Consider the following 514,183-nt stretch of genomic DNA (forward strand, 5'->3'; position numbering starts at 1 on the left):
CCTCACGTATAGTTAGTCTCAAAGTCCTATTCATTTAGCCTCCTAACTACTCCTCAGGTATAACTCTTCATCTCCATCCATTTTGCTATAGATCAGGTTCAGATCCTCATCCTCTCCTGCCCGCATTTTTACAATATTCTCTTAACAGAACTTCTATTTTCACACTCTTCAAATCCTTTCTGCTGCCACCCAGAGTGCTCTGCCTAAAACATGGGTATGACCATATCACTTCCTTGCTACAACCATCATTGGCTCCCCACTGCCCAAAGGAAAAAGCTTCTCTGCAAGGAATAGGAAGCCTTCCCACCTCTCTTGCTTGATTCCATCAATACCAAGCCACCTGGTTTCCCCTCTATAACACCACCCCATGCCTCTGTGCTGTTTCCTCTGCTGGAAATGCTCTTCTCTCATTGTCTTACCTAATGACTCATTTTTTTCTTCAAGACTCAGTTCACATGTCACCTGCTGTGAAAGCCTTTTCCTAGTTCCCACCATTACCTCCACTTCCATCTCAGGACAGGAGTCCCACATCAGGGCACACATAACACTCCATGGACGGCTAGCACAACTTACTCCATGGCATTGAAACTTTGTATTTGCTAGTCTGTATTCTCCACTCCTCCTCAAAACAGGTACCACTTCTGGTTTGTTTTTGCATTCCAAGAACTGGTCTGAATTGCTTAAGAAATGTTTGTTGTGCAGAGCTAAATGTGCCCCAGCCAGATGTGCTCCACCCATCCCAGTCCTGGAAAGTACTTTCTTAAGGAGGAGATTCAGCACACCTAGCTCACTCATTCACTAATTCATTCACTCATTCATGAAATCAACTGTTTATGGAATGCCTACTATGTGCCAGGCAAGGGGCTGCAAGTATGAGGGAGCAGACACAGTCCCCACCCTCTCGAAGCTCACGAGCTCTGGTGAGGGAGAAAGACACTAATCAAGGAATCACACGTATATAGAGACCATGATAAGCTCTTGGAGAGGAAGAGCTGGAGCCTGGAGAGCAGATAACCAGGCAACCTAAATCCAGGCTGAGGATGGACGGGTGACCTCCCTAAGGAGGTGACTTTTGAGCTGAGAGCTGAAGTATTCTGATGTGCATGGAGACAGTGCTTCTGAGCAGTGCAGCTGTGAGGTAAAGGAGAGGGAGAGGACAGGAGCTGAAGCGGGGAAGTGGCACTGAGGACAGATGTTCCAGTTATCTGTTCCTGCCTAACTACCCCAAAATTTAGTGGCTAAAACAATGGACATTTTATTATATCTCACAATGTTTAGGGTCAGAAATTCATGCAGGTTTGAGCTATGTGATTATTCCACTCCATGTGGCATGGACAGAGGTCACCCTGTGGTATTCAGAGGACAGATGGGCTGGTTTGAAAAGTCCAAGATGGCTTCACTCATGTCTGGCATCTTGGGGATGACCAGAAGGCTGGGCTCAGCAGGCTCCACCGACCAGAGCATTACACACATAGCCCCTCCAGCATGACGGCCTCAGAGTAATCCACAGCAGCTCAGGGTCCCAAGAGTGAGTAGTCTAGCAAACAAGGTGAAGGCTTCATGGCCTTTTATAACCTGGCCTCTGAAGTCTCATAGCGTCACTTTTGCTGTGCTCTGTGGTGGAAGCAGTCACAAGCCCACTCAGATTAGACAGGAGGGACATAGACCCCTGCCTCTCGATGGGAGGAAAGGATTGGCAGTTGAGTTTTACAGTTATCACTTTTTTAAGCCAGGCGAATAACAATATGTTTAAGTGCCATTAGGAAGGATCAGGAGTTTGGAGCCTTTGAAGACAGAGGAGAGAGAAAGGATAATCCATTGCGTTAGCTTCCTGAGCAGGCAGCTGAAGCAAAGAGAGCTGAATTCCCCATTTTCCCTCAACTCTGCTGCCTTCCAACCTAACCCCAACCCCTGACTCTTGCTCTCTTTACTGTGAGATGCAACAAGCTGCAACCATGACTCCAAAGCTGGCTTGGGGGCTCTCTTGCTTACAGGCCAGAAATCATCAAATCCAGCCCTAAGCCATCTACAAACAGCCACCAAAGTCACAGCACTTCACAGTTTACAGAACAGTTTACATATTATCTGCCTGGAAGATGGTCTAGCACCTATTCTTAAAGACAGCACCTCTTCCCTGGATTGTAATCATTTCTATTTAATCTTCTGCCCTGCTAGGAAGTTCTGGCTTTTATCTTACAGCTTAGAAGCAATCTCTCCTGTTGCACTGAGAGATAGTGGTCAGAGGTTGAGCTCCCTCACAATAGCTCTGTATTTATTTGAATCCGGACCTTAAGGTTATCTAGGCAGCCATCTCTGGGCTGCTAAATCACCGAAAATCTCTTAATCTTTTCTTAAAGCTCCCATTTCCCATTCCCTTCACTAAGGCGCTGGTTTTAACCCATTCAAGACCAAGTCTTCACTATGCTCACACCCACACCATTTATCACAACCCTCTACACACGGGTAGGCTCTGAAAGGTGTAGTAAATGAAAGGCCAGGATTTGGACTCAGTTAAACCTAGGTTCAAATCCAGGGTCTGTCACTGTTTAATCTTGGGCAAGTTACTTAACTTTTCTGAGCCTCAGTTTCCTCATCTGAAAAATGAGAAATAATAATAGCCAATTTCATGAATTGTACAGTTTTGAGATAAAGTGTGTGAAACACGGGGCTCGTGTGAGGATGCAGTAAATAGTAGCTGTTATAATTTTACAGGCTTCTGATGAGGACTGACCCCATCTTCCTGGTCCCACATCACACTGTCCCTGTGGTCTCTCTCTTTTATTTATTTATTTATTTATTTATGGTTGTGTTGGTTCTTTGTTGCTGCACGCAGGCTTTCTCTAGTTGTGGTGAGTGGGGGCTACTCTTCGTTGTAGTGCACTGGCTTCTCATTGAGGTGGCTTCTCTTGTTGCAGAGCACGGGCTCTAGGCGCGCGGGCTTCAGTAATTGTGGCTCGCGGGCTCTAGAGCACAGGCTCAGTAGGTGTGGCGCACTGGCTTAGTTGCTCCACGGCATGTGGGATCTTCCCGGACCAGGGCTCGAACCCGTGTCCCCTGCACTGGCAGGCGGATTCTTAACCACTGCGCCTGTGGTCTCTTTTTAACAGTATTCATGGTGCCTCTTCCCAGACATTTCAGAGCCCACCAGGCAGTGCATGCAAAAAACTTCCTCTAAGCCTGATGCCCACAGCTAATCCTGAACTTGATGCTGTTCAGGCCAGCATGAGCTCTGATCAGACAAACCTGGGTCAAATGGGGCTCTGTCACTCTCCAGCTGTGTGTTCTCAGAAAACCTATTTAACCTCTCTGAGTTGCATCCTCCCCACCCATGTGAAAGAGGATGGATTCAATGAGATAACTGCATTTGAAGCACTTGGCATGGTGTTCAAACAAAGCAAGCACTCAATAGATGGCAGCTGACATGTAAGGACACCAGAGCACAGTCGCTCTTGAGTCAGACTTCCAGGGTCCATGCCCAACTTACCACTCACCAGCTGTGTGCCTGTGGGCACTTATAACTTTCTTATGCCTCAATGTCTTTATCTGTAAAGTGGAGATAATGATTCATAGAGTTACTGTAAGGATTAAATGAGATAATACATCAAATTTGGAACAGTGCCTGGAACACAGTAAGAATTTAGTAAGTGTTGAGGTGTTATTATTTCATCCTTTAAATCTGAATTTTTTTGTATTTCTATATTTAGGGTACATTGATTATTAGTAGGATGTAGTTGGATTGTGTTGTTTTAAAAATTTAGTCTTTGTATTTTTAAAAAAATCAGCTTTGAGGTATAATATACATACAATAATAGTCACTAATTTCAGGTGTACAATTCAGTGAGTTTTGTGAAATACCTGCAGTCATGTAACCACTACCATGTTTCTCTCTTCTGTGGAATCTTGGCACCTTGACCCCTCAAGTTCTTGCTCCCTTGGTGATTCTTCAATGCCTTCATATTTTCCCCTAGCTTTTCTAGCTATCATTGGCTAGTTCGGTGTAACACAAGTTAGTCTGCAACTGCTGGAAAGGAAGCCCTCTGTCCTATTGTTATTCTCCCACTAGAATTATAGTGTCAAAATGAGTGTTTAGAACAGTTCAGTTCCTGGCACATTGCAAAAAGCTCAATAAGTAAGTTCTTCTTCTTCTTCTCCCAGTAGAATCCCAGGGTCATGTTGAGCTGAGCTGTTAAAAATCAACCCCTTCCACTCCTTCTACCCTTTCCATACATTTTATAGATAAACAAACTAATGTCACACTGTATGACTGGACTCCAGTGCAATCAGACTCCCGTGGGAGGCTGTATTTGGACTCCGGTGGATTCCTGGGTGGTTTCCTGTCCCTAGTCTGGGAGGTGTCATTGTGCTCTCCTTTCCCAAATCAGGGCATGGAAAACCTTAGGGCCCAGTTCACTTCTCAGCTCAAAAGGAAACAAGCCAGGGACTGTGGCTTCACAGACGCACCTCTCTCCCTCTCCTCTTGCGGGGCCCAGACCTCCAGCCATGACCACACGTTTGGAGCAATCTTCTTACATTCAGAATCCCAGACATCTCATGTTTTCCTCTGGAGCTAAGTGCACACGTGCGCGTGCGCATGTGCACACACACACACACACACACACACACACACACACACAGGAACATGTTCACCAGCAAGTGTGCATGTACCCAGTACCATACACAGTTTGGAAGGACACGCAGTCCAGGTGAGACCAGGCAGCAGAGGTGGAGATGAAAATTGCTCTGCATTGAATGCTGGTCCCTTATTCCAGGGAACAGAGAGAGAGAGGCAGCCCTAAGCAACAGGCCAAAGGTCAGGCCAGGCCAAGGGCAGAGAAGGCTGGACCTGGAGCCCAGCCACCACCTCCTGCTGGCCAGGACTCGGTGCTGGGTCCCCAGGGTCAGCTCGGTGAACTCCTGTGTGGCCCTAGCAGATTATGGAAAGAACATGACCTGTTAGAGAACCGTGACCCTTGGCTTGACTGTGAGCAGGTACTGCAGCCCCTGACTTGGTTGGAGGTGTGGGTGTGAGTATGCACTTGCGTGAGTGCATGTATGTGCATGTGTGTGTGACGTGCCTCTCTGTGCATACTTGGGGGAGCGGGGGGCAGGTTTTGATGCTGTGCTCAGCCTCCAAACTCAGAAGGAATGCCCCAGCCTGGGGAGGGTTTGGTTTTTTTTTTTTTAATTTTTATTTTTTTATTCATTTATTTTTGGCTGTGTTGGGTCTTCATTTCTGTGCGAGGGCCTTGTCTAGTTGTGGCGAGTGGGGGCCACTCCTCATCGCGGTGCGCGGGCCTCTCACCATCGCGGCCTCTCCCGTTGCAGAGCACAGGCTCCAGACGCGCAGGCTCAGCAGTTGTGGCTCACGGGCCCAGTTGCTCCGCGGCATGTGGGATCCTCCCAGACCAGGGCTCGAACCCGTGTCCCCCGCATCAGCAGGGAGACTCCCAACCACTGCGCCACCAGGGAAGCCCCCTGGGGAGGTTATAAACTGATTTTAGATAATTTGGCTCAGAAGAAATCCATTAATTTTTGCCTGGTTTAAAAGTAGTGCATGCTCATCGTAAAAAAGTGAATGTGGAAAACAGAAAAAACATGGTGTCAAAAAAAAAAAAAATATGAAAAGCACCTGTGCTCCCACCCTTGGAGATAATCACTGTTGACATTTTGGCAGAGTTGAGATTACGTGCACATACGGTGTTCTTTGCTCCCCTCTTGCTGAATCTGCAGAGAGCATTTTCTCATGTTATTCCTCTTTGCAAACCTGTTTGAAGGCCTTGTACTGTTGTGTTGTTGCACCATAATTTACTTAACTTGTCCCCAAATGTTGGACGTTCAGGTGGCTTCCAGTTTGTCCCTACTGTGGAAAACCCGGGGTGAATGCACACTTCGTGTCTGTGCATGAAGTGCTGAGAAGTTCTGCTAAAGGTGCCATCAGGGTATGTGTGTGTTGGGGGGTTGGAGAGCAGTGATCCAGGCGAGGCTGTGTGGCTTGGGTTTCCGAGGCTCAGCTGGGTGTACTTTGACCAAGAGAGGGTGGCTGGTGGGAGCAGGGGGGTGAGCTGGGACACAGCCACTCCTGCCTGCCCTGGACAAGCGCCCTGCAAATGCCCCTATTGTCTTCAGAGCTCCAGGGCCTGATTCTTGGACATAAGTATCCCTCCTTTGCTTCTGGGGGATTAGAACTTGGCCTCTTGGTGAGGCAGAGCACAGAGCAGGGGTGAATTTGGTGCATTAATCTGTTCCGAGGGCCCTAGGGCTGGTCTCCCCAGCCCTACTCCCTCAGAAAGGCCACTGCATACCTCTGCCCACCTGGATGGAAGCGCAGAGGGTGGGCGAGGTGAGCAGGGGCAGGGGCCAGGTGGAGGGGCAGGGCCGGGACGGGGGCAGCCCAGGGGGAGCGGGAAGCTGGGCAATAACTCCTTGGCTCCACGGCCCATTTGGCAAATAGACGTGTTGCCTTTCCTTTGCCTCCCTCAACCTGCTGGAGGGGCCGTAGTGGGGAAGGTGACAACTGCACTCACTGGGGGCTGAATGTGCTCATCTCTTCCTGACTATTGAAGAAGGTAGGGAGTGGGGGGATTTCACTTCTGAGGGGCTCCTTGAAGCTATGGGATCACGGTATATTAGTGCCACCATCACATCAATGGCTGTTTAATCCAACCCCTCTTGTTACAGGTGGAGAAACTGACAGTAACTGTGCCAGGTCAAAAAGCTAATGGGGGTGGAGCAGGAATGGAAACTCAGCGTACCTAACTGAGTACATGTGCCTGTGGTCACATGTCCTTTAGCTCCACATCTGTGGGTCACATCTGCTGGTGGGGGGAGGCTGTGACAGGGGCTCCGAAGCTGCCCTTGGGGGTTAGAGAGACTAGCCCTGCTGGGAATCTGCCCCAAGGAGCCGAGGTGTGAGCGTGGCCCTGTGAGGCCTCTGCCTTGGGTGCCCAGCTCCCCACCAGCAGGAAGGAGCCCTTCCACGTCACTACAGTCCAAGGGCTCTCTCCCTGCATGTTTGCCCTCTGGAGAGGAAAGAGAGAGAAGTAGTGAGGCCCCTGCATTTGTGAGCAGCCCTGAAAGCAGTGACCTAAGCTCCCTCCCTTCCCCAGTCTGTATGTGGAGAAAGTTCTGCCACAGCTGGTTAACGCACCCACAGGGCCTCCAGGCGCATAGCAGTCTAGTGTCTCCAGCACCATTTGTGCCCTCCCTGGGTGAAGAGCTGGGCACCTGGACCACATGCTCTTCTTCACGCCCCTCCAGGATTCTTTGTTAGACATTCTTGGAACCCCAGCTCCAAGGCCGCACCTCTCGGTGGCTCAGTGCTTCTGAGCCAGGGGCAGTCTCTCCTTGATCCTTTGCCCCAAGGCAGGCAACAGCCCACCCTCTGCCCTCATAGCAACCCAGTCAGGAGAGCCTGGCCCCCCAAGGACACTCCCTCGCTGCCCTCCCCCAATCTTGCCTGGCCCTCTTCCTCCCCTCGCTCTGTCCCATTCCCTGGGCATTATTACTGGGGCCGTGCTCTGTCTTTAGGGTTCCCCAAGAACCAGCTTTCTAGAATCCAGCCACTTCTCTTGGGGCAGAAGAAATGTCCTTTGCAAGGCTTTGGCTGTGAATTCTTGGTGGGGAATAGGACTGGGGAAGATAAACTCAGCCCGGAGGGCAAAAATATCTCACCCTTTACCATTAGCAGAGCACCAGCTAGAAGGCCAAAAAAGGCCCTGGCCAGGGACGGGGGTGAAGACAAGTTCTAAAGCCCAGAAATGAGCATAGCAGCCCCTCCCACTTATAATCTACAACATACTTGCATCTCGGCCAGCTCTGGATCCTCAAAACAACCTCGTGTGGTGGGCAGGGATTATCATCTGCACTGTACAGGTGAGGAAACCAGAAGGGCATGAAAGTTACCCAAAGTGTCAGGGCCAGGACTGAGTCTCCAACCTCCAGGTTATAAATCCAGGGCAAGACATGACCCTGGCCCCCACCAGCTTCATGATGTGCCTGGGAGGGAGACAGCAAGCCTCCTGAGGCCACCTGGCGTGCCCCTCCTCTCTCTCCAGACCCCACTTCTACCTGCCACACCCCAGAGTGTGTATGGATTTGCTGTAGACACACCCAAAAGTTGCCTTTTTCTCCTTCAGCCAGTCCTGAGCACCCACTATGCGCCCTTCCCAAATGCACAGTAGGTGCTCAGGGCTGGCTGAAAGACGAAGAGGCAGCCCCTGAGGGTGTCTACATTTCCAGCTGGGATGTGCAAGTCCAGACCTTAGCACCCAGGAAGCCCTGCCCCAGATCCCACAATTTGCCTTATAAGGGAGGTTAGCCTAAGGTGCATCCCCCTAAGACCATACCTGGGGAGAAGCATCCTTCCTCAGGAAGAACTGACCTCTGTGAGCACATGGCATGTAGCGAGCTCTGAGCTAACGGTGGTCCCACCCAACCCTAGAACAAATCCTCTGTCAACCCAACATCCCACCTGCCACCAAGTCCTGTCAGTATCTCCCAAGGCCGGCCCCCTTTTCTCCATCTCCTCACCGTTGAGTCCCAGTTGTCCTCAACTTACCTGAAGCCATGGCAAAGCCTCCTATTGGTGTCACAGTCAGTCCAAGCCACCCCCCACACACAGCCCCAAGGAAGGCTTCAGGACCCAAATCTCATCCTATCACCCCTGCCAAGACCCCTGAAGGCCCCTTAGACCTAAACGGGGTTGCACGGTCTGGGCCTGCACTCCATCTCACACCTTTCTCTTTACCCTGAGCCACACCAGCCTTCTCTCAGCTCCCTTGCCTACCATCCTTTATTTGGCCTCTGCGTGAAACGTGTCCCCCCTCCCCTCACCTTGTCAGCTCATCTTCTTCCTTCAGATCTCAGTTCAAAAGCCTCCCCTGCGCCTCTGTGTCAGTTCTATCCATCGTACATTCTCACACCCTCTGCTGTACTTCTCCTTCAGGGCAGGCGTTTTCTCCACCGGTTGTAAGCTCTGGAAGACAAAGTGTGCATCTTTCTTCCTCTCCCCGCTTCCCGCCCTTCTCACCATCGCATCCCCAGCATCTGTCCAGTGCCTGGCCATCGCTGATGCTCAATAGCTATGTGCTGAATGGATAAATGAATGAACCAACTCTATGAGGTAAGTACTGCTGCTATCCCCAATCTGCAGACAAAGAAACGGAGATTCTGAGGAGTTGAGTGGCCAACTCAAGGTCCTGCGGCTGGCCGGTGGTACAGGAAGGGTCTAGAGCAAGTCAGACTGCAGAGTCTGTGCTCTTCACCACTTCTGGTCCTGCATCTAGAATGCCGGCCTCAGTGTCTGTCTTGCTCTCCCAGCAGGCTTTCTGAGGACTGCTCAGCTGGCCACCAAGTCCTGGGGCTCTGGGGCTCTCCTCCCCAGAGCTGCCCCCAGAACCATGGAGAGTCTGAGTGAGCTACAGAACCCACTGCTGCCTCGGAACCCCGCACACCTCCATGGCCCCTATCCCTACCCCGAGGCTTCTCCCGCCTGGCCGTGCCGGGAGAAGATCTACTCCTACCTCCTGGGTGGTGCTGGCCCTGCTCACGCCCACCAGCTCCTGGACCCAGGATCCCTGCAGCTGGCCGTGGAGGCCTGGTACAGGCCCAACTGCCGCCTGGGGAGGGACAAGGTCAAGGAGCCCAGGGCAGGCAGCTGCGAAACCAGCTTCACAGAGAGCAGGGAGCCCCCCGCTGGGCCTACGGAGCGGTCCACAGAACCTGGCCAAGCGGAAGAGGATGTCACCATCCAGACTGTGTCCTACGGGGTTCAAGAGGAGCTCCAAGGCCAAGAGGACGACCAGGAGGAGGAGGAGGAGGAGGAGGTGAGTATGTGTGTTCAAAATGCAGGTTCTTGGGTTCACCTCCAGGTGTTGAGATTCTGTAGGCCTGGCTTGGGGGCCAGGAATCTGTATGTTACCAAAGAAAAGGCACTTCTGACACAGGTGCTATCTACACTTTGAGAAACACTAGCTTGGGCTATTTTTTAAGATTAACTGCATTAGGGTATCTTTTTTACTGAAGTATAGTTGATTTACAATATTATGTAAGTAGGTGTACAACATAGCAATTCACAATTTTTAAGGGTTATGAATATTTAATTTTTTAATAGCATTTTTTGTTCTTGTTTTTTTCTAGCTCAATCAAGAGATAATTGCTATATAACATTGTTTAAGTTTAAGGTGTATAATGCCATGATTTGATTCATGTACGTATTGCAAAATGTTTACCACAATAAGGTTAGTTAACACATCCTTCATCTCACATAATTACCATTTTGCTGTTGTTGTTATAGTGAGAACATTTAAGATCTACTTTCTTAGAACTTTCAATTGTATGATACGTTATTGTTAACTACAGTCACCACGCTGTATTAGATCCCCAGAACTTATTCCTCTTATAACTGGAAGTTTGTACTCTTTAACCAACATCTCCTCATTTCCCCCACTCCCCAGCCCCTGGCAACCACCAATCTACTCACTGTTTCTATGAGTTCAACTTTTTTAGATCCTACATATAAGTGAGATCATATGGTATATGTCTTTCTTTATCTGACTTATTTCACTTAGCATAATGCATCAAGATTCATGTTGTCCCAAATGGCAGGATTTCCTTCTTTTTATGGCTGAATAATATTCCATTGTACATATAGATATAGATAGATAGATGATAGATAGATAGATAGATAGATAAATAGATAACATTGTCTTTATCCATTCATCCATCCATCTATGGACTTTTAGACTTTGAGGAAAGTTCACCTTGTTCTTGTTTTCTTAATTATATAAGTAATTTAAAGTCAATATAGAAAACCATTCAAAGATAACTATTATTTTAGTGGATGATCTTCCAGTCTTTTTTACTTATGTGTTTTTTTCCTACCCTGCTCCCCAAAAGAGATCTTGCTATATACACAGTTCTATAACAGAAACTTTCCTCTCTAAGGAACATATTTCAGTTTTGCTCCACATAATCTAATATTTTCTACAAGGTGATTTTTAAGGGTTACATGGTATCCCATTGTAGGTTCTTCCATCATTTATTAACCCAATTTCCTGGTCATTGGGTGTTGAGATTGTTTCTAATCTTTCACAATTACTATCCTATGATGAACATTCCGGTACGTGTATATCTGTATTCTTTCCTAGTGATAAATTCCTAAGGGTGGAATCACTGGGCCATTCACTGTCAAAGCTTTTGGTAGAGAGTACCAAGCCCAACCCACACTCCCACTAACAACAGATGGTCTGCCCGTTGCCCCACATCACTGCCAATGGGTGATCCTAGGCCAGGTCACAAGAGCCCACTCATGTTTTGCAGAGTGATGCAACCTCGACAGAGAGTGAAAGTGAAGACAACTTCCTTACGCTGCCTCCCAGGGACCACCTGGGTCTCACTATCTTCTCCATGCTCTGCTGCTTCTGGCCACTGGGCATAGCTGCCTTCTACTTCTCCCAGGGGGTAAGAGCCCATGGGGCCCAGGGCTTCTGCTCTGGCCACCTCGCTCCTCTGGGGGGCCTGGGGTCAGGGCCTGGCGGGCTGGGGCTGTTTTGCTGGGCGTGGGGATGCTCCCTTTCATCAGCGCCTCTCTCTCCCTAGACCAGCAAGGCCATCTCCAAGGGGGACTTCCGCCTGGCCAGCACCACCTCCCGCCGGGCCCTATTCCTGGCCACACTCTCCATCGCCATCGGGGCTGGTCTCTATGTGGCTGTGGTGGTAGCCCTGGCAGCTTACATGTCCCAGAATGGCCACAGCTAGTGGCCAAGAAGTCCTGGCGTCCCAACTCCCCTGCTCCACCTGAGGAGGCAGGGGGGCTTGGGGTAGCAGACTCTATGGGGAGTCCTGGCCCCTGAAGACAACTCATGAGGGTGGCTTATCGGGAGGAGGCCTCCCAGGCTGCAGCCTGAGGGGTGCAACCTTCACTTCTTCCTGCCTGTTGCAACCAGCCTAAAGCAGGGCTGGAAGCATCACTCTCCAGCCCAGGCTATGTTGGGAAGCAGGAGAGGGTAGGGCTGCCCACCTGGCCATCCAGGCAGGGCCTCCCTCTAGCTGGGACCTCTCCCCATTCTGCTTATTTCCTAAAGGGTCTCCTGCCCTGCAAGCACCCCACTACCCGACTCTGTTAACCTCTCCACAGAGAAAGAACAGATTACAGGGAGGGAAAGGAATGCCTGGGGAGAAGAGGAGCTGAGCCAGTCCTTGCAGCCCACAGGAATCTCCACCTGGGACACCCTGACCTTCCCCAACTCCACTCTCTGGTTCATGATGCCCAGACCTCAGCCAGCCAAGAGGGAAATACATAGAGACATAGGGACCCCTTGGTCTTTCTGGTTCTGGAGGGTGCTTACCTCTCCTGTGGGCTTGTAAGACAGTGTAGATTCTAGGTAGAGAAGGGACATCCCGGGTGTATAAACTCTGTACTGAGGGCAGGTTCTTGGAGCATCTCTGTGCAGGAACGAAAGGCAGATGAGATGACACAAAGCCTGGAGGGCCCCGGAATAGTGTTGCCCCTGTTCCCCCAACATCCTTTTCTAGGCTCCTCCCGGGGGGCTCTGAGCTGGCACCATCCCAAGTAGACAGAGAGAGAGTGCCATCAGCCCAGCAGCCACTGAGCGCAGGACCCTAGATCCAGCCCTGTAGGAACATAGCGAGGAGACCCTGAGTAGTGAGTGAGATGAGGGGAGGGACACAGGCCTGGCATGGCAGCTGAGCAGCCCAGGAAGGCTTCCTAGAGGAGGTGAGCAAGGTCTAGATGGATGAGGAGAATGTATCTAAGGGATACTAAGGGATGACCCTTAGTATTCATGGGCAGGGATGTGGCAGGAGCCTCCCAAGGAGGGTTCAAAGCTGTTTGGATTATGCCTAGAACATCCAGGCTGGAGCCAAACTGCGGGCTCCACCAACTCAAGGAAGAGGAAGGTCAGGCCTGTGTCTCAAAGGCCAGTAATGTTTTCCCACCTCTGAATGCTGGACCCCTGGTCAGCCTTGGAGCTTCTTCACTGGCACCCCGGCTCAGAGCTGCTCTTAACACCCTCAACCTCTAGGAATCCTCCAGAATTCTAGAGACATCCAGACAGGCAGGAGGAGCACATTGTGAGGGCAGGCCTTTCAGAGTTCAAGCTATGGACCTCACTGTGCACAATCTGCGGACCTGGTCATTCACGTCCCCCACCCAGAACTCGGGGCTATGAATCCACCAACTTGTCCCACCATCCTCCCTAATCCCAGGTGTTACCCAGCCCTCCATTCCCTGCATCCCCTGAAGTCTCACAGGCCCAGGATCAGCAGTTTTAATGTTCCATTATTGTATATAATTATCCTTGTAATAAACATTTCTGTAACACCTGGTGCCCTCTGGGCCTCTTACTGTCCTCGCCTGCCTCCACCTTTGCCTGCGTCCATTTCTTCCCCAAGACTGACCTCCATCCCCAAGTCTACTGCTCCTGGCCCCTAGCAGCATGTTCTTGAGAGGACATGCCCACACCCAGGCCTTAGGAGAAGGGGGAGGCACTCTGGCTTGGAGGACTTCTCTGCTCAGGGTAGCCTGAATGCAGGGTGATGGCGTGCATTTGACTCTGCGAGATAAGGCGAGGTCCATGCTGAAGAAAAATCCCTTCTAGACTCGAAGGCCTTGGAGATCAGGCGGAAGGGATGCGAGCCAGGGTGACTGAGGCTCCACTGAGCTGCCTGGAGCTATCAAGGGTGGACACAAGGTACGGGATCACCAAGGAGCCTCATTCCCCCGATGCCCTCTCTAGAGTCCCTCATACCTCCCTAATGGGGGCTGCTCACGGGTGGTATGGGGAGGAAACCATCTCTGTCTGCCTCAGACCACAGCCTCAGCACCAAATGCTCTCGGTCCCAGGCCCCCAGGAACCTGTCTGCACTGGCAGAGAGACCAGCCTGTCCTCTAGGTCACTGCATGGAGGGTGCTGGCACACTTGCACCCACATGCGCCTACTTGCAAGACACAGCTATGGACACACACACACATGTTGCACAGGCTGGGTACCCCTGAGACAGAGATTAGCGCACAATGTACATTAGGAGACGCTCTTGGGATAACATTTGAGGAAGGGAGCAGAGGCCGATCTGAATGGCGGGGAGGCCAGGCTGCGATGCTGGCCCAAATGACTGTCTGGGCCAACCCAAGGTGGGGTCTGGATCCAGGATGCCCTTCAGAGTTGACCCAAGGTAGGACGAAGGGCCAGGCCTTTATATCTGCATATCAATCAGTCATCGGATGTGGGCCACCCAGAAAAGGGCTGTGACTCAGGTGAGGCGGATCCCTTCAGCTGGAGCTGCTCCCGAAGCGGGGTTTGCCCTGAAGGCTGATTGCTGACAGCACCTGCAGCAGCTGGAGGTCTAAGCCCATCATTCCTGCGGGGCCCCCGAGCAGCACATCACCGCATCCACCGCGCCCACCAAGCAGCAGCAGACCCGGTGCTGCCACCGAGACCCCCTCGGCATTTACCTCCCCACAGCGAAGTCTGCTTCCTGGGAACTCTGTGATCCTGGGCCCACAGGCAGGATAAGCCGAAAGTGACTTCAACCACTGACAGATGGAAGCCGGTGGACCAATAACCCCAGATTTCCCGGCATCTGGAAGGGAGGACACTAGTCATATTCTACACGCTCTCAGGGTTCCCCAGCAGGACTGAGCTTCAGTTGCCTGCGGTGGCAATTTGCTTAAAAGCATGTCCCTCGCTGGCTGCCTTCCTGCCCCCATCTTCTTCCTCACTCCCCTGCCGCGCTTCCTGGGATCAGCTCCCAATAAACTACCTACGATCGAACCCTTGTCTCAGAGGGCCCCAGGGGAACCCAAACCAAAACACAGACATGCACGCACACACGCACATATACACACAGCGTGTGCGTGCTCACACACACAGGCGCGGGCATGCAGCCACGCACCCCTTCGTGCACGCGCGCACACGGGCACAGCCCACACAGGCACAAATGCTTCGTGCCCACGCTCACGTGTGCCCACACGTACAGCACGCGCACATGCCAGGGGTGAAGCAGGAGACGCGGTGGCTGAGGAGCCCCTCCCGGCCCCGTCTGGTCTGCAGTGTCCCTGTCCCCGGTCCCGCTGGGCCCCGGCCTGGGCAGCAGGCAGCACGGACTCCAGTCCAGGCCGTGCTCGGGCTGGGCATGCTGCCTCACAGCCCTGACAGCTCCCACCTCCTTCCCAGCCCTGCAGAACACTGCTCCAGGCCTGGAGACAAAGGAGAAGCCGCCGAATGATTTCCTATGTTCAGCCCTGGTCCTGCTCCCCACCGTCCTCACCCCATCCCCTTCCCTCAGCTGCAAATTCAGGCTCTGCAAAAGAAAGTGGAATCAGAAACGTAGCCCCTAGGGACTTCGCTCCCAGCCCCTTTGGAAGGGCCCATTCTGTGGAGCCTGGGCTCATCCTGATCAGCCCCTGCCACGCTGGCAGGGCCCCCTCCCCTGTCACGCCGAGCCTCTGGGCATGCCTGGGGCACTTTAGGCCTCCTGCTTCCCAGCTCTGCCTGTGTCTCACAGCCTGAGGCTCCTGGGAAGCAGGGGGCTTGCAGTTACCCCACTTCCGGCTGGTTCCTCAGGCTGGCAGAGAAGCTGGGGGCGGGGAGGGTCCCCTGGGTATAGGTGCCCATGACGAGCTGCAGTGCCAGCACATCTGTGCAAATATTACCAATTATTTTCCTCACTATAAACACCCAGCAGGAAGGCAGGGAAGCAAACAACTCAAATTGTTTAAAATAGAAACCGAAATTGCTGCCCAGGGAAGTCAGGGCAGCAGGCAGAGAAGGGGCCGTGTACCAGGAATCCGGGGTCTCCCCCACCAACTGCCCTTAAAGTGCACCTGCTCCCCCTACCCCAACCCTGCAACCCCACCTCAACTTTCTCCTCCAAAGGCCAGGCAGAATGAGATTGGAAAGGTCATCACCTGGGGGATGGGGGATAGGAGGATGGGGGCCCAATGGGCCCTGTGCAGGGGAGGGAGGATGGCTGAGAGGGGCAGACACAAAGGAAAAAGGAGCCAGTGGTTCAGGGCAGCTGGGCTAAAATGCTGTGTGGAAAGGAGCTGGGGGGAGGAAGCCTCCCTTCACTGTACCCAAGGGCAGGGGAAGGAGGGGGACCCTCAGGTGGCAGGCCAGGGGCCTTGGGACTCTGGGCCAAGTGAGAACAGTGACCTGCCACCCACTCTGAATGAAAGGAATTTTTTTGATAGTGGAAATGGCTAGAAACCAGCTCCCCGAGGGGCCCAGCAGCCTTCCCTTTCCCTCCCTCCCTCCCCACAAACAGGGTTGATAGACAGCAGGTCGCTGACACAGTCACACGGGTTGTCAAAATACTGAAACATTCCCTCACCAGTTGATAAACAGGCCCTGTCCCAAGCCCCCCAAATATTTCCCTTTCCTGCCTTCCTGGTCCCTCCCCCAGGACCCCCAGACGCCCCCCAGGAACTAAAGGGGTAACGGTGGGCGCAGCAGCCCCCCTCCCCCAGGTGCTCAGGCAGCCTGAGCTGCCCTGACTCTTAAATATCTCGGATGTCACCCCTGCCCGCAAAGACATCATCTGTGTGCCCACGGCCTCTCTCCTCCCCTAAGGATGTTCCCAGGGAGTGGGCTCTAGGCAAACCCACCACTCCTCAGTCTGCCCTTGCATCCCTGCTTCTTCCAAGACACAGTCCCAGCACATTTCCTGGGTCTAGCCAGGCCTGAACCCCACCCGGAGGACAGGAAGCGGGTGTGCTGAGGCAGGGGCCCGTGGCCAAGTTGTCAAGGGTATGAATCCTGAATGCTGCAGCGGGAAGGAAACCTGGAGGTGATCTAATCACAGTGCCTGATGCTACAGAAGAGACAACCAAGGCCCAGAGAGGGAAGTGAGTGGCCCAATGTCACACAGCGATTTATGAGCCAAACCCAGGCCTCGCCTCCCAGGCCCTGGAGTTGCTGAGCTAGGCTGGTGATATCGCTGCCTGCTGTGGAAACGCTGAAAACCCAGGGAAGACTGTTGCCTCTGCTGTGAATATTAACAGACTACTTCCCTGAGCCTTCCTCCTGGGCTGTTTCCTGCTTCGAAGGCTGTCCCAGGCAGCCCCTCCCTGGGGCTGGTACCTCTGCCCTTCTGTTTTGGTGGTGTGGCAGGGTGGGGCGGGAAGTTGAGAGCTTTGCTTAGCCTAGCTGCTCCAAGCTCACAGCAGTCCCCGCCACCACCATGGGCGCTCTCACATCCTCTCAGCAATGGGGGCGGGAGGCACTGCTCTGGAACGTGGGGGACCCACAGAGACACTCAGATGTTCTGAACGAAAATAAAAGGTGCTCGTGTAGCCCATCTGCATTTCCAAATACTTCCCACCTACATCCCTTGAACTGCTCTCACCTCCCTCCCTCTAAAGGGCCGGGCAGACTTCAAAGCCACTTGTAGCTCCACGAGGAAATGACAGAGAAAGGAATTCCCAGAGGGCCGGGTGCCCCCAGAGGCGGCCAGGAGGGGGACAGAGGGGACAGCAGGCATGTTGGCAGCAGAGGGCAGGGCTAGCGGTGAGGCGGCAGGGGCAGGCCAAGCTGACAGAGCACCTCTGGTGCACAAAAGACCGCCACTCGGGCTCCCTCTGCACTGAGGCAAGTGTTCCTGTCCCCATTTTACAGACTGGGAGAACGAGGCCAGCAAGGCTCTCTTTCGTCCTGGTGCCACAGCTCAGCGAATGGTACCATCGTGGTGTCTGAGCAGCTGACATGGCTCCACCCTCACCCCCCACCCTCATCCCATCTGAGCCCAGCTCCTGGTCATTTTTCCCTCCTTCATCCCCTCCAGCCCTGTCCTAACACTTCTGCTCAGAGCTGGCTGCGAGATGCAGCCTAACACAGTGGCTGAAAGCACAGAGTCTGGAACCAGGCTGCTCTGCTCTGTGCAACCTTGGGTGTTTTCCTGTGTGGAAAAGGGGCACCATGATGGTGACTACTGCAAAGGGTTGGTGCGACTATTACATACATTAACACTTGTATGGCTTCTACAACAGCATTAGGTGTCTAGTAAGTGCTATGTGGAATTTTTTTTTTTTTTGCCGCACCGCGCCGCTTGTGGGATCTTAGTTCCCCGACCAGGGATTGAACCCGGGCCCTCAGCAGTGAAAGTGCAGAGTCTTAACTGCTGGACTGCCAGGGAATTCCCTGGAGAATGTTTTTAACTATCTCCAAGGGACCACCACCCTAAATGGCTTCCCTACCAGAAGCTCCTCACCTTCCTCCACCCCGACACCTCCCACCACCAGAGAGACTAAAGCCAGATCCTGGTGTACGGAGACCCTGCTGACTTCTCCAGGCAGACATCTGCTGATAACAAGCTAAAGGCACGAGCCTGTTTCTCGTGTCCCCCTGCCAAGAATTCCCTTGTCTGCCCTACTGCCTGACTTTTCCCTCCAAGCCGATAGAAATCTTCCAAGACATAGTTCTAGAAAATCCCATCTCTAGCACTTTCTGACAACTCTTCCCCACTGCCCCACCCAAAACCAAGTGGAACAAACCACCTTCCTTCATGAGCCGTCGCCACACCTGTTCACACTGATATCTCTGCCACATCTACAGCCCTTTGCTCCTCCGAGGGTGGGACCCGTGTCTGTCTCGGCCTCGCTAGGTCTGGTGTGGGGCCTGGTTTCTGTAGACGTTCAACACGGGCTCTCTGGGCACATCGCTGGGAAAGAAGTGACTTGCCACACAGCTGGAGAAGGTCGGGGTTAGGATTCTTTCATCTGTGATTTCTCTCTCAGAGAGGAGAATCACCCACTTCTTCGGGGAGATGAGAGCTGGGAGGAGAGTCTCTAGGCGAGAGGGGCTTTACAATTCCAAGGAGAACAAAACAGACCAGGGACAGCAGGGTGGACCCTTGCGGTGCCCAGCCTGGTAGTATCTGAATAGGAAGGGGCAGAGCACAGAACTCTTAGGTGCCTCCTCCTACTTTTCATCTGGGTTGCCATAAAGACCCACCTTTCCCGTGCAGCAAGGTCTGTGCTCTGTAGGAGGATACAAACAAGGGGGCAAAGAAGCCAGGGCAGCTGCTCTCTCCTTGTCCTCTCTGATCTCTGCAAGACTCTGGGCTGAAGACAGAGAAGAGGTTCTTTCTCAGTTTCCTCTACTCGCAACTCAGCCCCTTGGTCACCCACATCCTCCATAGGAGCCCACAAGTCTGAGTGACGCTGGCCTGTCCACAGCCTCCTCTGAAGGCCAAGGCCAGAAGCGGGAGCCCTGCCTCACCCGACTTCATCACCTTCCCACGCTTCACCAAATCCTGTGACTCCGCCTCCCCCCAATCTCCCTGATCCCATCTCCTTCTCCCTCCTCCGTTGCCAAGTCCTAGTGCCAGCCCCCATCAGCTCGCACTCGGGCTCCTGCAAAAGCCTCCGAGATGACCTGTCACTGGCTACAACATGGATGAGCCTTGAGGACATTATGCTAAGTGAAATAAGCCAGTCACAAAAAGACAAGTACTGCATGATTCCACTTCTGTGAGGTATGTAGAAGAGTCAAATTCACAGAAACAGAAAGTAGAGTGGTGGTTCCCAGGGGCTGTGGGGAAGGGGAAATGGGGAGTTATTTAATGGGACAGAGTTTCAGTTTTGTAAGATGAAAATGTTCTGGAGATCAGTTGCACTATGTTGTGAATATACTTAATGCTACTGAACTGTACACTTAAAAATGGATAAAATGGTAAATTTTATATTGTTTTTTACCATAATTTTTTAAAAGACTGGGGGAAAGTAATAATTATTATTATAAAGAAATATTCTAATACTATTATAAATCTGTTCAGTCTCTTTTCAAAGATGATTTTAATGAAAACATAAAACCCTCCTAAATGGCCTCCCCTTTGCTGAAGTGCACTTTTCTAAAGGCAAATCTGGTCGAGTCAGCCCTTCATACTTGCAGGGTCTTTGCTATTTCCTCTGACTGAAATATTTTTCCTTCCCTTCTTGGACTAATTAACTCCTATTCACCCTTCAAATCTTGGTTCTAAAGTCACTTCCTCCAGGAAACCCTCCCTCACCCGCCTGGCTGGGTCTATTCCCATCATTGTGCATTCTCTGAGCCCCATGTTCCCATTTTCAAAGCCCAGATCCCCATTGCAACTGTACGTTTATTTCTGAATATTGGATTAATGTCTGTCTCCCTCCATTGTAACCCCAATGCCCAGATAGATGACAACTTAAGCAAACAAAAACAAATTCACTGTCACGCAAGTCAAAACCACAATGAAATATCACCTCACACCTGTCAGAATGGCTATCATCAAAAGGCCACAAATAACAAATATTGGCAAGGATGTGGAGAAAAGGGAACCCTAGTACACAGTTGGTGGGAATATAAATTGGTGCAGCCACTATGGAAAACAGTATGGAGGTTCCTTAAAAATCTAAAAATAGAAATACTATATGATGCAGCAATTCTACTCCTGGGTATTTATCCGAAGAAAATGAAAACACTAATTGCAAAAGATACATGCACCCCAATGTTCATAGCAGCATTATTTACAATAGCCAAGATGTGGAAATAACCTATGTGTCTATCAACAGATGAATGAATAAAGAAGATGTGGTACATATATGCAATGGAATATTACTCAGACATAAAAAAGAATGAAATTTTTGCCATTTGCAACAACATCGATGGACCTGGAGGGTATTATGTTTAGTGAAATAAGTCAGACAGAGAAAGACAAACACTGTATGTTATCACTTATATGTAGAATCTAAAAAATAAAACAAATGAATATAATAAAACAAATGAATGAATATAACAAAACAGAAACAGACTTACAGATATAAAAAACAAACTAGTGGTTACCAGTGGGGAGAGGTAAGGGGGATAGGGTAGGGGATTAAGAGTTACAAACTACTATGTATAAAATAAATAAGCTACAAGGATATATTGTACAGCACAGGGAATATAGCCAATATTGTATAATAACTTTAAATGAAGCATAATCTATTAAAATATTGGATCACTGTGTTGTACACCTGAAACTAATATAATATTGTAAACCAACTATACTTCAATTTAAAAAATTCACTGTCAAATACGTAAAATCAATTACATAAGCTGAAACAAAATAAGAAGATATTGAGTACTTACTCTGCGCCAAGTCTATACTAAGCACTTTACAAATATTAATCAGTGAAACCTTGCAACATCCCTAGAAGGCTGATTCTATTAGTATTTTATCCCTATTTTAGGGATAAAGAAACTGAGGTCCAGAGAGGTAAAATAACCTGCCCTTGGTCACACAGCTAGTAGGATAGTAGCTGGAATTTGAACCCAGGCCATCTGGCTCCACTGTCCACATGCCAGGGCCATTACCCCACCTTGCCCAAGCCTGATGCCACCAGAATCACAGATATATATATATATATCTGCACCCCCCCTAACTTCTCCCATTGATTCTTTCCTCTTCCCTTTCCTAAATGATACTGAGCAGGGGTTAGGGTCATGGAGAGAGGACCACATGTTTTACCCCCAACGTATTTTAAGGAATATTTGTTCACTGTAACCCAAGAAGCCCAGCAAACCTGCCCAGCACCTGTCGAGCCCCCTGGTGGATGGTGAAGACCAAGAACAGCCTCTAGGTCTCTTCTGAGAGGCCAAAGAGAAGCAAGGACAGAGTCATAGGCATCCACAGCCCATCTAGCTGTGATCCAGAACGGATCCCTAGAGGAGGAGCAGGAATCTTGGGAAACAAGACCACCAGGACCTGGGGAGGGGGGTCGTGCAAAGGTGGGTGTGGTGGCTGGTATCCAGCCAGAGACACAGGAAGCATGACTCTTTGACAGGAAAGCAGGTCCTTGCTTCCATATCCTTCCCCCAAATGCTGACCCAGTGCCCAGGGAACAGGTCAGCTGTCACCCTGCCCATGGAAGTGACCCATATGTTGCCAAGGGGAGCTGGGATGGATGGCGATAGAGTCATAAGTCCCCATGGAGAGCTGCTGCTCAAGTGAGATGAAGCAGGGATCTTCTCAACCTCAGACAGAAAATGAAAGGCAACTTCAGGGTTTTAGGCTTGGATTGTCGAGTGCCACCGTATGCTGGTTACTGGGCTCCTTCCTTTTTAATATCAACCCATATTTTATAGACAGGAAAACTGAGGCTCAGAGAGATAAGTTAAATTGCCCAACTAGCTGGGAAGCTGGGGAGCCTTAAAATTAATTGCCGAGTTTTCAGTCTTTAAATTAAATGTCTGTACCTCAAACCCCATTGATCCAGCAAGGTGAGTCAGAAAGTAAAATAAAAATGAGCGAGCAGGGGTCAGGTTCCACTCTTGCCTGAAACAACTCTTATTTTCTTCTTTACCCCAATTTGGGCAGCAGCTGTGTCTGGTTATTCAAGCAAGAAAACATCTCAGAACTCACCAGCTCTTTGCCCAGCATGGATACCGGACCTTAACTCAGAGCCCCTGCCAGCACCCACACCAGCTCCAGTCCCCCTCTTTCCATGCCCCCCCCAAAGTCTGCAGGTGGAGAGGTGATGAGCGGCTCTCTCCAGCTGCACGGTCTCCCTGGGGTGGTGCATAGAGGATTCCACACTCAGAGCAGCCAATTAAGGACCGTCATCCTGGCGGAGCTGCTGACTCAGAGCTGCTTGAACCCCTCTGCCCCACCCCCCAGGAGTCCACCCAGGAAGCCTCAGGGAGCTCCCCTCACAGGGGCCAGGGGCCAGGCTGGGTAGATGGCAGCTGCCCTGACCTCTCCGCCAGGCAAAAACCTGTGTAGCTTCAACACCCACCCCAGACTCTGCTCAAACTCTCAACTTCCTCCATCCTTGAGCATCAATTAAATATTGACTAAGTAGCTATTAAGCAGGAATGGTCTACCATGCTCTCCAGGGCAAAATGAGTCTCTCTTTCTCAGGAGTGAGGCAAGTAGAGACGGCCTCCTTGCTGGTCCTTGAAAACACCAAGCATGATCTTGCCCCGCTTCTGCCTTTGTACCTGCTGGTCCTGGTCCTTCCGCTAGAAACACCTTTCTCCAGATATCTGCTCTGCATTGCTTGCTCAAATGTCACCTCATCTTAGAGGCCCTCCCTAGCTGCCTCCCACCTACCATTTACCTGCTTTGTTTTCCTTCATAGCTCTCTCCCTGCTTGATATTTTACTACCTGTGTGTTTGTCAGCCTTCCCCCATCAGAATGCAAACTCCATGAAAAGGGACTCCTGGGTCTCATTCATGGCTGGCTGAATCCTCAGTGCTTAGAACAGGGACTGGTTCTCAATAAAGATCTGTTCTGTGAATGGGACCTGGGTTCTGGCTCTATTCCAGCTGGGACCAGCTCTGTGACCCCTGGTGAGCTGCTCCCCATCCCACCTCCCAAGGCTTCTCCTTTATAATGTGAAAGGATTTGTGGTTTCTAACTGGGGTCTTAACTGGAGTCCCTAATGGCATCAAAGGGAGAATGGAGGTGGGCTACTTTTTTATTGAGGTGAAATTCTCATAACATAAAATTAACCATTTATTTTTACTTTTTATTGAAGTATAGTTGATTTACAATGTTGAGTTAGTTACTACTGTACATCAAAGAGATTCAGTTATACATATATACACATTCTGTTTTTAATATTCTTTTCCATTATGGTTTATCATAGGATACTGAATATAGTTCTCCATGCTAGAGTAGGACCTTGCTGTTTATCCACCCTATATATAAAAGCTTACGTCTGCTGACCCCAACCTCCCACTCCATCCCTCCCCCAACCCCTTCCCCCTTGGCAACCACAAGTCTGCTCTCTATGTCCCTGATTCTGTTTCTGTTTCAGAGATAGGTTCATTTGTGTCATAGTTGAGATTCTACATATAAGTGATATCATATGGCATTTGTCTTTTTCTTTCTGGCTTATTTCACTTAGTATGATAATCTCTAGTTGCATCCATGTTGCTACAAATGGCATTATTTTGTTCTTTTTTATGGCTGAGTACTATTCCATTGTATATATGTACCACATCTTCTTTATCCATTCATCTGTCAATGGACATTTAGGTTGTTTCCATGTCTTGGCTATTGTGAATAGTACTGCTATGAATATAGGGGTGTCTGTATCTTTTTGAATTATAGTTTTGTCTGAATATATGCACAGGAGTGGGATTATTTTTAGTTTTCTGAGGAACCTCCATACTGTTTTCCACAGTGGCTGCACCAACTTACATTCCCACCAACAGTGTAGGAGGGTTCCGTTTTCTCCACAACCTCTCCAGCTTTTGTTATAAAGTTAACCATTTTAAGTGAATAATTCAGTGGCAATTAGCACATTTATAATGTTGTGCAACCACCACCTATATCTAGTTTCAAACATTGTCATCTCCCCCAAAATGAACCTCATACCCTTTTTTTTTTTAGTGAAACAAATGTTTATTAGGAGGAAAAAGAGTACATGTGAACAGGCACACACAGGCCGGCTCAGAGAAGAAGTCGCACCTTCATGGTAGTTTTAATCACTTACATGGGGCATTTCTTCTGGGTTTCCTTTGGCCAGTCATCTTGTTTGCCTGGCTCTGAGTCTGTATTTGGTTTATCTCAGGGTCCTCCCTTGTGTGTGTGCATATCTCTTAGCCAAGATGGATTCTAGCAAAGAGGCCTATGGGTAGGTTGACATCACTCCCTTTTTGACCTCCAAGGAGCATTTCTGTACATGTACAGTCAGGAAGGTCTCCTTGACTTCGACAATGAGGAATACGTGTTCTCTTTCATCTGGGCAGGGCCCAGCCTCTCCTATTATCCTCCTGCTATTGTCTTCATCCTGGACTATCTGTCCACAGTGGGGGACAAACTCCAGCTGCTCAGCCGGGGCCCATCTATCTCCTGCCTCATTATCATTTGGTGGATTGAAATACGACTCTGCACCAGTCCTGGGCAAAGTCCTGCTGGCCCTCAGATTCCTTCCTCACTCTTCTCCTACTTGCTCCGAGCCATAGAAGGACTTCCCTGTGAAAAACATTTTCCCAGAACCTCATACCCTTATATCCATTAACTAGCTGCTCTCCGTTCCCCCTCCCCCCAGCCCCTGGCAACCACCAATCTGAGTTCTGTCTCTATGGATTTACCTATTAAGAATATTTCATATAAATGGAATCATACAATACGTGACCTTTTGTGTCTGGCTTCTTTCGCTTAGCATAATGTTTTTGAGGTACATCCACATTGTAGCACTTTTCAGTGCTTATTTCTTTTTATGGCTGAATAATATTCCATTGTGTGGATATACAATTTGTTTATCCATTTGTCCATTGATAACATGAGCTATTTTTAAAAGCTTTTCCAAATCTGTGATAAGACCATACCATCTGACTAAAGTATGTTTAGTAGACAAAAGTTTATAAAATATGGACAGTACAATAAAAGAGGTGCTTGCAGGTTCCAGGCCCTCATTCCACAACTCTACATAAAGTAATGTAGCTGGGCCCACGAACACAGCCTCCATCTCTGGACCAGTCTAAGCACTGATGGCTTTCTTTCACCCTCACCCTCAAGCTCTCTGGGGTAGGGACTGTCATGATGACTCATGCAGATGAGGCAAAATCCACTGCTGAGGGTCACACAGGTAAGAGTGATGGAGTTGGCATCTGAGCCCTGATCCTGGATCCAGAGGATGAACCCTTAACCACCTGGTACACTGTCTGCCTGGGGCACTCAGGCAGCCTTCCTGGTCACACCTCACCGAGCAGTACTGCCAGCTAAGGGCCAGAATGGAGCAGGCGTGGGCTCCGGGGGAGGCAGTAGGTCAGGCGGAACTCTGACATCAAGTGGCAGCAACCTAACTTAAGGGCTGTTGAGATATTTAAATGAGATCAAGTATGAAAATACAAATCTCAAGGCTGTTATGTCATAATGACTAATATATATTGACTGCAGAGGGAGGGGAGCTCAATCTCACAACAGATGTAAAACAGTTGTGATGGATCCTGACTCTCAGAAGTGTGTGCTCTAAAGGGGAAAAGAGATCCACACCAGTGCCCACCGTACAGTCACTTGGGCTTGTGAGCTTCAGTTTCATCATCTATGAAACGCTCCTATTGCGTTTCACACGTACCCTCATTAAATCACCTGACTGGCTTGAATCATTTGTTTGCACACATGTCTCCTTATTCTTCTGTGAGCTCCTCAAGGGTAGAGACCCCCATCTGCTCATCTGGTAACCCACCATAGACATTTGTGAAATAATAAATAGTGAACTCTTTCCCTTTCCCGCTCAGAACTTCTCCACATTTGAGCTTTCTGTTCAACTAATAATCTACCATGTACTGGCCTGAGCACAGTACACTCAGTACACGCTGCAGGACACACAGAGGTAAGCCAACAACAGTACTCCAAGAACATTCACTTTTAGTGAATCCACTCTTAGGAATTCAGGCTACAGATATCCTTGCGCATATGCCCAAAGGTGTAGGTTCAAGGATAGTCACTGACTCATTGTGTTACGATAGCATTAAAAGATTACAAACAGCCTAAATCCCCATCAGTAGAGGGCTGGCTACCTAAATGCTGGTACAGTCATCTCATGGATGCTCTGCAGACATTATAAAGAATGACTTTGTAAGGCCTAGTTCAACTAATAGGTCGTAATCTCTGAGAAAGATGGTTGAGGGCAAAAAGAAATTTACAGAAGTCTGCTATTTGTGTACATATTGTGTTTTTAAAGGAATACATATGTACATGTATACTTATAAATGCAGAGTCTAGCTCTAGAACAGTGCTGTCCAATAAATTATAATGTTAGCTACAAGTGCAAGCCATATATGATATTTACATTTTTTCAGTATCCCCATTAGAAGATTTTAAAAAAACAGGTAAAATTAATTTTAATATATTTTTCACCTCATATATCCCAAATTGTATCATTTTAACATTTAATCAATATTTTAGTTATTTTTCCAGCTTTATTGAATTATAATTATGTTTTTAAATTATTGATGAGATATTTTGTATTTTTCTTTGTACTAAGTCGTTGAAATATGGCATGTATCTTATACTTACAAAATATCTCAATTCAAATTAACCACGTTTTAAGTGCTCAATAGTTATGTATAGTTAGTGGCTATTGTATGGGACGGCACAGTTCTGGAAGGACTTCACATTTGCCCCGGAGAGAGATTTTGGAGAATTGAAAATCACGGTAGGAAGAAGTTACTTTCACTATATGTTCTTTTGTTCTGTTTTGACTTTTTCCCCCAAGTGTGTGAATTAGCTCTATTTTTTAACTCACAGTTTTAAAGGTAAGGAAAAACAGAAAATCCAGAAAGAGACACAGAAAAGCAGTGATCTTAGAAGTAGGAGGTGATTCCAGACAGGCAGGTGCAACGTCAGGGAGGTCAAGAGAGGAGAGCTTTTCAGAAGATGAGGAGGAGGAGGGGGTGGAAGAAAAAGCAGTACCCTGAGGTGACTTCAGATTTGGCACCTGGGACATCGCTCGTCACTCACTGGTGACATTTGAGAGCTGTGTCAGGAGAGGGAAGGGGTGGAACAGGCCCGAAGCAGGTTGTTAGGAGGGGAGGCAATAAGTGAGGCTCTCTATGGAGAGAGACCCACAGACTCCAACATGGGAGCCAAACAACCATGACTAACTCAGAGGTGGCCCAGGCAGTAAAGGCTGCTGCGGACGGCTCCTGGAAACCTCGAGGGGAGAGGGTGTGATAGGAGGCAGGTGGAGAGCAGGTTCAGGCAGTAAACACAGCCTGGAACCAGCACCGTGCTGGGGAGTGGAGAGGAATCAGGCCCGGCTGGAACGCAGGGGGCCGGAGGAGAGCAACAATAATCAGCTTGGCTAACAGTTAACTTCTTAACCTCCTTGGAGACACAGACCCCTTTGAGGATGCACTGGCAGCTGAAGACTTGCCCCAGAAAGATGCACACCTGCACGCGCAATTTTATACACAGCCTCAGGCACACCCAGAGCCCCTACGGCCACCCCAGAGCACAAAACCTGCTGAAACTGTTCACTGTGGCCCCCAAGATGTGCCCAAAGCCCTCACCGCCCCTCGCAGTCTGGCCCCACGCCTACTGTGGCCTTATCCACTGCCCACGACACCCCCATTTTCAAGATCCCTGTGCAACGGCTCTTTGTTCCAGGCGTTTTTGATCCTAGGGTACACTTTCCCCTCAGGAACTTCTCCTCCTCCTCCTCCTCCTCCTCACCATTCAGAAGCTGCCTCTCTCCTCCAGGCATGTTTAATCATATCTCCTACTTAGCACGGTCTTCCAGGGTCAATGTTGCATATCTTTATTGTCTGTTTGCATATCTGATCTGTTCCCATCCCCTCACCCACACAGGTTTTGTGCAACCGGAGGGCCAGGACCTAATCTGATCCATAGCAGGTATGTACTAAATGAATGAACCCAAATATCACTGAATTGGGGCAGAGCCGCCAGGAGGTCCTGTTTCCCAGCAGCCCCTGAGGGCCCAGAGAAGGGTTTTTAAGGGCTGTGGTTGGTGATGGGCCATGTTCTTAGGAATAAGAATTGAATCTGATTCTGTAGTTCATGCATAGAAGTCCGTGGAACCGGGGAAGAACAAGGCACAGGGTTGGGGAGGGGCCACATGTAGGGTTGCCAGGTATCTTTTTAAAATTAATTAATTATTTATTTATTTATTTTGGCTGCGTTGGGTCTTCGTTGCTGCACATGGGCTTTCTCCAGTTGCAGCGAGTGGGAGCTACTCTTCGTTGCGGTGCATGGGCTTCTCATTGTCTTCGCTTCTCTTGTTGTGAAGCACGGGCTCTAGGTGCACGGGCTTCAGTAGTTGTGGCACGTGGGCTCAGTAGTTGTGGCTCGCGGACTCTAGAGCGCAGGCTCAGTAGTTGTGGCGCGTGGGCTTAGTTGCTCCGCGGCATGTGGGATCTTCCTGAACCAGGGCTTGAACCCGTGTCCCGTGCATTGGCAGGTGGATTCTTAACCACTGCACCACCAGGGAAGCCCCAGATATCTTCTTTAATTGAGGTGAAACTCACACAACATACAACTGACCATTTTAAAGTGTCCAATCTAGTGGCATGTAGTATATTCAACAATGTTGTGCAACTACCATCTCTTTCTAGGTGCGAAAGTTTTTCATCCCTCTAGAACACCCAGTACCCACTAAGCAATCACTCCCTGTTTCCCCCTCCTCCTCTCCCCTGGCAACCATCCACCTGCTTTCTGTCTCTATGGATTTACCTATTCTGGATATTTCATATAAAAGGAATCACACAATATATAAAATTTTGTGTATGGCTTCTGTCACTTAGCATAATGTTTTTGGGGCACATCCAAGTTGTAGCATGTATCAGTATTTAATTTCTTTTTTACAAAGATTATTTATTTATTACTGGTAAAATGTATATAATGCAATATTTGCCACTTTAACCATTTTTAAGTGTACAATTCAATGGCATTAATTACACTCACAATGTTGTGCCACCATCACCGCTGTTTCCAAAATTTCTTCATCACCCCAAACAGAAACTCTGTAACCATTAAGCAATAACTGCCCGTTATCCCCACCTACCCAGCCCCCTGATAACTTCGAATCTACTTGCTGTCTCTATGAATTTGCCTGTTCTAGGTACCTCATAGAAGTGGAGTCATACAATATTTGTCCCTTTTGTGACTGGCTTATTTCACTTAGCATATTTTCAAGGTTCAACCGTGTTGTTGCATGTGTCAGAACTTCATTCCTTTTTACTGATGAATATTGTAGGGATATACCACATCTTGTTTATCCAGTCATTTGTTGATAGATATTTGGATTGCTTCCACCTTTCAGCTATTGTGAATAATATTGCTATGAACATTCACACGCAAGTATCTGTTTAAGTATATTTTCAGTTTGGGGAGATTATACCTAGAAGTGGATTTTCTGGGTCATATGGTATTATGGACTGAATTGTGTCCCCCCAAATTCATATGCTGAAGCCCTAGCCCCCACTGTGATGGTATGTAAAGTTGGGGCCTTTGGGAAGTAATTAGGTCATGAGAGAGAATGGAGTCTCATGATGGGATTAGTGCCCCTATAAGAAGACACATGGGAGAAATCTCTCTCCTCTCGCTGCTAAGTGAGGATACAGCAAGGAGGCAAGCCAGAAGGAGGCTTCTCGCCAGAATTTGGCCATTCTGACACCCTGATCTCAGACTTCTCAGCCTCCAGAACTGGTAGAAATAAATGTCTGTTGTTTAAGCCACTCAGAACATGGCTATTGTTATAGCAGTCCAAACTGACTAAGACATATGGTAGTTCTTAACTTTTCGAAGAACCACCAAACTGTTTTCCATGGTAGTTACACCATTGTATATTCCCACCAGCAATGTACAAGGGTTCTGGTTTCTTCACATCCCAAACAACACGTTATTTTCTGTTTGTTTTCTTTTTGTTATTTATAGCCATCCTAGTGGCTGGGAAGTGATACCTCATCGTGGTCTTTTATTTGCACTTCCTTAATGACCAATGATGTTGAACATGTTTTCATGTGCTTATTGGCTGTTTGTATTTCTTCTTTGGGAAGATGTCTATTCAAATGTCCCTTTCTAAAACTCAGTTGTTTGTCTCTTTGCTGTTGAGTTGTAAGATTTCTTTATGTATATCAGATACTGAATGTTTTTAGATATATGATTTTAAAATATTTCCCCCATTCTGTTTGTCTTTTCACTTTCTTGATAATGGCCTTTGACGCACAAGTTTTTAATTTTTATGAAGAACAATGCATCTATTTTTTCTTTTGTTGCTCATGTTTTGATGTCAACTTTAAGAAGCCATTGCCATATCTGAGGTCATAAAGATTTACCCATATGTTTTCTTCCAGTAGTTTTATAGTTTTAGCCCATATACTTAAATTGTTGATCCATATTGAGTTAATTTTTGTGTATAGAGTGAGGCACTATTTCTTGAAGAGAGAATTCTTTCCCCATTAAATGTTCTTGGCGCCTTTGTTGAAAGTCAACTAGCCATAGATATTTGGAGTTTATTTCTGGAATCTCAGTTCTGTTCTATTGGTCTGTCTATCCTTATCCCAGTACCACGCTGTTATAATTACGGTAACTGTGTAATAAGTTTGAAATTTGGAAATGTGAGTCATCCAACTTTGTTTTTCCTTGTTTTTCCTTTTCAGTGTTGTTTTGGCTATTCAGGTTTCCTTGAAATTACGTATAAATGTGAGAATCAGCTTCTCCACCTCTGAAAAGAAAAAAAATCCATTGGAATTTTGATAGGGATTGCACTGAATCCGTAGATCACTTTGGGAGTATTGTTATTCTTAATATTAAGTTTTCTAATCCACGAATATGGGATATCTTTCTATTTCTTTAGGTCTTCTTTAATTTCTTTCAGCAATGTTTTATAGCTTCCAGTGTGCAAGTCTTTCATTCCCTGGTTGAATTTACTCCACAGTATTTTATTCTTTTGGATGTTATTGTAAATGGAATTGTTTTCTTAATTTCCTTTTCAGATTGCTGAATCTGAAATCTTAATTTCATTGTTGGTATATAGAAACAAAACTTGTTTTGTGATTGATATTATACCCTGAAACTTTGCTAAATTTTTTTATTAGGGCTAATAGTTTTTTTGTGGATTCTTTGGCATTTTCTACATACAAAATCATGTCATCTGCAAATAAGTAAATAAACTACTCCTTCCTTTCCAACTTGCCTTTTTTTTTTTTTTTCCCAGCTGTACTATGCAGCTTGCAGAATTTTTGTTCCCTGACCAGGGATCAAACCTATGCCCCCTGTGGAGTCCTAACCACTGGACCACCAGGGAATTCCTTCCTTTCCAGTTAGGATGCCTTTTTTATTCTTGCCTAATTTCTTTGGCTGGGACTTCCAATACATTGTTGAATAGCAGCATTGGTGCTGCCAGATTTAGCAAATAAAAATACAGGACTCCATACAATATTTGGGACATATTTATACTAAACAATTATTCACTGTCTATCTGAAATTTAAATTTAACTGGATGTCCTGAATTTTATCTGGGAGAGTCCAGGGAATGGTCCCATAAGTGCCTGCACTGCCTGCCAATCCTTCACCCTTCCCATGACCTCCAAGGCTCTTGACACACTTGCCCTGCCCTTTAGGAAGCCTGGATGCCAGGAACAGCTTTGTCTAAACCCCAACTCTGATCCCCAGGGTGCTGGGCACTAAGAAGGTGGATCAAAATAACTGCTTTCTTTTCACTCCTGCTCTCAACCAGCAGAGGTGTGGGTCAGATTTGGGAGAAGCTAGGAAGACAAAGCCTAAGCCACCATTACAATATGGCCAGATGCTGGGACCCTGAGGAGAAAGGTGTTTAAGCTTAGTCCAGAGGTTTGGGTTAGGATGGAAGAATCCTGAGGACAGAGTGAATGCCTAGGGCTTTCTAACTCCTGAAAGCTTATTCCCACATGTTTTTCTGATTGATCTTCCCAACATTCCCTGAGGAAAGCAGGGCCGCTACTATTGCCCTCAGTTCACGACTAGGGAGATTGCGTACCGAGAGCTGAAATGACTTCCCAAAGCCACACAGCTGACCAACCCTCTAAGGAGCAGGGCCTGTGCCAGGCCTCTGAGCCCCACCAAGCTCAGCGCCCTCCAGGATGGAACAGAGTGGGACTTTGACCCCCAAGCCTAATAACCACAGAGTTGCAGGAAGACCAGCCCTCAACTTGATCTGGACCATATCAAACCCCTTCCCTCCCCAAGGCACCCCACCCATCTCTTCACCCCAAATTCCAGGGTGACTGGGGAGGCAGAGCAAAGTCCATGTGCATCTAACTGGAAAATGAGCCTCATTACTTGTGCCTCACCAGTAATCCAGTTTACCTACCCTTCACCCCCAGGGCATCTCTTTTTGCCTCCCTCCCCATCCCCAAACTTAACACCAGTGATGCCTGTTTTATTGTTTTCATTTTTTATATCGTAGCATCATTATTATTGATGGTGGAAGATCCACACATTGCTTGTAGCACATTTACATTCATTCTCTCATTGAATCATTCAACCATTCATTCAACTAATATTTGTTGTATTTCTTGAGCACCTACTATGTGCCAGGGACTATGTTGGGCCCTGTGACTAAGCCAAAACACTGGCCTTCCAGCAGTGGTTCTTAACCCTGACTATATATTATGACCACATAGAGAAGTTTTTAAAATCCTGATTCCCGGCCATGCCCCAGATGAATGATTAGAATTGGGCGGGGGCAGGCGTAGGACCAACACATCAATGTATTTTCTGTTGCTAGATTATTTCCTATGTATCCAACATAGACCATGCCATAGCTAGCTGGGTTAAAGAGGACAGACCAGTCATCTTCCTCTTTAACATTTAAACACCATCTTTGATATTAAATGTTTAAAAGTGGTATATTTTAAGCAAGACCCAGTACTTCTTGGAAGAGACTTCATCAGGACATTTTATATCTCCCAAAATTTTATTATAACAAAATTTTCAAACATACAGAAAAACTGGAAGAATTTTACAGTAAACGCCCACCTAGAATCTCCCATTATTACTCTATCCTTCTATCAATCCCTTCTAATTTTTTAAATGTATTTCAAAATATATCATAGACATCTATCCACTTCTCCCTAAATACTTCAACATGTATATTATCAACTAGAGTTCAATATTTGGTTACAGTATTATTTTTTACTTTCTACATAAAATTTATATTACAATGAACTGCAAAAATCTCAAGTGTACATTTGTCAAATTTTGACAATGGCATATACCTGTGTAATCCAAACCCCTATCAAGATATAGAATATTACAGTCACTCCAGAAAGTTCCCTTATTCTCCTTCCCTTGCTAATCCTCACCCTATCCCATCCCCACCCCCTGCAGAGGCAATCTCTTTGCTGGGTTTTTTTTTTCCCCCTAAAATAGATTGGATTTGCCTGTTCTAGAACTTCACAGAAATGGAATCATACAGCATAAACTTGTTTATGTTAGGCTTCTTTCACTCAGCATAGTGTTTTTGATATTTATCCATGTCGTGTGTGTCAGTAGTCTGTTCCTTTTTATTGTTGAATAGTGTCCTTTGTATAAACAAGAGTTTATTTATCCATTTTCTTTTTTATTTTTTTATTTTTATTTTTTTCTCTTTTTTAAATTTTTTTCTATTTTATTTTATTTTTATTTTTATTTTTTTTAACATCTTTATTGAAGTATAATTGCTTTACAATGGTGTGTTAGTTTCTGCTTTAAAACAAAGTGAATCAGTTATACATATACATATGTTCCCATATCTCTTCCCTCTTGCATCTCCCTCCCTCCCACCCTCCCTATCCCACCCCTCTAGGTGGTCACAAAGCACCGAGCTGATCTCCCTGTGCTATGCGGCTGCTTCCCACTAACTATCTATTTTACATTTGGTAGTGTATATATGTCCATGACACTCTCTCACCCTGTCACATCTCACCCCTCCCCCTCCCCATATCCTCAAGTCCATTCTTTAGTAGGTCTGTGTCTTTATTCCCATCTTGCCACTAGGTTCTTCATGACTTTTTTTTTTTTTTCCTTAGATTCCATATATATGTGTTAGCATACTGTATTTGTTTTTCTCTTTCTGACTTACTTCACTCTGTATGACAGACTCTAGCTCCATCCACCTCATTACAAATACCTCCATTTCATTTCTTTTTATGGCTGAGTAATATTCCATTGTATATATGTGCCACATCTTCTTTATCCATTCATCCGATGATGGACACTTAGGTTGCTTCCATGTCCTGGCTATTGCAAATAGAGCTGCAATGAACATTTTGGTACATGACTCTTTTTGAATTATGGTTTTCTCAGGGTATATGCCCAGTAGTGGGATTGCTGTGTCGTATGGTAGTTCTATTTGTAGCTTTTTAAGGAACCTCCATACTGTTCTCCATAGTGGCTGTATCAATTTACATTCCCACCAACAGTGCAAGAGTGTTCCCTTTTCTCCACACTCTCTCCAGCATTTATTGTTTCTAGATTTTTTGATGATGGCCATTCTGACTGGTGTGAGATGATACCTCATTGTAGTTTTGATTTGCATTTCTCTAATGATTAGTGATGTTGAGCATTCTTTCATGTGTCTGTTGGCCATCTGTATATCTTCTTTGGAGAAATGTCTATTTAGGTCTTCTGCCCATTTTTGGATTGGGTTGTTTGTTTTTTTGTTATTGAGCTGCATGAGCTGCTTGTAAATCTTGGAGATTAATCCTTTGTCAGTTGCTTCATTTGCAAATATTTTCTCCCATTCTGAGGGTTGTCTTTTGGTCTTGTTTATGGTTTCCTTTGCTGTGCAAAAGCTTTTAAGTTTCATTAGGTCCCATTTGTTTATTTGTGTTTTTATTTCCATTTCTCTAGGAGCTGGGTCAAAAAGGATCTTACTGCGATTTATGTCATAGACTGTTCTGCCTATGTTTTCCTCTAAGAGTTTGATAGTGTCTGGCTTAACATTTAGGTCTTTAATCCATTTTGAGTTTATTTTTGTGTATGGTGTCAAGGAGTGTTCTAGTTTCATACTTTTACATGTACCTGTCCAATTTTCCCAGCACCACTTATTGAAGAGGCTGTCTTTTCTCCACTGTATATGCTTGCCTCCTTTATCAAAGATAAGGTGACCATATGTGCGTGGGTTTATCTCTGGGCTTTCTATCCTGTTCCATTGATCTATATTTCTGTTTTTGTGCCAGTACCAAACTGTCTTGATTACTGTAGCTTTGTAATATAGTCTGAAGTCAGGGAGCCTGATTCCTCCAGCTCCATTTTTCGTTCTCAAGATTGCTTTGGCTATTCGGGGTCTTTTGTGTCTCCATACAAATTGTGAAATTTTTTGTTCTAGTTCTGTGAAAAATGCCTGTGGTAGTTTGATAGGGATTGCATTGAATCTGTAGATTGCTTTGGGTAGTAGAGTCATTTTCACAATGTTGATTCTTCCAGTCCAAGAACATGGTATATCTCTCCATCTATTTGTATCATCTTTAATTTCTTTCATCAGTGTCTTATAATTTTCTGCATACAGGTCTTTTGTCTCCTTAGGTAGGTTTATTCCTAGATATTTTATTCTTTTTGTTACAATGGTAAACGGGAGTGTTTTCTTAATTTCACTTTCAGATTTTTCATCATTAGTATATTAGTATATTAGTATATTAGTATGCAAGAGATTTCTGTGCATTAATTTTGTATCCTGCTACTTTACCAAATTCATTGATTAGCTCTAGTAGTTTTCTAGTGGCAGTTTTAGAATTCTCTATGTATAGTATCATGTCATCTGCAAACAGTGACAGCTTTATTTCTTCTTTTCCGATTTGGATTCCTTTTATTTCTTTTTCTTCTCTGATTGTTGTGGCTAACACTTCCAAAACTATGTTGAATAATAGTGGTGAGAATGGGCAACCTTGTCTTGTTCCTGATCTTAGTGGAAATGGTTTCAGTTTTTCACCATTGAGGACAATGTTGGCTGTGGGTTTGTCATATATGGCCTTTATTATGTTGAGGAAAGTTCCCTCTATGCCTACTTTCTGCAGGGCTTTTATCATAAATGGGTGTTGAATTTTGTCAAAAGCTTTCTCTGCATCTATTGAGATGATCATATGGTTTTTCTCCTTCAGTTTGTTAATATGATGTATCACGTTGATTGATTTGCGTATATTGAAGAATCCTTGCATTCCTGGAATAAACCCCACTTGATCATGGTGTATAATCCTTTTAATGTGCTGTTGGATTCTGTTTGCTAGTATTTTGTTGAGGATTTTTGCATCTATGTTCATCAGTGATATTGGCCTGTAGTTTTCTTTCTTTGTGACATCTTTGTCTGGTTTTGGTATCAGGGTGATGGTGGCCTTGTAGAATGAGTTGGGGAGTGTTCCTCCCTCTGCAATATTTTGGAAGAGTTTGAGAAGGATAGGTGTTAGCTCTTCTCTAAATGTTTGATAGAATTCGCCAGTGAAGCCATCTGGTCCTGGGCTTTTGTCTGTTGGAAGATTTTTAATCACAGTTACAATTTCAGTGCTTGTGATTGGTCTGTTCATATTTTCTATTTCTTCCTGGTTCAGTCTCGGTAGGTTGTGCATTTCTAAGAATCTGTCCATTTCTTCCAAGTTGTCCATTTTATTGGCATAGAGTTGCTTGTAGTAATCTCTCATGATCGTTTGTATTTCTTCAGTGTCAGTGGTTACTTCTCCTTTTTCATTTCTAATTCTATTGATTTGAGTCTTCTCCCTTTTTCTCTTGATGAGTCTGGCTAATGGTTTGTCAATTTTGTTTATCTTCTCAAAGAACCAGCTTTTAGTTTCATTGATTTTTGCTATTGTTTCCTTCATTTCTTTTTCATTTATTTCTGATCTGATCTTTATGATTTCTTTCCTTCTGCTAGCTTTGGGGTTTTTTTGTTCTTCTTTCTCTAATTGCTTTAGGTGCAAGGTTAGGTTGTTTATTCGAGATGTTTCCTGTTTCTTGATGTAGGCATGTATTGCTATAAACTTCCCTCTTAGAACTGCTTTTGCTGCATCCCATAGGTTTTGGGTTGTCGTGTCTCCATTGTCATTTGTTTCTAGGTATTTTTTGATTTCCCCTTTGATTTCTTCAATGATCACTTCGTTATTAAGTAGTGTATTGTGTAGCCTCCATGTGTTTGTATTTTTTACAGATCTTTTCCTGTAATTGATATCTAGTCTCATAGCGTTGTGGTCGGAAAAGATACTTGATACAATTTCAATTTTCTTAAATTTACCAAGGCTTGATTTGTGACCCAAGATATGATCTATCCTGGAGAATGTTCCATGAGCACTTGAGAAAAATGTGTATTCTGTTGTTTTTGGGTGGAATGTCCTATAAATATCAATTAAGTCCATCTTGTTTAATGTATCATTTAAAGCTTGTGTTTCCTTATTTATTTTCATTTTGGATGATCTGTCCATTGGTGAAAGTGGGGTGTTAAAGTCCCCTACTATGATTGTGTTACTGTCAATTTCCCCTTTTATGGCTGTTAGTATTTGCCTTATGTATTGAGGTGCTCCTATGTTGGGTGCATAAATATTTACAATTGTTATATCTTCCTCTTGGATCGATCCCTTGATCATTATATAGTGTCCTTCTTTGTCTCTTGTAATAATCTTTATTTTAAAGTCTATTTTGTCTGATATGAGAATTGCTACTCCAGCTTTCTTTTGGTTTCCATTTGCATGGAATATCTTTTTCCATCCCCTCACTTTCAGTCTGTATGTGTCTCTAGGTCTGAAGTGGGTCTCTTGTAGACAGCATATATATGGGTCTTGTTTTTGTATCCATTCAGCCAGTCTGTGTCTTTTGGTGGGAGCATTTAATCCATTTACATTTAAGGTAATTATTGATATGTATGTTCCTATTCCCATTTTCTTAAGTGTTTTGGGTTTGTTGTTGTAAGTGTTTTCCTTCTCTTGTGTTTCTTGCCTAGAGACGTTCCTTTAGCATTTGTTGTAAAGCTGGTTTGGTGGTACTGAACTCTCTCAGCTTTTGTTTGTCTGTAAAGGTTTTAATTTCTCCATCAAATCTGAATGAGATCCTTGCTGGGTAGAGTAACCTTGGTTGTAGGTTTTTCTCCTTCATCACTTTAAGTATATCCTGCCACTCCCTTCTGGCTTGCAGAGTTTCTGCTGAAAGGTCAGCTGTTAACCTTATGGGGATTCCCTTGTGTGTTATTTGTTGTTTTTCCCTTGCTGCTTTTAATATGTTTTCTTTATATTTAATTTTTGATAGTTTGATTAATATGTGTCTTGGCGTGTTTCTCCTTGGATTTATCCTGTATGGGACTCTCTGTGCTTCCAGGACTTGATTAACTATTTCCTTTCCCATATTAGGGAAGTTTTCAACTATAATCTCTTCAAATATTTTCTCAGTCCCTTTCTTTTTCTCTTCTTCTTCTGGGACCCCTATAATTCGAATGTTGGTGTGTTTAATGTTGTCCCAGAGGTCTCTGAGACTGTCCTCAGTTCTTTTCATTCTTTTTTCTTTATTCTGCTCTGCAGTAGTTATTTCCACTATTTTATCTTCCAGGTCACTTATCCGTTCTTCTGCCTCAGTTATTCTGCTATTGATCCCGTCTAGAGTATTTTTAATTTCATTTATTGTGTTTTTCATCGTTGCTTGTTTCCTCTTTAGTTCTTCTACATCCTTGTTAAATGTTTCTTGCATTTTGTCTATTCTATTTCCAAGATTTTGGATCATCTTTACTATCATTATTCTGAATTCTTTTTCAGGTAGATTGCCTATTTCCTCTTCATTTGTTAGGTCTGGTGTGTTTTGACCCTGCTCCTTCACCTGCTGTGTGTTTTTTTGTCTTCTCATTTTGCTTATCTTACTGTGTTTGGGGTCTCCTTTTCACAGGCTGCAGGTTCGTAGTTCCCATTGTTTTTGGTATCTGTCCCCAGTGGCTAAGGTTGGTTCAGTGGGTTGTGTAGGCTTCCTGGTGGAGGGGACTAGTGCCTGTGTTCTGGTGGATGAGGTTGGATCTTGTCTTTCTGGTGGGCACGTCCATGTCTGGTGGTGTGTTTTGGGGTGTCTGTGGCCTTATGATTTTAGGCAGCCTCTCTGCTAATGGATGGGGCTATGTTCCTGTCTTGCTAGTTGTTTGGCATAGGGTGTCCAGCACTGTAGCTTGCTGGTCGTTGAGTGAAGCTGGGTCTTGATGTTGAGATGGAGATCTCTGAGAGATTTTCACCGTTTGGTATTACGTGGAGCTGGGAGGTCTCTTGTGGACCAGTGTCCTGAAGTTGGCTCTCCCACCTCAGAGGCACAGCCCTGATGCCTGGCTGGAGCACCAAGAGCCTTTCATCTTTTGGGAGGTCTGACGTCTTCTGCCAGCGTTCAGTAGGTGTTCTGTAGGAGCAGTTCCACGTGTAGATGTGTTTCTACTGTATCTGTGGGAAGGAAGGTGATCTCCGCGTCTTACTCTTCCGCCATCTTGCCCCTGCATACAGGTATTTACATCTAGATAACAATATCTATGAAAAGAAATCTAGTGAAGTGAGATGAGCTTGAAATTTTCACATAATGAAAGATACTCCAGGCTGCTAATACTTTTTTTCCCCCACACATTTAAATGTTTATTGACCATTTGAAATTTTCTTTTGTGAATTTCTAGTTAATGTCTTTAGCACATTTTCTTATCAGCTGTAAGAACATGTATGCATCTTTGCAAATCTGATGCCTAGTATAGAACCTTACACACAGCAGTTACTCAGTAAGTTTGTTGAATCCTCATTTGTTGGCTGCAAAGATATGTTTATTCCCACAGGACACAAGGCCAGGGGTTCTAAGTTTCAATCCTGACTACCAAGAATTTACTATCTAACTTTGTAAAATCAAATTCTTGGAATTTGAAAATGCTGACCACAGTCAGACCCCCAGTAGGCTTGACACCATATATTCCCCAGTCCAATACTTTAGAGAGAATAGCTCCTATATAAAATTTTGCTGAAGAATAGACCAGGAAGGAGAGCAGGGACCATCTACCTGGTATCATTGAGAGGTACCACATGACTGGCCTGTCCCCAAACCTCCCTCTTTCTTGGTCTTCCAGAAGCCCCAAATCCATTTTCTAGCAGTCTTATACCTTAACAAGACTTAAAGGATTTTCTTTTTAACTTTTTATTTTGAAATCATTTTAAACCTATAGAAAAGTTGCAAAAATAGTACAGAGAATTCCCATCTACCCTTCACCTAATTCCCCCTTAGATGAACAGCTTGCATGGGTATGTACAGTTATCATAACCAGGAAAATAACATTGGTACGATACTACTAACTAAACTACAGCACTTATTCAAATTTCACCCAGTTTTCCCCTAATCTCATTTTTCTGTTCCAGGATCCAATCCAGAGTCCACATTACATTTGTTTGTGTCTCCTTAGTCTCCTCCAATCTGTAACAGTTCCAGTTTTATTCTTTATAAGCTTCAGACCTTTGAAGAGTACTCATCATTTATTATGTACAATGTCTCTCAATTTCAGTTTGTCTGATGTTTTCTCAGGGTTAGATCAAGGTTATGAATTTCTGGCAAGAATTGCATAGACGTTGTATGTCTTATTACTGGTATTGCTAACCTCAATCACTTGATTTCATTGGTGTCTGTCACGTTTCTCCACTGTAAATTTATTGCTTTGATCTTTTTCCTAAGAAAAAAGGGATGGCATTGAAGGATTTTAAGCAAGGGACATGACGTGTTCAGTGACGTGTGTTTCAAAAAAGCCCTCTTTGTGGCAGCATGAAGAACAGACTAGAAGGGGCTAGAATGTACCTGGGGAAGGTTGGTTCGGGGTATAATACAGTCCAATATATGATGACGGAAGTGGGGAGAAGTGGGCAGATTTTAGAGATATTCAGAAGGTAAAATCATAAGGCAGGTTAATGAGATCATGCAGAGGTTCTGATAGAATTGGCCTGCACTTGAGCTTGGGCAAAGCCAGTTTAAAAACACTCAGGTGGGAATTCCCAGGCGGTCCAGTGGTTAGGACTCCACGCTTCCACTGCAGGGGGCACGAGTTCAATCCCTGGTCGGGGAATTAAGATCCCGCAAGCTGCACAATGTGGCCAAAAATAAAAATAAAAAATAAAAGCACCCAAGTGATTGTAATGTTTAACCACATTGAGGTCCACGGCCAGCCCACGGCTTGCTCCAGATGGGCTTCAGGTGAAAGCCACTCAGAGTGGTCAAAGTCAAGCTGCTCAGTATCTCTCTGGATACATGGGGAGAAAGATGGAGGTGGGGGGCCCCTGCCATCCTCCCACAGCCCAGAGAGAGCTGGCAACAGCTCTTGGCTGGGAGGGGAGAGGATGTTACTAAGCCCAGAGGGCTCAAGGAGCGCCTGCCAGCACATCACTGCTGACTCTCTGAGTAGGGCTGCCAGATAAAATATAGGACACCCAGTTCAATCTTAATTTCAGATAAACAATGAATAATTTTTTAGTGTATGTCTCAAATATCGCACAGAACATACTTATACTAAAGCATTATTTGTTTACCTGAAATTAACATTTAATTGAGCATCTCCTATTTCTATTTGCTGAATCTGGCAACACTATTCCCAAGGCAAGGATCTGATGGGTTTGCCCATTCCCATCTAGTGCAGGAGCTTCTAAAGCAATAGAGACTTTCCTCCTCCTCCCCCTCCCCTGCCCGCTCCCTCTCCTCTATAATCCCCAGTGTGGCCTGGCCAAGAGCAGGCCAGTACCTGGCATCAGCCTTTCCACTGCAAGCCACAGGGGGTCCCTGGCACAGGGCCCAGGAGGAAACAGCCTCCCACTCCAAACCCGCTCTTTTTGCAGTTCAATAAATATTTTTGCGCACCTACCATGGGCCAGGCCCTGTTCTGGTCAGAGGCATAAAGCAATGAACACGTCAGATGAGTTCCCGCTCTCTGGGGGCTTGCATTCCAGTGGGGGAGATGGACAGTGACGCAGAAAACAACTGTTTCAGATGGTGATGACGGCCATGAAAGGATGTGGTAATAGTGACCAGGGCCCAGGTGAGGTGGAGGGCTCAGGGAGGGCCTCTCTGAACAGGTGACATGACTTTGGCTTAAGGGACTGACAAGAGCCAGTTTTGTAAAGATCTAGGGAAGAGTGTTCCAGGGAGAGGAAAGACCACAAGGGATGTCACAGGACATCTGAGGGCGCTCCGGCACATCTGGCTGATTTGTAGGATTTGCCAGTTCTGTAGTGGAAATACTCCATCGTGGCCATTTTCAAGCTACCAACATGACCTGGTAATTTTTAAGAAGCTGATATTTTAGATGATTTGGGGCCTCATCAAGGTGCCGGGGCCAAATGGCTGTAGCAAAATCCTGCTCTCTTGGGGGTTTTTCCAGCTCCAGGCCTTTCATTCTCCTCAGTTCCTTCCTTCCCCACTCACCCCACAGGGTGATCCTATGAGCCTTTTAAGACGCTTTTCCAGAAATCTTTCCCCAATCCTCAAGCAGAGGCAGGTTTGCTCCCTTGTACGCCATAGCATCATTGTCTCCCTCTGTTACAGCTCATAACATAAAACAAGTCCCTGGTTCAAGAGACTGACTTTAAAAACCAAAGCCTTATTGCATTGAGATGTCATTCAATGGCAAGTTATCACTGTAAAAGGCCTCTGTCTTTATCTCTCTAATAACATGATTTCAGATTATCATCTAAGATCCTGAACAAAGACATAAAATTACGAACTATGCTTACTGGACCCCTGAGAACCTCTGGATTTAGGATTGAGAACCGGTTATATAGTCAATGTTTCTAAACCACTCCAAGGGGCGCTAGGTCTTATCAAGCTTTGTATACTTCCTCTCCCTCACCTCTAGGCCTCAACAAATGTGGACTGAATGAATGAATGAGTGAAGTACTGAATATCCCTTGGACTTCCCTGGTGGCACAGTGGTTAAGAACCTGCCTGCCAATGCAGGGGACACGGTTCAAGCCCTGGTCTGGGAAGATCCCACATGCCGCAGAGCAACTTAAGCCCATGCGCCACAACTACTGAGCCTGCACTCTAGAGGCCACGAGCCACAACTACTGAAGCCCGTGTGCCTAGAGCCCGTGCTCCGCAACAAGAGAAGCCACCAAAATGAGAAGCCCGCGCACCGCAACGAAGAGTAGCCCCTGTTTGCCGTAACTAGAGAGAGCCTGCACACAGCAGCAAGGACCCAACGCAGCCAAAAATAAATAAATTATTATTTTTTTTTTTTTAAGTACTGAATATCCCAAAGATACCAGCCTCCCTCCTGTCCCCACGAAGGTGACGTCTGAGGAGCGAAGGACTCCACAGCCACCAGCCCCTGTCCTGGGAACTGCAATGCAGCCTAGCTATACCCCCTCGCTGTCTCCTAATTCTGTCTTAAATGACAACAGATAACTCTGCCCAAAGTCAAGGGGTCTAGAAACTGAGCTTGGCTGACTGTCAACACGGACGAGCCATAAAACGGCATTGACCCTTCTGAGCCGGACTCGGCTGGGGACAGGCAGAACGCAAAGGCACTCAGGTGCTCCCCAAATACCTCCCTGACTCCCCACAGCCTGTGCTTTCCCTCCTCCCTGATGCTGGCCTCCCACCAGGCGGCATGCTGGGAGCTGCAATCTAGCCCAGGTGAGGCATGGGGCGGATCACCTGCAGCCTTCCGCCCTCCGCCATCCCTGTGGTTTCCTCAGGTGGAGGGCCATCCGTGAGCAGCTGTCTGCCCCATCTCTTCCTGCTGCCCTCCGATCTAGGTCCCCCTCCAGCTCTCTGCCTGGCAGAGCCGCTAGAGTTAAGCGGATTTCATGCTATTTTCAAAGTCATTTCCCATGGAAATTTTTTTTATACCGTTAAACCTACTTTCTGCTGCTTCTCATCTCCCTGAAAGCTTCCTCCTCCCCTTCCATGAGATAAACCATGGCAATATTTAGGAACCTGCTAGTGACAACCTACTGGCATCCTTGGTTGGGGAGGGGAAATCATACTAGAACCTTCCTGCTGGAAGTCAGACCAGTGAGATGAGCAGACAGCACCCAGGGCCAGAGCAGGTTCCCCTCGCCCACACCCCCTGGGCCTTCCAGCCCCACCTTAACAACTGCCTTGTGTCAGGGCGCCTGTCCCTCAGCTTCCCATCCTCCCATGACAGCCACCAAACTGGGGTGAGTTTTTACAACCAGCATCCAGAGTCATTTGAGGAGCAACTGAGGCATTTCCGAGACCCCCAGGCAGCCTACATTTCTCAGAGAATAGGTGGCCCTAGGAAGCTACAAGTTGGGAGGGGGTCAGGATGAGCTATGAGATGCCAAAGCCACCATATGCTTCCTTGTGACCCCACTGCACTTTTTGTGCATTCTGTATGAAAGCTTCTGTCGTATTGAATCAGATCTCAGGTGCCAGTAAACCGAGGCCTTTACGAGGACAAGAGTTGAGGTCAGATGGTTCTGTATCCTCACCTTACAGCACAGGGCTCAGCCTATCATGGGTTGCTGGATAGAAGCCTATTACATCTGCCAGACCCCTTTGGTGAGCAAGGCTGATCCAACACCTCAGCCACAGACAATTGGACCAGACTTGAGATGCGACCTGGCATGAGAGCTGTGCTCAGATGAAAGGATGAGAATGGCCTGGACCAATTAAATTCTCTTCCTTGTGATAATCCAGCAATGTGGAAACACTGGAAGCCTGCAGTGTTCCTACGGTCCTGCTGCAATGGAGATGTGGAGGAGAGAAAATACTAGGATGACACCCAGCTTTCTGGTCAGTTCATCTGATAAGCTGACTCTGGCAGCAACCATGGTAAAAAAAAAAAACACTGAGAGAAGAGCAGATTGGTGGGTGTTGGGGGGTGAGCCCAGATTGGTGGTTGGTGAGACTGAGATAAGGGTGGAACAGCCAGGAGAGGCAGGTGAGATATGAGGTGATGCTCAGAGCCCAAGAGTCACCCAAGGGTCTGAGTGCTGGACTTCAGAAATATTTGAGGAGAAAACCCATGCATCAAGGTAGACAAGATGATCTCCACCAAAATAGAGGATCCCTGCCCCAGACGATAAATATATGGATACTGAAATTTTTTAATTATTCATGTTTCACCTGATTGTTTTTTTAGGGTGAAGCTTTTATATTCAAAATTTTAGAACCCGTTGTTACCTTACAACAGTACCAAATGTGAAAAGCTAACCTCACATATTCTGTTTTCTCCCTTTATTCAAACATTGTTCACTTCACTGGAATTTCTTTCCACATTTGCATCTGAGATAGAAGTGGCACAAAAAAGTACAAATAATTTCAACAAATGTCAACTTCAAAATCAGCATGAAGTATTCTTAGCAAATATGGTCACTGCTTAGGTATTTCTGTCTTTCTAAGCAGGTTATAAAGGAAACAGCTTTCTACAGAAGAATAATATAACCATACTTATAAAACCTTTTCCAAATCAATAAATATTGACCTATCATTTTTCTTAATTCTTTTCCAACAGAAGCTAAAGTATCTCCCTGTGGATTTGGGCTCAGTGCTGGCCTCTGACAAAAGGAATTTTACATCTTGGGACAGGAGTGTTTTTAATCTAGAGAGTAACCTTGAGCAAGAATCTCCTTAGGCATTAGCTTCCTCCTAGAAAACAGGAATTAGATTCCCAGGGGTTCTTAGACTGGACATCATTGTTACCAACAGTAAATCCTCACCGAGCATTACTACGTGCAACATACTATACTATAGGCGTTACTATAATCCCATTTATAGATGGAGAAAGTGAGGCACAGCAAGGTTGACTAGCTCACTCCTGTGCACATACTGCTTCTCCAATGTCTAAATCAGTAGGTCCAGGTGGAGCCCTGGAATCCACACTCCTAACAAGCTCCCCCAGGGACTGAGATCCAGGTGGTTTTTAGACCCTATTGTGAGACACTGCTCCAGGCATCAGATCTGCTCTGGTTCTGAGGGTGCAGGAAGAGAGCAAACAGGAGAATCTGAGCTCCAACCAGGGCATTTCACAGGACGGAAGATGCTGCCACCCTCTGACAGCTAAGGCAGTAAGGGTGGTAGGCTGTGGCTGGAAACAGCGTGATACTGTTTCCTACTGGGAACCCAGAGACTTTGTCTCCTGCTGCACCAGAGTGCCACCTGCTGGCTGTAGGTAGCCATCGCAGGCCAGGCAGGAACATCATTTGTCCAATCTCTTCACTAAACGTTAAGGGACTACCAAGCGACTACATCGGCGCTGGGGGTTCAGTGGAGACCCCACAGAGAAAGGCAGGCAGAGACAATGCCATAACAATGCTGCATGATTCCTGGAAAAGCAGGTAGGAGGCAAGGTCAGTCTGGATGAGGGCTACGGCATGAGGGGTCAGTGGGGAAAAATAAGCCTAGAGGTTGATAGGGATCAAGCTGGGGAACCTCATTAGCGTTTGGATTTTGTGCTAAGGGTAATGGGAAATCCAGTAACAAGTCAGATTTAGGTTTCAGTGAGATCATTCTGGACTTTGTCGGGGGGGCTGGAATAGTTTGAGTGGAGGCAGAGTCAATTTGGAAACCATTCAAGTATCAGAGATGAGAGCAGCTGCTGGCCTAGATGAGGTGGTAGCTGCAGGGATGGAGAAATACGGACAATGAGAAATAGTTAGGATTAGGTTTGATTTTTTAAAAAAAACAAATGTCAAAGAATAACAGCAGGACATCACAGTGGTCCCATTTCATTCATTCCTTCTTTCAACAAATTGTAGCACCAACTGTGTGTCAGAAACTAATCTACCTGCTGGGAATACAGTGTTGTAAGCCAGTCAGGGAAGAGCCCTGCTTTTCATGGAGTTTATGCCCTAAGGAGGTGGGGGGTGTGTGTGTGACATAATCAAATAAGCAAATAAACAACAAAAACAGATGGGAATAGGCACCATGTAGAGAATGTAGAAGGGATATGCGGCAGTGACTCATATCTGAATGTTAAGGAGCCTGCCCTGTAAAGATAACAGGGAAAAGCACTCTAGGCCAAAGTAAGCATAGCACATTCAAGATCAGAGGCAGCCAATGTGGCTGGATGTGGTGGGTAAAGGCAACAGAGGGACCAGAGGCAGGAAAGATAGTCAGGGGCCAGTTTATGAAGGACTTTGTAAGGCAGTGCAAGGAATTCTAAGAGTGAAGGGAAGCCACTGACACCTTTCAGAAAGGAAAGTGACAGAATCAGATTTCGCTTAAAGATCTCTCTGGCTGCCCTTGGAGAATGGACCGTGTGGGACAAGAGTGGAAGGAGGAAGCAGGTAGAACCTGAGATGTGGGCCAGGAGAGATGGTGGTGGCAGCAGCGTGAAGGGGAGGATTCTGGGCATACTTTAAAGTCAGAGTCAACAGGACTCCCTGATGGATTGGATGTGGGGTGAAAAAATAGCAGAACCAAGAATGACTCCCCAAGACCATGAGGATGACAGCTACTGCAGAATACCTAGACACAGGGAGAAAGGGCCTAAGGGAACGTCTTCCCCAAGGATGTGGCATCCCAACAAGCAAAGGCCTGGCCTTAATACTCAGCCCTGCTGGAGGGGGCATGTGAGTGAACCACACTGAAGCTCAGTTTCCTTACCTGTGGCTGGGCTTAGCCTGCTGGGGTGCATCGCAAGGACTAAATAGAAGCCTGACACAGACTTGGCCCTCATGCTGGCCCGGCCTCTGAGCACACTGAGTTGGCCAGTTTTCTCCCATTGTTGGGAAGTATCTTTCCAGGCAGCCATAGCCCTGCCCCCAGCGGGAAGAACACCCAAGGTCAATAACCAGTTCTAAGCAGAAACCCCAGAGTAATCCCCTCCATCCTCCAAGTCCTGGACCTGGGAACATCAAGGGAGAGAAATGGTCATTCTCAGCTCCTTAAACCAAAAGGGAACGTGGGAACAGGCAGTCACATAGGACAAAACAAATACCAGAGACCAAGGGCTGTGATCACCACATCACTTTATTTCTTTGGTTTTCCAACTTCACTCTTGGACAATGAAAATTCAGTCTCTTGCCTGCCTGGCCACTGTGTGGTCTCTCACTGGAGATGGGGCACAGGCTCTGAGGAGGAGCTCAACAGAAAAACTGGGGTCCCCAAGAGCCAGCCGGGCTGGCCGAGGACTGCGGGGTCCACAGCAGATGCACCAAGCAGCAGCAAGTAGAGACCCAAGGTCCTCTCCCTGAGTCCTTTACCACACTCCTCACAATGGACAGGCCAGCCTTCAGTGGTCCCCTAGAGGCCAACTTTGATTCTTTCTCTACATCCCTGCTTCTGCTCACACTGAGCCTGGCACCCTCTCCCTTAGGGGCACCAGGCAGAAGCCATGACCTGCTCCACATCTGATCTCTTAATGTTCCTCTGGGAAACACATTTGAGTAAGGGGCGTGCCAACCCCCAAAAGGAACTGAAGACATATATTCTTCCCAATGGGACAGACGGCCATGCTACAATACTCCTTTTGTCCCCGGGAAAAGCTGAAAGCAGCTTTAGCTAACCAACCCCGCTTCGGGTCCCCACATACATACAGCTTCCAATACCAGCAAGGGGGCCCAGCCAATGCACTTAAATCAAAACAAAAGACTAAAACCAAGACACAATAATAAAAATAAGAATGGTAAACAACTGAAGAGAATATCTCCGGTCCTGTAGCTCTCTGCAGGGGGCCAGATGGCTGATCTCTGGCTCTCTCTGCCCTGGAGCTGGGAAACAACACGAACCTGCCCTTGGATTCAGGGTTGATGCTGTGAGAGCAAAAGGGATCCTGGCCAAGCCAGGGGGGTGCAACTCAGGTCTCTGACCTTCTCCAAAGTGGTCCTCCTTCCTCCCAGCCCCTTTCATACCTCCCCGTCAGCCATCCACCAGGGTGAGGCCATCGTAGAGGGCACGCTTCCACATGTAGTAGGTAGAGCGGGCGGTGAGGGGGAAGAGGGCACTGAACTCCTTGTAGGAGGGGAAGCTCTTGGACTGGAAGCGCTTCTGCAGGAACAGCTTGGCCTGGGCCTTGAACTTCGTGGTGGCGAGCATGTCCATCACCAGCACCTGGCCGTCCCTGCCACCCGCCGCTGCTGCCACCACAGGGTGGCTGGACAGGGACCCACTGGGGGGCTGGCCCTGGGCCGTGGACCCCTCTTGCAGGGCCCCCTCTCTGGAAGGCCCTCCCTGGGCCTTCCCTGGATCCTCTCCTGGAGAAGCCGCCATCTGCAGGGTCCCTGCAGGTGGGACCATGGCAGCTGCCACATTCCTGCCAGCTTCTTTCTCCCGTTTCTCCTCCGCCTCCTTCATGCCCCCTTTGCCCAAGCTGGGGGCCTGTATCTGGAGCTTGGACAGACTTCTGGGCCAGCCCCGGGCAAGACTCTTCCAGACCCAAAAGGTGGAGGGAGACAGGCTCGGGTAGCGGAGGCGGAAGCGACAGAAGGGGAGGTGCCCACTGAGCACCTGCTTGCGGGCTGCCCTGCGCAGGCGCCTCTGCCAACGGGACAGGGGCATCCTCAGGGGTAGGAACTCCCGGGGGGCAGGTGACCCCCCACCCGTTGCTTTCCCTGCCCCTTCTCCTGCCTCACCCTTCCAAGGGAGCAAGGCCTTTTCCCCAACAGATGCTGGCTGGGAAGCCCCGGCTACCGAGAGGGCTGGCGCAGGCTTGAAGCTGGGGTTCCTTCGGAGAGCCTTTCGGCGCCAATTGTAGTAGGTGGACCGGGAGATGCCAGGGAACCTGCGTTTGAAGCAGCGATAGGGTACCAGCGTATTCAGGGAGATGCAGTGCTCCAGGTACAACTTGGCCCGCTGCATTAAGACCATTCCAGGGCTTGACATGGCCGACGAGGAGCACCCCAGCCCCTTGGCAACCTGCTCCGCCGGCAGCTTCTCCAGCTCCTCCATGGCCAGCTCCTCCTTGGGGGCCAGGGCTCGGCAGGCCCCAGAGCCCAGGAGCTCGTGCTTCCAGGCGTAATAGGTGGAGCGGGAGATCTCGGGGAACCTCTGGAGGAACTGCTGCAGCGGCACGACACCCCCGCGGTGGAAGCTGTCCTGCAGGAAGTGCTTGGCCGAGAAGCGGGTGGCCACCCTCTGCCGGTGCTCCTGGGACTGCCGCCGCCAGCGGTAGAAGGTGCTCTTGGTGACGCTGTAGCGCTCACCGAGGTGGGAGTAGCTGAGGCCAGGTTCCCGGTTGAGCAGCTCCAGGGTCTTGGCGGGCGGCGGCAGCGGGGCCAGGGCAGCGGGAGTCGGGGCCAGGCCGGGGCTGGCACTTTCAGCCTCCACCTCCTCCAGCCCCACCACAGGGGCAAAGTACTGGTGGCGGAAGAGCTGGCTGGTGAGGGGCTGGCCGGCCCACATGATGTGCAGCGTGGCAGGCATGTGGTCGCAGCGGCGGGGCCGGATGACGCGGTTGAAGTATGGCCGGATCTTGAGGTTGCGCAAGGGGTAGATGGAGTAGATGTTGCGCTGAAGGACAGAGGCGAGGGCGTACAAGTGCCACACGTTGGAGAAGCTGCTAGGAAAGCAGGTGGCCTTGACGTCCGCATCAAAGATGGCCTCTAGCGTGGCGGACGGCAGGCTGGTCATCTCCGGGGACTCCTCAGAGCACAGGGAGTAGCGCACGGCCTGCAGCATCACCTTGGAGTCAATCATGCCCTGGAGGTAGTAGTGCCGGTGCAGCAGCATCTCTACCACCGTGCGGGCCCGCAGCTCCAGGCTGAGGCCCGCGTCGCCCCACAGCAGCATGCTGGCCGCCTCGAACAGCAGGCTGCCCTCGCCCTTGCACACCAGCGGCAACATGTTCCGGGGAGCGTCCTCTGGGTACAGGCTCAGGGCCACCGAGTCCACCTCCAGCACCTGGGGGCCGGGGCCTCCCTCCCGGCCGGTGGGGAGAGCGAAGGAAGACAGGACCTGCTTGGCCTCCAGAGCAGCACCAACGAGACCCTCCAGGCCCTCGGACTCCACCGCCTCCTGCAGCTCCTGCAGCACCTGCTGCACCAGCTGCTCCCGGGATGTCATCCTACCAGGGCAAAGGACAGAGGGCAGAGGTCAGCCAAGGCACCCAGATGATACCCAGCAATGGCGCCTTCTCCACACCTCTGCCTTCTCCCTCAAGATGACGCCTAGCTATTCCCATCCTCCCATAGCAGGTAATGGCTACGTGCTTCCTGGGGTTTGTTTAATTACTCAGTGGTACAAAGGAAGAGCTTGGCCTTGGAGAATGGCTTTGAATCCTGGTTCTGATATTAGCTTGAGTAAGTCACTCAACCTCTCTGTGTTTCTGGTTCCTTTTCTGTTAAAATGGGGACATAATAAAAGTATCTACCTTATAGGACTGCTGTGGATATAAATGAGACAATGAAAGTAAAGGACGGAGATATGTAAGTGTATATTTATAAGTGTACACACACATACACACACACATATATATATATATATATTCATCCTTAGAAAAGTGCCTGGCACATAGTAAAGTACTGAAGAAGCATTAGCTATTATATATTAGAGTATTATCTAGTACTATACATATTATATAGTGCAGGTATAAAAGCTGTACCTCTACACCTGTTAAAGACAGACAGACAATCACACATAACCTAAATTGGTTTCCTTTTTCCTAAAACAGTGATTCTCAAAGTATGGTCCATGAGGACTTCCCTGGTGGTGCAGTGGTTGAGAATCCGCCTGCCAATGCAGGGGACACGGGTTCGAGCCCTGGTCCTGGAAGATTTCACATGCCGCAGAGCAACTAAGCCCGTGCGCCACAACTACTGAGCCTGCGCTCTAGAGCCCGCGAGCCACAACTACTGAGCCTGTGTGCCTAGAGCCCATGCTCCGCAACAAGAGAAGCCACCACAATGAGAAGCCGGCACCGCAATGAAGAGTAGCCCCGCTTACCACAAGAGAAAGCCCGCGTGCAGCAACAAAGACCCAGCGCAGTCAAAAAAAAAAAGTATGGTCCATGGACCCTTGGGGTTTTCTGAGGGGCTGCAAGTTAAACTGTTTTCATAATAATACTAAGATAACAACACTAAGATATGATTTGCCTTTTTCATTGTGTTAACATTGGAGTACAGCTAGTACCTCAGCATGAATTAAACTAGAAATCACTGTGTTCTACCCCATCATGTAGCCACAGTTGGGAAAAAGAAAGCTAGTATCACTCCAAAATGTCCTTGATGCAGCAACAAAGATCATTATTTTTTTAAATCATAACCCTTAAATACATGACTTCAACGTTGGGAGTGACAAAACGGGGAGTACTCATAGAGGATTTCTGCCGCACACTGGTGCATAATGAATGAGTGACAATTGTTTGGGTTGCATGATGAACTAGCCACTTTTTCATGGAATACCATTTTTACTTGAAAGAAAAATTGAGTGGCATTAGTCATTTAGACTTGGATATATTTGACAGACATTTCCTCAAAAATGAATAAGGTGAGGCTGTCACTTCAAGGAAAACTACTACTATTTATGGCCAGTGAAAATTTTTGTGCTTTCATTTGAAAATTAGAATTTTGGAAAACTTGTATCCACTACAGTGAGCTTGACAGCTTCCCAATACTTAAAGATTTTTCTGATGGAACCAGTGGTGACACTAACACATGTAACTTTTTATACTATATAATGGAATGTTCAACATTTGAAGATTTGCATCACTCAATGAACTGTATTTCCCAAATAACCAATGGGATGGCACGGGTAAAAGATCCATTCAAAGTATAAAAGAAAGCAACGGATTTTTAATATAATAGGGTACAGAGGTTCCTGGATATTATTTCAGATTCTGCATTATAACTAAGCTTTGAGGAACTACCACCTGTCGAGTTTCAGTGTAGCTGTCAAAGAATATCCACTGAAAATGCTACCAAAATACACTTCCTCTGGGAACTCTCTGGCAGTCCAGTGGTTAGGACTTCACACTTTCACTGCCGTGGCCCAGGATCGATCCCTGGTTGGGGAACTAAGATCCCGCAAGCCCCATGGTGGCAAAGCCAAAGGAAAAAAAAAATAAAAATATTCTTCCTCTGTCCATCTACGTGTCTGGATGAAGTTGGATTTTCTTCATGTACTTCTACCAAAATAATGTATCACAACAGATTGAACACAGAGGCAGATAAGAATCTACTTGTCTTCTGATAACCAGATATTACAGAGATTTGAAAATTTTTAAAGATGCACTGTTCTCACTAAACTTTTTTTGTCCTGGAAAAGTTATTTTTCACAAAAACTATTATTTCTTACCATGTAACAGGTTTGTTCTTTTTTAATAAAGAAATCTTTTCTAAATGTCTAAATTTTAATTTTGAATGTAACATGTTGACAGATGTAACCTATATAAACAAAAGCTCTTCAGGGTCTTCAATTTTTAAGAGCATACAGGTGTCCTGAGACCAAAACATTTGAGAACTGCTGCCCTGGGATAAAGTTAGTCTTTTCAAAGAGGTAGCAGCAGCCTAGCCACTGTGCTGACACAGATCTAATAACTAAGGTTTACTATTTGCCATGCACCTTCCCAATCCTGGCAGCGGAACTTTAAGGTGGGTACTAACATTATCCCCAATTTACAGGTGAAAAAACTGAGACAATCAAATTTAGGCTCATTTGCCCAATTTACCCCAGGCCACGTAAGTGGTGCAGCCAGTAGTTGAAACCAGATGCTCTTTAGGGCCTGTGATTCATCTACTCCTGTTTAAAATGCCAGCCACCTTTCAATTCAAACTAATCACCCTAATTACTGGTAGGTTTTCTGTGTTGTGTTGCAAAGCAGAGTAATATTCCTTTGTGGACATTGTTTTTAAATTAAAAAGGAGACCATTATCCTTTCTCAGATCTTTGATTTTAATAAATTCCTTTAGATTAGCCTTAGGTTTAAAAATTGTGTTTGGGTGTATACATTTGTCAACTCATCAAACTGCACACCTAAAAGGAAAGGGTTTTGCGCACTTACAAGGGATGCATTTGGGTGTAAATTATGGTTCAGTAAAGTTGAAAACAAGTTTTTAAAGAACCAAAGGCTTACCACCAGAATTTTACTTGGTAACCATAAAAAAGAAAGCTTTTTAAAAACTGGTAATCAGAATCACCTTTGGATAAAACTTTCTTGCTTGTAGATTTTTTTTTAAATGTGTTTACCGTGACAAACCTGGTCTAACCTCTCACTAGATTTCTATTTGTCCCACATTATCTGACCCTGGAATTGGGCTTTTAATCTGTTCATCTTTTATATACTTCATATTTACTTTTTTAAAAACTTCGTTTTTTGGACTCAGGAGATAAACTTCACCGAGAGCACTTCCATATGCGATAAAAAGTTGAGCCCTGAGGAACAAACTGTATACACAGAAGAGCTTTTTCATTCTGGCAGACAACAAAGATGCCGGGGGTTTTGTTTTTCTTGCATGTCACCTGTAAACGCTGCTATACAGATGCATATAAATGAGAGCTCTGCTCTGCTAGATACTTCGCAAACAAAATTATGAAAATAACCACCATTCACCTACTGCTTACTATGTGCATTTAGGTAATTCAACCAAAATCTCAAAAAAAATAAGAAGGGATAATTAAATTGTGTGGGTGATTCTTCCTGCCCTTCCACACCAGGAGCAGGGCACAATGTTCCCTTAAATGATTACAAGTTTCTGTGGGCTTTGCATTGGGTGAGCGTTTGGACTTCAGGCTTTTCAGAGGTAATATTTATATGTGGTTCTCACTTTCCTTCTACATGAATTACAACTCCATCACACCTGCACCTTCACTAGGATAGCTACTTCTAGTTCACACCTAGAGAAATGGAGGCTTGGGGGTTAAATAACATTCCCAAGACCACAAGCTATTAAAACTACAAAACGTAAGCAATCTGACTCCAGAGCTCCCCTCCTAACCCCTGTAATTCCACCATACAGGGAAATACAGGGCCCAAAATGCTCATTATCCAAAGGATGCAGAAACACATGGATTCTTGGGGTTTTGAGACAAAGCTGGCCATTTTACAGATTAGGAAATTGAGGTCCAGAAAGGTAAAGTTGACTTGCCTGAATTCCCGCTGTAGTATCCAGATACCTGCCAACACGTCCAGATAGACCACACGTCTTCCTGCGCAAACCCCACCCTCCTCCCTCCCCTTCCCTGTCCCACCCTACCTACTCTTCCCATCCCAGTCCCACCCCACCCCACCCTAACTCATTCCTTCCTCTTCCCCAAAGAGGTAAGAGGAGGTGTGAGTAGGTAATACCCTACTTCTTTTTTCCTCAAAAGCTTGCTGAGAAAAAGTAGCTCCCTGGAGAGGCTCTGCACCTCGCTTCAACTCAGGTGGGTCTGGACCAGGAGAGAATGGGGCAGCGGGGAAAGGCCAGAGGCTGTACGGGGAAGCTAATCATACTTAAGTAGACAATTGGTTGATGGGGTTCAGGTGCAACAGTCTTTTTGGTGATAGCTCCCTGGAAACGCAAAGCAAAGCAGATCTGACGATTACCAGGTGCATGCGTGGAATAAGGTGCAGAAAGTGAGAGCTAATCTAGGGGTCTTGCCCAGCTGGCCTCCCCTGGCCCCACCACTCTTAGAAGGGACCTGAAAAAACATGAAACCGAGGAGGCAGGGCCCCTCAAGGTGACACAGGCTCCCCGGCTTGAGGTTGGAAGGGAGGAAATAGGACATCCAGAAAGCATCCAGCCAGCATCTTGGCACCTAAGAAGGGTTCTGGAGCCCAGGAATGAATGAATGGACACGGGCAACTCTGCAGGCAATTCAAAGCCTCACCTTCACCAAGGCCCACTTTCCTCCTCCCCCAGTCTCCTTATTTCAAGCAGATGGGGTCTCGGAGCCCAGGTCTGGCCTCTGTCCCTTGCATTTTAAAAGGGGTGAGCCAAGCGCTCTGGGCAGGGCAAGGGAAGAAAGGGCCAAAGAATCTGCTGACAGTGTTGGTAAGTCTCTGGCCTCTAGAACAAACACCCTCCCTGCCAGGCTCATCCTGGGCTCCGCATTCGCTCACCAAGGACCCCGTATTCGCTCACCAAGGACCCCGTGTTCTCCCCATCCCTCATAAAGCAGGTCCTGCAGTCTCAGTAGCCAGCCAGGCCCTACAAGCATGAGGGAGGGCCACCCTGGTCTCAGCCCTCAGTAAGACTGGCTAAGACCGTGGAGGCATGGCTGGCATCTCACCCGGCCTGGCTCCACACCTCTCTGGCCTGCCCTCCAGTCCCCCAGTCACGCCGGCCCAGCTGCCCAGGCTGCGCCTCTGGCTCGAGGGAGCGCCAGCCATCTTGGCTTCTTCCCCGGTGGCCAGGAGGCCTCGCGGGGCATGGGCGGCCACAGGTCCTGGCTGGTGGCAGGCAAGTCCCTTGGCTGTGACTTCCCAAGGAACCTCCCACCAACCAAGGGCAGCAGGAGGGCCTGGGGGCACCAGGGTGGACCTGAGGCCACCCAGTCAATCATGCCTCGGTAGTTCCCAAGCTGAGTAGCTCTAGGGGACCACGCGCCTGGAAGGGAAGAAGAATGGGCAGCGAGGCCCACGAGGGGAAGCGGAGCGAGCCGCCAGGAGGCCCTGGATAGCTGGGGAGAGAGCTGGCTGGCTGGGGGTATCTGAGACAAGGGACCCAACTGGGGAAACACCGGGAGTCTGGGGAGGGGCTAAGGCCAGACCATTGTGTAGGGTGGGGAGGGGAGATAGGCGGGCGAGCGGGGGATGGGGATGGGGAAGGGGCTGGGGGTGGGGGTGGGGAGAAGGAGAACTTGAAACAATGCGTCCCCTCTCCACACACACACACACACACACACACGCACACACGCGGCATCTTCAGAGTCACTCTATGACCCTTGAGTCCTTTAGTGTCCCAAGGCCACCCCCTCGTTCCCCTGGGGTCTCCAAACTGCTCGAGGCACCCACCCTTCCTAATTTTGAGGAAACTTCCTAGTTTACTGACCTCGAGGGTGGCCCAGAGCCCAGGGGGCGTCCGCTTCTCTCTCCACCTTCCAGCTTGGGACATTTAAGTCACCCTGTGGGCAGTGTCCCCAGCTGAGCGCCACTCTCACTCCAGAACTGGTTTCATATCTGTGGTGGACCATTGAGCATGGACCGTCTACAGCCAACTGGCCGGTGGAGAAGCGGCTTAAGCCACTCCCCCCAGGAAATCGCCCACCCTCAAGTGCTCTGGTCCCAAGATGAAAGAAGTGCAAATTCGGGGGTCACTTCCAATGGTAAAGTGATAGCAGCTATTGTCTCGTCCACTCTACCCAGCTGGGGGTGTTAAAGCGCCCTGACCTAGCTCTGAAACGGACCCCAAACTGCCCAGGGAAAACTTGAAAGAAAGTCGAAAGATTTCCGAAGAATTTGGGGGGAGGGGAAAGGGAGGGGAGGAGGTTTAGATAGAAAGACCTAAGGAAAGTCTGTGGCCAGGCTAAGACGGGGAGGGGGTGGCGAGAGCGAAGCTGGAGCCGGGAAACTAGCCTTGGGTGATTGGTTAGAGGACTTGGGGCTCTCTGAATCCCCAAGGTGCATCTCTTCCTGAGGCAGCTCCCCCATCCCTGGCTCCCAAGAGACAGGGAGGCTGGAGCACTCACTGCCCCCACCTTGGTGCAGGCCCCCTTCCCTTCCAGAAAGGCCTCCATCCCCACCTTTCCCTGAGCATCCCCCAGGCTTGAGGTGCAACACCTCTCACTCCCAAAGTGTGCCTGGGCCAAAGATGCTTCTGTCTGGGGCCAGGGCACCTATCCCAGGACACCTGGTTTTCTGAGCCCAGCAGAAAGGTAAGGACATGTGGTACCTGGGGCTTCCGTCCCTCCCCGCAGCTCACCTCAGCCCAGAGGCCTCAGATAATCCCGGAGGAACTAGTCCTATCCGCCCGTCCAGTTCCCCGCTGGTGGGGGAGGTGAGGGCTGGCAGATTGCAGCCTTTGGTGGTAGCTCCCCCCAGGGGCTTTCCTGCCCAGCCTTAACCCTTTGGAGTGCTGGGGCTAACAGCTTCTCCCGGGCTTCAGTTCCACCCACCTCTCCTCTTTATCGCCTTACCCCTCGCTACCACTGTAAAATGCCCCCCAGTGTCGGTTATGCCCCAGTTCCACTAATCATCTACTCCTCTGCCGATCATGAACCCTACACTTATCACCTAAGTCAAAACTCCTTTATCAAACATCCATCCTCAGGAAAGCTGGATGAGGGGGCCACCAGAAGTGAACTCAAGTCCAGTCCCTGCATCTTAAGCACACCAGCCCCACCCACCATGATGGCAGTCGCCTGAGGCAGTGGTTTAGACGCCTCCTGGACTTGGATTTGAATGCCAACCCTGCCCCATACTAGAGTATGGCTTTAGGCAAATTGTTTAAACCTCAGAGCCCTGATTTATTGGTTACTGGGGCCTAACATTTACGCCAGAGAGTTCGTTTACCCCCAGAGTTGTTGGGTGGATTCAGTAAGATAAACGTAAGCCTTTAGGACTGTGCTTGGCACAAAGCAAGTATATTCCAGTTCTCAGGCTCTCCAGTGAATTTGAAATTATTTTTAAGTTCTTAATATAAATGCAATATTTTAAAAGTTTCAGACAATAGTGGTGATTTTGTAGAAGGAGATGGAATTACGAGATACTTTTTCTTTCCGCATAGCTTTCTGTGTCTTTTGATATTTTATAAGGAGTCCGCATTACTTGCTATCATTTAAAAAAGGCAATGAAGATAATTTAAAATTCTTTAAAAGGCTAATAGACTCTTTTAAAGTATTTTTTAAAAAGAAACCCTAGTGATAAAAAGGTTTGTTGGCGCTCCCATTACCAAAGTAAGAGTCTTATTTATAGACTAATTGGGAAAATGAATAATTGGGAGAATTTTAAAAGTAAAGTAGTAAGAAGGAAAAATCACCTATAATCTCATTATCTAAAGACAGCTATTGTGAACATCTTGGTACATTTCTTTCTAATCTAGTTTCTTTTCTTAGGCTACACAAATTAAACTTTGTCTTTACAAAAGACCCAAATGGTACAGAGTAAAAAATAGAGTAAATTGAGCCAGTCCTCCCTTTTAGTCCCAAACCCATTCTCCTCATTATGAGAACTAAAACAACTGCCCAGTTCTTTTTCTGTATATTTTCAGCTTTTTCTGTGCATATACACATGTATATTTTTCTAGTCTCTCTGTGCATATTTTTATTCTGTGTTAAATACTTTACTTTTGACTAATATATATTATATATGTGCATATGTATTATATACATAAATGATATCTAAATAATAATACAGTAGTCCTTCCTTATCTGCAGTTTTGCTTTCCTTGGTTTCAGTTAACCTGCAGTCAACTGCAGTGGAAAAATATTAAATGAAAAATTCCAGAAGCAAATATTCATGAGTTTTAAATTGCTCGCTGTTCTGAGTAGCGTGATGAAATCTCTCATCCCCCGGCTCTGTCCCACCTGGGAAGTGAGTGAATCATTCCTCCCATCAGCCTATCCACGCTGTAGACACTACCCAACTAGTTAGTATAGGGGAAAACATAGTATATATAGGGTTCGGTACTCTCCGCGGTTTCAGGCATCCACTGGGGTTCTTAGGATGGGGTTGGGGGGGCTGAAGTAGGGAGGGACCACAGTACCACTGTATATTATTCAAAATGCTTGTAAATATTGGTTCAGGAATTTACTAAAGTATTCAAGATTCAAATTTCAGCCCTGTTCCCTTTCTACAGTTTCTCTTTTCAGAAGCAACCAATATCATAATTCAAAAAGAGACATGCACCACAATGTTCATTGCAGCACTATTTACAATAGCCAGGACATGGAACCAACCTAAATGTCCATCAACAGATGAATGGATAAAGAAGATGTGGCACATATATACAATGCAATATTACTCAGCCATAAAAAGAAACGAAATTGAGTTATTATTTGTAGTGAGGTGGGTGGACCTAGAGTCTGTCATACAGAGTGAAGTAAGTCAGAAAGAGAAGAACAAATACCATATGCTAACGCGCATATATGGAATCTTAAAAAAAAAAAAGAAGAAGGTACTGATGAACCTAGTTGCAGGGCAGGAATAAAGAGGTAGACATAGAGAATGGACTTGATGACATGGGGTGGGAGGGCGAAGCTGGGGCAAAGTGAGAGTAGCATCGATGTATATACACTACCGAATGTAAAATAGTTGGCTGGTGGGAAGCAGAAGCATAGCACAGGGAGATCAGCTCCGTGCTTTGCGATGACCTAGAGGGGTGGGATAGGGAGGATGGGAGGGAGGCTCAACAGGGAGGGGAGGGCTTCCCTGGTGGCACAGTGGTTAAGAATCCTCCTGCCAATGCAGGGGACATGGGTTTGAGCCCTCATCCGGGAAGAGCCCACATGCTGCAGAGCAACTAAGCCCGTGCGCCACAACTACTGAGCCCATGTGCTACAACTACTGAGCCTGCACTCTAGAGCCCATGCTCCACAACAAGAGAAGCCACCGCAATGAGAAGCCCGCGCACTGGAACAAGAGTAGCCTCCGCACAGCAATGAAGACCCAATGCAGCCAAAATTAAATAAATTAAATAAATAAATTTTAAAAAGAGGGAAGGGACATGGGGACATGTGTATGCATATGGCTGATTCGCTATGTTGTGCAACAGAAACTAACACAGTATTGTGAAGCAATTATACTCCAATAAAGATGTATTAAGGGAAAAAAAAGCAACCAACATCGTTTCTAAGGTATCATGCCAGAGATCTGTTATGTATAAAGAAGCAAATCTCTCAGAGAGCATTTTGTCCTTTCTTTAAAGCATAAATGTAATATACTACTCTTATGTACCTTGCTTTTTAAAATAAATTTATTTATTTATTTATTTTTGGTTGCATTGGGTCTTCGTTGCTGCGCGTGGGCTTTCTCTAGTTGTGGCAAGTGGGGGCTACTCTTCATTGCGGTGCGCAGGCTTCTCATTGCAGTGGCTTCTTTTGTTGCGGAGCGTGGGCTCTAGGTGCGCGGGCTTCAGTAGTTGTGGCACGTGGACTCAGTAGTTGTGGCACACAGGCTCAGTAGTTGTGGCACACGGGCTCAGTAGTTGTGGCACACGGGCTTAGTTGCTCCACGACACATGGGATCTTCCTGGACCAGGGCTCGAACCCATGTCCCCTGCATTGGCAGGTGGATTCTAAACAACTGCGCCACCAGGGAATTCTCCCCACCTTGCTTTTTATACTTTAATTTTTTACCCAGAGCCACCACTGTTCAATAAAATAATGACAGGCACACATTACTTTTACACTTTCTAGTAGCCACATTCGAAACATTAAAAGGAACAGGTGAAATTAATTTTAACAATAGATTTTATTTAAAAGAATATATCTGAAATATTATCATTTTGACAGGAAATCAATGTAAAAAATTATTAATGAGATAGCTCATTCATTTTTTTTTGTACCAAGTCTTCAAAATCCAGTGTGCATTTTCCATTTAAAGCATATCTCAGAACTAGACACATTTCAAATGTTCTATTTACTCATGTGGATGGTGGCAGATATATTAGCACATGTCTAGATGTAGCATGAACTCCATTTTATAAATCAACATAATGTACTATCCAGTCCTCTATTTTTTTACGTTATTTATTTATTTATTTAGTTATTTATGTGGCTGTGTTGGGTCTTCGTTGCTGCACGTGGGCTTTCTCTAGTTGCGGCGAGCAGGGGCTAATCTTCGTAGCAGTGCGTGGGTGGGCTTCTCATTGCGGTGTCTTCTCTTGTTGTGGAGCATGGGCTCTAGGCACACAGGCTTCAGTAGTTGTGGCTCGCAGGCTCTAGAGCACAGGCTCAGTAGTTGTGGCGCAAGGGCTTAGTTGCTCTGCAGCATGTGGGATCTTCCCGGACCAGAGATCTAACCCACGTCCCCTGCATTGGCAGGCAGACTCCTAACCACTGCACCACCAGGGAAGTCCCTATCCAGTCCTCTATTGATGAACCTTAAGGTCATTTCCTTCTTTTGCTCTTAAACCATGCTACAATTGGTAACCTTGCACACACATAATTTTGCACATGTGTAGGTGTAACTATACCTTCAAAGTGTATGCGTATAGTAATTTAGATAGATTTTGCCAAGTTTCTCTTCGTAGAAGTTGTACCAGTTTATTCCCCCCAAAACAAAGTATGAGTGTAGTCTTCCTACCCCTAAGCCAGCATAGTGTGTCATCACATTTTTTTTTATCTTTGACAATCTAATAGGTGAAAACTTAGTCTCTCAGTGTGGTTTTAATTTACAATTTTCATTACGAGTAAAGGAGAGCATTTTTCATCCATTTAAGAGCCATTTATATTTCCTTTCCTGTGAATATCCTTTGCCCCATTTTGCTATTTGGTTATAGACCTTTTCTTATTGATTAAAGAGAGTTTTATATAAAGACAGCCCTTGGTCTACGACAGGAACTAGAAATATTTTTTTCTGAGTTTGTGGTTTATAATTGGACTTGGCTCACGGTGGTTTTTTTATCATGAAGAAATCTGCTTATTTTTACATATATTGAACATATCTTGTCTTTAATGGATTCTGGATTTGGTACATTTTAATCTACCTTTATTTAAACCATTAAGATGAGGTGTCACAAAATTAAGGGCCTCGTCATAAGCTGTCCAAACATCAAAAATCCCAGATTCCCAGCAATAATTAAACGAACTCCTACAAGTAGATATCTTTAGTTAATATATACCTTGCTTTGAACAAAATTCAGATTTAGGAAGCAGATGAGTTCAGGGTAATCCTTCACTTATAAAGGGGCATACAATAGGACAGCTTCCTTTACATAATGAGCTGAGATAAGTAATTAACTGTGTTTAAATTTACAGCTTTCCAGGGGTTGTATAAGTGGTGGTTCACCTGTATTTGGATCAGCTACAAAAAACAAGTCCGGTATTGAGTGAAGTAATATTGATTGAACACTGACTGTATAGTGAAAAGCCTGAGCTTTGGAGCATAATGGCAGGGTTAAAATTCCAGCTCTATGCCTATGTGCCCTTGAACAAGTTTTCTCACATCTCCAGACCTAATTCCTCACTTAAAGAATGATAATAATACCGGAGAGTTTGCTCTGAGAATTAAATGAAAAACTGCTTATGAAGTTCTTAGCACAGGTCTCATGATAAAATGCTCTGGACATGTTGCTGCTGTTAGATTTAGCTGTCTTCCCACCTCATTCTTCTTCTATAGATATTTAAAGAATTCATCCATTTGTCATTCAATTAATGCAGCCACTCAATGCCTTATTAAATAATTTACATATTAGTCCATCATTTATTCAGTTATTCATTTACTCACACATTCACTCATGCACTGTCATTCATTCAACAGATATTTGAGCTCCTAGTATGGGCCAGATCCTGGGCTAGCTCTGAGTACATAGTGATGTCCATGGACCTGACTCAAGAGTTTGAGGGTTGAGGTTCAAAAGCTTCTCATTCACTCCACAGCAGAACAAATACCTGTGTTCACTGTATGCCATGGCTCTTTATCCAATGGCTGCTAGTTTTAATTCCATGACAACATAATCTCCTGGCTTCCTTTCTTTGTCCCTTTCTCTTCTTCCCCCCCCACACCCCGCCCTTTTACCCTCTCTTTGCCCAGGACTCTACCCCGGACTCAGGCCTTTACTACCACTATCAGAGTCCCTTGGCGATTACCAAGACAGATGACCACTCAGACTCTGAGTCAGACTAACCTGAGTTGAAGCTCAGCTCCTCTACTTCCTAGTTTAGGGAACTTAGACAAGTCTGACCCTCAGTTTCCTCCTCTGTAAAATAGGGATAATAATATCCACTTTATTCGAATGATTGAATTAAACAATGAAGTCACTCCTTCACTGCAAAGAAACACTTAACACCAGGGAGGTATGCTGATCAATTCACATCTCAATTAGTTGAGTGTCTACTCTATGTAGGCATTATGTTCAGTACTATGAAGACACACAATGAGCTAATGTCGGGCTTCCCTGGTGGCGCAGTGGTTAAGAATCCGCCTGCCAATGCAGGGGACATGGGTTCGAGCCCTGGCCCGGGAAGATCCCACATGCCGCGGAGCAACTAGGCCCGTGAGCCACAACTACTGAGCCTGTGTTCTAGAGCCCACGAGCCATAACTACTGCGCCCGTATGCCACAACTACTGGATCCCGCGTGCCTAGTGCCCGTGCTCCACAACAAGAGAAGCCACCGAAACAACAAAGAGTAGCCCTCGCTCGCCGCAACTAGAGAAAGCCTGCTCACAGCAACGAAGACCCAACGCAGCCAAAAATAAATAAATAAAATAAATAAATTAAAAAAAAAAAAAGAGCTAATGTCATCTCTTCCAGTCAGAAGCCATCGCCCAGGGGGGTCCACAGTAAGTGCTCAATAAGAGCTACTATTATTTGCTTTTCCCAAGGAACGCCCCTCACTCCTGGACACTGGCATTTCTCAGAGACCTGTGCTGAGAGGGCTGCTGGACTGATGCTAGCTTCTCTGGTTTCATTTGCAACTCCAATCTGGCATTCTGTATGGCTTTAAAGTCATTTAATTTTGTGGTAAATTTGAATATAGACTGGGTATTAGCTTATTCTAAGGAATTAATAATATTCTAAGGAATTAATGTTAAATTTGTTAGAGGTGATAATAGTAAGAAAAGGTCCTAAATTTTCAGATATGTTTGTAAGAATTTAGGGTTGAAATGGTAGGACTTTAGGTATTTGCTCTTTAAAAATCAGAGGAAAAGAAGAAGAAAAAGTGCCCCCCCCCACGACTGTTTGCCATTAAACACTTATCTTTTGTTCCCTGATTTTAAAAAAAAGGAAGAGAGAGAAAGGAAGGAAGGAAGGAAGAAAGAAAGAAAGGAAGGGAAGGAGGAAGAAAGAAAGGGTAAAGCATATATGGCAAAATGTCAATAATTATTGAATCAGGGGTTCATTTTACCATTCATTCAAGGTGGTTCATTATGCCATTCTCTCAGTTCTGATGTGTTTGATAAGTTTTATAATAGGAAGGTTGAATATCTATTTTTGATGAATGGGAGGATCACTTTATGGAAGCGAAGGGGAAGGAAACTTACCCGCATGCAGCATTCCCATTTAGGCGGAGGGCAGGCAGCCCTATCCTTAGCCAGGAGGAGAGCTTGCAAAGGGTGGGCTATGTCATTAGATTGACACCTGCTTTATTTACAGGGCCTTTGCAGGTGCCCTTGGGGAATTCACCTGGACAGGGAAGAAGGCTTGTGGATAACTTACCCCTCCCCTGCCCCAAGGAAACAGGCACAGGTACCCCACTGGAACAGCTAGGCCTCAGACCAGGTTTTAAGGCCTTGTGGTCCTCCCCCCCAAGTTCATTACATTTCTTCTGTCACCTCTATTTCATCCATAAAGGAGAGACAAGACCACAGGCCAAACCCAAGTTCTCCCAATTACTCTGTTCGTTATCTCAAGCCTGGTGCCTTTGATCTTGGTTAGCTTATTCCCAATTCCCTCCACTCCCCACCACCACACACAGGTAACCCCTTTCATTAGTTTCCTTCCAGACTTTCTTTTTGTAAGTATAAGTAAAATGCAAATATACATCCTCCAATAGGCTTAAAACTAACAACAAAGCAAATTGAAAATAGAGAAAATTGCGGTGTTCCAGGTAAAGAGTGAAGTAAGTCTGGGAGTTGTTAGCATATAGATGGATAAGCTCTAGAGGCAAGGGAATAGAAGAAGGAAAAGAAGGGAGAAAGAAAAGGGACTAAACTTTAGAGTCACCCAGAGGAAAAGCAAAAAGAGGCAGAAGGAAGGTAGGTGCCAGGCCCAGGCTCAGGCGCCAGGCCTCCGAGGCAGAGAGGCGCGCTCCGACGGACTGGGCAGCCGGCGCCATGACACTATTCCACTTTGGGAACTGCTTCGCCCTGGCCTACTTCCCCCCTACTTCATCACCTACAAGTGCAGCAGGCTGTCCGAGTACAGCGCCTTCTGGAAGTGCGTCCAGGCCGGGGTCACCTGCCTGTTCGTGCAGCTGTGCAAGATGCTGTTCCTGGCCACTTTCTTTCCCAGCTGGGAAGGCGGCATCTATGACTTCATTGGGGAGTTCACGAAGGCCAGCGTGGTTGTGGCAGACCTGATAGGCCTAAACCTTGTCATGTCCCAGAATGCCGGCAAGGGGGAATACAAGATCATGGTTGCTACCCTGGGCTGGGCCACCGCCAAGTTCATTATGTCCTGCTACATCCCCCTCTGGGTTGGAGCTCGGGCACTGAGTTTGGCTGGAAATACATCCAGATGAGCATTGACTCCAACATCTGTCTGGTCCATTACGTCATCACATCTGCCCAGGTGTGGATGATCACATGCTATGACCTATACCACACTTTCCAGCCAGCAGTCCTCCTACTGATGTTCCTTAGTATCTACAAGGCCTTTGTCATGGAGATGTTTGTCCACCTCTGTTCCCCGGGCAGCTGGACGGCACTGCTGGCCCTCAGCACCCTGGCCCTGTATGTCGCCCTTGTCAATATGCACTCCTAGGCTTGGTGTCCCAGACTTTCACATACCTTTTCCCCATCTCCAGGTTTTAGTGAAGTAAACAGTATTTGCAAAGTTCCAAAAATAAAAAGGCAGAAAGAAAAACCCAGAGAGAATATTTTAAGAAGAGGGGGATAAGTAGTCAATTGTGTTATCTGCTCCTAATATGTGAATAGATCTGCATGAACCACCCTTGAAAGATAGCCATGTTAAAGAGGGAGTTCAAAGTTAAATATATGTTATGATCCTACTTTTGCAAAATTGATATGTATACACACATGTTCAGTGAGTAGAAAGAAGTCTAGAAGACTTTAGAAAGAGCAGACTAACAGGGGAAACCCTGGTGAGCTTGTTTGTGGGAAAAGGTGGCCTTTTTACTTTGCACACTTCAGTTTTGTTTGCATTTTTTACCACAAGAATGCATTCTTTTGGTAAATAAAAAAGATTTGTAAAGGGGGGAAACTACTGTTTAAAACCACCTATATTCAAATTTTCTGTGGAGTAGAGAAGGTGATTAAGAACGTTGGCTTCAGAATCTAATAAACGTGAGTCTAAAACCCAGCTCAACTCCATGAACCAATTAATCTCTCTGAGCCTCAGTTTCCTCATCTGTAAAATGGTGATTATACTGATAATTACTTCAAAGGATTGCAATAAGGATTAAATGGGGAGCATGAGTAGAGCATCTAGTACAATGACTGTCATACAGAAAAGGTTCAATTGATATTAGTTATACATATATAATACATATATAAGTTATATATTATAATATTAGTTTTATATATGTAGTAAATAAAATAGCTATTACTAGATCAAACCAGCCAATCAGAGATGTACTCATTTGGACAACATTATTTTGGTCCCTCTAGAACTGCTGTCACTGAAATGCATTTTCTGTGTCATGCTTTGGTTGTTATAAGAAATGGTGATGGGCTTCCCTGGTGGCGCAGTGGTTAAGAATCTGCCTGCCAATGCAGGGCACACGGGTTCGAGCCCTGGTCTGGGAAGATCCCACATGCCGCGGAGCAACTAAGCCTGTGAGCCACAACTACTGAGCCTGTGCGTCTGGAGCCTGTGCTCCGCAACGGGAGAGGCCACGACAGTGAGAAGTCCACGCACCGCGATGAAGAGTGGCCCCTGCTCGCCGCAACTAGAGAAAGCCCTCGCACAGAAACTAAGACCCAACACAGCCAAAAATAAATAAATAAATAAATAAATGTATTTTAATAAATAAATAAATAAATGGTGATGTGAAGTCAGCCACTGTTATCTATTGCCAGGATCCATCCCATAGTCCCATAGTACCAGGGAACTCAGGAGGGTCCTGTGTCTACCCAGGGAGCGTACAAGATGGTCCTCAGCAGAATTTCCATGTGTTTTTATAGTTTCTCTCATTCTTTTCAATTTCTATTTTTGTGTTTTACAATGCACATAATATATTAGTTCATCAGTGCATATGTATAAATATAAACAAATATACCTGTATTGGGGAGTTTAACAATTTTTACCCACGGAAGATTAACTTATAAAGTTTGAAAAGCAGTGTCTTCTTGATGAGTTCTCTCAGACTCAAGGTTACAAAAAGCTGCATTTCTCCCAAGGATTTGGTTTATCGTTTCTAATAAATACAATCACTCCTGTCATTAAATGCCTTTTCTTCTTGGCTTTGACTGCTAGAAACCTCAGAGCCAGATTCATAACCCAGCTCTACACACAGAATGTCTATGGCTGGTATCCTGAGGGCTGTGGTTATGAGCACAGCTTCTGAAACCACATTGCCTGTGTTCACATCCCACTGTGTGAACTTGGGCAAGTGACTTAACCTCTCTGTGCCTCCGTTTCCTCAAATGTAAAATAATTATAACAATAATCACCTCCCAGGATTATTATAAAGATTAAATGAGGTGATGCATGTAAATCAATTAGAACAGTGCTCAGCATTAGTAAGAACTCAAATATTATTTTTGTTGTTATTATGGGCTCTCATTCCATGATTTCTTTTTTTAAAAAATTTTTATTGGCGTATAGTTGCTTTAAAATATGGAACACTCACAAATTTGCATGTCATCCTTGCGCAGGGGCCATGCTAATCTTCTCTGTATCGCTCCAATTTTAGTATATGTGCTGCCGAAGCGAGCACTCTCATTCCATGATTTCTTTACCCGTGCTTTTCTTCAGTCCCTTTTCTGCTACTCTTTATGTATTTCAGTAAGGCACTTAAAATCCTTTTTTGGAAAGAGTTTAAGCAAACAACCGTATGAATTTTTTTTTTTTCTTAATATGCCAGGCACTGAGTTAGGTTCTTGAAGAATACAAAGATAAAGAAAAGATTGTGGAAATTCCCTGGCGGTCCAGTGGTTAGGACTCCGCACCCTGCCAAGGGCCCGGGTTCAGTCCCTAGTCGGGGAACTAAAATCGCAAAAACTGCGCAGCTCGGCCAAAAAGAAAAAAAGAAAAGATTGTTTCTGCCTTCAAGGAAATGTTCAGTCTAGTGGGGAAGACATACATACAAATAGCCATAAACCAAGTACAGGATATGGAAAACCATGCAGGAGAGGTGTGCAAGTGCCGTAAGGACACGGAGTAGATGAGATCCGTGAAAGCTTCCTAGAGGAGGTGGCATAGGGGTTGCACTGCCCAGGAAACAGAGATGATAGAGCAGAGATCCCAGGTGGAGGGAGTCCTGGTGATCTAAGGCAGACTCTCCAGGACCGATGTGCTACCCACAGTGCTGGTTAAGGTGGATACTCAATAAGTCCCTGTTTTTGACTGCTGTACTTGATTCAAGTGGTGTGAAAAAGAGGAGGAAGAGACAACAGGACAAAGCCCAAGAGCACCTCCCTTTTTCAAGGGAAGTGAAAAAGAACAGGAGCAGAACCAAATCCTCTGAGGCGGGAAGATAAACTTGCCAGCCAGGCCAGGAAACACAAATGTAAAAACCAGGCTCAAGCAGTTGCTTTGAGGGAGGAGGGAATGGAAATTTTGGGGTGGGAGATTGGAGGGGTCTTCTGCCTGCATCCATCTGCTGTGCAGAACAAATGCCCAAAGCCCATAACGTTTCCTTTTGGGCTCAGAGATAGAACTTTCCTTTCCTTTCATGGTGTGGCTTCAACTTCAGGCCTTCCAGACCACTTTTGGGCACAGTCTTTTAAGGTGTCCTATCATCTCTAAGCAGAGTGATCCCAGGTAACTTCAGCCACACATTCCCTTCCTCTGAAGGCAAATGAAGAGTGAATCTAAAATAATGAGAGCCCTAATCAGAGTTAAATCCCTGCCCAAAAGGTCCCTAAGAAGGGACAGAGTGTGGTAAGCAAAGTACAAAATATAGAGTTGGACAGAACCGGCTTTTAATTCTGGTTTCTGACAAGATGCCATCCCCGGTACGCCCCAGGTTCCTCATCTGTAAAATGGGCATATGAATGTTGGCCTCAGGCTTGTTTGGATTACAGGACACGATATATATGTGCCTGGAACTCAGCAGGCACTAAGATTATCTCTGAGCTCTTTCCATTCCTGAAAATAAATAAGCTACCACATGTTAAGCACCGCCACTGTGTCAGGCGCTGTGCAAAGTGCTTCATTTGTGTTCCCATTTACTAATAAGGTGGTGGCCCACGTCCTGTCCTTCAGAAGGCGCAGCAATGCGGGCTCTTAACCTTCCTGCTGCCCTTGGAGACTTCATCTCCTGAAGTCAAGTGGTCAATTTCTAGAACCCCTCAGGTGTCATCAAAAAGTTTGGCATTGCTCAGAGCTAAACTCAACTAACTCAGTGCTTACAGAAGTCTAGTGATAATTCAAGGCGATCCAGCCCCTTTCTTTTCCCAGAAAGAGCAGAGTAGGTAATATCTGTTTAGATTTCATGTAAAGAGGTTACAACTTGATTTTCCTTTCTGAGTCAACCTTTCCTTCCTTCTGTTTCTTTAAGGTAGTGTTTCCCAAGTTGGCTGCTCATTGGGATCACCTGGGGAAGTTAAAAAACTCCCTCCCTCCCACCCCAAGAGATTGTGATATATTGATACATGGTCTGGAGTGGGCCTGGGCCTCTGGATCTTTTTAATTCCTGGGTACTCCAATGTGCAGTTAAGGTAACAACCGCCGTCCTAAATCCTCAGGTTAAAAAAATTATCTATCTACCTTCTACCTTAATAAATACATTTTTTTTAACAAAAAGGAATGACATTTATATATTGTTCTACTACTTGCTTCTTTTCACCCAACAGTACGTCATGGATTACGTTCCTTGTTAGTACATATAAAATTAGCTCACACCTTTTAGCAGCTGCAGAATATTTTATTGTAGGGATGCACAATAATGTATTTAATCAACTCTTTGCAGTTGGACATTTAGGTTGTTTCCACTTTTTCCCTGTTACAAACAATGTGAAAAGACGTATTTGCACACATTGTACAAGCATTTCTGTAAGATTCACAAAGTGGAAATGCTTAGTCAAAGAAGGTAATATGCAGAGAAGTATTTAGATACTTACGTATTTATTTCTGTGTTTTGGTAAATGAATGAAGGAAGCACTTTGTGTTGTCATTTGCTGGGTACGTGCAGTGCATAGAATTATTGTGGCTAAAGTGGCTTCTGAGCCCTTTAAGGGATGGGACTGCTGGGCCCTTTGAGGACACCAAGGGCTGGCTGGGCTGACTGAAACCATGATCACCTCCGTGGCTGTATTTCAGCTTTTCTCTCTAAGGCAGGATGTGGCCAGGTTCCAGAGTTTTCATTCCTCTCCCTGCAGGGTGCCTTTTGATGTGTTGGCCCATATCCTAGGAAGTTGCAGGCGCTTTGGGGGGCTATCAGAAGATGTGGAACATGCCAGTTAGAATCAACCAGCCCTCATTTTGTCTGAAGCTTGGCCTCAGTCCGCAAGGGCAGGGCCTGCAAGAGATGGAGGAGGGTCAGGGAGCAGCAAATCTGAGCCAGGCCTGAATCTCCACAGGGCTTTTCACAGAAGTGAGGAATAACTGTCCCTTTTCCTGGCCTGTCCTACTGAACTACTATTTGAAACAAAATGTGGGCTTCTGTAGGAGGCTACCTAGGAGGGCAAGGGGAGCCCAGGTGGGGCCAGCCCTAAGGATCAGGAAAGATCAGGATGATGGGCTGTCTGATTTTAGAGCCAGCTGGTAAACAAGTAAACAGCAGGGACTGAGGGATTGTGCAAGAGAGTTTGAGGAAGGAGTTGTCCAGTCGGTCCTCAGACTCACAGTCAAGGTGGGGGGTAGGAGGAGACCTGGGTTCATATCCTGGCACTACTGCTGACAACTGATAGGCCGCTGACTGCGTGGAGGCCCGGGGGGACACACCTCTCCTGTCTGAACCTCTTTCCTCATCTGGAATATAGGGTCCACACTTATTTCACCTGGGGTTGTTGTGAGAATTAAACGAAGGAACAGATGCACAGGCACTTCGCACTGTCCCTGGCACGCAGTAGGTGCTCAATAAATAGTAGCTGCATTTATCAGTGGATTAGGGAGCTATGCAAGAAAGATAGGGACCCATATCCTACAGGGAAGTCACTCCGTGGGACCTGGAATCAGGCTTACAAGGAACAGGGAAGCAAATTCTGGCTGCTGCTGCTGGGCGGGTGGAATAAATTGTCCCGAACAAAGGGTCTGCACCTTCAGCCCTAGATTCTAGGATGTGGACCCAGCATGGAGCCCCATCTGTATTCCTGCTGCCCTGGCTCTCTGCTTCACAGGCAACTGCCCTCAACCTCCAGGGAACTATAAGGAGAGTCCCGGAGCCTAGAGGACCTGTGGCCCTGGCCATGGCCCTAAGGGAGAGGGGAGTGGGGGGTGGGAGGGAGGCTGTAAAAAATGTAAATGGTGCGGTGTGGAGCGGCTCCAGCCGTCTGACACTCCCCGGAGCTGGCAGGAGCCCAGGGAAGGAGCCCCAGGCCCCGGGCGCCTTTTGTCCCAGGGCTTGGCTATGTAAAAGGTGGGGGAAGGGGCAAGAATTCGTGGAACTTGTCCATTCATTGGAGCCCCCGCTGCCCGCAGGTGCGAGATGGGGGAGGGAGCTGCAGACTCCGGCCTGGAAGGTTTAGAAATGAGAATTTACAACTCAGCATGTAGTGGACGACAAACAGATTCCTTGGGTTCCAGCCTCTAAGGCTGTGAACCTTCAGGCCAGCCAGACTCCATCTCGCTTAAAATTGAGGCCATCAACTGGTTCCCTGCCCCCTCAACTGGGCTTCCGAACTCCCATCTCATCCATTCCCCAAATCCCCACTTTCCAATCTGTTTCCCCAGGCCTGCTCGTAAGGCTGTTGGATTTTCTGAGGTTTCTGTTTGTTTTTACTTTTCCATTCCTATATGGCTGCTTGGGGTTCACAAAGCACCATATTCAAGCATTAGATAGCGCTTGAACCGAAGTCCTAAAAAAAAACAGTGTGAGGAGAGGAAGGACTTGGAAGCATGCAAACCTGGGTCCGAACCCTGCTCTGCCCTTCCCAGCTGAGTGAATTCCAGGCAAGTTACTAACCTTTCTGAGCAGCAGTTTTCTATAGGTAAAATGGGAATACTGTGTTTCTGCTTCTAAAGGTTTTTGACAAATTAAGTGCTGAGTTAATGTTTAGGAAATTCTTAGCACAATGCCTGGCACAGAATAGGTATTCAATGAATATTAGGTTATTTCCTTTAATAACCATAGGAAAATAAGACAGAAACTCCCTGCAATGTTGTTTCAATTTTTATTTCCCTGTTGCTAGAGAGATTAATCTTTTTTTGGTGTGTTTTTTTGTTTGTTTGGTTTTGGTTTTGTCTTTGGTTTAACGATCGATGGGACACCTTTATGCATTCTGGAATTCTTTGTTACACAATTTGCAATTTTTTCTCTTGGCTGTCACCTGCTTTTGGCTTTTTGGTATCTTTCAACATACAGAGTCTCTTTTTCTTTCTACACAGTGTATGCCCAAAACCGCCCTTAGGGGCTGGTCCTCTATAGGCTGATTTACTTGGCGGTTTGGGGGTCTCACTGACTGCCTTTGGCCAGTATCCTCCTCAGGGCTTTCTCGGGACCTCCGCTGTTCTCTAAAGGAACGTGAAAACCTGCTACTGGTGCTGCTTGACTGGTCCTGCTGTATCCCAGTTTTATCCCAAAATGCACACACTCCCCCCTCTACTGGTTTCTGGAAGGATCACATCTTTCTTTTACTGGTGTGCTGATGTGGGAAACTCCAAGATCTGACTGAGAAATTAGTGGCTCAATGAGAATTCGGATCCTCCATTAACCCTCTTTGGGGCCCAGGACTGAGTCTCAAACTCTCTATACTTCACCATCCTAGCTGCCCAAACTCACATTAACTGACCACTTAGCTGATGCATTTCTGAGAAGCTCTGCGTAAGTCTAATTTGATGGATTATACGTTAATGCTCTAGAAGAGAAGGAAATTAAAATAAATGTTACATAGCCGACTATCTCATTTATTGGGCACTTACCATGTGCCGTTTGCTGTGTTAAGTACTCTACTTGAAGACCTTATTTAATTCTCATGCCAATAAGGAAAGCTCAAATTTCTCCATTTTATAGATACAGAGACTGAAGCTTAAAGAGGGTTTTATGCAGCTTGGCCAAGGTTACCAGCTGGAAGTTTGCCAGATTGAGCAAATATACATATAGGAGCCCAGTTAAATTTAAATTTCATATAAATAATGAATATTTTTTTAGTATCACAAATATCAAATATTTCATGCAATATTTTATCTGGCAATCCCATCCAGATGGTAAGGGGTGACTGTGGACTGGAATCCAGGTTTCCTGATTCTCTGGGCTTCCAGTGGTAAGACCATGGAATTCTTTGAAAAGGGAAGAAACCTCCTGTGCTAACTCCTGGACTCCATCTCGACATACTGACTAGTATGGACGTGAGGACTTCTTAACAAGCATCTTCACCCTTAAGCCCCCACTCCTCTGAACTGAGAGCACTTTTGTATGTATCCAGCTTGTACATTTAGATGCCCATACTCAGCTGTCTTATGGCTTCCAATATTCTTAATAAGTTTTTACATTCGTTCGATCATCCATCCATTCAACTCCTTGACAAATACTTATTGTTTGAGGGCTTGTCCTGCCAACTAAGAATAGAAAGATGAATTAGACAAATTAGACACAGCCCCTGTCCTTGAGGGGCTCCTGCTCCACTGCAGGAGACTGACAAGTAAACAGACACAATTAAGTAGGTGATGGTTTGGGTGGGCTGTGTTAGAGACTATGATAGATCGAGGTTTGCTCCAGAAGCAGAGGGGCTCACGGTGGGAGCAGTCAGACACAAAACCCAGGAGATCAGCTTCAGCTGAGTATTGAAGGGTCAATAGTTTTGTTTTCCTCTGAAGGGGGAAATAAATGATAATAAACTTTAGCCGGTGGTTACAATCTGCAATAAGAAATGAATTCAGATGAAGAAGAAAGTGAGAACTTGGGCTCCAGAGCCAGACATCCTGGTTACATCCAACTTCCCCCACTTACTAGCCATGTGACCGTGGCCATGTAACCAACCGATCCTCTCCATGCCTCAGTTTTAACTTTAGTGAAATGGTGAAAACACTATAGTCTACCTCATTGGTTTGATGTACAGGTTAAATTAAATAATACATATAGGGAATTCCCTGGCGGTCCAGTGGTTAGGACTCTGCGCTTTCACTGCCGAGGGCCAGGCCTAATCCCTGGTGTGGGAACTAAGATCCCGTAAGCCACACAGCGTGGCCAAAAAAAAAAAAATTCCATATGAAATGTCTAATGCAGCTCCTGAGATGTAGTAAGTATGCAACAGAGATTAACATCAACGATTTTCCCCTCTCCACTAGATCTTCCCTTCAGCCTACAAATGTGTTGTAATATCTTTCTTTGACCCCATATCTTCCTCTAACTACTGGTATATTATCTGTTCCCCTCTTATGGCATAACTCTTCGAAAGAATTGCCTATAGCCCCTACTTCCATTTTATCACCTCTTTCTCTCTCCCAAACCCACTCCGTGGAGCCTGCTCTTATCAAGGTCACTGACAAGCTCCACGATGCAATCCCAGTGGGCAATTCTTGTCTCACCTGCATCCCCTCAGCAGTATTCAACATAGCTGATCCAGCCATGCTTCTTGAAGTGCTTGCTTTCCTTGGCTTCCAGGACACCACACTCATGTGTTTCTCCTCCTACCTCCCTGCTACTCCTTCTCCATCTCCTTTGCTGGCTCTCCCTCCTCCTCTCCAACTAGATGTTGGATTCCCAAAGGGCTCAGTCTTCTGACCTCTTTGCCTCTCTACCTGCCTTTACTCCTTAGGTGATCTCTTACGAGCTACTGATTTAAAATCCCACCTTTCTTCTGATGACCCCACATCTACAGCTCCCGCTCAGACATCTTTCCTGAGCTCCAGACTCAAACAGCTGATTGCCTAAGTAACATCACCAATAGGCATCTCAGATTTAACCTGTTGATAAACACACACTTGATTTACCACCTGTTCCCCACCCAGAATCTGTTCTTCCCCCAGAGCTCCCCATCTCAGTAAATGCTACCATCATTCACTCCGTTGCTCAGACCAAAAACCTTGGAATCCCTCGACGACTCTTTCTCTCATTCCCCACATCCAAACGCAAATCCTGTTGGCTCTGCTTTCAAAGTACATCCCTAATTCAACACTTGTCACTTTCCCTAAAGCAAGATTCCTCAGCTTCGGCACTTTGGACATTTTGGAACAGGTAATTCTTTGCCCTGGGGAGCTGTCCTGTACATTATTGTAGGATGCTTACCAACATCCCTAGCCTTACCCAGTAGATGCCAGGAGCATATCCCTGGTGGTGACAACCAAAAATATCTCCAGATATTGCCAAAAGTCCCTGGCCTGGGTAGTGCGGGGTGGAGAGGGTGGGACAAAATCACCCTGGTTGGGACACACTTCTCTACAGCTTCTGCTCTGTAATCTCAACAATTACTATCTCTTACCTGAAATACCAGAATTGCCTCCTAACTGGTTTCCCTACTTGCATTCCAGCTCCCTCAGAATCTGCATGGCTCCTTCCCTCATTTCACTCAGGGTTGCTGTTTAAACCCAACCAGAGAGACCTTCCTTGATCACTCTCTCCCGAGGAGCACTGCCACCCCGATCCCTCTCTCTCCCCGCAGCCTGTGTGACACACACAGAGATGTGCAGCCCAGAGTTCCTTCCTTGAGGAAAGATTGTCACCCCAGCTGCTCGGAGTGTAGTAAGCAGACAGCCTTCAGCTGTCAGCCCCTTCAGGGATTGCCTCAGCCACAGAGCGGACTTGCCCAAGGTCATGACCTTCCCTAGGCAGCCCGCATCCAAGAACTGAGTGGGGCTCAGCAGAAAGGAGGCAACTCAGATGGGCCATTTTAGCTCTGGAGCTCCCCATGGACTCTGCTGAGGCTGTCATCCGAGCCGCCTCTCAGCTTGATTTCTCCCTGTGCCCAATCCTGCTTCCTTCCCCACCCTTCCACACATGTGATCCTAGAATGTTCTCTCTCGACACTGAGGTGCTAAACATCTCAGGGTGTGCATCCCAAAGGATTTAACCTGGGACACCTGCTATAGTTTTCTTAACATTATGACTTACATTTCATATCATTTTTTTTGGTTTATTATATGTATCTTCTCAAGGTCTTCTTTTGTTTTTAAAGATTTTTTGATGTGGACCATTTTTTAAGTCTTTATTGAATTTGTTACAATATTGCTTCTAGGTTTTTTTTATATTTTGGTTTTTTGGCTGTGAGGCATGTGGGATCTGAGCTCCCCAACCAGTGATGGAACCCGTACCCCCTGCATTGGAAGGTGAAGTCTTAACCACTGGACTACCAGGGAAGTCCCTGTATCTGCTTAAGGTCTTGAAGGCAGGGACTTTGTTTTGAAACTGCTGTATCACTAGCACCTAGAACAATGCCTGGCACATAGAGAGTAGGTGCTCAGTAAACATTTATTGAAAGTTGAGTGAATTATTTTCGTCAACCTCAGCTCCTCACTCCTCTAAGATTACTCTACAATCAAGGAGTTGTCCTTGGGTGAAATCAAATCAGCCCTTGGGTGATTTCTAATATGAAAGCTTCAACTTTTTAACAGATGTACAGCTCAGGGGGCAAATCTTTCCAAAATGATTTACTTCTGGAGTGGAACAGGCCCAGATGATTTCAGATCTAAAAGACCTGACATCAGGGCTCTGCTTGGCTAACAACGTGATCCCTCCTGCTCTGTCCTCCTTTCGTCTGAAAATAAACTTAACAGGCTGGTCTTGTGGGGAAGCTGCCAGGAGTCTTTGGACCAGCTACACTGCAGGTGTTTTGACCTGGTCAGCCCATAGGATAAGTTTCAGATTCAGTGGCTATTCTTGAGTATTTTTACACACTGTTTCATCTTTTTCAAGAGCATTCACATTGCTCAGTAATTTCCCATGACGGCCATGAGTTGTGGGTCTACTTTACCATCCTAATTTTATATGCAGGCAAACTGGGGTCAGAGGAGTAGCTTCATTCATTCCAGAACTGTTTAGTGAACACCTACGTGCCAGGCACTGGGCTGAGTATTACAAGACATGAGGATGACAGGCAGGCTAGCAGGAGAGATGAGAAGGAAGAACTCTGTCTATTACTGAGGCGTGAACCAGGAGCTGGGAGGGTCAGAAGATGGAGTAATTTTTTCTTATTAAGAGACAACCTCTGGGAAGGTTTTACTGTGCAGGTCACGTTTAAAAAAAAAAAAAAAAACAATCTAAACACACAGGCTCTTTCGTTCAAACTGTGTTTTGCTCTCTCCATTCCTTGCATTCCTAATTCCTACAGATTCCAATCATTTTAAATAGGTATATGCTCATGCACACATAAATATGCTTTTTTTTCAAATAAAATATGGAGTATGCCATCTTTTAAAATTAATCATATTTTGGCTATATCCGAGGATATTCATTTCAACATTCTATGTAATAGCAAGCGACTATAAACCACTAAAATGTCCAGCAATAGGGAACTGGATAGTTTCTCTAGGGACTTCCCTGGTAGTCCAGTGGTTAAGACTCTTCACTTCCACTGCAGGGGGCACTGGTTTGGTCCCTGGCTGGGGAACTAAGATCCCTCATGCCATGCAGCCAAGAAATTAAAAAAAAAAAAAAAAAAAGTTTCTCCATACAGTGGAGTACTATGCAGTGGGGAAAAATGAGGTGGGTCTGTGTGATATGGAAGTATCTCCAAGATATACTATAAAATCTAAAAAGCAAGCTTCAAGGCAGAGTGTTTAAAAGGAATAGGTAGGGCTGTGTGTTTGTGTGTGTGTGTGTGTATGTGAAAAATAATCACACATATAAGTTTGCATTTACATGAAACATTTTTGTAAAGATTCCTAAGAAGCTGTGAACAGTAGTTGTCTCTGGAGCAGGAGACACACTTATTTTTCACTATATGCCTAATGATCCTGTGTGAATTTTTTTATCATGTGTTTTTAAATGTTTCCATTAAACTAGTTAATTAAAAATGAATGAGACAATACAACATAGGCATTTCTCCCATGCTACTATATAGTACACCATTTCGCCCTGATCATTGCCAGGTGCTGTTTAGATACTTCCCACAGCTCCTTGATAAGGAACCTGAGGCAACTTGCCCAAGGTCACACAGATACTAAGCGGTAGAGCAGGGATTTGAACCCGTGCAATCTGGCTCTGAAGCCCATACTCTGAACCACTATGGCCATGCAGCCTCTCTCATTCTTGTTAAGGGATGCAAAGTGTATTCCATAAAGTGATTGTGTCATACTTTTTTACGCTTTCCTCCTTTGATAGAAATTCTGGTTGTTTCTAGGGTTTTGCTATTACCTACCTACCACACTGCAGAAACACCCTCGTGATTAACCTTTGTGCTCTTGTGTAAATATATTTATAAGAGAAGACCTGGAAGTGAAACTATGGCATCATCTAAAGCTTGATAGTTATTATCAAATTACTTTCCTTTTTTTTTTTCTTTAACCGAAAAAAAAACCCTTTGTCGGGCTTCCCTGGTGGCACAGTGGTTGAGAATCTGCCTGCCAATGCAGGGGACACGGGTTCGAGCCCTGGTCTGGGAAGATCCCACATGCCGCGGAGCAACTAGGCCCGTGAGCCACAACTACTGAGCCTGCGCGTCTGTAGCCTGTGCTCTGCAACGGGAGAGGCCGTGACAGTGAGAGGCCCGCGCACCGCGATGAAGAGTAGCCCCCGCTCGCCGCAACTGGAGAAAGCCCTTGCACAGAAACTAAGACCCAACGCATCCACAAATAAATAAATAAATAAATTTATAAAAAAAAACAAAAAAACAAAAAACAAAAAACAAAAAAACCCTTTGTCTTTGTATGAGAGAGGAAGTAGCCCCAAGTCTGGCAGCTGGAAAAGGGGAATTTCAGTCCTAGTATTAAACAGTATGAGCAGAGACAATGGCCTGTGTGTTTTGTGAGGTTAGGGATTGTCTTGCTCATCTTTGTTCAACAAATATTTATTGTGCCCTTACTAAGTGCTTCTGGACAATGATGAATATAATGGACATGGTCCCTGCCCTCATGCAGCTGATAGTCTGTGGAGAGAGAGGCATTAATAAAGTAAGCACACAAAATGAAAATATAATAACAAGCTTTGATAAGTGCCATGAAGAGAAAAAATGGGGTGCTATGGGAAGGAATAATAGTGTCCTTCTTTAGAGAAAGTGGTCAGGAGAGGGCTTTCTGGGGAAGGGACATTACACTGGAGATGAAGGAAGAGTAGAAATGAACAGAAGAGTGGAGGGCACAAGGTTGTTTCCCGGCACCTAAAAAGGTTGTGGTTGGTGGAGTGAGGGCACTAGAGCCTTTGGTACCACTGAAGGGTTTTAAGCGAGGTGTTGATCTGATTTTTGCAGTCTCCCTGGCTGTTGTGTAGGAACTGCATTAGAACAGTAGCAAGAATTCAAGTGGGGAAACCAATTAGGAGGTTTTTGCAAGACAGGAGAGCGATGACAGTGGTTAATCTAAGGTGATGGGGGAGGAACCTATAGATTAAAAGGGTCTCAAAAGACATATTGATTGACTGCAATGGGTGGACCTTATTTAGATCCTGATTTTTTTTTTTTAAAGTAAAAAAAAAAAAAAAAAAAGGAAAATATCAGAGTTACAATTGGAAATTTTAACAGGATATTTGATATTAAGAAATTTTTTTAAAGATTTTTTTGATGTGGACCATTTTTAAAGTCTTTATTGAATTTGTTACAACATTGCTTCTGTTTTATGGTTTCGTTTTTTGGCCGTGAGACATGGGGAATCTTAGCTCCCCAACCAGGGATCAAACCCACACCCCCTGCACTGGAAGGCAAACTCTTAACCATTGGACCGCCAGGGAAGTCCCAATAATTTTTTTTTTTTTTTTTTTTTTTTAGGTGTTTCATTAGGTTTCCCATTACTCCGCTTCAGGATTAAAGTGTTGGAAATTATTTAGAAATATAAACTGAAATATTAATGAACAATATGATATATATAGCATTTTGTAAAGTTTAAAGTAATATACAGCATTAAGAGCCCTGGGACAAACCCCAAAGCAGAACACTATTGAGAGTGAAAGTCAACAAGAGCTACAAACCTGGATTTCCCTACCAAGGTGAGGTTGTTCACTTTGATACTTTTGTTGCCTTATTTAATTTTTCGGAAATTGTATCCTGATGTATTTATTTGTTTGATTTTCAAAGTAACAAAGACATACTTAGGAAATCACACTTGGGAATAGTTAAGCTCTTGCCATGTCGGGGAATCACTCAGTTATCTTCTCTCTCCTTTTCCCCATCCTGAGTTGGATGGCCCTCTCTACGGCTCTGCGACAGTGGTTTTCAGTGCTGGGGGGTGGGACAAGGCTAGGATTTTGCTCCTCCCCACCCCCGCCCACCAAGGGACATTTGGCAATGTCTGGAGACATTTTTGGTTGGCACAACTGGATCTGGGGTAGTGCTGCTGGAATCTAGTGGGTAGATGCCAGGGATATGGCTCAACGTCCTACCATACACAGGACAGTCTCTCCACTCGCCAAAGAAAGAATTATCAGGCCCAAAAAGTCAATAGTGCCAAGGCTGAGAAACCCTGCTGTATAGCACTTTGTCATAGCACTTCATAAAGACAACCAAAACTGTCAACTGGTTGGCCTTCCCAGCTAGACTGTCAACTCCAAGAAGACAGGTGATACATGTATCTTGTTGAGTGTTTGGAATATAGTTGACACTTAATAAGGATTGAAAGAAGGTGGGAAGGTACATCCAGGTTCAAATTTAGGGCCCTGTGAGATCATGCTGTTTGTGATCAGCCACTTGATAAGCATTTCATTCATTCAACATTTAACATATTTATTAAGCACTTACTATGTACCAGCAGCGTTTGATGCTGGGAATACAACAATGAGCAAGACAGAGTCCCTGCTCAATGAAATTTATTCTTATAAAGGAAGACAAACAATAAGCAACGAAACAAGATGATTTCAGACAGTGATAAATATTATGAAGAAAATAAAAGTATAGTGCAACAGTGAATGATGGGGCAAGGACGGCATAGCCTAGGTAGGGTGAGCAGCTGACATTTGAACTAATGATGAGAATGAGCCAGCCATTGAAAGCTCTAGGCTAGGGAGAAGACTGATCCAGGCAAAGACCGTGAGGCCAAAATAGAGTGGTCTGTTCAATGAAGACCAAGGGGAGAGGGCCGGATCACTTGCGCCATGGAAACGTTTGGATTTTATTCTAACTGAAATTGGAAGCCTGACATGTTGTTAAAAGATCACTCTGGCTTCTTTGGGAGAATGTATGAAACATCTATATTCAGAGTTTAAAATACTTCAGTCACATTCTCGGCTACTTCTTGCCAAAGGGGAAACTTCCCATATCCAGGAGGGGGCGCTCTAGGCGCCGGGTCAACAGACTCAGCACTGTGGTTCTTTTCGAGAAGTCGGTCGCTTCCGGGAGCGGCTGCGTCTCCCTGCGCCTTCCTCTCTATCCGCCCATCTCTGTGGTAGCCGGGTGCCGGGGCCCCGCCCCCCGCCCCTTTTCGGCGGCCGCGAGTTCTTCGGACTCTACCCTGAGCGGACCCGGGGGCTACCGGGCTCTCGCGTCGGTCGGATCCCGGGTCATGGCGGTCCGGGGGCCCGCGCCCCGGGCTGGCGCCCGGTGAGTACGGCGGCTGGGGAGGAGGACCGGGCCTCGGGGCGTCCTACTCGGGGCTGTGTGGGGAAGGAGCACCTTCCGCCCTCATAACATACTGTGATTTTTTTTTTTTTAACTTTTGACTCAACATGGTGTTTTTGAGATCATCCATTCTATAATAATCTAGTTTTCACTTCTGAGTGCTGCATGGTGCTACCTAAGTGCGTTAGACCCCAGTTTACTTATACATTACCCTAGTGACGGACACTTAGATTGCTTCCAGTTTTTAAGCACCACTTGCCTCCTTTGTGGATATGGGTGATCTTCTTTGGAGTATCCATCCCAGGGTAGGATGCTAGGTCACTTAATTCTGCTAAATTTGTTCTCTGGAATGGTCAAACCCAACTTCTCGACAGCATTGCCTAAAGGTTCCTGTTTCTCCTTAACCACCGACGCCCCATCCCCCCGCCCAATGTTTGGTATTGTTTGGTATTGTTTGGTTTTCTAATGTTTATCGACCTGATTAGTGTAAGGTGGTGTCCCATTGTGTTAATTTTCCTCTATTAAGCATTTGGGTTTCCCCTTATTTATATACTTTTCCCACTTTCTATGGATTTGCTGTCTTCCTGATGCAGTCATTCCTTATATGGACTAGATTTTATTACCTTGGTTATTTTCCACTCTGCAAGTAACTTCTCCAAGTCTTTTAATCTGTGGCACTATGTTGAACAAAAATACTTAATTCTAAGTTAAATCTGTTAGTTTTTCTGCTTTATAGTTTGTGGTTTGGGGGTCTTATTTGATAAATACCTTCCATTATATTTTCATTAAGATATTTCTACATTCTATTAACTAAGTAATGTTACTTTTCACATTTAGATTTTTAATCCATTTGGAGTTTTTAAAGTTTATTTTTATACATGGTTTGAGGTAATGACCTAAATTTTCCTCTACCTTCTTCAATTAATGACAAATTAATTAATAATTAAAAATTAGAGAAGCTGTATAGCATAGTTAAGAGCACAGAGCCAGGCTGCCTGTGTTCAAACCCTAAGGCTGCCAATTATCAGGTGGGTGACAAGGCAAGTTACTTAACCTTTTTACCCTCAGTTCCTCATCTTTATGGTTGTGATTATTAAATGAATTAATACACATAAAATGTGTAGAACAGTACTGGGCACATAGTATGGGTTTGGCATATAATGTGTGTTTAATATGCCCTTTCTTGTGATATAATCTCTATTACGTGCCCACGTAAACATAGGTGAATTTTTTCTTTTTGGTCTTTCTGTTCCATGGTCTTTTTGTTCCTGTATTCATACCACACTTTGTTATTACTCCAACCCTGTAATATGATATGTCTTAATAACCTGATGGTTTAGGTGGGTTTCTTCCTCCTCCTTTCCTGTTCCTCACAGTTTTCCTAACCTATTCATGGACCTTTATATTTCCATATACAGTTCCTTAAAGAACTCCTGGTTTTGACTGGTATTGCATTGCAGTTACAGACTTCTATTAGAAATGAAGTCTTTCTATTTAAGTCTTCTTTCACATCCTATAATAGAGCTTTCGGTTTTTCCTCCAAAATGTCTTCTACATTCTTTTTTAAAGTTAATTCCTGGATATTTTATGGTTTTTCTGTACTTTTCTTACTTCTGTAAATGACATCTTATTTTCTTTATATTTGCTAGTTGGTTATTGTTGGTTATTGATACTCGTGTGTTAACCCTGTATCTAGCAACATTGCTGTACTCCTTTTATTTCTCACATTTTGTCTATTTTTTAAAAAATATTTATTTTGGTGTGCTGGGTCTTAGTTGCGGCATGCAGGATCTTCATTGCTGCGTGCGGGATCTTTATTGCGGCGTGCGGGACCTTTAGTTGCGGCGTGCGGGATCTTTAGTTGCAGCATGCCTGTGGGATCTAGTTCCCCGACCAGGGATCGAACCGAGGCCCCCAGCATTGGGAGCATGGAGTCTTAGCCACTGGACCACCAGGGAAGTCCCGCTAACATTTTGTCTATTGCTTTGCTGTGTTTCCTATGTAAATGATCACATCATCTGAAAATAATGACAATTTAATCTCTTCTTTCATTCCTTTTACCTCATTTCTTTTTTTTCTTTATTGCTTTAGCCAGGATCTTAAAATCCTTGATGTAGTGGGTTTCCTTGTCTTGTTTGTGACCAAAAAAGAGGATGTGGCTTAAGTTTCTTTATTAATTTAGCTATAGGTTTTTGGTAAATAACCTTTCATAGCATTTATCAATTTAAATTCCTTTTTATCCCCTGGTCTGTTCCCCCCTACCATCTTCAGCATTCGTAAACCGTTCTTTCTGCATGGCCTGCGCCCTGCCCACCAACAGCTGTAGATAAGCTTGGTAACTGCTCTCTAAGGCTCTGTTGTCCTTTTAGGACTCTCTCTGCTTCTCCTGCTTCTCTTCTTCAGGCCCAGGTTAGATCTGCAATTTTTCCAGCGGTTCCTGCAGATACAGAAGGTTTTGTTTCCCTCTTGGTCATCACAGAATGCCTTGATGTTCCTGACCCTTTTGTGTGTGGCCCTACTGGGTGAGTGAATGAGCCCAGGCCGGTGGGGGGAGGGCAGCCCTGGTTTGAGGCCCTTTTCCTTTCGTGGGGTGTTGATGAGGCAAGGACTCAAGAGGAAGCCTCCCTCTGTCTTTTCTCACCCCTCATCACTGATTCCTGACTCCTCTCCTTCCCCTCAGAACAACTGGTGATCTACCGGGTTGGCTTGATTCCCAGTCAGTACTTTGGGGTCCTAGGAAACAAAGATTTAAATGGGTTTAAGACCCTGACGTTCCTGGCTGTTGTGCTCATCGTCCTCAACTCCATGGTAAGGTCTTCTTCCTGTGTCTCTCTTCCTCTCCAGCCTAGTGTGATGCCTCTCCAGTGCCCAGTGGGACTTAGCCATCAGGAAGCAGGAACCAAGCTGTGGGTGTGTGTTCCCTCCCTCTTCTGGGAACCTGGGGTCAAAACTCTAGGCAGGGCATTGATCTTGCTGTTGGCCCACATGGGACCAATTCCCAGAGTGTTTCGAGCTCCTAGGGCTTGGCCACAGGATTCTGGTTTAATCTAGCATTTGGTGGAAATGGTCCTTGTCCCTTCCATTCCCAGAACTCTTGCTTCAGGGAGCTCAGTGCACTTGAAAACTGGGCTCAGCAGCCAGAGCTACTGCTGTCCTCTGGCAGGGCTGAGGCTGTGCCTGAGCCTGGCACTTGTCACATCTCCCAGCCTTTGCACCTGCTGCTTTCTTGCAAAATGGCCTCCTTCCCCCACCCCTTGTTCACTTGCTTAACACCTGCTCACTTTTCACGATTCCTCCGCTGTCACCTCCTTCAAGTCCTCCTCAACTTTTCCTTCATGTTTCCTCCACCAAACTCTGCCCCTTCGACTACTGATCCTTTGAGTTCAGCTCTGCTCTAACAACCCTTACACCCTTGTGATTGTCTGTGTCCTCACTAGCCTGTGAGCTCATTGCTACTTCCCTCGTGCTTAGCATACAGGGGCTCCATAGACGGAATGATGAGAGTCAGGGCTCCTTTTGGACTCAAGCCTAATGCTCTCTGTCAGGCTGCACTACCTGTTTTGTTGGGGAAGCCACTTCTCATCACACTTTGGCACTTTTGATGGGTCTTCGGTCAGTAAGCACCTATGTATTCAGACCCTGTTCCAAGTTTTGGAGGACAGAAAAGTAAGAACATAAGTGGAATAGAAGATATTGTTCCCAATCTCCAGAAGCCCATGTGCTCTGGAGATGTAAGACAATACACTGTAGAGGAGGCTAGAAGGCCTTGCCTTTGGTAAGCCCTTCAATATTTGGTGCAAGTCAATAAACACATGAGTGAATGAGGAAGGGATGAATCCCATGACTTGACGCTCTAATAGGCTCAAGTGCTGAGTGGACAGCCGAATGGGCTGGGACTGGTCAGCAGAGGCTTTCCGCCAGCCTGAGCTTGGAGCTGAGACTTGTTAGAAAGAGACTTGCATCTCTCCCTTCCCCTTGTCTCCCCCGCTGCACAGCTGAAGAGCTTTGACCAGTTCACCTGCAACCTGCTGTATGTGAGCTGGAGGAAGGACCTCACCGAGCACCTCCACCGCCTCTACTTCCGGGGCCGCGTGTACTACACCCTCAACGTGCTGCGGGATGACATCGATAACCCGTAGGCGCCCCCTCTCAGTCCTTGCCACCCTCTGCGTGGTTCGTCCACCTGGGCTGACACAGCCCTGGAGAGCCCCAGCGGCAGACCCCGTGAGGTCATCCACAGTTATCTGCAAATGTTGCTGCCCAGAGCCGAGGGGGAAGGGTGCCCTGCAGAGGACCCCGGAGAGGCTGCAGGGCTGAGGACAGGGAGCTAAAAGGAAGAGACCAAGAGCAGCTGCCTGTTGTCCACTTCATATCCTGGGCTTCCCAATAAGGCGCCCTCTGAAGACACTGTCCTTGCTAGAAAAAGCTAGAAACGCAGCGCTCCAGTTTTCAGCAGTAAAAAACTACTGCTGTCTAGGACTCAGTCTGGGATTCCAGTCACCATTCTATCACCTCTCTTAGGTTCACTAAGCCCCAGGTTCCCTTACAGGTGAGGAAACTGAAGCCCAGAGAATGCAAGTGACTTGCCAAAGCTCACGTCTCACTGAGAGTAGGAGTCGTTGTGGCCTTGGTGGTGGGATGGGACATATGGGGTCTCTCTTCACCCTCATTCCCTCCCCGCTCCGCACCGTCCCAAGCACTTTGTTGCCTGAGGTAACCTCTCCTCAGCTCAAGTGGAGCTTTGCAGCAAAGACTCTTGGGAGGCTGCTGCTGCTTCTTAAGCTTCTCTTCTAGGCCTGTTCTCTATGACTCAACCCATACAGCACTTCCACAGCCAGATAGCTCACATGGGGGCAGGCTCAGGCTCGTGAGAGAGAGGTCAGGAGGAGTGAGGTAAATGAGGTAGCTTTCCTGATCATCCGGTAACTCGGATCCTCTACCCTCGGGTTTTTCATTGGCTCTGCTCAGAGCTGGCTCAGGACCCTTGTGTGCTGGATCTTTCAGTTGCCATTTTTTCTGAGGGGTAGACTGAGGCACCATAGGAAGCAACTCTTCAGAACCCTGTTCGAAAGTCCTTAGGGTCTCGTTGCCTCTAGGAAACCAGCCCTTGTCTGGGTCCATCTTCCCACGGGGTCATTGCTGACAGCACTGAAAGGCAAGGTCAGAATAAGAGGTAACCTGGAACTGTCTTAGCTCTCTCAACCCTCCAGCCCAGCTCCCCGGGCCTAGTCACTCCGTGTCATTGGCTCCAGGGACCAGCGCATCAGCCAGGACGTGGAGCGGTTCTGCCGGCAGCTCAGCAGCATGGCCAGCAAGCTGATCATCTCCCCCTTCACCCTCGTCTACTACACCTATCAGTGCTTCCAGAGGTGAAGGCTCTCTTCCTGCCGGCGCCCTTCCTCCTCCCCTGCCTGGTGATTCCCCAGAGTCCCTCACTCACACATTGGGCGGGAGTCAGCTCTCCCTGGTCAGCGTCCACGAGAGGCTGGTCTTCCCTCCCTCCCACCCGCACCCCAGGAAGTCTTCCTGTCTTGCATGCTTGGGCCCCTGCCCTCCCTGTGGCCCTGTGGTGTGTCAGTGTCAAGGCACCAGATGCCCCCGCACAGGAGCAGAAGCCGCACAGGGCTCTGAGATGGGACAGGGGCTGCCCAAAAGGGGGCAGGAGTCAGAGCAGAGGCCTGTGGGGATATGTCGCTCCCCACACCCTCCCTCTCTCTGCCTTTCAGCACCGGCTGGCTCGGGCCTGTGAGCATCTTTGGGTATTTCATTCTGGGAACCGTGGTGAACAAAATGTTGATGGGTCCCATTGTGGCAAAGCTGGTGCAGCAGGAGAAGCTGGAGGGGGATTTCAGGTGTGTCTCCCTTGCTTGAGGTTTCTGGGCCAGGCGTAGTGGTTAAGGAATGGGATCTGGAGAAAGGCTGCCTAAGTGTAAACCCCAGTTAGGCCAGCCACTAGCCATATGGTCTCGGGCGGAGTCTTGAACCTCTCTAAACTTCAGTTTTCCCATCTCTACAATGGGGATGGTACTGACAGAATTGTAAGGAGGATTAATGAGATCATACATGAGAAGCACTGAGAACGGTGACTGGTTGGCCATCATCATCATCATCATCATCATCATCCCTTGGCCTCCTCACATGCTTCTGTTCCAACCTCCCTTATTCTGGTCAGCCGATGGGTCCAGCCCCTACTCTGTGCTTCTTGGCCTCCTCCTTCAGACCCGGCCCTGGGAAGAAGAGGAGCTGTGGCAGGCATGCACCTGTCCTCTTTGGAGAGAGGCAAGTGGCTGCCCTGTCTGCAGGTCTCCTGCCATCCCTCCCAGGCCTGGAATTTCCCACCCTGTGACAGTCCAGGGAGAGGTTGGGCTGAGGCAGCCACAGTCTTGGAGTGGAGTCAGGCTCCTCTTTGCCTGGAGGTCTTCTTGATCCAGGACTCTGAAAGGAGACGGGCCAGTCCTGCCCACTGTCAGCACACCTTTGCCTTTGGTCTTCCCAGGTTCAAGCACATGCAGATCCGGGTGAATGCTGAGGCTGCTGCTTTTTTCAGGTGAGTGTAGTGGGGATAGTTCCCCTTCTGCCTTGTCAGAGCTGATAGTGGAGATGGTGGAGAAGGAAACAACCCTCCCACCATCACCAAGGCCAGGGGCCAGGCGTCCTCACACTTGGCTGTGACCCTCTCCCCTTATCTCTCACCGTCCTCGTCTGCCTCATCCTTAGGTCCATGGATTTGCTTCTGAAACTGGTTCTTCCTTTTCGTGACCTAGCGTGGGGCCTAAATTTGTTCTAAGAATGAAATGAGTGAATGCTTCATCATCTTACTGATGACTGTAAGGCATTGCCTCTGCCTCTGCTTTTCTGTCTGTAAAATGGCTTTCTGCCAGTGCCTGACGTCCAAGGCTGATCCTTTGTCTCTGTAGCATGGGAGGGAATGGAGCCTCTCAGGTCAGAAGACCTGCTCCCCACAGACACTGTCCTAGTGGAGCAAAGTGGTCTCCTGACAGCAGCATTGTGAAATCCCGTTCCTTCCCCCGGGGCCAGGGTAGGTCCCTGCACTCTGCCTCCTATGAGGACTCTGGATTCAGTATTTGGATTGACAGTAAGGGCCCAGAGGTTTGTGTTTAAGGAGTAGAAGTTACTCCTTGGATCACCTGGATCTAATAGCCCTGGGACTTTGCTCTTCTGTCCGTCTCTGCTGTAGTTTGTAGCTGCCACCACTTGGGGGCACCAAGGGTACCAGGGATCTATGAGTGGGGCTGGTCGTGGGGGCCAGGTAGGGCTGGGCCTGCGCTAGTTTTTTTTTGGATTCTGCAGTCACTGCTCATGAAGTTTTGGGCCCTGGGAAAAGCAGGTTGATTCTTGGAGCTCCGAATGTGTTTTCCTGCAGCCTCTCTGTCCTTCTTCATGCAAAGTCTGAAACGTTTCCTCTGTCCTTCCCCAACCTTTCTGCCTGGAGAATTTCTGTCCATCCTTGAAGCTCCAAGTCACCTCCTCCTGGGCGCTTTTCCAGACTCCCTTAGGGGTCACGCCTATTTGCTTCCATAGCCCTGAAGACACACGGCTTACGTAACACTTTCCATGTTCCAGGTGAAGAATGCAGCGCGTCTGCCTGCCCCCCTGAACTGGGAACTCCTCGAGGACAGGGGCTCTTTTGTCCAAAACTGTTTCGCTGGCTAACTAACACCAAGCCTGCCGCCTAGTGACTGCTGCGTGTATATTTGTTTAATAATAGCAGCTCTTTTTTATTGGGAGCCCCTCATGTGCTTGGCGCTTTAAATTCAGAAATTCTCACTCTAGCCTATTATGTAGGTATTATAAGCTCTATTTTATAGATGAGCAAACTGAGACTCAGAGGCTTAATAACCTGTCAGTGTTACCCAGCTAGTAACTGGCCAGAGCCAGGATTTGAATCCGGTCTGCCCAGTCTAGAGTTCATGGTCTTTCCGCAGACAATACCATGTTGAATGAATGAAGCAATGGCTGGCTGCTAGTGGCCGAAAGGGTCTGAGGGGAAGATCACTTGGGTGGGCTTGGTCCCTAAAGGGGAGTGTGAGGAGGCGGGCTCAGGCTCTCCAGGTGCCGTGGACATCCCAGCCTTTCTCATCAGAGCTGGGCATGTGGAGCACATGAGGACAGACCGCAGGCTGCAGAGACTCCTTCAGACCCAGAGGGAGCTGATGTCCAAGGAGCTCTGGCTGTACAGTAGGTGCAGGGAGCCCCGGGAGGCAGGAAGCATGGCGGGGGGGTAGTCTCCTTCCCTCCCCACAACTCCCTCCTCCCTCTCTGCGCTGATCAGCTTGTCTTCGCCATGAGTGACCTCAGGAGAGTGAGGATCCCCGGAATAGCTTGACCCTGCTTGGCTTCCCGTTCCCCTTGGAGCGCAGGATTGCTTCCCAGGTCTCTCACCCTAGGTCTTTCTGTCTTCCGCAGTCGGCGTCAACATGTTTGACTATCTGGGCAGCATCCTGAGTTACGTCGTGATCTCAATCCCCATTTTCAGCGGCGTCTACGGAGACCTGAGCCCCACAGAGCTCAGCACCCTGGTCAGCAAGGTGAGAATCCCTTCTGGGGACCCCCCTCATGCCATCCCCCCTGCCCTTTGGCCCAGCACCCAGGGCCTTGGAGTCAAGGCCCGCGCTCACTGCCCTCTGTCCTGTCCAGAACGCCTTTGTGTGCATGTACCTCATCAGCTGCTTCACCCGGCTCATCGATCTCTCCACCACGCTCTCCGATGTGGCAGGCTACACACACAGGTGAGGCTGCGTCCGGCCCCTCTAGGCACGCCCACAGGTGAGGCTGCGTCTGGCCCCTCTGGGTCCTGAGCAAAGCGTGTACCTCAGGGAGAAGTAGGAGAGTGAAAAAAGGAGCAGAAAAGCTCACCATATACTAGTGGGCATGAGAGAGAAAAAGGAGTAACGCCTTCACCGGGGCGCCCAGACCCTCCTCAGGTTTTCACTTCTTGCCCAGGATCGGGGAACTTCAGGAGACCCTGCTGGACATGACCCTGAAGTCGCAGGATGGGGAGATCCTGGACGAGAGCGAGTGGGACTTGGCCAGGTGAGCGCTGGGCTGGCGGTGCAGCTCGGTGGTGGAGAATGCAGGCACTGGAACCGCCCTGGGGCCCAGCCCATTCCCAGCTGGGCAGCAGAGTTAGGCAGAGCAAATGAGGAAAGCTCTGTCTTATGCCAGGCACGTTGTAAATGTTCACCATCAATGTTGCTGTTCTGGCATCTGTGTTTATTTACACCATCCCCCAGCTGATGGAAACAAAGTACAATCTGCCTGGGCCTGAGTTAACAAAAATCTGGATTGTATCCCTCCTCTTCCTTTATTCCCTCCTCCTCTCGCTGAGCCCTGCCGCGAGTCCCCTTCCTTGGGGCAGGTCTATTCTTTGTCCCCACTCAGGTCCAGAGGTGTCTTTGTTCCGGTATCTTTGCAGGCTCCGTGATGTTTCTGACCTTTCTGTGCATCAAGGATTTGTTCATGTCCTCACTTTTCTTGAGCAAACTACTTAACTGTTTTGTGTCTCAATTTCTTCGTCTCTATAAAGAAGACGTTAATGGAACCTTCGTCTTAGGGTTGTTGTGGGGATTAGATATCATAGTTCATAGAAAGTGCTTGGACGGAGGCCACAGAGTAAGCTTTCAAAAATGGAAACAGGCTGAATTTCAGGGTCTACACTCAACTGTCTTCTTAGGAGCTAATGCCTTAACTGTTCCCTCTGTTCAGAATTAAAGCTTCATGCAGCTCTGAGCCCAGATGTGGGGCGGGGCTGGTGGTGCAGGGACTGTAGGGAACTGGAGATGCTCTTCTGTGGGGGAGATGGGCATCCGTGGAGAGCCAGAAACTCCAAAACTGTGTTAGTATTTCCGCTCCCATTCTTACCATCAGTCACACGGTGATGCCATGAAAATGCATGTAATGCCACCAACATTAGAATTGGACAGATGCAGCTCTGTGCCCCTGAGCAGGTTACTCAGCCACCTGACTCAGCTTCCTCATCTGCCCAATGGAGATAATAGCTGTGGTTCATGGCTGATAAGACTGATTAAGATCAGTCATGGGCAGGACTTTGCTCAGCCTGCCGCAGAGCAGGTACCCAATCCATCTCTTATCAGTTTGCTAGGGTTGCCGTGACAGAGTACCATAAACTGGGTAGCTTAAAGAACAAAGTTTATTTTCTCATAGTTCTACAGGTTAGAAGTCCAAGATCAAGGTGTCAGCAGGGTTGATTTCTCCTGAGGCCTGGCTCCTTGGCTTGCAGATGGCCACTTTCTCAGTGTCCTTACATGGCCTTTTCTCTATGCTTGTGCACCCCTGGTGTCTCTCCCTCTTCTTAAAAGGACACCAGTCATAGTGGATTGGGGCCCTACCCTAAAGGCCTCATTTTAAGGTAATCACCTCTTTAAAGACCCTGTCTCCAAATGCAGTTACCTTCTGAGGTACTAGGCGTTGGGACTTCAGCATATGATTTTTGAGGCCACAATTCAGCCCATGGCAACCCTCCAGTCCAGAGGTGATGCCCCCAAGGAGAAAGAACTACCCCCCTGCCCCCAGCAATACTGACACCGCTTATCTTCCCAACATCTCTTCCCTTCTTGCACCCTAGGGCCCCGGGATGGCCAGCAACAGAGCGAACAGATACAGCTTTTCTCCTTGAGCGGGTCTGCATCTCCGCCCCCTCCTCTAACAAACCCTTAATCAAGGATCTGAGCCTGAAGATCTCTGAGGGACAGAGCTTGCTTATCACAGGCAACACGGGCACCGGCAAGACCTCCTTGCTCCGGGTTCTGGGTGGCCTCTGGGCAAGCACATGGGGTGAGAACCAGCCTTCCCTGCTCTGAGCCAGCCTTGGCCTGTGGGGGGTATGTGTGTAAGAATCAAGCCTCTTGTTGGGAAAGTAGAGTGAGGGGCAATTACCTTTCTGGGAGATCTTAAAATGGTGTTTTCTGTAGGCTCAGTGCAGATGCTGACGGACTTTGGACCCCACGGGGTGCTCTTCCTGCCACAAAAGCCATTCTTCACTGATGGGACCCTTCGGGAGCAGGTTAGCCGGGGCCCACTCTTCCCACCCCTTCCCCCCAACCTGGACCCTGGTGGTGTGACAGGTCTCAGCCCTGGAGAGCTATGGGACAGCAGGTGGGGTATAAAATGAACCATGCCCAGGAACTCCCTGGCTCTAAGGACTTTTTATTCACTTCTATGGATTAGACCATGTACTCAGAGCAACTTCTGGGGGCAGGTTAACCTGTGGAGGCCATAAGCCAAATATCACATGTGTTTGTTGAACACCGGCTTGGATTCTGGGGGCCCTGCCCTGCTGTCTGCCAGCCCCGCCTCTTCCACCGGACCCTCAGCCAGGACGCTCCTTGCTCTCCTCGGGTGGAGAGGAGCCTGGCCTCTGGCAGTTCCTGGGGCTGTTTCTGAGGGAGAGTAGCTGTGTGCAGCCCCACCTCTCCTGGGCCCTTGCCCTAGGCCCATGTGATTTTTCTTTTATCAGGTGATATATCCCTTGAAGGAGATCTACCCGGACTCAGGTGAGCTGAGCCTCTTCAGGACACATCCTCCCATCCCACCGTCTCTTCTCTGCCTGACTGTGGCCTCACCTGTACCTTTTGGGGGAGGCCCCAGCCAGGCTGCTGGTTTCAGGTGGGGTCCCCTCCACCTCCTCCTTTGACTGTTTACTATTCTGGGGTCTGTACCCTGACCTCATCTTGTTCCGTCTCCCCCTCCGGAGGAGAGACACCACTGGAGGAAAGGAAGGGATTACTTCCTTCACTGGGTCCTTCCCTTGTTTATTAGGTGCTGTAACCTGTCGCTTCAGAGCCTTGGCCCACATTCTGTGGCCCCCGGCCATGATGTGCCCCATCTACTCTGGCTACCCAGAGGAGCTGACTTCTTGAAGAAGGCGTCTGTGTTTTGCAGGTGCTGCTGATGATGAGAGGATCATGAGGTTCCTGGAGTTGGCAGGCCTGGTGAGTGAGGGCAGGGACCCTGAGGTCCAAGCCCACCCGGTGGCACTGACCGCAGATGCTGGCCCAGCAGAGCTGGCCCTACCGTCCCTGTCCCAGGACTGGAAGTCTGAGCCTGGGGCAGGGCGATGGGCGTATAGATCGGCAGTGGGAGCTGTTAGCCAGGTAGTGGCAACAGGCAGCGTCCACTCTCTAGCAAATTTTAAAACAATAATAAGACTATATCAGCCTGCTTTTTCTGGTCACCACGTTCCAGCAGGTCTAAACAGTGTGGCTGACGGACTGCTCCTCTCTGCCTGGGGCAGACTGCTCCCCCAGCCCCACCGTGGTACGCGACCAGGGGTCGCTCTGTCTCGGGTGTGTGCGGTGGGACTGAGGAGGTCCTCAGGATGGCAGGAAGCAGGGATGGGCCCTTTCATGGACATCGTTCCCTCTGGGTGTGTTACAGTCCAGCTTGGTGGCAAGGACAGAGGGTCTGGACCAGCAAGTCGATTGGAACTGGTAAGAAGGAGGTTGGGGTGCTCCAGAGCCAGCTCCCCCAAAGACAGTGGGTCCCAGAGGCCTGGGCAAGGGATGAAGTGACTTCTGACCCCAAATTCTAGGGGTTTGCTGGGCTGCTGGGGACCTGGTTCATGTCCGTGGTGCAGAATTTTGGCCTCGCCTTGTGTGGGCAGCGGGGCTGTGGTGGAAAGGGGGGTGACGTCCATCCGTCCTGGGGCAGCCTGTCTGCGGTGAGAGACTCTTCCTGCCCAGACCATTCTGTGCAAAAGCCAAGCTATAACCTCCTTCCTCCAGTGGGCCTCTCTCGTTCCCCTTTCTCAGGTATGATGTTCTGTCCCCAGGAGAGATGCAGAGGCTCTCCTTTGCCCGGCTCTTCTACCTGCAGCCGAAGTACGCAGGTGAGGTTCACCCTGTAGGTACACATGCTAGCCAGGTAACGTGTGCGCTCACAGGTATAGCAGCGTGTGTTCGTGTGCACCTGGAGAGGCATTGGTATGGGTAGGAGAGCACACCTGTGCCTGGCCAGGCATCTCTGTCCCTGCAGAGGAGGATGGCAGGGCTCTGCCCATGAGGCAGCAGTGCTTGGCATACTCACGTATATGTTAAACTGCCAGTTCTTAACCTTTGTGCCAGTGCAGCTGCTGGAGCCAGCCTTGAGAGGGCTTCTGATGTTATGGTCGTCAGGCTCTGCCATCAGTGAATGGGCATCCCTCTGCTGTGCCTGGCGGAGGTGTGAACTTTTCTAAGGACTGACATCCTTGGGGGAACTAGGATTCCCTAGAATGAGTGGTCCTAGGCAGTGGCTGGTGGATTAGGGATAGGATAGGAAGCTGAGGGATTTTGTCCTGCAGCTGGCAGAAGGCTTCCCGGATGGCACCTAGCCCTCCGCTCCTCTGGCCCTTGCTCTCCCTAAGGCAGGGCCCCTGTAAGCCAGAACAGCTTTCAGCCTCCCACCAGGTCCCAGCGAAGGTGCGTGTGGGTTGGAGGAGCAGCAGAGGTGGGTCTGGGGCAGGACTCCATCTCTTCCCACTGGGTTCTGTCCTCAGTGCTTGATGAAGCCACCAGTGCCCTGACCGAGGAGGTGGAGAGCGAGCTCTACCGCATCGGCCAGCAGCTGGGCATGACATTCATCAGCGTGGGCCATCGGCGCAGCCTTGAGAAGGTACCCGTGCCCGCAGGATGGCCTGAGGAGGGGAAAGAATGCCAAGGCTGGGCCTGGCCGGGGCCAGAGGCCCCTCAAAATGGAGCGTGGGGATGGCAGGGAGGGCAGGGGATCTATCACAGCCAGGGCAGCCTGATCTCTGCGTGGTGGTGGTCTCTTGTAGTTTCACTCCTTGGTTCTGAAACTCTGTGGAGAAGGAAGTTGGGAGCTGACCAGAATCAAAGTGGAATGAAGCCAAGGCTGGCCACCGGCAGGAGAGCCGAGCCCAGGAGGTCGAGTCCCCAGGAGAGACCAGGAGGGCTGATGGGGCAGGGAAGGAGCTCCAGGTTTGCCTCACAGGTCCGGTGTGGGGAGCACCAGCAGCAGTGGGCTCGGCCCACGTGTGGCCCCGCACAGGACGCCCACCCTGCCAGGGTGCCTCCTGCTGCCGCAGCCAGAGCTTCGTGCACTTGAAGTGCTGATTACTTACGTGTAACCTCGGATCGTGTTTTCTAAAGAAAACCTGACAGTGTGGGATCTATAAGAAATGAAGGGTCAAAATGGAGAGTGTATTGGACTTGGAGTCAAGAGATCCAGAAATCTTTTGGAATACATCAGTTTTGCAACAGTAGATTTTTAACTTTAATCAACTATTTAAATTTTATAACTTTTTTTAAAAGAAAAGATAAACATGTTTTTAAACTTGCAGCTTTCCCCTTTTTTCTTTCTTCTTCATCATAAGATGATCTTTTTTTTTTTTTTTTATTGATTGATTGATTGCTATGTTGGGTCTTCGTTTCTGTGCTAGGGCTCTCTCTAGTTGCGGCAAGCGGGGGCCACTCTTCATCGCGGTGCGCGGGCCTCTCACCATCGCAGCCTCTCTTGTTGCAGAGCACAGGCTCCAGACGCGCAGGCTCAGTAGTTGTGGCTCACGGGCCTAGTTGCTCCGCGGCATGTGGGATCTTCCCAGACCAGGGCGCGAACCCGTGTCCCCTGCATTGGCAGGCAGATTCTCAACCACTGCGCCACCAGGGAAGCCCATCTTTTTTTTTTTTTTTTTTTTTTTTTGGCCATGCCATGCGGGATGCAGGATCCAGGATCCATGCAAGATGTGGGATCTTAGTTCCCCAACCAGGGATCAAACCTGTGCCCCCTGCAGTGAAAGCATGGAGTCTTCACCACTGGACCCCATGGGAAGCCCCTAAGATAATCTTTTTAATTGACTCCCTAGGCTTGTCTTTGAGAGCCTGGGGGGTGAGAGCAGCACTCTCGACTGTTCTGGAACCTTCTGCCCATTGATTCTTCGCTTCACTGGCATCTCCCACTTCCCCATTGCCAGTTGTCCCTCAGCCACTAACCTCAAGGGCCCTTCTGCTTTTCTTAACCCAGATGAAAATAAATCCCGTAATATTTTTAAGTTAATTCATTTCTTAAATGAATTTTTTTTAAATATAAATTTATTTATTTTTGGCTGCGTTGGGTCTTCGTTGCTGTGCGCGAGCTCTCTCTAGTTGTGGTGAGCGGGGGCTACTCTTCGTTGCAGTGCGTGGGCTTCTCATTGCGGTGGCTTCTCGTTGCGGAGCACGGGCTCTAGGTACGCGGGCTTCAGTAGTTGTGGCTCACGGGCTTAGTTGCTCTGTCGCACGTGGGATCTTCCTAGACCAGGGCTCGAGCCCATGTCCCCTGCATTGGCAGGCAGATTCTTAACCACTGTGCCACCAGAGAAGCCCCCTAAATGCATTTTTAAAGGAAAGTTTACACTTGATATAAATAGAAAGTAACTGTAAAAATTAATACAAATAGTGTTATGAAATGGCAGCTCTGTACTGCACCTTCAAAGACTACACCTGAGGCTTGCTCTCTGTACAAAGAGAGGTTAGGGATGTTACAGAGGAGTTAGACATACTAGCACCCAACTGAGAATCTTAATAGATTTGGGGAAATGGAATGGGAACCGCAAAGGAAGTGATTTTCTCTCTCTCTAAGACCTGATTATTTAATGCCTGTTGATACCACTGAAAATGATCCCACATGCGGGGTGGAGCTCCAGACTTGGAGAGATGTTGCCCTGGGTAACATGTCTAACCCCCTCCCTCCATGGCATGGCTGGCATGGAGGCCTCAAGCCTATTCTCAGCTCTGCCCCATACGGGTGCTAAAGCAGTGCATCCAGGTGCTGAGCTGAGAGAACTCTGGGGTGGGCACCTGACCAGGTCTGATGGTGTGTCCAGTCTCCGGTGAAGCCTCCTTAGGGACCTACAGGATGTCAGCATCGGGAAGGCCCTTGGCAGCCCTTCTCATGGGGCTGAAAGGGACCGTCAAGGTCGGCATCTGCTTCAGGAGCCTTCCCATACTTGAATCTCCCAACTATATCCTGCCAAGTGCTCTTCTGGCCTCTGTTCAGACACCTCTAGCATTGGGGGCCATCCATCCTCAGACCCCTCTGAGGAAAGCTCTTCCTTAGGCCAAGGGGAAATGTATCTCCCTCAGGATCCCCCTGACTCCCACCCCTTGGGCATGTTTTAAATTGTGGGGTTCGGGTGTGGAAAGACTCCCTCTCTGGTTTAATTTCTGTACTTTCATCAATATAGCTGAAGCTCCCCTCAGCCTTTTTGGTGATAGCATTGCCTCCCTGACTTGCTTCATCCTCACAAGCTCCTTCAACTCCTAAGCCTTTTTCACAAGTGCTGCTGCTAGCAGATTATTATAGAGACCGAGTTTGTTCCTGACTCAGAGTCTTTGCACTTGCTATTTCCTCTGCCTCAAACATGTTCCCAGTGCTGTTTCTGTTCTTAATACTCAAATACTCAGCGTCCTCCCTTGCAGAAACTCTGCCAAGAGAAAGCCGTTCTTAGAGGCAGACTGTACCCTTATCCATCATTCATCTCAGAGATGGTGGCTGCTTGAGAGTTTTAGATGAATCGATACAAACCTGCATGAGGAGAAGTCAGGTTATGTGTCCTCAGTGTATGACAAGGACCAAAATGTTTATTTTAAATGTTTTAAAATAAGCCAGGCAAATGCCACCCAGGAATCTACACAGACCCACGTGGATGATACATAGAAATGTTATCCTTATATCCCTCTCATCACCCTTCTGAGGAGTCCTGGAGCCGTGGGGCAGGGCAGAAAAACAACCTTTTGTTATCTCCATCAAGTGTCCGCTTACCTTGTATCAACTTGTGTACCACCCCAGTCATTTTGGGGTGGAGCATAACAAACTAGTCTCTGTTCTGCCACAGCCCACAGGGAGCTGTGCTCTGTGTTCTGCATCCAGGACAGTCTCCCAGGAAGCCAGAGAAGAGCAATGCCAGCTGCCCTCTGTAAAGACTGCCTTTCCAGAAACATTGTCTTGTCAGTGCTATTTCCTTCTGACATCCTATCTAGGTGTCAGAATGATGGGTGGCCCTGGGCTAAACCCTGGGCCAGGAAGGAACCCCTGGAGACACGGAGTTGTCAGGAGAACTGGTGCCTGGAGAACAAGCCAGCTGAAAGGGAGGCCTGGGCTGGGGATCTGCGGAGACTGTCCTCCCAGGAAGTAGGGTAAAGTGTGGACAGGCATCAGGCAGGGGACATGTGCTGGGGAACACTGTCCTCAAGCCTCTGGCAGGGTGAGGCTGGACAACTGGCCAGTGGATTTGCCCATCTGTAAGTAGTTAAGAGTTCTGAGGGTCAGATGCCTCTGGGGAAGATTTCCCTGGGAAAGTCCAAAGACAGGGCAGAGACTTTTACCTAACATGCTATCAGACCCTGACCCCAGGCCCAGAACTGCCAGCCCACACAAGGGGGTGAAGGGGGAAACAAAGGCAAGTCTCAGTCTTGAACTGGCGGAGAGACTTGTGCAGAGCTTGCATGCTTAAGGGAAGCCCAGCTCCTGCCACATTCTCTTAAGAACCCTGCGAGGAAGATGCTTCCTTTTCTTTCCTTTTTACCCCAGTTGAAGAGTCTGAGCTCCAGGACCTGAAATGACTTGCTTAGGAATCTCAAGTTCAAAACAGAATTCCTCAGCCTCTGACCCGCCCCCACCTGCTGCATTGATCTTGCCCATCTCAGGGAATGACACTTCCACTGTCCACCCTGAGCTCAGGCTAGAGACCTGAGACCCTCCAGACCTCCTTCCCCATATCCAATCCATCACTACATCCCATGGGTTCTGCTTCCAAAATATATCTGAAGTCCACCTCTGCCCTCCCCCGAGGCCACCACCAAGTCCACCCGGACAACTGTGGCAGCCTCATCCCTGGTCTCCCTGCTGCTTCTCCCAACGCCCCACATCCTCCACAAAGCAGCCTGAGGGACCTTAAAAATGCAAATTAGCTGTGCCCAACATTAAAGTCCAAAATACTGGGGAGTCTCTTTGGGAAATTGGGGTATTCTAAAGTGACCCTGTGTACTATGGAATTTAGAAAGCCACATGCATGGCTAGGACAGTATGCATGTTTGGAAAAGACCTGAGAAGACCCTAAGCTTTCACCTCTGGCAGGTCACTGGGCTTGGTTCAAGCAGGAAATAAAGGCTAAGGCAGAGTTTTAAACTGACTGGCTAAGTGCTAAGGGAGTGGCCGGAAAAGAGCCAATCTGTAAAGACTGGAAGAGATGGGGTGTTTGTTTGTTTTTAGCTCCTGGTATTCAAGGAAATCTCTGTGAAAATACTAGTTGCACAGAGACTTCAAATGAACACACATGACAAGGATGACAGTCTTTACAAAAATAGTTTGGGAAAGTTATCAAACGAACAGATGACTGCAGTTTTCAATAATCAAAAACAGTAAACTCTGGGAAAGGGAGAGAAACTGATTTCCAGAGTTACCATATTATAATATTCAAATGTTCAGTTTTCAACAACAACAAAAAAAATCATACAAAGAAACAGTACTATGGTCCATTCAAAGGGGAAAAAATGGACAGAAACCATCCCTGAGGATGCTCAAACGTTGGACTTTCTAAACAAAGGCTTTAAATCAACTGTCTTAAATATGCTCAACTAGCTAATGGAAACCTTAGAGCTGGTTCTAGCTTTGGCTCTGGTGTTAGAGCTGGCAGCTAGCACTGGCTCTACATCTGTAATTGGCACTGGTGCTGGAGCTGGAGCTACAGCTGGATGTGGCCCTGCAACTGGTGTGAGAGCTGGTCCAGGAATTGGCTGTACCTCTGAACTAGCTCTGGCCCTATAGCTGGCCCTAGCTCTGGCTTTGGTATTAGAGCTGGGACTGGAGCTGGCACTGGCTCTGGACATGCCAATGGCTCTATCACTGGCTCTGTGTCTGGACCTTGTGCTAGAGCTAGTGCTGGTACTGGCTCTAGCTCTGGATCTGGCTCTAGTCCTAGAGCTGGTTCTGGCTCTGGCTCTGATGCAGGAGATGCTCTAGCTCTGGAGCTGACACTCAATATGGCTCTCAGTTGGCGGCAGGTGCTAGAGCTGATAACGCATCTAGCTCTTGCTCTGGAGCTGGCACTGGCTCTAGCTCTAGAGCTGGTGTTGGAGTAGGTGCCACAGCTGTTTTTAGCTCTGGAGCTAGAACTAGGACTGGTGCTAGGGCCGACGCTTGTCCTGGAGCTGGTGCAGGCTCTAGCTTTGGAGCTGACATTGGAGCTGACTCTAGCTCTAGAGCTGGTACTGGAGCTTGTTCTAGCTCTAGAGTTGGCTCTGGCTATATGTCTACAGCTGGATCTGGTGCCAGAGCCATCTCTAGCTGTGGATCTGGTGTTACAGCTGGCACTGGAGCTGGCTCTGGACAAGTTGGGCACAGCACTCCAGGTCCGAGTTGGCCGAGTTGAGATGATACACAAAGGCCACAAGCTGCTTCATGCAGGGCAAGTCTGGAGGCTGACAGGAATCCTCTGAGTACTGTCCAGCCCGGTGCCTAAGATGGAGGGGGTGGCACTCAGGTAGGAGGGCAGGTAGCAGAGTGAGAGCCCTGGCCTTTCCTTCCACACTGCCTACTACGGCACCTTTTCAGGGAGCTAGGTTCCTACACCTGGCCCTGCCCTTCCAAAGACCTGCCCCATCCCATCCCCAGCCCCGCTCTGGCCATCCTGGCAATAGCAGGCCTTGTCACCAAGCAGTGAGCTAGCAAAGAGCCTCGGTCATAGGGTGCTCTCAATAAATGATTGACCAACTCTCCCCTTCTTCAGGAAAGCCTGACATACTTCTCTGTCTGTCTTCCCTGGCCCCCGCCCACTGGAATTTTAACTCCATGAGGGCAGGGAGGGGTTGTGTCTGCTCTGTTCATTACACAGAGCTGGCACCTAGTAGGGGCTCCATAGATATCTAATGGGCGAGAAAACACGTGGAGTCTGTCCTCTTGCCCCTGTCTTCCTGTAACCAGATAGGGTAGGGGGTTCCTGGAGAAAGAACCAGGCATGGCTTTTTTGACATAAGAGAAGCCATTTTTGGCCTAGGCCATCTTGTGATCTAAGCCTGACCACTATGCGTGCCCTTGAGCAGGTCTCAGTAATTAATAATCTTAAGGAAACAAAAGAATGCAGAAACATTTAATAACCTACAATGGAAAAGCATCTGAAAAGGAAGAGAGATAGATAGATAGTTGTTAGATAGATAGATGATAGATAGAGATAGAGATGGATAGATATGAAACTGAATCACTTTGCTGTACACCTGAAACTAACACAACATTGTAAATCAACTATACTTCAATAAAAAAAATTTTTTTTAATGCAGAAACAAATGACTGTTATCAGGCAAGAAAAGTAACAATGGCAAAGATAACATATCAGTTGTAAAGACTCCCAGTTCTGTTTCAGTAGTAAAGATTAGCCTGAAGTGCTCAACCACCAGATCAACTGGAACCTAAGGAATGATGTTGACCTTTTCTGACCCTCCTGACTTCAACTAAAGCTCGCACTCTGTCGACCACCCAAGCCTCTTCATGAATATGCGTGTACCCTTAGCTTGAAATTTCCGCAATTTTGCTGTTTTAGGAGACACTGCTTTGGGAAAGATTCCCTGGTGTTCTTACTTGCTGCAAGTAATAAACCCTTCCTTCTCCTGTGCTTTGGCTTGGTTGTGTGTTTTGATCTGACACCTACCGAGAGGCGAACCCAGTTTTCGGGTAACACTCCCAGGGCACTCATGGCACCTCAACCTGTAGCTTGTGTGCTGAGGTGCTGCCTTACTCTCTGTACACCGCATGTGGTCACATCTTCCCAATGACACTGGGTACCTGAAGGGCAGGGGAGCAGCCTGCCCTAGTCCCATGTGCCGCTGAGCACGCACAACTAAGGTTCAAGGCAGACTCATAAGCAGGTTGCCCACCACACCTCCTGTTCTGGGACCCCCACCCCATCCTCGCAGGTGAAGGGGGCAGGGGTACAAGCAGAGCTGGGATGGGGCTGTGGTGAGTCTATGTCTGATATTTCCTTATGATTAGATTCAGGTTATACAACCTAATCATGAGGAAATACCAGAAAAACTCAAATTAAGGACATTCTATAAAGAAACTATCCTGAAATCTTCAAAAATATCAAGGTCAAGGAAGGCCAGGAAAGACTGAGGGCTTTTCCCAATTGCAGACACTACAGAGATTTAGCAACTAAATCCAATGTGTGGTTCTGGGGATTTCCCTGGTGGTCCAGTCGTTAAGAATCTGCCTTCCAATGCAAGGGACAGTTTGATTCCTGGTTGGGGAACTAAGATCCCACATCCCACAGGGCAACTAAGCCCTCGTGCCGCAACTACTGAGCCCGCGTGCTCTGGAGCCCACACGCTGCAATGAAAAGATCCCGTGTGCCGCAACTAAGACCCGATGCAGCCAAATAAAAAAAATAAATGTGTGGTTCTGGATTGGATCCACCACTTATAAAGGACATTATTGGAATGATCACGTGGACAAAGAATGGTGTCTGCCATTTCAGTAAACAACAAATATTACTTGCCATCAAGCTATTCACCACTGCAGCTGCCCCCGACCGTGCACCCTGAGAGAAATTCAGGATGGAGCAAAACAAGATACTGGCCTTCGATAGTTAAGATGCATATCAAAGGAATAATTTCAATGAGCCCAGGCTCTTGCATCTTCCCATACATAGAAAGTCACTAAAATCATTAACCTGAGATGTCTGTTTTTTGTGATTAGAAGTAATCTTGACGTTTGACTACATTTGTTTTTCTTTTTTCTTTTAAGCAAAACACCTTTATATCCTGGCTCTTCCCTTACTTCTTTTGAAGAGTTCCACAGCTATCTGAGAGGCTGTCTCCTGGTCTATAGTCCTCAGTAAAGTTCCCGAATAAAACATTTCTCTCAACTATTAAGTTGTGCTTTTTCTTTTCAGTTGCCAGTTTGGGTGACCAGCAAAGGGATCCAGAGCAGACTTTGTTGCCAAATCCAAGTTAATGTGTCCAACACACAATGAGGCCAAACACATGAAAACATCATGGAGTTTGGAGCAGAGAAAGGTTTATTGCAGGGTCAAGCAAGGAGAACAGGTAGCTCGTGCTCAAAACCCCAAACTACTTGATGGCTTTCAGGGAAAAGTTTTTTTTGTTTGTTTTTTTGTTTTTAATTTAGTTATTTCTGAGATATACATTTTAAAGTAATAACTAGAATTATCAGGGAAAAGTTTTTATAGGCAAAATTTGGGGTGAGTGCTGCAGGGTGTGTGTGACTTTCTTCTGATTGGTTTGTGGTGAGGTAACAGGGCAACGTTCCAGGAATCTTGTGCTCAGCCTGAAGTTACCATCCTCCACCTGGGTGGGGGCCTTAGTTCCTGTAGAAGAACTCAAAGATATTGTTATATATATCCCTTGAGGAGGACCCAGGATCCTGCTTTAATTGCTACACTATTGTTTCTTTTTTTTTAATTAATTAATTTATTTTTAATATTTATTTATTTAGCTGCACTGGACCTTAGTTGCAGCATGCGGGATCTTCCTTGTGGCATGTGGGGTTTTTTTTTTTTTTAGTTTTGGTATGCGGGATCTTAGTTGCAGCATGTGGGATCCACTTCCCTGACCAGGGATTGAACCCAGGCCCACTGCATTGGGAGCGTGGAGTCTTAGCCACTGGACCAAAGGGAAGTTCTCTGCACTATTGTTTCTTGATTGCTCCTCCTCTGTTTCTACATTCCCTTACTTCCCTAATTAGAAACTGTTTGAATCTGCCTTTTGTACTCAGCGAAGGTCTAGGAGGCTGAAGCCTTTTTTCCTAAAAACAAGAAACAGGGGACACAGATAGGCTTTTGTACCCAGGAGGACCCCACAGGTTCCTGCTTGGTTTCAACTTCTGTTCTTTGCCTGAACTCTACAACAAACCAGAGCTTTGGCACCAGCAGAGACCTCTTGAGCCACTCTGCCTCCTCAGAGAGTCCAGACAAATTTGGGTGAGTCTCTCCTGGTTCTTGGATCTCCCATTATTGACTGATGATCCTAAGTTTTATTCAGTGGTGTTAAACTCCTCACTGGGGAAGTAAGTTTTCCTTGAAACTTAGTTTCAAGAAAAGGTATCTGGGGCTTCCCTGGTGGCGCAGTGGTTGAGAGTCTGCCTGCCAATGCAGGGGATATGGGTTCGAGCCCTGGTCTGGGAAGATCCCACATGCCGTGGAGCAACTAGGCCCACGAGCCACAATTATTGAGCCTGCGCGTCTGGAGCCTGTGCTCCGCAACAAGAGAGGCCGCGATAGTGAGAGGCCCGCGCACCGCGATGAAGAGTGGCCCCCACTTGCCGCAACTAGAGAAAGCCGTCGCACAGAAACGAAGACCCAACACAGCCATAAATAAATAAATAAAATTTTTTTAAAAAAGAAAAGGTACCTGGTTATCCTCAGTTGAAAGACACTGGGAAGACTTTATTATGTACGCACAGAATAAATTTCTTGCCTATTAATTGGAATTAAAGGAATTTTCACCTTAAAAATGGCCAAACTGGGGTTCTTTTGACCTTTCTTTTTTGTTTGCTTGTGTGCACAGCTAGAAAAGGCTTGATAAAACATCTTTTCAGAACTCTGACCTTAAAGGAACAAAAGCCCTTCTCGGGGGAAACTTGCATGTCTCTCCCTGTGTTTCTGAGATGTAAGTATTCTACCTGATCTTCTTAGGCATTTTTCCCCCCTGTATTTTGAGAGCTTTGTCTCTCCCATCTGGAAGGTACACATAAGGTGTACACTTGGCAGCCAGTCAAATAAACTGGGATTTTGAGCAGTCTTTTGTCTGACTGTACCAACTCTCAGGGGCTGTTGTCATCTTAACCTTCATTGTGTCCTGTACAACAAAGGCCTTTACTTTCTTAGACTATTTTGGGGAGTAAACTTCCTAGATCTTGCGCAGGCTGCATCCTTTGCACTCTCTTGTGGGGACACCTCTTGCATCTTATTGATTTGAGTACCTACTAAGATACTACTCGTCAACGGGCAGACAATGGATCCTTTAAACTGGAAAAACTTCTAAACTGGTAAATTTTTAGAGAGTACTCATTATAAACAGCTGTTTTATTGGTACCTATGAAAAAACAAATTAGAAGGTGGATTTAAAAATATATATATATAAAAAACAGCTAACCTAAAAACTCTCTTAGTTTAAAACAAACAAACAAACAAACAAAAACCAGTTTGGGAAACCTTATTTGTGTCTTAGCGTCCCCTCAGTGGGTCTTACAGAAGCTAATAAAAATATTAGGTTAATTAATGTTAATTAGGTTGATCAACAGGAAAAAAAAAGAAAAGCTGAGGGGAAAGTCAAGAGACTTTTTCCCAACAGGATGGAAATTTTATCTTATTTTATTTTTATTTATTTATTTTTGGCTACATTGGGTCTTCGTTGCTGCACATGGGCTTTCTCTAGTTGCGTCAAGCGGGGGCTACTCTTCATTGCGGTGCACGGGCTTCTCATTGCGGTGGCTTCCCTTGTTGTGGAGCATGGGCTCTAGATGTGTGGGCTTCAGTAGTAGTGGCACGCGGACTTAGTTGCTCCATGGCATGTGGGATCTTCCTAGACCAGGGACCGAACCCGTGTGCCCTGCATTGGCAGGCGGATTCTTAACCACTGTGCCACCAGGGAAGTCCCAACAGGATGGAAATTTTAAAAGGACTCATCCTAACAGGACAGAAATCTTTAGATGGTTATTAAAAAATGAGAGGGACTTCCCTGGTGGTCCAGTGGTAAAGAATCTGCCTTCCAATGCAGGGGACGCACGTTCGATCCCTGGTCAGGGAACTAAGATCCCACATGCTGCAGGGCACCTAAGCCCTCGTGCCACAACTACTGAGTTTGTGTGCCACAGCTAGAGAGAAACCCGAGCACCACAACAAAGATCCCACGTGCCACAACTCAGACCTGATGCAGCCAAGAAAATAAATCAATAAAAATAAATAAATATTTTTTTAAAAAATGAGATAAATAGGGGACTTGCCTGGTGGTCCAATGGTTAAGACTCCACACTTCCACTGCAGGGGGTGCGGGTTTGATCCCTGGTTGGGGAACTAAGATCTCACATGCCTCTCAGCGTGGCCAAAAAAAAAAAAAAGGAAATGGGATAAATAAAACAGATGTTAATGGGATTAAAACAAAAGTTTGATACAACATTATATATATATATATATATCTCATATATATAAAGCTGGAAGAAAATTACACTGAGATACTTGACCAGCAATTGCTTGGGACAACAGTTAGGCCAATTAATCAAGTTAAAAGATTGACAAGGGCTTCCCTGGTGGCGCAGTGGTTAAGAATCCTCCTGCCAGTGCAGGGGACACGGGTTTGAGCCCTGTCCGGGAAGATCCCACATGCCGCAGAGCAACTAAGCCCGTGCACCTGAACTACTGCCTGCGCTCCAGAGCCCGCGAGCCACAACTCCTGAAGCCCGGGCGCCTAGAGCCCGTGCTCTGCAACAAGAGAAGTCACCGTAATGAGAAGCCCACGCAGCACAAGGAAGACCTAACACAGCCAAAAATAAATAACTTAAATAAATAAATAAAAAGATTGACAAAAATGCCTGAGTCCCTTGGCTCAACCCCTCCCTGGGGACCCCAAAGCCATTATACAAAAATAGATAAAATGGCTGGAGGATAAAAAGGAAAGTTTTCTGGACTCCTTGTAAAACCAAGACAGGTTGATGGGGTCCTGATGTAAACTAAAGTTAAAGGTATTAAAGATGATAGAGTTGAGATGAAAGTTTCTAAAAATTGGTATATTTAAGTGGGCTTTTTTAAAAAAAATTATTTATGGCTGTGTTGGGTCTTCGTTTCTGTGCGAGGGCTTTCTCTAGTTGTGGCAAGTGGGGGCCACACTTCATCGCGTTGCACGGGCCTCTCACTATCGCAGCCTCTCTTGTTGCGGAGCACAGGCTCCAGACGCGCAGGCTCAGTAATTGTGGCTCACGGGTCCAGTTGCTCCACGGCATGTGGGATCTTCCCAGACCAGGGTTCGAACCCATGTCCCCTGCATTGGCAGGCAGACTCTCAACCACTGCGCCACCAGGGAAGCCCTTAAGTGGGCTTTATACAATAAGATGGTTACACCTCTTTTGCCTAATTATGTCTCTGGGGGGAATGCTTCCCCTGCCTGATATTATAAGACAGGGCATATAATAAATCTGCCCCTCAGGCAATATTAAGCATGCTAAAGGAAACCAATAGGGTTACTTGAGCCCACACAATGTGAAATAAAAACTGGGAGCTAATATTCAGGGACTAATAAAAACAATAATAGAGATTTATTTGCTCTGAGTTTAACTTGTACCCTCAGAAAGAGGGCCTTTATTGAATGCTTTGTGCAAACATTTGAAGACATGATAAGTTTAATCCTAAAGTTCTAGACCATAGATCTCTTGATTTTCAGTTTAGTTGGGAATCTTCTCACTGATATAAAAAAAGCAAATTAAAGAAAATGTAGTTGGGCAAATCAATCTTTTAATATCATTTAGGTGGCAGACCAGTTCTTTGGGGAATTAAAAGCAACTGTCTTTGTCTTGCAAATCTCTACAAATCAGAAATGTAAATACAGCCCACAATGACTGAGCCTAATTGGCTCTACCAGGTAGAACCCAAAACCAAAGGGGGAAAAAAGGACGGAAAAAGGACTTTTTAAGCTCAAACCCCTGTAACAGCTCCTCATAGCCTCCTTGAGGATTCATCAAGGACAAATACAAAACTTAAAAGTCTTTTCCGCAAATAGTAGAGCCTTAGTCATCTGAGCAAATAAATTTAATGTATTCCAACTGTTATTTATAAACTAGTAAGTTTATATTGTAATACCTGATTCATAACTAAGTTTTAAAGTGAAGCTATGAAATCTCTAGTTATTTCTGTTTATATATCTGTGTGTGTATTATACGTATATGTCTCTACCTCCAGATAGTATTATGAAAATTAAATTATAAAAGAGCCCTATTTGACTTACAAGTAAGTGCTTACAAATTAAATATTTCTAAATATAAACGAAACTGACCAAAATGAATTTCAGGTTCACATGATCTGGGAAATATGAAGTATTAAATCAATATCTGGTATTAAAGTTAGTTTAGACTTTTTTTTAATATAAATTTATTTATTTTTGGCTGCATTGGGTCTTCGTTGCTGCGAGCGGGCTTTGTCTAGTTGAGGCGAGCGGGGTTGGGGGGGGCTACTCTTTGTTGTGGTGCAAGGGCTTCTCATTGCAGTGGCTTCTCTTGTTGCGGAGCACAGGCTCTAGATGCACGGGCTTCAGTAATTGTGGCACGTGGGCTCAGTAGTTGTGGCGCACGGGCTTAGTTGCTCCGTGGCATGTGGGATCTTCCCAGACCAGGGCTCGAACCTATGTCCCCTGCATTGGCAGGCGGATTCTTAACCACTGCGCCACCAGGGAAACCCCTAGACTTGTTTTAATTGTCTTTGGAGACATCAACATTGAGCATGGTACATTTATTGTACCTACGTTTATTGAAGGTCAATAAATTCATGTTATTTCTGTTGCAGACTTAGCAAGAAAAATTAACCTTATGACTTTTTCATAAGTTATAAAATAAAGGTAAGTGAGATGAGTTTATTTAGGAATAATTATGTTTTGGGTATGTCTATCAAAAATAGTTTCTTCAGGGACTTCCCTGGTGGTAGAGTATTTAAGACTCTGCAGCTTCCAACTCAGGGAGCAGGGGGTTCAATCCCTGGTCAGGGAACTAAGATCCCGCAGGTCGCATGGCACAGCCAAAAAAAAAAAAAAAAAAAGTTTCTTCAAAGTTTTGGTAACTTGAAACTTTAGAGTTTTTCTAAGTTAAGTTAAATTATGGAATTCATTGAATATTCAGGTCATTTCAAAATAAAATAAAATACTGGAGTGTGGACTGCTAAACAGGTCTCAGTTCGCCTACTTTGTCTTCTAATGAGAAGGAAACTAAAGATGTTTGGGTTTATTAGACACATGTGCCTACCACATGAGGAAAGAAATTATGCTATGAAAAGATGTATGTTTCTAGAGGTTATGGAATGTTCCTAAGTTTGCCTATCAGGAAATGCTGGTATGACAAACAGGTCACAATTACTTGCTTCTCAGTTTTCCCTAGAGATTAAGGTTTTTTTGTTTTTTGTTTTTAATTTATTTATTTTTGGCTGCGTTGGGTCTTCGTTGCTGCACGCACCACGGCATGTGGGATCTTCCCGGACCAGGGCTCGAACCTGTGTCCCCTGCATTGGCAGGTAGATTCTTAACCACTGCACCACCAGGGAAGCCTGAGATTAAGGTTTTTAAGGGTTAAAATTGTAATATATATGTATATATATATATATATATATATATATATATATATAAAACTAAAGTTACTGGGATAATAAGGGAAACATTTTAGTATGAAAGGAAAGTAGGATGTGTGTTTTCGGCAAAAGAAGGTATGAGGAATGGAAATGCATTTTGTTAAGGGGAAAGAAAGTGATTTTGTCCCAAAGCTGGTTATTTTTAAACGGGAAAGAAAAATAAGGGCTAAACTAATATAGATACAGAAAGTTGTGGAAGGTTTGTAGAATGGAGAACCCTGAGGAAATAATTTTGTGCATGGTCAGGCTGGGATTGGAATTGAATTGAGTTAGGTAAATGAATTTTGTTATTGAGGGTGGGCTGGTGCAGGACTAGAGTTTGGTTTTCTCTCTGTGTTAAGAGAACAAAGTTTTGGGCTTCCCTGGTGGCGCAGTGGTTGAGAGTCTGTCTGCCAATGCAGGGGACACAGGTTCGAGCCCTGGTCCGGGAAGATCCCACATGCCGCGGAGCAACTAAGCCTGTGCACCACAACTACTGAGCCTGCGCTCTAGCGTCCATGAGCCACAACCACTGAGCCCACGTGCCACAACTACTGGAGCCCGTGCACCCAGAGCTCGTGCTCCACAACAAGAGAAGCCCGTGCACTGCAACGAAGAGTAGCCCCCGCTCGCTGCAACTAGAGAAAGCCTGCACGCGGCAACGAAGACCCAAAGCAGGCAAAAATTAAAAATAAATAAATAAAATAAATCTAAAAAAAAAAAAAAAAAAAAAGACTAACAAAATGTTTAAAAAAAAAAGAACAAAGTTTTCTTGAAATGTTGAGCTAATTTTTTTTTTTTTTTTTTTTAAACATGTCTTTCTGAAACAGCTTTTACAACAACTCTGATTCTGTGATTGGAGTCCATATTGTTTCCTGTAGGGTCACTGAGAGCTTTTTTTTTTTTTTTTTTTTTTAATTTTTATTTATTTATTTATTTATTTATGGCTGTGTTGGGTCTTCGTTTCTGTGCAAGGGCTTTCTCTAGTTGTGGCAAGCGGGGGCCACTCTTCATCGCGGTGCGCGGGCCTCTCACTGTCGCGGCCTCTCTTGTTGCGGAGCACAGGCTCCAGACGCGCAGGCTCAGTAGGTGTGGCGCACGGGTCTAGTTGCTCCGCGGCATGTGGGATCTTCCCAGACCAGGGCTCGAACCCGCGTCCCCTGCATTGGCAGGCAGACTCTCAACCACTGCGCCACCAGGGAAGCCCTGTTGAGCTAATTTTGATAATAGATTGTGAGTTTCTTTGCCTTCTAAATCATCCGTATTTTCCTTAAAAATCTTTTATTGTCACTTTGGTTGAATGAACAAGTATTGTTTCACAGTGACCAAAGATCCTATTTGACTATGTTTTAAAACCTTTTGAGGGACTTCCCTGGTGGTCCAGTGTTTAAGACTCTGAACGCACTTCCACTGCAGGGGGCATGGGTTCGATCCCTGGTCGGGGAACTAAGCTCCCGCATGCCGTGTGGTGTGGCCAAATAAATAAATAAATAAAAACTTTTGATATCTCTGACAAACTTCCCCAAGTCAAATTCTAAATAAAGTTCTTTTGCTCTCTAGCCACCTTTGGGATGCTTCAAAAGACCCTCAAAACATCCTGAAGAGAGATATTAAACTAATTAGGTTTATTTGGTAAGTTAAATTACATGGGAAACATTGTCCAATACGTGGCCCTAACCTTTTTAGGTTATATTGTATGAGTAAATGTCATTAATACAGATATTCCAAAATTTATTTGGAATTCCTAAAACTCTAATCTGTCCTGGTATAATGTTATCAGTCATAATTCTAGTTATTACGTAAAAATGTTGTATGTCACAGAAATATCCAAGTTTCTTGTCAGTTGCTTTGTAACCATGCCATCTTAAGTCCCCAGATGAAGGAGGGCCATGTGCCTGGCTCCCGAGTCTGTTCCCACCTTTTGCGCTGTCTGCCCCCGCTTCCTGGGCTCTTGCTCCTCCTGCGTGGAAACCACAGGTGGGCTGACTCCTGAACAGAAGACACTGCGGAAGACAAACATATGAAGGAGGAGAAAGAGGCACCCTTGTTAGAGGACGCTCTTGTCCTCCAAACACTCCCCTGTATCTATCGCCATTCAGCTCAGCACTTAATATTCTCCTGTTCATAAATATATCCATCTATTTAGTTCTTGTGTCATCATCTCAACTGCAAAGCTTTGTTGGCTGAGCCCAGAATTGGCTTTTCATCATTTGTTTCTACTTCTGGGAAGGTAAAAACTGCCCTGGATGGACTTCCCTGGTGGCGAGTGGTTAAGAATCCGCCTGCCAATGCAAGGGACATGGGTTTGAGCCCTGGTCCAGGAAGATCCAACATGCCGCGGAGCAACTAAGCCCGTGCGCCACAGCTACTGAGCCTGCACTCTAGAGCCCGCGAGCCACAGCTACTGAGCCCGCGTGCCACAACTACTGAAGCCCACGTTCCTAGAGCCTGTGCTCTGCAACAAAAGAAGCCACCGCAATGAGAAGCCTGCGCACCGCAGCGAAGAGTAGCCCCCACTTGCTGCAATTAGAGAAAGCCCACGAGCAGCAACGAAGCCCAACGCAGCCAAAAATCAATCAATTAATTAATTAATTGGTTTTAAAAATCAGTCCCTCATGTCCTTTTATCACTCTCTGCCTATTCTTGGTGCATGCAGCCATCTATCGGCAGCCCGTTGGGCCTGCGGAGCCTGGAATAAAATCTCCCTTTCATGCTCCACAGGATCCTCTGGCAGAAGGGCCCCCTGGGGTGCAGTCAGTACCTAGCAGGGTTTCTCTTAGTTCTGCACCCTAGGGCCCCGGCTGTTCAGGCCCTTCCTTTCCTGTCCTGTTTTTCCCTTGTGGCATCCCAGCCTCTCCCCTCGTTGATTGCCCGGAGGCCTATGTGTATGTCCCTTTGCAGAGAGCTGCATGCCTCTTCCCAGGGTAAATCCCCTGGGTTGATCGTCCAGGAGGATTTCTGGCAGCTCCCAAGCCTCTGAGTGTCCCACTTGTCCCCGAGATCTAACTGAGGGCGGGGCAGCTGCCAGCCCCTCTCCCCCCACCCCGCCCCCACAGCTTTAGGAGGCTGCATGGTTTGGCCACCTTTCTCTCCTGCTCATGTGATACCTTTGCCATTGTCCTTGCTTCTTCCTCTCAACAGTACGAGACTGAAGGACCCAGGGTTATTATTTCGATTTAGAACACAGGAGAGGCTCAGAGGTTAAACACCTTGACCCAAGTCCCATGGATATGCTTTCATGGTCCCTCATCTAGAGCCTCTGAGGCCTTAGGACACTTGCAATTTTGTATCTTACTTCCCTCCAAATAGGACTGCTGTGCCCACTACTCTGTCCCTAGTGCCTTGTCCCACTACCTGGTACACAGTAGATGCTCAATAAATGTTTGAAATTGTTAAATAAATGGATGAGTTAGAGAAAGAATATTCAGTCATTCATTCATTTATTCATTCAACAGTGGCTTGAGTGACCCTTTGATGGGTCCTGGGGATAAAAGACGAATAAGATACCATCATCACCCTTGAAGAAATCAGTCTTGTGGGGAAGATAAACTTGTAAATAAAAAGTTACAACACAACGCATAGAGTGCAGAAATGGAGGAATGTCTCATGTGCTATATGAGAGAACAGAGGTTGTAGACTCTGCCTGGAGGGTCAGGAAGGCTCCAGGTAGGAAGGGACATGAAGGATGAGAGGCTGTGCATTTGCTGGAGTGTCGGGGGTGAGCAGGGTGAGGGCAAGGCATTCCTAGAGCCGGCGGTGACAGTGAGTCCTGCAGGGACCCGACATGCTCAGGGGTGGCCTGGGGGAGCCCTGTGTGGGCAGAACTTGAAGGCAGGCTCTTGGGCCTTTCCTTTCGGCACATAGAAGTCGGAGATCTCCCACGTGTATCCCCCAGGCTCTGGGTCCAGGAGGGTTGTACCTGGGCCCAGTCTGGGGTACAGGGACCACTGACCCCGTCATTCTCGTTTCATGACCGGCCGCCAGAAAAACCTCTCTGACAACGAGTTCCATATCTGAGCCAATTTGAAACAATCTGATGAGATTTCTTGAGCCAAAAGCTCAACTATAAACTATCTAAGTCCATTCCGTCTGCTCTGTCATCTTGTAATTCCACCCAACACATCATCAAGTCGGCGGGGCGCAGCTGTCCTCAAGTGATCTCAGGGGGTCTCCCTTACGCTGTTTCTCTTGTTTATTCTCCTCTTTCCCAGGGATTTAGCATAGGTTTATCTGACTTTCAGTTCCAGATGACTTTGCCTTTTCCATTTGTTGCTGTGTTTGAGTTGTAGGTGAGATACTCGAGTGCACATGTGTACACAAAAGGCAGGGAGTCAGTACTCTTGGGGGCCAAGGTGGGCTGTGGGCTTCACCTGAGATGCGAAGGAACTAGGGTTGTTTATAAGTAAGGACCAGAGGGAAAGGTCAATGTAATTTGTTGTGTGGGGAGCAGGAAGGAGTCACAGGTAATAACTTAGGGGCTCACTGGCTGGGATATTTCAGTTATGCCTGCAATGGAAGAGGGTCCCATATTGCAGTGACAAATAGTGACATCAGCTTAGTGGAGAAAGGCAGACCACTGTGCCTCTACAGTTGGAATAATTTTAAAATAGGAATCTAGTAATTTTGACCTAAACATGACTTCATGGATTTACTTTTTATGCTACCCATACACACAAACACACGCTATGCTCACCACTGAGGACTCCTGGATCCCTCCTCTGCCGTTTTTACATCAATTTTATTCTTACTTGTATCTTTACAGAAAATGGCACAGAAATCACAGGTTTCGAATACCTAGAAGTTATTACAGTTCCATATTTCAAACACTTCAATATCAAGTTTCTTTCTTCTGATTCTATGTACATTATTTACACACCAGGGGCTACAGTCTAACACTTCAAACCAACGGGAGACAAAGACAGGAAGAACTGGGGGGAAGGTCCATGAACAGAATGAAGAAGAAATCAACTTTTGATATGGAATTAAAATCCCAACTCACTGTCTCAGGCCTTTCTCTTGCAAGGGATCCCCTGCAAGGGTGGGTGGGACAGTAGAGGAAAATGCTATGGAGATGAGGGGGACATGTGCCTGGCCTGGGGGTGGAAGGGGCAGCTGCAGAGAGGCCATCAGTATGGACAGGTCCTCCCATCAGCTGACAGGAAGAAGCCTCGTCCCCTATTCCTACCCCATCACTGTCTGACTCTAGAGAACATGCACCACGGCTCACACCCAGCGGGAAGGTATGTGTGCCTGTAGCTTAGTTTGGGTCTAACACTGGCTCCTCCCTTGCTCTCCTTCTAGCCTTTTCTCATACTCTTCTTGTGATCAACTGTGACGGCTATTTATAGCCCCAGGCCCACTCCAGGAATGGCCTGGATCAAGTTGAGTCAAGGTCTGTGGTTTCCTATGTGTTCATTTTACAGCTGGATTGGGTTGCTCCAAGGCAGGGCACATGCGAACCAGTAATTTGCAAGAACCTCTAGGGGAAGGATGCCTTGCACAGCAAGTCAGGGTCACAGGCAGCATACTGGGGGGGGGGGGGGGGGGTGCGGTCACGATGCTCCAGAACACACACCCAGGGGCCCTGGGTGGAGGATTTGGCTTCCCAAAGGTGCCGTGAGTCACAGCAGCTGTGAGAGGTGCCCCCTGGCTGCAGGCAGACCCTGGCCTCACTGCAGGTACGGTACACTGCCCCCTGCGGCGCTGGCACCTGTGTGGGGAGGAACGGTGGGACCGGCTGGGTGTGGAGGGTGGGTTCCTGAGGCTGACTGTGGAGGGCAGAACTTGGAGGCTGGCCGAGGGGCCCAGGCTGAGACTTTCCAAGTTGAATCTGGAATCTGGGCCCCAGAGCCGGGGGCCGGCAGGGGTTGTGCCTGCGCCTTCAAGACAGTACGTCATCCACACTGAGGAAGGAGCAGGCAGGGGAGCAGAGTTTCGCTGGGGGCTGGGGCGCTCAGGACGCCGGCACTGGAGTGCAGGTCCTCCACCCCTGTCGCCGCTGTGGCGGGCAGTGTGTTTGCAGCAGCGGTCTTTGGGTCTGGGCAGAGCACAATCCACAGCGGGTGCGGCGCTGGGAAGGAGGGCGCTTTTGAGCAAGAGAACAGAGAGTAAGGGGTGGATTCGGACACGGAGAGCCGCCAAAGGACTGAGTCGAAAGCAGCTTGAGGGGGTGGTCTGGGGCGGCAAGAAGGCTTCTGAGGCAGGTCTGTTAGGAGGAGGAGGAGGGTGCTGGACAGGTCAGGACTAGGTAGGGATGTCTCAGCGTGGCCCAAAGCCTCAGCCAGGACTGAGTTGTGCCTGAAGTCCCCCGGGGGTCACAGAGGGCCTGTGGGGTGGGGGAGGGCAGCAGAAACCAGGCCTGGGCCCCGCCTCTGAGAACACCTCCCAGCACCACAGGCCCCGAGCAGAGCAGAGTCCTGGGGCTCCGGGGTCTGCGCGCCCTTGACCTAAGCCATGTCCTCGAGCTGCGGCGGACTCAGCTTCTCCGCTGGCCTGTCTTCGTCCGTGGCCTCCTCCCGCGCCGGCTCCTCGCCGTTCCGGGCCAGGCTGTCGGGCCCGGACACAGTCCCCAGCACTTTGGTGCTGTGCTCCTGCGCTCTGGCTCGGAGCGCGGCGATGCTGTTCTCCCTCAGTTCCTCCTGGGACATGGCGGCCGGGGGGTCGGGACCCCGCTCCTCCGGCTCCATCTTGTCGAGCTTGGGCAGGGCCTGACGCTCCGCCTCGGGCTTCCTCCCCGACTCGGCTGCCGCCTCCAGCGACTTTTTGTGCATCCCTAAAAAGAATTGTTGGTATTCGGGTTTAGAAAAGCGCCTGGGAAAGCCATCTTGAACTGAAAACGGCAAAGATAGAGAGAGGCCAGAATTAAGGACGAGCAGAAAGCCTTACTTTCATACACCGCAGTCACGCGAGTCCCAGGGGTCGGGGCCGGGGCAGCGGGAGGGGGGCTGGGGATGGGGCTGCGGACCAGCAGCGGGGCACCAGGCCTGCAGAGGGCTTCTCCCAGCCAAGTCCCTGGGCACCTGGCCCCCGGGAGTCCTTTCTGTCCCTTCCCGAGCACAGCACTTGCTCCCCGAGCCCTCCCTTTTGGGATTCCAGATCTCAGAACTCCAAGATAAGCTGGCGCTGCTGTCAGACACAGGTCCAGATGGCAGATGGGGGAGGATGGCAGGTGGAGAGACTTAGGGGGAAGAAGTCCTTTGGGCAAAGCCAGAATGGTGGCCAAAGGGACTAGAGGTCCCCTCAACCCCCAAGAGGGGCTGTTTCATTCACCACAACCCCAGCTCCAGCCAAGGGAAGAGGAGGATACAACCCTGGGGCAATAGCCACCCCCTGCTCACAGGACAAAAGAACCCACAGGGGGGATCCGTCCAGGATGAGAGTCCTAGGCACCCAGTAGGTGGGTGCGAGGGACAGACACCAAGCCCTGGGTGCAGCCTGCCCTCTGAGCCCCCCAAGGGAGCCCGGGAGACCGGCTTTGGAGGGCCTCTCTCCTGCCAGGCTGTTGTGGCCAGGCGTCCCTGCTCCAGGGCTCTGTCCCCTCCTCCAGGGAGCCCGCTCCCCTCACCACGGGGGCAGGGCCCCAGGGAGAGTGCAGGCTCTTACCCAGCAGCCACGGGGCGCAGGAGTCCATGATGCCATCTTTGGCGGACTTGAGGATGGACTCCGGCAGGGGGATGGAGTGGCGCACCATGGCCCCGTACAGCCCGTACTCCGCCATGACGCTGCTCCGGCCCCAGCACTTCTCCCGCTTCCTCCACTTGGCTCTTCGGTTCTGGAACCAGACCTGTAAGTGCAGACGAACAGGTCAGGGGCGTCCTCCACCAGGCAGAGGCCAGGCCACTACCCCGCTGTGTCTGCTTGGAGTTAACGGACCCGCCTCTTTGACTGCCAACGGCCCCATTCCCCTGTGACTTCGCTTTCTCCAGCAGGGCATCCTTATTTAAGCTCACCTACCCCGAAGTACCCCTGGGGTTCCTCCAGGCTCAGGGTGTCCAGAATGAGATACAAGTCCTGTGAGAATATGATGGGCAAAATTTTTTTTTTTTAAATCAAAGCAGTTTAAGGTGATGGAGTACGGACACCTCCTGGACAGGGTCTAGCAGATGGGCAGTTCCCCATGTGGTCCTCAGTTTGCAGCCGAGAAGCCCGACCCTCATAGCTCTCTTGCAAGTGTTCACACCTCCAGCATACAAACAGAATCCCTTTTCTGACTCGCAGAGGACAAAGTCCTTTCCAGTGCCTTTGGTTCAGGGCTCTTTCTCCACCTGAACGGCAGAGGCCAGAGCAGTCCCGGCAGGCGAGGTCAATGTGGACTCAGGCAGCACAGGGCTTTTCATCCAGGTGTCAGGAAGCCTGGGAACAGCTGCAAAGCACGGCAGGGGACACTCCCAAGAGGCCTGAGTCAGCCTCCCTTCTCTGCCCTGTCCTGGCCAAGTCCTGCCCCGCCATGGTGTCCTCCATTCACCCACTGTGCACAATTTTGGACCTAACTCTGAATGACATTTGGGGGAGCTGGGCAGCCATCCTTCAGTCAGGGAAGGAAGACAAAATTCTTCTGGTGTGAGGAGCACGTGAAGGTAGGGACCTAGGAGAGTGCGGTGGGAGACACTCTAGGGGATGCTTCTCTGGCCCCAAAGCTGACTGGTACGGGGTCTGAAAGAGCATGGGGTGGGCTGGGGGTATCAGCAACACTCCAGCCTGGTTTTTGGAGGAGATCCCAGGGTCCCTTTCATGCATGGAGGAGGGGGGAATTTCTTGGTCCCCCCAAGCATTTTTCCTGAGGCTTCCGCCAGATGACAGGAGCCAGAGCCAGGGACAGCTGCACTGTCCCTCAAGCAGGTGAGAGGCCCGCGGCAGACCGGGGGTCTCTGGAAGGACCTCAGGCCCGCCAGCCCCCTCTGGTCCCCTCACAGCCCCTCCAGGCCCTGACCCCGGGGACGGCGAGTCATCCAAGCGCCCCGGGAAGTGGGGGGATGGGGGGAGGGCAGAGGCGGGTTCGGGGAAAATCTATTAGTTTCCTGGGTGATTTCCATTCCCTCACCTCGGCCAGGTCCCCGCCCTTCCCTCCGGGCCCCCTCCCCCGCCCCCGGCGGCGGAGGTTTCAGCTTTTGATGAAAAATTGCTCCAGCTCTATTCAGGAGGCGGCAAAAGAAGAGTCACCCCCAGGGGCAGCCCTGGGCTGATTGAAAAATAAGTTAATTTCTGTTTGAATCGATGGGCCTCAAGCACTGAAATATCACGGGAAATTAAAGCGGCTGCTCTCTCGGGAGCCGCAGCATTGACCTGCACTAATTAATGCTGGGGAGGCAGAGCGAGCCGCGCCGCGAGCCGCTCCTCCTCCCCGGGGGACCCCAAACACTTCTCATTTAACTAATTAGACGGGGAAAATTGGGTGTTAATTTGTTTAGGATTTTTTCCCCTCTTCCCCCACGGCAGCTCCCTCCCCGGCCCCCTCCCCACGCGGGGGCGCGGGAAATGAATGCGGGGCTCGCCGGCAGATGGCTGCCCCGGTCACTCTGCAATCTTCTCCGACTTGATTGCTTGATTAGGTCGTTAGCACATTAAAAAAAAAAAAATTGCTTGCCGTCTGGCGCTGGCGTGATGAGTGGGACGCGCGGCAGCGCCTGGGTAATTTATCTTTTTATACGGCAAAGAATTTGATTTCAATCTGCAGATATATGGGGAGCCTTTGACACCTGTTTAACATCGCGCCGCTGACAGCTTAACCCTTTGCTGCCTCGGTCTCGCTCGGGGAGGCCTCGGCGGGGGCTCGGAGTCCGCGCGCCCCTGCGGTTCCCGCCGCCGCCGCCGCCAGGTGGCGGAGTGAGCTCCCTGGCAGCTCCCGACAGCCCGGAGTCTGCGGTGGAGAGCGGCCGGCCACATCCAGCAGGGGGCACCCCGGCCGCACCCCCAAGGCTCCCAGAGCCCCGCGGTCACAGACGTTCTGTGGGGCTGCTTCCAGACCGCACGGTCCTCGCACATCTTTAAGTTGACCCAAATGTGTGTAACCTGTTTTGGCATTTCTTCATTTGTAAATAACTGGGAACCTCTAAAAATGGGAGAGATGCGGCCTCAGACACCCCGGGCCTCTCCATCCTCACACTGACCCGCGCCCGCGCTGTTAGAAAATGATCGCTCGTCCCTCCCTGGGCGGCGCCGCCTCCGGTGAGCCGCACCGTTGCCACCACCGGGTTTGGCACCTGCCGTCCCTGCTGGAGAGCTGCGGAGCTAATGCAAGGCCTCCCTCTGGTCTGGACCCAGACCTCACTCAGTGAACCTGGGCCAAGGAAAGGGTTTATGTAATTTGAAGGCTACTAGATGGCTGCGCTCCGTGCACTGAAGAGCGGAAAGCGGTGCGCCATGCGAGTTCGGGCTAACTCGGCCATCGACCTAGCCTGGCTCTGCGATGTGTTTAGATCTCTCCCCTGCGGCCCTGCCTGTCCCGCAGGCCCTCTGCCCTACCCAAAGCCTGAAGTTTGTCTGAGACCTCTGTCCTGTTCTATCTTCCTTCCCATTAGCACTTAGTCGTCCTCTACAAGTACTCGTCTCAAGCTTTTTTGCACAGAGGAAAAATCTAAAAGGACTAAGCCACAGAAAGGTGTAAGTGACTTCTGGTTTCATCCACCTCACAGAGAAGACAGCAAAGAATGAACCCCTTGGCGATGGAATTCCAAGGTGGAATTCCAAGTCTGACCACAGAGGGTTGGGAAGGTTATCTTTATGAATCTAAGTAAGCCATCTACCTCCTGGGCAGATGACCTTCCTGCTTAAATATTAAATATGGTGCATTACAAAACAACAAGGCCACAAGCCCTTAACTGGAACCCATTGGGACCAGACTCCAGAATGTTTTGGATTTTAGAAAAAATATGTGATGCATATACTACATGTTATGTAACATCCTGCAGCAGCAGCAGTACCCCATAGTCAAACCAGCTTTGATTTCTGCAGCAAAACATACACATATTCATAAGGGACAAATAAACAGCATGAGGTCAGATCTGGTTTTTGCCAAGAATGAGTTCTGTTGACAAACTGATGAAAGAAGTGTCTCTTTTCAGTACGGTTTAGAGTCAGGTATTCTGGGGACTTCCCTGGCAGTCCAGTGGTTAAGACTCCGAGCTCCCAATGCAGGGGGCGAGGGTTCGAGCCCTGATCGGGGAACTAAGATCCCACATACTGCATGGCACAGCAAAAAAATAAATAAATAAAAATAAATAGAATCAGGTATTCTGGAGAAGGGATTGTGGAGTAAACAAAAGCAGAGATGCTCACTACCCACTCCCGCTCCCCCCGCCCCCCCAAGTGTGGATGCCTGGAAAGGTGCATTGCCCTGGCTTCCCCAGGATTCCATGAGCTTGAGAGGGGGGCAGGGCTCTCAGATGGAAACAGCATCTTTCTTGGAACACTGAAGAAGGGGGTGCAGACTTGGGATTCAGATCATCTCCGGGGCCTGTAAACAGAACCGTTTTCCTCAGTCTCCTAATTTGGACAAATGAATAACTGGTCTGCAGATCAGACTTTGCCCACAGATGCTCCAAGGGGAGTTGGTGCCAGCTGGTCGCTCAAACCAGGAGTCATCCAGACCCTTGGTTATGGGCTCCTGGAATGCCTGGCTCTTTGAAGAACAGATGCTGCTCCAGTTTATGGAGGAAACCTGGACAGCCAAAACAATTTCTTTGTAGGACAGCTGGCAGGGAAGCTGTGGCATTGGTGCCTTGGAGGCAAGAGGACAAGGAATTAGAATTAACCCTAACCACTCTTCATATTTGCCTTTCTCTTCCCTTCCTGGAAGCAACCAGCATGTGTGCAGAACTTAAACATTTGCAAGAAGCACTGAAAGCAGCCAGTCCTGAACTGGAATTCCCAACTGTGACAAAAATTGCTGTGTGATCCTGGGCAAGTTACTTGCTCTCTCTCAGTCTCAGTCCCTTCAAGCATAAAATAAGAATACCAAAAAAAAAAAAAAGAATACCTACTTTTCTGGGTTGTTTCAGGAATTAATGAAATAAGTGAAAGTGCCTAAAATCAGTGTTTGTCACACAGAAGGTGCTCAATAAAAACTACTTATTATTATTTCAGTGGAGGCACAGAAAGTCAGTGGGAGTCGTGCAGGGGTCAGCTTAATCAATGGCATTACCTGCCCTTCTGGCCCCCTCCACGTGCTCTGCAGCAAGGCTGGACTGACAAATAATAACAATAACAACAGTAACAACTCCAGGAGGTGTGATGGGGGGACAGAGCTAACCTTCAGGCTGTAAGATTTTAATACAGATAGCCTCGAGTTTCCCCTCTAGGGGCCAAACAGATGCCCCTGCAACTCTCCCGCATTTCTAATGTTTCCCAGACCCTTGAGGCTCAAATGCAAGAGACCATCCATGCAGTTGGCTATGATCAGGAGCTAGAAGACTTAGGTTGGAGATCCCTGCTCTATCTCCAACTGCCTTTGTGACTTTGGGTGCATTTCTTAACCTTTCTGAGCTTCCGATTCTTCATCTGCCCTATGATACCACTTCCTTGCAGGTTTGTTGTAAAAATTCAACAGAATAGTGCATGGGAAATGCCTGGCATGTTGTAAGAACTGAAAAACGTTGGCCTGATGCTGGGCGAATTCTGGGGACAAATGTGCTACGAGATGAGGATTTGCTTTCAAGCAAATGCTCGGTGACACTTTCCCCATAAAGCCGGGTCCTCCCATCTCCCACCTTTGACATGTTTTTTCAGCATTTAGGCCCCCTTTCCTGCTTGGTCTCTTGGTTCTGGCAAGCCCACAATATTCCTTCAATCTCTCTCTCACTTTCCTGACTGCGCACTTTCTGGAAGACACTGCTCCACTCTCAAGGAAGTCGGGTCTGGAACTCTTCAGGAGAGCCTGCGTGCAAGCCCCAGCAAGGACCAGAGCCCTGCCTTCCACTTCAGGGCCTCCAAGTGCCTGAGAAGCGGCCTACAAGGGACATCAAGGGTCACCAACTTGGTAGTCCCAGGGAAAGGAGAGGGGGAAGATCTTCTAGCTCAGGAAAGAGCCTGGGTTTCCTGGTACACTTCCCTTCACAGCTGGTGCCCAGCAGCACTCAGAGAGCCCAGACAGGAGGCCTCTGGCTGTCGACAGCTGGTCTGCCAGGTGCCTCCACACCTGGCAGAGAGGGTCCCAAGAGCTCGTGCCTCCAAGGATGGACTGGACCCAGGAAAGGGCTTCTTGCCAAATGGATGCTCTTCTGCCGCAGGGCACCCATCGAGCCGGCAGGCAACATTGTCAGCTGTCTTTCTCCCTTTGTGGGTAACCAGGGCTTCTCTTGTGTTCACAAGTTCCCAGCCTTGTATCCCCACAGGACTATGTGCCCAGGCCTCCTTCCCTCTGCAGTCCCTCCAGGATCGCCCCACTAAAGGAGACATCTTGCATGATAGATGCTCTGCACCTTCTGGCCCCTTGGCTACCCCAGGCCCTGCCCTCCAATCTTGCCCCAGGCCATTGGGCCCGGCTTTTTTGGCCATGTGGCACTTTCCATCATATTCACTTAGCTTCTCTCCTCTCCTCTGACTGGAAGCTGATTAATCTGGGCTCATTGCTGGCGTGATTTAACGACCTCACACTCCACATCCACTCAGCACTTCTGACAGCATATTTCAGCACACCCTTTCCAGTCCCAGCTTCAGGCCCAAAGAAGCCTGGCCTTGCTGTAGCCCCTGATGTCCACTAGGGGGCAGCTCTGCCCATGTTTCCTGGCAGCCCCATGCAGCATCCTTCCCTGAACCTCTGGACAGGTCATCCCACCAGGTTACCCAATACTCCACTTTCTTCCACTCATATTAACTCACTGAAAACACAGAAACTCTTTTCCTGAGCCTCTGACCCAGCATTTTTACACTGGCTACACACAATCACCTGGAGAGCTTTAGAAACTTCCAGGCTCCACATCAAACCAAACCTAGCATTGCTAGGTGTGGGGGGCTGGCACGGGTAATTTTAAAAAGCTGCCCTGTGATCTAATAAACGTCCCGGGCTGAGACACACGGAAACCCTTTCCCATCCAGGCAGCTATCTTCTAACTTCTGGAATATAATCCCCTAAAACTTTGTTCCCTACCCTTGGGAGGGGACCACTTTAAAAGAGGCAGAATGGAACAGTGCTAGTCAGAGAGTCCAAATCTCATCCTTCCAAACACACCAGGCTGCTAAGAGTGGAGGTGACATGTCTCTGTTCACTTTGCGCATCCATATCTCTGCAATGGAGGCATTTTAAATAAATACAACTCTTGTCAGAAAAAATACAGTAAACACATAAGTGAATATCTTAATATTCTCCTATCTTACAACTCTGAGAATGAGTGACCACACAGAGGAAATAAAGTCAATCTGGGAATCCATTTTCTCTTCCCCAGGGCTGACGTCCGGCAGGGGCTTCCAGAATGCCATACCCTAGCATTTCTCAGAGACACAAAAAGGACTTCGTGTCTGAGTCTGATATGAAGAGTGGAAATCCCTTCTTCCCCCAGCAATGCACCTTATCCCTTTACACTCCAACCCAGAGAGATGTAGAGGGAGGAAGTGCTTGCCCTCAAAGCACAAAGGCAGAGGGAATCGCCACTACTGAGGCGGCTGGTCCCTCATCACTGCAATTCGCATTAATTATTCCAGTTTCTGTAGATGGGTGCTCCCGTTTCCCTCATTTGCTCTCCCGAGATAGTACTTGAGTACCGGGTTTGAATCCCAGTCCACCACTTACTTCACCTCTCAGCCCTTCAGTTTCCTCATCCAGAAAATGGGGATAAGAATAGCATCTAACTCATCTAGCTTTTGTGAGGATGTAATGAAAAAGGGCATGGAAAGCACTTACTATCTGGGACAATGCTATGTACTAATAATGCCAATAACAATACTTTTGTTAAATTATTTTAGATAATTTTTGTTATTATTAGTTCACAAATGAGTAATCTGAGGCTCAGAGTTTGATTTGCTGGCCGTGAAACAAAGATTAGAAGTAGGTGTGTCTGACTTTTCACATCTACACTGTGTTCTCATTAGACATTGGACAGTAGGTCTCAGACACATCCAGGGGCTTACTTGGGTTGACCCAGCAAAAGTGTGTGTCCAATGGCAGCCCAGGGGCCCAGTGAGAGAGGCGATTCTGAGGAGGCTGCTCTCTGGGAGGGATGCCTCCTCTTCCCTTTACAGATGGCTTGGCCTCTGCCAGGCCTAGTGGGTGTCAGAGCCAGAACTAAGATCTGGGTCCCTGACTGGATATCCAGTCCAATAACCCTTCCATTCCACCTGAGAATGTCTAACTTCAGACTTGGAGCCTCTAATGACTGCCCTTCCCCTTAAGCCTCAACACATAGACAGAGGCCTGAAAGCTGGGGGAGGGGAGGGGACTGGCTCTGAGTGGTAGAGTCCATCCTTAGATGCACTGGTTCCACTGAACCAACATGCTGAGAGGAAATGAGGAGGAAGGGTGGCAATGTAGTGAAGTAAGTGTTGTAGAGTCTAAAGGGACTCAGGTCTGAACTCTGGGCCTCAGGTTCCCCACCTGTAAAGTGGGAATAGTAATAGTACCTAGTCCATCGGGCATTCTGAGGATTCTTTGGGAATAGAATACAGAAACTAACACAACATTGTAAAGCAATTATACTCCAGTAAAAAAATTTTTTTTAAAAAAGAATATACATAAACTATCTCTGGAAGGAACCAAACGAAACTGGTAGCCCCTGGAGGGACTGCTGGTGGACAGTGGCAAGGGTGACTCATGTTTCACCCTTTTGAACCCATGTACCTGAATTTGCCCATTCAAAAAATAATTTTTTTATGAGTGAGTTTTGGGGGTTTTTAGAACAGTACCTAGTACTCAATAAATATCGGGGTTTTTTTAAAAAAAGATTTGATACAGGCCTCCCACCTGACATCAAATCATCTCTGTTCCTCCGGCTTCAAGTCAAAGCAAAGGCTTCAAACCCAAGAGGCAGGTGGTGAATGAGTGGGCTTTAGGTGCAGCCTAAATGGACCTTAGGTGGGTCCCTGTGTCCCCCCACTTACTAGTTGCTTGGCCTTGGGCAGTTGCTGGGCCTCACTTTCCTCAGTTATCAAAGGAGGCTAATGTTCTCTCCCCCACAGGCTGTCGCCAGGATTTAATGAGATCAGAGCTCAAACCAAGTGAGCTGGGCCCATGCCGGACCCACTGGAACACACCACACACATGGCTCATCACACCTGCAGCTGTCACTGTCATCCCCATTTTACAGATGAGCAATGGGAAGCTCGGGCTGGTGAAGTAACTTGTCCACAGTCACTCAGCTGGTAACTGGTGAGGCCAGGACAGTCTGGCTCCGGAGTTGGTGTCCCTAACCACTGCACCACCCTGCCTCTCCTGTGCATGTCCCATGGTTAGAACACTGGGCACATGGGAACTGCTCTGTGGGATAGAGCTGTGACTGCCACCAATAGATGTTAAGACCTTTCCCAGGCCACTTGGTAAAACAGTTGGGGGCACAGCTATTTGACAACTCACAAACACCTTCTGGGGGCATCATTTAGCCAAAGAACCAGGCGGTGCTGGAGGAGTTGGAGAGATCCTTGCCTTGGTTCTCCCATGACCACAAATTCCACAGCCAGTCCTCACAATCCAGGGAATCAATGTACTCCACACTCTTGGCTCCTCCATGCTGGTTCTGGTGGCTTCAGACACCACCCTGTAGACAATGCCCCCGGCAATTTTAAAAAGCCTACAGTCTGACGGCTGGGCATTTACAGCAATGCAGTGACAGCCGAGGGCGAGCTTCCCCAGATCTTTCAGACACTCCCACCCACCACCACCACCACAGCCAAAGGGATTTCAGGACAAGCCACCGCAAGAGACAAGCTGTTCTTTCCTGCTGGTCAGTAGCGCAAATGTGGGACCAACCAGCGGGGAAATCGGGCAGCCTCACCCCACCCCCGCTGCTCGTCATGACCACACACACACACAAGATCCAGAAGCAACACCCAGCCTTTTCCCACTGGAACTCAGTTGCGGGGGGCTGGGGGATGATGGATCCAGGCCACCACGGATAATGCGCCAAACAGATAATCTGCTTATGAATAATTGAGCTTATTGTTAGTGTCACTGTCTAAAGCCATTGGCTGAAATTCCCCATAGACTTCCAGCGGAGAGGCAGGCTCTTCTGGAAAAGCAGCTCAAGCCTCGTTTCCCATTCTCTGGTTCTCCAGTGAGGGAGCGCAAGGAACCTACACACCTTACTTGGTTCCTCTGGACTTGTCCCCTACCCCCCCCACCAACTCACATCACACGTGGAGACACAAAGGAGGAGGAGATTCGGAGCAGAAGGGGTTTCAGGAAGTCGGGACCCTCTCCGCCCTTTTCCAGCCTGGGCAGTCAACTACTCCGGGCCACTCAGGTGTCCCGATAGGAGCAGCTTTGATTAAAGGTCTTGATCCAACTAAGGCAACCCCAAAGCTTCTGGAAGTGTTCCTCCACCGCATCACTTCTTCCTGCTCTTGGAGGCCCTGTCTGGAGAATCATCAGACTTCATCTCCTCCTGAAGAAATGATTAAGCAGCCCACTCCTGCCCAGCTAGGGGCGTCCTGGACTTGGGAGGATCTTGCCACTGATGAAAGGAGGCTGGGCGCCCAGCAGAGCTGAGGACAGCCCAGTCCAGGTCAGGGCTGGTTCCGCCACAAAACTCTCCAGCGAGGGGGAGGGGCTTAATGAGCACATTGTGGGCCAGATCTGGGAGAAGTCAAGGAGCCGGAGCCCTGGGCAAGGCCAGCTGTTGGGTTGTGAGGAGGAAGGAGGCTCAGGTAGATGGAGGTGGTGGGGAGTAGATAGGAAGGGAGGGGCAACCTCTTCTTCATGGGGAAGCAGTGGAAGGAAGGGAGACAGATGCTCCCCCAGCCCCAGGCACCCAGAGAGGCCTGGGGCCACCTCCAGGCGCATGGTTTGTCTCACATACTCCTCAGGAAGCCCACAGTGCAGCAGCAGGCCTCGCCTCCTCTGCTAAGTCTCTTGTTCTCCCAGCAGTGCCCATCTCACATGGTAGGCATTCAGCAAACACCTGCTTGCTTAAATGAACTGTTGTGCATGAGGACATGATTACAGGCAAGCACACACTCTGCTGCGGGTTGGGACATGGGTGTCTGGGAGCCTGGGGCAGTCAATGTCCCTGAGGGTAAGGAACGTGTGAGAGAGGGTCTCAGAGCTGTTACCTGTATCCTGTCTTCGGGGAGCTCCGTTTTCATGGCCAACATCTCCCGGGCATAGACGTCTGGGTAGTGGGCCTCATTGAATGCCTTCTCCAGCTCCTCTAGCTGGTAGGAGGTAAAGATTGTCCTGAGGGGAGCAAAAAAAGTCAGTCAGGACCCCCAAAATGGAAAAAGCTGTCCCAGAGTGGACAGAATGGCCCTCCCCCATGGCTCCTGGACAGACCCCAAACCCAGGCTTGGCCGGCACAATCGGATGCAACCTCGCTCCCCGCCCGCCCCCCCACCCCCATCCTCTGAACTCTTCTTCATTCAAGTCTGAGGGCCCACACTACCCTTCTGGTGGTGAGGAGTATTATTTCAGCCCTCAGTGACATGTTATACTGGGAATCTTCCTGGAAGTGCTTGGGGGGAAAGGGTGTTAAGACACAAATTTTAGAAAACTGCAGAACGCCCCTCTTCTTCCAGGCACAGCGTGGAGGGCTCACCAGGTAAATAAGTGCCTCAGCCTCATTGGGACCAGCTTCCTGGGCTCCTCTCACAGACAGGAGAGCTGATCTTTTAAATTGTACTCAGGGTTCAAAGATTCACCAGAAGGTCAAATGCAGCAGCCGCCCCAGCCCCAGCATCTGTACAGCAGAGAACTAACTGATTCTACCAGCCCCTCCCCCTACCTCAGCACGCCCGCCCTCCTCACCTGCCCAGACCTAAAGGCTCTAAGGAGCCACCCGCGGAGTCTTGGGGGCAGGGAGATGGGAAAGGGGGTGCTCTGTCCCTTCCTGGGCTCAGAAGGCAAGGGCCACCTCCCCGCCATCCCACACACAGGCTCAGCCACTCACCCAGCGGGAGCCCCATTCAAGGGAGTTTCATTCAGGTCATCCCGAGAGTGCCTTCCCACACACTCCCCCAGCGCCCACAGAGCGGTTCACATTGACCTATTTTGAGTCATAAACTGCTTTAAGAATCCAGTAAAAGCCACATCCTCTCACCCTAGCAAATGGATATGCTTCAGTACATACAGTTTTATACCTCCAAGGGGTTCATATCCCCCTTTCTTGAATAAATACACTACACACCTACTTACAGACACAAATTCTTTTTTCAGACCTGAATTTCACCAGGTTCTAGGTGACCTTTATCCTGCACCCTCATCAACAAGCTGGGGAGCAATATAGTCCAGATTTTTTCACAGACTCCACTTGTACAATGGTACATTCCCTGCTTGAGCCTCTGGGATTTGGACCCTGGAGCCAGCATGGGGGTGTGTGTGGTTTAAAATCCCTCGCTGCTGCCCTCGCCTCACCCAACACAAGGAAAAAGTACAAATATCAGCCCCGTATCCTCCTCGTGCTGGTGTTGGCTTTAACGTCTTGGAGGATGATGCGGGGGATGTGTGAGAAAGAAACATTCTGCTCTTTATAGAAAATGACTGGTTTGATTCTAAATTGTTTCTCCTATCCTCTTGGGGGGAACAGAATGCTTATGTATACAGAAAGTTAATTCTTCAGAATTTTGAAGATCTGCTGCTTTCTATTCCTCTCCTGCCACTTACTGAAGGGTCCCTGAACAGACAGTCAAAATAAACAACCAAAACATGCAAGTCTTTTTCAAAACTAGGAAAACTGAGGCACACAGCTATTGGGGCGTGGCCAAAGCCAAAGAGGAAAGGTGATGGCAGGTCATTCAGAACCATTCAAGTGCCAGCCTCTGCTTGGGAGAGCTCTCATTAAAAACAAACAAACAAACAAAAAACAAAAAACAAAAAAAAAAACCAAAACAAAAAAACAGACAAAAAAAAAAAACAAAACAAAAAAGAAAGGAATTAAGAAAGCAACAAAATGAAACAATGCCTCAAATCCCCCAAACTTCCCCTCATTCCCGCCTCAGCGCTAATCCACAAGTTTATGCTGATGTGCCCTCCAGGGAAGTCTCCCTGCGCCCCGCACAACGTGACCCAACCCCTGCTCCTGGCTTTACGCAGAACCCCAGACCCTTCAGTTTCCCATTGTAACCAGTCTACCAGAGCTGAGCCTTGCAGGAAAAGGGAAGAGCAAAATCTGAGAGACTCCCAAGGCTGCTGCTTCATCCCCACTCCCCTCTCTAACCCCTGCTAAGCCCCTTGTGTTTCTGGGTGATCAAGAGATGCTCGCCTCTCATCACCATATTCCAGGGTCTCTTACCTGAACTCCCCAAGTGAGAGACACTCAGTAAAACACATTTTTTACTAATTAAAAATTGCACCAGCCATTCTCCTCTCTCCAATAATCTGTTCCCTTCGTGTACCAGAAACAGCCCGAAACCTAGGGCTGTTGTCCTGTCTCCCTGGGAACCCTCCAGAGCACCCAAATTTTCCCTGGTGGAGACGGTATCAGGTGAGGATAGAGGGTTAGAAAACTTAAGCATGGACTTTCGGCCGTGGGTCAGTCAGCTCCAAGCGCCGCACAAGGAGATGTCCCCATGCAGAAACACTGCTCCTGGGGGTGCTTTGTCCGGGGCTCTCCTGCCTGTGGGAATCCCTCCCCCACCCCTATTCGGCCAGCAGCACAGAAGCCGGTCAGCCGGACTCCAACCTGCCCTCCGGGTCCCTGTCCCTGCTGGAGGTCCCTGTCCAGGCTCCAGAGGCTGACAGGATTACCCCCACCCTGCCACCAGCATGATATGGATGCATCGGAGGTGTTTTAATGAATATTTGCTGGACGGATGAATGTAAAAACTGACCCAGGATCAGGACTAAAAACAACGTTTCCGTTTACAATTAAACAAAACAAACAAAACAAAAACAAGCAGCCGCCTGAAGGGAACAAACCGAGGTCACCAAGAAACCAAGTCAAAGTTCACCCCCATTCAAGCCAGAACCTGTTGGGGCCTGAGAGGTGAGGAAGAGCCTTTTTAAAACTTGGGGGTCATTTCCAGGGGTGAAGGAAGAGAGGAACGCAGAAAAGCACCCAGAGAAAGGGTGCAAAGAGGCTGAGAACAGATTGGGGAGAAGAGGATGGGGTGGAGAGCACCGCAGGGGGAAACGTCCACCCAGCGATCGGGAACCCCGCGGGCGCTCCATCCGCACTGGGGCGGAGAGAGATCTGGGAAAACAGAGCCGGGGTAAGCGCAGGGGCAAGCAGCACCCGCAGGAAGTCAGGTCGATTTTTGGTTCTCACTCCTTTATTTGTTGAAAACCTCCTCATACATTTGCACAAGGAATTTGTAGCGGTGGTGCAACTGCGGAAGGGAATGCGGGTCTGGGGTGGGGAATTACTTTTCAGGATATACCTTTCAGCACCTACTGTATTTTAACTTTGTGCAAGTAATGTCTATTTTTAAAATACTTAAAGAAAAACAAAAACAAAAAAACCCTCACTCTTTAGTCTGTATCCTCCAAGGCAGCCCACTCCACTCCAGCGAGGGCTTGCGGGGTCCTTCAGGGCACGCACTCCTCCCTCCGCATTTTACAGACAAGGAAACTGAGGCTTACGGATCACAGAGGAGCAGAAGCCAAAGGAAAATTTGCCATCCATGCGGATATCACGCTCGAGATTTTGCGAACGGTGGGCGCAGAAAGATAGGGGGTTGGCGGCGCTGACAGGGACGGCGGGAGAGGAATAGGGGCCGGGGCAGAGGGCAGAGGAACCGGCTCCGGCGGGAGGGGAGAGCCGATCTGCCCGCCCGGAGGTGTGCATGGCTCTCCGAATGTGCCGATGCAGGGCTGGCACCTGGGGGCCGTCAGCTCCTCTCTGGCTCGGGTTTAGCCCTAGTTGGGGGCTTTCCTTTCTCCCAGAGAAGCAGGAGAAAGCCTGAAACGGTGCCGCTTCCCCGGCGGCCGATCAAGATCCTCACCCGGCACGGCCAGACGGCAGGGCCCCGAGCGGATGTCCCCAAACAACGTCCGGTCTCCCCGTCCTGGCACAGCAGCGGACCTCAGATCTAGAGCCGGCGAAATTAGGGTCCGAGCGACCCTACCCCCGAACAGGGGACGACGGCAGGGGATAGGTGAGCAGGAAGGTGACAGAAAACGCTGCAGGGGCCTTACCTGTGTCGCCGCTTCTTCCGTTTCTTGGTCTGGTTTAAAGCCGATTTGGACATTTTTCGGTCGCTGGAGGAAACATCTTCAGAATCTGAAAAGCGGGCGGAGGCACGTGCGGCAGAATGGGGGACGCGCTCCGCAGCACCCGGGCGCGTCAGGCTCCCGAAACCCGCGGGGGCCCCACCCCCGGCGGCCTCCGGGAGCAGCCGGGCCTGCTCCGTCTCCCCGGAGAGCCCTCCGCGAGGTCTACCCCATCCCTAAGCCGCGGCTGTTTCTACCCACGCCGGCGCCGCAATCCGGAGGTCGTGAACACATTCCGTTCTGTTTCGTTCTGAGAAGCAAAGGCCCAGACACGCCTGGGCAGGGACAGCAGGGGAGCGCGACAGCCTCCGCGGGTCGCAGGGCCCCCCGGCGGTGCCCCGGGCTCGGCGCCCTGCCCTGCACTAGCAGCCGTGGCACCGGGGTTCAGAAGGTGGCCCCCAGGAGCGGAGCCTGGGCGCGGAGAGCTGGACTCCGGGAAGGGCTGGGGGCTCCCGGGCACAACCCCCTTTCCAGTGCCCGCACCATGCGCCCCCCCCCAAGACTGGAGAGACTGCGACGCACCACTTTTCGTTGCCCCTCCAAATAAAAATAAATTAATTAAACGAGAGCGGAAAATCGGGGAAATCGCAGAGCGCGAACCAGAGCCGGAGGGCCGAGCTGGCGGAGACGTGCGGCCGGGAAAACTGCCCGCCGAGGGCGCGGCAGGGTCGTCCAGGGGTCCCGAGCCCGCGAGGCGCCGGGATCCGAGATATTGTGCCGCTTAGGTGGCATCTCGGATTGCGACCCCTTGGGCCGCCGCGGTGGCCGGGTTGTCTCAGCTCGTGAGGAGAAAATTAAAACCCAGCTGACCAATGCGGGAGGCTTGGAACGGAGGAAAGGAGGAATGAAAAGACAACTTTGGACACCAGGGCCGGGGCCCGAAGCTGGCACCTGCTTCCCGGGCCGCCAACGCCCGGAACGGAATCGGGCTCTAGAAGCGCGGGTCCTCCGAGAGGTCGGGGCCGAAGTGGAGCAATGGAAGGGTACCCCCGACTGCCCCACGCGCTCCGACACCCTAAGCCTTGTTTCCAGTGGGGCCCCAATCAGGCGCCGCGGCAGAGCCGGGCCCGACGCGGGGACCGGAGCACAGCTCGGCCGCCAGAAACACGGAGGCCAAAACGCGGCCGCAGCCGGGAGCATCCTCCGAGCCCCCGCCCCGGGCGCGCCGGCTCCAGGCCCGCGCTGCGACCGCTCGGCCTGGCACGAACTTTTGCGCCCGGAGCAGGCCTTGCGGTGCAAGCGAGAGTCGACGGCGTGGGGTTCCCGGCTCTCACCCCAGTCAGGCAGCCACACAGCCTCGCCCTCACCTACCCGAGCTGGCCGTCTGGCTGGTGTCCAGCGGCCCCGACGCTCTGCCCAGCGGCTGCAAGTGGACGCTCTGCGGGTCGGACAGCACTTCCAGGAAGGTGGGCTGTGCATAGAAACCGGGGAGCCCCCCGGGCCCCAGTAGCCCCATGCCGCCCACTCCTGCGGGACTGAGCACGGAGCGCGCAGCCAGCAAGTGCCCGGGGGCCAGACCGTCGAGGGCAGCCCGCGGGTGGGAGCTGGGGGGCTCCTTGTTCAAGCCCAGGATCTCCTGGATGCCAAACCCGGTGCACCTGCCCGGGGCGCCCCCCGAGGTACTCTTGGCCACTGTCTCGGCTTTGGGCTTGCTCAGCGCTTCCCCGGCTTTCCCCGTCATCTCTCTGCTCTTTGAAAGGGGCTGAGGCCGCAGGTCTTTTGCTCCCCCCACCCCCCCCCCCCGCCGGGCTCCCCGCTTCACGAAGTTGGTCCCAGGTGCCCCCTCCGATGTCTAATGCTCTGGAGCCCCAAGGAGATTCCCCTTTTATCCAACCAGGCGGCAGCCCAAGTGGGGTCAGAGCTGAGCAGCCAATCACCGGGGCCAGGAGCGATTAGGAATTCCAAAAAGCTGGCAGCTCCCGCCGCAGGCAGCACCGAGGGGCCAGGGCGCTGGGGGCCAGGCACCGGGTGGGCTCTGCAGGACGCCCATGGGCAGGGCCCCCAGAGACTGAGATGAGACAACAAGGTTCATTCCAGGAGGCTGGGTGGCTAGGGATTCTGGGCGGAGCCGGCTTGGACAGTCCCTGGGGTGGGGTGGAAGGATGGGCTGAGGGCAGGTGCTAGAGACTGGGAGTCCTGCTGCCTCCCTCCCTCCCTCCCTCAATCCCTCAATCCTATACAGGTTTGGCAGGGTCAAAGAAGCCCAAATATGGGACCACTCCATAAAAGGCAGAACGAGGAAGGGGCAAGTGTCCTGGGCAGGGTGTGTGGTGGCAACGGGGAGAAAGAAGGGGGTTTGAAGAGGGAGATGGGGTGGGAGAGCTCAAAGCTTGTCTCCCCAGCACAGGATACAATGCCTAGTTCAGAAGAGCTACTCAATAAATATCGCCCAATGAATGAATGAATGAATAAAGGAGTCAGGAGTAGGGGTTCCTGGAGGGAAAGAAGAGTGGTGGCGACTTCTTTTGGAGGACACCGGTGGACATCTGAACATCTTCCTAGAACAAGCATGAAGGGTCGCCAACTTCCATGGAAAGATTTCATTACTCTTCTAACCATTCACTCAAGTAATATGTATTGAGCCCTTACTAGCTCTGAGCAAGGAGCTAGGGGTTCCCAGTAAATCAGATAGACAAGTCAGGGGGTCTGCTATACCTCAGAGTTCACTAAACAGACAAATGAAGAGGATGGCATTGTTGAAGTGGAGGGAAGGAGGAGGGAGAAGGGAGAGTGTGAGAGGCAATTAAAAGGTGAGCCTCTGTGCCCATTCGATGGGGATCCCTTGACTAACTCCTGTGTTGGAAGCTGCAGAAGTGCAGCCAGCTGGGCCAGTTGAAAAGTGGTGAGAGGCTGCAGGGAACTGCTCTGGGCAGGCAGAACCCTCACCTGGAGAAACAAGAAAAGCCTGAATTCCAAAGGTGGGCAGTGGAGCTACTGGTTCCTTGCTTTCAGGGAGGATGGCTCCCTTGGGTCCAAGTGTTAAGTGAAGGTGATTCTATACATACACGCACACACACACACACACACACACACACACACGTACGTGCACCATGGACCCCGGAGTCCCTGCACTCCACCTCCTCAGCTAATTCTTCTGTGAGCTTTGTGGGGCTAAGGACTGTCTATCTACCTTGGCACCTTCCTCTCCACTGTGCCTAGCATAGCATACAGTGGTAGGTTTTTAATAAAGCTGTCTTGACTGGAAGGCACCCTCTGAGGGGAAATAAAGACAGGGTGAGTTGTTTTAGGCAGAGACTGGAAAGCAAGGCTGGGGAGAAATTCCATTCAGAATTTCTGGGCCAGTCAACTGCAAACCCCCAAATAGATTGAAACCCCCTAACTCTCCCAGCTCACTGCCAGGGTATGTAGTGCCCTCTGTGGTTGCCGTGAGGCCAAACTGAGAAGTAAGAAGAGACCCTATAGGACATGGAAGCTGAGGCCTTGCCTAAAGGGCTGTTGTGAGGCGGGTCTTCATCTGCTCTGGGCTGGTGCACACAAGATCCAGAACTAGGCAGGGACATCCCTCAGTGCAGCAGGTGTCTGGGAGAGGGGCACTGTTCACTCCAAGGGCCGCCTCCTCATCCCACAATAGCGCCATGCCTACTGTGCACCCACGCTCCCCAGCCCCTTTACATAGCATAATATCAGGGCTTCACAAGGACCCTGTTAGTATCTTGGTTCCACATTCAAAAGTTCACATACCTATTCTTACTTGCAAGGTACAGACTCAGGGATATGCAATCTCGGGGCATCTTTCACCTTTATTCTATGGAGTTGGGTTCCATGTGGCACCACTCACACAGACAACCATGTCAATGATGCCCCCTAGAGTTGTGCAAAGCAGTGGCTTTGCTTTCCAGGTAAGAATTTCTATCACCATTTTATGAATATGGAAACTTAAGTTCCTAGGGAGGTTCGGTGACTTGTCCCAAGCTACCTAGCTTGTAAGCAGCAGAGGCCAGACTCAACCTCAAATGAGTCTGGTGTCAAAAGTTGTTTTCTTTTGATTCCATCCCTCTCTCGGACTCCTCTCCATGCCAGCCTACCCTGGGAAGTTGAATGGGGAAGTTTTGTTAATGGCAGCTGTCATATCCCTGACTTATCACGGGATATCCACCATGAGCCAGATGTCAGCCTATGGGCAAGGAAGTGAATGATGGAAACCCAGCTCTTGCCAGGAGAGGAGGATGAAAAATCTCTTGACCAAACACTGTATGTGAAGCTGCCAGTTCCCACTCCCAGCGAGAGAGTCTCCATCCTGTCCTAGGAGGTTGGGAATGGGGACAACCCCAGGCCCTCTGAGAGGCACACTTGCCAGAGGCTACAGATGAAGGGAGGGCCCAGCGTCAGCCTGCAGCCAGTCCCACCCTTGGAACTGGACTCCTGAAGGACTCCTGGTTGGAGGGCTGTCTCTGAGCTGCCTAGCTGAGGTCAGACCAAAACTGAGGACATTTGTGGACTTGGGGTCACAGGGGGCAGGGCTGGGGCTACAGGGAAAGGCTGGCCCCCAGGGCTTGGCCTGGGGGAGTAAATTGTACCCTTTCAGAGGCATTTAGCTTGGTCACCTTGGACCCACATCCTGGGTCTGTCGCCTAATCGCTCTGTGGCTTAGAGCCAATCATTTAACTTCTCTTAGCCTCTATTGCTTTATCTATAAAACAGCCTGACACTGGACTTATGAGCATTCCCTGACCCCCTGAGTTAGCATAGGGGGCAAGGGCATGGGCTCTAGAGACAGATTTTCTAGGTTCAGACTCCAGTTCTATCACTTGCTTGGTGACCTTGGGAAAGTTACCCAGCTTCTCTTTTCCTTCTGTGCCTCAGTTTCCTCATCCATAAAATGAGGATAATGGTAGTACCTACCCCTTAGAACTGTCATGAAGATTAGAAATGTGCAGTGCTGAAAATGGTGAATAAGGCTATACTGTGAGTATACAAAATAAGACTACAAAATAAGGTTCCTGAGAGTGTTGGTTATTATTATCATTATGCAGGAGGATACTATACTTGGGACTGACAATATGGCAGGGAGCAAGACAGACCTAGTCCCGGCCTTCATGGAGTTTGGGCCAGCGATTGAAGGAGCTGCTATTTTTAAAGCATTTAACATGGTGCCTGGCCCTGGGGACTCCAGACATCAGGATTCTTACTACTATTATTAATGGGTGTCAGACCCCTTATGGCATTTAATCCACTCAGCTTCTCAAGTTCTTTCCCCCTTGTTACAAATAAGATACTATGGCTCAGGGAGGGAGATTAGGGATGAGGGATGATGCCATCTCCTTCTTTTGCTGTGATGCTGGTCATTTTTAGCACCAGCTGCAGCCAAGTCATTGTCTCTTGCTAGCTCCTTCCCTGAGTCACCTCCCAGCTGCCAGCAACAATTTTTAGAGGGAGGAGGGTGGAAAATGCAAGGAAGAGAAAGGATCTGTGTTTGAATCAATAATCCCATTATGAATGTCACCCACGAATGTGTTTCACTTTTTTTTTAATGCTCTTGTGTATTTTGGGCTTACCCCTTGAGAGTAAACCTTGCCTTTTGTTGTGCTGGACAGTTGTCCTGAGAGAGTGTCCTGGCAGAGTCCCTGAGCTCCAGCTCTCTCATCCTCCTCTCATCAGACATTGGAACAGATAGCCCATCTCCTCTGTTCAGTAAGTAGCTGATGCTAGGAGAAAAACAGGAGTGATTTTGATTCACATTTAAGTTATACACAATGAACATTTATTAAGTTCTGGACTTTTTCACACTGTCTCAACAAATCCTCCCAACTAACCTGAAAGATGTATATCATTTTTCAAATGAAGAAGCAACCTCAGAGAGGCTAGGTGACCTCCTCAGGAACATGCAGCTGCCAAGAGCCAACCAGAGTCCAAATCCACTGCATTCTTGTTTTCTTGAAGATGGAACCAGAGCCTCAAACAGAGGAAGGGACCTTGGGTATAGGGAGGCAACTGATGCCCCAGCAATGCTTGAGCTACCATCCTGCCCTGCCGAGAATGGCAGAGAGAAAAGGAAGGGACACCAGAAGGGATTGAGAAGGGCTACTGAGGTCAAGGCTGGTGAACCCCCAGAACCTCAGTCTACTAAGAGCACCTTACCTCAAACATCTGGGCTGGTTTCCTTCTCCTAGTTCTCCAAGGAATAATCTATACCCTTTGGACTTTTCTTGGAGGGCCCCAGGGAGTGGGAAGGAAGGAATAGACTCTTGGCACTGCCTTCAAGCCAGTCTTGTAAACCTTGTCACCAGGTAGGTGTTCCAGGTGCCATCTGCAGCTCAGAATCTTATCCCAGCAGAACACCACCCACCAGGTTTCAGGTGCCCACAACTCTCTGTCCCCTCCCTCCCTCAGCAGTAACCATTCCTTAGCCACTCAAGGGGAAAGAGAAACATCCCACATGTATCGCCCTTGTCTCTTCCCCAGTGTTCACCTATGGGCAGTGTGGAACAATGGAGAATAGCAAGGCTTAGAGGACTTGCTCCACTACCAGCTTGCTGCATGCCTCTGGGCTGTGTCCAGTCTCCCTGCAGTCTCAAGTGATGGGTCTCACAGCCCCAATTCTGCAATGAAAGTGGAGAGGCCAGACACGTGCTTTCCCAGCCTCCCTTGCAGCTAGAACATGGTCATGTGTCCTGGGCTCCACCAATCAGAAGCAACCACCCTGGACTTTGAATCCAGAGCCAGTGACACAGTGACCACATCCCTGATGCCCTTAGAGGATGTTTGTTTTGTTTTGTCCCACAGGAATGTTGCAAGATAATTTAGTCAAGAACCTTCAACAAGTATCTACTGAGCACCTACTGTATGCCAGATACTCTTAATGGGAATACTGTGGGGTAAAAGAAAGCAAAGCCTCCTGCTTTCATGGAATTTAGATGCTAGTTTGAGAGACAGTTAACAAAGTAAGTAAACAAACAGGATAATTTAAGAATCCAAAGTGCTAAGGAAAAACACAGCAGGGTGAGGGGTTTTAGACTGACAGCAGGAGGGGCCTCTTTTTGACGCAGGACAGGAAGGGGTTTCTGGGGAATCAACATTTGGGCAGAGACCTGAGTGGTGAGAGGCCAGCCATGTGGGGGGCTGGGGCAGGTGGCAGGGTTGGGGAGACAGCAGGTGTCCATGTTCTGGAGAAGAACCAGCTAGGCATTTCTGAGGAACAGCGAGGAGTTAAGGGAGGCTAGAGGGGAGAGCTGACAGTCAGACGAGCCTTTAAGGGGAACCCAGTCGTCAGGGGTCTGGGCCTGCAGGGCCTCATGGGACACTGGATGTTATCCCCAGGGTGAAGGGAAGCTGCCGGCAGTTGTGAAACAAAGAGGCCAGTCGGGAGGTGGACTATGTGATCCAGGCCAGAGACAGCATTGGTTGATTTAGGAGTTGAAGGTGGCAGTGGGGAGGGAGAGAAGAGGATGGACTGGGGATTACTACAAAAAAAAAAAAAATTGAAAGCAGCTAGCGCTATCCCTAAGGCAGAGTGCAATTTTTAAAGCTCAGAGATCTTGGAGCCCAGAAGTCTCTCTGATGGCTGCTTCTGTGTTATCCTTAGAGTCCCAGCAGCCCTCTCATCAGGCCCAGAGCTTTTCCCATGGGATCCTGATCTGGCTCAAGGGTATCTCCCTGTGCTCAGAAGTTCGGCCTCCATCTATTTATCAGAATCAGGAGGGAGGCTCAGATCCAGGCAGGTCCCAGTGGTCAGTAGAACTGCCTGCAGAAGCCATTAATATTAAGCTACTGTAAATGGGAAGAAAGTCGGGGGGCCTGGAGGAGGATCACAGAAGGGAGGCAATGGGCCTATGTCCTAGAGGGTGGCTTTACCAGAGACCCAGGAGGCAGGTGGGAGCAAGGGAACCATGGCAATTCTGCATCCAGTCAGGGAAGGAAAGAGGCACCGCCAGGGTCTGATCCCACAAATTTCCTGATTCCTTACTTATTGGCCCTCTGGGGTGGGCAGCTTTGTCCTTACTAGTTGCATGACCTTAGGCAAGTTACTTCACTTCTCTGGGCTTCAGCTTTATCGTGCATAAAATGAGTTGTTGTGCAGTTTACATGAAAGAACATCTACAAAGTCCTATGATAGTCATTTATTATTCTGTGGGCTGTCCATCATCTGAACCTGATTCCTATTTGAGAATCAGGTTGAGAATTTCCCAACTTATGAGTCCCAAGACTCTTTGGAAGACCAAGCCCCAATGCTGCAACAAAACTGGAAATGCCAGACACTTGCTTTCCCAGCTTCCCTTGCAGCTAGAACATGGCATGTGACCTGGGCTCCACCAATCAGAAGCAACCACCCTGGACTTTGAATGGGGAGCCAAGGACACAAAGAAGCAGAAATTGTTGGGAGAGCCTCCTCTGGTAGCCGTGTGGTTGCAGCAAAGCCCAACTTGCAGAGTGACAGATTAGCAGCAGAATTCCTTGCTCAGGGTTATTGGTGGCAGCAGTGGGAGATCCAGCACTTAGGATCCAGTAAAGGGGACAGTAACTGCAGTGGCTTCTTCACAAGACCAGTACAGTGACAAGCTTTTGGGCCTTGATTCTAGTTTCCCAACCTTCTGGAGACTGGAGAATCTTTGAGTTACTCAGTATCGTTCTAGTAAATTCCTTTTTGGGTCAAATCAGACAGAGTTGTTTATAACCCTGAAACCAAATTTTTAAAGTTGTGGGTATAGTACCTAACTCTACTCCCCAACACAATTTAGCCTGGGAACCTTAATTTCCCTTAATAATCTAATTTGGGCCATTGAGCTATGAATAATATGGGGTAATAAAGAGAAGGGCTTTGGAGAGAGATGTCTTAGTAAAATCTATGTTTATGGGCATAGCTGAGACTGATGGTTGCCTACTCAATTTCTATTCTCTCCTCTGCCTTAGTATCAGAAGTCTAATTTTATTCAGAGTGGTGATGTCCATAGATAAAAGATTACATTTCCCAACCTCCTTTTCAGCTAAAAGTGTCAATTTGATAAAGGTGTAACCAATGAAATATGAGCAGAAATCTTAAGACATTTAGCACACACCCTTTTTTCTCTTTCTGCCTTTCTTCCAGCTTCCTGTCTGGAACACAGACATGATGGCTAGTGCCTCAGCAGTTGTTTTGGGCTATGAGGTGACCTTGAGGATGGAAGCCAACATTAGGAAATTGGAGTGAAGATTAGGAATCTGGATGCCTGAAGACCCAGGAGCCACCATATCAGCCCTGGACTGCCCCAAAGAGCTTTTTTTATACAGAGAGAAAGAAATTTCCTTTTTTTTTTCCCCCAACAGTGTCTAAACCACTGGTGTCCGGTCTCTGTTACTAGAGGCCATAAGTGACACTTCACTAATACCTTGGAGAAGGATTTGAAATCAAATGTTTTGACCTGGGAGAAAATTGAAGGGCTTGCCATCACAGCAGAGATCTGGCTTATCCCCAAGTCCTGACAGCTAGAAATCTCTCTTGGATCTGTCTCTCCTCTCCAACCTCATAGACTTTGATGCTCACTTGATTCTCTTCTTTTCTGTGCTATCTAGAGAACTTCTCCAGTGTCCCCTAGAATAGCTTTTGTAGTGGTCTAGGTAGCACCAACTTGACTTTGCTGCAGGGAAGCCCCTTAGTTTTTTGTTTTGGTGCTTTTCCATGATGCCCGGTATTCTCTGCGCACGGAGAGCTACAAACATGGTTTTGCTTCTGCCTCCAATACTTACTTGTGTGCTGTGGGGTGAGTCTTTTAGCATCTCTGTGCCTCAGTCCCTTTACCTGTAAAACGGAGATGGTGATGCCATTCCTGGCTTTCTTGGAGACCTCTTGGAGGAAAATATGCATGAAAGTATTTAGAAGGTGAAAGATCATATAGAAGTCTGGAAATCTTTTTTCTGGTTACAAATGATGGCTCAGAATATATCGACCATCTCATTTGCAAGCTTTCGTTATTTTTTTCTGCTTTATACTTACTTGTCCACAATTGCAGCTCATCTGCCCACCCTTCTGACACTTCAGTCTTTTAAGATCCGCCCTAGATTTATATCTGTTGACTTGATATTTTATCATATATCATTCATATATAGCTAGCATTTATTTATTGAGATTTACAACTACCTCTGGCAATCTCAGTTAACATTTATCGAGTGCTCAGCACTGTACCTGGATTATCTTACTCAATACTAACAAAAAACCTATGAGATGGGTGTTTCTGTTATCTTCTCTTTACAGATGAGGAAACTGAGTCATTGTATGGTTACAGTCAGGCAGCTAGTGAATTGCATAGGCAGGTTTTGTGGCAATAAGGCTGTGTCAGTTCAAGTACTCAGGAAAGCAGATGATGAGACAGGGTTAGGAATGCAAGTGGTTTATTGGGGGGGGGAGTGGGGGTAACCCTGTGAAAGGTAAAGGGGAGGGGGAGCAGGATGGGACAGGAGAGCCTCAAACCACAATGCAGCTCTGACAAAGTCTCAGCCAATCTAATGGGGAGCTCCGGAGCAAAGGCTGCCCACTAAAGAAGCCTTGAGTTGGGCAGAAATGGCCAGGCCCTAGGACCCTCACCATGCCCAGTCACTCAAACACTGGGGTGAGTGATTATAACTAGTAATTCTGGATCATATACTTTAATGTTACTAAGAGAGTAGATCTCAAATATTCTCATCACAAAAAAGAAATGATAACTATGTGATGGGATGGAGGTGATAACTAATACTATGGTGGTAATCATTTTGCAGATTATAAATGTATCAAATCAACATGCTATACACCTTAAACTTACACAATGTTATCTGTCAATTATATCTCAGTAAAGCTGGGAAAAAAATCAAACAGCACTGCAGTGGATCTGGAAGAGGCTGCAGCTGGAGGCTGTCTGCTAACTGCACTCTTGCACCTGAACAGCTAGTTCTCTCCTGAAGGGGTGTCTGAGCAGGGCAACTCCACAGCTTCTACAAATAAGGTGTAACAACAATGTCCACATCTCAGGCGGTTTATCTCTCGCTCTGGGTCCCAGGGCCCAGGCACAGCTAGGCTTGGTTGTGACCTGTGGGTTGCTTCTGGGTCTGCCTCATACCTCTCATTCTGGGACTGTGGCTACCAAAGGCATGCTCTTCTAGCAGAGGCAGCCAAACCACACAAACCCATTTAAAGCCTCTGCTTGGGTCATACCTGCTCATATCCCATCAGCTGAAGCTGGTCACATAGAAAAGACCAAAGGCAATGAAGTGGGGCAATAAACTTCCCCCACCGGGGAAGGCACGACAAGGGTAGAGAGGGAGGGAAGAATTGTGGACAAACCCATGTACTACCTGGCCAGCCATCTGGCACCAAAGCTCACACCTTGACCATTTTATCATAAGTGGCTAGTATAGCACCTGATATGAGCTATTATGGTGCAGTGGCTAAGAGCACAGTTCTGGAGTCAGATGGCTGGGATCAGACCCTGGCATTTACTTGACCTCTGGGAGCCTCAGTTTCCTCTTTTGTAAAATGGGGATAATTAAAGAATCCACATTATGGGGGTGTGAGGATTAAGTGAGAGAATGTATGTAAAACCCTTGCCACGGTGCCTGGTACATGGTAGGCACTCACAAATGTTATATTTCCTTTTAATCCTTACAACAACCTTGTATAATGGTGCTAACTATTTGCTAACCCAGAACTGTGTGTTATTCTGGGAATCCAGCCCCTTCCCCACGTGCTAAGGTAGCTTGCAGCAACGGGCCGCCCCAGTTCCTTTACCTGTGACCACCTTCCCTCAACACTTGCCCATCAAAGCTCAGGCTTAGGACGCCTCTCTGGGAAAACCCCATCCCACCCAGCATCTCCTCACGTTTCCGGTCAGTCATCCTGGGGGGAAGGTCACCCACTCCCACGTGGCCAGAGATGTTTTCCAGCCCAGCCCAATTTCCCAGAATTACCACTTGGCATAGTCCAAAGGTGGGGGTCAGGTAGGTGTTGAAGAAGGTAAGAGGAGAGACCCCCTCCCAGCACTCCCTAGAGGGAGGAGGGACTCTGGTGGGTGCAGAGGGGAGGAGGCCAACAGAACACAGAAAGTCAGCCAGGGAAAGCTTTAGCCCCGCCATCCAATTCCACTTAATATCCTATAATAAAATGCTGTCAGCATGAATTTTCCGTTCAAGTGGATTTGTTAAGTAGGCTGGGGGAGGTCAGAGGTGTATTCCTGCCCTCCTATGTGTGTGTATAGGGGGTGCCTCAGGCATGAGAGCCCCTCCTCACCCTCTCCTGCCTGCCGTCCAGACAGGAGCGGGTTTGTCATACTGGTCTGTACCCGTCAACTTTGTGATGGCTCAGGGAGGGGCCCTTGAATCCTCTGGAGGGGAGTGTGTCTCCTTTTTCTTTTTCTTTTTTTCTGTTTTCTTTTTTTGTTATTTGAGTGTGTCTCCTTTGCTAAGCATCCTGCTATTAAGGCAGAGAGTGTGATTTTAATGTGGGGAATTCAGACCTGGACCCAAAGGTGAGGGTTTCCCGGGTTGGGGGAGGTATGTGTCAGAGCCCCCGAAATCCCACATGAAGGAGGAGCCACAGATCAGCCCTGAGGCAACCTCAGGGGACACAGGGCTGCTTAGTGAGAAGCCTGAAGATCTGGAGTGGCCTCAGGCCTCTCGAGTGACAACTTAGGGGTGACCCAACCTAGTTCCTTAAAATGGCTGCTGGCCGCCCCCCTGCCTTCCAGGCTGACCCATTGCTGAGCTCTCCTGCCTTCCAGGGGCACAGGTCTGACCTCCCCAGGGTCCCTTAGTGGCCAAGCTGCCTGGGTCTGTCCTGATGTCATCTTGTTGAATCCAGGGGAGCTAGGGCGGCAGGCAGCAATGAGGTCAAGGCCGTGGAGAGAGGCTGCATAAGGGTGGAGACTAGTATTATCCGCATTTTCCCGTGAATTTAGCAGGGGCCTGGGGAGTTTAAGAAATTAAACCAAGACCTCACATAGTGAGGGGCGGTTCTGGGACAGGAGCCCAGTTCTGTCTGACCCCAGAGCCCACCCCAGGGATGTGGAAAGATGCCTAAAGGCTCAGTCAGCCTTCAGGAACCCAGCCTGGACTTGGGCTCGGAGCGGGAAGCTGGGGAGTCCGCAGGAAGCTGCGGGGCACAAGTTGAGAGGATGAGGTCAGGCAGTGGCTCCTCTCCTGGGGGCTGGTGAGTGGGTGAAGAGCTGGGCAGGCGGGACCAGGGGAGGGGGGAGTGGGCCTGGGGATGAGGAGTGTAGGCCTGGGCTTCCAGCCCTTTTGTGCGCCCTTTTAATTCGTGTAAATGAGGGTTTTTAATTTGTTATTCTGGGTTTTATTTCTATTACCATCTCATTTGACTCTAAACCCTATTTCGCCCCAGCCTGGACCGAATTCCATTTGATGCATTAGGACTAATTCTCCTCCCAAAGGGTTATATGTTTTCTCCCCCACAAAAGTCGCTTATTTTGGATAAAGAGACGATTAGATTTATCTTTAATATTTTAATGGCAGCTGGGATTAGCGGGCAAACCGCCCCGACCGGGGTTGTTGGCCGCGGATTAGGTTCTGATAAACTCTCAGATGGGGAGCCACCCCCGTCCCACTCCACTTTCTGTTTTCCAGAAAGTGCTTTTTATTATTTTTTGTTGAAAAAAAAAATTCCCTTGTCTTTTGGAGCATCATAAATTCCATTTGCTGTTTTCTATTAAATCAAGTTGATTAAATTCGTTGTGACTCTTTGCACATAGATCTTTTTAATTTTAACGTCTCCAGCAAAAAATCTTTAATGGTGCAATTCGAAATGGCTGCAATATACAGTACAGGCCTTGATAAAACAGAGGGAAATGAGGTTCTGCCAGGGAGGGGCGCCGTCAGGAGCAGGCACAGGCCTCCAGGAGAAGGCAGGGGATGACTCTGAGTCAGGCCGGAGAGGCCCGGGTCCTAATCCCTGTTCTGCCGCTTCCTAGCTTCAGGGCCTTGGCCGGTGCTTGCTGTGTGGGCAGTAACCTTGGCCGATGCTTAATGGCGTGCTTGCCATGTGTCTGGCGCTGTGCATGCATTGTCAGTAATCCTTACGAGGAGGCTCACGGAGGCCCTTTGCTCAAGGTCACACAGCAAGTTGGTGGCAGAGGTTGAGTCCAGGTTGTCTTTGGTCAGAAGAGCCTCATCTCACCTCTTGGCGCCTCCGTTTCCTCATCAGTGAAATGGGGGCGATCAGTTGGGCCCTGGCTCTCAGATGCTTGGAAAGATGAGATGTGGTCCACTTTGGGAATTTTACAGGGCTGGGCTCTCCTGAGGATGGGGCCAGGGGTGGCAAGGCTGGCCCCTCAGGGGCCCAGCGGCCCCGCATCACTGTGAAGAGCTGAGTTTTGAGACTCTGGGAAACTTCCCTAAACTCCGGGGCTGGGGAGAGACACACAGAGGCCGGGCTCGCCCTCCCACCAACAACCAGCCCTCCAGCCTCCCACCTCAGGCTTTTCTCTCCGGCCCTCCAGCTCTAATCCTGACCTCATCAAGTCCTCGGAAGGGTTGATCCACAGGAGCAAATCCCTCATTCGGAGGGACAAAATCAGCTTAATTTGCAGCAATTTGAAGCAGGTCTTTGCCAGGATTTGAATATCAAATTATCCCACAGCCCAGGCTGGCCTGGGAGGCCTCCTGCTGCAGTATGGACGGATATGCTCTGGGCTCCACCAGGGAGGTTGTCCTGGGCTGGGGATGCGTGGAGTAGGGGCTAGATGGGATGTCAGAGGGTGCTGGGCAAGGTGAGGTCACAGTCAGCCCTGTTCTCAGAGGGCACTGCAGCTCCCAGGCCTGGAGGATGGAATGGCGGTGGAAACCACCTGTTCATGAGACTTACCTAAGGTCTTGTCAAATATACAGATTCCCAGGCCCCTCCCCACACATAAGGAATCAAGACATTCATAACTGGGAATGTTTGAAAATTTCTGGAGCAGCTCAGTTAGCCAGTCAGCAAACACTTACTGTGCATACACCTTACGCCTCCTTATGTTCTGAGGAAATCAACCTTTTCTGGCATCTACCCCATCCGTTCCCAGCCTCTGGCACTGCAGACCGTGCTCCCTTTGTCGTCTGCTCCTTGATGGCCATAAGTCAGCTGCTGCAGAGGACTCTTCAGTTTTCCCTCCCTGGTCAGCATGCCTGTTTCCTCCAGGGGCTTGGCCCCTTCATGCAAGCTCAGGCCTGGCAGACATCCTCTGAAGTTGACCACGTGGGACACATGGCCCAGACCTGACCCATGAGGTCAGACCCCTTTCATGGGTGTGTTGCTCCCCGCAAAGTTGTGAGCCTCTTTGGGAAGGGCTAGGACTCTGGGTCTGACACTGAGCAGATCCTCCATCCATGGTGGGAGAAATGTGCTGGTCCTGCCCAATGTGTGCCCCCTTGGAACTTTCAGTGTGAAAGCAGCAGCCAGGACTGCTGAGATAGCCCCGTGCAGTGCAGGCCTGTTTGTCCATCCAACCCCATCAACAGAGACGAGAAGTCCAGTCCTGTTTTCAGAGATCCCACCACTGGCAAGAAAACCAAACAGTGTGACATGCACTGCAACACCCACAAGTGCTTACTAATTGCTCACTATGTACCCTGTACAGTTGTAAGTGCTTTTCTCTATTCACCCATGTCATCCTCATAAAAACCCTATGAGGGGGACTTCCCTGGCAGTCCAGTGGTTAAGACTCCGTGCTTCTAATGCAGGGGGCGCAGGTTCGATCTCTGGTCGGGAAACTAAGATCTCACATGCCGCATGGCGTGACCAATTTAAAAAAAAAAAAAACCCATGAGGTAGGAAATATTAAATACATCCATTGTATAGATGAGGAAACTGAGGCACAGTACAAGACACCTTGGGAAGAACCCAAGGTCCTGCAGTCGGAAGTAGTGGACCTGGGGTTCATATACAGGCAGTCTGACTCCGAGCTCTCTGTCTATCCATCCATTTTAATCTATAACTATTTGTCTATGTATATTACTTCTCCATAAGTGGCTTGCCTTATTTATTTATCTATCTATCTATTTATTTATTGGCCGCGCTGTGTTGCTTGCGGGATCTCAGTTCCCTGACCAGGGATTGAACCCGGGCCACGGTAGTGAAAGCCCAGAATCCGAACCACTAGGCCACTAGGGAAATCCTGTGACTTACCTTATTTTTTTTTTCATCTTCAATATTTTTTATTGTAAAAACCATCAGAGTTTCAAATGAATTTAAAAACTTTCAAAATATTATTTAATGAAAATTTCTCATATTGTTGTGTATAGGGTATATCAACATTTACTATTCATCTGTCATATTTAATGAAAAACACCATTATTGTATGCTTGAAAAAAATCTTCAAACCCATTCTCTAGTGAGTGTCCATCATAATTTAAAGGGTATTTTCTCCACTCAAAAAAAAAATCTATGTAAGGCTATAATCGTTAAGAACCAAAGCAATACCTAGTTACATGCTTTACATAGTCCTATGAAAAAATAATTAAATTGTTCCTAATCCCTGATGCAAGGCACTTCAAAGCACCTGCACAAAACATCCATGTAAACAGCAGTACAGAATGCGATTTAAATAACATGAATGACTTTTGCACAGTTTTACCTAGACTAAAGGAAAAATAAAATCCATCATTGCTACAGCTAAAAAAGCATGTTAAGATTCACAACAATAATTTGTATCTCTTATTACAAAAACAACAGGCTATATAACCTTTTAGAAAAAAAACAAAACCTCATAAATATTTTCATATCAAGAAACAGCATGCTCCCTGGGTAGGTATAAAATCAGAATATTCAGAGGTGATCAGAAGTAAATGCAAGAGAAGTCTGATTAATTATGTGGAGATTAAGTGTTATCAATATGTTTTAGTAATTGTTTACTTTTCAGGTTGAATAGAACATACTTGGATTCATGTATAATGATTGAGGCAAAACTGTTCCAAAATTGATGCTTTTATTTAGACACAAAACCCTTGTAATTTGGTAACAACTATAACACATACTTCATGAAAAAATTAAAGGTCCTGGACATTTGTCAATTAAAAAAAAAAAATTAAAAAAAAAAAGAAGTAAATACAACTGGCATTTCTAAATACCCAGCTTTGATATCCACCAGGCCTGGTAGTCTGGACTATTTGTAGCACCATGGAAAATGCATTAGAAAATCACAAAGATACATTACTTCAAAGTAACCTGGCCACAAGGTTCACAGTAACAAATAGCAATGATGAAGAGAAAGAATTTTTTTTAATTACTGGCTTATTCGATTTACCTAGCAAGAAAAATCCTGTATTATTTATTTTAGTACATCTCATGTATATAAAGCACCAGTTTAAATAAGATTATCAAACACCTCCAGCATCTTGTTACTCAACCTGAAAGTTCATTTCTCATCATTTCCATGTTACATGCTTAAAGCCAAGGAGGATAAAATTTGAATGGTGATAGATACTGAGAGAGAAATTCAGTTCCTTCCCTATCAAATGTATGTCTCTCAAGTAAAACACAGATGAAGTAGCAAAATTTGAAAGGTCTTCTGCACTCTCTGGAACTTACCATCCCAGCAGAATAGTTTCTGCCTACTAGAGGACCAGCACATGTGGGTGAGAGGGCCAAAGCCAGGGCTCATGGCCCTGACATGTAAGGCCGGGTTAGCCTTGCTGCTGCAAGGCCATACTCTCCAATTCTACTACCAAGCAACTCTCACAGACGCTCACCACTGGTAAAGCAAGGAGGTCTGAGTGTGAATACAACTAAGGAAGCCCATCAAACACCACTAAAAACTACCAAATGAGACTCCACTGAGGGTTAACCTCACAGATGAAAATCAGCACATTTGCCTCTTTACCAATGGGAATCTTATCATTAGCATGCCCTTCTTAACGTATGAAAGGGATAACGGTGCATCTAAGTTTATGCACAGTTAATAATCAAGTGTAAATATGCAGACTCTTGCATTTTTAAATTACAGGTTAAAAGTGACTCCCAAAAGAAAATCAATTTCTTCATAAATGAAAGATAGTTTATAAAAAGCTGGAATGATGATTAATTCCAATACAAAAACTCATACACAAAAAACTCTACTTTCTCCTTCCAAACTACTTAGGTCTGTACAGTTGATTCTACTGTACCATGATTACATCACCAGAGTAAAATATGTATAAAATACTTCAGTTAAGAAACCGAGGGCCAGTTCTTGACAACTGCATTAAAACTGCAGCATTTAAGCAGGGCTGAGAAACACCATTCTTAAGCATGGTTTCCTTCTTCCTGTTCTTGCATCGCACAGTGATTATTAAAGGAAGGAATCTGGTCTGTAAATGACTGGGTCATCCACTGCCCATTTGGAATGTCACTGAAAGTTGATTCTCCACTGTCAGCTGTCAGCCCATTTGAAGAGAAGCTGCAAGGTTCACTACTGCACGGATTTTCACTATAAGCACCACCGCACGCTGCTTCATAACCCAGATTATATTTTTCTTCCTTCACAGCCATCTTCTTCGCATCCTCTTGGGCTAGCCGCAGGTCAAATGTATCTTGCACCTCTTGAATGTCTGTGTTTCGTTCAATGCCTTTCAACTGATCTCTTAAGTCCTTCAGCTTAATGTAGTAATGAACTTTGTCCTGGGCTCGAGGAAACTGAGCACATCTTGCACTGGATGTTGGCATAATATAGCAGAGAGTTTCTGTGTCTGGGATCTTATGCAGTTGAAGTCCAAATTCTAAGTTCTTAACTTTTACTCCAAAAACTTCCTTACTAAAAATTTCATAAATACAGTTTCCATTAAACACTGTTATTCGTGGCTGATATTTCTGTAATTTCTGCACTAGAATACGTCCTCCTTCACAAAATTCTTTACCGGAAAGATCCTTGCTGCCTGGTGTTATCCTTTCCACCATATTGGTAAATCCAATACCCTATTTCCCTGGTGAAGTATGATCATCCATGTGATTCAGTTGGACCTCACTCAGCCCTGATATAAACAGACACTTCCAAAAATGGTTTCCAGGTCCAGGGTAATGATGCCCTTTGTAAGCAGCCATTAGTCCTGGGTTTATGCCAATAATCACAATGTCCAGATTGAAGGTCAAAATGTCCGGTAGAGTCTTGGTCAAAAGTTCAGCTTCTGAAACACTATTGAACCGGTCTACTTTTCACTTTAAACGTGTCTGTAATTTTTTCTTGCTTTTCTTTTGATTTTGTGGACTTGCCAGATTTTTTGGCCTCAGCAGGTTTTTTGGGTTCCACTGGTGTTTTTGGTTCTGTTGTTCTGGGTTTTCCTTTCCTTCCTTTTGGAGTCTCTTGTGTGGGTTCCTGAGCAGGAGCAGGAGCTGGGGATGGAACTTCTGCTGGCATTTCTTGTTCATTCATAACTGCCATATTAGGAACTTCAGTCATCTTTTGTTGGAATGGAAACGTATAAAAAGCTTGCACTTGCTGGAGGGAATAGCTGCCTGCGTCCTCCGCTTCCATTCCCTGCTGCCGATAGCGCGCGCAAGTACTCCTGCCGGGCAAGCGAGCCACTGGCCTCTCCAGTACCGCGGCCCACGCTCGTATTGCGGTAGGGTAATAACCAGACACTTACACTCGATTGCTGGCAGAACTGGGACAGCGGCTGGCGCTCAAGCTCCTCCCCCAAGTTTCTAGTCCCCCCCCCCACCCGCCCACCAGGCCAGACCCACCCTCCTCCCGGAGCTTCTGTCTGTCCTGAGCCCGACTTACCTTATTTTTAAAGGCATAATCACAGTGTACCTTGGGAGCACAGAACCCACACTAGGGCAATCACAGACGGCTTTCTGGAGGAGGTATCTTTATTTATTCAATGATGTTGTTGAGCAAAAATTGTGTACCTGGCACTGGTGGCGTAAAGATAAAAAGCTGGTCCCTGCCCTTGAGGAACTCACAAACAGGAACACAAATGCCCCATAAGCAGATGGACACCATAAGCAGGTGGACAAATATGGGAGCACTCGGGAGACCCCAAAGCTGGGGAGATCAGGGCAGGCTTCCTGGAGGAGGTGCACATGAGCTGAGGCTGAACGGATGACTGTGAATCTCAGAGACATGTCCTTGCCACTACATCCAGTCATTCACCTGAGGGCAAAGGGGCCCAGAGATCCTGCTGGGCACTCACACACTCTTTGTTTCAGCCAGTCTCTCCTCCATGGAGCCTTCCTGGTGCAACCAACCCCAGTCCCTTCTCTACCACTTACCCCAGACAGCCAGGTCCCCTTCTGGGGAGGTCTGCATCCCCAGCTGCTGTGTGTTCCTAGGAGGCACCAGACTCTTGAACCCCCAGTTCTTACACCAGCAGGGGCTGGGCAGGCTCTATTGTGGAGGCAGTGGCTGCCTTGGGAAAGCCCAGTGGTTTGCTTTCAGGGCGTCTAGACTTTAGAGCAAGAAGGGGTCCCAGAAACTACCCAACCCACTTAGAAGGACGGAGCAAGGCCCAGGGAAGTAACAGGAGTTGCCTGGGACTCAAATTCCCAGCTCCCAGTGCCCTGATCTCTCTGGGGTGGTCTGGTCCCACCTGGGCTCTCCCCTAACCCTCGTCCTCATGCCTGCCTTGCCTGATGATGGCCAGGGTAGCCCTTCCTGAATAACGATGGTATTGGCTCAGATTAAGGGCAACTAGCTGGCTCTTGGCTTTTCCTTTTTATATAACAACTAATCTCCTTCTAATCAGCCATTATTAAATTATATCCCGTTTTTAATTCATTCACAGATCACAGTTGGGACAGCTGGATGGATAATTGGGGAGAGATAATTTATGTAAATGAGGAGCAGCAGAAGGTAGGAGAGAGGGAGGCTGAGGGCCAAAGGGGGCCCCTCCTGTGCCCAGGCTGGGGAGGGGGCAGTGACCTGGCCTGGCCTGCCCTGGAAACAGGAGGCTGGGGACATTGGGGGGATTGAGGCCTGTAATGGAACCTCAGGGTTCCTGACTGGTTGTCCCTTAGCATCGCCTTGAATGCTTCTGGCAAATGGGAAGCCCATTACCTTTTGGGGGGTGGGCAGCTCTCAAACATCATCTCTCATTGAAGTGGATCCTGAAAAGCAGTAGAATACCGCAAAGAATTCTGGAGTCAGAGCTGTGTTTGATTCCAGCTCCACCACTTCATAGATGCCTTTTGTTTTTTGGGGTTTTTTTGGCTGTCCCACACGGCTTATGGGATCTTAGTTCTCCGACCAGGGATCAAACCCGTTACCTCAGCAGTGAAAGTTCAGAGACCTAACCACTGGACCGCCAGGGAATTCCCAGCTGTCTCTTAACTTTAGTTTCCAACCTGCAAAATGGGGGTATGGCTAGTACCTGCCTCATGAGGGGATGGAGAGGCTTAACCTAGCATACAGGAAGAGCCCAATACCCAGTGTACACAGTGGCTCCTATCACTAGTGTGAGGACAGAGTACCTGAGTCGTATCTACCTCCCTCTAACATCTGCCCCCAGGCCATGGAGCTGCCTTCTGGTAACAGAATACATCCACTCCCCTTGCATAGCTGACATATCCGTCCCACTGCTGGTAATTACATCAGCAACTGACACCTTGGGGGCTTCCCTCGTGCCAGGTGCTGCACTAAACACTTATTATATGGCATCTCACCGTATCATCAGATCAACACCATCTTACAGATGAAAACACTGTGGACCCAAGCTCTCATCTGATGATTCCTTCAACAGAAACTAAAACAGAAGCCTGCTTAGGAAGGGAAAGGAGGCTCACAAAACCTGGAGCCCAGCTGGAGGCCATTTTGGGAAGGCGGCTTAGGGACAGGCAGACAGGGGCAAGGCTGGCAGGGGAGGCAGGTGGAGGAGGTCGGACCTCCACAGGAATCGGGCATGGGTGGGCACAGGCAGCTGATAGGGCCTGAGGGGGTGAGGTCTGCAGGAGACTGAGGTTGGCAGGGGCCCATGGTAGGGCCTTGGACCGTTCCCAGAGGGAGGCAGGGGATTAGGGAGGGTGGTCCCAGAGGGTCCAGGAGAGTAATGGGATTAGCCCTCAGGCAGTGAGTGAAAGTTCTTAGCGTGTGGGGTCTCTGGCCTCCCACCCGAGGCTGCAGCTGTCACCCATCCACAGGAGAGAGTCACCAGCATCTGCACCCCCCACTCCCCCCCGGGGCAGGCTGGCACCCTCCGCCCCCCGCCCAGGCTCTCCTGCTGTGCTCGTCTGTCAAGGGGCTGGCCTCCCAGTGTAGCCTCCTGCCTACCCTTGACAGACTGGGCCACCCCCACACAGTGTATATACCCTACCTAGCACTGCCCTGTGCCTCGGTTTTCCCACCTGGATAGAAGGCTACAGTGAGGGGGTTTGAGACCCTTTGAGGGAGAACCCCTGAGGCAAGGAGGTCAGAACCAGGCCCCCTGGGCATCTCGTTCTGCCAAACGTTAGCTGTGTCACCCTGGGCATGACTGTTACCCTCTTTGGTCCTAATTTATAAAATGGGAGCCGAAGCACACGAGGGTTTTCAGAGGGTTGGGTAGGGGGGCTGAGCATGGGCCCCTAGGTGAAGTTCAGGGTGCTGGGCACCTGCACGAGGTCGGGGCGGCAGAGGGCAGCGGGCTTGAGGCCTGAGGACTGGAAGGGGCCCGGGCTTGCCGGAGCCTCGCCTGGAGAAGCCTGATCTGCGGTGAAGGGCCGGGCCTGGGAGTAACGGCCGGGCGCCGGGGGGCCGCTCGCGGCTCCCTCTAGTGGTGAAGGCGCGGATAGCCCTGGGAAGGCCGCCGACGTGGGAGGCAGCGCTGGGGTCGCGGGGGTCCTGAGAGCCCGCGCCCAGTCCGCCTTCCTAGGAGGCATCAAGGGGAGGGATGCCAAGGGTCCTAAGAGGCTTCCCCTGCTAACCAGTGCCTGACATCCATCGTTAGAACGTCTTTCCTTCAGCTTGTATGTCAGCCTGTTAAAATGAAATTACCTCCCAGGAGGGAGGACACGGCTGGACGTCTTACCCACTGCTGACCCAGCGGACCCGGGAGGTATTCGCCCAGTGTGGGCAGCGAGTGCCAACCAGCCCGGTGCCTGCGTGGGGCTTGGAAGAACCTGAGGTGATAGTCTGTGACCCGACACGAGTCATACCTTTTCTAGCCTCCGTTGCCCCCTGGTAAACTGACAGGGTGGGACTAGGCCAGTGGTTCCACCATTTTCATCTCAAACAACCCTTTGAAAATGTAAAACAATTCACATATTCCCTCAGGGAAGTACTTTTACTTCCCTCGTTTGACTAAGGAACCTACATAATGACCCAGCACTATTAGGCAGTCAGTAAGGCTTTTGCATGAAGTGATACTTTGTTCATCTCAACATCTGTATGTTTTAAAATTACTTTAAAATAAACATTTTTAGAACAGGTTTAAACGTGCAGAAAAGTTGTGAAGATTGTACAGAGCTCTCATAAACCCCACACCCAAATGCCCCCATTATCAACATCTGACATTAGTATGGTGTACCTGTTTTGTTTTGTTTTGTTGCTGCGCTGCACGGCTTGTGGGATCTCAGTTCCCCGACTAGGGATTGAACCCTGCCTGGCATTAAAAGCCCGGAATCCTAACCACTAGGCCACCAGGGAACTCCCTAGTATGGTAAACTTGTTAATGAACCAAGATTGATACTTTAATAGCTAAAGTCTGTGCTTTATTCATATGTCCTTTGTTTTCACTTTATATCTTTTTTCTGTCCCAGAAGATCATAGGACATCAAGTCATCATGTCTCGTTAGCCTCCTTTTGGTTGTGATGATTTTGTATAACTTAAAAAAAAAAAAAAGTACACATTCAGGCAATGGAATACTATGGGGCTGTTATTACACATTTTGAGCTGGAACAATCTCCAAGACAATATTAGTATGGAAAGGAAGCTGCAGAACAGTATATTTTACTGCCACTTGTGAAAGAGAAAAGATAGGTATATAAAACTATTTTTTTTAATCTCTGGAAGGGTATCTGAAAAACTGGTTGCTGGCTGATTGTGGGGAAGGAAATCAGAAGGCTGGAGAACAGGGTTGTGAGGGAAGCCTACATTTTATTCTATATCCCTTTGTATTTGTTTGGTTTTAAAACTGTGTTTATGTACTTTCTAGCTTGATAAACATGAATGTAAACATTAAACATAACAGTACGTACAGGTGTAATGTATTCATTGTCTCTCTCACACACTGGGCTTCTGCACTGTTTGTGTAATAAAACCATCTACCAGCCCCCAATTCTGTGGGAATATCCCTGGAGTTGGGTGCTCCTGTGACTCCATTGGAACCACTGCCTTGGCTGGTCTGTAAGATGCCTTTCCACCTGGGTGCTGGGGCTCCTCTGGCTGTTCCAGGCCGGTATATATCAGGGTGCTTTGGGGTGGGGAACTCTTGGTGGGGTGCAGGTACAGATACCTGAACTTGCTTAAGTAAGAAAGGACCACAAGGATGTGAGGGCCTTGTGGGATCTGAGATAGGGCGGGCCCCAGAAAGACGGGAACCACAGCTTCTCCTGAGTGCTGCTGCTTCCTTCTCCCCCCTGCAGCCTGGCTATGATCCTCAGTCCCACGGCCACCCTTCAGCTCCCAAACTTAGGTCTCCTCCACTTAAGCCCAGATGGAACTCTTAGTCTCAGATCCAAATTTTCCAGTGGGATAAATATGTCTGAGCTTAAAGCAAGTTCCTGCATCCATGTACACGTCAGTATGTGGTAGGGAGAAACAAATTACATTCTGCACTATTTCACAAGCTTTGCTGGGCACTTGTTCCAGTCTAGGTGCTCTGGGGTACAGAGGGAGAGAAGCAGGCCGTTCTCCGGGAAGGTAGACCACAGAATGGTATGATTTCACTGGTTTTAGGAAGGCCCACTCCCCCGATACTTCCCTTTCCTTCTGGAGCCACACAAGCGCTTCATTTGGTTAAATTATGGATTCGATGGCTGTGGAATTCAGTTCCCCTAGGAGGGGTCAGAGTTTAGGTAAGTCTTCCCAGGGGTCCCCAAATCCCTACTAGAAAGGCCTTATTTGAAGGCCCTCTGAGATCCTGCTCTTCCTCACTGCGCAGTGAGCATTTGCTGTGGCTGGTCTCGAGTACTCAGGAAATCTCTATTTGCTGAACTCTCCATATCCTTTGCATGCCTCTGGACCTTCACATATGCTGTTCCCTTCATCTGGAATACATTGCTTCTTTCAAGCCTCAGCTCCAGTTTCCCTTTCCCTGGGAGGCCTCACCTGCCCAGGCCCAGATGGAGGTAGCACACACCGGGCCCCCCCCCCCTCCCATCCCACCTCCATCCCAGGGCACAGACCTGATCTCTCCTCGTGGACAGGAGTCAGAGGTACGGGCACCCACATCCAGCTTTGCCACTTCTGCCAGCATACCATAGGTACATAATAAATCCTAGCCCCCTTCTGTTCCTCACATCTCTAGTGCATGCATTAATGATTTGTGTTTATCCAACCATCTCCCCTTTACACTGCGAGCTTTAATTAGTAGGCACAATAAATGTTTGCTAAATGACTGAGTGATTTAAACAGGGAGAGGGAAGATACTTCCAAGCTTTCAGACGCGAGACTGAGGACCTCCATTGCCCCAGGAGGCAGGGAGAGGGTGTCCTGTGCCAGGATTGAGATGGGGGGGTACAGATGAGAAATCTGGTGGGTTGATTACAGGGAATGTTTGGAGTGGGGGAGGGGACAGACCAGGCCTGTGTGTGGAGGCATTCGACCATCAGTGGGGGCAAAGATCTACCCAGCCGGCCCCCAGCCTCACCCTGCCCTGTGCTAAGAAAAGTGAGTACCAGTTCAGCCTCCAGGACCATGGCCAGGGCATGAGTTCAGTGCCTGGGGGCTGCCGGGAGACAACTTCTTCTCTAGGCTCTGCAGCCCCAAGACCCAAGGGGAGAGGGGTCCTTATGTGCTCTCTTCTTCCTGGTTGCTCGCTAGTCAGAGACTTGTGGTCCCCCTCATCTGAGCTCCATGTGGCACCCAGGGCTCGTTGGATGCAGCCTCAAAGGTGTTGGGAGATGCGAAGGGGTGGAGAGGAGGTTGTAGCCGGGACATCTCAGAATCCAGCACCCAGCATGTCTTCAGCAGCGCACTCACATTTATCAGGGAGGCACTGCAGCCTGGGGGCTCAGAATCTGGGGACAAAGTACATAGCTTGAGCGGTTCACCCACCTCCACCATTACTACTAAATCCACCGAACACTGACAGCGTGGCATGTGCTTCACAGGCACAATCTCATTTAATCCTCACAAAGGCCTGATAAGAGCTCTTAAGAAGTTATTCTCATTGTTTGCAATGATCGAAAGTGTGGCTCACAGAAGTGAAGTCACTTTCCGGGGTCACAGAGCTCACAAGCGGCAGGGCCAGGATTGGAAGCCAGGCTGCCCGTCTGCACAGGCCTGAACTCTCGGCCATGACCTAGCCTCCACTCTGCCCAGCTCTGAGCCCAGCCCCCGCCCCGGCTCCGATGAGCGCCAGGAGCTTGTCCCTTGGACCTGCCTCCGTCCCCTTCGCCACGACCTTCCTCTGCCCGGCCACACAGCTCTCACTGCCCCACTTCCCTGAAGAAGTCCCACCTGCCTCCAAGCTCTGCACCTCCGTTCACGAAGCGCCGTCCACCCCGCTGCCCAGGAGGTCCCCGGGTCCCGGTGCCTAGGGACAGCGGTGGGCAGAGGGGCCCAGTGCTGCACGGTGGGGAGACAGGAGCGATGCACAGCGCTGATCCTAACCAAGTTTGCCAGCCCGGCTTTTCTCAGGGCTCCCACACAATGGTCTGCTTTGTGCCCACCTGCCGACAATGCTTAATTAGGCGAGGAGTTGATTAATTTGAGGTAATTGACAGCTAATTAGAGGCCCACAGGCTCATTAACTTGACATCTTGTCTTCGTGAATTGGCTGAGCAGGGTCAGGTGATGGAAGCCGTTGTTTTCTCCCTCCCCAGCCCTGAAGGCCAAGGTGATCACCTGGGGGCGGGATGGGCCGACCCAGCAGGTCAGGTGAGGCGGTCCCAAGGCCAAAAATAGAGGAAATCAAGGCACTGGTTTCCTGGTGAAGGAGGGTCACAGAGAGAGGTGTGGGCCTTGACCCCAGGAAGGAGGGAGTGAGCAGGAGTAGAGGGCTCACGGGAACAGAGGCAAAGACACTGAAGAGAGGTAGATGGCTATTAACAGGGAGAGGGGAGCACCTGGTGTCCATGCAGGGAGGAGGGGCAAGGGAGGGGGGTGTGGGGAAGCCTACTGGTTCCCCAAGAAGCCCAGGCTTTGAAGTGAGATAGACCTGGGGCTAAATCCCAGCTCTGCTACTAACCAGCTAGGTGACCATGAATGAGTTAGTTAATCACTAAGTCTCAGGCTTCTCATCTGTAAAATGGGAATAATAGTAGCTACCTCATGAGAGTGTTGCAAAGAGTCCATGAGGCATGAGACATTGAATTAAAGGATTTAGGCCAGTACTTGGGGGCCTGGTGAATGCTCGGGCAGATGTCAACCACTCTTGGCAGCAAGAAGAGTGACAAGAAGGAAAGGTAAGTGGGTGGGATGGGTGGTGGGGAGGCAATGGAGCCCCCTCCCAAGAGAAGCCACTGTTATTCTGCAGGAGACCTGTATGCCTGGTAACAGCACTGTTGAGGTGGTGGGGAAAAGACCATTTTAAGGGGGCAATTCAGTAATATATATTACATTATATATATATATATAAAATATTAGAATTAAAAATGCACATGGCCTTTGAGCAAGCAGTTCCCTCACCAGGCATCTATTCTAAGGATATATCTGTACACGCACAAAGATTTAGATACAAGGATGTTTGTTCATCACAACATAGTTTGTAGTAGCAGAAGGTTGGAAGCAACCTAAATGTCCATCATAGGCACTGGCTAAATGAATTATGGTACATCCATACAGTGGGATAATGTGTAGCTGTGAAATCTGTATGTACCAATCTGAACAAGATCCAAGAAAAATTAAGTGGGAAAACAAGATGTAGGACAGGGTGTAGCTCCCACAAGCTGGTAACCAGTAGCCTGAGAGTCAGAGGATGGGAAGAAGATGTTATTTTTCACAGTGTGCTTATTTTATTTTAATTATTTTTAAATTATTTATTTTTAGAGTGTGCTTATTTTAAGTATGGTTTGTATTTGTTATCTTTCCAAAAAGCATTGTAAAATTAAAAAGCAATAGAACTTTTTTTTCCAAATGAATTCTAACTTGAAATCTAAATTCATAGGCAGAGTGACTCTCGTTGAACTGGGGGTAGGAGTCCAATCCTACTTAGTTCCTTCCTTCCCTCCCGCAATGGTTCCAAGAGGGTTTGAAGATGATCAGTCTAGTGCCAAATACAACTTTCTATGATGATGGAAATGTATGTAGTTCTGCACTGCCCAATATGGTAGTCAGTAGCCATGTGTGGCTACTGAGCTCTTTAAATGTGACTGGAGTAATGAACTGAATTTTAAGTTTTATTTATTTTTAAGTTAAATGGAATTTATGTGGCTAATGGCTACTTATTTGGATAGCACAGAAATCTCTTCGAGGAACCAAACAGTCCAGCCATCCCAGCCTCCATCTAAGGGAATTACCAAACCCAGAGAGACTACCATCAGCAGCACTGATAACTCCAGTTACCTACAGTATAGACACAGCCTCTTTGCTAGGAGTGGATGGTGCTAGGAAACTTGGTTATAGAGACAACTGGAGGTCTTTTCTGGCAGTATTGGAACTGCACTGGATGGAAGCAAGTCAGGGATGCCAGTAGCTGACCTGGAATGCCATTTCTTTTAGGAAAGGTCACCTGAATAACCCATGTGTCAAAAAGCACATCTTTGGCTTTGAGCTCAGTGGTCAGTTCCAGTTGGGGAGAATTATATAATGCCGCAGGTGACAGGAGGCCATGGATTCAGGCATCCAGTTGGCAGTGGTGCACTGAGAGCCTAAGACGTGTCAGGCTCTGGAGCAACAGGGAAGCACAGACCAGTTCCTGGCCCTGGAGCAGCCCACAGTCTCGGGACTGAATTCACAGAGCGGGGTGTAGAGAATATGCTCCCTCACAAGAGCCAAGCATTGAGATGTCAGGGACCCTGGGAGCTTGACTGACAGTCCGCCCCCACAACAAAGTCACAGAGTGAGGGCCCAGACCACAGCCCCTAGGCCCTTATGCTCAGTTGCTGGTGGAGCGTGGAAGGTAGCTGCCAAAGCAACACGTTGACCATCCTCTATCCTTCCTTCTGACCATAGCCCGGAAGCCAGATGATTTTCCTGTGTTATTGCCCCAAATCACCTCCATGGGGCTGTGGTAGCTTTCGTCAATTTCCCTTTAGAGGCTCAGAGGACCCTAAATTCATTTGTTTAAATTGACGCATAGTTTACACACAGTAAAGCACATAACTTTTAAAATTAATTAATTAATTTATTATTTATTTTTGGCTGTGTTGGGTCTTTGTTGCTGCGTGCGGGCTTTCTTTAGTTGTGGCGAGCGGGGGCTACTCTTCGTTGTGGTGCGCGGGCTTCTCATTGCAGTGGCTCCTCTTGTTGCGGAGCACGGGCTCTAGGCAAGCGGGCTCAGTAGTTGTGGCTCGCAGGCTCTAGAGCGCAGGCTCAGTAGCTGTGGCACACGGGCTTAGTTGCTCTGCGGCATGTGGGATCTTCCTGAACCAGGGCTCGAACCCGTGTCCTCTGAATTGGCAGGCAGGTTCTTAACCTCTGCACCACCAGGGAAGTCCCAAGCACATAACTATTAAATGTACAGCTTGATGAATGTTCACACACACACACACACACACACACACACACACACACACATAAACTCACATATCTACTCCTGTGTAACCACTACTCAGATCAAATAGAGAATATTTCCAACACCCTAGAAGGCTCCTTGTGCCCCTTCCCAGTCAATACCCAAGGTAACCACTATTCTGACCTCTCCCACCCTAGGTTAGTTTTACCTGTTCTAGAACTTCATACAAGTGGAATCATACAGTATGCACTTCTGTGCCTGCCTTAATTGGCTCCTCGTTCTTGTTTGCGAGATCCATCCATGTTATTCTGAGGCAGTACAGTAGTTTGTTCTTTATTGCCAATGGCATTCCATTGTAGGAATATATGACAATTTATTTCTTCATTCTCCTATTGATGGACATTTGGATTTCTGCCAATTTTTGACTCATATGAATAAAGTCGCTGCCAACATCCTTGCACATCTTTTGGTGGAAGTCAGCACTCACTTCTGTTGGATGTATCCCTGGGAGTGGAATTAACAAAGCCTGTGTATTTCTGAAGGTCACAAGGACTTGGTGACTCCACAGTCACAGCAGTGGGGCTCTGAGGTTGGGGTGGGGAGTCAGCTTTGAGAGTCCTCTTGGGAAACTATGTGCCCCCACTGGCTGTGGAGGGGAGAGTAGCTCATATCAGAAAAGAAGGAGGCAGGGAGAAAGCCAAGCAAAGAACCACAACATGGTTTTCAAATCAAGGCCATATGACAATGACATCAAAAGTGTGTCTACATGAATGGAGGCTGGGAGGACAGGTGAGCCTAGGAAAACAGAAGTCTTTGTTTTGTAGGGTGGAGCAGGTATAAGGAAGAGGCAAGAACAACTAAAGGTCCCAGAGGATTTTTGTTTAATTTACCCCATGGAAAATAAATTTCTTTTAATTTCCTCCTTGGTAACCCAAATATCATGTTTGCCTCAAACAGGCTATAAAGCTCAGTACTTGCCCGCTAGAACATATCTAGCCCTGCAGAAGGCTCCCTCCACTTCCTTCCTAGCAAGTCTCCTGACACAAGTAACCACTCTTCTGATTTCTATCATCATAAACTCATTTGTGCCTATTTTTAAACTTTCTTTACATGGATTCTGACAGTTTATGTCAACATCTACTGGGCATTTATTATGTGTCAAACACACTGCTAATACTACCATTGCTAGTATTAGCAAGGGTACCTCATTTGATACTTCTAACAACTTGGTGAAGTCAATATGTTCCCCCTTTAACTGGAGAACAAACCAAGTTCAACAAGGCTAAGAATCCTACCCGAGGCCACAAAGCTATCGAGTAGCAGAGGCTGGATTCAAACTACAGTGACCAACCATCACATTAGCTTGACTGTCCCTTGTCCCAGGAAACCCCAGGCTAACCCCGGGACGGTTAGCCACCCTAGTTCAAACCTGATTGGAGTCTTAACCATCAGGCTGGGCTCTCTTCCTTTGGCTTAAGATTTCACCAGACAGTGCCTGTGCTGTTAGCACAATCTCATGGGGAATGTTTGTCTCAAAAAAACCTCTGTGATATCAGGATTTTACCTGGTTTTCTTTGTTTCTTTTTTTGGTTTTGTTCCATTCATTCTGAAGAAAGATTTCATTGAAAGTAGATCTGGGTTGGGTAAAAACAAAATTATTCATATTAAAAGAGAATTCTAGCATATCAATCCACCAAAGAAGGTTGTTTTTTTGTTGTTGTTGTTGTTTTTTCCCAGCATCCATGCACTGAAAAAGAATTTTAAGACAGTCCCTGACTTCAAGAAGTTTATAATTTACTTGGGGAAGTTAAGAGGAAAACACAATGAATAAAATTAGAGGGTAACCAACAGGAATAATAATCACTCACCTCTGAGTGCTTACTTACTATGTGCCAGAGGCCTTACCTTATATTCTATCTCATTTAATCCTCTCAATACAGCTATGAGATACGTACCGCAGTTATACTCAGGCTTGGTGAGGTTAAGTGATTTGCTCAAGGGAAAAAAATCATTGAACTGTATGTATGTATCCTTAAGACTTTTGCACTTAATACAAGTGAGTTATACCTCCAAGCCATGTTTATTGAATGGGAAACCACTGAAGATGGGGTAAGATTTTCTTTCCTCTGCTTTTGAATATCCCGTTCCCAACAATTTTGGGCAAAGTTTAAAAATGTGTTTTGGCTTGTTTCCTTTTAGTCATTCAGGTCAAAATGGCATTTTTAGCCTCAGTGACGAGTGCAAATAGGCACAGCGTGTGGCTGTGAAGTCAGAGCCCGGCCTTGCAGGAGGCCCAGGAGCTGACACAGGTCAACAGGCCAGAGCAACCTGCGTGGCCCCCAGGCTGCACACACCGTTGGCCTCAGACTTCTTGCTGTGGTCAGTCCTGCCAGGAACACACCAGGGTATTTGTCCCCTGGGTCCTCAAGGCCAGCTCCTCTGTCTCTCCAACACACCCCAAACCTTATCCCCTCAGCCGCCTGACCCTGCCACCCATCTCTGCTTTCCAGGTTTGTGGTCCCCCACCCAGAGGCACCTCCATCATCCCTTCCTGACGTGCCGACTTTCATTTTCCTAGGGCGAATCTCATTTGACAATCTCCTGCCCATATTTCTAAGCTCTCTGGGTCTTGGCGTCCTATTTCTCTGTCCTCTCTGAGGTTTGTAACACCAATCATCTGCAGGTTTCATTAGCATGCTGTTTACCCCTGTCTTTCAGATCATTAATGAAGATGCAAAGTGAGACACCAATTCTCCCGGCTCCCACCACGTGCCCCCTCCCATGCCCGGCGCTGCTAGAATCATTATCCTTCCTGGTGTGACAGGGTCAGAACCAAACCAATTTGCATCAATCTTTGGTGATGTTGTGAAGTGTTGCCTGCCCTGCAATCCTCACGTTGTAACAACGGCTTCAGCTGTCTGTTCTGGAGTTCTCCCCTTCTTCTTCAGAGGGCTGATCAGGTCTGGCCGACACAGCTCCTCATGCTAAAAGCCCCAGAGCTAACGGAACGGTTAGGCAGGATTCAGGGCTGCACGTGGCTGACACTTTCCCTTCGTTTTGCACCCTGAGCTGGACAGAAAATAGCACCTCTTTGGGAAACAGGATGGACAAGTGCACATACTGGTGAAGTGGAGGAGGGAGTGGGTGTGGCAGGCACAAAATTTTTCTTTCTCATCATGACATCTATTTCTGCTGAAGCAAAATGAGGAGCAAGACTCCTTTGGACCCTCCAAGGCCTAATCAGATGCCTGGGCTTGTATATTCCAGCCTCCTGAGGCTGGGATGAATGAGTCATTCCTCGGGGACAAAGTCCATTCTTCTCCATGATTTTTGTATGTCCTCTGGCCCTGATGCTTTCATCTTTTATCAGTTCCATGACTCTGTATCTCATCTCACAGAGAAACTGACTTTATATACACACTTGTCTGCCCATAAAGGTGAGAACCACCTCCTACACATCCCTTGAGTCCCTTAGATCCCAGCTTGCAGGAAAGACACTTCATTCCCTTTCTCGATGGTGCAGTTCCTCTGTCTGGCTGCCTGTGATGAAAATATGGGTGTCACTCCAGGCTCTGTCCTGATCCATGCCTACTCCTCTGACCCCTAAGTCATCTTTTTTTCCTTCTCTCCCAGTTGGGAAGGGGAAAGTGAGCAGGAAGAAAGCAGAGAATGAAACGCTCACAAACACAATATATGAAGTAGTATTTTACATGCCCCAGCATTCAAATTTTAGGGGAAATTCAGCCTAAAGAGTCTACAGCAAAATTAGGTGGATATATTTTTCTCAGTGTAGGGATGGACTGAGGACAAAGTTATTTTGCAACTCTGACCAAACACCTACTGAGTGAAGATTTTTCTGTTCCAGAGCAAAGGCTCTATGGAGTAATGAGGAGGGATGGGCCATGGGACTGGGTATGGTTAGGGAACAAGTAGTTTTTATCCACATTACATGTGATGCAGTAGAGAGTCTAGGGCAGGGCTGGATGCTTCAGGTGCTCAGTAAATACTTAAAGGTTTACAGATTGACATTTTCAAACACAAGATCTAACGTCATTACAATAAACAAATGTCATCAATGAACTGAGTGTGTGTGTGTGTGTGTGTGTGTGTGTGTGTGTGTGTGTGTATGCACGCACATATGCATGTTGATAGGCTGGGCTGATAGTGCATTTTAACACTTGTATACCTATACACCCAGCTCCAGAGGTTTTTTTCTTCCTGTATTATGGAAGCAACACATGCTTCTGTACAGAGTTTGGAAAACGTAGAGGAAAATGAAAATTACCCAAAATCCTCCAACCAGGCAGCAAGCACTCTTACCACCTTGGTCTATTTCCTTCCCCACATACTGGAGATCGTGCTGCATTTATAATTTTTAATAATCTTTCTATTCTTATAATCTTGCTCTTTTCACTTACTCTTATGACAAATCATTTCTCCCGTGATACTGTAACCTCTCTGCAAACCTACTAAGTGGCTGCACAGTAGTTCACTATGTGAATGCACCATAATATACTCAATAGCTACAGGTTTGAAGGACCTTTGGGCCAGCTGGTTTGGCTAAGCAGGGCTGATGACAGCAGTAAGATGATGGAGGCAGCAGCAGCAGAGACAGATGGAAGGGATCAGGAGCCAAGGAAGAAGTTCTCGGGAGCCTGCTTTCCCACGAGCCACCCTATTCCTCAGAGACCACTTCTGGTTCTGACCCTTGTGTACCCTCCTGGCCCTGCCCCGGGCTTTGCCAGTGGCCGCAGTCAGTGTTTCTCATTTCCACTCAGTCTCAAGTCACTGACTTTTCCAACTTGACTCTTCTCAGCTGCTCCTTTGTGTGGAGCTGCTGGCTTGGGCTGGCTCGGCTGCATCTGGGAAGGTCCTGGGATGTGACCTTTAGCCCTGCTTGACCCTGAGGCCTCGGGCTGTGGAGTCAGGCCAGGCTGTTCTCCATAGACTCCCAGAGAGGAAGACGCTGAGAAGAGGCTGCCCGGGGACCCCAGGCCCCAGTGGACCTCGCTCAGCTCTGGAAAGGGAGCAACTGGAATAGGAGTGGAGGGTTGGGGGCAGGGGTGGGAAGGACAGAGCAAAACAGGGAGGAGCATTCCTGTGCAGTGACTAGAATACCATGGATGCTTAGAATATATTAGGACCACCAAGACTAGCGAGGCACGATGACTCAAGGCTTATGCCAAGCTCAACTTCAGCTCAGAAACCTGTCAGCGTCACAAAGAATACCTTTCCCTCCCTTGCTTATCAGCAGCAAATGGTCTTCAATGGCCATTGTCTGTGCAGTCAACAGTGGTATTTGCTGCATGTCCATACCAGCACAGACTGCCTCAGAGGGCGGAAGGATGGGGGCAGGAGAAGTAGTCAGTAAACTGTCAGTTCTCCTGAAGAGTTGAGAAATGGGTTTTTGGCTTAACTGACTATTCAAGGTAATCAAAAGTTATCATATTTTCCCTTTAAGGATTATCAATTTTTAACAACTATGAGTATAATAAAAAATTAAATATGGGTAAGATATGCCATGCACTGTTCTAAACACTTGCAAGTGCTAATTTAATCTCCACAATAACTGTAGGAGTTAGATGCACTGGACCCATTCCATAAATGGGTAAACTAAGGCACAGAGAGGTTAAGCAATTTATCCAAAGTCACATAGCTAGCAGATGGCAGAAACAAGATTTGGACCCAGGCAGCCTGACATCAGGGTCTTGCTCTTATCCATGATGCTAGGCTGCTTCTTTAAAACGGAAGAGGTCCTGAGGACACTGAGGCTCAGAGAGAAGTGACTTGCACAAGCCCATCTTTCCTCTCCCTCAAATCCAAGCTCTTACTATACCTTAGACCAGCAACAAGGCTATGAACACTGAGTATCATGGCAGTTCATCCTTTCTTTCAACAAATCCTTATTAAGCACCTATTATGTGCCAGATACTGTTGTGAGTTCTGTTTATAACCAAAGAAACTATAGGAGACTGAACAAATTTGGATCAATTCTTTGACATCTCTCAAAAGTTATTTAAATAGTCAAATCTTATTACCTCTCCATGTCTTGGATAGAGAAGATGGAAAAACAACAAAGCAACTTTGATTACTTGGGTTTTCTGGCTCCTTGGATTCTAGATAATTGAGTGTTTTCTGGTTTTGGAGGTCACTTTCAGAAGCATCAAGTACAGATCAAAACACAAAGCAGAGGGCAGGATAAAGATGAAAACGTGTATGAGTCCAACTCAGCTCAGAGCCTGAGTTTAACTGAGATTCCAGCTGCCACTCTCCTCTGCATTCGTTTGTCCCTGACCAAGTTCATGGCTGTATCACCCCCAGTAATCCCTGTAATGGGCTGTAATCCTGGGGGGAGCTGTTTCTGTTTACTAAATGGCCAACCTCTGAGCCACATGGAGTATGGCCAGTTGTGGCTTCTTGCCCTGGCAGCTGATGGGCCACTTTTCTGTTTTAAAAGCAAGGAATCTTCCAGGACAGAGAATGGGGATAGCAGGCAGGGGGTGGGGAAGAGGTGATGGGTGCTGGAAGCGAGGGCCCCTTCCAGGTCATGAGCTCTTTGAGAGCAGAATTCACGTGCGTGCTGTGGGTTTGCTATCTTTGAGATCATAACTACAGTTGAATAGGGCTTCGATGTAGTTCCAGGGATGGTGCCATAGTTATAGCTGCCCGTGATGCCACCATTGTGGACCACTGAGGCGGGATGAGGAGATCAAATGGGGACAAAAGGCAGAAGGTGGGGAATGAACAAGGCAGAGTGGGCATCCCCTGAGGGTCAGGAATTCTCAGTGCTTCAGCCCCAGCTCAGGGACCAGGCGGCACCCAGGGCAGTTCTCTCAAGCCAACTACCTCTTCCCTCTCTGCCCTCAGCCCCAGTGTCTACTTCTTGGAGTTGGGGAAAGACTGCAGCAGCTGCTTGTTTAGAGACCCTGTCCCCTCACTGGGCCCCCTCCCCCCGCATCTGTCTTCTGGTTAGAGTTGTGTGAAGCGGAAGACAATTTGGGGCTTATTAGTGTCCCAGGGAGACATGTAACTTGTGTTACATGCTGGGACCCAAACAGCAAGAGTCTTAGCAGCAAACTCCAGCCGAGAAAAGACTGAGGAATTGTCTCACCTAATTACAGGGAATGGCCCTCTTTGTGTTTGCGATTCGGTACGGTTGTCCGATCGCTTTTGATCGCTTTTCTCCATTTGCTGGCTCAGGCTATGCTGGAATTGTGCTAATTAGAAGAGAAATGGACAGAGTGATCCTGTCAGCCCTGGTTACTGGTGGGGACAAAGCGGAATATTATTCTGAGGCAATGTTTTGTGAGGGCCCTTCTTCCAGCTCTCATTAGGAGGAAGGGGCCCACAGGAGGGGAAGGTTCCAAATGCCCTGCCCGTCTAATGGAGCATTGGGGTGTTCATGTGCTAATTAACAGGCTCTGCCAGCATTCGGGAGCCTCACGGTGCACCTGGTGCCACCTGAAGCCCCCAACCACTGCTGCTCGGGAAGAAAGTGTTGGGCAAAGGGTGGGAAGGCCGGTGGCCTCTTTAAGCAGAGTCAGGGACACATCCCCAAAGTGCCCCAGAGCCTAAGTAGATAGGAAAAGTCAGTTACCGGCCAGTCAGAACTTCACGCACTGGGAGAGACCACTCATTGCCCACTCTTTGGGGCTGGGGGGGGGGTACAAGGTCCTCTGGTGAAATGAAGCCCATGCAAGGGCAGGTAGTCCTGTAGTTCTCAAAGGATGAAGAAAACAGAAACTGCAGAACATAACCAAATGCTTGGAGATGGAGTTTGTGCAGAAGTTGAGAGCTGGTATGAAACCCTGTTATCTGATCCCTGGGACCATCACCGTGGCCCACTGCCCATTTCCTCCCTTCCTGCTCTGCATTTACCTTCCTGTGATGCCTTAATCCTGGAGGAAACAGAAGGGCCCAGAGCATCCCACTGAAAATGAAATTCCTTGGCTTTATTATAAAGTCCTTATGGAAGTCCAAACACCCTTCGGAAGCCACAGGGGCAATGGAATGACTTTCACCAGCTTCGTTTTCACTGCTTTGATTTGGGTGAGTTCAGAAGACAGAGGAGCTAAAATAACCTGCAGCCAGAGGACCAAAAACAAGGAGCAGTTAGCAGTTGTCCATTTAAAAAAATACAATAAGTAGGTAACAAAAAGATAAATTAATGATAGCATTTTGATATCAATGCAATTGATAGCCTGTGAACTTCTACTGCTCCAACAATGAAAAGAAAGCCAAGCAAATCAGCTGAGGCCTAAAACCTGAGAGACAGAAGAGAGCAAGAAGCAATGAGACCGTTGGTGAGAACAGCTTAGAATAAGAATTTGAAAATGTGCCTCCAGGCACCAGTGCTATGCTTCTCAGGACTGGTGCTGCTCACAGGCAACAGATGTGAGGCATGGATGGTATTTGGAACAGCAAAAGAGAAGAGAAGACAAACCTGTAGGCAAATGATACTTATTTATGAGAAAAATCATCTCTAAAGATTTAGAACAGCATATTTGTCATGCTGTACCTTTTCAGTCAATCAACCAGCCGTGCTTTTCTAGATCAGAGAAATCTACTGTCCACCCAGATGTCTTCTTGGGAAACAATGCTGAATCAATGATGCTAAGCAATTTGCTTTCCTTAAAAGGAATGTTTTCCTCTAAAAGGGCATGCTCTGGTCTGGAGCAGGTAAACTATCAGTGGGTGACAGCAGTAGTACTGATTAGCACTTCCTCTTTAGTTCCTGAACAGAGTTGTAAAGAAATGCTTACTAATGGTTTTAGCAGGTGGCAGAGAAATATTTGTTTTTGATCTGTCATGTTTAACTGGAAGCATGCAAACAGGTAGGTCATGAACCCCCAGTTCAAAGAAGACACTGACAAAGAACTAGATGTGTGGGAGACAGCCACAATCTCAGAGAGCAGATAATTTAGCGGGGCAATTAAGACATGTACTCAGATGACTTAAATATAAGGTGGATTGTAGTAGTAAGAGTCGTAAGGAGGTATACATAAATGCTGTAGGAATGGAGGGGGAAGGATTATGTCCAGCTGGATCATGCGGGGTTTACAGGAAGGATAGGTTGATGTGTAGGAAAAAGATGCAAGACTTTCTAGGAACTCAATGGCAAGAACAAAAGCATGTAAGTGAGGAATTGGGAACTGTTCGGATTAACTGGAACAGAGACTTCATATACTGGAGAGAAAGGAAACCAAACTGGAGGGTTGATTAGGACTAGATGTAGAGAGTTTTAAATGCCAGGATGATGGATCTAGACTTTATTAGTACAGGAGGCGAGGTATTATAAAGATTTTTAAACACTGTTTAGGGAGTTGAGCAGTAATGAGCTGGGTGGCTGGCAGCACAGAGTGGCAGCTAGAGACCATGCAGTAGATGACCATAAAGCCCCACACCACCCACTGTGATATTAAAGGGAAGATAGTGGGTCATCTGCCATTATAGTTGTGCTTTCTGACGAGGTCTATGCTTTAAATGTGCAAGTTGGCCTTTTGAGGAAAAACTCACTCTCCTATAAAAGGGACGTATTTATTATGATGACATAGCAACCACCATATACAAAGTACAGTCCTCTAACACCCTGAAATACATACATGCACACATTGTACATAAATTTATATTATCAATATAAAAATACATCATTAACATCTCTAAGGACGGCAAATACAAAACCAATAAATATCACAATTCTAAAACATCTACTTACATTAAGTGCTGGTGAATAAGATGACAGTAAAAGGAAGAGGCCAAAGCAGACCAAAAAACCAACTACATAGCTTCAGTTTACAGACTGGAGTTGGTTTGGGGGAGGTATCCCAATGTTCGCCATATGTTTCTCAATTTCCCCAAGCACTTAGAAGTGCCTGATGTCATCAACTCTCAAAAACAGAGCAAAGTTAGAATTTGACATTATGGCACTAGTTTTTGTACACCCCCCTTTCTCTCTCTCTCCCCATCTTTCACACTCTTTAACTGCATTTAAGATAAAGGAATGTCAATAATAAGCTTTACTTAAAATCAAAGCCTCTATAGCCTAACCTTCTATATAGCACCCAAGCAGAATGTTTTCCTTCTCATACTCTCCTGTATGTCTTGTGTTAAATTCCACCCCACTTATCAATAGGTAAAATTGCATGGATGGTCAAATGGTGCAAATGAGAGAAAAATCCAACATTAACATTAACTCTAGCATGGGAAACAAGGCAGAAGTGTCAGAAAATGGTTAATGAACCAGCTATTAAACTGAATAGTTTTGTGCCCTAGCAGACACTCAGGACCAAAACCTTGACCACAACATTCCTTGTGTCCAAACACCAACACACTACTGCCACATGGATGTTCTTTTCATAAAGTTTAGGAAACCCCACGTACTTCTACAAACAACAGAAGCCGGGGGCTGGCTTATAAGACAAAATAAGGAGAACGTGTATAATCAATTTTACCCACAGGCTAGATTTTCAGGTTTTAACATAGAGACAGATAACTGGCAAAGAGCTCCATAAGAGTTGTAAAGTCAGGAAATTCTCTTTTTCTTGTGTGTGTGTGTTTCTGTCACATGGTTGGAATATCTAATCTGTGCTGTGAGATGGGACAAGGGGGGCAAAACATTGCCACCATTCCACAGCACATTCCTTTAAGGTCAAGTAGAGTTTCTAGTTTTTAATCAAATGGGAACTCCTGCAAGCAGTCCCCTTCTCCTATCTTTCAGGCCATACTGACTTTCTCGCTTGAATCTGTAACAGATTAACTAGAACTCAAAAGTCCTTTCTGTCACCTTTAAGTTGGTCTGGAAGTCTAGAACCCAATGCAACCCTACATATGCCTTTCACTGTACAAGCTAATCCCAGGAGGGACCTGATTCACAGGGATCCCCTTCCCTGGAGTCAGACTGATGGTGGGGGCTGGGAGGTGGGGAATGGAAGGCATTGGGGGATGGGACTCTCTTGAGAGATGTAGAATTTTAAAAGCATTTCTCCAGCTGGGGATTCCTGGAACCTAGTATACAGTGGTGAGCTTGCAGGTCAAGCTGCATGGTCTGGTCCAGAATCTAATTGGTCTCTGGTCTCCTTGCATCGTAAACACCTCATAAGAGATCAAGTACAATTCAAAAGAACTCGTCCCATCAACACGTCTCAACTGACTTTGCTATCACTGAATCAAATCAACTGTAAGATCCTGGAGCTCCAGAATCATTTCCGGAAACGAGAAAGCAGGACTTTGACCTTTAAGAATGATATACCTTCTGGTGTTACCAACATCCGAGGCTGAGACGGTCACAGTCTAGAAGCTGAATGAATAACTGCACCACTGATCCTTGGGTAGAGCAGATTCTTCTCTTGCCGCCGAATGTCCTCAGAAGCGCAGAGTGCCAGGAGCAGGGGAGAGGGTCAGTCCTGGAGGTGCACCCTCTGGCCTCTGGTCAGGAAGCAGTGAGGTGCGCGTCATCAGAACTGCACCGGGAGGGAAGCACGGGTCCAGTCCCCAGGGCATGCTGTCCACAAGCAGCTGCTACTTCTTGGGCTTCTCTAGAATGTTGAGGAATTTCCCCCGTGTCATCTCTCTGGCTGGAATCACAAAGCAAATGAAAGATAAATGAAGACCTAAAATCTGAAAAAGGCTTCACAGGAAGACTTAATTTAAGAATGCAGATTGATTTAAATTGTATACAAAGTTGCTACCATAACAGATTCAATCTCTACTAACCTCCAAAATGGGAGAAAAACAAACCACTATTGACAACAAACTGTACAAAACTGTTCTGAAGTTGGTAATTACTATAAGGCACAGGCCAACTGGGGAAATCTTCATCATTTACCCTTAAAAAAAATCACCAGGGAATTCCCCCAAAACCCTCTCTCTCTCTCTCTCTCTCTCTCTCTTTCTCTCTCTCTCTCAAGAATGTAACCTAATACTGATGTCCACTATCTCAGGGGGTTTGCTCTTGGAGGCTAAAATCCAACCAAGATTAGATTAGAGTCTTCTCTGGATTGTTGGTCTCTGGACATTTATAATCTCAAATCAAAATTAGAGATCATTTACCCCATCTCTCAGCAGTGGCAGTCCCTGGATACTGTAATGTAACAGGGTATATATTCCCTCAGTGCAGTTCATCTGTGGATGGAGTAATAAAGTAGGGTGTATAGAGCTTTGGTCTTCTCTCTCTTGGCATTGTCAGTCCTTAGATATTTAATATAGCCAGGCAAGGTTTATGTGTCTTTCTCTCACTTTCAGCACCATCAATCTTTGAATGCTGTAGTTACAAGAGGGTTTATACAGCTACTTTCCTACATATGAGGCTCTGAAATGAAAGTAAAACATTTCTCAGTTACGAGACCCACTCCAGAAGCCCCCCATTTTAGCTCTGTCAAACAAATCCTCAAAAATTGTACGCGGCATAACCCCCTTCATCCTCACCCCCACAAGATCATCTTTTTATGTCTCTTAAATGGATGTAGCAATGCTGAAAGTTTCCGATGGCTGGCCTCGGGGCCAGAAGTCTTCTGGAACTATGCAATGGACACACAGCAGGCTATGGTGCCCTGTGGCTTCCAAGGACATGTCTCCATCTTGGCCAAAGGAGTGAGGTGACTAGGGAGGCACCTGCAGGGGTGAGAAGGACCTTCACCCTAGCCCCCTTGCTTCCGTTCCCCGGTGCAGAGCAGATGGTGCTAGATGAATGGGCTCCCACTCCCACACCCCACCATCTACATTTAATAGTTCTTGGTTTATTTGTACAAGGAAGAAATAAAACAATACCAACTTTGTAACCAGGAAAGCTTTTGGTAACTGCAGTCTATACATTCCCCATCTTTCACAAGTTCCAAAGCTCCAACAAAGGGAAAGGAAATCCCATTAACTAGGAATGGAAGCCCCAGCATTGGGCTTGTCTCATGTGCCCTCAGCCATACCCTGGCCCAAATCAAACTGACCATTCCTTCCTTAGTGGGTTTACGCCAAATCCCATACATACAAGTCCTATAAGACTTGCAATTACTTGTTGATATACTTGTCTTCCTCCATGGAAGTCAAAGAACTGAGGGCAGAGATTGTGTTTTATTATTCTTTATATCACCAGCACCTAGCATAGTGCTGGACCCGGTATCTGCTGAATAAATGTTGGCTGGATGAATGATAATATACAAAAGAACTAGAACCAAGTAGGAACACAGTAAAGTTAGTTTCCTTCCATTTCACAGACAAACAATAAGACTTGTTAGTGACCCTCATTGCTCCATTCTCTACATTGTGGGATTCTTTTAAAATTTACCTTGCTTATTTGGCAAGAAAAGTCATTTCCCTTGATGGAAGTAGTGCCAGATTCATGGAGAGATCCAGGGACAAGGACTAACTACTCTAGAAGAAATCCAAAGAAGTATTTTATTGCCCAGGGGAGGGAGCATGGATTTCTTTCAGAGAACACAGGATCTGAATTCAGTTTAAGTTCCAACTCTAATATTTATCAGCTGGGCGAGACCTTGAGCTGGGAAAGATCTCTGCGCCTCAGTTTCTTCATCTGTAAAATGAGTAGCATATTAATGCCACCTGCCCCGCCCTCTTGGGTATTCATCCATGATCATGCTTGGTATAGTGGTATTATTAACACAGCGCCTTTCAGAGGAGGGTAAGTAGTCTATTGCTTCTCTTGCATGCAGTATTTCCTAAGTGAATAAGTGAATGAATTGTGATAAGGGAGGCTAGCAATCTCAAAAATCCCATTCCTTGGAATCTTTTCCCTCAGCCTGATCTGTAGGAATTGACTTATACTTTTGGCCAGAGTGGGTCGCATCATTTATTCCTACTTGGATAGGTTTTCTGCCTACTCTCCAGTGCTTATTAATGAATTTAAACACAGTATCAAATGATCCTGCAAAGTGGCTAGAAGCAGGTGCTCTGGAAATCAGACTTGGGTAATACAATACTCGGCTGGGTAGAACAGAGCCCTGTTCCAAAAATCCTGGGCCAGGAGCACTGTACTGATCTTACTAATTATTTCTGCCTACTGTCCTTCATGTCCACAATTCTTTGCTCTTTTTTTCCCCAAATGGGAGAATGACCAATATTTTAAGACTTAAAATTTTACAAGACCCAATCTATTCGAGGGATCAAAAGGATTTAAAAGGAAAAAAAATGGATATTCCAAAGTCTCTCAGTGGCAAGCTCTCCTTGAATTTAACCAATCCTTTTTAACAACCCCCCTTCCACTCAGTCATTCCTCCCCCTTCAACCTAATCTAAGTACACAGAGCTGCAGCAAACCACCGTAAAAGTAGAAGGAATTCAAAAGGCATCATCTTTTACGTGGGAGGGGAGAAAGTTTTCCTACTCGCTGGTCCTATATAGGAGATATACGAATTTGTGACATAGCTAGCTGCTCCCTAAAAGAGGGCTGTGCCCTATAAATCACATCCTAAGCACCAACCCCTTTTTGTGCACAGAGAAATTGCTGTGGGTCAGGGGCTGCTCCAGAGCACATGCCCTCCTGTTCACTTGTCATCAGAGATGTTAACATCTCTGATTAATTCATATACCCCTTATATTATCCCTCATCTCTTTATCCTTGGCTCTCCCGTTCTACTGCAATGTGAAGATTCTTACCGACCTGCTATAGTAATCACCACCCGCTAACTACACCCCCCGCCAAACCTAGTGAAATTGTTTAGCGATGCCAACCGCGCTTTTAATTTGCAAGACATCAGACACAGAGGTAATTTATACCAACATCTGTTCGTTTTTGACTTCTGAAACAAACTCGCACATGCTGCTACAAAATCCCATTAGGAGTAGGGAGACAGCCTTCTGCTACTATTCTGTATTCCTCTTCTACACAGACACACACACACACACCCCTTCCAGTAGGGTTTATAATGTAAATGTGTTTTACTAAAAAACTCCCACCAACGATTTCAAATCTCTTCGGGAAAAAACCTTTAGAGAAGTCTATGCTTGCTGACAGAGGACAGTAAGGTATTTCTATGTCCTCCTGCCTAGTTTCATCCCTTCTTCCCAACAGTTACCACTTGGTATAATTCTTGCACTAATGACCAGGGTAAGATTACATACTCTTCAGCTTGGCACTTCCAATTCCTGCCTTCTCTCCTGGTTCTCTTTTCCCACAATGTGTTAGAAGACCATCCTGGGGACCATAAAATTGCTAGAGAAAGTTTTATCTGGAGTCAACACTATTTCTTAACTATTTTCTGGTTCTGGATTGATTCTCTAGGATTACAAGATTCAACGGGAAGGCAACACTGCTACCACAGTCTAATCACTATGCTAAGAGGGATCCATTGGTCATCAGCCACCAGTGTATGCTCTGCAGAAGAGAAGGACGACCTCCACGTCAAGTCATGATTTACAGGCCCTCCTATGCTGGGCACAGACCATAAACTGAGAAAGCCACAGTCAATACTGTCACCAAAGGGTGAACATGTGAACTGCTGCAGAGTGTGGGACAGGGGACACATTTAAAGACAGCAAATGGATAAACTATAATCAAATTCCAGGTTGATGCAGTTTCTATCACCCCTTCATAGTTTACCTAGGGCTGTCAGGTTCACAGCAGCTGTAAATACCTGGGTATACTTTAGAGAGGTCAGGGCTGAAGGGAGGACTCCATCCTGCTTGCTGTGAAGGTGGTGTGTGCTTTAATGTAATCTCTTCTTTAGACTCTCCAATTCCTCCATCCTACATTTAGCCTTGCCTCTGGCTCCCTTTCCACAATGGCTATCCCCAAACTGCCTTCTCTGCAGCAAATCTTCCGGTGGCTGGTTGAAAAAGATTCAGTGGTACAGACTGATTTCTCACCGGTGAGGGCATGAGGGATTACCAGAGGCACCCTGGTTAACGAGATTGGGTGCAGAATCTCTCATGAGACCAGCCCTCTATGCCAGGGCTTTGCACCTTTCGCCCATGACATATGGGTTTCATTACAGAAAGATTTTCCAGATTATAACTTTGAGGCAATTGCCTGATAAAATTCTGCTTGTATTTAATATAGGGAACAATGTAAAGATTAAGTAACTTTTAATGAAATGGAAGAAACTCACAGCATTTGGTTTGCAGTTCCAATGCAAACTACTTTAAATATTTATATTGTGCCTCAATATAATTAAATCAATATAATTAAAAACATTAGCGAGGCGGATGGTTCTCTCACATCCTGAAAAGCAACAACAGGCTGTTTAGGAGACTCTGAGTGGCCAGGAAAAAAAGGAGACAGCATAACGCTGTGAAAAGAGCAGGGTATGTATGTATGCATGTATGTATCTATGTATGTATCTATGTATGTATGTATGTATGTATGTATGTATGTATGTATTTATTTATTTAGGCTACGCTGTGCAGCTTGCAGGACCCTAGTTCCCTGACCAGGGATCGAACCCGGGCCCCCAGCAATGGAAGCGTGGAGTCCTAACCACTGGACCACCAAGGAATTCCCAAGAGCAGGGCTTTTAGTATTGGACAGGCTTGGATTCAAACCCCAGCTCCTACACTGAGCCTGAACCACTGCGGGCAAGTCACCCAAGTCATCTCTCTGTGTATCAGTCACCTCATCTGTTCAAGATGGGATTAATACAAGGGTCACACAGGCATTCTGTAAATGCTAGCTACTGTATGACTCTTTCTTTCATGTCAAACAAGAAGTTTATTTAAGCAACAAGATACTTGATGGGAAAATTATCTAGGATTCATTTCGTTTAGAGTAATTTATCCCTGCTTAAAGACAGATTGCCTTACATGTAACAGCTATGTACAAAAAAAGTTATAAAACTGCCCTGGGTTTTACAGTGATAAAGTGAAAAACATTAAAATTCTCCAATGGAACAAGGTATGCAAGGATTTTTGTTTGATTTCTGTTAAACAGTGAGAGCAAAATAACTTACTGGAATATGAAAGACAAGGGCTGAATGAGCACGCCACTAATGGAGAGAGGGGGGGACTGTTACAGAACCAGAATTCTGCCCCAGTTGTTGTCAAGCAAAACATAACACTGGTCATTTAGCTTAAAAAAAAAAAAGCCAATATGCTTGTGTACACTAGTTACTTCAACTACAATAAAGACGTGAGGAAGGGGTATATGAAAGAATAGAGAAATCCATACTGTAGTAGTCAGGATCTGGGAGAACCAAACTGCAGTCTTCTAACTGCGAATGTCTTCTTGGTCCGTGGGAACTGAGATCTGGAGTACAGAGCAAGTTCCCTTCATAGCAGACACCTCCTGTCTGCTGCTGGAACACACTGACGGCATCTTGGCTACTACAGTATGGATTTCTCTGTTCTTCCATGTACCCTTTCCTCACTCCTTTACTGTACTTAAAGTAACTGGTGATGTACACGAGCATATTCCCTTTATTTTTTTTAAGCTAAATCACCAATGCTATGTTTTGATCGACAACAACTGGGGCAGAATGCTGGTTCCGTGACAGCCCCCCCGCTCCTCCATTAGTGGCATGCTCACTCAGCCCTTGTCTTTCATAATCCAGTAAGTTATTTTGCTCTCACAGTGTGTCTGTTTCATGAATTGGCTGCCCATTAAACTGGAATCTGACCTACCTCATTGACAAACCCTGTCATTCACAGTAAGCCTTCATTAGTTTACTAAGTGGCGTATGCTTAATCTTAATCTGTGCGCCACAGAACTGTCCTGCCCCGCCACCTTCAAATTAATATGATCATTGTTCTTAGCCTTGACTCCTTCCTTGGGCTTTCCATCGGTCATGGGAAACAACGGAGTCTCCGCAGCTGCCATTTCACAAAAGAGAAAAGGTACCAGGTCAGTACCGAATGCGCACACAAGCAGCACCAGGAGTGGCAAAAAGAGGATGAATTATTTATTTTTTAAAGGCTCTCAAATGTAAAACAAAGGGAAACATGCCTGACTTGCATCTGTGTAACATGTATGCTCTGGAGGTTCAAACCTGGGTACTAGTTAGAGGCAGCGACCTTCCTTAACTACACCAGCAGCTACTTCTAGCAAAAAGGAGCACATAAAACCCTAGTTAGTTTGGTTTAAATCAATGTGCTAAAAGGTTATCTATTTAACTAGATTTATAGAAGATGTTTTGTAGAAATGATGCCATTTGTTATGATTACAGTTTCGACTTTTCTTTAACAATTATTTTTTAGTTGAAGGCGTTCTAATTCCGCTGAGGGACCTCCTAGTCATCAGTGTGTGCTATGCAGGAGAGAAGCATGAAGGGGATGGATGAATAGTTAAGTCAGCCACATAGAGAGCCTACCTACTATGTACTAGGTATTAGGGAAAATTCAAATAAATGAGAAGTGGCCTTTGAGATGGAGCTAGCTAGCTGTTCACAGGTACCTTGGTACATCAGAGGAGAACAAAGGAAACCAATGTGATTTACAGTGCTGATTTCTCTCTCACAGGAATGGGGAAGTTTTCCTGTCACTCTGGCATAGGGCCGGCGTACAGCAGAGCAGTTCCAGGCAGGCTGCCAGACTGAGATTCTTCACCATGCTCCAGTTCAGACCTCTGCAAAAACCTATCACTAAGTGATCAATAATTCAAGTCAAGGACTAAGCACTTTATAATGCCTCTGATATGAGAGTGGCTGGGGCCACTGTCAAGAGCAGAAGGTGCTATGAACTGAGCATGGTATTCCTGGATGAGAAGGAACTCTCTTGGGACCTCATTTGAATACTTGGTGGCCCTCAGAAAATGGTGTAATTGCAATATGGTCTACTGACCATTCTCAGTCAACTCTTGTGGGAGAGTCCACTCAAGTTAAGAGTTTATGGTAGAGGGACTTCCCTGGTGGCGCAGTGGTTAAGAATCCGCCTGCCAATGCAGGGGACACAGGTTCAAGCCCTGGTCCAAGAACATCCCACGTGCCGCAGAGCAACTAAGCCCGTGCACTACAACTACTGAGCCTGCACTCTAGAGCCCGTGTGCCACAACTACTGAAGCCCAAGCGCCTAGAGCCCGTGCACCGCAGTGAAGACCCAATGCAGCCAAAAATAAATAAATTAAAATAAATAAATTTTTAAAAAAAGATTTTATGGTAGAAATCTCACTTTTCTCTAAAATATATAAAAGCAGCATTTGAAGGCAGACAGAACAGCCTTAGGCTTTTGCCCAAAATTCTTTGAGAATGAAATAATATCTAAGAAAAAAACAGTCTGGATGCTATATCCATGACCAAACTATCATTGACTATGAAAATCTTCATCCTAAGAATTCTCAGAAAATCCTTTTTGGGGCACACTTCCCAGATTCTCTTTCTATTGAGTGTCTTGTCTCTCTAACATGACTTTTTCTTCCAAAAGAGTGGGGTGGCTAAGAACCGTGTTCTCTCCAGTGAATTCAGGAAAAGATAATTTTATATCAAACATGTTTTTTTCAATTCATAGCAAGGGCCACTTCCAGAGAATGTTTTATCCAAGAAGTAATATAAAAAAGAAAAGCCAGGACTCAATGTACAGGTAAATGCATTTGGACAGTTCCAATATGGAAAATAATTTTAATGGCTTTTCACAACAGGGGGAAAAAAAGGACAGAAACATCCAGCCAACAGATTTATTCTCAGAATATAAAACATCAAGCAGGAACATAAAATACGGGAAGTGTCATCCATGATGCCTGAAGACTGAAAGAAGCAGAAGAATCTTAATTGTCAGGTATTTGAAAAATGCTGTATTCAGGTGAAAGCCTATGTTTCTCCATCAACTCTCCTTGCTCTGCCCTCTTTCAAGAGCAAACCAAGACTAGATTTCAAATATTCAATCCTTTTTATCATCCTTCTCCCTACTAAAAAACAAACCAAAACAGTAACAACAAATCCCAAAGATCTGTGTTCAAGAAATGAGACCTAAAAACTTATTTGTATTTTGTTTCCTCTTCAGAGGGCCTCACAGGCCTATTTCACTTGGTTCTACTTCCAAGGGTAAACTCAGTTGAATGAAAGGCAATGAGATCAAAGCAATGGATTAATATACTCGGGGCAAACTTTTATTAAATACTCATAAATTTTTGCAGAACATTCACACTTCAGGGCCTTTACATAGTAATACATCGTGGTGAAACACTTATTGTGACCAAAGGCTAGTAGCTTCACACAGTCTTAATTTCCTCATTCATAAAGTGAGTACAGCAATAATAATCTATCATGTAAGGTTAAGAAAGAACTAGTCAAAGTGACTTCATCAGGACACAAAATATTTTGCCTCAAGTTAGAGTAATTTATTCACAGGCAATATCCCACTCCCAGGAAAATCAGACCAAGATCACAGTATAGATGAATTTCAAAGGACTTGGATATTAAGAAAATCCTCCTGCTTGGAACACCCCCACCTCAAGGTGCTGGCAGCAGCAAACGTCTACAGAGGATGGAGGCCCCAGTCTTCTTGACCCACAGGGCAGGGAAAGAGTTACATCTTCACACTGTGAAGCCAATAAAAACCTCTCTTGATTATAATTTAGATAAGAACCACTGGATTGAATAATAATGTCTGAAACTCCCCTGGCTGTTTCACCTTGAGATGTCCATCACTGGGTTAAACATGATGCTAATTGCATTTGGATTGATTAATTTCTCTCACTCCTGTCTATTCGAATAACGCTTAACAAAATAATCATAGCACCCAGAGCCAAATCTTTTCCGTCAAAGGAATGAAGCCATCAGAACAGGCAGAGATGAAAGAAATGAAGATGACCCGTAATTACAGCTACGGTGATACCATTACCATATTATACGAAATGAGTGTGGGGGGGAGGGGGAGGAGAGGGAGGAGAGGCTGAGATTATTTATTTTTTTTAATGAAACGCTACGACCTAAGAATATAGATTTGACATCAAGTGGAACACAGAGAAATATAGAACTTTAAAAAAATACAAATATTGCTCATGAAATTGCAAAATCCGACAAACACTGAGGCCCAAGATACATCAAATGTCTTGGGCTGTGAGCAGGTATTATTCATGCCACTATTTTTTCACCACAATATCACTTTGTGTATGACTTACATGGAGATATAAGATGCTGTCTTGATACCACAAGCACTCCTATAGTTACTGGAGAATTTTTCTTTAAGCCAGGGAATAATATCATTTTATTGTAATTTTGTTAGAGGTGGCCTTGTTTGTTAAATTAGAATCTGACTTTTAACTGCAGGTAGTTCCAGTTTAAGACACCAAAGAAAATGTCTATGATTGTTCACGCATGGTTCATCGGACAGTAGTATGGACTTAACTCACCAGAAAGGAAGAATATATTTCCCTACTTTCTTGTTGTTTGATATGACCTTTTAATATATATGATATAGAAAAACCTATGATCGCATAGGATTTGAGCTTTGGTCTGAATCTATGACTTCTTAGATGGTGATCTCCGGTAAATTATGTAGCCTCTTTGTGCCTCAGTTCCTTCATCTGTAAAACGGGGGTTAGTACCTACCTGAGTGGGTTGTATGAGACTTAAGACAATACATTTAAGTGCTCAGTAAGTGCTGGCACAAGAAAAAATTTCCCCCTAAGATTAATTTTATGGCTATTTACAGAACCTTGAACCTTGTTTTTGTTTTTGTTTTGGCCAGTCTGCGAGGCATGCAGGATCTTAGTTCCCTGACAAGGGACCTAACCCTCATCCCCCGCAGTGGAAGCACAGCATCTTAACCACTGGCCTGCCAGGCAAGTCCCTTGAACGTTTTGGTTATTTCATTTAATGAAGTTATTTCAAATAGACACTGTAAAGTACCTTGAATATAGATTTTAACAAATATTTGTGAAATAAATAAATAGGATACTTAGAAGGTGCATTATTTTAATAGGCTAGAAATATCTGGGGGATATTTTTGCTACGGTATTTTATTTATTTTATTTCATTTTTAAAATTTTATTTATTTATTTTTTTAACATCTTTATTGGAGTATAATTGCTTTACAATGGTGTGTTAGTTTCTGCTTTATAACAAAGTGAATCAGCTATACATATACATATATCCCCATATCTCTTCCCTCTTGAGTCTCCCTCCCTCCCATCCTCCCTATGCCACCCCTCTAGGTGGTCACAAAGCACAGAGCTGATCTCCCTGTGCTATGCGGCTGCTTCCCACTAGCTATCGGTTTTACATTTGGTAGTGTATATATGTCCATGCCGCTCTCTCACTTTGTCCCAGCTTACCCTTCCCCCTACCCGTGTCCTCAAGTCCATTCTCTAGTAGGTCTGCATCTTTATTCCTGTCCTACCCCTAGGTTCTTGCTACAGTATTTTAAACAGAGAACCATCATTAAGTCGAAAACAATAAAAACAGATATTGAAATTGTTTTACTTAGCTTGGACAAGAAGACATGTTTTTCTATTCTGTTATATAACAAATACTCCCAAAGAAAACAAGCATATGTATTCTGAATTTGTAATCATTCAGTAGTAAATGTGAACAATGCTTTAAAAGAAAAAAAACAAAACACTGTATTTCTGCCAGGTTAAAACAAGAGTCTAAACCATTTACTATGTTAAGTTGGTATTCTCTGCTTTCTTTCTGGTTAAGAGAGGCAATGTATACAGTAAAAAGGATTTCTCTTATCTGGCTTTGGAATTAAATGGGTCTAGCCTTGATTCAAATCCCAGCCCCCCCCCCACCACCCCCATTTACAGGTTTTAAGACCTTAACCAAATTATTTTTATGAGCATCAGTTTTCTCATTCATAAAATGTAATTATAAAATAGACTTTGCAGTCTTGTGAGATAAAATGAGGTATGAAAATCCTTTATATTGCCTGGCATATAGTAGGAAAGTCTATAAATGGCGGTGTTAATCATTTTTTTAATCTGTCAAATCTCAGTTCAAACGTCACCTTTTCAAAGAAGACTTCTGTGGCCACCCTATCCAAAGTGAGTCCTCTTGGTTACTTTCTTTCATATCAACACATTTACTTCCTTCACAGCACTTACCAAAATCTGAAATTAACTTTGTTTATTTCCCTTCCTGCTCCTTGAAGTTCTACAGAGCCTCCTGCTCTATCCCCAGCAACTAGAACAATACCAGGCACATGGGAGGTGGTCAACTATATATCCATTGAAATAATTTATTCATATATGAGGAAAGAGGAAATCTGCTTCCTTTTCAATTCTTAATTCAACACTGTGCATAAGAAATTTTTGTCCTAGTAAAATTACCTATGTTTTTTACCCTTTGACCCAGCAATTTTACTTCTAGGTAGCTACCCAAAGATACACCAGCAAAAATATTAAATAGGGTATTCATATTCCTATTCATTTCAGCACTATCTGTAATAACTGAAGATTGGAAACAACTCAAATGTCCATTTTTAGGGAAGGGACTCCATATTATAGAGTACTGTGCAACTGTATGAAGGAATGAAGAAGAGACCTATATATTGCTATGGAGCGATCTCCAGAACATACTGCTGAGCGGAAAAAAAGCAAGGTGCAGAACACTATGTATAGAATATTACCTTATGTGGAAAATCAGGACATGGAGAAATACACAGGTATATTTACTTATATTTTCAAAAGAAATAATGGAAGGATAAAGTTTAGTATTTGTTTTTACTAATAAAGATGGTTACCTAGAAGAGGAAAAAGAGAGGGGGATAGGATAGAAGTGGAAGGTAGACACTTTGGATGTACCTTATTTTATACGTTTTACTTTGGGACACCATATAAATATTTTATACATTAAAAAATTTATTAAATAGAAGAACGGCAATCTCTAAAAATGGAAATAAACTGAAAATAACTTGAATCTCTAAAATTTGGCAATAACCACACAGTACAAAAGTTTAAATAATTCTAAAAGACATATTCTGACTATATATCCCTACAAGTATATATCCTAAAGATATAAATGAGGCACAGAGAAATCTTAAATTGCATTCAGCAGTCTTGTTGTTATATGTAGTTAGTTCTTTTGATGCTATTCTCACTGTGGATTAAAACATAAATAATTATGTTAGTTATTAGAAATCAAGATTTCCAGAGTAAAAGACATACTATTATAAAATCAAATACACTGTATATGAGAAAAGAATCTAAAAAAGAATGAATATATGTATATGTATAACTGAATAACTTTGCCGTGCTCCTGAAACTAACATAACGTTGTAAATCAACTGAACTCCAATAAAATTAAAATTTAAAAAATCAAATACATTAAATTAAAACCCTTAAACATCTTTAATTTGAACTGGGCATATTGGTAGGAACACAATTTCTTTTTCTCTTAAAAAACAAAACAACAACAACTCATTTACCAACCCTGTCCATGGAAAAGGCCCAGAAGCAATGACAGTCCAATACCAATTAATACTCTTAGTACTTAGATTTCTACTAAAATGAAGATTTCTACTCCCAGGGTTCCTTGGAGAAATGGATGAGATTCTAAGTCTGAAGTAAATGAACAAGGAATATCTTGACACGCTGAAAGGAAGGAAGTTACCAAAGATTACTAGGGTCATGTCAAATGACACAGAAGTCAGCATAAAGGGGTGTCCACTAACTAAAGATGGGATAGTTTTGAGTGTCAAAAAGAATAATGATTATAGTACTTAGAAATACATTAAATAGTATTTTAATGTATTATATTTAATATAATATTAATATAATGTATTATATTAATATAATGTATTATATCAAATTAATATTATATTAAATCATAATACATTATATTATATATATTGTATTATATTAAATTATAATACACTAGTATACTGTATATTTAATATATTTAATATTTAATATATTATATTTTACTATAATATTTCTTAAAAGCCCTCAGTCACTTCAACTCATTTCGTGTTCTGAAAATTGGTAAGTAAAAGGGGGGAAAAAATCAAGCATTTTTTCTGCCTTTCCTCTTTGGACTGCATTTCAGGGAAACCAAATAGTTGCTGATTTATTAGAATAGTAATCATTATCATTATTATTATTATGGAAAGGATGAGACTGATACCACCTAAACCCACTGATCTTCACTGAAACTGGAACAAATGAAGGTCCTGTGTTTCATACACAGCAATACCAAGTACACTTATGAAGCATTCTTGCCAAAAAGACTGACTCCGAACCCACTTTATTCTCTAACTCTACTAGATTACAGGAAATCTGGGGGAAAAGAGGACCATGTGGAATGCTACCACCATGATAAAAATCATCCAAATTTAAAATGTGGGAGCTCCTCCTGGACAAACAACCCAGTTTCTTCAGCAATTAAATAGCATGGGGCGGGGGGGATAACCTAGAAGAAGAAGAGTGTGCTTATAGAGAAGATTAAGTGACTGACGACTGATGTCAATCAAATGCAATGTGTAGACCTTGTCCAGATGTTGACTCATACAAACCAACTGTGAAAAACACAATTTTTAACCAAACTGGACATGGACTATAAGACGTTACTACGGAATTGTTATTTTATTTTGTTTGGTGTAATAATTGTGTGTGTTTTTTAAAGGCCTTCTTGGTTAGAGATACATACTAAATTATTTATGAATGACATGGTACTAGGATTTGCTTTAAAATACTCCAGCCAACAACACAACCACAACAAAAAGTGGGATATAAGGGGGCAGAGATAAAACAAGAAAGGCAGAAAGTTGACAATTATTGAAGCTGGGGATGGGTACGTGGAGTTCATTATAGCATTCTTTCTAGTTAGTATATGCTTGGAAAATCTCCATAGTAAACAGAAAACTTCACCAAATGCTTCTCTGGAAATACAGCTTTTTCTCATTATCACTACATATCATAATACAATGAAGAGTAGGCCAGGGAACAGAGATGGGGATAGTTAATTCTGCAGAGGACTTGGAAATGGATGGACAGGAAAAGCTGTAGAAAGGGGGTGACTTTTCATGTCATGAATGTTTATTTCCATTGTTAAATTCTTTGGATGAGGAACAAATTACACATGACTAAACAATCAAAAGCAGATTACATATTTTTTAAACTCTACCAAATCTAACTCAGGTTAAGCCTAATAATAATAAGCTGCTGCCTTCCAACCTTTCTTATTTAAGAAATCATACTGACAAATCTAAGAGCACAATTTTCAATTTATTCATAAAATAGCTACGAGGGAAGCTCTCTGGTTCAACATTTTGCTTCTAAAAAATTCTTTGGGATGTGGAGAGAATGAGTCTTTGGTCACTCATTTATTTATTTATTTATTTATTTATTTATTTATTTATTTAATTTATTTATTTATTTATTCTTGGCTGCGTTGGGTCTTTGTTGCTGCGCACAGGCTTTCTCTAGTTGCAGAGAGCGGGGGCTGCTCTTTGTTGCGGTGCATGGGCTTCTCATTGTGGTGGCTTCTCTTGTTGCAGAGCATGGGCTCTAGGTGCTCAGGCTTCAGTAGTTGTGGCTCGTGAGCTCTAGAGCACAGGCTCAGTAGTTGTGGCGCATGGGCTTAGTTGCTCCGCAGCACGTGGGATCTTCCTGGACCAGGGCTCGAACCCATGTCCCCTGCATTGGCAGGCAGATTCTTAACCACTGTGCCACCAGGGAAGTCCAAGTTACTCATTTATTGAATCTTCTCAGAAAAAGCGTTAGGGTTGCTACAGCAGAAATTAACACATTGTAAATCAACTATACTTCAATAAAATTAAAAAAAAAAAAAGCTTTAGGGTTGGTAGCAAGCCTAACTTTAAGGTTGAGGCCAGTCCAATAGCTAAAAGGAGTAGCTTAATCTAAACAAAGTTACAAAAGGAATAGCTTAATCTAAACGTTCACTAGTCCAGTTAAACTTCAGCTAGTTTTTCCTCATACTATCAACAACTGTGAATATAAATGACCTCAATAATCCTACTTCACTTTCATCACTCTTTTACTTCACAGATGACGATTTGTCCAATTTTAACACAAATTACTTGTTCTACCTGATAATTTGATTTTTAATTGTTGGCATTGTGGTTTCACATATGTATGGTTCATGTTTTCAACTTGACCAGACAATAAGTTCATCAATGGTAGAGACTTTTTTTTTTTAATTTTATTTATTTATTTATTTATTTTTGGCTGTGTTGGGTCTTCGTTTCTGTGCGAGGGCTTTCTCCAGTTGCGGCAAGCGGGGGCCACTCTTCATCGTAGTGCGTGGGCCTCTCACTATCGTGGCCTCTCTTGTTGCAGAGCACAGGCTCCAGACGCGCAGGCTCAGTAGTTGTGGCTCATGGGCCTAGTTGCTCTGTGGCATGTGGGATCTTCCCAGACCAGGGCTCGAACCCGCGTCCCCTGCATTGGCAGGCAGATTCTCAACCACTGCGCCACCAGGGAAGCCCAATGGTAGAGACTTTTAAAGATATTTTCCCTAACAGACTTGGAAAAAATATCCAATATATAGTACTTATCCAGTAAGGCTTAATTTAAAAATCCTCTTTTTCCTCTAAAATAATGTAGTAGTACAAATATACAACAATTACTGTCTTCACTTGATTATGAATTTCTTTTAAAACCACATCACATCAAGGTAAGAACTTGATCATATGACATGTCTACTTAGGAAGTCATATTGAGATAGGCTGGGACCTGGGACCTTTTACTGGAGTGCTTGCACCTGGACTAACATCTCTTTGAGTGACAATACAAAGAAACTATAAGGGACTAAAAACAACTGCACACGTGCACAGTTGGGGCAATTATGATCAACAGGATTCAAAAAGGCCACAAACCAACCGCCATTTCTGAGGTGCTAAGAGCAAAAGCAGGGCACTGTGCATGATCCCTGTACATGGCACCACTAAAGGGGTGGGCAGATCACCTAAGCTACACCTCCTGCCCAACCCATGGACCACCCCCCGTTGTTACCCCTTTTAAGGACCCAAGCAGCTCCTCTCAGGAAGAGAGCAAGAGTACCTGTCTCTTGTTTTCACCCCCTTGTACTGCAGCACGAGCCCCAATAAAGCCTTGACTGGAATTCTCATCTGGCCTCTTATCAATTTCTATTGAATAAAGAGTCCAAGGGCCCAGGTCCATAACAATATGGTAGTGGTTATTTTCCTTGTGAGTAGAAATTACAGCTAGTTAACCTTTTTTTCAAAATATCCAGTTTTGATGTTTCTGAAAAATCTTATTTACAACATTTGTGAATTATTAACATAAAAGAATTAGAACACAAAAATATCCTCAGCCAGAAAATTATATTATACTGTGTATAATAGTCTGCTTCATTGAAACTCCAGAGTTTAACCTATACATAGTTAACATACTAATAGGCATGTACTGAATGAAAAAAACACTCTTTCATTGATAGTACAGGTCATAATTTAGGATCTTAAAAACAACTTATGTATGATCAATATGGCAAAATATAATAGAAGGGGAAATATGGTTAGATATTATATAAACATTTACTATAATGCTTAATAATTAAAGTTAAAATATCTTTTTCATTAATTTTATTTGCATTCAAACCAATAAAGAAGTGAAAGTGAAAAGAAGCATTTTATAGATGGTAGACCACTGGCCTCAAAATCAAAGGTCAGAGTTCTAAACTAGTTTCATCAGCTAGTCAACAAGTTCTTACTGCTCGCCCATTACATACTCTTGTGCTGCAGATAATGAGACACCAAGAGAGATCAACCAATCTTCCTTTGAAAAACCCTCCCTTCCTCCTCTGGTCACTAAACTAACTAAAGTTTGCTCATCAACAGCTTAATTGTGCTCTGTGTAGATACTTATGGAGTACTTTTTTCCCCCCAAGACCTTAAAAAGAAAGTTAGGTGGGGAAATCAGGAACAGATCCTATTTCAATATAGTAGAGGTTTTCAGGTAGGTTAGTTAGCATTTATTACCTGTATCAGTGGTTCTCAAGGTGTGGTCCCTAGACCAACCACATTAGCGTCACTTTGGGAACACGTTAGACATACACATTGTCAGGTCTCCATCTCAGATCTACTGAATCAGAAACTCTAGAGGCAGTTCTAATTCATTACTAAAAGAATTACTAATAAAATTTTAATTTTATTAAAATTATGATCATAAAGCATATTTCTTACCATAAAGTTAGAGAGGGGCTTCCCTGGTGGCGCAGTGGTTAAGAACCTGCCTGCCAACGCAGGGGACATGCATTTGAGCCCTGGTCCGGGAAGATCCCACATGCCGTGGAGCAACTAAGCGTGTGCATCACAACTACTGAGCCTGCGCTCTAGAGCCCACAAGCCACAACTACTGAGCCCGTGTGCCACAACTACTGAAGCCCGCACACCTAGAGCCCATGATCCACAACAAGAGAAGCCACTGCAATGAGAAGCCCACACACCGCAATGAAGAGTAACCCCCGCTCGCCGCAACTAGAGAAAGCCTGCGCACAGCAACAAAGACCCAATGCAACCAAAAATAATTAATTAATTAATTAATTTTAAAAATCATATTAAAAGTAGAAGAGAGAGACTATCTGCTCTATGAGCAACAAAGGGAGAAATTAAAATTCAGCCAAGGATTAGAATTTTTACCAAAACTTCAGCTCTATCTCTAGTGCCATGCATTATGCTTAATGTTAAGGTTATAATATAATCCTTAACCTTCCTTGAGAATCTGTCAGAAGACAGACTGGAAAATAAATAATTATCAAGTAATGTCATCCAAGCTATAAGAGGAGTATATAACACATTATGAAGACAGACACGGGGATAATTAATTCTGCAGAAGGTTTGGGTTGGATGGACAGGAAAAGCTTTAGAAAAGAAGTGATATTTGAACAGACCCTTTAGGAATATACTATGTAGGAACACCCCTGCAAGCTAAGGACAGCTCCTTTTTAAATGCTTTCCGCTAGGCCACCGGTGTAAAATGCAAGTGAACATTATGAAATAGATCTTAAAATAAGCTTTAAGTACCCTCTTAATTCCCAGCATCATTTGGGACTTCTTGTGGATACCAAAGTAGTATAAGAAATGGCCCTGCTTTAAGAAATTAAATCACAAATAACAAATTTGATCTATCCAAAATTTGGCAGAAACTAAACCAATTATAACTATTCACCGTATTTGGTTAAGCAAAAAGCCGTGACAGTCAACAACCAAACAACAGTTAAGTCAAGTGACTTGTTCCTAAGTCTAGTTTCTTTTTGTAGATTGACGTTTTCGCAAGATTTTTTAAAAAATGGAGACAGCTACCATGCTTTTATTTTAAAGGCTTTATTTAAATGCTTTTATTCTTATTCAGAAGAAATAATTTATAAAGTCCAGGGTTGAGAATACTATCCTAATGAGTTAAAAATTCTGTGCTTGTAAGATCAACCTGAAATAATTCCATCTAAAAACCACATTTTATTTTATTTTAGTTTATAAATTTATTTATTTATTTATTTTTGGCTGCGTTGGGTCTTTGTTTATTTTTGGCTGCATTGGGTCTTCGTTGCTGCACGTGGGCTTTCTCTAGTTGCAGCAAGTGGGGGTACTCTTCGTTGCGGTGCACGGGCTTCGCGCTACAGTGGCTTCTCTTGTTGTGGAGCACAGGCTCTAGGCACACGGGCTTCAGTAGTTGTGGCTCTTGGGCTCTAGAGTGCAGAGCTCAGTAGTTATGGCACAAGGGTTTAGTTGCTCCACGGCATGTGGGACCAGGGCTCGAACCTGTGTCCCCTGCATTGGCAGGCAGATTCTTAACCACTGCGCCACCAGGGAAGTCCCTAAAAACCACATTTTAAATCAGCTTTTTCCTCTCTATTCATGTTGATTCTAATAAACTAGCATTCCTGTAACCAAACATACCTAACACTCATTTTTTTGGAAGGTAGAGAGACTATAAAGGCTAGTTTTCATAATTTGCTAAAAAGTTTATTTTAAAGACTATTTATTAAGTCCCTGGTACTTTAGCTCTGATTTGATTTAGGGGTACTATTTCTAATAAATCCAGAGTTGAGTCAAAGGCCAGAAGACAATGTGAATAAAACACTTAAATAGTCCTACCATTAATCACATTCTTTGAACTGCTTTCTTAATGATTACCCAAGTGCAGCTTGAGTTACTGGGTACATTCACTTCATCTGTATAATCAGTGATGTGTCTTTGAGGCTAAATGTCAATACAGAAATGAATTTCTATGTGCCAGAGGCATTCTATTCTTTCAAAGTTTCACTCTATGCAAAAACAAAACAAGAATATATGACTGAGATTAAAAATAACAACAAAACAGAGGGTATGACCTATTGTTGTCATTTAGCCATGACAGTCAGCCAACTGTAATTGGATTCACAATAAGCCATTCTTCTCCATTCTAGCTCAAGATATGAAATATCAAACTCTAGAGTCCTTTGAAATGGAATCCAATACTGACAGTGATGAAAGCAAAAAGGCTTCTGTTTTTGCTTACCCAGTCAGTTTTTGAGTGACTCAAAACGACAAATGAGAGACCAATAAATGGTTGTTACCTTTAAGTTTAGCAAAATGTATTTAGATCACTGGGTGATATATATTGTACTTATACTAAGTTAAAACTATATCCAGGGTATTCCAATGCAAAACTTATAATATACAAACACACCCCCACATCAAAAGAAAGTTTAAAATGATGATGACACAAAAACTTGCACACGAATGTTCATAGTAGCATTTTCATAACAGCCAAAAAGTGGAAATTCCCAAATGTCCATCAACTGATGAACAATGTGGTATATCCATATAATGGAATATTATTTGGCAATAAAAAGGAATGAAATCCAGAGACAACAAGCAGGTTAGTGATTACTTAGGGCTGACTGGGGAGTGGGAAGTGGAGTCGGGGGAATGGGAGCGGCCACTAATGGGTATGGGGTTTCTTTTTGGGGTGATGGAAATATTCCAAAATTAGATTGTCATGATGGTTGCACACTTCCGTGAATATATTAAAAACGCACTGTACATTTTAAATGGATGAATTTTATAGTATGTGTAAAATATCTCAATAATGCTCTTTTTAAAAAAATGGGTGACGTGTAGAGCTGTGCAAAAATTAAATGCAGAAGAATAAGAAGTCCCTTGGACTCAAGTGAAACCCCTGATAAAGAGGCTTCGCACAGGGAAGATACAAGCTAACAGAATCTGGGTTTCTCCACTGAAGACATAAGCATCCAGTTCTTACCTCTACCCTGAGGCACAAAGAAAAATAGCCCTTTCCTCCTGGACTTGTTCTTGCTAAAGAACTAACTGAAAGTCTAACTAATCAACATTCTTGATAAAACTGGGTGTTGGGATATTACTGCCAATATACTTCAAGAGAAAATATACTTCATAACTTCAATTGTTTAAATTCAGGTTAAAGGAATTCCCTGGTGGCGCAGTGGTTGGGAATCTGCCTGCCAATGCAGGGGACACGGGTTCAAGCCCTGGTCCGGGAAGATCCCACATGCCAAGGAGCAACTAAACCCGTGCGCCACAACTACTGAGCCTGCACTCTAGAGCCCACAAGCCACAACTACTGAGCCCGTGTGCCACAATTACTGAAGCCCGCATGCCTAGAGACCATGCTCCGCAGCAAAGAGAAGCCGCCGCAATGAGAAGCCCGCGTACCACAACAAAGAGTAGCTCCTGCTCGCCGCAACTAGAGAAAGGCTGCGTGCAGCAACGAAGACCCAGAGCAGCCAAAAATAAATAAATAAATAAATTTAAAAAATAAATTCAGATTAATATCAGAATTTGTATTTATGTACTTTTTGAAAGCAAAGATACTATATTTTGAATTACAATAAGTATAGTACTTGGATTACTTAGACACTATGAATAATTATTTGAAAAATGTTCCTTTTGTTTAATGACTAAATATTCATCCCAGGAAGTCAGAATGCAATTAAATTTAATATAAGTAGATTAGATTAATGCAAATGCACTAAATGCAAAAGCATTTAACAAAGCTATATATTTAAGCATATCAAAATCCATGAAATGAAAGATTAAGATTTCTATGAAAGCTAAGTAATCCTCAGTATATGTAAATAATTGGGTAAATGTAATAACTGAATTATCAATCCTAACTCAGATCACGAGCAATAAAGACAATTTTATTTACACAAAAGCATTTAATTGTAGACTTCCCACGTGCTCATTATTGTGCTATTCTCTGAAGATAAGAATAATACAGATGGTTCCATTTTTTTTTAATTGGTTCATTCAATATGTACTTATTGAACACAACTTCATATAGGATTAGTAATGCTCACTTTTTCGTATTCACACTTTGAAGAGATTAAAAGATTCAGAAAATCAGTACACAAGTTATTTGTATAGTATAATTTCTCATAGGGGCCATAAAATTGTCACACTAGTTACTTGGTTGCCCTTCAGTCCTGTGTGGCTATTTGAGTAGGATCATTTTCTGATCTGAACACATTCTTACATTCTTAATATATCGGTGAAGCAGAGTTCTCACTTGTTCTAATTAGCGCCATCCTTGGTGCTGACTTGACATTACGCTTCTTACCTCTGACTCAAAACAAATTGTACTCTGCTCCACACATTATATAAAACCTGCTCAGTCCTAAATTCCACCTAACTGGCATCACTGTAATGTTAACACGTTTATTACACATTGTTCAAAATTTAGAGCTCACCCAGGGAAGAGTCTGTGCTGCTGAATGGCTAAGAACCACAATGGCTAACATTTCTGAATGGTGATTATATGTTGGGTACTATTCAAAGCACTTAATACATTATTATTTAAAATCATCACAGTATCCTATAAATAGGTGCCATTTATCATTCCCATTTTACAAACGCGGCACAGAGAGGTTATATAATTTGCTCAAGTTTAAACGCTAATAAGTGGTTGAGACAGGATTAGAATCCAAGTGGCCTTAACTCCAGAGCCTGCTACAGTTATTTCCCGATGGTCCCTGACCTAAGAGAGTTCACAGACTAGAAATATATACATCATTAATAATATAAGTTGATATTGGCTGTAATAGAGGGATGAACAGGAGCACAGAAAAAGGGCTAAGGAAGTGGACAAAGCGTTCCAGGAAGAAGAAACAGCAATCTGTATTTCAAACATTCCAGGCATAAACTTCCCAAGAAATGTGATTTAAGTTTGTTTTAAGAATTAAAATGAAAGACACACGAGATACTCGGTCTAAATCCACTTTCCAAATTCCAGGTCTATGTCAATGCAGACTTTACTCACATAATGACTGTTCATTACTTTTTAGAAAACTTTTTAAAAAAGTCTTTAGTATAATGGCTTTTGTTTTCCTTCTAATTCATGACATTTACTTAGGTTTTCTTTAATGTCTGTCAATAAAGTTTGCAATTTTCTCCATAAAGGTCTTACAAAATTTTTGAGAGATTAAACCTTTAAGTACCATTGGGAAGGTTATCTTTTTTTAAAAAACATGTTATATTCTAATTGTTTCTGGTGTATAAAATACAACAGACTTTTGTTTTTATATAATGGTTTTATAAAAAGTGCTATTTCAACATTGGTGCATTCTGTTCAACACTGTCATTCTCCAGAGAACATCACATGGACCAAATGTGTATTGTCTGCCATGTTTGAACGAACCCCAAACATTTGCTTTGTGAATGTATGCCAACCAAGAGGGATGAAGAGATAACATTTCATCTATAATTCTTTAAAATTTCCATATGATTGAAAGTGCTCTCATGTTTATGCTATGACTTTATTTTTAACTGCAGTTTGAGGGCAAGATAATTTAAGTCCCCTAAAGCTTGAAAAATTAGTGAAGAAAAAAGAAAAAGTGCAGCAAGATGCTCTTTCCAAAAACCAACTCTCTCACATCCACCTCCACAACTACCACCCGCTCAAATCTTTTCTTCCTTTGATAAACACAATAAAGCTTCATTACATTATGTTTGTTATACAATCTGTATTTATTTACTTCTACATTCTTACTACTTAAGCTTGTTTTCACTGTTCAGTTGATATATTTTTCTACCTATGAAATTTGTTTGGGTATCTGTTGGGATGGAATGCATCATAGTTTTTCCTACTAAAAGTAATAAAAATCTTTTTCATTTAATGGCAGAATTTTTCAGAAACACATTAGCTAGGAAGAAATGGGTATTCAAGTACTGGTTCTATGAAACATGTCTCTTCAGGAAATGTGTTGCCTCCCCCACAAATCCAAAATCCTCCTCCTAAAATCCAAACCAAACCTCAACTAATTCATTCTTTGAAAAGCAGCTTTCTTGAGGTATAATTTACATACAATAAATTGCACCTATTTTCAATCACAGTTTAATGAGTTTTCACAGACATTTAAAATTGTGTAACTGCCATGATAATCAAGATATAGAATATTTCTATCAACCCCAATGATTTCCTTGTGCCCTTCTGTAATGAACCCCAATATCACCCTAGTCCTAGGTAACCACTGATTTACTTTGTCACTATAGATTGGATTTGCCTTTTCTAGAATTTCATATGAATAAAATCATATACTAGGTACTCTTTAGCATAACATTTTTTATACCCATCCATATTGCTACCTGTATCAGTAGTTTGTTACTTTTTAGTACTGAGTAGTATTCCATCACATGGGTATACCACAAATTGTTTGTTTGTCCATTCACTGGTTGATAGATGTTTGGGATGTTTCCAACTTAATGGTTGTTATGAATAAAACTGTCATGAACATTTGGTACAGTCTTTGTGCAGATATATGTTTTTATTTATTTTGAGTGAAAAATTAGGAGTAGAATTGGTAGGTTATATGGTAAACATATGTCTAACACTGTAATTGCCAAACTTTTCCTAAGTGGCTGTCCCACCAGCAATGTATAAGTTCTCATTGTTCCACACCCTCCCTAGCACTTGCTATAGTCTGTCTTTAATTCTAGTTATTCCAGGACTTCCCTGGTGGCGCAGTGGTTAAGAATCCGCCTGCCAATACAGGGGACACAGGTTCGAGCCCTGGCCTGGGAAGATCCCACATGCCACGGAGCAACTAAGCCCATGTGCCACAACTACTGAGCCTGCTCTCTAGAACCTGCGAGCCACAACTACTGAGCTCGCATGCCACAACTACTGAGGCCCGTGTGCCTAGAGCCCGTGCTCCACGACAAAGAGAAGTCACCACAATGAGAAGCTTGCACACCGCAACGAAGAGTAGCCTCTGCTCTCCGCAACTAGAGAAAGCCCGCGCGCAGCAGCGAAGACCCAACGCAGCCATAAGTAAGTAATTAAGTAAATAAATAAATAAATAAAATAAAACAAAATGTTAAAAAAACCCTCACAGCCAGTGGTGCTCTAACTCATGCCTGGATGAAGCTTATTTAACACGTCTATTTTCTCCGTAAGGCACATCATAGGCTTCTTGGACTTAGGAACACTAGACAGTACTTCAGCATTATGCTTAGGGCCATTCTAAATTGCAAAATCAACAAAAATAATAAAAATGCAAAATACTGGCACTAAATAGGCCATGAAAAGGATGGCACAGCACCATTTTGTTTGACACCAGCTGGGAACACACATGTTGGGCAACTCAAATTTTTGCCACCTGGTGCATATCCACATGACCATAAAAGTACTACAAATATTGGTTTGGGGGTTATAAATTTTAGTAAGTAGGTGAATCTGCAAATATAGAATCTGTGAATGAGGATCAACTGCATATATATTGCAAATATTTTTTCACAGTCTGTGATTTGTGTTTTCATTTTCCTAACGTCTTCTGAAGAGCAAAGGTTTTCTATATTGATAAAGTACAGTTTATCACGTTTTTGTTTTATGGCATATTCTCCCTGTGTTATCTAAGAAGTCTTTGATTATCCTAAGGATGCAAAGATTTTCTCTTATGTTTTCTACTAGAAGTTTTAGGGTTTCAGCTTTTACATTTACATCCATGATCTATTTTCAGTTCATTTTTTTTATGATGTGAGGTAAGGGTCAAGGTCCATTTCTTCCCACATAGATATTCAGTTGTTCCAGCACTATTTGTTGAAAGACTATCCTTGTATTGTTTTGGCACTTTTATCAAAAACCAATTGACTACATATATATGGGTGTATTTCTGGACTCTTTATCCTGTTTTATTCATCTCTATGCCTGTCTTTATGTCAAAGCCAAGCTATCTTGATAACTGTAGTTTTACAGAAAGACTAGAAAGCAGGTTGTGTAAATCCTCCAACATTGTGGGGGTTTTTTGTTTTGTTTTGTTTTTAATTTTTTGGCCACACCGTGCAGCATGTGGGATCTTAGTTCCCCAACCAGGGATCGAACCCGTGCCCCATGCATTGGAAGCATGGAGTCTTAAACCCTGGACCACCAGGGAAGCCCCCAACATTTTGTTTTTTGTTTTCAAAATTGTTCTGGTCATTAGGTCCTTGGCATTTCCATATAAACTTTAGAATCATTCAGCTTTCAATTTCTCAAGAAGGCCTGGTAGGATTTTGATTGGAATTTCATTGAATATACACAGATAAATCTAGAGAGAACTAACATGATAATATTCAGCCTCTGATCCATAAACATGGTATATACCTCCATTTACTTAGATCCTTAATTTCGCTCAGCAATGCTTTGTAGGTTTCAGTACACATGTCTTACACACATCGGCTAAATTTATTCCTTAGAATTTCATGTTGTATTTATTTTAAAAAACTCATATACCAAATGTTCATTGCTGGTATATAGAAATAAAATTTGATATTTGTACTTTGTGTCCGGAAATCTTGCTTTAATTCACTTATTACTTGTTTTAGTAGCTTTTTGGTAGATTCCTTAGATTTCTATGTAAACAGTCATGTCATCTGTGAATAAAGACAGTTTTGCTTTTTCCTTTTCAATAGGTATGCCTTACTTTCTTCGTCTTTCCTTATTTTACTAGTTACTCGATCATGATGTATTATTATTATTTTGTATATTGCTGGAATGGACTTGCTAATATTTTGTTAAGGATTTTTGCATCTATATTCATGAGGTAATATCTGTAGTTTGATTTTCTAATCTTTGTCTGATTTTGCTGTTAAGATATTGCTGGCCTCATAATATGAGCTGGGAAAAGCTTTCTGCCTCCTCTATTTTCTACTAACTCTTCATTAAATGTTTAATATAATTTTGTATCTATATGAGACGATGGATGTTCACTAAACTTGTACTCAATCACTTCATGATGTACGTAAGTCAAATCAGTATGCTGTACACCTTAAACTTATATAGTGCTGTATGTCAATTATATCTCAATAAAACTGGAAGAAAAAAAATGTTTAATAGAATTTATCAGTGAAGCCATCTGGGCTGAAGTTTTGTCTGTGAGAAGGTTTTAAATTACAAATGCAATTTCTTTGTTAGATGTAGAGCTATTCAAGTTTTTCATATCTTCTTGAGTCAATTTTGAAAATTTGCATCTTTCAAGGAATTTGTCCTTTCCATCCAAGCTATCAAATTTATTGGAATAAAGTTAACTTATTATCCTTCCACTGTCTGTAGGATATAAAATGATACCCCCTCCTTTCACTTCTGATATTGGTAATTTGTGCCTTCTTTCTTTTTTTACTTGATCAATCTAGATAGTTATCCACTTTATCTTTTCAAAGAATGTGTTTTTTGGATTCATTAATTCTGCTCCTATCTTTTGATGCATTGACCCCTTTATCATTATGAAAAGCTACTCTTTCTCCCTGGTAATATTCCCAGTTCTGAATTCTACTTTGATATTGATATAGTCACTCCAGCTTACTTTTTTTTTTTTTTAATTTATTTATTATTTTTATTTTTGGCTGTGTTGGGTCTTCGTTTCTGTGCGAGGGCTTTCTCCAGTTGCGGCGAGTGGGGGCCGCTCTTCATCGCGGTGCGTGGGCTTCTCACTATCGCGGGCTCTCTTGTTGCGGAGCAGAGGCTCCAGACGCTCAGGCTCAGTAGTTGTGGCTCACGGGCCCAGTTGCTCCGCGGCATGTGGGATCTTCCCAGACCAGGGCTCGAACCTGTGTCCCCTGCATTGGCAGGCAGATTCTCAACCACTGCACCACCAGGGAAGCCCCAGCTTACTTTTTATTAATGTTTGCATGGAACACCTTTTTCTATCCTTTTATTTTTAGTGTATCCATGTCTTTATATTTAAGTTTGTATATAGCATATAGTAGAGTCTTATTTTTTATCCAATATGATAATCCCTGTCTTTTAACTGATGTGTTCAGACCATTTATATTTTTTCCCCATCTTTATTGAGATATTATTGACATATATGTAAGTTTAAGGTATGCAACGTGATAATTAGATACATGTATATATTGCAAAATGATTATCACAGTAAGGCTAGTTAACACCTCTATCTCCTCACATAATTGCGATTTTGTGCGTGTGTGTGTGTGTGTGTGTGTGTGTGTGTGTGTGTGTGTGGTGATAACATTTAAGATCTACTCTTTCAAGTATATTCGATCATTTATAAATATTGAATTATTGATATGATTTCATCATCTTGCCAGTTATTCTATTTGTCCCATATGTTGTTTTTTCCTTTTTTCCCAGCCTCCTTTTGGATCAACAAAGTATTTTTTAGTATTCCATTATAGTTCTACTACTGGTTTATTAGCTATGCCTTGAACGTCCTTAAACACTTCTTGTAATGTACGTTTCCTGGAGACAGATTATCTTGGTTTTTGTTTGTCTAGAAAATGTCTTTATCTTGCCTTTATTATGAAAGAATATTTTTGCAGGACAGAGAATTCTAGGTTGACAGATTTTTTTCCTTTCAGTATTTTAAAGATTTCATTCCATTATCACTGGTTTGTATATTTTGTGATGAGAAGTCTGCTTTCATTCTTTGTTCCTTTATATGTCTTTTTTTTTTCTGCCTGCTTTTAAGAGTTTTCTCTTTATCACTCAACAATTTATGATATGTCTTGGTACAGTTTTCTTCATGTTTGGGTTTCACTGACCTTCTTTGTATCATATTTGGAAAAATTTTGGCCATTTATTTTCTTAAATACTTTTTCTGGCCTCCACCTGACTTTTCTTGGGACTCCAATTACCCATATGTTAGACTGCTTGATGTTGTTCCACTGAGGTTATATAATTTTGTTTCAATATTTTTCTCTTAGTGCTTCATTTTAGGTAGCTTATATCCATTTCTATAGTTTCTATTGCTATTCATGTTGAGCAGAATTGCTCCACTAATTCATTTTTAAGTGAGTGAAATTCATCTGATTTTATGTATATCATACAGATTTTAATAACAAGCATAAGTCCAGAATGATTATTATCTTTCCTATGGTTTGTAGCAAGATGACTGGGTTTTCAGAAAAGGAAAAGGACTGAAGATTACTCAACCTTAGGAGAGGAAGGAAGAGATGGGGAGCTTATGGTATATACTATTAATTATTCCATTTTTATTATCAAGTCTTATGTTATGTAAAAAAACCCCAAAAAAACCTCACCACTCTGTAACTTTTCAATCTCTTCTGTTTTTAAGCAGAAAGAAAATGGAACATTTAAACTCCAAAGCAACTTCTAAAATGTTAAATAGGATACTGTAGAGTTTATCTTACCAAGAATTACTTTTATTTTCTTTTGCTTTGAGGTTGGTAATTAAGCAAAATGAGCACTATAAATTCTGGCAGGTAATCAAATAAATTAATACTTCATATTCACCATGGATATACACAAAAAGAAAAAAAATGCTCATCAGTAATTATGCTTGAGAATCTGTAGAAGATATAAAAATTCTAAAAATGTGAAAAAGGCTGATCTTAGTGGAAGTTAGATGAAAATTAAATTTTCTGAGCATTGTTAATTGGCAGTATTACCTAGCTTTTCCGAAGAGGGCAGCAAGAAGCTTTCTAGTGTAATGAAAGTCCTATTTGAAAGGTATGATGGAATTTCAAGCTATTTTATATATATATATATATATATATATATATGTATATATATATATAATTTCAAGCTATTATATTTTATAGATTGGGGCAATCTATAAAAACCTTATGAACACACAGCTGATAAAGATTTCAGGAGGTTCTATAACTCATTCACCTACCTTTACAAGAACTTATTAAGTTATCAAGGCAAATAACCTATAACATAAAAACTTGATTCTCTCTTACAAAGACTATATTTTGATAATATAGAAGATATTCTAAGAATGTTTACAGTAGACCAAAACAGTTAAATGACCATTAAGGCAAAATATGACAAGGGCCATAAGACAGGTAAAGAATAAGTGCTATAGGAGCCCAAAGATGGAAATAGCACTAGTAAGGACTAAAAATTCACAGCATTAAGCTTGAATTGGGCTTCAAGTGTGAATGAGATGTGGACAAATGTAAAGGAGGGGCCAAGGCATTCCAGATGGCAGTCACAAAAAGGACAAAGACATAGGGTGCTTTGGGAAAGAGAAGTGAGGTACAATCTTCAGAAATACTCACAGCTAAAGATTCAGAGGAAAGCACACAGCCTGGAAGTACAGGTTCCCAGAAGTTAGAGAAGTGTGCAAAGAGTAATGAGGCTAGAAAAGGCTATTGGATAAATGTAAAATCTGATATTTAATTAAAAGAAAAACTGTGCAGGATATGAGGGGGCACATGATTTAATAACTGAAAAACCTTGGGTTTTTGGTTGATTTTCAAGTTCCTTTTGAGCTAACTCTGGGAGATCCAAGCGCTAACAAAGAAACAAAAATCTTAGTTTCTGTTATTAGATGCAGATTCCAGATCACAGAAAACAATATTGGATTGCTCAGGAATCAGTCCACAATTAGAGTGCTGTATTCAATTTTCATTGTCATTTTATAAGAAAAATGTTGGTGAACTAGAAGCTATATCCAAAGAAAGGTAACCAGAGTAGTATCTCAAAACTGCCACAACAGGAAGTTAAAGACTGGTTTTATTTACTTTTATCTTTCCACTTCAAACCTCCTTTATCTTCTGTATCCCAATTCTAGACAGTGGGAGCAAATCTACCAAGTCACCCATATTAGAAACCAGGGAAGATCATGATGGATCCTTCTCTTTCACTCCCATCTTCAACCTGTCACTAAATCTTATTGAGTCTCTAACCCAAATGTCTCATGTCAGTTACATTTACTGCCTCACCAGTTTAGTTTAGGTCCTCTCCATCTGATCCCTGGACTATTACTGATAACCTAACTGATCTCCCAATCTAAACTTTACTCTCTTACAAAACCACTCTCTACATGACAGCTAAAGTGACTTTCCTATAGCCAAATCTAACCATATTATTCCCTGGTTTAAAAAGAAATCTTCAATTACTTCCAACAATCTTCAGAATAATGTTTTAAGTCCCCTTTCTTGTTTACAAGGCCCCTGCCTACCTCTTTATTTCTTTGTTTATCAGATTTTTACTAAGCATCTATTATGTGCTAGGTAATGTGGATACAATAATGAATAAGCCAGAAAAGGTACTGTCATTCATGGAACTTACTAATGGACAGTGTCATCTCCTGCTAGTCTCCCAGCGCTCTAGTTACACAGGGACAACTAGCATTTCCTCAGATGTACCATCTGAATTCATACTTCTGTGCCTATGTATATTATTCAAATTACTTATACTGGCCCATAGTTTCTTCTGTATTCTCCCTTCTTCCGGATTCCTATACTGCTTTATATCCACCTGGCAAATTTTTATGTACTCTTCAAGACTCAGCCTCAGGTGTCTCTTCTATGAAGCCTCTCCTGAAACCCTCACACAGGCAAAGTTGGTTATTCCCTTCCTCATGTCAGCCATGAACCACATACAAACTTCTTTTACACTGAACTATAATTATTTAATTACATGCATGTCTTTCACTGGGAGATGACTTATTCACATCTTATTTATTTTTGAGGCCCTAGAATGTAACAGTGTCCAAGGCATAGATAGGATAAGCTCAATTAATAACTGTGAAACAACTCAATTACATGATTGGCTACATGAATGAATTTATTCAAAGGGCACTATGATAGATTTCTTTAAATACACTGAACTATTTATATGTAAGAGAAATTTGCTCTTTTAAAATTTGCTACTGGGCTTCCCTGATGGCGCAGTGGTTGAGAATCTGCCTGCCAATGCAGGGGACACGGGTTCGAGCCCTGGTCTGGGAAGATCCCACATGCCGCGGAGCAACTGGGCCCGTGGGCCGCAACTACTGAGCCTGCGTGTCTGGAGCGTGTGCTCCGCAACAAGATAGGCCGCGATAGTGAGAGGCCCGCGCACCGTGATGAAGAGTGGCCCCCGCTCACCGCAACTAGAGAAAGCCCTCGCACAGAAACAAAGACCCAACACAGCCAAAAATAAATAAATAAATAAATAAATAAAATTTGCTACTAACATCTTAAGTAACAACTATGGCTATAAATTAAGAGAAGTCAGAAAGAAGGGAGAATTCTGTGGGATAATTTTGTCTAGCAATGGAAATAAGCTCCCTTCCCCTGGACATGCTGAATTGGATGCTGTAGGAGGAAGAGACAAATGATGCTGGAGAGAGAGGAAATAAGCATGAAAAGGTTGAAGGTTCCTTAGAAATCAACCAGAAAACAGAAAATAGAATACACAGAAAAAAGGGGACAATCCTCAGATAAGGACACCTCTTGGAATTAGGAAAACGAATGAGAAAACAGAGACAAAGAACTTAGGTATTAAGAGAAAGAGAAGACGGTTCACTTAAGATAATCTAGGTATTCCTAATATCAATAAAATAGGAATTTCTCTTGAAAGGAGAGAAAAAATTGTTCTGAGAATGTAGGAAAAGAAGATATTTTAGAATCAGTCACTGAGGTAAGGCTTAAGTCAATGAGACATCCCAGAGATGAAAATCTGTTTTACTTTCAAAGGTCAGTGAAACAGGCAATTTCATACTTTTGTTCAAATTTTAACATCCTTGTATGTCCAGAAATTCTTCCTGTTACCTAACTCAAGTCATTCAGACTTTGGATTAAATACATTTCCTTTTACTCTAAATGATGTTTGAAAAACTGGCTAATTTTTCTATCAGAACATTTACTAATTCAAGGAAAGTACCAATAGCATTGCTACCCCTATTAACAAATAACAACTGTTAAAATAGGGAGGACTATAAGATTAGGAATAAACAGAAATATTGTAAAACTGGAGCAGTGCAACATGGAGACTAGCTGTTTATTTTGTAGATCTTCTTTGAAAGCAAAAAGAATAGAATCCTTAATTCTTAATAGTTGAAAAGAATAGAGATCACCCAATCTAAGCCCCCAGCTAATCCTAAACAGTATCTGGTAACATTCCAGAGCTGGTCACAGAGCTCTGCCTGAGAGTTCTGCATGATGGGAAACTTGGTACGTTTTGAGAGTCCATTTAATTTCTGGAAATTTGGAAAGTACATCCTTAACACTGTGGCAAAAACAAAACAAACAAACCTCTTTCTAACTTCTCCCCATTGTTCCTAACTCTGTCCTCTGAAACAGGACATGGATAAATGCCCATGTGTAGCTAATGCAGAGCAAATGGGATGTAATGAATCTAATCAAAAGTAAGGAAAAATAGGTATAGTATTAGGGACAACTAAGTCAATAGACAGCTGCTCCTTGAATACTTTAAGAGCAATAAAACTAACTCCTTATTATCTTTCTTGACACTAGGATTCTGTTCAAACCCAAGAGGTTTATAGAAATTGTGCAATTCTTTTGTACTTGCAGATATTCAGTAATTCTTCAGATGAAACACATAATAAGGAGAAATAGCATGTGATTCTATAGCCAATCATGGATGATCCATTAAGAAGACAAGTGACAGCTCAACCCTCTCTCCAGGAACATTTGTCACCTATGCCTTTATCCTTCAGGGATTTGAGTTGAATGACATTTGCTGTAGGTTGATAATTAGTTTTTCTTTCTTTTTCATTTTTTTTTTTTTAAAGCATAGGAAGCTAATGTTGGCTTCTTCCCCATGAGGGACACTAGCCTAAGTGGTTTTGGGAATATATGCCTTGATCAGATTTGCACTATGACTCCTGAATGCATGAGCCATCCCAGCAACACCTGCTCTCCTGACAGGTCACGAGGGACTGGTAGAAAAAGGATCCATCAATTCCATTCTCCCCAGAGAGACCACCCAGACCTAGCGTTAAATGTACAGTTCAATGACATGTTAAAAAATAAAATTCCATCCACCAAAACCTACCAGTTACCAGAGGTCAATATTTAGAAGACCGTAATAATGAAAATTAGCATAAAATTTAATTTTTTTTCCAATTGGACTGTAATCCAACTAAATACTCAGAAAGGTACCACTTATATCAAGGGGGATAAGATGGAAAGGAGTGAAACTCCTTAATCAAATCATGTTACCAATATATTGCTAAGGGCTTGAGTTTTGGGTTCTATTTCTCATCATGGGGTGGAAATACAGTTGCTTCCCACCCAAAAACTGTGAATTACTTATTTTGGATTATAGTAAGTTTGAGCATGCAGATTTTACAACACAAAAACTGAAAATATGTAAGCAATCACATTTTCATTCAAAGTAATTAGCTTCCTTTTCATCAACAAAGAGAAGTATAGAACTTTTATTTTTGGCCTATTCATATACATTTCGTGTTTCAGTTTCCATTTATTTTCCTATCAAACATTATTTAGCTTTGTCTCTCTAAATGTTACAACATCCAGTCTCTGTCCTTTCTACTACCTATTTCACCTATTTTTAACAATTGTTTTTTCAAAAATTAAAGTTATACGTGTACATGTCTCAAAAATCAAATAATTCTATAAGGTTTGTTATGAAAAACTGCAGTTCACCTTTAACTACTCAGTGGGACCCATTTTTACCCTGTTTAGCTGATTATATTGTATTATTACCTCTATGTCTCTAAATGACTAAATAATATGCTTGTATCACTATTTCTCGATTTTTCAATTTGAGGCATTATCTATTGACTTCCCCCAATATAGAAAGTGATGATTTAGCTCCTTTTCCCATCCTTCCACCTTAACTCCTCACAACACATATGCAAGCATCCGACCTCCTATCTTCTCAGTTATATGTATGTTTTTAAAACATTTATTTATTTATTTGGTTGCACCAGGTCTTAGTTGCAGCACGTGGGATCTTCGTTGCCACGTGTGGGATCTTTTAGTTGAGGCATGTGGGCTCTTAGTTGCAGCATGTGAACTCTTAGTTGTGACATACATGTGGGATCTAGTTCCCTGACCAGAGATCGAACCCAGGCCCCCTGCACTGGGAGTGTGGAGTCTTAACCACTGCGCCACGAGGGAAGTCCCTCAGAGTTATATACTGTAACTTTACCTAGATCAATATTCACTTTCTACATTATTATGATTATATAAATGCTACTTATAGCTAACCCATGTAATAAACTATGATTACCTTTCCTTTCTTGCAAATCTTTTTGCTTTCCCTGAGTTTTTTTAGGTTGCTTAGTTTTCTGTGTATTTATCTCTAGTTCAACCACAGACTCTATCACTGCCTGTTGTCGAAATCTTAAGATATTGAGATGCATCATGTAATTTATCAATTTCATCTTCCTGAAGAAGTCTCCAGATGGTCTGTCCTCTGTGCCTGGTGCACAGCAATAACCCTGGATTCCTCCTCTCTCACCTGTTTTCTGTATCCCATGGGTGGTGCACAAGTGCCAATAGTGCATAGAGTTTATCAGAGGTCAATTTTTTGAGATCTTCCATATCTAAAAAATGTCTTTATTCATCTTTTCACTTGAAAATAATTTTCCCTTAGAATTTTGAAGATATTGTTCCGATGGTCTCCAATGTTGAAGACATTCTGATTCCCATCCTTTGTATGAAATCTACTTTTTGTCTTCTCTAGAAGCTTCCAGGATCTTCTCTTTTTTCTCAGAGTTCTGAAATCATGAAATGATGTGTCTTGGATTAGGTCTATTTTCATCTATTTTGGTGGTAACTGTCAGGATCTTTCAGACTGGAAACGTATGTCCTTCAAGTTTGGGAAATTTTTTTGAAGTATTTCATTAATGATGTCCTTTATGTTTCCCTTTTCCTCTCTTTCTGGAATTCCTATTATTCAGATTTTTGGCTCTCATAGATTGGTTCTCTTTTCTCTTTCATTCATGTCCTTTTGCTCTATTTTTGGAAGACTTCCTTAACTTCAACTCTGAAAATTTTTGAGTTTTTCATTTCTATCATATTTTTAAATTTCCATGAGCTCTTTCCCGTTCTCTGTATGGTCCTTTTTAATAGCATCTGTTCTTATTACGTTTGCAATACCTTATCTGTCTGAGGATATTAATGAGACAGATCGGCATAGTGTGTTTTCTCTTAGTTGATTTTTTCCATTTGTTGCTTTTGGTCTTTATTTTTTTTTTTTTTTTAATTTTTATTTGTTTATTTATTTATTTATGGCTGTGTTGGGTCTTCGTTTCTGTGCGAGGGCTTTCTCCAGTTGTGGCGAGCGGGGGCCACTCTTCATCGCGGTGCGCGGGCCTCTCACTGTCGCGGCCTCTCCCGTTGCGGAGCACAGGCTCCAGACGCGCAGGCTCAGTAGTCGTGGCTCACGGGCTTAGTTGCTCCGCGGCATGTGGGATCTTCCCAGACCAGGGCTCGAACCCGTGTCCCCTGCATTGGCAGGCAGATTCTTAACCACTGCGCCACCAGGGAAGCCCTGGTCTTTATTTTTTATGTTAGGGGCTCTTCTCAAATGTTGACAATCTTTCATTGTTTTTTCATATGTAAGAACAAAAGACTAAAAAGCTGCTTGAAAAGTCTGAGTGTAGGACTTGGGCATGTTGACTGTGAGTTTCACTGCAGTGTGACCAAGCTTTTTAGTTGTAGAACTTTCAATATCAGTGCCTTTATTCTACTTGGGCTGGTCAGATTCCCCAGAAGTCTCTTCCAACCTTCTGAATGAAGGGTGAAAGCCTGGCTGTGGAGGGAGGCGTGGTCTCAGCATGCAGTCGGCATAGTTCACTACATTTGTGGTAGAACCTCCATCCTTGGTTGGTTCCAGTTGAGGAACCACTTTGTTTTATTGTCTCTAGAGAATAAAGCTCCAGTCTTTTCTGGGACAGAATAAAGCAGGTGATCTAGGCATCTGACTCCTTCTTAAACAGACTTTAATTAATCCCCCTTATTTAAACTATCTCCCCCCTCTACCTAGTACCAATCTTTAGCCTCTTGGAGTATTGTGAGGTGTGAACTGTCTTGGTTCTTGGCTTTCCTCACTTTAGGACTGCTTTTCTTAGGTCTCCTAAGTTCACATGCCTACCAGTTGCCAAAATTTTGCTGCTGTTGACCTCTTTTCTGTTTTCTCCTTGAGGGTTCACATATTTTTTTTTTTTTAATTATTTTAGTAGGGTTTGGGACGGAAAGGAAAGCAAATGTGTGCATTAAAACCATCATTACCCTGGAAGCATTCTCTTCCCAAATTTATTTTCCATTATACATACTTCCAGGTTCCTCCATGATTCCAACTGTTCTGTCATGCTCCCCACTCCTACCTTGGTTATGTCTTTACATTCCTAATGTTAGTTACGGTCTTTCTAAAGAGCAAGGGACAGTGGATAGCTTCTGAAAAAGTAGCAATGAAAAAAATTGGTAAGTACTCTTTTGTTCTCTGATTGCTTTGAAGGCTATGTTTCCATTTCTCATTTGTAAATATAAGATTCCATCTATTCAAGAGGAATTTGGACAACACTGTTTTGTAATATACAAAGGTAGCATAAAGTGGTCCCAGACAGCAAGGGTCTTACAATTTCGTTGGGAAGACAAGCATCAATAATAATTGGATGCTAAAGAAGTCAGGAACAGGAGGGCTCAATGTGGCTAAAAACAACCAGGAGAGAATTATAACAGTTCAAGAAAAATGAAATGGTTAGAAGAGAGAATTAGTCATAAAGGAAATTAGGAGAATGCAATGTGGTTAAAAGGTTGGAAGAGCCATCTTCTATTCACATTCACATTTGTTTTGTCTTCTAAAACAAAAATTACCAGACTTTTTTTGGGGGGGGGAAAGTTTGTTAAAACCTATTGATTAATATTTATCAAACCCCTTCATGGAAAGTAGCCAACAGAATTTTGAGGGACATTTATAGCTAAGGCAATCATTGGCTCAGATGGCACTGTCTAGGTGGTGAATGCTACCCAGCCAACTGCGAAAGTTACAGGTGTACCCTGCTTTGAGAGAAATTAACATCTATTAACAAAACAAAAACTATTCATGACACAAAATGAAATCATTTACTTTATAAGAGTTAACTTTCCACAAAGCTTGTGCTCCCTGTGCCAGTTATTCATTTATTACCTCTCCGCTCCTAACTCCCCTTCTCTGCCCTTATCTGCTTCGTGATACTGGCACTGGACCCTGCAGCAGGCTACGTTTTTCCTGTCAGGTGGTTCGATGTTAAGCTTGCCAATAGAGAGGTGGGAGACTGCAAGGCTGAAGCAGGAAGAAGGAACTTTTCTTCCTTCTTACAATGTGTGGTTTTTCTGTGCAGGAAGAGCAGGTTGGCAGGTGGGGGTCCCAGCAATAGTCACCTTGCCAATGGCTGCCCTCAGTTCAGTGCCCCCAAGCTAAGATTCTTCACCACCTCACGGGTGGCTGCTCCTGCATTCACCAACAGGGTACCCTCTGGCAGTGGGCAGCATGTCCTCTCTTCAGAGGTCTGAATCTCTGCTTTGTGGAGATCTCCTCTAAGTTTCTAAGTTCCTCTGTGTTCACTCCTTCTGCCTGGGGTGAGGGGGCAGGAGCTTTCTGCAGTTGCTACCTCTATACACCTTAGAGTCTTCTTTTACCTCTTTATAAGTTAACCACCTTTCACTTAGTTAACCATTATTTATTTAAAATTTTCCCTGTTCAAATTACTCCTGACTAGATTCTGGCTAATACAATCAGCCCCAAAGACCAAATAAACAGAATGCATGCAATACCAAGTAAAGCCGATTCCCAAATCCTAATGTTAAAAAATGAATTCTAGCAATTACTGTTATAAATCTAGAGACATTCCCCAACATCAATTCTGAATAAGACAACCATAAATATAAGGTTACCCAAACCATGAGTACCGAGCACTGAAGAGCAAGAGCAAAGAACAAACTACTGCAGAGAAACTTTTGGATTTTGCTGTGATAAAATTACAAGATTAGTGGCTGACAAGAACCCAATAGATGAAAGAACCTGATTATAAGAAAGCATTTAATACTGCTTCTCCTGGCATCTTCCTTGCAAAATTAATTAAAACTAGCCAGGATATATGAGTCTCATGAATTGAAAACTGGCCTCAAGACCACAAGGAGTGATTATAAACTGCTTTAAATCACATTGAGGAAAAGTGTCTGGTAGAATGTCCAGAGAGTATTAGATAGGTTATAATCCAGTATTTCCATTAGTGCTTAGGAAAGTAAAGAGTCAGTTAATTAATATTTAGTAGACATTAACTAGAAGGGATTTGTGAAAACCAGTATGGTCTAAAGTATAAAAGATTTAGAAAAGTGAGAAAGATGTACAAAAGGTAAACTCTTTCTCCTTACTACGAATAATTAATATAAAAAGTAAATTTCACCTAGTGATCTCAAGACCTCATATGCATAAGGACTACATAAAGTTGTCAGGGAAAAATCAAATGTTTTTATCTGGGTTAACTAAGAACAGCAGCCACCTTGGGGGACCTAATTCCTTTCAGTCGACAGAGATTATAAACTCAGACAGAGAAGAGTGTTTGGATCTATAAATAATCCTTTGCACAGCTACATCATACAGCAGTTAATACCAGAATTTCCTTTTCATGTGGATTTGTACATTTACAAATACATGGAAGCAGAGACAAAACAGAAAAACCAAAAGCAGCAGTAACACCAACAGCCAAACTGAATTTTTTATAAAGATATCATTTATGCCTTAATAAAGAGATTGCCTAAACCCAGAAATTGTCTGGCCTGTTCCCTCCTCTCCTGCACCTTCCTAGCACCTATGTGTGTGTCAGGCACTGGGGACCCAGTGGAGAACAAAGCAGACACTCTAACAAGTAATTGCAATGCTGAGTTAGGGTAGGAGGAAGTAGACGGTGCTGGCAGAGCATACACTGTGGGCATGGGAGCGAAGGTAGGAATAACCTAGTCTAGGGGTCAGGCATGGCATTCCAAAGGAACTGACATTTAAGCCTGGAGTTTGCTCTAGTCCCTATGTGGGCTCCTTCTTAAGGCAACAAGTTGTCAATGGTAATTTCTTGCTATGGGACAGAAGATGGTCTGGGGCTTGTTCTCAAACTGCCAGCATCTAGTCCAAAGGAGTCCTGGTGTCTGTTTTCCTTGAGAAATTTAGGGCTCTAAAAATGCTTGCAAGTCACAATTTAGCTAGGAAAGGGCTGGATTAAGCTCCTCCCCAACCCAGACCCATACAGATATACTGTGCTTCCTGTTTCTTTCTAGTAGTTATCTGGGTAAGAGGAAGACAAGTACTGGCCTTAAGAAGTGACTACTTCATGGCAGTGCTAAGCAAGCCTCAGGAGAGCACCCAGGGCCAGGTCCAAAAGCCTTCCCTAGTTGCCATGGTCAGGGGATTTCAGCCATGCTCAGCAAGCAAGTTAAGGAGCAGAGGCTTTGGAATCACACATGCCTGAGTTCTAGTCCTGGCTCTGTCATTCAATACCTTGAGCAAGTGATCCCCTCTTTCTCCATCTGTACAATGAGAATAATAACAGTAGCTATCCCCATAGGAGTGGTATCAGGATATGGATAAGGATCTGGGCATAGGGCCAGGCATATAGCAGGACACGTTAGCTGTGAATGGTAATAAAAAACAAGAATATGATGGACCATATCTGTAAGTAGCTGAAGGAGTATATACGTATGTTTATTTGTATGCACCTAAATTGTTTATTAAACTCATATTTAGCTAAGTTAAAATGATGTCCTAGAATGTCCCACGGGCAAACAAGACACAAGTTGAAAACAAATATCTCTCAGCCCCAAGCAGTAGTTTTCCTTACATTCTCTATTCTGGTTAATTAAACCAATTAAAAACTACTCAAGTTAGAAACTGAGAGTCATTCATAACTCCTGCGTCACTGCATCTTCTAAAACTGGTCTCCCTGCCTCTAGTGGTCCACCAGTCATAAGCACCTATAATGTGCCAGACACTAAAAAAGAGAGGCAGAATTACAGTGAAGAGTAAGACAACAGCCTCTGCCCTCAACTGTCAGAGTGCTCTTCCTACCAAGAGGTCAATCGATGTCACCTCCCTGCTTACCACTCTTCAGTGGCCACACAGAGCCTTCAGACAACACCTTAGCTCATATGCACAATCACAGACTCCTTAGTTTCTATCTTCGTCTCCTGTTTACTCAGCAGTTCCCCAAACACAGCACGCCTCAGGCCTTAGTATGCTTAGGCCCAGACTATTTCTTACCCACCCTGTGCAGCAATTACCACCCCACCCCACCTACTCACTGCCCGTCCTTACAGACTGTTAGGATTACTTTCTCTGACCTTGTCTGAGATAAATAACCGGCCCTAGTGCTCTCTAATAAATCTGTACAACTGTAATCTCAAGACCAAGAATGTTCTCCTCTATAACCCTGTTTTCCCCCATCTCTGTCAATAAAACCCTGATTTTATTCAGGTACAGGATGATCATGCGCTTAGGGGAGACGGGGCTCCTTCCCAGTCCCAGAGGGTGAACCATTACTGGTCCACCTAAACCAATCATGGTAGTCTCATTTGTCTTGACAGGGATTAGTTTAGGCATAGGAATGTGACCTACGCCGTTCAGCGGCATGTGAGGGGAAATCTGCTTCAGAGCTTCTGGGGTTTTTCTCACTGATAAGAAGGTTGGGGGAGGCAGGACTCAATTCCCTTTTCTAAGGAAACTGTCGTCGGTATATGACGTCAAAAACTGTAGTAGCCATCAAATACGATGCAAGCCAAACTAAGAAGGAATACAACACATCGAAGGTGACACAGCAGAAAGATGGAACTAACAGTGGTCTCTGCTGTCACTGAATTAACCAACCCTAGAAATGAAGTATCTCTGGACTTCTTGTTATACGGAGCACCCTCATCCTTTAAGCCATCTTAGTTGGGCTTTCTGTAATTTGCAGAAAAAGGCATCCTGACTGATAGTGTATTGGTTTGCTGGGGTTGCGGTAACAAACTACCACACACTGAGTGGCTTAAACATCAGAAACTACTGTCGCACAGTTCTGAAGGCTACAAGTCCAAGATCAAAGCATCAGCAGGGTTGATTCCTTCTGAGGGCTGTGAGGAAAGGATCTGCTCCAGGCCTTTCTCCTTAGCTTTTAGACAGCTGTCATCTCCCTGTGTCTCTTCACTTCATATTCCCTCCATGTATGTCTGTCTCTGTTTAAATTTCCCCCACCCAATAAGGATACCAGTCATATTGGGTTAAGACCCACCCTAAGGACCTCATTTTAACTTGATTCCCTCTGTAAAGATCCCATGTCCAAATAAGTTCACATTCTGAGGTACTAGAGGTTGGGACTCTGATGTATCTTTTTTAGGGAGACACAATTCAACCCATAACAGAGACCTTTTAAAAACTCTAATGAAAGCCATGGATACTCTCTGCAGAAAAATATACATGTATACGTACACATACCCAATTCTGTTTATAATTTCAGGAGATTCATGGACTCTTAGGTTAAGAACCACAGCTATAGAATCTTCCTGAACAAGACAGACACTTGAGCATTACACACAAACAGAAGCTTAAATCAGTAATTGCCTAAGTAGCAAAATTACACTGCAGGTAATTCTAAGGGTACTGTGTTATGTACAGTTGTCACTGGTGTCATCGGGGAATTGGTTCTAGGACACCAAAATCCATGGATGCTCAAATCTTTTATATAAAATAATGTAGTATCTGCATATAAGCTATGCACATTCTCTCGCATACTTTAAGTCATCTCTAGATATAATATCTAATATAATATAAATGCTATGTAAATAGTTGTGAATACATGTAAATACTACATAAACAGTTGCAGCAAATTCAAGTTTTGCTTTTCTAGAACTTTCTAGAAAAAATTTTAAAAAATATATTTTCAAATCTGTGGTTGGTTGAACCTGCAGCTATGGAACTCATGGATATGGAGGGCTGATTATATATACAAAAGCAGGAAAGAGATAATTTATTAAATGAAGGTTATGCTAAGATCACCAGAAAGCTTTAGAAAAGGGAGTTACCAAGAGAGTCTTCTCTTAAAGGGATAAAGTCAATACTATTCTTTATTTTTTTACAAATTTTAGGGATTTGGGTGAGATTGTTTTAGCTCAGAATTCCTAGTATTAAATCTTTCTTATAATTAATTGAAAATATATAATCTACACTGAAAATTATTAGTACAAAGAGAAAACACATTTTGTTTGTATTAATCTGTTAATATTAAATAAGCCTTAAAACTTAAAATAGTTGAGGTCTAACCACCAGGAATGCAGAGCCTTTAAATGCTCACTTCCACAGCCCCAGCAAACCCATGTTGTCAGTAAGGTTGGAAGGAACTCTGGGGCCCTGCAAAATGGCAGGAAGCAAGGTGAGAGAGAACCGAGAGGAAAACTGTAACCATCTGGTACAACATCAATGTAACTTCCAACATGTGAAGAACTAGAAAATTCTGAAACTTTGTGCTATTTGGCTTTGAGGAATAGCATTCAAAATCATTAAAGGCCATTTGTAAACTGTGGCAATCAGGTTAAATAAATTTGATTTCTGCTCTCTAGAGATAAGTTAGTAGTAATGATAAGAACAGCAAACAGACATTTTCCTTCCTCCTTAACATCAAAAATCGCTGCAAAACTAAGTTAAATTATAAAGCAAGGTATCATAAGAACAAATCATTGAAAATTTGATATTAAGGTACCTCTGAAGTTGAAACAAAGAATTGGGAACGTCTGCAAAAACCACCTGGCAAATGATACGCAAAATCCTTAATTACTGAGACTAAGAAGTTATACATTTTTTCAGGACTTCCCTGGTGGTGCAGTGGTTAAGAATCTGCCTGCCAATGCAGGGGACACTGGTTCAAGTCCTGGTCCGGGAAGATCCCACATGCCGCGGAGCAACTAAGCCCGTGTGCCACAACTACTAAGCCTGCGCTCTAGAGCCCAGGAGCCACAACTACTGAGCCCAAGTGCCACAACTGCTGAAGTCCGTGCGCCTAAAGCCCACGCTCCTCAACAAGAGAAGCCACCGCAATGAGAAGCCCATGCACCACAATGAAGACCCAAGACAGCCAAAAATAAAATTAATTAATTAAAAAAAAAAAAGAAGTTATACATTTTTTTTCTTCCATGGGAAATCCTGTCATGGAACTCACACTGAGTGATAACAAAAATGAACTCTGCCTGAGGGAGTAGGGAGTCATTACAAGGAGAGGGTGGGATTTGAAATGGCAGAAGTTTTCCAGATAAAACTGGAAAGGCTAGGTTGATATTAGCAAAGTCCTTTTGTGAAGGCCTGAGGAATGTGAATTTTCTCTTGTAGGACCCAAGGAGCCAAAGAACTTTAATAAGTAGGAGTATGACATCACTAGCTTTGTTTTTTAAGAAGTATCTGTGGTAGCAGAGGATAGACTTTTTCACCATTGACCATGGCAACTAACAAGGCCACACACCTAACATGCTCAGTTAATACTTGTTGATTGACTGACTGAAGCCTTAGGAAAGGGCTATTAGAACTGTAGACTTGACACATAAACAAGGGTTAGTCCAAAAAGACAATCCTGAGTATTCACATAAAGAAACAGCAGTATTTAAGGCTTACTGCTTGTTTTTTGTTATTGCTCAAAAAGAGGTAAGTATTATGATCTGTAACCAAATATTGCCAATTCTTTTTCTACATTAATATGACTTTATCTGGCTTAAAATAGGAGGACAAAGCAAAGCAATAACCTTATCTACAGGAAATAAAGCCAAGTAAAACAGCATCTAAAACATCAATGTTTATTTTGGTCTGTAAGCCCTTTTTTTTTTGCTTGCCTGTACAGTCTCCAATCATCCCTGAAATGCAAGCAATTGGGCTCTTCTGGACCTACTAGTTAAGGGGAGGGAACATTTATCTACCGTCAATTCATGGGACACTAATCTCCTTCCCACTCCTCTGATTACAAGCCAGCAGGATGCTAGAGGAAAGGCCTCAACAGAAGCTTTAAAAATAAATAAATAAACCAAGCCCCTTCTGCTCCAGGAATACAGGAAAGATTGGCACTAATACAAGCGAAAGTGATCTGCCCAAACAAGAGCCAATGTGAAGGAGGAGCAAGCCGCACAAGCTAGCCTGACATTATTGCTGGGAAGATAGCACACTTGTTAAAAATGTATATTTTAATTTTCTGTATTGCAAAAGGTCCCAATTTGCCCGAGGATCTAGCTAAGCTGCCATTTTCTACTAGACAGAGTCTAATCTTTATTTAATGGATTTAGCATCTATCTTTACTAGAGTGGTCTCTAAGGAAAAGGGGAGGGGAGAATGAAGGGGCAGAAAAGAGATGATCAGATCCCCCTCCCCCTTTCATCCATCCAGCGCTCATGTTTGTGTTCAAAATTCAATTACCTCCTTATTGATACTTCACAGAGATATTTAAGCTGCAAACATGAAGCCCTGATTTCCCAAGGGGCCATGCCCCTCTCTATTTCACTGCTCTGCTTCTCCCTGGGTGAATTCCTGAGGCGTCCATATTAATAGGTAATCAGTCACAATTCATTTATTAAACAGCAAGCAAGGTTTATCAGCCTGCCCTGATTAGCCCGAAGAAACCACTGAATTCCTAATTTATTTATGGAAATGTAAGTGTCTTTTTGAATTCCATTCAGGAGCTGCAGGAGTGTTGTAGTCTTAGCATACTGCAATCTAACAGGCAGCACAAGCAGCAAGCAAGCTTTCCAGGAACAAGAGGGGCTGCTTGCCACCAGAAGGCAAAGAGCAAGGGAGATATGGAGATACACTGCAGGGAATCTTCTCTTGGCCACGGGATTTGGGTCCACATAATCCTTGGATTAGTACTTATTTGATTGCTTTCTGTTTACATAAAAGAGTTTGAAATGTTGTCACTAGGCAGCCATTACTATCCACTGTAACAAAAATCAATCTCAAGGATGTTGCTTTTGATTGGCAGAAAAGTGGCCCTTAATGGAGTACAATTGAGGACCTCAGTGAGTTAAAAGACAATCATTCTTAGCAGAGTTAAAACCAACACCAGATTGGAATACAAACCAAAACCACTAAAATAATACTTCTCGAACATTAATTTTAGATTAGTAACTAAACCAGACCCTGTTTTAATCTTACACCGTTCTAGGCTGCAGTAACAAAACAGCTTTGCGTGTAATTTCCACAATTCTGATCAATTAACAATTCACACAAAATTGCCCATTACTAATTAAAAGGCCAATACAGATTAAATAAAGCTCTTAAGAGTAGCATTGGGCCACTGCTAACTGCCCCAACAGGTGCAATTAGAAAAGACACTGTTTAAGGGACATGAGCAGATCACATAACCTAGACTCTTGTTTTCAGCTAGAAATAGGACTGTTTCTTCTGAAAAATGATAAATAATAAAAAAATTTTTAAATGTAGCCAGTGTTTCAATGCCAACAAACAACGGTGTTAATGCTATCTTTGTATGGGTTATCCACAGCCAGTGTTTTCAAATCCTAATCTGCCTTCCTCATATAGTTCACTATGATTAAGAGCAACCTCCCCATATAACCTACTGTATGAAGTGAAAGGCAAACCATAATCATGAGAAAAACATAGTCTCAACTGACAGACATTCTACAATGTACCTTACCGGTACTCCTTAAAACTGTCAAGGTCATCAATGACAAAAAAAATCTGAGAAACTGTCACAGCCAAGAGGAGCCTATGAGGAGCTATGACTACTAACTGTAATTACGGTGTCCTGGAGGGGACCCTGGCACAGAAAAAGAACAGTAGAGGAAAACTAGGTAAATCCGAATAAAGAATGGGAAAAAGAGAAAACGGAAAAAAAAGGTAAAGTTCATTAGTTGTAACAAATGTACCATGATAACAATAATAGGGCAAACTGGGTATGGGTATATGGAAACTCTCTTTCACGATTTTCATATCTAAAACTGTTCTAAAATTTAAAATTAATTTAAAAAACAGAAAGTGACAATTTATAAACTAAATTAGAAGGTGGCCAAAACATAAGTAATTTTTATATATCTACAAGGTTTTGAAAAATCATGTTTCATTAACATTATTTTTGAAATATTAAAACCCATTAATAAATGAAAATTTTCATATATATTTATTTGTTTCTATCTGATAGGAATAGCAAAAATATATTTAGTTATTAGTATATATTTAGTTATCAGTTTTAAATGTTTTCTCCAGAAAATGTCATCTCCATGCAAGATGTTAATGACTATTATAATTACAATAAATGGGAAACCCCCTAAAACAAACACACACACACACACACACACACACACACACAAATTAAAAGGTAAACCAGTTGTAATATTAAACTAAAATATAATTGGGAGGAGTATTTGTAAAGAAAATCAATATATCCTCAAACCAATATTAATACTCTCTAGATTGTGTTAATGTTACTATTCCTCTCCTTGAGTTTGAATCATCAAGAAACGACTTGTATGTGCTTTGGCTAAAGATGAAACACAGGGTCAAGTCAGGAGCACCAACTCTCCCCACCCCAAATAAATAACTGCATGCATTAGGATTCTGTTAATAATTCCGAAGTGAAACATAATAAAAAATTTCTTTTAAGGTCCAATGTCTTTATCTGAACTGTCCAATACATAAAAATACTATGTATGGCTCTGGCTTCTACACTACTAGCTGAAGAAAAGTAAAAAATGAAATGCATCATGGCAGGCATGATTATAAGAAACTGCTATGGAGTCAGAGGATTTGAGTCACAGCTCTTGGGCTAGCCCAGACCTTTGTGAACTATGAAATGAGGTCAATGGTCCAAGTTACTCAAGCACAGTTGTGAGGCTTTGGAAACTATGCACTTAAAGCACTTAGCACAGTACCTATTAGTAGGTATTAATATAATTATGGCTGTTGAAGCTATGCTTATCACTGTTTCTCAGCAGGCACCTGATGACTATAGGCAGAAAACCTGAGGAAACAAAAAGTAAATTGAACAGTATAAAAACAACACAGAGCCCATCTGTTGAATCCATTAACATTAACACAGTACCCTTGAAGACAACGCTCCTACTTGATCCACTTAACAATCTATATGGAAGGCAAAGCAGGTATTTATTACCTATATCACACAGATGAGAAAAAGAAAAATTAGGCAGGTTAAGTGATTCACCAGAGGTAATAATGAGCAAAGTCAGGACTTGAATAGTTCTGACTCAAACTGCATTGGTCTCCCATTCTGAACGACAGGCATGTTTTGTCCTTTGGCTGGTAACTCTTGACTTCTCTGGCACATTACTGTAACCCACATCAAATTCCTTACAACAAAAACCCTTATAATGCCACAAGATTTCTTAAACCCCAGTGCTTTCCTCAGGCACTACCATTTTAAGGAAATTTCAATATGAAAAAAGAGATTATTCAAATAGCATTTTATTTGTATTAAAATTACCAACAAAAACAGACCAATCACTTCAATTTTTCTTTTAATTTATGCTCAAGTACAACCTAATTTCCTCATCAATAAATTTCACTGACATCTTTGTCCAAAGCAGTATATTGTCTCACTCTTGACATATACATATTCACAAATACAAGACAGAACAAAGACATGCTCAAATCCTTCCTGAATATTCTATCCATTAAAACCCACAAAAAGCCTTACTACGTTAAACAAACTTCCTCTTGCAAGCTATCATTCTAGCGTTTTATGTGGGAAAATATGTCCTCTAGATTTGTGGACTCTAAATCTTGTTGGTTCAATCAAAATAGTAATACATGAAACAACAAATGGAAAAACAATATTAAAATGTTCTTTCTGGTCTGTTTGTCCCAGCATGTGACACTTTATCAGTCCTACTAAAAAAAAGTTGTCAAGAATTACCCCCCATGTACCCACATTTTAACTAAAAACTTCAAAGGGAACACTGCCATCTACTGAATCACGTTCATCACTATTCTCTATTACAGTGATACCTCATTTAATGACTCTCCGGGAACAAAAATTTTAATACTAATGATGTTTATGTTAAAAGTAAACTTTTAAGGCACAAAAAGTTGTATACATTCACAGCTACCCATGACAAAAATACCCCAGAAAACAATTCCTATTATTCTTACCCAATACATAAGGCCTGCTCTAAGCGATATTTTGAAATCTGGGGGGTTTTTTCCCTTCCTCTTCAACATCTTCTTTCCTAACTGGCTGGAAAACTACTAATGCTTGATAACCTTCTTTCATGAGCTTCCCATATGAAACGAGAAAGGCTGTGAGAGCTATCATTTCAATTTAAGGACAGACTGGCAATAAGACTTCAGAGTGAATTAGTTTCAATTTTTATCTTAGCCACTAATTTTAAATTTAAAAAAAAATGTAAAGTATACCATATACACAGAAAAAAGAACAAATCATAAGTATACATATGAGGAATTTCACAAAATGAACACATCTGTGTGGCAACCACGTACACCTATATAGAGAACCATTGCCAGCACCACAGAAAACTCCTTCCTCATGCCCCATTCCAGCCACCACCATATCCCAAATGTAACCATTATTTTTATTTATACCACCATAGATTAGCTTTGCTTGTTTTTGATACAGTATAATATGTACTCTTTTGTGTCTAGTTTCATTTACTCAAGGTTACATTTCTGAGATTCATTCATGTTGTTGCATGTAACAACAGTTTGTTCATTTTCATGGCTGTACAGTATTCTATTGTATAAATATAACATAATTTATTTACTCATTCTACCGACACAGAACTTTTGGGCTGCTGTAGTTTGGGTCTATTATGAATAGTGCCATTCTGAGTATTTTTTCTATGCATCTTTTGGTATACAAATGTTTGCAATTCTATTTCTAGGGTATATATCTAGCACTGGAATCTTTGGGTCACAGGTTATAAGTTCGATCAGCCTTAGTAGATACTGCCTAACAGCTTTCCAAAATGGTTGTACCAATAATCACATGCCATTTAAAGTCTCATAAATTTCTCAGCAAAGGGCCAATCTTTCAAACGTAAACTGCCCCCAGTTAGAAGAATCTGAGACACCTGGAAGTAGGTAGGGAGTTCTTTGGGGAAGAGAGGTCAGAGTTGCTGAGATCATAGCCTGAGAACTTCCCAGACTCTCAGTCTCCCCTGGAGGACTATGACCTAGAGTTCACGGGTCCCTAGAAGCCTATTTTGAGAACAGAAGAGGCTGTCTCCCATGTAACTGTACCCCAATACCAATTTACCAGCAGGTTTCTTCCATCCAGGTTCTCCTAAACACTCTCTAAACTCTAGTCAATACCTCAAACTCCCAGATAAAGATATTATGTTTTTGAGGACAAGCTAAGTTGTTTTAGTTAGAATTCAAAGACATTTTTCCTTCCTATCTAATTACACGGAATGCATTTTGAAGTAAAGAGGTTTCAGAAAATAAAACAAAACAAACAAAATCCAACAGTATTACTGGAATTGAATTGGAGTTACTATAATGGGAATCCCTCCTCCAAGATTTCTCCTATTTATAGTGACAAAGACTCTTGTCAATAATGTGAGAATTCCATGCCTAACTTCATTCATGTACTGATCAGTCCTGGTGCGGTCTTATCTCATCATGATGTCTCAACTTAAAGGCAAAAAGGAGACAGCTGCCAGAATATTTTAATACCTATGAATTTAGAGAATTGCTCTACGTCAGTCTAATCATTTTGTAGAGTTATAAAAATATCTGCTACAAAAGTGGTGCTATAAGGATGTGTCCTTATGTAGCTGAGGGTAATAAAACACTGCACAGCCCTGGGTCACAGTCTGCCAAACCAGAGCTGATGTACATCAGTGCTGCTGTGAATTTTTAAAACTGTTCTGGCTAATCTTTTTAAAGGACTCGTTTGTTTATTTAAATAAGAATTAGCTGCAATAGTAACCAACTGCTTCAGTGCATCAACAATGAGTTGTGCCTAATGAAAATTCAGAAATCATTGCTGCATGTCATAAGGAGGTTAATATTTAACATGTAGAAGACTAAAAAAAAAATCAGTATTTTTTTAAAAATTAAGGATCTGTGAGACTCTGATGGGTAGTTAATCCATTCAGCATAGAAAGGAGAAATAATCAACATCATTGTCAAGGTGCAGGTCAAACTCAGCTCATGCCAGAAATGCTTGATGGTGGCTACTTTCTTATCTCTTTGTTGCCACTTACAGGCTTAACAGGGTAAGCCCAGAGAGGCTGCTGCAAGGCTCCGTAGCCAACTTACAGTGTAAGGTTACCCTGCCTCCCTGACTATTTAACTACCGGACAAGTAGACAAACAAGCGATGCCTTTTACTATACTAGGAAACTGCCAGCAAGGGCAATGGATATGATAAAAAAGGATCTGTGCAGGTTAATCAAATAGTAACTGCTGCATGGAATGCTACATTTTACATGAAATCTTACAGAGAGAAGGAAAGCAATTTGCCAATGATGATATAGAGTATTTCTTTCACTCCAGTTTAAATATCACTTTTTAAAAAAGACTCTACCCAGCCACCTTCAGCCCACTATGATCTCTCATTTCTGAACTCCTGTGGTACTCAAGTGGCACTTAGTCATGCTCTCTTGTACACATTTGCCTTGCCATCCTAATCAGATTATAAGCGCCTTGAGAGGAGTTTTTGTTTTTGACATCTAAGGTCTGGAACACTCCTTTTCATAGTTGGCCATAGTTTTTTTATTATGATAATATCTAAATCCTAAGAAATAGATGTGAACCCCTTGGTAGGGTGAGATGTTAAAATAAGTACCAAGGATGATCAGGATATTTCAAATCTACTTTGGGAAAGAATAAAGGGAAGAGAAGAGGTAGAAAGGGCTCATTCATGAATTGAAGGACGTGGAATACAAAATCGGGATGCAGTTGACCCTTGAACAATATGGAGGTTAGGGGCGCTGACCCCTGCAGAGTCGAAAATCCGGGTATAACTTCACAGCTGGCCATCAGTGTCTCCAGTTCCATATCTGCATTCAACCAGCTATCGGTTGTGTGTAACACGTATTTATTGGGGGGAAAAAAAAACACCCCATGTATAAGTGGACCCACACCGTTCAAACCTGTGTTGTTCAAGGGCCAACTACTGTACATCAAAAAAAGACCCTTCAGTTAGGAGCAGGCCTAAAATGGACTTCTTCACATCCTTTTGGGCTTCCTAGACTGGTTTCATTTCTGTGTTTTCTTCTTTTTCTCATATAATTTAAAATTGACATATAAACCAAATACCATAAAATTCACCCTTCCTTAAATTGTGGTAAAATACTGATAACACACATTTTACCATCCTAAACATTTTAAAGTGTACATTTCAGTGGCATTAAGTATACCCATATTGTTGTGCAACCAATGTCCAGACATTTTTCATCTTGTAAAACTGAAACTCTGTACCCATTAAATAATAACTCCCCATTCTCCCCTCCCCCAGTCCCCGGCAATCATGGTTCTACTTTCTGTCTCTATGAATTTGATACTCTGGGTACTTCATATAAGTGGAATCATATAGTATTTGTCTTTTTGTGACTTAACTTATCTCAGCATATCCTCAAGCTTATCTGTGTTGCAGCATGTGTCAAATTTTCCTTCCTTTTTAAGGCTGAATAATATTCCACTGTATGAACACACCACATTTTGTTTATCCATTCATCCATCAATAGATGCTTGGGTTGTTTCCACTTTTTAGCAATTACAAATAATGCTGCTGTGAACATGGGTGTACAAATAACTCTTCCAGTCCCTGCTTTCAATTCTTTTGGGTATATGCCCAGAAGTGGAATTGCTGGATCATACAGTAATTCTGTTTTTAATTTTTTGAGGAACCACCATACTGTCTTCCAAAATGGCTGCACCATTTTTGCATTCCCACCAGTGATGCACAAGTGTTCCAATTTTTCACATTCTTGTCAACACTTGTTACTGTCCATCTTTTTTATTATAGTCATCCTAGTGGATGTGAAGTAATATCTCATGGTTTTGATTTGCATTTCCCTATTGATTAATGATGTTGAGCATCTCTGCATCTGTTTATTGGCCATCTGTATATCTTCTTTGGAGAAATGTCTATTTAAATCCTTTGCCCACTTTAAAAATGGGGCTTTTTATTGTTGAGTTGTAAGAGTTCTTTACATATTCTGGATATCAAACAATACAGAAATGATTTGTAAAAGTCTTCTCCCATTCTGTGGGCTGTTTTATTACTTTCTTGATGGTATCCTTTATTTTTAATTTTTGGCTGTGTTGGGTCTTCGTTGCTGTGCACGGTCTTTTCTCTAGTTGTGGAGAGTGGGGGCTACTACTCTTCTTTGCGGTGCGTGGGCTTCTCATTGTGGTGGCTTCTCTTGTTGCAGAGCATGGGCTCTAGGCGCATGGGCTTCAGGAGCTGCAGCACGCGGGCTCAGTAGTTGCAGCACGTGGGCCCCAGAGCATGTGGGCTTCAGTAGTTGTGGTGCGCAGGCTCAGTAGTTGTGGCGCATGGGCTTAGTTGCTCCGCGGCATGTGGGATCTTCCTGGACCAGGGATCAAACCCATGTCCCCTGCATTGGCAGGTGGATTCTTAACCACTGTGCCCCCAGGGAAGCCCCTTGATGGTATCTTTGAAACATAAAAGTTTTACATTTTGATGAAGCCCAATTTATTATTTCCTTTCTCTGCTTATGCCTTTGGTATCATATCTAAGAAACACTGCCTAATTTAAGGCCACAACGATCCATGCCTATGTTTTCTTCTAAGAGTATTATAGTTTTAGCTCTTACATTTAGGTCTATAATCCATTTTTTAAAAAAGATTTATTATTTATTTATTTATTTTCGGCTGCGTCGGGTCTTAGTCGTGGCACACAGGATCTTCGTTGCAGTGTGCAGGCTCTTTGTTGCGGTACATGGGTTTCTCTCTAGTTGTGGCGTGCGGGTTCTCTCTCTCTAGCTGTGGTGCGCAGGCTCCAGAGCATGTGGGTTCTGTAGTTTGCAACATCCAGGCTCTAGTTGAGGTGCAGAAGCTCAGTAGTTGTGGTGCAAGGGCTTAGTTGCCCCGCATCATGCGGGATCTTAGTTCCCTGACCAGGGATTGAACCCACGTCCTCGGCATTGTAAAGCAGATTCTTTACCACTGGACCACCAGGGAAGGACCCTATAATCCATTTTGAATTAATATTTGTATATGGTGTAAGGTAGGGGGTTTAATTTTGAGTTTTTGCATGTAGATATTCCATTTTCCCAGCACCATTTAAGAGACTATGTATTTTTCCCCATTGAATGATCTGGCACCCTTGTCAAAAATTAATTGACTATAAATGTGAGGGTTTATTTCTGGATTCTCAATTCTATTCCATTGATCTATATGGCTATCCTTATGCCAGTACTACACTATCTTGATTACTTGTAGCTTTATATTAAGTGTTGAGACTGGGAAATGTGAGACTTCACTTTTGTTCTTTTTTAAGATTGTTTAGCTCTTCTGGGTCTCTTGTATTTCCCTGTGAACTTTAGGATTTACTTGTTAATTTCTGCAAAACCAGCTTCATTCTTGACCTAAATAAAGTATAGGGGTAGTTCCTATATATGGAAGGATCCATAGTCCTTACAAGGTTAATCATGCAAACTGGGATCTCACTGCTTATACCCACCTAACACCAAAGCTAATGTAGGTGGGGACAGCCCATATTGGCATATGCTCATTTCACACAGTGGTGCTGAACAATAAAAACAGAATCCAATGTAATTTCTAAGGGTAGAATTATTTTTTTTAAATAAATTTATTTATTTTATTTATTTATTTTTGGCTGCGTTGGGTCCTCGTTGCTGCATACAGGCTTTCTCCAGTTGCGGCGAGCGGGGGCTCCTCTTTGTTGTGGTGCGCGTGCTTCTCATTGTGGTGGCTTCTCTTGCTGCGGAGCACGAGCTCTAGGCATGTGGGCTTCAGTAGTTGTGGCACACAGGCTCTGTAGTTGTGGCTCACAGGCTCTAGAGCACAGGCTCAGTAGTTGCAGCACACGGGCTTAGTTGCCCCACGGCATGTGGGATCTTCCCGGACCAGGGATCGAACCCGTGTCCTCTGCATTGGCAGGCGGATTCTTAACCACTGTGCCACCAGAGAAGTCCCATATAATTCTTAATTTAAAGAAAATAATTATTAGATCTCATTTGTGGTAAAAACCACTTATTTTCTTCTAACAGTGTCACAAAAATTCCAGAGAAAAATTACACTGCAACATTCTATACAATGCTAAATAATGCCATTACCAAAGAATCGAATTTTTCTATACTTTATACTTAAGTAGGAAAGCAAGTTATTCTGAACAACTCATAAATGTAAGAGTTGTAGTATCTGAATTCAAGTCTTTAATATCCATGATATTTCAACCATGAAAGTATGAAAGTCAATATAACACAGGAGTTTACTTGCAATTTTGCTGAGGCACTAATCTCAACAACACACACTGAAGGAGCAAGTCATTCAGCTAGTGAGTGAGCCTAGCAGTCCACTCACCACCTGCATCTCACTGTGACTCTGATATTCCCTATTGGTACTCGTTTACATAGTAAAAATAACACTATGGATACTAGAAAGGACTAAAAGTTTCTACAAATTTGGAATAAAGGATGGCTGGAATACTTTTCTTGGGGCTGGCTCAGATCCGTGACGTGAATAGTTCCATCACATATCCAGAAGTGTGTGGGAATGTTGCAGCAAGTGCACAAGCTTTTATCAAAACATTTATCGCACAGAGAGAAAGAGAGAGCGAGAAACTTTAATGAAAGCTGAAAAGGCAGTGAGAATGATACAGGAAACATGGGACTTATGACCACAATGTGATTTGGGAGAAAATGTAAAGTTAAAGGGTTCATAAAAAGGAAGGATTATAAGTCATAACAAGAAATTGTTTAACATAGGTAAAACTGACTTATACTAAAAGAAAATGCCTTTGTGAACATAAATCATAAAAGAGGAAAGGTAAGCTCCTATTAGACAATTAGATATTTATCATGTACAAATTATATAAGTGTTGGGAATTGAGTGGTGAAAAGCCCAGATGCTCACATATCCTTATAGAGCTTACAGAGTTTAAGATCAGACTGACTTATCTATTTTGTAGTAATTGTGCAGACTTTATGAAAAAGTTATGTTTGTCCTACTGATCTGAGATCCTCAGGCCATAAAAAGAACACCTTTCCAAATAGTGACAGGCCAATAAAAAACCTCAGATACAGGGCAATGTTTTTTGGACTGGTTTTATACATACTTTATGCCAGAAATAGAGAAATATCTAATTTCTCAAAAGCTTGAATTTCAGTTCTCCTCATCATGGACAATGTGCAAGGCTATCCTTAAGGACTATAGTTTACAACTCTAAGTCAAGGTGATGTTCCTTCCCCTTAATGCTTCTGACTTTCCACATGGAGTGTAAAACACAAGCTCAAGGTATATGACTTTGCTATACTTTCACTGGCATAAAGTGCTGTGGACAAAGATCTCAAATTTGGTAACTGCCTGCTTTAGAAGAGGTACATCCTTGATTATATAAGAAATATTATGGATGATCCAATATTGTATCACCCAAGTATTATTGGGTGATCCAAAAGGGTAGATGCTTATTGGCATGCCTTATGAAAGAAGGCAGTATATGACTTCAAGGAGATTATTTTCACAGGTAATGAAGAGTATACCATTAATACTGACAAGACAAGAGGGTGGCGAAGGTTTGGAGGGCACACATAAAAGTGACATGGAAGAATTAGAAGAGCGAGAAGACTTAGAGATGATTTGGCAAAGAATGACAAAGAGGAAGACACTGAAGATTTAGAAGAAATTTGGGGGGTTTTCATAAATTTAGTCAAAGTTCTAACATGGCAAACTGTTAATTGACACCAAAACAAGTTATGATCAGTGAACAGAGCTTTCAGTAATAAAATTTGCACTGTACCAGGGAAAATTTGATTCTGTACCAGGGAATAAAAGCAATACATAGCTACCATTCATAGTGTTCTTTAGAAAAAAGCTATCACTTCAGGAAGGTTCCCCCTCAGAATGCTGTGTCACAATTATCTCCTTGTTTCCTCTATCATTTGCCTCTTTCTCCAAAGCTAATGTTGAAATGTGACTTTTTCTGTAGTTCAGTACGTTTCATGATCTCACCATACAGTCCATAATTATCTGGTATCACTACCTTGAATATGAAGATTCAGACAAGTTCAAATTAATGCTTCTACTAATATATTGTAGTGTAACATTTGTTTTAGTGGGAGAGTTACTTTAGTTACTTCTAATTATGGAATAATTTACATCAAAAGCCAAAGGGGTAAACTGATTTTTTTCAACCACATCTTAATGCATTTTACGGCAAAAAATGACACGCTATAGGTTATCACAAACTTGGGAATTCACAAAGTACCCTCGTGAATGTCAAGGTTCTATCTTGAAAGCAACAAGTTGACTCTCTAATTTACCACAGAAATGCCAGATGCTCATTTTATAGGCAGATTTTGTAAGCTTTATATTTAATGAGAAATTGTTAGAGCTACATTTGGCAAGGGAAGATTCTCTCAGATGTTGAGAATATCAGCAGGAGAATCTTTTTGCTTCATTTTTCCTAGGAGAGATTGACTGAAGTAACTTGACAGTCAAAAATAAATTGAACAGTTAAAAACCTTCATGGTAAATTCTTTGTTGAAAGGTCAAGTGCGTCTGCTGAAATGTATTCTTTCTATTTCTTTCAGAATTAAGATGAGAGAATAAGTACTTAAAAGACACAAAATAGTGTACAAAATCAGAATGATGTTCTGTTACACTGTAGGTATTATTCACAAAGCTGTTGCAAGTCGACCATTTATACTACAAAGAATTTTACCTATTTCAAAGCTCATCCCACTTGCGCTAGCTCCAGGGAACTGATTTGTGTGAGCTCTGGACTCATTCCACAGTCTGTCTATAGAAAGAAACTTTGCTCTAAATTTGCCTAATTTGCCTGATAGATTCACAATCTTCTGATGGCTTAGGGAAACCCCTAACCTAACTTGATCAGAAAAGCTGAAATGTTATCAAGAGAAGTGGACATAGGTCCAAGTGTCAGGAAACTTTTCATGTAAAGGGCCAGACAGTTAATATGTTAGGTTTTGTGGGCCACAATCAGTCACTGTCTCATGTTCTTCCAGTTTTTGTTTTATTTTTATAACGCTTTAAAAATGTAAAAACCATTCTTAGTTCACAGGGAATACAAAAATGGGCTGTGAGCCATAGTTAGCCAACCTTTAGTTTAGAGTAGTGCCATCCGATGGAAGTGTTCTATGTCTGTGCCATCCAAAATGGTAGACAGCAGCCGTGTGTGCCTACCGAGAGCATTTACTGAGGAGTGCATCTGAGGAGTTACATTCTAAATTTTATTTAACTTTAATTAATTTAACTTCAAATACCCACACGCGGCTAGTGGCTACCGTTTTGGACAGCGCAGGTCTAGAGGACCTCGCACAGCCCACAAGAGCCCCTGAAAATCTCTGTATACCTATGTTTCCCAAGAATACTGAAGGCTTGGACAAGAAGTAAATTGGGTATAAATAGTAACTGTTATTAGTAATAGCCTCCAAGTATTAAGTTAAGCATTGTATAACAATTCAAATGACTAACATCAAGGAGAGGGAAAACGTGTAAGAAACTTGAAACAAAACAGGTTGGCATTTCACAATTTATTAGAATGACATCTTTCAACATTTGGGGAAATCAGAACTTTGAAGTGTTGAGAGAATTAGTCTAAAGGGCTTTGAGTTAAAAAAGACCTACAATGTTCCTACTTTTGATGGAAGTAAAAATTTTTACCACTCAATTTGCATAGATTCTACTGAAGACAGATGCAACTAAAATTAGGTTTCTGTTTGCCTGAGAAGACTACTGATTTCTCCCATCACTGACCTGAAATGCTCCTGGAAAACTGCTTTGCTTCATTCATCACACTGCCACTCTTAGCAAGGGCCCTAAAGTTCATGAGGCACAAACTTGCTTTGTTAGCCAAGCTGTTACACAAGAAACCTAAGTCCTCATTTTCACGTGCTGACAAATCATTACCCAAGTCCATTAATGCATTCATAACTTGATTCTTGGAACTTGTGAAGTAGAAAATTAGGGGAGAAAACACTCATTCAACTTTAGAGGAAGCCTCCAGTCAATGCCTTAGACAACATCCATTAAAGGCTATTTGTTTTCCCCACCTATCTGGGACAGAACACTTCTCATTTAACTAAGCAAAGGATTGAAAACACACAGCAGGGTGCAAATCACTACATATGTCCAGTTGATGATCCATGACAAGACTCACACCATCTTTCCAAAAAAGTTTTGCCTCTAGTATTTTCTATTTTAAAACAGTCCTGGAACTAAAGGCAACATTCCTGAAGAGAGGAAATCACTTCATGTAAAAATCATAGGTTGAACCATAGAACACAAATCAGTCATTGCAACCAATTGGTACAGTAAGTATTCACTCATAGGTCCAAGTCAAACTGTCAACAAAGAGTCTAGCATTGGTAAATCCATACAATGAAATTCTATGCAGCAATTGAGAAACAAAGAGGTAGATCTATCTGAACTGCTGTGGAAAGATATCCAAGATATATTGTGGGGAGGAAAAAACAAGTTACAAAACATTACATATACGTATTATGACCTCATCTGTGTGTGGTAACATATATAAACTTCATTAATGCATAGAAAATGTCTGGAAATGTTCATGGATGAACTGTTGGTGGTTTCCTCAGATAAGTTCAGCAGGTAAGGATTTTACTTTTCACTTTATATCCTCCCATACTATTTTAAAAAAGTTTTTAAATCAAGAGATTGAATTATCTGTATAAGTTTAAAATGTTCTTTTAAAACTCTGGAGAGAGGGGCTTCCCTGGTGGCGCAGTGGTTGAGAATCTGCCTGCCAATGCAGGGGACACGGGTTCGAGCCCTGGTCTGAGAAGATCCCACATGCCGCGGAGCAAGTGGGCCCGTGAGCCACAACTACTGAGCCTGCGCGTCTGAAGCCTGTGCTCCGCAACAAGAGAGGCCGCGATAGTGAGAGGCCCATGCACGGCGATGAAGAGTGGCCCCTGCTTGCCGCAACTTAGAGAAAGCCCTCGCACAGAAACGAAGACCCAACACAGCCAAAAATAAATAAATAAATAAATAAATTTATAAAAAAAAAAAGTCTGGAGAGATCTCTGCAGCGGTTCCCCAAGAGACTAAGAAGATGTGGTGGCCCTTTTTTACTATTGCAGTGTTGATAATTTAATGAAAAAGCCAAAGCTGTTCCTTTTGTACTTAAAGCCACTACAATGTTCCTAAGACTGCCTCTGCCAATAAACTTCTATAGTGGGAAGGGGAGAAAAAAAAAAAAAATCACAACATAATTATGAAATTGGGGAAAAAAAAAAAAGGCACACTTCAAAAAGGGCCTTGGTAGGACAAGACAATCCACAAGTGCCGACCAGCTCCAGGCTATAAAGATCCCAGGAGAGCCATCACTTTTCAATTACCATCACTAACATTACTTATTATTTGGCCTGCTCCAGTCCCTAAGGAAGGCAGCTTGTGATGACAATACCCAGCCTCTTCTTGTAAAACAATTCATTAGGCAAAGCAGAACAGCTGGGGCAGCCACGTGCATGTTCTTAAGGCACCACCCCACTGGGACCTCTGGCCCAGATATCCCTTTTGGTGAGGGCAGCTACCACCCCTGTGACAGCTGTAGAGTCCTCCAGGGACACTTCAGCTTTAATCAGTACTTCCTGCACTGGAGAGGGCCATTTGATTTCTAACATAAACTAATGGCACTCCTGCTTTCAGCAGGTTACACCAGACATCAGATAAGAGGCTTTAGGGCATTTTTATCTTGTTCTAATGCTCCAGAGTTAAGGAGGCAGCAAAAGATACTGTCATAGAGCCCCAGTGTAGCTCTATTATCCAATAAACAGACTCCTTCCAATACAGGTTTAATATGGATGGAGGAGGTAAAGAAGGCTGGCTTAATACTGATGCTATTGAGAGGATAAGAATCCAGTTACCAGAAGTAGGGCAAAATCATGCACACTGCAGCAGACAAAGTGCTACAAGGAAAGTAAGGAGTTGTCTCAAAACATGAAGAGGAAAACACTGATTTTCACTATTTTAAGCAGCATAAATCTGATAGCTTTATCTGGCATTTGGGGCCAAGTTTTCAAAAAGTGCTTCTAAATGAATCTATTTATGTATTTTGCTGAAAAGTATTCTTAGGAGTTGGATTTTTTAAACTAGCAATATAGTCATTATAAAAATAGCTTACTAATAATATATTAATAAAGGATATTACAGTTTTGTTTTTTTTTTTACTGGCTATAAAGCAAATTCTACTATGTTAAACAGTAATATCACCAGAGCCTACATAATATCAGGCTTTAGAAATAATTCAATCATTCATTCAACAATATTGATAGACTTTTATAATCAAGGCTATGTGAGACACAGTGAAGATAAAAATTAGCCTTTGGATTCCCTAGTCCAGGCCAATTGCATAAAACAAAATTTTGCTTAAACAATGTTCTTTTTTTTTTTATCTTAGAATCTTGATAAATATGTGGAAATCAGAGAACCAAGTGTTTCTCTTCATAACTAGAAATATCTACTCAGAACCTGCTGAGTAGACATAAGTATTAATAAGCTGACTACTAAAAACAGTCAATATTAAAAGATGACCATGGGCTTCCCTGGTGGCGCAGTGGTTGAGAATCTGCCTGCCAATGCAGGGGACACGGGTTCGAGCCCTGGTCTGGGAAGATCCCACATGCCGCGGAGCAACTAGGCCCGTGAGCCACAATTACTGAGCCTGCGCGTCTGGAGCCTGTGCTCGGCAACGAGAGGCCGCGATAGTGAGAGGCCCGTGCACCGCGATGAAGAGTGGCCCCCGCTTGCCACAACTAGAGAAAGCCCTCGCACAGAAACGAAGACCCAACACAGCCATACATACATACATACATACATAAACAGAATGTAAGCAGACAAGAATAGCATTAAAAAAATAAAAAATTAAAAATAAAAAAAAAAAATGACCATTTCTTGAGTTGTTTGTCTCCTAAAGATTAAAAAAAAAAAGCTGATGGGGCTCCAGTGGCGCAGTGGTTGAGAATCCGCCTGCCAATGCAGGGGACATGGGTTCGAGCCCTGGTCTGGGAAGATCCCACATGCCGCGGAGCAACTGGGCCCGTGAGCCACAACTACTGAGCCTGCGTGTCTGGAGCCTGTGCTCCGCAACAAGAGAGGCCGTGATAGTGAGAGGCCCGCGCACCGCAATGAAGAGTGGCCCCCGCTCGCCGCAACTAGAGAAAGCCCTTGCAAGGAAACGAGGACCCAACACAGCCAAAAATAAATAAATATATAAATAAATTAAAAAAAAAAAAAAAAGCTGAGATCTTCTATTTACTTCCTTGGAAACCAACCCCCCAAAGACAAAGGTCTGCAAGATCTCTTAAAAGCTATTCACTCATTTTTGGAATACCAAACATACAGTAAAGAAAACAGAAACAGTCCCTACCCTTTATTTATAATTCACACAAGATAACCAACAAATTATAAGAATGAAGTCCAATTCACAAATTAACATCCATCCATACTAAAATCACTAATTTTGAGCTTCTCAACATAACCATCACCTCATATTCTTCTACTTCTACTGACCAATCATTGCTCTTGCACAGGTCTCTTGTTCCCTGTGGCAGAGAATGTTGGTTGCTTATCCCAATACCTGTTCTCCCTTTCCTCCTTATTAAAAGAACCCCAATTCTTAGCCAGCAAAATTACAGCTCAGGATAAAAGATTATATTTGTTTGCAGCTAGGTCAGTCAGTCCAGATGACTGAATTCTGTGGGATTTCCAGGAAGGCTGCTTAAAAGGAAAGGAGTCAGTTGTATGGTACCCCTTTTTGTCTTTCTCCCTTCTCACATTCTTCTGGCCTACACCTCAGGCCCAATGCCTAGATCTCTAGCAGTCATCTTAGACCAGGAGGTATCCTTTAGGATGGAAGCCAGGCACCAAGAAAGTGGAGTGAAAAGAAAGAAGCCTCAGTTCTTGATGACACTGTAGAGCTCCCCTTCCAGTCTGTACCTAACTACCTCCAGCCTTCCTTTTTGTGGGGAAAAAAGAAATTCTACTTTGTGTAAGCCACAATTATTTTGTATTTCTTATTATATGTAGTTGAACCTCATTCTAATAGACCTGACAGCCACAATCTTTTACCCTATAACCTTGATAGTTAAGTTATTCATTTCAATGATGCCTTAATGACACTTTGGCAAACAAAACTGAAGTTTTATAATGCATACCCACTTCCACCTTAAATTGTATTCTCCTAGTCACAAGGGCTTAAAATCTTGAAATCATTTTGACTCATGTCTCTCCAGTCTATTACAATTTCATATCTATTTCCCCCCGCAAATAACCTTCCTTTGCATTCATACCCTCCTATCCAGTACAAGCAGTTACTGCATTCTTGGACTGCAACAGCTTCCTAGCTGGTCTCTTAGATCCATCACCACACCCTTCAATTCTCTCTAGGGGTGGCTACCAGACTTTTGAAAATGATTCCTCAGGCTTTCCACAATTTAGCTCCTTCTCACTTTTCCAACCACATTTTCTAGTACTCTAACCAATTCATACCCCCAAATTGCTTCTCAGTTGGAAGTGTCTTCTTTCTTCCCATACACAAATATTAGCCATTAATATTTGGAAGCCAAATAAGTAGCCATTTCTACTTAAGTTTTATCTCTTCCAAGAAGTGTTCCTTGAATTCTTACCTCAGTTTTTCCTCTTTAGGAGTTTCCCTCAGAGAGGGAAGCATGGTGTGAGATGAACATGGTGTGACAAAGGCCAGGTCATGCAGAGCTGTAAGGCCAAGTTAAAGGTTTTTTATTTTATTCTAAGAGCAATGGGAAGCCATTGATGGGTTTTAAGAAGGGAATAAGGTCACATGTCAATTTGTGTTTCAAAAATATTACTCTGTGGAGTGGAGTAGTTATTGCAGAAAAGATCAATTCTACAGCTAATTCTGCTAGGAGAAGGGGAGAATACCAGAAACAGATTAAGGAAGCTGGATAAAGCAGGCTTGGTGTAGAGGGAGAACTTGAAACTCAATATTCTAGAGGAAAATGATAGTCATTTGAGTAAATATATGTTCACCATAGGAAAAATTAAGTAAATATTTATTAAAAGAGCTGGTGTGCAGAATTTAGATAGGAGCACTAAATGTTCTCCTATCAAGAATGTATTGGCATTTACAGTGCCTTAACTTTGACTGCATCTTGGTTAAAAAAAAAAGAAAGCTACACAAAATTTAGGGACAATTGAGAAATTTTCAATGTGGAAGGATATTAGGTATTTTGCAATTACTGTTAATTTTTCTTGGATGTAATAATAGCATTATTATTTAGGAAACTGTCCTTATTCTTAGGAGATGTATTCTGAAGTATTTAGGGGTAAAGTGCCTGATGTCAGAAACTTACTTCAAAATATTTCAAGGAGGGGGGAAATAAATAAATAAATAAATAAATATTCCCATCATATATAAATATGGGGCACTCACTGGATGTTTAAAATTTTTTCATAATGAACTAGTGGAGAAAAGGAAGACAAGGGGATTTCTTCTTAAGCTAGTGGAGAGGGTCTTCTTTTCTGATGTACTCATGGCATTGATACTCATTTACTTGGTAGTTTGAAACAAGTTATCTTTAACCTATAGCTCCAAGGAAGTCTGGGATCTTAAAAAAGTAAACCACCATAGGAGGATTTCCACCCAAGAATTATCCTTTCTACAAATAGTTAACAGATCAATACTCCATCCCTGCCTTTAGTTTCAAGCCTGGCTACTCTTGGATTCCATTCTCAGCCTGATTAAGGAGAGGGAGGAAGACACTGCCTGAGCTTTCTCAAGGGTGAGACATGTTACTGAATCACTCTCCAGTGCCTATGTTTATTAAACCTTTAATACAATGTTACCAATCCCTGCTGTGGAGCCCTTTCAGAGAATAGCGGGTACACAACTTAGTATTCAAATAATCTTTTATTGTGTTGCTCTTTTCTTTGTTAATGTCATTATCCTCCAACACTGTGAGACTGTTGGCTAACTAAACCCTTGTTTTTACTGAATTTGACAGCTGAGGGCAGCAGAAACGGAAGGAGACAACCATAAACTATTTTCTCTTCAACCAGGAGAAAAATGCTTCCCTTGCAAAGCTAGAATACTACACTTTCCCCACCTATAAAACTATTTTGGGGGAGGAGAAAGTCTTAGTAATAACAAGCCTTTCAACCTGAGCAATCAGAAAGCTTATTTCTATAGTCAGACCTGATGGACATCTCATTCTTCTTTTGACTAATTGAGCAGGCAGGCATACAGATGAAACTCCTTATCTTAGTCCAAACTTAATGTGTTTATAGTTGGGTTGTATAAAATGGATAAAAGACAAAAGAAAAAATAAGTCTACAGCAAAATGGATGTCAAGCACTTCCAATATGGCATTCACTAAAGAAAACAATTTTTTAATTTCATAAAACAAAATAGGATGTTGCAGCACCAAGTTAAGAGGATAACTCGAAGTTTTGTTTGGTTGGTTGGTTTAGGTTATTGTGCATGTTTGTTAAATTGGACCTAGTAAGCCATGTACTAGATGTTTTCCCAAACTAGAATCAGGTAACAATGTAACTTCACAAGCGGATTTCATGAAGAACACTTGCTTGGCATGATGGGAAAGAAGAAAATGAGTGGAAAAGGGTCCTTGTTCTAACAGAGGGCAAGTTCACTAACAGTAACTAAAGGGGTGTGAGTAGCTTATTCCTCTCACTCAAAGAAAGCAGTTTATCCCTTGTTGAGTAAAAAGAAACTCTATCATGGCAATGGGAGAGATAAAGAATTAAAACCACAGATAATTTCAAATTTCATTTTAGCCATAGTTTTCTCTAACCATACTTTTCACCACAGCTTCTGGAAAAAAGCCAAACAATTATGTGTTATATCATCTCCTTTAATCTTCCCTCTCCCATCTACTGGTAGAAAGATGGCAAAAAGAATGCAAGCAGAAGAAGGAAGAGAAGTAAAAGGTGGTAAAAGTTGTCAACTAGATAACTCTCCATATTATTTGGACTCATGGGCTGACTAAAGGTTGAGATTTATCATGCATCTTATCTTCTCTTTGTTAAACTGTACTGCCACCTCCTACCCTTTTAAACTACCTCGCAGAAAGTTTAGGATATGCAAGGACAGTTTTGATTCTTGAGGGATCTGCTCAAATATCAAATGTAAAAAAGAAAAGTATATGTTTGCTTCTCCATCTATTTTAAAAGGGCTTCTCATAACTTCAGTTTCTTTTCACAACTGCTATAAAAAAAGCAAACACCAGAGAATTCCTGAAGGGTCTTTAAAGACAGGAATATGAAGAATTTCTCTCTATTTTAAGACTTCCTTTCTCACGGCAACTGGTTGAGGGCACACCACCTCAAGCCATCAGGAAAGAGCCATTAACAGTTGAGAATTAAGACATGGCAGACACAGTCATCATCAAGACTCTGGCTGGTTCCACTCTTGAAGAGGAATGAATGTTCTAAAAGAGAAATCCCGTGTTTTAACTCTAAGAAAAGGAAAATGGAAAGAGGAAAAAATACCCAAGTTTAATTATCTCAAGAGCGATAGAAAAGGAAAATCATCTTAAATGCATTGTGTAAAATGAAGTTAGAAAGGATTTTTCATATCTACCATATTAAAAAATAAGCTGCATTTCCACTTAGAAAATGAACATTGTCCATGTTCTATTTTCAACATACAGTTATCCAACATGAAGTCATTTGACCTTAAACAAACAAACAAACAGACAAACAAACAAGAGAGGCCAAGGTCCAGTATCAGTTCCTACCCCACCATTCCTACCTAATCTCCCAGCAAGTTAATGCAAATCAAAGCAAGCACTTCACTGCTGCTGCTGGTAGTGAAGCCGGTTCCTTTCCCAAGAGAGGCCTGTAAAACAGGACAGTCACTGACAGCAGTACAATTACTGACACAGATACAGACTTTATGGACATGTTTATCTCCGCTGTAAATCCACACTCTCTCTCCACTCCAATTCACGAGTCATAAAGAAATTGCAGATAATGAAAAAGTTGGGGAAATTTACAGCATGTCGGAAACCTCAGACAGCCAGAAGAAATTAAAGAGCTGACTAGGGATAAATCACACAGGTACAATTAAAACTTCCCGTATACCTCCTTCATTTCCAAACTGAGGCACAATCCAATGGAGATGATGAAAAGTTGAGGTCATGACTCCTCAGGCTGTAATCATTTCTTAACTAACTGCATGTTAAAAATTAGCCAATTCACAGGTCATGTGTAAATGCTGATTTCTTGCTGCTACCTTGATTTCCTTTGCTCTCCACTAGAAGCAACCACACAGCAATTCTGTCGGTAAACAGGCCAAATTGCAACAAGCAATAAACAGAAAGGTGATATCCCCTCTCCACTGCCATCTCTGTAGGTGCAGGACATCTTTCACCATAGCCACTGTGGACTGAGCATTAAAATGAGAAAGTGGAGCTACAATGGATGAATGAAAGTGGAGGTTTCTTCTTCCCCTATAAATGACCATTCTGAAGGTTTCATTTGATCTCTTTTCAACATTCCAAAGGAGATGTTAAAGGACTATTATGTTTGATACTAGAATAGGAGTTACTTCTGGTGATACTTGTTTGTTAATAGACTGAATTAATGCTCTATTCTCTTTATGTAACCATCTTTGCATGAGCTTAAAAGTGGTATAGTTTTAGCTATACCACTTCCATCAACTACCCAACTCTGTTTTTTTACATTCTTCTAGTGACAAAGGCTACAAGAGGGAAGGGAAAAACAAAAACAAACAAACAAAAAAAAGGTGAAACAAAACAAAACCTCCAAACTTTACCAGAATCTAGAAGTCTTAATTAAACTTTAACTCTTATTCCAATAAAGTAAATCAGAAAAATACCAAAGATAAGAAATAATGTTTATTTCTTAAATAATAACCTTAATAGATCCCTACTGCTGAAGACTAGAATAATGTGAGTTAATTGTTGGTCCCTCTATTCAACAAGCCTATAAAATTCTCTGTGAAGGAAAAAATGATTCTTTCACTTGCTGCACTCTTCCACTTTCCCCAACTTACTTATATGAAACTAGCAGGTTTAAAAAACATCAACCCAAACACAAGATCTGTCTGGAAAGCAGAAATGGAGAACATAGAGTTTACCAACTAACTTCCACATAAATGAACGAACCAAGAGTGTCAACAAAGTTATACACAAGTCAATAGTCATCTTTATACATCTCTATAGGACGGAGCCCTAACCAAATTAGCTCTAATATGATTTTGAAATTCTGTGCCCTGTCAAGAAATGAAGGTTAACAGGCTTTTTTAGAGATATGGAGGATGCAATTGACATGGTTTCGATTTTGTTCCTATTTGACCCCTTGATGATTTGAGATCTATTTTACACTTCAGAGAACCCAAAAGTCATTTTCAACTTATATATTAAGATTTTATTCTCTATGGAATAAAAATAATTATAAGGTGATACTAAGAGTTTCAACCCAGACATCACTACCATACAAAACTTAGGTCATATCTAGCTCATGGATCTCAATTCTATTCACTCAATAAGCATTAGACATGGCTTCTAATCAGCTTTTGCTTACAATGATAAGTTCCTTTAGTTCACGGTCAGATTGGTGTCCAGTATCAAATAAGAACTACTAAACAGAGGCAGAGTTTTATTTACAAGCTCCTAAGAGGCAAATCATATTTTATCAAATGAATATCTGAATGAAGCCAAGAAACAGATCTACTATGTAACTCTACTATCGACAGTTACTACTCTAAGAGGCAATATTACCTTTGTATTAAGAATCAGAAGACTTGGATTCTAGGCCATTTTGCAAATAACTAGGTGTGTGACTGGGCAAATCACTGAAGTTCTTTGAACCTCAGTTACCTCATCTGGTAATTGGGAATAACAGCAGAACAGTAGAGAGAATTAAGTGAAAAAGTACATGTAAGAAACATAGGAGGCTCAAAAATGTTACTTGCCTTTCCCTCTTCATGAGACATGATTCAGATTCCTGGTTCTGTCACTAATGAGCTGTGTGGCTGTCCTTAGGTAAGTCACCTAATATCTTTAGGCCTCTGTTTCTGCATCTGTAACATTAGAGCGTTGGGACTTGATGATCTCTTAGATTCCTTTCCAGCTCTAACATGCTATGATTACCAATTCTGCCACTAAATTTCTGGGTGACCAAGGTCTAAGTCACTTCATTTCTTTAGACCTCAGTTTCCTCACCTTTAAATACTGGAGGGTGAACCAACAGAAAAGTAGATAAGAACTATAAGGGGAAATTCATAAAAGGAGGAAAAACAAGTGGCCAGTAAACATAACTTTATTAGCAATCAAAGAAATACATATAAAAAATACTGAAACGTAATTTTTCATCTATAAAATGCGCAAGTACTAAAAAGTTTCACAATATCTAGAGTTGGCTATAAGATGTAGGAATGCAAGTACTTTCATTTACTGTCCTTAGAAATATAATTTGGACTAGTCTTTCTGGAGGTCACTTTGGCAATATGTAAAAATTTTTAATGTGCCATTCACCTTGATCTAGAGTAAAGAATGCTTATCGCAGCATGATTTACTTTAGTGAAACACTGGAAACAACCTAAATGTCCATTAAGAGAGAATTAATGAAATACATTATAAATAATCATATAATGGTATTCCGCACAGTCATAAAACTGATGATTTTGCTATGTTTTCATGGGTATTGAAAGATGTTCACAATGCACTAAGTCAAAAATGCAGGTTGTAGAAAAGGAATAGCATGATGCCATGTACGTAAAATATATATATATGTATATGCATATATGTGTATGTGCATGTATATGTGTATAATACCTCTTAGAAAGAAATGTTTGGAGGATTTGGAGGAGTGTTCACCAAAAAGTTAAAAGTGATTACTATTTTAGGATGCTGTGATTTGGGGTGATTTTTGCTTTCTTTATATTTTCTACAATGAATATGTATTGTTTTATAGTAGGAAAAAAATAAAGCTCATATTTAACTTTTAAAATACGTATCACAAAAAAGATTCTATGACTCTTTAACAATTCTTTTCAGTTCGATAAGCAATATCTCTTGTTCTTATAGTCTTTGACATAAACCGTGTATATAGTTACATCATTTGCACTACAATCTAGCTGCTTTACTTAGACCTATGCTAAGCACTTCACTCACATCATTTCTAATCTTCTCTACAATGTTATACGACCATTTTTATTCTAAAGAAAACCCAGCAGAGCTTTTACATTTTAGAAGCTGTTTTTCCCCACACTAGATGTTATTTTGAAAAGAGTAAGACACTCCAAACTGAGATCTTTAAGGCCAGAAAACTCTCTTTACTTCTAAAAAAAAAAAGTCATTGTGTAAATACAAACAAGTGTTTTTCTTGGTTGTCCTTTAAATCTCAGTTAGAAGCACTCCTAAGCTGACACTAGGAATATACTCAAGATTACTGAAACCCAGGCAAGGCACCATTGTGGTATCTAACAAAGTACATTGGACAATGAGGGGTGAGATTTGGGCTGGTTATTTGTTGCAGGATGGCCTGCATAGGCAAACAAGAAACCAGAGTACTTAAGAATAAAAAACTTAACTCCTAAATCATGTTAAAATTTTTGGTTGCCATCCTGCATTAAAAGCATATTTAGGGCTTCCCTGGTGGTGCAGTGGTTGAGAATCTGCCTGCCAATGCAGGGGACACGGGTTCGAGCCCTGGTCTGGGAAGATCCCACATGCCGTGGAGCAACTGGGCCCGTGAGCCACAACTACTGAGCCTGCGCTTCTGAAGCCTGTGCTCCGCAACAAGAGAGGCCGCGACAGTGAGAGGCCCGCGCACTGCGATGAAGAGCGGCCCCCACTTGTCGCAACTAGAGGAAGCCCTTGCACAGAAACGAGGACCCAACGCAGCCAAAAATAAATAAATTAATTAATTAATTAAAAAAAAACTTATTAGAAGCATATTTAATTACTCTTCATTTCCTGACATATGTTCATATAACTTAAAGTGGAGAGATACAGAAAAGGAAAATCTGTGATCCAACATAGAGGCACTCTCTCACCTTCCCATCAACTCACAAACCTGCACTTTCATCTACTCTCTCTTTCCTCTTGTTACAATCCAGTAGCTCTCTTCAATCTAAGGCCAGTACACCTGTGCTCTAAACCCTAACCCTTCAAGCCCTCTCAGGAACCTTACTTACACTTTATCCCTTTTCACCACTGTCTTCCATCTTTGCCACCAGAATTTAAACAAACATAAGTCTACTGTCCTAAAGCAAACAAGAAACTTTGACTCCACTTCTCCCTCTCGCTATCATCCTTTCTCCCTCTCAATAGCCAAACTCCTATTTCCATGTCCTACCTTTCACTCATTCCTCACTCATCCATGCATTCAACTGTCTATACAATGGAGAATTCACATCCAAAGCCAAATGCCATGTCAAAAATCAAACTCATTAAAGACCTAAATGTAAGACATGATACCATAAAACTCTTAGAAAAGAACATAGGTGAAACATTCTTTGACATAAATTGTAGCAATATTTTCTTAGATTACTCTCCCAGGGCAAAAGAAATAAAAGCAAAAATAAACAAATGGGACCTAATCAAACTTAAAAGCTCTTGCACAGTAAAGGAAACTATCAACAAAATGAAAAGACAACCTATGAAAGGGGAGAAAATATTTGCAAAAGATGCAACTGACAAGGGCTTAATTTCCAAAATATACAAACAGCTCATACAACTCATTAGCAAAGAAACAAACAACCCAATCAAAAAACGGGCAGACCTAAATAGACATTTTTCCAAAGAAGACATACAGATGCTCAACATCGCTAATTATTAGACAAATGCAAATCAAAACTACAATGAAGGACGGAGTCAAATTGGCATTCTAGGAGGACGCGGAATTCTCATCTCCTCACAATTAGGGCACCTACCAGGCACTGGTGGGGGACCACGGACACCTAAGGGGACGGGAGGAACCCCCAGCAATCGGGTATGATGTGGCGTGTGGGAGGAGTGAAGGAGGAGAAGAAGTAGAGGTAGGGCAGGGCTGGCGCCCCTGACGGGCGGCTGAGGGAGGGGAAGGGATCCCAGGCCCAAAGGGGGAAACTGGGGAACCATTGGGAGGGCAGAGGATCAAAAGGGAGCATGGCGAGCTTTCCCCTGCCCACTTGGACCCCCAGAAATCTGTTGAGATCCTGGGCCTGATCCTCTGCCCACCTAGGCCCCCTCCAGCCACGCGGGTCCTGAGGGAGTGGGAGGGAGGGAAGGGAGAGCAAAAGTAAAGGCCAGACCTCTGGGACCGGCACCCCTGAGGGGTGGCTGGGGGAGGAAAGGAGTTCCTAGCAGGACCGACCCACAGTTAGGGGTCCAGCAGCAACGGGGGATACCCTGGGAGAGATGGTGGGGGAGGGGCATGAAGGAACAGAAGGGAACCGGGCCAGTGTTTTCCTTGTCCGCTTTGGCACTGGGAAGCCTGTTGGGCTCCAGGACCTAATCCTCTGCCCTCAGAGCCTCCCTCCTGCCATGCAGAGCCCAAGCCCCACACCTACACCCCAACCCAGGGCCCCACCTCTACACTCGGAGACCCCCTCTAACGAGCTGGGCCTAAACCCCACCCACACACCCTCACTCAGGGCCCTACCTCCAAACTCTGGAACTCCACTCTCCAGAGGCCCTCCTTTCCACATGCTGCCTCTCCCCTTCTGCCAGGTCCTAAGCAGAGGCCCCGCCCCACACTTGAACATCACCCTGCCTAGGCCCCGCCCCATGTTCAAACATCACCCCCCCCCACCCGCCTAGGTCCCACCCCATCCTAAACCCGACCCCTGCCTAAGTTCCACCTCCCAACTAAACTCCACCCCCATAGCCAAGGCTTTTATTTCTTTTCTTTTTTCCTCTTTTAGATTGGGGTTCTGTTTTACCTTGTTGATTCATTGTTGTTGATTTTTTAATTTTTCTTAATAAATCTTTTACTTTCCTAATTTTATTTTATTCTTTATACTTTGTTAGTGATCTCTCCTTTTGGCTTGTTTCCCCCCCTCTCCTTTTTTGTTTCTTTTTTCGGTTGTGGTTTTAATTTACCTTGTTGCAGTTGTTTCAATTATAGTTTTATTTTTCCTAATATATTTTTTATCTTTCTAATTTTATTTTGCTTTTTATTCTTTGATATTGTACTGCTCCTTTTCTTCTTTCTTTTTTTTTTTACCATGCCACGAAGCTTGCAGGATGTTGGTTCCCAGGTCGGAGGTTGGGCCTGAGCTCCAGTGGTGGGAGCTCCAAGTCCAAACCGCTGGACTTAACAGAGAACCTCAGAACCCGGGAAATATCAATCGGAGTGAGGCCTCCTGGAGGTCCTCATCTCAGCATCAAGACTCAGCTCCATCCAACTGCCTGCAAACTCCAGTGCTGGACGTCTCAGGCCAAACAACCAGTAAGACAGGAATACAGCACCACACATCAAAAAAAAAAAAGAAACGACAACCAAATATGTTACAGACGAAGGAGCAAGGTAAAAATCTACAAGACCAAATAAATGAAGACGAAATAGGCAACCTGCCTGAAAAAGAATTCAGAGTAATGACAGTAAAGATGATCCAAAATCTCAGAAACAGAATGGAGAAAATACAAGAAACATTTAACAAGGATCTAGAAGAATTAAAGAGCAAACAAACAGTGATGAACAACACAATTACTGAAATTAAAAATACTCTAGAAGGAATCAATAAGAGAATAACTGAGGGAGAAGAACCAATAAGTGAGCTGGAAGATAAAATGGTGGAAATAACTGCCAGGGAGCAGCATAAAGAAAAAAGAATGAAAAGAATTGAGGATAGTCTCAGAGACCTCTGGGACAACATTAAACACACCAACATTCGAATTATAGAGGTCCCAGAAGAAGAAGAGAAAAAGAAAGGGTCTGAGAAAATATCTGAAGAGATTATAGTCAAAAACTTCCCTAACATGGGAAAGGAAATAGTCAATCAAGTCCAGGAAGCACACAGAGTACCATACAGGATAAATCCAAGGAGAAACATGCCAAGAGACATATTAATCAACATATCAAAAATTAAATACAAAGAAAAAATATTAAAAGCAGCAAGGGAAAAGCAACAAATAACATACAAGGAAATCCCCATAAGGTTAACAGCTGATTTTTCAGCAGAAACTCTGCAAGCCAGAAGGGAGTGGCAGGACATATTGAAAGTGATGAAAGGGAAAAAACCTACAACCAAGATTATTCTACCCAGCAAGGATCTCATTCAGATTTGATGGAGAAATTAAAACCTTTACAGATAAGCAAAAGTTAAGAGAATTCAGCACCACCAAACCAGCTTTACAACAAATGCTAAAGGAACTTCTCTAGGCAGGAAACACAGAGAAGGAAAAGACCTACAAAAACAAACCCAAAACAACTAAGAAAATGGTAATAGGAACATAAATATCAATAATTACCTTAAATGTAAATGGATTAAATGCTCCAACCAAAAGACATACACTGGCTGAATGAATACAAAAACAAGACCCGTACATATGCTGTCTACAAGAGACCCTCTTCAGACCTAGGGACACATACAGACTGAAAGTGAGGGGATGGAAAAAGATATTCCATGCAAATGGAAATCAAAAGAAAGCTGGAGTAGCAATTCTATATCAGACAAAATAGACTTTAAAATCAAGACAATTATAAGAGACAAAGAAGGACACTGCACAATGATCAAGGGATCAATCCAAGAAGAAGATATAACAATCGTAAATATTTAGGTACCCAACACAGGAGCACCTCAATACATAAGGCAAATGCTAACAGCCATAAAAGCGGAAATCAACAGTAACACAATAATAGTAGGGGACTTTTAACACCCCACTTTCACCAATGGACAGATCATCCAAAATGAAAATAAATAAGGAAACACAAGCTTTAAATGACACATTAAAAAACATGGACTTAATTGATATTTACAGGACATTCCATCCAAAAACAACAGAATACACTTTCTGCTCAAGTGCTCATAGAACATTCTCCAGGATAGACCATATCTTGGGTCACAAATCACGCCTTGGTAATTTAAGAAAACTGAAATCATATCAAGTATCTTTTCCAACCACAACGCTATGAGGACTAGATATCAATTACAGGAAAAAAACTGTAAAAAATACAAACACACGGAGGTTAAACAATACACTACTAAATAACCAAGAGATCACTGAAGAAATCAAAGAGGAAATCAAAAAATACCTAGAGACAAATGACAATGAAAACAAGACGATCCAAAACCTATGGGATGCAGCAAAAGCAGTTCTAAGAGGGAAGCTTATAGCAATACAATCCTACCTCAAGAAGCAGGAAAAATCTCAAATAAACAACCTAACCTTACACCTAAAGCAATTAGAGAAAGAAGAACAAAAAACCCCCAAAAGTTAGCAGAAGGAAAGAAATCATAAAGATCAGATCAGAAATAAATGAAAAAGAAATGAAGGAAACAATAGCAAAGATCAATAAAACTAAAAGCTGGTTCTCTGAGAAGATAAAGAAAATTGATAAACCATTAGCCAGACTCACCAAGAAAACAAGGGAGAACACTCAAATCAACAGAAATATAAATGAAAAAGGAGAAGTCACAATCGACATTGCAGAAATACAAAGGACCATGAGAGATTACTACAAGCAACTCTATGCCAATAAAATAGACAACCTGGAAGAAATGGACAAATTCTTAGAAAAGCACAACCTTCCGAAACAACCAGGAAGAAATAGAAAATATGAACAGACCAATCACAAGCACTGAAATTGAAACTGTGATTAAAAATCTTACAACAAACAAAAGTCCAGGACCAGATGGCTTCACAGGCGAATTCTATCAAACATTTAGAGAAGAGCTAACACCTACTCTTCTCAAACTCTTCCAAAATATAGCAGAGGGAGGAACACTCCCAAACTCATTCTAAGAGGCCACCATCACCCTGATACCAAAAGCAGACAACGATGTCACAAAAAAAGAAAACTACAGGCCAATATCTCTGATGAACATAGATGCAAAAATCCTCAACAAAATACTAGCAAACAGAATCCGACAGCACATTAAAAGGATCATACACCATGATCAAGTGGGGTTTATCCCAGGAATGCAAGGATTCTTCAAAATATGCAAATCAATCAATGTGATACACCATGTTAACAAATTGAAGAATAAAAACTATATGATAATCTCAACAGATGCAGAAAAAGCTTTTGACGAAATTCAACACCGATTTATGATAAAAACTCTCCAGAAAGTAGGCATAGAGAGAACCTACCTCAACATAATAAAGGCCATATATGACAAACCCACAGCCAACATCGTTCTCAATGGTGAAAAACTGAAACCATTTCCTCTAAGATCAGGAACAAGACAAGGTTGCCCACTCTCAACGCTATTATTCAACATAGTTTTGGAAGTCCTAGCCACAGCAATCAGAGAAGAAAAAGAAATAAAAGGAATACCAATTGGAAAAGAAGGGGCTTCCCTGGTGGCGCAGTGGTTGGGAGCCCGCCTGCCAGTGCAGGGGACACGGGTTCGTGCCCTGGTCCGGGAGGATCCCACATGCCGCGGAGCGGCTAGGCCCGTGAGCCACAGCTACTGAGCCTGCGCGTCTGGAGCCTGTGCTCCGCAACGGGAGAGGCTGCGATAGTGAGAGGCCCGTGCACCGCAATGAAGAGTGGTCCCCGCTCGCCGCAACTGGAGAAAGCCCTTGCACAGAAACAAAGACCCAACACAGCTAAAAATAAATAAATAAATAAATTTAAATTGGAAAAGAAGAAGTAAAACTGTCACTGTTTGCAGATGACATGATACTATATATAGAGAATCCTAAAGATGCCACCAGAAAACTACTAGAGCTAATAAATGAATTTGGTAAAGTAGCAGGATACAAAATTAATGCACAGAAATCTCTTGCATTCCTACACACTAATGATGAAAAATCTGAAAGAGAAATTAAGGAGACACTCCCATTTACCATTGCAACAAAAAGAATAAAGTACCTAGGAATAAACCTACCTAGGGAGACAAAAGACCTGTATGCAGAAAACTATAAGACACTGATGAAAGAAATTAAAGATGATACCAACAGATGGAGAGATATACCATGTTCTTAGATTGGAAGAATCAATATTGTGAAAATGACTATACTATCCACAGCAATCTACAGATTCAATGCAATCCCTATCAAATTACCAATGGCATTTTTTACGGAACTAGAACAGAAAAATCTTAAAATTTGTATGGAGACACAAAATACCCCGAATAGCCAAAGCAGTCTTGAGGGAAAGAAACGGAGCTGAAGGAATCAGATTCCCTGACTTCAGACTATACTACAAAGCTACAGTAATCAAGACAATATGGTACTGGCACAAAAACAGAAACATAGATCAATGGAACAAGATGGAAAGCCCAGAGATAAACCCACGCACCTATGGTCAACTAATCTATGACAAAGGAGGCAAGGATATACAATGGAGAAAAGACAGTCTCTTCAATAAGTGGTGCTGGGAAAACTGGACAGCTACATGTAAAAGAATGAAATTAGAACACTCCTTAACACCATACACAAAAATAAACTCAAAATGGATTAGAGACCTAAATGTAAGACTGGACACTATAAAACTCTTAGAGGAAAACATAGGAAGAACACACTTTGACATAAATCACAGCAAGATCTTTTTTGATCCACCTCCTAGAGTAATGGAAATAAAAACAAAAATAAACAAATGGGACCTAATAAAACTTAAAAGCTTTTGCACAGAGAAGGAAACCATAAACAAGACGAAAAGACAATCCTCAGAATGGGAGAAAATATTTGCAAACGAATCAACGGACAAAAGATTAATCTCCAAAATATATAAACAGTTCATGCAGCTCAATATTAAAAAAAAAACAAGCCAATCCAAAAATGGGCAGAAGACCTAAATAGACATTTCTCCAAAGAAGACATACAGATAGCCAAGAAGCACATGAAAAGCTGCTCAACATCACTAATTATTAGAGAAATGCAAATCAAAACTACAATGAGGTATCACCTCACACCACTTAGAATGGGCATCATCAGAAAATCTACAAACAACAAATGCTGCAGAGGGTGTGGAGAAAAGGGAACCCTCTTGCACTGTTGGTGGGAATGTAAATTGATACAGCCACTATGGAGAACAGTATGGAGGTTCCTTAAAAAACTAAAAATAGAATTACTATATGATCCAGCAATCCCACTACTGGGCATATACCCAGAGAAAACCATAATTCAAAAACACACATGCACCCCAATGTTCACTGCAGCACTATTTATAATAGCCAGGTCATGGAAGCAACCTAAATGCCCATCGACAGACAAATGGATAAAGAAGATGTGGTACATATATACAATGGAATATTACTCAGCCATGAAAAGGAATGAAATTGGGTCATTTGTAGAGACGTGGATGGATCTAGAGACTGTCATACAGAGTGAAGTAAGCCAGAAAGAGAAAAACGAATATCGTATATTAACGCATATATGTGGAACCTAGAAAAATGGTACAGATGAACTGGTTTGCAGGGCAGAAATTAAGACACAGGCGTAGAGAACAAATGTATGGACACCAAGGGGGGAAAGCGGCGGGGGGGTGGGGTGGGGGTGGGGTGTGATGAATTGGGCAATTGGGATTGACATGTATACACTGATGTGTATGAAATGGATGACTAATAAGAACCTGCTGTATAAAAATATGAATAAAATTAAATTAAAAAAAAAACAAAACAAAGAATAAGGAAAAAAGAAAGAAAAGAGTCATGTACCACAATGTTCATTACAGCACTATTTACAATAGCCAGGACATGGAAGCAACCTAAGTGTCCATCGACAGATGAATGGATAAAGAAGATGTGGCACATATATACAGTGGAATATTACTCAGCCATAAAAAGAAACGAAATTGAGTTATTTGTAGTGAGGTGGATGGACCTAGAGTCTGTCATACAGAGTGAAGTAAGTCAGAAAGAGAAAAACAAATACCATATGCTAACACATATATATGGAATCTAAAAAAAAAAAAAAGGTTCTGATGAACCTAGGGGCAGGAAAGTAATAAAGACACAGACGTAGAGAATGGACTTGAGGAAATGGGGAGGGGAAAGGGTAATCTGGGATGAGGTGAGAGGGTAGCATTGACAAATATACACTACCAAATGTAAAATAGATAGGTAGTGGGAAGCAGCTGCATGGCACAGGGAGATCAGCTTGGTGCTTTGCGACCACCTAGAGGGGTGGGATAAGGAGGGTGGGAGGGAGACACAAGAGGGAGGGGATATGGGGATATACATATGCATATAGCTGATTCACTTTGTTATACAGCAGAAAGTGACACAACACTGTAAAGCAATTATACTCCAATAAAGATGTTAAAAAAAAAAAAGAATATGTAGAAACTGAAAAAAAAAAAAAAACTACAATGAAGTATCACCTCACACCAGTCAGAATGGCTATCATCAAAAAGTCTACAGATAATAAATGCTGGAGAGGGTGTAGAAAAAAGGGAACCCTTGTACACTGTTGATCGGAATGTAAACTGGTGCAGCCACTATGGAAAACAGTATGGAGGTTCCTTAAAAAACTAAAAATAGAGCTACCATATGATCCAGCAATCCCATTCCTGGGTATATATCCAGAAAAACAAAAACTAATTCGAAAAGATATATGCACCCTAATGTTCACAGCAGCACTATTTACAATAGTCAAGACATGGAAGCAACACCAGTGCCCATAATATATATATGTGTATATATATATAAATTGGACTATTAATCCACCATAAAAAATGAAATATTGTCATTTGCAGCGAACATAGATGGACCTAGAGAATATTATGCTTAGTGAAATAAGTCAGACAGAGAAAGGCAAATACTGTATGATATCACTTTTAAGTGGAATCTAAAAAAGAATGCAAATGCATCTATATACAAAACAGAAACAGACTCACAGACATAGAAAACAAACTTATGGTTACCAAAGGGGAGGGGGGGAGGGGGAAATTTAGGAGTATGGGATTAACAGATACAAACTACTATACATAAAATAGATAAGCAACAAGGATTTACTGTATAGCACACAAAATTAGACCCAGTAGCCTATAATAACTTATAATGAAATAAAATCTGCAAAAAAACTCAAAAAACAAAACCTGAATCACTATGCTGTATACCTGAAACTAACACAATATTGTAAATCAACTATACTTCAATTAAAAAAAAACAAAACTTGTCTTCCCTTACAAATCTGTTCCTCCACTACTGTTCTTTCTAAAAAAGCTTTAGCGACAGACTGCAGACTCTTTTTGTCTCTTTCTCAGAAAAGCCTTTCTTCTCTGGTCACCGCCTACAGATCAGAAGAGGTCTCCCAGATATCTGCTGTTACGGAATCTTATACTTCTTCACAGCACTCATCACAACCCTCAGTACAGATTATTTTTGTAACTGTTTGATGTGTGTCTTCCACGTGATTGCCTTGCTTACCAATGCATCCCTCAACTTTTAGCACAGTGATTGGCTCATTTTAGTTAATTTAAATGTTTGTTGAATTGAATAAATCCTTGAGGGGAGAGGGGAAAAAATTAAATCAATCAATCGATTGATGGATCGATCCTTAGTGAGGTATAATTCATATATGATGAACTGTACATATTTGAAGTGTCCAGCCTGGTAAGTTTTGACAAATGTTTTCACCACTACTGAGGCAAACCCTTCTGACTCATGAGAATTTTCCAGTCTGACTGGTGGGAATAAACCCTGTGGTGCCAGCCACTGTTCCCTGTAATCCTTTCAGATGGTTCTCTCTTGAGCCTCAAGTGGTTTCCTCACAAGATTGCACCGATCAGTACTCAGCTGATTACTTTAGGAGGACCCTCTGCAGATCTCCAGGGTTCTCTCTGTGCAGCCCTCTCCCCTCCGGTACTCTGTCCTGACCTCTAGCTGCCTTGGTCTCTCCAGATGCCTAGCTCTGTTTCTTCAACTCAGGGAGCCTGCTGGTCTCTGCCTGGGTTCCCCCTCCCTGCACTGCAGCCTGGAAACTCTCTCAAAGCAGTAAGCTGAGACAATCACAGCACTCATCTCATTTACTTCCTAATTCTCAGGGATCACTATCTTTTGTTGCCTGATGTCCAGTGTCCTAAAAACCAATGTTCGTATATTTTGTAATTAACAAAAACTGTTTCAGGTGGGAAGGTGAATCTAGTCCCTGATATTCCATCTGAGCCAAAAGCAAAAGTCCTTCCATTGTTGTCTGCATGCCTCTGACTTACATGCCCAGGGGAGAAATCTTGGAGTCATCCTTTTTAAAAAACAAAAAAATATATATATTTTTGTTTGTTTGCCTGTATTGGGTCTTTGTTGCTGTGCGCGGGCTTCCCATTGTGGTGGCTTCTCTTGCTGTGGAGCATGGGCTCTAGGTGCGCGCGCTTCAGTAGTTGTAGCACGCGGGCTCAGCAGTTGTTGTGCACAGGCTTAGTTGCTCCATGGCATGTGGGATCTTCCCGGACCAGGGATCGAACCCCTGTCCCCTTCATTGGCAGGCAGATTCTTAACCACTGTGCCACCAGGGAAGACGCTGGAGTCATCCTTGACACCTCCCTCCCCCTTCTCTCATCTTCCACAGCCAATCAATCAAGACTTATTCTTTGTTGTAAATCACTCTCAAATTCAAGGACTTCTCTCCCTGTCCACTATCAGTACCCTAGTTCTAGGCACCACAGTCTTGGCTATTGCAATGACCTCCTACTTAGTCTATAGTTCTTCTCATGCCCCCCTCCAAACCATTCTCTACATGGCCAAAACCTGGATATTGCTTGCCCACGCCCTTAACTGACTTGCTAGTGCTCTTAGAATAATGTCCAACATCCTTAACACAACTGAGAAGTCTTACATGATCCAGCAGTCTATTTCAGCAGTCACTGTCTGAGTTCCAGTCACATTTGCCTTCTTTCAGTTCTTCAAAGGCACCATGCTCCTTCCCACTACCAGATTTTGATACTTCCTCTAGAAACCTCATCTCCCTTCCCTTCACTCAGTTAATTTCTACTCATTCTTCATACCTAAATATCTTTTTTCTCAGGAGAACTATTCCTGCCCCACATTGTACTTAGAACAACTTAGTGGCAAATAATTATTTGTGTAATGCCTTATCTACTAGAATGTTAGCTCTATGACAGCAGGAACTATCTCTGTCTTATGTACTGCCAAGTCCTTGGTGCCTAGCACAGTACCGTGAAGATACACAACAAATATTTGCTGCATGAAAGTCAGATAATAGAAAATATATATATTGGTCTCTGCCCCTGGTTCCTGGCACAAAGATCCTAAAACGCTTACAATTTCCTAAGAGTGTTAGAAGCATCTTTTATTTTAATATTTGGTCTTTGACTCGATTCCTGACACAAAGTTCCTAAACCCCTCGGAATCTCCTGGGTGACAGCAGTATCTTTTGTTCTAATGAGGTGACTCTTAGTGTACTCCAGGATGGGGGCTGGTCAGCAGACAGACCAAGCCATGATTAGAAGCTTGGGATTCTCAACCCCGACCTCCATTCTCCAGAGAGGAAAGAGGCTGGAAATGGAGTTAATAATGTCTCATGACTACATGATTGAAGCCTCCATAAGAAAGCTTCCAGGTTGGTGAACATGTAGAGTTGCTGGGAGAGTGACACGTCTGGAGAGGGCACGAAAGCTCCATGCCCCACCCCACATACCTGGATGTTCATCTGTATCCTTTATCATACCCTTTTATAATAAACTGGTAAACAGTAAGTAAGCTGTTTTCCTGAGTTCTGGGAGCTGCTCTAGCAAATTAATTAAACCTGAGGAGGGGATTGTGGGAACATCCGATTTACAACCAAAGCACAGGCGACAACCTGGACTTATAGTTGGCATCTGACGGGGTGGGGGGGGTGGGCAGAGGGGAGTCCTGAGGGACCCAGCCCTCAATCTGTGGAATCTGATACGATCTCCAGGTAGATAGTGTCAGAATTGAGTTAAACTGTAGAACACCTAGCTGATGTCACAGAATTGCTTAGTGTGGGGAACAAAAAACTCCCACACATCCAGTGTCGTGTTGTGAGTGTGCTAGAGATGTGAGAGTAAAGAAGACACATGGGAGGAGTAAGAGGGGGTCTTTCCTATACAAGAATTAAATACTATGTCTTAAAATATAGAATTTTAATGCTGTAAGGATCTGAGAGGTCTTTAGTCCAACAACTTCATTTTTCAACTGAGGAAACTGATGCCCAACATCACACAGCTAAATTCCTGATAAAGGCGCACTAGGCAATAGTAAAATCTAAAATTTATCAATAGCTTACTAGGTGTCACATACCATACTATGCATTTTTGTTTATTGAGGTGAATTCAAATTTTTAAAAGTGATTTTAAAGTGTACAATTCAATGGCATTTAGTATATTCACAATATTGTGCAACCACCACCTATATCAAGTTACAAAACATCTTCATCACTCCCCCACCCCCGCAAAATAATCCTATACCCATTAAGTAGTCACTCCCCATTTCCCACTCTCTCTTGTCCCTGGCAACCACCAATCTGCTTTCCGTCTCTACAAATTTACATACCCAGGATGTTTCATACAAATGGAATAATATGTGATCTTTTGTGTCTGGCTTCTGTTATTTAGTATAATGTTTCTGAGATTCACCCACGTTGTAGCGTGTATCAGTACTACATTTTTATGGCTAAATAATATTCTGTTGTATGTATATACCATATTTTGTTTATCCATTCATCTGTTAATAGACATTTGAGTTTGTTTCCATCTTTTGGCTATCATGAATAGTACTGAATGAACATTTGTGTACAAGTACCTGTTTGAGTACTTGTCTTCAATTCTTTTGGGTATATACCTAGTAGTGGAATTGCTGGGTCATATGGTAATTCTGTGTTTAACCTTTCAAGGAACTGCCAAACTTTCACAGTGGCCACACCATTTTACATGCCCACCAGCTATATATGAGAGTTCCAATTTCACCATATCCTTGCAAACACTTGTTATTTTCTATTATTATTATTACTATTATCATTACTATTACCATCTTAGTCGGTGTGAAGTGGTATCCCGTTGTGGTTTTGATTTACATTTCCCTAATGACTAACGAAAGATGTTTAGCATCTTTTTATGTGCTTATCAGCCATTTGTATTTCTTCTTTGGAGAAATGTCCACTCAAGTCCTTTGCCCATTTTAAAATTGGGTTGTCTGTCTTTTTGTTTTTGAGTTACAAGAGTTCTTTATATATTCTAGGTACTAGACCCTTATCAGATATATGATTTGCAAAAGTATTCTTTCAATACTGTATTATATATTTGAAAGTTGCTAAGAGAGCAGACCTTTAAACTTCTCACCACTAGAAAAAATTTGTAACAATGTGTGATGACAGACTTACTGTGGTGATCATTATATTGTAACATGAAACTGTTATATGTCAATTATATCTCATTTTTTTTAAAGTTTTCTCCAATTCAATGGTTGTCTTTTCACTTTCTTGATAATGTTCTTTGATGAACAAAGTTTTAAACTTTAATGAAATCCAATTTATCTATTTTTTCTTCTGTTGCTTGTGTTTTTGGTGTCATATGTAAGAATTCATGGCTACATCCAAGGTCATGAAGATTCATACTAGGCATTTAATAATCATTGTCCAATTTAATCCTCTCAAGAACCCAGTATTATTATTACCTTCATTTTACAGACAAGGAAAATGAGGCTCAGAGAGAGGTAACTTGTCAAGTTAGTATGTAGAAGAATAGGTCTGTTTCCAACGACCAGGATCTTATAATTTCCAAGTCAGTTTTTCTCTGCACACTCACAACATGGCAGCTTGTTTCCCCAAAAAGGGCATGATGGGGGACAAAACACAAGTCATGGTCTTTTTGTAACTAAATCTCAGAAGTAGCATTCCATTACTTTTGCTGTCACTGATCCAGCCCACACTCAAGAGGAAAAGATCACACAAAGGCATAAATAGAGGCTGCCTACCACACCAGGGCTGTTTTTTTTTTTTAAAGGTCAAGTCTTTTATTTATTTTTGGCTGCGTTGGGTCTTCATTGCTGTGCGCGGGCTTTCTCTAGTTAACGGCGAGCGGGGGCTACTCTTCGTTGCGGTGCGCAGGCTTCTCATTGTGGTGGCTTCTCTTGTTGTGGAGCATGGGCTCTAGGCGCACGGGCTTCAGTAGTTGTGGCATGTGGGCTCAGTAATTGTGGCTCACGGGCTCTAGAGCGCAGGCTCAGTAGTTGTGGTGCACGGGTTTAGCTGCTCTGCGGCATGTGGGATCTTCCCGGACCAGGGCTCAAACCCGTGTCCCCTGCACTGGCAGGCGGATTCTTAACCACTGTGCCACCAGGGAAGTCCCCAGGGTTCTGTTTTAATGTTACACATCTTCCCTGGCTGATCTCCTTCCCACCTGTGGCTTTAACTAGAACCTACAAACTGATGATGTCCAAAACTCAACTTCCTGTGTTCTAGATTCATACATTCAACTATCTCCTGGGTATATCCACCTAGATAGCCTACACTTACACTTACAACTGAATTCCCCAATCTTTCTTCTCAAAGGTGCTCTTCTTCCTATATTTACTCAAGCCAGAAACCTGAGTCACTCTTGATTCCTCATTCTTACTGCCCAGAACTCCCCGACCCCAATATATCCAATCAGTCACTAAGCCTTTCCATTCTACCACTCGGACTTCTAGAACCCATCCGTATTCTCCATTTCCACTGGGAAGTTAAAAGAAATCTAACTTGTCTCCCTGATACCACTTTTCTGTGTTACCAATCCATCTTCTACCATGTTGGCAAAGTAAGCCTTTTAAGAAAGTAAATATGATTACATGCCTACTATGCTTAAAACTTCTCATATGCTGCCCATAATGATAACAGCAGTTAATATTTTTAGGCACCTATTAAGTGCCAACATTTTGCTAAGGTTTTATAAATAATATTGCGTTAAATCATCAAAACAACACTCTAAGGTAACAGATCTCACAGTGAATGGTCAGGAAACCTCTGGGGACCCTGGGGATCACTAAGCCCCTTTCGGAGGGTCCCTGAGTTCAAAACTATACATATGATACTAAGATGCCTTTTTCACACATTCTCTCACAAGTGAACAGTGAACTTTTCTAGAGACTACCTAACAAAAGATAATCATAACATATTGAAAGAAGCAGCAGATATGAAAATCCAACTTTTTATCAATCCAAACATTACGGACATTTGAAAAATGTAAAAACTGCCACTCTTCTTAATATTTTTTGTTTGGAAAATAGTTATTCTTCATAAAAACATTTATGCTAACATGTAATGGGTTTATTCCTATTTTTAAATTAATTAGGGACTTCCACAGTGGCGCAGTGGTTAAGAATCCGCCTGCCAATGCAGGGGACATGGGTTCAATCCCTGGTCTGGGAAGATCCCATATGCTGTGGAGCAACTAGGCCCGTGAGCCACAACTACTGAGCCTGCACTCTAGAGCCCACGAGCCACAACTACCATGCCCATGCGCCACAACTATTGAAGCTCACACACCCTAGAGGCCACACACTGCAACTACTGAGCCCACGTGCGCCATAACTACTGAAGCCCACGCACTCTAGGGCCCCCGTGCTGCAACTACTGAGCCCACGTGCTACAACTACTGAAGCCTGCACGCCTAGAGCCCATGCTCCGCAACAAGAGAAGCCACCACAATGAGAAGCCTGCACACCACAACAACGAGTAGCACCTGCTTGCCACAATTACAGAAAGCCCACACGCAGCAATAAAGACCCAATGCAGCCAAAAATAAATAAAAAATAAAAAAGTAAATTAATAAATATTTAAAATTTTTCTGTTTTAATTTCTGAAACAGTAAATATACATATAACCCACATAAACAAGAACTCTTTGGGGTGACCATTAATTTTTAAGAGTGTAAAGAGGGCTTCCCTGGTGGCGCAGTGGTTGAGAATCTGCCTGTCAATGCAGGGGACACGGGTTCGAGCCCTGGTCTGGGAAGATCCCACATGCCGCGGAGCAACTGGGCCCGTGAGCCACAACTACTGAGCCTGCGCGTCTGGAGCCTGTGCCCCGCAACAAGAGAGGCCGCGATAGTGAGAGGCCCGCGCACTGCGATGAAGAGTGGCCCTCGCTCGCCGCAACTACAGAAAGCCCTCGCACGGAAACGAAGACCCAACACAGCCAAAAATAAATAAATTAATTAATTAAAAAAAAAAAAAAGAGTGTAAAGAAGTCCTGACACCAAAAAGTTTGATAATTACTGTTCTAAGGTTTTCATCTCCATTTCACAAATGAAGAAACTAGGGCTTAGAAAATTAAGTTACTTGCCTAAGTGGTAGATTGAGATTCATAATAAGGCTGTATGACTCCAGAATCCAAGCTCTTAATCACTATTTTGTCCTTTCCTATTAGCTATTTATCACCTGGTTCCTACTTACTTATCTTCAGGTAATTGTTCTTCCCCTTAGGTTATGTTCAGGTCATCGCTTCTCTCCACTAGCCTTAGTTTCCTCAAACAGAGGTATTTCTTAAGCTGTAGTGTGAAAATGCAATTCCTATAAGTTAGTATACTATAATAAGATAGTATACTCTTCCAAACCTTTCTTTAAACTGGACAGACTTAAGCTTTGCAACCTACCAATTATAGATAAGATATAATTCCTTGGTTCTGGCCTCTTAAGAGGTTCTCTTCTCTGGCGGTCCAGTGGTTAGAACTCAGTGCTTTCACTGCCCAGGCCTGGGTTTAATCCCTGGTTGGGGAACTAAGATCCCGCAAGCTGGCAAGCTGGGCGATGAGCCAAAAAAAAGAGTCTCTTCTTAAAAACAATCTCCCAAAATGTCTAACGATTATACTAATCTTCCAGTGGACATGTTTTGGATCCATGAAATAGGGACTTAAAGTCATTGCTCACATGTTTTACATTAGTTACAATATACTCATTTATATAAAGGGTCTATGAACTTTAAAAGAAAAACTATGCTGAACAGTAAGCCACTAAAGACTGTGTACAGTGCTAAAGCTGATTCCCTAAACCTTCACAACAAAGATGCCTAAACAAGCTCTTTTTCCCCAGGCTCTTTTTCCTTTTCTTGCTAGTTGACTGGGGAATTGGACCCAGGTTCATTTTCACAAGATGTATCTCCAATCCCCATGAAGTTGTTGCCTTTTTTTTTTTTTTTAATGTTTAAAACTATTCCTCAAAAGAAACCTATCTAGCAGGCTCAACTGTTTCTAAAATTAATCCACTGCACAGGGTGGATTTCCCACTCCAGGTCAAACTGTTAGGTCTATAAGCACAGCATTTATCTAAGTCATTAATAATCCAACTGAAATCAATGGCTCCAGTGTAATTCCCTGTGGTTTCCCCATCCCACCCAAACAACTTTTCTCTGTTCTGACAATTCTCCATTACTTAGATCTGCTGTTTCCATTTTATATTACCAATTCACTCTATATTTCTTATACCACTAGTCATAATGGTTTCCAAATACATACAAAAAGGTCTGCCTTCTGTTTTTACAATCAAGTGAAGCAAGTTTTAATTACTAATGTGAAACTAAAATCTTCCTCATTCTTTCTTTTCCTATGCTAAAATAATTATATGCATCAACTGTGTTGTTAGTTCATTATGCAAGTTCTTTTCTCATGTAGTACCCAAGTCAGTCAACAGAGAAGACAGTTAAGATGCTTTGGTTTTTCAAGGAAAGTGGTTTTCCAAGGATTTGCAAATGACAAATGGTAACACATATAAAAATGCATCACTCAACAAGGTTGTCAGGAAACTTACACATCAAATCAGGAAACCAGTGAGTTGAGGAAAACATACCTTCACTTTCTCTATTTGAATTTTTCCATTCAATAGCAATAATGATATTCTGATATTCCCAAGGGGGAGAAGAAGTGAGAGAAGAAAAGAACTAGCCAGCCCAAGTTACACTAGCAATTTACTATTTATTTCTAAAATACTACAGCTTTGACATTATCACAACCTAAATTAAAATGACAGGGGTGGCATTAACAAAAAAGGAAAATACTGCCAAACTAAAATTCAAAATTTCTGTTTAAATTAGAGAAATCTGAATATGGATTGCATATCGGATAATCATATTGTATTATGTTAAATTTCTTCAGTGTGTTAACTGTTTTGTAGATGTGTAGGAGAATGTCCTTGTCCTTAAGAAATAATGCTAAAGTATTTATGAAGTGTCATGGTGTCTGCAGCTAGTTCTCAAATAGCTCAAGAATAAAACAATAAAATTTAAAATTAAATATATATATAGATAAAGCCAATATGACAAATGTTAACAACTGATAAACAGGTAGAGGGTATACAAGTATTTATTGTACTATTCTTGAAACTTTTTAAAGAGATTTAAAACTTGACAAAACATAAATTTAAGAGAAAAAACAATCTTTGGTTCATTAAAATACACCCTTAAGAAAGTGAAAAGGTAAGCCACAGACTGGGGTAAGATATTTGCAATTTACGTAACTGACAAAGGATGCATATCAGAGATATATAAAGAACACTTGCAAATCAATTTTTAAATTGACAATCCAGTTTTTAAAGAAGGGCAAGAGATACCAATAAGCACTTCACAAAAGAGGTTATCCAAATGTTCAGTAAACATATGAAAAAGCAATCTCATCAGTCACTAGGGAAATGAAAATTAAAACTACCACTGAGATACCATTCTATCTACTTTAATAGCTAGATGTTAATAGACTGAGAATGTATCTGTTGGTTACAACATAGAACAAATGAAATTGCCCGTGGGCTTGTAAATTGGTATAACCACTTTGGAAAACTGTTTGGAACTATCCACTAAAGCTAGATAGTTATACACACACACACATCCACAACCTAGCAATCCTGCTCCTAGTTATATACACAACAAAAATGCGTGTACCAAAAAAAGACATATACCAAGAATGCTCATAGTATTTACTTGTAATAGGCAAAAGCTGGAAACAGTCCAAATGTCCATTGTTAGTAGAATGAAAAAATTAATCACATTGTATTCTTACAATGATACACCACACAGCAATGAAAATAAGCATATGACTGTTAAAGACAATGACATGGATGAATGTCATAATCAAAATGTTGAGCAAAAGCCAGAAACAAAAGAATATACAGTTTGTGATGCCATTTATTTAAAGCTCAAAATCAAGCAAAACTCTTTTATGATATTATAAGTCACAATAGTGCTTGCCTTTGGGCAAAGGGCAGGTAGTAACTGAGAGGGGTATGAAGGAGGTATTATATATATTGGAAAGGTTCTATTTCTTGATCTGTTCTGGGTGTGGTTATATGGGAGTGTTTTTATGAAAATTCATTGAGCTGTACCTTATAATTTGTGTACTTTTCTCTATGTATATTATAATTCCATTTTGAAAACTTTATTAAAGAACAAAAAAATGATGGAACAGTGGAATATTTTTATATCCTGAATCTGAAGTCTTATTTTAGTTCTTTTGTCTTTGTGTTCTGTATCTAAAACTTCAACCTGTCAAATTCAACTATTCTCTCAAAGGATTCTTCACTATTACCCAACCAATTTTAAATGTATTCTCCTATACTAGAGTCAATCAAATGTAACAGTTCTTCCTTTAAAAATATCATTCTGTTTTTACATTATATTTCTCAACTCTGTTTTTCAGTTACACCAAACATTGGCAGCTTTTGCCAAGCTTTTAATTTAGACTTAATGGTTAGAGATACTTCCCTTCTAGATACAAAAAGTCATTATTTTTCTAGATTTCCTACAGCAAAGTGCTCTGTCATCACCTATAAATTCTCATGCAATATCACCACCCTCCCAGATCATATTTCCGACACAAAACAGTGTTACGGACTAAGAAACAAAAGAAAAGAAACTGATATTACATTTAAAACAAAAAAAAACACTCTTCATTTTGTTGAAATCTCTAGATGTCAAAAACTAAATGAATAGATAAACAAACCAAAAAAAATCAGAAAATGTCAGTTTACTTCCCCAGGAGCAGAAACAGTCATTCTTACGCCCAAAGCCTGGAAAGAAACTCAACTCGTATGCATACCTACTGCAATTATTCCATTCTCCTCTCCTCTTCGTCATAACAAAGCTATATATTCCAAGCCAAAAGGAAAAAAAATTATTAGGTCCATTTTACTTCTTGACCAAACAGCTGCAATTCCATTTAAGACTAACATACATTCTAAATGGTTCTTTGCACCTACTGAGTAGTTAATACTAGAGTTCAGTTCTCCAGCTACAGGGAAGAATGGCTGAAAACATAAAGGTGGTCAAAATCTTGGCCAATGTTTGTTTATGAAAAGATGCCTCTTTCGCCAACTAAATCATCTCTTGCCCCTGACTTAACAGCTTACCATTCCTTTTGTTCCCAAACTTCTGGAAAGACATGCTAAGGATGGGAAATGAAGTATCATTAATTTTCACTTTGCTACTCATCACTTGCTTAAAATGATCAACTGTTGTTAATGGATCTAGTCATTTTTATTTAGAAACAGTCCATAAAAGAGTTTAAAATTTTAACTGTGCAGGATATTAGAAGATAGATCTTTCAAGTAACTATAATTTTGTTTCTAGAATGGGACATAATTTTTCTTTATTTTTTTAGATAGTTTTCCCCTATTCAGAATAGAATGTAACCATTGTTGATGATTTAGAAATTTCAGAAAATTTTTTTTAAAACATCACTCAAGATAGCCATTAAAACATACTGGTATTTTTCCTTCCAGTCATTTGTCTACGCCCATGCTCTCAAAACAAAACAAAACAAAAGAGAAAAAAGAAAAGGAAGGAAAAAAAACTGCTGACTTGTGTTCTGCAGTTTTTCACTTGCATTTTCATTTGCAATTATCCTTACATATAATGAGCATTCTTCTGTCCTTAAATGCTCTTTATTGCTTTAACAAGATTTTTAATGGCTATACTGTCTTCTACTGTATAAATAAACTATAATTCACTTGGTTATTCAATGTTGAACTTTAAGTTCTTTCACTATGTACATCCTCTTACCTATTATACATTTTGTAGAACTATGCAGAATGCTACTTTGAAACCAACCCCGAACAAATTAATTTAAGCCCTGCCTGCTTACCTCCATCCTTCCCCTCCCCACCCCAAAATCAGAAGAGAATAAAACACCCCAAGCATTTTACGGTAAAATCCTCTTTGTGTGTAAAACCATTTCAGAGGCAATGTTGGGTTTATGAAATAACTTGACTAATGGATAAAAGATATGAATGCTTATAAGCCTTAAAGGTAATTTGAAGCTTTGTGTATCCTAATTTGTTAACCAAGGGAAAAATGAGAAATAATGGCATGCTTTTTTTCCCCATTATCGTAATACATTTTTAAAAACAAAATACTTAAGACTACATTGACAATTTCTAATTATAAGGAATACCCTTAATCCCTTCAAAGTGGGATTTCTAGATTTTATACTGTATTACTACCTAAATAGGATGCCATGCTAATGACTATGGTGAGATGGTATGGTAATGCATAAAACAAAGAAAACAACTGGTACTTGAGAAATGCAGATTACAACACTGCCCATACGGTGCTTTTGAATCAAGTTTGCTGGCTTTATTTTTCAGGTTAAAATAATTTTAATTATATTTTCTTCAATTTCCAGTCCTTGTTAACAGAGATGATCAAGAAACATGAAAAAAGTTCATTTTTACAAGTTAAGAAATGAACATAAAAACAAGATATTAATATTCTGCCTATCAAGTTGGCAATGACTTTAAAAACTTATAATACTTGGTGTTAGCAAGGAGGTAAGGGTGGGAAGTGCCTTTCTGGAAGACAATTTGGCAGTATACTTCCTTCTCAATTAGAGATCCCACAAATCTCCAACTACATGTAAAATTCAGTCTTCACTCATAGGAAGACTTAACCCTGGTGCTGATATAATCCAAATGTTGCTGTTAATTAATAGATGCATCAACATCAAATATTTTGGGCCAATTACAGTTATTCAAATGTAAACTACTGAAATTTTTTCCAGTTAACAAAGATTTGGATGTCTACCATATACAAAGGCCATAACAATTTCCTGAATAGCTATAGGTAGCTAACTGAATGAAAAAGAACTACTGTGGAAGAAAACTATGCGAACGTAATTTATTCAACTGAGAGGCTTAATGATCTGCCAAAGCTTATAGGAACCCCAAAAATCCATTTCTGAAGTTATGAATATCCTATTTCACACATTCATTTCCCTGAGAAAACAAATAAATATCTAAAACATTACGTTACCTAGGTGATGTGACTTAACTAGACAAAAGCATTGTTTTCATCCTATTAATAACACCAACCTATACAAATGCCTTTTACTTATTTCTAAAACAATTCAGATGCCTGCCTACTAAGGGACATGTAAAAGAATTAGGTGATTTTTTTAGTTTAACCAAATCTCTCTCCTCTTTCTGACTTCCCTGTCATTAAGCAGGCTCAAAACATCATGGTAAACTCTAATTACGGTTTACCCCCTAAGATTCATCCAGACAGTTTACCTACCTAGTCTTGAAAATGATATACCTGAAACATCTACTGTTGGTATGCTTCTTTCCATTATCACTGCCACCATTCATTCAAGCCCTCAATTCTTCTTGCTGGACTCACAGTCCTTGCTAGCTTCCAGCCTCCTGTCTCTACCATTACATTCTGTCCTATGCATGATGCCTCTTAAAGGTGTGTGACTTCCCTACTCAGAAATCTTCAGTGGTAGAATTTTTAATGACACAGAAAAATACTTAAGGGGCTTCCCTGGTGGCGCAGTGGTTGAGAATCTGCCTGCCAATGCAGGGGACACGGGTTCAAGCCCTGGTCTGGGAAGATCCCACATGCCACGGAGCAACTAGGCCCGTGAGCCACAACTACTGAGCCTGCGCGTCTGGAGCCTGTGCCCCACAAGAAGAGAGGCCACGACAGTGAAAGGCCCGCGCACCGTGATGAAGAGTGGCCCCCGCTTGCCGCAACTAGAGAAAGCCCTCGCACAGAAAACGAAGACCCAACACAGCCAAAAATTAATTAATTAATTAATTAATTATTTTTAAAAAATGCAAGTTAGAGCTCTTTAAAAAAAAAAAAGAAAAATACTTAAGATAGAATGAATGGGAAAAAAAGCATAGGCAAAAACTATATACATACCCTATAACCTCGGTTATGTTAAAAAGCATGTCTGTGTATACATATGGGAACAAGAAAAAATGTAAACACACACATCCCTACATAAAGAGAAAAGGGAGGGCCAGGAAACACATCAAATGTTAACAGTGGTTATCTCTTACTTGTAAGGCTATGGTCATTTCTACTTTCTTCTTTATCTTTATAATAAACAGATCTGTGGTAAAGTGTCTTTTAGTAAATAAAGTATCTCTACAAACCATCTATAATGAAAATATAGTTAATGTTATAGTCATTAAAATACTTTTTAAAGAATATTTCACATGCTCCCCATTACCTATGTCTAATTCCTCACCCCCAAGAGTTCAAGGCCCTCCTCAGTCCAGCCCCCATCTCCCTACTCTTATTCCTTATGACCCCTAAAATAAACTGGGCTCCTTAAAGACCAGATTAAATCACTCATATTGTTCCTTGAGCGTAGCTGTTCTTTGAAACTCTGCTTGCTCCAAATGTTCACTCCACCTGGAATATGGTCCCTTCCCATTTCCATCCAACAAAAACCTGTGTTGTTTCAGGTCTATTTTCAATGATCCAGAAATAGCAAATACTACCACACCCCTTTCCCTGGTCCACAGCAGACAACACTAATTGACTTATCTGAATCAAGATTCCTCAAAATCCTCAATTCAGCAACCCTAGGAAATCCTTACTAATCAATCTATGTTGACACACAAAATGAAACTTATCTGCCATTCCTGTAGCAATCTAATGTAATTGCCTCTTCTCCCCTATCCCAAAAGTTCTTAGTACTCTATGGAGCTTATCTCCTCTACCTTCCATTAAGAATCATTTACTTAATTGTCTTATCTCCCTTTCCTACTAGACTTTAATCTGCACAGGGCAGTAATTATGTCTTATTCATCTTCATATCCCCTACAGAGCCTTGTAGGAAGTAAGCACTCAAACAGTTGCTGAATTGAACACTTCTTTCTTTTGCTATTATCTCATCACTCAAAATGGCTAAGTATTTGAAAGCTTTTTTTTTTAAAATAAATTTATTTATTTATTTTTGGCTGCACTGGGTCTTCATTGCTGCACACGGGCTTTCTCTAGTTGCGGCGAGCGGAGGCTACTCTTCGCTGCGGTGCACAGGCTTCTCATTGCGGTGGCTTCTCTTGTTGCGGAGCACAGGCTCTAGGCGCGCGGGCTTCAGTAGTTGTGGCTTGCGGGCTCCAGAGCGCAGGCTCAGTAGTTGTGGCGCACAGGCTTAGTTGCTACGCAGCATGTGGGATCTTCCCGGACCAGGCTTCGAACCCGTGTCCCCTGCATTGGCAGGCGGATTCTCAACCACTGCACCACCAGGGAAGTCCCTGAAAGCTTTATTTTAAAACAATTAAATTCTTCTTGAAAATCTAAGCTTATTTCATCAATTTTAGCTAACATTCCTATTTTAATTTAATAAGGCATTGTCTGATACCACTTGATAACCAGGAGAGTCAAAGGATAGAACAAGATAAACTGAGATGAGAGAGCTGAACCCATTCTGAGGGTCTTATACCCAGGTATGGAAGCTATTGAATTAAACTACCACATTTTTGGTTTTTTCTACCCACCTCCTTCATCAAAAGCAAAATGTTATTTCTGACAATAGGGAAACTGAGCATCAAAAATACACATTGCTTAAGAAGGGAATTTTTTTTTTAATGTGGAGAGATGAAAAGGAAAAATAAAAAGCTAAAAATCAAGTAAGGCATCAACAAAGTTAGGCAAGTAGTCCAGTAAAGACATAAGAATTTGTACCTAAATCAGAAACCCAGTTCAAGAGATATGGGTAGAGGAAAAGCCAGAAGTACAATAAGACTCATACTGCCATCTAGAGGTTAAAGGCTAGTGAAAAATCATTCTTCTCCTCAATCAATCAAGTACAGTTAATTTAACTTTTAACTATTATAGATAGAGGTACAGGCTTTGTAAAGTAAGCCGGTCAAAGAAGTCTGATGTCAGGCCACAAAGAAGAATATCCAGGGTGTAAGAGTCCCAGTTATTCTCTCCCTGCCCTCCTTCACAGATTAAAATAAGAAATTAAAAGAGCTAACTGCTCTTTAGAATTTTATCTAGATGGGAAACAATTTCTAACTACTAAAAATGGTCACTTTTTCAAAAACCACATACCTAGAGGGTGGAGAAGTCTACTTTACCACAGCCTAGCTTGGAAGCAGAAGTTTTTCTTTGGTACCACCACCAAAGAAATTTGTACCAGGGAATTCCCTGGTGGTCCAGTGCCTAGGGCTCTGAACTTCCACTGCAGGGAGTGCGGGTTCCATCCCTGGTTGGGGAACTAGGATCCTGCATGCCCCGCCACATGGACAAAAAGTAAATAAAAAAGAAAGAAAAGAAAAGAAGAGAAAAGAGGAAGGGAGGAAAGAAGGAAGGAAGTTGTACAAAATAATTTCTGGTGCAGACAACTACATCAGTGTAGACTACCGGGATGACATATCAGGTTTTAATGGGGAAATCTCAACCTTTTTTACAATAAAATGTTGCTTTTTAAAAACTGGTAAGTGAGTAAATTTAGCCAAATAACAGTCCTACCGAAACAGCTAAATGAACATACAGGGTTAAACGATAAATTAGCAGAAGCAACTACTTATATCAAAATAAGCTAAATTTCTTAAAGCTTTTTAAGACAGTAATATACTCAGTGTGATCTTATTTACTTAATAACTTCTTACCAATCTTTTCTTTATAGTACAAGGTAATTTCAAACCAGTACAAGTAAATGAGTATAAATCAAATTGAGATTTTTATTATATGGTATATGGTGAAGTGTAATCAACAACAAATGCATCAGATTCAACCTCTTCATGATAAAAACACTCAACAAACTAAGAATAAAAGATAACATCCTCAGGGAATTCTTTGGCAGTCCAGTGGTTAGGACTCCACGCTTTCACTGCCATGGCACGGGTTCAATCCCTGGTCAGGGAACTCAGATCCCACAAGCCTCGCAGTGCAGCCAAAAAAAAAAGAATAACATCCTCAAACTGACAAAGGGCATGTACAAAAAACCTAATATCAGACTTAATGCTTTCTCCCTAAGATCAGGAGGAAGACAAGGATGTCCATTCTTGCCACTTCTATTCAACACTGTACTGGAATTTCTAGCCAGGGCAATTAGGCAAAAATTAAAAAAAAAAAAAAAAAGAAAAGGAAAAGAGGAAAGAAAGAAGGGAGGGAGGGAGGTAGAAAGGAAGGAAGGAAGGAAGGAAGGGCATCCAGATTGGAAATGAAGAAGTAAAATACCTCTATTTGCATATGACATAATTCTGTGTAAGTAATCTACTAAAACACAATTAGAACTAATAAATGAGTTCAGTAAAGTTGCAGGATATAGGATCAATATACAAAAATTAATTGATTTCTCTACAGTAGCAATGAGCAAACTGAAAATGAAATTAAGAAAACAATTGCATTTATAATAGCATCAAAAAATTAAAATACTTAGGAATAAATTTTAACAAATTAAGTGTAAAACTTACACTTTGAAAACTACAAAACATTGTTCAAAGAAATTAAAGGAGACCTGAATAAAAAGAAAGACATACCACATTCATGAATCACCTTAATTTCATTAAGATGGCAATACTCCCCAAACTGATCTACAGATTCATTGCAATCCTTACCAAAACCCCAGCTGACCTCTTTGAAACAATTGACAAGTTAAAATTCCTATGGAAATTCATGGGACCCAGAATAGCCAAAAACAAATCTTGAAAAAGACGAACAAAGTTGGAAAACTCACACATCCCAATTTCAAAACTTATTACAAAGTTACAGTAGTAATCAAGACAGTGAGGGACTGGCATAAGGACAGAAATATAGGTCAATGGAATAGAACTGAGAATCCAGAAATAAACCCTCATGTTTATGGTCAATTGATTTTTAACAAAAATGCCAAGACAATTCAATGGGAAAGGAATAGTCTTTTCAACGAATGGTGCTGAAACAACTGGATATCCACACTCAGAAGAATGAATTGGGATCCCTACTTCACAATATATATAAAAAATTAACCTAAAATGGATCAAATACCTAACTATAAGAGCTAAGAATAAAACTCTTAGAAGAAAGCACAGGCATAAATCTCTAGGACCTTAAATTAGGAAATGGTATCTTAGGTACAACATCAAAATGTAACCAACAAAAGAAATAATTGATAAATTGGACTTCATCAAAATTAAACTTTTGTGTCCCAAAGAATACCATCAAGAAAGTAAGAAGACAACCCACAGAATATAAGAAAACTTTTTGCAAATTATATATCAAATAAGCAACCTGTTTCTAGAATAAAGAACTCACACCACTCAATAATAAAAATACAAATAATCCAATTTTAAAATGGGCAAACGATCTGAATACAGTTCTCTAAAAAAGATATACAACTAGCCAATAAGCACATGAAAACATGCTCAGTATCACTAGTTATTAGGCAAATGCAAATCCAAACCACAATGAGATATCACTTCTCATAATATATCCACTAGGATGGATTATGTAATAATTTTTCAAAAACAAATAATAAGTATTGGCAAGGTGTTGAGAAATTGGAACCTTCATACACTGCTGGTGGGAATGTTAAATGGTGCAGAGTCAGTATTGAAAATAGTCTGACAGTTCCTCCAAAGGTTAGATGTAGAGTTACCATATGACCCAGAAATTCCACTCCTAGTTATAAGCTAAAGAGAATGAAAACATATGTCCACATAAATACCTGTGCATGAATGTTCATAGCACCATTATTCACACTAGCTGAATAGAGGAAATTATGCAAATGTTCACCAAGTAGTGGATAAACATAATGTGAATAACTGGTAGATAAATATATCTATATAGTAGAATATTATTCAATTCTATAAAAGAAATGAAGTATTGATACATGTTACAACATAAATGAACAATGAAAACACTATGTTAAGTGAAAGAAACCAGTCACAAAAGACCATATATTATATGATTCCATTTATATGAAATGTCCACACTAGAAATTCATAGAGACAGAAAGCATATCCGTGGTGGCCTAGGCCTATGGAGCTTGGGAGAAAATGAGGAGTGACTGCTAATGGGTACAGAGTTTCTCTGAGGGGTGACGAATATGTTCTAAAATTGATTGCGGTGATGGTTGCACAACTCTGAATACACTAAAAATCATTGAATTGCACACTATAAATAAATGAATTGTAGGGTATGTGAATTACATATCAGTAAAGCTATTATAAAACAAAGGAAAAAGAAGAAATGCATCAGAACCCCAAGCTTTAGCCCTAGTTTCAAATGGCATGGTCTTCTGCTTTCCCAATCATCACATTGTATTTAAAAATATCTTGAATATAGCCAGTAAGTAGGTCATCTGCATAACTACTAAAAGGTTTGTAGCTTTAAAAGACGGTGGAAACCTTTTTTAAAAAAGGACAAACACTGTTGAGAATCAGTATTCAGTAGGATTTACTGGGTTCAATGGGTCTTAGGAATAGAACAAGGTACGTTCTGTTGCAACTTAACATGACTAAATCAGGATCATGCCCAGATCATAATAGCGATGGAGTAGGGGTCAGGTAGAAGATAAAACCAAACCATTATCAACAAGCTTCACACTATCTTTACTATGGGTGGTTGATCATCCACTGTCGTAAGAGAAAAATTCCAGATATTATGAGAACTTCAAATGTTACTTCTCATCACTAAAACAAAGACTATCCAGAAAAAGAACAATTTCTAGAAGCTTCCACTTTTTCAGTTTTAAGTCAATGGATTTCATTTTAAAAATCTGTCATTTCGGGACTTCCCTGGTGGCCCAGTGATTAAGAATCCGCCTGCCAATGCAGGGGACACAGGTTTGATCCCTGGTCCGGGAAGATCTCACATGCCGTGGAGCAACTAACCCCGTGTGCCACGACTATTGAGCCTGCGCTCTAGAGCCCGCAAGCCACAACTACTGAGCGCATGCTCCACAGCTACTGAAGACCGCGCGCCTAGAGCCCGTGCTCCGCAACAAGAGAAGCCACTTCAATGAGAAGCCCGCGCACAGCAACGAAGAGTAGCCCCTGCTCACAGCAACTAGAAAAAACCCGCGTGCAGCAATGAAGACCCAATGCAGCCAAAAATAAAAATATATATACATAATAAAATAAATTTTTAAAAAATCTGTCATTTCATCTAAAGGCATCAAGCAGTTGATCATGCATTCAATCAGCAAATACACATTGCACGTTTACCATATGCCAGGTACTCTGTGGGCTACAAAGACAGCCCCAAAATATGATTCTTACCTTAAAGAGTTACAATTAATCCAAGAGATAAGACATGTACCAAAAATCTCCCAGAATGATAAAATGAAACAAACGAACTGCTCTCTGAGCAATTTGGGAGGCCAAGAAAGCGATTTCACTTTCCAGATCAGGTATAAAAAGGAAAGGCTGATAAAAGAGGTAGGCTGAATAATGAAGGACAAATAAAAGTCCTAATATTAGAAATAGGTCAGGGAAGGTTTTCTGAGAAAAAGGAATAGCATGAATAGAATTAAGAAGATGGGGAAGTGTTCCGGGAAGAATATTTCAAATGAGGACAATGCCTAGTGTTTTGGTAGAGAAGAAGTAAGGCTAGGCATTAGGCTCCGCCCAGAGTGAAGAGGATTCTGAATGCCATGCTAAGGAATCTGAATTTTATCATATGGGTAATGAAGTACTACTAATGACTTAAGAGCAAAGGACAAACAGAAGCAAATGGTACTTTGGAAAAATTAACCTGTTAGTGGTAAAAAAGATGGACTGATATGAGGTAGTTGAAAGGCAGGGAGGGCAGTTAGAAGGTGACTACAATAGTTTCAGTAAACAGGAAGGACACTGAACTCAGATGGAAGTAACAGAAATAGAATTCTTTTTATGATAAGGCAGTTTTTTATATTTCTATATTTTTCATGGGAATTTCACATAAATTAACTGCCCAAATCAAGTCAGAGAGCCCCAATCATGAAAAGCTATAAATAGCTATACAAAACATTATTGCATTCCAAAATCTGCACACCAAAAGAGTTGTCTGAGACATAAAAATGTACCAAATCAAAGGGCAGGGTTCATCTTCCAAAAGACACAATCTAGTTACTATCAGCCCTAGAAGGTTCACATTATCTCTATACTAACATTTAACAATGCTCCAGGGAAGTGACAAACAATCTTGTTTTGAGGACAAATATTTTTTGCATTTTTTTCTTTCCATCATCTTTATCAGTGCAGATATTTGCATGAAAACAGGATCACTGGTCCTTGGGGATTCATCAGTTCCTATTGCTTATTTTTCATCCATGTCATCCTCTCAATTAATGCAGGAAAGAGGATTGAGACATCGAAACACCAGATTAGGGTGTCAAGTAAATGTCAACCCCTAGAGTAGATGAATAATCTGTAAGGACAAAAAAAAGATCTTGTTTTTATGCAAATACACTATACACAATAAAACAAAGAGACTTTGTATCCAAGAAGTCCACTCCGTATCAATGTGATTCTTTCCAATTCTAAATTTAAAAACTATTTTCTGTATGTCAGCTAATTGTTATGATTGGGGAAAATAACAATCAGTAGCAAAGCACTGCTACAGAAGTTGAAAGAAGGTTGAATTTTGAACTAGAAAATAATTTTGAAAACTCTCAGCTGTGCTCATGGAAGAATTTTGGTTCCATGCTTAAGGTGACTAAGCTAGGTGACTTCAAACCCCTACCTCCAAAGCCTTAAGTTTCAGAAATATAAATACTTAACAATAATAATGATTTTAACTGTGTGGATTAAAAACGGAAACAAACCACACCAAGTTTTTGATTCTGTGGAAAGACATTAACACAGATTTATTGATGCTCAGAGAACCGACTCATTATTCTAAAAACTGATAAAGAGAAAGAATCATTCATCCAGTAAGAACAGCTTTCAAGGTAATAAATAATACATAGTTGATAAGATAAAGTTCTTTACAGAAAAATTCTAGCTAATAAGAAGGAATGACAGAATTAGTGTATTACCATTTCGCAACCTATAATAAAATAGTGAATCTAGGCAGTTTTCAAAGGCTGCTAAAACTCTGGGTGTAAGGCTGATGGAGAATTTTACAATGAATAATAGACGAGGCTAGCAATACCTTTATCAATGAATTAATCTTAACATCACAAAGAGAGACAAGCAAACATGATGTACCCTTCTATAGGATGTATACAACACCATTTATGAAATACTCTTGCCAAATTGAAGATAAAAATAAAAATCAATCCTGTATCTGTGTGAGCTTCTAGATCTAGTTACTGGGAAATAAAAAGGGATAGATGGACATATTAAGCACTACCACAGGGATGTAAGCAAAAAAATCCAGAATGTGGAAAATTCTACAGAATAACAAATAATAATAAATGGCAAAGGAAAATAAACAGGAGGTGGAACTCTGACGGATTAAAAGACTTAAGAAACATACCAAATACAGTACCTTATTTAAATCCTGATTCAAACCAATCAACTATATAAAGACAATTATGAGTCAACCAGGGAAATCTGAATCCTGATTGGCTATCTGATGATATTAAGCAAGTATATTAAAATTTTTTAGGCACAATAATGGAATTGCAGTTATATTAAAAAGAAAAAAAAAAGGAGAGAGAGAAAGAGAGAGTCCTTGTCTTTTGGACTCACATATGAAGTTATTTGGTAGTGAGATGATGTGATGCCTGAGATTTGCTTTTAAGTAATTATGTAGGTTGGTATTAGTGAAACAGATTGGCCATATGCTAACTATTGAAGCCAAGTCATGAGTATATGAGGTCAATATTCTACTCGCTCTCCTTTGCTATATGTTTAAAATTTTCCATAATAAAAAGTGGGGAAAATAATACTTCATTATCTTTCTCAGTAGGAAAATAGAAAAAGAAAAACTAATCAGAGGAAATATAGTAATTTTATCTACAACAAACTAGAGACAACACCGTTGATAAACACATTTGGTAATATAGCATCTTCTTGATATAATGAGCATAAAACTTTATTTCATAAGAAAAACTGACACAGAGACATAAAGGATTGATCGCTGTGATCATTACAGCATGTATTATCCAGAGCTAGAAACAGAATCAAGTTCTATATTGTACAAGCCTCGCATTCATGAATTTAATAATCACAGGGTTTTCATTATAAACCCTTGAGGTCCATGACATACATGGTAATCAGTAATTTTGCCAAGACATAAACGTTAATCACGAGAAGTAAATGACTAGTACACAGAGGAGTTAGGTAACAATGAGTGAACCTAGCAGGCCACCTAGCAACCATACCTCAAAGCAGTTTTTTGTTCTCTGCTCCTTGATTCATGAAGTGATTAAAAAATGTTTTCTTGGTAAAAGAATGTCAACTGCTAATGACAGTAATGGAAATAAAGAAAACATAAAGAGGACTAAGGAAGTGTTGTTTATTAGTCAAAAATTAGAAGTTTTAAATTAAATTTTAAAGTGAAATGTTAAATTTGGTAGTAAAATCAATGATGTGGACAAATCCACTATGTGCTCTATAAACAAGAGAAACAATTTGTGAAACTATTGGTGGGATTGTGCTAATCATTACAAAACTTGCAGTTTTGAAGAAAGTTATAAGCTATAGTAGCCTCTCAAAATTGTGCATTTATGAAGGTCTCTGGAGGTACCTATCCAATGAGAACAAAGTTCTAACCACTCTAATTATGTTGAGTATTTCTTTCAATTACAAAGTGAAAATTTTCTACAATTCCTTTTCCAGTTTTATAATGAATACAGTATGGAAAGAGATACAGTTTCTAAAGAAATAATTTTAAACTAAAAGAATGGACAGCAGACAGGAATAGATGAGAACTTTAAAAGCATTACTCATGCTAGCAGATTATGTTCTTGGTCTATTATATAACCCTTCCTTTGGGGAAGCAATCCTCCCCTATTGCAGTCCACATGATTTGAGTCAGACTAACCATTCCAACCTGCCTCTGCAGCCAGGCCCCAGGCCTGGCCCATCTCGGTGCTCTATGCTACTTGGCCAAAGGACTGGTTCCAGGATAGATATGTGAGCCAAGATGGAACAGTCAGAGTCCTCCCCAGGACCTTTCTTCTGGAATGTTCAGAAAAGATGTTCTTTCCTTTGGGATTACGAGATTTAAAGACATATGAACTGGAGTTTCTACTGGCCACCTTCCCCAGTGCTAGATCAAAGAAGAATAATAACGCATGAGTGAAGCAGAGCTTTGAGAAGCAAAACTCAAAAAGTAAGAACAAGAGCACATTCCAAAGACATCATTAAGAGTCATGGATCTGGGGAGGGATGGACTGGGAGTTCGGGATTAGTAGATGCAAACTATTACATTTAGAATGGATAAACAACAAGGTCCTACTGTATAGCACAGGGAGCTATATCAAATCTCCTGAGATAAACCATAATGGAAAAGAACATAAAAAAGAATGCATATACGTATATAACTGAGTCACTCTGCTGTACAGAAGAAATTAATACAACATTGTAAATCAACTATATTTCAGGGACTTCCCTGGTGGTCCAGTGGCTAAGACTCCCCACTCCCAATGCAGGGGACCCGGGTTCGATCCCTGGTCAGGGAACTAGATCCCAAATGTCACAACTAAGAGTTCGCATGCCACAACTAAAGATCCCGCATGCCACAGCGAAGAACCCACGTGCCACAACTAAGACCTGACACAGCCAAATAAATAAATAAATAAATAAATAATATTTTTAAAAAACTATACTTCAATAAAAAGTAAATAAATAATGAGTCATGGCTCTAGAGATGCTCAAAGCTATTTCTACTCCTAGAATTTTGATTTATGTGAATAAAATCCTTCTTTTGCTTCAGCTAGTGTGATTTGGCATTTTATCACTTAAAGCTCTAAGAGTTTCCAATATACTTTCACTGTATGGCGAAAAACAACTTGTAACCTAGTGAACTCAGTAATTATTCCAGAACACTCTATCATAAGTGGCATACTTTAGATTACAATGGCTTCTTACCTTTAAAACACCTAATAAAGATACTTTCTGAATTATGCCAGAACTCATCATGAAATATACAACATGCAACCCTGAATAAATGTGATCTGGGTACTCACACTCATCCAGCCCCAACTGATAGGCCAGGTTCTGAAGGCCTCGTACCTTCTCCATCAAATTAGCTGTGGTGAGGCTCCCCAGTTCTGAAACAGAATTATTTTTTTCATTACCATTTCTTTCCACTGCTTTCTAGTAACAACTCATTCAGGTGGCAAATCCTTGTTATAAAAGTTTTCAAGCTTGATTCCTATAGAAAAATAGAAAATGGATTCATATCTCTTCTCATCCAATCATTCCCCCTACACACACACACACACACACACACACACACACACACACACAGGCATACCAGTGAATTTTCCACCACTACAAAATGCCTCAGATGAGCTTACCCACTTAATGAGAAGAGAGTCATCATAGGCACAATAGCAAATTATGTGTTTTATCCTGAGGATCCTTTTATTACATTCATTTTGCCTATCACACAAAATGAATACACCATTAAAAGATGAAACTTGTGATCCGACACAGACTTGAGAAAGCCTACAGACAGATCTCTGTCTCATTTACAAGTCCTTTACAAGTCATTTACAAGTCCTCATTATTCCAATTAATAAAATAGCAATAAAACACTTACTCCGCCCTATTTCCCTAAGTTTAGAAAAGAAAGACTAAATATTAATCCAAACTTTACCTTCAAATCAAATTCCTATAAAAATATTTATGTTCCAGATAAGAAGACAGTATACTTAAAATAAAAACTTACTTTCCGAGATTTTCATTTAAATAACACCCAATTCCTTTTAGGTTTTAGACATAGGTCAATTTGCATGAAACATAATGCTCTGATCCCTTACTAAAACTTTAAATTTTCCTTAGAAAATACATGCTGATGGGATATTATATAAATGTCTGTTTGGAACATTAGAACAATGAACCCGAGATGCCCTTGAGACTTAATTTTCCCTTGGCTGGAGGAGGGGATCTGCTTTTAAGCATTTCATGCAGAAGAATGAATTACTTCTGAAATCAAATAGAGGTGTTATTTTCTGCAACTTATCATGCCACACTCATTATCTATATCTGGCATAAGTAGACTTTCTTGATCTGTTCAGCTGCTTAAATAGCTTAAGAATCCCAGATTTTTTACCTTAACTTCAGTTTATTACTTCACAACCATCATGAATCTTATCACCAGAAGGATAATAAAAATATTAAATAAAGTAGAGCAAAATCAAGGAAAATTAATGTTTTTTAATTTAAATTTCTGCTTTGTGGTTGAGTTCCAAGTCATTTATCAGACAACAATATTCACTACAGTATTCTTACAGTATTCTTTATGAGAGAAATTGATGAGATAGAAAGAACTGAAAGACAGCTCTTAACCCACTAAGGGGCTGTCAGTTAATAGTCCTGGCAACAATATATGGCAGTAAATCCTAAATAAAGCACTTGTGTTATAGCGGTAAGAGACTAGTCTTAAAAAGATCAGGGTTTAAATTTTAACTCTTTCTAATAAACCTTGGTTAAGTTAACCTCTGAAACTTAGATATCATACCTAACGCACAGGACCTTTATGAGAATTAAATAAGAAAATTTACGTGAGAGCTTTTAGTTAACTCTAAGCATCATACAAAATAAAGTTAATATTAGAGGAATTTAGCAGCAGAAGAAATCATTATTACTGAGTCTTGAATTGGCAGGATTTCTACACATGGAAAAGTAGAGAAGGGCATTTAGACATGAAGAACCATGAATAAGGATAGTTAAATAGGCAATTTGAAGCCAAGAATACTTGTAAGGGAATAGTGAGAGAAAAATTGGAAGGGTGGTTTGTCGAGGAGCATAAATGTCAGGTTAAAGGTTAAAGGTCACCAGCACTGCTTACCTTTCAACATGTCAATATCGTCACGTTCTATTTCAGCCATCCATTTGGGTGGAGAGCTAGTAATAGGCTGTCAGAAAATAAGAATATATCCATTCAGATATATGCACAGTATGAAGAGACCCTACTCTTCTTTCTTATAAGAAAAGGAGTTTTTCACACAGCCTTCAGGTTGTTTGAAAATACTGGCAAATTATAATTTCAAAGACCTAGATTTCTCCAGGTTCAGATATGGTCTACAAATAGAACCCTTACAAAATAATACTGCTCATCTTTAAAAGCTGGTTTTAAAGAAATGATCTTGGAAGAATTAGGTCTGACCACTGTTACTGTTGTATGCATAAAAGACTGGTATAGTTGTGAAAGAAATTACTGGAAATTCAGTACTGGTGAAAGCCTCCAACTGAATTGTTTGAAACAATAATCAGGAAGTAACATTCTCTGGCAGAGGAGAAGATTCAAAGAAGAACCAAAAATGAGAAAATCTTCAATCTGAACGAGAGAAGACTGGAATGATCATTACTTGAAATTTCATTTTATTGTAAACATTTCAGAAAACTTTAGAATTTTAAGTTTCTTTTCATTTCTGAAAGTGAACTTTCAAAACATGAAAGAGAACCCATTCTTGGAATAGCTTTGGAGTAACAGTTTTCAATCCTGGTTGCACATGAGAATCATCTGTGTAACTTTAAAAAAATACAGACGACTAGGCCATAACCCAGATGTAGTGATTTAGAATATCAGGGTTTGGGAGAGGGTCCCGTGGAAAGAATGGAGCAAGGGCATTACATACGTATGTTTTAAAAGCTCCACAGTTGCACATGAACAATTCTGATGAGATTTTACTTCAACTTTGAGTCCCTTTTCTTTTCTTTTTCTTTTTTTTAATTGAAGTATAACTGCCATATAACATTATATTAGTTTCTGGTGTATAGCATAATAATTCAATATTTGTGTAAATTGTGAAATGATTGCCACAATAAGTCCAGTTAACATCTATCACCATACATGGCTACAAAAATTTTTTTCTTGTGATGAGAACTTTTAAGATCTATTCTCCTAGCAACTTTCAAATATGCAATACAGTATTATTTAGCCACCATGCTGTACATTACAAATCCAGGACTTATTTATTCCTTTTCCTTTTTTAAAAATTAACATTTATTTGGCACTATGTGACAAGCAGAACACTTTATATGCATCATGTCATTTAATTTCCAAATCAACCCTATGAAACAGGTATTATTATCCTCCTCATTCTACAAATAAAAAAAACAGATGTATAGGAAGATTATAAATCACTTGCCTCAGGTCACAAAGCTATTGGAGCCAGGATTCAAAACCCATGAAGTCTGAGTTCAAAAACCACTACTCTATACTACCTCGCCTTGAAGGCTCTAGGTCATATTCACCACTTCTACCCCAGGAGGGAATCGGACTATACCAGGGGATCTTAACCTAGGGCCCTGGGATGGCCCTGAACCCCTAGAAACAAAACTCAATATGTATGTGCATAATTCTAGGGAAAAAGTGTAGATATTTAATCAGATTTTCAAGAAACACCATGCTCTAATAAAAGTTTTTAAAAAACCACTTATTTATGTTTACAACTTAAAGTACTTAGTTGTAATGAATATAATTAACTAAACTAAAAATTCATTATGAATGAGAATTTAAGAAAATTAAATCAGGTACTTTCTACTCAATCTACTAGATAAAAGCTGATCTAATAATAATAGCTACCATGTACTGTTTATTAGTTCTTGGCACTATGCAAAGTGTTTTACATGCATTATGGCATTTTATACTAAGTTCTATGAGGTAGCTTCAGATGAGAAAACTAAGGCTCAAAAATGTTAGGAGGGCTTCCCTGGTGGCGCAGTGGTTGAGAATCTGCTTGCCAATGCAGGGGACACGGGTTCGAGCCCTGGTCTGGGAAGATCCCACATGCCGCGGAGCGACTAGGCCCGTGAGCCATAACTACTGAGCCTGCGCGTCTGGAGCCTGTGCTCCGCAAGAAGAGAAGCCGCAATAGTGAGAGGCCCGCGCACCGCGATGAAGAGTGGCCTCCACTTGCCACAGCTAGAGAAAGCCCTTGCACAGAAACGAAGACCCAACACAGCCATAAATAAATAAATAAATAAATAAAAATTAAAAAAAAAAAAATGTTAGGAAACTTGCTCATGTCACAGATAGTAAAGCAGCACATTCAGGACTCAAATCCAAGTGTGTCTGACTCCAAAGCCCTATGCTATCCTGTACTCCTCATGCTCAGGCCTTCCTGGATGCTAAAGTAGCACACTCCAGCTTTCATACAACCCTAGCTCCTGAAAAAATGAAAGAGGCTACAGAGTCAGACTCCCTTTGAACAAACATGCTCATAGGACCTGAAAGCCACCGGCCCAGAAGGGCCTTAATATTTAACTCAGCACCTTTAACCCTATTAATGAGTAGAGAATGCTAAGCATATGGTAAGGTACTAAGAGAGTTATATAACAAATCCCCAATTTGTTAATAGAAAGAGCATTAGCTTTGGAATCAGACAGATCTGTGCTCAAATCCCGGCCTGTCACACGCTAGGACTTGGGCAAGTAACTTAACTTCCAAGTTTCTCTGCCAGTCAGTGCTTTTAACTTTGGGCACAAATGCTTTTAGGTCTGGTATAATGAATATGGATGCTAGTAATTAGACTTAGGGGTTCAAAGCCTGGTTCTGCCATTTATAGCCTATGATCTTGGGTAACCTACTTAACCTCATTGTGTCTATTTCTTTGTCTGTAAAATAGGGATAATAATAGTACCTATACCTCATATGTTTATTCTTTTTCTTTTTTTGGCTGCACCACACAGCTTGCAGGATCTTAGTTCCCCAACCAGGGATTGAACCTGGGGCCACTGGCAGTGAAAGTGCCCAGTCCCAACCACTGGACTGCCAGGGAAGTCCCCCTAACATGGTTTTGTAAAGACTAAATAATGTACGTAAAGTACTTAGAACAGTCCCTGGCATATAGTATGCATCATGTACGTGCTAGCTAATATTATAATCATCATATTTTCCTGGTTGTGGGAATATATAAGAGAACATATTTAGAGCATCTAGCACAATGTCCGCTGTCCTGGAAACGGAAAAGTTGTGGCTCTAATGAATGTCTTCCTTCAGTTTCTGACGAGCTACTGAGAAATTTCAAAATCCTCTAGGGAGGTATAAGTTAAAGTCATAATGCATCACATAAACAAAAGAGAAAAGCTTCAAAATCATAGTTTGGGCAAAAAGAATACTGGCATTACATTAAATATTTCAACTGCCTTACCTTAAAATCTTTTAAGCTGAGAGAAGAGGCTAATAGTCAAAGGTCAAAATATCAAAATAGAGCATGAACATCATTAACATGATGATAATATAAACAGATTTCCAGGGCTGTGGTTACAAAATATTTTGAAGGCTATGACATTATTCTTGAAAATAAAGAAATAAGAGATAGTTGAGATTTTACCCAGAAGCAAAATGTTGGAAAAACTTCATTAGGTAAGTAAGATATTACTTACACTTTTGAAGGAAGCTGCAAATTCAGCAACACCTGGTACTAAAAAGAAAAAACACAACATCAGTCATTCAGTAAACATTTTAGTGTCTCTTACATAGAGGATTCAAATGAGAAAACAGCCTTGTCTTCCAGGAGTTTATAGTCTGGAAGAAGAGACAGAGTAAATCAATAACTATAACATTTTTTTAAGTGCTTCAAGAAAAATACCAGTTGCTATGGGAGGACAAAAAATGAAAATCTAAATCAGACTGAGGAGGCAGGAAAAGTTTCTCAGAGAAAATAATGCCTCAACTGAACTTCAAAGGATCAGGTGTTAGCTGAATGAGACGGTGGTGAGATCTAATATCTCTTACCAAAAATTTAAAATTTCCTTTTTAGGTATGCTATTCTATCAATCCAATTGTTTATTTAAATATCTCACAGAAAGAATCATATTAAAAAAGAGAAAAATAAAAATCAGATATTTAAAAATAAGGTTCAACCTCACTAATAAATATAAACTAAAAATAATAAATATCAGTAACATCCAATACTGGCTAGTATGTAAGGAAATGGGTACTCCCATACACAGTCATCCTCTTCCATATGCACAAAGATACATGTGCAAGGATACACATTGTTAAATTGTTTGTAACATCAAAACTTGGATATAACTTAGGTTTCCATACAGGGTATGAATACATAAGCTGTAGTAGATCTATACAATGAAATACTTTTAAAAAATGAAGTAAGTCTACACCTATCAACATGGAAAGATCCATTAATAAGTTACTAGGTAGAATATGTTAAGCTGTAGATCACTGTACATATGACTTCATCATAACAAAACAAAAAACTGTCTATACACTTAAAATATTTATTTGCCTATCTGCGTAAGCATTTAAAAAAAAAGGTCCAAAATATCGGTACTAAACTATAACAGCAGTTAACTTTATCAGAGTACTTAAAGGAAGCAAAGAATTACTTTATGCATCTCGTATTGTCTGACACATTACAGATGAAGTTTTTAAAAATAATTATTTTTTAAAGGCTCTCTATCATTTCCTGAGTGACACTGTGTTCTGAAAAAATTAAACTACCAAACAGCTATTCTTAACACCAGATCACAGAATTCAGTCTCTTCCTTTGAAGTAAAATTAAAATTTTAATCACTACAGCTAAATGATAACTCTTCAAAAATCTCCCTCAAAGTAGAACTGGTTTTCCTGCATTGATTTTTGAGCTTCTTCTTTCTTTAAAAAAATTAATTTATTTATTTATATTTATTTTGGCTGCACTGGGTCTTTGTTGCTGCACACAGGCTTTCTCTAGTTGCGGCGAGCGGGGGCTACTCTTTGTCACGGTGCGCGGGCTTCTCACTGCGGTGGCTTCTCTTGTTGCGGAGCACGGGCTCTAGGTGCGCGGGCTTCAGTATGTGGCATGTGGGCTCAGCAGTTGTGGCTCACAGGCTCTAGAGTGCAGGCTCAGTAGTTGTGGCTCACGGGCTTAGTTGCTCGGCGGCATGTGGGATCTTCCCGGACCAGGGACTGAACCGTGTCCCCTGCATCGGCAGGCAGATTCTTAACCACTGCACCACCAGGGAAGTCACTCCTGCATTGATTTTGATATAAAGAAACCAAAAACTTACATTGCTCTGGCCAAAGATCTGGTGAAGCTCGGTCAAGTTTTTCAAAACTTAGCAAAGATGCTTCCAGATCTGCCCCTAGAACAAAACACTCAGATGAGCTAAGAAGATACAAAACACATTATTTTATATTTTATGGCATATCAATCTCAAAGAACACAACAAACTGGAACACTCACTCACCTGGAAGTCTAGAGATTTGAGTTCTATGACTACTGATGCTACTGAGCCATGATGTTACACAAATAAGTCATTTCCCTCATCAAACCTTACTTTTCCCATCTCTAAAACAAGAACAATATTTTAGTGGGGTATTGGGAAAAATGAATGTCAACAAACCCACCTGCATCTTTACTCACACTCTTGAACTTTCCTCTCAATCAATGAAGTGTCCCTGCTCCCAAGAAAAACAAACTCCTCTGATAGGGCCCTGGATTCCATCTTCTCTTGCTTTGTCAAAGACATGATCTTGAATAATCTCTTGCACAACCAGTTTCTACCTTTCTCTACTGGCTCAAACTCAACAGCAAGTAAGCCTGCTCTGGAATTTACCTTCTTTGAAGATACTCTTCCTTGACCCCATGACTTCCTCACTCCTCCTTCACTGCAAAAGTTCTTGAGTTGTTCTTCCTGCTGTCTCCACTTCTTCACCTTACATTCTCTCCTTAGCCTACAACAAACAGGCTTCTGACCCTACATGTGTGGAAACGGCTGTTGTCAAGATTATCTATTACCTACGTTGCTAAATCGAGTGGTCACTTCTCTGTTCTCTCTTATGTGACCTCTTTGCAGCATCCACCCACTGACCACTCTCCTTCAAACACTCCACTTCCAGCTTCTATAAAACCATTATGCTGGTTTTTCTCCTTCCTCACTGACTCCTTCAGTCTCCTCTTCCACTCAGGGCCCACCCTAGGCTGACTTCACTCCCTACCAAAAGTCTCCCAAGGAAATCTCATCTAGTCCCATAGCCTTTACGACCATTTATATGCCAATGACTTCATACTTCTATATCCAGCCCTAATCTTTCCCCGGACTTTGGAGTTATATATCTAAGTGGCTACTTGACATCTCTCTCTATTAACATGTGTGAAAAACCATAATCCCCCAGTCTTCTCCATCTCAATAAATAGCACCACCATCAACGCCAGTTCTCAAACCAAAAACCCAGGTGTCATCCTTCATGGCTCCCTTTCCTTCACTCTTCCATAACCAACCCATTAGTAAGTCCAGTAGTTTATCCCTCTAAAACACACCATGAAATCACATTAATTAACCAAGGAACCATAGCTTCTCTCCTGGACTATTTCAATAGCCTCTTAATAGGTCTCCCTGCTCCCATTCTTACCCCTCCCCCTCCCTCCCCCTAAATCTACACTCTGCAAAGTAGCCAGATAGACTTTTTAAAAATGTCAATCAGTTCACGCCACTCTCCAGCTTAAAGGACTTCTTCCCAGCTAAATTCATGAATGCACATCTATTGTGACCTATAAAATCCTACATGATCCAGCCCCTGCCTAATTCTTCAACACCATTTCCTCTCCATTCTTGCCCTGGCACACAGGAGGTGCTCAATATTAACGACAACAGTTAGGGACTTCCCTGGTGGCACAGTGGTTAAGACTCCACACTCCCAGTGCAGGGGGCCTGGGTTCAATCCCTGTTCAGGGAACTAGATCCCACATGCATGCCACAACTAAGAGGTCGTGTGCCACAACTAAGGAGCCAGCCTGCCGCAATTAAGAAGCCCACCTGCCACAACTAAGACCTGGCACAACCAAATAAACTAATAAAAAAAAACCAAAACGACAGTTAACATTTGTTGAGTACATACTGTGTGCTTGGTATACTAATTAGCTGCATAAATTGGTTGATTTAATGATATAAACAGTGGTTCTTAACATTTTCTGGGTAAGCCACATTTTTGAAAATCTGAAAAAAAAAGCTATGGACTCACTCCCCAGAAAATATACATATTTATAAAATTTGTCAACATGTGCTTTTCTCTAAATTTTTCTCCCAAATACTCTAAGGGACCCCATGTTCATAGCAGGATTATTTACAATAGCCAAGACATGGGAACAACCTAAGTGTCCATTGATGGATGAAGACATTGTGAAAATACACACACACACAGTGGAATATTATTTGGCCATATATAACTGAGGAAATCCTATCATTTGCAACAACTTGGATGGACCTTGAAGGCATTATGCTAAGTGAAATAAAACAGAGACAGAAAAATACTGTATGATCTCACTTATATGTGCAATCTAAAACAAGCAAACAAGTAAACTCATAGAAAAGAGATCACACTTGTGGTTACCAGAAGTGGGGGGTAAGAAGAGGGGTAATTGGAGGAAAGTGGTCAAAAGGTACAAACTTCCAGTTATAAGGTAAATAAGTACTAGGGGTGTAATGATGACTATAGCTAACACTGCTGTATGATATACAGGAAAGTTAAGAGAGCAAATCCTAAGAGTTTTCATCAAAAGGAAAGAAATTTTTTTCCTTTATTCTTTTTCTTTTTATTGTATCGTTATGAGATGGATGTTAGCTGAACCTATATATTTACTCTAAGGGAATTTCCAATGGCATTCTAATTGGAAAAGAACTCAACTCTAATAAATTGCCTTAACTAAAGCATCCAAAAATGGCAACCAAACAAACAAACCAAAAAAAGCTGTGTGAAACACAAAATGCCAATTTTCAAATTCCCAAGGAATGTTACTGATGGAAAGTTCAACCATAACAAAATAAACTTATTGAGGGTAGGATCCAATAACCAACAAGTGTGACCCTATGATACCACAATCTGGGGCATAATTCAGACTCTACTGTGAGTGTTATTCTCATATATTAAGTAATTAATGGCTTTACTTAGATTTCAATTTTCTCCTTTTCAAAGATGACCCAGCAATTTTAGTGTTAAAAAGAGAAACACTAAATGACCTAAACTTTTTTCCATAGGGAGATAATTTAATGGCGATAATTTTAAATCTTAAAGACAGAAACAGGTGGAACACTAAAAATAGAAGTGAGAGAGCTAGGCAGTGGAATATTTTAGGATAAAATACTTATTTAGAAGCTAAATTTAAGTTCAAAGTGCTCAACTTGATTTTGTCAGATTAAAAAGATTACGGGGAGAGGGTGAAGCTCTGTAAAAGATGAGCATGAAAAGTTTTAAAAATCTAGAGTGCACACTGAGTGAGAGTGGATATGGCTAAAAGACCAAAGGAAAAAAATACATTTCCAGTATTCTTCCTGGCCCAAGAAAGGAAAAGAAATTGAGAGAAGACAGGGGAAAATCAAACATAAGGAACAAAACTTAAAAATATAAAGACAACTTAGTAATAAGCTAAAAATTTTAATAGCAATTACTTCTATTTCTATCACTTGGCTGGTTTTTTTAAAAACTGTGGTAAGTTATATATAAAATTTACCATTTTAATCAGTTTTAAGTGTACAGTGCAGTGGCATTAAGTACATTCACATTGTTGTGCAACCATCGTCACCATCCATCACCAGAACTTTTTCACCTTCTCAAACTGAAAGTCTGTACCCATTGAACAATAACTCCCCATTCCCTTGGCTGACTTTTTAAATGCTCTTTTTTTTTCCTGAGGGAAAAAAAAAAGGACATTTTAACAAGAGAGCACCCAGGCAAAATAATCTCTTTTGACTCCCAACACCCATAATTTCTTATACAGTATGTACCCGTGCTCAAAAAACTTAAGACTCAGTTAAACTTAAAACTTAAGACTAAGTTATTTATTATTTATGCATATATCTAATCAGTCTTTCAATAAACGTGAATTGAAGGCCTACTGCTTGCCAGGCACTGTGCTAAGCCCTGGGATCCAACTATGAACAAGACAGACTTGGAATTTACAATCTGGTGTGAAAAGGGCAAAGTTAACATAATAACTATTCTGTCGATGAAGGTACAGAGAAAGTGAATAATGGTGAAGAAGGGCAACTCCAGATACTGTGTTCTGGGAAAGCCTCTCTGGGAGGTGACATTTAAATGAGACCTGAAACTGCAAAAGTGTTTACGTGTTTGATTAATCTTTTCCTTTCCCAAAGCACCTAGAAAAACGCCTTTCATATAGTAGGATCTCAGTATAGCTTTCCTGGCTTCAATTTCCTCATTCCTGAAACGAACTTCCAAGATTCCTTCCAAACACAAAATGCCTTTGTTTGACAGAAAACTATCAGTGAAATGGACGCAGGGATGGGGGTGGTCGAAGCAAAAATTAAGTGAGTTCAGAAATGACTGCAAGATCCTAACCCTAAAGCAGAACGGAGCGCAAAACCCTGTGGGTATACCAAAACCACTCAATTACTATCTGAGATGACTTGCCTCTTAGACAACATATAAGCAGAAATCGTTCATTCACTCAGCCTTAGGAAACACCACATAAAGCAGAAGCTACAGAGGTTGAGACGTGTGCATGACTATGCTAAAAAGCTCAATTCTCATTTTCCTCGGGACTCTCATTGCGAGGGACCGAGAGGGTCTCTTCCTTAGCCGCCAGGGCAACGGTCCCAATCTAAGGAGACAGGAGAGAATCACGTTTCTCTTGCGGTTCAATCCCGGGATGAGGTCAGCCACCAACCCTAGCAAGCGTTTAAGAGAATCGTTCCGGATGCTCAGAGAGGAGAATCGACCCTTCAATGGGGCGCCCGGAGGAGAAAAGTACACTAAGGCGCCTCCTTTCCTCAGCAGTATCTCCTCCTCGGCCCTCAGCCTCACCCAAATGGGGCTTTAGCGTACTAAAGCGGACCAGGGCGGAGGACCAAGGCGACTCTCGTCCTTTTGCCCAGAAAGGGTCCCAAGCGGGTGCCCTCCTCCACCCGCCTGGTACACTGCAGAGAAACTGGGCACCTCCAGAGCCGCTGTGAAGAACCGGCGAGCTGAAGATGCACCCACCTCCCATGGAAAAGAAGTGGAAGGGAAAGGAGAGCCCACGAAAGATATGTAAGTTCGAGGGGCAGACGGAGAGTGTAAGTTCCCAAGAGAGCACAGAAGGAGGTTGCAGGCGAAGGGTCCCTAAACCGGCTCTTACCTTCTGTGGGAGACGCCATCTTCCAACCCATGTCACGTGACGTGGCCAACCGTCGGCGGGAAAGCAAGGATCCATAAGCCACGCCCCCAAAGGGAAAACCTAACCCCAACCCACGGCCTGGTCTAGTTTCCCCGCCCCATAGGGCAATGTTTCCATGGCTCCGCCCCCAGTGCTAGCCATACCCCCTCGCGCAGCGGGTGAGGCGGAGCTACTGCAAAATTCTTGCAGGATCTTATTTACTTTCTTCAGTGGGTGGGGCCGCGGTTATGTCTGTGGCCAATCGCGGTTCTGGGTTCGGGGGCGTCTTCCCCGTGCGCTCAATATAGAGTACCCAAGTCAGGGGCGTCTTCCCTACCTCCGCCAACAGAATTTGTTGGGGGTGGGAGGGCGAGAGCTCTATCACTTCTGACCAATCGCATACCCCCAGGTCTGGGACTGTGGGGCGGAGTCAGGTGTTAGGGCGAGTGATTGGCTAGGGGAAATTGTCCTTTCCACCAATGAGGAGGTGCGGCAGGACGGAGGGGCGAGGCCTGGCAGCAGTAATGCTTGTGGACAGACTCAGACTGTAGAGGTGCGGGGGGCTGAGAAGAGGCAAGCGAGAGCCATGGCGGCGGTGGCGGCGGTGGCGGCGGCGGCGGCAATGCGGGCCCGGATCCTGCAGGCGAGTGAGGGTGGCGCCAAGGGGTCGCGAAACTAGAAATTCGGTCCTTTCCGTCCGCTCTCTGAGCCAACCCCTTCATGGCTGACCCTCCTGTGCCCATCGGACCAGTGCGGCCCTATCCCACACCTTACTCAGTATCCGCCTTCGTTGGATCCAGCCCTGGACTATCACTCCTCTTCCTTTTATTCTTGAGACTCCCTCTTTCTGGCTCTGGTCCACTCTCCTCCTCCAGCCCAGCCCCGTCCCTGCCGACTCTCTCTTGCCCTCACCTCTATCGGTCTGCCCACCGTCTTTCCCTTTCACCTCTGCACCAGCCACCTCTCTGCCCCAAAAACTCCCCTTCTGGTCACCTTTCTTAGCATCCTGCCGGGAGCGTCCAGATTGGTCCCTTCCCCCACCCTTCTCTTCACTGTCTACAGTCCGAGGTAAAGGCGGGGGAAGGAGGCACACGAGGGGCGAGGGTCAGTGAATGAACTTTGAATCTCCTTCTAGAAGTGTACACTAGGTTCTCCCTCAAAGCAGCCATTTGCGGAGCCATTTTCCCCAGCTATGGCTCTTTGTATTTTCCACAGGCTGTGGGCTGTGCCCTTGCTTGCCAAGACTTTCAGTTTAACTTTCTCTCAGCAAAGTTACAGTGTTTATGTTGGCCGTGAATAAGGACACATAGTTAATGCTACCAGTTTGTTCCAAGCACATGCAAAGGACTAAACATCTCTAAAGCACGTGATAGAAAATGAGAGCCAAGGAAGACAAGAAGTGTAAGTTCCAAGTTCCCACCCCCAAGTCAGCTCCTAGCATGACTCAACTCTGCCCTTGGGGGTGGGGTGGGGGGATTAGGTCCTCTCTGAAGCCAACCTAAGGATAGGAGCTACAGAAGCTGCATGCCTGAGGCCTGTGATTTACAACTCTGTTCATAGCCTTTCCCCCCCCCCCCCGCAACCCCCCGTTGTTCACAGCCTTACAAGGACTTAGATTATGAGGCAAGATTCACTACAGGCAACATTCTGGAACCTGCAAGAAACAAATTTGCTTTTGTTACTCATTATATCCAGCCTGGGAACTTCTTCCTCTATATTGCTGGGCTGTTAGATAATATTAGTATTTACCAGGTTTCAGTGAGTTCTATTGCAGAGACCATGCATTTTTAAGATTCTTAGCAGAGTCAGCAAAGATTCCTGTTTAAATATGCTATTTAATGGGACAGTGTGGAGAATGGGTTGGAAGGGTTTGTCAAATGATTTGGCTTTCCTCATATTTCTTGATGTGATCCTAGTTCTGTTTTTCTAGGTTTGTTTGTTTTTTGTAATAGGGAAACAAAGTTTCCATCCTATACTTTCCATTACCAACTTCTCCTCAAAATCTTCTACTGAAATGGACTTTTTTCCTTTGCCTCCTCTGCCATCACAAGTCATTGAGAGCCTTAAGAAGCTATTTTGTCCTTTGCATCAAGGAAAAGAATCTCCCTTCCCAAGTACTTTATTTTGGAAATAGACACTATTTTCTTTCTTTCTTTCTTTCTTTCTTTCTTTCTTTATGGCTGTGTTGGGTCTTCGTTTCTGTGCAAGGGCTTTCTCTAGTTGTGGCAAGCGGGGGCCACTCTTCATCACGGTGCGCGGGCCTCTCACTGTCGTGGCCTCTCTTGTTGCGGAGCACAGGCTCCAGACGCGCAGGCTCAGTAATTGTGGCTCACGGGCCTAGTTGCTCCGCGGCATGTGGGATCTTCCCAGACCAGGGCTCGAACCCGTGTCCCCTGCATTGGCAGCAGATTCTCAACCACTGCGCCACCAGGGAAGCCCCAGACACTATTTTCTGATTCATTTTAAGAAACTTCTGAGTTGACCTGGAAAGAACAGAGATAGTAATTCTAAGTCAACTAGGAGTTACTGTAACATGACGCTTTGATAAAGAGTAGTCTAGATTCTGGCAGTCAAGATATTATCACTCCCATTTAAAGATAAGAAGACTGGTCTTGAAGTGACTCAATGACTTTCTTCAGTGATGCAGTGGAAAGAGAACAGGTTGCACAATCATACTTGGGTTCTATCCCAGCACCACCTCTTCCTAGTTTTAAGAATATCTGTGAAGATTAGAATTAGTGAATATAATGAAGTAAGTTACATGACACTAAAGGTCATCCAGTCTCCCAACTAGTAACTAATGGGGCTGAGAATTCAGGACTTCATCTTGGCATCTCTTTCTGTGTCAGGCACTGTCCCAAGCTTTGGGAAAGGAGAGATAAGTAAAATATTCACTGAAAACCCCCCTATTGTAATGCAATGATAAGTGCTAAACAGTAAGAGTGCACACAGTACTGCAGGAACCTAGGGAAAGAGCCCCAAATTCAACCTGTGCAATTCAGGAAAAGCTTCCAAAAGGGGTTGATCTGGGTTTAAGTATTGCAAGAGTAGGAGGCCTTTAGCTAGAGGAGAAGGGAGTTCCTGCTAAAGGAAGTAGCACGTATGAACTAAACATCTAGAGAACAAGGAGTTTGGTGTGACTGGACATAGGATAGTTTTTTCAGCAACAGTACTAATGAGTGTATCTTGGAAAATGAAGAAAAGAAAGGAGATCTAACCTTTCAAAACTATATGATAATGTTTTATTATACCAGACGCAGTGCCTTTTATGCCCTCTTGACAGCAGGGAGACTGTGTGCCGACAAAATAAAACTAAGTGGCCTAGGGCTTCCCTGTTGGCGCAGGGGTTAAGAATCCGCCTGCCAATGCAGGGGACATGGTTCGATCCCTGGTCAGGGAAGATCCCAAGTGCCACAGAGCAACTAAGCCGGTGCACCACAACTACTGAGCCAGGGCTGTAGAGCCCGTGCTCCGCAACAAGTGAAGGCACTGCAATGAGAAGCCCGTGCACCCGCAACGAAGAGTAAACCTGCTCGCTGCAACTAGAGAAAGCCCGCGAGCAGCAACAAAGACCCAACACAGCCAATAAATAAATAAATAAATATTTTTTTAAAAAAGAAAACAAAAAAAAACCTAAGTGGCCTAGAATGCTCCAGTTGGCTGATCCGTGCATTTTCTGCCCTGTAAGAGAATTTACATGAAACAAAATTAATATCCAACAATTGCTTGGTGTGTACTCATCCTTTCATTCTGCAGAATATTACTGAGTGCTTACTCTAGTCCAGGAATGGTGCTAGGGGCTTAGGACACAACCATCTAGTGATCTAAGGGAGAGAGACTTAATAATTAAATAAGCTACTATTCCCTACTGCGATATGAGAAATAGAGGAATTCAGGTGTTTTATGAACTTCATAATCAGGTACTTAGCCTAGACCTGAGATTGAGACTTAAAAACTTCCAACTCTGGGCTTCCCTGGTGGCTCAGTGGTTAAGAATCTGCCTGCCAATGCAGGGGACACGGGTTCGAGCCCTGGTCTGGGAAGATCCCACATGCCACGGAGTAACTAAGCCCGTGCGCCACAACTACTGAGCCTGTGCTCTAGACCCCACGAGCCACAACTACTGAGCCCATGTGCCGCATCTACTGAAGCCCCCGCACTCTAGAGCCCGTGCTCCGCAACAAGAGAAGCCATGGCAATGAGAAGCCCGTGCACCGCAACGAAGAGAAGCCCCCACTCGCTGCAACTAGAGAAAGCTCACACGCAGCAACGAAGACCCAATGCAGCCAAAAATAAAAAATAAATAAAAATAAATAAATTAAAAAAAAAAAAAAACCAAACTTCCAACTCTGCTACTGCCTCTCTCATTCACAGGAGTTAATCTTGTTTTTTCTACTTCAGAGGAAACAAAAACCATTAGATGAGAACGTCCTCAACTTCCTGCTAGCAAGCCTACAGAACTGACCTGTACCTGTACCTGTACCCAAAGTGATAAGGAGCTAAGGAATAGATGTGAGCCAAGCAAATGGGATGAAACAATTCCAGGCAAGAGGGAGCAGCATGTGCAAGGGCAATGCGAGCACAAAACATGTTCTGAACAGCTGGAGCATAGAGAGAGCAAGGAGGAAAGCGGCAAGCTAGGAAACTAGAGAAGTAAAGTTACTATGTAGAGTCTTCTAAGCAACATCAATGTGAGTCTTTATCCCAAGGACAATGGAAAGCCATTGGTAGGTTTTAAACAAAGGAGTGATCTAACCAGGTTTGTGTTTTAGAAAGACCCTCTGGCTATGGAGTGGAAACTAGATTCAGAAGGTTTAAGATTGGAGGCTGGGAGACCTGTTAGGAAACCATTGTTGAAGTCCAGGTGGGAGACAATGATGGTATAGACTGCGGTGAGGGTAGGAGGGGTAGAGAGAAGGGGGTGCATTTCAAAGACTTCTGGGAGGACAGATTGCCAGGACTTGTTTGATTCACTGAGGAAAGAGAGGGAGGAGTTAGGGTGACATTCAAGTTTCTGGTTGGGCAGCTAGGTGGATAGTAGCCCCATTTACTGAAAGGTGGGCTATAGGAAACAGAGCCGGTTGGTGGAAGGAAGATGAGGTCAGCTTTTTCAACATGTACCTAAATAACATCCAAGTAGAGATGTGGTGAAGACAGTTATGTAGGTATTACCTGAAGAGGAAGATTCTGGTGAGGAATTACAGATTTGGGCATCACCAGGATCTAGATAATTAAGCCACTGGAGTTGATGAAATCACCCAAGGAGAGTTCAAGAACTCCTTGTTCGGAAACTCAAGCATTAGAGGCCAGGTATAGGAGACTGAACCAGCATAGAAGGCAGAGAAAAAGTGGCCCAAGAAATAGAAAAGATACCAGGGCATCACAGAATACAAGTGGAGAGGGGATTCAGACATAGGGCATGATTAACTAACTCTTCACCTCTGCTGAGAGGTCAAGTACAAGAAGGACTGGGAAGAGTCCGTGGTAGGGAGGAAGTCACTGGTGTTCAATCATAAAGGTTGGAGTTGATTGAAGAGTTCGTGGGAGATGGGGACGTAATTAGTATAGAGAACTCTGGCTATTGGATGGAGAGAGGTTTAAGGTACAGGAAAGAAAGGATCATTGATGGAAGTGTCCAAGGCAGGAGGAACAGTTCAGAGCACAGGTGCAGAGATTAGCCTTAGATTACAAGACAGACACCTCTTCAGTCAGTCCACAGACATTGATTGTGCACCTCTGTCTCCCAGTCACTCTGTCCCTGTGAACCTTGGTAGCTACCTTCTCCACTATAAGAGGAAGAAAGGAAAAAATGGTGGGTATTGGTCAGTTTTGTAGGCTTACTAGTAAGAAGTTGAGGAAGTTCCCATCTGATGGTTTCTGTTTCCTCTGAAGTAGAAAAAAATAAGATCAGCTCTTTTTTTTTATGAAAAAAATTTTTAATTGAAATATAGTTGATTTATAATGTTGTACCAATCTCTGCTGTACAGCAAAGTGACTCAGTAATACACATATAGACATTCTTTTTTTAATATTCTTTTCCATTATGGTTTATCACAGGATATTGAATATAGTGCCCTGTGCTATACAATAGGACCTTGTTGTTTATCCATCCTATATATAATAGTTTACATCTGCAAGATCAGCTCTTAAGAGTGAGAAGGAAAGGAACAGAGTTGAGAATTGTTAAGTTTTGAAATAGCAAGGAGTGTGAGCAAATAAGTATTTATAGTAATAACAACATGTAATGAGCACCAACTACTTGCTAGCTGTTTTTCATACCTGGACAAGCTTGATCACAGTAACTCTGTAAAGTAGGTAAACAAGATTCAGTGCCTGCCCTCGTGGAACTCATAGTCTTTGGGGTAACAAACAAGTAACTAGACCATTACAACACAGACAGATAACCTCTTAGGGGAAATATTGGCTGCTATGGAGTACAAAAAAGGACAGCTAACCAAGTCTGGGGTGGGAGACAGTCAGGCAATATAGCTGCCCAGTGGGCCTTTCTTTCATTCAGTAGATATTTACTGAACACCTACGGTGTAGCAGGTACTGTGTTGGTATTGGGAACGTGACTATAAGTAAGACATGGTGATCTCCAGGAGAGTGTTGATGGTTTGAAATAGCTTTTGTGGGGACTGGGAGAGGAAGCAGACCAGGCATTTGGAAGGACTGTCTGCTGGCCCAAAGGACCAGCACCCTTTCCTCTGGGCAGTGCTGCAGGCACACAAACAAATTCTTGTACTTTATGCAGCCCTAAACTCTTTGGTTAACATGATTTCTCTTCAGACAAGGTTAACAGATTATTAGATTGCAGCTTCCTTTTAAACCCCGTCTTGACTATTTTAGTTTGCTCACTTTGATTAGACTTCAGTATTTCTTTCTTTTTTTTTTTTAATAAATTTATTTATTTATTTATTTTTGGATGTGTTGGGTCTTAGTTTCTGTGCGAGGGCTTTCTCCAGTTGCGGCGAGTGGGGGCCACTCTTCATCGCGGTGCACGGCCCTCTCACTGTCACAGCCTCTCCCGTTGCAGAGCACAGGCTCCAGACGCGCAGGCTCAGTAGTTGTGGCTCACGGGCCTAGCCGCTCCGTGGCATGTGGGATCTTCCCGGACCGGGGCACGAACCCGTGTCCCCTGCATTGGCAGGCAGATTTCTAACCACTGCGCCACCAGGGAAGCTCCTAGACTTCAGTATTTCTTAAATCAACTTGCATAGCATATATACAAACTATCTTTTTTTAGAGAGTGGCTTTATTTTAACTGATCCCCCCGACCCCTGCCATTTGCTGATTAAATCCTATTACCTGTATAACACATTCTTTTCCTATTAGGTACATGTGGCTTTTTTTTTTTTTTTTTTTTGGCTGCGTTGGATCTTCGTTGCATCTTCGTTGCTGTGTGCCGGCTTTCTCTAGTTGTGGCGAGCGGGGGCTACTTTTTGTGGCGGTGCGCGGACTTTTCATTGCAATGTCTTCTCTTGTTGCGGAGCACAGGCTTCAGTAGTTGTGGCACATGCGCTCAGTAGTTGTGGCTTGCAGGCTCTAGAGCGCAGGCTCAGTAGTTGTGGCACACGGGCTTAGCTGCTTCGCGGCATGTGGGATCTTCCCAGACCAGGGCTTGAACCCGTGTCCCCTGCATTGGCAGGCAGATTCTTAACCACTGCACCACCAGGGAAGCCCACATGTGGCATTTTAAAAAACAGCTTTATTGAAATAAAATTGACCTAAAATAAACTGTACATATTTTAAAGTGTATAAATTTTTTTTATTTGTTTGTTTTTTACTTTTGGCTGTGTTGGGTCTTCGTTGTTGCACATGGGCTTTCTCTAGTTGCAGCGAGCGGGGGCTACTCTTTGTTGCGGTGTGTGGGCTTCTCATTGCAGTGGCTTCTCTTGTTGCAGAGCATGGGCTCTAGGCGTGCAGGCTTCAGTAGTTGTGGCACTCAGGCTCAGTAGTTGTGGCTCGTGGGCTCTAGAGTGCAGGCTCAGTAGTTGTGGCGCACGGGCTTAGTTGCTCCACAGCATGTGGGATCTTCCCGGGCTAGGGATTGAACTCGTGTCCTCTGCATTGGCAGGCGGATTCTTAACCACTGTGCCACCAGGGAAGCCCTAAAGTGTATAATTTGATGTTTTAATATTTGTATACACCTGTGAAGACATCACAATCAAGATAGTGAACATATTAATTGCCCCAAAACGTTTCTCTCTTACCCCCTCCTCTTTTCCTCCTCTGTCATCTCTAGGTAACCACTCATCTGCTTTCTGACATTACCTTTTACATTTTCTAGTTTTATATAAATGGAATCATACCGTATATACTCTTTTTAAGTCTTAACTTATTTCACTCAGTATAATTACTATAATTATCCATGTTGCATATATCAATAGTCGATTCCTTTTTATTGCTGAGTAGTATTCCAACATATGGATATACCATACTAGTTTCCCTATTCACCCATCCAATTGTGGACATTTGCATTGTTCCCAAATTTTAGGCTGTTACTGATAAATTTACTATGAACATTCATGTTTTAAGTATTTGTGTGGGCATATTATATATACATTTGACACTTGGTTATATACTATCTTATATTCAACACCTATTGTGTTAGACACCATCCTAAGTGTTTTCTTATTTTTAGATTTATGGTGACTACATGTACCAGGCCAAAAATTAGAAAAATATGGTGTAATGACAAAAAAATATTTTTTTAACCAGGACTGTCCTGGAAATTGAGCACATGATCATTATGGTTTATTGTTCTCTCATAGTTTGCTGTGTCTCATAGTCTCACAACTTTTGTCTTTAAAGACTGTATGACCCTTGAGAGCAAACACCAAGTCCTTTTTCATATACCCACAGTAACTAGTATAATGTTAAGCATATAGTAGCCATTCACTAAATTTGTAATAATTTTCTGCTCTCATTTATCAAAATAACCATTCTTTTACCTCCCAGGTTTCTTCCAAGGTGAACTCCAGTTGGCACCCAGCATCCTCCTTCTCTTCATCGTCAGTGGTGAGTTTATTTGGTAATAAAGGCTGACTTCTGAGAAGGAATCCAGTATAATTTGAGGGTATTCCCATTTATCTTCTTTACGTAATTTGATCAGAGTTTATCTGAAATTTTCTATCTTGGTTTTCTTATCTCATATTATTTCTACTATGTTGTAAGTATTTCCAATATTGCAAGGTGGTCTTTATGATTATGATTTTTAATGGCTATATAATATTCTATCAAGTAGATATAGCCTGAATTAACTAATAATTTTTCCAGATAACATTTAGACTTATTCTGTTTTTCAGTATTATAAAACAAACATTTATTTATGTAGTTTTTTTCTTTCTTTTATATTATATCCCTTCTGAATTAGGATTACTGTGTCAAAAGATACATTTTCTTGGCTTCTAGAGGTTTTCTTGACCCTGCCAGAAAGGTTGTCTTCTTTACAACCTTTAGAGTTGTTTTTACAGACCTACTGTCTATCAGCCATTTGCAATAACTAAACCTGATATATAAGGACTGGTGCTCAAAATCCTGTTTATATAGAAGCATGCACATACTGTAACATAGTAATCTTTCACCTTTTTGGCCCACAGACCACTTTGAAAATTTAATGAAAACAAACTACTTCTCAGAAAAACTACACAGATAGGAATGTCTTTTAAAATCTTTTGATCGTAAAGGTAATGCATGCTCATGGTAATGTGACAGAAAGTCGGCTGGGCCAAGACGTCCTAATAGCTAATCTTTGTTAATACAGAGTCTACTGCTTTTTTAGCATAAACTTCTCAGTGAGATATGTTTACTCGTGAAGTTCCACTGTGTGATTAGCAGGGAATTTCCCATTTACAGAGAGATCACAGTATTGAGAGGCTCTGCCCCATATTAATAAGCACTATAGACAAGTATATTGTATATCTCTTTCATAGTGCTAACATTTCTAGAGGGCAGAAAATTCAGTTATCAACCCCAATTCCTTTTCTCTTTGTGAAAGAGAGAAGTAAAGCAACTAACTAATACAAAGTTTTGTGTGTTTTTTTTTTCCCCAGCCAACTGTAAAGCTTTTCATTGATGGGAAATTTATTGAATCCAAAAGTGACAAATGGATGGACATCCACAACCCCGTAAGCAAAGCTGCTTTGGGACTTAAACTTAACTAGCCTAGAATTCTGGGAACATGGTGGGAAAATAGGGACCAGGGTGTCTATTGTGAAGCACATAGAGCTGCCCCTGTGACTATATGAAAAATGAAGAAGGTGGGGCAGGAACGAAGGATGATGTGCTGCTTTTTTTTAAAAAAAAAAAATAATTATTTATTATTTGTTTATTTATTTTATTTATTTTTCGCTGCATCGGGTCTTAGTTGCAGCACGTGGGATCTTCATTGAGGCATGTGGGATCTTTGTTGCAGTGCGCGGGCTTCTCTTTAGTTGTGGCTCACAGGCTCCAGGGCACATGAGCTCTGTAATTGTGGTGTGCGGGTTCCAGAGCACATGGGCTCTGTAGTTTGTGGCACGCAGGCTCTCTAGTTGAGGGGCGCGAGCTCAGTAGTTGTGGCGCGCGGGCCTAGTTGCCCCGCCACATGTGGGATCTTAGTTCCCTGACCAGGGATCGAACCTGTGCCCCCTGCATGGTAAGGCAGTTTTTTTTTTTTTTAATTTATTTATTTTATTTATTTAGCTTTTGCTGAATTGGGTCTTCGTTGCTGCGTGCGGGCTTTCTCTAGTTGCGGCGAGCGGGGGCTACTCTTCGTTGCGGTGTGCGGGCTTCTCATTGCAGTGGTTTCTCTTGTTGCGGAGCACAGGCTCTAGGCGCGCAGGCTTCGGTAATTGTGGCACGTGGGCTCAGTAGTTGTGGCGCACGGCCTCTAGAGCGCAGGCTCAGTGATTGTGGTACATGGGTTTCTTTGCTCTGCAGCGTGTGGGATCTTCCCGGACCAGGGATCAAGCCTGTCCCCCCTGCATTGGCAGGCAGATTCTTAACCACTGCACCACCAGGCAAGCCCTAAGGCAGATTCTTTACCACTGGAACACCAGGGAAGTCCCTGATGTGCTGCTTTCTCCATCAGGCCACCAATGAGGTCATTGGTCGGGTCCCTCAAGCCACCAAGGCTGAAATGGATGCAGCAGTTTCTTCCTGCAAACGTGCTTTTCCCGCATGGGCAGACACTTCAATATTAAGCCGTCAGCAGGTCCTGCTCCGCTATCAGCAACTCATTAAAGAAAACTTGGTAAGAAATCTGAATGGTATAATTTTCCAAACTTGCCTAGGGGATACTTGTCACTCTCATAGAGGCCCTCTTAGCTGCTCTCCCTAACTGTACAATACAGAGAGACATAGATCATGGCTCTCTCCCTCATAGTACTTCTCCCTGACTTTTATTCTTTTTTGGCTGCCTGAGAACTAACAGGAGGCACATCCTTGCATTGGTTTCTATTTCTGTGTTTTCTCTCTAGAAAGAAATTGCCAGATTAATCACACTGGAACAAGGGAAGACCCTAGCGGATGCCGAAGGAGATGTATTTCGAGGCCTTCGTAAGCAGGGATTCCTCATGGGGAGTTCAGGGACATTGAGAAGAAGCAAAGGAAAATGAGAGGCAAAGACCCCAGATGGGGGATTGCTTCTTCCTTTATGTAGATTTTGCTATCCCATGATATCTTTTTTAATACTTGTGGAAAACGGCAGTACTCAGGTATCTGTGGGATTGGTTTACTTCATTCATTATTTTACTCAAATGATCTTCCAAATGGTATATGCATTGCACTGTCTCTTTCCCATTCAGGTAATCTCACTTTACGCAACCCCTTCACATGGCAAGTCAGTGTTTCTTCCCTCTCTCGTTGGTCTTGCCACTCAGGGCTGACTAGAGCATGACAAAACTAAGTAGTGCACAGTGTGGAGAGTTGGTGGCCCGACTGCTTCTTCTCTGTTCCAGAGGTGGTTGAGCATGCCTGCAGTGTGACATCCCTCATGCTGGGAGAGACCATGCCATCCATCACCAAAGACATGGACCTTTATTCCTACCGTCTGCCTCTGGGGGTGTGTGCAGGCATTGCTCCATTCAATTTTCCTGCCATGATCCCCCTTTGGATGTTTCCCATGGCCATGGTATGTGGAAATACCTTCCTAATGAAACCATCAGAGCGAGTCCCTGGAGCAACTATACTTCTTGCCAAGTTGCTTCAGGACTCTGGTGCCCCTGACGGAACACTGAATGTCATCCATGGACAACATGAAGGTAACTGCCCCTCTGTACATGGCACTTAATCTGGATACCAAAAAATCAAGGTGTTGAGTCAGTGATGGGGTGTTTTAGGATGAAGAACCTAGGGATGAAGGGATTTACTAGTAGCAACCTCCATGTTTGAACATAATGTTTGTTGATTGTTTTGCCATCTCTTTGCTAAGGTAACTAACTGGGGAGTAGCAGTGCTTCTTGCCCTACAGAATGCATTAGGACAAAGAAATATGGTTAGGGCAAGATACAGATGAGATTAAAGAGAAGTTTTCATTTCAATATTGAGAGAATTTATAAGGTTATTTAACTCAGACTTTATAGATCTCAGAGGTACTGAAGTCCTTCTGATTCATATAATAATAGCGAATACTTAAAAAGTGCTTCTGTGTTTCAAGCACTGTTCCTAATGCCTTCTATATATTATCTCATTTAGTCTTTACAACAACCCTTTGAGGTAGGTACTATTATTTTCCCATTTTACAGATGAGAAAATTGAGGCATAATGAAATTAAGTGATTTGCCCAAAGTCATGTTGCTAGAAACTGTCAAAGTCGGGATGTGTATACTTAAGAAGGCTGACCCTGGTTTTTACTTTTAAGTACTATGCTCTATTGCCTCTCACATGAGGGCACAGTAGTATCTGAGAGTCCCAGTATAAGCGACAGTTGAGGAAGTATCACATTCGTAAAGGACAAAAGGAAGAGTTGAGTATTGAAAGGCTATTATTTTGGAGGAAAATAGGAGTTGTAGCCTTCAGAGTTAGATTAAAAGTAGAAATTCTGGACTAGCAAGTGGGAAAAATAATGAAAGAGAAGAGGTTAAATAAGATTTGTAGTTCAAAGAATTTAAGAGAGGGACTCCCTGGCGGTCCAGTGGTTAAGACTCCTCGCTTCCACTGCTGGGGACGCAGGTTAGATCTCTGGTCGGGGAACTAAAATCCCACTAGAGATGGAGTGTGCCCCCCCCCCCACCAAAAAAAGAAGAATTTAAGAGAACAAGGACAGAACTCCAAAATGGGAATCCAGGGTAGAAAAACAAAAGTATGAAAACTTCTCATTCATAGCAGTGAGAAAGGGGGAAATTTGCTTTGCTGAGAATCCCATAGCCCTTTTTTCCTTTGTGGTAATCATTTATTTTCTTCTTAAAGCTGTAAACTTTATTTGCGATCATCTTGATATCAAAGCAATCAGCTTTGTGGGATCCAACCAGGCAGGAGAGTACATCTTTGAGAGAGGGTCAAGACATGGCAAGAGAGTTCAAGCCAATATGGTAACTTCATATTCCTTTTTCCCCCAAATTCTGTTATATGTATTAAAACTACCTAGAAAAAGCCCCTCAGCAGAGGGGCCACTCATCCCACTCTAATGCCAGTGTTTCTTTATTCACAATTCATCCTGGTTGTCTTCCCTTTAACCATGAACAGTGTGATGAGTTTTATTCTCTGTCACTTTAATTACCTTTTATCTTAACCAGGTAATCTTGGTGATGAAGTCACATTTCTCCTTAAGAATGATATTCAAATTCTTTGGGTTTCAGCAGTAACTGCGAAATTCTGCTTCTGGCCCTGTTTCTTCCTTCATACCATTCTTCCAGCTAGACCCCATCCTTCCTGCCTTTAAGGCGTATCCTAACTACTAATGTCAAAGATATGATCTTCCCTAAGAGCCCAGGCTATTTAAGGCTCTGGAAAGAGCCAGATATCCCTGTATGATATATGAGTGTGGTTTACTTGGCTGCATAGTTTTGCTGTTCCTTAGTGACTAGCTCCTCGCCAAATACTTGGCAATTCTTTGATACTAAATATAATGTCCAGTTGCTACTTTCTTACCCTTCCACTAATGTTGCAAAAAGGGTAGCCACCTATGTACGGGCTTGGAGACTGTTCATGATATGCCCATTTATTTCTTTTCATGGCTGGATGTGTTTTGGCCAATTTGATTTATGCCCCTCCCAGTTCACTACATATTTCTTGAATGTATTCTGTGTCTAACATTATACTATGTGTAATGGGATACAGTTAAGTAGCAGACAAGGTATTTATTTATGTACTCAACTATAGCTGTATCTGGAAACATGTGGAAATGACCATATGTCAGTCCTACATAGAAGTTTATGAGGCTGTGTATCTAGAAGCAAGCCAATTGGAATTTCTTTCCGGAAATTGTGTATCAGGAGGCCTACCTCCTATTTTGCCTTTCAGCTGGCTACTGGCAGCTCTGTGTTTACATTGCTCTTCATATAACTGGAACCTCTGACAAACAACAAATTCTTTCCTAGCTAACTTAGGAAAGAGAAGGGAGTTCTCCTTGGCTCCTGGATGCAGTGTTTAGCCTGTCAATTTGACGGAACGTGATTGAGGCAGTGTTTTTTTGTTTTTGGGGGGGGACGTTTGATAATGGTTTTGATCTAAATAAACACCTATCAGCTTTTCAGCTGAGGAAGTGAAGCAAAAGTAACCTGGAGACTTACTCAGTGTTACCAGTACTTCAGCAATATCAAAATGATAATAAATCTATTTTCAAAGCAACACAGGATAAATTCTCGAGTCCTTTCCTTAAATTCTCATCTGAAATCTCAGGTTCTTTAATTTCTTAGCCAAATTGTATTTTGCCAAGGAAGATTCATGTACTTTCTGTATTTCCTTAGGGAGCCAAAAACCATGGGGTAGTCATGCCAGATGCCAATAAGGAAAATACTCTGAACCAGCTGGTTGGGGCAGCATTTGGAGCCGCTGGTCAGCGCTGCATGGCTCTTTCAACAGCGATCCTTGTGGGAGAAGCTAAGAAGTGGCTGCCAGAGCTGGTAGAGCGTGCCAAAAAACTGAGAGTCAATGCAGGTAACCAGTTATCTGCCTGGCTTCTTTAGACTCTGCATCTGTGGCACTAAGCTCTTGATTTTCGCATTGGCCTTGTCCAATGGGAGCAATCATGTTTATTCTTACCATTGCCTCTCTTTGTACTGTACTACTTGTCATTTGGATTCATCTTTATTTAGCACTCATAATTTATGTTAATGAAGACCTTAAATACTTCTGTGTTGTTCTACAGGAGACCAGCCTGGAGCTGATCTTGGCCCTCTGATCACCCCCCACGCAAAAGAGCGAGTCTGCAATCTGATTGATAGTGGAACAAAGGAAGGAGCTTCCATCCTTCTTGATGGGCGAGATATTAAAGTCAAAGGTTATGAAAATGGGAACTTCGTTGGGCCAACCATCATCTCAAATGTCAAGGTGAACAACTCTGGATTATTTATTTTGCAAATATATAATTTTGCGAAATTAGCTAAAGGCACCTCATTCCTCTAATTTATAAATGAAGACATTTAATGACTAGAGACCTTATCTCTTGCCAGACTTACTCAGTTATTTTATCTCAAGTCTGAATGAGTCTCCCCTCCTGACTTCCAACCTCTTTCCACTATACCAATGGTTGGAAAACTTTCCATTAAGAGCTAAAGAGTAAATATTTTTGGCTTTGCAGGGATAAATAGTCTCTGTCACAACTACTCAACTCAGCCATTAACATGGTGTGGTTGTATTCCAATAAAACTTTATTTATGGATAATGGAATTTGAATTTCATATAGTTTTATATAGTTTGAAGTGTCATGATTGATTTTTTTCAACCATTTAAAAATTGTAGAAACCATTCTTTGCTTGTGGGCTGTACAAAAACAGGCAGTAAGCCACTCCAGCTCACGGGCCATTATTTTGCCAGTTCCTATCTTACGTTATACTTCTTACTTGTTTAACGTTAATTTCTTCTTCCCTCTCCTTCTTACTGCCTAGCTTATAGCTATTGCAGTGTCTCCATCAATATATCAGCCCCCAATAGTTATTGTATACCTACATCTTCGCCAGAAAATGACAAAAGAAAAAGAATTGGTGTCAATTTTTATTTATCAAAACTGAAAGTTGCTCAGCTAAAATGACAATGACTCCTCAATGACTATATTGAGGAGTTTTTTTGAAATTCAGATATCCCCACTAATCCTATTATAATCTTGAATAGTCAAGAGCTGAATCTAAGTGTAGTAGAAATTATGAGATTTCTTGCCACAGAGTCACTGAGGAAAAATCCACTTTATCAGCAACAAACACAGCTGACCAGCTGCAGTGGCAAAAGATGTTTTGAATGTTTCATGTGACCTGATACCAAAATAAAAATGTACAGACTCATTTGGGAGGCAAAGGAACAAATGAGAATAGATTGTTTATGTTACAGAAAACTTAGCACAGGATTTCTTTAAATAGAAAAATTCTCCTGTGGTGTTTTTAATATATGTTTGATTTATTAAAAAAATGAATTTTCAAGTAACTTTTCAGTAAGATAACAATTGGATAAACAAGTAATACAGGCATAAAACAGGAAGCTAGTGATGGGTCATGAGACCTAAAAATACAGTGCTTAAAGGAAAGGAGTGTAGTTATATAGTTATAGTAATAGGAATTTCAAGTTATTTATGATTGGTAGCTTGGAAGATGGAACACAGCAAGAAAGGACTTTTTTTTATAGGTGATTTAAAATGAAAAGAGATTATTACTAACATAAAAGCTGTTCATTAAGCAAGTGGGTAATAAAGTACCAAATAAGCAAAAAATACTGACTTCTTTTCTGCTGCATCACTCCTGGCAGCCAAATATGATCTGTTACAAAGAGGAGATTTTTGGCCCAGTTCTTTTAGTTCTGGAAACAGACACTTTGGATGAAGCCATCAAGATCGTAAATGACAACCCATATGGAAATGGAACTGCCATCTTCACCACCAATGGAGCCACTGCTCGGAAGTATTCCCACCTGGTAGATGTCGGACAGGTTTGTGAACAGAATTCTTAGGATATTCTTGTAGCCATTTACTGTTTCCTATGTAAGGGGAGAAGGTAAACAGCGATCAGTCACTGCCCCTCTGATCTCCCTCAGTGCCCCATTTCTTCCTCAGGAATAAAAGCTCATGGGATGCAGGATCGGGTGGAAGGTGGGTAGTTAAAATTGGTCTCTCTGATGCCAAGCATTTGGGCTTCTAAATGGAAAGTTCCTTTGTTTGAGTGTTTTTCTTAGTATTTGACATGGATTTGTTCTGCTTTAGGTCGGGGTGAATGTGCCCATTCCAGTGCCTTTGCCAATGTTCTCATTCACCGGCTCTCGAGCTTCCTTCAGGGGAGACACTAATTTCTATGGCAAACAGGTGACTTTAAGTTTAAAAAAAATATTTTTCCTCTAAGAAACTTTCTTGAACATATTCAGGAACAAGGATTCTGCAAGGAAGGGCCTGCCAGCAGCTTCTGTGAGGGTATATGTTGTTCAGCAGTGCTTGACAGTAGGTTCCCTAGAAAAGATATAAAAGTTAACAAAATTTTGCCAATTCCTGAATAACTCAAGGCAACAGAGTTTTCGGGAAAGAGCATGAGTAAATCCAAGCCTTTGTATATGTCCTCTCCTCTGCCTGTGACCCTCTCTTCCTGTATCCCCCCTTTCTCCCCCCTTTTCATCTGACTGTTAACCCCCAGTTTAAAGTGTGGACTCCTCCAGAAAATCACCTCTGACCACCACCATCCCCTTCAGTGTTAGGTTGGGTATGTCCTCATGTGCTCCCACTGCACACATTGCTCCCGTAATAGTTACTCATTTACTAAAAATTTTATTGAGCACCTTCTGTATATTAAACACTATTCTACAATAAAAATGCTATAAATGCAGCACTGAACAAAAAATAAATAAATAGAGCAGGTCTGGAACCAAATTACCACTATTATCACATCCTTCAACTGGTGCATATATCCTAAAGCAAGAACAGGCATGGCATGTTCAAACAGCAGAAATGGGCTGGAGCACAGTGAGTGAATAAGGAAGATAGTGGTAAGAGATGAGGTTAGAGAGGTAGGCAGAGGCAAGTCATGTAGTAGGACTATTTAAGCCATGTTAAGAAGCCCTCATCACACTGTAATTATTATTTACTTATCTGCAGAACGTGGCACAGAGCAAGTACCCAAATATGTATTGGGCAAATGGGCTAGTGAAAGTTCTTTGTAGTCCCACAGAAATACAGCCATTTTGGGACCTTCAGTAAAAAATTACTTGTTTTCTATACAGGTCTCCCTTTTATAGGTTAATAATAAATTAACAGTGGGATTACACAGCAGGCTATGACAGTGTAGCCAGCTGGTTAAGAAACACTGTTTGTTTGGAGGTGGATTATCCAGTCTGTGCATTAGTCACAGCTTTTGTAAAATTGACTAGTTTGATACTATTAAAAATTTCTTTCAAGGGAAGCAGAGTAAAACTCTTGCTTAAAATAGTTTGTCAGTTTTGGAGTTTTTTTCCTCCTATGTCTTTGTTTAATTACTGTAAGTTACTCTGGTGAGTGAGGCTTCTTAGAGTAAAAGACTGACCTTATATACAGTTTGAAGTCTTAAATCCTTAGGTACTTAAATTGCTATTTTGCATTCTGGAAAGAAGACATAAAAGTATCATTCTTACATAATAAAATATAAACTTCAGTTCTATCTTATATTGAAAGTATGTAATAATCTCTAAAGTTGTTTTCACTATATTAACATTGCCCAGATTTTGTCTAATAATTCTAGAAGAGTATTTTAATCAAGCTGGTGTGTTTTTTTCTAACAATATCCTTCTAGCTTGCTAGTAATTTTATGTGTTAGATCTGCAGTCTATTCTCTTTTACTCAAGCCTTTTCTTATAAAGTAAATACAAGTTTAACAGTTTACCATGTTCAATTTTTCCATTTAGATGTGCCAGGTAATATGCTAAATGTTTTACATAGATTATCTCCTGAACAATATATTTAATTTTGGTTGCACCTATTCCTCCAGTAGGAACGTGAATAGCATTTCATAGCACCTCCTTCAAAAGTGATTAAAAGAGGAATCATGAAACCCCCGGGCATATATGATAACTCTCTCTTTCTCTCTTTTTTTTTTCTTTCTTTGTTCTCTTTAGGGCATCCAGTTCTACACTCAGCTAAAAACTGTCACTTCACAGTGGAAAGAAGAAGATGCTTCTCTTTCCTCACCGGCTGTAGTCATGCCTACCATGGGCCGTTAGAAACGAGTTTGTTCTGGACTCAGTCCATCCTGAGTAATTGCCCTTTATTCTTGACCAACTCCAACTGCCAACTTTGCTCAGATCAGATCCCTGAGATTGGAATACTATGTAACTAAAATCTTTCACAGGACCATTATCCCCTGTTAAGTAGCTAATAGGGAGACTCCTAGTGTAATTCTGAAACCAGATTTTCACTTGCTCTTCATAATTTTATTTTTGAGATCACTGTCCTAACTGTGAAATGCTTCTCTGGAATAAGAGCTTAGACCTGATTTCTAAAAATTCTCCCCTTTTCTGATGACTTGAAGGAAGTGAACATTAGCGTGTGTAAAGACGATCTTCCAAGGAAAAGGATCTCTTGCATGGGGAAATAGGTCAAAAATAATTCACCCTTTGGTTGATCATCAAACACAGCCCCACATAAATGCCAGTGGGTGAGGCCTCTCTGCGAAGCTTTGCTGAGCCTCTCATTTATCCCACACCACACAAGATATAATCCATCTCTACTCATCCCACAGATGTGACAACTGCTTCTGTCTTTTCTGCTGAATGCCACTTTGTCCTAGTGACTCATGACCACTAATTCTATCATTGTCACTGTTCCTGCTTCTTAAAACCACTTCCCAAGGATACCTCAGTATGCATTGGATAAATCAACTTTTTGTGGTGTGTGCCAAGCATTAAATTTCAGGGTTTGCTTCAGCAATCAATGAATGCTTCAGTCATTAATTCAGATGCCAACAGGATTTTTTTAGAAAACTATTTCAAAAGTTATATCAGGCCCAGACATCAAGGGGTATTCCAACCATGAAAGTGAGCAAGACTCTTTTTTTTTTTTTTTGATGCTTAACAGGATCTCATGTTGAGAAGTGATTAATGGTAAAAAGAAAGGCAGTGCCCTATCCTCGTTGGCTGAATAAGAAACTGAAGAAACATTCACTACATGTTTTACAATATTTTTCTCTTCCAAAATGCATTTCTGTAAACAAGTTTTAACCACTGTTCTTAGCTTTGAAATCAAATTAATGCTGAACTTAATCAGTATAATGTATAAGAACAGAACATTTCTTAGGACTCCTAGTACTTTACTTTGAGTAACAAAGGGTCAGAGAAAATGAACCACCCTTAAAGATACAACCTTGGGTGACACTGTTAAATTCTCCAAGACAAAAGTTCTTCCTGAAAATGTTCTTCCAGTTTGGAAGGGAAAAACCAAATTCCTACTTTCTGGGGTGGAGGCTCAAAACCTTCAGACTCACGTGTTCTCCAAGTATGAGCAAGACTGTTGCCTAAAGTAAGTCTAACCTGATATTACTTGTCACATTTTTTATATTGTTCTTTCCTCTTGCCTGCATTTCTCATTTGTGACACTTTTTAATGAAAGAACCCTAATGTAAAGTAACTGACTGGGGCCTAAGAAATTTCAAAGCTTTCCATGTGTGAAGTAGTCAAAGAAATGCTTTGACAGATTCTTCTGCTACCATTAATTCAAGTGTCTTTATGCTTTTTGTTTCTTTGCTATAGCTCAACTTTAAGTCAGAACAGACATTTATGTGCTAAATAGAATAGATTCTGTCTTTTGCTCTACCATGCCAGTTGAATCCTGTCTTTCTGATATGGTCTTCACCCATTGAACTAGGAGAAGGCTTCTCATTTCTGATAGAGTAGTCTCTGGTCCTCAGCCAGATGACATAGGTCATTTATTTTTCTGCTTCCTCATTAGTTACGTAGATAATGCTAACCTATTCCATGGGGGTTATCTAATAAATTAAGGATGGTAAAAACCTTGAAAATGTTTGTGCACTCTCTGGATTTTAGGCTTATTACTACCACGTGTTGGATAGAATGTCAAAATCTTTAATCACTTAAGGTGACTGAACTTTAATAAAATACATTTATGACCCTCCTGGCGCTTTTTTTTTTTTTGGATTTGCCTGCCTAAAGGTGAGGCAATAGAAATTTATAATATCATAATAGAATGCCTCTTGTTTTATCTCTTATCACAGCTGACAACTGGTAGTAATATTTAATCCAGTCCAACAACTACAGGCTGGGTTGAATAAAAGGTCATACTGTCTAAATTCCAAGTGGAATTAAATATAATCACAGAGACTCCTAAGTTTTCCTTACATTTAAGGAAAATTACTTTTTAAGAAATACTAACTAATCAGAATTGTGTTGCTCTAATTGGAATCAACTCATTTGGCTAGGTACTTGCTACTCAGAAGAGTTACTTATTTCTTAGATGGAAAAAAATCTGTACAGTTGTGTTCATGCTAGTAGCCGCTAAAAAATTCAGTATTTTCTTTTTGCTCTGATGTGGCCTCACTGGAAATTTCTCAGATTTTACATTGTACTAATTGATTATGTACAACAAATTACAAGTAAAAAGCTCTTAAAAAGAACACCTGGCTTTTTTTTTTTTTTTTGGTACCGTACTTCCTTATAATGCCTTTGTCTGCTAGCTTATAGTGACCCAGACTTCCCACCTCTGTCCAAAGCCAAGAGTTACATGGTCACTATGTTTATTCTTACATAAAGGATAGTACATATTTTAACTGGGCTATATATTTCAAAAGGCAATTTATAGGTTTTCCACACTAAAAGAGGCACAAATATGCATTTGCATTAAATATATACCTTCCTTAGTGTGGATATTGTTTATTAAAATGTCCACAGTCTCACACTAATGTTATTACTCATTTCACTGATCCCTGAGAGCTCCTGGCTAGTAGAGAAAAGAACTGTGACTTAGAAGAAGGTGCATGAGGAAGGGGAACAATTATGTATATTATTTGGTTAGATTACAGACTCCTTACTATGTCAGACTCTTGTGATCCTTTCTGAATATTGGGTATCACCAGTTCACCAGTAGAGTCTAAGATTGGCACTTGCTGGGTGATGAAGGTTTGATCTTGAAGCTTACTTTCATTCCTACAATGACGACAAAGTAAGATTTGTCAACAACCACACACATGGAACTTGGTTCAGAACAATATACTTGTTATGTTATTCTCACTCAATTCTAGTATGTATAAGATGTCTACAACCACCATTGTGATCAGGCTCATGTTCATTGCTTTGTCAAGAGAGCTTACCCAAACTCCTTTGTTGTTTCATCATCAGGACCAATATAGTCTGGAACTGGAGGTCTAGAACTCTGGCTGTATTTCCTGTAGTGGGTATAAGTTAACAATGAGGCAGTGTCTCCACATGCCCTGTATTTCAACTACACTTTAAAACTGATAAAGGAAAAAATAATAAGAAGAAGAAAGAAAGAAATATAGGACTTCCCTGGTGGCACAGTGGATAAGAATCCACCTGCCAATGTAGGGGACACGGGTTCGATCCCTGGTCTGGGAAGATCCCACATGCCGCGGAGCAACTAAGCCCGTGGCCACAACTACTGAGCCTGCGCTCTAGAGCCCGCGTGCCACAACTACTGAGCCCACGTGTTGCAACTACTGAAGCCCGTGCTCCTAGAGCCCGTGCTCCGCAACAAGAGAAGTCACTGCAAGGAGAAGCCCGTGCACCACAACGAAGAGTAGCCCCTGCTCACCACAGCTAGAGAAAGCCAGCACGCAGCAACGAAGACCCAACACAGCCAAAAATAAATAAGTAAATAGAAATTTAAAAAATAAATAAAATAAAACTGCTAAAGGGAAATGCTTCAGTTGGATGGGCTTCTTATTTTCAAAAATGAGCTTTCATACACACATAGAGGCAGTATAAGGCAAGTTAATTTAAACTTACATTCTCTTAAACTTGAGACATGTTGAACTTAAGAAATGGAAATATTTATGAATATAATCATGATGATACTCATAAAATAGCTATTAAGGGCTTCCCTGATGGCACAGTGGTTAAGAATCAGCCTGCCAATGCAGGGGACACGGGTTCGAGCCCTGGTCCAGGAAGATCCCGTGTGCCGCAGAGCAACTAAGCCCGTGTGCCACAGCTACTGAGCCCACGTGCCACAACTACTGAAGCCCACGTGCCTAGAGCCTGTGCTCCACAACAAGAGAAACCACCACAATGAGAGGCCTGCACACCGCAACGAAGAGTAGCCTCTGCTCGCCGCAACCAGAGAAAGCCCACGCGCAGCAACGAAGACCCAATGCAGCCAAAACAATAATAATAATAATAATAATAATAATAAACAGCTATTAATGGTGATGGACAAGGTTGAACCAGAGTACTGACCAAAAGCAAGGCCAAAAAATTCCCTTCCCACAAAAAGAATCTCAAAACACAGGAAAGTTACCAATTTAGATAGACCCAGTATGAAAATTTTTTCTTATACTTTGGAAACTCTAGTTTAAGAACAGAAAAATAGGCCCTCTTGCCCCCTAAGATGGCTCACATTCTGTCTATTGAGTGTGTATCACCCTGAAGAAATCTGCTTTTCAATCTAAAAAAAAAACAAAACCAGGAAATCAACATCATCCCTTCAATATTCTAAATTGAAAGTGAGATTAACAGAGTTACAAAAAGTATAGTAGGTTGATTTGCCAGCAGATAAAGACATACCCCACTCCTAAAACTTGTCCTCAATTAGGTGCATATGAAAGCAGCATAACCCCATTCAAAATCTGGCTATATTAAATAGTCCAAAAATAATGCATGAAAAAAATGTACCTTAAATACTACTAGTGCCTGAGATATAGCCGGAGTGATTGTTGATGCACTAAAAGAGGGCAGTTTATTGGTTATACTCCTTTGAGTTAGTTCAATCACAAAGAAAAATATTGTACTGTTGGATTCACAATCATATACAACCAACTGTGAACTCTTACCAACTTCCTAATTACTCCACTTGCCTTGGAAGACCTTTTACCATCTAATTCCTCCCCCGCTGGTTTGAGCTTTCTCATTTCAACTCAACATTTCATCATCCTATTCCTATCTTATCTTTTTTTCACCCAACAGGCTTAGACATCATCCCATTGTGGCCAGTTCAAGTTCACTGATTTGGTGTGAAAGATTTCACCCAAATTCCTTTGTTTCTCCAAGTGTTGAAAACAACACAGTGTGGAACTTGAGGCCTGGTACTCTGGCTGTGTTTCCTGGGGTACAGAAATATCAACTCACAATGAGACAGACATTCAGTGCCTATGGTCTGGATTCTACCCCTACCTCTTCAATTAAACTCTTTGAAAGTCTACCAGAGACACAAAAGCCATTTCAAAATCCTTCATCTTCCATTCAGCCTATAACTCTTTAAACTCTTCTCTTTTGGTTGTACTGTTTCTTTATTCTCCTGTTTATTTTAATTGTGGTTATTCCTAAAGGTTCTAGTCTCAGCCCCTTTATTCCTGTATCTTCATCCACTTTTCTAAACTCAAATACCAATTTTCACTAAACATGCTCAAATCTCCCTTCCTAAACTCTCATGTGTACTCCAGTCACTCTTTGCAAATGCCTTAAGTGGTTTTCACTCCAATATGTTGCCACATCTCCAGCACTGAAAATACTACTTGTATTTCTTCTGCCTAGAATGTTTTTTCCACCCCCTTTTGTTCCTACTTACCTTTAGAGATCAGCTCAAGCTTCTGCTTCCTCAGAGACTTTCCTGATCTCCTCAATTAGGTCAGATTCCCCTAATCTAGGCTCTCTTACCACTGTATACCACTCCTTTGAACTTATGTCATAGTTGTATTTTTTATTTGTGTAATGATTTGAACAATGTTTTTCTTCCATGTAGACCAAAAACTCCCTGAAATCAAGCATGATGTCTTTATTTGCTCAACACTATATCCTCAGTAAATAGTTGGCGCTCAATATGTATATGTTAAATGAATTAATGGATGGATTAAATAAAATTTAAACATTTCCCTCACACTGGCTTTCCAGATTTTTCATTTGCCTTTCACACCACCATTCCTTCATTTCTTAAGCTAAAAATCTTAAACATTTACTCCATCTTTTCTTTATTCCTTTTGTCCTTTATCACCAAGTCCTGTTTCTCCTTCCTTAATGTCTCTCAGTTTCTCCCCTTTATTCCGACTGCCCTCACTCTTGCCTAAACCCCTCACCGCTGCGTGCCCAGAGCAGTGCAGCAGCTTCTGTTGGTCCCAACTCTTATTTCTGTCCTCTAATCCATCATACATGTCACTGTGTTAGGTTAAGGTCAGCTCTGAGAACAATGACCTGTGAACCCTTCCAGTGAGAGAGTATGAGTCTGGCTTCTTGCTCTTTGTATTCCTTCAAGGCAGAGAAGAAAACTATGTTACATTACTCTAGAATCTACAAAAGTTCAGGATTTTCTGCATGGTTTTTAAGGCTCATCATAATTCAGTCTATAGGTTAAACCTTATTTCTAATTAGTAATTTCTCTATAGCATCACCAAATTTCCTCAAGACAGGCAGTTTCTCCTCAATGTTGCCTAAATACCCTACACCCATTCCTAACTCTGGGCTTTTTCTTAGGCTGTCTACCCCTTGCCTGATGTGCCCTCCCTGCTCTACCACTATCTTACAAGGCACCCCACAGAGTCACCCGCTTTCAATCTTCCCTGACTACTCTAGCCCACTGACATATTGTCTGAATTCCATCTTTACTTTATTGCCTCACCTAATTTTTTTCCTTGTTATGCTTGGTTTTGTTTGGGCAACCAAATTGTAAGCTCTTTGAGATCAAAGGCAATGTCCCTTGATTCTTTTGAATCCCCACAATACAATGGTGCCAAGCATTTAACAAGCAATCAGTAAGTGGTTGATTTATTTTAGCCACTTTATAGTTACTATAAAGTGACTATAACCAGCGTTATAGTCACTGATAAAACATAATGAAGAAAGAGAGTGAAACTAATCATTAAAAATAATTATTTGGAGTACCTGTGGATTTCTGTTTTCCTTTCCAGGTCTTTTTCTTGGTATTAGAGATCCCCTTGATTAATAATCAGCTTTAAAATAATTTACTTATCTTTGCAGACCAATAAAATCTTAACAATTGTTATGCTTCTCTTTCGTTACCACTCATTCAGCTGAACAATGTTATACCTTCTCAGGAAGCATTACCTTAAACACCTAAGATTAATCGATTTTCTTTCCCCTTTAACTCTAATACCTCTTTCATTTTTGTGCTCACTTACACATCTCCTATTCTTTATCTCTGGGAGTTGCAGTAGCTAAGCAGTATGACCCTTTTATATTGATATTTTCTGGTCCTTTCCCAGTCCCTTAATTCTAAGTAAGAATACATTCACTTTTCCTATATGGCCTCTAGGTTTGATAGCAAATTGGTATTTCACTACTGAAATAGGGAGTTACCTAGGAACAAAGCCATTCATTTTTGCAAAGAGCAACCTCAAGACTTTCTCTTTCTGCTCCCAGGTCAAATCTCCAATGTCCATATTTCCTTGAATATCTGTCCTAAAGAATTTCAAAGAAAAAAATGAAAAAAAATGGTCAAAGTAAGCATCTCTTCTTTTTAAAAAATATAAAAAATGTAAACATGAGAAAATTTCTAAATCATAACTGAATATTATGAGGTTTCCAAATGGAATGACTACAAAGCAAACAATGTCCATTACAAAATCATAAATTTGAAAAGCACATTAACATGGTAGCCAATTTGAAGTGTTATGTAGTCATTAAACTGAAAATAAGAAAAACTAACAACATGAAAAAAATCTGTGCTCAAACATTAAGCAAATAAGCAAAAAAGAAAGTTGTAATGCAATATTATGTATCCAGATAACACAAAGACAAAAGGTACAAGAAAAAAACAGTTGTTTGGTGAAATTACTGATAAATTCCTTTTTAGCAAGTCTTTAGTATTAGATATTTTGCTATGAAAATAGAGTGATAAGAGGTAAATATATAAAATAACATGTAACTTATCTAGTCTATTTCTTACCTCCAAATAATTTCATCAAACAACTGTTTTTTTCTTGTACCTTTCGTCTTTGTATGTATCATTATCTGCTTAAGAGGCAGCTAAGCCTTCCAGGAAGGTATTTATCTATACCATAACTTTTCCAAAGGATTCATAGTCTACTTGCTATTTACAAAAGTTGGCTGACATGTAGATAGAGTATTGATGTATAACGTAAGAAATATTTTTTCATATACGTCAGTTGGGTTAGTTTTAAGTTTAGGTTTTGCCTTATAATCACCATATACTTTAATTGTCCTTCCCCAATCTGCCTCTTAAGCAGATAATGTAATATTTTAACTACAATTTCTGCCTTCCTGGCAGGATTAAAGTGATAAGTTGCTCATGAGGCAGAATAGGGAAGTGTCCACTTTCTGCAACAACAATGTGAAGAATCATTTTATGCACCTTCCTCTGAAAACTTATATACCACTTAATATACAGTAGATTTAAAAAATGTAAAAGAAACTGCCTTATGTATGGTGGGGGCTCAACTTGCTTGACTTATTAAATAAAAAAATAAAGTGACTCTCTTGGTAATAGTTATTATAATAACTATTATTAGAATAATAGTAATAGTGTTATTAACAGACTTCTGAATATGGCAAGAAGGTAAAAAAACTATAGTCTGGACATTTTTGAAGAAGAGTCACTGGCCATGTCCAACCTTCCCAACAGCTATACAATTTAAAAGAACCTACATATTAGCCTATTAAAAAATAATTTAAAACAGAAAACACATTTGGAAGCCCTCTCAATAAGATGTTAAGTCATAGTAGTAGGGAGTCGTTTTAAGTTTCTTAAGGCCTTTGAAGAATCTAATCATGTTGGGATATAAAACAATTTTTTCAGAATAATCTTTAAAATGCACTATAATTTAATCCATGGTTTATAGGAAGAAAAGTATTCAAACAGATTAAAATGCTAACAGGAAACAACCATTGTATATAGTCTACAAATGTCTCAATCATTCTACCACCTTTATCATGGTGGCAGTAGATCTCTAGTGTATTTTAAAGCCTTGTGGGGACTTTTGGTTAATACAATGATGGAGGGGGTACTACCGGGTGTCCTCCAATTCATAGGACAGTTCTGTACAACAAAGAGTTTCTGCAAAGAATTGTTATATTGATTTTTTAAATTATAGGTTTGATTAGATATTATTACCTATGAATTTCATCTCAGAATAGTAAAGGGAACATTACAAAATATTTGTGAAAACTATGTTTATCAAAAATGTTTAACCTGAATCTAATCAAACCTTTATAACAAATTTATAGGAAACAAAATAAAGGAACATGTTAAAAGATATTACAATGACATTCAAAATGGAACAAATAATCCCTTTAACAAGTCTCTGTCACACAAGAAAGGGGGGACATCTACTAAGAATACCTACTAAGTCCCACACAGTATGCTAAGCATAGGGGTTACAAAGATGAGTAAGACAGTTCCTCTCCTCAAGTAACTTACTGAGTAATCTAGTCAATACTTAGATATTACCAAACTGAACTTTTCAGGGTTTTTATTTCTGTAAAGGGCACAAGAAGAGCAGTACGAAGGCAAAATATTAAAGCGTTATTAGTACCATTTATCGGCCTCCATAAGATCCTGATTCACACTATTGGTGCTGTGCTCTCTGCCATCAAATGTTCGGATTTTGGGATATTCTGTTCTTCCTGCACATGCCTCTCTCATTTTAAAATTGAAAGCAGCTTGTGCTACCTGTTTATAATGCTTTCTGCTAAATAGGATCTGTTGCTTTACTTGGTGTAGAGCATCTAAAAAGAATCTTTCCACTTCTGTTCTTTCATCTAGTATGTTCTTGGCCAGCTTCTTTACTCGATTCATTTCCTTGTCCTTCATCTGAAGAAGATGCTGCAGCTTGAAATTTTCACTCTGACCCGCTTGGTTCTCTACCATTGCCTGCTGCTGCAGTTTTAAAACCTCAGTCTCAAACTCTTTGGTCATACAACTCAGGGCAGTCTCCAAGCTTACTACCTTCTTCTGAAGAGTTTGGATTTGTAATCTCTGCTGGGTAAGCTGCATTATCTTTTCCTTAACCAACAGATCATTGATCTCCTAAAACAGAAAGATGAGAGAGGTGAGAGATTTTTTTTTTTAAATTAATTTCAGAACTTAAAAGTTCCTCACTAATATCCATTACTTCCTGAGATTTGAGTTTGAGGCCAGGTTGCAATGGTGATATTTTGGTATTCTGTGCATAAAGAGTAAGAAACATCAAGAGTCCCTGTCTGGACTTAGGAAGGCCACAAATTTTGCTAATTAAGAAACTTTCCTTCCTCTAAAATTATAAAAAGTTCAATATTTTATATTATCAAAAAAATTTCCAAAATCAGTAAGACTGTACAGTAAAACAGTAATTTAACAACTATATACTGCAAACTGTGGCAGTCTGCTAGTTGCCTATCCTAGTGTCCATTTTCCATTTCCTCCTTCATAATAAAACCCCAATTTTATTCAGAAAGGTAGTAAGCCCAGTTTAGTAAATTCCCAGTTTCCCTTGTGTTCAGCAAAGCCACGTGACTAAGCTCTGATGGAAGAGCTGCGAGTAGAAATTTGTATAGGACTTCCAGGAAGAGCTCTAAAGGGAGGGGCATGCTGTTTTCCTTCTTGTCCTTCTTCCTCCCTGTTGTTAGAGCTCCAGCAGCTGCTGGGGGCCATGAGGTGACTCTGAGGAGATAAGCCATATGTTGCAGAACAAAGTTGAGGAGCCCGAGTGTCTGCCGAATTTGTGGCACTACCATTCCAGCTCTGGATTGCTTACCTCCAGACTTCCTTTAGGGAGAGAATACACCTTATATGGGGAAACCATTGTTGTCACAACTGAGGACTTATTCCTAAGTGATTCAGGGACCAACTCTAAGCAAAGTAAAATGAATACTAAGGTAGTAGAGGACAGGAGTTATATTTATGTTTCGGATGTATTCTTTTTTTTTTTTTTTTTTTTTTTTTAAAAGCACTTTTCTTTTTTATAGCTACTTTATTTATTTATTTATTTATTTTATTTTTGGCTGTGTTGGGTCTTCGGTTCATGCGAGGGCTTTCTCTAGTTGAGGCAAGTGGGGGCCACTCTTCACCGCGGTGCGGGAACCGCTCTTCATCGCGGTGCGCGGGCCTTTCACTATCGCGGCCCCTCCCGTCGCGGGGCACAGGTTCCAGACGCGCAGGCTCAGTAGTTGTGGCTCACGGGCCCAGCTGCTCCGTGGCATGTGGGATCTTCCCAGACCAGGGCTCGAACCCGTGTCCCCTGCATTAGCAGGCAGATTCTCAACCACTGCGCCACCAGGGAAGCCCCTGGATGTATTCTTTATAAAGCCAAGTCTAAAGTTTCTTATAAGTCATTCAGTAATTAACTTTTCACATAAGAAAAACACACCATCCAGACAGAAGAAAAATTGTCCTATTGTCCTTATGTATCACTACTATACTCAATTCTTAGTATTCACCAACCCAATCTTTACAAAAAAAGGAAACAAAATCTAAATGAACCTTTTGCTGTAAAAGGGAAGTCTGAGTCTCTTGCAACTTCTGAGAGTTTTTTTGTAGAGCATCAGCTTCCTTCAGGTGGTATGCGAGAGCTTTCTGGAGATAAACATTCTCTTTAAAAACAGCTCTTCCAGCATTGTTCAATTGCCTGAAATAGATAGATATAAGATCCCAAAACACAGACCTAAGTTTTAAATATTACCAAACTAGAACAATGACTGCTTTATCCCCTAACATTAATAATAATGATCATCTGGAATTCCCTGGCAGTCCAGTGGTTAGGACTCGGCAATTTCACTGACGTGGCCCGCCCGGGTTCAATCCCTGGTCAGGGAACTAAGATCCCGCAAGCTGCACAGGGCAACCAAAAAATAATAATATTCAATAATTTAAAAAAATAATAATGACCAGCACTTATTTACCTTATGGTGGGTACTCAATAGTTAGGTGGGGATCTTGAGAACTAAGTTCTCACCAACAGGAAAGTAAAAAGGGACGTGTTACTTCCAGTCCAAGGCAATTAAGGGCAGGTATGAGTTTCCCATGTTCTTTGTACATGTGACTGGACATGAAGAACAAGATGGAAGCAGCCCAGGTTCCTGAATCACCCCTGGAGTAGAGCTGTCAGACCCACACTAGATTAGAAATAAACCATTGAGACTTAGTTTATTAACATAGTGCAATTTAGTGTTACTTTCACTAATATACCTCATGACAACTGTGCACAGTTGCCATTATTGACCCCATTTTTAGATGAAGAAATTTAATTTCAAAAAAGTTAAGAAATCTTCTTACAGTCAGTATACATGTTGAGAACCAAAGTGTAACTTCAAAGCCCAGGTTCTTTTCTCCACACTATGCTGCTACAAAAAGGGTGGATGGAAAAGGGGTGGGTATACAGAGAGAAAGAAACAGTGCTGGAAAGTAAACCAGAAAATTTGAAGAAAGCAAACCAGGAGAGAAGGGGGTAGAAAACATGATAAGAACCAAAAAGACTAGCAAAGAGGTAAGAGAGGCTATTAGAAAGAAAAAAGAGGCAGCGATCTCCTACACAACAGCTTCATGGTGGGCTCTGTCTGCCAGCATTATTATCTTCTTCTCAGCCTCTTTTTCTAGTCGGTGCTAAAAAAGAAAATAGGCTGTTTTAATACAGTTATATTTCTAACAACAAATTCTACACATAAAAAGTTAAGTATTTATTTTATAATGTCAAACAAAATGCTCCTGTCCACATGACCTGACGTGAAGTACTCCAAGTATCAGTGGAGGAGCCAGCAAAGAGGATAGTGTGAACACAGACACTTTAGGGTACTTCCCAATTTCACCATTAAAAAAGCAAAATGACATATAAATAGAAAAAAATTCCACATCAGACCTGGAAAGCAGAGCTGGGAGAAGTTTCTGTTAAATACAATGTGATGAGAATCATTTATTCATTCATTCAACAAATTCCTATTGAGTACTAATAGTGTACCAGATTTTTTAAGATACTAGAGATGCTGTGGTGAACATAACAGATAAGGTTCCTGTTCTCATGGAGCTTATATTCTAGGATGAGATCCAAACAGTAATAATAATTAAAATGCATTGAGCATTTACTATGTGCCAGGCATGGTTCTACACATGTATTATTTACTTCTCACAACAATGTAATTAGATACCTATGAATTAGGTACTATTATTGTCCCCAAAGACAAGGACTGAGGAAATTGAGAGAAAAGTTAGTGACTTGTCCAAAATCATACAGCTAGTAAATGGCAGAGCAGGGATTCATATGCAGGCAATTTGATGCTTTACAGCCTCCCAGCAAGTAAACAAATAAGAGAATTAATAGACTGTGATAAATGCTATAAACGAAATAAATGGGGTAACGAAACAGATAGTAACTGAGGGGGGTAATTTTAGATTGGGTTTAGGGATTATCTCTTTGAGGAGATGACATTTGAGCTCTGAAGAATGAGAATAAGCCAGAACTGCGATAAGAACATTTCAGGAAGAGAGAATAGCAAGTACAAAAATATGCAGGTGGGGAAGGGTTTGGTGGTTCAAGGAACAGAAAGGATTAAATGGGAAAACACAACAAAATACTAATAACCTGAGGGAAGTCCTTTATATGATCAGGTGGAACATGCTGAGGTATGAGATGAATGAACAGGGCTTACTAGAAAGCCCATTGCCATGGACCAGCAGCACCGGGGCTCAAACCAGTATAGGAGTTGTATCTAACCATCAAGTCTGTACCTCACATGGTAAGGCAGACACTGCTGTGGCTGGACAACCCAACACTCATTCCCATCTTCCTTTTTCCTTCCCAGCTTCCACCAGTGGCTGGAGAAACAAAACACCCTCTTTTCCTGGCGTCCATTATAACATGGTTCTGGACAATCAGAGAGATGTAAGAAGAAATCTGCTAGGAGCTTCTGGGGAAAGTTTTATGGTTTCCAGATAAAAGGGACAGATACAGATGGAGCCTCCCTTCTTCCCGCCCTAAAAGAGATGACTCTCAGAGCTGCATTAACCATCTTGCAATTATGAGGGAAAGGCCAGCAGCCACCTACTTCTAGACATAAAAATCCTATTTATATAAGCACTGTCATTCAAGTAATCTGTAAACTGACCAAGCACTTCTAACATTTGTTTGTGGAATGTTACACCAAGTAGGAGAGAGATCCAGTGTAGGGTGGAGTGAGGAAAGAGGCAGCTGAGAGCAGCCCGTTCCTAGCACTTCCACTCCTAGCAGTGCCAGGAAGTGCCTGAGAGGGAAAGCATCTAGATACTGCTCCTGCCCCACTCCCAGGTTATTCAATACACAAACTGGAAACCTAGAGCCACTTTTGAAAGCAAATCCTTTTATATAAACCTGATATGAGTACTTATTTGCCTCACCCTCACTTCCCTACATTCCCACCAATTTGTGAAAAAATTTATTCATTTCTTTCCTAAGGATGAAAATTTAAAGAAAAAATTGAAAGAATTAAAGATAAACCAGGGGGACTCAGAATTAACTTTAGAAGCACAGAGAAATGTGGAAGTTTGTGATGTGCTAAGGAACATTTATGAGCCCCCTTTTTATTTATTTATTTATTTATTTATTTATTTATTTATGGCTGCTTTGGGTCTTCGTTGCTGCGCACACGGGGGCCACTCTTTGTTGTGGTGCGCGGGCTTCTCACTGCGGTGGCTTCTCTTGTTGCGGAGCACGGGCTCAAGGCACACGGGCTTCAGTAATTGTGGCTCGCGGGCTTTAGAGCGCAGGCTCAGTAGTTGTGGTGCATGGGCTTAGTTGCTCCGCGGCATGTGGGATCTTCCTGGACCAGGGTTCGAACCCGTGTCCCCTGCACTGGTAGGCGGATTCTACACCACTGCACCACCAGGGAAGTCCTGAGCCCCTTTTATTAACATCCTTAGTTGGCTTGACTAAGGGAAGACCCTCACGTGTATCAGAGCAACCTCTCTAATCCCATCTCCCCTACAAAAAGTGGTACATGGAGCTTTAGTTCCACCAGGAGACACCAAGCTGGGGTGGGGGGATGTGTCCTGAAGCCTTGGTCAGATGACAATCTCTCTTGAGGATTTCAAGAATCTCTAACTAAGAGGGGGGGAAAAGATAATCTTCTAATAAGATACCAAGTGAAAAGCTGATGTCTCAGAATACATATAAATATACTTACGTCGTTCTAGTACACAAAATATTTATTTATTAATGCAAATATGCTGTACCTTTTCTTCCAAAAACCTGCCTTCCAATCTCCTAAGAGTCTCCTGATGTTTCTGCTCTGTGTTCCTTAAGTCCTCCTTCAGCTAAAATTAAAATAACGAAAAAAAAGAATGGTCAGTAGGAAATGGGGTGGATTGGGGCATATTCGTAGAAAATTCGCAGTCAAGAAATATTTTCTGTTATACATTACCTCTTAATCCTGAACACACAGAAAAACTCCATGCCCTCCCTCTGAGTACCATACTTCTAATAATCGTCTATAGATTTACAAGATCAGTATTGAGTTTCTAAAAAGCTTTTCATGAATAACAGTTTTCAGAACATTCAGATAAGTTATTATCATACTCATTTCCCCCCCCAAATATCTTCATTTTAAATGTGTGGGCTCACAGAATCATAATATTTTAGAATTACCAGGAATCTTAGGAGTCAGACTATACAAACCTCCCACTTAATATAGGAATCTCTTCTATGAGAAAAATATCTAGAGACAGAAGTATCACTAATCAAATCCTATTAATTCACTAGGCTGCCCTTTTAAGAGTTCCTATTTTTAGAAAATTCTTCCTAGTATCAATCTAAAAAGTATCTCCCTGTGATTCCCATAGACAGATCCTTCTATCCTCTAAAGCTACATAGAATAAAAAGGACATAAAATTCTTCCAGGCAAAGAGAATTGAGCTAACTTAAAGCTATGATCCTGAAGGCTATATATACTGGCAAGAGCCAATCAGACTGAAATCGGCACACTCAATCTAATATTCATGCCACAAGAAAAGGCAGTAGAGAAGAGCTTTCCATCACACAGACCAGAGTTCAACTGTTACCTCTCTTACCAGCTGTTTGGACAAGTCACTCATCTTCTCTAAGGGTAAAAAGAGGATAATAATAGTAGCTATTCTCAGAGAGGTGTGACAAAGATTAAATAACAAATAATACACATAAAATATTTAGAATAGTGACCATTTAATACAGTGGTTAGTTATTTTATGTCTAACATTGTCCTCCCTTATACTTCACAATTTTCCTTACTGTGATCTCTCTCCTAACAGCATTAAATCTCCATTTGATCCATATCATATGATTTCAGATGTTCTTCTTTCTTCCTGTATTTTTTTTTTAATTTTTATTTATTTATTTATGGCTGTGTTGGGTCTTCGTTTCTGTGCGAGGGCTTTCTCTAGTTGTGGCAAGTGGGGGCCACTCTTCATCGCGGTGCGCGGGCCTCTCACTGTCGCGGCCTCTCTTGTTGTGGAGCACAGGCTCCAGACGCGCAGGCTCAGTAATTGTGGCTCACGGGCCTAGCTGCTCTGCGGCATGTGGGATCTTCCCAGACCAGGGCTCGAACCCGTGTCCCCTGCATTGACAGGCAGATTCTCAACCACTGCGCCACCAGGGAAGCCCTCTTCCTGTATTTTTTATACAATTTTTAAAAAATGGCCTCATATTGTCAAAGACTTCAAAATTAATGTCAATATATAAGTTTGTGGTAATGTCTACCATCCCAGTGGGATGGGGGGGTGGACCTTTCAATTGCCATTGGGCTCCCCAAAAATCTATAAATTAATAAATAAATCTTTTGAAAGATAATTAGGCAATGTATATGAAAAACCTTAAAAGTTCACGTTCTAATTTAACCTATAAATTTCACTATAACTTCTAAGAAGTTATCCTAAAAACTAATTAAAAATATAGAAAAATACTTTGTTACTTAGATGTTCCTCAGTTTATAATAGTGAAAAATTAGAAAAAAGTCCAAATGTCCAACAACAAGGGACCGACTAGTAAATCATGATATATCTACCCAGTGAAATTCCATGCATCTAGTCAAAGGGTTTTATAGAAAAATACATAATGGCATTGAAAAATGTTCACAATATGTAAAGTCAAAAAATCAGGTTAACAAACAATTTGTACATCATAACCTCATTTTTGTAAAAATAGCATATATTGTAGATACTTTAAAATATACTTATACAGGGGCTTCCCTGGTGGCGCAGTGGTTGAGAATCTGCCTGCCAGTGCAGGGGACACGGGTTCGAGTCCTGGTCTGGGAGGATCCCACGTGCCGCGGAGCAACTAGGACCGTGAGCCACAATTACTGAGCCTGCGCGTCTGGAGCCTGTGCTCCACAACAAGAGAGGCCGCGACAATGAGAGGCCCGCGCACCGCGATGAGGAGTGGCCCCCACTTGCCACAACTAGAGAAAGCCCTCGCACAGAAACGAAGACCCAACACAGCCATAAATAAATTTAAAAAATTAAACTTAAAAAAAAAAAAAGAGACCTGCTGCTACTAGATCTTGTTAAAAAAAAAAATATATATATATATATATATACTTATACATAGCAGAGGTGGAAAAAGTAAAGACAATATACCAAAATATTAACAATGGTTATCTTTAAGTTATGTAGTTGTGAGGGGAGGGTTTTTCATTTTCTTTTATCAGCTAAATTTGCTGAAATGGGTATTATCACTTTGTCAAAAGAAGAAAGACTAAAAAAAATTATTTTAAAAATATTAATTGCAACCTACCAATGTATGCTCCTTTTGTTAATCACGTAATGGAAATAATTTTTTCTTTAAATTTATGCTTTGAATACTTTTTGATAAGCTAAACTTAATTGGCCTCTTTTAAATTTGTATAATGAATCCTATAGGCACAGTATAATTAATTTTCCTCCCTTTTTTAAAATTCATGGGCCCCACACCTGCCTTAATTCTTCCATATTTGGGATTCCACAGAACCATCTTATTTTTTCCCATTAGCCAGTATCTTTTGCCTTTGAATTTTAAGTTTTCCCGGCCCACCACCCCTCTTTGAAAGGGCTGCAATTTATTTCTCCACCAGGTGGCAACATTGTTCTTTAAAAAAAAAATCACACCAAGGCGCAATAGAATATGCACAACTAGTTCTTTTTTTTTTTTTTAACATCTTTACTGGAGTATAATTGCTTTACAATGTTGTGTTAGTTTCTGCTGTATCACAAAGTGAATCAGCTATATGTATACATATATTCCCATATCCTCATAACCCCTTCCTCTTAAGCCTCCCTCCCACCCTCCCTATCCCACTCCTCTAGGTGGTCACAAAGCACTGAGCTGATCTCCCTGTGCTATGCGGCTGCTTCCCACTAGCTATCTGTTTTACATTTGGTAGTGTATATATGTCAGTGTTACTCTCTCACTTCGTCCCAGCTTACCCTTCCCCCTCCCCGTGTCCTCAAGTCCATTCTCTGTGTCTGCATCTTTATCCCTGTCCTGCCCCTAGGTTCATCAGAACCTTTTTTTTTTTTTTTTTTTTAGATTCCTTATATATGTGTTAGCATACGGTATTTGCTTTTCTCTTTCTGACTTACTTCACTCTGCATGACAGACTCTAGGTCCATCCACCTCTCTACAAATAACTTAATTTCGTTTCTTTTTATGGCTGAGTAATATTCCATTGTATATATGTGCCACATCTTCTTTATCCATTCATCTGTTGATGGACACTTAGGTTGCTTCCATGTCCTGGCTATTGTAAATAGTGCTGCAATGAACATTGTGGTACATGACTCTTTTTGAATTATGATTTTCTCAGGGTATATGCCCAGTAGTGGGATAGCTGGGTCGTATGGTAGTCTATTTTTAGTTTTTTAAGGAAACTCCATACTGTTCTCCCTAGTGGCTGTATCAATTTACATTCCCACCAACAGTGCAAGAGGGTTCCCTTTTCTCCACACCCTGTCTAGCATTTATTGCTTGTAGATTTTTTGATGATGGCCATTCTGACTGGTGTGAGGTGATACCTCACTGTAGGTTTTTTGGGGGTTTTTTTCTGGGTTTTTTTTTGTTTTGTTTTGTTCTTTTGTTTTTTTTTTTATGGCTGTGTTGGGTCTTCATTTCTGTGCGAGGGCTTTCTCTAGTTGTGGCAAGCGGGAGCCACTCTTCATTGCAGTGCACAGGCCTCTCACTATCGCGGCCTCTCTTGTTGCGGAGCACAGGCTCCAGACGCGCAGGCTCAGTAATTGTGGCTCACGGGCCCAGTTGCTCCACGGCATGTGGGATCTTCCCAGACCAGGGCTTGAACCCGCGTCCCCCGCAATGGCAGGCAGACTCTCAACCACTGCACCACCAGGGAAGCCCCCTCACTGTAGTTTTGATTTGCATTTCTCTAATGATTAGTGATGTTGAGCATCCTTTCATGTGTTTGTTGGCAATCTGTGTATCTTCCTTGGAGAAATGTCTATTCAGGTCTTCTGCCCATTTTTGGATTGGGTTGTTTGTTTTTTTGATATTGAGCTGCACGAGCTGCTTGTATATTTTGGAGATTAATCCTTTGTCAGCTGCTTCGTTGGCAAATATTTTCTCCCATTCTGAGGGTTGTCTTTTCGTCTTGTTTATGGTTTCCTTTGCTGTGCAAAAGCTTTTAAGTTTCATTAGGTCCCATTTGTTTATTTTTGTTTTTATTTTCATTACTCTAGGAGGTGGGTCAAAAAGGATCTTGCTGTGATCTTGCTTGCAGAACACATAGAGTGTTCTGCCTATGTTTTCCTCTAAGAGTTTTATAGTGTCTGGCCTTACATTTAGGTCTTTAATCCATTTTGAGTTTATTTTTGTGTATGGTGTTAGGAAGTGTTCTAATTTCATTCTTTTACATGTAGCTGTCCAGTTTTCCCAGCACCACTTATCGAAGAGGCTGTCTTTTATCCATTGTATATTCTTGCCTCCTTTATCAAAGATAAGGTGACCATGTGTGTGTGGGTTATCTCTGGGTTTTCCACCCTGTTCCATTGATATATATTTCTGTTTTTGTATCAGTACTATACTGTCTTGATTACTGTAGCTTTGTAGTATAGTCTGAAGTCAGGGAGCCTGATTCCTCCAGCTCCGTTTTTCTTTCTCAAGATTGCTTTGGCTATTTGGGGTCTTTTGTGTTTCCATACAAATTGTGAAATTTTTTATTCTAGTTCTGTGAAAAAGGCCATTGGTAGTTTGATAGGGATTGCATTGAATCTGTAGATTGCTTTGGGTAGTAGAGTCATTTTCACAATGTTGATTCTTCTAATCCAAGAACATGGTATATCTCTCCATCTGTTGGTATCATCTTTAATTTCTTTCATCAGTGTCTTATAGTTTTCTGCATACAGGTCTTTTGTCTACTTGGGTAGGCTTATCCCTAGGTATTTTATTATTTTTGTTGCAATGGTAAATGGGAGTGTTTCCTTAACAACTAGTTCCTAATTCACTTTGATTCAGAATGTATACCTACACCTAGGGTGGCTATTTTAAAGTTCCTGAAAAGTTAATGAATTTAACTTGATTCATTCTGCAGCATTTTCATATAAAACAAAACTAGATATTCTTTCTAGAAACTTTTCAGCTTTATTGAGGAATTGTAGACAAATAAAATGTATGATAGTTCAAGTGTACATCATGATGATTTGATATACATATACATTGTGAAAGGATTCTTCCCGTTTAGTTAGTGGAAAACTTGATATTCCTTCAATTACATTTTTAATAAAAGACCCACTCAGCATTTAACATAGATTTATTGAGCATTACTGTGTATCTTGTCCTTCAATGAATACAAAGCACAGTACTGTTCATGCCTCAAAAAATTTACAATCTAGCAGGGGAGATAAGACAAATAATAAATATAATATCAAGATAGAATGGGCTAAGTGGTATAAAAGAAATACAAAATGCTATGGAAACATACAAAAAAATTACTTTTTTGCTAATCATCTTTTAAAATTTTTTTCTCTTTTTTCTAGCTTAATTGAAATATAATTGATCTATAACATTGTGTAAATTTAAGGTGTACAATGTGTTAATTTGATACACTATATTGCAAAATGATTACTACCATAGTGTTAGCTAACACCTCCATCATGTCACAAAAAACTACCATTTCTTTTTCTGTAGCAAGAACATTTAAGATCTACTCTCTTAGCAACTTTCAAGTATGTCATACAGTATTATTAGTTATAATCACCATGCTGTACATTAGATTCCTAAGAAATTGTCAGTCTTATAACTGGCAGTTTGTACCCTTTGACCAACATCTCCCCATTCCTCCTCCCCCCAGCACAGGTAACCACTCTGAGTTCAGCGTGGGATTTTTTGGCCGCATCACACTGCTTGTGGGATCCACAGACCAGGGATTGAAGCTGCGCCACCGCAGTGAAAGTAACAAGTCCTAACCAAGGACCACCAGGGAATTCCCAAAGTTCAGCTTTTAAAATTATTTATCTATTTATTTATTTTAATAAATTTATTTATTTTATTTTATTTATTTTTGGTTGTGTTGGGTCTTCGTTGCTTTGCTGTGCACAGACTTTCTCTAGTTGTGGCGAACGGGGGCTACTCATTGTTGTGGTGTGCAGGCTTCTCATTGTGCTGGCTTCTCTTGTTGCAAAGCACAGGCTCTAGGCGTGCAGACTTCAGTAGTTGTGGCATGAGGGCTCAGCAGTTGTGGCTCATGGGCTCTAGAGTGCAGGCTCAGTAGTTGTGGCACACGGGCTTAGTTGCTCTGCGGCATGTGGGATCTTCCTGGACCAGGGCTTGAACCCGCATCCCCTGCATTGGTAGGCGGATTCTTAACCACTGCGCCACCAGGGAAGTCCCTCAGCTTTTTTTAGATTCCACATGTAAGTTTTATCGCACAGTATTTGTCTTTCTCTGTCTGACTTATTTCACTTAGCATAACGCCCTCAAGTTTTGTCCAAATTGTCACAAATGGCAAGAAGAAAATTATTAATTTTAAACAGCACACTGAGGAAGTCCTCGTGGAGAATATGCATTTGATCTGAGCCTCTGAAGAATAGGTAAAATTTTAATGGACAGAGCTCTATCAGGAGTATATTCCAGATAGAAGAAACAGCGTAAACAAAGAAAGGCAGAAAAGACTTCAGGGAATATCCGGGTTGGGTGGATTAAAGGTGGTGTGTATGGGAAAGTGTAGGAAAAGGAAATAATATGTTCTAAAGTAGGTGTAGGGTCTTGATTTTCATGCTAAGGTGTCTGGACAATATTCTGTTTACAATAGAGAAGATTGTTTATAATCTTCTTCACTAAAGAAGATTCTTTTTTCCCCCCTTGTTGGTTAGCAGTGTGTACATGTCAATCCCAAACTCCCTAACTATCCCTTCCCCCCACCCATCCCCCCGGTAACCATAAGTTCGTTCTCTAAGTCTGTGAGTCTATTACTAAAGAAGATTCTTGAGGGAAGTGACCAGAACATCATCAGAACTGTGATATTTTAAGATTATTCCTGCAGTAGTGTGTACTTTGTACTGCGGTGGTGTAGTGAATTTCAAATACGTCCACATTTGGAATTTCCTGGCGGTCCAGTGGTTAGGACTCAGAGGTCTCATTGCCTAGGGCCCAGGTTCAAACCCTGGTCGGGGAACTAAGATCCCACAAGCCCCAGGGACCCGCCAAAAAAAATGTTGAACTCAGAGTGGTGGTTACCTGGGCTGGGGGGAGGGGGAAATGGGGAGATGTTGGTCAAAGGGTACAAACTACCGGTTATAAGATTGACAAGTTCTTAGGAGGCTAATGTGCAGTAATAATAGTAGCAGGATCAGCAACAGCAGGTAATCTTTATCATACAATGCTAAGCATTTACAGTAAAACAGATTACAGGTATTCCCCACTTTTTTGAAAGTTCGCTTTACACCACTCTGCTTTTACAAAAAATCTACATTAGTACCTGTTTTCGCTAACCGAAAGTAATCCAGAGAGGATTTTCACTTTTATGAAAAAAAGGCGAAAAGCAAAAAAATAGTGTTCAGCAGCGAGCGGTGTTACTGAGGCAAAGCGCACCCTTAACAACGAGGGGAGTGGCACCGTCAAACTCCTTCCCTGGGAACTATACTCAGCGTCAAGCTGCCATAGCTTTGAACTATGTCTGTGAGCATCTGTGCTTTATCTTGATTTTGCGCTTCTGTTAGCAAGGTGTGTCCTATGGTAATTGCTTCTTCAGCTTAGGAAAGGTTTCATAGGAACTACTTTCAGATAGCGAGGGGAACCTGTATTTCATTTAGTCTTCACGATTACCCTTTGAAATTGGTACTATTGTTCTCACCTCCATGTTACAGATGAGGAAACTTAACAAGATACCCAAGTAGTAAAGACAGTATTTACACTCTAGCAGTATGAGTTCAAAGCACCAACTTTTAGTCCCTATACCACATGGTGTATGGCTATCTTAGGTGGCAATACTACTTCTGTTACTATTACTAATAATAGCAGCAGTTGCGTGTTAGAGCTGGCTCATACCAGGAATTTTGCTAGCACATTGTAAAAGCATTGGTAGCTTGAAATTGGCCACAACATAAGTATTTACACCAAGGAAATCAGCAAATGCTACAAATGAGGACTTTTTTTGCAGAGAGCTACACACCACTGTTAATTTTCACTAGGTAACATACACTATTTTAAGCACTTTACATATATGAACTCATTTAAGACTTATAACAACCCTATAAGCCAGTAACTCTTATCACCCCCATTTTACAGATGAGGAAACCTAGGTATAGAGAGGGTAAGTAATTTGCCCAAAACCACAAAGCTGATTTCAGCTACTAGTGCCCAGCCCTCATCTGTGCCATTTATTGCATTGTCATTAATGCAATAGAACTATATTCTGAACTGAGGGAATGGAAAGAGCTGCAAGGTCAGAGAAACTTTCTGAAAGTACTCAGTTTTCCTCACCACATCCACCCCTACCCAGAGTGTCTTAAATTTTTCTAAAATTATCATTTGTCAGTCTAAACATATTTTCCTTTAGGACTTTGCTACTTTGCCCCTAATGTTTTTCTGGATCTGTAGTTCCAAAGGTTTAACTGCTGATAAATGTGAGCGGGTGTGTTGGCTAAGATCTGGTGAATTCACAAAGAAATCAAAGCTTAGAAAAAGAAAAGTCTAAACATCAAGACTTTTTGCGTCCAGTCCTACACTGATATGTCTTCCCTGTTTCTCTCAAATAATCTCTAAAATGTCAAAGGGAGTCCTTTACTATCTCACAGGAGTAAATTTCCATGAAGGCCTTTGCAGACATAAATAGTTAATTCTAATCACCTTTAAAAAAAAAAAAAGGAAGAAAGAAAGAAACTTACATCATCTAATTCTTTCTCTACTTGGATTTTTCTCTTCTGGAATTGTTTTATTGTTTTGAGCTCTGTCTGAATCATGCCAATTTCTCTGGCTTTTTGATGGAACTGTCCCTCCAGCTCACTTATTTGTACAGTATATTTTTGTTCCTGTAGGCAAAAAAAAAAGGTAAATGAGTTAGGAAAAAGAACAGAGGTCACACAGAGTCCTGTTCCATATGAAGCCTTAAGCCATTTGTCTATCTTGAAGAAATTGTTCCCTTTTTATTTTTGCTTTTGCATAAAGTTTTAATTTTTATTAAAAGAGACCAAGTGCCTTGAATAAGGAAAAAATTCTAAAATGAGCTGATCTTGTATAGAAAATGTAGATATTTATTTAAAAGAGGTATGAGGGACTTCCCTGTTGGCGCAGTGGTTAAGAATCTGCCTGCCAGTGCAGGGGACACAGGTTCGAGCCCTGGTCCGGGAAGATCCCACAGGCCGCGGAGCAACTAAGCCCGTGTGCCACAACTACTGAGCCTGCACTTTAAAGGGCGGGAGAGCCACAACTACTGAGCCCACGTGCCACAACTACTGAAGCCCATGTACCTAGAGCCCGTACTCCGCAACAAGAGAAACCACCGCAATGAGAAGCCCACGCACTGCAATGAAGAGTAGCCCCCGCTTGCCGCAACTAGAGAAAGCCTGTGTGCAGCAACAAAGATCCAACACAGCCAAAAATAAAAAATAAATAAATAAATTTATAAAAAAAAATAAAAGTTATGAGAAGACTGAACAAATCTTTAACCTGTAAGAAAAATAAGTAACATCCCTGATCCTAAATTAAAATTAGTAAGCTAAGAGACAAAGGGAGGGCCAATATCTCTTATAAATAAAGAAGGAAGAAGGTGGGAGAAGGAGGAAGGAAAGGGGGAGACAGAGGAGGAGAAAAAAAAGAGAGAGGAGGAGAAAGGGAAGACAAGGAGAGGGTAAGGAGAAAAAAAAAAGAGGGAAATAGAGGAGAAAAAGGCCCAATAACACAATTAAAACATGAACAAGGGCTATCAAAAGAAATACAAATGACTCTCAACCACATGCAAAAATGCTCAACCTAGCTCATAATAAGAGAAATGCAGGAAGGAGGAGGGAAGTGGGGCTTCAACATGGCGGCTGTGGCCCTAGCGGTGGCTACAGTGACGGCCTGGCCTGGGGAGGGCAGAGTTGGAGGTGATGGTGTTTGCTCTCCCTAGGGGCCGTCAGGAGCTCAGCGGGGACAGAGCCTGGGAGGCCAGTCGGCGGCAGCACCTTTCAGCTTCTGAACAGCAGCGGCAGCGTTCAGGTTCTAAATGGCTTCTAAGAAGTTGGGTGCAGATTTTCATGGGACTTTCAGTTACCTTGATGATGTCCCATTAAGATAGGAGACAAATTCAAAACACCAGCTAAAGTTGGTCTACCTATTGGCTTCTCCTTGCCTGACTGTTTGCGGGTTGTCAGAGAGGTACAGAATGGCTTCTCTTTGAAAAAGAAAACCATTGAGTGGGCTGAAGATATTAAGAAAATCCAAGAAGCCCAGTGGGAAGCAGAGCGCAAGGCTGAGGAAGCAGAAGCTAAAGTGAATTCTAAGAGTGGCCCAGAGGGTGACAGCAAAATGAGCTTCTCCAAGACTCACAGTACAGCCACAATGCCACCTCCTATCAACCCCATCCTTGCCAGCTTACAGCATAACAGCATCCTCACCCCGACTCGGGTCAGCAGCAGCGTCACAAGACAGAAAGTTCTCAGCCCACCCCACACAAAGGCAGATTTCAATCCTGCTGACTTGGAGTGTGAAGAAGACCCGTTTGATAATCTGGAGTTAAAAACTATTGATGAGAAGGAAGAGCTGAGAAACATTCGGGTAGGAACCAGTGGACCCATTATGGCCCAGTTATTGGACAGTAACTTGCCTAGAGGTGGCTCTGGGTCTGTGTTACAGGATGAGGAGGTCCTGGCATCCCTAGATTTCAAGCCTCTTAACAAACCCAATGGCTTTATAACCTTACCACAGTTGGGCAACTGTGAAAAGATGTCACTGTCTTCCAAAGTGTCCCTCCCCCCCATCCCTGCAGTAAGCAATATCAAGTCCCTGTCCCTCCCCAAACTTGACTCTGATGACAGCAGTCAGAAGACAGCCAAGATGGCAAGCACTTTCCACAGCACATCCTGCCTCTGCAGTGGCACATTCCGGAATTCCCTAAAGCCTTCCACCCAAGGCAGTGCCAGTGAGCTCAATGGGCATCATACTCTTGGGCTTTCAGCTTTGAACTTGGACAGTGGCACAGAGGTGCCAACCCTGACCCATTCCCAGATGCCTTCCCTCTCTGTCTTGTCTGTGTGCACAGAAGAATCATCACCTCCAAATACCTGTCCCAAGGTCACACCTCCTAATTCCTCAATGTCACAAGTGCCCAACACTCCCAGCTGTCCCCAGGCTTATTCTGAACTGCAGATGCTGTCCCCCAGTGAGCGGCAATGTGTGGAGATGGTGATCAACATGGGCTACTCATATGAGTGTGTCTTGAAAGCCATGAAGAAGAAAGGAGAGAATATTGAGCAGATTCTCGACTATCTCTTTGCACATGGACAGCTCTGCGAGAAGGGCTTTGACCCTCTTTTAGTGGAAGAGGCTCTGGAAATGCAGCAGTGTTCAGAGGAAAAGATGATGGAGTTTCTTCAGTTAATGAGCAAATTTAAGGAAATGGGCTTTGAACTGAAAGATATTAAGGAAGTTCTGCTATTACACAACAATGACCAGGACACTGCTTTGGAAGACCTCATGGCTCGGGCGGGAGCCAGCTGAGACCAGGCCCTGCCTAGGCCCTGCCATGGAGCCCCCGCTGCCAAAGGCCCTGAGGAGACCACCTGTGGGGAAGAAGGGGCACACTTCCGGATTTTCTTTTGGGGGTGGAAGGTCAGGTGTAGAGACTGTGCTTGCCAAGTCTCTATGAGCCTAGGTCCTGAGCTGGGGAGAAAGTGGGGAAGATTTGGGCATGCAAATGCCCCCAGAACTGTCCTGGCTCCTTCCATAGTAAAAGTATTTGTATTCTGAGAAGTGTTCTTCCCACCTTGGCCATCCAGAGAGACTTCTCTGGTCTTTCTGGGGTCTGTATGGCCTCAGCCAAAACCTGGCCCAGCTGCCAAAAGGAATTGGGGAGAAGGAGGTGGGAGGGCCAGACTCAGTGCCGCTTTGGGGCTAGATGTTTCCCTTCTCTGCAAGGGTGGACTGACCTTTAATCCAAGTTGAGTGCAATTGAAATGTTCTTCCAGGGTTTTGTTTTTTTCCCCTTTTAACGACGTCATTTAGTGTTACACTGGTTCTGCAATGTCTCTGAGGTGCAAAGAATGCCCTTTTCCCCTTGGGGCCCTGAGTTTGCCTTTTCTGCCAGGCAGTTACCATACTTCCCTGCCCCAGACTGTTTCTGCTACCCCAGATTTTAGAGCCCCCTGCTCTAGAAAACAGTTGTCAGTTTAAGAAATCATTGGCCCCTTCCGAGCACATCAAGTGGGGAAGAAAGAGGCTGTGATTTAGTCACCCAGCACTAACTCCCCCTCAATTCTCCCTGGAGAACAGCCTCTCCCTCCAGCCCCTTGCTCTAGGATGACACAATGAATAACACCTAGTCATAGAAATCAGTCTCTTTGGTTTGTTTTGTATTATGTTGTACATCATTAAAGGTCTAAATACAAAGGATATACAGTCTTCATGAAGCTAAAGTAATTTGCTAACTATTTTGATTCTTCAGAGAGAACTACTAATAAAAATCTAAAAGGTAAAAAAAAAAAAAAAGAAATGCAAATTGAAGTACACTGAAATATCATTTCTTAACTATGTTGACAAAAATCCATTTTGACAATATAGTCTGGTATATTGTGGAGACATGGATAGAAGTTAGATTTCTCAGAATATACCATGTTTGATAGATTTTACTTTGGAACCATATAAATATTTTACATAATTCTAATTATATAATTACATAATTGTACATTAAATTAAACTTTTTAAAGCAACTCCTAAAATTAAAAGCAAAATGTGTTGTTGAGTTGGTGGCATACCCTCACAGGAAGGAATTATTTCAAATCATTTTTAAACCTTGTTAATTTGATTGTAGATCCCTATCAGTATATATCCTAAGGGGAAAAGTGCCCCCCCCAATCTTAAACTGTATCCACTAATTTATGTTGGTAGTAGGATTAATATTAGTATTCTGTGCCTATTGATGTATTAAGGTTTGAAGAAAATACACAATTATACTGGTATCATTAAGAACCAGGGTTTTTGGTGAGGAAGAAAGGAGACACAGATAAAGTTAAGTAAAAACCCTGTACTCCTGCATCTGAATTTAAAGTATTAGTATGGGCTCATGATATATTTTAATCTTCAAAAACTATATATTTCCTAGCTCTGTCCACTGAAAAGCCCTAGAGCTCAAGATCAGTAAACACCACTACTACCAGACGGTTTTCTACAATAACAAAATTTTATGTTATTTTTGAGCTTCTGTACAATCAAGTGTGTGGGCTTTAAGGTCACTGAGCTGCTCAGAGGATCTACTCACTTGTTATCCTTGTGTCTTAAATATCTAAACTTGCCAGAAACCTGACCACCAGTAAGTGACCATCAATGTACATACCAATTTTTCCTTCTCTTCTTGGGCTTTTTCCTTAGTTTCATTCAATTGCTGTTTCAGTTTTTCAATCTGTAGAAAATGGAAATACAGAGGAAGGTAGAGAAATTACTCTGCATCCTAACTTAATTAAGTAGCCTAGTTTTCACATGATATTAAAACCAGTAGGGTTGGAGACGTGGAGTAAGGTGGGAAGACAAGAATAGAGGACATAATCCACACTGTTAACTTGCTATTGCAGCTTCCAAAACTTGGCTATCATCACAATTGCCTGGGTAACATGTGTGTGTTTGTGTGTGGTAAAAAACACAACATTAAATTTACCATCTTAACCATTTTTAAGTATATATTCACATTGTTGTGCAGCAGATCTCTGGAAATTTTTCATCTTGCAAAACAGAAACTCTATGTTCATGAGACACTAATTCCTTCTCTTCCCTCCCCCTAGCCTTTCTGCATTGTTTCTATGATTTTGACTACTTCAGATATGTCCACTGAAGAAAAACCACACAACCTGAAAGTTGTGAATTAAGTTTTATTCTAGGATTATACTGAGGGCTATAGCCTGGGATACAGCCTCTCAGAGAGCTCTGAGGAACTGCTCAGAAGAGTTAAGAGAGGAGCCAGGATATATAGGAGTTTCTTGCTGGAAAAAAACATGTAGTCAGACATCAAAAGATTACTACTAATCACAAGGAATGGTCATTTCAAGTTAATGATTTTAGTGCTTTTCTATGTAAGGGAAGATGTAACATCTGGGCTTGTAATTATTCCTTAGATATGCATCTTAACTATCTAGGGTCAGTATCCAAAGCACAGAAGGCTTCCTGTTTTTCTCCATCCTGAATTCCCCTCAGGACACACCGTGGGGGGAGGCAGGTGGTGGGTAGGGGTAGGGGCTGCAATGGCTGATGGCTTGATCCTTATAGAACCGGAATAGTGGGCAACGTTCATTGTTTACTGGAATGTCGGGCAACATTCCCTGTCCACATACACTTCACATGAGTGGACTCATACAGTATTTGTCCTTTTGTAACTGGATTATTTCACTTAGCATAATGGCCTTGAGGTTCGTCTATGTTGTAGCATATGACAAGATTTCCTTCTTTTTTTTAAAGCTGCATAATATTCCATTGTATGTGTATACCACATTTTCTTTATTCACTCATCCATCAACAGACATTTGGGTTGTTTCCACATCTTGACTATATGAATGTGAATAATGTTTATGTGAATAATGTTTATATGAATAATGTTTCAAAAACATGGGTGTGCAATTGTCTCTTCAAGATCCTGCTTTAAATTCTCTTGGAAATGTACCCCAAAGTGAGATTGTTGGATCATATGATAATTCTATTTTTAATTTTTTGAGGAACCTCTGTACTGTTTTCCATAATGGCTACACCATTTCACACTCCCACCAACAGTGCACAAGGATTCCAATTTATCTACATCCTCAGCAACACTTGCTATTTTCTGTTTTTGTTTTCGGTTTTTGTTTTTTGGCCCTGAGGCACGTGGGATCTTAGCTCCCCGACGAGGGACTGAACCCGCACCCCCTGCATTGGAAGGTGAAGTCTTAACCACTGGATCGCCAGGGAAGTCCCTTGTTTTTCTGATAGTAGCCATCTTAATGGGTGTGAAGTGATGACTTGGAGTTTTGATTTGCACTTCTCTTAAATGAGGAATTTTTTAAAGAAAAGTTTCAAGAACAGTACAAAGAATTCTCATATACTCTCCACCCAATTTTGCCACATTTGCTTTCCCTCTGTGATAGGTCTATCTAAATATATGTATATATGATACAGATGTTTGAAACTTTTTTCTGGAGCATGTAAAAAAAAGTCTAGGACATCATACCCCTGTACCCCGAAATATTTCAGTATGTATTTCCTAAGAAAAAGGACAATCTCTTAGAAGCACAGTACAATGATCAAAATTGGGAAATTTAACATTGATAAAATACTATTACTTAATCTATAGTCCATGTTCAAACTTTGCCATCAATTGTCCTAATGGTGTCCTTTTATTGTAACTTTCCTTTTCCTGGTCCAGGATGTAATCCCTGATTATGATTACACTTAGTTGTCATATATCCTGGTCTCTTTAATCTGGGACAGTTTCTCAGTCTTTGTCTTTTATTATATCAAAGTTTTTGAAAAATACTGGCCAGGGTTGGAGTTGTCTGATGTTTCTTCATGAGAAGATTCAGGTTATGCCTTTTTGGCAGGCATACACTGCCTAAGTGATGATGTATCCTTGTCACTGCATCACATCATGAGGTGACTGACGTTAACTGTAATCAGCTGGTTAAGATTGTGTCTGCCAGGTTTCTCCACTTAGAAGTTACTATTTTTCCTTTTGTAATTATTAAGTATTTTGGGGGAAGATATTTTGAGACTATGCAAATATCCTTCTGCTCATCAAAATTTCACCCACTAGTTTTAGCATCCACTGTTGTTCTTGACTGAATCACTTATTACTCTGAAGCCAAATGGTGACTTTTCTAATTCCATCATTCCATGGAAATTTAATAATTTACTGCATTCCACTATAAGGAAAAACTTTGTATTCTCCCTTATTTACTTATTTAAATAAATTTATTTATTTTTGTCCGTGTTGGGTCTTCATTGCTGTGAGCAGGCTTTCTCTAGTTGTGGTGAGCAGGGGCTACTCTTCATTGCAGTGCACAGGCTTCTCATTGCGGTGGCTTCTCTTGTTACAGAGCACAGGCTCTAGGTGTGCGGGCTTCAGTAGTTGTGGCATGTGGGCTCAGTAGTTGTGACTCACAGGCTCTAGAGCGCAGGCTCAGTAGTTGTGGCACACGGGATTAGTTGCTCCATGGCATGTGGGGTCTTCCCAGACCAGGGCTCGAACCTGTGTCCCCGGCATTGGCAGGAAGATTCCTAACCACTGCGCCACCAGGGAAGTCCCTCTCCCTTATTTATTTATTTATAAAATTTTATTTATTTATTTATTTATGGCTGTGTTGGGTCTTCGTTTCTGGGTGAGGGCTTTCTCTAGTTGCGGCAAGTGGGGGCCATTCTTCATCGCGGTGCGCGGGCCTCTCACTATTGCAGCCTCTCTTGTTGTGCGGCACAGGCACCAGATGCGCGGGCTCAGTAGTTGTGGCTCACGGGCCCAGCCGCTCCGCGGCATGTGCGATCTTCCCAGACCAGGGCTCGAACCCATGTCCCCTGCATTGGCAGGCGGATTCTCAACCACTGCGCCACCAGGGAAGCCCTCCCTTATTTATTAATGTATGTGTTTATCTATTAGTTGTACGCGCTCCTGGACTCATTTTATTCAGTTATAATTTATTACTGTCATTATTTATCTTGAATGTCCCAGATTTGGTCAATGGGAGCCCCTTCAAGCTACCCGCCGTGTCCTTTAATTTTTTTTTACTGACTCCTGTCACAAGATATTCCAAATTCATTTTTTAGTTCAAATTCATTTTTCACTCTCCCTGCTCCAGTCTTAGAATCGATCATTTCTCCAAGGATGCTGGTACGTTTTAGTAGGAAATCTGAGTAGCTTTTTAAACTAAAAATTCCTTGACGTGGTTATAGAATCAGAAGATACAGAAGTGAAATACTGTTGTAAATAATCTTAGAATAGTTTAAGGAAACCCTGAAAATGTTTTAAGATAAATTGAGACAGTCCTCAGTCATGTAGGACAGGTGTAAAATATAATTAGATTTATTTTGTGTTGATTGAACAAAGCCTTAAGTACCAAAACCCATAAGTGAAATCTCCTAATTTTTTCCAAGATATAATAGTTTTCAAAACACACTTCACTTCTAATATTTCTATAATTAACATGAAGTAAGACCATAAACAGTTTAAATAAAGTTTAAGCAAATAACGCATTTCTAGGATATAGTAGAATGAGTAACAAAACTCTAAGAGAGCTAATTGACCAGGGTATATTGAATCTATTTTACTTCTTCCTCCCAAAGTAGTTTCTTTGGTTTTAATGGGTATCTATGATTGTGAGAAAATGATGTATTTGCTACAGCCAGATGCTGGTCTTTGATACATGGAGGCAGATGAAAATCAGGAAATACCAGTGATACCGATAAATGCAGACCAATATCAATTAGCTAATGCAGACCACAAAGCTTCTATATAATGAATTCTGAAAATTATTTGCATGGCTGGCCTAAAGGTTTATTTTAGAATAATACTTTATAGCAGACAATTTTAATAATGCATACTATTCAAAGAGTAATTTTAAAAATGGAAGTCGCCTAGGAAAGAGGGTTAAAAAAAAGTAATGTACAAAAAAATTACACTTTATTTAATAAAACACACAAAATCCACACAAACGTTCAGTTGTCCGATTTCTCTGATATGTTTCCAATATCATCTTGATCTTAGTTTTGATTTCTATTAACTTTTTCAAAGCATCAGTGCAATCACAAGCCATTCATTCACGCATGCAAAAATATTTTAATGAGTGCCTACTATGTGCCAGGCCCATACTAGGTGCTGGAGATACAGCACTCAACGACAATTTAAAAAGGCCCCCAATTCTTTACTTCTGTGAGGTTTCATTCTAATTAGGAAAAGAGAAAATAAATACATAAGTAACATGCATATAGTATGACAGAAGGTAATAAATATTACAAAGAAAATAAAATAAGGGAGATGGTTTTAATTTTAAACAGGGTAGTGAGCAAGCGTCTCCCTGAAAATGTGGCATTTGAAAAAAATTATGGAATGATTCATGAATTTGCATGTCATCCTTATGTAGAAGAAATGCTCTGCATCACTCCAATATGTATACCGAAGCAAACACATAAAAACAATAAAAAATGGGTTAAGGAACATACAAAAGATGCTCAAGTGACTAGTAATCAGGAAAATACAAATTAAAGTGACATACCAATTTATACACATAAAATTGAGCAAAAATTATTAAGTATAATATCAAGTGTTCACAAAGATGTGGATAAATGGGAACTCACTTTAATACATTGCTTGTGAAAGTATAAATTGGTATAACCTCTTTGGAGTTCAATTTAAACCCTTGTGAAGTTGAAATTATGCATACCTCATAATATAGTAATTTAACTCCTAAGTGTCTACTCTAGAGAAACTCTCACACATGGGCACAAGCAGACATACACAAGAATGTTTACTGAAGGTCTATTTGTAATAATGAAAAAATGGAATCTAACTGACCCATAGGGTGGTATGAACAAATAAATTTTGGTTTATTTATTTATTTGATGGAATATTATAAAGCAGTTAATAATGAATGAAAAAATAAAGCATGCTCATTATCAACTTCTTAAAAATGAACTGAATCATGTGATTTTTGTAAATATACCACAAAACATGTTTTATAAAAAAAAAATAAGTTGCAAAAGATATGTACAATATGTCACTACTAACATAAATTTTAAAACAAGACTATAATATGTATTATTTGTGGATGTATAATACATAAATAGTAAAAATGCAAAAACATATATGGGAATGAAGCATGGTGTAAATTTCCTTGGGTGTCCATGGGACTCATAGAGGCAGATGGGAAAGAGAAGAATTTAAGTCACACCTAAGTTCCACCCACTAGCTGTGAGACTTCAGGCAAGTTATCTGTCCTAAGAGTCAATTTCTTTTTCTGTAAAATGGGAATGACAATTTGTAGCTACAGGGGGTTATTAAAAGGATTAAATGACACAGCAGAGGTAAAGTACTTAGTATAGTGCCTGGCACAAACAGGGGCCCCAAAATGTTAGTTCCCTTCCCTTTTTTTCCCAGATCTAAAATGATAGCTCTACTCCCAACATTTCAACAAAGTTCAGTAAGATAAATTCAAGATTCAACAGGCCAAAAAGAAGAGATTTAACTTGCTGGGTTCATAACCATGTGATCACGGATTATCGGTGAATTGCTTTACAGATCATTAATTATTTAGATAATTATCAGTATCATAAAATATATATATAGGTCATATATCATGCTCTTGTTTTTAAAATAAAGTTGACCACAATGTTCCCTTAGGATCATCAATCTTTGTTTCAGGCAAGAAAACATGGGACAAGGCTGAAAATAAGAAAGAGCCAATTCTGACAGTAAAGCCATTCTGAAATAACATGTTGCTTCAAGGAGAGATAAAGTCAATTGAAGTGTCTTAACTATGTGATGAGATTTCAAGGAATTAAAATCCTTGAAATATATAACACACCAGTATAACCACAGAGGTAGTTTCTAAGGCTCAGGAGGGTTTCTACCTACCTACCAGATTATCTTTCTCCTGATCCTGTTTCTTCAGGTAGTTCAATACAGACATTGTGTCTTTCTCCATTCTATACTGCTGTTTCTTTAATTCTTCATTACATTTTGCCAGTCTCTGGGAAGTATCACGATACTCAATCCTAGAGAGTTCTGTGACTTCCAGCCTGGCCTCCCACAGGGAGGCATTGGCCTTGGCTCTCTCCATGGCAGATTCCTCAACTTTTATCATCTTCCTGCACAGGAAGAGGACATTGACAACATATAACTATTTCTCTACTACATTAGTATTACACCTTTCTCTTTATTGTTATTTGTTTTGCTTGGCATTTGCCTAGCATATATGAGCAAATACTGTTGGATAAATGAGTTAAGAAGAAATATATATGGTCTGTTAGCCTCAGTGTTTCTCACTGTTGATATGTGCACTGCAAATGCATGGTCAAAAACAGAAAACATATGCTAGTGAGTTCCAGGAATGTGATAATCCCTTGGCACTTCTAAAAAATGCTAGACTAACTACACAGTTATACTTTTTAAAAAATCACACTGTAGAAGAATACTTATATAATACATTGGGGGAAAAAAGTTACAAATAAATTTGTATATTGGGCTATCATTTTATAAAGAAGAAAAAGAATATTCCAAAATGACAGCAGTGATTATCTTTGGATGATGGGACTACAGGTGGTTTTGTTTTGCCTGACTTTCCATGTTTCGTAAACTTTCTGTATTGAGCATGCATTACTCTCTTAAACAAGTTCTTTATAAACTTTGCAAGGATTTCCTTGTGGTCCCATATATAGTGTTGTTGGACAACGTGTATGATTCCAATGTGTCTAGGAACCACTAGGGTCATCCAATAGGTTTAGTAGCGATCTAGCAGCAACTCCAAGCCTGCAAAGCTTTAGTGCTAGCGCAATACTATCCACTTCAGAAATTCTGATCACTTTGCAGAAACATGAATAATTACCTGAATTGGTCAAATCCTTTATGTTTTCCTTTGAACCAAAAGGAATCCTTGAAAAAGCCCAAGGAACTACTTCAATCACCCAGAGATCCTTTGGATGTCCACGATCATCTCAACCACATAGCTGAGATCGATCAGGCTACAGGCAAGAAATAATGAACCCAGAGCTCTAGAGCATAGTTCTTGTGCGGGGGGGAGGGGGGAGATCCAAGTTGAAGCATAGAAAAGCAGACACCTTAATTTGTTTATTTAACAAATATTAAGCATCTGCTATGATCCAGGCTCTCTTCTAGGTGCTGGAGATACCTTGAATAATGCTTAGTGCCTATTCCAGAGAAGCTTAAAGCCTTGAGCAGGGCTTCCCAACTACGAATATTCTGAGCTACACGATTCTTTGTTTAGAGTGGGGCTGGGAGTTGTCCTGTGCAGTGTAAGATATTTAACAGCATCCTTTGTCTCTTATCCACTAGAGGTCCCCAGATGTGACAACCAAAAATGTCTCCAGATATTAACAAACATCCCCTGGTAGCCAAAAATCACCCCAGTCTGAGAATCACTGGTCTAGAGCAGTGCCGTCCAACAGAACTTTCTGTGATGGTGTTAATGCTCTATATCTGGGCTGCCCAATACAGTCACCACTACTAACCACATGTGCCTACTGAGGACATGCAATGTAGCCAGTACAAATGAGGATCTGAATTTTTAATCTTATTTAATTTTAACTAATTTTAATAGCCACACGTGACCGGTGACTACCCTATTGGACAGCACAGGCCTAGAGGCTCTTCGATATCCTAAAACATGTTATCCTGACCTTCACTTCTAGGGTCAGAACTAACCCTTCCTCCTCATTCTCAATTCTTTTTCCCTCCACTGGTACTTAACTTCATTCGGTCCTGTGTTACTTCTGTTCTTTGGGAACTTATCTGCCTCCTCCTCCTCGTTCGTTAGCGCATTACACATAGGCAGAGACTGTGTCTAAGTTACTTCAGGGTCCCAAGCCTCACACTCTTGTCTTAGTTGAAGTAGTATGGTTTGGCGTGCATTTTGGTAATATCTGAACAATGGGGGTTGTCCTTCTCAGAAGCGGGGAGAGAGGAGGGTCCAGGAGGGGAGGCGGGAGGGCGCCAGTTGGCTCGCCCCTGAGAATCCCGGGAGGGTAGGCCCAGGGAGCAGGGACCCCAGGGTGTCTTCTCCTTACTTCTTCTTCTTGTCTTTGTCTTTGCCTTTGTCTTTGCCTTTACCTTTACCCTTCCCTTTCTTTTCGTCCTTTCCCTTCGATGGCATCTTGGCTTCTCCAGGGGCCCCGCTGTCGTTGTCGCCTCTCTGCGCCGCCCAGGCCCGGCTCCATCTCCAAGGACAACCGGCACACTGAGCCCGTAACGATACGCACGGGCCGCTGCCGGCGCTTAGAGAGCGCACGCGCGCGTGACGTAATCCCGACACCGCCCCGCGGGGCCCAGCCCACTGGCCGGACGCAGGGGGCGGGGCGGAGATCGCGCCGAGGGTGGCGGGCGGCCGCCCCGTGGAGGCGCGCGCGCGCGGTGAGTGTGCGAGCGCGGACGTGCTAGAGCCAGCCGGGGGCCGGGGCTGGGAGGGCGGCGGGGCGGGCTGGGAGGCCGGAGCGGACCAGCCCCGGGCGGCTGCGCGACGGTGGGGGCGCTCTCCCCTAAGGAGGCTTGGCTTCGCGGCGGGTCCCGCCGGCGCGCCGCGGTCGTCAGAGCGCCGCTCCCGCCGGGTTTGCAGCGTTTCGCGTCTCGCCCGTGCGTCCTCTTCTTCCCTCGCGCTGCAGCCACCGTGGCCGTGGCCGCCTCGCTCTCGTCCCTGCTCCGCCTCTCCCGAAGCTGCCCCCGACTCTTTGGGTTTCCTTCTCCCTTTTCTGGCTTTTAACTCTTGCTAATTCCGTAAGGGATGGCGCAGCCAACGGGCTTCCCAGGCCAAACATTTTTTGGTGAGGCAGTTGAGGACTCCCCTGAGGGGGGGTGGGGGTGAGGCGGGCAGCGCCTGCTGGCGTCGGAGAGCCTGGCGGGGAGAGAAGGGCTGCCCCCTGGGTTGGGAGAGGCTCCGGGGCCTCGAGGAGAGTCCTTGAAGAGGAGTGTGCTGGGGTCAGGCCCTCGGTCCCGGTGGCCGGCGCTGCCCGCCCAGGGCCAGCCCCGCATTCCCATTTGCTAATAAGCTCTTGCGTTCGCAGCCCTCTTTTTTTCTGCGAGTCGCGTAAAGTTGAAAGCTCATGCATTTTGGTGCGTTTTGGTTTGGTGCCCCCCTCCGCACCCCGCACCCCCGCCAGCACACCAGTGAAAAGGAGTAGTACTGAAAGGTACTGTTCGCCTTTTTCGGGGGAGGAGCTCTGTGCTTCTGCCTTCATTCAGTGAGTTAGTCCGGGAGTCACTGAGGAAGATAGGGAATTCTAGGTGCCGGGACAACAGTTAGAAAACTTGTGATTGAAGCTCTGCTGTGCGTTATTCTCCCTTTCAAATTGAATTTTAAATTTCTTTAAAAACTTCATTGTACATCTTCCTCCATTTCGCTAAGGAGAACTTAATCCCTACACCCTTTCCAGAGGTCTCTAATGCAAACCCCACCCCCCACCTTTTTTTTTCCACTTAACGTCGTTTCTGTTTCTGAATTCAGTGGTTAGGGGGAACATGCTGATTGGTGTTAATATTAATGAGCACTGGAAATCTTTTTAGCCATACCATCTGCTTGCATGATGGTGGCTTACCCTCTTCCTGGTGCTTTCCCCCCCTCTATTTGCATGTCACATTTCCGTGAGCCCATGGTGGAATTATCATACATTGAAGGGGTTTATTCTCATATAGAAGCTATAAAGTTATTGATTTTATGTGTCTAAGGTTCTGAACATGCACACTATTGATAACTTGCAGAAAAGAGGGTAGGGCATCTTCTGTCAGAGCCTTTACATTTGGAATTCATTCTAAAAAATTGGTTACTGTGAATATGAAAGTCAGTCCAAAACTTTTGTTGTCTGTAGACTCATTTATAAACATGAAAATTTGACTGTAACAAGATTATTTCTTAATATATATGCATAATACTTTACTTACATGTACATTATAGTTATTTTATTATACAGCATATTTTTATTGACTTTAAGTTTGATTTTGTAGTTAAAGCTGTTGTAACTTGAATACGACTAAGAGAAATGCCCAGATTCACACTGTAGTAGATGTAGTTCTAGAATCTGTAGTCTTCTGAACCTCCACATTCTCTGCCAAAGAACTGGATGTTATTATTCAGTCATATGTTTGTAAAAAACATCCAATGGTACAGACAGTAGAGTAGGAAGTTGCTATTTAGCAATTCATCTGGTAGCATTTCCTTTCATACTTTCTTGTAGGTAGTTTTACCATGAAGTTTATTTCGCTGAATAAATTTGCTTTGTTTTATTTAGTTAATTAATTTATTTTTGGCTGTGTTAGGGCTTCGTTGCTGTGTGCGGGCTTTCTCTAGTCGTGGCGAGCGGGGGCTACTCTTCCTTGTGGTTCGTGGGCTTCTCACTGTGGTGGCTTCTCGTTGCAGAGCACGGGCTGTAGAGCACAGGCTCAGTAGTTGTGGCGCACAGGCTTAGTTACGCTGCGGCATGTGGGATCCTCCCAGACCAGGGCTCGAACCCGTGTCCCCTGCATTGGCAGGCGGATTCTTAACCACTGTGCCACCAGGGAAGTCCCATGCTTTGTTTTATTGTTTAGAATGCTAATGCTTTTAAAACTTGGGATAAGCACTTAGTGTTTTGTTGACTTGGTTTTGTAATTCTTTTTTGCCCAGTTTGCATGGTGCCTGGTCAACATAGAAATGTGGAGTGTCTCGGCTGAATCCTCTTGCAGACAAGATCATTATGGTCCTGGTAGGTAGGGCAAGTATCTGGATGTGAGGTAACATCTCTGCTATCTTTTTTTTTTTTTTTTAACATCTTTATTGGAGTGTAATTGCTTTACAATGGTGTGTTAGTTTCTGCTTTATAACAAAGTGAATCAGTTATGCATATACATGTGTCCCCATATCGCTTCCCTCTTGAGTCTCCCTCCCTCCCACCCTCCCTATCCCACCCCTCTCACAAAGCACCGAGCTGATCACCCTGTGCTATGCGGCTGCTTCCCACTAGCTATCTATTTTACGTTTGGTAGTGTATATATGTCCATGCCACTCTCTCACTTTGTCCCAGCTTACCCTTCCCCCTCCCCGTATCCTCAAGTCCATTCTCTAGTAGGTCAGTGTCTTTATTCCTGTCTTGCCACTAGGTTCTTCAAGACTATTTTTTTTTTTAGATTCCATATATATGTGTTAGCATACGGTATTTGTTTTTCTCTTTCTGACTTACTTCACTCTGTATGACAGACTCTAGGTCCATCCACCTCACTACAAATAACTCAATTTTGTTTCTTTTTATGGCTCAGTAATATTCCATTGTATATATGTGCCACATCTTCTTTATCCATTCATCTGTTGATGGACACTTAGTTTGCTTCCACGTCTTGGCTATTGTAAATAGAGCTGTAATGAACATTTTGGTACATGACTCTTTTTGAATTATGGTTTTCTCAGGGTATATGCCCAGTACGATTGCTGGGTCGTATGGTAGTTCTAAAGCTGTAAATGTACTTCATTTGCTCCTGGGTTGGTTTTGTTTTGTTTTCCTGAATTGGATTTTCTGTCTTTGCCAAAGATGTTAACTTTTCTCTTGTCCCATTGATTGTAATACCATCAAGTGTGGAGTTGCTCAAAAAGCCAAATAAGAACTTAGGATTATATCTCAAAATACATATTATTTCTAATTTTTTCTTCCAGTAGTTCCAGAATTGGGTTTACTCTCTAAAGTCATCTGTGACTTTATTCTGGTTTAGCTTGGAGACCGAGTTTCTACTCATAAATCATCCTTGAAGTTGCCTGATAGCTGGTGCTGTTTTATAAGTAGAAGAGACAAGGTGAACAGTTTTTGGTTTTGTTTTCACACACTCTTTAGAATCTTGGATGCATTTATTGTCATCTGAAGGAGACGGATCAATATTTCTGAATATCATGGAGAGTTACTTTCATCCTACTTTTTCATTACATGTGGTACAAATATAGAATTCTATTAAATAGCTATCATCTTGTGATATTGTTGCAGGAAGGGGGACGCCTTCCAGGCCCCGAGAGTGGGCTCTTGTCTAACACTCAGAAATGAATTGTCTGAGGAGATACACGTGCTGCCAAAGCAAGAGACTTTATTTGGAAGGGGCACCCGGGTGGAGAGCAGGAGGGTAAGGGAACCCAGGAAAACTGCTGTGCCACGTGGCTCACAGTCTCAGGTTTTATGGTAATGGGGTTAGTTTCTGGGTTGTCTCTGGCCAATCACTCTGACTCAGCGTCCTTCCTGGTGGCACATGCATCACTCAGCCAAGATGGATTCCAGTGAGGAGGATTCTGGGAGGTTGGTAGGACATATGGACTGGTGTCTCCTCTCTTCTTTTGACCTTTCCCGAATTCTTCCAGTTTGTGGTGGCTTGTTAGTTCTGCATTCCTTACCAGGACCTCCTGTCGCAAGATAACTCATGCAAATGGTTACTGTGGTGCCTGGCCGGGGTGGGCGGTTTCAGTCAGTGGTTCCCCTAACAATATAATGACTAGTTCACATCCCTACAAAGGATAAGGAATCCTGGAGATAAAGGATTTAATCTTACAAATTTTCAAATCAGTTTAACATTCACTGTTTTACTTATATACAGAATCTGTTACCACAGATTATTGTCTATTGGCAATTTATTTGCAAAATATTCAATTTTTATTAGTTGTCCTTTCTGACAAAACCATTACACAGGACTTAAAGTCAGGTGGTTTTTTTTGAATTTTATTTTATTTATTTTTTTTTTCAGCAGGTTCTTATTAGTCATCCATTTTATACATATCAGTGTATACACGTCAATCCCAGTCTCCCAATTCATGCCACCACCACCCCCCCCCAACCGCTTTCCCCCCTTAAAGTCAGTTCTTTAAGAAAAGTTATATACCGGAACTTCCCTGTTGGTCCAGTGGTTAAGAATCTGCATTCCAATGCAGGGGACGCAGGTTCGATCCCTGGTCGGGGAACTAAGATCCCACGTGCCGCAAGGCAGCTAAGCCCATGCGCCACAGCTGCTGAGCCCACGTGCTCTGGAGACCCTGTGCCGCAACTAGAGAGAATCCCGCATGCTGCAATGAAGAGCCTGCGCTGCAGCAAAGATCCCACGTGCCGCAACTGAGACCCGACGCAGCCAAATAAATAATAAATAAATAAGTTAAAGAGAAAAAAAAAGTTATATACCCAAATTTCAAGCCTGCTTATCTGCACTTTTCATTTCATGGATCTGTCAAATGTTCATTCATTTAAGAAATGTTTAGTAGGTACAGTACCAACTGAATACCAGGCTCTGATAGCTTGAGGGGTACAGTGGGAGACAAGACAGGGCCCTGCCTTCAAGTGGCTTACAGTCAGGTGTATAAGGTGCTGACCTGGACATTGACCTCTGAGAATACACAATACACATAGCTTCCTCATTGGAAGCTATGCACAAACAGTTAACAATAAAAATCACCAAGCAGTGATGGATAAAGCGGAGATGGTATGGACCCTAAGTGCTACAGGAATTTGGAGGCATGAAAGACTGTCAGAGAGAAAGTTTACGGGAGGAGGTAGGCTGAAAGTAAAAGGGAAGGCTTTCTGGGAAGGTAGAACAAATGAGCAAAATCAGTGTGTGCTTGAGACAAGGAGTAATTTAACTAGAGCAACGGTTCCCGAAGTGTGGTCCACGCACCAGTAGTATCAGCATCATCTGGTAACTTGTTAGAAATGCAGATTCTCAGTCCCAACTTGAGACCTATTGAATTGGAAATGCTGACAGTGAAGCCCAGCAATCTATGTTTTTTTTTTGTTGTTGTTGTTTTTAAATATTTATTTATTTATTTGGCTGTGCCGGGTCTTAGTTGCAGCACGTAGGATCTTCGTTGCAGTGTGCAGAATCTTTACTTGGCGGCATGTGGGATCTAGTTCCCTGACCAGGGATTGAACCTGGGCCCGCTGCATTGGGAGTGCAGAGTCTTAGCCACTGGACCACCAGGGAAGTACCCCAGCAATCTATGTTTTAACAAGCCCTCCAGGTGGCTCTGATGTGTGCTTAGAGCAAAGGGTTCTTGTATGAAAGTAGTGGGCAAAAAACTTTCGTTAAGGTAGCCTGGGACTTAGAGGGACTTAGAATGTTAGTCAAGAAGTTTGTCTTTTAATCCTACAGAGCAGAGTCACCAACTTGAAACTTGAGAGCTGGATTTGGCCCATAGATATGTTTTGTTTGGCCTGCACGGTGGTTTTTTGAGTTTTGTTTTTGTTTTTTTAATAGAATTAGTTGTCACTATTTTAAAAACCAGATTCTACATAGAAATCTGTGCTTTTAGCTTATTTTGAAAAATCAGAAGACCTGGCAATACTGAGCCTGTATTTCATCATGGCAGCAATTTGTGGGAACAGCAAGCAACTTACCCTTTAGATGGGACAGGATGGGACATGTGCTTTCCACTTTACACAGTCCCCACAACTTCCTGTTGATTACACACACCTTTACTTACTTACATTTTCTGCCTGGCCCCAGTAGGTATTTCAGTATTTGAGTTTGTAACTTCTGTTATGGACAGTGGGAAATTGATCAAAGTTTTCAGAAGGAAAGTGATGTGACTTATATATTCATTAATTCATTCAACAAACATTGATGAATTAACTAACCATTGCATATGCCAGGTTATGCAATGTTCTCAAAGATGAATGAATCCCTGCCATGATATGGATTACAGTCTAGTGAGAAAATGATGAAAGTAGTATTTAGGAAGACAGTAACGTATGAATTTGAGAAGAGAGACATTGGTTACTGGAAGACCAGTTAAGAGGCTATAGCAGTCCAAGTCTGAAGTAATACAGGCCAGACTTTAGATATCAGCAAGAGGCTAGGGGGAAGAAAGAGATGGGAAAGATATTGCAAAGTAAAAATCATCAATCCTTGATAAGAGATTGGGCATGGGAGAGGAGAATTCAAAGATGATGAAGATTTTGAGTTGTGAATTAGGAAGTTTGTGGTGCCATTAACAAAGACAGGAAATTAGAGAATCCATTTAACCCTCTCTGTATGGGGCAGGGGCATGGAGGAAGGGAGATGTTTGGAGATGCCAGTTTTAGGTGTCTCTTGTTTTGAGTTCAGTGTATTAGCATATACACAATATGAGTGTTTTTTTTTTTTTTTTTTTTTTTTTAATATGAGTGTTTTTAAAAGGAAAATTTAATAGAAATGTTGTCAAGATTGCATGCTTAGGGGTAGATACCACTCATTCCATCCTAGGATACCAAGGGAATACCTGGAGAAGCATTGAAGTTGTAAACAAAATGTAAGAAGACCTTTCTTGAAAATGTTTGCTTTGGAGGCCCTGTAGTTAGAATTTATAACATTGTTCACATCCTCTCTTAAATGTATAATTTTCAGGTTTATGTTGCATTGGTAAGTTTAACTTTCTCTTTCTGGGAGAATAGAAGATACTATATAAACTCAGATGCTCAAAGACATTTTCTGAGTATCAGTACCACCCTTCAGAATTTAAGTCATAATTGGCTCATGAGGTAGTTCAGGGATGAACATTGTCATAACTGTTGCTCTGTTGAGATAGTAGCCAAAGTTTTTCCTCTTATGAGCTTATGTTTGCAGTGCTTGGTTCCCTCTGCTTTTAAAGAAAAAGTTTTTTTAACTGTGGTAAAATATATATAACATAAAAATTGTCATTTTAACCATTCTAAGTATACAATTCAGTGGTATTAATTATATACTCAGTGTTGTACAACTGTCACTACTATCTATTTGCAAAACTTTTTCATCACCCCAAACAAAAACCATGGACCTGTTAAGCAATAACTGCCATTCTCCCCTCATCCCAGCCCCTGGTAAACTCTAATCTACTTTCTGTCTCTGTGAATTTGCTTATTCTAGATATTTCATGTAAGTGGAATCATATTTTGTGTGTGTGTCTTAGCGTAACATTTTCAAGGTTCATCAATGTCGTAGCATGTATTAGAACTTCTTTTTTGTAGCTAAATAATATTCCATTGTATTTGTGTATACTATATTATTTATCTATGCATCTGTTGATGGACACTTGGGCTTTTGCCACTTCTGACTGTTGTGAATAATGCTGCAGTGAACATTGGTATAGAAATATCTATTTGAGTCCCTGTTTTTAATCTTGTGGATATGTACCTAGGACTGGGATTGGCTTAGTTCCTTTTAACCACATACTCATTATGTAATAGTGCCACTCTCGATCACATTGTGGAACACACAACTGGTATTTGAGTTCTTCACGCCAAAAAAAGACCTCACAAAGTGCATAAACTTATGTACTTTGTTTATGGATTAGCTCTTTAATCACTGCCCCCCAATACATGTGCACACATACATTTACACAGAAATGTACTCTAGCTTTCAGAGGGAGTGTGCCTTGCCTCCCCTTGTTATTGCTGATTTTGTAAACAAGTGATTTTATTAGAATGGCTGCAGTTGGGCTTCCCTGGTGGCACAGTGGTTGAGAATCTGCCTGCCAATGCAGGGGACACGGGTTCGAGCCCTGGTCTGGGAAGATCCCACATGCCGCGGAGCAACTAGGCCCGTGAGTCACAACTGCTGAGCCTGCGCGTCTGGAGCCTGTGCTCCACAACAAGAGAGGTCACGATAGTGAGAGGCCCGCGCATCGCAATGAAGAGTGGCCCCCGCTTGCCGCAACTAGAGAAAGCCCTCGCACAGAAACGAAGACCCAACACAGCCAAAAATAAATAATAAATAAATAATAAATTTAAAACAAAAAAGCAGTACAAATAATTAAAAAAAAACAAAAAAACAGAATGGCTGCAGTTGTAGTTTGAAAATAAATTGTGAGGGCTTCCCTGGTGGCGCAGTGGTTGAGAATCTGCCTGCCAATGCATGGGACACGGGTTCGAGCCCTGGTCTGGGAAGATCCCACATGCCGCAGAGCAACTAGGCCCGTGAGCCACAACTACTGAGCCTGCGCGTCTGGAGCCTGTGCTCCGCAACAAGAGAGGTCACGATAGTGAGAGGCCCGCGCACCGCGATGAAGAGTGGCCCCCACTTGCCACAACTAGAGAAAGCCCTCGCACAGAAACGAAGACCCAACACAGCCATAAATAAATAAATAAATAAATAAATAAATAAATAAATAAAATTAAAAAAAAAAAAAAAGAAAAGAAAATGTGAAAGAGGAGAAAGAGCCCAAGAGTACTAGACTACAAGTCAGGAGATTAACTTGGTGATCTGCTTTCCAGAGCCTGAATAGATTGGAAACAGAAATGCAAAAGGAGATAATTGAATCAAAAATAGGCATACTGACAAGAGAGAAAAAAAGAGAACTTTGGTCTTATGAGTATCCATGTCCATCTTCTATAGGTTGAAAAAGTGATGCATTAGTTGAAGGAAACAAAGCGGAAAGCCTAGAAGGAAAAGAAGATATTGGTAAGTAACCTATATAAAGTAATACCCTACTTTTCCATAGGTCAGATTTATGCTTTCTTATTCCTAGCTGAGAGCTCATAGTAAATGCAAAGGGGTCAATGAGCCAGTAAAAGCTGTCACAGATTCCACAACCCTTATTTGTTGGAGAGGCCCTCATTTGTGTAAGTTGACATAAAAGTCTAATGATTATGGCTCTCTGGTTCATATCCCACAAAAGATTTTTTTAAATTAGATGATGGCAGCTTATTGAAGGAGTCAGGCACATGACAACACTGATCAGCAATAATAGATAGTATGATGTCAAGGAAAACTAGCTCAAAAAGTATAACAATCTGCGACTATTAGTTGGCAGAAGGGCAAACAGTCCTACAGACCTATAGTCCCTGAAGGCATCCCAAGTTTACAGAAAAATATAGCTGATGATCATAATCATAATTCTGAACCATAAATAAAATATGTCACTTTAGAAACATTTTTACCAAACACTATTAAAATAAAAATGTTACGGTATTTAGAGAAGAAATATTGTAAAGACATATTTGAGGGACTTCCCTGGTGATCCAGTGGGTAAGACTCGGTGCTCCCAATGCAGGGGGGCCAGGTTCGATCCCTGGTCGGGGAACTAGATCCCACATACACGCCTCAACTAAGAGTCTGCACGCCTCAACTGAAAGATACCCCCTGCAGCAATGAAGATCCTGCATGCCGCAACTAAGACCTGGTGCAGCCAAAATAAATAAATAAATAAATGTTTTTTAAAAGAGACACATTTGAGGAAATGTACGGGCGCCCCTATTCCTTGCTTTATACATGAGGTATCATTGTAATATTTGCCTTTCTCAAGTCTTTCATACTGATTCAACATGTTTGAAGGAGTAGCTGTTTTTCAGTTGATAACAAGAAAGGGAAAATATGTTTTCACTTCTCTTCCCACAAACTCCAGTATAAACAGTGACACATGGCACTAATCCTTGCAATTCCTCTTCTGCAAATAAGTGCCTCCCATGGTGGATATGGGTTTGGAGGCAGAGATAGTTTATCACCTTAGATTTTCATTATATTTGCTCATTGGGGCAATATTAATCCCCTCCTGATTAATAGTATCTTCTTACCTAAAGGACTTTCTACTTTTAATGAATAGGGAAGAAAAGGCCTTGTGACTTGTGAGGAAAGCGAGGCAGCAGTAACAACAGCTTTCCCTATGCGGTGATTATTGTAGCTAAGTCAAGCCTGAAACAATGAACAATGAAATCATGCACTGCCTGACCTCATTTCAGTATAAGACTCAGATGGTTCATTGTACAGAGTGGGCCTTCTTGACAAATGTCTAATGATGTTTTTATTAAAGTGGAATAAAGTACTGAAAGAAGTAATCTGTTTATATTTGTTGGTAACTACCAATTCCAATTCCTTTACTGAGAGAGTATTTGATCTTAGTGTTGAAGGGACCTTGAAAGAAATCTCATTCAACCAGCCTTCTGATTTGTGAATCCACTTGAACAATGTGATCAGATTTGGGCTGAGCCCTTGGGGCAAGAATTCTCCTCTCCCCACCAACATGAGACAACTCATATTATTGGGAAATTCTTCTTCCTGTTCTCTCTCTCCCCTGTAGTTTCCATGCTCACAGGTCTTATCATAGCTCCTTGGCAACAATCTAATAAAAGTTGGTTTTTTTAATAAACCTTTTTTTATCTAGTTAATATTTGAAAAATTGCTTGTTATAAAATTGTTCAGTGGTTTTCAAATCTGTGCCAGTTGTCAGTCTTATCCCTTTCTACCAAATATCTCTTCAGTACCTAAGTAATTATTTTTATTTATGTATTTATTGGCTGCTTTGGGTCTTCGTTGCTGTGCGTGGGCTTTCTCTAGTTGCGGCGAGCGGGGGCTACTCTTTGTTGCGGTGTGCAGGCTTCTCATTGTGGTGGCTTCTCTTCGTTGTGGAGCACAGGCTCTAGGCATGCGGGCTGCAGTAACTGTGGCACGCGGGCTCAGTAGTTGTGGCGCACAGGCTCTAGAGTGCAGGCTCAGTAGTTGTGGCGCACAGGCTTAGTTGCTCCATGGCATGTGGGATCTTCCCAGACCAGGGCTCGAACCCAGGTCCCCTGCATTGGCAGGCAGATTCCTAAGTGTTAATTATTAATGCTACCATTGTATTAGAATTTTTTTTCTGTATGTAGCGTGAAGAAAGTTGCTATTCTGTTAATATATTTTCACTCTATATCTTACTTGATTTAGTATTTAATTTTTATTATTCAGTTATTAACTGATGTCTGTAATCTGTAATGACTCACTTCTTTTCTTCCTACTCTTTTCTAAAATTATCTGACTTTTATTTGAAGTATTTAAACTCATTTTCACTCTTAGAAACAAGCAGGACATTGTTTGAGTTGTAGTTTTTCTGACTTTAATTCTTTTCCTTAAGTAAAATATTGGGACTGTAACAGAAAAACTGAATGGCTTCAAGTGGTGGGATGTGATATTTTCAGAGCAGTTAAAAGTCTATGACATTTTTAATTTTTAAGAGTTAATATCATTGGAGGGACTTCCCTGGTGGCACAGTGGTTAAGAATCCTCCTGCCAATGCAGGGGACACGGGTTCGAGCCCTGGTCCAGGAAGATCCCACATGCCGTGGACCAACTAACCCCATGCGCCCCAACTACTGAGCCTGCACTCTAGAGCCCGCGAGCCACAACTACTGAAGCCTACACGCCTAGAGCCTGTGCTCTGCAACAAAGAGAAGCCACCGTAATGAGAAGCCTGTGCACCACAACGAAGAGTAGCCCCTGCTCGCTGCAACTAGAGAAAGCCCGCACACAGCAATGAAGACCCAACACAGCCAAAAATAAAATATAAATAAATAAATAAATTTATAAAAAAGTTAATATCATTGGAATAACATATAGTTTCTAAAGCAAGAAGTATGTAAGTTGTGTTAATAGGAATATATATAAACTGGAAAGAAAAAGCTGAATACAAAATACTATACAACTGGTTATAACTGGCAGTAGCCAGCCTCCAAGATGGCCCCATTGATCCTCACCTCCTAGTATTTGTGCCCTTGTGTAGTCCTCTTGCACATTTCATCAGCATTGGTCTGTATGACCAATGGAATATGGGGAAAATGATAGTGTATGACTTGAAGGGTCATACAAAGCATTGCTGCTTCTGCATTGCTCTCTCTTGGATTGCCCACTCTGGAGGAAGGCATCCAGCACATTGTGAAGACATTTAAGGCTCTATAGAGAGTCCATGTGGGAAGCAACTGAGACTTTTTTCCAACAGCTAAGATCAGCTTGCCAACCATTGAGTGAGCCATCTTGGAGATTGGTCCTCAGCCTTATCCAAGCCTTCAGATGACTGCAGCCCCAGCCTGCATCTTGACTACAGTATCATGAGAGACCCTGAGCCAGAACTGTCAAATTAAGCCTCTTCCAAATTCCTGAACTATAGAAACTATGAGATAATAAATATTTATTGTCATTCTAAGCAACTAAGTTTGGGGGTTATTTTTTGTACAGCAATAGATAACTAAGGTACAGTATCCTAAAATATTTATTGGTTTGATATGTAGAAGAGAATTTGGACAATGTAAACAGTGTTTACTTTTAGATTTTTTTTGGAAAATCATTTATCACAGTTTTAACAGTTGAATGTGTTTGGTTAGAGAGATTGAATTTAGCTATAGAACTAATAGATTCAGAAAAAGAAAATTATAGCTTCTCCTAAAACAAATTGAATAGGTATTCATTAATCATTATATTCTCTCTTAAAAATTTAACTATTTATGAAAGTATTCTCCCGTTTTATGTCACTTTGCACTTTATTCCTATTGTCACTTCTCGTTGAGCACCTTCCTGGATGGACACTCTTCTAGGTGCTTGGGCTACATCAAAACAAAAAAAGATTTCTGCTCTCAAGGAGCTTATATTCTATCAGAGAAACGCAGATAGTAAGCATAGTAAATAATCTCTCTAGTATGTTAGAATTGATAAGTGGTGTGGAGAAAAAAAGTAGACCAGTGTAAGGGGGATTGAGAAAGCAGATGGAGGTAGTGGACAGTGAGGGAGAGTGGTTAGAGTAGTAAAGATAGGCCCCTATATGGAAGCGGCATCTGAACAATGATATGAAGGAGTTGCAGGAATTCATCAAGTGGATATATGGGAAAAGATTGTTCCAGACAGTGGGGACAGCTAGAGCAAAGGCCATAAGGCAGGAGCATGTGTGACGTTTAAGCACAGAGTGTGGGTGGGGCGAGTGAGGTGAAAACTGTTAGTAGATGAGGTCAGAGAGGTAATGGAGTAGGAGGCAGAGCAGGTGGATCCGTGAAGGCTATTGTTTGGACCTTGCTACTTTGAGGGAAATGGGAAGTCATTGCTGGACTTTGCAGAAGAGAGACATGCTCTAACTCATATTTTAAAAGGATGACTTTAGTTGCTTGTTAAAGATAGACTCTAGGGGAGTCAGGGTAAAAGGAGAGATCTATTAGGACAATATTAGAGTAAATCACATGACAGATGATGGCGGCTCCGGCCAAGGCAGTGGTGGTGGAAGTGGTCAGAAATGATCAGATTCTGGAAATGTAATAAAGGTAGACCAGCAGGAAACAGATCAAAAGCTCTTGGTCATGCACAGGAAAGAGATCAAGCTACTGTAAGACTTTCACATCTGATGCCAGTCTTTGACCATTTTTCTCTGCTCTGAACTGTCTTCCCCACCCCCATAGCTACCTTTCCCTAGGACCACACTGGCTGACCTTTCCTGTGACCTAGGAATTAAAACTGTGGGCTCTGGAATTAGACCATCTGGGTTTCATTTCTGGCTCTTTTCACTTATCTACTGTGTGGTCTTAAATTACTTAAGCCTCAGTTTTCTTATTTCTAGAATGGGGATGTTAATAATAGAACTACCTCACAGGGTGGTATTGTGAGATTAAATGAGATAATCCATGTAAAATACTTCACATAGTGCTTGGCAGATATTAAGATCTCTATAAATAATAGCTGCTATTATTATTATTACCTCAGATTGTGTTCCTTTGGCCTCAGTCTTTCCTCTGCATTAAATGCTAACCTTCTTATACCTCTTCCCCTCTAATCTTCTATTTTTTTGTTTTCATTTTGTTTCTCAAATCCATATGACAGAAAATTCTTGAGGAAATTTAAAAATGAAATCAGACTATCCATAATTTCCCTGCTGTCTGTTTTCATCTTTTTATAGTCCCTCTGCTCTTTGTCCGCATGTCTCTATTATTTATGTAGGTACTTCTGCTCATTTTGCATAATCAGTTTAAATGTCATCTCAATGCCTTTCCTAATCCTCTAGGTAGAGTTAGTCATCTGTGCTTTGGGCTCCTTTAGCATTTTTGTTATTAACTTTAAAAGATGTGGTTATTTGTATATGTATCTGTCACCTCTGCCACACTGAGCATCTTGAATTAAAAAGTCTGTTTATTCACCTTTAATTCTCTGGCACCTAGTACGTCGTAGGCACCAGTAAACACTTGTAGAATTAGACAAGTGAGTGGAACCTACCAAGGCTCCCCACCCTAATCCTTCTTGCATGTAACTGCCAGATTCATATTTGTGACACTCCCTTGCTCAAAATTTTCAATGGCTTCCCATCGCCTGCAAAGTAAAGTCTAAATTCCTTAGCTGAGTATTTGGTGTGTTGTACTATCTGACCTCAGTTTGCGTTTACAATTTTATTTTCTACTACAATTAGTCAAACTGCTCTGTTTACTATCCCTTGGGGTTCCCCCCATCCCCTTTCTACATCCGTGTCTTGATTCATATTATTTCTTTTTCCTGAAAAGCGCTCCTCTCCTGTCCCTAATTCCCCTCTTCAGTACCCTCCTCAAATGCCACCGCTTTCACAAGGCCTTCTCTGATCATCCCAGCTGGAAGTAATCTCTCCCTGCTTTGAAATCTCAGAGCATGGAACTGTGGTACTTGTCACATTTTAACTTTACAAAGGTAATTAAATGGACATGTATTTTTTTCCTGTTTACTGTAGTCTCTTTTTTTTTAATTAATTAATTAATTTATTTTTGGCTGCATTGGGTCTTCGTTGCTGCACGCGGGCTTTCTTTAGTTGCGATGAGTGGGGGCTACTCTTCACTGCGGTGCGCAGGCTTCTCATTGCGGTGGCTTCTCTTGTTGAGCACGGGCTCTGGGTGCGTGGGCTTCAGTAATTGTGGCACGTGGGCTCAGTAGTTGCAGCACGTGGGCTCAGTAGTTGTGGCACACGGGCTCAGTAGTTGTGGCTCATGGGCTCTAGAGCGCAGGCTCAGTAGTTGTGGCACACGGGCTTAGTTGCTCCACAGCATGTGGGATCTTCCCGGACCAGGGCTCGAACCCAGGTCCCCTGCATTGGCAGGCAGATTCTTAACCACTGCGCCACCAGGGAAGCCCTACAGTAGTCTCTTAAAGGGCAGGTCTAAGATGATTCATCTTTGCCTGCTGTACTTATAAGTAGCACTAGGCAACTGATAATTTCTGGAATGGCTAAATGAACGAATGAATATGTGAATAAATAGACTTCCTAGAATAGCACTCCTATAGGCTGCTTTGGAGGGGAAATAGGAGTTGTGGATGTGATACATAGCCAGAGTAAGACACTGGGAAAGAGGGTGCTCCCTGCCCCAGCGCTCCTGTCTGCAGATACCGTTAGCCCAATTGTACCAAGTCCATTTAGGATGTATTTCCTGATGTCTGACATGTTCCCGGCTCAGTACTTGGCTTTAGAAATACAAAAGATATTATGTACCTTCACCTATACACCCTTCAAATAGCAACGTGTTCCGGGGCTCGGGCCCTTGGTATCGGGTGTGTAAGTCTTAAGTTACATCCTCAAATGAGGCATTGCTTACCGTGCTGAAATCTGTCCCAGACTTACCTTATTAGACCAACCTTGGTTTTACTTTGCTTGGCTAACTTATGCTCTGGGTGTTTTGGCTAATCCATTCCCATGGTTCAGCTTATTGTTTAAAATTTTCATTCTAGTTACATTTTAAACTTGCTTTATGTTTAATTTTTAACTTTGTTAAAGCCAGCTATGCTGTGGAACTCAGAAGAATTGGCAGTGGGAGCTTTTTTTTTTTTAAGTGCTTTCTCAGACAAACACCTTTTAGGGATTTTTTTTTTTTTTAATTTTATTTATTTATTTATTTATTTATTTATTTATTTATTTATTTATGGCTGTGTTGGGTCTTCGTTTCTGTGCGAGGGCTTTCTCCAGTTGCGGCAAGTGGGGGCCACTATTCATGGTGGTGCGCAGGCCTCTCTTGTTGCGGAGCACAGGCTCCAGACACGCAGGCTCAGCAATTGTGGCTGACGGGCCTAGTCACTCCGTGGCATGTGGGATCTTCCCAGACCAGGGCTCGAACCCGTGTCCCCTGCATTGGCAGGCAGATTCTCAACCACTGCGCCACCAGGGAAGCCCAGCAGTGGGAGCTTTTACATTTCAGTGTTTTCAGACGTTTTGGTAGACCTTTCTAGTCACCTCTCTCATTCCATTATTTTACACTGTTGGGAAATACTGTCATTTTATTCAGGTCAGTCAATATTGATACTTGCTTAAGGAGGGAATAGAAAGCCATAAATAACTGTCAGGTGTCACCATGGAACTGTATAAGGGAAACAAGTCCACTCATTTGGAAATCTGATTTGATGCCTCCAGAACAATGGTTTCTCACCATTGTACTCATTCTGGTACACCTCTACATTCCAGCCATACTGAACTCTTAATATTTGAAGTTCTCAAGGTTCTCCTGTGTCACTTCCCCAGGGTAATTCCTGTCTCTGATTCAGGACTCAGGTTATGCCTCTCGTCCCTTAAAAAGCCTCCCACTCCCTTCCACCTCCATCCTTCTCCTTCTAAGATGAGTTACTTGTCCCTTATGTCCATTCCTGTCATACCCTGTGCATAGTTCTGTCAGAGAACTTGCCACACTACATTATAGCTGTTGGTTTGTCTGTTTCTTCTAGTAAGCTGAGATCTCAAGAGCTGGGCCTATATTTGAATTCTCTTTTGTATCTAGAAGCTAGCACAGTGTCTGGTATATATTAGAAACTCAGTGATGCTTATTAATTCGACAATTCAATGCCAGCCTTCTAAGTTCATCTCAAGGATGGAAGCTATTGAGGAGTGCTGTTCACTTCTCTACTATTGGGCTAATGTTGTAAAAACATGAATCAATAATATTCTTACATGGTTACATATTTTTAATTGTAAACATAGCATTATTAAATAATGTTGTAAAAACATTAATTATAATCTCCTGTGTAAAAACCACACAGAATTCAGTTCCTCAGCACCTTCAGCCCTATAGGCAGTAATTCTACCAGTTGGCACTTAACTATTATAAAAGTAGATGAACCAGACAATCATGTATACTCAGAAAAAAGGTGGATAAGGGAGGAATGAAGGATACAAAAGGGAGTGAGTTAGCAGAATGCCATGTGTTAGTTGCAAACTAGCACAAAGGTGAATGTGATTCATGAAGCTAGCTTGATTCAGAAAGGCTGAAATAGGAGCAAAGAGCAAAAGGCAACCAACAGTGAAAGCAACGATTCACAGAGATCGGGCAGACACGAGCAGGTGAGCACACAGGTGGGGCCCGTGTCCTGTGGGATTGTGGACTCAAGCTCTGGGTGACATGGAAGAAGGGAATCCAGAGTGTGATGCTCTGGGGAGGCTGAGGGGGAAGGACTGGTGTTTACTACAGAGACAAAGATGCACTGAAAAGACCTTAGAAGGAGATGGGCATAGTGACAAACCCTAGCTGGCACCAAAGTCTCAAAAGAAGAGAGGGCTTTGTTAGGGGTGAATAAGGAGATAGCCAGAGAGATTGAGAAGACCAATTCTGAAAGGAGTGGATTTAAATATACTGATATATACTCTCCAGTCTATGTACATTATTTTGCGTAGCATATAAAACTTTGTATATAATTAACACATTGGGAGAAACAATCCATCCTTTGATGTTTGGAATCATGATCTTCCCATGGGTGGGTTGTTAATCTCCTTTTGGAAAGAAGTCAGCTATTATATTCTTACTAAATGGATGAGATACAGTCCCTGGGTCACTGGATCACTGTTCATCCCTTCAGGGTATATATTGAACACCTACTATGTGCCAGTATTAAATTATATAGTGTATTAGAAGGTGAGAAATGCTGTGGAGAAAAATAAACAGGGAAGGAAGGTAGAAGACGTACATGTGACCAGGTGGGTTGCAATGTTAAATATAGTAGACAAGGAAGGACTCTCTGAGAAGGGGACATTTGAGCAAGCCTTGTGGGCTGTGTCATGTAAAATAGTGCACCTTTATATGTGCTCTAAGTTGTGAGCCTTTCTAATACCATCCTTAAAGTAGCTAATCTTAAAGAAAAATGAGATTGGAAGTGGTGTTAGAAGGTAAGGGTTGAGAGCAGAAGGTGCGTTTTATGTGTTCATCCTTTGCTTTTTCTAAAATCTACTGTTTAGTTTACACTGAACGCCTGGTATGACTCTGCAGTTTTCACTTCATGAAAACAGATACCTATTATGCATTTTTTTTTCTCCTTGAAATTTCTTTTGGAAGAAAACAAATGTTTGCTTAATGGAAACAGAAGCTGGAGCAGTTTTTTTCAGAAACCACAATAATAGAGAAAATATGAGTGAGCCCTGAAGAAGTTGCTGTGGAATCAGTCATAGTGATGGAAGCAGGCTGGTGACTGTAGAGCCCCTAAATACACTTCCTGAGAATGTGGAACATGGTTTGAGCTTTGAACAGGGCAATGATCTGTTAATACTCAGAATCTGAAAGGTTGTTTTTTTCAGTTCTTTAGATTGATCTACATGACCAGCCTAGTTGCTGTAAAAGAAGAATCCACCAAAGGGAGTGATTTAAGATGTGAGTATGAATCTGGCCAGGCAGCTGCCCTGTTGCAGTGGTTGATTTCCTGAGATGAGCTTCCTTTGTTTGAGATTCTAAGTTTTCCTTTCCTTAACCAATAGCTCTCATTCTTAACGGCAGAAGTTCAGCCTTGAAGAGTGCTCAAACTGATAATTCTAACTCTGCCTTTGAGGTACTTCAGAACAACTCTAGTTATTTTAAATAGTTTTACATTCCAAATGCAATGAACTTTAATTAGCTTTATTTTATATGATATGTCACCTGGGAAGGGAGGCATTTGGATAAAGTGAACCCTGGGAGATCAACAAACCTGAGAATGATTAAGGATCCTCAATCTGTACTCCAAATATACCAAGTATTCTGTTAGAGATTTGGGGACTGGGAATGGGGACTTTGGAATTAGATCTTGTTTAACTAGTAGCTATGACTCACACAAGAAGTTCAGAGGTGAAAGTGGATCAGAAGACCCAAAACTGTTTTGAGCAAAGTACATAAAGGGCAATTAAGGAAGCCTTCAATCTTAGAGGATGGATATGGCATTCTTCATTAATACCAGGAGAAAATACAGCCTATGCAGGAGACATTTTTCCATGTAACCTCATTCTAGGTTTTCTGCATCATTTGTACCCAACCTACCATGGTATACAAATCCAGAACAAACAGTGTTGAGCACTTACAAGTTTTTTGTCTTGCTAAGGACATGTTAAGAAATACAGGCAGTAACTTGCCATAACTCACCACTGACCTGCTTTATGACTTTCAACAAGTCATTGAGCCTTTCTGTCTTAATTTGCCCACCTGCTCTAAGTTCTTATGGAGATAACATGGCCTAACCTGTGAAGGATGTTTTAAAAACCGTAATGGTCTAGTTAAGTGTTTTTGAATTAAGTTGATTTATTTCCTTAAAATGTGGTTGAATGTGCAAGCCACTGGCCATGTTGTTGTCACAGGTGGCCTGATTTTTAAAGGCTGTGAACACCCCAATACCAGGGACTTTGTAACTTTTTTATAACTTTATAACTTTAATTCAGAAATTGAAGCTTCTGTTTATCAATCAAAAAGAAGAAAGAGGGAATTCCCTGGCAGTCCAGTGGTTAGTACTCCACACACTTCCACTGCAGGGGGCACCAGTTTGATCCCTGGTCAGGGAACTAAGATCCTGCAAGCCACACAGTACGGCCAAAAAAAAAGAAGAAGAAGAAGAAGAAAGAGAGGGAAAGAGAGAGGAAGTGTTAGTATATGATCTAAAGACAAAATTGTCAAAATGGAAAGAAAAAAATTAGATTCAACATTAGGAGCAGGGTGGCAGAGAGAGCCTTTGAGTATGTGAGATCCACCCTACAATTAAAAGCAGAGCATGGGAAAATATATTTTAAATCCCAGTGTCCTTTTGCAACCAGATACCCTTCAGAAAAGGTGCTAAGAGCCTATGTCACCCTGGTGTAGCTTGTTGTGCTGGTTATTAGGAATAGAGAAGGAGCAGCTTAGGGAAGGGGGTGGGATTCCTGTAATGGGTGTTTCTTCTTTTACAAGTGTAAACAAAGAGGCCAGTTGGTCTAACGTTGCGTGTCTTTGTCCTATAAGCCACTGCAGGTGTGTTAGCAGCACTGCTTCTGTAACAAAAGACTCACTACATCTTGGAAGAGAATGGCCATTTCCCAGGGGGCAGCCTTTTTCATGCTGGTAGTGTCCTGTGTTTGCAGCACTGTCTTCCACAGAGACCAGCAGACTTGGTTTGAGGGTGTCTTCCTGTCTTCCATGTGCCCCATCAATGTCAGTGCCAGCACCTTGTATGGAATTATGTTTGATGCAGGGAGCACTGGAACGCGAATTCATGTTTACACCTTTGTGCAGAAATTACCAGGTACGTGCAACTGGTACCCTCACCAGAGTCGACAAATCCATACTTTAGCAACTCCTCCCAGAAATAAATGTGCTGAGAGTGTGTGATGTCAGTTACAGCATCTTACAGCGACTGGATGTCTTTCTTCAGAGAACACTTTGGACTATAACTGAACACATATGGTTTAATTCAGTGTGAAATTAAGAGAGATCTGGACTGACTGTAGTCTGAAACCCATGTGTCCAAGAAGTATAGCTGTAATGTGTCTTTCCTTTTCTCTAAAGGTGACTATTACTCCAGGGTCCAGAATATTGAGAGTGGTCTTGAGAGAAAGATCACTACCATCCTTGGAAAAGGGGATGAGGGGACCCTGAAGATTAACGTTTTCTGAATATTCAGTGTTCTATCCTCAAGTTACAAACAGAGTCTAGGGAAAGGAGTAGAAGCTAGGTGTCCACCAGAGAAATGGCAGAAGGACCCTCAGTGATTACTTTTCATCCTCTGTCCCCCTACCCAGTACTCCTGCAAGCCATTCCTCACAGGTGGGATGACTTGGAATAGCGGGGGGGAAGTAGCAGGTTAATATGATACAGAGCCCAGAATCAGAAACAGCCTAACTTTTTTTTTTTTTAATTTTTGGTTGCCTTGGGTCTTTGTTGCTGTGTGCGGGCTTTCTCTAGTTGCAGTGAGCTGGGGCTACTCTTCATTGCGGTGCGTGGGGTTCTCACTGCGGTGGCTTCTTTTGTTGCAGGGCACGGGCTGTAGGTGCGCGGGCTTCAGTAGTTGTGGCACACGGGCTCAGTAGTTGTGGCTCACGGGCTCTATAGAGCACAGGCTCAGTAGTTGTGGCGCACGGGCTTAGTTGCTCCTTGGCATGTGGGATCTTCCTGGACCAGGGCTCAAATCCGTGTCCCCTGCATTGACATGTGGGTTCTTAACCACTGCGCCACCAGGCAAGTCCAGAAACAGCCTAACTTTTGATAATCAGCCATCTCTCTTCTGTTTTGCTCCATGGACAACATAGGACAGCTTCCGATTCTGGAAGGGGAAATTTTTGATTCTGTGAATCCAGGACTTTCTGCTTTTGTAGATCAACCTAAGCAGGTGAGTTTTTTACAATTAGATGTTTCGATTCTCAAATGCCTTGATAACTTTACCACACCACTGCTGTTAAATATCTCATGCTGTTCACTACTGATATTGAGGTCATGTGTGAGATCAGTTTTCTGTCCTAGCTAATCTCCTGGATAACAGTAATTGTACACCCCAGGCTCACCAGGGCTTAGGTAGAAGGAGGTGTGAAAATAGATTGTGGCCATGCAGGGATAACACTGTCTTTCAAGAACTACCAAATGCAAAATAGATAGCTAGTGGGAAGCAGCCACATAGCACAGGGAGATCAGCTCTGTGCTTTGTGACCACCTAGAGGCGGGGGATAGGGAGGGTGGGAGGGAGACACAAGAGGGAGGAGATATGGGGATATATGTATATGTATAGCTGATTCACTTTGTTATGAAGCAGAAACTAACATACCATTGTAAAGCAATTATACTCCAATAAAGATGTTAAAAAAAAAAAAGAAAAACTGCGCTCTTTGTATTTACTGCTTAAGATTTTGATTTGAAGCCATCAACTGCATCAATTAATGTAGATGCAGAAAATAGTTGTGAAGTTTTATAAGGTAGGAGGTATACACATGGCAATTAAGGGAATATAGATCCAGTGAACTCCATTTCAGAGTGCCCTTATACAGCACAGAACCATGCTTATATTCTAGAAATTGGGCAAAACCGACGACAACAAAAATTTTCAGTAATAGAAGATGAATGTAGAGTTCTGTCATAACTGTATTTCACATTTGAGCTCTCACAACATACAGCACCCCATGTCAGAGGCCACAATGATATAAAATAGAATAAGGCAGAATGTTGAACTTTGGTAGCATATATAAAGGTGTTGTTCAGTGTCACAAGTGTAATCATTAACCAAAGGAACACCTGATGTTAAAAATGGCTTGAACTTGAAGAACCGAGAGGATGTTTATTTTCTTAGCTTGCTGTTATGAAATGGCAGATGTGCTAGAAAATTAGGAGCTGTTGAAAGCAACCACATTATTAGAAACTGATTTGACATTTGGAGAGTAAAATTGTGTTGTGGTTGCTAATAATTGTAATGATTAAGAGGCAGCGTGTTGTCAGAACAGATGTTTACTCAGAGAAACAATGGCTTTAAAATAATGGTTTTTAACATATCATAATTTGAACATCTGCTGTGTGCCATGCAGGTAGGTGCTGGTAATGCAAAAATGGAACCTGATGTGTTCTGTCCTTGTAGAAGTCATAAAAGGAGTAGCATAATAACAGCTGCAGCTAGCATTTTTGTGGCAGCTCCACGCAGTCTGCCTCATCTAACGCATACAACAGTTTTGTATGATGGTATCTCCATCTCACAGCTGAGGAGACCAAGCCCCAGGAGCGCCAAGTGACCTATGTTAGGCCACAGGGCTAGCGATCAAGTCTTCTAACTCCAAGCCTTGTTTCCTTCACCATACCAACTTTCTGGCCTGAAGCTAATTTTTTAAAATATGTTGTTATTAGTGAATGAATATGAAATTCTTTAATATCAGATACCATTTTTCTTTTCTTTCCTTTTTTTTTTTTTTGGCTGCGCCATGCTGCTTGTGAGATCTCAGTTCCCCAACCGGGGATTGAAACTGGGCCACAGCAGTGAGAGCACCGAACCCTAACCACTGGACCACCAGGGGACTCCCCCATGAAGCTAATTTTTATTTGAGATAAAATAACAATTAAAATGACCACACTGTAAAAGAATCATTTTTATTATAACTTAATCAAAATGAAATTGCGTCTCCTTCTTCAAAGAAGCCCACTTCTCTAGGTTTCTGCTCTATGGAGCAGAGAAGGGTTGGAGCCCTCTGCCACCTCACTCCTGGTACTCTCCCAGAGCATGCTGAGGGAATAGACAAGCTCCACTAAATGAACTGTTCACTGGATACGTGAATCATCTCTTTTGCAGGGTGCTGAGACTGTTCAAGAACTCTTAGAGGTGGCCAAAGACTCAATCCCTCGAAGTCACTGGAAGAGAACGCCAGTGGTCCTGAGGGCAACAGCGGGACTGCGCTTACTGCCAGAAAAGAAAGCCCAGGCTCTGCTCTTTGAGGTAGTTTTTGTTTTTTACAAGAAACCAATAATTTCTTGCCTAGTTCCTTCTCTAGTTTCTTAGGGAAAAGGAGTGAGTTCTGCTAAAATTTTATCTAGGGAAAATGAAGAGTGTAGTTTTCTAAGCATTATAGGACACAGTCAAAATGTGGAAATCTATTCTATTGCCTTAGGGGATCCAGATTTCTTTCTTTTTTTGCTAGGTAAAAGAGATCTTCAAGAAGTCACCTTTCCTGGTACCAGATGACAGTGTTAGCATCATGGATGGATCCTATGAAGGTGAGAGAGGTATTGATGTATGTTCTAAGGGGAGAGGGCCAGGGTTAATAAAAGATCTGATTAAAGGAACTGGGAACAGGGATGGGGGTGCTGAAGAAAAAGGAACTAAGTAAGGAGAATAAATAAGGAGAACAAATAAGCAAGGAGGAAGGGGATAGCAGGAAATGGAAAGATGGGGAGAGGGAAATGTATGCTTTAGACATGAAATTTAGAGAGAAAAAGAGCAAAGATGGGGCTAGGGAATGGGGGTAAAAAATGCTCTGGATATAATCTTTGTCTTTCCTTTTTTAGGCATATTAGCTTGGGTTACTGTGAATTTTCTGACAGGTAATATATTCTCAAGTTTATCTAAGACCTTAACTGGGTTTCACACATGGTCAGGGAGCAAAAATACCTTTTTTTTCTTTGTATTGTTCTTTCTTTTGTTTAATAAAAAGGAGGGTGGGGAGGAAAGACAGGAAGTTAGTGTCTATTACCTGCCTTCAAGGCCTCAGCTGCAGCAAGAGTCCTTCTAGGTTAGCATTTGCGGGCAGCCTTTGGGGCTGGGGAGCAGTGGAATATTTACAGAATTCCTCCAATATATGACAAGAGCAGGAGAGAAATTGCAGACAGAGGAGTGTTGGGCTGTCCAGGAAACAGAAGATGTTCAGAGCTGGCTCTCATTCACAGGTCAGCTGCATGGCCACAGCCAGGAGACTGTGGGGACTCTGGACCTGGGGGGTGCCTCCACCCAAATCACGTTCCTGCCGCAGTTTGAGGTGAGTCAGATACATATGAAGGTATGGTTATCAGCCCACTTGGCAGGCATATCGTGGTGCTAAGAAAGTGGTGCCCCATTTCAGACAGCAGCCCCACCACGAACAGGCTGAGTCGAGTCAATTAATGACTGACCGAACTTCCCCTCACTGTTCAGAGTCCTTTGATTCCTCAAGCCTTGTGAGATTAGTTGTTTAATCTTCTGCTTCATCTCTTATTTTTTTGGGGGGAGGGATAGGGATGGTGGTGATAACATCTTCAGGTAATTGGGGATCCTGAATAGTCTTTTTGCTTTTTCTGTTTTGCAGAAAACCCTGGAACAAACCCCTAGAGGCTACCTCACTTCCTTTGAGATGTTTAACAGCACTTATAAGCTCTATACACATAGGTGAAGAGGGGGACATGGAGGAATAATAATATTTCACATTGTATGACTCTCCTAACTTTTCAAAACATTTTCACATCTATTATTGCATCTGACAAGCCTTACAAAGTCTTTGCCAGTCCCTGAAGACCTGTTAACTGAAACCTAAGCTACTTACCAAAGCCCAAGGGACCCAAGAGGTTTCTCCATTCTTGTCCTCAAAAACATATAATAGTAATAAAGTAAAAAGTAATGTAAGATTTTAAAAAATAATATAAAAGAATAAAAGATAAGTAACATAAGAGTAAAAGTAATATGAGTCAAGTTTTCGCCAGAGAGAGGATACTCAGAGAAGGTTCAGCCAAAGCTCTGTGTCAGCTCCTTTTAAGCTGACCTGCAGATGTTCAAGATCCAGCCTAGAATTTGATCACAGTTGGGCTGGGAGCTAAGATAATGAGATCTCTTCTGGGGATGGTTCCCAGGGTGGGACCCTAGGAAGTGTCACTGTCTCTGGCCTTTAAAGCGTAGCTGTGGGAAGTTCTTACTGCATGGCCTTGATCTGAACTGTGCAAGAATTACTGCTGGTTGTCCACACGAGATGAATAGAGCACAGAGAACAAGGTTTTCTTCCCTCCAGAGTGAGACAGAGAAACCATGTTACTTTTGGAAGAGGGAGCTTTAGGCTAGAGAATTCAGGATCACATGAAATTAGTCAATCCTGTATTTTACAGTTACTTGGGATTTGGATTGAAAGCTGCAAGACTGACAACTCTGGGAGCCCTGGAGACAGAAGGTTCGTCTGGGTGTGCTGGTTGGGGTATGGTGAGAGTGACACCAGTACTCAGCTTGCCTTTTCCCTACCTTGGCAGTGATTCTATGGCAGAAAGGGTTATGCTGAAGTAAGAGATCTGTGTTGTATAATAGACATCATAATGGCAAATTCCTTTTCTACTTTATGAGGTCAGATGTTTTGGTATATATTATTAGCCATTTCCGGCATGAAGTCTCTCGGTATAGGGGGGAACAGTCTGTGGCCAGGAGGCTGAAGTGTCTGCAGAAATTCAAGACTCAAGGCAGGAGCTTGCTCAAGCCCTTAGCTTTACGTGAGAGGTGCAGGTAGCAGCAGTCCACTTACAAGGTGGAATAACTGAACAACTCCATTCCTTTCTTCATAGGCAGTAGAGGGGTAAAGAGCTCAGCTTTTGGGGTCAGGCAGAACTAGGGTCAGTCGCAGTCTTGTAATTTGGGGCCAGTTAGCTAAACTTTTTGTGCCCGTTTCCTCACCTTAAAAGAGATTTTGCATTTATTTTAATTTTTATGGTGTGTGGTTCACAGTAAGCTATTATTGTGATGAGTATATAGCATTTCAGAGTTTACATTTTCAAGTGTATTTTATTTAAGCCTCACAACAATCAATGAGAAAAGTAGAACAGTATTTTTTCCCTGTTTTAGAAAGGAGGGAACTTATTCCATTTTAGGTTTTAGATTTGAGATGTGATGAAAGCCATCAACCCCTCTGCCAAATGGACATAAGCATGAAAGTTTGCCTGTAGTTTCAGGGGGTTCACCAACCCCACAAAGCCCATCTATGAACCCTGAGTTCAGAATTCCCATCGTAGGATGCAGTCGTGGAACTAATTTCATATGATTTTAAGGCCCAGCCACCTTGATAATTCCTTTCAACCTTACTGACGTCTTGCTTTCCTTCCTCTCTTTCTCTCTCACACCCTTGCCTCTTACTTTGTGGTCTGGTTTCTTTCAGGAGTTGATGGACACACTTTCCGAAGTGCCTGTCTACCAAGATGGTTGGAAGCAGAGTGGATCTTTGGGGGTGTGAAATACCAGTATGGTGGCAACCAAGAAGGCAGGTGATATTTTTTCACTGGTTGAAATTACTTTTACAGTAGAAGTCTAGAAAAGTCCCATGGGAAACTTTTTCCAGAGCTAGGAGAAGCTTGTCTTTTGCAGGAACTAATTCCAAATAGATGCTGATGTGCCTCCAAGGAGTAGTGTGAAGTGACAGTGAACAAGGCAGCTGTCACTCTGTGTTCAGCTCTTTCCCTGCCCAAGTGTTGTGGATCCATTAGAAACCTCTTCTTACCCTGGGTCTAATGTATTGAGGGTCTCTGCCCTCAGCAGGGTGAAACTGTTTCAGATCCAATTAATGTTTAGCTATTTTAGTTATAGAATTGAGACGATAAGAAGAATAATTGATCTTAGGTATTATAAAAGGCATAGACCTTAAACTCGAGGAAAAAACTTGATTTTTCCCATGAAGGAAGCAGGTGAGCCTCTGCATACTTCTCATAAATGCCATGAAACATAATGCTAGGGGGCAGCTCGAGGTCAGCTGTGGCTTTTTTGGTGAACACAGGTTAGGGAGGGGTCCTGCCGTGGAGAAGCAGGTACTGGTTCTCCGGAGAGATGAGGCTGCAGAAGTTTGTTCATCTTTGTCTGTAAGCCCTTTGTCCTGAGCCTCAGCTCGCCTTGATCATCCTGCTGTTCCACTGGCTTCAGCTGCTTGCCTCTCACTTTCTCACCTTGCCCCTGTGCACCGTTTGCCCCATCAGGGGAGGTGGGCTTTGAGCCCTGCTATGCTGAAGTGCTGAGGGTGGTCCAAGGAAAACTTCATCAGCCAGATGAGGTCCAGAGAAGCTCCTTCTACGCTTTCTCTTACTATTATGACCGAGCTGTTGACACAGACATGATTGGTAAGTTCATTCCAGGTGTCAGTGCAGGGGGGAAACTGGGCAGGGCTGTGGTGGGGAAGGGAAAGGGACAAAAGGAGTATTTGCAATGCCTTGTTGAGGTGGTCACCGTACTTTTCTCCCAAGTCACCCAAGTGGAAGAGTGAATATGATTTCAAATCTTTTGGGGCTAGAAGATGGCCTAAACAAATATACATGAAGTCTTTTTTTTCTTTAAGTATTTTTATGGAGGTATAATTGACATAAAATAAACTGCACATATTTGAAGTGTACAATTTGGTAAGTTTTGACATATGTATACACCCATGAAACCATCACCAGATTCAAGTCAATGAACATATTCACCCCAAAAATTTCCTCTTTCCCCTTTATACCATTTTTCCTTATAATAGTAACACATTTTGTTTAGCTGTGAGAATGTATATATGTGATCTGTCATGGCCTGAGATATGAATTAATTTCTTATTTTCTGACCTGTTTAATGGCCCCTTTTTAATGGGCCTATTTTTTTTTTTAATATTTTATTTATTTATTTGGTTGCTCTGGGTCTTAGTTGCAGCAGGCAGACTCCTTAGTTGTGGCATGCAAACTCTTAGTTGCAGCATGCATGTGGGATCTAGTTCCCTGACCAGGGATCGAACACTGGGCCCCCTGCACTGGGAGTGTGGAGTCTTATACACTGCACCACCAGGGAAGTCCCAATGGGCCTATTTTTTGGCTGTGGTTAAATATACATAGCATAAAATAGATTATAAATAAATAAAATAAACTGTATAGATTATATTGTAGGGAAATGTCATGTTTGCTTATCCCATTCTTTAATGTTGGAAATTTTATTTTTAGTTTTTCATTATTATAAATAGGATAATTTCCTAGGATAAATTTCCTTATGTTTCCTGGAAGGCTTTTTGACATCAACTACTGTTCTGTTTCATTTCAGATTATGAAAAAGGGGGTGTTTTAAAAGTTGAAGATTTTGAAAGGAAAGCAAGGGAAGGTAAGTGTCAGTGGAAACCATTGAAGGTGAGCCCGTGAGGCTGTGCCTGCCAACCCCAGTGACCTTAAAGTGACCTAATGTGCTTCGGCCAGCAGAAAGCCTCTCAGAAGGTTGGTTTCCTGTCTTTACCAGGAGTTAAAAGCATTAAGTGTCTAAGAAAAATATAAGAATACAAGAGACTTTGGAGAAACGGTGAAAACATTTTCTTCTTTCCACATTTATTTCTTCCTTTTTTTAAAAAAAAAATTGGGCTTCCCGGGTGGCGCAGTGGTTGAGAATCTGCCTGCCAATGCAGGGGACACGGGTTCGAGCCCTGGTCTGGGAAGATCCCACATGCCACGGAGCAACTAAGCCCGTGTGCCACAACTACTGAGCCTGCGCTCTAGAGCCTGCGAGCCACAACTACTGAGCCCATGTGCCACAGCTACTGAAGCCCGTGCACCTAGAGCCTATGCTCTGCAACAAGAGAGGCCACCGCAATGAGAAGCCCACGCACTGCAACGAAGAGTAGCCCCCGCTCACCGCAACTATGGAAAAAGCCCGTGCGCAGCAACGAAGAACCAACGCAGCCAAAAATAAATAAATTAAAAAAAAAAAAAAAAAGCAAATAATTGCTCTTATCCAGTGGCCCTGAAGTAGGGCTAACTGGTATTTCCCTGTCTTAATATATAAGGGACTTAGTTGAATTAAGCCCCAACAATAAGTCATAGAATATATGTCATAGCAAATAAACTAGGACCCATGTACCTTTGAGTAGATTAGATGTCACATCAGAAATGTGCAGGTTCCTGAGCTGGGGTCTTACAGAGGCTGTCAGTGCACAGTTCTAGCCTCGAAGACTCCCAGGCATCTGGGAGAAGGAGAATGGAGGATTCTGCTTTGCTTATTCTCAGTCTGTATTTAGAGAAAATCATACACCTCTCAGTTGGCTGCAAACTTAAATTCCACTTTTCTCTTTCTATCACCTCCAGTATGTGATAACCTGGAAAACTTCACCTCAGGCAGTCCTTTCCTGTGCATGGATCTCAGTTACATCACAGCCTTGTTGAAGGAAGGCTTTGGCTTTGCAGGCAGTACCGTCTTACAGGTAGGAGAGACGACACCGGCATCACATAACAGTCCTCTTATTTGGGAGTTAGAAAGAAAGTTAAAAACTTGTTTAGGGGACTGCGCTGGTGGCGCAGTGGTTAAGACTCCATGTTCCCAGTGCAGGGGGCCTAGGTTCGATCCCTGGTCAGGGAACTAGATCCCACATGCATGCCACAACTAAGAGTTCGCATGCCGCAACTAAGGAGCCCGTGAGCTGCAACTAAGGAGCCCGCCTGCTAAGAGTTCACATGCCACAACTAAGGAGCTGCAACTAAGGAGCCCGCCTGCCACAACTAAGACCCAGCGCAACCAAATAAATAAATAAATATTTTAAAAAACTTGTTTAGTAATCAGAGTGGCTGTAGGTGGAGTTTTGAGGTAATTTTATTCAGGCTATGGACAAGGCACTGTGCAAGGCACCATGAATGTGGGAAATTACCTTGATACAATGGCAGCTTCTAAGTACCGTTGACCCTTGAATAACAGGTTTGAACTGGGTCCACTTATACATGGATTCTTTTCGATAGTAAACACTACGGTACTACACAATCTGTGTTTGGTTGAATCCATGGGTATGGAGGGCCAGCTGTAAAGTTATATGTGGATTTTTGACTGCACGGGGGTCGGCACCTATAACCCCCATGTTGTTCAATGGTCAATTGTATATTACTAGGCAAGCTATCCCAGAGGTCACAGAGCCAAAAGGCTTGCAGCCCAGGTTAAGATGCCCAAGTTACATGGTTTATTAAATCAACTTCAAAAGTCAGGGTGAGGGACTTCCATGGCGGTCCACTGGTTAAGAATCTGCACTTCCACTGCAGGGGGCATGGGTTTGATCCCTGGTCGGGGAACTAAGATCCCGCATGCTGCGTGGGGTGGCCAAAAACAAAAAACAAAAAAACAAACCCCACAAAAGTCAGGGTGAAAAGCAAGGGGTCCAGTGGGATAGGTGAACACACAGGATAGGGTACATACAAGTTGGAGGTGCTGTACTTCCTGAATCCTGGGTTCATATGTCCTGCCTCTCTCTGCTGATGATAGTGTGGTTACAGGTACTGTAGCTGAAGTTTGATCAAGGGGGCACAAGGACAGAAGGTGCCTGGGGCCATCACACAAACTTGCTCTGTTTGGAGGGGCACAGAGGCAAGTGCACTGGCCAGTAGCATTAGTTCACTCATTAGCCCATTAGATGGTTTGATGGTTCTGTTTGGCAGAGAATATGAGGGACCTCTGCCAAAGAGCATCATCAGTGAGTGGCTTATTTAAGACCTCGTGAGTATTGAATGCCTTGTGTAGTATGTCGTATGTATTTTGTGTGTGCCTCATATATTTAGTGCCTCTTGAGTCTTGGGTCCCTCTCTGTTTTCCTGACTTTATCTGTAGTAACTTATTTATTCCAAACACATCTTATGAGTTTCATCCATCCCATATATAATATTTTTTAATCTTCCGTACCATAGTTGAATAACTGCACATTATAGTTACAAAGATGATTAAGATGTAATCTTTGTCCTCAAATAGCATAGTCTATTAGAGGAGATGTGACAAAAATATAGCTCTGGCACAGGGCAACTTTGAACTTTCGGGGTCAAGGAAGTAGAGATTGTACTTTGTTTATGAAGCTCCCTCCTTCTCTTGTGTCACTTCCCCTTCCTGTTTCCTCATTTCCGGATGAGTTTATATTGCCCCATTTTTTGTGTTATACAGATTTCATAAATTCATTTGTACAAAGGTATTTGGATTTAATGTGTTGTTGTACCTGCTGAGAATATTGGCATTTAAAGAGTTACTTGCCAGTAGAGTCAGTATAGCGTAGTGTTTAAAGCATGGGCTCTGTTGTCCATCAGATCTGGGTTCAAGCTCTGATTCTGCAAGCTTACTAGCTCTGTGACCTTAGATGATTTACTTCCCCTCTAACTTTTAGGTTCCTCACTCAAAACACAGGAATCCTTAGAGTACCTGTTTCTCAGGGCTGTTATAAAAGTGGAGATAAAGCACGGTGCCTGGCACATAGGAAGTTATTAATATTGGTCTAATTGTTAGTATAGGTATTTCACACCAGTTGGAGGTAGATTTGTGGATAAGAGAGGTCATCCTGAGCCCTCAATACATACTAAGTTAACAGCTGCCTCTACTTAAGCATCAACAATAACCAAATCATTTAAGGACAATTTTCTGCCATTTCCATTTCTGCATCCTTTTAGTCTTTATTTCAATGGCAGCAGAATTTGTATCAGGGGTGAACAGTCCTCTGTCCCAGAGATCACTTCACTTTAGCATCTATATCCCTAGACTGTTGGTCCTAAGGACAGAGGAAGAACATTTTGGGGGGGTGGGGGGCACTCCCAGTTTGACTCAGGGGTCACAGACTAAATCTCAAGATAATGATTCACATGCCATTCTTCTCAGTTTTTGGCACAGTGACTATAGACTAAATTTCATCAGGTTAACACAGAAGTATTGTGTCATAAGAAGTTAGTACTAGAAGGAAAGACTAAAACCAGGTTGCTGATTTATAAACCTGGGTATGGGTATGGTGGTGGCATCTTTATTCAACAATAGCTTATGGAGAATTCCAGTAAAACTGATAAAAATGAAGCTATCTGGTTGAATCAGAGGTCGGGGGCCTGGAACTCCTTCACCGTTGCCTCCCTTTCTCCTTTGAAGCACTGTCAAGGAACCCCTAGGATTCTGAAGAAAACAATTTGATATATTGACTAATCTAATCCACTTGTTATGTTGTTGATGAAATCAAGTCTAAACTTTTGCCCAAGGTCACTGAACTAATTGAGGTACAACCTGGCCTAGAATGCCTCAAATGCCTTGGTTTGTCATTAACTAGTGCTTAAGAAGATGCACTTGCTTACAAAGTATGAATTGAGAAGCTTAGTATGTTCTTTCCTACCCCTGAATCTATTGCTAACTCCTGTTATGTTTAGTTTAAGATTAGAGAGAGAGTTCAGAAGCCTGTCTGTCTAAAAGTTCCTCTCTAGAAGTCCTGGGTTGAGACCACTTCCTGGGCCCAAAGATTCAAGGATCAAATTGGCAGGTGTAGGGGCAATGGGCAATGGCAGGATGGGAACCTACAGAGGGTTGAGAGAAGCCTCCAGAGACTGGCTACTCCCAATTCTGCCTTGGTTTGGCCGTGTGGATGATCTTTGCAGATATTCTCTGCTTGTTGTGCTTGCTGGAGTTGAAAATTGAATGAAAATATTAAGACTTTTTTTTCTCCTTCCCAACAGCTCACAAAGAAAGTGAACAACATAGAGACAGGCTGGGCCTTGGGGGCCACCTTTCACCTGCTGCAGTCTCTGGGCATCTCCCACTGAGGCCAAGCCGTTCCTCTGAGGCCTGCATTTGTCAACAACCTTGTTAAAGGGAGAACGAGAGAGGAGAGGACTCAGTTGTATTCTGAGCTAGTCTGGGGACAGCCTAGACTGAAGCCCAGCAGCTGATTTCATCTGGAGGAAGGGGCTTTTGTAGACAGGTCTTGCCCTTGAGTCTAGAGATTTGGATTTAATTAATTTTACACCTCAAATGTGAACTATTTCCTAACCACTCTTCGTGCACAGCTGGTACCAGAGTCTAAATCTTTGAGGTTCCTTGTGTGTCACAGAGAGCCAAAAGGAATAGCTTTGGAATTTAACCTTGGGGAACCCAGGGATGGAACCCTGGGAACCAAAGAAGAATCTCATTTCAACCCTTTCAGTGCCTCATTCCTTTGAACATTTTAATTTTCCTCTTACATGTTAAACTCAGTTGACTGATTGCAATTCCATGACCTATCAACACCAGTATTTTCTTTTCCCTGCACACTGCCCTGTCCTACCTTTATCTCCACTCACCTACCCTAGAAAAAAAGAAAGAAAAAAATGCCTGGTTTTACTTTCCATGTGTAATTCAAAGAGGAAAAAAAAAAAAGCCATATCTGGGGAATTCCCTGGAGGTCCAGTGGTTAGGACTACGAGCTGTCACTGCCAAGGGCATGGGTTCGATCCCTGGTCGGAGAACTAAGATCCTGGAAGCCGTGCACGTGGTGTGGCCAAAAAAAAAGGTACCATATCTGAAGTTATGTGATCAGCTTTGTGTCAGCACCAATCAGCCAGCTGAGAGCCATTCTAAATCTCAGAAGGATGGAGAGCAACTCACAACTGGGCAGAAGGGAGGCCATCCAGTTTCTAGGGACATGTTTTGGGAGGGTGTGGCTGCCTTCTACAGACTACCTTCTTTTAATCAACTTTTTATCAGTAAACCCTGGGGTAATGAACATATCCAACCTTATAGGAATGTGTGTGTGTGTGTGTTTGTGTGTGTGTTTTCAGTGCTAGTACCTCTTTTCTCAGGCTAATGTGTTTATAGTAATTTGTCATCCTAAACTTGTTTTCTTTGTATTTCTAAGAAGTACATCTATACCCTAGCTTTTGGTCTGCGGTGAGAGGCCTGTGGCTGTGCTTTTCAAGGATCTAGATTTTGGTAATAGCCCCTTTCAGTCCTTTTATTCTGTTTGCAGCAGTCTCTTTCTGCCCTGGCCCCTGATCATTTTAGCTAGCATCCTCTACATCATTTGTCTAGTTCTAGGGTTTCTGAACCCTTCTTGATGATACCTAACATTTGATTTACTTGGCCATTTTGGCCCACATCCATACAGTGGATGCTCACTTTGAGTTTGAATGTTCAGAGCTCTTGATTTTGTGAATTATTTCCCCTAAAATTCATGATCTTGTACTTTCCCGCATGACCACCATTTCCTTGTCTACCCATGCGACTGCTCTTGGACTTAAAAGATCTTCCAGTAGTCTGGCTTCTACACCTTGGCTCTTTACCTCCAGCTTCTTTCCAGCAGAGTATCTCCCCAGACTTGTACTTTTCACAGTAGACTCTCTTTCACCTTTTTCACAGAAGATGTTAAATATACCTGGCCCTCACACCAGTCCCTGGGGAACCTTATTTTTAAAAGTATTCACTGAGTCAATAAGTATTTAACATCTGATATGTGCTAATAACTAGGCAAATTTCTATACCCTCATCCCCCCAAATTTTAGTTTTTCAATTCAATGTGAAATTTTTTCTTCTTCACAGTGATTGGTTTTTTTTTAAGTTTTATTATTTTTGGCTGCGTTGGGTCTTCATTGCTGCACGCAGGCTCCCTCTAGTTGTGGCGAGCAGGGGCTACTCTTTGTTGCAGTGCGCGGGCTTCTCATTGCGGTGGCTTCTCTTGTTGTGCAGCACCGGCTCTAGGCGCGCGGGCTTCAGTAGTTGTGGCTCGTGGGCTCTAGAGTGCAGGCTCAGTGGTTGTGGCGCACAGGCTTAGTTGCTCCGGGGCATGTGGGATCCTCCCGGACCAGGGCTCGAACCTGTGTCCCCTGCATTGGCAGGCAGACTCCTAAACACTGCGCCACCAGGGAAGCCCGTCACAGTGATTTTTAATTATACTAAGGTCACCTTTATACCTACTGTCTCTTCCTCCAAAAATGCTAATACAGAGTGAAATAATGGAATCTTTAGAGTTGGAAACAGCCCAAAGATATAATCAATCCAATCTTCTACCCATTGCAGAACTCCCTTAACACTTCTCACTGGTTGTCATTCAGCTTCTGTGTAGGCATGTTTCCAGACAACTCATTCCACTTCGGGATTGCACTGATGTTAAAAAATCCTTCTCAGTAGTCTTAGTTCTGCTCTAATCCCTCCTTCCACAGCCTTTCGGTCTTCTGAAGAAAACTCCCAAGTCCTTCACATTCTTTTTAATATTATCACTTGACTTCTAGACCCCTTCCCATCTTTGTCAAGAGTATGGTATTAGAACCAGTCATCATACACGAAATGCTGTTCTACAAGATTAGGGGGAGGATATTTCCTATTAGAAACCAAGTTGTTTTCCCAAGAGAGAAGCTGTGTTCACTGAAGACTCCTCCAGCTTGATGGGTTCAGAGAGAAAAGATTTCCTGGTCTTTATCACCACAGCTTGTCTCTGAAGCTTTTCTTATAAAGGCCACATATTGTTCAGCAGACTCCTTCGGTCATCCCAAATACTTTCAGAACTCTTGGGTAGATGCATTATAACTCCAGAAATGTATCTACATATTTTCTGATAATCTTGATTAGAATATCTGGAGAATTAACCAGTTTATCCATTATAGGAGCAATTTGGAATGAGACTTTTTATTTCTTAGAAAAAACAATTTGTAATGTCCTTTTTGCCCCTAGTGTACCTTTTGGGCCTCTTATTAAGAGTCCTACAAGGTCTAATCTTGATGGTTAGGTTTTCTTTCTGTAAATGTGTTATATATTTCAAATACTAGGACATGGCCTGGCACATAGTGGATTTTGTGTGTTTATCATCATATGAAAAACACTGTGGGTTATGGAGGTCCTTGCAAGGTGTGCCTTAAAATTCTTCATGTCTTGCCTGATTCTGTTTGCATACTTCTGTAGAGTCCATGTTCTTCATACCTGGGCTACCTTTCCATTTTTTTATGAAAGATGACCTTTTTTCCCTACAGTGACCTTTCTGGACTCTGCCAGTAGTCACACAGCTTTTTCCAGTAGCTGCCATCTTTCATTCTGGGCACATTTTTTCCTGAGATTCCAGGAAGGTTTGTGACATTCACACTTTAGTATCTTTTATAAATTTTGCGCATTTACCTGAAAAGTTCCTCTGTGATAACAAATTTTCCATTCCCTAAAAATATTTCCCAAGAATAGCTTAGGTTGGGTCAAAAGCAGACTGTTATCTTCTCCTTTCATCTGCAAATCAGACTTTTGGGCAAGATGTTGTTTGTGGTACACAAATCTAATGGATCCAAAACTCTCTTCAACAGGTATCTCTGGTACTGTGAGGTAACCGCTTCTAAAGTGCACAGTAAAAGAACCCACCCCGACCCAGGCTGGCACCAGCCTGCAACCAAACATGAACAAATTCTGCTGCTAATCAGATTTTTCCTTTTGACCTGGTTCCTGAGGTCTTTAAACCTGTGCAATGAAATTATTTATTGTTTTATTACAGAATAGACAGTGGTGTCCCACAGAGGAACCATAAATGAAATATGGTGCTGTGATGAGGAAATAATAACTAGCATTTTAAGATTTGGTTTTCTTTTCAGAAAGTCTAATATACCTATAATAAAAGTTAAAGCAATTTGTGTTTATTTTGCATTCTAGTGTTACTAATTTTAAAAAAGCAATTCTAACAAAAATGCATCGACTATTTCTAATTCTTATCTTTATCAAAAAACAACTGTATAAATTTACAACCAGCATTTTTTTTAAGTTGTATAAATCTCTTTAGAAAGGACTGCTAACAAGTGAAAATGAATGAGACAGCACCTTAGCAATTTTTTAGTAATAAAAAGTTCTTTCAACCAAATCATAGTCTTCCTTTGGAGTTTTTTTCTTGGCTTGGTTGATATGCCCTCCTCACAGCAAATTATCACTCATTATTTGAGCTCCACAGGTCCATTAAGCAGAGGAGAAAAAGAGACTGCAGAATTCTAATGTAAATTTATTAAATTAAATCTTGAAAATACGTGATGGTCTTGGGAAAAGATCCAGAAGAGGAGCATTCATTTGCTTGCAAAGGCCATAATCTGTTCCTGGAGGAAAAAATGAAACAAAGTGAGTGATACTCTGACATTGTAAAGTATGTGGGCAGGTGAAAATACTTTAAAATATCTAAAGTGATTAAAGCAAAAATTTGGCAAAAGTCCCAGATAGATTCTCCTCCTGAGTCCTTCCAAAGTGTCTTTTAATGCAAGTTTCTCAGGAAAGAAGCTGGCCAAGCAGCAAAAGGAGTTTAAGCATCTTTATCTTTACAAGTCCTTATTCACTATTTTAAGCCCTTATATAAAGTTACTGCTTAGATGTGGGCCCTAGCACCAAAAACCCCGGAAGGGATATTTCTGCTCATAACCACTGGGGAAGGTATTCAGATAAAGATGATAATTTTACAGCCAAGAAAATTAATTCAAAGAAACCGAGTCATTGGCGAAGTCATTCCTCAGTGAGCAAGACTCTTGGAGATCTGGGAGAAGAACTCTCTTACTTTGAGCGGAGATACTGCATTTGTAGCCTGCAAGCCCCACGTCCTGAGCAGCACCAGTGGGGTGGCACTGGTAGAATACAGCCGTTTTAGTAGGTCAGTAGCAGCCAGAAGAGCAGTGTTGTGACGCTGTCTGTCTGTTTCATAAGCTGTGAGGTGGCTCATGGAGCCTGAAGGGAAAAGGAAAGGTTAAACCCCTAATTCAGTAGTGAAGTTTTCCTTCCTAGCAAACCAGATGCATTTATGTCCACTACATCTAGCTACTGAGGGCCATTTTCCTGATCTTCCCGTATTATAGGACCTTGGGATACCTCTCTAAGGTACTTGAATCCTTACCTAAGTCTTTCCCATTGAAGGCTGCAGTCCTGAGGTGATGGAGCAAGCTGGAGATATCCCCAAAGCCCATGTTGGCACCTTGTCCTGCAAGTGGATGGACTCTGTGGGCTGCATCCCTAAGAATAAAGCAGAGTTCAGGTGTAGCCTCCAGCGTAGAGTGAAAAGGAGTGGCCCTGCTCTGTTATTATCTTACCCAATGAGCGCCAGCCGAGGCCGGACGTACTCAGCAGCATGTCCCAACCCAAGAGGAAACAGTACTCGGCTTTTGGCATCCACCCTGGCTACACTTGGGGGCAGCTGGCGAGCTGAGATCTTAGTGGGCTTCAGAAAGGCAACCGCATACTGCAGCATGGAGCCAGCCGAGTCGATGAAGTCTGTGTGGTTGGTGTCACTCCACTGAGTAGCACCAGCCACAAAACAAAGTGAAATTTCATCAGCGACTCCAGCAGGGAATTAAAAATTCAACAAGGCAACCATTTTATAACCACAGCCAAGGGTAGTGGTACCTAACACGCCTAAACTGATTCAGACAAGTGACAAGCCCCTCAAACAAATGCAAAATGCAACTTCCCCTCACTTCCCACAGGCTCTAGGATCAAGCCAAACTGCTCATGAGCTGCCCCTACCTACCTCTGAGCTTCACCTTTCACTAATCCTACCCTCAAAATGCACATGCCAGCCACAAAGTAGCTCACTCGACAACATGCTCTTGCCTCCACACACCCCTCTACTTAGAATGTCCTCCCACTTCTGGTTCACCAGGATAACACCTCAGAGCATGCAGAAGCTGTCACCCCTTTTTGTAAACCTCCCTCCAAACCTTCTTCTGTGTGTGTCTTTCTCCTTCATGCTCCCACAGTATCCTATACATACTCTACCACTGTACCAAAACTGTCATTTCTATATCTTTCTCCCTCACTTGACTGTGAGCTTCCTGAAAGGAAGGACTATGTCTCATTTGTCCAACTCCAGAGCCTTCTATATAGAAGCACTCATAACTCTTGCTGAATGAATGTACTGCAAAGGCCTATGCCAGGAACATATACTAAATGACCCATAAAGGGTCACCATTTATCTTGGAAGCCACTTCAGTGCGTTCAGTTTTTGTTTATTCTTGTTGTTACTACAGAGCAGTGGAGCTTAAGTTCTTCACTGTAAACCAGTGTGAAGTCATTAGCGAGGCAGTAGAGTTTGGTGGTTAAAAGCATAGGCTCAAGGGCCAGCCTGATTTCAGAACCCAGCTTTGCCGCCAGCTGTATGACCTCAGACAAGTTACCTATCTCTGAGCAGGATAATAGTACCTACCTCAATGGTTCACTGAATTAAATACATAAATACATGTTAAAAAAACTCTTCACCTGTACCTGGCACATAGTAAGTGCTGGATAAATGTTATCGACCATTATCATTAGTGAATTTAGATAATGTGACATTTAAACTCCAAAAATATTGGTGTCTGTATTATCTAAAGGCTATGTCTACTCCAGTAATAATTACCATTTGTTGAGTACCCTATAATGTACTAGGTATGTTCCAAGCATTTTACATAAATTCTTTCTAAGTCTTTAGACTTTTATTACTATTAAACCCTAAGAGGTTGGTGATACTATTTCCATTTTTCAGGAGATTAACAGGTAGAACCAATATTGAACCCACATCTCTCTACAAAGCTTACTCTTAAGCTCACTATGGAAATGTGCTCAGCCCCTCCCCAGGAACACTTCTGATGAATCAGGCTTCAATGGTTCAGGTACTTGGCATCTGTTAAAAATTATCAAAGTATTACAGCTTCAAAAAAAGTTACTTATCCAAGTAACTACCACCCAGGCAGCTGTTTCAGTCATCATAGCAGCAGCCCACAACCCTCAGAAGAGCACACAAATTAATTTCTTTGTTTTACATTTTCCTGAGTCCCCTCCTCCACGTAATCCACATCAGGTGTTACAGGATCAAAGGGGCAGCTGGTTGGTTGTTCCTCTTTTCTTACTCAAAACCACCTTTCTGTATCTATCCCAGCAACATATCGTCAGCTGGTGATACTCACAAAGGCAGAGTTAACGGCATCCACAAACTTTTCCTCATCCATGCTGACCAGCTCTGTTGCATGTTCATGGGATGTGGACCAAACCAAGGAACTCAAAGTGTCTGAAAGCTGTGTCAAAAGAACATCAATACCAAGGGCTAAAACTTCTGTTCTTAAGAGCTCTCAAGCACGAAGGAAGACAAGACGGGGTAACAAAGCTAGCCTGGGCATATTCCCTTGAAACCAGAAAAAGGCTGAGAGAAAATGAAGTTCTAAAAGAGGAAGGCTTGACATGTTTAAGACTAGCCAGACTAGCCAGAAGGACTTCTTACCGGAAGCAGAGCAATGGGCCCGGAGGGGAGAAATCTCTGCCAAGCTACATTGTTTTCTGTGGCCTACAACGGAGAGAAGAGTTCTTGTGAGAAGTACCCAGTACCAGTTATTATTGTTTTGTTTTCTAGGTCATAAGATATCTGCATGTATTTTATTTTTTTTTAACATCTTTATTGGAGTATAATTGCTTTACAATGGTGTGTTAGTTTCTGCTTTATAACACAGTGACTCAGCTATAGATATACATATATCCCCATATCTTCCCAGTACCAATTAAACCCGAGCAAGGCCCCCAGATGGTGGGCTCAGGATCTTACCTCCGATAAATGCAGAGTAGCCACAACAGCGGACTGGTCATAGTTCCAGCTAACATTTTGGATTCCAGCGGCCTGCCGTACTCCTGAGTTGTGGCCATCTGCACCAATCTGCATGGAGACAAGAGCCTGCTGAGTCTTAAAACCTATTAATTAACGAAACTGTTCCAGAACTTTGTCTCTGCCTCCTAAAAGTTTTCTCTAGTTCCCACTGGTGGCAAGCCCATCTGTGGCAGGTAACTCTTTATCATGCCTGCCTCACTCCCAGCCCCTAGAGGGGTAACCCTATATATGCGATCCCAGCTTCAATTAACAGACCAAAGCTGGATATCTGATCCAAGAGGTGCCAGCCATAGGTTAAACTGAGCCAAAGTCTCTTCATATTTGAACTAGAAAGCAATAAGGCAGGCGCTGGAGCTGAAGAATCCCGAAGTAAGGTTGGGAACGGCTGCAATGGAAAAGGGGAAGCTGATGAGCAGAAAGAGAAAAAAATGGGAGATGCAAGGAGATGAACGACTACAGGACTCCTGAGAGGGAAGGAACAGCCTCAATTTCTGACCCTCTGATTCCTGTCCCTGTAAGGCCAGCTATCCTTTATTTCAAGACCTATGATGGTGCAAGAGATTGCTTCCTGTACAGGATATACAACAGAACCATCTTAACTGGAGCTGGCTTGAGTGGGTATGGGTCCTTATAACCAAAAGCTTTGCCTAAAGTTGACTTTAACTATAGCTTAGATCTAAAACTAGAGACCCTAGAATCTAACAAGATGTGGATATGCAAGACCCCTGGCAAAATAAGAAATCTTCAACTACCAACAACTTGGTCTGGAGGATGCTGCCATCACCTAGGGTAATATGAACCCAAGGGCTGGAGCCTGCCACGGAAAACGGATAAGGCCAGGTATAGCTGACTGCTTTGCTCTTGTAGAGAACGGTCACTCGGTCTAGGGAGGTCAAAAGAGAAAAAACAAAACATTAGACAGTTTGCCCACAGGCTGAGGAAAAAACTAAAGCAAAGTCCCAAGACAGCTTATCTTTATCTTACCATTTACTCCTAAACAAGAAAAGTAAAGATCTCAAAAATAACTCATGTGATCTATGCTATGGTCTAAGAGCTAATAAATGACAGAGGCCACAGGGATTAATCAGTGTGAGGAAAACAAGGACAAAAACAAGTAAGCTCTCACTGAACTGTCACCTGCATGAGGCACTCTTTCTTCCCATCTTCATGATCCTGCTCTAGTTTCACTCTATGCCTACATGAACCCACATGTGTTTTCAAAGCAAATAGGGTGGGGCATACCACAGACTCAAACAAGTTCTAGATTTCATAAGATTTTTCTTCCCACTGGAAGTCATTTTACTTTTCTGATCATAAAAAGTACATGCTTACTACTTTTACTTTGTGTAAAAGTCTGAACCACAAAGAAAGGTTTAAAAAAGGGGAAAAAATCACCTTTAATCATACCACTCAGAGACAGCTAGTTAAAGCTTTGTTGTATAGCTTTCCAAACAATTTCCTATGTGTGTATATGCACACACCCCCCACACACACTCACACACACAAGTGGGATCATATGACACACACTTTTTTTCACCTATATATTATGGGACATGTTTCTAAGTGACCATTAGATCTAAATTATCTGTAGGACCTCCCTGGTGGCGCAGTGGTTAAGAATCCGCCTGCCAATGCAGGGGACACGGGTTCAATCCCTGGTCCGGGAAGATCCCACATGCCACGGAGCAACTAAGCCCGTGCACCACAACTACTGAGCCTGCGCTCTAGAGCCTGCAAGCCACAACTACTGAAGCCTGCGCACCTAGAGCCCGTGCTCCACAACAAGAGAAGACACCGCAATGAGAAGCCCGCGCACCGCAACGAGGAGCAGTCTCCGCTCACGGCAACTAGAGAAAGCCCGTGCACAGCAACGAAGACCCAACGCAGCCAAAAATAAATAAATAATAAATAAATAAATTTTTAAAAATTATCTTTAAAAGCTACACAGAAGTTCATTGCAGGGATGAACTATTATCCCATATCAAAAAGCATTTAAGTTGCTTCCAATTTTTCTCTCTCCAGAACCCTGAAATATTTACAAATCACATATATAGGGAATTTATACCAAGAATATATAAAGAACCCTTATAACTAAAAAATAAGGGCTTCCCTGGTGGCACAGTGGTTAAGAATCCGCTTGCCAATGCAGGGGACACGGGTTCGAACCCTGGCCCAGGAAGATCCCACATGCCACGGAGCAACTAAGTCCATGCGCCACAACTACTGAGCCTGTGCTCTACAGCCTGCGAGCCACAACTACTGAGCCCGCACGCCTAGAGCCCGTGCTCCGCAACAAGAGAAGCCACTGCAATGAGAAGTCCGTGGACTGCAATGAACAGTAGCTCCCGCTCACTGCAACCAGAGAAAGCCTGTGCACAGCAACAAAGACCCAACACAGCCAAAAAAATTTGAAAAACAAATAAATTAAAAAAAAAAAAAAAGACAATCTAGTTTTAAAATGAGCAAAAGATTTTAAATAGACACTTCTCCAAGGAAGATATACAAATTGGGACTTCCCTCATGGTCCAGTGTTTAAGAATCCACCTTCCAATGCAGGGGATGCAGGTTCGATCTCTGGTTGGGGAACTAAGATCCCACATGCCGCAGGGCAACTAAGCCCACACACCACAACTCGAGAGAAGCCCAAGCACTGCAACGAAAGATCCCACATGCCACAACTAAGACCCGATACAGCCAAAAAAAAAAAAGATATACAAATAGCCGACAAGTACATGAAAAGACACTCAACATTATTAGTCATCAGGTAAATACAATCAAAACTACAAGATGGGACTTCCCTGGCAGTACAGTGGTTAAGATTCTGTGCTCCCACTGCAGGGGGCACAGGTTCACTCCCTGGTTGGGGAACTGAGATCCCGCATGCTGTGTGGTGTGGCCAAACAAAATAAATTTAAAAACTACAATGAGATACCACTTCAGTTACTAGGATGGCTATTAAAAAAAGAAAAAAAAAAAGGTTGAGGGGAATAAAGTGTTGGTGGAGAAATTGGAACCCTTATATATTGTTGGTGGGAAAGGGACATGGTACAGCCTCTTTAAAGTTTGGCAGTTTATGAAAATGTTAAACATAGAATTATTACATGACCCAGCAATTCTACTCCTAAGTATCCACCCAGAAGAAATGAAACATGTCCACACAAAAACTTGTCCATAAATGTTCATAGCTTTATTCACAATCACCAAAAAGTGGAAACAACCCAAAATGTCCATCAGCTGATGAATGGATAAACAAAATGTGATATATCCACACAACGAAATACTACTGGGCAGTAAAAAAGACTGGAGTACTAATACATACTACAACATGAATGAATCTCAAAAATGCATTTAGTGAGAGAAGTCAGACATTAAAAAATACATATTGTATGATTCTACCTACATGAAATGTCCAGAATAGGCAAATCTCAAAAAACAGAAAGTAGATTAGTGGTGCCAGGGGCTAGGAGTGGGAATGGGGAATGACTGTAAACAGGCACGAGGTTTCCTTTTGAGTAACAGGAATGTTCTATAATCATATTGTGGTGATAGTGGCACAACTCTATAAATATATTGAAAAATCACTGAATTGTACACTTAAAATCAGTGAATTATTGGTATGTAAGTTATACCTGAATAAAGCTGTTTAAAAAAACGAGAGAGAGAGAGAACATCCCTGAGATAACTGTTAGAGGGCTTCTTTATGGTGGACATCAGTATCTGTAGAAGGGATCCTTCCAGTAAGTCCCAGAATAACTCTAAGATAGTTCATCTCCCAGAAAGTGAGTGGAAGATGGAAGAGATAGATACCTCACCTGACACAGCCTCCAGCTGCTTAGTGAGAGCATGCACGATGACATCGTTCTCCACTATAAAGCCCATGTCATCTAAATTATCCTTATCGAACATTATCAGGGCCTCTGAGCAGGCATCCCACACCTGGAAACACAAAGGGAAAGTTTGTATTACAACCCAAGGAAAAGGAAATATTACTCCAGTCAAACTGAGCATTGACGGAAGCAGAAAAACCACAGTTTGTCAGTCCCTCCGGCAGGAAGTATAAGGTGGGAAGAAAATTCTCTCATGAATGCTTCCCTCCTACTTCCTTCGACTGAGTGTAAACTCCGTCTGAATTCCTCCCACATTTACAGAAAACCTGGAGAATGTGAACTCCAATATCTTAACTCAAGATAGACCAAGATAACCCAAAGGTGATAAAGGAGGCACCTGCATTCGCCGAAAGGCTCTGTATCTCATGTTGCAGATGTGGTCCCAGGCACCAAAACCTACAAAAGAAAGGAGTTATATATAGACCAGAGCAACCTGATGGGACCGGCATCCCTCCTGGGGTCCCCTTTCTCTCTCCTTCCTGTTAAGTAAGAGGTTGTTTTCAGTGTTCTCCAATAATAGGGAAATACTCTTCACTTCTATCCTGTTTGATGCTAGGAGCTAAGCTACTCTGTTCCCCAGTTCAGATTATACAGCACGAAAAAGACCCAGCTTTCATGATCAAAGGTCAAATCACATTAAAGTGGGGGAAATAATAAAGTGGGGGAAATAAACCACATCCATATTTTCTTTTCCTTCATCATCCTATTGAGGATACAAACTCCCTGGATAAAGACTATTTTTTGCTTAATTCCAGAGCACTAAACCGATTCATTCATTGAGGAAATATTTATTGAGCACTTACTATGTGCCAGATACACTTCTAGGTACTGAGCATAAAGCGGGAAACCAAACAGACAAATCTCTGCCCTTCAGCAGCTGACATTCTAGTTGGAGAGATAGACAATTAAAAAAAAATTCATAATAAAATGTCAGGTAGTGTTATAAAGAAAAATAAAGCAGTATAAGGAGTTAGAGAGTCATGCAAGAGTTTAATTTTAGATGGGGTGTTTCTAGATAGGATGGCTTGAGGGAGTAACATTTGACAAAGACCTTAAGACAATTTGCTAACTGGTTCCATGTGTACACATCCATCTATACCCTACAAGCACTTAGCATTCAGGCTCCCCAGCCCCCTATAGGGCTGACTCTGGAAATGAAGAGTATGCTGTTACTAGAAGTGAATGATCGTAATTAGTTCATATAGTTTCAATTCCACCAATTCATAATGACCCAACATCACAAATGATGTCTACATGGACCCACATGTCCCAGCGATGTCTTCCTCAGACTGGGAGTTGACACATGAACAATTCCAGGGGTCCTCATCTTCGACTATGTACTAGACTTACCAACCCCACCCTCCTCTTCCCACCCGTCTCAGTGAGCTCCCTCCTCGCCAGATGCTCTGCTGACTCTGCCCTATGGGACACACTGGGAAGTCAAGAGAGACAGGAGATTGGTTCTATGACAGAGGATCTTCTACTCACTACTGAGAAGGGTTGCGGAGCCAGGGGAAATGGAGCTGACCCTGTTGCTGTAAGTTTCTGGCAATTTCCCCAGTACTTTCTTTGGACCTGCTTCTAGCAACAGGATTTTCTTGTCACAAAAGTGAATATCATATCCTAAAAAAAAAAAAAAAGAACAAAATGTTATATCATTTTAGAAAAATCAGAATTTATTCTCTTTCTCATTTCCAAGAGAAGCAACATATTAACTAATCCCTTAGCCCTCAGGATACAAATTTCTTACACACATAAAAAGGAAAACATCATGTGGCGTCCTAAGCAATAACATATACTACCATTTCAGTCATGCAAAGCACCCTGCCCATGGTGGTAAGGACTCTCCAGACAGTCCAACACCTGCCATGTGCAAAGACACAAATAATGGCAAAACCCATAACAAGTGAATAGACTGCCCTAGAAAGGAAAAATGAAGAAAGAAAGGCTGTAGTATTTAGACACCAGATATTTATAATCTACAAAGTATTAAGTCACTAAAAATTACAAATCCTGTTCAATAGAAAAATGGGGTTAATAAGCAAAATTCATTGTGGCCTCAAGATTAAGTCAAAGATACAGAGCTTATGATAGAAAAGGGGGCCAAAAAATAACATCAACTGTGCCTAAAAATCTGGTCCTAAAACATCTGTATAGTGAAGTAAAAAGAGGACTTGGAGACTCTGTTACTGGGTCACTGTAGCACAAACACAAGTCCTTCCACAGTGTCTCAGAGAAAGATACAGGTAAAAGATAAGCAGTGAGTTGCATGTGACAGAATTTACCAGAGAAGAAACACTGCAGGTCTTACATAGTAACGCTGAGAGAAACCCCACAGACCTTGACCCCTCTTTTTATTTTGGAATCTAAATGAGAAGAAAGGCACTATTATTACATACAACAAAGAAAGTGTGAAAATCAAGGCTGGCTCCAGTCAAAAAGGAGTGAATTGTGCTGAACCCACCAGGTCAGCACGGCGCTCCCTGTCGTGCAGCAGCACCTGAGCAGCAGTTCTGCCATGGAGGATGGGAGAGGGGCCATGCCCCACAGACAGGACTACTTTCTGGTCCATCACATCGCTAGGCTTTGATCTAACAGTAGCCACTCCAACCGAATGCTCCCTGCCACCTGCTCCCTACGGATCCTACTCCCTGAAGCCTCACCTCCCCAGCAGTGTTCTTTGTACCACACCCGCACACCTCCACCCCAGGATAGGTCAGCTGCTTGTTCCTCTAGGGTAGCTTTCATTTCATTCTTCCTTCTGTTAGTTATTTACAAATCATTCTCCTTTGCTAGATTCTAAATTCCTTGGAGGCCAGAAATCATTTCTTTTCCTATCACTGTACGTCCCCAGCAGCAAATTGCTGTTATCTCCTCAATCCATAAAATAGATACTCAATGTCTTAACAGACATTTTTGTTAAATGAGAAACCAGGAAATACATAGGAAAACAGATTTCCATCCCATATTTGCCCTGGTGAGTAGAAATCGAAAAATTATAAAAATATCTATTTTAGGCTATAATACCATTACAGCTAAAGGCACAAACATATATATGACTTAGCTACTGACTGAATTAAATGAAATTATAAATTGTAGGTGACTATCTAAATTTTAACCTTGAAATCACTTCACTCTATATAGAATCCAAGTTAATTTTGATTTATCAAATAACAACCTAGTGTCATAAATTAATAACCTGCCACTCTTTCATGAATAACAGTAGATTATTATATTAATAATGTTTACTTCTTTCCTGTATATCTAAAAGGAAAGTTCCATAGAATCACTATTATCATTACCATCATCACTGCTAATGTTTATTAACACCTATATGCCAGGTACAATTATATATGATTTACTGTAGTATCATCTGATATAATCTATACCACAATTTTATGAAGAAAGAAAAGCTATTTTGCTCTGATTTTAGAGATGAGAAAAACCAATGTACAGAAATTGTGAGTAATTTATATAATTCCACCCAGATAGAACGTATTGGAGACAAGACTAAGGATTCAAATACATGTAATCTTATATGGACACTTGTTTCTTCACCATTTAACTTCCTTTAAAGGAAAGTTCCTTCCTATTTAAGAAAATCAGAAAAACAATCAGGAGGGAGATTGGTTCAAGATGGCAGAGTAGAAGGATGTGCTCTCACTCCCTCATGTGAGAACACCAGAATCACAACTAACTGCTGGACAATCATCGACAGGAAGACACTGGAACTCACCAAAAAGGGATACCCAACATCCAAAGACAAAGGAGAAGCCACAATGAGACGGTAGGAGGGGCGCAATCACAATAAAATCAAATTCCATAACTGCCGGGTGGGTGACTCACAAACTGGAGAACACTTATACCACAGAAGTCCACCCAGCGGAGTGAAGGTTCTGAGCCCCAAGTCAAGCTTCCCAACCTGGGGGTCCGGCAATGGGAGGAGGAATTCCTAGAGAATCAGACTTTGAAGGCTAGCCTGATTTGATTGCAGGCCTTCAACAGGACTGGAGAAAACAGAGACTAGACTCTTGGAGGGCACACACAAAGTAGTGTGCGCATCAGGACCAAGGGGAAAGAGCAGTGACCCCATAGGAGACTGAACCAGACCTACCTGCAAGTGTTGGAGGGTCTCCTGCAGAGGTGGGGGGTGGCTGTGTCTCACTGTGAGGACAAGGACACTGGCAGCAGAAGTTCTGGGAAGTACTCCTTGGCGTGAGTACTCTCCTCCCAGAGTCTGCCATTAGCCCCACCAAAGAGCCCGGGTAGGCTCCACTGTTGGGTCGCCTCAGGCCAAACAACCAGCAGGGAGGGAACCCAGCCCCACCCATCAACAGTCCAGTGGATTAAAGTTTTACTGAGCTCTGCCCACCAAAGCAACAGCCAGCTCTACCCACCACCAGTCCCTCCCATCAGGAAACTTGCACAAGCCTCTTAGATAGCCTCATCCACCAGAGGGCAGACAGCAGAAGCAAGAAGAACTATAATCCTGCAGCCTGTGGAACAAAAACCACATTCACAGAAAGATAGACAAGATGAAAAGGCAGAGGGCTATGTACCACATGAAGGAACAAGATAAAACCCCAGAAAAACAACTAAATGAAGTGGAGATAGGCAATCTTCCAGAAAAAGAATTCAGAATAATGACAGTGAAGATGATCCAGGACCTCGGAAAAAGAATGGAGGCAAAGGTCGAAAAGATGCAAGAAATGTTTAACAGAGATCTAGAAGAATTAAAGAACAAACAAACAGAGATGAACAGCACAATAACTGAAATGAAAACTACACTAGAAGGAATCAATAGCAGAATAACTGAGGCAGAAGAACGGATAAGTGACCTGGAAGACACAATGGTGGAATTCACTGCTGTGGAACAGAATAAATAAAAAAGAATGAAAAGAAATGCAGACAGCCTAAGAGACCTCTGGAACAACATTAAATGCAGCAACATTCACATTATAGGGGTCCCAGAAGGAGAAGAGAGAGAGAAAGGACCTGAGAAAATATTTGAAGAGATTATAGTCGAAAACTTCCCTAACATGTGAAAGGAAATAGCCACCCAAGTCCAGGAAGTGCAGGGAGTCCCATACAGGGTAAACCCAAGGAGAAACATGCTGAGACACATAGTAATCAAACTGGCAAAAATGAAAGACAAAGAAAAATTATTGAAAGCAGCAATGGAAAAACGACAAATAACATACAAGGGAACTCCCGTAAGGTTAACAGCTGATTTCTCAGCAGAAACTCTACAAGCCAGAAGGGAGTGGCATGATATACTTAAAGTGATGAAAGGGAAGAACTTACAACCAAGATTATTCTACCCCACAAGGATCAAATTCAGATTTGATGGAGAAATCTAAAGCTTTACAGACAAGCAAAAGCTTTACAGACAAGTAAAAGCTAAGAGAATTCAGCACCACCAAACCAACAAATGCTAAAGGCACTTCTCTAAGTGGGAAACACAAGAGAAGAAAAGGACCTACAGAAACAAACCCAAAGCAATAAAGAAAATGATAATAGAAACCTATACATCGATAATTACCTTAAACGTGAATGAATTAAATGCTCCAACCAAAAGACACAGGCTTGCTGAATGGATACAAAAACAAGACCCATATATATGCTGTCTACAAGAGACCCACTTCAGACATAGGGACACATACAGACTGAAAGTGAGGGGATGGAGAAAGATATTCCATGCAAATGGAAATCAGAAGAAAGCTGGAGTAGCAATATTCATATCAGATAAAATAGACTTTAAAATAAAGAATGTTACAAGAGACAAGGAAGGACACTACATAACCATCAAGGCATCAATCAAAGAAGAAGCTATAACAATTATAACTATATATGCACCCAGCATAGGAGCACCACAATACATAAAGCAACTGCTAACAGCTATAAAAGAGGAAATCGAAAGTAACACAATAATAGTGAGGGACTTTAACACCTCACTTACACCAATGGACAGATCACCCAAACAGAAAATTAATAAGGAAACAAAAGCTTTAAATGACACAATAGACCAGACAGATTTAATTGATATTTGTAGGACATTCCATCCAAAAACAGCAGATTACACTTTCTTCTTAAGTGTGCATGGAACATTCTCCAGGATAGATCACATCTTGGGTCACAAATCAAGCCTCAGTAAATTTAAGAAAACTGAAATCATATCAAGCATCTTTTCTGACCACAATGCTATGAGATTAGAAATCAATTACAGGGGAAAAAACGTAAAAAACACAAACACATGGAGGCTAAACAATACGTTACTAAATAACCAAGAGACCACTGAAGAAATCAAAGAGGAAATCAAAAAATACCCAGAGACAATGATAATGAAAACAAGATGATCCAAAATCTATGGGATGCAGCAAAAGCAGTTCTAAGAGGAAAGTTTATAGCTATACAGGCCTACCTTAAGAAACAAGAAAAATCTCAAATAAAAAATCTAACCTTACACCTAAAGGAACTAGAGAAAGAAGAACAAACAAAACCCAAAGTTAGCAGAAGGAAAGAAATCATAAAGATCAGAGCAGAAATAAATGAAAGAGAAACAAAGAAAACAATAGCAAAGATCAATAAAACTAAAAGCTGGTTCTTTGAGAAGATAAACAAAATTGATAAACCATTAGCCAGACTCATCAAGAAAAAGAGGGAGAGGACTCAAATCAATAAAATTAGAAATGAAGAAGGAGAAGTTACAACGGACACCGCAGAGATACAAAGCATCCTAAGAGACTACTACAAACAACTCTATCCAATAAAATGGACAACCTGGAAGAAATGGACAAATTCTTAGAAAGGTATAACCTCCCAAGACTGAACCAGGAAGAAATAGAAAATATGAACAGGCCAATCACAAGTAATGAAATTGAAACTGTGATTAAAAATCTTCCAACAAACAAAAGTCCAGGACCAGATGGTTTCACAGGTGAATTCTATCAAACATTTAGAGAAGAGCTAACACCCATCCTTCTCAAACTCTTCCAAAAAATTGCAGGGGAAGGAACACTCCCAATCTCATTCTATGAGGCCACCATCACCCTGATACCAAAACCAGACAAAGATACTACAAAAAAAGAAAATTACAGACCAATATCACTCATGAATATAGATGCAAAACTCCTCAACAAAATACTAGCAAACAGAATCCAACAACACATTAAAAGGATCGTACATCATGATCAAGTGGGATTTATCCCAGGGATGCAAGGATTCTTCAATATACGCAAATCAATCAATGTGATACACCATATTAACAAATTGAAGAATAAAAACCATATGATCATCTCAATAGATGCAAAAAAAGCTTTCGACAGAATTCAACACCCATTTATGATAAAAACTCTCCAGAAAGTGGGCAGAGAGGGAACCTACCTCAACATAATAAAGGCCATATACAACAAACCCACAGCAAACATCATTCTCAATGGTGAAAAACTGAAAGCATTTCCTCTAAGATCAGGAACAAGACAAGGATGTCCACTCTCACCACTATTATTCAACATAGGTTTGGAAGTCCTAGCCACAGCAATCAGAGAAGCAAAAGAAATAAAAGGAATACAAATTGGAAAAGAAGAAGTAAAACTGTCACTGTTTGCAGATGACATGATACTATACACAGAGACTCCTAAAGATGCCACCAGAAAACTACTAGAGCTAATCAATGAATTTGGTAAAGTTGCAGGATACAAAATTAATGCACAGAAATCTCTTGCATTCCTATACACTAATGATTTAAAATCCGAAAGAGAAATTAAGGAAACACTCCCATTTACCACTGCAACAAAAAGAATAAAATACCTAGGAATATACCTACCTAGGGAGACAAAAGACCTGTATGCAGAAAACTATAAGACACTGATGACAGAAATTAAAGATGATACCAACAGATGGAGAGATATACCATGTTCCTGGATTGGAAGAATCAATATTGTGAAAATGACTATACTACCCAAAGCAATCTACAGATTCAATGGCATTTTTTACAGAACTAGAACAAAAAATCTTAAGATTTGTATGGCGACACAAAGACCCCAAATAGCCAAAGCAGTCTTGAGGGAAAAAAATGGAGCTGGAGGAATCAGACTCCCTGACTTCAGACTATACTACAAAGCTACAGTAATCAAGACAATATGGTACTGGCACAAAAACAGAAATACAGATCAATGGAACAAGATTGAAAGCCCAGAGATACACCCACGCACCTTTGGTCAACTAATCTATGACAAAGGAGGCAAGGATATACAATGGAGAAAAGACAGTCTCTTCAATAAGCGGTGCTAGGAAAACTGGACAGCTACATGTAAAAGAATGATATTAGAACATTCCCTAACACCATACACAAAAATAAACTCAAAATGGATTAGAGACCTAAATGTAAGACTGGACACTATAAAACTCTTAGAGGAAAACATAGGAAGAACACTCTTTGACATAAATCACAGCAAGATCTTCTTTGATCCACCCCCTAGAGTAATGGAAATAAAAACAAAAATAAACAAATGGGACCTAATGAAACTTAAAAGCTTTTGCAAAGCAAAAGAAACTACAAACAAGACGAAAAGACAACCCTCAGAATGGGAGAAAATATTTCCAAACGAATCAATGGGCAAAGGATTAATCTCCAAAATATATAAACAGGTCATGCAGCTCAATATTAAAAAAACAAACAACCCTATCCAAAAATGGGCAGAAGACCTAAATAGATATTTCTCCAAAGAGGACATACAGATGGCCATGAAGCACATGAAAAGCTGCTCAACATCACTAATTATTAGAGAAATGCAAATCAAAACTACAATGAGGTATCACCTCACACCAGTTAGAATAGGCGCCATCAGAAAATCTACAAACAACAAATGCTGGAGAGGGTGTGGAGAAAAGGGAACCCTCTCGCACTGTTGGTGGGAATGTAAATTGATACAGCCACTATGGAGAACAGTATGGAGGTTCCTTAAAAAACTAAAAATAGAATTACCATATGACCCAGCAATCCCACTACTGGGCATATACCCAGAGAAAACCATAATTCAAAAACACACATGCACCCCAATGTTCACTGCAGCACTATGTACAATAGCCAGGTCATGGAAGCAACCTAAATGCCCATCGACAGACGAATGGATAAAGAAGATGTGGTATATATATACAATGGAATATTACTCAGCCATAGAAAGGAACGAAATTGGGTCATTTGTAGAGACGTGGATGAATCTAGAGACTGCCATACAGAGTGAAGTAAGTCAGAAAGAGAAAAACAAATATCGTATATTAACGCATATATGTGGAACCTAGAAGAATGGTACAGATGAACCAGTTTGCAGGGCAGAAATTGAGACATAGATGTGGAGAACAAACGTATGGACACCAAGGGGGAAAAGCAGCGGCGGGTGGGGGTGGTGGTGTGATGAACTGGGAGGCTGGGATTGACATGTATACACTGATGTGTATAAAATGGATGACTAATAAGAACCTGCTGTATAAAAAAATAAAATAAAATTCAAAAATTCAAAAAAACCAACCAAACAAACAAACAAAACAATCAGGAGAAAACTTGGTGAGAGAATATTCAGAAGAGACAACAACTAAAAAGAAAAAGAAAAGTTTCTGAAATGGAAGTAAGTTTAGTCTGTTCTAGAAATATGCTGTCCACTAGAAATAATATAATATGCAAAATAATAAAAATAATGTGACACATAATTTTAAATATTCTAGAAGCCACATTTAAAAAGTAAAAAAAGTGGTTAATTACATGTTAATTTTGCTTTAGTTTATCTAATATATCCAAAATAATAGCATTATGAATATTAACAATGACAAAATTAATGAGATATTTTACATTAATTTTTATACTGCCTTTGAAATGTGGTATGTATTTTACATTTACAGAACAAATGCATTTAGATTAGCATATGGTAAATATGGTATCATATTTTAAGTGATCGGTAATCACGTGTGACTGGTAGCTACCATATTGGACAATGCAGCTCTAGAGACTGAAGGGTGACCACTGTCTCTGAAGGTGCCTACAGAAGAGAATGGATCAAGGTGAATTTGGAGAGAGAGATAATATACAGATCAAATAGTGCCTTCTAGACAGTGGCAGGAAACTTGGACCATATCCCAACTACAGTAGGAGTCACTGGAGGGTTTTCAGTAGATTGAGATAATGTGATCACTGCCTGTTCTAGTCCAGCTGGGCTGTTATTTCAAAACACCACAGAAGGGGCTTCCCTGGTGGCGCAGTGGTTGGGAATCTGCCTGCAAATGCAGGGGACATGGGTTCGAGCCCTGGTCTGGGAGGATCCCACATGCCGCGGAGCAACTAGGCCCGTGAGCCACAACTACTGAGCCTGCGCGTCTGGAGCCGGTGCTCCGCAATAAGAGAGGCCGCGATAGTGAGAGGCCCGCACACCACGATGAAGAGTGGCCCCCACTTGCCGCAACTAAAGAAAGCCCTCGTTCAGAAACGAAGACCCAACACAGCCATAAATAATAAATTAATTAATTTTTTAAAAAAACACGAAGCTTTAAAAAAATGATTAAAAACACAACCAAAAAAAAAGAAAATCAGAAACTCTGGATTTTAATCCCAGCTCTCACTGTTTCTAGCTTTATGACATAGTACAATCAGTTCATCACCTACAAATGCATGTATAACATTATATATTTTATAAATTTCCTTTAGTCAAAAAAAATTAGGGACTTCCCTGGTGGCACAGTGGTTAATAATCTGCCTGTCAATGCAGGGGACACAGGTTCAAGCCCTGGTCCAGGAAGATCCCACATGCCACAGAGCCACAACTACTGAAGCCCACGTGCTCTAGGGCCTGTGCTTTGCAACAAGAGAAGCCACTGCAATGAGAAGTACGTGCATCTCAAAGAAGAGCAGCCCCCGCTCGCCACAACTACAAAAAGCCCACGTGCAGCAACGAAGACCCAACACAGCCAAAAATAAATAAATTAAATAAATAAATTTAGAAAAATTAGATTTCCAAGCACATAAAATATAGCCAGGTTCAATATTTTATTTTATTTTTCAATATTTTTTTTTTTAGTTATTTAATATAATATTTTAGGGGTTTCCTGGTGGCACAGTGGTTAAGAATCCGCCTGCCAAAGCAGGGGACACGGGTTCAACCCCTGGTCTGGGAAGATCCCACATGCCACAGAGCAACTAAGCCCATTTGCCACAACTACTGAGCCTGCGCTGTAGAGCCCGTGAGCCACAACGACTGAAGCTCGCGCGCCTAGAGCCTGTGCTCCACAAGAGAAGCCACCGCAATGAGAAGCCCGCGCACCGCAACGAAGAGTATCCCCTGCTCGCCGCAACTAGAGAAAGCCCGCACACAGCAATGAAGACCCAACACAGGCAAAAATAAATAAATAAATATTTTTAAAATTTATAAAAAAATAATATAACATTTTGGGAAACTAGCTTGGAGAAAAAATATTAAAGAATATCACTTACAAATAACAATGTGAGAGGGAAATATAGGTATTTCAAGCATAAAACATGAACTAATGTGAGTCTGAAGAAGAAAAGAATCAAGGAAAACATAAAAACTGACCTATACGGAAATATGAAGAGCCAGCTGGAAATTTTACACTTTTAAAGCAGCTGTCTAAAATTAAGTGGATGTTGAAATATAAAGGTTGATCAGCATATAAACTATTCACAAAGAATATTCTTTGGGATACATGCCATGATAATCAAGGGGAGACAGTAGCATGCACAAAATCCCAAGCAGGTAGTTTACTTGACTCCACAGGCACCTGCCCAAGGAGAGAGTCTCCTCACAGTGTTCAGCTCCGTCTATTTTATAGGAAAAAAGCAGAGGCTTGCTCACTGAATAAATTGCATGAAAGATTTCCAAACCTCCCCCCACCCCCGAGAGCTTCAACTTCCATGTTTTAACATTCAGTATCTTCTCTGAGCTTTTTAAATAGGAAATTAGCTGCTGTGTGAATGTTTCTTTTGTAAACCTACGCTTGGTAGGTTTGACTGACTTAGAGTCAGTGATTCTTACATCCCAGTGTGTTCGGCCCATGACCTTTCTTTTGTAAACTTACACAGAGAATTCTGTATTGCCAGTATCTGTTTAAAGTCAGCCCTGACTTTAAGAATTTATACTTTTGGGACTTCCCTGGTGGCGCAGTGGTTAAGAATCTGCCTGCCAATGCAGGGGACACGGGTTCAATCGCTGGTCCGGGAAGATCCCACATGCTGCGGAGCAACTAAGCCCATGCGCCACAACTACTGAGCCCGCGTGCTGCAACTACTGAAGCCCACGCACCTAGAGCCCGCACTCTGCAACAGAGAAGCCACCGCAATGAAGAGTAGCCCCCGCTCGCCACAACTAGAGAAAGCCCGTGCACAGCAACGAAGACCCAACGCAGCCAAAAATAAATTTAAAAAAAAATTTATACTTCTAAGGAAAAGACAGAAAAATAAACAATTACAATACAGAATTCTCTAAGTTTATAAAAGAATTGCTGCTTTCCCTCCTTGAAATGTGGGTAAATGGGGATGAGAAAAAGAACAATATAGGGGGCTTCCCTGGTGGCGCAGTGGTTGAGAATCTGCCTGCTAATGCAGGGGACACGGGTTCGAGCCCTGGTCTGGGAAGATCCCACATGCCACGGAGCAGCTGGGCCCGTGAGCCACAACTACTGAGCCTGCGCATCTGGAGCCTGTGCCCCGCAACGGGAGGGGCCGCGATAGTGAAAGGCCCGCGCACCGCGATGAAGAGCGGTCCCCGCACCGCGATGAAGAGTGGCCCCCGCTTGCCGCAACTAGAGAAAGCCCTCGCACGAACTGAAGACCCAACACAGCCAAAAATAAATAAATAAATAAAGTAGCTATAAAATTAAAAAAAAAAAAAAAAAAAAAAAGTACTAACCATGTGCCACAAACTCAGGAATGACAACAGAACCACAGTGGTAGGGAGTTGATTTAAAAAAAAAAAAAAAAAAAAAAAAAGAACAATATAGGAAGGAAAAAAGTTATAGAAAGAAGATAGCAAAACACCAAATTTTAACAAAATTAACAAAAATTTAGTAAAACTAAAAAATTTTTCAGGTACATATCATACAAAATTGTATAAAAAGTTAGGAGGTGAAGTCACTACAAGACAATTAAGCCTCCCCAGTGTTTTTCATTCTCAAAGTGTGGTCTTCAGATCTCCTGAATCCATCTCTGGAGATTATTCGTTAAAAATACAGGTTTCTGGGCTTCCCTGGTGGCGCAGTGGTTGAGAGTCTGCCTGCTAATGCAGGGGACGCGGGTTCGAGCCCTGGTCTGGGAGGATCCCACATGCCGCGGAGCGGCTGGGCCCGTGAGCCACAACTGCTGAGCCTGCGCGTCTGGAGCCTGTGCCCCGCAACGGGAGGGGCCGCGATGGTGAAAGGCCCGCGCACCGCGATGAAGATCGGTCCCCGCACCGCGATGAGGAGTGGCCCCCACTTGCCGTAACTGGAGAAAGCCCTCGCACGAACCAAAGACCCAACACAGCCAAAAATAAATAAATAAATAAATAATTAAAAAAAAAAAAAAATACAGGTTTCTGGGCCCCACTTGGACAAACTGAGTCAGAGTCACTGGAAGTGGAACCTGAAATCCGCATTTTAAAAATATGCTCCACAGACTGGTAACAACAATTGCCTTTGAGGAGAATTGGATGGCTAACAATTAGAAATGGAAGTCTTACTATACATGCTTTATACTATATATTCTATGCCCTTTTGTATTTCAAAATTCTCATGTGTTATGTCCCTGTCTTAGTTATTCAAAACCCAAAACCAAAACCAAACCAAAAAACCCAGATGATTCTTAAACACGCTCAAGCTTGAGAAGCACCATTATAGTCCATTTACTGAATAGGTAAAACCAAAATGGCTGTCAGGGAGCAAGGGTATATATGTCAGAAAGTCTTGTCAGTCTCAAAAAGGATTTGTACTTCCTAATTACCAACTTTTGAGAGCAAGTTACTTAAACTTTCTGAGCTTTAACTTTCTTATCTGTACAATCTACAATCAAGAGTATTATGACAATTAAATAAAATATAGGGAATTCCCTGGCAGTCCAGTGGTTAGGACTCGGCACTCTCACTGCTGGGCCCAGGTTCAATCCCTGGTTGGGATCTAAGATCCTGCAAGCCACTTGGCACAGAAAAAAAAAAGTATATAATATACATACATATATATGTATGTGTATATATATATATGCAAAATACTTTAAAAGATGCCTATCTATAGCAAGTGCTCAATAACTAATAACTATGTTTTACAAAATTACTTTGAGACTCAAGCCCATTAGCTCATACAAAGCACTGCTTCCCACCAGTTTCCTAGAAGAGGAACTTCTTAGGGAAGATGTGACTATCACCCCAGAACTGAAATCAGAAAAGACTTTCTCACTGTTAGTGACCTTTAATTTGTGAAGCCAGAAAACTCAAATCCAATTTCTGAAAGTCACCGTACAGTTGTTAAAAGCAAAAGAATTTGGTTGCCTGGGTTCAAATTCTGACTCTGCCTGGTGTGAGACTCTGGTCCTTACTTAACCTTGTTTCTTCATATAAAAGATGAAAATATCTACCCCACAAGGTAGGTGGAGCAGCCTAAACTATACATGTAAAAGCAAAGTCCTTACCTTAACTTGCATACAAAGTTTAACTCAAAGTGGATCATAGGGCTTCCCTGGTGGCGCAGTGGTTGAGAATCTGCCTGCCAGTGCAGGGAACACGGGTTCGAGCCCTGGTCTGGGAAGATCCCACATGCTGCGGAGCAGCTAGGCTGGTGAGCCACAATTACTGAGCCTGTGCGTCTGGAGCCTGTGCTCCGCAAGAAGAGAGGCCGCGATAGTGACAGGCCCGCGCACCGCGATGAAGAGTGGCCCCCACTTGCCACAACTAGAGAAAGCCCTCGCACAGAAACGAAGACCCAACACAGCCATAAATAAATAAATTAAAAAAAAAAATACTTTAAATAAATAAATAAAATAAAATAAAATCAGTGCTTTAAAAAAAAAAAGAAGAGCAGTAATTCTTGCATTCTTGTTCATCTCACCGGGTTGCAAAAAAAAAAAAAAAAAAAAAAAGTGGATCATAGCCTTAAATGTAAGAGCTAAAACTATAAAACTCTTACAAGAAAACACAGGAGCGAAACTTCGTGACTTTGGGTTAGATAATGATTTCTTAGATATGACACCATAGCACAAGTGGTAAGAGATTGATAAGCTGGACTTCATCAAAATTAAAAACTTCTGTGATTCAAAGGACACCATCAAGAAAGTGAAAAAAACACCCACAAAATGGGAGAACATATCTGAAAATCATTTATCTGATAAGGGGCTTGTACCCAGAATACATAAAAAACTCTTACAACTCAATAATAAAAAGACAAATAGCCCAGTTTAAAAATGGGCAAAGGTTCTGAATACACATTTCTCCAAAGAAGACATACAAATGACCAATAAACATATGAAAGAATATTCAACATCATTAGTCATTAGAAAAATGCAAATCAAAACCAGGAGATATCACCTCACACTCACTAGTATAACTAGTAACAAAAAGACAGTAACAGTGCTGTCCAGGACATGGAGAAATTAGACCCCTCGGGACTTCCCTGGTGGGGCAGTGGTTAAGAATCCGCCTGCCAATGCAGGGGACACGGTTTCGAGCTCTGGTCTGGGAAGATCCCACGTGCTGAGGAGCAACTAAGCCTGTGCACCACAACTACTGAGCCTGCGCTGTAGAGCCTGCGAGCCACAACTACTGAGGCCCGCGCGCCTAGAGCCCGTGCTCCACAACAAGAGAAGCCACCGCAATGAGAAGCCTGTGCACCGCAACGAAGAGTAGCCTCCGCTTGCCACAACAAGAGAAAGCCCGCGTGCAGCAACGAAGACCCAACGCAGCCAAAAATAAATGAATGAATGAATGAATGAAAAAAAATTAAGGAATGCCTTTCTTTCTTAAAAAAAAAAAAAAGAGGGGCTTCCCTGGTGGTGCAGTGGCTGAGAATCTGCCTGCCAATGCAGGGGACACGGGTTCGAGCCCTGGTCCGGGAGGATCCCACATGCCGCGGAGCAACTGGGCACGTGAGCCACACCTACTGAGCCTGCGTCTGGAGCCCGAGCTCCACAACAAGAGAGGCCGCGACAGTGAGAGGCCCGCGCGCCGCCATGAAGAATGGCTCCCGCTCGCCGCAACTAGAGAAAGGCCTCGCACAGACACGAAGACCCAACGCAGCCAAAAATAAATTAATTAATTAATTAATTTTAAAAAGAAAGAAAGAAAGAAAGAAATTAGACCCCTCATTTATTGCTGGTGGGAATGTAAAGTAGTGCAGCCACTCTGGAACACTGGCAGGTCTTCAAAATGTTAAACACAGAGTTTACCGTATGACCCTGCAAATCCACTCCTAGGAATATATCCAAGATAACCAAAAATATATGCTTACACAAAAGCTTGTACAGAAAATGATAGTAGCATTATTTGTTATAGCCCCAAAGTGAAAACGACTCAAATGTCCATCATCTGATGAATTAATAAACAAAATGTGCTATATCCACACAAAATATTACTTAGCCATAAAAAGGAACGAACTATTGGCACATGCTACAACCTGGAGGAACTTTGAAAACATTAAGCAGATTCCATGTCTATGGAAATGTCTAGAAAAAGCCAATCTATAGAGATAGAAAGTACATGAGTGGTTGCCAGGAGCTGAGGAGATTGGGGGAACATGGGCAGTGATTACTAATGGGTTTGGGTTTCTTTTGGGGGGTGATAAAAATGTTCTAAAATTTACTGTGGCAATGGCTGCACAACTCTGTGACTATACTAAAAATCATTAAATTCTATGCTTTAAATGGGTAAACTTCATGGTATGCAAATTATAGCTCAATGAAGCTGTTTAAAAAACAACATCAACAAAAAACTGCCTAGCCTAGCTCTATAGGCAATGCCTGATTACTTCCAACTGTGTCCAGAACTAAATAACCTTGGGCGGGTCTGTTTCCCCACGCTTTGGAAGGACTCCTAAGAGGTCCCTCCCACTTTTGACCCTTCGGAATCCTGAAGGAGCAAACGTTTGCCCCCGGAGTCCTGGGGTTCCTCTGGGCAGGGAATGGACCACAAGATCTACAACGCTTAGACCTTGGGCAAACAGTGCCAGGGCTCACACGGTCCTCATCGTTTCTCTACGGCCCCGCTCCCCGCCGCTATCGGCCTGGAGATGCGCTTACCCAAGGCACAAGCCATAGTGGCGCCCACCAGGCCTCCCCCGGACACCACCACATCGTACACGGTGTCTGACGAGGCGCCGGCCCCCCTCCGGCAGGAGACCAGCGGGACCCTCCGGGCAGCGGCAGGGGCAGTCTCCCACCGGATCCCGGCCAGCCTGGCCGCCATGGTCCTGACCTGCACCGTAATTGGCGTCCCGCTGGGCCCGCCTGGGGTTAGCACTTCCGGAGCAGAGCTCTCCAGTCACAGGCCGCTTGAGCCGCCACCTCAAAACCGGAAGTATAACGTGCAAAGAGAATAGGCCAATCAGAAAACGAACTTTGCCTGCTTGGGCGGGACAGATTAGAGGCTGCCTGGGAAGGGGACTGGTTCGTGTATCCGCCTGGGAGCCAATCAGAGGCCCAAGCTAGAAAGGGGCGGAACCTGACCCGCTTAGCTTGCACCTCCACGGCCGCTGTTATCCCCGCTGTCTCCGCCGCTTCTGCCTCTTCCCCGCTGAGACGATGACCGTGGGCAGGTCTGCAGGAGCCTCCGGCGGCGCTCAGTGGAGCCGTCAGGTGAGCGGGGAAAAAGAAGGGGAGTGATCGTGTCTGCGCCCCGGAAAGAAATCCCGAAGAGAGGAAACTGTTTGAAGTTGCCTTGGAGACAGACGGCAAGGGCGTGTCACAGGGGCGTGGGATTAAAATGGGCAGTGTTTACGGAGGCGGACTCTTATCTCCGGGACCTGAACCCCTTGAACCCTTACGTCAGGCTCTTCATAGAACCATAGACATGGCCCCCAGTTTCCGCTTATCCTCTCAACCGCCCCAGGACTAATAGCACGATTGTTGTCTCCATTTTGTAGTAGAGAAAAATGAGGCACAGAGAGATTAAGAAATTTGCCCCCAAATTCATAGAGACAAAGTAAATTGGCGGTCGCTTAGGGGTTAGGGAATGAGGAGGGTTAGGGAAAATAGGGAGTGACTGCTAAATGGAATGGAGTCTTTGGGGGGTTATTAAAATTGATTGTGGTGATGGTTGCACAACTCTGAGTATACTGAAACCCAATGAATTGTACACTTGTATGAATTGTATAGTAGGTGCGAATTATATCAATAAAGTCGTTTTTTAAAAAAGGAATTTTCCTAAAATCACACGCTCTTTAGTAGCAGAGCGAGGGCTAGAGCACATACATACCTTTGACTCAGAATCCAGTGTTCTTTTCAGTATTAGAGCTGGACCCAGTTCAACCATCACCAAGTGTCACTTGGAGGCCTGCAGCGGCCCGTCCCAACTGGTTTCCAGCCGCAACCAACCAGTCACCCTGTGCGGTCCCATCATGGCCCCGGCCTGCTTCTTTCAGGATATCTCTTGCTACTATCCTCCAAGCACACTGGCCCTCTTTCTACCTCTCCAGAAGTCCAAAATTTTGTCCCTGCCTCAAGGCCTTTGTATTTGCTTTTCTTCGAGCCCCAAACCCTCTTACCCTAGATCTTTAGCAAGGCTGAAGTTTTTCTCACCAATCAGGTGTCAGTCTAAAAGTCCTCCACAGTGAGAAAGTACAAATCATCCAGGACTGGGAAAGTAAAACTCAGACTGTAATAGACCCAGATGAGGCCAGCAGCAAGATCAGCAGAAATCGGTATTTCTCACAGGGCCACACTGTACCTGCAAAACGACTAATACCCCATACTTCTAAATGATTATGCTTACTTATCAATTACTTACTCAGCCCTACTTTGCTCTTGTCACCTTTTGAATAAAAATTGCTCATTCATCCACTTACTAAACTGTGCCCTCTTTATGACAGCATCCATCCATCCTTGCTTCCCCTAACCCTCCTCAGAATCATTCAGGACCAGCCAACCCTAGAAAAAGCCCCCACCCCGCGCCAAGTTCCCTATACTTTCCCATGGTATGCTGTAGCAAATTAATAAACCTAGTTCTGATTACAGGTACATTCCTAGTGGTCTTTATCTGACAGGCTTTTATCAACAGAAAAGCGTCCCATAGCCACTCCATCACTCTATAATCTCACAGTTTCATGGCTTTTATTGAATTTATTACCATCTTACATTATCTTTCTCCCTTCACTAGGATGTAAGCCTCGTGAGAGTAGGGACCTTGTTTGTCTTGTTCGCAGCCTAATACTCAATGCACATTAGGCACCCAATAAATGTTTTCTGAATGAATGGAGTATTTAAGCCCAGTTGGATTTCCCACTTTCTAGGACTCTTTCAGCTAGACCACACTGTCTCCTGTTAATTACTCATTCCTAGTAACAGGGTAGGAATTAGCTAGAATATGAGGAAAGCAGAGGTATAGACAAGGGAAGCAGGAAAAGGAAGATGGGCAACAAGTAGGTAAAACCCAAGTAGGGCAGGTCCCAGAGTGTGGCCAAAGTTACAGGTAGGATTCCTGGAGAGCAGGGGTGCATGGTGAAGGTAGGTTCTCCATAAATGCTCACCGGACTGCATGAACCAACTTCAGCTCTCTGTTTCCCTTTCCCGCCCTTCAACCAAGCACACCTCATATACCAATATGTGAAATTTCTTTAAAGCAAGGAACACATTTTTCTTTGTCCCCCACCCCAGTCCCTAATGTATACTTATTTAAAATGAAATTAGTAGTTAAGTTTTTAAATCACAGCTTGACCCACAGTCTATTTCATTTCAGATATTTCCTCCCAAATCCTCCTCAGACACAGAGGCAGAAGAGGAGCTGTGTGGGGATGGGCTGGTTTTGCCCAGGGCTGGCAAACTCAGTGAGTTCATCAGCCCAGAGGAGGAGACAGATTCTACTTCTGACTCAACTGCGAGTTTTTACGAGACCCTGCAGGCACTAAGGCAGAAAGGCAGGTGGTGCCTGTTGGAATCCCTTTATCTGTCTGACCCAGACAGTGATGAAAGCCTCTCTGAAGATGATGAGGACCTGGAGAGTTTCTTCCAAGACAAAGGCAGGGGGAAGCTGCAGGTGCAGTCCCCCCCGTCTCCGAGGTAAGGCAGTGCAGTTCAACAGCTGCCTCACTGCACAACTCTGCCCAAGTCACATCATGACTCTGGGCCTCATCTTCCTCCTCAGTAAAACAAAGACCACTCCTGTAAGTGCCACCTACCCAGGCTTCAGCCCAGAATCAGCCAAACGTGTTCTGATTCCTACCCAGCAGTCCTGAATCACTTTGGGTAACCTTGAGTCACCTGAAGGTTTGGAATCAATTAAAGAGATGCCTTTCCCAAATATACTACCTCCCTGAGAATGGCAACAAGGTTCATTTCCCTTGGCCAAGCCCTGCTATATGCACATATACTTTATCTCATTTAATATTTACTTTCTCCTCCCAATCACCCTGTAAGTAGATACTATTTTTGCCATTCTACAATGATGAAGAAATTGAGGTTCCAAGAGAACCTTGCTCAAGGTCACACAGCTGGTAATTGTTTGAAGCAAGATTGGAACCTGGGCCTGACTCTAAAGGCTTCCTGTGCACCACTGCACTCTTCTCTCTACCGAATGAAAATATTAAGAGTGCAAAGTGGCAATTCTTGGGTCCATTCTAAGGAGAGACTTTCTACTAGGGCTGCTAGGATGGCCTGTGGGAAGGAGAGAAGCCTGGTTGAGAAAGGCGCAGGCCTAGAGGCCTGTGGGGCTGCAATGTGAGGCTGAGAAACTAACTGTGACCTGCCGGAAGGGAGGGGGAAGGAGGAGGATCTTGGAGGAGCCAGGCCTCCTGGCCCCCCTGTGCTCCACGCACAGAGCTGCTCTCTCCCCGCAGGTGTGGCTCCATGAGGCGCTGCAGCTCCTTGAGCAACCTGCCCTCCGATCTTCCCAAGGCTCAGCCTCAGCCACCCTCCAGCTCCAGGCCTCTGTCCCAGCACAGAAGCATCAGCTCCTGGGCGTCATCCATCACCGTCCCTCAGCCGTTCCGCATGACGCTGCGCGAGGCCAGGAAGAAGGCCCAGTGGCTGGCCTCGCCTGCCTCCTTTGAGCATGAGAGGCAGCAGGCCCAGAAGCAGGGCCAGGAGGAGGCCGAGTGCCACCGGCAGTTCCGGGCACAGCCTGTGCCTGCGCACGTCTACCTGCCCCTCTACCAGGAGATCATGGAGCGCAACGAGGCACGCAGGCAGGCAGGGATCCAGAAGAGGAAGGAGCTGCTCCTCTCTTCCTTGAAGCCCTTCAGCTTCCTGGGGAAGGACGAGCAGCGAAAGAAAGCCATTCAACAGAGGGACCTGGTCGCCACAGCTAAGGCCAAAGTCCCCAAGCAGAAGGCCACCAGGAGGATCCCCAAGTCCATTCTGGAGCCAGCCCTCGGGGACAAACTCCAGGGTAAAGACATCCTTGCCTCCGGCCTGCCTCCTGCCTGGGGGTACCAAGCGGTGCTGTGGGGATTTATTCGGGCTCAGGGATCACCCTGGCTCAGAGATGGGCTGTTCGGGCGGACCCGCTAGAGGCCTTGCTCAGTGCAGGCCACGGGGTAGGGTTGGGTCTGCCCGTACAATGGGGGCGCCTAGTTGGGAGAGGAGTAGGAGGCCCCGGGTTCATCCTGTTGACCTCACCTGGCTCAGTGAGTGGATACGAAGGCCTCTGTGGCAGCATGGGTGCCAGAGCAGAGAACCACTCAGAGACATCTGAGTACCAGCCTAGGCCAGCACCACCACTAGCCAGCTGCCCCGAGGAAAGCCCCCCACATCCTCTGAGGTACTCATTTCAAGACGCATAGCTCAGTTAAAGGACTCTGGCTTTATTCGCTCATTCCATAGCATGTGCCACGTCCCAGGCGTGAATAAATAGATGTGGAGTTTGCGGACATGGGAGGGAGACAGACAGCTAATTACAAATGTGATAAGTCACTTGCAGGAGTTAAAGGGGGAAGCCTAGGGGTCCAATGTCACCTATAACAGAGGGACCTGACTTAGAGTGTGGTGAGCGGTGGGAACAGTTAGGGAAAGTCCCGAGGGAAAGTGAACGCTGACCCTGAAGGAGGAGCCATGGTGAATTCAATGAAGAGGGAAGAAGAGTGTACCAGGCAAAGATAATAGCATGGAGGTAAGAAAGCTGAGCACATTCAAGGCATGGAAAGGTAGAGGGGAGACAGAAGAGGAGCGGGGGGCGGGACAGACAGGCACAGGCCAGACCTCGGGCCTTGTAGGCCATGGGAGGGAGTTTGGACTTCATCCCAAGGGCAGGGGGAGCCACTGAAGGGTTTTAAGTAGGGTGGCTCATGATCAGATACGAAGTTCAGAAAGCTCACTCTGCTGTGGAGATAATTATAGGGGGACGGGCAAGTCCAGAGGGATGTTGATCTGTAGGAGCCTATTTCAGTGATTCAACTGAGAAATTATGAAACTAGTAGCAGGGAGGATGAAAAGAGGCTGGACCAGAGAGAGGTTAAAGAGGAGGAGGCGGCAGGACTGATGAGCGAGGAGGAGGTGAGAACAATGTGGGCAGTGGGCTTGGGCAGTTGGGTGGACGGTGGGGCCCCTGCCTGAGAAGGGAGACCTGGGAGAGGAGCAGGTGACTGGCCCATCCCTCCTGCTCCATCTCTGAAGAAGGAACTGTAGAAAGTGCTCAGTAAGTGTAAATGGTAGCTGCTTCTGCAGCCTGATTGGCACACAGCAGTGATGTCCTAGTCAGCATTCATTAAGGCACTCTCCAGGAAAAAAAAGGAAGTTGATTTGCAGTGTTTGCCGTTTTCATGGTATAAATACTCCTATCCTGGCCAATTTCAAGCTTTCCAGACGATGCCAACTAGCTCGGAAAATTCCTGAAAAGTTAATGCTGAGTTCCAGCACACTAACTGCGAGTGTTTAAGAGGGAAAGCTCACCACACCTTTTGGTTTGAGGCTTGGTCCCTTCTCACCCCTCGCTGCCCTGACTTCTTCTCCACAGAAGCTGAGCTCTTGAGGAAAATTCGCATCCAGATGAGAGCCCTGGACATGCTCCAGATGGCCTCCTCCCCCATCGCTTCCTCCAGTGGCCGGGCTGACTCACAGCCTCGAATAGCCACCCGGACCCGGGAGGAGAAGCTTGGGTTTCTGCACACTGACTTTGGATTCCAGCCTCGGGTGAATCCTGCCGTCCCTGACTATGAAGAACTTTACAAGGCCTTCCAGAAAAGAGCTGCCAAGAGAAGAGACACCCAGGAGGTGACTCGCAACAAGCCCTTCTTGCTGAGAACCGCCAGTCTGCGTTGTACTCCTCGGCCCTGTGATGCTGCCGCCTCTGAAGGGAGGAGGGTGAGAGCCCAGGCCACTGCAGGAGGGTCAGGGCTGAGGCCCTAAACACAGGAGGGGCCAGGTCTCAATGGAAGGCACTTCTCATGACACTTTTCTATCTTAATTTTTTTAAAACACCGGCTCAGCTGTAAGCAGATCCACGGTTCCTAAAAATTTAAGACCACAAGAATACTTCCCTTCCTTCCCTCTCTGTAGAGGGATTTTGCAGAAATAAGTGCAAACAAGTCTGGAAGGCAGGGAGTTGGGGTCAATTGCCATGTCCCAATACCAATTCCAAAGAACTCTTCTCATTTAATTAAAAACCTTGGGATTGGTATCCAAGTCTTGGCCCTGTTTAACTAAACTCAAGATCTCATTACCCTTGCCTTAATCCCAAGAAAGAACTGAAGATTCTGACTAGTCCTCCGCTGAAATCGATTCCTAGTTAAGATAGAAACTAATTGCACATGCTGTCCTACCAATATTAGCCTTCATTTCTTCTAGGAATCTCCACAGCCACCCGGCACACCCCTACCAAGGAGTCGTTCTCTGAGTGGCCTTGCTTCCCTTTCTGCCAACACCCTCCCCGTGCACATCACAGACGCCACCAGGAAGAGGGAATCTGCAGTCAGGTGAGTGGTCAGCCTGCATGAGACCCACAGTGCTCAGATCTTGGCCCCAATGCTGGAAAGCACTCCGCTGCTGGGCCTTCTCTCCTGTTATCAGAGAGACCGAAAGGGGTGGAAGGGGAGTCTTGATCAGGACAGGAATTCATGTGACTCTCCACACTTAGTGCTGGAGAACACTTAACCATCACTCAGCCAATATTCTTGGGGGACTTACTTTGTGCCAGGCACAGCGTTAAGGCTGGAGATACCTTATAGAACCTATAGTTTAATATCTAGTCTGAAATACAGAAAGGCAAAGAAGCAACTATCAAATCTTGTGAGTAGCACAATGATGGGGAAATGCAGGGGACTGTGTGTGGGAGGGGCACTGGGCAGCCTGGGTCTTCTGTAATAGATGCCTAAGGTGAAACCTGAAGAATGAGAAGTCAGCCAGACAAAGGCTGGAAAGAAACAAGTTTCCAAACAGAATAACATGCGTCAAGACCCACTGGTGAAAGAGGAAGGAAGCATTAGGAACAGGAATTCAGAGAAGCCTGAACCTGTGTGTGTGAGCCTGCCACAAAGAAGATGAGGCATCCATCGCATAGATTTGAGATTCTCTGAGATTCATCTTGGGGAACTATTAGAAGTCGGTTGGGAAGCAGGAGCCTCCTTATTTTTAACTCTTTAACTGACCTCTGTCCTGGTAGTCTCATCCAGCCAGCACCCCAGCAGGAGTTCCTCCGCTAGGCCTCTGAGCTGAAGTCAGCAGGAGAGGTCATGCTGTAACTGGTGGCTTAGCTCTGGGAGAGGACTGGCATCTCGGTGCCTTCCTGTGGGGCTCACAGAGGAGTACATGGAATCTACTTGGCCCTTTAAGACCCACAACAGGGATTTTAGAAATGTATTTAGCAGCCAAGGGATACTCCCTTCTTCCTCAAATTTCACAGTCAGAGTTACTAAATCAAGGCTAAATGCATCAGAATCCTGAGGTCCCACTACGATAGGTCTCATGAACCAGACGGTGGCCCACCTGCAGAGAATGTCCATATCTGCGTTCTGGCAATAGCGAGTTTGACATATTAGCAGATTAAACTGTTATACCCTCCTTCCTAATAAGTCCATTTGAATATGAACACCCTACTGCAAGAGTCTTGACTGTTTTTTCTTTTGGTAGAACTCTCCATAGTACCTTGTAGAATGATACTTGTACAAACTAAGTGCTGCAGGTTGACCCCAAATTGTGCATTGAAGGAGGCCCATTTCCAGTTCTCTGTGGAAATGCAGGTTTGTATTCCCAAAGGACCATGAACCCAGGCACCTTCCAGCCCACCATTTACAGCACAGTTGTCAAGGGCAGAGGCTTGGGAGTCAGACATCCTGGTTCTAATCTTGGCTTTTCCACTGGCATGCTGGGTAGCTTCAAGCAAGTAGTTTACCCTCCCTGAGGCTCAATCTTGTTGCCTATAAAAAGGGAGACCTACAGTCCTTACCTCACAGGGCAGCTATGAGAATTTAAGCTAATGGCTATAAAGCACTTATTGGTGCCTGTCTGCACGTGGTTCAGTGTAGGTAGCTCAGCAAATGGTAGCAATTAGTATTATTTTGTTTCCAGATGGCAAGACACCTGAGTGTAAGAATATTTTAACTCATGTTTTTCAGTTCAATTAATGAACTTCTCCTGGGGTAGAAACTCACTGTCCATAGTGCTGGGAAGGCTTCATCTGCCAGTGCATTTAATCCAGAATCTTCTTCTTTCTGAAATGCCAGTGTAGTAAATTACTCACCCATTCATAGAAAAAACCAACTGACTTTCCAGAGAGGTTACTAAGATTGCTTTTAAGTATACCCAGGTTGGTCATTTGTATTCTTTTTTTGCCTCTTCCCTTTAGACGTTCACTTGAGAAAAAGGACAAAGCAGGTCAAAGTACTCAGTGGTCGGAGATGCACAAAAAGAAGTGTCAGGCGATATCTAACTCTGTGACCTTGCGTGCGAAAGCCATGGATCCCCATAAAAGCCTGGAGGAGGTGTTCAAAGCAAAGCTGAAAGAGAATCGGTCGGTGTCCTCCGTGTGTCTAAGGGATAACTATCTTGGGAGCCATTTGCCTTGAAAATGGCAAATTGGGGTTATTACAGTAGGCTCCTATAACCAGAGAATCAAGGATTTTGCCAGGCACAGTTAGGAATTTATAATGTCTGTGGGAGTTATTCCACTTAACTGAAATTAAAGGTATTCCGGATTGGAAAAACCTGGAATTCATTCTAAAAATCTTGTTAATTCCAGGAACAATGACCGTAAAAGAGCAAAAGAGTATAAGAAAGAATTGGAGGAAATGAAGAAGAGAATACAAATAAGGCCCTATCTCTTCGAACAAGTTACCAAGGTAAATCTAAACCGTCATTCACTTTCTTTCTGTCTTAGATGAAAGGGCTCTTAGAAATTATGAAACAGCTTAATATCTGGGTATTAAACACTTCCTTTAGGCTCAGAAAGATTCTAAGCTTGGCTCATTTTATTACTACCATCTTTCACCAAAGTAAGTAGTGCACTGGTGAACATTGGACTGATTTCATCCAAGACTGGATTCCAAAGGCATCTATAAAGGGATATTTCACTTCCTGGGGTTTTCTCTATAGTCTAGCCTTCAGCTTGAATCAGAGTAGAGGTTAGATCCCAGGCACACAATTGACAGTTTGGCTGTGTTGGAGTATCTTTAACTTGCTAATGTCATCTCTCCTCCTGTAGTGCTGGTGCCCTGGGCACCCCCAGCCTCTACAGCTGTGGCACATTTATAGGTCTTCAGGGGTTGAGATGCTCACAAGCACTCCACAAGGCCTCTTCCAGATTTAGTGGCTTTCTGGCTGGAAGAGTCACTTTAAAATGTTCTCTAGATTCCTAGGGAAGTTGGACGCAGTTGAGATGTCCCTAAGGAAGCTCTGGGGCTACTTGAACAGTCTTAGAAAGGCCACCGTCCCAGATAGCTTTGAGCTGCATCAAGCTCTGTAGATCTCTCTCCTCTCCAGAGTTTCAAACAAAAGTTGGCATTCCCTAGTGACCTGGTTCCAAATGTTGGGCATTATCTTATAGCCAGTGCATTATTTAGGCATTTCCTGGGTCCAGTCCTCCCCAGTCCCCTACATATTACACACACACTGGACTGTCTTGGATTTACTTAGCAACTTGCATTGCTAAGTAAAAATTTCTCATAATGACGTTTGCTCTTCATGTTAGCTTTTTCCTAGTAAGCTCATTCTCAGATCTCAAAAGATCTTTCACCACTCTAGGAAAAATACAAAGTACTCTATATGACTTTGTTCTTGAACACTTAAACAAACAAAAAATAACCTTTTTCTGGTCTACATGCATACCATCCATCCTGTTAAGAATGTTACAAGTGCAGCTTATTTTCCATTTGTTATATTTCAGTATTCCTGATGATGGTTTGGTTGCTTTTAAATGTTAAAAATGTTTTTAGTCCATCTTTTTCATCTGGGTCTCACTTGGTCTTCCAAAAATCTAAATCCTTGCCTCACAAAGGTGTGGTTCCCAAAACAACAGTTGCCATCTCCTGAGAGTATTAGAAATACAGAATTGCAGGCCCCATCTGAGAACTACCTAATAAGAATCTGCATTTTAACCCGATCTTCAGGTAGTTCCTATGTACTTTAAAGCTTGAGAATAAGGCTCTAAGTAATTTTCATACAAATCTGTGTCCAGCACTACAGGGGGGTGGTGGGGTGGAAAAGCAGTATTACAAGCATACAGATTAAGCAAGCAATTTAGAATTATCTGGTAATTCAGCTACAGCAGATTAATTTCCATTCCACAGGACCTTGCCAGGAAGGAAGCAGAACAACGGTATCGAGACACCCTGAGGCACGCTGGGCTGGATGAAGACTTTGTGAGGAACAAGGGTCAGGGCAACCGGGCTTTACAATGGAAGGAGCAATCAGAAGTCCGTGATTGTCCCAGGTAATCAGAGATACTGCTGTCATCCTGCAGCTCTCAAGTTGCATCCCTAGTAACGCCACTGGGAGGAAGCTTTAGAACAGTCACTCATGTTTTGAGATCACAATCCTGTATTTATAGAATACTAATCTAGAGATCTCCAAGTAACACATTTAAATTTGGTGAGTAGTGCAGTTGTGAATAAAAATATAGCTATTGTGTATTAGGTCTAGATTCCTTCAATTTGAAACAGATCATTTTTCCAATCCCAGTCCAATGCCATCAGTCAAAAGTACTTCTACTTCAATTCTGAAGAAAAATCATGTATATTTTTACTTCCTATAAAATGATAAACTACACTCTTCGTTTACTTACTTATTGGATAAGTGAAAGTAAAAACCGTTACAGGGCCACAATAAAAGCTGTAAATATCCTGTACAATCAAAGCCTTTCTTTTCCCCTCAGCTTGGTCACCATGGCTTGTTCAAATCTAGCTTTTTTAAAAAAATAAATAAATTTATTTATTTATTTATGGCCGCGTCAGGTCTTCTTCGTTGCTGTGCGCGGGCTTTCTCTAGTTGTGGTGAGTGGGGGCTGCTCTTCATTGCTGTGCACAGGCTTCTGACTGCGGTGGCTTCTCTTGTTGCGGAGCACAGGCTCTAGGCACGTGGGCTTTAGTAGCTGTGGCTCGTGGACTGTAGAGCACAGGCTCAGTAGTTGTGGCGCACAGGCTTAGTTGCTCTATGGCATGTGGGATCTTCCCAGACCAGGGCTCGAACCTGTGTCCCCTGCATTGGCAGGCAGAGTCTTAACCACTGTGCCACCAGGGAAGTCCCAAATCTAGCATTTTTTAAAAGCAACTCATTAGCACCACCTCCTCCATTGATATCATATAAGTCAAAGGGAGAAAAGCACAGTATTTCTATTACTCTCAATTTTAAGTCCTAGTAGCCCTTCCCCTAATTCCTATCTCAGTTTTCCCCCTAGAAATTTGCCTTTATACCCCATACAAAATAATGATAATGTTGAAACCATGCTTAAGCCTTACACGATGCTTCCTTTGATTTAAAATTTAAAATTTTATAATTCTTTAATTTATTCTGCAGCACTCATGAAACTATGTAAACTCGGCATCAGGAATCCACGGCAGGATTTAGAAGAATCTCTAGAACAGCCTACAAGCCCCAAGAAAGAACTAGAGGAGCTGTCTTATGAATTACCAGATAATCTCAAATCATTTGGTTAATCAGTATACTTAAAACTACTGCTTTCGAATAATATCAAGCAGCTACCTTGGGGTTGAGTCAAGGCAGGCGAAACTTGGGTTTTGAGTCATGGTTGCTTTTGGAGAATGGGGGAAAGAAAAGTAGATAACAGAGAATGGTCCAAGTAAATCAAAGTGGAGAAGTTCAGGGTAGAGGGATCAGAGCTAATTAAGGGTTCTTGCTTTGTACCTCACACTTAAGCATACAGGTACAGAAAAAAGGGCATAAGCCCAAATGCCTACAGAGGCTAGTCAGGAAACAAATGGGTCAAATGGGCTGGCTGTCAGATTAGCAGGAGATAGTGGAGACTAGAGAATATCAACCCTGATGGAATACAGGCCCAGAATTGCCAGATCAACCACATTTTCAACAGAAACCAGAAATGTGCATGTCGGCAACTAATTTAAAACTTACTGGAAATTCCCTGGCCGTCCAGTGGTTAGGACTCCACGCTTTCACTGCCAAGGGCGTGGGGTTCAATCCCTGATCGGGGAACTAAGATCCCACAAGCTGCGCAGCCCAGCCAAAAAAAAAAAAATTTATTTGGAAATAATATGTGGGAAAAACAAAACATGTTTGTATATCAGATTAGCCCATGGGGGATGACAAGTTTGCAACCCCAAATACGGGGTTTCTCAGCCTCAGCACTATTGACATTTTGGGCCAGATGAGTCTGTGTTGGGTGAGGGAGCTATACATTGTAGGATGGTTAGCAGTACCCCTGGCCTCTATTTACTAGATACCAATAGCACCCCTCTCCTCAGTTACGACAACCAAAAATGTCTCCAGATATTACGAAAAGTCCCCTGGGTGGCAAAATGTCCTTGGTTGAAAACCACTGTTCTAGTATAAAAGTAAGGCTACTGGAAGCCAAAACTGGCATTTTAAGAATACAAGTAATTGATATGAACTCAGTCTATCTAGCACAGGATAATTATGCATGTCATTAACAAATTAAGAACTATAATTACTTTATTTAAAACAGCAGTTAATTCTTTGCTGTTATCTGCTTAGAATGTGACACTCTGTGCATGTGTGTACTATGTTAGCATGAGGTTCATTTTAATAAATTTGAAACTTCTGACAGCCATGATTTTCTAGTAGGTGATCTCTGGATACTTTTCTTCTCAGCAATAATAATGAAATAGTCTCTCTCAGTAACTCTAAAGACAGGATGATGGTAGCAAGAGTGCCTACTCTGACAGAAGAACCTTTCTCATGTTTTTTAAAGTATCTTTCTGGAAATATTCAAAAATATCTGTTATTATTGCCATTTTTCCAGACTCAAACATGGTCCTTTTGGTGATGACAAGAATGATACTCTGATAACTACCATGTGGGTTTGCTAGTTGGAGATGAAGATGCTCATGTCATCTTCCCCAAGACTTCTGAGCTCAGTTTTACCTGCATGGACTCCTGAGGGTAAATCAGTGCCCCATCTTAAAGGGAAAGACTGAATTATTTTCTTAATCTCCTCTCAAAAGGAAACAAATTTTGTTTAAAACAAGGAGCCAAAGAACTGACTGGCTGTTTTGTTTATTTAAAGGAAAAACAATTGAAGCTCTGAATCAGGTGATTTTTAACTTAAAAAAAAAACAAAAAGCAAAAAACAAACAACCTCTTAACATGCTACTGTATGTTCCATAAACAAAGAAAGCAAAGTGGCCAAGTAGAGGTGTATAGGACAAGATAGTACCTCAGCCTGGGCCAAGCAGGGATTCAAGTAATTTATTTTTTTGAAGACCAGTGGCAGAGAGTCTCTTACTCAGGTTGCTAAAGGGAGAATGTCACAACAGAACTGACACCACTCCCTTCTCGAAAGCAACAAGGCATCTTGAAAGCTTAACTTCTTGGTGAAGTTTTATGGTTGGTGGCAGGATTTAGTTCCATGTGAAAAGACAGCTCGGTATGGGATGAAAACTCTTCAAAGGAAAACCTCCCCTCAACAGTCTTACTGAGAAACTTCAGCCAACAAATAATCAAATTCACTTTTGGGAGAAGTCTATCCCAAAATTGTGCAGTGGGAAGAGAGGTAGGTACAGTTACCCAGCCCACATTCACTGCTTTCTTCCTTGTCTGAATCAGATGGTAGTTGAATAGAAGCTCTCCTACAGTCATCTTCTAGGCCAGGAAAGATGAACAGAGGCAAAAGTGGGGTCCTGTCCTTCACAGATTCATTTTGGTTCTGGCAAACTGTGAGCCATAAGCATCCTGTTCCCACTGCATGCACTCTGGGTTCAGGTAGAGCTGCTCTTCCAGGAGTCAGCACCCATGCTCATGTCCGTCCTTCAGTTAAATCTCCTTGGTTTAGTAACTGTAAGAGATTAAAAACAAATCTGGAATAGTTACCAGTGAATAACAGGAAAAATAATTCATACTAAGTGACAGGTTTACAATTGGGGGTGGGGAATGCATTGCAGGGGTGAGTCAGGGACAGCTAGTTCCAAATCAGAAGACATGCACAGACTGATAGATCTCATTTATGTACTGGCCTTGGGACAGCACTTTGACCATTTGATGATGCTGGCATTCCTACTATAGCAGTAAAATATCCTGATAATAATAATTATAATATCCTATAAGCCAAACTATTATTTGTGTAATCACATACTCACTAGTCAGTGATGGAGGAATCTATAACCACAGGGAAATCAGAACTGGTGGAACCAAAAATCTTACATCAGTCAGTTAGCCAAAGTACAGGCTGAAGGCTCAAGAAGAAGTAAAGGGAATGGAGTTCTACGTGAGAGCTACAACCCACTCATGAAAAATCCAGGGATTTCCTGGGCTTAAAATACCTTTCCTGTGATGAGGGAAGACAAGCCTGAGAGTCTCCAATAGGGTGGCAGCTACCGTGGACATTCTACTCTACATTCAAGGTTCCTGTTGAAAGGTGTTTTTGTATAATAATTGATGAAATTGGGTTCCATTTAATTATGAAAAGAAAATGAGATGGGAATAATACAGTGAAAACAGAATAAACATTGTTTGTTAAAATCTAATCAGATAAATTCTAGAGCTGGAGATATATTTATTTGGTGATCTTAATTTAGATGAAGGTAATTTACATAGTAGAATTCAATGGTATGGAATTTAAAGAAATGTAAAGAAAAATTTTAAACTTAGAGAAAGAAACCACAGATTTCAGTTGATACTGTGTGGTAGAGATTAGGAATGGTATATTTTTAATCTAGACCAAGATCCAGATGTTTACACTCAAACTTAGCAATGGCACTTTATGAGAAATGTTAAAGAATTTGTAATTTCTGTTTTCCTCCTTGTTTTGTTTGGGAAATATTCTAAGATATAGTCAAAGCTAACTGGCAATCACTTATACTGGTTCTTGAATTCAAGAATGTGAAGTTAGTGTGGCTATGGAACCCCATTTGGGATGACCTTTAGTCCACAGAAGGTCAAAAGCCCTGGGGTCTCAGCTGGGTCTGCACAATGAGTCCTCTGTCTGATTCTCAGAAGACCTGGCCACACTGAGGAAAAATCAGAATTGTCCAATTTGAACCATCTGAGTGAGAGTTAACTTGTAGTTTTTCATATATTTTCCATGATAATTTCTGACACTTGTTCTTGATAAGTTATTTTTATTTTTAGAGCATACTTACAGGAGTCCAATTAGAAGTGCATCAGCAGATTCTTACAGGTCTGATCTACAATGCATGGTGAAACAATTTGGAATGGGCATGTGTTGTTTTAAGGGTTGCTATTGCCTTCTCCTTCTCTGGCATCTGAGAATAATCCCTAAGGAGTCAATATTCCTCACTCACTGGAGGAACAGTCAGTTAGTACCTAGACCCCGGATGAGGAAGAGGATGAAGCCTGGAGCCTTTGGGGGCTTATAGCTTGAAAAAAAAATGAAGGTATTGGAGGATGTGATAAGCCCACCTTCAGAAGGAAAAGGAGGGGATGAGCAATGAAAATGCCTTGATGGGGGGAAGGTAATAATGGTATAGTAAAGGAAAGACAAAAGAAGTGAGGCTCAGACAGAAGTTGTATTTGTAAATACATAAGGATCCATGAGGAAAAAGTGATAGTGAAGGATTTTCAACTACATCTAAGGGCAGCACTTTCCTCTTGTGGTGTTAATATTTTTCTATTAAGTGTCTGAGGCTTCCATTCTGAAACTGGGTACACAGGACTTAAAGGCCCTTTGTGTTCTCCTGGAGTGAAGGCCAAGTTTTCCTTTGTTTTTTTTTTTTTAGGTAGTCTGTGTTATTGTGTCTGCCTGAGGCTGTGAGTGAGCATCTCCCAGACAAGGACACGACACTCGGAAGCCAGCTACAGGTTCAAGAGAACAAATGTGCTACTACTGGACTTTCTGCATACACAAATCTGACCATGTCATACCCCATTTAAAACCATGCAGTGGCTCCCCAGTGCCCCCAGGATAAAATCATGTCCTATAAGGCCCTTAAAGAGAAGAACCAGCTTGTCTTTCCTGCTCTCATCTTTCCATCCCACACCAATCTCTCCATTCCATGTCCATCACACTCAACCCTTTGTGGTTCCATAATCGGGCGTGCTCCCTTCTCCTTTGTACACATTGCTACCTTTACGCCTGTTAAACTTCTTCCAGTCCCTCCCACTTCTCCATCAAGATGATTACTATTCATCCCTCAGGTCTCAACTTAAACTCTAAAACTTATCCTGACTTCCCCCAAGACTAGCACTACTACCCTGTATAAAAATTGCCAGTTCATTGACCTGTTGCCCTTCCCATTCTAAACTCTCTGTACAGCACAACTCCAGGGGCACCATTTACATAGCTATGGAGTTATAAAAGGCAGAGGTCCTAACTCTGACTCTAAGCTCTTTGAGACAGAGATTATATTTTGTTTACTACTGTATAACTAGTACCCAGCAGAGTGCCTTGCACACATCAGGTACATAATATCTGTTGAATGAATTATCTTTATTCATCTGGCATTTATTTGGGGTAATCTGGAGTGCTTCAATTAAAAAAAGGTATTTAGCAGTATGGGAGAGAAAAACTCCAAAGTTTCAAATACAAAAAAAGAAAATGGGCTTCCCTGGTGGCGCAGTGGTTGAGAATCTGCCTGCCAATGCAGGGGACACGGGTTCGAGCCCTGGTCTGGGAAGATCCCACATGCCGCGGAGCAACTAGGCCCATGTGCCACAACTACTGAGCCTGCGCGTCTGGAGCCCGTGCTCCGCAACAAGAGAGGCCGCGCACCGCAATGAAGAGTGGCCCCCGCTTGCCGCAACTAGAGAAAGCCCTCGCACAGAAATGAAGACCCAACACAGCCAAAAATAAATAAATAAATTAATTAATTAAAAAAAAAAAAAGGAAGTGTTGAGTGTTGTGGATTGGTATATCAGGATAATAATTTGTACTAGGTACAAAAAGAAGGGGATGACTTTCCTGAACTATTTCAGAGCAACCCAATAGTTAATAAAAGTATTTCTTTTATAGAAGAATCACAGTTAATAAAAGCAGAAGGAAAAAGAGAATAAGGTATCACTGTTTTGCAAGCCCTAATGAAAAACAGATCTAGGCCATGATCAGTAATGGTTGCCAAAACTTTTACATAACCCACTGGTCAATCTTGAGATCAGTGAGGAGAACAACCAAATATCATGTGTCTCCTGATGAGATGTAGTAGGAAGCAAGAGTACCACCTATAAAATATTCTTGCCGGGCTTCCCTGGTGGCGCAGTGGTTGAGAGTCTGCCTGCCGATGCAGGGGACACGGGTTCGAGCCCTGGTCCGGGAAAATCCCACATGCCGCGGAGCAACGAAGCCCGTGCGCCACAACTACTGAGCCTGCGCGTCCGGAGCCGTGCTCCGCAAAGAGAGGCTGCGACAGTGAGAGGCCCGCGCACCGCGATGAAGAGTGGCCCCCGCTCGCCACAACTGGAGAAGGCCCTCGCACAGAAACGAAGAACCAACACAGCCAAAAATAAATACATTAATTAATTTTAAAAAATATATATTAAAAAAATATATATATATTCTTGCCAAGAGGAGAAACAAACAGTAATCTAATCAAGCCTCTAAATGTAATTACCAGTTTTCAGGAAGTCTGTGGATAGAGAAAGAAATCAAACAACAAAAGGAGTCAATCAACCAAAATCAGAATGTGGGAAATGCTATAAGACAAACAACCCAATTCCTTAAATAGATAGCCATACTGAAAAAAAGAGGGGGAGGACTATTAGAGATAAAGAGAATTATTAACCAAATGCAATGTATAGGCTTTGTTTGAATTCTTATTCAAACCAACCAACCATAAAAGATTCTTTCTGAGAAAAAATTTAGAAGGCTAAGAATCAGAGGATATCAAATTATTGTTAATTTTGTTGGGTATGATAAAGATATAGTTATGAAAAAATATCTGTTAGAGAAATATTTACAGATGAAATGTCTATGATTTAAAATACTGCACTACAAATAAAACATCAACAGCAAACAGTAGGAGGGAAGTGATAAGAACAGTAGACAGTTAATTGTTGAAGATGGGTGACAAGTACATGGATCACTATAGTATTCTCGTTCTCAGTATTTATACTCTTTGAAAACTTCCACAATAAAACATTTTAAATAGATAAACGAAGAGGGGAACAAATAAAGGAAGACTCCACAGGTGAGACATGTTCCAAAGCGGTTACCAGGAGAAGGTGACTTAGGGAAGAACCAATGATACCAAATAGCAAAAACTTTCAATATAACATAAGCAAAGAGGAGGAGAGAAGATGGCGGAAGAGTAAGACGCGGAGATCACCTTCCTTCCCACAGATACAGTAGAAATACATCTACACGTGGAACTGCTCCTACAGAACACCCACTGAACGCTGGCAGAAAACGTCAGACCTCCCAAAAGGCAAGAAACTCCCCCCGTACTTGGGTAGGGCAAAAGAAAAAAGAAATAACAGAGACAAAAGAATAGGGACGGCACCTGCACCAGTGGGAGGGAGCTGTGAAGGAGGAAAGATTTCCACGCACTAGGAGCCCCTTCGCGGGCAGAGACTGCGGGTGGCGTAGGGGGGAAGCTTCGGAGCCACGGAGGAGAGCGCAGCCACAGAGGTGCGGAGGGCAAAGCGGAGAGATTCCCGCACTTCCCGCACGGAGGCTCGGCGCTGACCAGCACTCACCAGCCCGAGAGGCTTGTCTGCTCAGCCGCCGGGGCGGGCGGGGCTGGGAGCTGAGGCTCGGGCTTCGGTCGCAGGGAGAGGACTGGGGTTGGCGGCGTGAACACAGCCTGAAGGGGTTAGTGCACCATAGCTAGCCGGGAGGGAGTCCGGGAAAAAGTCTGCAGCTGCCGAAGAGGCAAGAGACTTTTTCTTCCCTGTTTCCTGGTGCGCGAAGAGAGGGGATTCAGAGCGCCGCCTAAACGAACTTCAGAGACGGGCGCGAGCCGCAGCTAACAGCGCGGATCCCATAGCAACAGGGGCGCAGAGGGAAAAACGGAGAGACTCCCGCACAGAGGCTCGGCGCCGAGCAGCGCTCACCAGCCCGAGAGGCTTGTCTGCTCCCCCGCCGGGGCGGGCGGGGCTGGGAGCAGAGGCTCGGGCTTCGGTCGGATCGCAGGGAGAGGACTGGGGTTGGCGGCGTGAACACAGCCTGAAGGGGTTAGCGCACCACAGCTGGCTGGGAGGGAGACCGGGAAAAAGTCTGCAGCTGCCGAAGAGGCAAGAGACTTTTTCTTGCCTCTTTGTTTCGCGGCGCGCAAGGAGAGGGGATTCAGAGCGCCGCCTAAACGAACTCCAGAAACTGGCGCGAGCCGCGGCTATCAGCGCGGACCCCAGAAGACGGGCGTGAGACGCTGGGGCTGCTGCTGCCGCCTCCAAGAAGCCTGTGTGCGAGCACAGGTCACTCTCCACACCGCCCCTCCCGGGAGCCCGTGCAGCCCGCCACTGCCAGGGCCCCGTGATCCAGGGACAACATCCCCCGGGAGAACACACTGCGCGCCTCAGGCTGGTGCAACGTCACGCCGGCCTCTGACGCCGCAGGCTCGCCCCGCCTCCTCTGTACCCCTCCCTCCCGGCGGCCTGGGTGAGCCAGAGTCCCCGAAGCAGCTGCTCCTTTAACCCCATCCTGTCTGGGCGGGGAACAGACGCCCTCAGGCGACCTACACGCAGAGGCGGGTCCAAATCCAAAGCTGATCCCCAGGAGCTGTGCGAACAGAGAAGAGGAGGGGAAATCTGTACCAGCAGCCTCAGAAGAAACGGATTAAAACTCCACAAACAACTTGATGTGCCTGCATCTGTTGAATACCTGAATAGACAACGAATCATCCCAAATTCAGGAGGTGGACTTTGGGAGCAGGATATATTAATTTTTCCCCTTTTCCTTTTTTTTTTGTGAGTGTATATGTATATGCTTCTGGGGGAGATTTTGTCTGTATAGCTTTGCTTTACAATAGCTTTATTTTACTTCACTATATTATAGCTTCTTTCTTTCTTTCCTTTCTTTCTTTCTTTTTCTTTCTTTCCTTCCTTCCTTCCTTCCTTCCTTCCTTCCTTCCTTCCTCCTTCCTTCCTTCCTTCCTTCCTTTCTTTCTTTCTTTCTTTCTTTCTATTTTTTCTCCCTTTTACTCTGAGCCGTGTGGACGAAAGGCTCTTGGTGCTTCAGCCAGGCATCAGGGCCGTACCTCGGAGGTGGGAGAGCCAACTTCAGGACACTGGTCCACAAGAGACCTCCCAGCTCCACGTAATACCAAACGGCAAAAATCTCTCAGAGATCTCCATCTCAACATCAAGACCCAGCATCACTCAATGACCAGCAAGCTACAGTGCTGAACACCCTATGCCAAACAACTAGCAAGACAGGAACACAGCCTCATCCATTAGCAGAGAGGCTGCCTAAAATCATAATAAGGCCACAGACACCCCAAAATACACCACCAGACGTGGACGTGCCCACCAGAAAGACAAGATCCAGCCTCATCCACCAGAGCTCAGGTACTAGTTCCCTCCACCAGGAAGCCTACACAACCCACTGAACCAACCTTAGCCACTGGGGACAGATACCAAAAACAACGGGAACTACGAACCTGCAACCTGTGATAAGGAGACCCCAAACACAGTAAGATAAGCAAAATGAGACGACAGAAAAACACACAGCAGATGAAGGAGCAGGGTCAAAACACACTAGACTTAACAAATGAAGAGGAAATAGGTAGTCTACCTGAAAAAGAATTCAGAATAATGATAGTAAGGATGATCCAAAATCTTGGAAATAGAATAGACAAAATGCAAGAAGCATTTAACAAGGACGTAGAAGAACTAAAGAGGAATCAAGCAATGATGAAAAACACAATAAATGAAATTAACATAAGCAAGACTGAGACAATGGGTCGCAATGATGAATACAAGGAAAGGTCCTGGAAGAAACATTAACATGCATGCCCAGAGCCTTATGATCCTGGATATCCTCAGAAATATTACAGAAAAGTTGAGACCATTCAATATAGGATGCAGAGTCATTTGAATGCTGTAACAGCGGACTGTGGTCTACAGGCTATAATGAAAGGAAAAGTGAAAGATACTATAACACCAAAGCCAGAATATACAGGCTTTGGCAAAAGCTTATGCATATGAAACGAGCTCATGAGGAAGTCATCTACCTCCACGACACAAGGCCAATAAAATATCCTAAGATTCTAGAAGCCCAACTGGTTTTCATTCTGTTTTCCGGGTCAGAGCCAAAAAAACAGAGTAAGGGGTGCTTAGAATCAATCTAAAAGCCCCTTTGATTTACATGATGGTTCTCACTCAACAAGCAAGTGGACACATTCTCATATGCCCAGTTGGTTCAGCCTGGTATCTCCGAGACAACTGGCCCTAGCAAAATGAATGATAATTATTTCTAATGATTTTGTCTCTATCTTTTTTGCTCAAGGACTACTTTGTCCCAGGATGTTATTTTCTTTATAAAATAAAAGCAGCATTTTCATCGCAAGTGAGGCAAGAACAGGAGGAGCCGATCTCATTAATTAGGGCATGTGTATCAAGGAAACTAGAGCTCAGAGTCCCAGCTGTGAATGACCAATCTCCCAATTCAGCAGACCCTAATACTCAGGTTCCTTTCAAACCTGGACTCATGCTTAGCTTAAGGTAAGATATTCTAATCAAAGTCTCCAGGAAAGGGAAATTGGAGAATTTTTTCAGATCCTCTGAAATAGATTCCCAATCTTTCTCCACATTAATCTCCACAGAAACAAAGTAAGGGCAAGAGATAGTTTTACCTCCTGTGGATTTACGGCAGTTAAGACAGACACCTCATATGACTGCCTCCCTGACTGCATGGTCACCAAATGATGCGTCACATCAGGCACTGAAGACAGAGGACGTGGGGATCCTTCAGCAAGCACCTCTGAAACAGCAGAAAAATGTTTCAATGCAAAGTGAATCCACAGATCTACCTACCTACTTTCATTATCAAATCTCTCATTAAGAACTCTTAAAACTGTTCCCTGAAAAACTGAATCCCACATTCCTGTGTTTCTTCCAAATTAATTCCTGCCTGATATTCACTATCAGTGAATTTGGAAAGTATTACAAAAGGGAGATGGGAAGAAAAGGCAAGAAATCTTGATATAACAGCTGACCATTTTTCAGTATGCCAATTTAGAGTAATATGGCTTTAGCACTATTAACTGGATTAAAATTGCTTATGAATCAGGGAACCAGAGCCAACCCTTAAAGCAGTCACCAGTGATGGAAATAGTGCAATACGTGCTAGTCAAGAGCTTAAACCTGGCTCCAAAGTTCCTTCTCACTGTCTCTTCCTCCCTTGAGACTTTTCTCCTTAGTATCATTTATGAAACAGAAGAGGCTTATTGTGGAAGCACACTCTGGGCCTTGTAGGCTCCATATATAAGTTACACAAACATGGTCTTTATACCCAAAACTGACTGACTGCCACATGAGTAATGAAAACAAAGGATCTCAGACTTATTAAATGTTCATCAGCAGAATCACCACGAAGATCTTCTGGAAATTGCTTACACATAAACCACTTAGCTCTCAAATAAATTAAGAGTATCTTCTAGGGGCTTTCTAGCTTATATTGCTCTTCCAGGATACCACATAACTTAACGTTTGCTTATATACTATCTTCTTCTCACTCAATGTTGTTTCCCATATGTAAGTTTTGACTTCTCAACTAGATTTTAAGGTCCCTGTCTTCTACTTTTCTTTCCCATGGTGCCAGGTACACAGTAGGCACTGAATAAATGCATGCTGACCTCACCTGTTAAGTTTTTCAGAGAAGAGGGCCTGGCCTGTGTAACTTGGGTGAAATTTCTATACCAGAGAGGAGCAACTGTTTCCTAGAGAGCCCTTTCTTTTCTCCAGAAGATATGGCTTTTGAAGGTATGGAGAAATTGCTTTAATTCTCCTCTGTAAAACCTGGTTATGTTCTGTTTAAATATTTTAAAAGTTAAGTTCTTCCATAACTGCAATAGGAAAGATAGAAATAGTTGGGCTAGGATGCTAGGATTATGGATAATTTTCTTCTTAAAACTTTTTCTCTTTATTCTTTTGCAACATTATCTTTTCAATGAAAAAACTTTTTAAAATATTCACTTATCTACTCCAGAGACAACACAAATGCTACTCAATCATACCATTTCTACTCACAAGAAATGAACTTAATTAAAACCTCCATTTTGGAGACAACCCCATTCCTTAGTCCCTAGTTGCAGCCCATTTTCCCCAAATAAAGGAGAGTTGAAAGTCTTACCATCATCAACTCCTAGGATAGAATTGGTATTTGGTAGGTTCAAGGACTCTCCACCAAGGCTGGGCTGAGAATTCATAGGCACCAGGTTTTTACTGGTTACTGAAGCCTCTTCAAGCAAACTACTGCCCATTAGTGGCTCAGCTGCACAGAGAATAGGATGTGAGAGACATACAGCAGTCAAGGCTGTGCCTGGTCCCCATTTTCCTTCACGAGAAGCTGGCTTTTTTTTTCAGAACTAAAAGTTAACCTGTATCTTGGATGCCACCTCCTCTATTTCACTTACTTTTGGGAAGCAAAAATAAACCTAGAAGGGAAGAGTTTGAGCCTCATGGATAAATACCCTTGCTTGTGATCAGCATCTGGATAACAAACATATAAAATGGGATGGGTGCATCCTTAGAAAGGAGTATTTAGAATAAAATAATTGATTAATGAAAGACATGGAAAGGAATAATAATAAAAACGTATTATCAAATTTAAGCTAGGGTAAAAAGGGAGTCATGACTGATAAGTAAAAAATGCTTAAACTCTTGTCATACAGAAATCTTCATCACAGTGACAATCAAATGATGGTTCATGGATCAGCACTAGTTACCATCAAACTCACTAGAGGAACTTTCAAAACTATAGACTCCGGGATTTTACTTTGTTTTGTTTTGCTGGGGGAGAGGGGTGGACAAGCAATACACAATATATGTTTTTAAAGCTTGCAAACGATTTTACTGTACAGTTACATTTGGAAACCACTAGTCCATCAAATGAGACCAATCTCTCTACCCAAAATAGAATCAGAAAATTTCCACATCAGACAGGCCAGTTATTTGGCTTTTGGAACCCCCAAAATATAGCCCTCCACTATACCCTCTTCTCCTTACCAGTTTGTTCCTGCTCTTGACTCCCAGCTGCTCCCATCTGCAAGTGATGCTTTCTCATGTGCACATTCCTGCTCCCACTCTGAGAGAAGGTCTTCCCACAGACTTGACACTGATGTGGCTTCTCTCCTGAAACACAGACCAGGTTAAGACAGGGGAGCCAAAAAGACAGGGTACATTTCTGACAGCAAGAGAATGGACTCAAGCCCTAGATGGAGAAGCCCAGGGGATGTTAAACTAAACATTAAGAGACTACTCCTTCTCCCATTTCGCACCTTCCCCCAGCCTCTCAACCTTCAGTACACAGGGGAAGGCTGGAAAGTACACCAGGAGGGCTTAGCACACTCACTGCTCCCAGCCTCCAGTACTCTCTAGACCCACTGTACTGCTGCTTCCACAAAACAACTTCTCCGGTATAAGATCATGGTAGACACACAGAATATTTACTTCCCTTTTCAGATACAGTCTTCCATGGACCTCAAGGACATGCACTAGCCTCAAGGATTCCAACCCTGGATTCATAATATACCTTTATCCCGTTTCCTGCCACAACTCTCAGTCTTCAACGTTCACACTGGTGGTTCTTCTACACAATGATCTGAACTATCCCTTAGGTCCTCAAGTCTGAAACCCTCAACTTCTATCCCACCTACCCAGACAACCACACTTAGAGCGGGGTCAAAATCTTACGCCAAAGAACAAAAACAAAAACAAAAAAAACCCTTATGCCTACAGGGGACTAGTAGATAGCAAAACTAAGTGAAATGACCAGAAAATTTCCAGAAGAGGCAGAATATATAGAGACAGAAAGCTGGTCAATGACTGCCTGGATCTGGGAGTGGGAGCAGGAACTAACAGCAAAGGGGCACAAAGGAACTTTTGGTGCGACGCAAGTGTTCTAAAACTGGATTGTGGTGGTGATTGTACAATGCTATATATTTTCTAAAAATCACTGATGTGTATACTTACAATGGGTGAACTTTAAGGTATGTGCATTATAGGTCCAAAAGCTGTTAAAAAATAACTATAATGGATTGAAATACAGTGAATATGTAGAAACACATGAATTCAAGATAATACTAATGAGAGAGAGAGAGAAAAAAAGCAGTGAAAATGACACTACTAGAAGTAACCACAGTACCAATTTCTTACTCTGAAAACTCACAGTTAAAAGAATTACACATTTATCCTGCCTTTCGTGTACAAATTACCAAATAGCCCTAGTTGATAGAGACCCATTATACAGAAGAATTCCGGCTAACAAATGTGAATGAATAATAGAATTAGAAAAATAACATTTTACAACCCTGCTGAAATAACGAATTCAGGCGTTATTCAGAGATGAAACCATAAGGCTGCTAGGGAACATTACAATGTGGGGATCAGGGTGTTACCACCTGAACCAACTGATCAATTTTGACAACTAAGCTCTGTATGCCTCTTGATGTGATGCAAAATGAAACACAACCACCTATAACAAAACCTTGCCAAAATCTTTGAACCTTTGAAGCTTTTAGGAAATACAGGGGAACAAGTTAAATGACAGAAAAGGAGGCAAACCAACAAATCCAGAACGTGGGATGAGCTACAGGACCAACTGAGTCTGTTGTGCAATAAGTCTATAGCATGAAAAACAAAAAGTACAGATAGATCTAGATTCAAGAAGACTTACTAGCCAAGTGCAATGAGTGGACCTTGTTGGATCCTGATTTAAACAAAGCCACTTTAAAAGACATTTTTGAGATAATTGGAAAAAAATTAAACATGGAGTGAATCTCAGATAAAACCAAGGAGTTATTGTTAATTTTGATAGATATGATAACAGCATTATTGTTATGTAAAAAAGTATTTTTCTCTACTTTTATGTATGTTTGACAAAATTTTACATAATAAAATAAAGAACAGTAAAATGAAAACACTCTACAAGCCAAGCAAAACACATCTGGAAGTCCACATCTAACCCACAGGCTATCAGTTTGCTATCTCTGCTTAGAATCTGTCATCATATTAAAAAACTGCTCTACCCCTAGGATCTCAGCTTTGAAATTCACATCCCTGACTGATTATACCTCTCCAACTCCCTTGCTCCCACTGAACTGTTTTGCTGTCTTCATGATAAATAACTTCTAGTTCCTTCTCCCCACTCCTCCCATTCTGGCTTCCCTTTGCTTCCCATGGCTAGCCATTTGAACAATTAGCAGATTCCATTTTAGAATCTCTCTCCACTTTGAGTTCACTTCTGCCTTGGCAAGTCTCTGCTCTGAATAACTCCATGGACCATATCTGACATAACTTATAAAGTACCCAGTGTAGTGCCAAATAAATTTGTTGATTCCCTCAGAAAAAGGTCTCAATTAGAAAGCAGTTCAATGGCTCAGCTGAAAATAATAATAATTAGATATTTTCTCCTTGATTACATGGCCCTTTGAATGCAAGCATCAAGGGCCTTGATTTCTGATTTTGTCAGGATAGGGAGGAAACTTTACAGTGAACAGTTTGTTTCTCTTTAGATTTCTTTATACCACTACCCTAACCTTTTACCCTTTTGGCTCTCCATCTTCCCTGAAATCTATGAATGGCACAGGTTCTAGTACCTGAGTGAACCACCAAATGTTTTCGAAGACTAGAATACTCAGCAAAGGAACGGCCACATCCTTGGGCTTCACAAAGGAAAGGCTTCTCTCCTAGAGACAGAAAATAAGATAAAGACTCAGTCTTCTGATGAACTATTATTCTCTTTTCCCATCAATCTTTTCCTGTTTCCAACGACTTACTCTGATTTCCTGAATTCATGCTACATAATTTCAACCGGACTATCCAGCAGGTGTCACCTCTCAGTGATCTCCTAGTACACAGCCCTGCAGACAGCCCTGCCCTTTTCTTTAGAGTAACTGCCTCTGAGCATAATACTTCCTTCTCCCTCCTCACGCCTGAGCCCCAGCTGCACTGCACTACCTTCTTTGGTGATCCCATCCCTTCTGAGGATATCAGGAAAACAGTGTATACGCTCTCAGGATTTTTACCTTACATCAATTCTCTTTAAGGTTGAGTTTCTAGATCCATTTAAGAGTACAGATTTTTAAAGGTTATAAAATAGGTATTACATAATCCCATCTTATAAAAGCAAACAAATAAAAACAGCTGTTTAGTGAGAGGTACACAGAAAAATCTCACAATGTGTTAACAGTAGTTATATCCTGACAGTGGTATTATGATTTATTTTCTTCTTGTGCTTTTCCATAATTTTCATTTTCTACAGTATTACTTTGTTATTTTAAAAATCAAAGATGCATGGTGAAAACTGAATGAGGTCTGTAGACTAACTGACAGTACTGCTGACTTTCTGGTTTTGATATTGTACTATGGCTACATAAGATGTCACTTCTGAGTGTAAGCTGGGTGAAGCACATACAGAACTCTTTGTATTCTTTGTGACTTCTCTTGAGTCTATAATTGTTTCAAAATAAAAAGTGAAAAAAATCAGAGATGCAGTCCATATCTCCCAAGGGTCACAACCTAGTGAGAGATAAACGTATTCATAAATGACTTTAATTCTGGTATAAAAAAGTGCTATATGCAATCATAAAGGGGAGGAATTCTTACTGTGGTAACTTCTCTTTTTAAAGAAGCTGAATTTAAGCTGCTCTTTAAAGATGACAAGGATGAAAGGAAATTTCAGGCATAAGGACTAGTATGAGCACAGCCTTGAAACTGAGAGCGCCCAAAGCAAGTTCAGAAAACGACAAGTGTGAAATAAGTATATATATTGGTCTTTGCCCCAGTTTCCTGACACACAGCTTCAAAACCCTTGTACACAGGGGTGCTAGGAGAATTTTTTGTTCTAACATTTAATCCTGGATCCTAGCTCCTGATGCAGAGCTCCTGAACCCCTTGTAATTTTTTAAGTGACATGAGCACTAGGATAATCTGTTGTTCTAATATTTGGTCTTTGACAGTGATTCCTGACACAGAGTTCCTAACCCCTTAGAATTTACTGGGTGACAGCAGTGTCTCTTCTAATGAGGTGACTCTTGGTGGGCTCCTGGATGGGGGCGAGTCACCAGAAAGACCAAGCCATGATTAGAAGCTTGAGATTTTCAGCCCTACCCCCATTTTCCAGAGAGGAGAGAGGGCCTGGAAATGGATTAATCATCAATCATGCCTACATGATGAAACCTCCATAAAAATTCCAAAAGTACAGGGTTCAGAGAGCCTCTGGGCTGGTGAACATGTCTATGTGCCAAGAGAGTGGCACACCCCAACTCCACAGGGACAGAAGCTCCCGTGCTTGGGACTGTTCCAGACTTCACCCTGTGTATCTCTTTGTCTGGCTGCTCACCCGTATCCTTTATCATATCCTTTATTACATAATAAACTGGTAAACATGTTTCCCTGAGTTCTGTGAGCTGTTCTAGCAAATAATTGAATCTGGGGCGGGGTCATGGGAACTCCAATTGGTAGCCAAGTCAGACAGAGGTTGTGAGTAACCTGGGGACTTGCTACTTGCAATAAGACATCTGAAGTAGGTGGCAGTCTTGTGGGGCTGAGCCCTTAACCTGTGGGATCTGACGCTGTTTCCAGATAGTGTCAGAATTCAGTTAACTTATAGACACCCACCTGGTGTCACAGAGACTTGCTTGGTGTGGGAAAACACATTTGGTGTCAGAACTGTTATGAGTGTGACAGTGTGAGACAGTAAAGGAGAAAAACAGAAACTCAGCAAGTAAGGCTGGCATGCTGACAATACAGGAGCTGGGCCCTGAAGGAGGGAGGAGCACAGCTCTAGATGATACTGTTCTTTCAGACTATACCACATAGTTTAATGTCTGTGATTTTCCAGTGGTCTGTAACTTTTTGGAAAGCGTTATCTGTATACTCACACTAACCCCAGAATGCCAGGCACTCTAAAAGTCACCAAATGAATGAACAATATATTCATACATATGATAGAATAAACATCAGGAAAACAGAAAATTGCAGTTAATAAATAAGGTTAAATGTTTAACAAGATGAACTCAAGAACCTCAGAAAAAGATTTCAAAAAAGATTCATCAGAATCTAGTGGCAGGAATCTCATCAAGCTGCCTTAAGTTAGATGGCCTTCCTATTTGGAAACTGAGAGGATGGTGATTTTGCTGCGATAAAGAAGAGGAGGAGTCAGGAGGCAATGCTACATAATGGTTGAGCATGAGCCAGTTAGCCCTGAGTTCAAGTCTTGGCGCTATCACTTACCAGTATGGGGAAGATATTTAAAACCTATGAGAATCAGTTTTTTTATCTATAAAATTAACATAATACAACCTCAAAAGATTATTTTGAGGATTAGATGAAATGATACAAGTTAAATATATTTAAGCATAGTGCCCGGCACACAGTAAGCCACTAAAATTGGCAGCTTTAATTACTACTGTTACTACTAATAAAGATCTGAGGTCAATTTTGACATTTGAGATAAAATGAGTTGTCAGCACTTGAAAATAAAATCCTTGCAAGAGCTCTGGAGTCAGATCAGAATTCAAATGCCAGTTCTACCATTTCCTAGCTGCATAATGTTGGGCAAGTTACTTAACCCTCTAACCTTCTGTTTCTCCATCAATAAACTCAGTATCTAAAGCATAAAGGTACCTTGAAGATTAAATGAGATAATGTATATGTGCTTGGTACATATTAAATTGCCTTAATAAATGCTTTTTATTATTATTTTTTTTAATTTATTTATTTTTGGCTGCGTTGGGTCTTTATTGCTGCACGCGGGCTTTCTCTAGTTGCGGTGAGCAGGGGCTACTCTTCATTGTGGTGCGCGGGCTTCTCATTGCGGTGGCTTCTCTTGTTCTGGAGCACGGGCTCTAGGCGTGTAGGCTTCAGTAGTTGTGGCTCACGGGCTCTAGAGCAAAGGCTCAGTAGTTGCGGTGCACGGGCTTAGTTGCTCCGTGGCATGTGGGATCCTCCCGGACCAGGGCTCGAACCCGTGTCCCCTACATTGGCAGGTAGATTCTCAACCACTGCACCACCAGGGAAGTCCTAACTTTTATTATTATATTAATTATTGAGATTCAGATCTGTGAGACATCCAGGAAGAAATGATTAAATTGAAGCCTGAGACTGCAATGAGACAGCACATCGAGTAAAATGGGAGAAACCCAAAATTCTGAAATTGGTCAACAATTAGATTAACAAGGCAGAGCTAGCAAGAGTCAGAATGAAGAGAGAAAATCAGGTCACACTCTGAATAAAAGAAAGCATTTTAAAATATGTTCACTTTTATCAAATGCTACAAAGATGACAAGTGGCACAAGGATGAAGAGGTTACTGAATTTAATAAGGCACAGTGAATTCTACTACTTTCCTTAACTATTCAGCTAGATGTTTTTCCTGTTCTTTTATTCAAACTGCTTTCTTGGAGCAAGAATACTCTTTCAAGAAAGAGCTGAGGGGCTTCCCTGGTGGCACAGTGGTTGAGAATCCGCCTGCCAAGGCAGGGGACACAGGTTCGAGCCCTGTTCTGGGAAGATCCCACATGCTGAGGAGCAACTGAGCCCGCGTGCCACAACTACTGAAGCCCACACACCTAGAGCCCATGCTCTGCAACAAGAGAAGCCACCGCAATGAGAAGCCCGTGCACCACAACTAAGAGTAGCCCCCGCACGCCACAACTAAAGAACGCCCAAGTGCAGCAACAAAGACCCAACACGGCCAAAAATTAAATAATAAATAAATAGAAAGAAAGAAAGAAAGAGCTGAGAACAGAGCTATTCTGCCCTAAAATATATCCAGTGGTAATGTCAATCTAGAGGGAATCATAGGGACATGCGTAGAACAAAGGTGGCTTCAGCTTGGGTTTCACTTTTTAAATGCCATTTATTTGTACCTGCTGTCATTTTAGCAATGCAAGGATAAACAAGGAAGAGAAAGAGAAAGTGGGAAGAATAGTTACACATCCTACGGTAGTAGTCTGGGTTCAGTGATTAAGCTCTGGCAAGAGACTTAGCACAGCTGGGCCAAGTGGCTTGGAAAGTCACCCTTAAGCTTTTAGATTAAGAAATCAGGATATCTTTCTTTTGCTCCGTTGATATTAACATGCTGTTTGACTCAGGACAAGTCACTTCTCCATTCTGTTTCTCAGGTTGTGAGGCTCTTAACAAGAAAGTAAACTCAAAGTCGGGGATTAATCTTAGCTTTTGTATTTCCCCTCACCTTACCCCCCATTTAGTGCCTAGAGCAGAATCTGTGTGGTTTGTGTAACTCAATAAATGGTAACGACCAAAACTACAACTGTGTTAAGTTCGAAGATATTTGGAAAGGCTCATTTCTGTCCATATATGATCATATCATTGTTATCAGTGACGGTCTTATATCCCTTCCTACTTAAGGCTACCAGAGACAGAAATCAAACTGTCCATTCTCACACAGAGGTGACAATAAATGTTACTGAAAGAACTGAAAAGTGCCATGAGGCATTTGAAAAAAAGAAATTTCATCCTCAGAGTTCTAGCAACAACCCCAACCTTCGTCTCCTAAGGACAGCCAGCAGGCCCCGAGCCAAGCAGTAGACGGCCTGCGGGAATGCTGGGGTGGCACACACCTGTGTGGATGCGCAGGTGGTTCTTCAGGTTTCCAGCTGTAGTGAACTGCTTACCACAGTTAGACTCGGGGCACATAAAGGGCTTCTCCCCATTGTGGGTCCTCATGTGCACCTTCAGCCTCTGCAGTACATAGAAGCTTTTCCCACAACCTGCTGCAGGGCAGATAAAGGAGCGGTCGTTTCTGGGGAAAAAAAAAAATCACATACGCAACAATGCCTGAAAATGCTCTTTGCTAGAGAGGACAAGTCAAAGCTCCTACTGACTCTCAAGGCAGACAGTAAATCCCAAATCTAGATGTATCAGGATCACCTGAAGTTTGTTAAAACTACAGATGCCCTACTTCTTGAAATACTGATTTCACAGGTTTAGAGTGGGGCTTAAGCTTATGTATAATTTTTGAGTTCTCCAAGACATTATGTTTTATGATGAGATTTGAGAACTCTTGCTCTAAGATATTTAGGTGCCAAATGTTTTATTAAATATTTGTGAAGAACAAGGTAAATGAGACAATGCAAATGTTTCTATTAAAGAACAAAAGACATCTTAACCACAAGTCAGCTGGAGCCCCTGCTTTCCTTTAATCTGTCAAGTGGGGGGACTTCTGTCAAGTTCCTTCAGAAGCATCAACTTTCTTAAGCTCCAAGTACGGAATCTCAGGTTTGCTCACCGATGAGTTTTGAGGTGGTACTTAAAGTGAGCTGGCCACACAAACGTCCGGTCACAGCCTTCAACTGTACACTTGAGCTTCTTCTCCATTTGAGGAAGGGGCCCAGAATCTTTCGGTTGCCCATCACCAGAACCAAGGTGGACATTTTCTCCTGTAACAGAGTCACATATTTGTAATCTAGGGAAGGATTCCACTCAGATACTTTGGTTCAAACAATAAAGCCACTCCTAGTGATCATTAATCACATATCGATCTTCATCTTCCCCAGCTCTCTTTGCATTCATTTAACAGAAGTGAGAGGGCTCTATATCCCCATCCCCTTACTTAATCCACAGAACTACAAAAAGCCACAAGACTAGGCCTCTTTGGCAAATGTAAGAAATATCCAAAATGGTTTCATATCAAAAAGCAGAGTTCAACCTATTTTGCATTACAGATTGGTAAGGGAGCAGGTATGTCAACACCAGGAGTGGGGTCCAATAGAAGATGACTTAAAGCTCTAGGTAATAAAAACTTGTATTTTAAGGAGAAGCAGCCAGTCTGGCTTAGTTGTGAACTTACAGTAGTAATTTCTTTTGTAGATGGCCATTCTTAGATTTCTATCTTCTGAAGTCAATTTGGCTGTTTCTATCGTTCTAGAGAATAAGAATCACCTTCTAATTTCCTGTACCACCCCTCCTTAGTTACAAAATATCTAAGAATGCAAAAACTCAGCTCATTTTCAAATTTCTTACCACATTTTTAAAAGTTAGAGATAATACCTGCTCAAGTTTTTTGTTCAACAGAATAAAAGGAGGGGAGGAGAGGAGCATATGGTGCAGTGACTTCCTTAAATTTAAACGAAATCAGTTAACTGAATCTTTAAATAAATTCCGGATTAGCAGGTGGTGCACCCTTTCTTTCATTTTCTTCAATTCATAGTTGGACATCAATAGAGAAAAACATTCACAACCACTTAATTCTGTTATAAACATATGGAGTTTATCTTTCCACTACATATACCTTAGGAATAAGATTCATATTTCCAAATTTCCCTCTCAAAAGCCAAGAGTAGGATAATATGTTATACCTATCACACTCCCGGGAACCTGACAGTTGGTCAAAGGCAGTTTCTGTCCCATCTATTAACCTTACTTTCTTCCTGCCCTACATTCTCCTTGCTGTACTTCACCAAATGCTAATCATAAAACTAATTGCTCCAAGGTCAGAGCGGAACCTAAGATGCCTTATGCTAGTTAATATTAATTAACTTGTTCTTTTTAAATATTGTCCCACATAGTTTTGTTTGTTTAATTGAAACATGGGTAAATTTTAAACAGCACAGAAGTGCATATACTGTAAGGAAAATTTCCCACTAACTCAAGAGCTCCAGCTAATTAATTTCTAATGAAAGGTCTGTAGAAACCCATGCTAATCCAGAGATTTAAACCAGTGACAGGACTTCCCTGGTGGCGCAGTGGTTAAGAATACGTCTGCCAATGTGGGGGACACGGGTTTGAGCCCTGGTCTGGGGAGATCCCACATGCCACAGAACAACTAAGCCCGTGTGCCGCAACTACTGAGCCTGCGCTCTAGGACCCACATGCCGCAACTACTGAGCCCACGTGCTGCAACTACTGAAGCCCATGTGCCTAGAGCCCATGCTATGCAACAAGAGAAGCCACCGCAATAAGAAGCCCACGCACTGCAACGAAGAGTAGCCCCCGCTCGCTGCAACTAGAGAAAGCCTGCACACAGCAACCAAGACCCAATGCAGCCAAAAAATAAATGAAATTAAAAAAAAAAAAAAAAGTATAAACTGATGACAGTTGGGGCTTCATGCATTCAATTTTGTAGATATCAATACAATGAGAACATTGATATAATCATATAACGGGGGGGAAAAAATCCTTCAGAAAAGTGACCTGTCGTATTTTGAGTCATTATAAAATTTCTCAAAGTGCTCCCTAAATTACTTCGTTTTTGAAAACAAAGCACTGTTTGCAGAAGACAGATTAGCTTAAAATGACCTCAGCCAATGATAGTTTTGGATATTTAGAGGTCATCTGATGAAATGGTTTCCCCCTCCCTCACCCCCCAAGAAAAGAGAGAGCAAGAGAGACAAAGAAACTCAACACCTTATATGGTACATGTTGAATAACACTGTAAACACGTTAAAGATCCTACAGTTATGTGGGCAAGGTCTTTGCATTTGGGATATAATTTCCCGTGAAAGTAGTACTGTATAGAGCAGGTCAGTAAACTTTTCCTGTAAAGGGGCAAAGAGCAGATATTTTTGGCTTTGAAGGCCATATGGTCTCTGTCACAACTACTCAACTTTGCCACAGGATCAGCCATAGACAATTAGTAATTAAAGGGCATGCCTGTGTTCCAATATAACTTTATTTACAAAACAGGTGGTTATTTGGTCCTTTGCTGACTCCTGATATACAGCATCACACACAAAATTAAAATATTTCTGTATTTCAACTTAGATGGAAGTGATAGTATGTTTGTGGTAATGACACTATGTACCTTATCTCAATAATTTTTTTGTATTACCTTAATTGTCACAGGTTAATGAGAAAATACAGAGACAGACCTAAAACAAAAAATATTATGGCATGCTACACAAGCAAAGGTTTTGCAGTGGTTTAGGAGTGGTGTGAATAGAGCGATGTTCCCCAAGCTTTAACATGCATCATAACCACAATGAGGGCTTACTAAAAACTTCCAAGTTTCTGATTCAGTAAGATGAGACCTGATAATTTGCATTTCTAAATTACTGGTGATGCTGATGATCCAGGGACCACACTTTGAAAATTACTGGATAGAAAAAAAGTGGCACAGAGTAAATAGTACAGGCATGCTGAACTCAAAAGAAACCACATTATACCCTATTTGGATATTTAGGTCTTCTGGTGAATCGGTTCCACCCTCCCTGCCCTGCCCTGCCCACCCCCAACCCCCAAAAAAGCAGCACTATGGTAGCTGCTAATTGCTAAATCGCCATGAGCAGCAATTTAGTTTCAGCAAAACATTATCATCTGCCACACTGACTTAAAATTAATTTTATTTTTATTGGTTTTGTAGTTTTATTTCTATTAATTGATAAAACTGTTTTAATTTCATAATGGTGTAAAAGCTCTAAGTATAAGGACCATCACAATAAAAACAATTCAAGATAACACCAAGATGTGAAAAAAATTTTTTTCCTTTAAAAGGGGTTCAGTATTATTTAAAGCTGACAATTGAGAGTGCTAGTTTAGTTGATTCTGCACATGAATCTGGCATGGCTGAGTTATTTTTTAGAAAATAAGAAAAACAATTTACACATTTCTAGCCTTCTGCTCTTACCAATAAAGTAATTTGGATTATATGCAACTCAAAATATAGCCATTGTATTACCAAAATCTCTGCACAGAATTTCCTTTCCGGAAAGGAAAACACCACAGGGGTCTCACCATTGCTGCTGGTTTTCGCATTCTTTGCCAGTTGTGCACGAGTAGCAGCAATCAAACTGTCATGGGCCAACTCCTGAACCCGGAGGAACCATGGAATGCTACTGTCTGTGCTCTCACTGGAGAGGAAATCATTCCCTGAATCCTCTGCCTCATCTTGTACAAATACTAAGTGTTCAGCTGAAGAGCCCAGACCTGGAAGAAACAAGAGGATATATGAAAGTTAGCCATCAAGTAATCCTTTGATTGGCCCTGGCTCAGAAACTCTGTGTCCTGATCAGCTATTCCAGACTTTCACCTCTCCCCTCAAGCTTCTGTTCTCATACAAGATTAGGTTATCACCTTTCCACTCCCAGCTGACAGGCTGCTCTTTATCTTACCTACTCCTGTTTCAGAGGCAAAACGGTCTTTCCCAGCAACCAGGCTAACCCTCACCTCTAGGATCCCAATCCTATCTTTTAGTTTTCTCCTCTCTCCCAACTTCAACCCATTCCTCCTTAGTGGCCACCTTACAGATTCCCTTTCAGCCTTTCAATCTGTCCAAGCTCAAGTCTCTCCCATCTTTTTTTTTAAAGAATAGAAAAATCCCAAGTATGTCTCTAAATATCACCTTCTCACCTGTTCCTTCAAAGTCATGTTTCTTGAAGTTTCTTAACTTCTAACTTGTGTATCTACTTTCTCACCTGCTGTCCATTCCCTATCTCTTTAACCCTAAGCTCCACCTCTACTACCTCAATAACAATTGCTCTTGCTAAGTTTGCCGGACATACACTTCCCAGTCCTCATCTCACTGGCCCAGTATGTGGTATTTGGCATGATTCTGTACCTTTTCTTCTTTAAAACGTTTCCTTCCTTGGCTCCCCGCACATCATTCTCATTCTGTTTTCTTGAGATCCCTCTCTCTAGAAGCTGCTTCCCATTCTTCTGTTACCCTCTTAAAAATTTTTTTCAGGGTCCCAGATTTGCCTTCTTTTCTCTTTATGCTCCAGACTACTCCTGAATCAAATAATCCATGCTCATTGTTTCATACACTTCCTGAATGCTGATAAGCACTAAAACTACTTATTTCACACCAGACCTCTCTAGAACTCTGGATTCCTGTTTCTAACTCTCTAAAGGACACCTCCTCCTAAATGTCCCTGTGAAATCTCAATATCAACAGGAACTAATCATTCTCCCACAGCCCTGTTCTTCCTGTGTGCACTATCCTGGTGAATGACAACACTTAAATTTCCCAAACAAAAAATTTTTGAGTCATCTTAGAGTCTGCCTTCTCCCTCTACATATCCAATTGATCACCAAACGACACCAATTCTCCAAAATAATAAAATAATAGTTTCTTTCCACTTTAAGTATGACTAAGTTAACTATTCCCTGCTCCCCAGTTTTTTTTCTTAAGCATGAGCAGAAGTCAGAAAAGGGTAAAGAATACCTGCTCTTGTTAGGTTAAGAAGAATAAAAGAAGTGCTATCACTTGGCTGTAGATCTTGCAACAAGCTAGGAGACTCTGGAGTGGACAAAAACTCCGGAGACTTCTGTACAGTCTGAGCCCTCGTCTCTTCTCCGTCTGGACCCACATTCACCTGAAGGCTTCTCAACACAGCCGAGGAAGGAACCTCCTTGGAGGAGTTAGTATGATTTGGAGTATCATCTAGTAAAGGGAAAATACCACAGCTTTATGTAGCACCTATCACCAAGGAGTTCACCATTTTGATATATGGTACCTAACACCCTTGTAACATCCCTTAGTGGTATCTAACACCCTTACAGGAGCAGACAGCATTTTCATTTTATAAATACTAAATCTGCCTCAGAAAAGAAGAGAGAGTGAAAGGCAGCTGAAGGGTGTCAACCAAAATGTGAGGGGCAGACTCCTCTGATGGTCGGTGGTAACTAATAACGAACCATCCACATTTGGACATTATAGACCTTTGTCCTTTTGAGGCCCCAAATCAGTATATTTCCCTTGAAAAATACAGTTACACAATGAATACGAACTCAAGAACAGGACCTAAATTTTAAACTATTTTTCTTGGGAAAAGATACCTCTCTCTAATTTTTATAACATGTATGTGACAGTTCTGGTGAGTCATTAGGGGAAAAATCACAGCCTGGGATATAACTGAAATTGTATAGAATCATGAGTGTGTTTCATTATGGTTCTGGGTTTACACCAGATGTAAAGAAATAATTCAGAAGACTTGCTTCTAGAACTTTATTCTAAGGGAGGGGATGAATTTCCAAAGGTTTTAGTTGCAATATAATGAAGAATTGCACTACAGTGCTAAAGCATCCGATGTTTTCAGGGGTTTCATTCATCTTTATAGAAGGCAGGTTACATTATTTTCTTCTTTCAAGGAGGTAACAGGTAAGATTATAGAAATAAAGTGGAAGCCTAGGGACAGCACTGCCATTCCAAAGCCTAATGAAGTTGTACAACAAAGTGAATGAATTTAACGCCACACAACTGGTTAAATGGTAAATTTAACTGGTTAAAACGGTAAATTTTGTATACACTTTACCACAAAAAAACCGTTCTTAAAGTTCATAGCAGCACTGTTTGTCATAATACAACACTGGAAAATAACTACATATTCATCAGCAGTGGCATGGAAAAAGAAGTTGTGGTACACTCATATAACAGAATACTATACAGCAATGAAACCAAACAAACCAGAGCTACACACAAGGATGAATCTCACAAACATAAAAGGTACAAGATACACTCATATGATTCCACTCATTTAAAGTCCAAAATCAGCTAAAATTAGACTTGGGTGATTAAACTTGGAAAACAAAGAACGAATTTTCAAAAAATTGAGGGCAGTGGTGACCTGTGGAAGAAAAGAGGTTGCTTTTATCATGGAGGAACCCATGGAGGGCCTGGAAGCTGGCAACGTTCTACTTCTTGATTGGGTGGTGCTATCTCCTTTATAATAATTCTTCAAAAGGTATATCCATATAGTTTTGTGCTTTTCTGTGTCTATCACATATCCCAACTAAAAAGAAAATATGTAGGTCATGCATGGAATGATTCACACATATTTGGGAGGAAGGGGAATGAGGTTAGGGAGGTATGTACAGATACATTTGTGCTTGTAATACTACGTTTCATGAGCTGGGAAGTGAGTACATGGGTTTTCATTTACTATTATCTATAACCGGTTGTCTAAAATATTTTAAATCAAAATTAAAACTAAAAGAAGGTAATGTAGAAAAGAAGATGGATGCTTTTGTTCCTGTTTTCATTTCCTTTATTATTGTCAAAATATTTATTCAATAAATTAAAATTGGGGGAGAAAATTCAGGAAAAAAAAGCCTAATGAAGATCAAATTTTATTAACACATGGAAATTTTCACATATTGAAAATCCATGGATTTGGAAACACTCCCAACACACCAGTAGAAAAATGGGACTTGAGAGATGGAAGATGTGGGAAAGACAGGAGCTAGATAGAGAAACCTTAAATCAACACTGGTTGGTTGAATATATCTGCCCTTAAGTCACTTCAAAAATCAAAAAAGAACACCACTAGAGGATAGTAACCAGAAGACTTTATAACAAATAAGTTGTCACCAACAGGTGACCATCCCGATTTAACATTAATATTCCAAATTTTAAATATTTCAATTTCTAGAAAATAAAGAATCCATTGCATCCAAAAATAATGTTTTCCTTCCTAATAGTCAAGTGATAGGATCTCCTTCTTCTCATCCAAAGCTAATCTCACTACCCATGCTCAGCATTCTACTTCCTTCTACCTCTCCTGGAGCCTCCTCACCAATTATCTACTCTTTGTGTTTGCAGCTTCTCTAATGGGCTCTTTCCTCTCAGTATAAAACCACCCTCTAATATTTCAGATCTTAAAAAAGAACTCTTTAATGTACTTTATGTCCTTCTCTTTTTCCTTCCCATAGCAAGACAGCCTTTAGAAAGTATAGTTACTTCCTCAACTTGCACTGATACCTCAACCCACTGCAGCCTGGCTTTCCACTCCCTCTCCAAGGAACAGGTCCTGCCTAGGTCAACAATGACCTCATTGACCCTATCTCATTGGGACAGTCCCTGCCTCACTGGGCCTCTTAGAAGCATTTGTCACACTTGACTAGTCCCTTGGGTTCCATGCCTGCACTCTATGCCACTATTCCCCCTATTGCTCTAGCCTTTCTTTCTTCCCTCCTTCACAGGCTCTCCTGCCTCACCCCATACCTTGAATAGGGAGTTCCATGCAGTTCTGCCTTGGCCTCCTTTTCTTCTCATTCTCACTCTATGGGTGTTCATATCCATTCCTATGACTTAAACTACCAATGCAGGGAATTCCCTGGCGGTCCAGTGGTTGGGACTCCACACTCTCACTGCCAAGGGCCCGGGTTCAATCCCTGGTTGGGGAACTAAGATCCCACAAACTACGTGGTATGGCCAAAAAAAAATTTTTTTTAAATAAATAAATAAACTAACAATGCACCTATGACTCCCATGGTTGCTTTTTCTCCACAGTCCTAATTTTTACAGTTTCTACCAGTCAGTTATAAAGTCAGTTATCACATTCCACCAGTACCACAGAGAAGGCTAAGCTCTTAAGACTTGTTTATCTTATCTCTGGTGATCTTAATTTTTACCTGGTAACATTAGCCGACTGCATTCTGAGGCCTCAGTCACTGGAAGGAGGGACAAGCAAGTAATGTCTTTAGCTTCTGATTCTACTAGCCCCTGTCCCAGTGGGATGGACGTATTCTGAACAAACTGTACCAGCAGCTGAAGGGGAAAGGGGGGATGTGGAGACAACAAATAATACAGGTTATTATGAATGGATCTAAACCTCTGAATTTACCAAAAGGCAATGATGTAATTAAGTCTTGATTGCTCACTAGTCTCAACCTTATTCATAGAAAAACTAGATTAACTACAAAATAATATTTTAAATTATTTTTATCAAGTGTTCTAGATAAAAATTGAATCGTATAATTAACTTCTATCACCTTCCACAAAACAGAGAAATGATAAAAATAATTATATTTTTAAATGGTGGCTATTACAAATTCAACTGCATTGTACTGATTATATTTTATAAAGCACTCTTCTGTGTATTGGCTCTTTTAATCCTCACTGTAACTTAGTAAGATTAAACATGTATTTTAAAGACAAGGAATCAAGTTGAAGACACTAAATGACTAGTCCAAGGTCACATCACTAGTTAGGAGCAATGCCAGTCTTCATACTTAGGTAACACGATTCCAAATTCAGTGATCTTTCCACTAAGCAACACAAATGTTCTAAAATTAAAATGAGAAAAATGAATAAAAATTTTAAATGTTTAAATCCCCTAATCACATTTAAAAAGAAAACACTTTTAGATATACACAAAATTAATAAAAAATCGTTTGTGGTAGTAAATATTACATATATGTCATAGACATAAATTTTGTCATTATGTAATTATGTAAATGGATAATAATTTACACTTATTTAAATAACAAGTATAAAAAGTCATAAAAGGTAAGAATTGATATTTTAAATTTTTGAGAAAGTACTTAGTAACAGAAAAATAATAAACTAGTAGTTACAACCAAAACCATATGGCCCACAAAACCTAAAATATTTATTACCTGGCACTATTACAGAAAAAGTTTGCTGACTCCTGAACTAAGAACAAACTCTGGAATACAGCCCACCAAAAGAAAAGGAAACCAGTTGCCTGGGCTCACCTCTGGTTTGGATTCTAACTCATCTGATAACATTGATTCAGCTTCCAAATCCTGTAGCTGTTCAGGGGACAGGTTAAAATTTTAATTCAGAGTCAATGACACCTTCCTGTTATGCTCATACTCCTCTAGGAAGTGCTATGCTTTTCCTGTAAGATGCTGTGCTGGGTGGGTAATTAATTTAGCCTAAAAAAGGAAAAAAGAAAGAGAGAGAGAATTCAGAGCAGTAGGAAAATGTAGCTAAAAATACAAAGCCACTTCTTTACATATCCAAAAATCACAACAAGCAAGCAAATAAAGAATTCAGCCCAAAACACTTGTTTTAAAATAGAACAAGCCCAACAGATATCAAAACCCATAAAAAGATGTACTTTAATGTAGAATGTCTAACAATCTATTCTAAGAACATAGAGAACAGATTTGTGGTTGCCAAGGGGGAAGGGGGTGGGGGAGAAATGGATTGGGAGTTTGGGATTAGCAGATGCAAACTATTATATATAGAATGGATAAACAAGGTCCTACTGTATAGCACAGGGAACTATATTCAATATCCTGTAATAAAGTACAATGGAAAAGAATATGAAAAAGTATACACATACATATATATGTAATGATATAACTGAATCATTTTGCTGTACAGCAGAAACACAACACTGTAAATCAACTATACTTCAATAAATTTAAAAATAAATAAATAAAATAAAAAATAAGAAAAGGTCTTAAGTATGGAAAAAGCTATATGCCCAAAGAATTTCACCTTATCATCTGTGATAATAAATAACTGTAAGCAACATATAAATATACATATATATTCAATTAGATAATGGTTGATTATAGTAGGACATTGTATGACTCAAAAATACAGTTATGAAAACAATGCAACAACAAAAATGCTAATGACATTAAATTACAAAAACAAAACACAAAATTATACACTTGCTGTTATTAAAACTAGTTAAGATAAGCACAGGAAAAAGTAAAAGGAAATTCACACAGCCATGATAGTCACTGTACTGGGTGGGTGGTAGGCTGGTGTGACGTTTTTCTTTTCTTAATTTCCCAATTTTTTATAAAAGGTAATTACACAGTCAAAATTTGAACAGTGTTTCCCCAAAGTAGTATTCTCGGGACACTCATGAAGCTGTTTCCCCCCCTTACTTTAAATTCTTACTTTCTTGATGACTATCCTTAGTGTTGTGTTTGGATTCCTTTTTCTTTTTTGTGTGTATTTATCTATTATAGATTTTTGGTTTGCGGTTACCATGAAATTTTGGTATAGTAGTCTATATATACACAATTGTTTTAAGTTGCTGATCTCAATTTCAAATGCATTTTAAATATCCTGCATTTTCACTCTCCTCCTCTCATGATTACTGGTTTTGATATATTTTACATCTAATTGTTTTGCATATCCCTCAACTGCTCTTGTGGATAGAGACGGTTTTATTACTTTTGCCTTTTTTTTTTTTTTTTTTTCAAACTTTTGCCTTTTAACCTCCCTACTAGTTTGTGTGTGGATGATTTCCTACCTTGACTGTATGTTTGCCTTTACCAGTGAGCTTTCCCATTTTGTAATTTTCTTGTTTCTAGTTGTGGCCTTTTCTTTTCCACCTAGAGAAGTTTCTTTAGCATTTGTTGTAAAGCTGGTTTGGTGGTGCTGAATCCTTTTAGCTTTTGCTTGTCTGTAAAGGTTTTGATTTCTCCATCAAATCTGAATGAGAGCCTTGCGGGGTAGAGGATTCTTGGTTGTAGGTTTTTCCCTTTTGTCACTTAAAATTACTGTGGCACTCTCTTCTGGCCTGCAGAGTTTCTGCTGAAAAATCAGCTGATAACCTTATGGGAGTTCCCTTGTATGTTATTTGTTGCTTTGCCCTTGTTGCTTTTAGTATTTTCTCTTTATCTTTAATCTTTGTCAATTTGATTACTATGTGTCTCAGCACATTTTCCCTTGGGTTAATCCTGTATGGGACTCTCTGCACTTCCTGGACTTGGGTAACTGTTTCCTTTCCCACGTTAGGGAAGTTTTCAGCTATTATCTCTTCAAATATTTTCTCAGGCCCTTTCTCTCTCTCTTCTCCTTCTGGGACCCTTATAATGCAAATGTTAGTGTGTTTGATGTCCCAGAGGTCTCTTAAACTGTCCTTTCTTTTCATTCTTTTTTCTTCATTCTGTTCCGTGGCAGTGCTTTCCACCATTCTTTCTTCCAGCTCACCAATCTGTTCTGCCTCATTTATTCTGCTCCTGATTCCTTCCAGTGTATTTTTCATTTTAGTTATTGTATTCTTCAACTCTGTTTGGTCACTCTTTATATTTTCTAACTCTTTGTTAAAGACTTCTTGTAACTTCTCACTCTGTGCATCCATTCTTTTCCTGAGTTCTTGGTTCATCTTTATGATGATTACTCTGAACTCTTTCTTGGGTGGACTGCCTATCTCCACTTCACTTAGTTGTTGTTTGGGGGTTTTATCTTGTTCCTTTGTCTGGAACATATTTCTCTGCCGTCTCATTTTGTCTAAATTTCTATTTGTATTTTTATGTATGTGGTAGGTTAGTTACATTTCTCAACCTTGGAGAAGTGGCCCTCTGTAGGGGATGTCCAGGTGTCCCAGCAGTATACTCCCCTCTCATCACCCAAGGGCCAGGGACCATCTGGTCACAGGGTAGGTTCTGACTTGTGTTTGCAGACTCAGTTCCACAGGCTGCAGGACTGTAGTTTTCTTGCTTCTTGTGTCTGCCCCCTGGTGGGTGAGGCTGGGTATTGGCCCTCTGGTGGGCAAGGCCGAGTCAAGGGGCATGTCTAGAGGCGGCTGTGGGATCAGGAAGTCTTTAGGCAGCCTGTCTGCTGATGGGTGGGGTTGTGTTCTTGCCCTGTTGGCTGTTTGGCCTGAGGCATCCCAGCACTACAGGCTGTTGGGTGGGGCCAGGTCTTGGTGATAATGACCCAAGCAAGATGTCAGCCTCCAGCAAGAGTTCACACTGATGAATACTCCCTGATATCTCTGCCACCAGTGTCAATGTCCTCAAGGGGAGCCACAGCCGCCCCCACCCCCACCCCCGTCCTCCCCAGGAGACCCTCCAAGACCAGCAGGTAGGTCTGGCCCAGGCTCCTATGAAGTCACTGCTTTTGCCCTGGGTCCCACTGCGTGCAAGACCTTGTATGCACCCTCCAAGAGTGGAGCTCCTGTAATTAAGCCCCACTGGGCCTCAAAGCCAAATGCTCTGAGGGCTCCTCCTCCAGATGTCAGACACCCCAGGCTGGGGAGCCCGATATGGGGCTCAGAACGCTCACTCCCATGGGAGAACTTCTGCAGTATAACTATTCTCCAGTTTGTGGGTTACCCAGCTGGGGAGTATGGGATTTGATTATATCGCCAGTGTGCCCCTCCTACCGTCTCGCTGTGGTTTCTTCTTTATGTCTTTGGATATAGATTATCTTTTTGGTAGGTTCCAGTCTTTTTCATCGATGGTTGTTCAGCAGTTAGCTGTGATTTTGCTGTGCTCATGAGAGGAGGTGAGCTCAAGGTCTTTCTACTCTGCCATCTTGTCCTCCCATCCTCTAAATTCTTAATTTCTTAAAGTTTAACTTTTCTTTCAGGATTTTGGCAAATGAGTCCACTCTATTTCGCACAATTTTTGCTTAAATTGGAAGCACTATTATATACAAAGTAAGAATACAGTGTAAAATATACCCAGGATGGGAGTTTTCAATACGTACCGAGGTAGAGTGGAAAGTTAGAATAAGAAAGACTTACTCTACAAAAAGGGCATTTAGAAGTACGTGAATAAATGTTTATTCTCCTGTTGGTTAAACCTCTCCCCACTGCTAGCTTCCAGAAATCCTCACTTTCATCATAAAAAAAATGTATTAAGATGTAAATGAAAAGGCTCATTTTAAGTTTACCACATAAAGCTGTCATAAATACCTGACTTTTCCTTTCACATACGTTTTTCTTATTCAAGCACTATAACTGCTCAATGTAGTTTACCCATCCCTCTTTTCAGAGAGGAAGGAACCAAGGCTTAGTACAGTTACTTGCTCAAGTTATTAAGCTGCAGAGCCAGCATTCCCACCCACAGAGCAGGCTGGCATGAATAGTAATTACATCTCTCTAGGTCTGATCTTGAATCATCAGGATTCAAGAATTAAGAATTCCTTTTCCCCAATTCCAGCTCATTTCAAGAAGCCAAGAAATTACCAAATGTTTGTTTAGGTTAACCTTAGGGTTCCTCCAACTTTAAGATTCCAGGACTGTAAAATCTCTAAGAAACTAGACAACTATTTACTGTCCTTTATATTTGTTAGTTTTCTTAGGAACTAATGGCACTGGCTCCATTTCTGATATCCTTACCTAATGAAAATTTTTAAAAATTAAGTATATGAACATGTGTACCAAACAAGGGAAAAAATCAGATATACTATATTTTAGACATTTTTGCAAATCTGTAATAACAATTTAGAGAAGGGAGCTGCCACCTCTCTTACAGTTTAATAGATACCTCTAGATCACCGTTTCTCAGGCTCATGGTTATATGTGATGTTTCATTTTAGTCATTTCAATGATAATTTTTAAAAAATTAACACATGCATTTTCTGGAACAAATCAGTAACCATATTATAACTGAGTTCTACCACACAATTTTGGTGCCCAGTTTGTGGTTTGTATGTTTGCTGTATAAACAAGAGAGAGATGAGTAGGATGCAGCAGAATAGGCAGGATGACCTCAAAAGAATCTGTGTTGGAGCACTCGGTACCATATCGAGTGTATTGGGTGGATCTCATCTTTAACACAGCAACTTGCTATGTACATTAGCTGGAAGTGTGATGGCAAATATGCAATTAAAAATTTCTATTCCCAATTCAAGTTACCCACTTAACAGACTTCAAAAACTACAATTCAAATATTTTTTTACATTAACAGCTTCACTGAGACGTAATTCACACACCATACGGTTCACTCACTTCAAAAGTACAACTAAATTTTTTTAGTATATTCACAGTTATGCGACCATAACCACAATCAATTTTACAACAATTTCATCACCCCAAAACAGAAACCTATTAGTAATCACTCCCCATTTCCTCCCAAACCTTCCCCTGACCAAGCCTAGGCAACCACTAATCTATTTTTTGTCTCTATGGATTTCCCTATTCTGGACATTTCATATAAATGGAATTATATATGTAATCTTTTGTGCTTGGCTGCTTTCACGTAGCATACTGTTTCCAATGTTCATGCTTGTTATAGCATGTACCAGTACTTAATTTCTTTTTATTGTCAAATAATATTCTATTGCACGGATATACATTTTATTTGTCCATTTATCAGTTGACGGTCATTTGGGTTGTTTCCACAATTTGGCTATCATGAATAATGCTGCTATAACATTCATGTAAAAATTTTTTTAAATTAATTAATTAATTTATTTTTGGCTGTGTTGGGTCTTCGCTGCTGTGTGCGGGCTTTCTCTAGTTGCGGCGAGTGGGGGCTACTCTTTCGTTGTGGTGCACAGGCTTCTCATTGCAGTGGCTTCTCTTGTTGTGGAGCACAGGCTCTAGGCACGCGGGTTTCAGTAGTTGTGGCATGCAGGCTCAGTAGTTGTGGCTCACGGGCTCTAGAGCGTAGGCTCAGTAGTTGTGGCGCACGGGCTTAGATGCTCCGCAGCATGTGGGATCTTCCCGGACCAGGGCTCGAACCCATGTCCCCTGCACTGGCAGGCGGATTCTTAACCACTGTGCCACCAGGGAAGCCCCATGTACAAATTTTTGTGTGGACATATGTTTTCACTCTTTAGGGTATACATCTAGGAGTGGAAATGATAGGTGATACAGTAACTGTGTTTAACCTCTTGAGGAATTACCAGGCTATTTTCCAAAGTGGCTGCACCATTTTACAATCTCACCAGTAGTGCATGAGGGATCCAATTTCTCCCTATCCTCTCCTTTTAAAATACACCTTTTTTTATTACAGCCATCCTATTGAGTGTGAAGTGGTAACTCATTGTAGTTTTGAGTTGCATTACCTGATGGCTAATGATGTTGAGCATCTTTTCATGTGCTTATATGCCATTTGTACATCTTTATTGGAGAAATGCTTATTCAGATCATTGGCCCATTTTTAAATTGAGATGTCTTTTTATTATTGAGTTGTAAGAATTCTTTATATATTCTAGATACGAGTCCCTTACCAGATATAAGATTTGCCCAAACTTTCTCCCTTTCTGTGTTACCTTTTTATTTGCAACACAAATCTTATCTTCTTCTGAATAAGGTAACTCTAACTCTACAAAGTTATCACTGAAATTGGCATTCAAGGACTTCTGGCCAGTTTTGGTTGAATATGAGATCTGATTCTCGTAAACTGCTTCACCATGCCTTCACATCACAAATAGTACCTTGTATGATATTCTCTACATTGCTATTACTAAAGTTAAAATATAGAAACGGATTATATATATTAGTGAATCCAAACTAAATCTTTCCACTATTCAGATCAACATTATTTCATTTCAGTAAAACGACATCTCTACAACATAATATGAATGTCAATTTGAATTTTCTTGGGTTTTGGTATGGTTTACATCTATATACTTACTCATAAAGATATAAATCCATGGTAACAACGGACATAACACTGATAACCTAAATTGTACTATATACATGGTTCCTATGGCCATCAAAACATATTAGATTGCTTAAGAAAACAACCTTGCTTCAGCATATATTATATATTTTTAAAAATTCCACTGACCCTACCATTGCTAGTACTAAATTATTTGTAAATTTGTTTTGATTTTATAGTTGATTAAAAGGTATAGGGGTTCAACATAGGAGGGATAAGGATTACCTAGCTTTTCGTTTGAGTATATTTAAAGTATTTATAATAAAAATAATTTACCAGTATGGGGTGGGGGGGAGTGTCCAATGCAATGTCTTTCCTTCAAATGCAATTTACATGACACTAGAGTGAAAGGCACTGCTTTACTCAAAGGGAAGCTATTTTCAAGATAATTATGGGTCTCAGAGGAAATTTCTTCCCAGGCTTTCTTATATTAATTAAGATAAGAGATTAGAGATGCAATACCAAGCAGTTGCCTACACCACCCAAAGTCCTTTAATGTGGACAGTAATATTTGTTCATTTTTATTTTGTATCTTTACCCAGACAGACAAAATTTGTATTCTTATTTCCTTCTAAATAGAAAAATTACTAATTTAGCTCCATAAAAAATAAAAGAGATAATGATATTTAACTATCAGCAACAAAGGCCAGGCACATCAAATCCTATTTTCCACAAATCATAAATAAGGAATCTTGGCTCCGGATGAAGAGTTCATAACAACTAAATTTTACTGTGTGCATGGTTCCCTATGGCCACAAAAGCATATTAGACTGCTTAAAGGAACAATCTTGGTCTAGCACATATTATATTTTTTAGAAATCCACTGACCCTGCCACTGCTATTATTGAATATATTACCCCATAGTCAGCCTAAGGGTTAAAAAAAATGCAGGCAACACAAACCTTTGCAATGAACCAAAGCAAAGAACACAAGAAGCCCTGAAAAGTTCTGGGAATAAGTAACGAGAGAACGCCTAACAACAGCAAAGTAGATTTAGGACAACAGCAATCTCTATGACCATCCTGAGAACAACTCTCTTTCTGTTTTTAGCCACATAAATAAATCCTGGGAACTGAAGTTTGATAAACTGTATTCTTTTTCTACAGTACACTCAACATCATCCAGCAAATTATGCATTAACACTAAGGAGCTGAACAAGTTTAATAAAGAAGTTGAGATGTTTAAAAAAAAAAAAAACAACAAACCAAGGTCTCTTAAGCAGGAATCTAAATTCTGCCTCTGACTCGTTGGTTGAGACCTGGGCAAGCTATTCATCTTCTTGGCCCTGGGAAACTTATCTGAAATACAGAAATGAAATAGGTCTACCCTAAGATTATTTATATATCAGTCAATAGAAATAATTACAAAATTCTTCATAAACAAAGTTCTGCATAAGTGCTTAAGAAACAAGTAAATCTATCAAACGCTTAGTATACTATAAAAGGTTAAGAAATCTGCTTTTTGTTACTGAGTCCAAATTTCCTATAGAGCAGTGGTTTTCAAACTTTTTTGACTGCAACCCACAGTAAGATACATTTTCCATCATAACTCAGAGAATGAAACACACACAGAGATACACACAAATAACATATTTTCATAAAACAATAAAATACTAACATATACTAATTTCATGCACTTTGAATTTTTTTTTAAATGATAAGATCCATGAAAATGTTCTCACAGCTATTAACAGGTTATGTCTCACAGATTGAAAAACACTATAAAGTATTTTCAAGTGTCTAAAATACATATGTTTAACACAGAATCAGTCTTAAAATATAAAGCCATAGATATAAACCTGATATAAGTATATATTACAAACAATCAGCAATTACCATTGATAAAAGTCTTGGTGAAATTGAGATTACTTAAACCTCAAACCTCCTTGTGGTCTGCAAAGGAAAATACTACACACTAGGCAAAGAAAGACAAAGTAGTTTTTCTAATTAACCAGTCTTTGGTCCCACACCCCAATGAAGAACTCTCATATACTAGACAGGAATTAGTGGTAACACCATTTCCCTAGAGTAAGTATGGCCTAAAACCAGTGCAGGCTACATGGAGAAATACCGGGAGGGAAAAACCAATCCAAAGTAAACTAAGCAAGCAAAAGGAGAACAGAGCTGATACAGGTCTCTTGCCTTAGTCCTGACTGCCATACAGAAGGGAGTGTATTCCAAACAGAAAGATGACCAGGGGCTTTTAATACTCTGCATCATGAAAGAAACAGAAGAGCATTGTGTCAACCTCCAAAAAGCAATGTGATTCCACCCTAGAATACAAAGCCCAGAATACCAGTATTGCTCTTATCCTCTTGAGGGAGGTAGAAAATGCCTTGACCTTGACCCGGTTTTGGAAAGAAGGGGAAGACTGAGGGAGGCTTGAGAAAAAAGAGGGAAGAAACTGAGAAACACTGTGCTCCCCCAATTGGTCACTATTCACAAAGGTTAAAATGAAGCGCATAATTTCAACCAAGAGGACTAGTCTCTCTTACCATGGGCCAATCTGCTTCTCAGCTCCCCCAACTTCTACCTGTGGCTGACCACAGATACAGACAGGAACAAAACTCAGTAATACTTAAAAAATGAAAACAAAATTCTACTAATGTTAGTGAATTCCAAAGACCAAAAATTCAAATTAAAAAAGAGCAGTTTAAGTTCTGGCATAAAATGGTAGTGAAAGGAATAGAAAAACCAAGTAATTTTTTAATATCATATCTAGTATATGATATAGCATTAAAGTTAATTAAATTCTAATGATAAAGTGGTAACGGGTACTGATAAAAGACATTTGGAATATAGAACTGTGAAGCCAGAATTAATCTCAGAAACTGTAGCATTCATCCTGGGCCTTCCCTCTTCTCTTCCCAGGATCTTCTGGGGTGCTCCATTCCTACAGCCCTGATTTTTATTCCAGTCACCTCTCCATTTCTCTGCAATCCTTCAGAGACAAATTTAAGGCATCTTCATGCTGCCAAATTTAATGGATACTTTGCTGCCCTCATCTTACTTGACCTTTGCAAGGGACAGCTATTATTTTTGACTGTTCCACATTCATTCCGCCGTTTGGGTGACAGGATGCACGTTTTGTTTGGGGATCTATCCCTCCCCCACTGGATATATTCTTAGTGCGATTATAGATTAAGGTGTTCTTTTCTATCCTGACCAACTGTTGGACACGCAACCCATGATGAACAAATCAGATACTTTTCCTCAGAAGGTGAATTCTAAAAGAAGTAACTAAGGTGAAAACTGCTATAGGAGCCCATTCACTCCAGTACTGCAATTAGCAGCCTCCTGCTGGGGCTGCTCAGATTCCTGTCCTTTTCAAAGCCAGGGCCTTCAGCATTTCCTTTGATCCTGTCAGCTGCCCACATCCTTGTCATAAATTCCTCTTCTCCTCAAGTAAATTGGTCATTTGCAACCAGAGTCATAACTGATATTTTCCCTTAGAAGCACTGCCTCCTTCCTCAAACACTTTACTTACTCTCTTTTGCTTCTAAGATACTTCTTCCTTATTTTAATCCTACCTCATTGGCCATTCCTCCAGTTTCCTTCGATAACTCCTATATTCCTCCTCCACTCATCCTCTAAATGTTAATGTTCTTCAGGATAGTTTGCAGGCCAGGCCCTCTTCTCTTGCTAGACTCTCTTCCTAGTGTGAACTCATGGCTTTAAATGATACGGTCTCCAAAATTTTTATCTATAGCCCAGATATCTCCCCTGAGCTGCAAACTTGTACATAGGATTGCTTATTTGACATCTCTACCTCATGTTTTGATATCTCAAATTTAACATGTTCAAAATGAATTCTCTCCCAAGCCTATTTCCCATCCTCCCCTGCCAGTCCCTCTGACCACAACCCTCCGCTCAAGGGAGGATCACCATTCACCCCATTTAGAAATCACTTTTATTACTTTCTTTCCTTTGTTCCCAGTATCCAGTCCAGCTGCAAGTCTGGACCTGATTCTATCTCCAAAAGAGATCGCAAATCCACGTACTTCTATATCTACTGCCACTACTCTACTCCAGGCCACCATCAACCTTGCCTTAAAGTACTGTTACTGTCTCCTAACTGGTCTCCCTACTTCTATACTTTGCCTCCTTCCATTCTGTTCTCTTCACATCACTTAATACCATCTTAAAATGTGAATTTTCGCATTTTTTTTCACATGGCTTCCCAATGCATCTAGTAAAAATCCAAACTCCTTATCCTGGCCTATAAGGACCTATGTGATCCATTCCTTCCTCTCCAAAAACATTCCAGAGTTGTGCTCTATTACTTGCTCACCAAGCTCCAGCCAGATGACTTTCCCTTAGTTCCTTGAACACATTAAGCTCTTTCCTATGTTAGGGATTTGCACACATCATTTCCTCTACTTAGGAATGCTTTCTCTTCCATTGGTTAGCTCTTTTTCATTCTTCAGGGCTCTATTTAACTATCAACTCATGCAAAAAGGCTCTGCCTGATAACCTTATCCAAAGAAGGTTCCTCATACCCCCACTTTTATTTTCTATCTCTGCTGTCTCCATTACAGCACTTACCACAATTTCTAATTCTTTTGTTTTGATACAGTATTCACTTTTTGTCTGGCTACCCCCTAAATTGTAAGCTCCATAAACAAGGGCAAGAACTAGCCTGCCTTGTTCACTACTATAACTCCCAGAACCCAGAACCCATCACCTAGTGCCTGGCAAAGTATTGTAGGTAATTCATAAGGAATTTAGGTCTCCAAGAGTCATTTCTGATACTGTGAAGCTCTGAGATTGTCTTTACTATGAGTTTAAAGGGCTTTTATACAAACTTCCTGTAAGCAGCTAGTAGGCACTGAACAAATATTTGTATAACGAATGAATGACTCCGTGAATGATACCCAAATTTTTGTCTCTATTTCTGACCTCTCTCTGTACTCCAAACTTTCATTTCTAACTGCTTGCTAGGTATCCCCATGTGGATATCTACCTCAATTTTAACAATGTCCAAAATCCAGACTGTCACCTTCCCCACCAAACCTGTTCTTCTTCCTGTATTATCCATTTCAGTTATTGCCCAATTGTTCTCCCACTCAGCTACAAATTCTAGGTCTTGAACAATCTCTCTCATCCTCCATATTTAAATAATCCCAGTGGTTCTGATTCCTCCAAACTTACTCCTACCATAATGCCCTGTTTAGGTTTTTCATTATCTTTCAACTACACCATGAAAATAGGCTTCTAACTGGCCACCTTGCCCTTAAAATTCCCCTTTCCATTCCATCTTTTATGCAGCCACTCGAGCTATCTTTCCAAAACACAGAAATGCTTACGTCACTTCCCATACCCAAAGTTCAGTGCTTCAGAATTAACAGTCAAATCCCTATGTATGGCGTTTTAAATATTCAACAATATGTCCTCAAATACTGTTCCAACTGCAGCATCCACTATATACCTCAATGAACTCTTTTCTCCAGTACACACTGGACTGGCTACTAAATGAACATTCCAACCTATTTTAGTGCTCAAGGTCCCTTTCCCTTGTGATAGTTCTTCAGTAATAAGACCCTCCAGTAATAAAACCCTCCAATCCAGCTGTGATCTTCTGAAATCCTTTCCAGTCTTTAAAATCCAACTCATACGCCATCTTCCATGAAGACCCCTTTCCCTCCAGTCAGAACAAATCTGTCCTTCCCTTGGTGTTCTCACAGCACAGTTTAACCTCTCTTTAGCAATTATTTCAGCTTGCCTTGGGAGTTAGTTGTCTATCTGCATATTTTTCTCACTGGTTAAGGTTCAATGAATTTATTCATCCTTCTCCTTTCTCCACTGATGTTTTGCACAAACTAAGCATTCAGGAAATATTTACTGAATGAATAGGTAACCCCCTTCATTTACAGAGGGAAAAAAAAGTCCAAAGCTAGAGATTAACTTGCCAAAAATTAGACCTCTACTTAGATGTAAAACTTAAAAAACTAGAACCTAAATCTTTTGACTGCGAGTTTAGTTGACCTTGTCTCACACGAAGATAACACAAAGTGGAATTTCTCACTCCCTAACAATAACAAAATGCCCCTGGCTTTATTTTTAAATGTTTCTTTTATTCTTTGCAAATACGCTGCGTTGGTCCTTGTGCCAAAGTGAGGAAGAAATACAAATTCTTAAGTTCCAAGTTAATAATATTTAACTGCCAAATGGTTCCTAAATGCATTTCAGAGCCTCATGAGCAAGTGAGATAAACTTTAATAAACTAACTGAATTCTTTTCTCTGAAGAAACTTCAACCTGCGAAATGCATAAGGCTGTAGACTCTCATAGCCCACACCCTCGCCTTGAAATGACACGCGAAGGAGAAACCAGTGGCCCAGACCCTCCGAGTCGGCAGCCTTCCTTCTTCTAGACCGAGAAAGTAAGTGGACGTATGAAAGAAGACGGTAGATCTGGGCTGAAATGTCCAGGTCAGAGTCGCCTTGGCATCCTCGTTCCCCCATTACAACAGCCTAGTGAAGGGCCCCAAGGTCCGCAGGCAGGCCTCGCGGAGGGTGCAGTCTGGGAGCCCCCGCCGCGGGGACTCGCTGACTCTAGCTTTCTCCAGGTTGGTCTTGTCCCCATGCCCCTGGCCCCGAAACCAAGCGAAAGAGCCGAAACATCTGCCCTAAAAGCCCGCGAGGAGAAGAGCCGAAGCCGTAGGGCTTCAGACCTGCCGCTCCAGATCCGGGTGGGGTGCCCCGGGGCGGTTTCCCTGTCCTCTCCGGGGGCAAACTCGGCCCGAGCCCCCGAGGAGCCAGCACTGGCTCCCTCCCTCTCGGGGACCACTTAGCCGAGCGGGTCGGTCAGGCCCACCCCGGAGCTCACCTTTCCGTCCCCGGCAGCCGTCCGTCCGTCAGTCGGTCCCGAATTCTGTCCACACAGAGCGTCTTCCGGCTCCCGCCGGAAGCAGCTCGAGCGCGGGACAGGAAGTTTGACCGCCCCCCCCCCCCCCCACACACCCACTCGCTCGCCTCCGAGCCGGGCTGTTGCAGTCCCGCACGAGGTTCCGGCCCGGGGGCCGCTGGCCTGCGCGGGCCAGGCAGGCTTGACTTGGAGAGGGAAGGCACTGCGGTCTCCTGCCTCCCACTCATTCCCTCTCGGCCTTTGTAGCTCCGTGGTCTGCGAAGCCCGAAAAACGGGGTCAGTCAATTCTAGGCGTGACGTCACTGCTTCCCTGCTGCAGTGGATGGGGTAGTTCTCTCCTGTCAGCTGAGGTCAGTAAATGTTGCAATGGAGGCAAGAGAGAAAGAAAAGATCACTACTTAAACATTTATCAAAGTTCTTAGTGAAGAGGACCTCGAAGCTTCACTGCCCGAGCAGGGAACTTGCAGAATCTAGTTCTGCATTGCATACCAGGTGGGGTAAGAATTGAGACTCCGGTGTAGAACTTTTTTTTGGAAGGTGAAGTCCCTAGAGTCTGGGTTCCGTCAGTACAGTAGAATGTGAAGAGCTCTCCGATGTCCACACCGGTGCTAGAACACTTGAGTTTCAGGCCAGATGCCGCAACTTGTTAGAGCTTTACGTGTTTGACTGACTTTGTGAAATTACTAATTTTTTAATACTTGCTGTGTGCCAAAGGATGAAGGAGGGACTGAGCTAAGATAGTGGCAGTGGGAATTAAAGGTGTTTTGTTTTGTTTTTTTAATAGATTTATTTTATTTATTTATTTATTTTGGCTGCGTTGGGTCTTCGTTGCTGCGCATGGGCTTTCTCTAGTTGTGGCAAGCGGGGGCTCCTCTTCCTTGCGGTGCGCGGGCTTCTCATTGCGGTGGCTTCTCTTGTTGCAGAGCACGGACTCTAGGCCTGCGGGCTTCAGTAGTTGTGGCACGTGGGCTCAGTAGCTGTGGCTCGAGAGCTCTAGAGTGCAGGCTCAGTAGTTGTGGCGCACGGGCTTAGTTGCTCCGCGGCATGTGGGAACTTCCTGGACCAGGCCTCGAACCCGTGTCCCCAACATTGGCAGGCGGATCCTTAACCACTGCACCACCAGGGAAGCCCTAAAGGTGTTTTCTAAGAAGGGCATTTTCAAGGACAGAGACAAGTTTGAAGAAACCAGGGAAGTAGTTCAGTACACAAACGATGGTGATTTGAAAACAAAGAAGCAACATGTTTCAGAGAAAGATAATTCCTCTTTAGATAAGCCGAGTTTATCTATTCCCGGTGCCTATGGGATATTTACTTGGAGGTAAAGGTCCCTACCTAGCTCAAGAGGTCAGAAATAAGATACAGATTTGGGAGTTATCAACACACAGACAAGAGATGAAGCTCTCTCTGGAAAAGTATATAAAACAAGAAAGAAGCGAAGGCCACTGAGGTCAACTGGAGTGACTGATTACTAACACAGTCCGAATCTACACAAAAGTATATTGCAATTTGTAAACAGCTGACCATAAGCCAGCACAACACTCAGAAAATATCCTCAATTTTACTGTATTAAAGGGTTGATTACAATTAATAAAACAAATGCTCTTATTTAGAGGTACATTAATAGGTCTTGAACAGCCATGTTTATGAGCATTTGTTACTTTGCTCAGTCAGTTCTGTCATTTTCTGAAGCTGTATTTGTTGTTTAAATCTTTTTCATCACCTAAAACTTGAATTGATGTCTATATCTATTTGCCCTCGAAATCTTTGTAACTATTTGACAGTATGTGCCTGCTAACCTAAAATAAAGATAGGCTTTTATCAATATATATTTGAGTTTTTAGGCTATACTGTGAACTACTTGGCAAAACACATGTCTTCTGTAGTAAATCTAGTCCCTCCATCAACCTAACCAACCTCAGTTATTTAACTTCTCATACTACTCCCAACACAAAGCCTCTGCTCTCCTACCCCAAAAACTGTTCCACAAGCTCTGCATTCCCCCAAACCCCTACACACACACAGACCCTGCAATTAAGTCCCTCTTCCATCTATAATATGGAAAGACCATCCCAATTTATTCTTCAAGCTTCAGTTCAAGAATTACGTAAAGCATGTCCAGTTCAATATTTACTAAGTGCCTTCTCAAGTATTCTATTTTAAATACAACTTATGAAGTTAATAAAAGTTATTAATTTAAAAAATATTTTGTATGATTAAACAGTTACATCAAATCTCCAGTGGTTTCAGAATATCTGATATAAATTTCATGTCATATTAGTTTTAGCAAAAGAAGGAAAAATAGGTCATGTTGACTTCAATCTATTATTGTAAATAATCATATTGGATGAAGAATACATATACGATATTGAAGATATAGGAAAGAATTATGCAGCTAAGAAAATATCACCTATGATCACATTTAAATCAAAAGCTATCTGTACTCTTAAGGGTTTTTTTTAATGTATTCTTGAAATCTTTGTGCAAAACGGAAAGCAATCCATGTATTTCATAATGAAGATGTTTATAGAGATAACAAAGAGGTTTCTTCTGAAATGCAAACTATCTGCTTTCCGATGTTACCTCCTGTCATCATGGACTGGAATGCAGCTGGAAAGAAAAAAAAAACTAGGTTATCTGAAAACATAAATGTCACCATCATACATGTTTATCAGTAGGTCAGACACATACAATTAATTTGAATAATTTCTTCAATGATTTTAAGTACAGAAGGAAACTGTCATGAAAAGAAACCTCAAGTAAAACACTGGCAAAGTTACAGGACAAACTAACCCAATTAACATCTTAAAAATGTGTTTTTACCCAAACTAGAAATTATTAATTGGTGTCTACATCCATGTTCACTGTTACAGAGTCTGAAGACTAGAGGCAAATAAATATGAGGATAAATGTCAGCAATAACAATTTTTAAATAACTTAAAAATATTAGAAATCTAGTCATAAAGTTTTACTAAGTAAGTGAAATATACATCTCCAAATATATTAAATTTTTTTCTCAAAAAGGAAAAATTATCAGTTTAATCCTCTTTATTTGAAACAAAAGAGAGTGTGGAAATCTGTGTATGTAAAAAAAAAACAACCCCCAAATATTGAAAATTTGCTTCATGTAATCTTATGATGGCTTAGAACCATTCAATCTGAAAAAGTTACCTAGAGGCTAAATGACTTTCACAATTCTTACATTTTTTTTTCATAAGTTATTTACAAAACCAAAGAAACACTTACTTTACAATTTGAAATGAGAAAACAATGGCTCTTAAATACCACTAAGTTGAACTTCATGAAGTTTGATTAAGACTTTACAGGAAAGAAATGATTTAAAAAGAAAAAAACAACAAAGAAGTAGAATTAAAAGAAAAAAGAGAGTATTTGTGCTGAACTCATGTGTATAATAAAATCTACATTCATCTTACCTCCGATGTTTTCCAATCCATTTATCACAGTCTCTTTAATCTGTAAATCAAATTAGGTATATTTTATATTCTTTAGACTTCAGTGTTTCTATTTAACAGTTTTCAGTTTTGCAAAAGGCAGCAATACTATTTAGCATTTTCTGTCTAAAAAGAGAGATTCTTCTTTTTGTGTAGGTAGTCCAGAAAAGTTTCCTATCAATTCATTTTTTTAAGTACAATCCTATTTTCCCATTGTCTAATCTTCAGTTTGTAATATCACATGCTATACACCTTCTTTTCAAAAAACAAAGTATATAAGCACACACACATACAACTTTGCCTATCATTTTCATGTTTCAAGAACATCCTAGGTCAGGGTCTCTGGACCCCAGATCGATAATTCCTGATTTTCAGCCATAGCCAAGAGATCTATCAGAATGTCCAGGGAGGGCAGGAAACATGTATGGTGGTGGAGAGGTACTAGGAGGTGCTTATAAGATTTTCGAGAAAGCACAGCTTCTAACACATAGTAGCGTTCCATAAATATTTGTTAATGAATATTACAATTTGGAAAAAACAAAAACCTATTGATCTTGTAATATAGTCTAAGAAAAGTAAACGTTAATAAAATTTTAGATAAAGGGACTAATGAGAGGGTTTCTCAATCAGGAGAGTTATCCTCACTCAGGAGGTAAAGTTTATTTATAATGTTCAGTATACTTTTCTTTTGTAGAAATATTTATTATGAAACTAATATTAAATTCAAATAATACAAAAGTATATCAAGTAGCAGGAAGAATAATACTGATAAAGAACAGAAGCAAGTTCTACCTTTAGCTTTCCTTCTTTAAACCACTGACTCAGCTGGAGAATGCCAGACTCAAATTTGTCCTTAAAATTTAACACCAGAAATCTTTCTCTGTAGTGGGGAAGAAAAGGATAAAGATCAGAGACTAGGGAGGGAGTGAGAAAGCCCAAATCAAATCATTCCAGAACTCTAAAATTTGTTAATCTTTCAAACATTAGGACTTAATCACACAGAGTCTGGTCAGATATAGCTTTAGGTGTAGTTACAAGCATTAAGTATAATGGACTTCTATTGTATTGCCTGCCCAGCATCTACAATCCCATTTGGTAGTAACGCTGTGATTTTACTTTGTGGGTGACATCCTTTCCCCACCCTCATGTGACGAAAGAAAGCCAGGCGAGTCTGAGCCATTAAGTATCAGCTTGGAGATGTAATGAAACTGCAAGAAGAGAGCTGTTCTCTTTTTTGCTTGGATTGCTAATCTGGTAAAATGTAAGAGTAAAGATAACAGTCATCCTCCTGCTGCTGCAAGAGGAGAGCCTGCGACGGAGCCAAGACAATCCAGAAGAAAGCACAGCCCAGGGGTGAAGAAAAACTGAGTCATGGGACCTCCCTGGTGGCGCAGTGGTTAAGACTCCACCTGCCAATGCGGGGGACACGGGTTCGAGCCCTGGTCCGGGAGGATCCCACGTGCCGTGGAGCAACTGAGCCCGTGCGCCACAACTACTGAACCTGTGCTCTAGAGCCCACGAGCCACAACTACTGAAGCCTGTGCACCTAGAGCCCATGCTCCGTAACAAGAGAAGCCACCGCAATGAGAGGCCCGTGCACCGCAACGAAGAGTAGCCCCCACTCGCCTCAACTAGAGAAAGCCCGCGCGCAGCAACAAAGATCCAACACAGCCAAAAGTAAGAATTAAAAAAAAAAAATAACTTGAGTCATGACACCACTATGCAAACCTTTTATCCAGCCAAATCTAAGCCAGTACTAATATTGAACTTCTTAGATACATGAGCCAATAAATTTCCTTCACACTTAAGCCAATATGAGTTGAATTTCTAACACTCACAAAAAAGATTTGCAAAACATTGATTGAACAGATGCATTTTTCAAAAAGTTTTCTGCCAGGGACCTAATTAACCAAAACCTAAATGACCACCTTAAAATGTACATTTTCAAGTTTTATTTAATAAGAAAAATTATATATGAAGAACAACGTATTTTGTATACATCCATGATCTTTAAACCCCTTGAATCTGGTAATAAGGGGAAAGCATAGAACACACCTTGTGATGTTTCTTTCTTTCCGGATTGCTTCTACAGCAGAGGGTAGTGGAGGAGGATAAGGCACATCTTTGTTGTACTGAGAAATTTGACCACATAGGATGATGTGGCTGTCCTGATTCATCTGTTCAGAGAAAATTGATGATTATAACCTAAGATATACACCTTCCCTATGTTTACTAATTTTATGGCTGCCTCAATGAAAGCCTCCTTGACTGTAATATTTAATCTTTTTTTTTTTTTTTTTTTTTCAAATAGCCGCACCACTCGGTTTGTGGTATCTTAGTTCCCCGACCAGGGATTGAACCTGCGCCCTGGGCAGTGAAAGCACGCAGTCCTAACAACTGGACCACCTCCAGGGAATTCCCTATAGTATTTAATACTATAATGCCAATTATAATTGGCATTACAGTATTATATAATTAGTATTATATAATTATAATGCCAATTAATTGATTTTGTTTTGAAGACTTACCCATTATATGTATTAGAGAGCTTTAATTAGCTAGAAAATAAGTCTACTCCAAAGGAACACAGCGGTAAATAAGAGTTTGGTAATCAGCAAAAGAACTGCATTAGTTCTCATTGTCATCATTGATGCTACTTTTGTTATTATTGGTAAAGTATTTCTTAGAATTTAAATAATTTAACCTCAATTGAAAACAATTTTACATATAGTAAAGGACAATGCAGTGTTAACAGCTAATGTTGATAAATTGTAACACTGTCAATTAAAATATGTAAATACCTGCAATCTGTGAAAATCCTTTCCTTACCCAAAGTCATGGCTGTAAGTTGGTTGATGTAAGTTGGTTGATGGTTAGAAGTGAGTTAAAGGTCAGAATTTCATTTGAATAATACAACTGTATTTTTTCACAAAAATAAATTACAGGTGAAAATATAACATTGCTAGCAAAGAACTGAAATTGATGCTCACAGTGCAAATCTACAAACAAATGGAAGTAGCTTCAGCAAGCTCTTCTGTATCACTTACAATACTGACCATCATGTTTTTCACCATAAACCCTACAATTTTATAAAGTTTTTTTTTTCTCTCTCAGTATCAGGTAAAAAGATATCACATCAAATAAACTGTAGTATTCAAATTTATAACAAACAAATCAGAAAACAACCTGACTTATCACTGTATCGCTGATGTCACCGCCAACATTGTCAAAGTAAACATCCACTCCAGAGGGGCATAATTCACGGAGTTGTTCTGCCACACTCCCCTCTTTATAATTAATTGCAGCATCAAAGCCCAGTTCTGAGGTCAAAAGGAGGCACTTCTCAGGTGTTCCACAAATTCCCACAACTCTGGAACAGCCCATCAAATGGCCAATCTAGAGGGGAAATTTTTGAAAATTAAACAACTTTCTACTGTCACAATTTAAATGTAAGAATGTGAAAGTATGAAAGTTAATACAAGTACATATATGAAAGTGTTCGTCACAACTGAGGTTAGATTATAAGGCTTTTAGCTAAAAGTAATTTGAAACCAAAAGAACTGAGAACAGATATAATGGCATTCTTTAAAAAATTAAGATTGAATAAAATTAGAGTTAGTTTGAATGTTACAATCTCGCAATTTAAAGATGATGTCATAAAAGGAATAGTCAGACTCAAAATATCTCTATCTTGCAATTCAATATTTTTCAGGCCTGTGAGCAACTAAAATCACTATTAAGATAAAATGTTTTGTTTCAATGGTTTCACACTATAAAGGCTATTATTCATAAAACAATGTACTTTATAAATTTCTATCATAATATTTACTATACTTCTAGAACCCAATAAGTGCTTTCTTATTTGAAGATGATTTTTTTAAAATATAAATTTGTTTTTTAATTCATGTAATTCCAGACAGGTACTCTGTGATTTTCTTCTTCATATTGATTAGAGCAATGCTCTAGCATTTACCATGCCATTTTTGGTTAAAAGAGGACAAAATACAAAAATCTATAACATTTTTCATATTGTTAAGAAGAGAGTCTAAGCATGCAATAACATCATTTCTACCAAAAATGTGTAAAATACTCATATTATAAATTTGTTCAATTTTATATTTTAAATTATATACACATATCCAGAGATTGTTATGACTAGTTTTTTAGAAAATCAGATTATTCTCCAAAAGTTTACCTGCCCAGCTAAGGATCCACAAGCACCAGCAGCCCCACTAACAACCATTGTCTGATTAGATCCAGCAGTTATATGACCTTTTTCCTGTATCCCAATCAAGGAAGTCAAACCAGGCATCCCTATAGCTCCAAGAAAGTATGAAAGGTGTCCATCCACAAGCTGTGGGTCTACCTAAAAAACATATACATACCTTTTAAAAATAATACTAGGAATTTCCGTTTTAAGTCAACAGGGTAGAGACAACCTGTAAAGTACTGTATTGTGTCCCCCCCAAATTCATATATTGAAGACCTAACTCTTAGTGTGAGTATATTTGGAGATAGGGCCTTTAAGGAGATAAGGTTAAATGAGGTCATAAAGGTGGGGCCCTAATCTGACAGGACTTATGTCCTTAAAAGAGGAAGAGGCACCAGAGATCTCTTTCTATGCAGGTGCACAGAGGAAAGGCTGGATACTGTGTGAGGACACAGTGAGAAAGCAGCCATCTTTAAGCCAGGAAGAGAGGCTTCACAGGAAACCAAATGTTCCAGCACCTTGACCTCAGACTTCTAGACTCCAGAACTGTGAGAAAATAAATTTCAGTCTATGGTATTTTGTAATGGCAGTTCAAGTGGACTAATAAACAACCCAACATAGTTTCAAGAACAGTAAACCATTCTTCAGTCTTGTTAAAATTCTATAATTTACTTGTACAAAGTAAAAAAAAAAAAAGAATATTACTTCTCTTTATAGTAAAAAAAAACCTACAAAACCTTTAAAAAAGAATTGCCACATAAGAGATACCAAACGTTCTTTCTTGTCAATGTCCCAAATATTTCAAAAGAGAGGAAACACTTAACAGGAAAACACTAGGCAAAACTGTAAGGTTTAAAAATCTCTGAGCAATTCCAGAGTAAACATTTATCTATATAAAAATGAGCTCAAACTCTAACAGTTCTCATTACTGATGCTTAAAATGGTCCATGGAAATGTAAGGAAGGTGTGATACAATTTCTTCTAGCTTAATTACAGAATTAAATGAGGTCTCTGTCAGCTTTTTAGCATTTTACATTTATATGTTTACCAGGCCCAATCAATAACTTCTCTCACATTTTCTGTGCCTGTTTTCTTATCTGTAACATTAGGGAGAATTGAAAAAAAATTATATAGAAAGACTCCCTACCATAAAGGTTTTATAATCGTTTTTAAGGAATTGAATAATTTTGGTAAAAACTCAATAAACCACCAAAAGTAATCAAGATTCACCACCTTGCTCTGCCACAAAGAAAGAAAATGGCAGTTTGTAATCAGCAGTTTTAAATGGCTATCAGTTAAGTCTGGTGTGTGAATAAAGGTAATGGAGATATTAAAGTCTATAATATACAGAAAGGTCTACCGTACACTACACAGAAATGTATCCTGTAGTTAATAGTCATTTATTAGTAAAGCCAGTATAAAAACATTGTGAGATAAGTTTGCTTTTAGCAAAGATCATTTTTCTATCCCTTCTGAATTCCTCTTCCTCATTTCTAATACCTACTCCCCAAACATTTTTAAGCTTTCTCCAGTTGCTCAATTTCCCACTATAGCACAATGACAGGGAAAACTAGAAAGTGCTGAATGTTTCTCTTTCACTTCCTGCTATGAAATTTCTAGTTAAATATATTTTACTAGTACCATTAAGTTGGCAAATGATTGTGTAATGTCTCCCGCACCTCATTTTATCTTAACAGCCATCTTTAACTGATTATAATAATTTGTAATCATAAAAAATACTAAAATTTTATAAAGCTTTTTACAAAGCCTTAATCACATTTATCATAGCTAAATTTAATTTAATTTTCACATTCACTTGTGAGGTAGCTATTGTTTTCATTTTGCACATGAGGAAACTGAGGTTCAGAGATATAAGGTAACTTCCTTGATGACAAATATTAGGCTGAATTACATGAGGCTGCCAGTTTTTGTAGGTCAAAACAGACAAATAGGGCTTCCCTGGTGGCGCAGTGGTTGAGAATCTGCCTGCCGACGCAGGGGACACGGGTTCGAGCCCTGGTCTGGGAAGATCCAACGTGCTGCGGAGCAGCTGGGCCCGTGAGTCACAATTACTGAGCCTGCGCATCTGGAGCCTGTGCTCCGCAACAGGAGGGGCCGTGATAGTGAGAGGCCCGCGCACCGCGATGAAGAGTGGCCCCCGCTTGCCGCAACTAGAGAAAGCCCTCGCACAGAAATGAAGACCCAACACAGCCATAAATAAATAAACAAATACTTAAAAAAAAAAAAAACACAGACAAATATTGGTAATTCCACATGGTTCAGCCTAACAGTAGAAACCGAACTCAAGATTTCTTACACAAGATGGAATTTCAAACACAAACCAAATGAATTTAAGTCAAGTGGTAATTTCTCAGGAAACTTTAAAGCATACAACTATAAGGGGCCTTCTAGTTCTTAGTATAAAACATTTATGTAAAATTTGAGAAATTAAATATGGAAAACAACATCATTCATTGGCAATCTAAGAACTGTCATACATAGTTACAACCAACAGTGGAAGAGGAATAACAGCCTTTCCATATTCTGACAGCTATCTAAAAAGAAAACATGTGCTTTTATTTTTTCCCTGATAACAAACAGAACTGAGCACCAAGTGCATAAAGAAGGAATTACAGGGGGGAAAAAAATCAGATACTTTATATTATACATCACCTTTTCAAGGATATTTCCATCTAGAATAACCTTGGTTTGCCAGGGCCAATAGAAAGAAGTCACAAAATCGCCTTTAGTAAAATTTGTGTGTTTGCTTTCTTCTATAATCCCAATACCTCCACCATCAACCACCTGAGACAGCTGCCAAGGTGATATATAGTCACTGCCAGTGTCTTCATTCATTCTACAACGCTAACAAAAGAAAACATAGATTAGGATAATTCTCTCTGATAATACTGAAACATTTTACTAATTTACCCAGTGACTAAAAGAAAGTATGTAATAAGTAATGTTAAGTACAGTGTTAGCCAAACAAAACTTACCTTAATTTCTCTCTTCCTTTTAGTTATTTTTTATCCTGAAAAAAAAGTATCACCTCTCTAACAAGTAAAGAAGTGAAATTAAAAAGGAATTTAAGTATGTTCTAAAATTAGATTGTGGTGATAGTTCCACAACTTTGTGAATAGACTAAAAACCACTGAATTGTACACATTAAATGTGTAAACTGTATATGTGGATTATAGTTCAATAAAGCTGTTAAAATTCTTAATTACTTAAGAAATTTATGTAATATTATATACATTATGCTAGCAAAAATAATACAAGATACTGTGTCAATGGTTTCAATGGATTGTAGCAAATTAGGTACACTTACTGTTGCTGATAATATTATAAAACTGTCTATTTTTTTATAGACAACAAACTAGTAACATATAGACCATAATACTGCTCATTTCTTCAGCCAAGCAATACTGCTTCCTCAATGGAAATAACCCAAAAGAAAAATGAAACAATTTTTATACAGTTATTCATCACAACTTCAGACCAAGCACTACAACATTCCCCCTAACCTCAGCTGGATGTTCTTTATTCCTCAAAGACATAATGTCACAATAGCACCACACCTTTCCATAGGACTAGGGCTAAAGATTTCTCTGGGAAGTAATCTAGGCTTTCTTCCTCTCTGTGGCTCACTCTTGCCTCTCTCATGAAGGCCAAGATGTACAAGCCTACAGTGTGGTCCAGGAGATGGAATAGATGGAAGGCTGCTTGATCAAGGGGCCCCCCATGGTCTGGTTCAGTTCACCAGGGGAAAAGACCACACAGGGAATTGAGGCAGAAGCTTCTATGGGAATACACTACACTTCTGCTTGTGTGCCCCTCCCATATATTCTTGAAAAGCAAGTGCAGCAGCCACTGGATACTGGCCACACCAAGAACCTGATTCTTAAGGCTAATAGAAAAAGTGGGAACGAGTAATTCCCCACAGGTAAGCAAATGATGTCAACACAAGAAAATGTTATACAACCACCAAAATAATAATATCTGGACTAGTTTTTCATATGAAGGTATGAATATAAAATCACAAATATGAAATCAAAATAGTATATACATATTAAATATAACCATGTAAAGTACAGTACATACATAGTGATTAAAATTACTTGTGAATTTGGAATGATATAAAATTTCAATAATTTAATGTTCATCAGATTTCATTTTTCCCCTTTAAAGATGCTTATGTCCTTTTTTTTTTTTTTTTTTTTAGAATCGTGTCAAGTGAAAGCAACCAAAGTAATTTTCTTCCTTCCTTCCTTTAATACTTAATAAGCACTTACGCTTGTCACTGGAGATACAGTGATAAATAAGATCTTTGTCATAGTAAGCTTTTATTAGGGAAAATAAATATCTAATAACAACACAAATAATTATTAATTTAGGCTGAAGGTCAAGGTACTGTTTTGAGAAAATATAACAGAAAGGACTAGTCTGAGGGTTCAGAGTGGTTTTTTTTTTTTTTTATAAATTTATTTATTCATTTATGTATTTTTGGCTGCGTTGGGTCTTCGTTGCTGCACGCGGGCTTTCTCTAGTTGTGGCGAGCGGGGGCTACTCTTCGTTGCGGTGCACAGGCTTCTCATTGCGGTGGCTTCTCTTGTTGCGGAGCACGGGCTCTAGGCGCGCAGGCTCCAGTAGTTGCGGCATGCAGGCTCAGTCGTTGTGGCTCGCGGGCCCTAGAGGGCAGGCTCAGTAGTTGTGGTCCACGGGCTTAGTTGCTCCGCAGCATGTGGGATCTTCCCGGACCAGGGCTCAAACCCATGTCCCCTGCACTGGCAGGCGAATTCTTAACCACTGCGCCACCAGGGAAGTCCCTCAAATATTTATTAATCATGAGGCTTGCACAATGAAATTCAGATGCAACATGAAAAAATATGAAAATAAAATTATTTTCACTAAGTCACAAAATCCTGATTCTTACCATGTAAGGATCCACAGAAAGGTAAAGAGTTCTGACTTGTACTTGTCCTTCATTGATATTATCTGGTAAGTTTACTTCTTCTATTCGGAAATTTTCCGCCACTGGATTACCATTTTTTCCTAGAATATTAGGCAAAAATATAAAATCAAAAAGTCACTTTCCCATAGAATTATTTATTATTTTTAAAAGGTCACTCTAAGATTTAGAGCACTCCTGGAATACACACATGAATAAATCCACATTGTTTTGTAATTTTTCTGTAACTCAGCATAAATTCTTCAAATAGTTTCACTTGCTCTTGGTTTTTCCAAGAATTTCCTTTGGCAATTTGCTGTCAATGTAAAAATTTCTTTTTTAAGGTGATTACAGGTAAATCACCTCATCTGTTATAAAATTATAGAAGGATTTCAAAAAGTAAAAAAGCACAGCCAGCTTTTTTTTTTAACTATGAAAATTAAAATTCACAAAGTAACAGAAACACCACATTAGCCAAAGTAAACAGGTAAACTATCCTTCCTCATTTTAAGATGAAAAGAGAAACTTAAATGAATATAATTAAAACTTCATATTCATTGAATCATCAAATTTATAAGGTGAAAACGGAATGTAGACATTTTAATCTAATTGCTCACTTTACTAAAACTGAGAAAAGGTAAGTGTCTTTCCCAGGCCACATGCTAGGTAAGCACCAAAACCAAGGCAGCATGGGCCCAAACCTCTCAGGTTACTTCCATACCTACGCTTCTATGATTCAGGGTAGATGTCAGGTTAGATGACCTAGGATGACATAGGTCAGTGCTTTTCACATAAAACAGAAAAGCACATCTTAAGAATCAACAATACACATTATAAAGAAAAAACAAAAGCCACATATATTTGTAATATAACCTTCTAAAAATTATAATAATTTTAAAATACCTTATTTCCTCAACAAGTGGCCTTGATAAGTTATCATTTAAAAAAATGAATATTGGGACTTCCCTGGTGGTGCAGTGGTCAAGAGTCCGCCTGCCAATGCAGGAAACACAGGTTAGAGCCCTGGTCCGGGAAGATCCCACATGCCACGGAGCTACTAAGCCCATGCACCACAACTACTGAAGCCCGCACACCTAGAGCCTGTGCTCCACAACAAGAGAAGCCACAGCAGTGAGAAGCCCGCACACTGCAAGAGTAGCCCCCGCTCACCTCAACTAGAGAAAGCCTGCGCACAGCAACGAAGACCCAACGCAGCCAAGAATGAATGAATGAATGAATAAATAAATTTTTAAAATGAATATTATATTATTTAAAGAGTTTCTTCTAATATCTCTACTAGTGTTAATATCTTCCTACCTAATTTACCACATTTACATCATATTATTACTTTTTGTTCCTCCATTTGCATTAATAATTATTAAAGACCACAGCTGTTCATTCATCACAGACAAATACATACCAGGTCGGGAATTCAATACCACTCTTTGTACAATCATCACCTTGTTTGCACAGTGGTCTCACAAGACTTCTGTATAAAATAACTCCTATAAACAGAAAAGTTTTAAATCACAAGTTATGAAATATTCAACAATTTAAAAGTTAAAAAAGAAAGTACATTTGTGTTTCTGAACAAGGAGAGGAAAATATCATATTTAGGATCCAAAAAAGATGTAGTCTCCTGTTAGAGTTTGCCTCCTAAAGCAAATATATGAAGAAAGACTAAATCTAATTAGAATATTTGGCTAATAAGAACAAATTCACTGAAGATTGAGTGGAACAAAATGTTTTTGGCCTCATAATTCAAGCACATTCATCTTCAAGCCATCATGGTTAAGGCTCCTACTGTAGCTTGATTAAAAGAAAACAATATGATATATTCCTCCAGAGTTAGCCAGTTAGTCTAGTAGCAAATAAAACACTAGCCATTTAATTGAGATGTAACCAAATTTTCAAAAGTTCTTTTATTTATTTATCAAAATGGAAATTTCTTAATAGTTCTGCTGATTATAAAAGTAATACATCAAAAGCATTTTAAAATCCTCACCTTCTAGGAAATTATGTAATATAGAATGGCCAAGTGAGTAAAAAAGGATCAATTTATTGTGGGTTTACAATCTGAGCTAATGAAAGAAGCAAAATGAAGTTCCAGTGCTAGCACTATCTGACTTGGGCATGCTTACTTTATCCATCACTAAAAATGAGAACAGACCGTTAGTGTTATTCTGTACCAAGGACTGTTGTGCTATGAAACATATATATATATATATATATATATATATATATATATATATATATATATATATATATGCACATATATATTCATTTAGTATTTAACAATATTTTATACATATTTCATTTAATCTAACAATCCTATTAAATATTTTATTGTTATCCCCAATTTATAGATGAGGAAGTGTGCCTTAAAGGGTTTAAGCACTTTCCTAAGGTGGCGGAGCTGAGATTCAAACCCAAGCTGTCTGACATTCCAATCACTTAACTACTACATAAAAATTTCCATCCTATATGTCTAAGTTGTTTGATTTTTAAGTTACTAAGCAAATATTATCCTTTTTAAAATTATTTACTAGTTGTCTTCTCTCATTAGATATTTTATTTCATCCTCTTTAGTACCTAATAACATTGAGAAGCCCAAGAACAACAATTATATCAATGACAATTTTTTTACAATTGCAACATATTTTTTATTAAATTATAGTTGATTTACATTATTATATTAGTTTCAGGTATAGAGCATAGTGATTCAACATTTTTACAGCTTATACTCCACTAAAAGTTATTACAAGATAGTGGCTATAATTCCCCATGCTATACAATATATCCTTGTTGCTTATCAACAGTTGCAATATATTTAGCTCTTAGCATCATTTCTAAGTTTATACAGCAGCACACTTAGACATCTGACAACCATCTGTAGATCCATTTGATATTTAATAATGCTTGCCTTGTATCACTGGGTAATTTCATTTACCCATGACTCTACTCCTAATCTAGTTTCTAAATTTGAAGGACTCTTGAATTTCTTCATATTTCTCTATATCCCATATAGTACCTGAGTTTCTTATATAGACCTGAGATTTATGTATACTTCTCAGAAAAATGTTAAATAATCATCATGGGGTATTTTTCAAATCTTGCTTAACATAGTATTTATATGGAGATAACTTATGGAGAACTTTCACACAGATTTATTTATTTCTTAAAACAAAGTATATAGGTAATATCCTTATTTTACAACGGAAACTGAGGTACAGTTTGTACCCAAGATCACATAGCAGTTAAGCAGAGGAGTCAGGACTGAAACATAAATCTCTTCATCCCAGATCTCACTTGTCCTCACTCTTTCCACTATTGCCCCCCAATCACCTCCAAACACGGTTTGCACGTATATAGCCACATAATAATGTTCAACTCTTCTGTAGGTACCCTTTTCTAGAGGAGAGGAATTCTGCTCCTAATTAAGAACTAAATGTCTGATGTTAGTGGCATTCCATAAAATAGAATGAAGAACATGGATATTCATCCTATTTGCTTCCTTACTTTTTATAATGTATATATTTATAATCTCACTGGTTGTGACCTTAATGGCTGGTTGCTCCCAATATCCACTCTGTCCTTTCGGACACAATGTTGCCAGCTAAGGACTGCGTTCCCCAGCTTCCCATTAAAACAAAATCCCAGACATCATCCTATTTCATTCAAAAATCCCTCAGTTATGCATCTCTAATAACAGGTTGTTTTAAACATAAACACTATGCCATTAACATAACAGAATTAATAGTCCAGGTAATTCCTTGACATTATCTAATACCTAGTGCACATTCAAATTCCGTCTTTTTACAGTTGGTTCGTTAGAATCAAGGTCCATATACTGTATTTTTGAGTCTCCCCTTTTTTATTTTATGTCACTGGTTGTTGAAAAAACATGTTTCTTCATTCCTTTGTCTGTTGAATGACCTCTGACTGCATCCTCATAGTGTCTTTTTTTTTTTTTTTTTTTTGGCTGAGCAACATACAGGATCTTAGTTCCCTGACCAGGGATGGAATCCATGTCCCCGGCAGTGGAAGCACGGAGTCTTAACCACTGGACCGCCAGGGAAATCCCTATTTTTATTTATTTTTTCTCATAATGTCATTTACTTCATTCTTCTATCTCCCCTCTTATCCTTCACAGGTAGTTAGATCTAGAGGTTTGATTAGATGCAGGTTCAGACTTTTTAGGTAAGAATCTTTAAAGGTGGTGCTGTGTGCATCCTATTTCATCACAGCGAGAAGTCCATAATGTCTTGTAGGGCTAAATGTATTTTTTTAAAGAAAATCTCCTATTGAATCACCATGGGTGTAAATTACATAGGGTTAATAAGCAAAGTTTTCCAAATTGATGCTGGATCCAAAGATAACTGACCTTAAGTGGTGATTAACAGCACCAAGATGGCTAAATTTTCAAAGGAGTCTTTCCAAATGAAGTTTCATATTTGCCACCCTTTTCCCTAATTACTTTCAATGTATGCTTTATTACTTGAAATTATGCACACTGTAGATTTGTCCAAATACTGCTTATCAGCATGAAAAGTACACTATTAAAGTTTTCTCCCTCTGTATCAAATTAGAAAGTTTTCAACTATCAAACACTACAATTAACTAATGTAGGATAATCGTGCAATATCCCTCCATAGCACAACAAACAACACATTTAAAACATAAAGAAATTTAGTCACAAAATTAAAATATACAATATGATACACCAGCTCTAGATCTGAAAGGAGGTGTGGTGGTGGTGGTGTTATTCATCCCAAATGGGAGGGAAAAAAAAACTCAAGTCCTTATTGACTGACATCAAGCAGACCATATTTGCCCGTAGGTTCCAAATTGGTGGTAAGCAATATTCCAAAATAATACCAGATCAATGATCAACTGAAAAATTCTAGTGCCAGTCAAAAAGAGTGTGTTATCTGAATGTCTACCTTGGAGCTTAATATAAGGGGTAGGGCACCCAACTAGGAAAAGCAGAGTACATGTCCTGCTTCTAATCACGCGGGATCTTGGGAAAGTTCCTTCTCTCAGCCTGTTTCCTGAATATTCCTAAGTGCCAGGAACTGGGCTAAAGATTTAATAGCCATTGTCTCCTTTAACCCCTCCACCCAACAACACTCTGAGGATGGTACTGTCACTGTTCCCATTTTATAGAGGAGGAAAACGAGGCACAGAGAGGTTGAATAACTTGCCCATGGTCGCACAACTGGTAATGACTGCACTAGAACCCTACAGGCAAACACAACACACACCACTGCCATAACATGAGCTTCCTAACATCTTTAAAAAACAAAACAAAACTTCTCTACCCTGATCTTGCTCAATTATTCTGCCACAAATGACTGTTGCCCACGGCCTTATTACAAAACGTGTAAATCTCTGGGATTTCCTCCACTTTTTCTGGACGGTCGCTCTCCTTTCCTTTGAGACTTATGTTTTTTTCCTTCCTTTCCCCTAGTATGTGGGGATTCCTGCATGGCTCTTCCATTTCTCAGTGGCTTCACCTTCTATGGCTCCTACTACCAACCACTCATACGTAAATTACTAAAAATCTGCGTCTACAACCCAGAATTTCAGACTGACTTCCCAGAATGTAAACACCAAGATAGGGGCTCGTGCCTGTTTAGTTCAGTGATTTATGTTCACCCCCTATGCCTGGCACATGGTAGGTGCCCATTAAATATGTGTTAAATGAACATCCCAAGGACACCTTAAACACAATTATGTCCAAACTTGAGGTTGCTTACCACCAATTCTAAAAAAAAAAAAAAAAAAAAAGCCCTGCTTCTGCTTCTTCTCGAGCATTCCCTATCCCAGTGACGTAGGCAATAATGCTAGCGTCGCCAGCAGCTCCAGGAGGAAGCCGGGAGGTCACCCTGGTTCCTTGATCCTCCCTCACCTGAAGGACCCGACCCAGCCTCGGGCTCCCCAGCCCTAATAGGTCCTGCCGGCGGAGCCCCGCGTTTCACTCACCGCCGAGGAGCTCGGGAGGAAATCTCGCGCGGTTTGCAGAGCTTGCGAGGGGTCGCCGGGAGACCTCTGCCGTCCGACCTCAGTACGCAGGCGCACGACTAGACCTCGTTTCCTCACCCCCGCCACTCCCAGGGGCGGGCTTTTGAAGTTTAGGCTACAGACCTGCCTGCGTCACAGCGTTTCCGTGGAAGGTTGGGAAGGTGCGGAGATTTAAAGACTAGTCACATATATGGGCAAAGTGTATTAATAAGTTAACCGGGATTGGTGGCCTATGACTGCCCCTACTACCTGGACCCAAAGAACAAATCGTTCAACCTTGACCAGTGAGTTCACTTCTAGCAGTACTTTGAAGGAATTTTGTTTTATGGATTTCTCCCTGAGCCTCAGGTTGGAAAATTACAGTTAGTTAGGGGCCCGACAAGCCTACCCTTCGTTTTATAGACGAGGAAACTGAGGTTCGGAGAACGGCTGTGATTGGACCATCTACCTTTCAGCTGGTTAGGGGAAGTGCTGGGGTTACATAGTCTCTCCAGACTGCTGGCCCAGGACTCCTTCCCTTACAACAGGGCTGTCTTTTCTTTCGCAAAGAATCCCAACTTCCTCAAAGATGGATTACCCAGTGTGACCTGGCATCTCAATTTCATAATTGTTAATTGCCTCCTTTTGTGTTGAACTAGGTTGAGCAAGGCTTATTCCTAGGATAGCTGGGATTCCCCAGGGACTTCAAACCCTAAGGGAGACCATTCTGAATTAGGCAGGTGAAATAATTGCTATTTATATTATATTCATGTCAGAGCTAATAGCTCAGCATAAATCATAGCACTCAGTAGCTGAAAGGCGACTGGGATTCCGAGCCAGTGGGTAAGAATCATTAACAGCCTGGAGTTCCTCGTAGCTTCACCTCTGAAATTTTTACTTCTTCGGAAAAGCTTCAGGAAAGGACTAGAAGGATTATACTACTGTGCAAACTCCTTCATGCAGGAGGAGAAACTTACTTCTTTTATCTATCTTGTACACGTAGACCTTCGATAACGTTTTGTTGTAAAAAATTGAACCAACTAATGGAAACGAAAATAACAGACTAAAAATAATAGCATAAAATAAAGATAATCTAGAACTTGATTTTAAAAGACTCTCTCAAAGTAGAAAAGAAACCCTGCAATATTAAATTAATTTTGACTCTCTTGATAGAGGGTCTGTGAACTCCTTGTAACAAGTGTGATTTTTCTCCCCAGAATGAGTTCCTATTTCCAAAAATTCAAGAAATGAGTGTATTAATTGTGTCCTCATGAGAGGAGAGAAATTTTTCCAGAACTACCTAGTTAAACCTCTCCCCAAATCCTAAACCTCAGAAACTGTGTGAGATAATAATTGTTCATTGTTTTAAGCTGCTAAGTTTTGGGGTATTTGGTTATGCAGCAGTAGATAACCTAATATGTCCACTAAGGGAACTCCCTGGTGGCCTAGTGGTTGGGATTCCAGGCTTTTACTGCTGTGCCTGGGTTCGATCCCTGGTTGGGGAACTGAGATCAAGCTGCATGGTGTGGCCAAAAAAAAAAAAAAAAAAAGGAGAGAAATGGCAGACTCCAGGGCTGGGTCAGGGTAAGCCCAAACCAGATGAGCCTGAACATCTTTTTTTTTGACTGCACTGCACGGCATGTGGAATCTTGGTTCCCCAACCAGGGAGCAAACCCATGCCCCCTGCAGTGGAAGCACAGAGTCTTAACCACTGAATGGCGAGGGAAGTCCAGTGAACATCTTTTTGCCACCAAAAATGATGAAGTATGTCACAGGGACACAGAAGCCAGCTTGAAGGGGATCCTATTGGCCAAATCTGGGACAACTTGAGCACCAAAATAATTAATTACAATAATGCTTTACAAACCTCATAAGCATAGAAATTTATGAATCTAAACCAATAATAAGCAAACAGAGAGAATGGAGTGTTCTTCCTTACAGTAGGATGCTGAGAGCTAGCTGATAAATGTAGAGGAAGTACTAGAGTATCATAAATACTAAATGTAAAATATTAGAGTATTGTACAGCTTTCATAATAAAGATTGGATCAGACGAGAATTATCAGTGGATGCTAAGTCTAGGGGGACTAAGATTCTGCACCCAATTTGGATTCTGCACCCAATTCCAGTTAGGGGAGTTTCCCACACACCACCAAGCAATGCTCTGACACCAGCTTGGGTGACTTACAATTCAACTCAATTCTGATACTATCTACCTGGAGATAATATCAGATCCCACAGGTTACGTGGTCAGTCCTATAAGATTGCCCCCCCGACACACACACACACACATTCAGATGCCAATCGAAAGTCCACCTGTGCTTCTGAGAAACAGGCTATAGATTGGAAGTCCCAATGATCCTCTGCTTGGATTCAATCAGTTTTATAGAGCAGCTCACAGAATTCAGAGAAACATTTTACTTAATAGATTACCAGTTATTGTAAAAGGCTATAACTCAGGAACAGTCAGATAAGAGTGATGCATACGGCAAGTATGGGGAAAGGGTGCAGAGCTTCCATGCCCTCTCCAAGCTGGACAGTCTCCCTGCTTCCCCATGTGTTCACTAACCTGGAAGCTCTCCAAACCCTGCCCTTTTGGATTTTTATGGAGGCTTCATTATATAGGCACGATCAATTAAGTCATTGTCTATTGCGACTGAACTGAATCTCCAGCCCCTCTCCCCTCTCTGGAGATGGGAGGGTAGGAAAACTGAAAGTTCCAACCCTCTAATCACTTGGTTAATTACCCTGGCAACCGGCTCCCATCTTTAGGTTACCAGTGAGCTTTCCAAAAGTCACCTCATGAACATAACAAAAGATACCTTGATTCCCTCATCACTTTTGAAGTTCCAAGGGTTTTAGGAGCTTAGTGCCAGAAATGGGTAAAGACCAAATAGGTATTTGTTATTATAAATCACAATATAACAGGGATATTGTGTTGAGGAGCAGGATACTTGCATTGAAATAAAGTGCAAGTGAGGAAAAAAAGTGGTGATGATCTCAGGTGACCTCAGCCTGCAGTGGCTTGAAGCAGGATTTTGGTTCCAAGCCAGAGACTGAGGTCGGGCCGTGGCAGTGAGAGTGCCGAATCCCAGGCACTAGACCACAAGGGACCAGTGGCCAGTGACAAGGCTCCGGCCCATCAGCTGTGTAGAAGTGAATTTACACATAGAGACGGAAAGTAATGAAACAAGGAAGATATTTATTAGGAGGAAAAAGGGTATGTGAGGATAGACACATGGGCAGACTTAGAGAGTCATGCCCTCATGGTCGTTTGAATCACTATTATGGGGCATTTCTTCTGGGTTTCCTTTGGCCAGTCATCTTGTTCTGGGTCCGTATTTGGTATATCTCAGGGTCCTCCCATGTGTGCGTGTGCATCTCTTAGCCAAGATGGATTCTAGTAAAGAGGCCTATGGGTAGGCCTCTACATCACCTACTATGCGGTGGCGCCCCCTCCCTTTTTGACCTTCAGTAGGAGCCTTTCTGCGTGTGTGTAGTCGGGAAGGTCTCTTTGACTCCGAGAATGAGAAATGTGTGGTCTTTTATCTCTTATCTGGGCCGGGCTCAGCTCCTCTCTAGCTCCTGCTACTTTTGAGTACCTGTGCACAGGGGAGAGACACCAGCTGTTCAGATTGGGGTCCACCTATCTCCTGCCTCAGTGATTATACAGTAGAAAAATCTGAAAGATCTTAGTATTCCCTTAGTGAGCTTTGTGGATGTGTGGATTAATGTCATTCATCAAATTTAAGAAGTTTTCAGCCATTATTTCTTCAAAAATTTTTTCTGCCCCTTTCTCTCTCCCTTCTCCTTCTGGAATCACCGTTACATGTATGTTAGTATCTTAATGTTATCCCACAGGTCTCTGAAGTTCTGTTCATTTTTCTTCAGTCTTTTTTTCTCTCTGTTTTCAGATTGAGTTATTTCTATTGATCTATCTTCCAGTTCATTTCTGCCACCTCAAACCTGCTGTTGAGCCCCTCTAGTGAATTTGTCAGTTATTGTACTCTTCTGTTTCAGAATTCTCATTTGGTTCTGTTTTTAGAATTTTCTGTAACTTTATGGAGAACCTGTATTTGTTGATGCATTGTTGTCATGCTCTTTAAATAAAGTTTTCTGTAGTTCTTTGCACATGTTTATAAAAGCTGATTTAAAGTCTTTGTCTGCTAACTTCAACCTCTGGGAACACTGAGAGGCCATTTCTATTAACTGCTTTTTTCCCTTAAGTATGGGTTACACTTTCCTGTTTCTTTGCAGATCCCATAATTTTCTGTTGAAAATTTGACATGTTAGAGAATATATTGTAACAAACATGGATTCTGAAATTTTCCACCCTGGGGCTGTTGTTTCTGCCGTTTTTATTTCTTTGTTTCGTCCCTTCTCTTTTTCTTCTTTCTTTCTCTCCTGTTTTTCCTTTTTTTCCTGCCTCCTTTCCTTCCTTCTTGCTCACTGGCTTTCTTCCTGCCTGAGCTAAATTTGGTCTCCACTCTGGGTGTATGCAGCCTCAATTAAGACTATGCTTTGCTCCAACCACAGCTGCAGCCTCAGGCTAGTGGGGCCAAGCTGTTGACCTTCTCCTGCTCACCTGCACTGGAGATGTCGCTTCCACTGACAGTACCTCTGAGTGTGGACCAGATAAAGCTCCAGATAAAACGTCTCCCTGGGCTTCCCTGGTGGCGCAGTGGTTAAGAATCCACCTGTCAATGTAGGGAACAAGGGTTCGAGCCCTGGTCCGGGAAGATCCCACATACCACGGAGCAACTAAGCCCGTGTGCCACAACTACTGAGCCTGCACTCTAGCGCCCGCGAGCCACAACTACTGAGCCCACATGCCACAACTACTGAAGCCCGCGTGCCTAGAGCCCGTGCTCCGCAACAAGAGAAGCCACCTCAATGAGAAGCCCGCGCGCCACCATAAAGAGTAGCCCCTGCTCGCCGCAACTAGAGAAAGCCCGAGCGCAGCAACGAAGACCCAACGTAGCCAAAAATAAATAAAATAAATAAATTTTTTTAAAAAACACAAAAAAACACATCTCCCTTGGGGGTGGTGGGGATAGGAGTAGCTCCAGGCCAAAACATCTCAAATTCCCTTTGTTCTTACCAGAAATTCAGCAGTTCATGTCAAGCATAAATGCTTCTCAGGTTGTTATGTGCCTTTGGTCAATTTCCAGAGTGTAAAATGGTTGTTTATGTTAATTTTGTCCCTCTTTATAGTTTGGTTTTGGGGGGAGTGGATTTGCCAGTCTCCTTACTTGGCCATTACTGAAAGTCTATTTAGTTTATTTTTTAGTTCCAAATAATTTTAGAGAAGGACTTGAGATTTTTGTGTGCATCAAAAGAGGCATGGGGAAAAAAAAAACCCAAAAAAAAACCTTCTGAGGAACTCTGATCTAACTCGGCTCCCTCATTGTACAGACGAAGAAAAACTATATGATTTTCCCAAGATCAAACAACTTGGTTAGTTTTTAAAATAGTAGTAAATTAAGCTACCATTTGTTTAAATAGTAGTGAATAAAGTTACCTTTCCTAGAACATTTTTTCGAAATTCTTTAAAATACTGCCATCAGTTGATCACCTCTGTCCTTTCCATGTACTGTTTCTATGCCTATATGACCAGGACTTTTATAATAATGAATAATGGATCAAAATTATACCTGGTTCCCATTCTTGTTCCCAACCAAGCACTCGTTTCTAAGCCATCATTTTTAACAAAAATAATATCAAATCTGAAATCTCAGAAACATAATGTGAACAGAAAAAACAAGTTACAGAAGGAAACAGCAGTATGATTCCATTTATATAAAGTTTAAAAACATGCAAAACAATACTGTATGTTGTTTATGGATACAACTTCTGTTGTAAAAGCGTAAAAACATGCAAGGGAATGATAAACTGCCAATCCACAATGAGAATGGTTACTTCTGGAGGGAGCGAAATAAGATCCAGGAAGTGGGAAAATACAACTGTATTTCTCAAACTGAGTGGTATCTGGATGTTTCTTTTTTTTTTTTTTTTCTTTTTGGCTGCCCCTCGCAGCTTGCCAGATCTTAGCTCCCAGACCCAGGCCCTCAGCAGTGAGAGCTCGGAGTCTTAACCACTGGACCACCAGGGAATTCCCTGGACGTTTCTTATATTATCCTATAAACTTTTTGTATTCATAAAATATTTCATGATAACAAAAAAGTTAAATGCCAGATATATTATCTTAGGAGGACATGAGAGTTACATTCCCCCAAAAAAAGATCAGGTCGGCTTTTGGAACACACAAGCATCTATATAGAACTGAGATTTTTATTCCACTCAATGGTTTTATCCGTGTAGCCCAGAGATTTTAGCTTCCTATGGTTAATCTTTAAAAACCCTTTATTTTTCTGAAATCTTTTCAGAGGAACACTAAGCCTTCACACAGTGAAGCCTTATGTTGGAGGACAAGTTGCAGGCTTTATTAGTGTCGGGAAAAATTGTGAAAGACTTGGAACTTGGTGGGAAAGATTACTAGGTGCTCAGTCTAGCAGAATATCTCCACCTTTCATTGTCTTTGAGCTAATTTACAGCTCTGTGTGTTGCAAAGAAACTGATAGCAGTGCAAATGACCCTTGTCCATAGAAATATAAATGCAAGTTGTTCCTGGAGTACAGTTGATCTCTCTCCCACTCACCTAAGAAACCAGTGCTGTGTCTATTAAGCAAATTAATTTCAGCGTTGCTGAAATATATATGTGTCTACTCTCCAGATTATCTTTTGAATCAGCTGTAGTATCTTACTGGTACCCTCATTAGTTAATGAGTTAAATAAATCTTGGACACACGCTAATTTTCCATTTGTATGAGTCATGATTTTACTTTTTAAAAATAATTATCCTTTAACAGGAGGGAAGAGGACTCTTTCATCTCATCTCTGCCAAACAACACATATTACAGAATACACGAGGCAGTTCCTCCCTTGCTAAGACGCTGGTCCCTTGGAATTATTTGGTGCTATTATTTCTCTCCTGCTCTCTTCTTTTTGCTCCTCCATGGTAGATGCTTTTCAAAAATCTATTTTTAAACGTTGATTCTTTGCTCCCTTAGCAACTGGAAATATAACAAACATCTTTTACTAAGCAGGTAATATATAAGGTTTTTTTTCTGCGATTAAGGCCACATCTACACCCACTGTATGATACAAAAAATTTAAGTAGTTAGGGGGTTTCAATCAGACTCATTTCCAGCTTCCTCCTCTCCAACCTCCCTTCTCCCAAACTCCACATTGATCTTCCTCATTGTAAACACACTATATACACTTGTCAAATTAAAAAGCGAGTGAATGGATGCCTATTGTGTGTTTAACACCAGAGTAGGTGCTCAGTGGTATATCATATGTAAGTGAGAGTTCCTGACCCAGGAAGTTTACAATCCAGTTTGGAAGACAGGGAAGTAACAGTATATGCAGTATGTGATAAGTATCAAAAGGAGTGAGATTGGTGATAAATGCTTCATTCATTCATTCATTCACTGAGCAAATACTTCTTTATTGTCCATTACATGCAGGTGTTGTGGTATACATGGTGAAAAAGACCAGCACAAATTTTCCCTTTACCAAACTTAGTCTAGAAGGGACTAGGACAAGTAATCAGGCAGATACAGTACTGCGTTGTCAGGGCTACATATATAGGGGAAGTACAGGATGTTATGGGAGTATATAGGAGGACAACCTATCCTTGACTTGGGTGGGGGGGACGGATCTAGAAAGACCTCCTGGAGGAAGGGCTATCTCAACTGAAATCGGAAAGACCTTAGGCCAAATTAGGCCAGGAGTGGGGGTAGGGTGAGCAGATGGGTGTAGTAACGATTATTTGCATGTTTCTCCCACTACTAGACTTGAGTTTCTTGAACCTAAGAATTGGATCTTATTCATTTTTAGAAGCCCAGTGGCTAGCACAATCTTTGGCATATGTAAAGAGTGAGAATGCGACATATATTTATGATTTAGCAGAAAGTCTAGGGGCTCTTTTCCCAATTCAGTTTGCTTGCAGTGTCTCAGTCAAATCACCTAACTCTGTGGTCAGAATTTGCAGCATTAGATAAGCAGCTGAGGCTAGGAGCTGAAACCAGGAATTCAGTGTCTGCATCCTTTCTGCGACTTCTCATTCATCTTGAACCAGTCACAGAGATCCTTGTCTTAATTTTCTCCTCTGTGAAGTGACTGCCTTTATATTTACCACCAGAGATACTGAGAACCTTACTTAACGTTTAGGACAGAATTTGTAATCCTCACAACATGAGACCCATAACTGAAAGACCATACCATTATCATGGCTCATTTCATTTTATCTGTACGTTTTCTTAACTGGATTGGTTTCACATTTCAATGTGAATTAGTATGAGATGCTATTGTTAAATTAAGTGTTGAATTTCACTCCCCAGAGAGTTTTCTCCTTCAGTAACGGAAAAATGAAGCATACATTATTGCAGTAATAACATCCTCACTGTGATCTTGTCACTTCACAAGAATCTTAAAACAAGAGTTTGACTGAATTATTGCTTAGAGGGGAGAACTTCAGAGAAAAAACATGTGCCACAGGAACATCTTTACATGCTGTTGTTTTGCTTTTTCCTTTTTCCTCTTCTTTTCCACATTCGATATGTGAGAATCCAGAAGAGGAAGCCCAGCATGATTTAGCCTCAAACATTTCTTTCTTTATTTTAATTTATTTTATTGAAGTATAGTTGATTTACAATGTTGTGGTAATTTCTACTGTACAGCAAAGTGATTCAGTTATACACACACACACACACACACACACACACATATGCATATACATTCTTCTTCATATTTTTTTCCATTACAGTTTATCACAGGATATTGAATATAGTTCCCTGTGCCATACAGTAGGACCTTGTTTTTCAATCCATTCTTTATATAATAGTTTGCACCTGCTAATTGCAAACTCCCCCTCCATCCCTCCCCCACCGCCCCCAACTTGGCAACCACAAGTCTGTTCTCTATGTCTGTGAATCTGTTTTTGTTTCATAGATAAGTTCATTTGTCAAACACTTCTTTTAAATAGTTCTCGTTTCTCCCCCAGCTGCTCCACCAATCCTGTGAGGCTCCTCTCATGGACCTTCTGATACTCTGGAGAGGACTGCCCAGCTACTCCTCCTTGCAGCTGGGAAAATAGTGGGCAAGAGCTGGTGGATTAAGAGCTGCCAATCCACACCTCAGCGTGTATTCTCATCAGAACCAGACTCAGTGGTGAGGCAATCAACAGCTGCTTCAGCGTTTATCATGGCAAGAGACAGTGTCATAAAAGATGTAGAGATGTACAGATTATATAGGAATACAAATAGCTAAAGACTGTATTTACGGTACCAGTTAGGTGTCTTTATGCTCCAAATGGTGCTGTACTGGAACCAGGAGATGCTCACTGGTGTGCACGTGAATAGCACACGTGTCACCTGAGCAGCAAACTCAGGTTTTTAATCAGTTATCCCTTCACAACTACAGCCGTTCTCCATTGTTTTCTGATATCACTAATAAAAACATTGTTATAAACAAACATCCTTTAGTGGAGTTCATCAACCTGAACACAAAATCATTAAACCAACATTACAGTAGTATCTTCTGACAGCACAACGCCACTGAGTACATGTGCGGGGCATGGGGGGTGTGGAGCATGCACCTAGGGAAGGGCGGGGGAAGAGGTATGTGTAAGAAAATCAGGAATTAAGCTGAAAGGGGTGTCAAGTGTAACTAGTCTAAAACACAGTGTGCAGCCAAATCCTTGACAATGGTATGAAATTACTCTCGGAGAGAACATTCAGTTAAGCAACTATTTTCAGAAGCTAGCTGGAAAAGGATGGCTAAGCAGCAGACTGCTGAACGTCACCCTGAGAAACAGCTAAATGACAGCTACGTAGTCAAAGTGGATAGATGAACATATGAATGAAGATGTAAGCATTTTTGTGTGTTGGAAGTTATATTGCTCTGAGTAAATTATTAAGAATTTTAGGGACTTCCCTGGTGGTCCAGTGATTGGGACTCCACGCTCCCAATGCAGGGGGCCCGGGTTCGATCCCTGGTCAGGGAATAGACCCCACATGCCGCGACTAAGAGCCCACATGCTGCAACGAAGATCCCTAGTGCTGCAACTAAGACCTGGTGCAGCCAAATTAATTAATTAATTAATTAAAACAAGAATTTTATAGTTTAAGGCTCAGCCAGAAGAAACTCTCATTAAGTAGCTCTTTAGTGACGGATGTTTCAATAGGTGATGGAATCACGCAACTCTGTTCTCTGTGCTCTGTGGTGCATGCAGTGCTACAGAGGTCCCCAGTGCACACACAGTCTCCATATACCACGTATGCATGCATGTACATACAATGCATCACTTCATACTGTAAAGAACAGCATAAGGGCCCAGCTCACTGCATATCAGCATCATTGGAATGCTTGAAACTTGCTGCTTTTTTCCCCTGGAGGCCTCCCTGCACTAACTTTAATTCTGCAGCTTTAACTGAGACCCACAGGTCTGCCTTATATCCAGCTGCTTTGATGGTTCCCAGGGCTTGGCCTGTGTGGGTCAGGCATCCAGGTAGCTACACTTATGAGATCCAGTGAGATGGGCTTTTTCCTTTAATTCATTTTTAAAAATCTCTATGCTTCTGTCAGTTATCATATGAAAGTGTGTTTCCTTCAGCAGATCTTGCTTCTTTCAAGCCCTGCGATGGTGGCTGACTGAGTGGCAGCATTTTCTTTGCTGGGGGGAGTATAAACCAAAGTGATCAGCAGTTCTCACGGCGGGGTCACGGGAACAGGCAGGCTTGCCAGGCCCATAGAAACCACGAGCAGTGCTGCTGGCAGCAAGACGCATCATTTCCTCAACAGCATGTGTCTCTCGGTCCCTCAGGGTCAGGGTGTCCAGGAGTCGCCTACCCACTGCAGGCCTCACTGTGATGCCACTCCCTTCCCAGCCCATTGCCTCAGCACAACCAGGAGAATAGTCCTGAGCTGGGGGCAAGGCAGAGAGGGTGGTGACAGCCAAGGGGAACACTGGCTTCCAGCTCCAGCTGCTGTTACCACTTAAGTGTCCTTGTCCGGACACAGAAGAAGAGCCACCGCAGCCCCAGGTGCTTGGATAGCATTTCAAAAGATGAATTTTTTCTCCCTGGGTATTCTCTTTCCCATCAAGCAGGGAGCTTTATGCTTTATTACCTCAGAGAAGGTGTATGAAAGGGCAGAAGGCAGAGTCTTTCGTTTTACAGTGGAATATCTTTAATAAGAAAGTTGAAGGGAACTGATCCCCTTTAGTCCTGGCTTCCTGGTAGGGCCCCCAGGGAGGTGGCAAAGCCCCGGAGAGGAAAGGCACTGGGACCCTTAGCCGTGCAAACAAGTCCCATGTCCCAAGTGGGGCATGGGAACAAAGCTGTCACCAGATCCGAAGGGTCCTGGGAAAGGCACAATGTCTGTCTACGTGTTAACCTTCAACTGTCACTGACTGGAATTGGGACAGATCATGGAATCTTCACCTCATGTGGAACCTGTGGATGCTGAGGGCTGACAGTACTAGCCATTTTATAAAAGGGACTTGAGCATCCACAGAGTTTTGGTTCTGCGGGGGGGTCCTGGAACCAATCCCCCGAGGATACCGAGGGACGACTTGTATTTTGCTTGTCTATCAGAATGGGGCTCAGAGGCAGAAACTCAATTGATATGGAAAACAAAGAAAATGCTGTTCTTCAAGTCAGACTTTGTGGACTCAGAACCGTATCCTCTTTGTAGTCACTGGGAGAATTGTGGAGGGTTTTGTACCCTGTCAACATAGCTCAGCTGGAGCTACATTTTCCAGAGTTCCCTCCCCTGTATTGTAAACGTTAGGCTTAGCCATGACAGAAAAATCGCAAGAGATTTGGAAGGCAGAAGAGAAGCAGTGGCCAAGATGCTCTGGAGGTCGGTTTAGGGCTCTGGGTGCCGCTGGGCACACACCCGCCGTCGCTGACCTCCTTAGCTCACCTCACTGGTGAGGGGCAGCAGCTGGGCCCATACTTCCTCTAGCGCCCGCTGGTGCTTCCTAGGATGCTTCCTAAATAAAGTACTTGCACTCAAATTCTCATCTCAGGGGTGGCTTCTGAGAAAAACCAACCTAAAACAGACCTCATTGGATGGAACGATGGACTGAATCTGATAAGGCTCAATGTAAAGTTCTGTCCTAAGGTTTCAGAAACAATTCACATGTGTATGGGGGACCCACAGGTCTAATCGTTGCTGCAGCATGGGTGCCAGCAGGGCAGCTGCAGGTTTCCGAGCTGGAGCAGACTTCTGGCTGTGCCTGTGGGGAAGTCCAGGGGGGCCCATGGGTCCCAGTTTCCAAGAATTTTACATCCTGTCCAGCTGTACCAGAAGAATGCATGTTGTTTGTGTAGAGGATCTGCTGGTGCAGATAAAGGGAGGCACCTGAGTACGACCCAGATACATTTGAGCCTCCGTTTCCTTCCTTAAGTCCTACCTTAGCGCCACATCCTGGTCAAAAGAAACCCAAGGGACTTCCCATGGGGTCCAGTGGTTGACTCAGCGCTTCCACTGCAGGGGGCACGGGTTCGATCCCTGGTCGGGGAACTAAGATCCTGCATGCCACGCAGTGTGGCCAAAAAAAAAAGAAGCTTATTTAAAAAAAAAAAGAAGATGACTCTAGACAGCCTTGAAAGCAACAAAACCTTTATTAAATATCTCTGAGGTCAGCAAAGCCTTTACTAGACCTCCTCAGAGAGGTCAGTTGAGGAAGGACTAACATTGTCCATATGGCCTGAAAGACAGCAAGTTCTCCAGACTCGAAGTAGATCTCCAGGGCAGCAGCCTGTGATGGCCTCTCTCCACTCTCCCCCACCCCACAGTTTGCACTGGATTTCCAGGTCACATAAACCAAGACTTGTCCACAAGAGTTTGGGGTGAGAGAAGGGGTAATGTTGTAGAGGACTAAGGGGTGGGGGGCTGATGAATTACACTTCAAAAATTTTTGTCCCTGTCTCGTGTGAAAATTAATGATTTAAATTGACCATAAATTCAGGATCCACCACATACTCCTCACCAGAAAGTCAGGCCTCCTCTCAGGGAGAATTAGCATAGAATAATAGTACATCTACCACTCAAGTACCTCTCACTTCTCTGGAAGCCAGTTCCAAGTTCAAATAGGTATCGCGGGGAGGGTTGCTAATGACCTCCTAGCCCATTAGTAACATTCTTTATGTCAGCTTCACAGGCTGACGCAGGTAATGTGACCCATTGCCCCCTGGCAAGGTGTGAGCGCCTCGATCCGCCCGGGCACAGCCATGCTCACTGTTCTCAGGTAGCATTTCCTATTGTCCTGACAGTAAAATCCAGGCCAGTACAAAGGGCTTCAGAAATTGGCCGACTTCTAAGTCCTTTCCTATTTTATTCTCTTTGGCACTGATGTATGAAGTAAAGGATTATGTGGTGGAGACAGTGCCAAAGCTTCATTTTCTCTGCTAATGGAAAGAGAGTAGGAGGAAAGAAAACATGAAACAGGGCTCACATTGTTATTCTCACAGGGGTCACTTGCTTCCTGGGCAGCTTGCCTCTGGAAGGGACAGCAGAGCCACTGGTTGTGGGAACAGGAACTCTAAGTTGCATCAGAAATGGCAGCCACTGCCCATGAAGGCTGAGCAAACTCCCTGAGGCACCCAAGCACTAGGAATTCAGAGGCAGTAAACACTTGCTGCCTCTGTCCCTCCCACCTAGAAAGATACAGGCAACAAGTCATCGAATGGGAAAAGATATTTTCAACTAGCAAAGCCCTAATATTTAAAATGTACATATTCCAATCAATCAATAAGAAAAAGACAAATAACCCAATAGAAAAAAATGGGCAAAAGACTTGAATAGGCATTTCACAAAAGACAAAAAAATATATCAAAAAGATGCTCAAGTACATTAATTTCTAGAATAAAGCGACTTCAGACAAGAATGCGATACCTATAAACATCTTACAAAAGAAACAAAAATTTTAAAATCGACAATATCAAATGATAGTGAAGATGCAAAACAATGGGAACTCTTGGCTGGTGAGAGAATAAATTGGTTAAATCATTTTGGAAAACTGTTTGGCAGTATCTAGTGCAGTTGAATATCCACAGATGCTAAGTACAGAGCCTTCTGCCACCTGTCCCAAACCCGACCACTTCTTTTCCAGGTCTCCTAGAACCTGTCTGGATTAGCTATACAAAGAAATGAGGTCTGCTTTGGGGGGCTGGCTTTCCTGCACTTCCTCCCTCCCTCCCTCCCTTCCCTCCTTCCTTCCTTTCTTTTTGTTTTTCTAAAGAGGGAGATAAAACAGTTTACTAATAGTCGTCCCTTGGTATCTGCTGGGGATTGGTTCCACGACTCGCCACGGATACCAGAATCTGCGGATGCACAAGTCCCTTATATAAAATGGTGTAGTACAGTCAGCTCTCTGGATCGTGGTTCCACATCCATGGACACTGGAGGGCTGACTATAACTGTAAAGCAACTCTCTGCGTAACCAACAGTCAGTTCAAGAAATAGTAACTATCAGCATCCAAGAAGCCCCTGTGTGTCCCCTGACACGTGGTAGTCACGACCCCCTCCCTCCCCATTAGAATTGATTACTATTATCCTGACATTCATGATAGTAATGTCCCTCTTATTCTTTATAATCTTACCACCTATCTTTAAGCTTTACATGTATGTATTTCTACTGAATACATACTTCTGGGTCAACATTCTTTCCCTCAACATTATGTCTGTGAGATTCAAACAAGTCACTGGCCTTGTAGCTGTAGGTCACTCATTTTCATTGCTGTATTGTATTCCCTCGTATGAATACACTACAATGCATTTCTCCATTCTATTCTTGATGGATAGGGTTGTTTCCAATTTGAGACTACTAGGAGCAAAGCTGCCAAGAACATTCTTGTATGTAAACCCTGGTGCACAGGTGCAAGAGCTTTTCTAGGGTGATGACCTAGTGTGGCTTCCCTTTAACCCAGGCTTAGTGCATTCATGTTTCTTCCCTATCTCCTCTTTCAAAACTAGCTCTCAGAAAAGGTCATAAATTCACTCATGCTAAGGTAGGAATGGCTGAGAAGTATTCTTCCCTATCCTCTCCCATAGAACTGTGTGCTGACATCAAATGAATAAATTTCTAATTGTAGAATTTCAGGTATCTGGAGGCTGGGGGAGAAATCCATTAGGGCTGGCCCTGGGAAGAAAGTGTCACATAGTGGTAACACCATGAACCAAGAAAACAAAAAACAAACAAAAATCAAAACAAAACAAATAAGAAAAAATAGCCAAGCTGTTATGTTGATTATTTAAAAAAATATCACTTCATACTTTCAATAATCTTGTGAGGGGGAAAAAAGGAACCATAAAGACAGTTCTATTTGAAAAGTCAAAAACCAGGCACAGGAAGTGAAGTCCCTTCTCCCAGGGTCAGTTGGAAGTTAATGGCTGAGCTAACTGGAGTGGTCAAAAAGAAATCCTCACGGCCAGATGTCCACACTTGAAGACCATCACCATCAGCTAGGTAAGTCGTCTCCTCCAAGGTAGCTTCCTTGTCTGTGAAATTAACATGGTGATAGTACTTATTTCATGAGATTGTTGTTGTGAAGATAAAATAAGGGAATGACTAAATTGCATTTCACACAGTGCTTGCTACTTAGTAAGTGCTCAAATAGTATTAGATATTGTTCTGTTTACTTTTATTATTTGAAGCTGAGTATGGGCACTTTCTGTGAGAGCAGGTAAGCAAATGATCTGAGTAGGGTTCACTGATGCTACTGGGGATCTTGGCAGGCTTACAGTGTAAAAGCGGAGAGAGGAGGGAAAGAGAGTAAAAGTGAAGCCGGAGAGAGAAATGAAAAGGGCACATCTGCTGGGCGGGAGGAAAGTGCCAAATTTTCAGAGGGTTCTGCTGAAGGCCAGACAGTGGGGTGAGCAGAAGGCCTGAAACCAGGGAGGCAGGGGGAATGCTGTAATAGGTCCAGCCCAGGGAGAGGTTTGAGGGGGTCTTGCTGGGTCAGGACAGAGAGGTCAGATGTAGTCAATACATGAAGAGCAAGTGCAGGGAAAGAAGTGGGTCAGAGAGCAGTTGGCAGACAAAGACGTGCACACCCACAGGGCAGCCGAAAGTCAAGGCTCCTGTGAATGCTGATGGCCTCCCGTCTCAAGCACCAGCGAGTCACTCAGCTTTGCTCCTAGCTTGGAAGCTTGCTCAGTCTACTCGCAGGCACGGCCACAGCAGGAAAGTGTGTGTGTGTGTGTGTGTGTGTGTGTGTGTGTGTGTGTGCGCGCGTGTGTGTGTCTCTGTCCGTCCCAGGGGGCAACTCTCAGCCAGTGGAGAATGAAGGTTAATGGATAAATGTCCCAACCTCCCATTCTTCAGAGGGACAATTCTAGGTGGTTTTTATATGGTTCTTCAAAAGGGTCTCCAGGGAGATTGTGCCAATTGTCCACAGTGAATGCATCTCAGCTCAGTAATGCATCTTTCATTGGCTTTCTCTTCTCCCTTGTATCACTCTCCCCTCTTCCTCATTGTCTTCCTGGAATATCCTCCCAAACAAACTATTGTCACCAGAGTCCTTGTTTCACTTTTGCCTTAGGAGGGACCCAAACCAAGTCACATTATTATCATCTAACACAAATCAAACAAACAAAACAAACACGTCCCCACTCCAAACCCTAGCTCAAACAATGTCAAAGAAACATGATCAAAATGGAAATTAGGAATGTTTTTTGCTAAAAGAAAATTTCAAGAATGAATCGAGTCAAGATAATAGCAAAAGCTAAATGTGCTCAGACAGACTAACCAAATGTGGATGAACATGTGAATAGAAGAAAAAAATAAATAAAAACGTATTAGAAGAAAAGGTAAGCAATCTGGAAATACACCCTAGAAAACTTCTCACATAGGATCAACCATACATGAGGTTGTCCCTTGCAGGGTTGTTTGTGCTAATGGGATCTGAAGGCTCCAGGGGCTCACTACTGGGGGAAGGGATGAGTAGAGCAATTAGGAGCAAGAAATTGCATGTGGGGGCTTCCCTGGTGGCACAGTGGTTGAGAATCTGCCTGCCAATGCAGGGGACACGGGTTCGAGCCCTGGTCTGGGAAGATCCCACATGCCGCGGAGCAACTAGGCCCATGAGCCACAATTGCTGAGCCTGCGCGTCTGGAGCCTGTGCTCTGCAACAAGAGAGGCCGCGATAGTGAGAGGCCCGCGCACCGCGATGAAGAGTGGCCCCCGCTTGCCGCAACTAGAGGAAGCCCTCGCACAGAAACGAAGACCCAACACAGCCATAAATAAATAAATAAATAAATAAATAAATAAATAAATAAATAAATAAATAAAATTAAAAAAAAAAAAAAGAAATTGCATGTACCACAGCCATGTGGACAGCCTGTAAAACAGTGTTGAAAGAAAGTAGTAAGAAATAGAATAAGGTCTATGGCACAATATCATTTATATAAATATTCCATATATATATACTACATATTTTAGAAGGAAACATACAAACACTATCATAACTATTAAACACATCAGAAGGATTGTCTAGGGTGGGCAGGGGGAATGGGAGTGGAAAATGGGGATAAAAGGGAATTTTTAAAAAATGTCTTATATGGACTAATGACAACTATGTGGAGTATGAATTGAAGAGGTGAGGAATATGATGAACTCAACTCTGCACCTGAGGTCCAAAATGAAAAAAAAAAAAAAAGAAGAAAGAAAAGGGAATATAGGAAGACACTATGTAACCATAAAGTAGGTGAGGCCTCTTAAACAAGATATAAAATACACAAACCATAAAGTAAAAAATTATAACTTTGACTATATCCACAAGGAGGCATCTATAAGGATTTCAACATAGTATTTCAGTAATAGCTAAAAATTGGAAATGACCTAAAGGTTCATCAAGAGGGAAATGGTTAATAATGGCCTATTCATACCATAGAATACTGTTTAGGGGTCAAAAAGAGTGAAGCTGGCCTGTATGTACTGGCAAAGGGCACAAAATGTGGAAGCCATTATCAGGGTCATACAGGTCTCTCTTGCCTCACCCTAGTCCTGACCCTGCCAGGATATACTGATAGGTGAAAGAAGCAAGTCAAAGAATAAAAGTACAATACAATACAATTTATACTATAAAATAGAGCATGGCACAAAAACAAATCTAAGTTCTATGCACATGTAAATACTTAGAATGAAGTTTGGGACATTTAAAAAATAAATATATGTGTTAAAAAAGGAGGGAGGGAGCATGAATGGGTTGCTACATGATTAGTTTCCCTGTGGCAAGACCTTCCAGAATAGTTTTGAGGAATGAGGCCAGTTTTTCCAAGTGTCACTGGGCTCTTAAACATTCATCTCTCCATGGCCTTAGCCCTGGAGAAACTCCCTAGACCTGAGACTGCCCTTTCCTAAGTTATCCAGCAGGGGGCAGAAGCACCATGAGCCAGCTGCCCTGGCAAACTGCCCTGTGACCTGGAATTTAGGGCTGGGCCCTGCCTGCTTGAGCAGCAGACATTTGGCTTGGTTCTCCACCATTAAAGGCTGATTATTTTTAAGTTTTCCTGCAGAGTAGCAGATTCGAATATGTAATCTTTGCCACATGTTTTAAAAATTCTGAACATGCATTTGAGTTCAGGGTAAGACCTATTTTTAAAAAAAAATAGATTTAGTCCAATTATTTTTTTTATTATGGAAGTAAAATGTATTCATTACAATTTTTTTTGAAGTATAAAGTGGAAAACTTGTAGTTTATCTGGAGAAAATACTTTAATGTATCTCTTTTCTAGACTTTTAAAAACATATATAAACACTTTACCAAAAGGGCCATCGTATATACATACCATTTTATAGCTGCTCCTTTTAATTAGATCAATAATATCTCATAGGTATCTTTTAAGGGCTCAATATTAAATGATATTTACAGGCATGCTATTAACCCAGTTATTTCTGTTAAAGAACATCCTGATGCCGAGTGAGAGGGGACAAGATTCCATACTATTGTTTGGGATTCGGGTCTGGTTCTGTTCTGACCAAGAGGGCCTGGCATTTCTAGGAGCAAATCGACAGCAGAGGAAGCCAAGCCCATCTTTGGATCCACACCTCGAAATGGCATGGAGTTTTGACAGCCAAGAGCTTATGTGTCCTGTGGTCTTTTGTAGGTTTCCCCACACGTGGCTTCCTGGGTGATGGATGTTATTTCCATTTATTGGATAACAGAAGATAATCACAGATCAGCTTCAAAATCTCTCTTGGAAGAATGACCAAACTGTCTGTCTGCATATTGTGTGGGCTGGCTTACTAGAAAGTGAAGACTTTGGATGGCCAGATTTTAGCTTCTTCTCCCTAGGGAAGGTAATTATCTCATTGTAGAAATTTATAAATGTAGCCCTTGCTAATTACATTATTTGGGGGAGGTTTGATTCAAAAAAGGGTAAAGTAAAGATACGTTGGATTTAAACTGTCTTTCTTTTTGGCACTATTCTTCCGGTTGTGCTAAATCTAAATCCCAGGAAATTTAACCAGATGAAAAGTAGAGTTTGATTTTTTTTTAATGAATTTATTTCTTTTTTCAGAAGGGATTCAAATAAATAATAAGTTGAAGGATTCGCTGACAAGTAGGGGAACAAACATACCATTTGAAGAAGATCAACAACCATACAAAACCAACGTCCAAGGAAACTAAGACTAATTTTGTCACCAACTGTCAAAGAGCAACGAATGCAAGATTTGAGAGAAAATGTGCTATCATTTGCTCAGAGGCATAATGAGGGATTTCCAAACCCAAACATCTTGGCAGACAATGGCTCAGATAATGGCTGAATTGAATAATCAAAACCACTGGAACAATGAGCCACAGACGCAGAAAGGGCCCTGGGTGGTCGGGCTCATGGTGAGGTAACAGCTTGCCAAGCATCAAGCCCCCCGCTGAAGAGTTCTGCACTTATATTCCTTCTTCCTCTGGATTGAGGTCACAGGAGATTATCTGTTCTGGTTTAACCTACCAAGCTTCCAACTACCTCCAAAGTTTTCAATGTCTAGGATGTCTCCAGTCTTGTTCTGTGGCAGGGCAAAGCCTGATTGGAGTCTGGAAAACATATTTTATGACATATGTGTTTGTTTTTGACATAATGGAAGCCAAAGGTTGTTGAAGGTAAATGTCAGTTTCACAGAACAACTAAATATGAATAACCTTATTAAGGAAGTGTCTCATCACAGTATAAAGGCAACAGATGATGCAGAGACTATTACACCAAACGAATGTGCTGTAAAATGCATTTATCTTTGGGAGATGATAAACCAATGAAGGGAGGGGATTGTGAATCTAAATGTTAGAGTTAAAAACTATAAAACTCCTAGAAAACAGAGAAGTAAATCTTCATGACTGAGGATTAGGCAATAGTTTGTCAGATATCACATCAAAAGCACAAGTGACAAAAGAAAAAAATAAATAAATTGGATTTCACTAAAATTAAAACTTTTGTGCTGGTCCCAGTCACTGAGCCGCTGCCCAGGACTCAGCAGCCTCCCCCCTTGAGCCCCCTCGCTTCCCGACGCTCCGTCCCCCCCGCCTGCCTTCTCCAGCCGCCGCCTTCCGCAGGCCGTTTCCACCGAGGAAAAGGAATCGTATCGTATGTCCGCTATCCAGAACCTCCACTCTTTTGACCCCTTTGCTGATGCAAGTAAGGGTGATGATCTGCTTCCTGCTGGCACTGAGGATTATATCCATATAAGAATTCAACAGAGGAACGGCAGGAAGACCCTTACTACTGTCCAAGGGATCGCTGATGATTACGATAAAAAGAAACTAGTGAAGGCGTTTAAGAAGAAATTTGCCTGCAATGGTACTGTAATTGAGCATCCAGAATATGGAGAAGTAATTCAGCTACAGGGTGACCAGCGCAAGAACATATGCCAGTTCCTCGTAGAGATTGGACTGGCTAAGGACGATCAGCTGAAGGTTCATGGGTTTTAAGTGCTTCTGGCTCACTGAAGCTTAAGTGAGGATTTCCTTGCAATGAGTAGAATTTTCCTTCTGTCCCTTGTCACAAGTTTAAAAACCTCACAGTCTGTGTAATGTAACCATTTGGGGTCTGCTTTTAACTTGGACTAGTGAAACTCCTTCATGCAATAAACTGAAAAGAGCCATGCTGTCTAGTCTTGAAGTCCCTCATTTAAACAGAGGTCAAGCAGTAGGCACCTGGCAGTGTCCAGCCTGAAACAAAGCAATAACAGTGATGTTTCAGCCAAGTCCAGAGCCCCAAGATCACAGACGGCTATGTCTGGCCCGAAGCTCCTCAGCAATCCCTCTACAGAGTTCCCTGCCCTAAGAGAATGTCGCCACCTGAACAGCCCTCGGTGAAGCTGAGAGTGGAGGATGGGGTGAGGCAGCGACGGCAGCTGTACTGCTAGAGGGAGTCTTTGATCATCAGGGGAAAGATCCCCTGGTATCTCCAACGTGACCAGGTGGGCAGAGCTTAGAGCAGCCACCTTCATGCTATTGAGGTGAGAGGACATCTAGCTTGCCACCAAGGTCTTTTTGACCAGACATATCCTAGCTGATCGATGTCCAAACTAGAATGTGAGGCCAACCTTCTATCAGAGTTAAACTTTTGACAAGGGAACAAATTTCAAACCGATGTATCAGTCATGTAGCTGTAGAGCTTGCAACTTACTAGCAACAGCTGCCCAATGCCATGTGAAGTAACAAACTGGTTTTTGGTTTTTTGGGGGTTTTTTTTCCCCTTCAGTTTTAATGTTATGTAATGTATTTAAACCCTTATTTAAATAAAACTTGTTTTCAGAAAAAAAAAAAACAAAAAACAAAAAAACTTTTGTGCTTCAAAGAACATCACAAAAGTGAAAAGACAACCCACAGAATGGAAGGAAATATTTGCAAATCATATATCTGATAAGGGACTTGTAGCCAGAATATATAAAAACTCTTTAAAAAAAAATTTATTTACTTATTTATTTATTTGGCTGTGCCAGGTCTTAGTTGCAGCACACGGGATCTTGGGATCTTCATTGTGGCATGCAGGATCTTTAGTTGAGGCATGTGAGATCTAGTTCCCTGACCAGGGATCGAACCCGGGCCCCCTGCTTTGGGAGCATGGAGTCTTAGCCACTGGACCACCAGGGAAGTCCCTAAAAATTCTTACAATTCAACAATAAAAAAACCAATAACTCAATTTTTAAAGTAGGCAAAGGAATTAAATAGACATATCCATAAGCACATGAAAAGATACTCCACATCATTAGCCATCAGGGAAATGCAAATCAAAACCACAATGAGATACCACTTCATACCACTAGAATGGTTAAAATAATACAGATAATCACAAGTATTGGCAAGGATATGGAGAAACTGGACCCTCATATATTGTTAGTGGGACTGTGAAATGGTACAGCCTCTTTAGAAAACAGGCTAGCAGTTCCTCAAAAAGTTGAACAAAAAGTTACTTTGTGACCCAGCAATTCCACTCCTAGGTATATACCCAAGAGAATTGAAAACATATGTTTACATAAAAACTTGCACGTGAATGTTCATAGTAGCATTATTCAAATAGCCAAAAAGTGGAAACAACTCAAATGTCCACCAACTAATGAATGAATAAAAATGCATTGTGCCTCTACAGTGGAATATTATTCATCTCTAAAAAGGAATGAACTACTGATAAATATTACGGTAAATGAACCTTGAAAACATTATGCTTAGTGAGAGAAGCCAGATATAAAAGGCCACGTATTATATGATTCCATTTATATGACATAGCTAGTCTAGAATAGGCAAATCCATAGAGATAGAAAGTAGATTAGTGGTTGCCAAGGCCCTGGGGGGGTGGGAATGGGAAGGGGATGGGTTTGGGGATTCTTTTCAGGGTTGATGAAAATATTCTGGAATTAGGTAGTGGTGATAGTTGCACAATTCTGTGAATATATTAAAACTGCTGAATTGCACACTTTAAAGGGGTGGATTTTATGGTTATGTGAATTATATCTCAATAAAGCTGTTATAGTAAATACATAAATAAATTAGGAGAGACATAAATAAATGAATGAATAGGTGAATGGAGGTCACTGACAGCCCGATACCCTCTCCCTGATAAGCAGGAGCCCGAGGCCCCAGGTACTGACCTGGGTGGGGTGGCCAGGCTTGGCCCACATACGAGCTGCAAGGGAGGAGTGAGGAACGAGCAGGAGGAGACACCCATGGGCAGAGGTGTCACCAGTGCCTTTCAAGACAGTCACTTCTCAGTGGGAAGATCCTGGTAGGTGGCGACCCATGGAAACTGAGGAAACCTGAATTGAGCAAGAGGGCTTGGCAGGAAGGAGGAGGAGCCAGGGTATTTCCTGAGTTTAAGAGCACAGCCAATTTTATAGCTGCCTGGAACCAGGTGTGAGCAGACAGGGAGAGGTTAAGGGCACCAAGCAGAAACTGTGTGGTTTTTAAGGAGGCTGGCTTGTGGAAGTAGTCATCCACTGCCCACAAAGTGATTTGTGACACTCATTTTATTCAGTAAGATTGTGTGCCTACCTGGGACTAATTGTAGGCAATAAAAGGAATGTAAGAGCCAGGAGCTTGCAGCCTGGGAAGAGAGACAGTCAGTCTATAGCACAATAGGTGCCATGGTGAAAGTGAGTTCCAGAGTACAGAGAAGGGTCACCAGATTCAGACTAGATGGTCAAGGAGGGCTGCCTGGGGGAGGAGGCACTTGAGAGGTATCCGTGCCTTTCAGGAGATATTGCTACTTCAGGAAACTGCAGCCTAGGGAAGCTGACAATCCAGGATAGAGGCTTCATAAGAGCCCATTCCATGCTCACAAACCAGCCATCTCTTCTGTGCTGAGACCTCCATCATCCGTGAGGAAGGACTCCAACCTGGAGAAGAAGACTGTGGTCATGGGTTCTAGCTCTGATCCTGGACCAGGCACTGGGCTGCTTTGTTATCTTAGACACCTTAGATCTATTCTACCTGTGAACAATTTCCTCCCCTAAGGAATTAGAACTGTGGTCATTCTTCATGGAGGTGATATAATTTAGGTCAGTTCTTTCCTTTTATTCAGTTGAGTCAGGTGTTCGTGCATATGAGGAAAAAGTCTAGAGACACCAAATGAAGATCCACTGAGGGGGGAATGGTGGTGGTGGAGTCAGAGTCCTGCCTCTAAGGTGACATCTGAGTACAATTGTCTAGACCCAGGCTTCCCTCCCAGTGTCCATGAGTAGCTAGGTGCCGGGTGGCCTGAGGTGGTGATCTCCTTAGTCTTTAGAAAGCTGGGCAGGGCCTGCGGTGGCTAGAGGGGCCCTGTCCCTTTCCCCAGGCTTTATAAATCCTACCTTTCCCCCCAACCCCTACTGTGTGTCATGATGTAAATAAAAATGGGAAGCATTGATATAGCATCAGTGGCATTGCCAACCCTGGAACTCAAACTATTTCTTACCACAAAGGGCCAGAAATTGACAGGTAAATGACTTTTTTGCCCTAGTGATGCATCTTTGATCATAGAGTTTCTGCTCAGGAAGGAAAGGCAGAGAAATATTGTCTCCCGGAAATGAGTGACCCACAGTTAGCATGACTCTGGAGTTAGAGTTCTAAAAACCAGCAGGACAGAAAGGTTTGGCCAATCAGTCTTGGCTAATATACTGGGAAATTGGATCAACTGGAGCCTGATGATTTGTATTGACTTTCAGAAGGTAGTGGCCAAGCAGGTAACAATTTGGTTCTCTGGGTCAATTGAGTCACTGAATCCTGTTTTACTTGTACCATGTTCCAAAAATGCCTCTGTTAGGAATTGTGTTATGTTCCCCACAAAAGCATATGTTGAAATCTTAACTCCAGCACCTCAGAATCTGACCTTATTTAGAAAGAGGTCATTGCAGATGTGATTAGTTAAGTTGTAATAGCTGAGTAGGAAGGACCCCTGATCCAATATGACTGGTGTCCTTATAAGAGGATGGTCATGTGAAGACAGACACACTGGGAGAAGGCGATGTGAAGATGAAGACAGAGATCGGAGAGATGCAGCAGCAAGCCAAGGAGTGCCAGGGATTGCCAGAAAACCACGAGAAGCTAGGAAGAAACAAGGAGGCGTTTTCCTGCATGTTTCAGAGGGACTGTGGCTCTTCTGAGACCTTGATTTTGGACTTCTAGACTCTGGAACTGTAAGACAATAAATTTCTATTGTTTTAAGCCATCAAATTTGTGGTACTTGGTTACAGCAACCCTAGGAAACTAATACAACCTCCCAAGGCTGAGGTTTTATCAGTGTGCACAAAAAACAGTTTGTAGTCTTTATTTGAAGGGCAGAATTTTGGCATTTTTTTTCCCTAAATTTTTTTTTCAAATCCACTAGGACTCTGGTGCTGTTTTTGAAAGTGCTGGAGTGTCCGGATAGAGTCAGGTGCTGGCTCTAATCCTCTTACTCCCGTGGTATGGCTTCCTGGAGAAGCACCTGGAAATGCCATTTTCAGGCTCAACGTGAGACCAAAAGAATGAAAAAATTGGGCTTCTTTTTTCTAGTTTTTCACAAACGTTGCCCAACTTACACTTCCATATGCATTGGTAGTCTTTCTCAGTCACTCATTCATTCATCATACCCTTACTGCATACCTGCTGCATGTCACTGATGGACAGATAGGACTTTGCTTGTCCAGGGGCAGCCTCACATGGCTCCACTGCCGCTGACCCTTCCAGGCTTCCTCGCTGAGTCACGCCTACCTAACTCATAGCATATCCTCAGTGGTGACAAACCTCTATCCTTGAAGGAAGAGATGAGTTTTTGGACAACCCAGAGTCCTCACAGCCATGTCTGGGGAATGAGGTGTATGATTAAACTGAAAAAAAAAAAGTCTAGGTCTTCATTTTTCCCCTAAAAACCTCAGAAAAAAAATTTTTTTTACTAACAATACCAATGGGATATTTTCATAACTCAGAAGGTGATGATGTGGAAGAATAATGTTATTTGGATATTTTTAAAAATGCTTATGACATCCTGGTCGTAATAAGGAGACCCTTTTATCTCAAGCTTAAGGTCCACACTCAATAGCCTTGCCCTCATCTTTTTTCTTTGTCTTTCCTTTGCCCTCGATAAAGGGGCAGGTGAAGGAGCAGGATCTTCTCTCTCTTCTTTCTCCTTATCTCTTCTTTCTTTCTCTTGCTATTACTCTTGAGTAAATAGATGGTGACTAGTTCAAGGCTCAGAACTTTCAAAACAGCCAGTACTTCCCAGAGTGAGAACTTGTCCAGGGATCTTCTTCCAAGGTTGTCATCTACTTGTGATGTGAGCCTCATCACAGCTGACATAACATGTCACAAGACATATATACAGCAAACGCTCAGAGTTGAAGATGTAAGTGAAAACAGGAAGCAAGCTGGGCTTTTCATCACTGAGAAAAATATCTCAATATGTCTGGGAGAATGTCCTGAGCTTCTGCCTCGGTGAGCTGACCCTTATCTCTCAGTTTAAAATATTCCTTTATGGGACTTCCCTGGTGGTCCAGTGGTAAAGAATCCACATTCCAATGCAGGGGACGTGGGTTTGATCCCTGGTCTGGGAACTAAGATCCCACATGCCGCGGGGCAACTAAGCCCGCGTGCCACAACTATTGAGTGTGCGAGCCTCAACAAGAGAGCCCACGTGCTGCAAACTACAGAGCCCACACACTCTGGAGCCCGCGTGCCTCAACTAGAGAGAGAAAACCCGCACACGGCAACTAGATAGAAACCCGAGCGCTGGAACGAAGAGATCCCGCGTGCCTCAATGAAGATCCCATGTGCCGCAACTAAGACCCGATGCAGCCCCCCCTCCCAAAAAAAAAGGAAGATAAATAGATTTTTAAAAAAGAATAAATATTATTATAAAAAATAAAATATTCCTTTATGATGTATAGAAATGGCAAAGATTAAATTCAGTGTTTCATGAAGCAATTTATCTATTAACCACATTTTGGTATATCAGAAGAAGACAACCATCTCTGCAAAGGGTGAAGGGGGATTCACTCATTCATTCATTCATTCATTCAATCATTCATTCAATCATTTATTCACCAGATATGTATGAAATGACAGGCACTTTGACAGGCAGTGGGAAAGCCAAAGCTGGAAACACAGTCTCTACCGTTGAGGGGCTCATGGTAGGGAAAGAGATAGAAACAGAACCTGGTGCGATATAGCCTGAATGTAACCAGGACTTTGAGCCACCCTGCTATACCTTGAAGACCTAGGCCAGCATCCAAATCACCGTGCTCCAAAGGCCTTCCACAAGCAGGCCAAGGAGGGGCATACACCACTCATCACCAATAAAACTTCCTGATCACCCCCTCTTTAAAGCATCTCTGCTTGTTTCCCAAACCGTCTCTCACGTCGTCTCACCCCCAAAGCAGGATCTTAGCTTTTTCTCTCCTCCCCACATGACCCTTCCTCTTGCAACCTGGCTTAGTAAAACAAGACTTGATCTCAGGTGTCTCAAGATTGCTTCTGTTGCCTTGATTCAGTGTGTCTGGTGCTGCCGGACTGTAAAGTGTAAGGCAGGGGACGTGAGACCAGAGACCAAGCCGGGAGTCAGAGTAATGTGGACTTCATAAGCCAGATCATTTTTATAGTGGCTGCACCTACCCTAGATTTTTGAATCAGAATCCAATAAACTTCTCTCCTGCCTCCCTCCTTCCTCCCCCATTCTCCCCTATTTGTTGAAAACCTATTTGTTGAAAAAAATTGGGCAGTCTGTCCTCACAGTCTGCATATTGCTGATGACACTGCCGTGGTGGTGTCCTTTAACATATTTCACTGTCTCATCATGTTTCCTGGTAGTTAGATTTTGAGGCTTAATCAGATTTAGACTTTTTTGGCTAGACTACTTCTAGTGTTGCCAGACTTGGCAAATAAAAATACAGGATTCCCAGTTAAATTTGAATTTCAGATAAATAATGAATAATTTTTAGTATATCTCATGGATTATTTGATATCTATTTATACTAAACATTATTTATTATTTATCTGAAGTTCATCTCTAACTACTTTATAAGAGGCAGTGTGCCCATCTAACAGGAGACATATAATATCTTCCTGGCTCTGTATCTGCAACGTTAGCAGCTGTTGATGATCATGGCCTAGATTGATTATTTCCCTAGAGCTTGTAAAATTGTGATGTTCTAATTCTATTTTTTTTTTCTCTGTTTCTTAAATGGAATATGTATATAAAGAGAAACTTTCCCTTACCAAATATTTACCTGGTCATATAGGAAACCAACTATTTACCTGGTCATTTACCTTTCATATAGGAAAGGCAGTTCTTTCATTTACCAATTTCATTTACTAGTTTTCAGAATAATTGATTCCCTAGCATCCCCCAGAGGTAACCAATGAGTTGTGCTCTTTCCTTTCAAAGCATCATTATGGACTCAGAGACTTTGACGCATATGTATCTTGATCCATTGCTATCATTATTCTTTTAGACACTCAAATTGTCCCATCTTTGGCCAGTGGGAGCCTCCTGAACTTGACTTCTGAGTCCTTGTGATGCCGTCCCTGAGGTCTTTGTTAGCCTTTTTGCTTTCTGATGTAACAAAATGTTCCAGACTCATCTTACACATTTTTTAGCCCAGATTTGGAATCAGACATTTCTCTTAGAAACGCCTTTAGTGGGAAATGACATTTAGAGATCCAATATTTCTGACTCCCCTATTTAAAATTATAACAACTTCCCATAACAAAAACATATGCTTCCTGGGATCCCCTTACTCTGATTTATTTTGTTCCATACCATCTATCAATCTTCTAACATATCACATAATTTACTTTATCATATCTATTGCCCATCTCTCACCACTAGATTGTAAACTCCTTGAGGGCAGAGACTTTTGTCTATTTGTTCACTGCCTGTACATATTAGGCACTTAATAACTATTTCTTGAATGAAAGAATGACTGAATATCACTGAATTACATGTTAATTCTCACATGAGAATGTGAGAGTGAATTTGGGAGGTACCACTGTGAAGCAGAGGGGTCAGGCAAGAG

At 42.7% G+C, this 514,183-nt stretch overlaps 13 protein-coding genes, 1 long non-coding RNA gene and 3 pseudogenes across 75 annotated transcripts in view; 9 read left to right on the plus strand and 8 right to left on the minus strand.

Moving 5' to 3' along the window:
* Nucleotides 1-13,342, plus strand: part of SYNDIG1L (synapse differentiation inducing 1 like) — an 18,988-nt gene extending 5,646 nt beyond the window's left edge. Inside the window, exons 2-5 of one of the 3 annotated variants that reach the window (XM_082383978.1) lie at nt 7,685-9,121; nt 9,319-9,824; nt 11,320-11,460; nt 11,599-13,342. In XM_082383978.1, the coding sequence (XP_082240104.1) occupies nt 9,399-9,824; nt 11,320-11,460; nt 11,599-11,757 (726 nt within the window). In that variant the 5' untranslated portion in view covers nt 7,685-9,121; nt 9,319-9,398 and the 3' untranslated portion in view covers nt 11,758-13,342. The remainder of the gene's footprint in view (nt 1-7,684; nt 9,122-9,318; nt 9,825-11,319; nt 11,461-11,598) is intronic. The other 2 variants (XM_082383977.1, XM_082383979.1) reach the window with 2 other exon arrangements.
* A 26,601-nt stretch (nt 13,343-39,943) lies between these two features.
* Nucleotides 39,944-55,438, minus strand: VRTN (vertebrae development associated). Its single transcript, XM_082387650.1, has one exon. It carries the CDS (start codon nt 51,383-51,385, stop codon nt 49,244-49,246), a length of 2,142 nt encoding a protein of 713 aa, XP_082243776.1. The 5' UTR covers nt 51,386-55,438; the 3' UTR covers nt 39,944-49,243.
* An 8,512-nt stretch (nt 55,439-63,950) lies between these two features.
* On the plus strand, nt 63,951-70,755 carry LOC309626700 (BOS complex subunit TMEM147 pseudogene; annotated as a pseudogene). The gene has a single exon. The product of its transcript is annotated as a BOS complex subunit TMEM147 pseudogene (transcript).
* A 12,025-nt stretch (nt 70,756-82,780) lies between these two features.
* On the plus strand, nt 82,781-114,731 carry ABCD4 (ATP binding cassette subfamily D member 4). 16 transcript variants are annotated; one of them, XR_014242291.1, is made up of 21 exons: nt 82,804-82,965; nt 85,387-85,505; nt 85,664-85,791; nt 86,979-87,118; nt 88,236-88,352; nt 88,710-88,835; nt 89,480-89,530; nt 91,088-91,182; nt 91,411-91,532; nt 91,642-91,733; nt 91,948-92,037; nt 93,590-93,798; nt 93,936-94,027; nt 94,481-94,517; nt 94,906-94,955; nt 95,401-95,453; nt 95,775-95,851; nt 96,500-96,615; nt 104,737-105,038; nt 112,871-112,942; nt 113,180-114,731. XR_014242291.1 is itself a non-coding variant. In XM_082383916.1 (20 exons), the coding sequence occupies exons 3-20, from the start codon at nt 85,472-85,474 to the stop codon at nt 96,845-96,847; spliced, it is 1,698 nt and encodes a 565-aa protein (XP_082240042.1). In that variant the 5' UTR covers nt 82,835-82,965; nt 85,075-85,178; nt 85,387-85,471; the 3' UTR covers nt 96,848-96,984. The 16 variants fall into 16 exon arrangements, 14 of the variants coding, with proteins under 14 accessions (XP_082240035.1, XP_082240037.1, XP_082240038.1 ...); XR_014242290.1 differs by having other exon boundaries at nt 112,871-114,731; XM_082383916.1 differs by lacking the exons at nt 104,737-105,038; nt 112,871-112,942; nt 113,180-114,731 and adding exons at nt 85,075-85,178; nt 96,779-96,984 and having other exon boundaries at nt 82,835-82,965.
* Nucleotides 114,732-117,756: 3,025 nt separating this feature from the next.
* Nucleotides 117,757-137,594, minus strand: VSX2 (visual system homeobox 2; the record flags this gene model as incomplete). Of its 2 annotated transcripts, none has more annotated exons than XM_082383975.1 (5): nt 134,907-137,594; nt 133,521-133,605; nt 129,503-129,626; nt 118,913-119,093; nt 117,757-118,082 (listed from the first exon to the last, which is right to left on the minus strand). In XM_082383975.1, the coding sequence occupies exons 1-5, from the start codon at nt 135,274-135,276 to the stop codon at nt 117,757-117,759; spliced, it is 1,086 nt and encodes a 361-aa protein (XP_082240101.1). In that variant the 5' UTR covers nt 135,277-137,594. The 2 variants fall into 2 exon arrangements, with proteins under 2 accessions (XP_082240101.1, XP_082240100.1); XM_082383974.1 differs by having other exon boundaries at nt 117,757-118,139.
* Nucleotides 137,595-145,902: 8,308 nt separating this feature from the next.
* Nucleotides 145,903-153,158, minus strand: LOC309625021 (G/T mismatch-specific thymine DNA glycosylase pseudogene; annotated as a pseudogene). The gene has a single exon. The product of its transcript is annotated as a G/T mismatch-specific thymine DNA glycosylase pseudogene (transcript).
* Nucleotides 153,159-171,120: 17,962 nt separating this feature from the next.
* Nucleotides 171,121-292,109, minus strand: LIN52 (lin-52 DREAM MuvB core complex component). Of its 13 annotated transcripts, XR_014242295.1 has the most exons (8): nt 291,765-292,080; nt 286,699-286,773; nt 285,073-285,110; nt 281,531-281,597; nt 279,702-279,785; nt 265,455-265,499; nt 175,267-175,525; nt 172,742-174,791 (listed from the first exon to the last, which is right to left on the minus strand). XR_014242295.1 is itself a non-coding variant. In XM_082383987.1 (7 exons), the coding sequence occupies exons 1-6, from the start codon at nt 291,793-291,795 to the stop codon at nt 265,489-265,491; spliced, it is 306 nt and encodes a 101-aa protein (XP_082240113.1). In that variant the 5' UTR covers nt 291,796-292,080; the 3' UTR covers nt 226,649-229,303; nt 265,455-265,488. The 13 variants fall into 13 exon arrangements, 10 of the variants coding, with proteins under 10 accessions (XP_082240117.1, XP_082240115.1, XP_082240119.1 ...); XR_014242294.1 differs by lacking the exons at nt 175,267-175,525; nt 265,455-265,499 and adding an exon at nt 171,121-171,299 and having other exon boundaries at nt 174,467-174,791; nt 291,765-292,074; XR_014242296.1 differs by lacking the exon at nt 265,455-265,499 and having other exon boundaries at nt 291,765-292,076.
* On the plus strand, nt 206,376-228,051 carry LOC309625034. The gene is made up of 2 exons (XR_014242300.1): nt 206,376-210,364; nt 210,681-228,051. It is a non-coding gene; the product is annotated as an uncharacterized lncRNA (long non-coding RNA).
* A 195-nt stretch (nt 292,110-292,304) lies between the features above and the next one.
* Nucleotides 292,305-313,492, plus strand: ALDH6A1 (aldehyde dehydrogenase 6 family member A1). Its single transcript, XM_082383928.1, has 12 exons — nt 292,305-292,425; nt 300,744-300,803; nt 301,838-301,912; nt 302,857-303,018; nt 303,245-303,323; nt 303,725-304,027; nt 305,175-305,296; nt 306,674-306,863; nt 307,075-307,256; nt 308,661-308,840; nt 309,112-309,210; nt 310,983-313,492. Exons 1-12 carry the CDS (start codon nt 292,369-292,371, stop codon nt 311,085-311,087), a joined length of 1,614 nt encoding a protein of 537 aa, XP_082240054.1. The 5' UTR covers nt 292,305-292,368; the 3' UTR covers nt 311,088-313,492.
* Nucleotides 309,217-348,571, minus strand: BBOF1 (basal body orientation factor 1). 6 transcript variants are annotated; one of them, XM_082383924.1, is made up of 13 exons: nt 348,359-348,571; nt 346,195-346,423; nt 339,948-340,013; nt 335,305-335,448; nt 326,197-326,277; nt 323,528-323,598; nt 322,480-322,624; nt 320,555-321,048; nt 318,360-318,461; nt 314,186-314,260; nt 313,907-314,021; nt 310,415-310,470; nt 309,225-309,351 (listed from the first exon to the last, which is right to left on the minus strand). In XM_082383924.1, the coding sequence occupies exons 1-12, from the start codon at nt 348,442-348,444 to the stop codon at nt 310,459-310,461; spliced, it is 1,620 nt and encodes a 539-aa protein (XP_082240050.1). In that variant the 5' UTR covers nt 348,445-348,571; the 3' UTR covers nt 309,225-309,351; nt 310,415-310,458. The 6 variants fall into 6 exon arrangements, with proteins under 6 accessions (XP_082240046.1, XP_082240048.1, XP_082240047.1 ...); XM_082383920.1 differs by lacking the exon at nt 310,415-310,470 and having other exon boundaries at nt 309,217-309,351; XM_082383922.1 differs by lacking the exon at nt 310,415-310,470 and having other exon boundaries at nt 309,217-309,351; nt 348,402-348,488.
* LOC309625010 (ubiquitin-associated protein 1 pseudogene) lies at nt 335,455-338,731 on the plus strand (annotated as a pseudogene). Its single transcript has one exon. The product of its transcript is annotated as a ubiquitin-associated protein 1 pseudogene (transcript).
* A 110-nt stretch (nt 348,572-348,681) lies between the features above and the next one.
* Nucleotides 348,682-382,508, plus strand: ENTPD5 (ectonucleoside triphosphate diphosphohydrolase 5 (inactive)). 6 transcript variants are annotated; one of them, XM_082383956.1, is made up of 16 exons: nt 348,769-348,920; nt 350,944-351,022; nt 367,513-367,585; nt 369,173-369,452; nt 370,456-370,535; nt 372,468-372,611; nt 372,814-372,889; nt 373,181-373,216; nt 373,559-373,647; nt 373,954-374,033; nt 374,741-374,802; nt 375,772-375,873; nt 376,580-376,720; nt 377,658-377,714; nt 378,686-378,801; nt 382,046-382,508. In XM_082383956.1, exons 4-16 carry the CDS (start codon nt 369,236-369,238, stop codon nt 382,130-382,132), a joined length of 1,287 nt encoding a protein of 428 aa, XP_082240082.1. In that variant the 5' UTR covers nt 348,769-348,920; nt 350,944-351,022; nt 367,513-367,585; nt 369,173-369,235; the 3' UTR covers nt 382,133-382,508. The 6 variants fall into 6 exon arrangements, with proteins under 6 accessions (XP_082240084.1, XP_082240082.1, XP_082240083.1 ...); XM_082383957.1 differs by lacking the exon at nt 348,769-348,920 and adding an exon at nt 357,621-357,686 and having other exon boundaries at nt 350,960-351,022; XM_082383959.1 differs by lacking the exons at nt 348,769-348,920; nt 350,944-351,022 and adding exons at nt 364,086-366,288; nt 367,690-367,760.
* Nucleotides 382,509-386,288: 3,780 nt separating this feature from the next.
* COQ6 (coenzyme Q6, monooxygenase) lies at nt 386,289-411,273 on the minus strand. Of its 6 annotated transcripts, none has more exons than XM_082383941.1 (12): nt 411,055-411,271; nt 395,286-395,420; nt 394,135-394,193; nt 393,723-393,846; nt 390,663-390,793; nt 389,851-389,958; nt 389,533-389,595; nt 389,222-389,329; nt 387,371-387,573; nt 387,178-387,293; nt 386,845-387,011; nt 386,289-386,395 (listed from the first exon to the last, which is right to left on the minus strand). In XM_082383941.1, exons 1-12 carry the CDS (start codon nt 411,218-411,220, stop codon nt 386,366-386,368), a joined length of 1,410 nt encoding a protein of 469 aa, XP_082240067.1. In that variant the 5' UTR covers nt 411,221-411,271; the 3' UTR covers nt 386,289-386,365. The 6 variants fall into 6 exon arrangements, with proteins under 6 accessions (XP_082240067.1, XP_082240065.1, XP_082240068.1 ...); XM_082383939.1 differs by having other exon boundaries at nt 389,851-389,976; XM_082383942.1 differs by lacking the exon at nt 389,222-389,329 and having other exon boundaries at nt 389,851-389,976; nt 411,055-411,273.
* A 221-nt stretch (nt 411,274-411,494) lies between these two features.
* On the plus strand, nt 411,495-428,366 carry FAM161B (FAM161 centrosomal protein B). Of its 2 annotated transcripts, XR_014242289.1 has the most exons (10): nt 411,495-411,609; nt 413,708-414,027; nt 414,804-415,354; nt 416,918-417,264; nt 417,748-417,875; nt 419,744-419,908; nt 420,137-420,236; nt 421,683-421,825; nt 424,349-424,488; nt 427,281-428,366. XR_014242289.1 is itself a non-coding variant. In XM_082383902.1 (9 exons), exons 1-9 carry the CDS (start codon nt 411,556-411,558, stop codon nt 427,282-427,284), a joined length of 1,812 nt encoding a protein of 603 aa, XP_082240028.1. In that variant the 5' UTR covers nt 411,495-411,555; the 3' UTR covers nt 427,285-428,366. The 2 variants fall into 2 exon arrangements, 1 of the variants encoding a protein (XP_082240028.1); XM_082383902.1 differs by lacking the exon at nt 424,349-424,488.
* On the minus strand, nt 424,587-468,696 carry ZNF410 (zinc finger protein 410). Of its 10 annotated transcripts, XM_082383932.1 has the most exons (14): nt 466,498-466,563; nt 462,166-462,247; nt 460,877-460,969; nt 453,054-453,236; nt 451,968-452,103; nt 448,780-448,998; nt 447,351-447,542; nt 443,908-444,058; nt 443,240-443,421; nt 438,252-438,341; nt 435,661-435,786; nt 434,786-434,926; nt 433,287-433,414; nt 424,587-425,380 (listed from the first exon to the last, which is right to left on the minus strand). In XM_082383932.1, the coding sequence occupies exons 4-14, from the start codon at nt 453,084-453,086 to the stop codon at nt 425,342-425,344; spliced, it is 1,437 nt and encodes a 478-aa protein (XP_082240058.1). In that variant the 5' UTR covers nt 453,087-453,236; nt 460,877-460,969; nt 462,166-462,247; nt 466,498-466,563; the 3' UTR covers nt 424,587-425,341. The 10 variants fall into 10 exon arrangements, with proteins under 10 accessions (XP_082240058.1, XP_082240057.1, XP_082240059.1 ...); XM_082383931.1 differs by lacking the exon at nt 462,166-462,247 and having other exon boundaries at nt 466,498-466,591; XM_082383933.1 differs by lacking the exons at nt 460,877-460,969; nt 462,166-462,247 and having other exon boundaries at nt 443,294-443,421; nt 466,498-468,696.
* Nucleotides 468,697-468,839: 143 nt separating this feature from the next.
* Nucleotides 468,840-485,302, minus strand: PTGR2 (prostaglandin reductase 2). 4 transcript variants are annotated; one of them, XM_082383971.1, is made up of 10 exons: nt 485,055-485,296; nt 480,564-480,648; nt 479,129-479,247; nt 476,869-477,060; nt 474,181-474,351; nt 473,172-473,381; nt 472,041-472,162; nt 470,778-470,865; nt 469,968-470,007; nt 468,840-469,143 (listed from the first exon to the last, which is right to left on the minus strand). In XM_082383971.1, exons 2-10 carry the CDS (start codon nt 480,598-480,600, stop codon nt 469,058-469,060), a joined length of 1,065 nt encoding a protein of 354 aa, XP_082240097.1. In that variant the 5' UTR covers nt 480,601-480,648; nt 485,055-485,296; the 3' UTR covers nt 468,840-469,057. The 4 variants fall into 4 exon arrangements, with proteins under 4 accessions (XP_082240097.1, XP_082240096.1, XP_082240098.1 ...); XM_082383970.1 differs by having other exon boundaries at nt 485,129-485,295; XM_082383972.1 differs by lacking the exon at nt 485,055-485,296 and adding an exon at nt 480,047-480,136.
* A 20,364-nt stretch (nt 485,303-505,666) lies between these two features.
* LOC309625029 (eukaryotic translation initiation factor 1) lies at nt 505,667-506,314 on the plus strand. Its single transcript, XM_082383996.1, has one exon. The coding sequence runs from the start codon at nt 505,800-505,802 to the stop codon at nt 506,139-506,141; it is 342 nt and encodes a 113-aa protein (XP_082240122.1). The 5' UTR covers nt 505,667-505,799; the 3' UTR covers nt 506,142-506,314.
* Nucleotides 506,315-514,183: the final 7,869 nt, after the last annotated feature.

This window comes from Balaenoptera borealis (genome assembly GCF_965194805.1).
Source record: "Balaenoptera borealis genome assembly, chromosome: 3".
In the NCBI taxonomy this organism is placed as follows: Eukaryota; Metazoa; Chordata; class Mammalia; order Artiodactyla; family Balaenopteridae; genus Balaenoptera; species Balaenoptera borealis.

Excerpts from the sequence above, each read along its gene's own strand:
- BBOF1 (XM_082383920.1), bottom strand. The coding sequence starts at position 348,444 with ATGCCATCGAAGGGAAAGGACGAAAAGAAAGGGAAGGGTAAAGGTAAA. Across the intron at positions 340,014-346,194 it reads ATCAGGAGAAAGATAATCTG|ATTGAAAAACTGAAACAGCA; the intron begins GTAGGTAGGTAG and ends CATTTTCTACAG. Across the intron at positions 321,049-322,479 it reads CTTCCCTTTTACAGCAAAAG|GAGATCAATGATCTGTTGGT; the intron begins GTTCATTTAGAT and ends TTTCTGTTTTAG.
- LIN52 (XM_082383985.1), bottom strand. The coding sequence starts at position 291,795 with ATGGGTTGGAAGATGGCGTCTCCCACAGAAG. Across the intron at positions 279,786-281,530 it reads CGATATTGACATGTTGAAAG|AACTGGGGAGCCTCACCACA; the intron begins GTAAGCAGTGCT and ends ATTCTGTTTCAG. Across the intron at positions 278,783-279,701 it reads TCAGTTGGGGCTGGATGAGT|CACTGGGGAAGGTGGCCAGT; the intron begins GTGAGTACCCAG and ends TCTTTGATCTAG.
- ENTPD5 (XM_082383958.1), top strand. The coding sequence starts at position 369,236 with ATGGCCATTTCCCAGGGGGCAGCCTTTTTCATGCTGGTAGTGTCCTGT. Across the intron at positions 370,536-372,467 it reads TTGTAGATCAACCTAAGCAG|GGTGCTGAGACTGTTCAAGA; the intron begins GTGAGTTTTTTA and ends TCTCTTTTGCAG. Across the intron at positions 374,034-374,740 it reads TATAAGCTCTATACACATAG|TTACTTGGGATTTGGATTGA; the intron begins GTGAAGAGGGGG and ends TGTATTTTACAG.
- COQ6 (XM_082383939.1), bottom strand. The coding sequence starts at position 411,220 with ATGGCGGCCAGGCTGGCCGGGATCCGGTGGGAGACTGCCCCTGCCGCT. Across the intron at positions 394,194-395,285 it reads CTCCGCAACCCTTCTCAGTA|GTTTTGGTGCCTGGGACCAC; the intron begins GTGAGTAGAAGA and ends TTTCTTTTGTAG. Across the intron at positions 386,396-386,844 it reads ATGCAGTATCTCCGCTCAAA|GAACAGATTATGGCCTTTGC; the intron begins GTAAGAGAGTTC and ends TTTTTCCTCCAG.
- ABCD4 (XM_082383903.1), top strand. The coding sequence starts at position 82,928 with ATGGCGGTCCGGGGGCCCGCGCCCCGGGCTGGCGCCCG. Across the intron at positions 88,353-88,709 it reads ACCTATCAGTGCTTCCAGAG|CACCGGCTGGCTCGGGCCTG; the intron begins GTGAAGGCTCTC and ends TCTGCCTTTCAG. Across the intron at positions 94,028-94,480 it reads ATGGGACCCTTCGGGAGCAG|GTGATATATCCCTTGAAGGA; the intron begins GTTAGCCGGGGC and ends TTCTTTTATCAG.
- FAM161B (XM_082383902.1), top strand. The coding sequence starts at position 411,556 with ATGACCGTGGGCAGGTCTGCAGGAGCCTCCGGCGGCGCTCAGTGGAGC. Across the intron at positions 417,265-417,747 it reads CCGCCTCTGAAGGGAGGAGG|GAATCTCCACAGCCACCCGG; the intron begins GTGAGAGCCCAG and ends CATTTCTTCTAG. Across the intron at positions 419,909-420,136 it reads GCAAAGCTGAAAGAGAATCG|GAACAATGACCGTAAAAGAG; the intron begins GTCGGTGTCCTC and ends TGTTAATTCCAG.
- VRTN (XM_082387650.1), bottom strand. The coding sequence starts at position 51,385 with ATGACATCCCGGGAGCAGCTGGTGCAGCAGGTGCTGCAGGAGCTGCAG.
- ZNF410 (XM_082383929.1), bottom strand. The coding sequence starts at position 453,086 with ATGTTATCAGATGAGTTAGAATCCAAACCAGAG. Across the intron at positions 435,787-438,251 it reads ACATTTGGTGGTTCACTCAG|GAGAGAAGCCACATCAGTGT; the intron begins GTACTAGAACCT and ends TCTGTGTTTCAG. Across the intron at positions 434,927-435,660 it reads TCAAGAGCAGGAACAAACTG|CTGAGCCACTAATGGGCAGT; the intron begins GTAAGGAGAAGA and ends TTCTCTGTGCAG.
- ALDH6A1 (XM_082383928.1), top strand. The coding sequence starts at position 292,369 with ATGGCGGCGGTGGCGGCGGTGGCGGCGGCGGCGGCAATGCGGGCCCGG. Across the intron at positions 292,426-300,743 it reads TGCGGGCCCGGATCCTGCAG|GTTTCTTCCAAGGTGAACTC; the intron begins GCGAGTGAGGGT and ends TTTACCTCCCAG. Across the intron at positions 304,028-305,174 it reads CATCCATGGACAACATGAAG|CTGTAAACTTTATTTGCGAT; the intron begins GTAACTGCCCCT and ends TTCTTCTTAAAG.
- PTGR2 (XM_082383971.1), bottom strand. The coding sequence starts at position 480,600 with ATGATTGTACAAAGAGTGGTATTGAATTCCCGACCTG. Across the intron at positions 470,866-472,040 it reads AAAGAAAGAAACATCACAAG|AGAAAGATTTCTGGTGTTAA; the intron begins GTGTGTTCTATG and ends TCCCCACTACAG. Across the intron at positions 470,008-470,777 it reads TTAAAGAAGGAAAGCTAAAG|ATTAAAGAGACTGTGATAAA; the intron begins GTAGAACTTGCT and ends TTTGATTTACAG.
- LOC309625029 (XM_082383996.1), top strand. The coding sequence starts at position 505,800 with ATGTCCGCTATCCAGAACCTCCACTCTTTTGACCCCTTTGCTGATGCA.